The following is a 421,481-nucleotide window of genomic DNA, read 5'->3' on the forward strand; positions in this document are numbered from 1 at the left end:
TTACCCATCGTATCGAATTCATTTTCGAAGCTCAATGATACAGTTTTAATAAATAATAATTTGTTCCTTGGATTACCAACTTATTTTAATTTTTGAATATCGCCGAGCTATTGATAGTATTTTATTATTTCATAGTAGTTTATGTGACTCATAGTACACAGGTGAGATCCATCTAGGTTATATGTGTCGGAATATTTGAGAAACTACTAGATACATATATCAGACGATCAACAGTAGAATACTTCTACACTCTATGCCATGCAGTCGTAGTAACTACATCTAGCGTTTCAGCTACACAAGTAGAGCATGCCGTAAAGAAGGAGCAGCTCGAACCGAACCATAAGCCGCTCAAAGGGGATAAATTAATTAACTCAGTAAATTAAATACGAAAATATTTTATCACAGACGGATAAATATTATGATGCTCGTATAGTAAGTACCTGTAATACTATAATAATTATCATAAATATGTCCAGGAATGAATTTAATTTTCAAATATGTATTTTTAAAATGCTGCAGATTTATTCATATAAGGATTTATATAAATATATAAATAATTTTGTAAATAAACCTTTCTACATTCAGGCAAAAGGATGCATGATTTCATGATGTGGAATGAGAAATTCCCAAGTAATAGATAGATTATTAGTTAACATTGTATACTGAGGTATTTTAAAAGCTTACTTGTAGCAATGTGCCAAATAATTAGAATTCTACATTGTCCTTTTTACCAGGGCAACGATCCTAAACATAAATCTTATTTAGTCCGAAAATACATAGGTATCATTATAATGCTATGTATGTGCTTGAAACGCCCCGCAATTACAAAATATAAATCATATTTAAGTTTTCTATCACTGTATATTTTCACGAGTGCTCATTGCGTTAACTCGAATGTTTACTACGAGAGAAAAAGGTTAGAAGATCTACAAGGACAAAGAATTGTTCATTTAATTCATTGTATTGAAATTCCATGATGAACCTATTATTACGTCAAAGTCGGTCATGTGAATGCGGACGAACGACGTTGAAGACAAGGAACAGGCAACGTAACCTTAAACGATAGACAGCGAAGTAAGAGTAGGAGAGACCGAATCTAAGATTATTTCGGAATTGGCCAGAGATAAACCGGGCCAACGTCGACCGAACGAAGCAAACCGAAGTGAACGAAGCCTTGAGGCTTGAGTCATCTCTCTCGGCTTGAATTTGGCTCGCTTGCAATATTACGCACAATAACGTAATAATGAACATGCTTTTACATCCCCCGGCATTTTTTGACGAAATATTTCATATTTTTCTGTCCGCCAGTGGATCTGTATCAATGACAACATTTTTCTTTATTCACTAAAACACTGAATAACAGATCAAATCACATTTACAATGTCTTGAATAGAATTCTAAACACACGTTTTATCTTGTTTTGGTACTGTACAACAGTTTATATAGCACACCCTTGGGCTCTGTGAAATTAAGTTGAATAATTTAATCACTTTTGAATGAAAAATATTGAAGTTAATCGTTTACATATTTCGATATTTTTATGAATTCCTCGTTCTGGGAAAATATCGGCTTTTATTTAGGCTTGCCAAAACAGTATCCTGTATGCAGATTGCTTGCTCATTGATTCACGAACCCGTGTATTTACCTTCCAACTTCTCCAATGTACATGTTATTTCACTTGAAGATATTTTCGATGAAGACAATCGAGGACGTGGAACCTTATAAACGGTGATTATCTATTTTAGTTATTGTTGTGAAAGTTCTTTTAATTTGACATTTTTTTAGAGACAGTCCGCGTAAAATTAATCGCTTTTTGCACTGGTTTCGAATTTATTTAAAAGCTCGAAGTTTAAAATATTTCCCTATTCTCGTGAAAACAAACGTATAATTATACTGCAAAAATTACCATTCAAGTTGCTGGATATATAAAATACCCTCTTTGTTTAAGCTAATGCGTTTACTATGATTTATGATAAAATGGCGGATCAACTTTGAAAACTAGAACATACGTATAACACATTCAATAGAGCGCGCTGCAATCGATAGACGTTAAATACATCGTTACAAAAAATATACCGGTAATATGGATTCATTTGTCGGTCCGATTTGGGGTTTACACCTATAATTCTGAAATCTTCTCAATAACAATGAACAGCCAAGTTGATGCTTTAAAAGTATAGACTATAAACTAAGAAACTATATACTTATTTATGTAAATAAAAAAATAACTAAAAAGTAGATAAGCAATACCTAGAAAACATATACATATTATATAATTTGTATGATTAGAGAAAAGAAACTCGGCTTTGTTATAAAATCATTCGTTAATGGATAGATCACATCCGCGTCTAAATACAAAATTCATCATCTTGACCGCCAATCAAGGACAATTTATCGTACCTGTGTGGAAGTAACCAATCAACAAAAATAACTGCAACGAATGTGAGGATAAATCAGTATCCATAAAAATGGCTTTGATAAGAGATGAAGCGGTAATCCGATTTACACCACACTGACTGGTTGTACCGTGTACGACTGGAATCGAACCTCGTATCTCAAAATGTGACAGATTTACAATCGAATCAATACTTTTCAAGATTTTGGCTTCTCCTCGATTCATGTATAGTCTTCGCAGGTAACATGTTAAACTATGCATTTAATTAATACGTAATCAATAAATATACAATATAAGAGCCACGTGTTTTTTGCGTGTGACTACAAAGACCGCGTGAAACATAATGGCTGCCAAGATGGCGACCAAAATTCTCCCGCTTTAATCCATGCGCGTTCGACGTGACATCTTCTGTCGACAAAATAAGGCGCATGTAAAGGCGGTTGAGGTATACCTCAAAATGTGAGTGTAAACAACTGCAAGTTCTAAAAGCTTAGATATATTTTTCATATAGTTATGTAACTATAGACTTACTTCATAAGTTAATATTAATTCATTTTTTAATTAGATTAATCGTAAATTGAAAACAAAATCGATTAAAGACAATAGTGCAGCCAACAGTCTCTTTTGTATTTTGCAAACCAAACAAAAAACGAAGCAGCAGTTGATAAACAGTTAAAAATGCATTGTTGTTAGTTAAACAAATGGGAAAGATAATTAACTAAACAAAGAATGTATCAATAAAAAATTGTATATTTAATTTATATCAATAATATTACAGACTTTATTTCTTTTATTATTTTGATTAATTTGAATTGTTTAATTTTTATATTAATTTACACTCATAACTGTAATAATTGAATTATACAGACTCGTTTTACGATATAATAATGGTACTTTAAACATATAGTGACTTTAATGGTCGCCGTCATCGGCTGCCCTCTATTATTGGCGCGAGAAAGTTGCATTTTATCTTAATTTTACTAAAGAGTTTCATAATGTAGAAATTAAATAAAATAGGATAAAAATATAAAAGTATAATAATATAGTTAATCATATGACAAGACTAAAATTTGTGACCAATTCAAGTGAAACCAAGGTAGGTTAGATTGGTTTGCGGTCAAGGTTTTAGACTACAATCCAATCAAAGTCAAGAACATTTGTGCCCTTCTAATATCAGACTACAAGCTTATTAGTTACGAGAAAAACAATCGATGGTTTACGTTTTGACCTCAAAGTGATTTGTAGTGGTGAGTATGGTGGTACGACACTATCCAATGTCGGTAATGTAGCTTATCAAGAGGCAACTGAATCGCATCCATGAGTCTCGTTGAGTAAATAATATAATAAAATAACGATATAAACATACACTAAAGTAATAACTTATAAGAAAACTGTAATAAATTTAATTTTTCTTACTTTCATGGAAACGAAATCTTTTACAATATTATCAAAGTTAATAATATTTCCAATTTTATTGTCAAACCAAAAGACCTCTTTCACAAGAGGTTAATGCAACCAACATTCTTCAAAATATTTGCTATGTAATTTCAATACTTGAATGTTTATGGGCTTATGTTCCATTTTAAAATAGTACTTAGAATTGCAAGAGACTCGAATTTTCCTGTATTAGGTAATTTAAAACTTTCAATTTCGCTCACAAGTTCTTGTTCAAAATTTGCTATTGTAAATAGGATTCATACAGTAGAGATGCTAATCAGATGCACACATATTTAACAAATTTGCGAAATCTATTTTCTCAAAGACAAAGGTTCGTAACAAAAACATTACCTTATATTTTCTATTTATTTTCGCGTTTAGAATTACCTCCTTCTCGGTTATACAATTCATTTCGGAACATTTCGTATAATATATATATATAAATGCGTCTCATAAAAATATCCAATCACTGCGTTTCTATATATTTTAATCACTACTGATAAAATATATTTAATAAATAGTTAAACGTTTTATAGGTTTATGTAAAGTCGTCGAAAAGTTGGTCGGAAGAATGTGCAATCATAGTCTTGTGGTCGAGTAAGGAACTTCTCTTAGTGCTAAATGGAAAACAATTTGGCTGCGAGACAAGAGGAACACTGGTGTTGCATTACGTCTCGTCGAAAGGGAATGAGCGCCAGCCAGTTCCGACCCACTTGTTTCAATACCTCACAGCCAATGCTCTGTGAAATACTATTTCGAAATATTTTTTATAAATAAAAGAATGTCTACCCCATGCGGAAGAAGGAACTAATATACTATTAAACTTCCTTAAATTAGGTGTTCCACCTTTGACAAAATATTTTTTGCTAATTATGGTAAAAGTTTATTTTTACATTAATGTTGCAGTATTTTTTAAATACTTTATTACTTGGTTTATTATACTCATCTCAGAACTTGTCTTTAACGTATTCAAAAAAGAAACTAGAAAATTTCGTAATAAATTACATACACACTTATCATATATATTGTTTCACTTACATGGATTGAGTTTATTAAAAAATTTGAAACTAGAACAAATATTCGCTGTCCTTCACTAATTGTAATAGGGATCTTCAAGGTTTAAAAATTGATAATATCCTTACAAATATTCTTACTCTTCAATTAATTGTAACAATTAAATTATAATCGTTAAATTCTTATCGAAGCACACTGATGGGAAATCAGACATCTTTTTACATTCTTTTTATACATCCTACCTTTTTAAGACTAACAAGTTGTTAAATTTCTTTAACAAGTTGTAAACGTACAAAGTTATGTGTATGCGTCCTAGGATTATTTATATATTCATACATAACTAAAACTATCTGACATTATCCTTGCATGCAACGATCTTGAAATGAAAGATCTAAATATGTGTCCTTTTTTTCAGATTAATGTTTTAGATTCGCTAAAACTTGGATATCATTTAAAAAATTTTAAAAATCGTTGATTGTATAAATGTTTGAAAAATAAGGCTAACTTTTACTCAATGAATTATGGCCTTTAAACTCACAATCGGATAAGAATAAAATTCTAGGTGTTTATAATAAGAACATATGTAAGAATATCCAAAAAAATGATTTCAAAACTATTCAATAATCTTCCACACAAAGTTAAGTTTACTTTGTATCACTTTTCTGACTGTATAGAATAAATATATATTTATTTCCAATATACATTCTACTATTTGGAAAATTTTTAACATTTTATTTTATTTTTCGAATAAAAGAAAAACGTGTCATTATTCACTGAATGACAGTCGTACAATTGTAAAGATTAGATTAACTTCGCAACTTATTTAGTTGTTCATTTAAATTTAAATGGGAAAAATGTTTAAAAGCACTTGTACTTTTGCTGCCCTCGATAAAGAAGAGCACAAGTTATACATCATAGGGACAATATCACGGTCTAGTAAACGCTTACAGCGCCAAAGCGAGCGGCGTAAGCATTGTTTCATGTAAGCACGTGACGTCTAAATTGAATGCAACTCTCATCTCATTGGACAAAGTATATGGTCTACTATCTGTTGATTTTCAACAAAAATAAAGTCAGATTGCCCGTGATGTCAACAAATTCAAATTGTATTTAATGAGAATTTAAAACAAACGATGATATTACGTCGAGTAAATATATTTCTCCCTCTGATTTTACAAAGTATACAAATTTGTAAAAGTTTGGATGCTCACATTTCATTAACAGTAGAAGGAGAAGGATTTCATAGGTTAGTTAGAATAAAATCTAGTAGAAAGAATCTCTCTTATCTGAGTCAGTTGTGAATATTATGTAACTAATTTTTATCATTAACTAAAGAAATTGATGAATAATTATTGAAATGAAAGTATGATAAATTGAATCAATACAATTATGAACTACTAACTATAAACGTCAATTAGTTGTTAATTAATGTCAGTCTTTTTATCAAAATGTATTTAAATTTATAGTCTTACATTAATTTTATACCTACAAGTTATAATAATTCTTTATTATATTTAAATTTATTTAAAGAAAGTAGACAGTACCATTTAGTTCTGAACGTGTACAACTTTTTTATTAAATAAGTAAATATTATATATAATTACCTTCATTTTTATTGCACTTGTCATTTAGAATACACGTTGCAACATGTATGTTGTAAACTTTTAGGTTTACAAGTTATTGTCAATTGTTGTAGTTCTGATCTAATAGACAAAACAGCAGTGATTCTTATTCAATTATCATTTAAAAATTTTTAATTTCAGACAGATTAATATTAAATTGATAGTATCACATACATATTCAAACAGAAATATAGTTTTTTAAAGAACTTTATTTTAGGAATAAAATAGTTGAATTGTTTAATGACATAATTTTTGTACTTAAATTAAAAATGTATTTAGATTAATGCACTTTTAAGAAAGAAACTCATTTACAGAAACTTAGTATATCAAATAAATTTTGATAATCATATAGATGGGTGTAACGTTGCCTTGTATTTGGAACTACCACCTTCCTTATATACCAATATTAATGAATTGAATGATTTAAGTAGACTGGGAGTTGTAAGTAACAAATTTATCATCTCTAAATATATTGTTTTAATTAAATTCAGATTTTACATTTCAATTTCTTTTTGTTTAAAAAAGAATTTTTATATCGCTAAATGTTCTCATTTTTTTACTAAAAGAGATATATATTCATTATATTTTAGACTACAGCATGTTCCACAGGGGAAACAAATGTAGAACTATTCATGGAAAACGCAAAGTCTCAAGCTGTAACTATTTGTTCATTATTAGTTGATACGCAATCTACGTTAAAATTTCCTATACATCAACGTTATCAGTATCCTAGTGAAAATAATACATACATGACTATTACTTTGCCAAAGCCAAAGTTACTTCTGGGCTGTAAAGAAAGAATTAAAGAACTAAGAGTTTCTAAAATCGATTTATGTTCTCCTTGTGTAGAAATTGTTCCTAAATGGAGAGAGATTTTATATATTATGGTAAATAGTAAATTTCACTACTTTAAGTACCATTATATAAAAAAACTTTTGTTTTGTTTTATGAATAGGTATATATTACAATTTTTTGTACATTTCCTTTGTAGGATACAGAAGATGTTGTATGGGCAATACCAGTTGGTAACTTGTATATGTCAACTATAGTAACTCATATCACACTATCATTAACAACTCTGTGTACATTGTTTCTCATATATAGAATTTGGAAAGCTGTACCGAGTACACATGAAAAAAACGAATAATACATTACTTCAAACTTACTTTTTGAAAGTATTTTTATAATATGAATATACACTTTGAGAAGATATCACATCAATGCTTCTTATAATAGAATATTCTTGTAAATTAACATAAAATTAATTATACTATACATTTATAATAAATATTAAATATAATACATTCATACCAATACTTATACAACAGTCATATCTTATATTAATTTTCTATAGTTTAACGAGAAAACTAGCTGTAATAATAATAGATCTGTAAACACTCTTCATTCACAACAGTTACAATAAAGAAAAAGTTACTAAACTTTACATTTTTCTTAATGTCATGGTCTTACTACATATTTTTTTCTGTTTCCGTATTTTCAATGACTTCCATTTTTCGTGCATATCCATTTTCTACCGATGATTCTGTTACAGAGTTCAAAACAATATCTTTAGTTTTTTTCACAGGATCGTTCCACTTTTGAATTTTACTTGTGCCGAACAAAATAAATATAAGATTTCCAAAGAAATATATTGCAGCAGAGAGAAAGAATATATTCCTCCATTGTGAAGCATCAGTCTGAAAAATATAGAAATATTATAAATTAGTACAGAGTAATCATTCTTAGTTTTAGAAAATTATTTTTTGAAATACTAACATCTTTATAGTGTGCTAGTTTTAATCAAATTTTACCATTTATTATTTCTAATTGTAATAAATTATACAATATTACACAAGTTTTCTATTACTTAAAATGTACCAGAAAAGTTTTGAATTACTTTGCATGCTATTAATAGAATCAAAGTTTAATATTTCAATATTTTTGTAGTTTTCAAACATTTTTTATGTCAAATAGTATTTAAAATAATTTGAAGCTTGCATGCAATGAAATTGCTCAAAAACATAGCAAAAAAGACATATCTATCTTTTTTTACCTTGTTTATTGTCTCAACAAGAATTTTTATATTCAAACAAAATTAAGAGGAAAGCAAATTAGATATATAAAAATGGAATTGTTTTATCTATTAGACAAATTTGTACGTACCGGATCTTTAATAATAACGCTGGCAGCTAATGGAGCCAAAATGCTCCATATGTTTGCAGCTGTGTTTGTAACACCCATTAAAGTACCAGCGAAGTTTGGACTGAGATCCATGTGATTCACATTGTGACCACAGTAAATAGCAATATTACTAGCAACAGCAATCACTAAAAACGTTACTGCTATGTCTCCTCGTGTTTTATCCACATATCCAAGACAAATTAATGCAACTACTGGAATCCATTGCCCGATCGTGTTACAAACCTTCCTTGATGTTTGAATCGTACAAACATTTCGTTTGATAAGAAGGTCTGAGAAATAACTTATCGGGAAACTGAAAATCCATGCCGTAAGATAGGGTAGTGCAGTCAACATTCCGTTCTAAAAAAAAATTCGTAAACACATCTATGATTAACGATTAAATATGGAAAAACGACTAATAAGTAACTAATTAACCAGAACATGTTTGTTAAATTCCTAATTTAATTATTTCGAAGTGTAAAAAATTCAGTCAACACTGTCTCAATTAGAAAAATAAATTGAATTATTATAAAGTAAATTATTTAGATATATCTGTTTATGCTTATTAAACATTAAAAAACATGCTATTTATTAGCTTCTAAGTATTTGTTTATTGAAGAGTGAAAAATGAAAAAGAGAATAAAACTCTAGGCATATTAAAAAAGATGAAATCGTCGATACAATTAACGAAAAATGTAACAGGATTTTTCAAATATTCAAATTACTGCTTATTTTGGCTTGCAAATATAATAAGTAATCGATATTTATATTATGCAGTATTAATCATGATTAATGTAGAATAAATCAAGGTTTCACTGTATATATATATATATATATATATATATATATATATATATATATATATATATATACATCATATTGTTATTCAAGAAACGTATCACTAATGACCTTGACCACTATCGTCCTGAATTCATATAATTCATTATCAAAGATACGTATTCGAGTAACGTAAAAGTCGCCTTTGACAACCAATACGGAACAAGATTCGGAAAAACGTAATTAACATTCACGGCCCTGAATGTATTGATACACATGGAATACGGTAAACTTGTTTAAAAGTTTACTTACTTTAATTCTTTTTTTCATGTAAAAGGTATAGATTATATAAATATTTAACATTTCTATACTTGTAATAAATTTTATAAAAGAAAAGAAAATTTTTGCGTGCGAGAAAAAGAGTAGGTGTAAAATGACATAGGAAAAATATACTTTCACAAATTTCAAATTTTTATGGTCAGCGTAATATTAGAAAGAGATATTTAAGTTCAGTCTAAATTTTTCTAGATTAAAAATTTTCTTTAATTTTGAAACGTTCTCCATTTTCGAAAACAGCTAATAAAGTATTACTGCTCGATAGATAGACTCTGTTTCTTGCATATTGATACACATGTATAATTTATTACGTACGTCTTTGATATTATAACCCAAGACGGATCCCATGTACGCCGGCATTTTCGTTAATAGCATCCAGAAACCCCAATTTTGAGCGGATTGCGTAACCAGCAGTGCCCACATTGGAAGGCTAGTTAACATCGCACACCATGGAGTCGATAATTTCTAAAAGATTAAGATTAAAATTTTACAGTAATTAAATGTGGTTTATGCGCGTCAAGTGAAAAAATGATTATTCTTTCAGGTTCGAATTGCACGCTCGGATCGATTATTTTTTATGTTTTTCTTCGCATAATTGTGGTGAATAATAAGAAAAAGACAGTAGTTGCCGACGATAATTCAAATAATCATTATATCCTCGTATTCATGCGTATTATACGTATACGTTTTGACCTTGGTTTCTGTTTTTCTGATATTAATCCATTTAGAAAATATATAAAAATTGTTAACACGTGTAAATAATATTCGTAAATACTTGTTCCAACACTTGTCGTTAATTATTGGTTTTATTTTCACTGGTGTAATCCCGAATTTTTCAATTACTATTGAAAGAAAGTAAAAAAAATATTTTCTAATGTAACATTGTGTATGTGTAAATGTTTATCACGTATTGTACATGAAATACTCAATTTAGGTAATAGAGTGTATCGCGTCGATCACCGTTTATCGAACAATCTTATTTTATAAAAGATGATCAAAATGGTTAACCCATTTTGACACCAAGAGGTGGAATATGTCACGCGCCGTATCTGGTTCACATCATGGCAAAATAGATGAGTTATCTGTCTAGTTATATACATACATCGTCGAATGTAGAACAATCTGCAAATAGTGTCGTGATTTAATGATACGGCTGGATTTTCAACTAACTGGTAATAAGTGTTACGATCGTAGATAGTAGTGTGGAATCTTTAGATTGCCGATACAAATAAGTTTTAGAGACGCCATCGTTCGTACATTATGTCGCATTCGACGATATAAATAACTCAATGGGTTCCGCTTCTTGATACAAATAAGTATTCGCGTCAATTTATTTGTAATATTTTTTTTTTTTGCTACGATCGTTGTCCCGGTTTTTAAGAAACTACCTCGAATAAAACCTTTACCAAATGATATTGATTTGTTTAAAAATTGGGTTCTGCCAGTTTCTATAGAGTTTCAAGGAAGTAGCTGCTTCCGTTCATTCACTCTTCACGATTTTATTAGCTGAATCGCTTTCACAAGGAATTTCATATGCACATAGATGTGTATATTTGTATACGTACCTCCTCTGTTTCTGTTACACCGAGACTAGTTTCAATATATTCTTTTTCGTCCTGAGGTATACTCGAATGTACAGCTGGTGATTCTTTGCCAATGGTAAACAAAAGGATACTAGAAATAATAGTAATAATCCCCCAAAGGTAGAAGCAACTAGGCCATCCTACAGCAGAAGCTGACAGTAGACCCGAGCTCAACAAACAGATCACGTTTCCGATCCAACCTCCAGCGTAAACGAAGGTCGCTGAATTACATGTAACAAATATACAAAATGTCTTTGGTAATTAATAATGCAGAATAATAAAGATTGTTGATACAATTTACGAAACTAATACCAAATTCGACACGAGAACTCCAAATATTTCTGACAATTTATAAATATCTGAAGTTATTAAAAACGATTACAAGATGTCTGTTAAATTACTTATAAAGGATTATACATTGTCAATTACGACTCTTCGTTAAAACTTTATGTCACTTAAATTTCCCTTTAGAAGTTACTAAAAGGATATCGGAAACATAATTGTTTTTTGCTGCTTGAAAAATAATGCAACATATTGATTAGCTAATAATAAGAACTTAAAATGTTATATCACTGAATGGCAAATCTGTTTACATGTATTACATGGTTTTTCAACGTCTCAGCAACGTGTTAGAAAGAATGACATGCGACGAACACGTGGTTACTTATACCAAGCTTTGAAATTATATATAAATACAAGCGTGCATCCATGGCGCTAAAAATATCATTTTTAAACTGGTACCGTGTGTTTTCATTATACCCATCTTATTATGCATTCCATGACGCATTTAACAAGGTAAATCAAATGCACTTATAGTTCATTATTTGTCAGATTTCCATATACTGTTACATAAAAAATGAAGAAACATCTTCTTGAAACATTTATTCGTTAATACACGAATACATGAATGATAATACTATGTCTTATCTACCCACGCGTGTTGTTCATGTGTATGTAACACATATACGATTGTTGGGTGAGTGTACAGTGAAAAAAGTGCAAACAAAGAGACATAATATCCTCTTCATTTGTAACCATAAAAAAAATTTATTGGAATAAGAAAAATATTAATTAGTTATGTATGCATTTTATTCACAAACTTGAAATCTGTTCAGATATTGCCTAACCTTGAGTTTTGTTCATCATTTTGTTTTCAAAACAGACTTTTTCAGATACAAATCTATTAATTTAGTACCAATTAATTATTCAAATGTTTTTATATTATAAATTGAGAATGCTGTCTTAACTTGATATTTATCTAGATTGGAATAACTGGCCATTATTACTTCAAACACAAACTACTACAAACATCTAACAGTTATTGTTCTTATCAGGAGAACAAATTAAAATTACTTAAAAAAAAACTATAAGATAGTATTTACACTTGTCACATGAATAAGATCGTACGTAAGATAGCAAACATCTTTCTAAAGAATCGAATGAGATTAATTATATCTTTTAATTATTCTTGGTTTATCGAAAGAATTACTATACTCGAATATCAAGGTCAAGTAGAACATGTGCTTATATGAACTTATTTTATTGTTTTTAAATGCTATTCATTGCTGAAATTGTCCCTTATATTACAAGATAACCTGTGCACAGGGATTTCGAAACGTGTAATTTTTCTCACTGGACTTCGTATTCGAGAAAATCGATTTTGCAAATTCATTTGCAACTTTAAAGGAAAAGAATCGTTCGGTGCGCTTGTAATTTAGCACTAATTGGATAATGGGTCCGTTGCGTACTCATTATGTTTATTTACGTTGGTGTTTGTAAATATTAACACGTTTTACGAGTATCTTACTATATTTCAACTAATGAGAATCGATTAAAACAGATAATACCACATTCATCGTCAATGTTTATAAACACGAAATACAAGAACAAATAACGAGTGATCAAGAAACACGTTAGCCATATTGAATTAAATTGTACGCATACCAAATAAATATTCGAAATCAATTTTTCTTTCTTTTTATTTATTTCTACACAAAGAATTACTCCCTTACTCGATTCTAAGTAGATATCTAAGTAGATAATTGATCTGTACTGCTAAATACGAAGGCGTACGAAAAAAACTATAGCAAACTGTGTGCATTCTTGGTAGCTAAAAGTTACAGAACTTTTTCAATAAGTTTCATTGAAACTGTTGAAATGGAAGTCACATACACGAAAATTACTCCCTACTCGATTCTAAGTAGATAATTGATCTGTACTGCTAAATACGAAAGCGTACGAAAAAAAACTGTAGCGAACTGTGTGCATTCTTTGTAGCTAAAAGTTACAGAACTTTTTCAATAAGTTTCGTTGAAACAGTTGAAATAGAACTCACGTGCACGTAATAAAAGTTCCGATGAGAGCAGATAAGTAAGAGTTCTCGTGTAACAGGAACAAATATTTTCTGCATCGATATCAAAACAGTTCTCAATCGCTTCGAAAGTTTCTTTCGGTGCTTGGATGTCGCACGAAATAATTTTTAGTAAATATATACTCACCCATTCTTCCTCTTTCCTCCACGGGCACCCACTTAGCAAGCAATGTGTGAAGACTTGGAAGTACCGTGCCTTGACATAGACCGGCGATCACTCTGAGAGCGCAAACAGCTTCCCAGCCACCATAAATCGCAGCAACGGGAATTAATAATGTTGCCAGACTGCAAACGAACAGGGTCATCGAGAAAAGTTTGTGGGCTCCCCATTGCTGTGCTATTATACTTCCAATAATTTGTGTGCACACATAACCCCAGAAGAAGGAGCTCAGAATTGTGTCCTTGATCGAGCTGTTCCACGCAAATATCTACAATGAATAGAACCAACATTTTAGAGAATTGCACAATTTTGTTGATTTGAATAACGTTCCGATACATATACAGAGTGGGTCGCATAAAGTGTTGCAAACACTTAAATATTTTCAAAAATATCGGTGATATCGAAAAGTGTTATTTTTCGATGTTGTAGTTACGAAGTTTATTTTACTATTTATGAAGATGACAAGGAGATTTCAGGATAATTAAATTTTCTTCAAACGGAACTGTACGTTTCTCAATATACACATGTATAATCCATATTTAAACGAATTCAATTCCTATAGTCACTCAAGATTGCAGATAAAAAAGAAGCGATATTATCTTTTCAATTGTATTTATTTCTAACATCTAATTCTTGGGTAATTTCATGTTTTATTGCTATTCATTTACTACCTGCCACGTAAATTACATCTTACAAATGCTAATACATCGATTGCCGCATTATCGTTAGTTTTCATTTCAATTCTCCTCTTTTTTCAATGCACGATAACCCAATCAAAGAAATGTGTCATTATCTACGATCTTGAATAGACATTAAATAACTATAGTATGGTCGTTGAGAATCGTACGAATGTGGATTACATACTTGCATACGTATTAAAAAATATATGGTTCCGTTCGAAGATACCTTTAATACCTTCGTGTACAAAGAAGCAAATTAAGTCAAAATGTGTACCCGATAAAGAATTTCAACTTTATCTAATTAGTAAACTCTTATTTTATATCTTCAAATTATCAGGCTCAAACAACGATGTAGGAACATTCAAATAAAAAATACTGTACATTATTTATTTGAAAAAAGCAATCATTAACCGTATAAGCGTTTATTTAGGAATATATACAGGAATGATTAAATAGTCCTCTGGAAAGAGTGGATACATTGAAATGCATACATGCAATATTATAAACTGGGTGAACATTGACATACACTAGAATTACATTAGCAGATATGACAATGCATATTTTTAACCAGGTCAGATCGAAGCGTTTGAAGTTATTTTTTGTTAAATAATCAACTGCTAAATAGATAACCTAAGTACACTATACACCGTGTTAGTTATCTATATTAGATTGCAGTCATGCTCAGATTCTACGCAAAGACTACTGGGTTGAGGAAGTGTCTATAAAACATTTTCAGACGGTGATCTTGATAAAGCTACAGTAGACATTAGAGATGGAATGTCTCAAGTGCAAGGTGGTAAGAAATATGAATAAATAAGTAGATGTACTTATTCAAAAAAACTTAAAAAATTCAAAAGAACTTTATATGCACAACATGTCTGATTAAAAAGCCCTCTATTAAAATTAATCATTAAAAAAAAGAAATAAATTTAATTGTCAACGTAAACCCAGATTAGTACAATTATAGTTATTAATAATTTTTTCATGACGTGCAGACAAATAGATAATTAATACATATTAAAAAATGGAAAGGATTGGTATTTAATGCTGTTACGGTAAGATATTTTCAAAATAAATATAAACATTTCAATGTACAACATTTTCCCAAGTTACGATACGAGTTCTTGATTAAGTAATAAAGATTGTACATTTGCGGATGTTTTACACATTGTGTATTCATGAAAATCTTCACCACGAACAGTTATAAATCGCTATCGTGTATTTAATTCTTAGGTGAATCATGAGGAAGAAATGTTTGCGTAGAAACATATTTGCGCTTTCGGACAAATGTTTTCCACATTTTTTAATACGAAAATAATTCACGGTGACCATTGATTTTTAACGTTAATTTTGATTATAATCCATTTAGAAGGGACAAGGGAATGGTTAATATTTACTATAACTTTAACCCAATTCGAGGTATTAGAAAGAAATTTAATTGAAAAATACGGAGAAAAAATATATTATTACTTCTGATGTACAAAGTGGTCTTTTAATTGCGAATAAGAGAAGGAAAATTAAAGCCCGTAAATTGGTTTAATTTTTAAAAGTACTCGTTAAAATTTTATCTACTAATTATCATTTTTCGCTTAATAATACAGTAACCTTTTGTAATCTGCAAAAAGGATATGCGACACTTTTTGTGTTGCAATTAACATTATCTGTTACAATCGACAATGTTAAAATTAATAAATACATATAAACGTGCAATAGGATGTACTACCATTCATATGCCGTAAGTGATAATTTCAAGCAAGAATTAACGATTAATTAGATAAAGTGTAGGTAAGAAAGAAATCATACTTTGAAGTCAGGATTCACATTGGAAGTCATCGCTTCCAATGTCACGGATGTAGTGACCCTAATGGCGTAGCAGCACAAGAAGCCTAAGGCCATCAAAATGACCTGCACGTGTCTACATCCGAAGAATGCTGTAAAAGAAATTTTAGCCGGTAATTACAGTCTGGCAGATTTATTTTTAAAATTATAAATGATCATAATAATAATAATAATAAAACAATGGTTTTAATCGTGATTAAGTACAATACAATTAAATACATGGATGACATAAATGTAATGTTTTATAAGTAATGCTATGATTTGTTATATAATCAATAACACATTTGTTCAAATTTGTTAAAATTTAACAAAGATATCGTACCATTTTTAAACATTTTGAAATATAAATAAGAAAGTGTAATACATAAAGTATTTAATATATATGATTTGTAATTTAATTAAACAATAAGATTTTTATTAATTATTGTTATTCAATTGACTTAATTATTTCATCAAATTCGCACTTACTTTGAATGAAGAACATTCTTTAAATAATATTTTTTTCAGACATTTTCTTCCTTTAGAAGGTTGAATTAGGAAAAATAAAACAAATTTCTTGCTAGTAATAGCACTTATTTCTAAGCACTCAATAGTTATTTCCATTCATATCTCTTCCTGCGGAAGTATTTATGCACGCATGCGCCGGAAGAGAGAGAACAAGATTGTAGCATTTTATTTTATTTACGTTTGATTATAGCATTTGTTTACGTTTTGCTAATATAATTGTCTTACCTTTGTTTTAATTACAAATATATTATGCAAAAAAGAAAGAGTTCTCAGTGCTTTTCTTCGACTTTTCAATAAAACTAAATATTTTTTTTAAATGTATAATAAAAAATATTTGACTTCGTTACAAGTGTGACTTTCAGTAGACGTTGTTTAAATCCCAGACAGGTGAGCGCACAATCGCACGATCCAATACACACGTCGATGTGTGTTTATACGTTCATACCGCCGACAGTGCTGCTCCAAATATGCCTTCGTAGACGTTAGTATATTTTTGTACCAGTTTTAATAATTCTCGGCGCACTGAAAACATATTCATCGTGTACCGTATGATTTTAAACATATTAATTTTGCATTCACGTAAAACCTGCTGTTATCAGAATCTGTACTTCGTTCCATAGTAACAAATATATGGAATACTTTCAACTCATAACCCTTAAGAAATAATGAAACTCGTTTAAACTCTAACAGGACACAGACGGTGCAGAAGGAAACTACTCCGACTTCAATAATTAAAAACTTTCTGATGTATTCAAATTTTACGAAGAATTGAACAATGCATAAATTTTGAAGGACAATCAATTCGAAATATAATATTCAGATAAATTTGTAAGTCACAAAAGTATTATATAGGGTACATACTTGTGCAGCACATAGCTTGTCTCGATGTTTTCGGGAAAACAGTGCCGCCGGTTGAGCACATGCGCCGCGTGGTGCGCAAACAAGATGCGCCTTAGACTTATGCATCGTTCGCTATTGCGTAATACAGTACCGCGCATCTGGTTTACGCACCACGCGGCACCTGTTCTCAACTTGCGGCACTGACTTTCGTATAATATTGGAACAAGTTTCGTGCCGTTTGTTTTAATCGAATATAAATAAAAGACTTCTTATTGTGGTTAAAAGTTGGAACGTTTGATATGGCTGCAAAATAAATATGTTTAAAATGTGATTTTAATGCGTGAAGAAATATTAAAACCGGTACAAAAGCGTGTATCCATTCACGGAGATACAACTTGGTACAGAATGCCAGCGGTATACGCGTGTGAAGATACATCAATGTGTATTATTAGTAAGTGAGTAAGTGAGTGAGTGAGCGAGCATGCAGTCACGTGCTCAGTTGTCTGGGATTTAAACAGCTCTCACTGGAAATCGCACCTGGAAAATCTAACGACTTATATCTCGAAAACGGAGCCTCAAATTACATATGTGGTAAGTAACTCTTTTCATTGACATGATACGTAGAATTGATTTTGACAAAATTTCGAGCAGTTTTTTAAACACTTTGTATAGATAATTGTATATCGCTCAATTCGTAATGTATTATTTATGTTCGTTTCAAGTATCATTTTGATCTGTAAAAGGAAAAGGATAGAAGTTTAACTTTTATATTGATAACTCGATTGACGTGCTTGATCAAAGCGTTTTGACACCTTGTTTATCATAAACATTTTACGTACGTATATACATACACCATTCTGACATTAGTTACTGGACAGTCGCTCCAAATTTTTAATTTAAATTATGGACTGCGATACATTATACAAAATATTGATATTTGGTAACCTCTCTCAATATTTTTATCTCACATTTTATTTCCAAATATTTATTGCTTTTTCTTAAAACAAGTCGATTAAAAGAATTTTGTCTGTTATTGTTCGCAAATTATACAGAAATTTAGACGCACTATTCACGAGATTATGTTTCCTCCCTAAGAGAAACGTATTATCGATGGGCTATAATTAAGTATCGATAACTATATATCTACTTATAATGGTAAGTATAATTAATACGCAAACGTTCTATGGAACCTTATCTGACGCAACATGTGTTGGTTAGTTCTGACAGTAATTATGGAAAAATTTTCAATTGCCGTCAGTGTTATTACATCAGTAGAGATGCAATACAACATCGATTCGTTTTTGTTCAGAAATTCCGCTATGTAACTTAGTCTCAAGTTATTTAAGACTTTATTTAAATTTCAATTATTTAGAACACATTAAATTACCACGATAGAGGTAATATCGTACTGTTTGTAATAAGTTAAAGTCTCAACGAATGTTTAATATAAACATACGTGAAATTGCACGCAGTATTGTAACAGTTGCGGGCGCTTCTATTTAATAAAGATAATGTTGAATCGTGTAACTAGTGAAGAATGATGATTATTTTTCCTTCGTAGCACTTTATATTGGTATTTTTGAAAAGATTATTCAAAAACTTGGATCGAAGTTTTGTGTACCGAAACAACAGAAACAATTCGTACAAACTCGTATTCACAGATGTTTATTAACCGAATTTAACAAGGAACGTAAGCTTACGATAAATGTTCAAAATGTTCTTCGTATAATTCAATATAGACATCGTCCAACAACTTATTGGGGTTTATCAAATTTCTTCAAACCTACTTGAATGTTTGGAGATTATCTATTGGTAGAGATACTCGAGGAAACGGAAAAAGTTAATAGTATTTTTTTGGACCCCAATATTCGAGCTAAGCCGAGAGTAAAGAGTCACGTATGACATATTGACATATGTATTCAACGTGCACACAAGGTTACTGACATTTAAACTAGCGAATACTATAAACGTCGACGCGCGCTTTTTAAATGTCTTTGATCGTATTAAAGAAATCTTTATTTTACCAAACAGAAGGATACAAGTTCAACCTACAATGAATTTTAGATAATGTATTTCGTTCTTTTGGCGTAAAAATACTTTTCCTTTTTTAATTCTTTGTTAAAAAATATCTTCAATTTTTTTTCTCGATATAATTTCATATTGTGAGAATCTTAAATTAATCTATATATAATATATTTCAACATCGACAAGTGCTTTTTAATTTATTTTCGGTAGCTAGAAAATAATTACGATTCGTTCGTGTTTTCTATTTCAATTTTATTAAAAATCTTTGTTTAATTTATGAAATCTACTGAAATTTACTAAAGTTTACTGAAATTTACTGAAAATTTACTGAAAAAGCCAAGTTTCTCGAAAGAGACAAGTTAGATAGTCGAGTTGTGTTTCTTCGTTTTAGAAAAGTGTTTGTAATAAATATAATTAAATATTCGAATTCGTACAAAATTTAACAATAGACTGTAAATATTCATTTGGAGTTAAGCATAAACAGGCCCATAATGTGTTCATCATTATTAACACGCAATAATTACCAATTGTATCTCGAAAAAGAAACGTTTCCTGATACGTGTTTATACGAATACTCTTTTTTGTTTTAATACATGAAAAGGACATCCAACGTTTTGCATTTAAATTTTAAGCGTTTAATTAGCCTTTGGTTTCTTGGACCACCATATTGGAAAGCCAAATGTATATTTTCTATAACCGAGAAGAATTATTTTGAAAAAAAAAAAAAACCAATTTTATTCTTATGCATTTTTTCGTACTGTCGACAATATTGTTTGTACATTAAGTCATAATAAGTGAAACACCGCGTGTAATGCTATAAATTAATAAGACTTATCTATAAATCTTGTCTGTCATATTTTCACGGAAGAAAAAGCATTTAATTTAGCGCAGATTACATAAATTTCTGTAACCTGTTATCAAAAATAACAATGTATCGGCTTTAAGAATCTCTATTAAGGAAAAACACATCTATAAATACAGAAATATATCATTTTATTAAAAAAAAAAAAAACCAGTTGACGATCCTAAAGTAATCGATCCCTTCGAAACTAAACACTCGTTTCAATTTTCTTTTATATTCCGATAAACAAGCAAGTTGTTTCGGTAGCGTGTTTCGAATCGATATCTCCGTTGTTGACCAGTACAATTGTTGTTGTTTTCTACCATAAATCGATTCTTATGTTTTTTTTTCGCAATGTTTACTTAATCGACTAATAATAATTATTGTCTACTGAATTCACTGACCGAACATCTACGAATACTAATTAAATTGAATCCTATCGATTTCGATATTCGATCAATTTCAACGTAATCTCTGATCAGAGTCTAATTATTGGACACTCTCAATGGTGTATGTATATTAGTCGCTTCCTTCGGATAAGCAGCTGCATTTTATATTTCTTGCATTGAACGTCGTGGCAATGCAGAGAATGCGGACGAGCAATTCGTTTATTTCACATCTCTAGGACATCGCGAGAAATCTGACATTGAGGAACTGTTCACGTCACGTCTTGGAATTCAAAGCGATTCGTCACGTACGTATGCTATACACGTTGCACCAAAATACATTATGTTGTAGAACGTCGCTTGGAATCGTACAAATCGTGTTCTTAATTGTCCTCGCGATTCGACAAATCCGAAATGAATTTGTAAACATTCACGTTAAATAATTGTATAAATTCACGTTAATCGGCAAGTATCGGCGGTTACGTATCTTAAAGAATTATCTGAACGAAAGTAAGGTATTTTTGCAGATAATATAAAAGAAAGGTAAACACGAGTGGAGAATATTTAAAAACAGGAAATATGGCGTACGTTGCTACCGTAATATCGGTCCTTAGTTATTTTCCTAGTAGAAACTATTGCTTCCTAAGAGACGTCAAACGCGTACGTATTATTTTTATCTAAGAGAAAGTCTACGATCGATAATCGTACGAAAGATATTTTCTAGTAGGGAAATTTTAATAATACATTCGAATCCATTCCTTTTCGTATAAATACCTATCAAATTTGTTTCTTGATATTAAAAAACTGCAAAGATTACCGGTACATTTATAGAATAAAATTGATAATCGTTTAGAATATATATCGATACTGTTTCCAACGGGACATATATTTACAAAATCGAATAACTCTATAGAAATAATTAACCGAACGTGAAAAATGTTTCGGTAAATCTAAAAATTGATTAAAAGAGTGGGATAACCCCAGCACGTGAGAAACACGATTTAAAATGAGGACAAGCGCGACTAATCTTTGCAGAAGCCGTGATAAATAACGGCTTATCTATGATTATTGTCATTACATCGAAATCAGATTGTTTTTCGTATATTAATGTTTAGAAGTGCCAATCACACTGATGAATATGCATGTTTTTATCATAATATTCAGATATAGTATTGCGAAACTAACAAACGTAACTTAAGAATCGGGCACAAAACGTTGAAAATATGGCGGCGAGTTTTCAACGACGCTGTTCGAAACGAACTGAACGAACACTTTACGTGTCAAAATTAATCGAAATTATGTGGAAAAGTTTTAGTTCCCTTCTCCAACGACGACAAATCTATTCACTGTTCGTTATTGTTCGTTTTCTCGTAGTATCCGGTAATGAACTGGCAATCGTTTCTTCGTTTATTACACGCTGCGGTATGATAGCGCACGTAAATTAAAAATCAATTCTAACGATTGAAATTACTGGTAAGAGGTGATCGACGAACAAATATATTGGAACACGGTACCTTTAGGTTTGGTTGTCGGTATCTTCATTTTCTCCGAAATGGAGATGATCGACACTCTCTTCGTGGCGTGCGTCATGTTGATAACAAAATTCGCTTATGCACACAACTTCTTCGGTAGGGTCGAGTTCCGAGGTAAATCGCGAAAAAGACACTACAATCCATCAATCGGTTGATCGTGGTTTTATAGTCCATCGCCGAAAAGGGATTCTCCCACTCTACTTTTTCAACTTACACGCTCAGTGAGCGTATATACACAACGTTCTATTATCACTTTTCTCTCTTATCTGAATGAAAAAAGACAACAAACGTGTGTTGTTATAGGGTACAAGAATTAAATTTATATTATATAGTTATGTAAGAGGCAACATAACGCGCGACAAATTGTTCGATAATTGTATTGATCGTCGTTTAAAAATAGAATAAGAAATAATTTGAAATAGAATTACACCGAACCTTGTCGATCGCGAAGAACCGGGCACGAAACGTACGTATGTAGGTGTCTTCGAATGGATGCCTAGTCGTAGATTATGAGGCAATTTGTAATTACTTTGATCGAGTCACGGATATAAATCAAAACGGTTTTAAGTTTTGCAGTGATTAAAATCTTCGCTCTTCGAGGAAAATCTTACGGCTCGATAACTGATATTTGCACCGATAAGATACAATGTAAAGAATTACGATCGGTAAGTAACTCAAGCTGTAAATGTTATTGCTATTAAATTACCTAAATTACGTAAATCTCGTTTGGTCCATGATGTGGCCCAAAGTCTTCTATTACTCGTAAAAGAAGTTATTCGTTTCAATTGGTCTTTGGATGTTGACTCGGTCCATACCTCGGATCTATTGATCTTTTATTGATAAATAAATTTCTAATGTCATGAAATGACATTACTGCCGGTAATTTAAAAGTGTCATAATCTTAAACGTGTTTTTTCGTGTTTACGACAAACGTACGAAGCTATTGTTTACTTTTGTAACGTTGAGTTTCTGAATTATCAGGTTAAAGCCTGATATCTTGAGAAAATAGCACAATGTGTTCAGTGAACTATAATGATTAATCACAGATCGAAATGGACTTACGTTCTGTACTGTCTTATGTGTATATATATATATATATATATATATATATATATATATATATATATATATATATATATATATATATCTTTGCAATCAATTATTAACTATAAAAATGAACAGCTCACTCGACACATTTATTCTTGTTTCGTTTACTTTATAATTTACCTACTTCGTACTCTTCTTAACGGCCTAATTATTATCAATATGGAATGAAGAAAAAAGGCATACAAATATAATGATAATTCAATGTGATACAAAATTTAGAAAATAATTGCGTCACCGTAATACGATACATAATAAAAATTATTTTTCTAGCAACTGATAAAAATTATGTTCCCACTAATATGTTACTTTTGCCTCAAACAATCGAACTGAACGTACGAATACAAATATTCATTAACGCGTAATAAATTTTAAATATATGTTATCCTACCATTATTCTATGATAATGTTATTCGTGGATGGAACCCAACATGGATTTTTTCTCCTCTTGCCGTGGACAATACTGTTCTACGCAGTAAAGATCTAACGCAACACTGTCGAAATTAAAAAATCTTTCCCCACTCTACTCCCATTAACACGGTACAGCAAAGCTGGGTGGTGCTACGTTATGTATGCGCGCCCCATACAAGTATATTCGGTTCAAACAATTGTATCTGTACTATCGTGAATGCACGGAAATCACCAGGCTTCTGATTGGTAGAACGAAATCAATGACGCGCATTCTACCAATCGGGAGTCAAAACGTGCTTCGTGTCTCACGTGCATCTTCGGTAGTACGGACAGAATCGTTTGAACCGAGTGTACAGTATAGCGTGTATTGCATGGAATAAAAGAGATCAGTTCTGAAAGGAATTGTGAGTCGTGTGGGGCCAGTCGTTTCGGTTGATCTTCATAAGGTGTACGACTAATTATGAGCAAGAGTTATTCGACTCTGTCTAAATTCTCTCTTCGCTCATGATGTCACAGATTTTTCTTAACTCGAGTTTGTTATTTCCTTCTCTCTATAATAGAAGGGCCAATTAAAAAATAAAAAACTGGGTACCGTTCGTTGCTGAATCTTCGTAAAATGAAAAAGATTTTACACATTTCTAAAACTTTCCAAAGTAAATTTCATACAAACGAAACGAATGTACCCATCGTTTATGAAAATATTAAATATTCTATATTATATAGAAATTGATCGAAATCGACGCGCACAATAAGTATTCGTAAACAATGTTATTACAAGAGACACAAAATTCATTTCTTATCAGTTTTAATATTTAACGAAAGTTTCTTTCAATTTTATAATTACCTTTATCCTCGAAACCTTATTTATTTTCATTAGCAATTATACCCTCAATTATTCCCGGTGAAGGTAAAGTATCTTCCTTAAGAGCGTGGCATGGAATAACTGCAAGGAAATCCCCTGAACGACAGGAGGGAAATCCCGTGAATCTTCGTTTACTTCTTACCAGTTAGTACTGGTTGAATTAGTTAGGCAAGCAACTCTTTACTAGATCAGTCTTAAAATTTGTTTCGTTCAAATAATGTATATACACATTTCTAATGTGTATTGTTCTAATTAAAATGTGAATATCACATTTCTAATTAAAATATACTTGCTTTCGCAAAATTTATCAATGGTTAAATTTTTCTTTAAATATATAGATTTGTACATTCTCGGCGGCTTGTAATGCATTATTGCGTACACGCCCTTTTTCAAATTAAAATTTTTTTTTTCCACTGCTGTTGTTCATAAAATACTTTGTACTATGGAGGTTACTTTTTCGTGATTTCTTCTGTTTTGCGAAAAAAGAAATGTACAGGACTTTCGGTGGGTGCATGATCGTCGAACTCATTTTTTTTTAAATCGATATCTATTTTTACCTACATCGTTTGCTCTCATTTTCGAATATCGAGGAAATCGTCCATTACATTCGATTGATTTTCAAGAGCGTACGTTTCTTCGAATATTTCTCGATGTTTTTCGTTCAATGTATACAACAACAGTCCCTTGAACGTTACTGTACGCGGACAAGAAGATTACGACGAGTCCTAATCGTTCATGGACAATATCCTCAAGTACGTATGGAACAGGCATACATGCATCCTTTTCACGCCTGAAGAGATGGCCCCTGTAACTTCAGATGCAATCTTTCCGTGCACGAACTATAGATTACAGTCTATTAACAATGCAAATAATTGCGTTCAAAGTTCTACACCGGCTGCGTAAGTTTAAAATATTTTTCCTGTTTTCTTTCGTAGTCTCTGTAGCTTTTTGACCCGTGTCGCGACAGTAACAGATAATAATGTTTAATTTTGAGCTGTACAGTCTCTGATAATGTTTTCGAATAAATTGACATCTTGTGCTACATTACACATTATCTTATGATACAACAACTGCACGAATACTTATTACATGTCTATTTCTAACAATTTTTTAGTGTTTTATAATATTCTCACAAAGGATGCAAACACCTTGTGTTTTCTCGAATGGTATTTATTAAATATTTCTCCGCAAATGTGTGTAAATTGATCTGTTTTATAAAAGAAATATTAATAAGAAACTGTATAAAGGAATTTTGCTAAAATTGTGCATGCACGCGGTACGAAAAATTTTGGTCCCAACTTTTATTAACGGGACATTAAACATCGGATAAGAATTAACGATTATCGCTTGAACATATCTGCGTAATCGGCAATATATAAAATGAGTGATTAATTTTGTGTCATCGTGAAAGTGAGCGGTTAATTAAACAAAAGAATAAACTTTAGGGATTGCAAATCAATCATCTTTATTTTTCAAACTATTCTACTTACACGCGTCTAAAGAGGGGCAGCATTGAGAAGAGATCGGTTACCTTGTTGTATAATCATATAAAAACCTTGCATACAGTCATGGCAATGTCCTTTGCTGCGATTTCTACACTTACACTTTTTATTTTCATTTCTTGAACATCAAACCGGAATTCTTATAATTTATGATCTTATGATAAACAATCGCATCAATGGTGTTACGTAAAGTTTGTAACATTTATAATTATTATATAGAACGTTACACGTATTATATACAATTCTATAGTTAATTATATCTCTTCTTCATAAATCCGACAATACTTAAAGCTACAAAAGGCAGTTATTGCTACGGATTTACCAATTTCAATGAATTTCCGTTTAGTAAATGTAAATAAAAAAATGAAGAAACACGAACCGGAGTACTATATAATACAAATTCTTGATGTTCACGTGAGTTTTAAAAGAACGTTATAAATTTAAGCCACTGTTTGATCCGTACAAGTAACGCGAACTGTTCCGAATATTCAATTATCGAAATAATCGTTAAAGATGTATTACTCTCGTTATAATAATTGTACCATTAATGCTTTTACGATAAAATAGAACTATACGTATATTATCCTTCTATATGTATGTACTTTTCTAATTATAAGTGACACATTGTGGCCACTGTTATCGTAATAAGAACCTTATTACGTATAATTAAGCTAGCTTAATACGATATCGATCAACGATTTGTTAAATATCGTATCTTATAATCGATTATAAGTGTTTCCGGTAAGAAAACGTCTCTATAAATAAATATGATATTCAAATTTAATTTGTAAAGACGAAGAAGTCTTTTACAACCCAAAACTATTGGGTTGTTCGAAAAGTGATTTCGTTTTCCAAAATGGAGAATATACAATTTTAATAAAATGTTTATACACTCTAAAAAAATCGTGTTTCATTTTCACAAAAAAAAAAAAAAAAGAAATGACTTTCCGAACAACCCAATAGTTTCGCTACCGTACAATATAAGGTAACGCGTATACGTTATTTCTAACAATAGAGACACGTTTTCTGTTCATCAAATTTTTAAAATTGAACGTTTCTTAAATTCCCACGTATCGCTATTAAGGTTAAGAAACGTATTCTTTTATTCTCGTTCGTAGATCTACTCTGTCCACTCTATTGAGAAATAATTGATCGAAATTGACGACTAAAATCACTGTAATCTGCGTCACTCGACTATTTATCTACTTTTCATTCTTTTAGCAATTAACATTCTTTCTCCACGTTCAACTTGGCTACCTACTTAACATTAAAATTCTTTTTCTATTAACTTTCGTACTGAACAGCGTGTTCGCGATTTATGATGCGACGATTACGATTTTATCGTACATTTTAGTTTCTGTCGTTCTAGGATTGTTCCACGGTTGAACCTCAGCTTGACCGAAAAGGATAAATACCAGGTTTCCTAGGATGTACACTGCGCCGGATAGATAAAACACTATAGACCATTGCGCCACACTTGTCTGGAAAAAAAGAATTCGATATATTATCGGCTTAATTATTATCAGTGTGTCATTCTGATTAAACATACCGCTTCGGTTACGATCGCGCCGCAAACTAACGGTGCGATTATCGCAATTACAGACGCGATGCAATTTGTAATGGCCATCATGGTGCCGGCGAAATTCGGGCTTAGATCGATGTGATTGATCTGAAAGCCACAGAGGGATCCAGCGTTCAATCCTACGGCAATTATGAGGATAAGCAGTACCACGTTTGGATTGTGCACTGGCATTGAAGCAAGACAGATCAAAGCTACAGCCGGTCCCCAATGAGCGATAGTGTTACAGAACTTCCTGGTTATTCCTCTTGAAACACCTTTCTTCAGTGCATAGTCGGATAACCAACTTATTGGGAAACTTAAGATCCACATCACCAAATATGGAAGAGCTGCTTTCAGGCCATTCTGTAAAATAGAAATTTGTAGTATTTGGAAGAATAAGCGAGAAAAGAGAACTGAAACTTGATCAAGTTTTAAGGCAGCGAGGTAAAGAAGTTTTTAAATGTCGCGCCCACGGAAGAAAAGTGACGCGATTTAAAAATCGACGAAAGGAAGTATAAGAATTTTTTAATTTAAATTTAAACATTTTTAAATATCTCGATATTTATTCAACGATCTGAACCAAAATTTTGGATGAAATTATTAAATACAATCCTTTTGTATATTTTGACATATATTCCTTTACTTACAGGTAGTGGAAACGAGTACAGCGTTGTAGATAACATGTAGATAAAGCGTTACCCTGTCTTCGCGCCGAAGACATCGTTCAAACAATTTTTTGGAACGCTAATATAGAATTTAGAAGAACCTGTATTCTATCGATTTCATTAAAAAACGGATAATACGCGCGTCTCACGTATCACAAATGAGAACAAAAGAACAGACAACAATTAGATTAATAATTAGATTACCAATTTGAAACCGATATATTACATTCTGGTTCCGTATATTCTCAAGTGCTTAGGATTCAAACATTTGTTACACGTAAATGTGTCGCGTACAAGTCAAAGCGTGTTTATTTCGATACCACTTACATTAATCAACAGAAGAGAATACTATTTGTTCGTGTGAATGACATCTTCATACATAAATGCAGTTGCATTTTAAAACCGAAATTCTTCGATACAGTGTTCGGCAACTTACCAACCATAGATATAATTACTATCGACGTACACTGTGTTTCAATACTATATACAGAATACAAATTTCATAAAAGACTATTATCGAAAACTTTCGTCATAAACTATTCAACATAACCATTCATCTATAACCATATTACAAATATCATAATTCTTCGATAACTCGACTTCACACAATGCAACAGATTCGTAACCATAACCTAAAAAAATTCTATTTGGATATATGATAATAAATATATCAATTTAATGATAGTAAGTCATTGAGAAAGTTTGTTTTCTGTGCAGAAATTGACATGTGAGAGTCAAAAGATAAGGGAAAAGTGAAAAAGTTGACCGATCGGGTGCAATGAGTGGAATTAACGATAATTCCTTAACAACCGAGGAAAGTGGTGACGTCTATTGGAAAAAGATAAAAGAGGATAGAGTGTAGATAACAGAGTGTCGATAAAGTAGAAAACTGCTTGTTTTGAACGAAGAAAGAAACTATGTAAAGGGAGGAAGCAAGGTCTCCTGATAAAGGAGACAAACGTAAATACGAGTATTGTAGAAATTATGATAAAAAGGAAGAGGCAATTACCAGAAAAAAAAAGGGTTCACGTGAGAGAGAAAAAAGCCTTTCGAAAGAGTACAAAAATAAATATCTGGAGAAAATATCAAAAGAGATAAGGCAAAAGATGAGAGAAGGATTAAAGAAGGTAACAAAATAAATTGATTGAGAAGAAAAAGTTGGGGAGAATGTAAATATTAGAAGATAAACAAAGACAGAGGGAAGGAGTTTAAAATAGTTAGAAAAGAGGATTAAGGAATTAGAATTGAGAAAAAGGAATCGAGTAAGAGAAGAAAATGAAAAGGAGGAAAGGCAAAGAGAAGAATAAGAGAAAAGTCCAAGGTCAACTAAAGAATATCGGGGTAGACAAGTAATTTGTTAAAAGTGTAAGAAAGATGGGAAGAAATGAAGAAGAGAGAGGATCAATGGTGGTCACGAACCCAGGAAGTACAAAGCGAAAAAAATAGGACAAAATCGATGTGTGGTCTGGATTGAAAACATATTGCATGAATTTTGCGCGTCGTTGTCATTGTGTACGCATTGTCGTGACGAAATAATACTTTCTTCCTCGTTAGTTCTTGCTGGATCTTTTTGAAAATGAATTTTATTTTTATAAAAAAGTCGAATGCTTAAAATGATTAAAATACTACTTGTATGAGAGACCACGAACTTTTCAAATGTTCTTTGTATGTGATCCTCTTGGTTACTCGAATCTAGTGTAAGAGACTCGTCGCTTGAAAGTGAAGGTCATTGTAGTCTTCTTCGGGCACGAATATTATACATCACTTGGATCTCTAATGCGGCGACAAAACAGTACCTTTCATACTAACAGCAATAGTAGTTCTCTTTCAGATCTCTTCCTTAGCGGTTATCGAAGTAAAAGTTAAATTTCGAGTTAGAGGTATAGTTAATTATTTTCTTTCATGGAATCGAACGACACTAGGTATTACCTATAGGATATTACTTGCTATCTATATTAATTAAGATAAAATTTTGTGTATTACCTCTTCGATGTTATACTTCAAAACGTCGTTCATGTAACTTGGCATTTCGGTGATAAGAGTCCAGTATCCCCAATTTTGGCCACAATGGACGATTATAAGAGCGTACATGGGAACAGATGTGAAAATTGCTTTCCACGGTGTTATCAGTTTTTGCTAATAGACATAACAATAGCACTTACAACTCGGAAGATTAATACAAATCGATAAGCACAAATTATCCAAATACTTCGCAACTGGTTCGAAATTCATTTTACGTTTAATTCTTATCCTTTCCCGTATTCGAAACGTTAAAAACATCTCGAGAGAATTTCGAGAGAAGTAGATTATCTGGAATCATTTTTTTTCTTTTCACATGTCGTTTTATATCTCAAAATTTCAGTATATTATGAAATATAGTTTCCAAGCTGCGTACAAATTTTTCAAAGCAATTCGCTCGATTTTACAAAAATGATAGAATCGTTGCAAGCAATTGGATAATAATTTTCATTGCGTAAGTGAATGCCAAATTTTTAAAATCGATGTCACTCGGAGTAGTCGCACAATTTTTAAAGAATTTTAAGGGCAACGTACGAAAGCAAAATTTTAAAACTTGATTATTCGTTTCTATTCCGTTGACTTCTCGTAACATTCACCGTATTATTTGCCGCATATTATTAGTACGAGATTCTAATCTTTTATGTCTAGTATAATGAGTTTGCGTCACTTAAGCGGAATCTAGAAATATGAGAGGAAAGTCTATTCATGTGGAAAATCCTCGTAACGCAAATGTGACATACTAAACTGTGCATTGGGTAACACCTTGTCAACATTTATAACAGCGATCGTATAATTATGAAACATGTTTCAATAAATTAATAAATTTGTTCTCTGTTTGTTAATTGATTATTTAAGTAATTAACATGTTTAAAAAAAGATAAACTGTTGCATCGAGTGCCTATGGAACATCTTAAAAATTAAAATTTGAATATCTTCGTTCTCTGAATTTACGAAGAAGTAGTAATAACAATGACAGTTGTTCAACTTAAAGAGGGAGGATAATAATAAAAAGATAATCGACCCTATACTTTTAAACGATACACATTAAAATACAATAACCACGATCAAAAGTATCGTTGGAATAAATTTAGAATTTCTAAAGGTAAACAATGAAACGAAGTATAATTAGTGTCGTTTGACAATGAAATACAAATATGATAATAGTTGTAATAATATTATGCTAGACAAAACTTCTTACCCTGTCGACGTTCGAGGTTTCCCCGTCTTCGTTAGTCATCAAACTACTCTCTATGTATTCTCTTTCCTTCTCCGACATTCGCGGGTGCTGGGACGGACTATCGAAAGCAAAAATAAAGAATACGATGCTCCAAAGTATGGCCAGAGCACCGAAAAAATAAAATACGGATGGCCAGCCAGCAGCCGATCCAGCTAATTTCCCAGAAATTGGAAAGCAAATCACAGTACCGAATTGCGCACCAGCGTAAGCAAACGATCCTAAAACAAACAAGCAATCGAATATCACGGAACGTACGAGAAGGAGTTTTACCATATTGTTCGTTAAAATCATTTATGCAAACGTATCGATTCGAATTTTTGTAAAATTCTATAGAAAGAATTTATTAAATAGAATGTATTATACAACTAGAAAATAGAAAAAAATGAATACCAATATGTGGTCTAACATGATATACATTTTCCCGAATGCATCTTTTGAATGTTCTACGTGTACAGATATTAGGATAAGGTATTCGTGAAAATAATCGTTTTACAACGCGTTCGAAATTTCTGAAGAAAGCATATCCAGTGAAATTTCAAGTTTTAACCATCGCGGAACCTTATTTCGAACATTGATCGTAAACACTTGAAGACGCGAGGCCATGTGTATATGACACGACGAAAAAGACAATTCGCACTACATGTCGAATAACTATTCGTTGATTGCCCGTCGAAAGATTCTTCGAGTCATTGAGAAATGTTTCACCGTCAATCGTACAGTTGTTCGATGTGTACTGCGAACACAGCCTAAAAGTTGATAACTAGGTGGGAATATCTTTAAAAATGGACTCAAAGCTCACAACCTCGATATCTGTTGTCAAAGAGACTAAAAAACGATACTACTCGTAAACGTTGAGAGTCAAGGAATCAGAGAGAATCCTACATAATTTCTAGACATCGGTACATAAAAGTCCAATAATACTATGACGGTTAACGTTAATTCACATTCCAGCCTTTTTCCAATTAGTCACGATTACTGGAGCGAGGATTGACAGTGAATAATAGTTTCGAGTTTAACCGATAAAATAGCTCTATTTTGTCCCAAATTCCAAGTTTAGTTCCAGTTTCCAAGATAACTCTGTCCGTGTTTTACAGACATAATGATCTTTCTTCTCTGCAAACACGGTTCTCGTACATCCTTTAGCTTAGAATTTGTTACCCTCTCCTTTACCAACCGTACAATTCCTGGCTCAGAATTTCCGCAGTCTGAAACGGAACCCTAGTTAACGGCAGGTTTTACCAGTTGAGTACCCTACTTTACCGACAAAACGTATTGTTTTATCAACTGAGGTTTCTGTGTTTGTCAGGCTTTACCGACAGAGTATTCTATCTGATCGATCAAGTACTCCTCTTCGTTCCTCTAATCCAATCCTCGTAGTAATGTTCAACTCCCCTACCATCCGAACACTCACTATGGCTTTGAATAGGTACGATATTATTACTATGGACTACATCCGTTACATTTACTCTGTATCGTCTATTTGACTCTAGTTACCTCTTTTACTACAGTTTCGAAAATTTAAAAAATATTGAATATTTATTATGAATTTTTTTATGCGAGTATAAAAGTAATATTTGTTATGTGAGTATAAAAGTAACATTAACTTGATAACTTGCTCAGTTGTACCCTTAAATTTAAGCAGGATAAACGTTTATCAATACTCACGCGTTTATTGCCCCATCTCAATGATATAAACGTTGTCGACCCGAGTTCTGACATCACAGTGACGTCTTACCGTTCTTGTAAACGCCCACATCGTTAAAACAATGCTAATACGTGCATTCCTCGCAACAGTAAAAATAGAAAACTAACTTTTTTCCTCAATAAAATTATTTAAATGTATTCCTTAATGATTCCTTTGAACATTACTATGTTTCACTGAGACTTGTAACCATAAAAAAATCTTACTCTCACAATATTTCTTCTAGCAGTTTTCTACCTTTCTCCCGGAAAACTTCAGAAATGTTTATTTTTAAGTCCATTTTTAAAAATATCATCATTCGACTACCACCTTAAAATCTGTGCAACTCCAATCCTCTAGACAAGAACTTTCTATATAATTATTAAAAAAAAAACTATACACTTTTAGGCCCAAAATGTTCCATAAGGCTTCTTGTATTACACGACTCGAAAAATGGAATTTTTTAACGTCATCGATAAAAACAGAAATATTAAAGACAATTATGTTAAATCGGTTAGAAATTGTTACATAGAAACAATGAATCGACGCTTCCAAAACTAATTAGTCGCGTGTTTTTTTTTAGAAAAATAATTTAACAATTCTCACCAAGTCGTGATCTCTCAGAAGGAGGTACCCATGTGGAAAGGAGGGTATGTATGCACGGCAAAAGACAACTCTGACAAGCACCCATAAATACCCTACAAGTGCAGACCACGATCAGACTCCCGTAATGAGCAGCAGTTGGTATTAAAATATTTAAGATACCACATAGTAGCATCCCGAAACTGAGTACTTTTTGTGCGCTCCAAGTTTTTGCTAAGTAACCACTTGGTATTTGCATTACCGTGTAACCCCAAAAGAAAGCACTCAGGATCAATGACTTCTCGGACGCATTCCACTCATAGATCTAATCATAACAAAAATAATTATAGGTGTAATAAGTTATAGGTGTTCTGTATACATCATAACTCTACAAGAATAGTCATTTACGACCCGATGGCTAATTTGCCATTTACCAGGACCACACGCATATTACTATTTTATCTTATCATACATAATATTATTTCGTTTTTTTTTTCTTTTGTTTTCTTTTTAGAATATTTGATACCAAAAGTGTTACAACTTGGTATAAAGTCTTGAATCGATATTATTTTCAAAATTAAAGAAATGTGTAAATCAGTTGATCTCAATTTTTCAAGTGCGTTGTTGCCTTCATTATTGAAGAAGGCTGTTCAGATAATTATGTACTTCCAAGCAAAGATAGTGTGCGTATGACAAAACTGTAGATAATAAAAAAAGAATAATATAAGTTGAAAAATTCAACAGATTGTGTAACGTGTTTAACATAACTGCTCTATTACAATATAACTGTACAGTATTTCTATTTTAAATGTGAAATATACATTCGATTGTTATCTACTTATCTTCTAATTTATCGCTAATCTTCGTAACAATATATCGAATAATTAATTTATACACCTAATATACGCATTTGTTAGTTAATGTATTTTTGAAGTTATCTTCGTTTCATTGACTTTGTAATACTTTTCTATATTGCCAATTTCATACGCGAACAAGTCGAGTACGCTTCGTATTTAAAACCATGACTATATGTGAAATATTCTAATTTTATCCATTTTGAAATAAAATTATTTATGAATTTTGCAATTATTGCGTGCCCAAGATTTTACAAAAAATAAATTAACGTGTTCGATGGGGATCGACTTTTTTCCGTTTAATGTTAAAGCCAAGAGCACCTCCAAGACGTATCTTGGTTAATGTCTTTACTGATGATCTTTCCCTCGTGTGGCACAAATCCATGTCACCACCATTTTGACCATGAGCAGTATAACAACGCCCTTTTACTCGTGTCGTTAAATCATGTACATATTCCCAAAGTGATATCGAAGGATCATCGTGACTCACAACGTCAAGCTTTCGATTACACCTAAATTGTGTATCTTATTTGTCGAGCTTATACTTCTTGTGTTTCCCTAGTTTTCCACAATTGCTCAAGTATACTTATGACCTAGCATACAATGACCTAGCAAGAAGTCCTCTCCAATGGAGTTATATTGTCGAAGTTCGTACGAATTCGAACACACTTCATTCGTAGATTAGTTTCACTATCGACGCATTATTCGGGGGACAATAAACTTACTACCCCTATTGTTCATCGTTCCCCCGGTATCTCGACTGATATTCTTTTGGCTCGCGAGGTTCAACGAATAATCTGCTGTCGCTCGACTCGATGGATCTGCGTACGATTGTTGTCTCTGTTATCGGAAATTATCGTAGTCAACGTACATTTGGTAGATTAGAGATTGCAACCGTACTTGCCATGTACGTGAAAACGTAATTGAAAAGTATCCCTACCTATCTAAATTACTCAGGGTAAACCCAGAGATAAACACTTTATAAGTATTTTCTTTTTAGCTGACAGAGAAATATCCCTCGGTGGAAATCTGTCTTGAGGTTTTTATACAGTGATAGAGTTTGAATTACCGAAACCACTGATTATAATTTTGCGAGTACGCGGTTAGTGGTTTATACGATATTAAACGTTACAGTTTTGACAACCTATTGATCTGCAAAAAGAAAAGAAAAGTTTCTAAAAGTGTAACGTAGTTGATAAGCCACTTGCCTGCAGTTCTGCGATAACCCTTTTGGCACGTGTTGCGACCTCATTGTAGCTTTTTTTTTTTTTTTAATTTTTTTACACGAAATATATATTTTTTTTGTTTACACTCGGTTATATCATGCGATCCTCGTATTATTTATTAATGGATTAGGAAATGTTAGATTTTCAAGGTATAAACGGTATGTCTCTGTTTACATTACTAAAAAAATTGCTGGAAATTATTTCTTTCCGTTGCAGTGCATACCTCGTATTGACATCCGTAGACGATATGTTTTTAAAACATTTGCACCGTAAAAACTAGATTATTATAAAGGAAAGCCTTGAAATGTTTTTACGAAAGAAAATTTAGAGTTAAAGTTAAACAGGTACACGTGTACTTCTGTCTGTAAAGAAAATTTCGTTTTATAAGCAAACAAATGCAATCCTACGTACGTAAAAAATATCTAAAGTAAGTGAAGACACAACCACGTGACTCGAGACCGCGTAACTCGAGGATTCACTGTAAATAGAATTGATTAACCACAAAATATCAGAGTCAATTGTATACCAAAAAAGAAGAAGCAGATATGTACTTCTAATGGTAGCGATATTAGATACAAAATGTATGCATTTACCTTCTTGACGTGTAAAAACGCAATACAAAAAATATTTCAAAGTCAATAAAGTTGTAATGTAATTATATGTAATTGTAATACGCATAATGTAATTATGATAATGAAACGCACAATTTTTCTGTGTGATAAAAATCCATATATTTATCAAGCGATAAAATTAATTTCATCGTAAAATTACTCAATTTACAAAAATTTACCTCAACGTTGTTCGATGAATGTGTTGTCATTGCAACAATAGCTTCCGACATGCTCACCCGTAGACAATACCCGATAACCATTCCAAAGAAATGTTGAAGGATCTGTATATGTCTCATTCCGAATCTTCCTGAAAGATTAGAGTTTTTCATTCGAAAAATGCATTCTAAATTCTATCAAAATAAAATTATTAACCCTTTGCGCTCGAAGATTCCACTGTGACGAAAAATTAGAAGCTCGATGAAATTTCTCGAAACAAAAATTACGTACAATTTCGAATATAACTGTTTTAGCTCAATATTTCGTACACTATTACATTTTACAAGACACAGGTAATATCTGAAAGCAAAGCTTTGCAATTTATCGTGATACAACGCGAATTGCAAAATTTCACGGCGACCGAAAGTCACCTTTCGGGTGTAAAGGGTTAATAATAATTATTTTCGTAAAAATTTCTCTAAACAAATACGCGAATTATATTCAATTTATAGCGATCGCTTCAAACGTCTCAATTGCTCCTGATGGTAGGAAAATATTTTTTATCTCATAGTATTTGTTATTTACAAAAATGTAAGTAATACAACGGAGATGTTACATATGCTCGCGATAAATGGAGTACTCGGTATAAGAAGTCTATCGTTTAGTGAACAATAGATTTGTTAGAAAAAAATTAAAGAAGAAAAGGGCCCGTCATTTTTTATTAACACTACGATTTAAATCTATGATCAATAATTTATCTTACATTTGATATGAAGTTCAGCAACACAGACACTACTATAAGCAACGCATAAAGTTAAGGTCTGTTTGTACTTTACTCCTTTGGAGAATTAAACAAAAATTAAAATCTTTTCGATTAAAGTGGTTAATACGAACAATCGTCTCAACGTATGTAAGTCTCACAGGTTGGTAAGTTATTCAAATTTTTACTTAGCGACCGACAGTGCTTTATCAAAGATCAGCAACACGCGAATGACATAAACATTTCAAAGAAGATAAACAATCGTCGCATGTTTACCGAAGAAATCTTGCATCTAGAGAACGATGACCGTTTTCTCGTCTGCTCGAAAGGTGCGATTCGTAATATGTAGTTCGCAGAAGGCCAAACAGTGAATCGGAGACTTGACTCTGGCGCGACGAATCAATTTTTAACGTATATTAATAATTAAACGTATCTGAATTGTTTTCGCGAAGGCTCTCGTTGCGTCTCGTATCGTCGTGTTTTGTTTCGTTCGTGTTTCTCGTCAAGCAATAGACTTTTACCCCTGTCTAATTTAGCGAATAGTGGTAATGCGCGTAGAGATACAGAACTTTTAGAAACAGCGCCAACTTCTCGTGCACCTACGATACACGTGCAGAGATCTCCTCTCTCTCTCTCTCGGTCGATAAAACTAGCTCCAACGTGGTATAGCTCCGAAGTAAAATTAAAATTGAATAGTAAATATTTCGAGGGCGAACTAATCGTCCAAAGAATAGTGACAAAATGAAGAATACGATTTCAAGAAAAGGTAACTCGAACAGATTTACGTCGATTTAGAAACGATGCGAAACACGTGTACAAGTGTTTACGAGAGAGGACTACGTTGATGGAGTTAGAAATAATATTTTCCAACGCTTGCAGTATTGTCCTTATTTGAACACACTGTATTATGCAACATAAAAATTACCCAAGGCCACGATTGATAGCAATCGCGGTATCTGATGACTCGTGAGATAACAGAGTAAACATGGGGTGGTCAGCGAGCTCGATATTTAAGTGTCGCGTCATTCGAACGAAAAAACAATTCAACGTATCGAATCTCTGCATAGGATTTTCCACTGAAACGCAAAGAATACGAGTTTGTTCTTTTTTCTCAAAACTAGTTCATCGCGGACGATGAAAAGTGGATCGGTTACAACGACGCGAGACAAAAAGGATCACGGTTACGGCAAACGATCGGAAAGGATCGGAAAGTATCGAAAGAACGTCGTGTTATATATCTAGCACGCGTGGTAGTACACAGTAGACGAGCCAGGTTGTTTCTGGGCCAACAACGTGGGAGGGGAATACCCGAGGCCCCGCGAAAAGGGGAGAGATCGGGACTGTCGGACCTAGCACTGTCTATCTAAGTGTAAAATTATAATATAGAAAGGAATTAGTTACACGAACTTCTGTCATAGTACCTTCCTATTGGTTCCTACGGGAAATAAATATTTTGTAGATTTCGGTGAGCGTTACTCTTACAAGAGATTACTAAAGTCTAAATATCGGGTACTGGAGCTTCGCGGAAACGTATCCAAATTCGATAGGAAGTGAAATGTTTCCAAATACGAAGTAGTATTTTCGTAAGAGTCGTGTGTTCGATACGACGATTACGGCAAATAGAATGAAGTCATGTGCGTCGATCAAAGCGAACGATCCAGAGCAGTGCCGTCTAGAATAGGTCTCATGAAACGCCTGAGGTTGTCATGGACACCGCGTGACGCGAAGAAGGCAATCACGACATCACGACAGACCAGCGACAGGACGCTTACTGGTCGTTGCTACCTTTTTAGCATCGCGCGGTTTCTCTGGCAACGTAGGCACGGGTGGGGGAGAATACGATTGGAAAACAGGCGCGTAAGGAGTCCCTACACTGGACATCGAATATCGATCGATTAAAAAGATCAGAACGGAGAAGCGATATATCAATAAGTTGCAAGTACATACTTGAGAACTTAGAAGGGAAGAGTGTACCAGAATTAGTAAATAAGGTCGGGCGAGTGAAAGAATCGACTTGTCTGTGGGAAGAAATTCCATGGATAGAAACCCTCATTTTTGATCCAACTCTAGCAAAGTACTCGAAACGTTTTACGACTTGAAGCTTATCGAACATACGTTGTCATCGATTTTATCTAATTTTTCGTTAATATTATTTATCATTATCACTGTTAATATTATCATTACTACTCCTCACTATCATTTCGTATGTATTTTACAGATTATTTACTTATATGTATCCACTTATATATCTAATGAATAACAATAATAATAATAATAATAATAGCAATAGATATTAATATACTTTATTAGAGATGGATCCGGGGGAACTCGGATATCAAAGATTCACTTGACAGATTCGAATATTACCCGTTAAACTATTTCGTTATCATTTGGTATCATTTGTTTCATATAAGGGTATACTATATACGTAATCCAAATTTAATCCGTCTGCGATTACAGATAACGATTTCTACAACTGAACGACATCCAATACAACAGTTAACCAACGGATGGTTTGTAAATTTATATTATACAAACGGTGTATAAATTTATATTATATGGATGGTATATAATATAAATCTTGTTATTTAATGTATTTAATGACAATAGGTAGAAGTTTCCCTGGACCTTCTTCTTATCGTCTATGGACTAATATTATGTACATGCAGTTTTAATACATTCCTCTGGGTTTTCCAGCGTGTAGGAATGTTGTTACAAACAACTACTTTCACAGCTCCCAACAGAGAAAAGTCCAGTGACGTAAGATTAGGTGAACGAGCAAATCATCGAGTATTTTCACCACGTCCTATCGAGGAAACTTTTGATTCGAACCTTCACGAGCTGTAAGTGCATTTTGAGTCGAACATCGGCCATGTTGATATCACATACGATTTCTCTTAGCCGAAAGAATTTCTTTCAGAAACTCTAGTAACTCAGCAATCGAAAAATTTGCATATTCTTGGCCATTCAAGGTGCCATCGATAAAAAACTGGTCCAATAATGCGGTCTTCAAGAATAGCACACGATACATTTACACTCCGTAAATGCTGATGAAAGACTTGTCGAAGCCATTTCGCACTTTCAATGGGCTAATAGTACATATTGCACGTATTTAAGTATCCACGTTTGTTAAAAGTGATTTCGTTAGCGAAAAGGACATTGTTAGAAATCTTTACGATATTTCACAATTGTTACCAGTTCACGAGAACTAATGCAATTCTGAATGATGATGCGATTAAATATAGAACGAATAAAATGTATAATATCGTAAAAGGAATACTGGGATAATATTTTATTTGTCAATAACTTGCCAAAAGCCAACGCAACAATTTCTTCAGCAATGTTAGATCCCTTCTTTTTGTGAGTGGACGAACACTGCTCGTGTTGCAAAATAATTAATTTATTCGGTCGAATGTTCATCGAGAAGAATAATCTCTCTCAGAATTTCCATGCAAAATTGAAACACGCTTGCACTGTATCTTTTCAAACTTCATCGTGAATTAGGATCATGATGACCCGTTTTGCTTAATCTCTAACAACCATGCAATCAATTTTATCGCCATAGGTTACTGAATCGAACTATTAAACGAAGATAAGGTTATCAATGATTATTGTACAAATACTGTTAAGAGACACTTAATACCTGTTCAATTTGAAGTTAGGTGAAAATTGTAGACATCAATATTGAATCTTAAAATACATATAATCGTATACATTCCTAAATTTTCCGTATTCAAACTCATTCGAAGATCGTCTTGTTATACATCGTATTCGTGTCATCATTAACTGCAACACCGCAGTGATAAAAACATGTAATTCTGTTCAAAAAAAACGTCGATTATCTTGGAAACTTGGAAAAGATGACCTTGAGAGAAATTATTTGCCAATCGTACCATATTTGCCATCATTTTGGATCAAAAATTATTCACTTGCTATCGTTAACAAAAAAGAATATATTTAAGGTGCGTTAAGTAGGGCACTTCGTATATTGTAACTGGATATTTTTCAATGTTATCTTCAAACAAATTTGTGCAATATTTTCAATATAATAATACGGATGCATGCACAAAGGAGGATACACGATATTGTGGACGTCAAATTAATTAACATCTAAGCAACAGATGTATATTGTACGTGAAAAAAATTTGTTACATTGTTACTAATATTAACGAACATACAGTATTAGAGAACGTTTACAGAAATAATCAAGAAGAAATCTTTCCTTTTAGAAAATAAACAAATTTTTGTCTCACCCCTATTGCGTGTATGTGAAAATAGTTTATCAGTGAGTAGATCAAAACACAAATATCGCATAATTGAATAATAGTTTTACACTTATCCGAAACAAAAAGGGACTATTTTCGAATATTAATTGCTTCGGCAATATTCTTAAATACGCAATACATATGATTCTACAACGTTTTAAACGTTAACTCTTGAGATTTAATTGCAAAAACGCGAAACTTATCAATTATTCTGGCGATTTCTGTCCCTCATAAGTCATTGGGTAATCGTGCATTATTTGCATATCCTCGTATAATAAAAATTTGATACGTATGTAAATCGTGTCATCCTTGTGTTATCGCTAACTGCTTACTTTAAGAAAATGGAAACAAAATGTTTTCACTAACGTGCAGTGCCAGTATCAATATGCTCGGTTACATAAGTGTGTTTATCAACATATTTATATCGTGTATTCGCACGAAGAGATAGACATTCCGCATTCGTAACGTGTATACGTCTATTCTGTAGACGTATATATCTTGGAATTATCAGAGATTTTATAAATTTTGTTATGATGTACCGCTTTAATCTTTAAAATATTGCGATAAAAAGTGACGCAATTTAAAATTATCTATCCTTTCTTTAAATGAATTTATACGTACGTATATTAATATTAATATATGTACGAATTAAATCCTTCTATCTAATTTTAAGCATACAACCGATTGAAACGATGTTTTATTCAAACTACGGGTAAAGTAACCGTATAATTAAATCTGAAATAAAAAGAAAAGTAATCTCTCGCTTAAATTACCGTATATTGCGCAGTTTCAGTAAGTATAACATTTTGTAGTATACGTGAGGACATTGTAAATGTGAATTGCGAAGCACCTTTTTAGTAACAAATTTTACTAATAGAATACAAAGATAACACTTATCGTTAGCTAATAACTGAATATGTTCACGTTTAAAAACCGAATAGAGTAGACGCCCGTGAACATAAGCAATAAGTTCCGTGTTATACGAGACTCAGGACTTAACAAAGAAGGATACGGTTCAGAGAGAGAGAGAGAGAGAGAGAGAGAGAGAGAGAGAGAGAGAGAGAGAGAGAGAGAGAGAGAGAAGATGTGTGCTATTGCGTAAATAAGTATTTATCTATAGCGTTATACAAAATCGTGTTGCACGAGACTTCAATCTCGTACAAAGAGGTATACAGATTAATGAAAGAAAAAGAGAGCGAAGACGATGTCATGTGGTTGCTCGGGAAATACGCGTTTATCTACCACATCATACAAAATCATGTTATACGAGATTTGTAATTTTTTACTAAATTTCATTCAATTCACTGAAATTAACAAAATAGAGCATCGTTATAGTTTGATAAGATCTGGTGATAACAAGGAAAAAGTTAAACATTTGTTATGGCTACTAACAGCGTTTCAAAAAAGATGTAAGTTGATTTATCGTTTCGATGTTATCAGCAAAGCACTATTCGATCACTATATTGATAATCTTGACAACTTACTTGTATTACTTTTCTGTGTCATAAGTATTTACAATTATTAAGAATTACTAACTGAGAATAATTAAAAATCAAAATGTCACTGAAGTTACAATATTGTTACATGTAAGAATAAGTAAAGATTGTTCATATGTACTAGAGGATTCGCTAGACAATTTTTATTTAGAATATACAATATCGTTGTTGGATCAATAATAAAAAAACAAAGTGACAACTTCTTTATTTTAAAATTGATTATAATTATACGAAAATATAATACCATATTTCTTGTCACTAGAAGAATTTTTAGATGACTATTTCGAATAACATTGATACATAAAACATGTGTAAACGTTGCCGTAATACGTAATAAAATGATTCGTAACTTATAACATACCGATCTCGAACGTTTCATCGTTTCCCTAAGTTTTCTTAATAATTAACATATTTTGTCGTACTTCCCCAACGATATAAGATTTTTAGAAAATTCCCGATAGTAATACTATTTTATGTAAAAAAAAAAGCCCTGGTGAACTTTAAAACATTATAGAACAATTTCGTCGCTATCTACTATCAAAAAGATTCTAAACCGGTATATGAGATATTCTATATATGCATATATAACATGTTTAAAAACTATTTATAATACGCAATTGAACAAATAACGGTATAAAAATATTACACTTTCGACGTTAACGTTACAAGTGTAACGACGTTACAATTTCGACTGCAATTTTGAAATACATATAATTAAACTTCATTACTTCATCTTCGAAACTTACGGCTCATGGCACCCCTTGAATAATTTGAATGTAAAAGATGTACGACAAATTATTTCAATTAGCTTTACCTTTGTAAGAATTTCATTAATATATCGAAAAATAATTTAACGCAAAAGAGTCAACGATATACCTGGCATTTTTGTTGATTTTGTTGTTCGTGTTAATTCCTTTTCGGAGACATCTTTTGCAGCCTCCTCGTCGTTCGTGGCCGTCATTTCTAACACTGTCAAACACACTGTTCAAATTCTATCTATATCATACATGCGCCCCACCGACATCGACACACGACCTCCTCTCCTTTTCTTGTAAATGTATCTCACTCCTTTGCAATTAGTTTCCTACTTTTTAACAACTTATATCATAAAAGAATTCGAAGGGCAATTAAAATAATATGTTTTGGCAGATGAAGTACATGAAAAATTTATCAACTAACTTCCATTTGACGGTTAATAACAATTACACGATATATGTAATTACAGATAGAAAAAAACATCAGTTGATGACGTATAAGAAGTTGACAAATAATTCTGAGTCTGTATTATTTTTCATGACATATATGCCCACAATTTGTATAAAAATATTGTACTTGCAATATTTTTTAAAGAATGTCTGGATCATTTTTAATTACATCGCATAAACGCAATTTTATGCTTTGTGATACAAAATTACTGATTATCGAGCAATTTATACGACGTATTACTATTTTGATCTTTACAAATTTATTAATAACAATTTCGAATCAGTAATTTTAATATAAAAAGTATTTCATCGCTTTATCGATAAAAATTATATTTATACATATTATACTCTCATTTAGTTATAGTTTTGTAAATCTAATTTGTTATTTCGTCATTAAAATAGATATATAGAAATATATTCTCATAGATATTATTTCAATTCACTTTGTAACTTATAGATTAAATTTATATTATTCGCACTTATAATATTATATTTTGTGGACTGAAATTCAGAATAATTTCAAGATAAATTGACTATGACAAATATTAATAACGAAACATTCATTTCTTTTATGCTTTATACTCTACGTTTCTTTTTCAACGGTTTTCTTCTGCTATCGGGCTCGTCTGAGTCTATTGTTCTACTCATTTCCGAACGTTTGCTTTGAAGAGGTGTTTTTTCTGGCGATGAACATAACTCAAGTGAACTAAAAAAAAAATGAAATAAGTATGAAACTATATTATATTAATTACAGAGAACTATTATATGTTGTTTATTCATCCTTCAATGTATAACTCAAAAACGGTATACTAAGATCCAGAAGTTGCTACAAATTTTATTTTTTAATATTTTTCTTATATTGCTTTAGTTTTAATGTACATTACTTCAGTTTATTAAATCAGTTTAATGCAGACAACACAAAAGCTAAAATACTATTTCAACAAATTTTTTACATAGGTATCAGATAGTCTTTAACAGAATTATTTATCAAAAAAAATACATATCTTCGAAAACTAAATTATTCTTTCCTACATTTGAATAAACTTTTTAAACGGAGTAATATACTTTTTAATTTTATATCAACTACTGGAACTGTGTACAGTTTTAATATGTTTAACATTAAAGGAAAATATTAAACATGAAGCAATTAAAGTACTAAACTTCCATAAATTAGGAATTTATTAATAAATTTAGCAAATTTATTATAACTTACGGTAATAAAATATTTTCATTTGTTCCTTGTTTGTCCTGTGCTATTTCTACATTATTTATATTTTGTGTTACACACCTGTCCTCGTGTTGATTTGCTACAGACACTTTTTGTGTTTGAGTCGAAGAAATAATTTTAGACGTAACTTGCGTTGGAGGAGTAATAAGATTCTTATCATAATGCTTTCTTAAATCAACATTAACACTCTTTGTACAATTGTACGTTTTATATATTCCAACAAGATAATCTGCAAGCTCAAACATATTTGATCTTAAGGATATAATTATAAATTGTGCATTTTTTGTCCTTTCCTTTATATAATTTCCTATAATTGAAACGTTTTTGAAGTCCAAAGCAGCATCTATTTCATCCATAAAATATAGAGGCGTTGGCTTATAATGATGTAATGCAAATATAAGAGCTAAAGAACTCAAGGTTTTTTCACCACCGCTAAGATTACAAATATTTTTCCAAGATTTCTTAGGTGGTCTTACACTAAAGGCAATTCCTTCGCTAAAAGGATCCAAAGAATCAACCAATTCCAGTTCCGCGTCACCTCCCAATGTAATCATTTGATACATTTCTTTTAATTTGTCAGTAATTAAAGTAAATCCTGCAAGAAACTCCATAATTCTGCGACATCTTGCCATCTCGTAAATATCTCGTATTTTGTTACGCTTAACTGTTAATTCTTCTAAATCTGCGGCCTGTTGTAAATACAATGCATTTTTTTCTCTGTACTCTGCAATAAGTTGCATATTCGGAACTTCTGTAGGTAATTTCTTCTTTGCTTTTTGTAACTTAATTAAAAGAGTTTTCTTATCTAATTCATGAAGTTCTTCTTCCGTTAATTCTTTCAATTCTTCTGAATTGTCACCAGGTATTGCCTGAAGCTTTAATTGGGCTATTTTTCTGGTATAATCTGGAATTTGTTGCTTTAATTCCTTTATTGCGCTATTACTCTCTTTCAATTTCTGACCAAGATCAATTTTAACTGCTTTTATTTTATTCTCTTGGGCTTCTAAAGTATTTAATTCTTCTTTAAGAGAAGGCATAATTTCATCCCTTTCCGAAAGTCCTTCTGAAAGTTTATCGATTTCACTCAAATATTCTTTTCCTTGTTCTTCTAACTCCTGCTTTTCTTTTTGAATATCACGGAGTCTTTGCTCAGAAGTATGCACATCATTTTCAAGACTGTCTATATGCTGTTCAATCTTTTTCACATTCCTTTCAGCCGTTTTCATGGCAACTTGCAATCTGCAAATTTCACTTTTAGCTTTATCAATTAATTTCAATAAATTGGATATCTCTTTTTGCTGGTCTCTTACGCGAGTTCCTGAAATTGCTTCTATTTCTGTATTGATACATATAACTTGATTTTCAATAGACTTGGAATTTTCCTTTACTTTCTCTAGAGATTTTTCAGCAATATTCATTCTTTTCTTCAATTGTTCAATCTTTTTCGGGTCCGATACTGAATCTGCAACTTTTTTTTCTTGAACCTTCAATTGTATTTGTAACGATGGTTCTTGTTCTTCTAATGTCTTCACTTGAATATACAACTTTTCTTTATCAACTTCCATAACTTTTAAAGATGTATTTAATGTATGAACCTGGTTTTCTAAAAATTGATGTTGAACCCTAAGTTGATTGCACTTTTCATACGTTCCATCTAAATCCGATTGTAAACTTTCAATGTCTACCATGGACAATTTATTCTTTAATACTTTTCGTCCCATTCTGCCTCTTAGTACTGACTTCCCACCACCACTCATTGTACCTGATAATTCAATTAATTCACCTTTTAATGTAACTACCCTGAAACGTTTATTACCATATGCAATACGCGTTGCTTGATCTAAATCATTTGCTACTAATGTATCTTGTAACCCATAGTAGAATGCCGGTAATACTCTTTCATCTTCAACGTGTATAAGATCGAAGAGCCTTAGAACATTTTCGGGAGTTTGTATTTTTTGTTTACATCGTGATAGAAAACGTTGCTGTTTTTCTAATGGTATAAACGTTGCGCGTCCTATATCATTCTGTCGAAGAAATGTTATGCAGGTTTGTGCAGTCATTACAGTATCAACAACAATGTTGTCCAAAGGACCACAGGCTGTTGAAATTGCTATGTCATATTTTTCATCTATTGCACCAAGATCACCCTACAAGTAAAAAAGTATAAGTAGATACAACACAAAATATTAAGTCTACAGATTGGATTAATCATTGTGCACACAAGGTAACTCGTAATTTACTTACCAATCTGCCAAATATACCAGTAATTCTTCCTTCTCTTTTCTCCCGCATTAAACTATCTATAATTTTATTTCTTGATTTACTTGCTTGCATGGCAGATTTTTGTTCTTCAAATGAAACTCTCATTTTTTTCAATTTTGAAGTCATTTCAATTTCTTGGTCTTTTACTTTTTGCAATTCCTGTTGAGTTTGCACTAAGTTATGTTGATTATCTGGAATTTTAGTTTCTAAACTTTCCAGTTGATGTTTTCTCTCCTTTAAATTATCTACTGTTAATTTTAAGGCATTTTTTATATCTTCAAGTTTTCCTTTTTCTGTTAATTCTATAGAAGCATACAATTCTAGTTCAGATCGGGTAATATTAAATGTTGCTTGTGCTTGATCAACATCTTTCCTTAGAGATATTAATTCCTTTTCAAATGTAGAACGTTGATTCAACAGTGGTTCAGTTTTTTCACGTAATCCAACCATCATTGTTTTTAATACTTCTTCTTTCTTTAGTTTACATTGCGTGCGCGATTCAATAAGCTCCTCGCATTCTTGAATACCTTTTATGCTTTTTCCAGGCACTTTACTTAATTCTTCTAACTTGGATTTCTCCTGAAAATAATATTCAATCACTGAATGTTGAAAATAAAAACTACTCAGATAAACTTTTTTATTAAAACTTATAAAATAAATTTTACTGTTTTTAAAGTTGCCATGTTAGCTTTTCGCCGTTTATTTGTTTCCACTAATTCTGCATGAAGTGATTCGTCGTGTTTCCGAATATTATCAAATTTTACTACGATTTCATCTTTTTGTTGTTGTAAACTATTCCACTTTTTACTTTTTTCTATAATTACATCATTTTTCTGCTTTCTTTCATTTTGAACTTCCTTCATTTTATTCATAAGATTCAATAAATCTTTATCCAATTCATTAATTCTGCTTTCTTGCTGTGAAACTTCTTTTATAGTCTCGAATCTACCAAAATGAATTTTTTTATAAAATGTAAACACTGTACAATTGTAAGAATATCACTTAGCATATTAATAAAGTACCTATTACAATGGTAAAGCTGATGTTGTATCTTTGTTATTGTGTTCTCTACTTGTAAATATTGGACTGCTTCTTGCATAGGTTCTTCTAAAGCTGCTTTCTTTTTCTCAACAATCCTAACACGATTTAATTTTTCAATTCTACAATTAGATAAATCTTCTACTTTTTCTGCTAATTTTTCTAATGGTTCTTTGTAACGAACAGTTCCAATTATATCTTCTAAAAATTCGAGCATACCAACATCATTTTCATTTTGTGCCTTAGGTTTCATCATTGCTATTTGTTCAACTTCTCCCTAATATAATAATTTAATGTAAAATAACAAAGTTCTAACAGAAATAAAATTACATTACAAAATATCATCATACATACTTGTAAAATTAAAAAGCGATTATGAGTTAAATCCACCCCATACGTTTTCAAAACCTTTGCAATCTCTTTGAACGGTACCTTTTTATTGTTCAGTTCATAATATGATGAATTATCTTTAAATGCTGTTCTAGATATAACAAACTCACTGTTTGGAACAACATCATAATCTGCCCCAGGCTAAAATAAAGTTATTATATTGCCAAATTTGTTTAAAATTATACTTAAGATTATTTTTTAACATATAACATACTTTATCAACTATTTGTTGAAAATATACAGACACTGTACAGCTATTGATATGTTGAGATTGATTGGAATTGTGTATTAAAACTGATAATTTTTTCGACCGAATTTTACTAGCCCTGTATCCAAATACAAATAACATCGAATCTATAACATTACTTTTGCCACTACCATTTGGACCAACAATAGAAGAAAAACACTACAAACAAAAAAAGAGAATTATTAGATTATCAACGATTATTATTAAAATCTTTCAAATTTACCTTATGAAATGGACCGATCACTTGAGTACCGCGGTAACTTTTAAAATTTTGATTACTAATTTTAGTAATTATAAGCCTAGGTCCATTAATATCAATTTCATTGTTGATCTTAAGAGGTGGTGGTATATATATATCATTGTCTACTTTTATACCACCTTCTTCATCTGTATCCGTTGCACCACTTTCTTCATCCACATCCATCTTTTGAGTAGAACTGTTCTGACAAGTTTCACTTTTTCTGACCATACTTCTAATAATCAATATACTGTCTGTCTTTTATTCATACTACAAAACCTACATTAGAAATAAGCTATTAAAATAAATAATATTTAGCTATCAGAGGTTAGAAATACATAAATATTACACGTAAAAATACAATTTGTTTATTTACTATATTAGTTCTTATACATTTTACGCAAATTATGAACACAAGTTGAAGAAAACCAAGCAAAACTAAATATTACATTGTACGACGAAAAATAATAAAAGACAATAATTTATATTTCTTTCCCGCCACTTTCTCTGTAACTTACATGTTGCTATAAAAACAATGAACACACTTTTTGAATATCTTAATTTACGTGAACGTGAATTTCACCACTATTTTAGTATTAAAAATGTTTAATAACACTATACTTTCAAAACACTTTACTTATTTTACCTCGAAAAGAGGGGATGAGAGGATGCCATGCCAAATTTAAATTTTAAATAATTGTAACGTACGAAATACCACCAATCACAATGCACTAACTTTGCTTTGGAAAAATTTGAATAAAATGCATAAACGATTTATGAAAATATGTGTGGCCAAAGTGTTGTAAAAAAAAACGTTAACATAATGACAATCGTATATAGAGGATTGAAAATGTAATCTTACTTATAAGACATTGATTGTGAATTTTAACCCTTTCATAGAAAATTTGAATATATGGCACGTAGTGTGAATAGTACCTAATATACGTATTTATATAAAGTCCCGTACACATTAAAAAACTAAAGCAACCGAAGACATGTACTCGAATTTTATCTTAAGTTAGCATTAATGTATACGAATTTCAATTCTAAAACATTTTTTTTTAAGTGATCATCAATTGTTTAAATCGATTCTTGTACAACGATTCTGGCCCAAATCGATCTTCAATTCGTGCATTTCCCGTAAAGTACGGATTTCGTTCATTTTGAATTTCATGTGTATTTCGTTCTTTTTTTTTTGCGATAATCTTTTCTGGAACTTCTAAGTTTTTACATTAGACATTGCCAAAAAATTATTGAAAAATATATAGGAATTATTCCCCGTCAAACATCGTGATCAGAGAGTACCCGCCAATTGTAGAGAACCCGACCATTTTAGCAGAACGCTTATTTTCAAAAACAGACAATATTCTAATTCAGAATAGCACTCAAATACCATCCGATCATTTATCAAATTAACTAGTTTTAAAATTATTATATAAACAATGATTAATTTACCACTTTAAATCAAATCTAGTTATTTCAATTCAAACTCGATTAATATTACAAGAATCGAATATCCTTAGTTCAAAGAAAACTCAACATCGGTCCAGAGCAGGGATACCAAATCGTATTCTTTAAATCTTTGACTAGGAAGTTTTTGTTGAACGTGGAGAAAATTTTTGTAAGATTTCCCTGACCCCTCAAGGGTGAAATCGGTGGAGCCGAGAATAGTGTGGGATTCACACCGGGAACTAAAACATCAAAGCTCCCTCCCCTGTGTTGATTGGGAGATGGAGTTCACCATATTACATTCTACTCCCAGTCAAGGATATAAGGGAAATGAACAAAATTTTACTTAAATAATGAATTACGAAAAAAAAACCCACACACCATATATTTAATAATTACAATATGTACAATAAATAAACGCAGCGTTTATTCTATCAAATAGTTACTACGATAAGATATTCATTCAACATAAAATATAATTTCATTTTATAATCTAAATAAAAGTGTCCTCCTTTGTTGATCAGACAAGATTTGGATTTGTTTGAAAACTCACAGTTTAACAGTTCAGTTTTAAAGAGCCTTAAAGAGTGATCTCAAATTAAAGGAATACAAATATGTTATCGACTGTAATTGACGTGAATCAAACGTTTCGTTCTATGAAACCCAATCTATCACTACTTTAGTACTATCTATCTTTAAAATATTTCCACCATGTCATATGATAAAACTTGTGTGCAACATTTTAAGAAATTTCAAACGTACAGTACTGTGAATAATTTTGTTAGGATTGTAAATTAGATACACTCAATTGCAAGAAGTCCCCACAATTCTATTAACTATCTTCTCTTTTAAAAATTTTGATTAAAAATTTGTATTGTTTTTCATTTAATTGTTTTTTTATTTTAAACAGTATAAAAAATTATAATACAAGTATAAAATACTGAAATTGTCTTATGCCAAACGTACCACTCATAATTTTTTTCTCTCCTTACGATGCAACTATTAAGTTACAAGTATGTAATACTTTTAATTACATTATTTCATACACATTTTAATATTATTTTAAATACATTTAAATTTTATAATGCATACGTAAAGGTTCTGTGTTTGATATATATGTACGAAAAGCTGAATACAATTCAAAACTTATTACATGGATAACATCAAATATAAATGTAACAGTTTCATTTATCCACTTATCCAGGTTGCTGTTTTTATAAGAAAAACATGAATTTTTACAATACTCTTCCAGATTTGCTCTACAATATTGCCATACAAAGAAAACAGCATTGTGCAAAAGTTGTTCAGGTTTATTAGAAAACTGTATCATAATCTCGCTAATTTTAAAAATCATTTTCAAAATATCTGGTGCATTGTTTATATGTTTCAATTCTGTGAGTATCTCATTAAAGCAAGCAACATTGTTTAATTTATTATCCATAGTATATTGTCCCTTTGAATTTTTTCTATTACAAAAGAACTTTTGTAGTAGATGTGACATTAAATTTGTTAGTGTTATCATTTCACTTGCATACTTAGATGTTGAGTCATATTTTTTATTATTCAGTTTTGCTAAACCTACTGTCAACAGCCATTCAGTGACTACAATAGGGTCTATTAGTCTTATACCACTTACTGTGATTTTATCAATTTTAAATGTTAGTTTCAAGTTTTTTAAACTGTTCATCAAATTTTGTATACTACTAATACTTTTAACTTCATATGTTATATCTCCGGATCTTTCTTGTGTCACAAATCCTTTTATTCTATTATACTCTTTATAAAAACGATTGAAACGCAAAGCGTTCTTGAACTTTTCAAAAACAGTACCCTTAGATAATTCCATGTATTCACCAGCCAATTTAGCAGTTAATACACTATTGGTGAAAAATAAAACTGAAGAACTAAACACAATTATGTCGGAAACATCAATCATTCCATTCTCTCTGTATTTATCTATTAAACGACAACTTTGATAAGCTACACTTATCCCATTAATTGTCAGATTACCTACTATCAATGAATTGAATGCTGTTTTGGCTACAGTAGTTATATTACTACCATTTGCAATAGCTTTTGATAACAGCATGGTCCCACCACTTGCTCCTAATGTTAAACTTGTTCCAGTTATATTTAACCAGATAGGTAATGCATTTCTGTTTAAAGGATTAATAGATTCATTATGATTACTCCGATCTATTAACTTTTGGGAGTTACGAACAAGATTCCAAGAACCACATATACCAGAAGTGATTAAACCTAATAATTAAAATATACTTTTATATAGGTATAAAAATCTAAATTATTTTAATATGTGTATAGATACAACAAAGACAAAAACATTTCTACCTGCTCCAGCTAATATAGGTCCAACAGGAGTTAGAAAAGATGTAACCCCTAATGTAATAGCTGTAGCCACTCCTAATATATTAGAAGCAGTATCAATATTATCAAGAACTGTATTTGTGAATCCACAAGCAGGTGACATTAATGTGTGAAGCCATACAAACGAAGAATGTTCTGTAACTTCACATCCTGGATTGCATTGGTAAACTCCATCCTTTGGTACAACCATAACACACTGCGGTAATGTATTATTACTTAAATAATCACTCCAGCTTTGATATATTCTAGCATTATGATCTATATACAATATTTCATTATTGTATTGTTTTACTTTAAACACAGGCACTGCACATATCTCTTCAATCTCTTGTGTGGATTCATTATTCTTTTTTACTGTTTCATTATTTACTACATGCTGGAATATTACATTATATATAACTCCAATAGAAATCGTTCCTGAACATCTTCTGTTATATTTAATTATATTTTCATATATTTTATTAATATTCTTCTGTGATCTTTTATCAGATATTTCAGTAACTGCCTGAGTACCAAAAAGGGCAAATCCAATATTTTGTTTTATATAATTGTATTCATCATAACGGTAGTGCAACCAATTAGGAAGCTGTTCATAAAAAATTTGTTGATGATCTATAGCAAGTCTTTCCATCTATATTATAAAATACATATTTATTATATAATACAATACATTTTTTAATTTCTATTAATGAGCTGAAAAAAATTGTCAAGTATTTAACTTCAGGCGCTTAGAAGTATTCACATTAATTATTTACTGAAATAATATTTTATTATTATTATTGTAATATATATTATTAAATGTGAAAATAGTATTAGAAAAATTTGTAACATTTTTAAAGCATTTCTGTTGATATATTGTGCAGTATTATATTAATTATAATAATCATAATATTCATCCTCATAATCAAGGATTGAAAACAGTTATGATATTGATTCTGGTTTTAAAATAATTTTAGAACATTTCCAGTGTAACATTTATCAGTAGTGATAAGATTTGAAATGTTTTGAATTGTTTCAAATGAGTATTATGTATTAAGCAATCAATTTAAATCACTTTGAACATAATTTGAAGCCTAAAATTCTTAAAAGTCTTGAAAGTATGATAATCTTGGAAGTATATTTCCTGCTTTTAAAAAAATTCTGTCACAAAGCACCAATATGGAAGGACAAATAATGATATATTATAATGTGTAGTGTTACTTAACATCTAGCTTGGATTAAAATTACATACAAAAACTGTACAAAAGTTTACCAAGCAGAATAATTGAAGTGGTGCAACATAAAAGACAATCCACACATTATTAAAACTAGAAAAACTAAAGAATTTATCATTTTGTCTACACTGAATTGAAAAAAGATTTATTACTAATTATCAATGAAAACTATTATTTAACAATACTACATCAGTTCTAAAATAGTTCTATAACGATTACGGATTGTTTATAATGCCTAAGGTATAAATGCTTATTTTTACCTTAGTGAATATAATGAATAACAATACTGAATAATATATATCTACAGCTCACTATTCAATATTTTTCAAGAAAATTATATTTAAAGTTTCCCTATTTTTCTCGTAAATGATACGTAATAATGTACGAACGATGAACTGCGTGGACCAACAGTAAGATCTATAGAAAAATCCCAACTGATTTGGGGATGTATATCTGTTACAGTTACCTGAAATTTGAGCTGGCTCTTGTGTAACTGCTCGAAAGTAATGCAAACACTACCTTAATCGTCACGTGATGATCTGCTAGTTTAAATCTTCATTAGTTTGAACATATGATGGACCAATAAACTTTAAAAACTATATTCTTGAAACTAGTATCTTACAGATAAAGATATTGGTATTTTAACCACAACTATTATATTTTCTTTACTATTATCTATCATTAAAAATAATGGAAATTATCTTACCTATTAAAAACATATAATGTCGGTATTGATCAAACATACGGTGTGTACATAAAACAAAAAACGCATCTTATACTGTTAGTACACAATAATCTATTTATTGTAAATAACAAATGCTTCAAGTGTTACATAATAAAAGGAGAAGTTATTTTTAATTGAGTGTTTCTGAAAATTTATATTAAAGTATTTATTGATAAATGGTCTGTTCTATTAATATATAACTTTTTAATCGTATAAAAAGAAGATTATATAAAAATGATAAGAAAAAGAAAAACTAAATCTAATAAACTTGCTCGAATGAGTGAAGAAGAACGTGAACGTTACATACAATGTCGTGCTGAATCTGAATTGGAAGTTAAAAGGCGTAAACAGCAATTAATTGCTACTTTCACTAAAGTATTAAATAAATTATTAAGCATAATTCACTTTTTTAAATAATGTTTTTAACATTAGGTTGTTACAGAATAAATTAAAACGTGAAGAAGCATTTTCAAGATTAAATATAGCTAAAATTAATGAGAAATGGAGATTTGTATTACGACAAATAAAATTTAGGGAAATTTATGACAATGTGAAACATCTTTGTGAATCTTTTGATAGAATAGTCAAATTAAAAGATAGAACAATTTGTCAACTGCATAATGAATTAAAAATAGCAGATGAAAATCATAGAAGATTGGAAGAAGTTCATATTGATTTAATCAACAATATAATTGGTATTTTTTTTATGTATATTTTCTAAAAAAACTATACACTATAACTTTATTTTGATTACTTATTCATAAATTTATGAACATGACTAATTATTTCAACCTTATACAGCAAAATACAGAAAGAAATTAAAAGACTTGTATAATGTGTATAAATTAGATAACATTAAATCTAATAACTTAATTGAATTAAATCTTTTGCAAAAATATATGAAAAAGAACTGTAAGGAAATTCAGAGCAATATAAGTAAGAGAAACAAAATTTTAAGCGACGAACAATCTATAACAAAAACACAGAATGCTGTTAATATTCATAATGTCTTATTTTTGGTAATAACATTACATAAGATGTATTAAGTTTTTAAACATAATTGTACAAATAAATTTATTAAATATTAGGAGGATGACATAGCATCAAATCTTGTATATCAATCGTTTGTGAATATGGAAAATCTTTGGGAACAGTTAAATAAAGTATTAACCGAATATGAAAGAATAACTAAGAATAAAAGAAAACAATATGAGTATTTAAAAGAACAAGATAATATTCATCAACTGTATATACTACAGTATCCAAAAGTACATTTACAATTACAGAATGTTATTGATACTTTAAAACATAATATACAGACAATATCATTAAAGAAAGAAGAGGAAATTGCAAAACTTAAAACGAAAGATATAGATATAAAAGAGAGGATAAAAAATATTAAACAACAGTTTACTGCTATTCAAGTAGTACATTTATCGCAATTAAAAAAATTGACCATGTCTAGCAATAATATTTTATGGGTAAAAAATAAACATTTTCTTATATTATAATTTTCTCTATATAATAGTATGCTGTTTTTTTATTTGTAGAACTTGCAAAGAAGTATGAAAAGAGGTTCCATAATCCTTGAAATGATTACAATATGTTCTGTTTTGGAACCGTTCGTTTTTAATCTCAAAAAATATTTTATGCAAGATTCAGTATGTACTAAATCTTTTCACACCACTGTAAGGTATTATATAAATAAATTTTTAATAATATTTTAAAATAAATCAAATATTTCAGATGCCTAGCTCATGTGATAAAATTGATATATTTTGGGAACAATATAATTATATGGCAGCGAACAACATTTTATTAAAAAATAAGTGTAAAGAACTTAGTTCAGAAAACAAGAAATTAAGATATAAGTTACATAGATATCTTATAACGATCTCTGGAATACCGGCAATGTGTCCAGTTGCTTCAACTTCAATTTAAGTAGTTACATTAAAATTATTTTCTTAAGTGCAAATAATTAGTAAATAGTTGTATTAAAAAATAACATATTTTGCACAAATGTATTTGTATGTTATTTTATATTATACTGAACTATCGGTGAATAAAAATTCCACCACCTAATTCTAAATATTTATAGGGTCTAGCACGAGTACGACCTTTTACAGGATGAAAGAAAATTTTTTCCTTTGGTATCATATTTTCTGTTTCCAAATAAATGTCAAAGCATGCTCTTAATCGTTGCAGTTGTGCAGATAATGTTGGCGGTTTTATCCACATAACATTTACTTCTCTTTCGATGTCCCTCAAAATATCTACAGATGCTGGTACCATAGGATTTACACTTATGTTAAATACTGGTGCTATTTTTGGATAATCAGGTTTGATAGCTATTCTTGCAATTAATTCATCTATAACAGATAATATATATTGAATAATAGAATAAATATTCACACATTAAATAATTTGACAATATCTTACTGTTCCCTCGTCGAAGAATAGCTTCATAAAAAATGTCCAATGAAGATACTATTCCTTGCTGTTGAAAAGCAGGGTTAGTGCAAGTAGAATAAATATTCCACGATATTGTTGTAAATTTTTGTAAAATTGTATTAAGCTTTTGGGGTAGAACATCATTTGTATTAGTAAAAATTGGTAAATTTCCAGACTCTAATTGTTGGATTTCTGTGCACAAATCTAATCTTGCTTTTACACGTCTTTTAATTTCTCTCAATACACTTTCGACACTATCTTGCATTACTTCACAACTTGTAAACTACAAAATATTTACATAATTTCATACATTAAGAATACTTGGAAATAATTTAATATGCGATATATTATTTTGTAATGCACCCAAAGTTTTATACCTTTTGTTCACGCATGTCAGGTGAAACAAAGTGCATGCCAGCCATTCTTTGTGCCCATTTATATGGGATTCCTAATCCAAGTGATGAAAATTGACCCAGATTATGTCGACTCAATTGATAACAATTAGCAGGGTTTGGGCTCTCCAATCCTAAATCTCGTGGATATAATTCTCGTAAAATCGATTCTGATACAAGCATGTCTCTATTATTAAAAAAACTTTTAATAATTTTAGAAAAAATCAATATTTGTGTAATTAATACATGAAAAAAAAAATTCTATACCCGCTACTAATGCCTCCAACACTTTCAGTTTTTAATTTTGATTCTACAGTGACCACTTTCAGAAACATTATATAAAAAAACTGTAATGTTAATTTTGTTTCATCTGAAAAAAATTAGTATTTCAAAATACTCAATTTCTATTTATAAGTATTAATTTTCTTCGATACTAACTTTTTAATTTAATAACTATTTTCACATTTAATGGATGTCTCTGTAGTAATTTTGATTTCTTTTCTTCTTGCCTAGCTTCTCTAGATAATCTATGATGTCTTTTTTTATGTACAGGAGTTTCTTCTATGACATTTTCAGATAAAGTTTCAGGATCAGAATCAGATTCTTGTAATCCATCTTGGTTATTTGCACGTTTTGCTTCTTCCTCATCACCTTCCACTTTTACTATTATACTGTTGTCTGCAAGATAAAGATATAGTGAAGATAAGTGAAAAATATCTCTAAACTGAATTGCACTTATTGTTACTTATTATATCCACAAAAAGTACAATTTTCACCAAGCTTCAATCTCCTACCTTCATTATGAATATAGTAACAGATAAAAATATGATGTTCAGTTTCAATTACAGTTTTTTTTCTTCTATTATTTAGAAAATTATAATAGAAATTACAAGTTAATAATTGTAAGATATTGTAATTGTAAAAATATAAAGATAATTTGATGACATTAACAGAAAATTGGCATTTTAAAACATTTTAAATTTCTTAAAATTCAAATTTATAATTAATAAATCCAATAATACTTCCTTAGATATAACTTGAGAACTACAGCATTCCTGATTATTTTTATACATTTTTAAGTAATATAAATGAGGAAATATAATTAAAATTGAAAATTAATTTTTTCTCTGTTATTACCCCTATAATAAAAGTAAGAGATTAAAATTTAATGAATACATTGTTTTGTATAGTTAATAATTCATGTACGATAAGTTCAATTAAGTTCAGAGACACTTTTCAGACATTTATTCGTTTATACCCTTTAAATAAAAATAATACAAAGTGTTTTAACTAAATAAAACATACCATATGCATCTCTATATGCAGATGCTTTTGCATAAAGAACATACAATGGTGATGCAAGTAATGTTGCTTTGTGATGTTCTTGTCTAATTTTATCTAATGGTAAACCAAGACTTTCTTGTAGTGGTTTGCTTGCCTAGAAAATTGAATAAGTTTTTAAATTTTAGTTATCTAATATAATTTTATAGTATAAAAGTATAGAAGTTACTTCTAATATTGAATGAAGTTGTGGGGCAAGATTGTCGAGTCGAGATTGTTTAGATTCTATACTTGATGCTACTGCCTTTTTACTTTCTGTCAATTCATCACACAAAGCAGCCAGTTGTTTTCTTTGTGTTAATTCCCATTCTAAACGAGCTAGTCTTAATTGATGAGGATTATTTTTTGTTATTTCCTAAAAATATTGACTTATAATATTATGAAGATAAGAATTATATTCTATTTTAAGCAGTTTTAATATTTCTCATACTGGTCTACAAATATTTTCCGGTGCCTGCTTATGAAATTCTTCTTCTGAAACAAGTTGTATCAATTCATCTTTAGACCTGTAAAAATTATATTAATTTAATATACAATAAAATAATTTTTGTACAATATTGAGAGTAAAAGATAATTACTTAAATTGAAGACATTTAATAACTTCTTTCTTTAAGTGCATCACTTCATATAATAAATTTTGCAAATGCAAATGTCTACTATCAACACTGCTCTTTGAAGATATAAGAGAATCTCTTGCAAATTTTGTTCGAAATTTCTCCATTCTATTTAACTTTTTAAGTTCAATAAATGCCAATGATGTTTGAATTTGAAGTTCCCGTATTTCATCCTTGACCTAAAAAATCAATTTTGTAACATACTTTAACTTCATAAGAATGAACAAACGCATTATATCAGTTGAAATACAAACATTAATATCTCCAGTGATTTTTAGTTTTGCTATTTTATTCATAGCTTTACGTATACTGTCACAAGTTGATAAAAAGCTTTCAGAATCATTTTCTGGTAATCTTTCCGTAGCTTCTTTCTCTTCATAACTGATTATAACCTAAATATAAGAAATGTTTGATTTAATATTAAAAACAACTATTGTAAAAAATATTCATACCTTATACATGTCTCCATCTTTAAGTGATATTCCAGAATTTCCACTAACTGATTTCCTTCTTTTTTTTGAATTATCAGAATCATTTTCTTTACCCATTTTTCTGTTTCTGTCAGATTTACGTAGGTAATGTATGAAACTATAAATGTAAAACGAGATGTTTTGCTCGTCCTTCTTTTTTTCAATCTAAAATATTATTCACCCGATTATATGAATTGGATGGTAATTTTAAGAAAACTAGTAATGTGATAGTCACTTCCTCAAATATTTAAATTTATTTTAAAAGCATACTATACATATATCACATGTACCTTAATAGCAAAAAGAATATGTAAACAAATGTTTAATGTTAGGTTATATTTATTTCACCCAGAGGTTGGTGAACATCAGTTAAACTATTATTTGTTGTATCGAATACTAATTTTATTCAAATATACATTATTTTCATTCTTTGGAAAAATAAATTTTTATGAAAGAAATAAAAAATAGAAGAACATGACCCCGACGTGATTTGAACACGCAACCTTCTGATCTGGAGTCAGACGCGCTACCGTTGCGCCACGGAGTCTTCTTGAAGAAATTTCTTTGTTATTAGTATTCTAATTGTACCGTATAGGGAAAACGAGTCAATATCAATGTATCATTTAATACTCTGATGAAGCTAAACTGTAATGCCGGCGAAATATCAAAATATTTTTCTGTAAGGATACGACTTATACCCGTTAGACCTCAAGCAGTAGCAACTGCACGTAGAAAATTAATTTCATTCCCTTTTACTAAGAATTTTATTATTATAATTATTAAAATATTGTATTGCAATACAATTTTTAAAATGTATATGTTAGGTGATAATTTGCTATACAATCAAGAGGAAATTGTTTCTTCGTATAAGAATAACTCTGATATGTCTAACAAGTACATATATAAGTGATAATTTTATCATAATGAATTTCATTCTTAATTATTATTTATATTCGTGTTTATGTTGGCATTCCAGAGATGTAATGTTTTCATTTCGGCGGTTTTATCAATAAAGTTATAAATAATGTATAAAAATACAAAAAGGAAAGTGAAATACGGTCGCGAAAAAATAAATAACATTTATTTAGAATGTTTTATTTTACCATGTATAATTTAAGAGATACATTGATAATTACTTATATTTCATGTTGATGTGATTTCAGTATCTTGAATCGATGCGCTGAAGTTGTCATTAATGTTAATATGACTTCACATTGTGAAAAGATACTTTTTATGCAGCTTTTTAAAAATTAAAGAAATGCCTGTAGCTCCTATAACAAAAGAAAATACAAAATTAATACCTCTAATACTGATGTCTCTGTTGCACCACGTTTATGCCCCTACTTTATGGTTATATACGTTTTGTATGTTTGTATGTATTTCTCCAAACAATTGTATACGAATACGTATGTCCACAGATTTAATTTAAAGTAAGTGTATAGTTGTATCGATAAACTTGTTTGAACTTACTAATTCTATAACAAAATTAATACGATTTTTCCTTCGATAATTAGCGTTTCTTAGTTAAAAATTAATTAGAATTAAATTAAATTTGAAAATTAATATAAACTCTAGTAAAACAATCTTTATTTTTACTATTTAATATTTACCTACTATATCTTCGAAGAAACTTAATCGAGATATTGATAATATTCCGGATGAACATCCGTGCCTACTTTACGCGGAAGTTTTTCTACCACATGAACAGTTATAATATTATATCTTTTTCGAGACGATTGAATCACTGCTCCACAATAAGTTCTGAGACTAAAATAGTATCCCATTTCGACAGTTACCAGTAAAGAGTATCCCAAGAAAAGACTTGCAATACCGCCGAACGATACAAGCAGATCCATGTAACCAAATCGCATTTCTCTCTTATAAAAAGCTGACGGCCAGTGTTTTAACATAATTTGGTTAACATTTTTTGGCGATTTTAATATTTCTTTTACACAATACGACGTATGATCGCAAGAAAGCCAGCAATTACATTGGTTCATATCGATACTAGAATCGTTTAAGCAGGAATACTTTTCAAGTGAGCATTCTGTCTTATCGGTAAACGATAAGAACCATGGTAGACAATTGCAACGAGTGAGTAAGTGCTCGATAAGACAATTGATCTCGCAATCGTTAAAACTTACACCCTCTTGTTTGTAATAGCATTCTCGTTGCCGAAGGGTTAAATAACGAATATCGGGAGTAGTATATGTTATTTCGACAACAAATTCAATGTCTATAGGAAAGTAAGCTTTTACTAACGGTCTTTCATCTGGCTTTGGGCTCAAGTCGATGTTTTGGGTCAAGTAAAGCCTGTAATTTGAGAAATATATTCAAGTTTAAAATATTACTGTGCTGTATAATTGGCATGTATCAAAGAAATGAATGTTTATTCATTAATATGCAAATTTAATGTAACAAGTTATCTCGTAGCTGGCGCTTGCCTACGTAGAGTCGGAAAGCATTTTATATCCAACAGCCTGTGGCAGTCAAGGTGTTGTAAACAGTAACTTTGCCTGTCTTATTGTTTATTTTTCAATTTTTTTAGGATCCTGTAATTATTGCTGTTTCCTACACGTTATAAACGATCAGACACGATAAACTATTCAGAGTATTAGATTCTTAGATGCGTGACCATCCAAGAGGTCCTGTATGTTGTTCTCGTCGTTGATGATTCAATGGTAATCGATCTTCGATAACGCAAACAAATAAAAACTCACTGCCTATAATAAATCTCCATGCGTTAAATGAAGCATCATAAGGACTACTGATTTTTAATACTATGACGAATTTCAATTATAATTTAGGTAGTGCATGGTAGTTTACCTCCAAGGAAAGCTAGAACTTGCAGTTTCGAATTGCAGGTTCCATGGGAAGTCCGCATTTTTAAGTGGCTCCAAAATAGTGAATTTGCAACACGCACCGACCGAAACGATTACGTTTGTAAATAATTTACTGCATGGCTCTTTCGTTCCTCTAAAGATGTTATTTATCATTTAGATGCAATAATCCTGTCGGATTCTATTTACCTGAATGCACAGTTGCTGATTATATCGTTACAGTTGGGTGCCATCATTTTAAATGTTCTCCGCATATTGTTTCTATGTTCAAAAATTCTCTCGAACATTTCCAAATCAATGCTTTTACCCCAAAACCAATTGTAGAGTTGTTCGTACACGTACATTTCATCCTGCGTGTAAGTTTAGAAATTTATGAAATAGTTTTTAGAAATCAATTAATTAACGATCGTCCGACACCGAACCGGTTAAAATGGATTAAATTTTATAGACCAATGAAAATGAAAATTTATGCTCTTTTCGTCGTATCTCTTTATCAGAGTATTACCAATGGATGGCAAGGTTTTCCCGATGAAAATACGTCGGAACGCGATATATCTACGCGCGTGTATACATACGCTCAACGATAATTTTGAATTCTGCAATACGTGCTCCATCGAATGAGGTTGTACTTGGACTCATTTTCATCGCGAGAACCTACGCAGTCTATCGGCAATACTTTCATAAAGATATAAATAAAAGTATAAAAACGTTAACTTTCATTAGTGGATGGAGTTCGATAATACGAACGCGATTAGCATACATCAGGTTTCTCGACGCTCCATCAATAGCTATCGATATTTCGTATATTTCCTCGAGAGACTGACAAAGTTAGTGCACGGCAACGAATTACGGAGAGAAGATGAAAAACATACTAATACGTAATAGATAGTGTACGAAAGGGTCATGTTGCATCGATATTGGTTGCTGCCAACGTACACATTTTATTGTGAAAACCCCGCTTCTGGCTCTCGTTAATTATACACATTAATCACTGATTCTACATCGAATAATTTTTCTAAATTTTTTACTAGTTTCTTAACATAATCTTCAGCGATAAATATAAATTCTACAATGTAATAATATGGAACTAGCGCCCGTAATATTTACCTTCTGTAATCGCGAATGATTTAGTTGGGCCCAATCGAAGCAAAGAAAGATTTGAGGAAAATCGATGTTAATATGCTCCGTCATGGTATCCAATCCAGTTATAGTTGGTTCTGTTTGGAACTTATCCCAAATTATAACAATTGTAACAACAGTTGCGATAATCGATGCAACCGTCAAAAGGAACCACGTTATTCTACACAGAAATCCATTACGCGTTTTGAGTAACAATGTAAAACTTTATCAATGACTTCTTTAATTTTACTTCTTTCTCTAAATACCCGATAGTCTAGAAACTATTGTAACTTTGAAATGTTTGTTACAGCAATGGTGCTTCTTTTTGTGTTGCTTGAGAGGATTATGGAATCGATTCGCTACGATTTGTTCTTTACGAAGCTCTCTCGTCTTAACAAATTTAAAAAGAACATAAAACTTATTCGAGACGAAAATCGGTCTGTATAGTGTACATAAACCACTTTTGTCCTTGAAATCGTATAAGTGACTTCCTTAAATCGCTTCCGGTTTTGTAATGTGTAATTTGGTGTACAACAATGTTAGACGATTGAGCCTACGTGTCGCTAACATTGCATTAATTAATTATAAAGTTACCTTTCCCATTTTGGTCGTGTAGGGTCTACAAAGTATGGAACACCAGGCAAAGTGTTCTCCAAAAGATATTCTTTCGAGCGGTATTTGATACTGAAACGCAAATCTCTCATCGATGGCTTGTAGTTATACTTCATATTGAAATCAACCTAATAGCGTGGATTACAGGCATCAACTGTTTTTACTTGCGACAGATAAACTTTTTGCATAATGGAAAAAGCCGAATCGATATTCTTGAATTGCGTGTCTAGTGCAGACATACATTATTCATATTACACATATCAGCATTGTCAGTGAAATATAAATTGCGTACAAAGTTCTTGAATTCTCTTCTGTAATCGTATACATAATTTTAAATTATTTGAAGCTGTAATCGTATACATAATTTTAAATTATTTGAAGCTGTAATCGTATACATCATTTTAAATTATTTGAAGCTATAATCGTATACATTAAGAATTTTTCTAGTGAACATATTATAAATTAAATGCGAAAGTATTCACTAGATACTATTTAGTATCTATCTCTCTCCTTACAGGAGTTGGCGTCACATAATCTGAAATACCGCTCTGTGAAATATCAGTGATTTTCGTTTAAGAAAAGTAATTCTAGGAACTATATTTTGCTGAATCATCAAATTCAATAAGGCTGGTTAATATAGAAAACTCTATAATATAAAAAAGTTCTATTAATCCTACCAGTCTCAGAAAATATTGTAACAATAAATTCCACCCACGACCACAAATGATGTTTGAAATATTTTAGCAACATGAAATTATGAATATTTTCAAACTTTCAGCTACCTTTACAGCTTAATAAAACTTTTCGAATCTCATCTTTTCTCAGACCCTACTTGGCAATATCTCACACTTTAAAGAAATAATAAACAATATTTGTAGCTTTTATATTTTCTTCCTTTGAGTTAAAATTTAGGATCTCATAAAGGGAATGGAAGCAAAGCAGATCGATCGAAACGATTAAACCAGAGGAGTTAGAAGGGATTTGGAAATTCCTTCGATTTTCTCACTCAGTTCTTCGAAGAAATTACATTATTAAAAGAAATGAGGCAAAATTGGGAAATACGTGACTCTAAAGTTACAGTTGGCTCTAGGGTCAATCCCTTTTTTTCTTTGTGAGTTCGATGGAAGAGAAAGATCATCGATATCACCGAAACAGGTGCTTCATTTCTCGCCACGAACCATACATAGAAGGATGGACAGAACTTAGGACGTTTAAAAGCAGATAGGGTCATCCTGAGTAGACGCCTTCCGAAGACCCTCTGCGACTCAAGCATCTTTCCTTTTAATCGGACCACTAAGGAACAAGTGACATGAATTTTAATTTTTGCTCGTAAGAATGCCCATTTTATACCTCGTATACCAAAATGGGCAGAATTTTATTCGAATAATGGACAACGGATAAAATCGACGTTTATTCGATCAAACAACTTTATTCATTCAATGTGAAGTATTTAATTTTCAATTAACCATTAACGGATAAAAGTTAATTATTTTTTATTCGTTGCAAAAACATATAGACATATTTCTACCCTCAAAGGGTAGAAGTACATTATGTACAATACAATATGCTGCCTCGTGTAACAGCGTCGAACTCGTGACAAGTTTCACTTGACTAATTCTACTTTTCCCAACTGTGTTAAAAAAAATATATATAAGGTGTTTCGTAACATATGGGATCCATTTCTGCGTTTTACACCCGGGGTATAGATTCTTGTCGTGAAAGGGGAAAATCATTAAGCGCTTTCACCAACCAAAATCTGTCCTTCTTGGAAAGTGTTTCGGTTGGTCTAAGTACCAGTGTACGATTCAATGTCTCCAGATGTACACAGAGACAAAAACAATGAAAATAGTTGATACAAACATGTGTCCTATTTGAATTTGTTCCCGAGTTATAGTCATTTCTACACTTAACTCGGACGAAATCATTTTTCTTTGCGATATAGTTGATACTTTTTTGGCTTTGATATTATTTTTCATATTTCTATAAAAATATTAAAAACGTTTGCAGCAATTAGAATTATTGACCTTTCGTTTACGGTAGGAAGTGTCACCCGAATAATGTTTCGCGGACGAGGAGAGAATTGTTTTGGAAAAAAGAGAAATTTCTTTCGGTATAACACAGAAAGAGAAAAAAACATTGACCATTGTTATCCCTTGTTCGGAAAAAGCAAAATAGTCTCCTCCGAGAAACTATCGATAACTTCGGTTCGTTCGGGTATTGTCTTTCAAATGTACGTTTTTCCAGTTGCATCTTGTCGTTTAAGAATCGGCCATCGTGTGTGGAAATACAAACACTCCTCATCTTCGTGCCAGCTTCTTTATTATTTTAGAACATCCCTCTTACGACCACCATCTGCATGCATACCGACGTCGTTCCGGTTTTTCGGTACCTAAGAAAATCGACGATCCACAAGTTAAGCGGGTGTAAGTCACACTCTTGATGTCTTCTTTGGATCAGATTTCGCTTAAAGGGAAAGGGGGATAGGGGGTGACCTTGAAAGTCGAAAATGTGACTGATTTTTGGAATTGTTTACATGTGAAGAACAAAATTGTGAATTTCGCAGGAATGATCGATTTCGAGAAAAACGCGCGCAAATTTTAACTGCGTCGATTCAATTTTCCAAGAATAATAATCGGGTAAAAAATTTATCGAATTGCTTACCTGTACACTCAAACACGCTCTACGAAAAGTGTTATACCTAATACCGTGCAGTGTGATGATCATCAGGTGTTGGTAGTAGGTCCACGGCCATTTTCATTTTAGACTTCTTACTGCGGGGTAGTTGTTTATAAGATACTTTAGAAAAGTGTTGGAGTATTATGGAAGTTTACCGTGATAGATCTTGACGTATCGTTGATGACGTAACATATACTGAAATCTTTATGGATTATGCAGTTGTTATTGTAATTCGATATGGTACACAATGTTTTTGATCGATGCATCTCAATATTTTGATCTTTGTATTAAATTTGCATTGGTTGTCTTGGCACATGCTCAGAGTTGACTTTCATAAGTCCAAGTCGATTTCAAAATAATTTTGCCCAGAAGTAATTTATTTTCCAAATTGAACGTTTCGATTAATAACTTTATTTTCATCTGTTGTTTTTTTTCCCCTCAAAATTGATGTTTCCAGGTTAGCCTTTTATCGATATTCAAGCTGATATTTAACCATATCAGATTTTAGTATAGGCTGTTATTTAGAGAGATTGATGGGCAAATATTTTTCTTTCACATTGAAATCAATATGTGAGTATTGATTTGGTTTCGTTAGCTTTTATTCATCATTTGGACAACCATAGCTGCACTTGATCTAGGTGTTCTTGGAGGTGTTTGGATGCTAGTACAAGATTTTCATTTGTTGTTTTGTAGCTGTGTCATAGGTAAAGGTTCATCGGAGCCGATTTTGTAGGGTTTCTAGGAAGTAAATTCTTGAGTATATATAGAAGCCCCGTGAGCTAGATCTTGTCAAAGGCTTGACTGATGTCGAGGAACTCTGCTGAGCAGTGTCTCTTCTGTCCCAATATTATTGCTATTTGGTTTATAAGTCTGTGTATTTGCTCGATGATTGAACGATGGCTATGAAAACCAAACATTGCCCGGTATCTATACTTTTGGGAATAGAATTATTTTTCGATAGTCTTTCTGGAAGAAGATTTTCAAATAACTTACCCATTATTGAGAGCAGACTGATAGATCTGTACGATTATATTGTGTGAGAGTTTGTTCGATTTAGGGACTATAATTATTTCTGCCAATTTATATAGAATCGACCGGTACGATAAACGCAACATACCATTGTATACAGCGATCAAAAACATTACATCCTTACTCGATAGTTTTCTTAACATTTTCCCTCTAATAAGGTCATGACCTGAAACTTTATTCGGTTTCAGTTTATAGGTTTGAAATTTAGTGGACATCACCATACGATATAGAGTAGTCAGAAAGTCTTTTAAAATATGCTTATCGGTATTTACAGCCGGCGAGAACAGTTTGAATACATCCACGAGTTACTAGGCAAATAGGTCTCTTTTCTCACCATCTGATCTAACTCAGCCTCTGCACGGTTTGCCTAGGGGTGGAAATGTTCGTTGTTGTCCTTTGAACCTTTTTATAGTTTAGTAAATGGAATGATAATCCTGAGATAGTTGATCAAGGTGTTTATCGAATATTGCATTCCTGGTTTCTGACAATATTTGGGAAGACTTGGTTCTGACAAACTGTAATCTTGGAATAGATGTGTAAGTGATTCCATTGCTACATTTAGATCTTCAACGTTTCAATTTGATACTTAGGTTCAGATTGTTCTTTGGTTGCGATAGGACTTTATCCCAGTTTGTAGCCTTTGTCTGAAAAAATATAGTTTGCTGTTTCATAATTTACAATAATTGATGAATGGTTCAAAGGCAGCTCGGTACATGATTCTACTGGAGTGTAGTTAGGCTATTCTATCTGTAATGAACAAATCTAGTAGCTCAGGGATTTTAATGGGATTGATGGTCCATATGGATTCGCCTATCGATAAATGGCGGAATTTACTTTGCGAAGTGGCTTTAAGTCGTTACCTCGTGGAGTAACGAGTCTGGATTCTCAGTGGGTATGTTTTACGTTCTAGTGTCCGTTTATTATGAATATTGATGATTAAAACTTGGAAAGGGAGGACGTTTCTGCCACCTTGAAAAGTTCTTCCGTGAAATAAATCCGTTTTATATTCCGAGTAAGCACGTTGTTTGAATGTGTTTCTCTGAACGACTACGGTGTCCACCGTGTGTTTTGCATTCGGTGCGATACGTGTTGTAGTTGTGGATTGTTAAAAACGATTTCGTCGAGATGTGAATTTCATATTTAAAATTGACAAATACGAAGATAGATGAAGAATAATATCATATAATACAGACCGAATGTCTGAAGAAAATTGTTGCCAATATGGTGATATCGTCGATTAAGAAAAAAGTCTTATTTCAAAGTTACCAAGAACAATTCCTGTATACAAGGTTGACGTGCGAAAATAATATGAGAATTTTTATAAAAAAAAATCTCTTTCGAATCGTAGTGCAATCACGTTGTAGCCAAAAGGCAACAAGAATTTCAAGGAGATAGATACGATGGTACAGAGTACATTATTGGGCACAGTGGTCGACCGATCGTTTTGAAATAATTTTATCAAGTAATGCTCGGGACCGTTTTAAAACTCGAAACGACGTAAACATTCACCGACTTGGGTGTTGCGCCACGATTCGTATCGCCGTGGACTGCTGCAATAATAAAACTTCCCCGAAGGAAACGAAAAAGAATGGGCGATCCCTTTTGTCAGGGGTCGTCTGACGCATGGCCGAGAGCATACTTCGGAGAAAAAGAAGCGGCGCTATTCTTGCGTCCAGGTGTGAGCCTGTAACGCCAGTGTAAATATACAACACTTACGCCATTCCGACGGAGCCTCTTCGAAAACTATTAACGTATCCCCCCCTTTGCGGCCCCGTCAGCGGTTCTTTAGTTTCGATCCATTTTATTTTCCCACTCGGACGAATTTTAATCCCTCGACGTGCATTAAGTGGCACGTGTTATGGAACTCGATCGGGTAATCGTATCTTTGCACGCTCAACGATGCAACATAGGTGCATATCCGTGAAACTCGTGCTTAATTCTTCCGGGAGCCTTTCCATTTCATCGAAGGTAACGAATAATGCATTAAAGAGTGGATTTTGAACAATGTTCTTATATAATATATTCCGGCTACGCGGAATTTCGTGAAAAGTAATCTTGTTTGGACTCGCGTGCTTTCTAAATTCATGGAAGATCGAACAATTTTATCGGCACCAGGACTCCTTATTTAAGATTACCGCATCGGACGAATTGTATTAATTATTAATTGTACCCGCAGACCGCGGGCAAGTTACGTTTAATATCGCGTCGATTTATTTTTAAAATCGATAATCGTTTCTCGGGATTCCGAATTGATTAGATTTCGTAGCTCATCGTGTATCGGACAGTCAATGTTATTGACAGTGTCGACTCGAAAGAGGAAGAGAACCGGACTAATATTTATTTCGTGTTAATTATCGTCGGTGACGATCTACCGGAACAATGGAATGTACGAGGTTTTAAAAATTCACTTCACCTTCGCGGTGTGCAATGACCTGTACTTACGATGACTGAACGTGAAAAGGAAGAAGAGGAATGAGAAAAACACGAGTAACGAGATAGAGTAAAGTCATACGTTACAATGAGTGAACGTGAAAAGGAGGAAAAGGAGTGAGAAAAACACGACTAACGAGATAGAGTAAGATACTAGACGATAATACTTGGGAAATTGCAAAGTCACCTATCAAGGTGTGGCAGCCATTTGTAACTTGATTTGTAAAGAAACGCGTAAAGAATTCGAACAGTATTATTCGAGGTATGTATTTAAAAAATGTTAATCGAACGTTCTAAATATTTGTTTTGTGTGCACAGTGTGTGTAAGAGTATGGGGGGGGGGGGGGGGAGACACACGAGAGGGGATAAACACACCCTCCCGTGTTAAAAATTTCGTGTTCTTAGATAAAAAGATTATTTTCTATTTAATTCCCCTTCTTCCGATTATACGATATAATTTTTCACGAGAATAATGCATTTGGTCGAAGGATACTGTAATGTTGTTGTACCCCATTTATAATCCGATTTATCGAGCTTCGCAAAAGAGCCTTTTGATACGATTATCGCTTCTTCGTTCTATGAATATTTATGATCAATCGAGAATTTGTTTGAATGTGTTCTGGGTACAAAGAGAAGTTTGAGGGATCCATGCCAAGCGAATGTAAGAGACGTGTGGTACTAATTGAAAACCAATTTCACGAATTTCTGATCAAATTGCATTCGCTGTCTATATGGAACACACCATAAATCCATGTCCCCGGTTGAAGTTTCAAAGGAGACAAATTTTGTTCATATAAATATTTATACATAGAAACAATTATCTTTCTATAATTCCAACTCCGATCTATTTTTATTCCTTGTCGGTATATTTGGAACTTTGTGAACATCAATATTGATATTTTTATAAGCGCATTATATACGTAAATAAATAAATAGATTATACAAAAGAAAGAGAAAATTAGTTTAATTCTTTCATAGCGGAGGAAGGGATCCACTCTCCCTCTCCTCGTTTCTTCTGATTGCGCTGCTTTTAATTACCAGTCTAATTTGTAATACGTTTCTTTCCTCAATTTACGTAACACTCGAGGAACCGAACAACGTTAAACGAAACGAGAAGCTAATTTTTACATACATCTGATTAAACGAGATTACACGAACGCGGGCACATCCGTAGAAGAGTTTGTATGGTCGTGACTCCGGCTGACTTGTTTATCGCGATCAGAAGCTGAAAAGTCAAGTTATTCACGAACTGCAGAATGGAGAGGGGAAGTGGCGCCCAGTTGAACAGCAGTGTATCAAACTGATCGCGATATACACTGGTTAATTATTAGTGGCGTAATATGCAAGCATGCCCGTACAAATAACCGTCTGATCGCTTCGTTTCTTCCGTTCTCTTTATTTTGAGATCGCATCTCTTTAACACTGTCGATAACAACTCATAGATATCAGATCCTTTACACGATGCTGTTAAACGTTCAAATAAGTGGATTTAGAACGGAAATAATTCATTTGATCGTTGAATCGTTTCTTTTTTTCTTTTTCTTAGCTATAGACTATAATACTTAATTTAAATATTTATACAGAAAGTCGTCGAGTTACGCCGATAATTCATTCTAAAGCTTTCCTCGTGAATCGAATTGTATAAATACGGTGTATATAGTATACATGTTACAGGAAGAAAGATCACTTCCGGATTACGAAGAAAGTGGTTCTATGAGTAATGGAGACGCGAACAGTGTCTCTATGATGTTTGTTTACGTGTATAAATGCATATTGTGGAACAAGGGAAGTTCCTAACTGATAAAGAAGGGGCAGGTAGTCTATTTCAGGTTTCGTGTCACAAACATGAGACAAACTTGAGTTTTAGGACTTTGTGAATCATAGCTAATTCAACACGTCATCCGTAATCGTCACCCGTAAACAGTCAATATAATTAAAAACAATTGAGAGAAAGTAACTGATGAGATTTTTGAACGATGAATATAATAATTTTGTTGCTCGTTATTGCTTTCTTATACCACGATGTAAAATTACGTAGTGTGCACGGTGGTTTTTTTTTTTTCTTCGTTAGAATGAAGATGAAATAAAGATGCAGTATCCATTTTAAAACATACTACTGCTTAAAGAAGTTAACAAACTTTTCATTCACGTTACACAGATTCAATTGTCTTTAAAAACTCATTTTTTTAACATTTTCGTAAATGTATCGATCCATCGACATTAGAGTTCTTTAGAGAGATAATTGGTTTTCGAGGTTGTCGAATTGTGAAAATTCGCCGAGTACGTCTGTGTGTTGGCTGATTGTGAGATACCGTTTGTCGAATGACATTTTAAACGATTATCATGTTTGTATACAAAGTCTACAACGGCTTTACCAGTGGCACGGTTTAGAAAGATACGGTACACGTTTAAAGCTCATTTGTTTTATTAATATCCGGAGTGTCATGGGCTTAGTTATTAATTTTTAACTCTTAAAATGCCTTAAAGATGTTTAGCTGCGATATATCAAGATTTTGTCACCAATGGCTTAATTGAACAATCGCGTTATTATTGTATCATGGAATATTTTCAGTGAGAAATCAATATTTCGTACAAAGGAAAGATTATTTTGCAATTACTTGTTTCCGAACACGAAACGTGCATTTATAGTTAATTATTCACATTACCGGAACCCATAGAAATATATAGAATAATATTTCTAAGAAGTTAGACCCGATCGTAATGAAAAGACGTAGGTTAATCGGGAATCGCGTGATTTTTATTAAAAAATTTTAACTATTACATTGAATTGTAGTTACCACCGACTTTTACCGTTTACCACTTTTATAAGCGATGAGCTACGTACGGGCACGTAATAATTGCACAATTAAACTTACGATACACGATAATTCCCCTTTTGTTTTCGTTCTCCATTTTTCTTTGTTTATCGGTATCGTGCTCTCTGTATCCTCGAAAACGAAATGTTCACGGTGCGATCTAGGATCAATACCGATCGCAATATTCGAAGAGTCTACAATTGGTCAACGACTGGAAATCGTCAGGGTCCGTTCCGCGATGGCGTGGAAAGCGCCACGGAAATAATATTGAAACGAAGGTGGAGTTGTTAGTTGGCACGTGTCGGAGATTAAAGCGCAACAAGAGGCTTTACCCTTAAGTCGGCTAAAAAAGCGACGAGATTACGAAGAACCGTCTCTTCTGGCTTCTCCGATAGCGTAGGTCGAGCCTTAGCGATGATGAACCACGCTCGTCTCTCGCGTAAATCCTTGGCCGGCGTTCGAAATGCGTGAGCGTGCCACGAAAACGTTCGCACGTGTGTGCGTGACCGCGTTTCCGTGTGTACGGGAATGCGAGGGAGATCTCGAATACGGTCTTTAGTCGGTCTTTAGTTTCGAGTAAGCGTCCGTCGAAGATAGAGGACCCTCCTCGAATTATCCTAGCAGCCGGTTTCCTCTTCCGGCTTAACTCTTCGATTCTCGGTTCTCGGTTCACGGTCCTTGGTCCTTGGTCCTTGGCCCTCTGGCCCTGAGTTCTTGCTCCGCCTTCGGCCGGCTATCTCACCCTTTCGATCGGAATGGGTTCGTCGATAGCTTGATTCCGATCGTTTCGGTGATTTCTCAGACACCAAATTACGAAATACCAAAATGGACGAATGGTTCGATCACACCGACGAGGACTGAGAAAGAAGGAGGCTGTTGTTTACGTTTCGATCGATCGTCAGGGTTCGAAGTACCGGATCGTGTGAAAATCCGTGATGACTAAATTGTCCAGTCAGTGCGATGAAAACACGAAGAAATTGTTCGCGTTGCTTGATTAATCGGTCGACATTCGGGGCAACGAAGTTCACGGAAATCGAAACGGACGAATGATTCAGTGCCGTAGAAGGAAATTGTGCTGTTTCGATCGTTTCTACAATGTGAATCAAGTTTCGTTTTCGTCGCGTTATTTCTCGAGATCGAGATCCATATGGGAGTGTTAAACATCGGAAAGTCTGAAGACTGACAATGGAGTATGAGAGAATGAAACCGTTGGTGTGTCGATGATAAGTAAAGGGAAAGTGTGAGTCGAGCAACCGCGAAATAATTGTTTTCCGAAACCAGGGGTGGTTTTCCTCCATTTTGGTTTCTTCGACGAGCGATGGAACGACGCAGAATACCAAGAAGAAGGGGCCTCTCCTCTGCGGAAACTCGAACTGGTAAGTCCGTGATATATCGTCTATTTTCATGTAACAGTATCCAATATTATTCCCTTAGTATTAAAATCAACGAACCGGATTGCGTATCTAACTTATCAAGCCACCTATTGCATATTTAACAAATTTCTTGTATGCGTGTCTATAACTTATATATCACGTGTTCGGAGTATTCATTAAATGTTCGATGAAATGTCATAACTGCTTGCAGAAATTACGTACCTTCAAAATTGTTCTACTTAGAAAGAAAATATGCGTTTACGATTATTTCGATCGTTCTCCCTCTCGAACTCAAACAACAACGAAATAAACGTCATTTGTACTGCAATGAAACTACCGTTTGTTTAAAATTGTTTTAGAAAATGAAGGTATCCTTAATACCTTTAAAAAAAAATTTAAGTAATCAGGGAAAACTATTTATCTCGTAATGTATTTACTTACCGTAGAATAAAGTAAATAATTTTTGTAAGAATTTGCAATAGAGGGAAAGGAAATGTAAGTATTTCACCATAATTTTTAACATTGTACAAGAAACACGATTCTTGTAGTACCGCGGTACTTAATATGTATATCGGTAAAAGTGAAACGACATTTTTCTGCATTGTATCAAATCGATAAAAAATTACGCGGAGAATATATCATTCTGTTAAAGTTTTCAATAGGAAAGAGGAAACGAATCGTATTTAAGTTGTAGTTAATTGCAATTTAAACTTTCCGTAGCGAGCCACAAGTTATTTATCTGGCCTGAATCTCGCGAAACTTGATTTAAATTCAATAGAATTTAGATTATGTCTCGCCATTACATGAATCGTAGCCATTAATCTAATGGATCGAGAAACAGGCTCTCGTTGTGTGGTGATTTATTAAAAAGATGATGAAAAATTTCCTCACGATGCGTACAATTAAAGGCAAACATACGTTCATTCAATATGGAAATATAACGTCCAGCTATAATTGTTATAAACACGATAAACTGGCTAATAAATCGTTTCAGACACATCGCCACAAGAGAGAAAAAAAGTTAGGAAAAAAGGTTTGTTGAACCAATGACGAGTATTTACTATCTGCATCATTTTCTTATTTTTCATTCTCTTGTTATTATATTAAATGTTCTCGTACCAGTTATCACTTTTCAGTATGTTTTCCATGATTTTCCCTTTTACGATATTATTAAATATCCATTGTTTTATATCTTTTACTGGATTGAAAACTATTAAAATACGCATTAAAATATTCGCGTAAAAAATTAAGTAAATTTCTTTTTACGCTTTCAAGATGATTAAAATATTTCTGGAACGTTTTTACAGAAGGTAAAATTAGCATCAAATTTATGCATATACAGTATATTTTTATAACTTTGATAAAATAATTTTTTACGAATGTATTCGAGATATTTCGGATAATTTATTTGAAATTTCATCATATTAAGGAAATCTTCACGCTGTAGAAAAATAAAATTTTTAATAAATCTGACTAACTTTTACTCTTTCTCTCTCTCTTGCACACCTTTGACCCCTTCGTTTCTGTCACTCATTGATAGCGTGCTTAATATCTTGTGCAATTGTTTCAAATAAGAACCATACGGAGATATAATTATTTTAAACCCGTGTTCACCTTTTTATGTTCGATACAAAAATTTTGCCAAAGTCTTCGTGAAACATTTTTTGTATTAGACTGATTGTATAAAGAATCACGTTAGTGAAACACTGTTTGCACTGATGGACACAGTTTTCCAAATAATACGAATGAGAAAGGTATGCGACATTTGCACAAAAGGTATGCAATACATAAGCAATCTAAATTTAATTACAAATGTGAATGTTCAAATATGTTACGCAATAGCAATTTCAAGGCAAATCCAAATCGTGTAGTAATTATCGAACTCAAATAAACGTGAACCTAAATAATTTTTCTCTCCACGAGAAAATATATACTCTGTGCTTTATTCAAATATCCTTCGGAGAACTAGTTAAGTTTTACAATCGTGTTCAAAGGTACCAATTTGTATACCATGGATAATTGCTACCATCTAACTATGTAACAAGACTGTGATAACTTCGCACGCGTTCATACAACTGCATCTAATCATGGATGAACTTGAGTTATAGAGTATTCAATACACCCTGAAAAGGGCTACGATATTAAGGGTTTAGAAAACTATGATTGTACTTTAACAAATGAAAATAGACCTGCAATCTTTTAAGCGTCTAATCTCAGACGCTTCGAGCCGTAAAGCTATTTTATAAGGAATATTATTATACAAATTTTCTTCTGCACCTTTACAACTTGAAAGCTAAGATATTTGTACAATCGTATAAATTGCTATTGCAAATTTTCCTCTAACTTCTAGATTTTTATAACTATTTAAAATGAGAGCCATTACTAAATTACTTTGAACATTCTTCTTTTTATTGTCACCTTCTCGTGTCTTCTGCATTTCTTTTGTTTCATTTCTTATTTTTCCTCACACTTTAAGATACCCGCTTGTACGATTTGGTCAAATTTAGCATGTCTAAATTCTATCCTAGTATACATTTTCTACAGATTGTAAAGCTCGTGTTCATTTTATTAAGACGTGGCTAAAATTTGTTAGCGATTAAGTTCTCTACGGGTAAATTTGTTACGAATGAACGTAGAAGCATGTATAATTTATACTTCTGTCTGACAAGAAACTGCACTTTGGTAGAAATTTATCTAGTATTGTTGGCAGTAACGTTCTAAGAACGATGGTCTCAAGTTCGAGTTAAAACGTTGAAATGATAAATTGAGTTTCATGCGTATCTCTATTGGAACAAATACCAACTACTTCCAAAAGAAGAAACGGGTATAAAAACTAACCCTGTTTTTCTGACTTTTAACTTATCTTTAATATCGACGTGTTCGACCTTCCGATAACGTTAACCCAAGATGGTAACCACGTGTGCTGTGTCCAAGTTTTCGAGTAACAATAAAGAAGCCCCTCGATGGTTGTACGTAATGTAAACAAATACGCGATCAATTGAAAATTTATATTACAATACAATTATATAAATATTTATGCAGGTTTATTTACTTGTTACAAATTTTAAATTTACTTGAAATATAAATTTATACTTGAACCATCTCGTAAATATAAATTTTACGGTAATACATTGATGACGACAGTAATGGACGTCAAACTTAATAAGTACAATAAAATTTGTATAATGTACAACGCGAACAAGAAATAAACTTCATTAATAATATTTATCGCGGATAGTATGGATTTTGATGAAATAAACAAGTGTAAAGATAATAGTCCGTTCATTGTTTGCGTGGTGTTATGTTACAAATAAGTAATACTGATGGTACGTCATCGAAGGAAATGAAAGCGGGTTGCTCATCGTCATGTTAATCCTGGGAGTGTCGTAACTTACCCTAACAGAGTTTTAGGGCGCGGTATAGATATATATACCTGATTGTATGTATTGGTAGAATGACATTTAGATAACCGAAAAATGAATAAATGTAAGAAGAATTAGTTATGTATTTTACTACACCCGTACTTGTATTTTGTCCCGAGAAAGGAAATACTAAAGGTAGATAGGAAAATTGTACGAGCAATTTTGGTTAATTCGTTTGGGATTTTGTTTTCTCTTTTCATTGAAAACGGCAAAATGTTTCTTAACAAATATTCTCTCCATATTAAGAAGCGCGTTTTATTAGATATTTTCCGATCAAATTTCCCAAACAAGTTAGTTAATGTTCCTTTACAATTTATTATTTCAATTAACTCGATAATCAAACTGCTTTCGTTGGTCGTCTGAAAAATATCGTGGACCATCTCGTTTCATGGCGACCGAATCATTTACGAATCATGCGTTTCGGAGGATGAACCACCCGCACATACATATAATGCCTCTATTGTAATTTCCAGCCTAAACCTTGGATTTGCACATAAACGTGGGTGAATACGTTTGTCTTTCTTGAATACCCTCTAACGATAGTAAAACTATTGAAACTACGTATAACAAAAATCTTATTAGCATTCTTAATGAATTATTTGATACTGTTTATTGCCTAAACTCTACAATATGTACCTACAGAATGATTCTAGGAATTGAAACAAATGAAACATTGTTGCTGTCTCTTCTTAATATAACTTCTTTTTGCGCAATAGTGTAAGTGCAATACATACTCCCCCCTTTTTTATAAATAACTCGTTTTACACAAATCAATTTTTTCCATCGTTCTGCATAGAAAAATATTAAGATACAATCATTGAAAGCATAATACTTTACAAAATATTTCATATTTTATATTAGGAAATTACTTTATTCTAAAAAAGGAACAAAAGATATTTGCATCCAAGAAAAATGATAGATTTAAAATCATATAAAAATAGTATACTTTTAGAATTGTTAAACTTGTCTATATTTTAATTGTGATATTCCACCCGCTTCTAGCCATTTTGGAGAACACTGATGAAAACTTTTTCTTACTCGTTTCTTCGAAATTTTCATTCGATTTTTAATTAGTTACATTCGAATAATTAGATTTAATTTTACGTTTAACGGCGCCGATCGAAATTAAAGACCGCGAGTACACCGTGTCTCCTAAAAGGAACCCCATAAGAAAAAATCGAGTGGGTTGAAGTTGTGCGAACGTGTTGGCAAAGGTGTGAGACTTCGTTTGCCAAACCATTTTTCTCAATACGTTTCCGTTATGCATTGTGTTGCAATCCAGGCGTTATGAGCCGGTGCCCCGCCTTGCTGGAGAGTTTTTCGTAAGACAAAATGTCTTTGGAGTCTTTTGTTTGAATTGATCACATGCAAAGTATTATTTGAGAGATAAAACTAATTGTTCAAACGTAACAGTTACGCAACCTAAAAATTGTGATAAAAAATATAAAGAAGCGAGTAAGAAAACCGTTTGGACCGTAAAGCTGAAACTAACGTAAAGTATTAAATATCTCGTGCATTATTTCATTTTCAATGGTCCTAAGTTATTTTTTTTAAATACAGAATAACGAGAAGAATCATATTATCTTGGAAACGATCAGTTATTCTATCTATTATAAAAATATAATGTAAGTGTATACTGTGTTTGCATCGTTGTACCAAAAAAATGTATGCCTTGGAAAGATAGTCCTCATTACGGCCTTCAACTTCTCCCTCTATCAATGTTTTGTATCTTTGCGTAGAAGAGAGCTACCGCTTGTCCCAGTTTCTAGAATCACCCTGCGTAAACACATAAAATATAATAGAACACGCTTAGAAGCTTAATGATTTCATTTTTCCTATTTGGTTCATTCATTTATTTGAATTCAATGATATCGAATTAAATAAGTATTAAGGTTTTAAGAACCAAAATTATCAAGATTGGAACTTTGAATTTCTAAATGAATTTCTTTTAACCGAATTAACAGAAGGTATCAAAAGCCAGTTCAACTTATTTCCAAAAACATTTTTAACTGCTTCTAACGAAAAAGTATCAAACTAGAAAGGAGAGAGGAATGAGTACTTTTCCATCGAATTTGTATTATATGTATTCAGACAAGTGTACGATAAATCAAGATTTATAACAGTCTTAAAGATACTTGCAAGTTACAACAGTGATCTTTTTCTTTTGTAAATGTGGCTGTATTTAAGAGTTAGTGTTAGTACGCATTAGTTACTATATTAATACACAGTGTGCAAAGATATTTAGTTTCTACAATGTATGAGATAAGCCTTGATTACTTAAAAGAAAAGCAGCTCGCGACATGTTTTGAGTTGACAAAGCGGATAACATACTACATAGCTTACAAAGCCCAGGGTTCACGCGTTTGAATTTCTTGCTCGAAGTGTTTTTGAATTTTTTTTCATTGCGCAGCATTTCTTTAACAATTATCGCTATTTATCATTATCAGCGAGACTGACGTCTTGAGACCCGTGTAACTGCTGCAATCTCTCCTGTTTAGTTGAATAATTAATAAAAGAATATTAAATCGCTGAAAAGCAAAACAATCTTAAGATGGTTTCAAAATTACACAGTTACCAATTACAGAACGCAATTAAACGTAAGCCTAATAGTAAAACGCCGTAAGGGTAATTCCCTCACAGCTTTGCATCAAAGTATGCAGGATATCAGGGGTCATTTGTTCACCCATCGTCAGCTTCCACGTACCACGAGTAACGACAAAGTGCAGAGGTCATCAATGATGTAGGTAACAGTAATATCGTACTTTATAAGAAAAGACATTTTAAACTTGGAAAACACTATTTTCGGATCAGAGGATCCTTCTTCGTGAAATTTTACCGTCTCCGAAATACTCAACGAGTTAACCGTAGTATATTTTATTTATAATTACATCGTTACGTTCTTCTATCGACAGCATTTAATATGCATTGAAACGTTTCTCTTTTTTTTTTCTCAATTCAATACTTTCGATTAAACAATTTTGATACTTTGGTAAACAATTCGTTCTTTGATAACGACATTTATCGATTAAATAACGCATTATATATTATTTTCACACTTTTTAAACGAAGTGTAAAAATGAAGTTTCTTAATAATGTATATTTAAAGAATGCAAAATTTCTTTTTTTACAAGTTTCAGTAATGAACTAATAAAAATAATTATTATCGTTACATTTGAACGATTTAAAATCGGTTTCGATGAATCAGCTAGAAACCTGGACAGATTCTATAAAATGTAACGAATTCTCGAAACAATGCGACATATTTAATTATAAAATTTATCAGAACAACGCGAAAATAGTTTGAACGTACACAGAAGTCGCGTGAAAAATGTCTAGTCGATCGAGACTGTCGATCGAAAATTCCAGAGAGTCCAAATATTTGGACATGTTTGGATACCGTCGAACAGTCTTGCGACCCTACCGAAAGCGCTCACGACTCGGCTACTGTGCCCTCCAAATGCTCCAAATCGCGTGGTGGTAGTAATCACAGCCAGGTTCTACGTATCTACTCGATTCGGCTTGTTCCCCTAAGCGGGCCGTTGTTTTTCAACAAAACTGAAACGCAGGAGCGTTCTGTAGAAAACGAGCGATCTCATGAATACAGCAAACCTCGTAGAGATGCATAGGAAGGCAAGGAATACGGGGCGATAATAGGTACACATAGCGAGACTCGTTGTCGGGGAGCGCTGACCGCAGAGATAACGCTTTGACCCGTTACAAGCTTCAAGCACGAAATGAATGCCTTCACTGTCTCATCCAAGCCCGGCCCAATCCAAATATGTAGCCCTTTTTCTTACCAGCTCGCCCTTTATTAACCGCCCACCGCGCTCCTGCGAATTCGATGGCTTTACCTTAAATCGACCACCACTTCGGCGCTTTTCAAACGAACTGTTGCGCTTTCGGTATCGTTTAAAGTGAAATCGATCCCCGTTTCATATAGACCGTTGATATCGCTCCCCGTGTATTTCTATCGGTAACAATAAAACTGAAAACCTAATTTCCCAATGGTCCAATTCGAGACCGGAGCTAACTTTTTAGGATGGAGTATAACGTATCCGTGGATGAGAGCGGGAGGCGAGACAGTGTTCCCAATCAGAAGTGAAATCGTCGTACGAGTTCCCAACACCGATTCCCCCCGAAGTTACTTCGAGCTACGCTCAACGATCGTTCAATTTTCGCAATACACGTTCATCCTCGTGCATTTCGTGCCAGATAAAATCATCTTTATTTACTCGTAGACACGCTGGAAGCAAACCGACACGGTTCCGATAACACGTAAATATTGTTTCAGAATTATCAGTGAACGCATCCACTCAACAATCGGAAGTAACACTGAGACTGCTGCCTATCAACGAGAACTCCGAGATCACAGGATGCCAAGATCGGCCGCATATTTGTGGAAAAGAAGCGGCCTGCCGCACATTCTACGACAATACGTCGAAATGTGTTTGCCCGCACGACTTGTCCCCCCCGACAGCTGACTTAAAATGCCCAAATCGTCTAATAGGTCAGACCTAGATCCAGTTTCTATGTTTCCTTGTAAACGATAGTGTGCTTCTACGATTTACACGCTACCGCGCGTCGGTAGCACGGTACAGATATGAATCTAAAAAATTAAACAACGAAACGTTACACATGTATCGTAACAATCGCAATATTTCACCAATATGGTTGCCTTGCGACAGTAATTCCAACCACATCTCGATTTATCAGTTCCATTGTTTTTTAGATATTAAATACCAACATTTATAAAAGTTTGATAGAGTGTGCCTGTGTTCGCGTAAGACAAAATTAAAAATAATTGTTTCAACGCGTAGAGTTATCGTTTTGTCAGAAATACGACGATTTGAATCAGTTGTCAACACTTTGCGTTCAACCGACGAACAAAAAAAAAAAAATAACGAATATTCCAATTATTTTTCAGTTCCCCTAACACCACGACCTATACCAAACATAATACCCCCAAATGGTAATTCCACCAATAGCACGACCGCCCTTCCAGAAGCTGAACAGGTAATTATATATTCTCATTTACTTTTAAAATTGTTGAACATCGGATCTAATTAATGTATATCAAATTTTTTGTAAATATAGTTTCGAGTGTATCACTATTATCCAACAGGTAGAGCGATCGAGACAAAGGGTACCTGAAATAATAGGAATTGCCATAGCTTTCATCGCCGTATTAGTAATTTTGCTGAGCATAGTGTACTGCGTCAGGAAACGGAGTTATAACATCAAATCGCAAAGGAATTCCCTGGACGTTCGTATAACATGTTATATTACATCTCCTCAGAACTGGCATAACTCTAAACTTCCTAACGTGTTTATGAAAAAAGTGAAAAAGGAAACGTTGCGTTTTAATGCTTTCGGACGTTTTGAAAGTAATTAATATAATACACCTTTAATTCAATACGTTCTTCTTTAAAATTAACTGCGATAGAAATGCTAATATTGAAATCTTCATTTTTCATTTACGTATCTTTTGAGTAGGAAATACAATACGTAAATGTAATATTTATTTACACTTTTTTCTATAACTCCGCTCATATGTTTCTTTAATCTTCTATTTATATCTTCAAGGAGAAAGACTTCTAACTATACCTCACTTCATATTTTATATATATATATATATATATATATATATATATATATATATTATGTATCTAATATTATAAAAAGTTATCACCTTGGTGTAAGTTCTAATCAAATTTATTACACAGTGCGCTAGTATTCCATTTTTAATAAATATTATTCCGTTATTTGTGTTATAATCGTCGTCTATAACATTGTAGGCGTAGCGAATAAAGTAAACATTTTTCATAAAAATTTTTAAAGAAAAATATTTGTTTACTTATTCTGAATGAATATAATTACATAAATAATAACTGTGCACAATTTAAACAATTATCGAACTCGTGTCAATTTGATATTTAATATTCTGTTACATTATTTAACTCTCAATTGTTTCATTTATGAATAACAGGATTTTCTGCCAAAGTTGTTTACTTCACGAACTATCTATCATTACTATTTTGCTACTTAAATCGTGATTAAGAATTGTCACGAAAAATCTTTCACGTGTTCTGTTCAGGGGACACCGATGAATCTGAAGAAGGGGTTGCTATTAGCAAATAAGTACACACCTAATCCACAGTATTTCAGTTGCGCTTCGCCAGAGGTACCGATTCTGCAGCGCGAGTCTCTCGTATTTGTACAAGATATTGGCGAAGGATGCTTTGGAAAAGTGTACAAAGGTATTAAATTGAATTTAAGATTATATTGTTGTACAAGTTCTGTCCGCCAGCATATGTTTTCTGTACATTCGATATTTGAAATTTTCCGTCTAGACATTCACTGTTAACCAACAAGTATACGTATCTTTGTAACAATTATAAGTATCTTCCATAGTTGGGAATTATTGTTTCTTTTAGCCTGGAACGTTAATAACAGATTTCATTGTTTCAGGAGAATTATGTACAGGAGATTCGAAGGAAATCGTCGCGATAAAAGTCTTGAAGGATTCCGCCTCCCACGAAGCTGAAGAAGACTTCATGCGGGAAGTAGATATCATGTCTACGTTTGGACATAGAAATATTTTGTCACTGAAAGGAGTGGTGCTTCGAGATGCAAACAACAGCCCGTGGATGGTTTTCGAATATATGCCTTACGGGGATCTAGCCGAAGTTTTGCGATCGAACACCCGACAGCTTCGATCGTCGAAACCTGGACTGCAACCTTTGACTCAGGTGAATCTTCTTTGATTTGTATTCGATCCCTATGTCCTCTGTTTCGTTCACTTGTATATTTCTTAAGTTACACACAAAATGAGAAAGCGTTGATTTACACGCAAGATGAATGTGAATTGGAAACGAAGTAGAGTGCGCCAAGCTCTTAACGTGTAGGTCAAATCGAGTTCTTAACGAATATTCGATCGATGAACTGATTAAATTGATCGATGTACAATTCACGTGTTACAGGAGTCTTTACATTGGATAACCATCCAGATCGCAGCAGGCATGACTTATTTGTCTGGTCAAAGATTCGTTCATCGGGATCTAGCTTGCAGAAATTGTCTGGTTGGTTCCGACCTAGTTGTCAAAATTGCTGATTTCGGCATGTCGCGGGACGTGTATACTTGTGATTATTATAAGGTAGATTTATAGCAATTCACAGTAGCAAGTTACGAAGTAACTGATCGATGAACAAATTTTTTCATTCTCCTCAGATAGGGGGATCTCGACTTCTACCAGTTCGTTGGATGTCACCAGAGAGTGTAATGTATGGACGGTTCACGCTAGAAAGTGACGTCTGGAGCTTCGGGGTTGTTCTATGGGAAGTCTATTCTTTCGGCAAACAGCCATATTACGGACACAACAATGAAGAAGTGAGTGGAAATGTTAGCTTTACCGGTGATCGCATCTCCGTCGAGGAACACATCCGCGTAGTGCACCACCTTCTCCTCCCCCCTCCCTCTCGATTCTCGATAAAACTTTGCAGGTTCGTAGAGCTGTCAGAAATAAGGTATACGTGTTTCTTTTTAGCTGCGGTAACTTAAATTTAAGGCAGTGGTTTCCAAACTTTTTGGAAGGCGCCCTTCTAGAAAGAAAAAATCTACGCCCGAGATAAGTGGTAGGTTTAAAATGATACAAGAAAAATATGCTCCTACAATCGTTAAGCTTCCGTGACCATTGTATCAATAGAAGGAGACTGTTCAGTTGTATAAGTTATCCGCATTTCTCTATATTACAATTTTTTTTTTCACGCCCCACGATATTTGGAAAACTTTAAGGGTTGAAAATATCCTCCAAAGTTTTAGCCTTCTGATCACCACCTTCGCGTGGTTCTCATTAAATAGTGTTAAATGGAATGTTTTCAACAGTAAGGGTCGTGTTGAAAATTCAAACGTATATTTTTCTTCCCAAAGAAGTACGATGAGTTACTAAAACCTACACCGACGCTTAAAAATAATTAATGTTTTTCTCGTTATACTTAAGTAATTCGGAAAATGAGGAAAATATGTATGTTTATCGAATTTATCATTTGTTTAGTTCGACCAATTTAAAATTGCAAAATATTCTAGCCTGGGGTCCAACTGTGACTTACATCGTTTCCATAATTCTTAAGTGTACGTCCATTGTCGAACGTAAAAGAGAGTAGTAAAAATATGCTGCAATTTTTATGATTTTCTCACCAGAAAAGATGTGCTTTGGAACGAATTGCTAAAGTATCGCACAGTAACTTTTGTTTCTCTTCACTAAACCAACTTTTATCAAACTATGCGATGTTCAACGTCTCATCGATCTGCGAAAACATATACTATTAAGGACAAAATGTATCTCCTCCGCACCGTCATTTTCTTATCAAATGCTGTTTCAGGTGGTAAAACTAATATTCCAAGGAATAATGCTCATTCCGCCAGTAGAATGTCCACCGTTTGTCTGTCAGCTGATGCGGGAGTGCTGGAAAACAGATCCCAAGGATAGAATCAAATTCGCGGATATATTGGAGAGACTTGAAAAAGCTCAAGGTAAATCCATACAGCAAGGTACCTTGCCAAGGCCACCTCAAGGACCTGTTACCATTCGAACGCCGGACGTCTTGGATCCTGATGGTTATTTATTACCAGCACCGACCATACCACACGAATATTTGCAGACCCTACCAATTTTGTCCGATTAACAACGGTGTTTATCGCAATTCGAGAGCGACTAACGAACGTTACTTTGATCTGTTTTTATTCGAAGCAAAGACCTGAATCGTAAAAAGCATCGATCTTAGAATTTCACACTTGAGTGCAATTTCTCTTTCATATATTGTTTTGGTCTTTTTACGGCTGTGCCCCTTACAGTTTTCGAAAAATTATTCCATCTGCTTGTAACATGAACGGAAGGTAATCCTGAAACAGTGTTATTCGGAGTTATTTCTCTTTGTAGTTTCAATATCGATAAGTTTGTTATTTCATCTGAGGTATGTTTAGTCGGATTGACTGAATCGGGTCGGATTGAAAGAAACACGATTGTTTAATCGGATCTGACAGTAGTATCTTCTGCGTTTGTAAAATGGTATTTTTCAACTTTTATGCGATTCTTTTCTAGAATCCATCGATCAAATCATGTGAATGTTTAAATATGTAGATGTAATTACGACAGCTCTACAAACGAAGAAATTAAATCATTTTGTCGAAACAGTTTTCTTTTTTAGAAAGAGATTTTTCAGAAACAGTAATAATAAATAATATATATCTTTTTCGCGTTATTCGAATTGAAACTTTTTCATGTTGATAATACCTTTGTTGAATGTACCCCTAAATTTCTATAACATGAAAAATAGACGAAACTTTTGTTTTTAATTTATTAATTTTAATCTTATTGTTGTTACAAAGCTTCGTTTTCGATAAATACTACACTAAATATTTCATGGAGCATAATAAATAAATGCAAAAAAGAAAAAAGATCTAGAGCAAAACTTACGATTAACTACAAATTTTCATACTGTTTTGTTCTATAATAACTGTTTAAATGGATGTAGATGTAAATAGTAAAATACACACTAATTACCGGAACTATTGAATACAGATTAGTATCGTAAATATTAATTTTTTCAAAATCTTGCTGTAAATGAAAATGACATTCATTTTTTTTCTAATATCTTATAGTTGCATTATTTATTTCTACAATTTTAATAAACTATACTCTCGTTTCAAAAATTCTAGAGACGCTTAAAGCCTTTAATATTAATCGTTCATTATTAGACTTTCTTCGAGCTATTATGTTCATCTGTAACAATTTTCAATCAAATCAGTATTTTCAAAATTATACACTGGCTATAAATCTGACAGTAGTATAAATAAAATATTCTGTCTGTATAAATATAATCGTTGTTGCAACAATGATACGATCATAAAATACTCAAAACAAAAAGCACTTACGATATCAGGGAAATCATGAAAGTTCGATGTATCGAACCTTCGTTGTCCAGGAAATAGTATTAATACTTTATATTATTAAGGGACTGTAACATACTCTCGATAATTTATTATTAATTAGGATTAAGTACAGTAATTACTTGCACGTAGCAAATTGTACATGAATACTGGGTTTGTATGGATATTTTCACTTCTAACCTCACTTTCGTCCATCGTACTCAGTATTCACGAGTTGCTATTTGAATAACATATTGAATCGTGTAAAGTAACGCGAATAAGAAACATTTTAAATAGTCTATACGAACATTGTTGTCTGTAGCATATGAATCATCGTATTAAAGCGTAGCGTTTTTGTAACATTCATAACCGAGCGAGATACATATGTATAACGTTATCATCTAAGGTATCTCTAGCTTATATACATATATATGTAAACCAATCAGAATTAGCGCATACGCATTTTTTGCAAAAGAATTCCTTTTTAAAACAACCTGTTTCTCCCCAAACATTCTCGTTAAATGATAACGTTACTTGTCTCACCTTTTTTCTTCGTTTAATGTATGAATGTATAACTGGTAATTAATGAATGAACATTGCATAAAGTCTGCGATATTTTTTTAGAAAAATAAAATAAATTTTCCTACAGTTACAGTGAAATGTAATTAATTGTTGAAACTTTGCGCTTGTATTGAATAAATCGTCTTTACAAAGTAAGCTGTCCCAGTGTCGTGCAGCCGATATTAAAATAATTTGACGTCCCGACGATTCCAGAACATGAAATATTGTTGCCGTGATACGATAGTTTTTTGTTCGAAAAAGATTACCGATCGGATTCGAGCAAACGAAGAAAATCGTAGTGTCTATTTTCGACCTGCGTTCCATCGGTGGGATCAAAACGCCACTTCCAAATTAAACATGTTCGACGATTGTATATTTCTGTCGCTACGATTCCCACAAAAACTCTGGCGAATCGTAAACGAATGCAAGAGTGGCGCTATTCGATGGAGCCTTAGCGGGAACACCATACTCCTTGACTACAAGAAATTCCAGGCACAATACCTTGACGCGGGCAATTCAATCTTCAAAACGAAGAACATCACGAGCTTCATCAGACAGCTGAACTTGTACGGTTTTCGAAAGGTGACATCGCATAATCGAGACCCGATCTGCAATTCCCACAATCCGGATGTACACGAATTTTTGCATGAAAATTTCCGCACTGGCCGACCGGATCTGTTATCGAGGGTGTATCGAAAAACCGTTGGAAAATTAAAGCATTGTCAACGTATCAATTTGAAAACAATTACGGAACCGGATCTTTTTAGCAAGGACAATGATCACGTGTCGCGTTTACACATGTGCCGGGTAAATAAATTTAGAATACTTTTTAATGTCGCCCTTTCACATTAAATTACCGTAAACAAATAATCGTGTGTTATGGTACTGTGATTTCGGAACAAATGTCAAATACCGTTAAATATCTGCTCTGTTTATCTAGAATCATTGCGATGTTTTTATAAATATTGATGTTCGCGAAACATTGCACGATTCCAAATATTTTGTTCCTTTTGTTCGATAAGACGTTCACTTTTTTTTTAAATCAACTTTTCCCTATAACAAACAATGTAGACAATATTGACCGAATTAAACTATACATAATGATAACACAACCTCGGACAAGTTTGAATCAAATTCAATATATCGAGCAGTAACATTCTTTATTAGGATAATTCTGAGCAGCAAAAAAAGCATAAACTTAAAGTAATTTTTGTTTGTTTCTTCTTTCCTTTTTAAATAAATGTGAAATATATTCATAATTATGGATCAATACCATACCCAAGGTATTGAATATGATATATAAAAATATTTATAACATCTTAAAATCCATTATTAGGTGGTTTCACTGGTTAAATTTATGTATTCCAGGCTAAAAAAAAATACGTCCCTTATTTTCGATTGTTCAGAAATCTGTTTAGTTTTATCAAAATTCTTCCTAAGTTTAAGTTAGAATAAATACTGCTCTTTTTCAATTTTTAATCAACGCCCATTTATACCCGTTCGTTCTTGATCTTTTTTCTGATTACATATTTAAATGACCTTTGAGTTATTGGTGATGGGGAAGGTCCTTTTGAAATACATCATTTGTACTAGATTGGTACAGATTAGAAATCGCAATGTCAGTAAACCGATTTATCAGTGAATGGCGAAACATTCCTTTACATTTATATCGATAATTCGCCATTTATTACAGATAATTTGATATCAATAATTTTGACGAGTCACATATAATTGTGCCTAAACGCGCAAATTTAGACACGTTCTTTATTATCCAACCACTTATTTGATTGTTTTGTTTTGCATTACTGTACCGTAGTTACTGCTAAAGCGAAAAAATGTATACAAGTAGTACCTATACAAATGACAAATCAACCAACAAGTGTAAAATCTGAGAAAATTTTATTCGAAACAAGATCAATTTGCAGAAAAATTAGATCATAGGAAATTTCAACAAATGGTTATCTGCACATTTATTTAAAAAATAAGCTAAAAAATAAGTAATGGTTCATGTTTTTGAAATAAAATCATTGTTCTTTGTTTATTTAGTATGTCTTATATTATCCGTGTTAAGAATACAGGCTAGATTATTTAAACGAGAACACTTAAATATCTCCGTTATTTATAGTTCAATGAAAAAACTCTTCTTAATAAAGTTGCACTGTTTGAAGGTACACTCGTAACGTTAGTATTATTCTTTTCCCAAGGTCATTCTTCTACAAAAATTTAAGGTCATAGGTACTTTTTTAAATAACATTCTATATTTTTTTGTGAAGTATAAAAAAACAAATCCAACGATCTTTTAAATCATGCACCAATCGTTCGATTTTGAAAAATTTTGATAAATGACGAAAAATTCCATTTACGTTTTTATCGATAATTCACCATTTGTTAAAGATAATTCAACGGCTTTTTTGTTATAATACATACAATTTTATCATTTTTCTTCTGCATTGTTCAGTTGGCGTTAACAAAAGCCCTGGAACAAATAACACGAGAATATCAACGAACGCATAACCATGCAAACAGAGATAAAAATTCTTTAAGCAACATCAAGAACTCTCACGGAAGAGGTATTGTAATTTAACACGTAAAATATTACGATTAAGATAAGAGATAAAATTTAATAAACAAATAATGCAATGCAGTACGTACTTTCATTAGGAAAACATGGACTGCGTGTGAAATGTTTGTTCAAATAAAAGTTTCAAGGATTTCATTTTTGGATGGTTCACTTAAAACATTTCACCCTACATACAGAAAAAAAAGCATTATACCTGTATTGTTAACAATTTTATATAGTAGAAATGTTCCGGTTTAATTCGTTACAAACTTTACTTTCCGAAAATCGTTGAATGATATCAAAGGAATTTTTTTTTTCTTAAGAAAAATAAAATCTTTTCTACACTTTATTTTTAAAGTAATACAATATATAAAAATATAAATTCGAATAACTTTTCTTCTTACTTGCACTGTAGCAGAAATATCTTTTAATGGAAAATTCGTTTAAAAATAATACTGACCAACTCATACAGCATCTATCTATCAAAATCAACTCACCGCTCAGGACCACTGACAGTCAATCAGATAATCGCTCTGTCTCTTGCCTCTATGCACAAATTTACAGGAATATACTTTCTTTTTCTCAAACACAGAGTTAACGGAAAAGAAAAATATATAATTTGGTAGTTAATATATTAGATTAATACTTTACATAAATTATCTTACATTAATTAATTTATATACACAATAACAAAATAATAATGACAAAATGAAATCTTAAAATTATTACTACAATAATTTGATGAATTAGCATACAAGGACCTCTTTCACTTTAATTTCTTTCTCATAAACTAATTTTCATGAAATAAAATGTAAGTAATAGTATAATATATTTTTATAAAACTAAAGATTTATTAAACAGAACTGAGGATTGTCATTAAAAATTAATGTTCAACATGATAATTTCAGTACTTGGTGTTGATTTATACGCTGTCCGAAATCACGAAATCAACGTAGAATGGATTACAAAAAATGCGATACCAATTTGTTCTAAAAAGGATAACTCAGATGGATATATGACTTACCCCTGGGGAGTACGTGAAATGAGCAAATCTCATGGAAAATACTTATAAAATTTTCTACGAATCTACATATAAAACGAGTTTCCTAGATTATCAGTATTATTATAAATAATGTTCAGTTATCCTTAGAATAATAATTTTCTACTTAAATTAGAACTATAAATTTTCTACAAAATATGTAATAAAAAAATACAAACTTCAAAATATAAAACATTTATTACACTAAATGTACAACTTATTTATTTGTTAATATAAATTTATTCATTTACAAACTATGTACTGCTACTTGTAGTAGGCTGATTAAATGTACGTTTCTTTTGTTCCATTTTATGTCTATTTAAAAAGTTCTTAAAAGACTCTGCTTCTTTATCTTCCTCCTCACTTTCTTCTGCATGGAATGAATTTTCCGTGCCTTCTTCATCTTCACTTGATTCGTTACCGGCATGCTTTAAATATATATCTGAAATTTCTCTTCCACTACTGATTGCTGTTACAAATGGTATATTTTCGCCTGTAGAATTATTTGCTGCTTTTTCCAAGTGTTCTTTTTCTGTTTGCCGTCTTTGAATATCTCGTTTAATTTTCATTTTTTCCCAATCTTTCTTATATTCCCTTAAAAAAAATTTGTATTTCTTATACCTCATACTGTTTTATATATATGTGCAATGTTTTACTAATTTACCTTTCATATTCTTCTACAGCTTCCTTAACAAGTTCCAAAAACTTGGTAATACCAGCCCCTGTAGCAGCGGAAACACCACAACTACGTAAATGACTATAAAATTCGTCAAGTGTAAGAGCCATACTACGGGTTAAATTACTAATGTAGCTCGTTTCCGAATCCAAAGCTTCTTGAAATGTTTCAAAATCATGCATCCAATCTACTGCATAACTATGTTCCACAATATCAATCTTGAAACATATTGATACAATAACATTAGAATTAATAAATTATGTAATGATATTAAACATGCTGAACCCTATGCTATGCTTAAAAGACATTCTCATAGAAACATTTGAATATTCTACATTTGACACTATTTATATGAATGTTACAGTATCAATGCCATTAAGAATAACATAGAATTCAATGTATTAAATAATTCCATTTCATAATTACCTTATTCATAGCAACAATAAATGGTAATTTAGTTTTATAAAGAATAGAACATGCATAAAGCATGTTGGACATGAATGTTACAGGACTAACACTTCTCACAGTATCTAATACATACACTATAATGGTTGGGAACTCAGATGCTAAAGCTTCTGTTATAATTGTTCCACTTGCTGACCATGTAAAAACTTCTATTTGTCCAGGAGTATCTAAAATGATATACTCGTGCTCTTTACTTGCTTTGCCAATCAGTTCTATAACTTGATCAAATTTTGTGGAAAATAAATTCAAGGCAGTAACAATACCACCATTTGGACCTAAACTATATTGTTTCATCACTTCTTTATAATTAACAGTATCTCTTATATCTAAAACACCATTTAAAAAGATTCATTAATATCCAAATCTGTAATATAAGTAAACACATTCATGTTATAAATACCTATGTTAGCAGGATAAGGAACTTCTCTACAGGCAGGATCTAAATTTATAACATATGGCTTTCCTACACTATATAATACTGAAACAAGTCGCTTTACAAATGTGGTCTTTCCAGATCCAGCCATTCCGAGAACAATAATACATGATGGTTTTTTTTGTTTGTTACTTGTTTCAGCGGTTGTAGAATTTTGAGAAGTATTACTATCTTCAGAAAGTTTATAATTATCCACAGATTCAGACATTTAAAAATCTGCAAAATGATTAATGAATACTACAGAAAAAAATCATTCAAAATTGAACTACTTATTCTCATCATATTTGTAAAATTTAAATGTATAAAAATTAATATATTAAAACATCAATATCACACAATTCACATATTAATATACATGAGTAAAATAAAATTGCACATACTTTGTTCCAAACTGAAAAGCTTATGCTTTTAGTCATATAATGCCTATCATTATAAATACGTAATGAGTACAATATATGAATACACAATAACATTTAACATAAATCTTTTTATATCCATATGTATTATACAGAGATTGAGTGTCCTTCCGTCAAGGTACTAAAGTATAAGAGAAATGTTTTTTGATTCTAACTGAATCTGCAATGGTAAGGTCCATTGACATATTTGTATATGCTTAGTTTAATAATTGTGCTGTCAGGTGATTGTTTATGAGATAATATGGTACATAAACCAGTTGACAACACTGTTTATAGATGTCATTTATACACAAACATAATAACAATTGAATTTATAGGTTAATGTAATTGTTGGAATACATTTGATTTCAATAATTATGAATGAATTGTATTTTTTTACAATTCATTTTGTATGAAATACATAGGTCTAGACAGAATTACAGGGTTAAGACAATTTTACATGTTAATAACATACCTGAAATTTTAAAAACAATTAAAAATATAATTTTCTCGAACGTGCGTAACAGTTCGAACAGACTACAGAACTTGAGTGCTAAATTTTACAGCAATTCGATGCGTAGAATATTTTTAAATATTTTCAAAAATAACTTAATTTAACAAAACATTGAAAACTTAATTCTACAAATGTTTAGACACGTCAATCCCGTGATACCAAATTCAAAACTAAAATCGAAACACGGAAAAAATTTCTCTCGAAAGATGGCGAATATGAGCATTTCTTTCGATCTCTTGAAACAGATGAAATCCGACTTATCGACAAACGATATACGATCATGATTTACGATCTATTTTTAGAAATATGTCAGCTTCTGAAAATATTCTAACTATAAATTCCATGCATTCTCATAAATGGAATTTGGAACATTTTAGCAAAATGAAACTAAAAGTATTTTAAAAGTTACAGTTACTCGAACAATTTAGTAAGGTTTTCCACGTCCTACTAGTATTTATTCTCAGACCTCTATGGGTCTATTCTGTGTTAAATAAGGCCACATAGAAGCCAGGAGTGTATTTGACGTAGATCTAGCGCAGAGTGAATGGAAATGCTGTATTGGAAATCTACATACGTTTCTAACATTCACTCCTATTTTACTACTTGTTCTTAAAATGGTACACTACTATTTATATAGATAAATAGTAATTTACATAAATTCTCTTATGTTTATTCAGCCCCATCAGTTTTATTCCTGCCAACGTCCCGTGGTTTTATTTAATAGTTTTCAAGCTTTCACCGGACAAAGTATAATCTAATCTGTATTCTTTAGAGATTTATTTAACGAACCTCTGACGAAAATAATTAATTTTGCACATAGTATGCATGTCATGACATCACTTAAAACGCTAAAATCATACTACCTGTTAAAAATATTTGGAATTAAATGATGCCTTGCGTTAAATGTAACAAAAATAAAAATTAGGAAAACTAAGCTCAAATAAAAATTGATTACTTTGCGATTAATTTATTTATTGTTTTTATAAAATAGTATCATTCGATATACGATATACGATATACAATTTAAGTAAGTAAAGAACACATTACAATTTCAATATTACAATTTATTATTGACATTTATATTTAATATTCCTTAATATGTCAATATCTCATTCTCTATTTACGAATCGTAAAGGAATTCTTCAAAAAGGACATAACATGTTTTAGAAAACTTATATTTTATCAAAGTTTTTAAATTAATTCATCAATATGTTTATGATTAAAAGAAATCGTATTCGTCCAATCATCGTGGTTTCTTTTTCGGGTTTCTAGGTCACCTACATCACCTTTTAAAATTATTATGTCTAGCGGTACCTGAAACGTTCTCGATTACCGATGTAAAGTTATTTTGGAAATATGAATTTAACAAATAATAAAATAAAACCTATTTTATTGATTTTTGTCAAAACATTTTCAAAGTTGTTGAAGCACACATGTTTGTTAATCATTTAATACTTGCATTAAATGTTTTAAAAGAGTAAGTCTTGTTACGTTGTGTTTGGTGAAAAATTAAAAAAGAAATAAAAATGCAATATTTTGTATTGTAAAAAGTTTAAATTTCATCCTAAGATAAATTAATATAAAGATTTAAATTTGAAAGATTGTTATATTCGACAAAATATTTGATTTATATGATACACTTTAATTTATTTTCTTAATAATCTAAATAAAAACATTCTTTTATGCATAAAAGCTTAAGCTTCGAAATTTATTTCTTGTTTACATAAGAAAATACGAAACACATCCATGAAACGGTTTTTACAATTACTTTTTATACTTACTTTAATATTTATGCAATAAATTATACCATTAGTAATATTATATTTATTAACTAATTTCAACATAACGATACATAACATAATTAGTTATAATTAGTTTTGAATTTGAAGATATAAAAATTAAAATAAAGATAACGACAAACAGTTTAAAGTATTTTAATAATAAGATACATTTTTCGTCAATAAATACTTAATTTTTTATGTTAATAAGTTGAACTTGATGTTATCAATTTTGTTATATGTATGAACATATTTGCTAAAAATATTTTAAATAACACTAATATGTTAATTTATACATATTAATTTCATTAAATACTGTACATTGATAAATTGATCAATGTAATCAAACATTATTTTTAATGAATAATATTTATCAAACAAATTTATAACTAAATAAATAAAATAGACAACTGTGTACAAGAAAATAAGAAATAACTTTTCTATTTAAAAATCAAGAAACACATTTTTAAGCATGACAATTAATAATACGATTGCACAATTATAAATTAATATAAAGTAATTACTTTATGAATTAAATATATACAATTCTTTAAATAATGTGATTACCTTTCTTCGTAACAGAAAACTCTATGCTATTATTTATTGTAAATATCACTTAAAATATACTACTCAAAGATAAATATATAAAGTGGAAGAAGAAGGTAAGAATCGTTTGGATGAAACGGAGCATACAAAATTATTCGAGTGTTCCTCGAAAATGCTTGTACAATCGTAAAAGTACTGACACAATGTCCCCGTTGTAATATACATATATATAGGGATGCTTCTGAAGAAAGCGCCTCAGTTCTTTGGAGAACGTCTTTAGGTGAGCACCGACGATTTGATGTCACGAAATATATACCTTTTTGGTGTGTTTTCCAGTATCTTGTATTAATACCTCAGTATCAAAAAATTTTTCTAAAAAAAGTTTAAGAAATACTTTATTGCATATTTTTGGAAAAGTGATTTGTCAATATATATAGAAAACTTGGATTTTACAATAGTAAATTCTAATTAATATTTAAATACAATCGTGAATTGTTATTGTACAAAAAATATAATGACTTAAAAATAAAATAAATCTTAATTATGTTAAATAAACTCATACTAAAAATAACAATATATTAAATAGTTGAGCAAAATAAAATGTAAAGGAGAAATTATAAACACAAAATGATCGTTTTTAAAAAATGAGATTTTACTGATACCAATTATTACTTATAAATACAAATTTTTTAAATCATTGACATTTTTTAGATCATACTGAACAGATTTATATATACTTATATAAAATGATATTAATTAAAAATATATAAGCATAAAAATATAATTATGATTATAATTATACATAACTAATATACATTATACTTGTAACCTAAATTGGAAGAATAAATATATATAAAATAATAAAGTAATATACATATTTTTAGATTTTATAAAAAATAATAATTAAGAAAAATGTTGCGGTTCATTATACTTGGGACACTTATTGCTTTATCAATGGCACAGTTCCAATCCACTGGGAGAATTTTGGAACCACCAGTTCCTGCCCTTTGTGCACAAAGTAAGTAATATATTTATATAAATAAGTTTCATAGGTGTACTTTGATTATATTCGTAAAAATATATCTAGAAAAGTAATTTTATTTAACTACATATTACAATAAATTCAAAATACAGCATGCTTCTTTTTTAAACTTAGAAATTAATTATTTACATTTACATAATGAACAAAATTTTTTAATATCTTCATAATTTAAAACACTCTTAATAATTTAATCAGTATTTCACAAAGAACATTATTTATATATCGTATAAATCAGTATTAGTGCCACAACATTTACAAGGTAAATTTAATTTTATATCTTTTTTATTCTATTGTATAACCATAAGACTAATTCAAGTACATTGGTTATAAAAAAAAATAAGAATAGAAATAAGTTCAAGTGAGATATAGAAACTAAAATTTTTTAAAATATACGAGAATGCATTAAATTAAATAACAGTTTATATATTTATTTACATAAAATAAAAATAGACAAAATAAATTTTTATATGTTAAAAACATAAATTCTATTTTATTATTATCATATTGGGCGATTTATAGAAGGCATTATTAATACCTTTATTAAACCTTTAATTTTCTCAGAAACTAACATGGATAACAGCAATGTTTTTATATATATTATGGTAGATTAATATTTGTTTTTTATTCATCATACTTTTCATACTTTTTTGTGAAGGTCATTGATAAGAACAAATTATTACAACTTTTTTCAAAACACTAGTACAAAAAATATTCTTTGATAAAGTAATACTAATGTGATTTGAACAAGATATTACTTCATTATATATAATTCAAAATACATATTTATTTTTTAATAACAAAGTTCAGAATAAATATACAGTATATTTCACATTTTCTATTTTCCGATCTTATACCTTTAAATTTCTTTCTTTAAAGTTTGTTTAAATATCTAGATAATGGTTAAAAATTTAATAACCAAGAAATGCATGAAAAAAGAATTTACGAAGCTTACTCATTTGTAACTGTACAAATATTAATAATTGTCCTACATGATATTAAAAGAAAAATTGGTAAACATTTTGCAATACGTTCAGAACAATTAATAATGTTATTTCCTATCTATAGAATATTTGATTGAATACATTTTATTATTGCTTTTAAATTTAAAAAATACCAATTGTGAAAGGTACTCTTCAAACGCTGTTAAACTAGCAATACCTTACCTATCACAAAAATCACGGGGCAATAGATGTATGCATGTTCAGATGTAAATACGTATGTACATATGAAAACAAAATTTTGTCACTATCCTAAATAGCTTGGAGAAAACGCATTACCTTAGCGGGGACACTGTATATGCTATATAAATTGTGACAAACTTTCTTCTTCTTTCTTTCTTTGAGAAAGTTGTTTGTATAATTAACATACATCGTACGAAGCCAATGTTGAAGCCGTGACTGTAATATCTAAAATTACAAGTGACCCTAAATTAGTAACTTTCACTTTGAAAGAGATAGAATCTTTGTCACGATCGAAAGTAAAATATAAATGATAGAGAATTTTAAATATTAAAAGATTTTGGCGGAAATGATAATAATTTACTATTGTCGAAAATGAAAATTGCAATATATTATTTGAAAACTAATATCGTCATATAACTTTATAAACGGGATTTATACAAATTTTCGGTAAAAGATAAAGAAAAAAACAAATACTAGGAGAAAATTCTACATATAATTAAATTTATTTTATTCTCCATGATAAGAAGTAAATTTTCAATATTCATATAAGTAATTTCATAAATGTTAACATGTATACTGGAAATAGATGAGTATCCATAACATCCCTACTCAAATAAACATAGCTACCTCTTAAACGATCTACCGCTTATCACTATTCAAAAACGTAAATTAAACAATGCTTCGTAACTTTTAATAGATGTGAAATGATTAAAACAAATGATTTACATTTAAATAGTTTTTCGTATTATTTTAAAATATAATTAAAATGTTTAATAATGTTAATGTGATGAAGTGAATAATTATCAACTTTTATTTTTCATGATGAAATTTTAATTGTGAAACTAAAGAGTTGCAGTAATACATAATATTTTTATGACATAATAAAATTTGTGCAGTTATTAACAACATTTTTCACTACAAAGTGTAAGAACAATGAAATAGCTTATAAAATATTATTTTTCAATTGTGCATTCTATAGTAACTATAAAAACATTTACCGGCAGTAAATGCCGGTCTTATTTGTTTGAAACATTTCAAAATTACTTAAGCATTTAACATTTATAATGAATTAATTTGCAAAGTTTTTTAAATAATATTTTTTAAATAATATTAAAGAATTACAAACTTCAAAATTTATAAGTTGAAATTAATGTTTTAGGAATTATTCACGAACGCTTTAATGGTAAAGGTTACTATTACTCGTGGGCTGATCCAAGAACAAATGGTCAAGAAATTGATTGGTTAGCAGGAAGAAACTTTTGTAGACAAAGATGTATGGATCTTGTGTCATTAGAAACTTCTGCAGAAAATGAATTCATCAAAAGTCGCATTGTTCAAAGTATTAAAATATTTCATAATTTCTATATTTTAAAAACACAAAATTGAAGTATGGACAAATAATAATTGTTATTTTTAGATAAGGTAAAATATATTTGGACATCTGGTCGTCTTTGTGATTTCAAAGGTTGTGATAGACCTGATCTTCAGCCCCTTCATATTAATGGTTGGTTTTGGACTGCTGAATTACAGAAACTTGCATCAACTAATGATCGATCTCAGAATGATTGGTCTGAAAGTGGCGGGTAAATTTAATTTAATTTATTTTGTAATAATTATATTGAATAAAATGCTAAAAAATATAAGCTAATGATTATATTACATAAAATCTTGATATTATTTAAAATAAAAAATTAAAAGTAATATCTTTTTCAGTATTGGAAAACCTCAACCAGATAATCGCGAAGCCATTCAACAAGGGGGTGCTCCAGAAAATTGTTTAGCTGTACTTAATCAATTTTATAATGATGGAGTAAACTGGCATGATGTTGCTTGTCATCATAAAAAACCATGGGTGTGCGAGGATAATGACTCCCTACTAAAATATGTTCACTTTACCAATCCAAATATCCGCATCTAATATATATATATATATATATATATATATTATTATTTGTAAATACAAGTTGTGTATATATATACACACGCGCGCGCGTACACACCCACACATACATAAAGTAGCTATAATAATTTAATTACAATTTGAATAATCTTATTTGAAAAATAAATACAACATTTTTTGTTACAACCTTTTACATATTTTACATAGATAATTCACAGTTACAACATTAAAACTAATAGTTTTATAAATCATTTTGTGTCGTAAAATCAATTAAATGTTTTTATTTCTATAAATATTAGGCTTTTACTTACATCTTTGTAGAAGTATATTTATTTTTTAAGTAATACATTTCAGGAAATTGACTGAGTACTTAAAACTAATATGTCCAAACATGTTTCATTAAGTAATATAGAACATTTGTTTTAGAACAAATGTATTCCTTCATCTCTCCATTTCTCCTTTGCTGAACTTGATGTGTGTGATATATACAGGTATAAAAGTTGTCAAGTCCTTTCAAATTTCAGAACTTGAATAACCAAAGTTTTTCATATTTTCTTAAAGACAATTATTCATACCTTAGCTATCTCTACACAAGTATTACTATTACTCTTACTATTTTAGTATATTTGAAGACTATAATATTTATATTATAATGATATTTTTATATTTTTAAGAATATCTTTATTTGTGCTAATTTACAATTTATATACTGTCAATGATAATAAATATCTTATTTATATGCCTTTCTCTAAATTTTGTTGTTTATCTTTATAATATATGAAAACTCATTCTTTTTCAACTTTTGTTTTGTATTTATATTGAAATATTATTATGTTACAATAAATGACAAAGAAATACAAGTCTTTCTTCATTTATTATAATAATTATCATCTGTAGTATTACTATAATATTATTTATTATATTATCACAAGTACAAAGGGACAACAATGTAAAATGTATAATGTATATATTACAATACATAATTATAAATCTTTTCCTTACATAGGAATTATTATTAATTTTGTAGTAGTATCAATAGTATATACTTACAAAAACTTTCAATACACTATTTACTTTTTACCTTCCACCATTATGATATGATAACCAAATTTTGTTTTAACTGGTGGATCTGTATAAATTGGAGAATTGAGAGAAGAAACAGGTAATGCAAATGCAGCCTCTTGAAATGGACCAACCATTGATCCTCTTATCATCCAGCCAAGATCACCCTTAAATAATCATTAAATCAATTCAATTTTAAATAAAATTATATTATATTTTAACTACATTTACCCCAGATCGTGCTTTATCTTCACTATATGTAGCAGCAATTTCATTAAACTTCTGTCCAGCTTTTAATTTCTCCATAGCTTCCAAAATCTTTGATTGCTTTTCGCATAATATATGTCTAACCTTTATAATCAAATAATAAAAAAAAAAATGAAAAAGAAGATAATATAAATAATAGTATATATATAATATATATTTTTACATACTTTTACTGCATTTCCTCCTTTTTTTTCGTCTTTTCCGCTGTTGCTTTCCAAGTGTTTAGATTTATTTGTCTTTGACGTATTTTGATTTTTTTTTGGAGGCATGTTTCAGATTTAGATTAATGCTATAATACTAAATTGGACAATTGATTTAATTCATATAATACAAATACTATTATTATTTTATATGATTTATTCTTTTAAAAAATATTTTGTAAAGTGAAAACTAAAAGCATACAAACCAAGAAGTGACGAAGTGGATTAGAATTATTACTATACTTCGTCTAACGAGAGCTTGAAGGTGCAAAATAAAATCATGTGACTTTAGGCAAAACCAAATCTAAAGGTTGCATCCTGAGTGGATACAACTACAATAAACTTTATACAAATTATAATTTGTGTCTAATAATAAGAGAAAAGTGGGTCGAAGAAACACACAGATTCTAAGGCTGTTTCAATCTACTGTGTGTCAAACTATATCAGATACACTCCCGGCCAGTATCATCACAGCACATGGAGTCTGCTACAGTCACATGGTTTATTTAGCACCTTTATATTCTCTCTAGGCAAAGTATAGTTACTACGAAGTATATATAGTTTGTATAGAAAGCATTTATCCTCCAGCAGTCACCAGTTACATCTAGTGATTTTATTTTTAAATTATATACTCTCATACGTAACCTTAAAATCCCCAGTGGCGCCACAAGCATGCGTTTACGTAGTATACATTACTTAGTATACTTTTCCAAACAATTGTAATGAGATAAATGTGTGCTTTTATTCAGTTATGACATAATGGATATATGGCAGTAATTGTTTCTTAAGAATCTAACGTTGTTGTCGATAAATGTAGTAGGATAGACGGAAATTTTAAGAATTCTCCGTACGTGTATCAAAAAGTAGTTCATATTTTTCTTGTCTAAAGGAACATGTCCGCTATCTTGTTTGGCGTCCGTACCAATTTTTTATTTACTACATATCGCAGTGTAAGTGTGAGATGATGCGATTAGATCTACAATATTTGTGACAATGTACTGTGTCGCGATACGTATTCTCAGATTTTATGTGTGAATAATGACGGAGCCGGAACTATGCCGGCTCTGTGCCGAGACCAAAGAAAATTGTATTGGAATTTATGATGCTGAAGGACAAAAATTAGCTATAGAAGCCAAAATAGCTAAGTGTTTGCAGATTCAGGTAAAAACACATTTGTTTTTTATAATTTACTTTTAACATACTAAATTTGATTATGTTCAATAATTATAGTCATAATCATATGTTAAAAATGTCCTTTTATCATTTTTATTAATTATATTATGATTTCTTTTCAATTTTAAATAAATTAGTGGTGTTAGTATTTATTATTGATTTATTTGTGAATATATACAAACGTTATATTTATAATGTCTAAATTGAAAATCTTTTTGCAGGTATTAATAACTGATGGATTACCACTTACAGTTTGTATAGACTGTTGTATACTATTAAATCAGTGCAATGAATTTTTTGAAAAAACTAATCAAGCACAAACATCTCTAAGGCAATTACTCATAGATCCTAAATCTGAACCACAATCATTAGAAACAAATATAAATTATATTCAAAAGACAGTTGCATTTCCAAAAGAGGAAGAAGTTGCAGAAGGAATTGTTGAGTGTCATTTAACAAATAACTACATTCATGAATCTAATATTCCATGTAATTACTTTGTTGAAGAAAATAAGAATAGCAATCATCAAAAATATGAACCTAAGGAATCCCAAGATATTGTGAAACAAAAAAAGTGTAAAATTCAAATGAAGAAAACACCACTTAAACAAACGAGAAAAAGATTAAAACGAAAAAATCAAAATCAAAAAATGGAAGATTCAAACATGTATATAAATTCTGATTTAGAAAAAGAACATAATAATATGAATGTAAAAACTAATGTTAAAATTCCAGATAATTATATGACAGGTAAAAATATAACTGTGATTAATTTAAAATCTAATACATAATTAATGTCATGATTACACCAATTTTTACATTAGAAACTATAGTACATTGAATTGAAGATTATTACAATTTATAAAAATTATTTTTTTTACTATACATATTATTTTCAAAAAACTAAAACATATTTCTTTAAAGGAGCACTTAAATTTGCTTCTGAATATATAAGGTACCCTGCATCTAGAATAAGTTGTATGCCTTTTTGTTTAGAAATAAAAAATAATGGTAAAGTAAAAAGTTGAATGCCGCCATGGTCTAATTTTCCACGATGTTGTTTTTCCTACAGATGCAATGATGCAGCTACAAAGTAAATACATTTTCTTGTAATGGAAGTGTATTTTTTTAATTTTTTTTTTTTAATAAATTATTTTTTTGGAGGTTTTACATGTAAAAACGTTAGGATAAGATCTTGGAAAAATGGATTTTTCACCAAATTATTCCAAATTCTTTAATAAAGCATATGCTTTAATAAAAGAGACGTTCAAATGTTCCACTATTGCATAACATTCATTTAACAAGTTTATTTTTAACACATTTATGATAGTATCAGATTTGTTATATTTTAATATCTGATGCACAACATGAGAAATTGGGCAGTAGATGTTTGTACCAGTATAAACAATTGATGTGTGCTTCTGTATTGGTTGCAAATACTTAATAAATTGCATAGAATATAACAGAATATGTACTAGTGATTATATCCATTAGTGGATCATACTGTCATAAATGTGTTAAGTATCATGAAAGGAGAAATTTCAGAGGAGACAAAAAATCAGATAATGTGGTTACTAAGATGTTGGATTATGTATACTAAACCTTTTCTAATACAGGTTTGACTTGTAATTCATATTGATTTATATATATATGTGTATTATGCTAGTTCATTGTTTTGTTGATAGTGTTTCAAATTCATCCACTTTTGTAAAATATAAGCAGCAAGATTAGGTAATAATATGAATTCTTAAAAGATTCAATATCTGTCACCACTTAATGTTTTATTATATTACACATAAATGCTGAATCTCACTGATTGTTCGTATTTCTTTTAACAAGGGGAAGCCACAATCAGGACGAGCGCTTTTTGAATAGGACTGGCTCAAAATGTAAGTGACAATGAGTATAAACAAGTCCTAGAATATTAGCCACTAATGGCCAGTCATTTTTATAAATATTGAATTGGAAATATTCTTTTGAAAATGTTGGAAATGTTAAAGCCCTGTTTGACATAGCATACAAAATGACGAAAAATAAAAAACAGAAAACAAATATATATACAGGATGTCCCATTTAAGTTAACATAATGAAATATCTTATAGGTAACTAACTTTAAAAAAAAGGTGAAACATGTCTTTCTTGATTTTGAGAAGGGATTCATATGGCATTATTAGTTTTTTAATGCATTGGCGCTTACGAGGTCATTTCAAAGTCAATTTGTTTTTTTAATTTATGAACCTATATTTTTTATTTTACACCTTTTCATTATCTAATCGAGCTCATGTTTTACAAATTTTAATTATTTTTTTATGTATTGGAATGCTTCTAAGTGAGACTAAAGAGATTTTTACAAAGTAAAAAATAAAGAATCGCCCTAATATATATATATTTTATTTTTTTCTCTTATGTAAATATTTACATACAACAGATAGACAAAAGTGCTTTAAGCAATATTTTTTTTCTGTAAGTGAAAATCTAAAAGAAATATAAATATCGACTTTGTTTTTCTAATCAGAATGTTATGCTTTTTAATGACTTTCTAAAAAAGTGTTTCAAGATGCCTAATACCGTAGGTTATACTCTACATTTTAGAATACCTTACTAGATATGTAAGAAAACATATAATTCCACTTAAAAAAATAAAATTTATCTTTGTATTTTCTTTACACTTCTACCTACAAAAAACTACTAACATCAGACTATACCCTTAATGAAACTAAGCAAAACTAATACCAAGTATTTCTGTTTATTATCAAAATGAAAGAAGTTAAGTAATTCACTTTGTATACAAAGTATTAGAAGAAAAATGGGACAAATCAAAACATGCAAATTTCTTATGTGAAGAGAAGTTGAGAAGTCCTTTGTCATTTTGCAATCTGAGACTTCAATTTTGAAATATAAACAGGTAAAATTAACTGATGTGATTTTGGATACGCATTATTTATATTTCAATCATCTAATCGCACGGCTACATGTTATGCATTCAGCACCAAAAACATATGTCTATAACGTTTGCATGCGTAGAACCTTTAACTACTTATATCTCGACAAGAAATAGTCAGAATACAAAATGATAAAGAACTTCTCAATTTCTCTTTACATAAGCAATGTGTCAGTTAGTCCCATTTTTTAAAACACCCTGTATATGCATAAAGTCTTCATCATAGAATTTATAGTTTGGGATACACAAGTCTCAATTGTCACGTCAATTGTGAACCATATACATTCCAACGAAGATAAGAAGACAAATATTTAATACCTTTATCTGAAAAATGACTGGCCATTTATACTTCATTACTAACAAGAAAAGTTCAGTAACTTGAAAATTCAAAAAAATTTGTAACTTTACAGAAATGTAGTTCAAATGACTAAAAATGAAACAATTTTTTAAATCTGCTGAAGATCGGTCTTTGGAGCAGAAACAATCCCTCAAAGAAATTGTGGAGTTTTATATTATCATGAATATTTCCAAAGCGATAAAAGATACGTGAAAAATATTAAATCCAAAGTTACATTATTTGTTGTATTCTACAAATGTCGAGCGGAATGGGGATAAATTTCAAAAAACAATTTTACCGTCATATTGTAGAATGGGAAAAACCATGAAACGTGAGATTTAACTTTTTCCCCCTATCTTTTACCATTTTGGAAATATTTATGACAACGTGAAAGTCCATAATTTCTTTGAGGGATTGTTTTCACCCCAAGGGCTGTTCTTCAGCAGATTTGGAAAATCGTTTCATTTTTAATGTCATTTGAACTACATTTTTGTAAAATTTCAAATTTTTTTTAATTTTTTAGTTGCCGAACTTTCCTTGTAATATAAATTGTTTGTGATAGATGGTGTTTTACATTCCAAAATGTTTACAGTCAATATTTATCATGGTGGAACATTAAATATCTCCTTCAGTAAAGCACGTGCTTTAATAAGAAACTTGTAATATCAGCTTGTCCCATGGTTTTGGATTATATGTATACTTGGTATACATGCATATATGCATAGTAAATAGGATTTCAATATATTTGAATAAAGTTTCGACTTTTTACAGTACTTTAGCAGAGAATTAAAATAATTTTATCTTTGAATATAATGTGTACAGACTTAAAATATATATTATGTTAAATAATAGTAAAATTATTTAGAGTATAACATTTTCAATACAGGTACAGATTCAGATTTAGAAATCATAGAAGCACATACAACAGATACATTAAAATTTGGACATAAAAGAGGAGAAAATTTAGATAGATATCCTTGGCTTTGCACAGATTGTAATGATAAATTACCAAGTTTAGAAGGATTAGAAGAGCATCATGAAACTGTTCACAGTCAACAAGCAAAATACATGTGTGTATTATGCTGTAAAGTTTATGATAAATATTATGGTTTTCTTACGCATGTCAAACGACATAAAAATAAGGCAAAGTTCAGGTAAATATAATTTTTTTACGGATAAACTTGAATTACTTATTATTTTATATAGCATTTTAATAATACATTTTCATACATAATATATACGCGCACGCACACACGTATACGCATGTATGTATGTATATGTATGTATATGTATATGTATATATATACTTAGTTGCGAAGATTGTGGGAAATCATTTGTACATAAAAAAGTATTAGATTCTCACAAAGCAATTCATAGTGAAGAACGGCCTCATGTATGTCAAACTTGTGGAAAAGCATTTAGGCAACAAAGTGCTTTATATATCCATAGTCGATGCCACTTACCAGATACAATGAAGAATAGATTTCCCTGTGATCAGTGTGACAAAAGGTATAATATTATATATATTTCATATTTTAATATTTCTATTTAGTTTAAACTATACATATTTTTTTAATAAGTATTGAAGCAAAAACGTTATTTTTTAATTTCATAGTTAAATTTGATTTAAAAAAAAATTTTTGTTACATTAACCATATATTCAAATAATAGAAAGAGTTTTCCAGATTTTCTACAAAACCAAATTTGGTCACACATAAACGCATCCATTCTGGTGTTAGAAATTTTACGTGTGATCAATGTGGCAAAAGTTTTATTCAGAAAGGAAATTTAGAAGCTCATTTTTTAACTCATTCTGCAGATAAACCATACAACTGCACTCAATGTTCAAAAGCGTATGTTTATACAAAAATAATATAATCCATATTTTATGTATGCCCATATTAAAATGGAGAATATAATTTGTAGCTTTAAAACGCCATTGCAATTAAAAAAACATGAAACAGTTCATACTGGAGCTAAACCACATCAGTGTGCTGTATGTGGAAGAACTTTTAGAGAGAAAGGTACATTGAGGGAGCATCATAGAATACACACTGGTGCAATGCCATTTACATGCGAATTTTGTGGTAAATGTTTCCGCTTTAAAGGAATATTAACTGTAAGTTACTTAAATAATTTGTATTATATTGTGCAAACAATGACTAATGTAATATAGTTCTAATTAAGTTCAATTTTAGACACATAGGCGACAACATACTGGCGAACGTCCATATAGTTGTCTAGAATGTCAACATCATTTTACAAATTGGCCAAACTATAATAAACATATGAAACGCAGACATGGAATTAATACATCACATACAAAACATTTATCACAATCTCAACAATCAGAATCACAACAACAATTACATCAACATCAACAACAATCAGAACAACCACAAACAATCCAGTCAAATACTTCAGAAGATCCTCTTTCTATATCTCATACAGAATCGTCAACGGTCCAAGTAAGAAATTATTATCTTTTTTAATATTATACTCTACAATAGGTGTCTAATTAAAATCACTGGAATTACATATTTCTGTAATTTATATTTTTATGTTAAAGTATAGCTTTTTAAATACCTACATTAATAGTCGATTCTTAAAAATGCTTGGAAGCAAAATATATATAAAAACTTGGTTGGTATGTATTTCAAACACTAATTTAGATTTTATACTCATATATAGAAATAATTTATATTAAGAATAATCTGGTGTTTCTGATTGGACACCTTGTATAGTTACAATTTTCAGCTGAAATTCATTATTTTATACATGATTATGTATCTGTTTATATTATATTTTTCATGTTTCAAATGTTTGCAGGTAATACAAACTGTGTCACATACGTCTACAACTCAACCAATTGTTGTACAAACTATTCCAACTACTGCAATTCAAAATTTTCAACCTGATGTGTCCAGTACCATACAAGATTCTGTGTTTCGAGAAAGAAATGCAACATACTTTAATGCAATGCCAGCAACTTTGCAAAATTTTTTACCACCCAATTTACCATATAACTTTTATAACATTTCCAATGTTACATACAGGGAATGATTTCCTTCAATATAGATAAGATAAAATTGTGTTATACAAATCAATTTAAGCAAATATATACAATATTGCTTAAGTGACAAATATGCAAAAATTTTAATGTTTATGATTTTGTTATCATAGCAGAAAATTTGGTAGAAACAAAATGAAACAATAACTTTAATCACTTAAGCTGTTTAAATAATTTACTTTCAGCAATAAAATTTACAGTGCATTTAAAGATAACATTATATAGTAAAAATGATTTACTTGTAGATAAATGTACAAAAGAATTTTGAAGATCACTTTCGTTTTTTTAATAGATATTACATTTTTACCCTATTATCTATTAGTTATTAAAGCGTATTCAATAAACGGTAATAATAATTCATAAATGTAATATAACGCATTCCTGTAGAAAGAATGCTCTCTTGGAATCTGATAGAAAATACAATTTTAGTAAAAAATTCTTAGTTTTCAATTAACATATAATAGCATACAAAAATTTTCAAATAGTTATATTTTTTGCTCTGCTTTGAAAAGGGTAAATTAAAATAAATTTTAAATAATATAGAATATAAGTATGATAAAATTGAAAGACAAAATACGGTAAAAAATATTTTTTTTAATTTGTGAAAGTATGTGTGAACAATATGTACAGTATATGAAATTGCAATTGCAAAAGATAGTAGGATAAATTTAAAATGGTTTAAGTTATTTCTTTTGCTTAAACTCGATAGCTTATCAATATCAGTGATCAGTATCAGTGCAAATTGACGTTATGAATATGCTAAGAACATACAAGATTTATATTAACTATTTCAATTTCTGTTCTAACTACTTTAACACTTATATAACAAGTTAGAACATTAAATGTAAATACATATGTATTTAAAAAATGATGGATTATTCTTGTATTTACAAATGTAAATAAGTTTTTAAACAATTCTATTAATCATTTTATCAAATTGAGGGCTATATGTTATTTTTATGCAAAAAGCATAAGAACAAAATATCAACACCTTGTATTATCTTAATAATTAAATTACATTTGTAATTTGTACTAATTTTTGCAATCTGTTGTCCAAATGAAATACTGTTTAGAAATTTTGTTATACGACTGTGTGTTTCAAAATGCTTCTTTAAAAAGTTATTACAAAAACTTCTTTACTTTATTTTTCACGTAGTATAATTAAATCTAGCACTTTGAATAATTTATTTATTTACATTCTGTTTGTTAATTGAAATTACTTAGTAAATAATAAATCAAATTACATTATACATGAAATAATTGATGATACACAAAATATTTTAGCAGTAACATTTTAAAAAATAGAATTCTTTTGTTTAATTCTAACCAAATTTTCTTTTGTTTAAAATTCGGATGTATGATGTACAAAAATTAAAATATTTCAGAAATTATTAAAACTACGAAGATAGCTTTTGCATCTTTAATGAATCATTTTTTATCTTTATTCATATTAAAAATAAATTACTGGGTAACGTATAATCATTGAAGCAAGTCACGGGAATAATAGAAATGTTTAAAAAGCACATTTGTAATGAAATTGGTAGTTGTCATATGCATTTACATTGACAATTTTTATGTCACAGGTATTGAGGAACAGAAGTTTTATAACTAGAGGTTTGCGAGAACCAGAAAATATCAGAAACCCGATAGTTGGGGCAAGTTGGGTACCCGAAAATTTTAAGAACCCGGCTACCATTTCTCGAACTACTCTACAGTGTTGTATAGCAGCCTACAAAATATGTAAATACACAGTCACACGTTTGTTTATATGACACTCTTGAAAAGAATTTACATAGACAACATTCTTTCAATTCTTCTGCCAGTTTTCGCGAAGTTGTTGGAAACACGAATTCTAAGAATTGTGTGACCTGATGTAAACAAACGAGTGCCTCTATGCTTAATACTTGAACATCGTGTACGCTGAGCAATATCACTTAGAAATCGCGACTCTTTCGGGAATCCCAATAAATTCGAGAATCTCAAAATTTTCGGATACTTGTACGATAACGAAAAAATTTCGTGTTCCCGACCCGATTCGATATTTCGGCTTCTTGCAGATCTCTATTTGTAACAGGTTTTTTTTAGTTCCAAAGTAGGTGTGGATTTTTTATTTTAAATTAATGATCATTTTAGGATTTAGTGGTTGGCGATTAAGGCCAATGTTAAATGATCATGAAAACTATGGACATTCATATATTTTCTTTTTTTCTTAGCTAGTAAAAAAGGACAAAAGAATGTCTGTTATTTCAACACTTGTCTGATATCGACTTAAATAAAGGTCTTCAAATTCGATCTCATTTATTCTCTTTGTTTTACTTCTGGGTTAGATCCAACTCTAAAAAGAACATGGTGCTTAATACCTAAATATTACATATAAGGTTTATTTTTTAAACGTAATCATATGATGTAACTAAGTAAATACAGCTATTTTATTTAATAACTAAATAAATTAAAATACATTTAGAGTAGCATACACATTATTTTGGTTTATTAGCTGCTAGTTCCTTAATCTGTTTGAGTACTTCTTCTGATTTTAAATTTTGTAAGGAAACGCACTGCTCTACACCCTTCTCTGAAATATGTCATTTTTCATTAAATAAATGTCACTTCTCAAAATACTGTATAATCAATTTACTGTGTATTACACATATAAACTAATATTTACTGTGTATAGTTACATAGAGTATAATAAATGATTACACTTACCATATCGTGCATATAAAAAAGGTTCGATTGAAGAACATTCTCTAATTAAAACTGGAAATTGTGGGTTATTTCTTTTAAGAGGTACATATTGCTTTTTGATAAAATCTCTGAAAACATATGAAGAGGTTACGTTAAGAATATCACAGTTTAATAATTGGAGAGGATCGAATAATTATTATGTTTTTAAATAATAATTTTTACACAAGTAATATTAATATTACCTAACACCTTCACTAGATTTTGACGTTTGACACAAAAGAATTCGTAACTCTTTTAAGTGGGGTCCAAGTTTAATCGCAGCCATCTTTGAACGTTATACACTACAGTCGCAGAATGTTACGAAGTTACATAATTTGACATTTTTAACATTACTTGCAATTGAATAAATTTTAATATTTAACAAATGATTAAAGATGTTATTTTTTTATTTGCTTAACATACTATTTATCAAATAGTTTTATTATACATATTATAATTAAGTAGCGTATAAAAGTACGAAAAGATTGAAATAGAATTCAAATTTTTCCTCTTTCATTTAATTCTTTGACAAGACACCTGTGGCGCTGTAAAATGAACTACTAATCTGAAGAGATATCTATGGTTTGTATCATTATAAACGACTAACAACTTCTTTTTCATTACTAACTTTAGGATTTTGTGTAGTCTTTGAAATTGTATTAAACATAAACCAAGCATTTATGTCACTCAGCGTATAATTTGGCTTCCTAGTTTTTCTTCATAAGATCATTAAACAAAAATTATAAATATAAATAAAGTAGCGAAAAAAATGAACAAACTTTAGACTTGTTACCCTGATTACAACAATTGAACATTGTTCTGTATGACGTCTTTTGAAAAATTATGTTTAGATTCCTGTTTTGTTATCTACTCTCTTGATAAAAACAATAAATTTTATAACAAGTGAAAAATATTAATCGTTCTTAATTTGGTGATAAAGGTTTCTTATAATATTGACTAACAATAATAGATTTATCCATTATACACGTGCAAATATTTAATATGTTGTAACATGACCTACGGATGGGTCTATCCAGAATGAACATATTGAAGGACATTTTCCAATGAACATATTGGAAAAAGAAATTTCGGAACCTATGTATGTATACCACTTTTTTTATCAATACAATTAATATAATATATTGGAGAATTTTTGTCAAATATTTTATCAACACTCTATACTTACATGATTGTATTGAGTCGTTTGATAAGTAATATATTTTTGATGACCATATCAAAAATAGTTGTTACTATGTTTTATCTACATGGATAAATGAGAAGTGCTTACATTATTATTTATTGTACAAGTCTCAAAGTTATAAATATACAATAGTAGCAAGAAATTTAATTCTAATGTGTGTTGTGAAGTTAATAAATGTTAGGAAATGTCACAGGTAGTTCAAAAAGTTCCATAATTGTAATTCTAAGGCAAACCATAATCTGTTTATTTTAAGAGAATAAGTATTATACATAAATATTACCGAAAGATAACAGTAGTTATCTAAAAAGAAGAGCAACATGCAGCATCTAAATAATAACATTAAAATATTCATAAACCAAAAATCTAAAAGCTATTATCCGAGAAGAGAAGAAAAATTAATGCAAAGATGGCAAACAATAATGGATCATAGTGATAATTACATATTATTATTGTAATATAATATAAGAAATTTTTCCTTTGTACAATTGCAAAAGCAAGCAATATTATTTATCAGACGACTCCATGATTCTCTACTTTATAAAATATTAGTCACATAACACTTTCACGTTATAAATTAGTAATTCAAAAACTTTAAATCATATATTCAAATTTATTTAAGTTTTAAATATTATTTTTTTTTTATAGATAATTTAAACAAAATTAAAATTTAGAAAATTCTATAATTTTGATTATAACAAAAATTATATGAGTGCAAAGTATCTTTTATAACTCACATATATAAATATATAGCTTGTTAATAACTGACAGCTATTTATTTTTAGTTCATATATTGATAATTAATATATTTCAGAACTAAAATACAGAATACTCCATTATTTATTTTAAAGCTCTATTATAATTAATTAAAAAGTGGTAATGCATTTATTCATTATTATGAGCAACGTTTTAAAATAGACAATGCCTTTATATTTCAGAAATGAACAATTGAAGCAAAGTATACATAAGATAGAATTAACAAGACTAAATACAACCTGCATGTAGAGTATTTTCAAAAATCTATATGTTATCTATTAGATATTGTATGTTCAAATATATCCCAAAACTCTATACTATAAAAATACAAACAATTTTTGTTAATTTCATCTTATGTTGAGCAAGCTTTATTACAATATCTTACTTTGTTTATTTTATACATATATAATAGTTTGCAGTACATTTTTATTTTTTTCTAAAACCAAATGTATTTGCATGATTTTCAACTTCCGAATTTTTTTTTACATCTTTTTGAAATATCTTCAATTATTTTTTGAAAAGTACAAACAGTTCACAATAAACAGCATATATATTGAGAAAATATACTGCTATATTAAAGTTTGTAGCATACTTCTATTATACTCTATACATACTTTTAGTACTTATTTATCATTTTGTACTAGTATAAGAATAATGAAACCTGTAATTATAGTTGCTTAAGTAGACATTATCTTACAATTTTCTATTAGTAGAAATATAAATTTAAGAAATGTTAATTTTCAACAATTTAAATTCTACAAGATATAATCTAAGAATCTAATATAATATTATTTATATCTCAATAATAGTAAATTCTGATATTGTTAAATAGAATCATCTAAACATTAGATAAATAATAAGTCTGATATTTAATTTGAGATGAAATAAAACTTATAGTCACTTGTTTTTACAAACTATTGACTTCACTTAACAAACAAGTATTAGTTTGTAAATTACATATAGATGTCATTGTACGTATATGTTATTATGCTTCATGCATGTCTTGTTTTCTGTTTTAAATATTTCGTTCAATTATTTAACCTTTAAATGTTGTTGTAAATTTCTTTAACATCTATGATGTGTTGCAAGTATGGTTCTGTTAGTAATTTCAGACAATGCGTTTTTAAACATAAATAGTATTTTAAAAAATAATGAATTACATATCTACAAAATATACATATATATCTTATAAATATAAATAAAAAGTTACTTAGGTTTTGCATATACATGCCTTAATATAAATATTGGTAACAAAAGAAATAACTGTAAACAGAAGTAGGAAGATTTATCACATCATTCAAGTACTAAACTACATAATAAATTTAAATATATATAATATTTTATAATGATTATAGTGTCTTATTATTACTTCTTGAATTAAAAATTCGTTGTTAAATTTTTAACAAAAGTTGGTGAAGTATAGAACAGTTTGTAACTTGTTAATTACATTTCTAATTTTAACAAAAATTTAATTAAGAACTTAAATAAAATAAAAGTATTGTAAATTATATGTACAAATAAGATTTTTTTATAAGAAGTATTTAAAATTTAACATTACTTATCGACTTATAATAAGTGTACTAATTAGTATGTAAAATACATAAAATATATAATGTTTGATCACTAAATACAGGATTGTCCATCAGAAACAAAACACTTAATTATCTGTTTTACCATTACAGATACGAAAATATATTGCAGACAAAAGATAAATGATTTTATAGAACAAATGAGATGTGACTGTAATGATTTCCAATATACAAAAAGATTAATCCATTCCATGTCAAATAGATTATAGGAAAACCTAATGATAAAAAGAGTTTGAACTCATACATTATAGAAATGTAAATATTAATGTCAATATTTATGTTTAGCTTGATTCTTGTCATACATAACACACTTATCCTATTATTTTGTTATTAAATACTTCAAAGTTTTTTTTTTTTGCATCAATACAACTAGTTTATCCTGAGAAATCTTTGTCAATACTTACATTCAACATTGTGTATCATATATTATTAAATTTTTGGTAGAAGATAATGTATCATTTTATTATAAAAAACACTGATAGTGTCATTAACTATTTTGAAAAATTATTTTTGTATGCTCTATAAAATCATTGAACATTGTACTGCATCTTTAACAATAAAAGAGACAATTAAATGTTCAATTTATAGTGGACCACTTTGTGTAACACCAGTCAATAAACAAAATACATTCTTGTATACAAAAAGGCAAATGTTTAAATTATCTCCACCTGTATACTTTCCTTGTCAATTTCGAGTTTTTCTTATCAGATAGTTTATAAACATTTAAAATCTTTTATCTTTGTTTCTAAATATTTAAAATCTATAATAATAAGCAAATATACAGTATGGCACAACATGTATATTGACATGGAGGTATTTTTTTTTTTTGCCACAATGCAGGCACATTGCATAACACAGATAATAAAAGTTTAAGGGTTATATATAACTTAAATATAAACAATAATAATGCTAATCAGAATCTAATGTACAAGAGTATTGAATTGTAAAATAATGTAAAAAATTACGATTTATGTTAGAAATAAAAAATGGAGTAAAATATTTTACTCTTACACTGGAAATAAATTTATTCGTACTTACACAAACTTAGTTTTCTAAACTTTTTAAAATGCCACAATACAGATAATTTATGAGTGATAAAAATATATTTATTATTTTTTAATATAATTATAGATTAAAAACCATAACTTTTTATTTCAATAGTAGATAGATTATTCTGAAATAATAGAAATTTAAATTAGTATATTTATTGCATAACATGTTAATAGAGTACTTTATATTACATACCTCATTAGATTAAACATGACATTTGACAATGTCATTTGAATTGTCACACATCAATTTGTATATCACTATCTTCAGCTTCACTTTCAGTACTAATCATAGCATCTTCTCCTACTAACAAGGCTGCAGGTAGATTTTGTGGTACATTATCAATATCTAATCTCGGAGTTGAATACACATTTAATACTTGAATTGTTGTTGGGGAAGTTGAAAGGCATTGTGGTACTGATCCTAAAGGATCTGAATTTAATGTATCGCAGTCTAAAGGGGCTGATAATTGCAATTGCAAATTATGTAACTCAGGTATATGTGGCCGAATCTAAAATGTAAAATGACATACTACATAGTCAGTTGTATTAAAGTACTCAAAAAGAATTTTAGGTACAATTATATAAGTTATTTAATTTCATAAATTCTACCTTTAACCCGTCTGCTGTGTGAGGATTTCTACAACCTCTGCACCTACATTCCACACAGGGCTTACTTTCAACATAACATGGACAACGTTGACCACAACAAGTCAACTTTCCAGGTATTGCTGTAGCATTACCACATCTACACCCTTTTCTTTTACTCCGAGCAGAACTTGACCTTGGCTTTTTAAAGCCTGATGACTGCTCAAAATGAAACAAGTTCTATTACTCTTAATTATTATGAAAAATTGAAATAAAAGTAAGAATTATAGACTAATACAGATGTAAGTGGAATATTTGATAAATACATACTACATGTTGTTATATTATATAACAAAAATGGTATAAAATCTCTCATCTGCATTAATCTTAGTATGGGACCTATCAAAATATATATTTAAATTTATTTAGATCTAATGTTAGTAATGAAAAGTATTAAACAATGTTAATCAAATATTAACTATTAAAGACTGTTAATTGTTATACAAATCTAGAAATATAATTGTACCTTACAAGTAATATTAACGAAGATGCACATTCTTTAGCATTTAAGTGAAATTTATAGTGCAATGTAAACTTCCTGTAAGGCATAAGATTAATCGAATATCTATTGAAATTACTTTGCTGCCCTTTGAAGATTTTTTCTGAGAAGGGGTCCCATATTTAAGGTGGGAAGATGGAATACATTTTACCCCTCCTACAGAGCTGTGTTGATTTCCATCGATATCCTGTTGTCCTACTTCTGTATCTTCTGCAGCAGCGGCTTTCCGTTTTATTGTTATTTTATTACCGGATCCAGCATACATCACAGAGTATATTGAGGATCCATTTGATACAGTACGAATAGCAGGTGATTCTATGAAATATTGAATCATGTTTTGTACATTAAAATGTCATGTTTTTTTTTATTTTCTATTTATAATAATAACTATGAATTCTCTTTTTAGGATACATATATGTAATAAGACATTTAAATAAAAACACAAACAAATACAGTGTGACAAAAATATAAAAAAATTTTAACATTTTGAAAATGTTTAGTATAGTTTTCATTAAGAGAAATGAAAAATACTTAATTAACTTAACCATCCCTGCAGAGTACATTATAATTTTCTGTTCCAATATTGCAAGATACTAACTTGCTTCTACTGTTGACATGTTGTATGAAAGTAGAACCAATTGTTATTAGTTATATAAAATTGTTATATTATATTTCTTATTTTTATTTTTAAAAGAAATGTTTTATGTGCTGCCCTTTCATTTTAGCACATCTTTCACATCTCTGTGTCATTGAAGTGCATAGTTTATCAAAAATGTTGGCTTATCTCATATTACAAAGCATACATTTACTATTTGCTGTTGTAAATTTGCTAAATCATTTACTGCAAATAAATGCACTAAACTCTTTAAGTGTCCTCATAAAACAAAATCTTCAGGATATAGATCATGAGACAGAGAAAAATGGAGATTATATTACTGCACCTCCTCATTTTATTCATTTTCCATCAAAAGTCTGACTTTGAATATTGTCTAACATTAATTAAAAAATTAAGGAACACTCCATCATACTGAAACTACATATATAGTCTTTTATAAAGCTGCACATTTTTCAAGATTTTGGATAAGTTATTCACGAAAAAGTTATAATAAGTCATACCTGTGATTCTGTTTGGTAAAACAATTTCTGTTTCCTAAAAGCCAATTTTTTCAGATTCCCATCCATATATTCAAGGAAAATTGATATTGACGCCCTGATTCATTAATGGCATGAAGATCTTCATCCAACCATACATGGCTATTATAAAACTTCATAATTCAATTTCTGGTAAATTCAGCTTCATTGGTAAACAGAATATCACTCACAAAATATATGTTTCCAGTACATTTTGTCAGTAACCATAGACAAAAATCTAGTTCCAGTGGGTAGCCAACAAGATTGAAGTACTCGTTCAATATAGTATAGATACAGCAGTTGTTCACGAAGAGTTTGCCAGATTAGAGGAACATGAATACCTAAGTTGCGAAAATTCTTCTAATGCTAGTTCCTGAGTTTTCTTCTACTCTTCCTAAAATGCTCTTCATATCAGTAGTGGAAACAGATCTTGTCCATCCGAAATGTAATGTAAAAGAGCCAAATTACACAAATTTTGATAAAGTTCCTTAAACAATATATGAGATAGGATAGTGCAATGTATATACTTTTCCATATAGAGATGACGTGCAGCATTTCCATTAAAATTTGTTGTACACATTTGAAAGGAGCATTCTCTCAGCTTCAAAATGACTATAAACACAAAGTATTACCTTCAAGTAGAACATAAATATCAAGAACTTGATGACATGTTTGTCAATTTCACTCAATTTAAAAAAAATTAACATTCAATATCTTGAAAACTGTTCGAACTAGAAGACTGAAATTTCATACAAATCAGTTTCCCGAGATTATCGATAAATACTACAAATTTAAAAAAAAAATCAATGACTACAATGACAAATTTTGTATATGTAATTTGATATAAAATAATCCATACATGAAATGTATATCTGCTATTTTTTTTACATTAAAATAATAAACTATTATTAATATTAAATTCTCTAACCAAGTTCTGTTATTAGGAAAATGATTATCACACATTTATTAAATATTATTTCCTAAAACACATGAGTATCCAAGAATAATGCTACATTTGTGTTTATTATGTAGTCAATAGTAATTTTTGTTACACAACCATGCAGCTAAACTAGTTATCAATAGTTTCTGATCCCTTTTTACACATAGCACATCACAAACAGAAGAAGATTAGTATCTTGCAATATTGGAACAGAAAATTGTAATATACTTTACAGGGTTGGTTTAAGAACATAAATATGTTAATCAAGCATTTTTTACTCCTCTTAATGAATATTGTATGTTACTAAAATTTTGAACCCTTTTTTTTTTAATATTTTGTACAACGATGAAAAAAGGTTTTTGTAAGATTATCTCCTGTCAATATTTCATGATAATTGTTAATCCTGAATTAATATTATATAATTCAATGCCTTTCTTGCATTTTCTAAATTGTATAGTATAGAGGGCTAAACAATGAATTCAAATATTTAATAATATACTGTATCGTTAATTTTATTTTTGCACTTATAAATTTTTATTTTTATATATAATTTTTTAAACTAATTTTAATTAATATTAATATTTGAAAGTATTAACTAGATGTTTCATTTAACTTGATTTTAAAAACTATAAATTTACTGATATTAATCTGACTTAAATACATGCAGTAATTTATTTTCTATGTTATTGAAGATACAGAGAAGTTAATTTAAAGGGAAACAATATAACATTTAACCGCATTTTGTTAATTTTTAAACGACAGATCGCGATCAGTTAAGACTATCATAAGTGGATCTAAACAGTACTTCAGCTAGCTGCAAGTCTATTAGTTTGCTTCAAAAGGAGAATTTTTAAACTATTATTAACAACTCCATAAACGCGAATTGGAGTGAAAATAATCTTTTATGAAAATTTCACAATATACACAATAATTAAATTTACATCTAATATTTGCTGAACCAAAAAAACTAGCGATTGTATTTGTACTTGTTTCATTGACATCAACAAGGTATTCGATGCGATATTGCTTGATAGCTTATTTTCTCAATTCATCAAAAAGGATTTTCCCAAGCATTCAAGAAAAATACTACCAAATATATTATATGATAAACGTTTATTTTGCAATAGATATCAGTTTAGAAAATTTTCGGTATTATTTAAGACAGGGAATGACTTACAACAAAGGAATGGTAAATTCTCTCGTCCTATTCAACATTCATTTTTGACCTTCTCCATATGTATGATCTAAATAATAACAGTAAATTTGCCATGGCTTTTGCAGTCGACCTTTTGGTATACATAAAATGCAACAAACCGTCCCATATAAAAATCAAATTAAACGATTATCTTGTAATAATAACAAAATGAAAGTTTAACTTTTCAAAATAAACAAAAGTAATAAAAAAAAGAAAGAATTTCATACAAAGCGATTACTGACGTAAGCAACAAAAAACGCAGTTAAAAGGAGCTATGTTGAATGTCTTTGGTACTCAATACATGAATTTCTTTCTGGCTGCAAAAAATACAGCAATAATATGATTCAAATAATTTGTTTCATTGTCAGATCCAGGGGTGCAATAATTCAATTAAAGAGCCGTAAGTTGCCAATAACTGGACTAGATCAAAGATGGAAAATTTTGGTTTAGAGTAAACGTGTACCTGAAAACTTGTTACAATGTGACTGTAAGTAAAATGTTCTCAATAGTACGATAATTAGTAATTCATTGTCCTTTGAACCTTAAAGCAGTAAACGTGGAAGTCAGTAAAGGAAAAATTTCAACGCGTGTGCATTTTAGTCAAATTTTGAGTCGCAAAATTTGACTATAAATTATAAATTTTCTTCGGTGCAAGAATTATAATTATATAACTATAAGTAAACGTGAGAACCCTCACGCATCAGGAGGCTCTGACTTTTGAAATAAGTAAAGAAAATCTAACACGTGTTTCGAGAGTGGAAACACAAAATATATACAGTAAAACATCAAAGTCCTTTTTATTAAATAAAGTGCCCAGTGATATAAAACTAAACAGGGATCCTATTATTTAAAAATAGTAGCGTAGGTGATACTCAATTCGAAACAAGACGATTTTCGAATAAAACATTAAATTCATCGCCTAATCTAATTAGCACAACAAAAATATCACCAAATTAGGAAAACTAATTAGAAATTAGAAGAACTGAAGAAAAATATAAAAACCAGGCTAGCCCCCCGGATTGCGACCGAACACTCGAAAAGGAAAACCAAGATAAAATCTCATAAAATTAATATGTGATCTTGACCATTCAATCCAAGAATTAAAAAAGAAAAAAATGAACGAAAATCTAAAGTATAAAGACTACAACAAAAATATCATCTTTATTTTTGTAAGTGGAATATTATGCATTTTCCATCAATACTTGATAGTATCGATAGTCAATATTGTTTATCAGATTAATGCTTATCGGAACTTAAGTAAACTAGTTCCTTTCTGCATTGTTGTGGTTACACAAGTCCGACAATTTCTTTTTTATATAACATAAAACATTTATGAAAATCATTTGAGCTTAATCAATATATATTTGGCGATTGGATCCGTCTAAATTTATATCATTAAATACTCTTTATACATGTTAAAGAGCAAGATAGAACACGTTATAGCACTTTATATTTGTAAGTTGTTTACTAAAAGAAAAGAAAAAAATAAAATTTTTCTGAAAGTTACGATTAAATATCAATGGTAGAATTTTTCAATGGGCTGGTACGCGGTGAATTATCCTGCTTTCCGACCTCCACCTAGTAATATTAATACAAATAAAGTCTACTTATGTACACGAACCTACTTCGGGTATCAAACAGGCTTAGGCAGTTTACCCTCATACACGATCATTGCTTCACCTAATTTCATATTACACAGTTACTATACATTAAATGAATGACTATTGGAAATTGGTATTGTAGATGTGAGTGAGTGTGCTGTTTGTGCATTGCGAATCGTATGGCTGTTTGTGCATTGCGAATTGTATGGCTGTGTGAGTGATAAATGTTGGGATAAAACGGAAGAGATTAAATAAGTGTTGTCGGGAATATCGGTTACGAGTAATATACACTTAGAATTACATTCTGGGAATGCGTATGAAAATTTTGATTGCAAGAATGTAATATGCGGTGTGTGTTAGGTTTTAAGAGGGCGATGCGAGATATCGAATGAGAGTTGGTTGTTACATGAATCAGAATTGAGAACTAAAGGAAGAGAACACAACAGAGTTAGATTTAAAATCAGAGTTTAGTGTATTATATAGTTTAGTTTTGTTTAAATGTATGCATGTTATTATTATACATTTCTTTTATAAACAACGTACTAAAAGTTTGAACTAAACAGTTTGAAACCATTTAAATCGAATAAAAATGTTTAAAACAATAATACATTTTTTAAAAAAATTTAAAATATATTGTAAATATTATTTAAGAGGGTCCGCTATGATGAAGTTTAAGAAACGCTGGATTAAAGAAAGTAATAAATCTGTACCAAAATATTTCGAAGTCGGTTTCGAGATATAAATCGATGCCGGCAATAATGAAGAAGAATCATATTATAAAAATAAATGTGTATTTAACACTACACTTTGTGAATGACAATAATGAGCTACAGTAGTCAAAAGATAATTGCAAATTATTACCAAAAATGAGTATGATCGTCAGAAAAGTAATTATATTTCCCGCTAACAATGCTTTAAATCAAAAAAGTTTTGGTTCTACTGGATTTGCAACTTCAGAAAAAATAGTGAGCGTAACATTATTTTCATATAATGACAATAAAATAATTTTTATTAATGTGTTAACTGCTGTGGATACCTAATTCAATCAGGCCATTATTGTCTGGTCACTGCGCACATATACGGCGTGTACAGAATCAGATTATTTAATAAAAGGATTGACTGTATTTGAAAATACTATGTATTTCATGCGTACTCGATGGCTGATCCGTAATTTAATCATAATCTTCGCTAATCTAAATTTTGAAGTCGATGATATCTTATACAAAAATATCTACCACAAAGGTAAACATAACTTATAATGATTACATATTTGTTCTTTATTGCCATAGGTTTACCTTCTAAAGTGTAGGGAATTTTCGATGCGTTTTTTTGGTATAATAAAAGAAAAAGACAAACAAATTTGTTAAATAAGTAAAACCAATATCTACATGGTCTGTGCAGTAAATTCTCATTGTATGATCGACAGGTTTGATTAGTTGTATGATTGTCGCTATCCACACCAATTTAGGGGAGGGGGGAATCCCCACCCAAATCACTAAAGCATGAAATACACTATGAGCCAGCAACTACTTTGTAAAAAGCCGCCAATTTTTAATTTTATTTTTATAAAAATACTTATAATATTTTAATGAGATTTTTCTTATGAAAATAAGACTAAACACAATGTGATTTAAATCATTTTTAATTATAATAAGCGAGTCATACAATCCACTATTATTATGGGACTACCATACGTATCACTCGCATTCGAAATCTCACGGATTTATCTGAAATCGGCGCACCGCTGGCTTTAATATCTCATTGTATATGCAAAAAATAATTGATTTGCCGTGGAATGACCCAAACAATAACAATTTCATTCAATTCCAGATTTTAAACAGATACAACAGACAAAACATCTATGTATATCTTATTTACTTTTTCTCAGATTTGCTCTTCTTTTTTTCTTATTTTTTTCCCACTCTTTCTCACATATTGTCCTTTTCTTCAACTATCATTCATTCTTTCTCACTGACTCTCACTCGTCTTTTTCGTCCACTGGCGATTGCCGCTGTTGGCAAAATATGAAGGCAACTAAAACCTGAATCACTTGCACTATACATGTTGTAAACCGTTATTCGGTCCCGAGTGACAATAATACAACGAGAATTATACTGAACTGCTTTACTTAGACTATTTCCAAAAAAATTATGAAAAATAACTTTATGTTAAATAATATTGTTAGAATAAATCTGGCGTATTATTTTTATTTAATATCTTTATAAATATTTAATAAAATCACTCCCAAAGTATAAATCAAACCGTCATCCAAAAACTAATAACTAGTAACTAGTATCGTGCAAAACCTCGCGCATCACACAGATACGAATAACGTGATAGTCAATGTGTTAATAGGAAAAGTCAGAGAAAAATCAGTTATTATAAGTAAAAATAATACTACATCGATTTTGTACTTCTTTCTTATTAAATATTTATAGTTATAAAATATTATATCAGGATTTTAACAAACACATGGAACCCGTTTTCGAGATCAATTACTCGTACTAATATAGATAAAAAATTCCCTTACCATTTTGAAATCTAAAACTTCATTATTGATACATAAGTTTTTACGCGCATGAACAATGCCGTACGTATTTCTCGTATATGTGTGCGTATATGTATAGCAAAGCGCCCGGCTGACTGGGATTTAAATAGCGCGCGCCGGAAGTTATACCTGTAAACTTTAACACTTTATATATCGGTAATGAAAACTTAAATTGCAAAACAGTAATGGACTTTTTTTATTCATTGTGACATGAGGAATTGATTCTGAAAAGGATATTACATTTTTACTAACATTTTGTACATGTATAGAAAGAATATATTATTAATATTTGTTATGTGTACATATTATGTATAAATTTAGTATACATGCATGCACACATGTATGCTATGGTGCATACATTATATACCATGTTATTTATGTCAAAAACTATAGAACATTTCTCTCGGAAACTTCTTTGTATCTCCAATAGTTTTCAAGATAATATGAGAAATTTAAAACTTTGGAGGATAATTTCAATCCTTAAACTTGAGTTATAGCAGCTAAAAAGAATATATATGCTCCCTATTTTTGGCTACTCTATAAACCTATGAAGTTTTATCAAAATCACTGTCAGACATTACTGTATAAATATTCTTTGTTAGTAGAATTATGCTTAGATAAAATGTTATGTACTGTTTTCTTTAAGACAACTACAAATATCGTACATATACATAAATATTATTTTATGTATATATAATAAAATTAATTTATAAAATCTTTTTATACAAATAAATTGAATAATACATTTTAATTAAGAAGAAGAAATTGTATGGAAATATCTTGAGTTCATATGATCAAACTGGTATTATACAACAAAATTATATTAAAGTGTGCAAAATAAAATATATAATTCAATTAAAAAATACTAACAAAAAAGATCTTGAAAAAGAATAGTTGTATTATTATATGTGTACCTTCAAAGATTATAAATTCTTTTTAAAAAAAAGTGTCTTATTTAAATGTCATACTTTACATAATTAAAATTATGATGGAGCTAATAAAAGTTTGCATTTTTATATGAAAAGGTAATGTATCATACCAGATATACTTTGTGATATCGTTTCAGAACTTTGCATAGTGTTTCCTTGAGTCTGGGTCGAGGTTGTACTTGTGTAAACGCATGGTAAAATACTATAGGCAGATTTTGACAAACCAGCAGTGCTTTTAAATTCATCTTTGAAGCCAGAACCTTCCTGTATAAGTTCCATGAGGCTGGTAACACCAATAGTTGATGCACTATTACCTGTTTTATTGGAAGACACTGAAAGTATTAAACTTCGATAAATGTTTGTGTTTGTCAAATATTCACACAGTTTTTTATAACACTGTAACAATATTCGTAATTGAACATTTTCGACGTATCTGTCATAATCCTTGCACCATCCACACGAAGGTTTAAGCTTTTTACGTCCACCTCTACAACCACGACACACATGATGTTGACAATTAGTTTCAGTTGGTGTATGAGGTTCGATTAATAAATTTGAACACACAGTACAACTAAGGCTTTGTCGCAAATATGGAACTAGCCTATACAGATCTGTCCACGAATTTGGATCATCAGCATCAGCTTGTAAAACTAGCCGACACGTTGATACGTAAAGACTCGTGGCGTTCATTTTTTCTTGAATTTTCCACGAGCAATACGTATAATTATACAGGAAAATTAACTAAACAAACCAACACGACATTGTCACTACACACAAACAAAACATCGGCCATTTTTAATTTCCTATCGTTTACATTGGTAGAGGGCTCTTTCAAATCACTTCGACTAAAAAGTAACGCTAGATAGGAAAATCCTATAATGAGAAAATTTTTAACGCTATCTAATAATATAATAGAAAAGTTATGTATTATATTTGTTTTGAATTCTTTTTCATTTAAAATGATAATATATATTTGACATATGTATGTGCATATATCTTGTAAAAAAATGTAAATCATTTCAATGCAAACGAAGTATTATGCTTTTAAATACCAAGGTCATACTAACCAAATAACTTTTAATATTTATTAAATAATTAAATGCACATGAATGCACTTAGTTTCAAAGACATAATATATTATTTGTTTAATTACAAAACGGCTGAAAATAAAATATACATTTGATAAATATGTATACAAACATGCAGATCCATTAAAGCTATAAGTGTACATGTATGCACATGACGGTGAAAAATATAATAAATATGAATACTTTCAGAGATGTTGTTTTATACTTATTTAGTATATCACCGCCACTTTCGCAACTAATGTATAAATTATATGCCCGAAACTAAAATTATAAAAGTTTGTATACTTTTGTATTGTAAACGAAGTAACACATTGAAAACAAGTAAGGCATTTTCTTATTTATTTTGTTCCAAAGAATTTATATGTATATACATGATTTGTACTATTTAAAGTTAGAAAGGAGACAAATTTAAGGAATGTAAACCCGATACGGGTTGGTACTTCTACTGACGCACAATTTCAGTTGTAGCGTACTATTGGTTGAAGCGGTCACATCTATTGGTATTAGTTAGTTGGTGATGAAGGTAGGTGGAGCAAGCAAGGAACCTTTCTTGCCCCTGTGCTGTCCACTCGTCATCTTTACAACTCTGAATAGTACATATACGATTGTGAATTGTCCATTTAATATAAAGATAGGTGGATCTAAACAACATCGTCACGTGATCGAAATCTCGATTAATGCATTCTGTGAAACATCATTCTAGTCAGGGTTGTATTATAACAGGGTCTAATTTATAGTGGATTGAAACATGAAAAAACTTAACAAATTTTTTTAAAAATTCGTAACAAAGTTACAATTACAAATTTGTTACAACAATTAATTTTCAAACTGAATATTATTACTTAAATACATAAATTGTAATTTATATTAATTTATCGGATGCCCAGTTAACTAGACTATTCTTGGGCTCGAATAGGCTTGGCATTTGTTATCGCAAAACAAAAGCTATGAGTATAGAGAGTACTTCGAACAAGAATACACAGTAAGAAACACAGGTGAGATCAACTGCAATAGTAGATGAAGGGTTGTGCTGTGACATTCACACAATATGTAGTATCAATTACAAGCAATTATAAAGTACACTATCTTCACTCATGCACATTTTACATTCATAGAGTATCTTACGCTTCGAGACTCTTACTCCACTAAGCGTAATTTTGTATTCAATGAAAACTATTCTTGTGCGTTAAAAGATACCCGTGCAGACATTGGATTAGTCAAGCTTATTCCTATTCATTTGCATCTTCTGCATTTATTCGAGAAATAGTCTGCATATACGGTCCTGATACAGTCACGTGGTTTTGTTTATTCGAATTTCGTCTTCAATTTTGAATAAGGACAATAGCATCTACAATTCGTTTCAGTAATTTTTCCATATTACATAGAAGTACGGAAGATGTTAAGCACATGTTAACATTTCACTAACTGTACATGGCAATACATATTTCACAACCAATCGAAAGATAGAATTCTTTGCGGCGAATGAGGCTTTCACTAGTGCATGCATGTATCTTCACTTTTGTATTCATATGACTATTCAGTGTCACCAAATTGTGAACTAAAAGATACCTATATCATTTGTCATTATTTGGTTCTTTAATGTGAAAAGTGTTAAAATACAAATATTTTTGGAAATATTAAAATATATGTTTTACAATAATATCTTATCGTAAAAATTCTTGAAGACATCTTTTTAGGACTACTCTATGTATAAATGACTATTATTGTATTGATCACGATTTTCAATTCTTGCAAACAACGTACAGTATCCATATATTTTTTATATGATTTTATAATATTCTTCATTGGACACAATTGAAATTTCATATTATAAACAAATTTTATTTTCGCACTTAAAATAATTTATTTCCGAATAATGTTTAATCAAAATAACTAACATTTTATGTTAATGTTTTAGGTTAAACTATCTACAGATGGCTGATAAAGCTATTATGAAGGTATAATTACATGAATTAATTTCTACACTTCAATAAAATTTGAATATTTATAAATGATTATTGTTTCAAATGTTTAGCAAATTGCAGAACAAAAATTAAAAGCATTTTCTATTGGCACAATGGGAAAGAGACCACTGAGTAAAAAGGAATTAGAAGAACAACGTAAAAAGGAGCAAGAACAAGCTGCAGCTCAAGTATGTGCTATGTAATTTAATAAGCTAAAATACATTAGATTGAAAATTATCAATGATGATAAGTATAACTGTTAATAGTATTGTAATTATTTTTAATTTATATATAGGCATTTGAAGAGTTTGTAGCAACTTTCCAAGAAACTCCTAGTAAAACAACAAGCAAAGTTTGGGTGAAAGCAGGTACTTATGATGCTGGTAAACGACGTAAGTTGCTTTTATAAATTCAATAAAATGTATTTATATACAAAATTGATAAAATTATTAACCTCTTGCACTGACAACCTGATCATAAAATTTTACAATCAAATATGTTATTCAAGAGTACTTCTATTAAAATTTTATACAAACTATATCTACAAAATCTATATACTCATGCATAAATCATGTTAATGTAAATAAATTTGTTAAAGTTATATTAAAATGCTTTATTAACAATCATGAATTTTGTAACATATTTTAAAACAATATAGGATATATAAAGCAACAAAACATTTTTTTCATTCCTAAGTGATCTCTCAAACAAAGCAGTCACAAAATTTTTAGAATGTCATTAGAGTGCAAGTGCTTAAACAAAACTAACAAATGCTAAAAGCATTTACATCCTTTTATAGAGTGTATAGAGAAAAGTGTATAAATAGTTTAAAATACATATAAATTTTGACTTATTCTTATGCAATTGTATTAATGTTTATTTAATAGAGGAGGATACAAGAGAAAAGGGAAAACTTTATAAACCCCAATCGAAAATATCAGAGCTTGTCGACAGCAGATCATCAGCTGAACAAGCGCAAGAATATGCAAGATTGCTTGGATCGAGTGAAAGAAAATTGGATAGATTGGGAAAAAAGAAAAAAGAAGGTGAAAAGAAAAAGAGCAATCTTGAACTATTTAAAGAAGAATTAAAAATGATACAAGAAGAAAGAGAAGAAAGGCATAAATACAAAGGCGTGGTGAAAACAGTTATCTCTGCACAATCAGAGGATCCAATGTTGGCAGCTTTAAAATGTGTTGAAGGTAAATCGACATAAGTCTATTATCAAAATACAGATTTATATATTTATATACTTGTATATAGTTATATATAAGTATATTTATAAAAAGTATAGTTATATTTAAAAACAAGTTGCAATTCAGCAATGAAACACAATTTTCTTCAGTTGCAGTAGATAAATAAGTATAATGCAAAAAATTAATTTTTGTCCTTGAATTAACAATTTGAACCTAACAAAACCTCTGATAGGTATATCCTCATATCCTGATCCCCGAAAGGCCAACTTACATAACCTTATTGATGATCCACGACTCCTAGCCCTGATTTATGAGGGTAAACAATACCCTTTTAATTGGTCTCCTTTGCTTCTCTTTATAATATTAAAGTTATGTTACAAGTATAAAAAGATTGTTTTTTTAGATGGTTCATTTGACAATGGCGATCCTAATACAACTAATTTATATTTGGGAAATTTAAATCCAAAGGTACAAATAAATAAAATTCTTATATTGTAATTAATAATTATAATGCATATATAAAGTGTCCTAACATTATCATCTTGAATATTTTTTTTAGACTTTATTCAGAAGAAATGTTTTCAATTAGTAGCAGTATGATTTTCAAAAATTCATACAATAGTATGTAAATTATCTCTGTATTTGTATTTTAAACGAATTATTAAGGTGACCTTTTTTCTTTCCTTTATATGATTTTTTTTGCTGTAATTCCTAAGTTCTTAAATGGTGTTAATATTTATATAATTTATACATTTCATAAATTCTCTTACAAGTACTGTCTACTATTATAATCCAAAAAATATTAAGTGAAAGTAATTTTTATTTCATGAAGGTCTTCCATGAAGTCACAAACTTTTTCTTTTTATTAACAGATCTAATTATTCACATACGTAATGTTATCAATTTAGAACTTATTTCGTTATTTAGGTTAATCGAATAAATGAATAAATAATATCAAAAACAATTGAGTATTTGAATTTTATGAGTAATAAGTTGAAAGCATTTGTTACAGATAGATATATTCATTATAACATGTTTTAGAGTTTTTAATGATAATTATACATGGAAAAAAATCATCCACTATCATGATGACTTTTTCAGTTAAAAAAGTTTCTACCAAATAAAGCATAAAAAAGATACTTGAGTTGTAATACTTGCTACAACACACTGTATACAATAAATATTAACAGAAATAATTTAACTTACTATCACATATAATAGATTACAGAGCAACAGTTAATGGAAATATTTGGCAAATATGGACCATTGGCTAGTATTAAAATTATGTGGCCACGTAGTGATGAAGAGAAAGCTAGACAAAGAAATTGTGGTTTTGTTGCTTTTATGAGTCGTAAAGATGGAGAAAGAGCTTTAAAAAATCTCAATGGTGAGAAAATGGTATTTTATAAATTATAATTTTTTTATTTAATTTCTTTTTAAAAATAGAAAATTTTATTTTTTTAAAAGAGTTAAAAAGGTAAGTCAATTTTAATTTATTAGTGTAAAATATTACTTTATCTTTCAATTATAAAAACATTTTGTCATTATATGTTGAGGTAGGTCGTGATATAATGCAGTATGAGATGAAATTAGGCTGGGGAAAAAGTGTACCAATTCCACCTTACCCTATTTATATTCCACCTGCTTTGATGGAAATCACACAACCACCACCTCCATCTGGTCTTCCGTTTAATGCTCAACCACATCGCCGTGATCGACATAAGGTATATGAAATAAACTGATAATTTTAATTTTCATTAAGTTTGTTATTACTAAACAATACTTTCTATAATTATTACATTATTATTACACAATATATGTACAATAAGTTATTTATTCTGGAATATCAATTTTATTGCAAATAAATTTAACATAAATATAAAATTAGTCCTAACTTACTTTAAAAATTATTGTATAAATATGTTTTTGAAATATCTTATAAGGAGAGATCATTTCAACTATTTTCCTTTTAGTGAATCTAGATAAAAAATAAACAGATGCATGAAATTAGTGTGTGTGAAACAGAATGCATGATTTACTCCTTATTAATATTTCAATATAATTAATAATATAAATTCGTATAAAATTCCTATATTTACATATAAATTGAATAATTATTTTCAAAATATAATCTCAGGTACCTCGTATTCGCAATCTACAGACTGCAGATTCTCAAGAGAAAGAAAACTTTGAGAAGGTAAGATTATTTTCTTTCAATAAAATAATACTTTGATTTCAATGTAAAAATCTTCTCTATAATAAATCTTTATAAAGATATATTTTAAAATGTATGCTTTTAGTACTTTTAATTAATGTATTTTATATACATTAAGAGGTCAATGTTACATTCTATAGAGAATTTTTGAATCAAAGAGTGTACAGCAATTTCTATAGATTTCAAAATGTTATTCTGAAATGTGTCTGATTTGATATGGAATGATTTCTATAAAAATTACCACATATCCTTAGATCCAAAATTGTCTGTAAGACATAACATTATACTTTATTAATTTTCCATAGAATAATATTTCAACATTGTAGTATTTTGTATTTCTTTTGAATTAAGTAATAACAGAAAAGTTTAAGGATTCGTTACAATTATTAATAAGTGTGATAATTATCATAAATTGACTAATGCTTATACTTTAATCTTCTTCAATACAAGTAAAATTTTTAAATCTAAAAAGTATGTGCTACAAAATTGATTTTATGGATAAATATGTTAGTAAGTTTTATTGCTACTATAGATATACATATGTAATATTGTACATATGTAATTATTATTAAATAAAACATAAAAACAGAACTAAAATATTTATTATACATAGTATCGTTTCATTAATACTTAAAATTTACTGGAACCTATGCTTGTAATTTGTAAATAGTACAATATGTATTAAATTGGTGGTAATCATACTCGATATGAACTAATTCGGGCTGGAATATCTAATAAAATATAACTGTTGCGCTATAATGGGAATTGTCACAGGTTTTGCAGAATGCAGTGGTCAAAGTGGTTATTCCAACAGAAAGGTATATTTTGATTTCAGTAATTTGAAATTTAAACTTCAAAATATACGTAGTCATTTATTAAGGTATTACATAGTAATCAAATGTATAACATATTTTTTAATTAAACTCTGCACTGTAGGAACTTAGTAATGTTAATACATAGAATGGTAGAATTTGTGATTCGGGAAGGACCAATGTTTGAAGCAATGATAATGAATCGAGAACTAAACAACCCAATGTTTAGGTTTGTGGGATTTGTATCTCATACAATGAACTATATTAACAATAATTATTGTATTTAAAATTATTGTTTTTAAATTTCAGGTTTTTATTTGAAAATTATTCTCCTGCACACACTTATTACCGATGGAAATTATATTCCATATTACAAGGTGATGGACAAAAGGAATGGCGCATTGAAGATTTTAGAATGTTTAAAGGTGGAAGTGTATGGAGACCACCACCAATTAATCCATGGACACAAGGAATGCCTGATGAATTGATTGAGATGGAAGAAAGGCAAGAACCTAGAAGAGGCAGTTTGTCAAATAGGTAATGACTCAAATGTTTTAGAAGACGAATTGATTATATCGCATTTTTTCATTAATTTTATTAATTAATATTGACATTTGCTTGAAAAAAAAAAACATTTCATGTTTATAGTCAGCGAGATCGTTTAGAAGATTTATTGCGAAACATATCACCCGAAAGGATAAAAGTTGCAGAAGCAATGGTATTTTGTATAGAACATGCTGAAGCAGCAGAAGAAATTTGTGATTGTATTTCAGAATCACTATCAATATTACAAACTCCTGTAAATAAGAAAATCGCGAGATTGTATCTTATATCAGATATATTACATAATTGTGGTGTTAAAGTAAATAATGCTACTATTTATCGAAAAGCGTAAGTTGCTTTATTTTAAAATACAGGAATCTCTTAGATAATGATTTCATTAAATGTATAGATATTGAATTATGATTAACATATAAATGTAATTAGTACAGTTAATATTAAATACTTATAATATAGGTTTGAAACCCGACTATTGGATATATTTAACGAAGTTCATCAAGCCTATAAACAATTTGATAGTAGATTAAAAGCAGAAGGATTTAAAGTTCGTGTAATGAGAATGTTTAGAGCATGGGAAGATTGGGCAGTTTACTCGCGAGATTTTCTTGTTAAATTACAAAACACTTTCCTTGGTCTTGTCTTGGTAAATTTAAACTTTTAGATTATTATTTTTACCATAGTAAAAAGGTAAATAAAAATAAATAAATGCTTTTAGATGGATGAACCGGAACCAGAAAATGATGAAGATATTGATGGGGCACCTTTATCAGATGTGGATGGAGATGGTGCAGAAGATTTGGATGGAGTACCACTAGACGGTGCTGCTCTTCTTAAAGGTGCTATGAAGCATGGTCTAACTCCACAAACGACGTCCAATTATGATGATATTGATGGCGTTCCTAGTAAGAATGTTTTAATCAAATATTTATTACTATTAATCGGTCGCTATTGTGTTTCATGTATTTATAACTCTAAGGAAATCAAATAAATAAATAAATAAATAAATAAATATATATATATATTTTGTATTTGTATTTTAAATATGTATGTTTTTAGTGGACGAAGATATTGATGGTGTACCTATGGATGATGAAGATTCTTTAAATATTCGAAATAAGGAAGATGAAAAAAAACCATCAATCCCTGCGGGTTTTGTGCCATCACGGTGGGAAACTGTTGATCCTGATCAGGTTGAGAAAATTACTTTAATATTATTTTACATATTATTCTGTTTTATAAAATAAATCATTCAATATTAGGTTGAAGCGCAAGCTATGACAACTAGTAAGTGGGAAGAATTAGGACAAAACGATGATTCAAATTCTCAAGATACTAGTATGGATTCGAGGTAGAGTATGACATTTTATTTTATAGAGAATTTTAGGTCTTACTACATGTAAATGAAGATTAAGAAATAACTTTTGTAAAGTTTAAATATTTCAATTACATCAATTATAATATTATATGATTTTATAGTGGCAGAGATTATAATGAAGAAAGAAGAAATAGATTACGTGAAATTGAAGTTAAAATAATGCAATATCAGGATGAACTGGAAAGTGGAAGGAGAACATTAAAATCCGGTATGACAATTCAAGGACAAGTAGAACATTATAGAAAAAAACTTATAAGAAAGGTAAAATTTTGTTTTAGTTCTGTTTTTAAATTTTCACAATTCTTGTAATAAGAAGTGTTTATTGTAGAGTGAGAGAGAAATGAAAGACGTAAAAAGTGAAGAACGAGATGACGAAAGACGAAGGGAAAAGAAACGAAGTACAACTCCTGAATCTCCAAGTCACTATAGAGATCGAAGACGAACTTCAACAAGTCCATCATCTAAAAGCAATAGATATAGGTAAATATATACATATTACTATATGATTTTAATTAAATTCTTCTATATGACTAGTGGTATTAGGTAAGAATAATAAATATAAAACTACTAGCACACAAACATAAAGATGAACTTTTTATATATTTTATCATTAAATAAAATAATGTATAGTGGTCCTAAAGTTTAAATGCATATAAAATTTTTTAATCCAAAAACGTCTTATACAACATCAATGCATTGTTTGCAAAATAATTTATGAAAAATTAGTTTTTATCATGTTCACTCCTTGAAACAGAATGACTTAAGTGTATACAATTTTTATAAAAATAATTATTTAAAATAGTATTTTATTTCTGTGATATACAATATAAATATGTGTATATTTATTTTAGGTCACGTAGCAGATCACCACGTGGTAAACGCAGATCACGATCACCGTACAAAAAACGAGTGCCAGTGACACCATCACCACCCCGTATTCGACGAACACCTTCACCTTCCTTTTCGTCCAGAGTATCTCGTAGGTCGCCTGTTAATGAACGAAATGACAGAAAAAGAAGAGCTAGATCACCGTCATTATCACCACCACCTCCACCACGTGCTTCAAAACATAGAGCTAATAGTCCACCTTCTCCATCTCCACGTAAACATAGACATAAGCATAAATATTAAGTTATTATATGTTGCGTTTCTTATATTGTTACAAAACAATGAATCCATTATTTCTGTAATATGTACAAGTTCATAAAATTACAGAATGATATTACCATTAATAAAAGATTAATTAACGCAGTACTATCTCTGCATTGACCATCAGAATATATTCTTATTTGATTCAAATATTTAAATATTCTTTCTCTAATTCCCTTTAAATTGATTTATTTTATATGCCTACATATTTATATTTGTGATAAAGTGATGAATGTATGGATAAAAAACATAATGATAAGATTTTTAATCATTATGAGAATTGTGTATTTGTATTCTATATTTCTAGTATGTAATTGCATTAAGAGATATTAAAAAGATGTAAAGATATATAACTCATTTTATTTTTAATTATTGTATAATAATAAAACAATTGAGAATTGTTGCAATATTGTATTGTCTCGTTGTAGGTTGTCCTGTCTATCTCGTGTAACTTGGCAGACAGTTACGACTTAGAACGAATTAATCCTCTATTTTGCAATTCTTCTGTTCTTTGTCGCAGCGAGTGCGACAGACTGCTAGTGAATGGACACTGCATGACTGCAGCAAATCATAAACAGCCGCTCGAGATTTAGTGACTTTGATTGTACGATCGTACTCGCCGCAACAATTACAAAAGCAGTAGAGAAGATAGAGAGACTACTTATAACGAAATAGGCGACCTATAACGAGACAATATTGTATATGCATTAGAGTGACTAGCCGCTTCCCCCTCTCTTATATTCTGTTTCTATAACGATAAGAACAGACTGTGATAGTGCAATATGACTGTTATATTTAATAAATATAAGTATTTATGAATCCATTTCTATCAGGTTATAGGCCTAGAGCTATATTGAGTTAAAGTGCGGTAATATCTCTTGTAAATTGTACAAAACTAATGAAAATTGTGGTTGGCAAAATTTAACCTAAAAGGCATTAAATACACGTGCAAAGCGAAATCCCATCGTTCGAAAATAATCCATAATGGCACAAAACAATTTGGCTTTTATAAAAAAATTAATATTTGCTACATTTTAATGGTATATAAGTTTGAAAAACGTTGATTGAAGACTTCTGTGTAGCAGTTGGGAGTTGTGTGCCTCTTTGATAAAATTCTCGTTACTTATTGTTAGTACTTGCTGTTCTTATTCATTAGACATACACTGCGTGATTAATCTCGTAAACTTCATTTTAACATGGCAGCAAATCTTGTTGCTTACTATATATTACATGCTGTGGAAAATAGTATTACTTACGAAAATTGAAATACTTTACATTATCTTGCTGATAATACACTGCAATATATTTATTGTACCCTTACTTATCGTTAAATATTTATAATACATAAACATTTGTAAGTTGTAATTTTAGGATACAAAATATAAAATACATTGCAAAATAGAGTTATAACGAGCCTTATCTAAATATAATTATGCAGTTACATAATAAATACGTCTGTGACTATTGAAATGCGTTTTTTCAAATGAAGAGCCAATTTTGTCTACTTAAAAAATTTTTCGATACAAAATTATTTATACGATTGCAAAAATCTCTTAAGAGGCTATTAACTCGAGTAACAACAAAAAATAAAATTTTGGATTCAACTTTTTTCTTCATCTACCACTTTGGAAATATTCACGATAATATATTAATTTATAATTTTTTCGAGGAGTTAGACGAGATCCTTCGTTCATCCAAAGGACCTTTTCTTAATAGATTCAAAAAATCGTTTTTTTTACAGAGTCAGAGTTGTCAAGTTCTTCCAAATTAAACAATAAAGGGGTAAGGAGTAAGGTACATATAACTTATACATGTAATTGCCCTAGGTAATAACGGAAAATGCGAGCATCCAGAGGTGGAATGACTAATTTAATTTATTGACAACTTACGATTACTACATAGTATATATATGAACGATTAGCTACCTATCCCTTTTTTCGAATTCTATACGTTTAGCCGTGCAATCCAATTATTATATTTAATAAATATAAGTATTTATAAGTAAATTTTCATAAAAAATGAGGTCAGTTCAAACAATAGTTAAAAAAATCATAGTATTCTTTTGAACTCAAGAATTTACTTTGTAAATAAATTACTACTTTGTAACACTTGTTATTAATACTTTGTAAATAAATTACTACTTTGTAATACTTGTTATTAATACTTTGTAAATAAATTCCGTTTTTCATTGTTTTATTTATTTTATAAAATTAGCATAGTGTGTTACAATGTTACAAACCATGTAGTACCTTAATTTATATTTCTGATAGGTAGTAACATTGAATAAAGTGTTATAATTAATTTTTTAATATTTCTTAAATTAATTATATTGTAATAAGTACTATTTTTTATTTTACACATACATATAGTTAACAATTCGTTCTTTTATAGTAATTTCTTCCTAATGTAAATTGTAATATGAACATTAATAAGATTTCCTTAAGTTAATTTGTGAATTTTTGACACTTATTGTAGAAAACCTTTTAAAATCTTTAGAAAAATTCTCCATAAATTTAAACACACATTTTAATCGTTTGGTACATATATTACATGAAACAGTGATTATTAGGTATATAAATATGCATTTACCTTTTAATAAAATATAGAAATATCCTAGAAATATCCTTCACAATAAAATAGAAAATATATCACGCGTTGTACATAATAAGTTAACCAAATCTTAACATATTGGTATATACATATGTATTTTCACGTGTAATATTGAGCAAATGAAATATTTCAGTATAGAGAAAAATTGTAATATACATATACATACATATGTTACTATCAAAATATTATACAGATCATATACTACCAATAATGGCAGCAAATAATATTAAACGGAAGGATAAAAATTATTTATTATATTCCTAGAATGAAATGAGAAACGTTATATTTTTATAATTTTATAAAAATGAAATATTTAGAAAATCAGTTTTAAATACATAACTAACCTTATACGTATCATAATTGTTTCCCTTTTGACTGACATTACTTTCAACTTTTGATATATTAAAATCATACATTTTTGTGCCACCTTTGCTCTTCATAATATTTTCTGTCTTCCTTTGGTCATTAATTTTTATTGTGGTTGCAAATTCTGCTACTAAATTTCTAGATGCTGTAATAATGTATAAAAGAAAAATTACACATAATTAAAAACATTAGAAATATCACACATGTGTTTAATTGAACAGAACATGACATAAATAATACATATACAAATGTAAAGATACATATATTTGTTAAAAAAAAACATTTTTAATTTTAATGAAAAATATTTTATCTTTATGTGCACACTTTGAACTTTTTAAATTAATTAGTTATATAAAGTATATATTTTCTTAATAACACTATACAAGATTAAACATCTCATAACAGATCCTCCATGCTCATTAAATTTTATGAAATTTTTATATAATTCATACACATACACTTTTAACTGTACACTTGATTGAATTTCATTTTGTAATTTCTTATTTATGATAACAGAAACACAGAAATTATCATTTTGTTATTCTGTTATTTTAAAATAATCATGACATTTAAAGAATAATTATAAAACACAATGAAAGAATAACAAGGACTAAAAGATATACAATGTTAAAATTAATTCTTAAACTTCTTGCCACAGATCAATATTCATACAATTGAATAAATTATTAATTACGTTTCCATTTTGACACATTGTTAATGTCTGTTTCCTTCACTTCTTTGTTTTTTTTTTCATTATCTTGCAGAATTTGTAACTTTCCATATTTGGCTTCAAGTTTAGCTATCAGTTCAGAGTCATCAAAATTTTCAATTTCTTCATCATATTCTTCATCTTCTTCTTCTTCTTCTTCTTCTTCTTCTTCTTCTTCTTCTTCTTCTTCTTCTTCTTCTTCTTCATCATCATCATCATCATCATCTTCATCATCGCCTTCTTCATTTTCTTCTTCCTCCTCTTCATCTTCTTCCCCTTCTATCATTTTCTGATGCTTGTTCTTTTGTTTAATTCCTATTTCTTCTTCTTGTTCAATATCATTTTCTTCCCTCTTCAATTCCCACTCTTCACTATCATCCTCTTCTCCTTCTTCTTCCTCATCCTCTTCTTCTTCCACTTCCTCCTCCTTCTCTATTCTTTTTTTTTCTTTGTCCTCCCTTTCCTTGTTTTCCTTTTTATACTTTCCTGCTTCAGAAATCTTTTCCTTTTCTGAAATTATGTTTTCTTTCCTGTTTCGTTTCTCAGATGAAATTATGTTAGATTCAGTTTCAACAAAGGTAACTTCTAAACATTAAAAAAAATATGGCATTAAATAATAATATTTTATACATTTGTCTTAATAATCATAAACAGTGAGTTTGATGAAGTATGATCTGAACCAAATTTATACTACAGTAAGACCCCCATATCTGCAGTTGACCATAGTTCTAAAAAATTATACAAAATATCCATTGGGCCGTTATTAGCTGTCTACATTTATTACTCAAAGATCTTTCTATATGATTATAAAGTGCATTTTATCTTGTATTATAGACATTGATATTTTACCTTATTTCTTGACAAATCATTTTCATTACTATTACATTTATATTGTTTTGTTATATTGTAAATTGCGTTTTACTTTATTATTAGTTATTACTAATAATAAATAATGCGTATAATAATAAAATAGATAAGTATCCATTCTGAAACCCATTTTCTACGAATACGGAGGTTTTACTGAATACTGACTTCTATTACATTATTAATACATATTTTTTCCTATCAAAAATTTATCAGTTTCTAATTTTATCATAATAACATAAGAATATAAATATTTGTTTAACTATTCTTTTTGGATGTTGAGTTTGTTTTTTACTTCATATTATTTTTTATAATAGTGGGAAGTGAAATTATTATATCAGAAATATCACCAGATTCAAGTATAAGATAAAAATCACTTAATTGATATGTTGATTATTAAATGAAATGAATCTTTTTATTTTTGAAACAAACATAGTATGGTCTATACATATTACATTAATTATAGTTGTTAAAAAAAGAAATTATATTTTGTAATAGTAAGTGTGATTAATTATCTTTAATACATTTATTTGCAATATTCATGAAATGCAGTAATTAAAGATAAAATGAAATTGTAATTATTTCATATAAAATCAAATTTTTAAAAAAGTGCAACTTACAACATGCAATACTAGAAATGATTTAATAGTAAATATAAATTAATCAACAATTTTGCAATTTTCTAATTCAAAAAATGAAATTGAAAGAGGATTTGTATTAAATATATAATGGTTATGATATTACACTTGTAAAACGTAAGTGTCATAACATTTACCATTGTTCCATCGTTTCACAAGGACAAAATGTGCAGCAATAACAAGTGCCACACCAACTCCAAACTTCATCGCCACTGCAATCACCAGATATTATTCATCATTCATGCTTGAAAATTATAGTGAAATATCAAATATTTTAGCACCCTGATAATTTTCTATATCTATGTTATTTATGTTATTTATGCAATGGTTTTTATCAGAAGATATAAGAGCATGGAGGATCATTGAATTCATTCTAAGATAATGATCTAATGTATAAACCAGTTTTATCAGATACTGACATTCAACTTACCACTAATGGATTCTTCTTCAATTTCTTCTATATCTGGTTTTTTGTCTATATCACTAATATATTCTTCAGGTTCTATACTTTCTACCTAGTACAAAAAATATTAAATAATATGCTATATTTTAAATGGCTAAATAAATAAACTATAATCTCATAAAGTGTATAGGATGTATATAAGTGTATTCTTGTATAGTCACAGAACAATTTATAAGCAGAATAAAATTATTAAAAAATAATTACATTAACATTAATAACCTAAATGAAAATGTTCTATAGAATTTACATCCAATACTAATATAAGTAATAAAATAATTTAAAAAAACTCCAAATTTATTATTCTTAAAGATTTAAAACAAGTCAAGAAATTGTTAAAAAAAATTATTTATTTTAATTATTCTAAATATTTCAAAATTTAAACAGAAAGTTCATTTCATTAAAAATAGATAAATATAATGCAAAGAAAAAATATATTCTACTTTCATTAATAGTACATATTGTTAATACTTAATAATTATTCTTTTTATATAGACTATTATATTAATTTCAATATATAATTATATTAGTCTTACCTCTTCTAAAGGTTCTATATTGTCATCATTAATTTCATTAATACCAGGAATGTCTGAAAATGTTTCAAATATATCCTTATTTGTTGATGTTTTTATAATTTCATGAAATGGACTATCTGTTTCATACAACACATTTTCTTTATTTTCTTCTTTACTAGTAGCATAAATTTCTTCTAATACATCAGTATCATACAAATTCTGTGGATTAATATTTTCATCTTCTTGTATAAATTTTGTTAGCTTTTCCTCATACTCTTTTTGATGATTTAATTCTGTGCTGATATATTCTGTTAGAATTAAAATTGATAATAATATCTTCAGTTTGTATTCTTTTTTATATTGCAATGTTTTACATCTCAGTACCTTCTTTGTCCTGAAAAATTCTATTTTGTTCTTCATCTGATTCATTTTCTGTTCCTTCCTCTTCTTGTTCTTCATATTTATTTATTTCTTCTTCATCTTCAGTTTCTACTTCATCTTCAATTTGTTTTTCTTCTTCACTTTCGTCTTCAATTTGTTTTTCTTCTTCACTTTCTTCTTCAATTTGTTTTTCTTCTTCACTTTCTTCTTCATTTTCTTCTTCAATTTGTTCCTCTTCATTAGAATTTTCAGACTTTGTAGATTCTATCTGTGTATCATGATCATCCTCCATTTCATCTGGTTCAATTTCTTTACTTTCTTCATGTTCTTTTTCATTGTGCAATTCCTCGTCATATGAAGATACAGAATCATCCACCCAGCCATCAAAAATGAAGGCCCAGCGAGATGATTCTAATGGTGTATTAACTTACAACATAAAATAATTTACATAAAAACCCTGTATTCATAATAATCATACCTATACTATAAATGTACTTTAAATTTACTTACTATCTGTAGTACCTCTGTGTTCCAAAATAATTATACCAATTAAGCCAACAAGCACTGCTAAAATAGCAAAGAACACAATTCGTGCACACCAATGTCCCCCTGTGATGTTTTCTTTGTAAACATGTATAGTTACATTGTCTGTTAAACTTTCATTAGAATTTCCCAAAGTAGATGCGGGTATTCCACTGTCTTCTTCATCTGAGTATGATATAATACATCCAGTAATAATAATTTTGTAAATAATTATGAAGATTTTACAATTCTAAGTTACTTAAATTTGTTTTTTAACATACATAAAAACATGTAAACATATATACATACATATGTACATATATTAAATATAAAAGTAATAAAATAAAAAGCATATATGTGTGCATTTCATTTCTTTAGCAATCATAAAAATATCCATTGAAATGTTCCTCTCAAATTGTTTCAAATTAGTTCTATTATACTTAATTATAAATAAGATTATATAATTTAACCAATCTTCATAAAAATAATAATACTGTTAGAAATATTAAAATCATTCAGTGAATTTTACATTTATGAATAAAGTAACGAAACTATACAGATTCTTGTTCAAAAATTTTGTACATATCTAATATAATAGGAACATTAGTATAGTACTTTTTGAAACTATAATATTATAAAATAATATAAATGTACATTGGAATTTCCACTACTTGTGTAATTCATTATAGAATTCATTCAAGGAATTAAATTTATATTTAATGATATGTAATATCATAAAATAATAATAGAATAAATATTTCTGTATATACATGCATATACGATGATGGGTGTATACATGCATCACGTATGTATGATGATGATGATGATGATGATGATGATGATGATGTGTGTGTGTATGACTTCATATTTGTTATGACTGTGATCTGAATAACCTTTATTATTATGTATTTGCAATGTTAAATTCGTATTTCTTTTCTTTCTACATAAAATTAAAAAACTAAATATTTCTTATATACAAGTATAGATTTTATATTTAAAAACGTATATGAAATATGCAAATAAATTAGAGGAATATGTTTTTGGATTGGGTATTACAGGTTGATCTATTTTTGAAAGCCAAAAGCTAAGCTGATCAAGCTTCTAAGACCCTGCATTTTCTAATTTGAGCAACATTGCCAAATATGCCTTAAAATATCTGAAATTCCACTCTCTATATAATATTATTATAAAGTATTTCTATCAAGTAGGTATTATTTAAAAGTATGCATCATAGTTTCAATAAATAATTTAAAATACAATTTGCAAATAAAATATATTTATTCTATATTGAGAATCATAAACTTAAAAAAACATGTGTTTTTAATAAAAATATATTTCTAAGTAAAAATAAAAGAACGATAGTAAAATAAACTATTATTTCTAGTAATACTTTACATATTAGTATGTTAGTTGCATAATAACACAAAAACTTTCAAAGTTGGTTCGTTTATATTTAGATTTTACTTTTATAAAAGTCATTTACAGTAAAGACTTGAAATTAATATAAGTAATAAAAATATCGATAAATTTTATAAACGACACGTCAGTAACAATTAAAAATAAAAATGAATGAATTAACTTTATTTATGTATACATATTATATATTAATTACATTATTACATAATTAATATATAATACTTAATTATTAAAATTTATTAAATTGATAATCACAACTAGCAAGTATTTTTTAAATATATTTTAAACACAAATTACACGATAATTTTCACAATACAAAATCAGTTTGAAAAATCAGAAAAAATTTATATTTATTTTTTTTTAATTTAATATATCTAACATGTATTTCCAAGGTTAAAAATAAGAAAGTAAACATTGCTAAAAATATTACGAGTACAAGAATCGAAGTTATAATAATTCTCTCACACTTTCAGTAGTTTATTTTTTACCCTTTTTACGTCTCTTCTCTTTTCGTTTTCTTGCTTGTACATCTCCAGACATCTTCCGCAAGGAAATGTACTTGTACCTTTTGTGAACAAGCAGACACAATGAATTAAAATTTTTAAAACGATCGAACACCGTGCCGCGTCTGCGATTATTTGATTTGTAATGATCTTAAGAAGTGTTGACATAATGTGAAAATCCCTAGTGACTTAAATTGAACATTTTCTCACCCAAGGTTCTCAGTGTTTTCCGAATTTCTGTTACTCTTGAAAAATTAAAAGGTGTAATGGAAATACACTAAGAATTTAACTATATATAAAACCCAATTTATTTTAAATTAATTAATAATTATGTAGCATTAAAATAAAATTAATATAAATATTACGATAAAATCATATTAACATTGCTAGTCAAAGTGCAACTCAGTAATTACTAGGTAAAAATATAGTAGTCAAAATGTTTATATTAACAATTACATTTATATAAAGTTTTACTATCTAATGTATATTATTAAATAACTAATTTTTCATTATTTTATCATAAGAGATTATACAGCAATGAGAACTTTTCTTTTTCGAATAAGAAAATATTTTTTCAATAAGACGCTCCATAATAAACATTTTATTAACATTCCGAGTTACAAAATTATAAACTTAAATTTATTAAAAAACATTTATCGTAAAAAGCATATATATAACATTAAAATACGTAATATGTTTAGTACAGGATATAGCTAAGTTTCAATTTCAATAAATAATATATGAAATACACTTATTTGTGAGTAACTTTTAGCTTTTCAATATACTTCGAGTATAGTCACGTTAACGGTTTCTGCCCAAAAAAAGAAAAAGAAAAAAAAAAAACGAATACTAACTTAATGAACACAATGCAATAGGATATAAAAATATTACTAAAATAATCAATTAGTAGAACAATATAAACTTTAACATAAATAATACCATTTGTAAGCAGAATTTGCATGCACAACTATAGAGAGTTATGCAAAAAGAAGTATTATATACAATAAAATATATTTAATATAGTTTTGAAAACTATTCAATATTGTCAACCTTATAATCAATTTCTTTTGTATACAATCAGTAAGTGGCATTCCATCTTAGAAAAACTATTTACTTTTTATAATAGAAAGATTTCTATTACTGTTTACTATTAATAACTTATGTGTAAACTATACTAAATTTATGATTTGAAAATATGGAATTAATTTTGCTGTAGCTGAAGTAAAAAATAAAATCAATTGGATAAGTAAATATAAATTTCGATTTTTGTAGTAAATTCCTTTTCCAAATGCAAAAATTGTTTTATTTTTACCATTCATATGAATAGTTTTAGTGCCCTTTTGTAAGATGGCACTTTATAAATTTTTTACAATTATCAACTTACGATATTCAAATACTTTTCCTATTCGAATACAGTACAATCACATTGGAAGATTAGAGCATAAAAATCTTTTTGTAAATTACCTAACATTTTTGATATCCTATATTGTCTTACAACAGTGTTAGTATCTGTTCTTATTCAATAAAATCTGTAATAGTTTACATGAAAGCATTGTATGGATATGTATCAAATTCTAAAATTATATTTCAGTTTTATTGCAATTGTTAAATAATTTAGTGATCCTATAAATATTGCAATTAATCTATTACTTCCTTAATGTTGCTTTCAACCTTATATCTAAAAAGTTAATGAAAATTTTTATTGTAGCCCTACCCTCAACAACGTGAAAGTAAGTAATTGTGTATACTGTACAAATAAAAAATATGTAAATTATATAATATTTATAATACATTATAAACTATATAAATTTATAGTATTCACTAATTTGGAGGGATATTTTAGTATGGCTTGCTATCATTAAAAGTACAACTTTGCTTTCCAGATATCTAATTGTTCATTAGTTTGAATAATATCAGAAATTAAATATTATATAATCTAGAATTTAATGTTACTTATTAATGTTCTTAAAAGTTTTGTAAATACGAATATTTATTAACTTTTTACTTTTTGCAGATCTCTCATCACTTGTATTTTTTAACAATTTATGTATTGGTACTAAAGTTATTTAAAAAGTATCCTCCAACTATCCGAGGTACAAAGAATGTTGATGAAAGAATAATATTTTAATATAATTTTACAAAAATATTTTATTAAATAATGAGTAAATACTATTGAGTTGATGCTCTTTAAGAGGAAAGTTGTTGATATTGTTCGTACCTACATAACTATTGAGTACAACTTTAAATGTAATGTAATTTATGAAAGACGAAGTTTTTACTAAATGCCGATTATGAGTTTTGTGTGCCCATAAGAGTAGGTTATTCAGTAAGATTATCACAATCACGTCACGTGTATCAAAGAATATTTCTTGCAATAATGAATTATTAATCATTTACAACACTAAACAAATAGAATAAACATTATATATAATTATGTTGAGATTGCAGTCTTATTTATATTAATAAGATTATTTTTTTCTGTGCTACAACTTTCTTGATAAACTGTAGATCTGAAGGCATTGTAAACATTTATTTTTGCAACTTTGTTAAATGTTTCAAGTATTAAGAGCAATTTATAATTAGGTAACATAATAAAAATGTATAGATATGTATTTCTATGTACAAACTTGTCACACAAAAAGTTATACGACATAAACGCATTTCAAAAGAAATTTTAGTCACTTCTTTGAATTCTGAGTAAAACTATTTTTAGAGATAAATGCAGTAAAAGATCATATTTTCAATTCAAATCATTAAATACTTAAAAAACTTATAAAAGAAGCAAAAAAAAAATATATATATATATAAGATGGAGAGAAAGCTCAAATGAAATCTTATAGAATTTAACACATTGTACTTAATCACTGGAAAACTTAGAAAATTACTATATTCAAATATATTTATACTTTTTATACACATTTGACTCATCAAAATTATGTCAACATATAAAGATAAATTTGAAAACCATGATTATAATAGTTTTTTTTATAATGCACAGATCTATGTACAAATTAAATTTTACTTATTTCATTTGCATGACTGAAATATTTGTGCTGTTTGATTTGACTCTGTAAAAACTATCACGACCAATGTTACTCTTTTCTAATATTCAAGTACTATTATTAATATATATTATGTTCTTTTAGTTGTTATTTACAAAAATCTAGAAATGAGTGACATATGAATAGTACTAATTACTAATAGCATACTGTAAAGTATAAAATGTTATAATTTGATGAAATTATGAAGCAATAATTCAATTAATATGTTGTACATTAAAAGTTCAAGTGCCTTTATGCATATTAATCATGACTTAATTCTCTCAATAATGAGATTACAGATTCAATTTATTAATAATTTAGTTCACTATTATAATTATGCACATGTGTCTCCAATACATCAGAATAAGATATAAATAAATAAATAGAAGAAATCTTTATTGTCACAAAATATTATATTAAGTGCATCTTGATAACAAACCAAGAAGTATATTTACTTCCTGAAGTATTGCTCACAACATGTTTTTTAACAGATTGTGTGTAATAACACTATTATAGAATTTATGCAATCCAAAAATAATTAATTTGATAAAGACATGTGCATATAAATAAAAAAGATGACTCCTTATTGAAGGAGAGTCAACAGTATAGAAAACAGTAATAATTATACAGTATATTTAGTTTAAGCGTAGTTACAAAATTTGTAGTTATTTAAGATGCAAAAAAGATTATTTACACAAAAAGTGTCTGTTTTAAAGGTTGAAATATAGTAGTGGCTTTGAATCTTCAGTGATATTATTATCTTTAAGTAGAATCTTTAAGAGAATGAACTTATATTTGTCTCATGTGTTCCAAGAAAAATTGAACAAGGTATAACAAGAATGTGCAGTTTTAATTTGTTAATTACCAGTAATGTAGCGTCAAACGTCAAGTTTAGTCTCTGTTTTAACTTAATAATAAGTATTGATTGTAATCTTGGTTTATCCTTCTTTAAATAAAATTTGATGAACAAAGAACAAAAAATCACGTCACTTTTAATTATAAATTTTAAACAGAGAGTGAACTTTATATTCAATATCACTATTCATGATAATATCTCACAATATCTTGGAATGTATAAAGGAATAGAAGTAACGAAAATAAGGTTTCACTTAAAAAAAGATGGTAACATGATAAATAGTTTAAACCCACTATCATGTTTTTTCCCTTTAAAGTACACATTTTTTACATAAACAATTATTTGTATTCTCAATAACTCGAAAGATAATGAGTGTGCACTCTTAAACTAGATATACTGCACATAATTATAAAAAATATAGTTTTATACAATTTGAATGAATTTAAACACTAAATTCTTATAAGAATACAAGTAATGTGAACGTATGAGAAAAATTTCTTAAAAAAAGTTCATTGGAACGTATTTTTTTTACCTTCAGATTTGAAAAAATGATTAGTTGACATATTCATTCAAAGAATTACAAAAATACGAGTTATCTCTTAATGTTGTCACTGTATGTACATTCTTCACTTCATATTTTAATATGATCATAATTGCTGAATTTTCTTGATACCAGACATACTAATTCCCTCTGTTGTCAATAAACTGGAGCTATCCAATCTTCTATTGTTTTCTAAATTTGCATTTTTTTCAAACTTATCTGTTCTTAACGTATTATTTAAACTATGGTCGAAGTTTTTGAGATCATTTTGGATACTTTTTATGGTGTCAGTATTATTTTCATACCGTCGTAATAAATTGTTTTCGTTCTCATACCTACGATGTATCGAATCAGAATCTAAACATTTCCTAAATGTTTCGTCGTATCGTCGATCCTCTATTCGTCTAGAAAATCCACTGTCATAACAATGATCTGTATCTATATAATGTTGATTTAAATTGTCCACTTCATAAGCACACTTTGTTAACTGACTCTCAAACCCAGCTCTAGCTGCTAAGTGGAGGTAATTGTCATCACCAATTGGAGCTTGCCTAAAATAATAACAACTGTACTCTTATAATTATACAGGGTGATTCTAGGAACTAAAATGAGCTGTAGCTGTAGCTGTTTTTTAAGTAGAATTTGATAGAGGAAAATGTTGCATATTTTAATACGATTTACCTTCTTCTAACCATATATTTTTTTACAAACGCAACAATACATAACATTTTTTATACATATTGTTTCCTATCATTCTGTATAGAGAACTGTATTAAAGAGTAGTTCAAATAGTGAATATCTTACGAGATATTTTCAAATAAAGCAGGTTTAAAATTCCATTTGGAGAACAAAGCCTATGTGGCATAAAAGTTTCTGTTCTTCATCTTCCAAAATATACGGCACGAGGAACTTCCGCTTAAAATATATAACATTTTTCTCTATTAATTTTTTTTACCTTTGTTTAAAAAACAGTATAGCCTGAGTCAGTTCCTATAATCACCTTGTATAGCAGTCACAGAATTTGTCGTTAAAAGATTCTATCACTAGAATTACGGTATTAATATAATTAAAAAACATTTAATTCATAAATGGAGAATAAATATGTATCAATAAACTTACTTGCTTCCGTATTTAGTATCACGTGTCAATTTTCTAAAATAGGCTCTGTGTTCATGCTGTAAAGCATAAGCAGCTTCTCTTAATGCAGTTAAAGTTTTAAAACAAGAGGGCACATCTTCTATAGGAGATCCACCACCTGGTATAACGCACATGTCACTAGCCCCATAAACAGCTTGACATTCACATGCACTCATTAACGTTTCAAGCCTTGGCATGTTTGTAAATATTAGAGAATGTATTCGTTGTAAATCTCTATCTGGATCTAGAACCATACGTAATCCAGCTTCTACACCCGGTGATACCTCACTACACCCTGGAGCAATTTCAGCCACTGCTTTGCAACTACAATTAATATTTATTAACGATTGAAAAATACTCTATACTTAAGCGATGTTAAATAACATACCAAAGCCAATGACCATTAATGTATGCACTTGGATGATATTTTTCTAAACGATTATTGTTTGTACGACAAATTTTTGTTAGAATATCAATCCATTCTTTTTCTTCTACACAATTGCCAGCTTGAACATACAATGCTCTTTGTGACTGAATAATTTGAAACATATTTTTCATTTTAAAAGAATTTTCTTGAAGCCTTTCAACAGCTAAAATTTCTTCAAGTGGTATTTTACATAAAGGTTCTTTACCTAAGAAATAATTGATCAACTATGAATCTCATTTTAAAAATTATTAAATATTCTTTAAAATACATGCTTTATTTGTGTAATATATATATATATTTACCTTTTGTTTTAGAATATGTTAGATCTTGTGTAGTAAGTCTGAAGTATCTCTGTTTAAAATTTTTACGACCGAACCTCTTTCTTCCTTGTGCCCTTTTAATCATTACTCTATAATTAAATAACAAAAATTTTAAACTTATTCACTATGAAGATTATATACTAAGATAAATACCGAAATCATTAAATATCACTACAAACCTCTTATCACAATCAGCAGTATGCAAGAAGAGAAAATATATTCTATTAGAAATGCTTTCTATTAATAATAGTTATATACGTGTATGAATATTAATATGTAAGAATTTATTGTAGAAACTTATTTCATTGAAATTACTAGTTAATAAATTAGATAAATTATTTAAAAAATTTAATGTATTACACAAGCATTGTAAATACTTGTTGCAATTTATTGGAATGTAGAAATTAATAGGAAATATGAACGTCTATAATTAAAATATGCGGACATAATTAACACACATACCCCTCTTTTAACACAACTGGTTGTTCTTGTTGGGTATTTGGTCGTTGATTTGCAATACCACTATTACTACTAGTTGATATTAATTCCAAAAATTGCTTAACTGCTTGTATGTGTTTTTCCGTGTAAAATTCTCTATAAAAGTAATCTATAAATAATACATGATATCTGTTTGTTTATAAAGTAAATTCTGAAATAATTTTTATTTCTGTGTACCTATACACACATTCCATGTATTCTTCTTTACAAACACTACCTGCTCCACCTCTACAACTTACTAAGTTTCCTAGACTCTGGATAGTTTTAGAAATTAATGTTAATGTCCTATTAGTCTGAGAATCCTAGAATAGAAGTAATAATATAGCTATTACAAATGTAATCAAAATTAGTATTATAGTATTTTTTTGAACGATAAAGATCTTCTTACAATTTGCTCAGTTGTAATATCAAATAATCTTGGACCCAATATTGCAGGAGCAAAAAATCGTAGGAAAATAAATCCACTAATGACTGAGTATCTTACTTCCTTATTTTTTGGAAAATGTGTTGTCGCAAGTTCTCTTAAGCACCAAAACATTTCACACATTAAAGGTGGACACCGTACTCCTGATGTTGTAATAGCAGTAAATACTCTTTCAACGTATTCCTATCATACCATATGATAATGTACAAATTAGTATATATGTAAAATCATAGAAGACTTTTATTTTTAATTTTACATACCTTTAGATTTGCTAAATTAGTTTGAATTGTATTTGCATCTTTTACTCTTGTTGGATCAATTTCACATGGTTTTTTTTCTAGGAAGACTTGTTCCATAGCTGGTCTAAGTGTACTATGCAAATAATGAAGGCCTGCTAATCTCATCCCTTCATCCATCATTTTACTTACTAACGTGTTTCCACGAAATATTGTTGTTGGATCACTTTAACCAAAATTATACTTTATACTGTATACTATCATGTTATATGATTCATATCAGGTATAATTTTGTAATTTATTTACTTACGTTAATTTAGAAATTTCATGACTAGCTAAAGCTCGCATTACAGAAACCAATTGTCCATGATGTACTAATACTCTTACCAATGGTTGTGCAGCTTCCATTTTGCTTGCTACAATTTCTCCCAAAATATAAACAGCAGAAGACGTTATTGGTTGAATATTAACACTTTGTAACAATAAATTTCTAAGTCTATCATACATTGTCGATGGAAAAACATGGTCTGCTGTATAATGTATTTTTAATCGTAAAGATCCTAAACCTGGTAATGCACCAGATGGTGTAGTACTGCTTGAAATTTTACTTAGGCGATGTTTTGCTGCTCTGGGCTGTAGAAAATACCTGCCGATAAGGAAAATAAGCTAAAAGTGGTTGATAATAGTTTTAGTTTTTGTTATAGAATGATCAAATTATATTCAACATCATATAAATTTCTGATATTTCATGAACCTAGTATGTGAAATTAAAAGATTAAAAATGTAGTTCTAAAAATAAATGTAATAAGTACCATGTAGTCGTTGTACTAGTTGGTTGCTTTTGTAGGCCTCTTAGTGTAACTCTAACTTCACCAAGAAAAGCTGGTTGTTCTCCCATACCAGGAGATGCATGCCATAAACCTACAACTACTTCACCTACTTCTCCACTTTCAATAGGGTAATGAGAAACATCCTTCTCTTTGGATTCTGTTATTTCTGGCTATGGGCAAAGTTGATAAAAAAAGGTGATTATTCAAATAATGTTTGAGCATAAAATCAACTAAACTATAATACAATATACAAATCCTATGTAAAAGAAACTAATAACATAAATAATTTATTTGAATTTACCTCAAAGATAAACGTTTCATTAAAATATGGGGACACTGTTTTTTTTTTTATTTTTGTGCGTTTTGATATTTGTTTACCATTACTATAGATGACTGTAACAGTTGCAAATGGATCACAGCCACCATTTTTAATAGTTAATTCACTACATTCTATTACTCTACAAAAATAATTATGATTATGAAAACATAATTTACACCGTTTTAAACTTTAAATAAAAAATATGTATATGTATATGTATATATGTATATGTATATATATGTATGTATAGTGTTAACAAACTATATATATAATAATCATTTTTTTCTGATATTAGTTTTTAATGATATTTAATCAATAAGTCTTATAAAACAATTTACCTGACTGTAAGTTTAGATTGAGCATGTCCAATTTGAGGTTGGAGAGCAAGTTCCAGATGTGCTTTGCCTTGAACTTCAGAATCAGCATCAACTGGTCTCAAAGGAAACCAATGTTCCTTATTATGATAGGTTGCTAAATCCTCCCTCTTTATTGCTACTTTGCCCAAAATTTTATCTTGCTTTAAATGTCTATCTCGATCATAAACATAAATGCCAAGATGACGAAATTTCCTAGGTACTTCAAATTGGAATTCTTCTCCAAAAAATGGGCTATATTAAATAAACATAATATCTCTATAAATATTTCTTAATGGAAAATAATTTGAAAGAATATTACATTTTATATAAAAAAATATAATTGAAGCTTACTTGAGAGTTCTTTCCATTGTTGTTGTTCTAAATATTTCCTCTTGATCAAGAGACAATGCACAGTACACATCCCTTGCACCTGGAGATCCATGACTTCTACTTTGTAGATTTTTTACTTCACCTGAATATAATAAGACAAACACTTCTAATACCTTTAATAATAAAAAGTAGTTGTTTTATATACTTTAATGTAATTAAAAAATATAATGGTTTCATATCTTTATAGGAGATAAAAATGTCAATGATCTTAGTTGATTTCATTCTTAATATAACATCTTGTTAAAGAAGTTTAATATTACATGAACCAATAATTAAAAACAACACTGATAAATTACTGAATACAAATAATAGTCTACTACAAAGTTTTTGTCACTAAAAAATAATAATCAAGTTTATTTAAAATTGCAGCATTAAATTAAAAAATAAATTATTCGTCTTCTTATATAAATCCATTAATTCTATTTGGGTAAGTAATTAATATAAAATCGTAATAATCTTTATATTGAAAATTATAGTTATATAAAATACAATAGTAAAATATGTGCTATATTATTGTTCATGTTTTATTTCACTAAAATAAATGGTGTTTTTTACAAGAACTTTTTTCTTGAAAGAAATAAGGTACACGAGAAATATATTGCGTTTTTAACATTGTTCTCAATCTCTGTCATAAGGTTAATAAAACCATACCATAAGCAAAACCATTCATAATGAGACATTTAAGATCAAAGTAGTCGAGGCAAAAAAGTTATAACTGTTAACAGTAATAAATGCTATTAACACTATTTACGTACATGTAGTATTAACATATTATTATTATATCAATGAATATAGTGAATATTATTTAATGCTAACTATCGAAAAGTACGTATTCCGCGTAGGGACAACGATGCGTGGGAGTTGAAAATGTACGCGTACGCGTTCATGATCACTAAATTTGGAAGAAATAACACTCCACTGTGATTGTACAACAGATTTGTTGGCCACACAGGAAAAACCATAAAATGAATCGTAAATTGATGTGAGAAAAATATCAACGATGCTTTTCGTTTAGATAGTAAAGTTAAATAATCGTAGGAGTCAAATTAGGTGACATCCCGAACGAACAGTAGCACGCGTGCACGAATATATCAGACTTTTTTAAAACAACAAAATTTTTATGATTTTGGCACAGCATATAACTCGGTTAACATTCACATTGTTATTAAACGATATTTCTAACAAGTCTGCGTACCGATTTTAATCCTTAATCTTTCTTCAACGCGAACTAGGCGCGTCTCCTCGGCCATGTTACCTCCATGACACTACTGAGTGACTACATGAACAGAATGCAGGCGGTTCGTTCATTCTGTGAATGGATTCTAAACAGGGCCGTATTTTTCCATTTCAGCACCCATTCTTTCAAATATTATGAATTATTAATCTTCAAAACTAATTTTTAATCAATCTAATGATTCAGTATTTTTAATCGATGTTTGTAAAATGAAAACCAGGATCCAGATAAAAGAATACATGATAGCTATTTTAATATTTATTTATATCCTATAAAAAATAATTTTCAAACAAAGTAGATAATTTTATTTATTTATAAAATGTGTATTAAACATATATTAATAAATATACAACATGTAATGTATACCAGACATATATACAAAAACATAATGTGTTTTTACTTCCATTCTATGAATAATAACAAATATTATTTAATGAATGTATCATTAATGAGGTGCTCATCAGTAACTCTTACTTTTCAAACTTGTATATTCAGTATAATGTATACTACGTTTCAGTTGTAAATTTATAGCATTATTTCTTAGTAATTAAAGGGAAAGTAAACGAAAGTGTTTAACAAATATAATTGTACAATAAATATAGTTCGTTTGTAAAAATTAATGACCGTCTTCAAATAATTAATATCCGATTCAAATTTACGTTAAATGTAGATTTTAGTAATTTCTTACCTACTACTTCATGCTGTCCATTTATAATAAAAATATTTTAATGCCGTTAATTCATAAGTTAAAGAATTTAAAATATAACGAACAAATTAGTAAAGTAGTTTAAATTAAAGTAAATTACTAACACTACTGTTTCTTTTTTATCTGTATTATTGAATCTACAAAATTGATTTACTATTAGTTTTGAGAGAAAAGCAATTTAAAAAATAAGGAGCTCGAGGAAAAGAAAATTAATCAATGTTTTATGGGCGAACTAAGAGTGAAAAAACAGTCAGCCTATCAAGTTAATGCGAAGATCTTGTCACATTAATCTATACAAATGCTAGTGGCATAGCGATATTCGGGTACGGGATTGACATGTACACAGTGTCCGGTATGTAAAGGCATTCTCTCGATGAGGTCGATATTTACACACATACAGGGTGAAACCATCATTCGCGCGTTCCCTCTCCTTCTCATCACACCACTCTTTTGGCCAGTGCCTATATTCCGTTCTTATCTCAATGTGTTAAGTTTGCTGCTTGTTGTGGAATGAGAGCAAACCTCTATGTTCGAACATGTTAGTTAACTACACTCGTGTAAGTGGTGAGCCACTTCCTCATGGCGCAATGGCCCGCTTCCTCTCCTCTGAGCTTCTCTTTACTCCTCACTCTTTGTAGAGCTCTACAGACCACATCGCCTTCCCTTCCCCTCTCTTTCTTCCTCTACCCTCGCTCCCTTTTGCTATCCTTCCCTTCCCCTCCTTCCTTTTGACTTTCCTCGCCGTCGCTAGTATAAAATCTTAATAGAAAAACAAAAGTATACTATCGTTTATCGAAGATTCAAAAAAACGAAAAACATTTATAATAAAATGATTGCCGGAATTGTAGAAATTGCTTCTAACAATTTTTGACATCGTTGTATTCCTTTTTTCTTCGTTGAAATTACACAGAATAACAATGATGATTACAATTATTATGTATAAAATCTAAACATTTCTGTGAATAACACTATTTCTAAAACAACTCAATGATTTAAAGATCACAAACCGAGGGCATCTTTTATTTGTGTATTTGTGAAAATCATTCCTTTGTTTTATTTAATATGAACGAAGACTAAGTTTTGTAATCTTATCGTAACTATTTAATAATTGAAAATCGTAAATGAAATATATGACCAGAATGCATCTAACGAAATGCATTAAAACTTAAATTAGAAGAGAATCGTGCACAATCGTTTTATAAAAATCGTATAAACTCGTTCTTTTTATTAAAGATATTCGTCGCAGCGTTTGTTATTGTAGTTGATAAAAATATAATGCGATATTCTTTAGAATAGTATTAATATTTTCTATGATTGTGTTTGTCTCTCGTTCTTTTTCTCACTAATTGTTCGTGTTCAGTAGAGAAAAAAGAAAGCTGATAATTCATGATAATACAATACACAATTCATTCGTATGTTCTCATTGTGGGGTAATTGATACCAAAAATGATTCTCTAACGTGGTCTCACTGAAGCATTATCACATAATGATTTAGAGTTTCGTGAAACTTTCACGAACTTTCTCACACAAATGTACGTATATATAAAAGCCTTTTCCGAGTAACAACAATATCGCTACTGTAAGAACAATAGCGATAATAACCAATTACACTACATTAAAAATAAAGTTGAGACGTTTTCAGTAATTTTAGACATGTCTGTACGTACACCTGACAACGAGTTGTGCACTGTATCTTTTTAGACTTTCATTAAATTTACTGATTAGAAGAAAACATTTGTACTATAGAATTATTGCCATCTAAATATATACCTATACTCAAAACGTAAAAATATACCCATGGGAAGTTGAAAAACATTTTGATTATACAATACCGAAGGGACAAATTGTTAACAATAATAATATTTTTATTCATATACAATATTTGTATTTTGACAGGACATTTGCCACATTCAACAAATTGATTAAATACTCGATCATAAAATCGATCTATGAAAAATTTGTTTCAAATAATAATTTAAATACTCATGATATAAATTTATTGCCCTTTAGTAAATACCATACTATGAGCGCATCCATCGAAAGTTTGTTGTGTAGGTACTAATGAAAAAGTTAATAAATTCCATCCGAAGGTCATGTTTTTATAAGTCATTAGGTTCGTTTCAAAATCTGTTACAACACAGCATTAATACAAATATGTAGTTTTATGTAAAATACCTCGATATCCTTAAAATTTCGACAACAGTGAGCTTGTAAACAACCATATCTCGACGGATAAATTTACCCCATTCAATCAAGTAGCGAAATCGTGTGAGTATCATTTTGAACGTTTTCTCAATCAGTTGTTTATTACCATCTATTGTAAATCATATCGATGTCTTCTACAGTACGTTAAAATTTATGTACGTTGTAAAGGTCACTGGTCATTTTTTTAACACAGAATACAACACTATTTTAGTAAAAATATACAGTTTCTATCTAAAAAGATAGAAAGCTTCATTTTGAAGAAAATCGATTTTGAGAACTCGACCGGCATTAATCCTATCAGCTTACTTCAATTTATAATATGAATTCTTAGTTTCTATCACATTATCGATATGACTAGATAAACCAGTCAAAAATATATGTAATATGATTCTTACATGTGAAGGTAATGTTTCTGCCGCAACTAATTTCTGCAGACCGATATTCTAGTTGCCGATATCCCGACGAGTGTATTATTCATGGAGCAGAACAAACACTCGTGAAATATGCTTATTTTGAACCAGGCTTCACATCATAGTTACTTTCGTCGAATTAATGAAAATGTAGAAATGAAAATTTTGTAGAATATTTACGATGATCGTAGAATAAGTTTATATTCTGTGCATACTATATGAGAATAGGTTGCATTTTTATTACACCTATAAGGAATAAAGACTAATGGATTACGATCACATTGAGCGTATGTCATTTTATTGTTGATTAATTAAGCAACATTTCAATAGTACAAAATGATAACTAAAAATATTACTGCGCAGATGAAACAAAAATCCCCATGTAAGTAAATTCACGTGTTATTACAAAAACAAAACTCCAAATAAAATAAAGTGTACCATAAATGTTTCAACTCCGACGGAGTTGAAAACCAAATTGTAGGCCCTTATTTATTATTTTCAAATGATGTAACATCATATTTAAATTTATTATACGCCAGATTGTCTAAATTGTTATTAAATAATGTAAAACTCTAAATAATGTATAAAATTTATTTCAACGTTTGAGAAAATTAAAAATACAGAATGCTTGAAGAAAGAATCGTGGAAATTTATCATGAGGAGCATAGTTGTGTATATGACAATATGGATAAGATTTTTAATTTTTACGGTAACAAAGTAAAATTTATAAATAACTAACGTCTTGTTTTATTGCAATTTTCAATGATGGGATATCAGAAATAAGAACAAAAATACTAATAGTGTGCAGTTTACTGTAGTGGTTTTCAAACTTTGCAAAAAATGTTCCCCTAAAATAAAGACAAAATTTCTATTAATATAAAGAGATTATTTAGTTACCCACATTTTTTTAAATTTAACATTTTTGTTTGCAATCTCCATTAGAATATAAGACGCCCCCTCTAGGATTTGTATCCCCAGTTTGTAAAACACTGGTTTGTAATAGGATCCATTAAGTGGAAACATGGTCAAATGCACGCGCACCTGACTAGTTTCTAAAATCGATTTAATTGGAAAATAAATTTCATATAAAAAAAATTTATTTAGTTATTTTTTTCATGTAAACTCACTATCTCTGCGGTAATTAAAAACTTTGAAAGTATTTTATAGAACCCTACACTCTTATAAAATAATTACAATTTTTAAGATACATTCAATGACCTGTATATTATAATATCATTTTCATTATTATTAATATGCAGTGTAGTGACATTGACCCCTCAACATATAGTAGGTTTTAGATTAAAGAGGTAACACATGCTCACAATGTCTCGCAGGAAGTTTAGAATCAGTGAACTGCTTTACCCGTAAAGTTAGGGTATATCTTACAAATTAAAAATCAAAATTTTTCGTATTATAGGGGAAGAAAGATTTGTCCAATGATAAACATATTTATAAAGTCTAATAATATTTGTTTTTTTTTAAACATCTTGTTCTATAAATTATCCGAATTTTTCTTAAAAATGGTTATTACATATTCTACAAAAAAAAAAAAAAAATATGTATACTGCCAATAAAAAGAACTGTTTTCACTCAAAATTAGCGTCGGTATCTCTACAAAGATTTTTCTACATGTATGTTCTAGTTGTTCTTTATTTGTTTTGTTCTACCAAGATGTAGAACAAAATCCATCATCTCTCAGATTTCCCCAGAAAAATCATGATCCAGTAGTGCGAGATCTGACGAGCGAATTGGCTATGATGTGGTCCTATTACGGCCAATCCAATGACTTGAAAATTTCTCATTAAGTATTCGTGTTACACGACATAAAGAATGAGTTGGGCTGTCATTATATTTGCACTACTTCATAGTACGGTTGTCCTTGCTCAATTCTAAATTTTTGAGTTCAAGGTCGTCTCAAAGTTGTACTGTGATACATGGTTGGTATTATTTTAATGCAGCCTAAAATATGCAAGAAATAGAAATATTAAATTCTAAACGATATCTGTATTTTTTGGTATATATTTGCTTATAATAAAAAATATATAGTGTTCTCTATTAAACTGTATATATACAGGAAGACTTGTTTCAATTTGAAAATATATGGTTGCTGAAAAGTACATTGATTATTATTAAGGTAGCAAAGAAAAAGATCGGCGATGGATACTTTGAGGTAATTATAATTTTTATTAGTATTCCATACATTTTTATTACAGGCTCAATAAATATAAGATGAATTCAACTATACTACATGTTACCGATATGATTTTATTATAACACTACATTTAAGTTAAATTGGAACTTTAATTTAAGTTAACACGTTTGCTCCTGCGCGTCACACATCTGTAATGCACCGATTCTTGTAGCCGGCCAACGTCACATACATACATACGTACATACGACAGGAATGATTGTCTATTTTATGTCCGTATAAACAAATGAAATAAAAATTACAGACTAATGTCATATTTACGGAACAACCTAACCCAGATCTATTCAATACATTTTATTTGTACATATGTAATTAGAAGTATGGACTACATTAAGTAAAATTATCAAGAATGTGGTTTGATCTGTGACGGACGGGTTTTTAACTGAATGATAATGTAATTTCGTCTAATTCGTTCAAATTATACATATATATGGACCAAAAACAACCCGTATAGCTATTTAAACCATGTATAAATATATCTGCAGAGTTTTATATTTGTACCTTCACTTGTTTCACATCTACAAGAGGTTGCCACCAATATTCACGAACCGATCTTGCTTAAAATCGAATTAGATCTTGAGATGAGAATATAAAATTAAATATATAAGTTTTATTGAAATTCATTCAGCAGTTTAAACGCAATCGTGTTAACAGCATATGTGATTTTGAACAGAATTTGTTCAAAATTTGTCTCAATTTTTTTTCATTACAATATTTTCCTACTTTATACATCATAAAATAAAAATTAATAATAAGTGCTCTATTATTTTGCCTTGGACAAAATAATTTAACAATTTTCTATTGTATTAATAAATTACCAAACTTATTATTTTAATAAATATACAATTATTACTAACTGTCTTAACTTCACTAGCACAGTAATTAAAACAGGAGATTGATCCGCCTTTAAAATTCTTTTAAACTTAACAATTTGATTGCAAAGCAACAAGTAAAAATCGCATAATCGAAGTTAAAAGTATTTTCTATCTAAAAACTCCCTTGGCTTTAGGTCATTGACCACCATTCCTCACCATTCCTAATGTGATAAGTCCGTAATTATTATTTGAGAATTGTGGTACCAATCTGCCGTAAACTTGTGTCTACAGCTCAAGAGAAACATGACCTGCTTGAAGTAATTTCATAAGAATACTAATAAAATAAATTTTCATAGCAAGCGGAAATAAAATGTTTGTTTGTGCATTGGTTTCTTATAAAATATGTGAACTAACTTTGCTTCACAAGCATAAAATTTATCAACGGAAAGTCCATTTTCATTTATCAAATTAATTCCCAAGTCTCCAAATCATCTTAATCATTTTCTGTCACGTAAACTCTCAACGTTACAAGATAGTGGTTAATATTACAAATTAAATTATTTATGGCTACGGCTTTGTACTCTTTGTAAATATACCAATAGAAAACCACAGGAAGTCGAGTAATTCTATTTCCCATCCACCCTCAATACTCTTCATCCGCCATTAATTTGTCGGTGAAGGCGTAACAAGAGTACGAGTTGCGCACGTACATACATTATTGCATGAATCAAAGCTTCGTACGGCTCAAACATTGGTCCTTTGAACGAGATAAGGGATCAAATAATTTTTTTAATTTCTTCGAATATCTGTGATTTCATCAATGTTTAGTTTATGTAATTGTATCATTGTTATCGAAAATACTTCGTTAAATTCGTTAATTAACCCTCTGCAATCTGTGTCAATTTTAATATTTCGTTTCAATTAACCTCAATTTACAATAATATATTTAATATAAATGAAACAATAACTTGAAAAAACGTTTTACAATTATTTATAATTTATCATTGTAGAATGAAAGAACCAAAGGGGTTAAATACAAAAATTAGACCGATCCGAATTTTTCTATAATTAGGTATTACATACCAATGCTAATAATCTTAAAAGAAGACTGTGTCACAATTAAACAAACTATTAAATACTCTTCTCTTATGAAACACTCTTTTGATCGAAATGTTTTCTTTTCATAATTGAAAAACTCTTATTTAGCAATTAGCTAAAGGCTAAGGCAAGCCTTTGGTAATTCCAATTAGTCATGGTACTTTTTAAAACATTGCCCAATATGCAGCCCAGGGTTTCTGCAGTCTAAACCAGTGCTATTTAAGGCAGGTCTTGTGAGATCTCACAATATGGAGTTCTCCCACCCCTGCTGTGTTGTCATGGACACTGCACGACGCGAAGAAGGCAGCCGCCACAGACTAGCGACAGAACGCTGGCTTGCCATGGCTACTTTTTAGCGTCGTGTGGTTTCTCTGACAACGTAGATGTGTTTTGCGGGGGAAAGGAGTAGGTGGAAAGGGTAGCAGGCGCGCGTGGGACCCCTACTCTGGACAATGCTGGTCTAGAAACATATAAAATAGCAAATGGTTAAGGGGTATTCCCATTCAGAGAAGTTAAAAAATCAATTTCTTTTTATTACATTTCCTTAAAGTATGAATAAAACAACACAAATCGTGGCAACCATTTTTAAAATACTATACTGCAAAGAATATGTAATTATTTAAATAATAATATACAAATATTAAGAATAGTAATATACAAATTTAATCATATTATCAAATCATTATCAAAAACATGATCAAATACGTACATAAAGTTTCAAAACTATTGATCTATAATTATACAAAAATGATAAAAACAACAAATAGGAGTTAACGGCGATTTATAAGACATTAATCATTTCGAATTAAAATCGTTCTTAGTTCTCGAACTTTGAATATTTGATCTTTAAACTCTTTAAAACTTGATGGTCCGCCAAGTATCCTTTTGCTAGAATAAAACTTTCGGACTATCTGTAATAAAAATACGTGTCTCGTAATTAAAAATGAAAATGGAAATATTGCACTTTTTACAACATTCGAACTCCTTCATTGGATTTCATTTTTTTTACATTAAATTTGACGTCACGTCCTTTTAACGTATCATCAATATTTTGGTGAAATCAATTACAGACAATCATCTGTACGATTTCTCAGAGAAAATTTTGGATAAATTCAAGTTTCGCGCGATCCTCGCATCACTTTCGTTTGTGATCGCGTTAACGTGCAATAGTAGTGTGCTCACGGTGAACTATTTTCCGCTGTCAGATTTAAGCAACGGTGAATACGAACTAAAACTAAAACTAGAACTAGAACTAGAACTAGAACTAGAACTAGAACTAGAACTAAAACTAGAACTACAACTCGAACCCGAACTCGTAGATTTTAAAATGTTTTACACAACCCAAAACATCAAATTGAGCTATAAATTCGCAATGACGATGCGAGATTACGATCTTCAAGGGCTTTTACGAATTGGGTAGTACTCTACAAGTTTCTGCAACGCAAAATATTAGAGGTATCCTTAATGTTACTTAAGCGGCGACAAGTCTTTATCGTTTTTATGCGAATGATAGCATCATGAATGAAGAGTAAGACCCATTCGTTATTTAAGTTCAATTTCACAAAATCTAGCAATGTCTCGATATTAATGAAACTACATCGCTTTCATTTTTTGTGATTTTTGAGATAAATTATCAACATTGCTGTTGCTATTACCTACCGCCGATAAAGAGACGAAACATCATAAAGAGATCATAACATTTAGATGTTGCAAGTATACAAATCTATATAGTATCAACCGTATCATAAAATTCGAGTTACGCACGTACAACTCGTACAAAAACAGCAGAAACATCGACAAGATAAGGATACCGATACATTAAAAAGAAACAGAATTTATAAAAGCTTTCGTGTATCGGTTTTCTATATCAAAAAAATTTCATTGTCCGAGGTACATAAAAGTGGCAAAGATCGCCTACAAGTATGCTCTTGATAATTTCATAGTTTTGATGTTATATGAGATTCGATTCGCAATCTACGACATCGTAAAAAGTGTCATTGCAAGCGACTATGAAACAAACGTGGATGATGAAGATATTACCATAGGTAGAAAAACGTTGGTATGATTTGCCATGTAAATTGAGCATATCATTTATAATCAGTTTTAATGATATCAAAAACAAAAAATTAAACGCTGCTATGTATTACTCTCAAATTTCTTTGAGTTATGTTCAACTTCCTTGAGAAAGTAAGTAATAACAGCTATTTCCTTGAATAATCTATTTTTAAAACAGCTTTAATAACAATTTTAGATCCATTTGTGTCATTCAGTCATTTAATTGTCCATATGATATGCCAAAAATTGTCATTTACAATTATCAAATTCCTCTTTGTTTTCTGATACCTACTATATTGTGCTCTTATATTTGTTCTTTGGGCTAACTAATACAAACTTTAAAAATATTTACAGTTCTGGTAAAACTTTTATAAACTATCTGTAAATATGTAGCATCTCCATTATTACAATATAGCTCAATAACGTTTTTTAATTTAAGATATTATTAAACTTTATTTATTTATTTTGGTGTTTCTTTGATTCTATATTTGTTAATTGAATACATATAATAAATATTGAAATTCTTCTTCCCAATACATTAATCATAAATGATTAGTAGATGATAGTTTTGATGTTCCATTGAACTTTTTATGGAATGAAAATGTCTTCAATGTAGCAATGACAAATGTAAACCACACAATGCCACATTCATAAAACACTTATAAAATACCAATACAAAATATTAATTTAGCATAACAGGTCTTACAACTTGTAATTCAAATTACATTTAATCTAATTTATACCTTCATAAATCATACAGTTAAATTTTCGTTTTAAAATGGTGAGATATTTTCAAATAATGTAGCACTGATTGTAATGTTTTCAGTAATGTAAATCATAGAAGTCGTATGACTTCATGAACGTCACATAATCTTTTTATCAGTTTGTTGGCTCTCATTACGATTGTTTATTTTTATTGAAACTTCATATTTAAACACACAACTTTGTTCCATTTAACAAGTGAAAAGTCGGCATTACTAAAGAAATATCACTATTTGTTAAAAAAAGAGACTTTGTAAAATACACAAAACTCTAAATTAACTGTTTACATTTACAGTAATATAAATAAAAACAGAAATCTTTAATTTAACTAGACAAACATGCAAATACATCGTATAGCAAAACAAATACAAACGAATTATTTGATACCTTTTTAACGCAAACTGTTCTCGATTTTCTAGTTCTCTATTAGTTAATTCTAGCGCAATTGTATTGCACGTCAACATATACACGATAAATATTAAACAGCGTGCCTCTAGTTAGAAGTATATCTAGATTCGATGCATAATAAATTTAAAAAAGAAAAGATTTGGCAAACAATTACAAAATTAAAAGAGCTTATATTAAAAAGTATAGAGGTTATAACTTCCAAAAAGATGTCACTATTGTATATAAATAGTAACTTATATGAATTCTATGTCTATATCTATCGTTAGCACAGCTCTCCAAGGTTTTGATCCTATTGCCTTGATGTAATTTTATTTACCCCAATATTTAGTCTTGTTGGACAGAACATAAATTAAATGCTTGAAAATTATGTAACATTCCTAAAGGCTAACATCTCAGATATGCGGTGTACGAAATGAACACGATAATCCGACATGTGGATCCGCCAAAAACTATAATGTAATGCGACATCTCAGGGAGAAGACTGACAACATTTAAGAAATATGGCAAGTAAGAAGATCATTGGGTTTTTTGGAACTTCCACTAAAACGTATAGAGTTAATTTTGCGAATGTGATAATACGGAATATCCAAGATGTAACTTCGAATTCTGCTAAACAAGTGACGCACACTGGTCAGGTAAAGTAATTTTTATTGAAATATATTAAGTCTTCCTTTTTAGTAATAATGCCACACAGCAGAAATACTTTACTTATAGTATATTGTATGTATTGTTTTGCAATAGATATACGATAAAGATGATTATCGAAATGCAAGATTTGTAAACAGACCAAAAGAAGTTAATGAGAACTGGGCTATTAAATTAATAGATGAAGTTCCACCTGTATCTAAGAAGGAACGAGTTGTGTCTTGTAATGGAGGTGGTGGACCCCTGGGACATCCAAAAGTTTATATTAACTTGGTATGAATTAAAAATAATTGTTTAGTAATATAAGTTATATAGTAGTGTTGTATTTATACATAAATCTTTTTTTTAAGGACAAACCTGGAAACCATACTTGTGGATATTGTGGTTTACGTTTTTACAAAGAAGGTCACTAAGTAGCAAATTATGATTCAAGCAGTAGTATTAAACTGTCAATCTTATACATGTGATAACAAATATTTATTGTAATAATGGTTAGAAATATAATATAAAGAATATCTATTGTGAAAGGTCTTTCATTTAAAATAATGGTAATATTTATCAAATAATGATTTACAATTTTATAACTATACGTAAATAACTTTCATGTGTATGTTACAAAGCTGTTTTGTGACTATTCATGCCTAATGGTATTGCTTGTAATTCAGTTTTCATACAGAGAAATTCACCACAGACACACATTATACTTAGAGATACAATATTTAAACACCACCAACTAAAGGTTGAAGGAAAACTTGTGTTATATACCCAACAGCATAATAAATGTATTAAGTGTGCAGTACACGCAAAATCCATACACTGTTTTGTTTTTTGCACCAACCACCACAGTGCAAATGCTCCAACCAATGCATTTATAATAAAAATGATTATGGTAAGTTGACCAGCAAAATCTCGAACATGTATTTCCTTATAATGAAAGGCATAATCTAACGACTTCGTTGATCCTAGCAATGAAGCAATAATCCAAATCCATAATCCAAGACAAAAATACATGACAGTTTGGACAGCAATTATTTGGGATATTATTAAAATAGGATCCCATATTGTTTTACGAAATTGTCCAGAAATATTATTCATTGTGTTTAGTTTTAAAAGTTTGACACCTGTTTATTCAGAAAACATATTTTTATCGTGTTATCCATTTTGTATTTCATTATTACTTTGATTCTTCCTTCAATCTAAAAGAAAAATATTTGATGCAATAAAACTTTAGGTGTATATAAAATACAAAGAACATCTTTACCATATTAGTAAAATTAAGATTACATATTTAAGGAAATAATTGCCTAAAACGCCAAAGAATTTGTTTTCTAAAATTAGGTTAAAATCTTAAAGTTATTTTCACATAATTTTATTAGAAATTAAAATAATTTAATTCTGATTAAGAAAAGTTTTATATGTTTTAAGTATAATTGTACTAATTTGTGATAATTCAAAATATATTATTTAAATTTCACAAATACGATACAGTATAATTTTATAAAGTATTATTTATATACCTAAGAAACAAAAAAATTAATAAAAAGTATGTACTCTGACAATTACCACATGATAGTACACTATATAAGGAAATAACTAGTTGAGTTGTATTTTTACAATATTCTGTCAATTTAATACAGTATGTATATACAATAATTGCAAATGAATTACATTTTCTGAATCAGTGATATCAACACATTTTAAGTAACACATATGCTTGCATGTCACTAGATCACACTAGACTACGTTCATGATACCTAGCAGATACGCTGATTGCTTCAAGTGTTTCGAAGTACATCCATACATGGTTCGTAAATTTATGAAAATATGACGCAATTTTGCTTGTCTCGTCAGTAACTGTCAACAACTGTCAGTAACAGTTAATAAGTTTAACGGTGCGTACAAAAATGCCATTCTGGGATTTCATCCGTGATATATTTGGCAAACAAAATTTAGAAGAATCCAAAAATAACGGGTAAAATTTATTAATGCTTTCATACATAGATTGTAAAATACCCGTATTATGACGATATTATTTTAACAGCTTAAAAATTATTTGCTTTCTATTTTTTGTTATAATCAATTATGGTCTTGTTTTTAATTGAAATTTAAATTGTAAAATATTTTAGGTTTTTTAACCACGAAGACAATTATGACAGGAATAGTTTTAGAAATCCAATTTGGCAAAATAATGAAGATGATGATGATATTAATGATTTTAGGTGATTATATTTTATTGTATATATTTATTAGATGTAGCCACTTATCTTTCATATATCCTTTTTTTCATGCTTTCGTGAAAATGGGGATATTAATTCTATAACTTAAATTTGTAAATTATAGGCATTCCAGGGACAACTTTCACTTTCACATCTTTAATGATCTAAGAGAAATGACACGATTATTCTTTATATCTCAAATGGATGATGTATTGAAGAACTTTATGTTTGAATTTGGCAATGAAGGTATATTTTTATTTTCAGAATCATGCATGCAATTAAATCTAAATATATATTTGAATATACATATAATACTATTCTTGAAATGCTTTCAGATCAGGATATATACATGAATAAATTTCCATTTACATCTCCACAGAAAGAAAATTTACACGACAAAATGTTGAAACCATCTGCCAATCTTGATCAACCAAAACCAAAACTAGATATGAACTTAGATGTAAAGTTAGTATTTAAATAAATTTAAAAATTATTATATATTATATTTACAATTGTGCAAAAAAATAACGTTTATTAAATCAAACAGGATTAATTCAGACAACTTTTCCGAAATTTGGGATCAGTATAATGAATCAAAATCACCAGAGGTGTTTGTACCAGATCAACATGTAAATAAAAAATCAATGTATAAAATGTATGTTCGTAAATTTAATGGAACAATAGAACGGAAAAAAGTATTTAGGGACAGTGAAGGGAATGAGGAAACAATTTTGTCACAACAAATTGGTGACAAAATACATACTATTATCACAAAAAGAGATAAGCATGGTGTAGAAACTAAAACAGAAAATTTTGATAATATAGATGAAAGTAAGTAAATTATATATCAAAATAAGTAATTATTTTTAATAAATAAGTGCAAATTTTGTATTATGCAGTATAAGATTATTATTATAGTTGTGTAATCTGAAGTACAATTATATGAATTTCAGGTGAATTAATAAGAAAAGAATGGTTACCGTCAAGTAGCAATAGTAGTTTTTATTATTCCAGGTTGAATTATTTTCCTTGGGAAAAGTTTTTTAAAGATCCAAAATTATAATCAAATTATGTAAAGTCAATACAATAATTCTTTTGTAGTAAACATTTTTTGCAAACAAAAGAGTTGAATTTAAGATCTATATAATATACAATATATAATAAATGTATTTTAATCTTGCACAGTGTAAATTATTTTATTGATACAGGATTTTTCAGAAACATATAGAAAAATTAAATTAAAAATTTATACTTATATTCATATTCATATTTTAATGTTCAGTTATTGACTAATATTTAGTGTTAGGTGAATTAATACTTTCAATCTGTGTTTCAAATGTTCAACAATGTTTCCATATTAAATGTGATTTTAAAATTGAAATAAAGATTTTAAAAACTAGGGAATTGAGATTAAAATTTTCTTTTCTTATTACATCATTTAAATTTTTTGATTGGCGTTTTTTAATTTTTGCTTTGAGATTGAACTTATAACATTACCAAATATTAGAAAATTTTTGTTTGAACACATTTGTATAACTGATTGTAATTCTTCAACTAGATCTCTTGATCTCTGTTTGAATTCAATTCCATTAATACTTATAAAATGTTACTATTTGTCTTATCATTTTCAAGACTCATTTTCCTAAAACAAAATTTTATGAATTAAATAAAACAAAAGCAGCCTCAGCAAGTATATATTTACATTTTAATCCTCTGGTTTAGAATCAGACAAATATATTTTAATTTATCTGATTTATTCTATAATTGTTGTTCATAGGAAAGAAAGATAATTTCAAAACAAAGGGTCAAAATTTAAACATACTTTTCTTTAAAACAACAGTTGTCTTGTTTTATTTAATATACAGATAAGCATTCCTACATAGTATTTATGAACTCAATAGCAAATTATCATATAAATAGTGAATATTTATACCTTGTATCTCAGAGGCTCCAAAGTGAAAAAAAGAAGTTATTATTTCATATTTTGCTTTAAAGTTTCAACTCACAAGATGGTTTTATGTATTTATACGAAAATTGAAAACAACAGCTAGTCAGTGTTACAGCATGCATACTTCTTATATATTTTTACTTTATTAATCAATACTTGTGACTTTGTTTTATTTTTCTTATAACAGAAATAATAATTTTAAGTAAAATTTGTGCCTTGTATTTATTTTTTTAAATTTCAATATTTTAAAATATTAGATGGGGTTCCAAAGCTTGACCATGCTTTCGGCTCCACAATACTATATATACGTATATGTAGAATGCCATAGTCCATACAGTGGCAGATGATTTATTGTAATTATGTATATGCAATCTTCTATGGTAGTCAAATTTACTTTTTCAAATTCATACTTGTCATGAAAGATATGTTTTCAAACTGTTTGCTGCTCAATACTAGTAAAGATATTGTTATAGAGTATTTCAGATCAAAATTATATATCTAAAATTTACAAGTTAAAATTAAAATGTGCTTATGTGTGCTTTAATTAGCTTGAAATATTTATTTTAGCAAACGATAATACTTTTTGGATAATGTTTATTTTTACAATTTTTTTTATAACTTTTTTAATAATTAAGAAAATGATAAATAATATGCAGTGCATATAGTTATATTGACATAATAGTAGAATTAAGTAGAATGAAGTAAACTCTTTAATTAGACAAGTTATTGAATAAATATTTTTATAAGTAAAACGTAAATACTACATTGCTTAACATGTTGTTAGCAAAATAATAAAACTTAATTAGAATTTACACTATATAAGGTTATGATACAAGTATTCATAAGTACATAAAACGGCATGTAAACGAATCACTAAATTTATTTAATCTTTTAAATAGTATTATAAATCTTTTATACCATTTCTTGTAAATATTAACTTATTCTAGTAGTATGGATTCCATATATGTATTTGATTCATGTATACACATATACAGTTTTATATTGCATGTATGTTAAATGTATACATACATATATATTAATTCATTAGTTATTTGTTACATTAGTTACAATACTTATTTGTACATGTACGTGCGCGTACACGCACACGAATTGTTCATGAACAAATTAACAAATTTCATGTTTATAATCCTAAAAATTGAACATGTTTGATATCACAGATATTAATTTATTATAAAATGTATTATATAACCATTGAAATATATGCTATAACCAAATCTGTAATAACAAACATGGGTATTGTTTTAATGTAAAATATTAGAAGAACAACAAAAAATCTTATGTACTTTTGTCATTTTTGTGAAAAATTGACTGTTAATTAAGTGGAGGTTTATTGTATGATATGTACAGAAGAAGAATAATACTTTATGACTAAGTACCTAGGATGAAACATAAAATTGTTAATTGTTCATTACATAATATACAGAATATTAATAGTTTAGTATGTACAATATTTATTATCGAAATTTTCAAGCCCTTCAATACTTAGGTAATATCATTAACACATCGTAGAAAGCATCAATAAAATGCTTTGCACAACAAATTACAATTTGTTTAATATAAGAATGACTGAAATAATAAAAATTAATCATTTTGAACATTTACAGATCTAAGAAAAAGGGAGTAAAAGAAAAGGTTTAAAAAGTCATATTTTATCTTTCGTAAAATAAAAAATTTAGCCTAACACTAAAATATTTTGAAAGAATCAATTACTGTATAATTGTTTTGGCATCTTCGTTTTCAGTTTATTCTATAGATGAATAAATTCGTATGTATGCGTGTGTGCGCGCGCGCACGTGTATAGAAATTTGCGTTTCATTGATATTTTCTACGAATCTCACATTTTAATCACAATATATAAAATTAGTGAAATAAAAATTTGAAGAACAATTTCGAATTAAAACTATTATGAAATTTTATATGGAATTAATAATATTTTCAGTATACTTCACTTACTGTATTCATAAACTCTAAGTTGATGTTACTTAGAAATAATATATTATTACTGAGAATAAAAAGAACCAAGATATCATAACTTCGTATTATTATACTAGATTTGTTTTGATCATTGCATACATAGTTGCATATTACATGTAGTAAAGCATATCTGCAATTATTCTTGACCAAAACCTTCTGTTTCTTCAATTGCATAATTTAACTTTTCTACTAATTGTTCATAACTCTTATATGGTGGTAAATCCAATCTATTGAAGCATGTATGTGATCTCGGTAACCATGTGTCCTTTCCCACTTTTTCTATGCAAAACCTTTGGGGTCCGTTACTCCCTAGAATATAAAATTAAATACAATTTTAAACATAAAACATAACCATATCATGTTTGTTTCTTAGTGTATAATATTTATAATACCCATTAATTCTGCAAATCCCCCAACAGGTACTCGACAAGTACCTGTTACAAATTGTAAAAGTCGAGCTCGTTTTTCACTGTCCGTTCTTGTTACAAACTAAATACAGTAAATAAACAGTAAATATGTACTTTACAGTAGTAAATGACACATATATTCAGTAATTGGCTAAAGATAATATTCACAACGAACCTGCCAGAACCATAAAATTTGTTTACTATTACGTGTATAATGTCTGTAAATTGTATTACGTTGCCAATCTTCCACGTCTATTTCTTGCATACCACAAAGCATAAGTTCTAATTCACGTTCATCAAAATATTTTAACCACTCTAATGGTACAACTGAATTAAAACCTTCCAAAAAAGCCTTAGTTTGATCTTCTATACCTCTTGTCATTCTCCATTCTGTCATCAATCTTGCAATAAAAAGTAATAAGTAACGACTTTTCTTTGTAGAGAGTAAAATTAGACTTATACAGAAATAAAAATACTTTTACTAACAACTTTAATATATTATTGTTTTAGTATATCAATATAATCTTAATAGTTATACCTAATATACTCCTCCTTGTTATCTTCAACAACCCTAATTTTGTCGCCACCATCTTTCAGTTCATGATGTATTACTTGACCAAGAATTTCAAAATCGACACTATAATACAGTTCAAGACCACATTCGTCAATATTATTTTCTTTTATCCATACAAGAGATTTATAGAATTCTGGATCAATTGATTCTATATCTTTCATAACTAACTTCTTATTTAACATTCGTTTGTAAAATGGCATAGTGAATCCACTATATATAAACCGTCCATGGTAAAGAGCCTAAAAACATATTTTCTATTAATTACAGTATTGAGTATAATACTTTTAACAACAAAAAAACACTAATAATATACCATTGCTATAAATCTTCCAATAAATTTAAAATATTGTAAATGGTCAGGATTGACATAAGATGCTGGATTTATTTGCAAGCTATAATTACTTTTATTGGCATATTCAAATAGGCAGTACATTGGATTTAACACTTCATGGCTCAACAAAAAAAACCACTCTCTGTAATGAAAATAAATTATTTACATTTTTTAATTAAAAAATAATCATCACAATACTTTCATAACTCTTACCTGGATACACCTCCATAATCCAAACCTTCCTCTCCTTTAAATATTATATATAATCTGCGTCTTAATGCAAAAGCCTCTGCATTCATTATTTGATGATAAGAATCTTCAAACAATATTTGTCGATTGACATTAATTTTTATGTGATTTGGCAATGCATTGGTTTGACACAAGAAACGAAACTGTGACAATTTCCACCGGAATGATCTTTCATATGCTCTTGGTACACGATAAATACCTTTTGGACTAAACAATGAACAACATAATAAAAAAAGAAAATAAATTTAAAAATATAATAAGAAAACTATACAAACCCTTTAGGTGCACCAGGCCTTGGATCTTGGAATGTAGTTGTTCTTGTATTATGATCTACAAAATATCGAACTCCGTCTTCAGTTAATCTTATTTCCCAGCCATCTGGTAATGATGGTTCATCAATCCCAGTTTCCTGTCCTTGAGTCCTCGGATCTTCCCACTGAGTAGTACGATTTTTATGATTTACATAATAAACTCTTCCTTCTGGTTGTTGACGTCTCTCCCATCCAGCAGGTAGTGGTCCCAAAGTGTCATCATCATCAGCTGTTGATGTTGAAGGTCCTGCTACTGCTGTTTGACCTCCATGAGCCTATATACGTTAAAATTAACTTTTGCATTTTAAAAATTAAAAGAAAAATGTAAATGCAACTATTTGTACAATAAAATAATTATTATTATATAGTATATTATTTATTACTTACTTGAGGATAAAGAAACCGTTGGTTACCTTGTTGCACTACATGTTGTCTTTCACCTTGCCAATGTTGAAAATGTTGTAACCTTTCTGTATTTGGTCTTTGCCATGTTGTACTTCTTGTATTATGATCCACATAATAAATTCTACCTCTTGGATCTCGACGAACTTCCCATCCTAATGGCAAAGGCTGTGGTCTTTCCCAAGAAGTACTTCGTGTATTATGGTCAACATAATATCTAATTTAAAATATAGAAAAAGATAAAAATGTTATATATTTTTTGATAATGTAAAACTGTTAACATTATTGAAATTTAATACAAAATGACTTTATTACATAATTTAAATAAAATAATATAACCTTCTTCCATAGATGTCGTATCTCATTTCCCAACCAGATGGTAAAGGTTCTTCAGGATGATTTGTAGGTTCACCTTCAGTAAGTATTATCGAAGACCCAGATTGAGTAGCTGACTGACCACGTACCATAGCAGTTTGTCCTGTCAATGAAGCTACACGTTGCACTATTCGAGGATTTGAACGAGTAATCGACATAGAAGTTGAGGATTGCTCAGGCCGAGAAATTCTACGACCTTCAACCACGGGCAATGGTATAGATTGTTCTGAACGTATCATTCCACGACCATCTGCTATATGAAATGTTGTAGGCTGCTCTGAATGAGAAGTACAAGATCCATCTGACAATGCAAATACTGCAGATTGTTCTGTCTGAAGAACTCCTTGATTATCTGTCAAAGTAGACGTTGTAGGTTGATCTACTCTAGAAGCTGCACATCCATCTGCCGATGGAGTAGTTAATTGATCTGTTCTCATACTTCCATAACTATCTGAAATGGGTGTAGTTATTAATTGTTCTGCTCTAGAGGTATGCCCACTAGAAACAGATTGTTCTGTTCTGTTATGTGAACGTATGTCCATATTAGTTGTAGCTAATTGATCAGATCTAGGTATTCCAACAGTTCCAGGCATCGTTGATTGTTCTGCTTGAGAAGTATTACGACCTTCAGAGACAGAAATCTTTGAAAACTGCTCTGTACATATACCAATTCGTCCATCTACTGTAACTGGTGTAGATGCACGTTCTACTCGAGATATCTGACGTCCATCTAATAAAGATATTGTATGACGTCCTGACAAGGAAACAACAGATTTATCTACAGGTGATATTACATGCCCATTTGATAAAGAATTTGATGCTACAGGTTCAATTTGTTCACTGTCCTTATCAATATTGGGCTGCTCATTTCCAGCAGTATAATTAGAATTATGATAAGTATTTGTCAATTCGCGAAAATTGACTGGTGTTACATTTTCAACTCCATACAATCTCATACGAGCACGAACTCCTCCATTAAGAATGCTACGATTACTAGCAGCATCATTATTTGTAATACCTAAAATATAATTGTTTGTACTTAAATGGAAAAATGAATAATTAATATAATTTTCATAAAATATAAAACCAATTTATTTCAAAAACCATATTGTATCAAATTTATATTCATATTTATAAAATTTTGTCTGTAATAAATAATGTTTATCTATCTATAATGCTCATTTCTAGCATTTATCTAATAAAATTGTATATACAATTCCTAATCCAATTTTTATGAAGTAAAAATTGCCTTATAAATGCATCATTCAATGATCAAGACATCTAAGAATTTCTTACCATCAGAAGATACACATTGTGTCTGGCATGATGATTCGCTAATACCTAATGATGGTACATTTGACATATTAATTCTTAGCCCATCAAATACCGTAATCAATTCTCCAACCTTACATAACTGTGCATCATGTTTATTTTCACTCATTAGATCAAAGGTTACTTCCATATTTTCTAGTTTTCCATTATAATGAGATAACACTTGAGAGAGATTTATTCTTTTCTCTCCTATTAATGTATCTTTTCGAAATGTACTATGGTCTAACAGGCGAAAATGTAACTGTGAATATGGTGTCACAAGTACTGTAAATTCTTCGTTCCATTTTGGTTGATATGTAGATTTTGAAACTTCTGTTTTTCTAGGGCTTTTATCATCAACAGAAAACTCTATATAAGGATTAGGCTTCAGAAATGTTGAGCTTCTTAATATAGCAGCCTCAACTAAAATGCGAAAAACTTTATTATAGAAACAAAACGTATTCTATAAGCGTATGAAAATAAGATTTTTATAATTGTAATGATTGTTTCATATAATAATTTTTGGTAGAAACATAATATATTAATACATTATATATTAATATAATAAAACTGTAAAATATTCTTAAATATATAAGAATCGTTATATGAAAAATTTTATCTTTTTAATTACATAGAAGCATAATTCTTATAAATATATATGTAAATAACAAATGATAAAAATTATGCTATTAAATTAACAAATATAATTCATCACTTACTCGTAATACTTAATTGGTGAAAACCAGATGATGCCACTTCTTCTTCACAATGGGACATTGTGAAAATTTAATATATTAATTTGTGAAATTTCATAATTCTATTATTTATATTATTTTTACCTGGAATATTCAACAACCTTTATATAGATACAAAAGCGTGTGTGCACGCGCGTGCGCGCGTGTGTGTATGTGTGTAGTAATATAAGATAAGACTAAAGAAATGTTATTAAAAACAATACAAATTCCACATTGGTATAAAACAAGAAAAATGATTTAAATTATATTTTACTACACTATTCCCTCAAAATTGCTCTCTTAACAAAGCAAATAGAAGAATAAAGTTGTACAAGAAAATCAAAATTTTATGGTTAACAATAAATATACATAGTATTATAGAAAAGAGTACCTTAAAAAATAAAATATTGTATAAAAATATCTAGATTATAATTTAAAACGTTGTTACCATCATTAGCCTTTTTAAATGATTAAATAGTAAAATACTCGAATGATGAACAAATAAATTACAATACATACGGATATAATTAAAATGGATTGTTTCGAATCTGATCCAACTGTAGTGCATCGCCTATTCCTTACACTATTAATATATTTACTTTGAAAAATATCCTTTAAACATTCACAATTTTCGTTATCACAAAACTTCTTTATCAGTAGGTCACCATCTTTTCATACGTCAAAGGTAGAAATCTTGTAATATGCAAATCACTAGACAAACTATATAGATATATGTATGATAAATGTATGCATGTGTGCACATCATGTATGTATGCTGTATGTTTGTAAAACGAATGTAAACCATATTAATTCCTATTTCAAATTCCCTAGAATCATAATAATACAATATGAATTGATCGTAAGAAAGACATGTAATCATTCTATAATAAAATTAAAGCGTTCTTTATACATTTATAAGCATTGTTCCATTATTAATATAAATATTAATATATGTGTACACATATATGAATAAATATAATATATATATATATTTTTTTTTGTTCATTTTTTTATATATACATAATATATTATAACTTGAACAGAGAAGAATTAAAGTTAAATATACAAAATAAAAAGATCTATTGTAGAATTTATACTGGAAACAGTGATTCGTGCCGCGAAAGGGGAAAGTTACCAATATCGGCTGGCCTTGCTCCATTACGACACATAGCTCATCTTGCACAGGAAAACGATTGGCAGTTGCATAAAATCATTATACCGCTGTAGCGTTATGGAGTAATTATAACTTTACAAAATATCTAATGTATAAGCGGTATGACATGAATCATTGTGAAACAATAGTGTTCCAAGAATAGATCATAATGTTTAAACATGCGCTTCTGCGCGCAGAAATCTCACTTGATTTTCGGACTTCCCCAAGATGTCAATAGAACATTTACAAGATTTTTTCCATGAAGAAAAAAGGTCATATATATTTACATATACGTGTAAAAATTGTATTATATTATAATAAAAAAAGTAATTTACATTAGGAGTCTCAACACCGATTTTGATCAAATTGAAATGTGATGTAAAATTCAATACTCTGAACAACGTTTTCCTCTAAATATAACCACTGCTCGATCTTAGTTTCCGAGATATTTGTAAAAGATTATTATTATAAGTATATTGAATTTTGTCCGTGTGTACGGTGCGGCAACCGACGATCTATGCATAACAGCTGAGTGCTAATAAGTAATCATTACCCTCCTGACAGGGGGTCCTTTTAAAAAAATTTGACCTAGTTTTACTCTGATTTGTCTTTCTTACACGTTCATACATAATCATATTTTCAAAAAAAGTTTTACATACGTTAGGGAAATGTAATTGAAAGGGAATTCGATCATTTACTCGTGTTTACCTGTTATACATACATCCGTTGATGCTCACTGGCAGCCGTGTTATATTTATACAAACAATAGATAAGCAGCGGTCCTATATTGATACAGACGCTACGTGAAGACGTACAGTATAGGCAGAATTCAATGGAGTAGATACTATCAACAAAACTTGTTCAGAATGTTGAGTTTTACAACATATTTCAATTTCATCGAAATCACTGTTGAGGCTTCTAACGTAAATATGTAATTACCATCATATAATCTTTTTTTTCAATATATTAAATATTACCTTATACGTTTCTGTAATTAGGTATCCCAATGTTTGAACTGCAATTCCCACAGAGTATTTCACATCTTCATTAAATGTTGTTTAATTTTACTTAAGATCATGTTTTATTAAAAGTATTATATTTATGTATTTATCTTAAGTAGTTTATAAAGTTATTTGGCTTATTATTCCCTAACTCTTTCAAAAACCAGTTTTTATTCAGTTTGTATAATTTTTAAGTGTATTATTCACCAAAATTATATCCAGTCCTGCTATGGCATAACAAAAAATATAGTTTTTACTATTATATTTAAACATACATATTTCATCATATTTAACTGTATTCAAGTCTATGAGCAATTAATAGAACAATTTTTGATAAGCTGATGTAGTATCTTCAGCATAAAATATTGGTTATAATTTATACAATACCTAATATTCGTAGTTATATTGATGTGACTTTACTTGTATATCTTTCATATACTTGTATGACTTTATTTGTATTCTTTTATAGAAGTTACACCAAAGTTACACAAAAAAAAAAATGTAAAATATAAGAATAACACAAGTTTTTAATCTTTTTTTATTTACAATTTTTTCATTTTTAATTAAATAGAACAAAAAAAATATATTTCTATTGTAATACAGCAGTCTTTATATAAATGTATTTATACTTAAATCCTTATAATAACATGTTAAAAACTATATTATGCTTTAACCTTTAAATTTCGTGTAGAAGATAAAAACGTTATTATTGTCTCTACTATTACTTGAAGTATAAATTCTTTATCAAATGTTGTACAACATATATCACTAACTTTTTTTGAATGTTTGGAATTAAAAAGATTACGAATTTTTAATACCAGCTGATCTTTTTCTTGCTCTGTGGTTTGATATAAAAGGATATATGGAACAGAACCACAATTTCCACTTGCTGCATAATATACTGTAAGACTGCTAACAACACCCCCTATGAATAATATATTTTCTATTTATTAAAAACAATTTTAAAAACGAGTAAATTAACATAAATTTACATAAATATGTAAATTGATAGTTATCATGTCATCACATAAAATGATAGTTACCAATTGTAAGTCCTATAGGTCCACCAAGAATTCCACAAATTATTGTACTTAGACCAATTAGACTTCCGTAGTTTATTGAATTATCGACACAAATTTACATTTTTTTAACAACTTCAAGTTTTACAATGTCTTCCAACAGTAACATATCGTCCAGGTTTGAGCAAGCCATAGTATTTAAATTCTAAAAATTCTACGAAAAGTTGCTATTAATATTTTTAATTTATAGTACTTTCTAAGACAGTTGGCCGATGACAATTGCTAGATTCCAACTTTCTTATACGTACGTTGAATAGCGAATGACAGGTTGTCTAACCTTAGACAAGAAAGTTTGTAATTTCTCTTGGATCCCTTAACGTCTGGAACTTTTTTTTTGTATAAAATTGATATGAGCGTTAAAAGGTGTTGTGTGACTGTTTATAAAGTAGGATTCTTTTTTTAAAGTTAATTTTGTTAGTTAATTAACGCGTTCCGTACCGGACCGATTTTTGATTATTTTCCGTTCAACCTGCATAAACGTATGTATATACTTTATGCTGAACTTTGTCTTTAAGCCATGTATAAAGTTCACCATAATATTCCTTTCTAACTGTAATTTAATATGTAACGTTAAAAATTAAATTTATTGCTTTGTTGTCTAATGCACTTTAAACTCTACACTCTTTCTTTACCAATTATACTTTTATAACTATTATAAATATTGTAAGCTGTATAATATTTAGCCCAAAGCAAAACTATTAATCATAATAGTGTGGTAACTAGTAGTTTATTTTTTGTCAGAATCGATCGTGTAATATTAAGTGTGTACTTTTTCAGTAGGCATGAATATGTAATTATTTTTAATCCTTAATTATTTGTATATAATTTTGTTAAAAATGTTAACAAGTGTTGAGATAGTGACGGATCAATTATGTGCTGGTTACACTATTTGCAATAAATTGTACATATATATATGGACATAAGTATTCGGTTAATACAATAATTATTTGATTATAATTATGCTGGTTGTAGCCATATACTGCATGTAATATAGTAGTTCGTAATATAAAAAAGCTTAAATATTATAACTGAACTTTTGTTATATTTTTACGAAACACAGTAATAAAAAGTTATATAACATAAACAATAATAAAAAACATTTGTAAATAATTCACTGAAATGGTTATTATTATTATTATAACAAAAATAATTTACATGTATTAAAACAGTTTTACATTATCAAAACATATAATATTCCAAAACAAAAGCCAAATAGGAAGTATCATACAAGTTGCTACATTGTAAAACCAATTTGCATATATCATTGAATCCATAATACTGAAAATATATGCTTGTTTTGTGGCATGGTACCCTTTAAACAAGATTGAGAGCAAAGGATCTGTAGAAAAATTGATGTATGTATAACACATTATGACAAAACTTGAGGTCACAAATGGATGTAAAAGAATCCAGAGAAAGGAAATTACACTGCGAAATCTGTAACATAATTGTGTGTTAAATTTTTTAAATGTTAGGAAATAAAGCTGTAATTATTTAAATCTGTAAAAATTGTCTTAAAAATATAACTGATAATTAAAAATATTGAATATAATTTGTATAGGTTGAAAGAAAAAATAATCTATTAGATGTAAAAAAAACTTAAAGAATTAGTTTCTCAAGATATACTTACATGCTAGTAGTATTTTGTTTTGGTGTTATCGGCAAAATAGCAGGAATGTAAACTACAGCAGTAACAAGGGCTAAGGAAAAATTATGCATTGCTATACACATTAATATAGTAGCCAGTTCCACTGATGTAATTACACAAATTAAAGCTGCATTTTTATATTTCATTTGCCTAGAAACAATTAAAATTGATTTTCAAAAGCATTATTTATTACAGTATACAAATTTCACGATTTCACTACATTAATAATACAATAAAGATCAACAGTACCTTTTAGAATAAAGTGGCCACATTACTGTCGCAATAGTTATTGCCACAAAGCCAAAATATACAGAGTCTTCTGTACGAAGATTCCAAAGTTTACTACCAAAATAAGTTAATATATGAGGAGATGATGCAATTACAACTCCACAAATATGCGTTTTCAATATCTCCGAAGTTATAATTCCAATATCAAATCCATCTTTCTACAAAATATATTACATTAAAGCCCACTCTTTGTTCTTTGTTCGTAATGAGAAAAACTTTTTACTTGTATGACAGTAATTATTATTTTATTAAGTCTTTCTTAAATTTCTCATTTCTGTTTAGAAGATTAAAGCAGTGGAAATTAAAATAAATCATAAATATAGAAACAAATTGTAAGTTAAATTGTGGTATTCATTGCACTGTGTTTAAAGAAACATATTAATTTATAAATTTAACTTATGAATTATACATTTTGTATAAACATTGTATGTGCTTTTTAATCAATAATTAATTAGTTATCTATATGATATAAATATAATGAAAATAACAAACCTTGGATTGCTTTATAGTAGTAGTTTTTTTATTTTCTATAGAAGTAGATACTTGAAGCCTCTGCCACATGGAAAATGCTTTAATAAATACTACAGCAATAATTAGAACTAGGGACCTTATATAGAGTCCTGAAATAATTATAATTACTAGGTATGTGCAATTAAAATATTTATATGAAAAAATGATTAAAAAACATTCTCTTTGAATTAATTACTTTTCATTCAAATATAATTTTAATATGAAACATAAAATAAATAATTATTATTGAGATATTATTGAATAAATTTACCTTGTAAATGAAAATAAATTAACTTATATATTTAATAAATTTATATACAATTCTTTTAATACGGAAACAATATAAATAAATACGTCTTTACTCACCAATAGAAATATAAGTATCAGTTGATGGAAGTAAATAAAAAAAGTAAGACTGATGAAAGCGTTCTAGTAAATTGTTTAGCGATCGTATTATACTTTCCACTACACGACCTACTTGATCAAAATTTTCATCAGAATTTTGTTGTTCAAGTTTTTCAAATCCTTCCAAAGTGATTGCTTCAATTCCAAACCTTTAATAACATTTTATTAAATTTCTGAGGAATTATACACATGTTATTTTATTATTATCGAATAAGAATTTTTAGATATCTTTTTCGCCATTTTTCTGAATATTTAATACCTTTTTTAATATATGTCTATTCATACCTATGAAAGAGACCATGATTTCCTGTTGGAATTCCAGTAGCCTGAGTGGTAATCATCATGAGAAGTGTATTAAAATGGTACCACCAATTTTTTAATTTACCTTTGTATTTAACATCAAAACGTCGTTGAAACGATTGTCTAATTCCTCCTTTAGCAATCATATTTTGTGCTAAATTAAAAAGATCTAAGTTGGGTAGTTGTCCATTTAATCCTTCTACCTAGACAATAATTAAAATATGTTTAATAAAATAATGCTTATTTTACTACGATATTCATAAATTTTTAATATTTTTAAACCTTAAATGTTCTCAATATCTGCAACTATAATTAAACAATTTTAGAAAAATTTTTATTTCATTTACTCTAATCCAAATTCTATTAAATGCTAAACAACTACAAATTTACAAATATCCACCTCATTTCTTTATACGAAAATTTTATACATAATGAATTAAAATTTAAGAACAAATTTAATTATATTTAAATTCGATTGCAAATGTATGCTTTAATGTTTGAATAACAAGATATAATTTTTTAAATGTTCATTGTATTTAATAAAACTTGCCAACAAAATATTTTTACTTTTTTAATCCATTAAACTATAATAAAAATAAAGCAAAAATATACCTTAACATCAATAAATGAAACCTTCATTGAATGTAATTCTAAATTAATAGCAGCTTGAATTGAGCCAGCACGACCTGAAAGATCTCCAGATATAAGTACACCTTCATTACCACTTGTAACTCCATGATATGCATCTAACCATGCTTGAATTCCTAATTGTTCGTGTTCTGTTATTAAGAATATAATATCTTTTGCCCAATACTTTTGCCCTGACAAAACAAAAAACACACGAGTCCTTTTAAATTGTTGTATTAATAAAATACGTATACATTTTTCATTCACAATTTGTATTCTACGATTTTGTATTATGTAAGTATTACAATATTTTTAAATTTTTATATATGGAATTAGTAAAATACTTACTTTTACAGAATTTGGCAAATGCAAAAAGAAGCGCAACAGAAGGAGCAGTGTCCAAATAAATACTGTTAAATGGTCTGAAGGGGACACTAACTATAATTGCTTCTGTACTAGATGCTCTTGGAGCTCTTATGATTCCATATATATTTTGTCCTGTAAACTAAAAAATATCGTTTTAGTTTTTATTCTATTAATCATATGTAATTCAATTTAAAAATTACTAGTCTTTTAATACATTTTTTAATTTAAGTAAAATTTTATTCAATAATTTGAATATTTTTCTTTAAAAATTAAATTTCATTCTGTTTTCATTATTAAACTATATAAATATAAAATGGTATAAAATATTTTAATAACTTTCTAATAACAATCAAAAATATTTTTTATTTTTTATTTACCTGTTGTTCTTGAAAGGGATATATCAATGAGAAATTATGTATGAAAACATCCAATTGAAGCTGGTTTAATTTTGCAGCCAACCATGCATATGGCATTGTATCAGGATATCGTTTCATTTCATAAATTAATTCTAGGTAATATTGTTTTGATATTTGTTCCAAGTTACTTTCTTTTGTAACCAATCCTGGTAACAAAGCATTTTCAGAGAAGTAAGTATCTGAAATTAACAAAACTAATGTATGAATATTATTTGGATCTACTTACTTTATTAGATCTTTACAAAGATCTTAAATTATAAAATTTAATTTATACAAGATATTTAATTTTTGTTAACTTATACAAATATTATAACAGTTATTAATAATTTCAAAAATTGTTTCATACAAACAGGAAATTCATTATAATTTCATACAACACAAAAACAATGATCTGAGATCAGTCAAGGGGTACTAGTTATCACAATGTTAAAAATGTAAAATATTTATATATTTATAGTAGTGAAATTGAATGCTTTTTTATGTAGATATCTTTCAAAATAGAAAAAAACTTTTATAATCAAATTTTTTACGTTTTTAAGTTTTTGATGAACTGTATAATGGTGAACTGTTTCATATGCTGCGTTTATAATACAATAATATTATGATGCTAAATTACAGATTCTATTTAAGAAACATAAAGATATTGTACTACGATACATATAATTAGAAATAGTACAATATTTGATATCATTTTATTTTAATAATTATGTATACCATGTAACAGACGAATGAAATACCAGGACTAATTGATTAATTTTCATTTAACACAGAATGTAATTTGTTATTAATTGAAATATAAATAATATAACCTAACTTTATCATTTTAAATAATAGATTGGTTTAACACCTACTGTCATTAAATGTCGGTAAAGCAAGAAGTAATATCCAAATAATTCCACTGACATAAAGAAGAAAACAGAGTGGTCGTTCCCATTTCAATATTAATTTTATTATTATTCCAGATCCAGCTCTAGGATCTGTCAACAAACCCATTTCAAACTCTATGATGCTGTAATAGTTATATATATATATATATATATATATGTTAGCAGAATGTAAACTTGTTATATAGGTTTGGTTAGTTTTCGCTGCAATCCTTAGTATAATGTACACATTCATTAGTGAGTAATATTACCGTCGAAATATCCTAAAACAAAATAAGTAAATATTTATATTTTTTCTTCTAGATTAATAAATAATAATAATTAATTACTACATTGGTTCCCTTCATTTTCCTAAACATTCAGCTTCTAAAAATGCATACATTAAAGTGTTATTCAAAGTTATAAATAAATTTTAAGTTTTAGTAAACTGAATTATGAAAATACTAAAAATATATTGTATTTACTAATTCTTTTATTAATAATATTTATAATTGAAATCTATTATTTATAGAAGAATCGATTTTCATTTAGCCTCATTTGTAGTTCAAGTTTGGTTAAAAATTAAACGCACGAAAATCGTGTTCTTTTTATGATATATAGTACCGCCTCTCTTGAGCCACCTACTTTTAGAAAAGGGAAACTCAGAATGCATCTTTTCAATAGTTCTAGATAAATTTTTCAATTATTCTTGAATAAGCACAAGATCTTTTATTGAATTAAGTTCTGTAACGTCAAATTATGAATGTGCACTGTTTTATATAAATCTCATTATAAGTAAATACTGTCAGGGCGCGGCGTTGAAGTGACGTACGTCCTCGTGTCTATTAAGCCTTAAATGCAATTACACAAACCAAGATTTTTCATATATTTACACCTGCGAAGACGAAAAGAATCGAATATCTACACATATGACGATACGATACTGGAATTGGATTTTGGCCCAGTCACGTGGTTTTATTTACTCGAATCGTTCGTTCAGCTTAACCTGACTGAATAAAATATAAAGGACTTGGTCTAACCTTCCACAATTTTATACTTTACTTTAAACGAACTTTGGAAAATAGAATTATATATGCAGTTTTGATCATTAATTCTGTTTTAGTGACAATTAAGGAAATATATTCTAAATCAAAAATATTCTCTGCATTTTCAATAATAAGTATTTATAACTATGAGTGATAAGAGACCGAAAGATTTTTATAAAAAAAAGTGGTACTTAAATAAAAAGAAATCAACGAAATCTTGTAGTAAGAAATTTTATTTTATCATTTTTAGCATAATCAAAGGATTACATGATAATGCTGCATAATTTTATATTTTAGTTAATAAAAATTGACTTCTTTCTATTTTTCAAACATTAGTATAATGACTTTTCTAAATTATTCAAATTGACATTTTAACGTAATTATCTTTATTGATTATCGTTTTAATTGCAATATTCAAAATTAAAGAAAATTTTATTTATGTAGATTAAATATAGTGAAATAAATTATACTACTTTTTAAATTTCATATATAAAACTGATATTTTATAGGAACCAAAAATAAAATTGGTCAAAACCATGAAAAAACATATCAATCTTTAGATTCCATGGAGACAAATGTATTAAATATATATAACACTTATGTGAATTTCAATATTCCTTATTATGGATGGAAATTATTTTTTTATGATGAAGGTATAACAAAAATTTCATTTTATATTTAATATTTTAAGTTTATCATTTAGTAACATTCTTTTTTTTATTCTTTAGAATATGAAAGTAATTCTGACACTGTTAAAAAAATTCAAGCAATAGAAGGCTTTATCAATAGGCATCATCGCTTGTTATCTGTACTTACATTAGAAAATTTAGAAAATGGAACAGTTTTTATAATTGACATATGTGAAATATTTAGCGATGCCAGTTTTTTGAATGAATGGTTAGATTTCAAGAAAAATATACATGAGAATCCAATACATACGTTAAACTGTTTTAAGCTTGCTATACATCAGGTAGTTTTTATCAATAATAATCTTTGTAGGTATTTTAGATGTTTATATAATCAATATGAAATTTAATACTTTCAGAAAATAGTACATACCATAAATAAAAGAAGTTTATGTTCTATGAATGTTCTAAGTACATTATCTACTATTAGATTAAAAATATTAAATTATCAACCAATTGTATGTTTACAAGATTTAAAAGCAAATTCTTATGGTATGTGTATAATTTCTTCAATATTCCAAAACTTCTTTAATCAAATATCAGAATTTTTATAATAGGGAAATTAGTATCTATTAGAGGCTGTGTGATAAGAGTAGGATGTGTAAAACATCTTGCAGACTGGCTTGTATTTATTTGTCGTAAATGTAACTTACAAACAATAACAAAACAACCACAAGGAATTTATACAATTCCAAAAAAATGTAATGTATGTGGTATATCTAAGTTTCATGTGGTATTAAATTCAGCACAAGTAAAAAGTATTAGTTTTCAAATAATTAAGATACAAGAACTTCCGAGTGATGAACAGGTGTTTATGTATGAGTTTCTTAAATTTCTTCAAATTTTGTAGAATAATATTAAAATTAATACCATCTATTTTTTATGCTATAGAATAATAAAGGTAGTATGCCAAGAGTGCTTGACATTGAATTAATGGATGATTTAGTTAATACTTGTATGCCTGGGGATGATATTACTTTAACAGGAATTATAAAGGTAAGTCAAACATATAGGGAATTGTAAAAGTATTTCAATACTTATAGTTAAAACTATAGATTATACACTCTATCTAGAATATACATTATGTACACGAATGTTCAAAAAATATTAAATTTTATATATTTATGGTAGGACAATATTATTGTAACTTTTCTACATTTGACTATATTTTTTAGTCTTTATACATATTGCATATTTACAACAAATGTTTCAAAAATATAGTATTACATTTTTTTTTAATTTTTGTCATCTTTACAGACATGTACATGTATTGTTATTTTTTATATACATGAATTTGGTAGAAATGTGTCAACACACACACGCGCGCGCGCGCGCGCACACACACACACACACACACACACACACGATTTTCCGTTTTAATTGTAAATATTCAAATACTTACATTTATTCCTGTATTTGAAATTGATTTTGTATATAATACTTACATAGGGGACTAATAACACTAAAGTACGTAATAAAATTTTATTTTCTTTGTACATGGAAGCTATTACTGTAATTAATAATAAACAGAGATTTCAAAGTAAAAACATTGTGGATAATGAAATGTCAATAAAGGATTATTTACTAATAAAGGTATAAAAAGTATTGACATTTTCTACTGCAGTATAAAGAATTTTGTTATTATTACTGAATATTTATATTTCTCAACAACTTTATAATAGGATGTGTATAATATGCCAAACATTTTTCCACTACTGGTACATTCAATTTGTCCAAGTATATATGGTCATGAAATGATTAAAGCTGGACTGATATTAAGTTTATTTGGTGGAAATGCAGAACATTTAGAATTACGAGATAATATACATACATTAATAGTTGGTGATCCTGGTCTTGGAAAATCACAAATGTTACAAGCATGTGCAAGAATTGCAGCAAAAGGTATAATGTTTTATCAAAATTTTATTTCTTTATCTCTAGACGTATTTTTAAACTAGATAATATTTAAAGGTGTATATGTGTGTGGAAATTCAAGCACATCCTCTGGATTGACAATAACACTTACAAAAGAAAATAAAACTAATAACTTTGCTTTAGAACCAGGTGCATTAGTTTTAGCAGATAGAGGCTGCTGTTGTATTGATGAATTTGATAAAATGTCTAAACAACATTCGGTAAAATTATTACTTAATTTAAATATAAAATTATTATACAAAAATAAATTTACTTTGATCATAGGCTTTGTTAGAATCTATGGAACAACAAAGTGTAAGTGTTGCTAAATCTGGAATAATTTGTTCTCTTCCCACAAGAACTTCAATTCTTGCAGCTGCTAATCCAATAAGTGGTCGATTTAATAAAAGTAAAACAGTAATGCAAAATTTGAAGATGAGTTCACCTCTCTTATCACGTTTTGATTTAATATTTTTATTATTAGATGAGCCAAACAAGGTACATATTTTTTTATGTATTATTTCAACAATCACATAAATAAATATTCTTGAAAATATTGTATTAGCATCACAGTAATAGTACACATTTTATATGTAATAGCACATAGATAATTTGTTATGTAAACATGTTATGTCAATTCATACTGGTTTAAATACAATTAATAAAATACAAACAAATGCATCTCAACTTACGGATACATCAAATGTAGTGTTATCTTCCTTAAGGTAATTAAAAAGTAATAATTTTATTAAAATAATAACCATATAGTATTTATTTACTTTCTTCTGATACATGATCCATTTTGCAGGGACAGACTTACATTTTCTGTAATTGAAAATATTAATATTATTCCACAATCAGTTCTTCGAAAATACATTTCATATGCACAACAATATGTCAAACCAAAGTTAACTAAAAAAGCAGCTGCAGTATTACAAAATTATTATTTAGAACTTCGTAGTAGGAATGATAAATTTGGTGGTTTATCTATTTATAATAGACAATTAGAAGCTATGATAAGATTAACTGAGGTATAGTCTTTTTAATACTTTCATACATTTCAAATTTGAATTCTGTTTTAAAAAGGTCAAATTAATATTATGGCACAGGCTAGAGCAAAATTGGAGTTACGTACACAAGCAACTGAAGCAGATGCTTCAGATGTAATAGAAATTTTACGATATACAGTTGATAATAATGTTATTAGTGATCAATTACAAAGTAATAAGAAAGTAACTAATAGAAAAGTAAGCTAAATAATTCCATATGTATATATAATTATGGATGACAAAATATTAATATACAACTTTCTTTTAAAGGTCAAAGAATTTATACAATTATTAAAAAAAGAAACATTTTCTGATAACAAAAAAATATTCTCTACAAAAAGATTACATGAAGTTGCAATGGATGGAAAAATTATGGTAAATGACTTTTCTCAATTAATTTCAAAATTAAATGAAAATGGTATTTTATTAAAAATTGGAACAAATACTTTCAAATTTATTTCTGACTAACAATGTTTTTATTTATACAATTGCATAAGTATGAATTGTATGTTTATTGTAGAATAAACTGATATAAACCTATTAAAATAATTAAGTTTAGAATATTATAATACATGATACTTTAATTTTTTGTACATACAAAATACAATTTATTTAAATTACATATTTCATGGATTATTTTGTGTTGATATTGTATTTTATATTACTATTTGGTACAAATGCATTATCATAATTAGTATAAGATTATTTTATATTTTTTTAAATATTACATAAATGTAAATTTCAATTTAAATTGTTATCTATTTACGTTTACACTTCAAAACAATCTGCATTGCATGGTAAACGCCAGTGTAAGTATAAACAACATTTCGGTCCTGGAATATGAAAACAACCAGGTTTGCAAGGTCGTTTAGGAATATACACTTTTGATGATGGAACAGGTGAAGGAGGGATAGTGACCTTGTAGAATCTGTTTAACGAAAACATTTTATAATATATATTAATTCATTACTAAGAAATATGTATTACGTAAGTTCATTACTATTATTGTTTTTTTAAATTAATATTCAAACAAGTAATTTAGTTCTAACTTGTGCCGAGCGGACATAGTGGTATAAATTTATTCTAGTATGAACACAATTCTAGAAAAATGTTGTCCATTTAATGGGACGTGTTGTAGTTCTGCTTAGGCATCTTGCTGTACATGCAGGTGGACAATATGGAACACATTTCGGCGGGCAAGGTCCGCACGGCACTGGCGGTGTACATATTGTAATTTTACATGGTGGTGGACAAGTCATGCAAGGTGATGGACAACATGAATAAGGTACACACGATGGAAAGGATGGTAAACAGCAAAGAGTTGTAGGTGATGAACAACAAGGCATTTGGGGACAGTATAAGGGGCTTCCTCCACAAGACATTATAGAGTTTTTTGATAGAGTTCTGTATTAATATATTTTATTATTAATATATTTTATTTTATTGTAAATATATACACTTAAAATTTTGGCAGTTATTTACAAAATAATGATGAACAGTTGAAATTTAAATAAAGTTATTCACTTATTATATATTAAATATATATTTTATACATACTCACACACCTGCGCGTGCGTACAAACACACACAAATCAATTTAAACCATATCATTTTTTTCTAATCAATCATTTTAGTTTTATATTTTAATGCTAAATTAATTGGGTGAAAAGTATACAAAAAATCCAGTATGAATGTATAAAAAAATGTAAAAACAATTTTTATAAAAATCAAATAGAATTAAAATTTTTGTATATAATTATTTAAATTCAATTATTTACAAAAATGCCGTGTGACGGAAATAATCCGAATTGTGAAAAAAGACGAGAATTATTAGCTCAACTAAAATGCTTAATTAGCTCTATGGATAAAAAGTAAGAATATATTTATATTAAATCAATGTAAAGGAATTTATACATTTTTTGTCATAGAAAACCATGTGAATGGGATGAACCATTTTGTCCACCTCCTGTAGTTTGTCCTACTTCACCACGTTGTAATGATTTACCCTGTTGTGTAAGTTTAAATCAGTTATGATAGATTACAAATAAAATTTTGTTTATAAATATAAAATATACCTAAATACATTTATACTAAATTGTTGAATAAAAAAAGCAATGATGTCTAAAAATCTAATTATTTAAAAATTAAAATATTTTTAAAAAGTATTTATAATAAACGTATAATTGTGTTATTTTAAACTCATTTATAGTCACATTCATAATTTGGAATTTTCTGTTTTAAATTTCAGAGTCCAATCAAACATTGTAAAAGTTTTGATTTTCGAGGAAGTATTACATATAGATGTGAATGTATTAAAAGAAATGGTTTACAAGATAGATGCATGATGTGGGACTGTATGGGTAGACCAGAATGTTTGACAAAACTGTATCCTGTTTGTAATCCAGGCCAATATGCATTATTGAAGCTTACTGATTTAGGAGATGTAGAAGTTGCTTTGAGAAAATTTTTCTGTGCTGATCAAGCAAGAGAATCTGCTTTAGCAGCATACTGTAGATTAACTTGTAGTAATACTAAAAAATCACCATGTCCTCCAGTTACGTGTTGTTCAAGTGACTCTTCAAATGGATGTATACCCTGCTGTATACCAACATCATCAGTACCACCTAGTATTTCCTATAATCTCTGTGTACCTTGTCCACCACCATGTCTACCACCATGTCCACCACCATGTCCACCACCATGTCCACCACCATGTCCACCACCATGTCCACCATCGTGTCCACCACCATGTCCACTGCTGTGTCCACCACTGTGTCCACCATCGTCTCCATCGCCTCCATCGCAGTGTTCACCATCGCGTGCATCGCCTTGTTCTCCATCATATCCACCATATATACCATGTTGTATACCGCCATGTCCATCACCTAGTCCACAGTGTCCACCACCGTGTCCACCACTGTGTCCACCACCGTGTCCACCACCGTGTCCACCACTGTGTCCACCACCGTGTCCACCACCGTGTCCACCACCATGTCCACCACTGTGTCCACCACCGTGTCCACCACCATGTCCACCACCATGTGTACCTTCTTGTTCACCTTGTCCACTATTTTCTGTTTTGTGCAGTCCACCTCCTTGTGCTCTTTCTTATTCACCTTGTTAATTTTGTGTTCTTTGTTTGTCATCCATCTTTTTTTTTGTCAAATGTTATGTGTTTTTAATCTTTCAACATATTTGCATTTATTGAAATTGCCAAATTTCGATTAATAATCTTAATTATAAAAATGGGAATAAAACTACATTTTTTGGCATATTGTTTAAAATTTTACATATACTTTATATTATTTGCAACCATTTACAAAATTATTATTTATATAAGAATGAATTCATGTAACTGGTGTATTTTGCTTGATTTAACAAAAAATATATTTTTCAAAGAAAAAGTGTATTACTTATTACCACATTTCATAAACATATAATTATATAAAAATTATGTACAGATACTATTATCTCTCTACATTTATATTATTATACACCAAAACTTCCCTGCATAAAGTAATTTTATTTTAATTTTATGTAACAAAATATGTACAAAAGTGTACTTAGATATTGTATGTAACATAATGTTTTATATTAATATATAATGTTATTTGGATTTTATTCTGCCTGATATTGTTTTGGATACCGACATCGTAAATATTTTCCTGGTGGACAAATAGGCCATGGTTTAAAGAGACATTTAGGTTGTCCTTGACATTGACTTAATGGGCAGGAATCCTGAAGACCATCTCTGTGCACACAGTAGCATCTTGAGAATAAAACCCCACTTCTCATTTCAGGAAATTTTAAATCAGGTGACTAAAATCATAATGAATGTTTTACATGTATACAAAAATAAACATGTAAACATTATTATTTTTAACATACAAAATATTTCATGCTGGATATAAGAAATATTTGTGTATCTATAATATACAAAGAATAAAACATTTAAAACAACTATTTAAATAACTTACATGTAATAACAATTTTTGTATTTTTAAATGAAAATGTAGGTACATATGTACATTATCTAAGAGTCTGCAGAATTGCCTAAACCTGAACTTCAGGACGGGTTGAAAACAGTTGGTCAGGATCGGGTGGGATTTTGATGTTTTTCTATTGTTCAGGTCCCGAAAGATTAGGAATCCTGAGATTACACTTTAACAAGTGTAAGCGAGCAATAACTTCAAATTGGTTCGGCAAAGATCGAATATGATCGGTTAAAAATTTAACTTCTAGTTATGTAAGTAGGTACCTACATACATATTAAGAGGAGAGAGAATAGAAATTTCATCATAAGTTTATGATAATATTTAAAAATGTTAATACAAAATAATTCGCGTACTTTTAGTCTTTTGTATAAAGTTATATAAGATATTTGAATTTAAAACAAGTATCTTTATTTTTAAGTGAAAATAAGAGTACAATTGAAAAAGAATCATTAATTAATTTAAAAAATAGTTATTAGCAGTTAACAAATTAACTCACACAAATATCTGTGAGGCACAAAGTATACGAAATTAAAATCAATTTTAATAAATTAGAGCATCAAGATATGTTACTTAATTAAAAGTTAGTATCACAATATCATATTATTCAGTACCATACTAACTATGAGTTAAACATGCAAAATGATAATCTTGAAGAATATCCTGACCTTATTATTGAAACCACAGGCAACCAAAAAGTTTAATAAACATTCTTGAAAAACTATTGATGGTTATGAATTGTTCTTAATAAAACCATTACCATCAATTCAGTAAAAAGCATAAACATTGTATTAAATGATATTCGCTGGATTTTGTGTATGCGTGTATGTCCACGTGCTTGTGTGTGACTTTCCATACCAAAGGGCTTTCTACATGTAGTACAGATATAAATTACAAAAGAAAGAGAAATACTGTTCTTATTTATACAATTACTGAAGTTATTTAAATGACTTATTTGAAATGTTTTATTCTGTTTGTATTTTAATTTGGTTAAAATTACCAAATTATGGCAATTGTCCTTTTCTTTAAATCTTGTATTAGTTAGTGAAATACCTTCTCTTGAATCTTGGATTTCTTCTGGACATACATTTGTTCTACGTGTAGTACTTAATTTTTTCTTTGATGCTACAATATCTTTGTCTTCAATTGGAATCATCATAAACATTGGTGGAATTGTTTTCTTTTGTTTCAATTCCTGTGTTTGTTTTAACATATCCATCTGATAGTAACTATTATATATATAATAATTAAAAATGTATTATTAACAACTAGAAATGTAAAAAACTTGTAACATACATTAATGTTACAGAAGAAATGTATAAATTAATTATAAAATATATGTGCTATTTTAAATTTTAATAACATTAAATGTACACACAGATAGTGGAAGGTCACTGTAAATGATATTTAGAAGTTTAATACTTTAAGTGTTATTTCAAACTAACATTTGCAATGCATCTTTTGAATAGATTTTTTCATACATTAAAACCTTTCCAAGTTATTGTCCAGTAATTTCCTGAATTGAATTTGTGATTCTAATCTTTAGTTCATTTAAATTATGTTATAAAAGTAACCCAGATTGGGCACCTTACTCCCTAACCAATTGGTCTGTCTTTACTAATCTATTAAATTATTTGGAAAGTTTGTTTCAAATTTTGTTATATGAATTCAAAATGCAATACTTTATTCAATGTATAATTTTAACAAATCATATATTTACTATTTTTTTCTACAACTTTAGCCCATATTTCAAGTAGTTGCACAATATTTTTGCTCTAAAAAGAAAGACTCAAATTTTTTTTCATAAAGAACATTTTAATGAAAAAAGAACAGATGATAATTGAATTGGGTAAAGTCGAAGGAATAGGGTGAATAAGGGACAATGTCCTTATTGTAGCAATGGAAGACAACTCCATGCCAGTTTCAAATCTTCTGTACCACTTTCAATGTACAATACCATTGTCTGGTAGAAATCATCTCTTTTAATATCCATGAAACTGATAATCCATACTGGAAGCGATAAAGGATTACATGACTAGAAACGAATTTGGTGAAATGTAAAACAAACTTTTCGAACAACTTAATATTTGTACAGAATGATATCATTTAAAATCAATGTGACTAAAAATTGCTAAAAAGTAGTAGTATCTAAATGATTTGAATATTACAGAAATATTTAAAAAATGACCCTATATTGAATAACTTTTCTAGAGTGCAACCAAATATAATTTTTGAGTCTTGTGTAAAACACTCTAATTTGGATAATATTAATATTATACTTCAATATTATACAAATTCAATTTAAGAAATTACTAAACTGTAACTGTGGATTCTGGAATGTGAGCTATTTTCAAGAAATGGGAATATTAGTTTGCAATATGAATACATAAATGATAACAGTTACATTAAAGGTTAAAGAATAAAATTATGCTTTTTACTAAAATTTTGTTTATAAAAAAGATTTGTTTCACAAAAAATCGAACTAATTTACATAAAACTAAATATAACCAAATAACTATGTACTAAATTATTCAACTAACCATTCTAATGCTGTTGCTGCTGCTTTTAATCCGCAAATTATATCAGCTGGGTTAGTTATTTGATTTGTAGACATTTTGATTTATTAATATTTTTATGGATTTTATAATTACTTATTTGTTTTTTGTACTTGTTAATTTATCATTATATAAAAATTTGTTAAATTAAATTAAAATTTATGAAAACATTGTAAGAGAAATTTTTGATTTGGAATACTTTGTTTTATTTTGATTGTAAAGTTTTTGTTTTCTTTGATTAATTTTTCAATTAGGTAAAATATGATCCAACTTTATATACAGGCGTAATCATAAAAAATAAAAAGTTTCAGTAATTATCTTTCTTTTGCAAATTTGAAAGAATGTTTAAAACATTCAATGTAATTTAAGGTGACTTAATAAATTCTTTGTAAACATTTTTAATAAACAATTATTATAAAATTTATTTTTCGTTTCTAATGGGCCGATCTGTCTATTTAGATTATTACAATAAACTGATTTATAAAATAATAATGATTAGGTGAGTTTATAATAAGATATTTATATGTAAAATGTTCTTTTAGCTAATGTTATTGAAAAATTATTATAATAATTTCAAAAATATTGTCAAACATATTGTATGTTATAAACACGATGTTTCTTTGGTAAATTACAAATATGCAATATTTGAAAAATTAAATTAAATCATCCCATAATCCTTTGGGGTTAGATATAAAAATATTCTTGTTTTAACAAGTGGAATCTAAATAATTCAGCCATCATAATATTTTAATAACCTTATAATAATAAAAAAGTTTGGACAAGTACATTGGATTTTCGTAATCAAAGTTATATATGATACAATATCGTATATAACTTTATGTGTCGCTCCTGTATGTGATGGATCCTATTTGGAAACGACACTGCGAAAAGAAAATGAAAGATAAAAGAGAAAAGAGCATAACAATTCCTAAGATACTTTTATAAGAACCTTTGATAGGTTTAATGAAAAATTAACATCCGCGGAGATGTTAATAGAGGAGAAGTCGCCAACTCCGGCTATCCTTTCTCTCTCATGATCAGGCAAGTCAGATTTTACCACCTAATTTCTGACTGGCAGGAGTGGGAGAAGGTAGCACAGTGGGGATCATTTCATTCCTTCACGCATCGCACTGAAGCAACGAAGCGGCGTAGCTTGTGCTGTACCGTATATCCGAAATGAATCAATCGAAGTTCATTGTTTGTAATACAGTTAAATTACTAAATGCATGAAAAACTCAATGAAGGACTAATTCAATTATTAACTCACGTTATTTTAGTACTTTATTTCTGTTTTTATGAATGAAATGTGATAATAATTGCTGCTTATTCAAGTATATACGAAACCCTATTATTTATAAACAGTATTTACAAATTGTGTCATTCATTAAAAAGAAAATTCATTTGAAAAAAAAAAGGTTATCTAACAACACTATATTAGTATCATTTACGATAAGCCACAAAAACTCAAAATTACTCAAAGTATTTTAATTAGTCTTTAGACATTGCTAGACATTGTGTGGTACTGTGTGTGTTTTGATATCGTAAGTAAAATTTCAGATTTTTGCCTTTTATTTAAAATATCAGTAATGATAGTAACATTTCAATATTTTATCATAAAGTACTAGTAGTACACTTTTTTTCTTTCAAAATGTAATAACATTACGTGTGTCAACATTAGTGTTAATAGTATACTTTGAGTTATAGGATTTATTTATTTTATTTATAAAATTTAGAAACAAAAATATATTGAAGTACTTCTTAAAATAAAGAATTGAAATTGTTTTATAGATATTCCACAATGAAGTTTACACAATTGATGTGTAAACAACACATAGGTAGAGCAATACGAACTCTTTGGCAAGTGCAACAAGAAAGACCTATAATAGCGACTAAAGCAGAACAAACTTTAACATCTTTAGGTTTTACAGTACAAGATGCCTTAGTAGTAATAAAACCACCAAAAAAATTTTTCAAGTAATTATTTCAATCTTAAATATTTCAATATTTTTAAATTAATAATTTTGTATGCAATATAATTTTTGAGTAATACTTTAATAGATATATATTATTTATAAGATTTTTAGAAGTATATTTTACTTCCTTTACTAAAAAATGATAAATAAATTTTTTTTTTTATCAACATTTTTGTATTTAAATTATGTATACATAATTTTGTATACAAAATTATTTATTATACAGAAACAATTGTATGTTTTTCAGTCAAAAACTAATTCAAATAGTTTAATATTTGTTTACGTTTAAATTAGAAATGAAACGTTTACTAAAGCTAATAATGTACACCCTAATTGGAAAAAAGAAAGCTGTTTAATGTATACAAATAATAATCTTTTACAAGAAGGTGTATTACAAGCATGTTTGTTGACAAAAACAATAAAGGTTGATGATGAAATTCCAGAAAAAGTAAAAATTTTGATGACTGATATTCCAGAACATGTAGATAACTTATTAAAAAGGTATATTAATACTTAATGACTATTTCATACAATACTATTGATAAACATGTACTTGAGGCAGCTTGTATATTGATTTACTTTTCAAATTATTTATTTATTATTTTAGAATTACTTATACATCAAGTATATATGATGCCCAACAAGTAAAATTACCGAAACTAAAAGACCCTAATAAACCTAGTTGGGTATTTCCTAGAGTGTATGGTATAACAAGCACAAGAAAAATGTAAATATTGATTTTGTAATTAAATTTATTTCATACATTTTTAAATTTATATCTCTATTTTTAAATCAGAAATTTATTATAGGTATAATTTGACGAGAAAATTTTTACAACTCTGTGAATCATTATGTGGACTATCTGTAGCACAAAACCGATCAGTCATCCGTAATGAGGTTTTATCCATATGCATAGGTATATCATTAAAAGAAAATGTGTAAAATTTTATTTAATATTCTGTAATATGTTTTATATCTGTATAATTTACAAAGTGGGTGATCTAATATTTGAATCTAAAATATATTTGTTTTTTTTTTATACTAAAGACAGATGATTGAAGAAATACATATTTGTTTTGAATAGAGACATTACAATAAAAACATACTTTCTGTAAGCACAGTTTCTTAAATTTTGGTCATCAACTTGTTTTTTTATATAATACATTATGCTTTTATTTTCACCATATTATGACTAATAAGAAAAGTAAATTCAATCATGTATGTTATATATTGTCCTAAAAATAATCAGGAATTTTATGGGAATATATATTGATTTTACTTTAATAAAAGTCTAATAAATATAGAAATATTGTAATGGTTAACATTGATATTTAAGGTTCTAATATTAGATAACTTATTATGTATATAATGGACAATATATGTTAATAAAAACAAAATTTTTTAAAATTGTAGAAAAAGAATTGGATCTTCTACAATTTTCATTTCAAATGGATTTCATAATGACATCTTTAATACCTTTAACATCAATAGCAGATGTAAATGCAAATAATGAAGTTGACATGCCTGATATTTTCCCATTACATCATACTATTGGTTTAACCAAATCAAATATTTACAAAATAGAGGATATTTATCGTAAGTTTGTTTATGAATTGACATAATACATTAAATACAGTTTCAAAACTTATATGTATTATATTTTGTAGCAATTGACATGAGATCTAAGTTGACAAATGTTCACACTATCTTTATAAATTATGATCAAGAAGAAGTTAAGAATTTAACAGAATTACCAGTTACAGAAAGTCAAATTCATGCACGTTCTTTAATAGAATCATTTACTGCAGCCACAGTTTATGCTCGACAAATGTTTGGAAAAAATGTGAAAAAATTAACGAAACCTATTGTTGTACAATGCATTCAATCAGATGGACAAAACTTTCATTTTTCTGTATATCAACTTAATACATTAGATATTGATGGTAGAGAAGGAATCAGAAATTTTTGGTGGTCAGCACCATCAATAAAATTATATGAAAAAGCTCAATATAAAAATGGAAAACCATACCTTGAAGGTTATAATAATGAGGTGTTTAAAAGATTTTTTGCATTTTATAAAAATAAGTAAATGTAAAAGATGTTATTAATAAATAATAATTACTACATAAAATTGTAAAATTTTTTTTAAGGAATATTATAACAATGGTATTTTTTTTATAATCATAAAAACATACATGTACATATGCTAAGTAATGGTTAATATATTTTCAAAAAGGGTGGTTACTTGAATATTTGTATTTATTTCTTTCTGCCTTATTTGATTGCAATGATTAGTTGATGGTTTTATTAAAGTATTCAATAAAGTATAAGGTTTGATATGAAAATATATATGACGCAATGCCTAAAATAGAAAATTTTTAATTGTACTATTTAATTTTCGTTGTTGTATTTATTGCATTACTCACTTCACTAGCTGTCAAGCGTTTTGATGAATTGTAAATAAGAATTTTACTAATAAGATCAACTGCCTCAGGTTCTGCATCATCAATGATGTTTTCCCATGCTATTCCTTTATGGTATGGAAATGTGATTTTATTAAAATCAGGCAATGTATTTAATTCAGGCCATGTTTCTGATGTAGGTGATCCTAAATATTTTAACACTATTGCCAGTTGCTCAATATCTGTTTCACCCTGTAAGAATAATATCTTTCAAGAAATTGTAACATTTACAGATAGACACAATTTAAATATTTAGAATAGTTTAGGTTAAATTATGGGCCACATATGACCTTCAGCATCAATTTATAAGAAAAGGTCTGTGTGACTATTTGTCTCAAACAGGGCTGATTTAGACAAAAGATAGATTTCATCTTGTATCTTACTGGAAATAATGGTGATTTGTTAAGTAATTCACCAAAAATACAACCAATAGACCACATATCAATTGCTGATGTATAATATCTTGCTCCATACAATAATTCAGGTGCCCTATACCATCTGGTGGCTATTTGATGGGAATATGGTCTTGATAAATCTTTCCACATTAATCTACCCAAACCAAAATCAGCAATCTTCAGAATACCTTTTTCACTTATTAATAAATTGGCAGGTTTTAAATCCTAAATAAAATGTAAAATAATTAAAAACTTCGTATATTAAATAAAAATGAAAAAATATCAATTAATTAAACAAAAATATAAAAATTTAACAAATGATCTTGGTAGTTTCTATTGAGATTCGATTTAACATTGCTAGTTGGAAAAGTCACTGTGTATAAAATTTTTTTTCTGACACTATATTGTAATTGAATCTAAATAGCATAACATTTTCAATTCATATAAAAGCAAATTAAAATACATAAATTTTCATACCCTATGTATTATATTTTTCTCATGTACATATGCAATACCCTGTAAGATCATCTTTGTATATGTTTTTATTTGAACTGGAGTTAATAATATTTCGTTGTCTTTTATTATTTCCCACAAACTTATTGGCATATATTCGAAAACCACTATAAAGTCTAAACCAACAGGAAAGGCATCTAGTAATTCTACAACCTGTGATGAAATAATTTCTTTGCATACAATTTAGGTTTGTATAATTCATGAATTTTAAATACTAAGTATATTTGTACAAAGTAAAGACACAGAGATTAAACAATAATATGAAACTTAAAACAAACATACATACATTACGATGCTTTAATTGTTGTAAAATTTTCATCTCACGCATAATAGATATAGATATACCATTTTCAATATTTTTTAAAAGCAATTTTTTCAATGCAACATTCTTTTCTGCTACTTTATCATGTGCTTTTAAGACTATACCCTGTGCTCCTTCACCAATTTTTTCAATGATTACATATCTATCCATATTTGTTGTTAAAACATTTCTTTCCAGTAGTGACGAATAAGATTTTATTCTTTGTACTTTTTAGCTAATAAAAAAAATGTTAATTAAGAACATGTAAAATATATTCTTCATATTTCACCAGAAAAATGAAACATACTAAATCATAGAATAAGGAAGACGGTAAAAGTGGAGTAGATACTTACATTTTTCAGAATTTACTAAAATATTGATTTGTATTAATTGTTGGATAGATCTGTTTTCCGGAGCATGCGCGTCGAAGACGAGATCGGTAAAAGGGTTGATAGCCTCCTGTCTAGTTGTTTATGAAAATAATCTAATAGTTTTTATAAAATTGAGTGTGATATAAATGGGGCGAGATATATACATATGTATGTATTTAAATACGTGATAATAGGATTTTGAAATATTGAGTAATGTATGTATATAAAATATGAACATAAAGGAAAAACTACCATGAGGAAAAATATTGAACTGAGTGTTTAAAAAAACTTCAGTTTTAAGTCATACAAAAATTTTATTAGGCAAAATTTGTAGAAAATAAATTTAGTATAATATAAATACATTTGATCTGACGGCCTACTGGAAACTGGGAAGAGCCAAAACTTTGACAACTATACCATTGAGTATGGACGTGATTGTTTTCACGACCAGTCAACTGCGCATGTGCAACAGACCACTATTTAAATAACGTTGATTTGTATGTAGATTTCATATGTCCCTTTCTAGGATTAGATGGCACAATCCTGGAAAATGTCTCGCATTCGTAAAATTTATTCTACTTGCATTTTTGTGTCGAATCACTTAAACTCTTCTAAATGAATGAGTCGTCGAATAATCGTTATGTGTCATTTCAAAGTATAATGATGCTCCCAAAATTGTTGCAAACTCAAGAATAAACTGCAACAGTTAGAAGGACAAGTAGGTAATTCAGGAATTCAATGCTATTATTTATTTATTTCCGACATACTCGTTTCTGAATATGCTACAAATGAGAATGAAAAACAACGATGGTTTTTGTTCGATCGAGCATTTTTGCAGTGACAATCGAGTTGCAACGATGTATAACATATACAGTAATCCCTCAACTTATTCGGTTAATTTGTTCCAAAGCTTTCTATATAAGTTTAATTGTATAAATACGGTATATTATACGAAGAAAGTGTAAAAAATGTTCGCTCACAAAGAATTTGGCATATCTTTAAACAAAGTTATTACAATAGTTGAATTGCTATTAAGAAGTCATATATCAGCAAAACAAATAGGAAAATGCGTTTAATGTTTGCAAATATTTAATTTCTAACAGAGTCATGGTAGAGCGATGTCATTCTTATCGATGAAAGTAAATTATTTTTTATTCGGATAAATGGAGCATATGTGACAATAGTTAAATTTCGAGTTACATAAGTACTTACATCCGAAAAACTTGCGAACTACTTTTAAATACGACTGAGAAAATGTTACAATGTTAAATTGTTTTCATTTATGAAGTATTGAATAAAAATAAATATTTAACAATTTTAAAGGAAAATTGAATATAAATTGCAATTGCTATGGGTATTCGAAGAACATTTAAATTCTATCACGATAATAATTCGAAACATAAAGCTTGGATTGTGTGGAAATATTTAACTTTCTTTACCATTGTTCGAAAGTATTAAATTCATCTCCACAATTTCCAGATTTAAACACCACCGAGAATTTATGAAATAGTTTGAATTGTGAAATATGGATGACATCAATATGTTTGAAAAAAAAACTGAAAAAGTAATTAAAAGAATGGAAGGGAACAAGTATAGAATTTCTAAACAAAAATTACTTTCAATAGACATAAACAATGGATATATGTTACAAAATAAAAAATTTATGTTACTAAATATTAAAAATATAAATATTAATTACAAATAAATTTTTGTATGGTGTCCAAATATTTTCGTAACATGGAAATTGGGCGTGGTTTCGTTTAATCCATAATATAGTATGATTATGTTAAATGAATCAAATAAGTTATATATAATATTTATAAACTGCAATAAACAGCATATCTTAATGAACACCTTCCAGTTAATTTTCTCTATAAATAACTAAGGTATACAGTGTCATAGTTAAATGTGCTATACTGTTTGAATATTTTTATTATTCACAATACATAAAAATAAATTTCGCATATATAATAAGTAATTCACATAACTTATTTAAATATAATACAAGAAATCTAAAAATGATGCAATATCGATATGTAAAAATAAATAATTGTATACAAATCTAATAGATTCTCAGGAATTCATTAAAAAATAAAGATTTTCGTGAAAGTCATACTAAGTTTGGTACGTACGCATCTTTTATTCAACTACCATTACAACAAATGTGATATACTTCAACTCACTTAATCGTTTCGGCATCTTTCAATTTTTAGTTGTCAAATACGATATATTTTTATGTAACATATATTGAAAAAATTATCAAGTGTACATTATATAATAATTATTATTATTATTAATTAAATTATTAATAGTTATAAATTATTAATATAACTAACATAAAAATGACGTGCAAATTCGAATTTTCGAGAGGTAACGGTACAGGCGTAGCAGAAGCAATTGGAAATTGGGGGTTTTCTAATAATAAAATCGCAAATTCTGGACAAGAACTCAGGCGTTTAAGATATCTTTCTGAAAAAATGGCTTGCCTGTAAGCATTGATAATAATTTTTTTTGTAACGCTAATATGGTGGAATTAAAATGTCAAAATAAAAATGGATAATAAAATGAGGTTTCCAAATTTAAATATAATACTATTTTAAACGTAATTTTTCAAAATGTACTATTGTAATTTTTTAGGAAAACTAAAAAACCAATGATGTGCGTAAAATACAATTGTAGATATGATCCAGAAACTTGGTATGTAAAACCGAGCCCTGAAGAGTGCAAACCAATTTGGACATTTCCTATAAAGAGACCACTTATTACATATACATCTACTGCTGAAATACTTTTAACTTCAAATTTAAACAGCATTGGAACAGATTTATTTCATATTATTCCAGGACGAAGCTATGCATTACAGGGTGTATGTAAAAATATTTTCTTAAGTTATATTATAATTCTTCTTCTGCTTATTATGTTATACTTTTCATCATGTTGCTTTTAATTGTGCAATTCTTTATGTAAGAAACATTGTTATCACTACAAAAACAGTTAAATTGTTTAGTAAACTTTAACAGCTTATATTTTAAAATTAAAAACTTAGATTGCAATATAATAAATTACTTTTTGATTTTTTCCCTATATTTTTGCTTGTCCCATCGTTTTAAAATATGCCAAACAATTTATCTAGTTAATTTAATGGTAACTCCTTGTCATTCTATGCTAAGCTTTACTTAATCAATCTTTCTGTAGTTACTCAATCAGTGTTGTCCCTACAGTGTCCAATCAGTTTTAATTATTTAACAATATTCAGTAAACAATGTAATTTCTTATCATTTTGTTAACTTAAAAAATTACTATATAGTTCATACTTAAATTGTAAAAAGAATAATTTTTTGTGAAGACATCATTATCATTCTGAAAAGATTGGAAAAATTGTTTAGATTTTACATTTGAAAATTTGTAGGTTTCTAAAATTTTTACAAATATCTAAAATTAACAAGAAAATTACGTTTTAGTCTACTAATTAGATTTTTATCATAGAATTTTATAGATTTTAAATGACTAAAATCATAATATTGGGTTAATTATCGGATATAAAGATTTAGTTCTAACATAAATAAATATTTTTATAATACATTTTGTTAACATTTAGTACATTATTCAATTTGTGATTTAGTTTTTAATTACTTTACATTTCATAGACGGATAAATGGTACCGACGGGGACCAGAATGCTGTCCACAACCAAGTTACTTGGCACCACAATGTCAAAAACCATATTGTTGATGAAAATTCATAATCTTTTCAATAAGATATTTTAATATAACATTTTTTCAATAACATATTGTAAAATAAAATACTTGGATTATAACATAATTTATGAAATAAAAGAATATATTTTAATGTAATATTATGTTCAAATATATACTATATCTTCCTGTTTCCATCCTCCCTTATTTATAAAATAAATACATATATACATGTATTACAGCGTTAAGCACTTATTATGATCACCTTTGATCATTTTTAAATTAAGCATTGTACAAAAAACTATCTTATACAAAACCTACATGGTTTCAAAATGAACACGTACGTTATTTTGGTCATTCTTCAAGTTTTTTTCTTTTAATTTTGAATATTAACTTAATTTTTAATTTTAAATGTGCATAGCTCTGGAACATATGTATTATCCGTTTCCTTAGAAAATAAAATGATATAATGAAAATCACATTGATACGTTGTGATGCGCATTATTCTGACTAGGGCTGTATCTCTACGTTCTGTATGCGAAGAGGTTGTATCTGCTGTACAGATGGTTGTATATTGGTTCTGTACAGTCACGTGATTTTGTTTACATCGTTTTAATATTATCAGTGAACGAACTGTAATTAGACACATATACGTTATTTCGTATAAAAGTTAAAATATAAAGTTTTTTAGAAGATTTTAAAACTATTCATGTAAAATGAAGTTATATACATAAATTAAGCTATCGAAAGTTTAGAAGAGAACAGCATTTGAATTAGTCAATCAGAATTAAAAACAATGCGCTTTTGTAACTTGAATTCTACGAATACCAGATTCTTTGTGCTTTGTCTCTTATATCACCGAGTGAAGAAAGAGCCTTCAAGCTTGGTTCCCTCTTTACTACGCTTATTTCAGCCAATGATATAAAAGCTGAGTCAGAACGATAGTAGGAAACGTGACGCTCTGGTTGAGACCTTAAATGACTTTTACTCCCTAATATTTCCTATTATTAAAGTTTCAATGTGTTAAAATAAATCAATAATTGTTAATTACATAATTGATGCTATTGACGTTAAGGGTTTTACTATCTGTCTCTCTGTTTGCTTGCAAACTCTTTTATTAAAACAATAATCCGTATAAGTGAAAATGTGGCTTTAGTTGGCTCAGTTTAAGTTTGGGCAAATGATGTTGTTTTGAAAGTGCGACAATGTAGGTTAGATATTTATATAACATAAATAGCAGTTAATACCACTTAAACAACCATCAAATTAGTGGCATTTAATCTTTCTTTTAAATAAATATGTCGTAATTCATATACTAAATTTCTTTATTATAGATTGTAAATAATAAAAAAACAAAATGAGACAACAAATAATTGATACAAAGACCAGTTCTTATGCGTCTGGAGAAGCTGATGAATGTCTTTTTGAATATTTACATACAGAGATGGTTAATTATACTCTGAGCAAAACAGTTAACAAGAAGGTAACTATTTATAAACAGTGATGAATTTTAAATTACTTAATATTTAATTCTGTGTTAAATATACATGTTATATTGTATAATTACAATAAATGAGATTTCAAAAGTTGCTTCTGATAACTAATACCAGTATAATAAGTTTAATAAGTTATTTTTATCTATATTTAAAATATAAAGGAAAAGGACGAAGAACTCTGTCGACTAGAATGGATGGGATTTAGTGTTGGATACAGAATCATTGAACGTTTAACAAGGGAATGGAGTCGATTTAAAGATGAATTGGATATGATAAAATTTATTTGTACAGATTTTTGGACTAGTCTTTACCATAAACAAATTGATAATTTAAGAACAAACCACCATGGTGTATATGTATTACAAGATAATTCATTTCGTTTATTAGATAAAGTAGGTACTAAGAGCAATAACCAATATCTTCAAGAAAGTCCACGTTTATTAGCATTTACTTGTGGGCTTTTAAGAGGAAGTTTAGCCAATCTTGGAATTATTAGTACTGTTAATGCAGAAATTTCTACATTACCAACTTGCAAGTTTCATGTACAAGTACAACAAATTTAGTTACTATTTTAATTATTCATTATTTCATATAGATAGAACAAAAGGTAGAGACTCACATATTATAAAAGAATTATAAAATAGATAAGAAAATAAGCTCTTTGATGAATAAAAGAAAACAAAATAAATGTTTCCCTTCTTACTTAATGCACCATTGTATATTACCCATTAATACATAAACGTATTTAAAGAATATAATTTATATCTATGTTATATACATAAATGCACATATACTGTTGCATAGAAATTTATAAGTTTGTATAATATTTATGTGTAAATAATTATAATTCAATAAAATAAATTTACTACATTATTCAAATTTTGAGTAATTTTATTTGTCTCATTTAATTATAAAACATTATATCAGAATTGGTATGAATAGATTACTCAAATCCTATAAATTGTATAATTTAGTAAAAAATTTACATAGAATAATTGTTTTTGGTTATCAAATATAATACAAAAATAAAGAATTTAAAAAACTTAAATTAGTTTAATAAACTATAATAACCTTATAATTATATAATATATCTTATGATTTAAGGAAATTACATTTATTTTTATAGCACATTGCTTAATATATAACTAGTTATTAGATTTTATTATTCCATTAGTTTTAGTAATAAAATTCAAAATGTGAGATTGGTTCACAATCCCAACAAAAGTATTATCATATTCTTCGTTCAAAATAACTGCATACAACTCTTTTTCAAGAACAAGTGATAAATGTCCAAGGCTTGTTGAAACTTTAACTTTTATGTAATGTTTAACCATAATTTTGTCTACAAAATCTGTGAACTTTACTGAGCCAGATATTAACTTTGACATTAATGTATCTAATATAACGACACCTTTCACATGTACATTATCATTACTAATAACTAATTGTTGGCATTTTGTGTCTTCAAAAATGCGAACAGCTTCTTCACATGTTTTTGTATTCTCTTTGAACAATGATACTTTATCAAAAGTTAAATTTGAAATTGGTAGATTCCACCACCATTTATTTACCTCATTTTGGTATGTAGATTCATTACAATCCTGTAATTTGTTTTTGTATACAAAATGCGTTATTTAATGTTATAATAAAAAAATGCATAAATTCTAAATTTTATACACAACAAAATGAAAACTTACTAAAAATCCTCTAACTTCCATCCAATGGTTAGACACAAATTTAGTCATGTAGTTTCGTATTCCATCAGGTAAAATAATAACTATACGTTTTCCCTCGGGAACATCTTTAGCTATTTTAAGGGCAGCTGTAAGAGCAGCACCACTACTACCTCCACACAGTAAACCTTCCTGGCGTATAAGCATCCTAGCAGCATTGAAAGATTCACAATCTTCAGTTTTAATCCATTTATCTATTACATTATGATCTAAAACTGTAGGTATAAAATCATAGCTGAAAACAATTTTGTAAATTATTAAAAATATAAAAAAAAAACTATATTTTTCTTATAATAAAAGAAAATGGTTTACCCAATTCCTTCTACTTCGTAAAAATCAATCTCATTTTGTAATTCGGACGAAGCTAAAATACTTCCTTTAGGATCCACAGCAATAATTTTTGTATCTGGTGACAATTCTTTTAACTTTCGTCCAATACCAGTAATAGTGCCCCCAGTACCTGCACCTGCTACTAAATAATCTATTTTTCCATTGCACTGTTTCCAAATTTCAACTGCAGTTTGATCATAATGAGCCAATGGATTTCCAGGATTAGTATACTGAATGTACATGCAATACAAGTAGATAAGTGAACAATAAAAGAATTATTTAATTGGTATGCATATAAAATCTTACCTGATCAAGAACAATGCTATTTGGTATTTCCTTTTGTAATTTGTGTGCAACATTGATATGTGCTTCTGGACTGTCCCACTTTGCTTCTGTTGGTGTCCTAATAATTTCAGCACCAAGTGCACGAAGTGTGTAAGCTTTCTCATTAGACATTTTTTCTGGCATAACAATAATACATCTGTAACCTTTAACTGCAGCAGCCATTGCCAATCCAATACCAGTATTACCACTTGTAGGTTCAATAATGGTACATCCAGGTTTTAACAAACCCTGTTCTTCTGCATCTTGAATCATTCTATATGCAATTCTATCTTTTACAGAACCACCAGGATTAAAGAATTCACATTTTACATCTAAAAATGAAATTATCTATTTATCTTATATTTACATTAAGTGAAATTAATACTAACATATTTCACACTTGATTCCATAAGATTTGGGGATATTGTTTAATTTTATGAGTGGTGTTTGTCCAATGGCTGTTAATACATCAGGTATTACTTTGTTACGATCAGCTATTCTGAAATAAAAATTCCAACTAATATTAATAAAATAAAAGTAATGCAATTAATATTAATGTTAAAAAAAAATAGAAACAATTGTGTAGAAGTGTGTTTGCAATGAAACTACATTAGTATGAACAAAGGTAGTATATCCAAACTAATTATCCTCAAAGCTAAACATTGAGTAAAGAAAAGTTATTTTTTATATGTTTGCATTAATTTTGTATTTACAATCTATTGCCTCTTTTTAATTCACATATATAATTTAAATATATTACAAAAAATCAATTGTCTCAAATCATAATATAATCTTTAGTTAAAATTGATAGTTATATAATTTGTTTCATTTTTAATTAATTTGAATACAATATTTATGAGTTTGTTATTTCAATACTTCTCAAAGAAAAATGTAAGTACAAAAAATTTGAAAAATTAATATTAGATTTTTATTGTAAATTTGTCAGAACTTTAAAAAATAATGTCAGAGGTAAATAAATAATCAGCAAATACAAGTGAAATGTTGAACAATTTAATAAATAGTGACAATATGTATTATGATAAAGTTTGATCTAGTAAAAGATGTACCCTAGATATTGCAGTTGCACCTGAATCATAAGACTATAAAAATGATGAATTTTGTGATAATGAATCAACAAGTAACACCAGCCCAATTATTTTGGACTAATCAGGTGTATGGAAGGATGAAAAATATTTTACAAAAAATTATAGTGCTCAAGCATTGTTTTTATTTGTTTATTGTCAATGAAATAATATGTATTATAATTGTGCAAACTAGTTACAAAATATATAAATTTTATAGTAGAAAAATAAATAAAACACAAAAATCTATAAAATGAGTAGAAACATTTCTGTCTCACAACAAACTGATGATCTTCTGCAATTTTGAAGAAAGGTCAACAATAAATTACCTCCAAACTAGATTATTACCAATATTTTTATAGCAAATTATAGAGACTGCTACCATGTGTCACATTCAAAATACATATTTCAAGCAAACCAGGAAAATATGGATACTCCGTAAATATATTTTATTACTTCAATTTCAATGTATAAATAGGAAGGGTTGAAAATACTGTAAATAAAGGACAATCACATTATTATGACAGATATTTTTGTTAGCAAAATCATATTACAAAAAATTTATTTCCAGACATTATTTGACTTGCAGGTACTATGTATAAGAATATAAAAATTTTACCAAAATTGCAAATACAAACATATTCAAAAGCTTGGTAGTGATCCAAATTCTTATTTACCAAAAATTTTACATTAGTGTAATACGTTCTAAAGCCATAAAAATGTATACAAAAAATATTAAAAAACACATAATAGCATATAATATACTTTAAGGTGATAAAAGACTTCAAGGTGCTACATGTATCACTAAAAATGACAGTAAATTGAAAATGAAATGTAATAATTATCAAATATCTGTACAATTGCTAGGATCTTCTGCATTCCAAGATACAATGGAAAGATGTACTATGTCAATAATTTTTAAAAACTAAAAATATAGTTTATACCTTTGTTTATACTTTAGTTTATACTTACACAGATATACTTTTGTTAAACTCTTTGTGAAATCGTTTTTTTAAATGATATATTTAATATAACGAGAGTTAAAGATGTAATAAACGATATTTAATTACTTTATCACTTTTTTGACAATTTTTATTACTAAGATTTATTTCATTATATTAAATTTTGCAACTATGTACTTACTTGTTTCTTGTTGTATGTGGTGAATTTATTTCATTTGGTTTCCATGTGCAACAACTAGCCCGATTAGGATGTGTGGATTCCATTATTAAACTTTTGATTTTACTTTAAACAAAATTCTCAAATTTAACAAAAATGAATTTCAAAAAATTATTTTTAGATTTAAAGAATGGCACAAATATAAAATTTTTTAAATAATACACTAGTTTTATCTTCAATAGAGGCAATCTGTTAATATCAGTTATATATAACCTCTGAAATTGTTTTCAATGAGTATTAGAATGAATATATTAATTAAGATTACAATGTCACGAATAACAGCAGTTGAAGCTATACGTCATACAACTCACAATTGTTACTCTTACTTAGATTGATATGTATTTAGTTAATATTAAATACAAAATACCGCTTATGAAATGTAAACTGTACAATGAAATAAATGAATTAACAGTGTAAGTTCATATGAACCTTCATGTGAATATCGCATTGAAATTTAAATATTAGTTAATTGGTGCAATTAATAATTGAAGAATATATGACGTATACATTACTTATATGAAAATATTTGGTATTTTTAAGAGCAATATATGTGAATTGAATTTTATTCATATTAATCTTTTACAAATTTTATGCGTAACAGTTTACCGGAAGAAAGGCTGTACTGATTCAATATGGTGGAACGTTTTTGATAAGCGCACTGTTTTCTGTTTTGTTTTAAAAAGTGGAATACATTGATAACAATTTCAATAAAAAAGTACGAAATTCGTGATTACATGAAAACATGTTAACAGTATGATTTTACATAAATTAAAATTATTGACGTATACTTCGTAAGAGTTTATATATTTATTTGAAATGAATTATCAGTATCGTAACGATTACACATTTTATGAAAGTCACACGTATGGTGTTATTTCAAAATGTAATTACAATAAAAATAAAGCATTGTACTATTATTAACTATTAATCAAGCTACATTATTGTCGTTCAGTAAAATTAGATTATACTATAATAGTATTGTGACAAGTTCACAGATCCATCAAACAATATTTATGATAACACTGTATAATTATTATGTACTTTGAAGTGGAATCTCTCAAAAAATATCCAACCTCAAGCATGTGCGTAATTTTACAGTAAATATGTTATTAATTTTTCTTTACTGTTATCATCTCTTTCTCATTTTTAATTTTGAAATATTATTTTGATAGGAATAAATCAGTGGAAGATTTGTTAATATCTAGTCGTGAAGTAATGAGTAACATAAATTCAGCTGGATTGGAAAATCAAAATTCAACAACAAATGTGGGAAATGGTGTATCAGATAATATTCAGGAAGCATTTACTGGAATATCTGGAGAACGATGTAGTTCAGTTTCAAGTCCAAATTTATCTCCATGTCCTAGTCCAAAAGCACGTTGTAAACGAGATCACTCTAAAATAATTTATGATTCAACTACCAAAGAATCTAATAATGTAAACAAATTAGATGAACATCAGTTGAATGTAAAATTTAAAATCTTTTACTTTAAAATTATCTTAAAGTAATTTTTTAAATCATATCTATTATTTGTGTTTAATAATAGGATGCAGCAAATAAATCATCAGACTCTACTCAGGCTATAAAAATTTCACACGAAGGAAAAAAAGACACACGTAGTAGTGAACGAAGTAAAAAGAAGTCATCTTGGTACAATGTTTTATATCCAACCTATAAATCTAGATCTGAAGATTTTAAGCGAATATTTAAAGATGTACCAGATGATGAAAGATTAATTGTTGGTAAGTGACTGCTTGATTATATATTTTTATCCACATTGTACTTTTAATATGAAAAAATATTTAAGGAAAGAAATGTTTGCTTCAAAGAAGCAAACAATAGAATGAATATTAGTTTTTTCTTGATGTGATGAGGGTTTTCTCTACATGCATCAACCTTACTTGAGAGAGAAAACAAGTTTGCGCTCTCTGTTTCTTTCAATATAATTTTAAATGTATTTTATGTTTAAATTCTTCAAAAAGATTGTATAGCTTGGATAAATTTGTTATCCACATTCAAAAAATGGGTTTTATTTAAAACGTTTAAGTGGCTTTGAAATGTTAAAAATTGTAATCTTGGAGTAAAAAGGGATCTTCATTATACTTTGAAAGGGATAATTATAGTCCTTAAACATATTTTTATATTTCATTTCTCTTCCAATGATTCCCCCTGTATAATGACACATACTTTTACTAGTAATAATTAATAGTAATTATGTTTATTTCCACATAAAAATATGGATATAATGTATAGTAATAAATATATGCTACTTATATTAAAATGATAAATATATATCGTGTGTGATTTTTAGATTATTCATGTGCACTACAACGTGAAATATTAGTTCATGGAAGGCTTTATGTTTCTCTAAATTATATATGCTTTTATGCAAATATCTTCAGTTGGGAAACCTTAGTATCCATACGTTGGAAAGATGTAAGATCTATTACCAAAGAGAAAACTGCCCTTGTTATTCCTAATGCACTTTCAATAAACACTGTTACTGATAAGTTTTTTTTGACATCGTTTGGAGCAAGAGATAAAACATATATAATGTTATTTCGCATTTGGCAAAATACTCTCATGGATCATCAGGTATGATAATTTTATATAAAATATGAACATTTTAACAATTTTTTGAAATTGTTTTTATATAAAATTCAAATATTGTAATATATGCTTGTTCATACTAGTGTGCTATATAAGAAATTTTTAATAAAAAAATAATTACAATAATTGTTGCATGATTAACCTTTTAGCTATTGTATGTCTATAGTGGCTTCCATCTATGTAATTTTTTTAACAGTACACTATTATAATATCTTCTTACTAGGTTTTTTTAATGAGTTTCTATTACAATGGGTCACTTGTTTTTTCGTGTTAAGAACTATTTATATTATTTATAACCGTTTATATTGTTTATAACCCGTGTCCAGTTCTAGTTTTTGAGTATAAGTAAAATTCCTTTGTTACTATGCGATCATCATTTATCTGCAAGTTTATAGAAACAAAAAATAAACTCCAATCAAAAAATAACCAATGCACTACCATGATGTGCAGATGTATATACATATATGAAAACTCAATGCAATGTTAGCAAAGGAATTCTCCTGGGCAAGGAATATATGTATAAGAAAAAATATTAAAAATTTTCTCCTCTATAATATATTCAGAAATCATTGAAATCAGTGAGGTGTTTTAATTACCTATTATTTAAATGCAATAATATAATTATTTGTTTTGATTCGCATTTATTTGCTCAGCAACGTTTTAGCAACAGTATTTAACGAAGTTTGCACACAGTTCGCGGAGGTGTTCTTTGTAGAAGGGTACAGCTACGCAGTCAGTTCCGCCATAGCTAAAAGGTTAATAAATATCTACTTATCTATCATCTTCCATGATGCTATTCAAATTTTATAAGGTGTCATGATAAAAAATCATGTTTACCATTTTACGCGTATGATGGTACATAGACCAGAAATACGCATAAATACACGTTCACGCTCACATTATGTCGTTAACAGTAAGTACTCCAATATATATGCTTGAAGTTAAATGCATTTTTCACTAATTGTAATAATGTTTACCATACACTCAATCAATCAGTTTTTGTACTTTTATAATTTGAAATATATTTAGGATGTAATTGTATGTTTTATCATTCTTGGTTTTCTACTATCTTTCTTTCTTCATCTTCCATTTTCCTTATTTTTTCACCTTTACTTTACTTTTCTATATTTCTTTCCCATCTATTTTTTTTATATATCCTCTTTAACAAGTTCATTTTCTCCTTTTTTTCTCTCTCTTCTTCTTGCCTTTTTCCTGTAGTTTGCTCTTCTCTGTTTGTCATCTTATCCTTTAACTTCATTATTGACCTTTTTCTTCTCAGTTACCAGTTTCCCTCTTTCATTATTTTAACATTAAAATTTTCAGTTACTTTGATGAACACAAATTTAACTGATTGTTCAAAGCCATTGAGCATTAATTATAAAGTTTACATTCCAGAGGTAACAATATTTGTTTCAAGAACTACTATAAGGTGAGGGGAATGCTTCTCTACTTTACCTGTGGACTACGTTTTCCTATGTCTGGCTTATTAGTTGTAAGTTATGAAAATACTGGCCAGCAGACAACACTCTTTACAGGCTTATCTTACAATTAGTCATGTGGGTTTTGAAGAAGGAGTCAGAATTATAACCAATAGAAGGTGTATTTATTTCAGAATAGACCTTTTTAACTCCCATTGGCAATTACTCTGCCATCTTTTTTTTATCTCTTTGTGTAAATTTATAAACATGCATTCTTTACTTTTCAAATACCAGGGGAACCTAGTAGATTTACTTATCAAATTCAGAATACTTTCAGATCATATTGTCTCCTTGGTTTTTTTCTTAATTTCTTCTTTAAACTTGAAATTCTCTCCATTCATATTTTTTCTCTTTTTGTTTTTTTGACCATGATCAGGCAAGTCTTCGTACTTAGATTCAGTTGTTCTCTTTAGCTTCTTTACCTATATTTTTACACGAACTTTGTATAGTGAGGATATTACCTTTTACATTTTAAAAAGAATGAAAAAGTTTTATAGTTTGTATATGTAAAAGTAATATGTACATCTCGAAGATGTACTGAAACACTTACTGTTAACAATATTGTTTATGTGAACACACATTTATGTGTCTTTATTGTACTATGTATGTGTATGTATATTCCACCTGATTGCTTTAATTACCTTTAATTGCTCATTTTTTCGAAGATTAGTTCCAGATTGCAAATGATGAAAGACATTTTCATTTTGTATATTATGAGGAAATTGCATTTCACACTATGTACACTGTTAAATATTATACAATTGTTTATTTACTCCATAAAATATTATGGTCAGATTATAGTTTTGAACGTAAGATATTTACTATTCTAGGCAATGAATGCAGCTGATGTGTGGCAACTTGTTCATTCTTGTTATGGAGATGAATTGGGTTTAACATCAGATGATGAAGATTACGTTCCACCATTACCTTCACCTGATGACGAGAAGTTATCAACAAGATTATCTCTAGAATCATTCTCTGAGGTAACTTAAAACATAACTGTGTTATAAAAACAATTTGGAATTATAAATAATACAATATTTGCAATTCTATATACTTGTATGATACAAGTATGATACTCAATGTTTCACTTTTTTCCATTAATTTTCATTTTTTTTCCATTAATTTTCATTTTATCCATTTATTATCTATTTTAAAATAAAGGTAGAAAATAATAATATGGAAACCTCTTCAACTGGAACAGGAGATACAATTATTGAATCAAAAACAGAAATTCAACATCGGTCTCGACCCGTTCCTATTCCTGATGCAACAGATTTAAGTGATACAACAGAAAGTGAAGCTGAAAAACATGGATGTATGTATTGCATATTAATTTTTTTCAGTAAAATTTAGAATATTAACTTGAATTATTTCTTTTTTTTATAAATGACATAATTTATTAATCTTATATTTTTTAAATTAGATTATTTTTTTGAAATTCATTGAAAAATACTCTATTAAAGATTATTCATAGCACAACAAATTATGGAAGAATAAATTAAATATATTCTAGCATATTTTAACATATTAATTGTTTAGTGGATTTGTGATTTTGAAACTTATAAAAGTGAATATAGAATATTAGACTCATTTTAAAACTCTGTACATATAAGAATTTCTTTTTTGTCATCACGTAGAGAAATTACATGTTTTAAAAATTTAGTAAAGTATCTCAGATAATACAATTAGGTTGATCTTTACATGTTTCATGATGTATACATCCAATTGTATTGTAAAAAATATTTCTAACAAATTCTTATATCTAAAACTTACTAATATATAATATTCATCAAAATTATGACTTCTTCTATTAATTGCAGTTTCAATTATAAATTAAATATTTTTTATAATTATAAGTCTAAAAACTATATGCATTATCAGATAATAAAAATTAAATTGGAAAATATAAAGTGTATAAATTATAATGTACAATGCAAATTCTAACCATAAAACTCTTCTACTATTTTATAGTATATTTAGTAATTATGATTTTAGTGAAACCCAGTATTCGAAGCAGTATAATATGTACTTCACCACATGAAGGTCGCCAAATCAGCAAGGCTTCATTTCCTATTCATATTGATCACTTATTCACCTTGTTGTTTACAAATTCAAAGTTCTTCTTAGATTTCCAAACTGCCCGTAAAACTACTGGTAAGTTACAATTTAATAACTAGTAACAGAGAAATAATACAACTTTAATGTACTCATGTTCTGTCTAATAAATATTATTGCATAAAGAAATTTTTGAAGTTATGACAAATTTTTGTTTTTAATTAGATTTAGTGCAGTCAGCATGGATGTACAATGAACAGACAGGTCAAAAAGTTAGGAATTTATCATTTACAATAGCACTATCTCAAGCTATTGGACCAAGAACTTCTCACATTACAGAAACTCAGGTGACAATTAAACTAGTAATTACTATTTAATTAAACATATTATGACTCCAATTTTCGTTTGTTTCTATTTTTGATTCAATAATACAATTTAATATTTATCTAATTATTATTAATTTTGTTTACATATAATTTTTAAATGTTTGTAGATAATGCTACCATGTAGTAGACCAGGTCATTTATATAGTATTGACGTAGAAAGTGTAAATGCTGGAATTCCATATGCAGATTCATTTAGTGTATTAATTCACTATTGTGTAACCAGTATTTCTGAAAATGAAACAAGTATCACAATTCATGCTCAAATAAAGTACAAAAAGAGTGTATGGGGTTTCGTAAAAGGTAAGCACTTAAAGTATACAAATTTTTTATTTGTAAGTGATAGTTAATTATTTTTTACAACAAAAATAGGCGTTATTGAGAAAAATTGTTGGGCTGGAATAGAAGAATATTTTACGAGTTTAATAAAAGCATTAACTATAGAATGTGAAGAAAATACCAGTAGCGGAGGGCTAAAAAGAAAAACAAGAAGACGACGTCGTGTTACAGCATCTGGTATTACTCTACAAACTCATTCTTCAGATCATACGTCTCCCAATTTACAGAATTCTTTAAATTTGCCACGCATTAATGATAATACTGGTACGAAGATAATAATCCAACATTATATTGTAATATTTTATTGTATCATCAGATTATAAACTATTAATAATTATAACTTAAAAAGAATAACACATATTTTTTAAATATATAGTGTCTGGTGTCCGCGGTGATTCTAATATGATAGTTAGTTCAATGCTTTGGATTATTGTATTGTGTTTAATGGTAATTAACGGCCTATTATATTACAAACTATGGGGTTTAGAAGAAGCTGCAGCTTATACAATCATGGATTTACATGTGTTGAAGTGTGTATTACATACCTTATACTTAATGTAAAACATTCTTACAGAACATTCAAAATTGTTTGATTTATAGAAATACTCCAAAGACTGAAGAAGATTGGATCCATTTATTACAACAACAAGAAAGTTTGCATAACGTTGAAATGAGAAAATGGCAAAGAGTACTGCATACTGCTGCACAATTACTTAGACAAGTAAGTGATACATTGCAATTGTATAAAATTATAGTAATGTTATATTACGTAAATTAACTAAAACTTTTTATTGCATATTAAAGACAGAGGAATCATTAACCGAGTTACAAATGAGTATTCATCCTACTGCAACAGAAAAAATGTTTTCAGTCTTAAAACCAAATATAAAAAGTTTTAATTCACGTACAGAACAGCGAAGTCATTCAGAAATATAAAAAGAGGCATAAAATATTTCGATAAAATAAGCATTGTAATAGAATACGCAATTAAAAACCATTATTATATTAGTAAATTTTATGTTCACTTAATAATAGGAATATTATTAATGATCGTTGTACTTGCATATAATTTATAATTAGGCACAGAAATGCGCTGTGATGCTAATTCTTTAGACTCGAAGTGCTGAATAACACGTATGTAAAATATTTATGACTTATAGGAAATGTAATTAAATTTATTTGTTTCTATTGTTTTGAATATTTACAGTATATTGCAAACACTCAGCAACAAGACTATGAAGCACTTATGATTGTATCTATTATCATAAAATTTACATATTCAATTTTTTTCTTAAAAGTCAATCAGTCAATTGTAAAATAAAACGTGCAATAAGATTATAAAACAAAACTTACTTTTTGAAAAAAACAATCTGTGAAGCTAAGTTTTTAAAACTTATTAATAATGTATAATACCATTTTTATTTATAACATATTTTAATCATATATTTCAATCATATTTTTGGCTTATTATACAAATTTTGTACAATCTTCTGGTTCAAAGACTTTTTTTGATCTGCTTACCATTAGTGTGAACTTCATATACAAACATTCCCCAATAGTTTTCTATGAAAATTAAGGTTAGGAGATTATGTAGACTATGTTAATACCTTTATTGTTTGTTTCTGAAAGAGATCTTAACTGTTGAGTGTCAAATAATACAATCGCGTTTCTCTTGTTTAATGTCAAAAAGTCCTAACAAGCACCACAATGAGTCTACTGTTGATGTAATATACATAAACATTTTTATTAATTTTTTTTATTATTCTTTTGTTTGAATTTTGAATAAATAGATGATTTGTTCTGTTTTGTATAAACTAAACTGTATGTATCGAGAGTAACTTTTCTCTATCTTCTCTGCTAATGTAATAGTTGGTCAGCGAAGTCTAATCTTTGCATGTGATGATTCGTTAGCAGTAGATCTTTTTATGTTGTATTATTATAATGCGTTGTACCTTTTTAATATTTCTTTTAATTTCTGCTTCCTTCATAATTTGTTATGTTATAGACATAGGTTGGTGAGAAGTTGTTACTTTTGGACGTTCACTATGATGGTCTTTTGTAATATTTTGCCTCATTTTTAAAATAATTTTAATTGTCTCAACACTTTTCATTATGTTCGACATTTTAAAAAATAAATAATTTTTATCTTTCAAATTGTTAATAACTTTAATTTTACTGTCACTCAAATTATACTTACAAGACATTTTAATCTTAACTAATATTTCCCAATGATAAATAGTAACAGTAGTTTAGAATTAAAATTGTTAATACTGATTGTCAATTTTGCCGTAACTAATTTAACCTGTTTTCATATTACACTAAAATTTTTAGAACTACTTTGAATATTTCTTAAAATTTCCCTACTAATAGTTATCAATAACATTATGCATAAATGAATAGATAAGAAATTATTTCTTGGAATAAATCTTTTCAGTTTTACTAAACGTCTTATAGTTTTGTTGCGGAGTGTATATTTTCTTTCCTATAAAGTATTAAGTTTATTAAATCTTTAATAATCTTATATTTGTAATGTATATATGCATAAATATATGCATATATACTTGTGTATGTGTATAGGTGATGTATATTAGTACATTGTAAAGGAGAAAAATAAATAATTTTTAAAGCAATATATAAGAAATACTTCTTTGCATTCCAATAGCAAAAATTTTTATATAATGTATAACACGTATCGTATAATGTATTGTATGATTTTTGTCCAATATTATAAGCAATTTTATTTACGAAAATTATAAATTTGAAGATTCGAATTGACGTAGAGATATATAGAATAACAAATAATACGTTTGTATTTATGAAATGTTTTTAATTGAGTGAAGATACATATTTTCAACTTATTTGTCTTCCGGTTTATTAAATACAAGTGTATAACCGCATTTGCCACAGTAATGACGATCTTCCATTGCTGCCATAAAAACTCCTGCACCACATTGTTCCATGGGACACTCTCTTCTTAGTCGATGAATTTTTCCATTTTCATCCACCTATTTAATAAAATATTTTTAAGATTCATATATGTGTAATGAAAGAGTATAAATTTACATAATATTTTTTCAACTTTTAACTGTTCTTTGATGAACACTTAACTAGTTTTAGTCTTTTTAAATTTGTTTGTATCACGATTACCATGATATATGACATGTTTAACACATTAGACTGTGCCAATTTCACATGATTGTCTATTCAGGCCATGTGGATCACCAATGATATTTCTATTCAGACCACGTTATTGAATTCATTACATGTGTTTGTAAGTCATAATTTACAACCTCCATAAAACTACAAAAATAATTATTAAATAAAAAAGGTCATGAATGGCCCATGTTATGATTTCATTATACAGTAAAAATTGGATAACTGCATGAAAATTGGGGTCCAAGTCAGGCACTTATTCAAGGAAGGTGTAGATTTTTAGACTTGATAAATGAAATTATCCAAACGGCCTTAACAGAAAGTAGACTCACTAATGTGACTCACTAATGACTCCAGTGACACTCAGTGCATGAAATAATATTTTTGTTGAATTAAAATTATAAATGACATTTACATACCTTGTAAAATTTGAGCACAGCGAGTTTAACTTTCTTCTTTTTGTGTTTAATTTTCTTAGGAGTTGAATAGTTCTTCTTCTTACGTTTCTTGGCTCCACCGCGTAAACGTAAGACCAAATGCAATGTAGACTCTTTCTGAATGTTATAATCTGAGAGAGTTCTACCATCTTCTAGTTGTTTGCCAGCAAAAATTAATCTTTGCTGATCTGGTGGAATACCTGGAATGAGTGTTTTTGATTATTTAAATATTCATTGTGTAAGATATTTTACATTATTACCTTCTTTATCCTGAATTTTAGTTTTAACATTTTCAATGGTATCTGATGCCTCAACCTCTAAGGTGATGGTCTTCCCAGTAAGTGTCTTTACAAAAATCTGCATGTTGAGATCAATAGCATAGAAAACTGAAAAAAAATACAAGAAAATTAACTACCTTTACAAAAAAAAAAGTAAAGTATCTTGAATACAAAATAAAATCTATTAATCTACATAATTTATCATATAATTTACATTTCTTTATAATTGTTTATAATATTTAGAGAAATAATCAACAAGATATTCATTTCAATATACTTTTTATTATTAACATTTAGTACAATAGTGATAACTTATACAAGTAATACAGCATTAATGCAACCATCATTTTCTGGATTATTTGTGACTTGAGCATATTTTCCCCAAACTACTTTCCCAGACTGTGTTACTAAACCTAATTCTGAAATATTAACTTCGATAATTGTTCCTTTTGTTATAACACCTAAACTTGTATACATAGATGAAGATGGATTTCTTTTTACTCCAATGATTGGTACACAGAATGTAGCTTTTAATTCTGGATGAGTTACATGTGCCTTCTTGAAACGTAACGCCATGGGTCTGATAAATCTTTCAAATTTAGGTGGTTTCCGTGTAAAGTTTTCACCAACAAAAGTCACTTTCGTGACCATTCTTTTCCATGATTTTCTTTTAGTTTTTCCACTTCTCATTATTTTAAAAACTTCAGATTCTGATTGTGTTTTAACTTTAGGTATTGGAACATCCCATTTACCAACTTTTTCTTTGCGTTTTTGTTTAATCATATTTGATAATATTTTTGCATCTTTTTTAATATCACGGTCTAACAGATATACTGGTAATGCTCCATCTGACACATTACTTGACATTTGTTTTACAGTTTTTTCCATGTGAGATTTAATTTTCTTTTTCATTTGTATTTTCTCATTTCGTCGTTCCTTATTAAAAATTTTTGCTTTTATACCACGTAAAGTACGAGCACGTTCTGCCCGTTTATGAGGTTCACGAGCCTCTTTTTTCCTCTTCCTTTCTTCATAGTCTAATCGTCGTCCATATAGTTTACGATGTCTTTCAATATACTCGTTTTGCGGCATTGTTATTCCTTCTTTGCATACAAATTTTGCTTGCAAAATAAATTACTTCTTCAATTTACAGACTCTGAAAATAAAAAAAAATTGAAATACAAAAATAATCAGTACATGTTTCATTTGCTGCAAACTTACCTTATGAGCATTACATAATTTATTTTCAAACCTTAACTTTTAATCAAATTCTATACATATATAGAATAAAATTTTTCTTTGTAAAATTATTCATAGAATAATTTGCTATGTCTTTATATGAAATAACATATTTGAAATTATTATTTCAAATTACACAAGTATATATGATAAAACAAAGAAAAATGTTCTATTTGAAGACACTTCAAAGAATTTCTTTTAAATGAGAATATAAATTTTCCAGAACGGAGTTATAGCATATTGCGTGAAATTTAATAATCATACCTTTTGTGGTTAGACTAGTACTTATTTAGATAACATCTAAAGAAAGAATATGCAAGAATAGAAAGAATCAAATATAACTTCTGTAATAATATGAAATTTTACTTATGTGTTCAATATAATAATAATAATTGAGATCTACAATAATGCAACCGATACAAATATAAATATTTAAAATATATATTTTAAAAAATTATTTTGTTCAATCATTTAAAAAATATAATCTATGTAAATGTACTGATTATAGTGACTAATATGTAATAACATATTGTTGTCACATGTGTTCAAATATTCTTCCTACAAAAAGAATAGACTAATAATAAAAAATCTGATGCTTAAATTTATTAGAATGTATAACACTGTCCTGTTATTAAAAAATGTATTTATTTTAAAAAAATAAAGATTACTTTAAAACTTTGTAAGTGCTGCCAATAAGAAAATTTTCTTTTGATCTATTTTACATCCCTTTTATAATTTTAGAAATATTATTTGACCCCTTTTCTTTAAGAACCATAATACTATTTAAAATCAAAATGATAATTTCAAATATGACACTCCATACTTTATGTACACAAAATAATTACTATATCTAGTAAACAGTATGTGACAAAAATCTAAAAGTATTAGATGTACCTACCTATGTACTTTCTTGTTTATACTTTTTTATATTTAAACATTACACTTTATACCATTAAATTTATATATATATACATACACACACACATACATGTATACATACATACACGTATGTATCAATTTAAATATTCACGTAAATAAAAATTTTTATTTCTATATTTATAGTATCAAATTTCGGCAAACAATGATACAAGTATTATAATTAATAATACCAATTTATATTAGCATGAAATATAGTATGCCATTACACGTTTGAAGAATGTATTATAAGAAAACGGTACTCTCATATATTAAAAGAATTTTATTTTAAATATGAAATGAAGAATTAACATTTTTCTTTCATTAGTGTAATTCTTTTAAAACAAAATATGAAATCACTTTTGATATAATATACCATGTGTTCAGTCTTATTTTATCCCAGGATATTTAAAACAAATCAATTGTACATGTAACAAAACATTTAAATGCATTCATAAAAATTATAGGGTGCAAATGAGTAAAGATTCATCAAAGCGACCATTAATTTAATATAATTTTCTGAAATCTTTAATTTAACCTACCTTCGACTACGCCTCTTCCATGTGAAAAGAAATTAAAAGCATCGGTTATATACAAAGTTAATGGAAACTCGAGAACTAAAAAGCGTCCTCTAGTGTTAGAAACTTAAACTATTTGTCTTATAAATAGTGACACTAAAAATTCTCCCTAGAATAACTTTAAAATCCTACATTAAAAAGTTAATGTAGAAATATTTATATATTGTTTAATAAAGAATAATTAATAATTACTTTATTCTCGCATACACGCTACAAAATCAACAAATTTCTATATTGAGACCTACTAATACCATCTAATTGAAATGAGAACAAATTTAAACGCATATCTCATTTACATGTTATTAAATATGCCGTAAAACTAATTAAAAATTTAAATATGCTCCTAACAAAATAGGGAATTTAATTACAAGTGAGTAATATTCTAGAGTGTGACACTACAGATCAAAATAAGACAAAAATTAAAAATGTCAAAATTACATTGTTTCGTCACTTATTTCTTTTTTTTGTAAATAATGTTGAAGATATTTACAGTATAAGTATAAAAATAAAAAATTGAAATTATAAAAAGAAAAAAAATTGTATACTTAAAAAAATACTTTATTTCAATTTAATCTGCGATGATATTTGAAAAAAGGTCAAAATTTCACTAATTTCAATATCAGATATGTATTTAAGTATTGCAACTATTAAACCACAGATATAAAGTATTTCCGGTATAAATTTGCAGTTAATTACTCTATAATATTCTTTAATGCATAATACAAAGGTATAGTTAAAAGTGGAAGGAATACACCTATTCTTATGCACACATTCATTTCTAGTTCGCTATTTGTCGTGGCTGTACAGACATACGGACTGACTGACGAAAAATGTAGCGAGATAGAGAGAGATAATGAGAACACGTGGCAGGCAGAACCTCATTGGCGTAGATGCAACATTTCACAATAATTATATGTAATACAGAACAACAATTTTTGCTAGTTTTTTTACATTATATTAGGAAAACATTGGTTATATAATAACCGGTAGAAGTAAGTAAAATTTTTTTCAAGAACAAAAATAATTTAATAAAAATTTAATTTAGAAATAAATAAAAATGAATTTTCATTCATTTCAAAAGAAGTTATATACAGTGTGTGGCACACAACTGTTGTCATGATTTTTCAGGCATTTCCAATAGTCTGATGAAAAAATGTTTCAAACAAAAGTTAATCAATTTCTGGTTAATTACAAATTTAGATATAAAAAAATTTTTCTTAGTAAATATTATAATAGCTTTTATGTGTTGATGTACGAACAAAATATATCTTTTCTTATGAAAAAACTTAATTTTCTGATTATTATTATTCTGTTCGCCCTGTATTTCTTATATGCAGTAATAGCAATGTTAAATTTTAATACCTTTGGAATATTGTTCTTTTGGGAAACATGGCTTAATACTTCTTGTGGAAAATGACTAGAGTTAAATCGAATTGTACTACACAAAATATTTGATTACATTAAGGAAAATTAATTATATATCAAAATCATTTTTATTACTCTACCTAAAGAAAAACTGTTAATATTGCATAACATTCTTTTTTATATTAAATAACTTTTATTAAATAAAATAGACATTTTAAAACGAAACCTCAATAGTTTATAGTCTTTAAGCTTTATATTTATGTACATATTGAGATAGGGACGCAATTGATATCTATTCTTACTACTATGGCGGTCCAATCGCTTTTTGCCCCTATGCCGTCACGCGAGGCAAGTCAGCGGAAAGCGATACTTTAAAAAGTCTATAATTAGTTATAATTTCTATTTAAACTGTAATTATCGTGAATATTCTTATATACTAAACTTACTTTAGCGATTCTAAAAAGTTGTATATATACTTATATCGTGATATTAATCAATAAAATCATACATGTTTTACAGTTTTATTGTTGAATATATATGAATAAAAAGCTGAATATAGTTTATAATTTATTATATCAACAGTGTTAAATATAAATGTAACAACTTTTTTCGAAAGAGAAACAGCGTACTAGATATATACCTATGTACTTGTTTACACATTTAGTTTGCTTAGGAAAAATAGGCGGCGCTACAAACTTGACTTCACTTTGGTACATAAAATTGGGCCCCGCACTTATGTAGCAGAGTTATGGTAAAATTTCCAGTACACGTCAGAATTGCAACGTGAGATTTATACTGTTTAATGTTATCTCAATTGCAAAGTAAAAATCTGATTTTACTTATTAAATTAAATACAACGTAAAAAATATAAAAGCCAAAAAACTGTGTAAAAAAATATTTAAAAATATTGTTGTGGGATAAATTTTTTGTGTTACGGTAATTATGTTACGATAATTTTGTGTTACGGTTACGAGAAAGTTTTAAATATATATTATATTAATAATATATATTAAATTTGGTGATTATTTAGAAAAACAATGAAGGATCTCACCGATTTCAATGATTCTTGAATATGTTGTCGAAATCAACATTTTGAATAATTTCTCTTCTTTTCTAAATAATCACTATCGTTTTAATAATAGACAATTTTAATAACTATCATATTTTTATTCTAGATGGCATTTGCTGGAAAAGTAATATTAATAACAGGAGCTAGCTCTGGTATTGGAGCAGCAACAGCTGTTCATTTTTCTCAACTTGGAGCATCACTATTATTAACAGGTCGTAATATAGATAATTTAAATGTAGTTGCTGAAAAATGTATACCTAATAAACCATTTATTGTAACTGGAGAATTAACTAATGAAACTGACGTAAAAAATATTGTTGAATCTACTATTAAACATTACGGTCGATTAGATGTTTTGGTTAATAATGCTGGCATATTAGAAAGTGGAAGCATAGAAAATACGTCACTAGAACAATATGATAGGTATAAATTTGGTTTTTTTTAATGTTAAATTTTAGAAAATAACATAACATTTAAATGTTGAAGGGTATTCAATATAAACGTGCGTTCCACATACAATTTAACCATGTTAGCTGTTCCATATATAGTTAAAACTAAAGGTAATATTGTGAATGTATCAAGCGTTTGTGGAACAAGAGCATTTCCAGGTATTCTATCATACTGTATGAGTAAAGCAGCAATTGATCAATTTACAAGATGTATTGCTCTTGACCTTGCAACAAAACAAGTATGTGTCATACATAAAGTTCATAGAAACAATTTTAAAACTTATTATGCATAGTAAAATTTTTATATAGACATTATAATTCTTGTTTTTACTTCTTAGATTCGAGTAAATGCTGTAAATCCTGGAGTTATAATTACAAATCTTCATAAAAATAGTGGTATGAATGATGAACAATTAAAAACATTTTTTGAGCACAGCAAAGAAACTCATGCACTTGGCAGACCAGGAGATGTTACTGAAGTTGCAAAAGCTATTGCATTTCTGGCAAGTGATAATGCAAGTTTTATTACAGGAGTAACTTTAAATGTAGATGGAGGAAGAAACATTATGTGTCCTCGTTAATTTACATTTTACATGTGATTACTTGAAAATGAACTAATTCATATATCAGTACACATTTGGTACATTTTCCAAGATTTTATATTTTTATTAAAAAGGTTGTTAATATCAAAAGTGATATATATATATATATATATATATATATATGTATATATTAATAAACTTAAAAACCATCTTAATTCTGCAATGCACTATTAATAATATACATTTCATAGGAGAGACAGAATTATAAGTAGAAATACATAATATTTCTTTGATTATTTACATGGTAAAAGATGAAATTATTGTTAATTGGTACAAAGATTTATTTTGACTAAAGAACTTCATACTACGCATGTACAATAAATTATTAGTTTGCTACGTGTTTATGTGCTAATTTCTATTGTTTGTACAACAATGACTGTTTATACGGTTACAAAGGATAATAAAAGATAATATATGTTTTGGAGCTGATGTAAGTAAACAGTTATATAGATCTCTGTCTCTTACTTGACCTGATAACTTGTGTTTAGTCTGTATAAAATTTGGAGGCCTACCCAAAACTGGTTGCAGAACCGAAAGAGCTTCTATGTAAAGATACTAAATAGAATTGTAATTATAGAATAAACAAGGAAAAATAAAATGCAAAGAGAAAATATTATTTTTGATCATTATGATACAGTTATTTGAATTTTTCTTGCATAAATTAAAAATTATTATTATTAAAAAAGATGCAAAATTAATATTTACTTTAAAGTAAGGTACAAATAAAAAAACTAATTTTACAATATTAACCTTTAATATTTAACATAAATTGCTTATATAGTTATGATTACGATAAGGTTGCTAAATGTAAGAATAAATTGTCAATTTTATTGTAGAGAATCAGTTACATATAATACTTATTCGCTAAAATTCAAGAGCAATTTACACACTATGTATTTTTCCTGAAAACAATTTATCTATTCATTGATACTTCTAAAGGAAAGTAAATGATATGTGCATAGATATATCACGTGATATCATCATACTTTATTTCCTTTAAGCTATATCTTATAAGGCACTTTTCTAACGTTCTAGTTTTAATGTGACATAACACTAAAGGCACATTATGTTTACTAATTTAATTCAAATTTAGATACGTCACTCTAAATTATAGACTTCCAAAATGAATTTAGTTTTTGCAAAGTTTTTAGCTTAATCTAATCGTTTGCACGTATTTCTTTTCGAGTGTAGTTTTGTCTAGATATTCGGTTATGTAAGGTAACCTTATTTATGACTAGTTGAAGCAACAAATTTTCCTTAACTTTTTGGCATTCATAAATGGATCTTTTTACTTACGTAATAGTCTCTCGATCCTGATAAAACGACATTTTCTTTTCTTTACTTATTTTAATTATTTTACGAATTCTAGTATTTAATTCAAATTGGTGTTTTATACTCGTGCTATTTATATATATTGGCACGAATGCATGCCGTGAAATAAGAATAACGGTCATTTGGGTTTTGTGTGTACTTCTGTTTGTTGCATTTGTATTTATTTGAATTTTTTATATTAAGTTTTCAGTAATACATATATTCAATAAATATGTACACAGGCAATGTCAAACAATTATCGAGTAAGTAGTTTATTTTTGCTCGCTGACTTGACGGTCACCATTCTCGTAAGTTAATTCTTGTACAAGTGATCCACGATACAATTGGTCCAAACGGTCAATTGTTGTCCTTTGATGTGGAGGAGGTGCCATCGTTGCGTGGAAATGTGTTATCTATTGTTGTCTATTGAAAATACCGAATTTGAGAGGATTCTCTTTGCTGTCAACGTGTTAATTCGTATCCACGCTTATTTTTAGTGGCTTTGATAATTTTTCTTTTTAGTTGGACTCACTAAGAAGAAACAGAACCGATTTAGTAAAGTCAACTACACAGTACGGATAGCGTCTTTCAATTTTTACCCTACATTTGTTCGACAACTTCGATTCTATTTTCTTCCAGATATTTACTCGCAGCAACCTTTTTCTAATGAAATCTAATCACGTCGAAATATTGTTTGTCGCGAGGAATATTAAGCTAATTGGCTGCAAATTTGAACTATTTTTTTAAGATATAAGAATAAATATAATATTATAACGTAGATAACTTTTATACGCATAAGGAATGCAAGAATAAAAACGTAACTCTGATGTGTTTCAATAAATTGATTTCAAGTAAGACGTATAGCTTCCCTTCTTGTCTTGCTTTGCCCTTATTCTCTTGACGTGATCTTAAATTATAAGTGATAAAAAAGAGATATAAAAGTTGTAAAAATTGTTTAACCATTCTTTCTTTAGAATATAAACCATACGTTGCACAATAAACATCCAAGAATAAATGAAGCTTGTAAAAGTGTAAAAACAACTGCAACTGTGGAATAGTTATATTTTTGAAAATATTTTTAGTACTATATTGTTAAAGTGTTTCAAGCTCCATCTGTTAGAATGAATGAAAAAAAATTTTGTTGACATATTTCTTCATTACAATACTTTTCTATGTTATACGAATTGCAAATAGTAAGCAATGTTCTGTCTGTAAACGTAAGCGACGATTGGTTGATTAATCAATCGTCTGTGCATCTGCCCGAAGTGTTAGCTCACTTATCAAGTAATTGTTATCAGTGAAATATAGTTTTACGACATAATATTATTTTTAAGAAAACAAACACAAGTTGCTTCGAATTCTAAAATTATATTGAAAAATGTCTGAGACTCAATATAAAAATGTTACGCATTGTATTTTTGATATGGACGGATTATTACTTGGTAAGCAAGTTATATAGTATTTGTATCTATTAGATTAATGTAGAGATTCGGTTAAAAGTAATAAGATAACTTATCTTAATACAATAATTAGGAAGGAATATTTCAAATTGTTTAATTTTATTTTATAAAATCAATATTCTTATACAATGTATACTCCGAATTAACCTATAGATAAGTTTATTTATTTATGTGAATATAGTAATTTTGTTTTGTCTATGCACGTATAGTAATGAATAAGGTCTTAATGTCAATTATTAAGAAATATGAGGAGTATAAATTAAAATATTCCACGCATCTGTATGAGCGGATTCTACTGTCAATGAAAAGGTTAAAAAATCACTCACGCGTGAGTTTATATGTGCTTTATTCCCAATTTTTAAGGAAGCTGTGTTAGAATTTTGTACATACATACCCGCGTTTGTGTATGAAATAAAATTATAATTTTTATTAAAAATTTTAAATTGTTATAATTTTCAAAAGCTGCCTTCAACACAGTTTCTATAAATTAACATATAAATTATACATGATAATTAAAATCAGTACAATAAATGAATTTTATGTATTATATTGATTGTATAAATAATTTTTTATCAAAATCTCAATAGATACAGAAACACTTTACTCTGAAGCTTTTAATCGTATTACAAATCGCTATGGAAAGCAATTTACATGGGAACATAAAACAAAAATAATGGGTATGAAAACCACTGAAATTGCACAAATTATAGTTGAAATGTTATCTTTACCTTTAACAGCAGAAGAATTTCAAAATGAAATAGCTAAAATATACAGAGAAATATTTCCTTCTGCCAATCTAATGCCAGGTAATAAATAAAAATTTGTATGAAATTAAGCAAATGAAAAAAAAAGGTAAAATTCTTTCCATGAAAGAATATTGTTATGTTTAATTTCCAATATATTATATACAAATAGGTGCCGAACAGCTTTTAAAACATCTGAAGCATTATAATATTCCATTTGCATTAGCAACAGGTTCAACTAAAGAAAATTTTGAATTGAAAACTCAAAGATGGACAGGGGTATTTAATTTATTTCATCATAAAGTACTTGGTGGTTCTGATCCTGATATTGTTCATGGTAAACCAGCACCAGACATATTTTTAGTTGCTGCAAAGCGTTTTCCTGATAATCCTGATCCCTCAAAGGTTTGTTATAGTTAATGTTTGTGATTTTTTTTTGCAAGTTTGCCTTATGATTAGTTTTACACAAGTTTTCTGTTTTTAGTGTCTTGTGTTTGAAGATGCTCCGAATGGAGTAAAAGCTGCTCTTAATGCTGGAATGCAAGTTATTATGGTGCCAGATCCAATGTTACCAAAACATTATATTGAAAATCCATCATTAATAATAAACAGCCTTGAAGAATTTCACCCTGAAATGTTTGGTTTACCACCGTATAATACATAACATGTAAGGGATATACCTCTGATATATATATATATATATATAGCTTATAAAAAGAATAATAGTTTAATGTTTCAACAATTAGATCAATATTAAAGTATTGACACGTATAAAGAAGGAAAAGAAAATGATAACATATATTTGTTAAGAATATAAATTGCGATTTTATCTTGTTGCATTAATTATTTTTAATACAAATATACAAAAATAAATTATTCTTAAATGTTCTTTATCGCGTGTAAAAACGTTTAAATAAAATATCTTCCAAACCATTATGTAATTTTCTTTTAATTGTATGATATATAATAATAACTGGATTTGAGAGTAACAGTGCATGTTATGAATGTAGAGATTTCACAAAAACCATAGAAAATGAAGATAGTAATGGCCTTGAGTGTAGGATGTCAATAGTTCAGAATCAAATGAACATTTCTGGATGCTAGAATTTTAAAGACCTGGATATTCCAAATCAAGTAAGCATTATAAGTTGCAAGTATTATCACTATGTAGAATTACCAGACATTTTTAGGAAAAATATAGAAAAACAAAATTCTATGATAAAAAAAGGATTAATGTAAGCCTAATCAAAATACATTAAAATGGACCTCATAGTAGACAAAAAGCATTTAGTTAGGGAGAAATACATTCTAAGGCTTGTACCCAATGAAGGTCAAATATCGTTTGAGACGTACTTGAGTGTGCTTCAAATAAATCGCTGTACTTACTCCATACACTAAACATTAATATTAACATATTATATTATAATAAACTTACAATAGATTTCCAGATAATAGTCATACATAAATAACAAATACTTTGTAGAAATAATGAACATTAAGTATTTTCCTTTTTTCACGAACAAAGTATGATAAATTTCTACAATCCATTTGTCATACAATTAACGAACTTGATTATAAACAACAAGGCTCTACATTTTTACTTTAACATTTCATTTTCTTACCTAAATATTTTATAGTGCCATGTAAATATCAGAAGAAAAAAAATAAAATTAAGTTCAAGAAGATAAGCTTGCAGAAACAAATCTGAACAGTTCTAATCGCTTAAAAATTAAATTACATTCATAAAGAATGTTAATTCTTGTTTTAAATCTGAAACAAAAAAACAAAAATTCGGATTTACTTTCGTATTATAATCGTATAATCGTATTAAAATATACGTTATAATCGTATTAAAATTTTATCATTGTACATTATTACCAAAATTAATAATAATTTTTGTTTATTGTGTACAACTTACTATTTCATCGTCTGAGCCATCTGATATATCTAGAATATTTGTATTTAAACCCAATGTTTTATATTGGGAATTAATACTTAAAAATATGGTATCCAAACATACAACCGAAAACGCGTTGCGCCTTAAAATCTTTTCTATTGCTTCCTTTAAGGAATCATATGCTGCTCTTATACCTTGCGGATATTGAGATAATAAATCTGAAAGTAAATTAATGAAACATCCGTCTTTTCAATAAAAAAAATGCGAATACATACTTTGATATTTCGGCTGACTCACATCAAAAAGATGAAGATAAAAACACATCTGATTGTAAAGTTTTGTTTCTGAAAACTATAATATAGCACTGTAGTTTTTAACATACCTCAACAAATTTAAGAATGATAATATATTTTGTAACTTACTACTCTATGTAAATCAGCATCTCCACATTTCCTGCATGTTGGATATTTTCTACAAAAACCTAATGGAAGTACTTGTGTTCTTTCTCCACACAATGGGTTTTCACATTCTAACCAACCATTATAATATTCAGTAATTGCTTCTCGCACAGCAAGTACCATTGCATTTTGTACAATATTAACATGTATCCATGGTTTTACTGTACACTCTGGATTTGAACATGCAGCGAGCGATAATTGATTACCAGTGGGCTACAAAATAATATTTTTTTGTTTTTAAATAATCAGAAATATAAATGAACGAAATCTCTAAGAAAAAAATCTTATTCTTATAACTACTTACTGTTTCAATGACAACATCTTTGAGTATAACTTCTGATTGACATTTCTCATCTCTACAATTAAATTTCAGAGGAAGACAATATCTAAATCTATCGTCATTCACTAATAGTGGTATATCGTTGTTTTCTCCTTCGTGTATTGATCTCTTAGATTTATATATATTTTCTAAACCTATTAGAAAATTCTGATCTATAACATACATTTGATAGCTTATGTAAATTACTTAAATTAATATAAACTGAAATTATACCCAAATTTTCAGCTAGTAGAACATCATCGATTCCTTCAATTGGTTCACAAATTCGCAAAGCAATAGGTAACACTTGATTTAATAAATAGTAATTGACATCTATTTTTAAAGAATCACTCTTTTTGTACTCATCAATATGATATGCTCTTTCAGTTGCAGATTTCTCTGTTCCATCCTGATATATAATAAAATTTATATATTCAATAAAACCATCAAATCAAAAACGTAAAGAGTATAGTGTTGACAAGAAGTAACTAATACAAACGCTGCATATAATGTACGGAACCGTATCTCCGACTTTCCACATTCTACCACCTTCTTTATTTAACCTTAACGCTACTTGCACGTGAGCTTGTTTAGTATCTGGATATTCATTTGGATTTTTCGATAATTGCTTTGTAATAACCAATGACGATAAAGAAGCTTGATTGTCTCGAACACTTTTTGCAACATTTTGTAATATTGTGAAAATTTGTTCTAATCGATTTTCGTTCGGTTGGTCGGAAAGAAGTTGATCCAAAATTTTTCTAAAAATTATTTATAATGTTAATAAACGTCAATATTTAGTTTTTTTTTTAAATATCAAATACAGCATGTTTTACTTACTTTCCAATATCACAAGCTAACTGACACCAATCTCTCCTCACAATATCTAAACCCTTATGTTCTTGTGTTAAATCTATCTGTCCGTTAGGCAATTTTGTCATCGTAACTGCAGCATACTTCTTTTTTTGTAGAAGTAATAAATAGCGAAAAACACCATCAATATCTAACTCAACACGTTTGTATAATTTGTTGATCTCTTGTTTAATCTAAAAAGTAATTTCACATATTAATATTACTATGTAAATACGAAATAAATAAAAATATAATTATATCGATAATTTAATACTTACCTTTTTTCCAACAGAAAAAACTTCCTCATACTCTAATAAATTTGTATTTATCATTATAGAATCAGTGTCTCCATATATAACTTCATAATTCAACTTTTCAACAAGATTTTTTGTATGTTGCAAAATTTCTCTACCTTTTGCTGCAAAGACATTTAGTATTTTATAGGTAATCAGTACAATATGATTATGTAATTTTACTTCATATTTTACCTGTAACTAGAGCAGCAAGCCCTTTGGCGTAAAATCTACAATGAGTTGCACCCAAGCAACCATACATAGAATTAGCTGTAAGCTTTAAAGCCAATTGCCGAATGTTATATTGCATTTTTAATTCAGGTGAAATATTTGGTGTCTTCATTAATTTTTTCACTTCTAGTCTGCTTTCGACCAATTTACGAATTTCTGTTGGAATTATTCCGGGCTCTAAATTTGGCTCAGGTAATGCCAAATTCTGTAAGTATACATTCATAAACAAAACAAAGATCATATACTTAATCAGCGATAATAAATATACTTACCGCACTGTCAACATATGCAGCGCCAGGTACAGTTGTAAAACATAAATTGTATTCTTGAATTATACTAGGGTACAAAGAGTTAAAATCCATCAATAAAATAAGTTTATCATAAAATCCTTTTTTTGGTTCCAGAACTAAGCCACCAGCATAAGCTGGCTTCTTTCTTCTAGTATTTTCTAAGTACAATACAATATTAATTACTTGCAAATAATATAAAATTTACGCTATAAATTATACCTTTATTTTCAGTATTTTTTCCCTTTCTTGCAATTCGTTTATCTGGTGTTATATAATGTTTCAAATGAAAAGCATGTAGTAATAAGTATTCATTTCGTTCTGCACGCCCTGCTGTTAATGTCCTTGATATAACATTTCCTACATACAGTAAGATCATATTTAAACACGAAAATTGCTTCATATATTTTGCTATGTAAAATATGTACTTGCCAGCAATGCATGTAATTTGTAAGGCAAGTGGAAGAACATTTAGTTCAAGAACAATAGATAGAATATATAATGCTTCTGTTAATGTTATTTTAATTAAATTATTTATTTTATTTGTTGTACTATAAAACGCTGCGCATTCCCCCGGTTTTATTTCTTTGCATTCACTTTCCTTTTTTTTCAATACCTATAATAGTAACTACAATTTAATTTCTTTCCTAATAAATATTTGTAAATTTTTATACAATATCATATAAAAACTTATAAAGTATTTACTGCTATGCAAAGAGATTGCAAGTCGTAACTTCTAACTTTAAGATTTAATTCCTTAGCTGATACTTGTATATCACACATAGGGCGGCCAGCTAATATTTGGTTTAAATTTATCTTCCCCTAGAAAACATTCTTTTATATATTTGTTGCAAATATATAGTAAAATGAATTGTTATACTTATATACCTTAAAAAGAGGAGGTACAGAACGCCTTAATCTTCCAAATCTACTCCAATTTGAAACTTTTAAAGTGAACATCCTATGCATTAATATATCAAACTGAAAGCCACAATCGTACCCAATTACTAAGTCTGGATCTGTTGTGTTTAATATCTTCAACAATTCTTCAAGTAAATCCACTTCAGTTTCAAATTTCATTACTTTGGTATATGAAATATTTGAAAGCATTTCCCATGCTTGTCTTGGCCAAGGGGTCTCACGTGGATGGGTGATCACTATATGGAATAATAAAAAAATTAATTGTATACTAAAAATACATGTTGCTATTTGGATGAAGTAAATTAACATACAGCAAAAATGTTGTTGAAATAATGGTTTGGGTGGTTCTTTATCAATATGATATTTATGATGCAAAAGTATTGTTATCATGACTACTTCGTTCTGCTGTGATTTAGAATTTAAAGATGTTCGTACATTTAATGTTGTTATCACTAATGGTGGTAATGTTTGAGACTCTGAAGAAACAGATATGTTCTCCATCTTCATGCAATTCACCTTATTGATTAAATAAGTTATTAATTTTTAATATGTATTTTACAGAGATAAATTTGATTAATAAATTGAATTATTATACCTTTATTTTTGACCAACTAGTCTGTACACCAGTTGGTAATGGACACTTAACATCTAGCCAACAAGGACCTTTAATATTTCTTTCTACCAGAAGTAGTTCCAAAGGATTTACTGTCATTCCAAAAATACGTTCTATTGATGGTCCAGTATAATCAGGAGGCATAGCTGGATAATGTGCAGAATATCTTACTTCTAAGTATTCAGATGTTGTTGGGGTACCTTCTTGCTCAAAAGCATAATGTTTTGAAACTGTATTACACCGAAATTCTTTTATGCCTGACTTGTTTGCAAACTGATTAAATTCTTTGTAGACATCTTCCATTGTATTTAATTTTGCTTCTTTGTTACTCTCATTAGAAGATGTCTTCACCTAAAATTTATGATTATATTATTATTATTGCTGTAATGCTTTTAACATTGTAAGCACAATATTCTTATATGTATTCATACATACATATACTCTAGGAAGAAGATAAATTCTTCGTGGAATATTTTTTACAGTTAAACAACAAGAACAATATGCTTTTACAGATGGTACAAAGACTTTTCCAAATAAATATACAACTCCAGGTTGTTTAAAAGGATCTTCGTATGCATCCCACCAATAAAACCTAAATACTTCTTCTTTATTGACATCAGTTGTAAGGGGCAAAGGTAGTTCTGTAGTGTCTATAGATACTTCAATATTTGATGTTTGTGTTGCAAAATCAGTGTCTAATACTTTATTAAGAATTTCTGAATCAAAAATGTCTTTTTCAATGCCCTTGTTCTTCATTTGAATAACTGGTTTATTTTTTTCATTCTCCTTATTAACAGACGACATTGACTTTTCAACAAGATTTATATTTTCATTTTCAAAATCTGCATTATAAAACTGTAACAGACATAACAATTGTAATATCAGTAATGTTTTAAAGTGTGTATTAAGCCAAAAAAGAAATTTACATCTCCAACAAATTGACTAAGATCTTCACTTTCATCTTCAATTATTTGACTGCTACTTTTTTTCTTGACATCTTTTTCTGACTGTGTATCTGATACTACAGTCTTTGATTCATCAATAACTTCATCATCTATAATGTTTTCACTGCTACTTTGATCCAATGTAATATTTTTCAATTGAGAAGTTGATTCCATTTGTTTATTTACATGTTTTTTTTTTGGACAATCAAAAATTGTTAAATCATTGTCATCAATATCGTTTTGTACTTTCTCATGTTCAGAAACAGACTGTAAGTTCTGTTCTGTATAAGTACTTCTAAAATTATTATAATGATGATAATTTATTACAAAATATATTAGAAATAGCAGCTATATAAAAAAAGGTTAATTACCTGTTATTCAATTGAGAAGCAGTAACAAATTTGTTTTTGACAATTCTTGTTTCTGGTTTTTTAGATGCATCATTCCTTTTTAAATCAGATATCAAATCTTTTAAAATATTATCATCGTCCAATCCAATGTCAACTTTCTTTTTAGAAGGCATATTCATTATCATATTTTGAATACTTCCTTTTTTTTTAATATTATCTTTCTTGCTTTTCCTTGGGCCAGTGATTTTCTGTTTTCTAGCTTCCTGAATACTTTCATCATCCATATCGTCATCAAAAATTTCTCTACCATCTTCCACGTAACCACTTTCCCCTTTCGTGTCAAATGAATCATTCTCATAAATGATAAGATACTTAAAGACTTTAATACATTAACAAATCTTATTATTAAACAATCAAGTAATGTTATTACCATCATCAATAATCCAATCATCATTTTGCCTTTTTATTACAGTTAAAGAATACTCTTTCTCATCAACTTCTTCATAAACATTCTCCAATTCATCAACTTCATATTTATGTTTAGTACCTTTTAACTGTTTTAATTTTTCGAAAGCTGACAGTCTCCCAGTTTTATCAATTTTTTGGCGCTTAGTTCTACCTGTTGACGATGCTACACAATTTGATTAATAATACACTTTATGAGTATTTATATAAATGCGTAGAAGTATTTTCTAAATTTTTGTCAGATTAAATATTGGTTTAAATATTTACATCCAATTTTATAAAAGTTATAATTATTATAAGGTCTATATTTGATTAATATTATAGCAACAAAGACGACAAACAAACAAAGCCTTTAAATTTTCTATCAAATAATCAAACAATTTCTTGGAGAAACACTTACATTCAGTAACACTCATGTTTTTTTAACAATAAATCGTTAAATTAAAGTACTATACAGTATTATAAATAACGTCCTTAAAAATAAAATCGTGAAAATTCACAAGAAACGAACATTAGAAATGCAGTTGTTCCAAATTTCAATGGCGATTATTTTCAGTCATTTTGGCGGCAGTTTTATCGAAATCGATACATTTCCGAATATCGATTACTCTCGATGTGGGTATGCTGCACTTTTACATAAACATGTGTTACTAACTTCGTTCAACGAGTTTGTGTTCAACGATCGAAAAGGTATGCGAAAGTAAATCTTCCACAAACATACATATGCGTTTACTGTCATAGATATTATTTATAAATGTTATTTATATTATGCCTTCCTCTATTTTGTTTTTTTTAGACAAAATTCAAATTGGATATCTTTTTGTGTCGCGGTTATATTCTTTCACTATAACTGTACTGTAAAATTATTAAGCATATAGCGTTTATAGTTTCACTTATAAATCTGTTTCGTTTATTAATAATTAGTAAGTATACAAAATATACATAACTTTCCATCTTCTTTTGTAAAACGTAAATTCGTCTTATTTAATAAATGATGAATTATGTCATCTTAAATATTCTAACATTATCTTACAAGATAAAACACAAGTTTATCATTGCCTTTGATATATTATTCTTATATATATTTATTGCTCTTATACTTTTCTATACTTTCAAATATATACATACTTTTAAATAAATGCTTTAAATAATATCAAACACTTTAAGGTAATGCATATTATTAAACGTTAATATAATGAATTTAATATAAACAAATTTTACAATTATAAAAACTAGAATTCTAAGTTTTTTTTTAATTTTTAGTTACAATGTCAAAAGCACATAGCCCTACTATTTTTAATGGAGAGGCTGATAATTTTTATGACCCAAATTTTACTTTGGACATTAGCAAAAAGATGCGAGTACCCAAAAGTATTCGTCTTAGTGATGACTTCCCAGATGAAGAAGTAGCTGGTATAAATGGCTCTACTTGGAATCAAATGGATGCAGCAGAAAAATTTGAGATGCATGTTCCAGATAGAATTTTAGTTGTTGGTAAATACATTACTTTTTGACATTTATTTATACATTAAAGTCTTTAATTTTAACTAACAAAGATATTCTATGGTCAGTGAATCAAGAACTTTTATTAAATTGAAAGAAATTCAATCAATCTGAAACTATTCACATTTATTTCTTTAAGTTTTATCAAATTATTTGACATATCACTTATATCATCTCTTTACAAATTGTCTTTATACTCATATGTTATATATTACTATTAAATGTTCATAATGAAGAAAACATTTGATAAATTTGAATTTATATAGGACAAGAGCAACATATTGGAACAAAGGCACCACCAAGAGAAATTACATTAGAAAATGCTACATTACCATCTGATCCAGATATTGTTAGAGTTCAGGTAAATAATACTTCACATTTCTCAATTTAATTCAAAACTTTATATATATTTTTGTGTATTTCAATCAATATAATATTTTTTTATCTTATTATATTTGATATTTATCTTATTATTATATTTGTAACTTTTTTAAGAACATTAAACATGAAGTAATATATATAGTTTTTGTATTATTGGTAGACTCCTCCAAGAATCTTGACATTGGATGATCATTATTTTCCAACGGCTGATGAAGAAGAATTAAATTCATATTCAACGGAGAATAAGGATTCAGGTCCATCTTCTAAATCTCATGGTTCATACGAAACGCAAATAGTTAGGAATGCTAGGTACTAATATTTATACATATACTTGCATATTGTAAACTTTATTGGAAATATGTATAATTTTTTGTTTTAGAGAACAAACACCCTTATTTAGTGCACTTGATGTTTCTCTTCCACCTAGCGAGGAAATACAACATTTACGTCGGCAAGTAGCGAAATTAAATCGTCGAGTAATGGCTATTGAACTGGATATGTTACAATGTCAGCGAAATGACAAGATTTTATATGCATTAACATTAACATACTTAATTCTTAAAGCTTTTTCTTGGTTAACCAGAAAATAAATCTGTGTTAAATAATTGTAAGTGATCTAAATCTTGTGCGAAAATGGTGCTGTTAATCCATATAAATACAAGATGCTTTGCAAGAGTCTCTTACTCTAAGAAAAAATTTGTAACCAAAGACTTTTCACTGTGGATACATGAAAGTATGATGATGTTCAAAATGAATATATCGTATATATTCAAGAATTAAATTACTTACAATATTTATATGAAAGTATTGTAGTCAAATTTTAAAATACTTAACTTACAAAACACAGTCCTTGCTACTTTTGGGTCTCTTATATTGTGTATAATAAATTAGGATATCTAACTTTTTAATAGTAATCAAGGATTGAATATATACGATATAGTTTTCTAAAGTAAACGAGTTTAAACATTTAAATAATATGTTTGCAAAGTGTGTATTACGTTATTAAGTAAGATCTAAAAAAAAAATCCTCAGATATTTAGTTAAAGATTTATTTCGTGTGAAAGTTATTATTTACTGACTATAAACTAAAAATATTAAGAAATATTAGATACAACAATTATATGTTATAATAGTTAATTATAAATTTCTAAGAACATGGAAAATAATGTTGCAAATGATCTATTTTGACTTTTATCATATTCCCTAATTAATTAATTTTATTTTATATAAATGAAAACAATATACTAAAGTGATCATAACTATTATGATCATTTATGATATTATTCAATTCTATACATTTTTTGTGGCCATGATATCCATTATTGTACATTTATATCATATAAATAACGTTAAGAAAAATAAATAGTAACCATACATTTATTTTCTTGTTTTAATATGTAACATATTTCTATCAGATACTTAAAATTTTTAGTCTGGATTTTTTTATACTCAATTCTGTTTTTGTACAAGTGTTACATTCCAAAGAATATGAAAGAAAAGACATACTGCTTATGGTAAAATTGAGAATTTGTTTCATAATTTTAAAAAACTGTTATATATTATTTTTTGTTATTAACAATTACATTTATCATTTTTTTTTGTATTATATTATCTTAATTTGAATGCATTGTTAACTATGTTACATACAAATTTCTGTGAAGAGAGAAATGAACCATAGTAATATATAAGAATATCTTATTGAACTGATCACAATAAATGTACTAGAGTGCAAATGTAACATAAATAATATATTGTTCAAGATGAGTAATTTCTTTACTTTGTTTTAGTAATTTAAAAATTAATGTTGAATAAGTAGTTTTACTCGTGTATAACACCTGTGTGTAAAGCCCTTAATTGAGTCTTAATTGGAATTTTACTGTTTACATATGTATATATAAGAATTTATATACTTATGCAATTCTATGCTGTACCAAGTGAAAATTGTATCCTTTGAATATTATCAAAATCAAATATATATTTAGCAGTAACAGATAGTTTTTCAATAAAGGGTTTTATTTCATCTAATAAACCTTTTGTAATTCTTTTTAAGAAATATTAGATTGATAGTCACTAAAATTATCTGAATATTTATTATTACTATTAGACATGCTTTCTTAAACAATTTTTCCATGTAATTTTTAATTATTAATATCTTAATATACCTATTATGTGTTTATATTAATAATATAATTATTGGAATATTATAATAGTCTTGTGGCTTAGAAATTGGATTTAATTAAAAAATTTTTAAGTAATATATTTTGTAATATATTGTTTTTCTATATACATAATCGTTAATATTAGTTACTTTTATGTTTTGTTTAATTATTATACCGCATTCTATTATTAAAGTTCCATTAATACCACTGCTATATGTAAATTTATACTTTTCAAAGATATTATGCCATTTTAAAAATGATGTTGATAGACTAATATGTAATGTGTAAACGAAGCAATAATTTACCCGAGTAGGCACAATTCAGCGCAATTAGAATAAATAGTTGTCATCATAAATAATAAATATTGTTCATTGTTTTATTGTGATGTACTTTATGTGATAAATGAGAGAATTTCTACTAATTATTTGTTACTAGCCATCATTTGTTTAGTGCTGAACTCTCAAAGTAATTTTTTTTTGTAAACCTTGATGACAGAGCAAATGTCTGCTCACAAAAATCCTGCAATAAAAAAATGAAAAAGAAACTTGTAAAATTTAGATTTCTCTATCTCATTTAGTTCTCTCTTATTTCACTTGAAGCGCTGTACAGTAGACTACTAAAATTGGGGGAGATACCCATCTACGATAGTTATCCTTTATTTATACGTACGACTGTTGATTATGGAGAACCAATCAAAACGGCCCACGAAAAGTTATATGTGGTTATGAAGAGTGGGGTAGTGAGAGATTCACGATTGAACTTTACCAGAAGAGATTGCACTCGGTTCAATCTTATATTTAGAAAAGAATTTCCAGTGGATGTTTTTCCAAAGAAAATTATAAATTTAACATTTCCTTTGCTAAGAAAAATGCAAGGTTTTCTAGGTAAGTTTTCTGAATTAATATGTATTGCTTGTTTCATGACTTTTTATTATCAAAACTTGACCGGTAGATGTATACCGTTACAATACTTTTTATTATTTTAAGTTTTATAGAGATTTAAATATTTTTTTTAATTATTAGACATGTACAACTTAATATGTATTCTATTTGTTTTATTTAGGTATTTTGATATTAATTACTGGAGCCCATTGTTTGTATTCCTCCAATTCAGATGTCATAGATCTCAAACCAAATAATTTTGACAGTTTAGTATTGAATAGTGATAATGTTTGGATTGTGGAGTTTTATGCACCATGGTGTGGACATTGTCAACAGTTAACACCTGAGTATGATAAAGCTGCTACTGCTTTAAAGGTAATTTTTGTATTTAAGTTATTGTTTATTTTCCTTTGTTATTTTTTTTAGAAAATTCCTTATTATTATAATTATAACTTTTTAACAGGGTATTGTAAAAGTTGGTGCAATAAATGCAGATGAACACAAGTCTCTTGGATCAAAATATGGAATTCAAGGTTTCCCAACAATTAAAATCTTTGGTCTTAGTAATAAACCAGAAGATTATAATGGACCAAGAACTGCAGCTGGTATTGTCGATGTTGCCATAAATACAGTTGGTCAAAAAGCACGTAGAGCTTTAGGTGGCAAAAGAAGTAATGGAGATTCTAAGGTAAACATAATGATACATAGAGTACAAGAAGGATGAACTAAAAATATATAGTAATAATAAACAAATGTTTATTTTTATTATAGACCAAAGATTCGAAGGATGTCTTTGAATTGACAGATGAGAATTTTGATAAAATGGTAATAAATTCAGATGATCTATGGTTAGTTGAATTTTATGCACCCTGGTGTGGCCATTGTCAAAATTTAGCTCCTATTTGGGCATCTGCAGCCACAGAACTCAAAGGAAGAGTAAAGTTAGGTGCTATTGATGCTACTGTAAATAAAGTTAAAGTAAGTGTTTTATCTTAAAATCAATTGCATCAAAAATTATTTTATAGTTTTATATAATTAATGAAATATCAAAATTATAGGCTAGTCAGTACGCAATAAAGGGATATCCTACTATCAAATATTTTGCACCTGGCAAAAAATCTTTTGATTCTGTACAAGAATATGATGGTGGTCGCACAAGTAGTGATATTGTTAGTTGGGCACTAGAAAAACTGGCAGAAAATATTCCGGCACCAGAAGTAGCTCAAATTGTAAATGAAAAGAGTTTAAGAGAGGCATGTGAAAACAAGCCTTTGTGCGTTGTGTCTGTTTTACCACATATTTTAGATTGTCAATCTGATTGTAGAAACCAGTATTTGAAAACTTTAAACGATCTTGGAGAAAAATATAAACAGAAGATGTGGGGGTAAGTTAAAATATTAGTCATTGTTTAGTACAGAGGTGTGTAACTCAGGCTGGCCACAGTAGCCAAAGTAGCATCTTAACCACTGACACCAGGCTCATTATGAGCTACAAATGAAGGAAATGAAATATGTAATAGACAAGTGTGGCTACTGGGCCACCAGTTGTGCAGCCCTAGTTTAATAAACAAATGAATGCATTTAAGGTCATGAAAACATTTGTTTTATGTTTTAATAGGTGGGTTTGGGCAGAAGCTGGTGTTCAGTCTCATATTGAAGAAGCGTTAGAAATCGGAGGATTTGGCTATCCAGCATTAGCGGTTGTAAATATTAAAAAAATGAAATACTCTTTACTAAAGGGAAGCTTCTCTTATGACGGCATAAATGAATTCTTACGAGATTTAAGTTATGGGCGAGGAGGCACAGCTCCTTTGAAAGGTGCTCAATTACCAGAGATCCTTGAAACAACACCATGGGATGGCAAGGATGCTGAACCGCCACAAGAAGAAGAAACTGATCTTAGCGATATAGATCTGGATGAAAAGGATGAGCTGTAATTACTAAGTTTTTCCAGAAAAGTATGTACATGGCATACATGCATCATTAAAAGTAATTCAGTACTTATTTTTATATTAAATCATTATTTTGAACTAATATAACTATATATTAATATACAAAAATAATATAACGCCATCGTCGTCAATATAGCGTATCAAGAATACTGTCTTGTTTCCAGCTGAAGTACATCATCATTCTGTTATTCATACATCAGTCCTCAGGAATTTTAATTATATTAAATTAAGTGCTTAGATATCAATTCTTCCATTAAAGTCAATTTTACAAAATTCAATCTGTTCACTATAATAAAATTGTGTATAACTTGTACTTTGAATATAGTTAAATTCACATGTCACTTGTATTGTATAAAAATAAAAAAAAAAGTATTATCAGGGGATGTGTCTGAATATTTTTAAACAATTATTTGTACATTTTTAAAGTAATGATAGAGTGTATGAAGTTTTAAAACTGCGTAGTAAAAACGAAATATATACTTGTCCTTTGATTGTATTTAAACTAAAACTTTTTTATGAAAATGTTGTAAACATAAAATAATTACCGCTAATATATAAGATGTTAAGTGCATTCCATACGACACTTTAGTTTTCTCTACAATAGAATTAAAATGTTATGATAATTACAATACATACTGCCAATCATTGTTTATTTAAGATCGCCTTTATTTAACTAAATTATGTAGGTCTTCCATCATAATTACTGAGAAAAAATTTATATTGTTACGTAACGTTATATAATATGCAGTACATTTATACGTGTATCAAAACTTAATATAATCACTTCATTTATACTTAATTAATTGTAATCCTATTTTACATTTTTGTTAAATAAATTTCACTGCAAGATAATTTATAAAAAAATTATAATCCATGTTATCCTTTCTATTTTATTTCATTTAATTTTTTATAATTTCATTAATTACTTAAGAAGATCATTTAATGTAAAACAGAAATTAGCATACTCGGATATATTCGATTAAATAAATTAAATAAATTAAAACATATTCAATCAAAAATATGTCAAATTAATTAGTGAGTAATTTAATATTTCTTAATATTAGGAATAATATAAATGTTGTATCATAAAATTTTCTTTAATTTAAAACATTGAATTCTTGCTTTATAAATTAAAAAAAATCAATGTTAATAATTCTGCTAATAAAGAATATACGAGTTTCAATTTTTTATTTAAATATAATCACTTTTGATTATTCGATTGCATAAAAAGTACTATAGTATCTAATTCAAAATAGAGCTTAAATGTGTGAGAATTAATGTGTAAACTATTGTGCCTGGGTTTATTCTTTCTCATAGAGAATTTAAAACCGATTTTATTATAACAGAATGTGTTTAATACATATTTTTATACTGTTATCTGTAGATTCAAAATCATATATGAGGAAAATATTAAAAAGTCTTTTAGAAATTTACAAATTTGATTGGAGAGCTTATTAAAGGGTTAGGATTTTAAAAAGTTTTTACTATTTTTAATGACAAATTTTTAATTTTCCTTCAATTTATTATTTGTTTCTAGTATTGTAACGACTTTCCATTACTTATGTTTTGAACCAACATGGGGACAAAAATATTAAATGATATTCATAATGATATGAAGCAATTGATAACAACAATAACTTCTTTTGAGGTAATATTTCCTTTAAATTGATGGAATAATTGATTTATTTAAATTAATCTTATTGATATAATTTAACCAATAATTTTAACAAATGATATATTTATAGTAATTATTTATATAATTATAGGAAAATGAGGAAGGGTTCAGAATTTGTGAACGATTTTGTACAACAAGTATTAAACATCATCGATATTTGTCTGTTAATAGTAATATCACAAAAGAAGCTATTAACGCTCTGATTGCAAAGTTTTCAATTCATGGAAAGTATAATGTAGCAAAAAAATTTGAAGAACTCGTAAATACATTTTTATCGAGTTTTGATTTTGAACAGCATCCACAATATGATTTACAGTGGTATTTATTAACTTTCTTGTTGGAATTATCTAAGGAAACGTGTAAATCAGATTTGGAATGTTTAAAGTTAACGCGTGGAGAATGTACTTTTAATACAACAGGTGAAAATGAAAATGAAATTACAGAGGAAATTGATTGGGCTCAATATTTAAAAGAAGGTCAAGAGAATTTTTTTAATGATTATGAAAGTGATACTGAAAGTGTAAATATTCTTAATTGTATATATTAAGTCTATATAATGTCACATTTGTGTAGACTTTTCATATTATTTTTAATAGAAATGGTCAGAAGATCCAGAAGATATTCCCAAATTAAGTACAAATTTTCAAACATCCACAATCAATACGAATACAGATAAAGCATTATGTATACCAACTACTAAAGCAGAATTAAATAAATTATCCTTAGCTTTAAATGAAGAACTTAAATCAAGAAACTGGTTAATGTCAAATGTTCAAAATACTTGGTGGAATGAATTGGAGTGGTGGAAATATCCAGTCAAGAGTAAATTTTGTGATGCTTATCTTTGTGAAATGTGGTAAATATGTTTTTTGTAAAGAATATTTTCCTTCTGCATTATATAAATATTTTTTATTACACTAATATCAAATAGGCATAAAGCAACTGATACAGATTTGTATTCACTTGGAACCCTGAGTGAGTATTTAGTATGTAGAGAATTATTATGGATGTTTTATACTCAAACACATATGGTAGTGTTTCAACAAATTGAAGATGCAAATTATTCTATTCGTCCTGATATATCTGTTCCTAGTTTAACTACTGTGAGTACATATATGAATATATAATTCAATAAGATATGTTTGATATATATGATAGATATGTTTTGAACATTCAAAAAAATTCAAAAGTATTATTATTAGAAAATTTTAGGTTGCGTTTAATGGTATTCTTTTACCATTTTGCGAATATTTTTCTATGATACATGATATAGAAATGTTCGGAATTGATTTATATTCAGAACAGGATGGATTTTATAAAAAGGCACCGTTCACTTACGAAGCATATAATGCAGCCCTTAGGCAACATTTAATAAAATTTAAAAATGAAATAATTAATATAGAAAAGAATTTTATGAAACAAGGTATAACAAAAAATTTTTCTAAATCCAATAAATTTTTGAAAAGTAATAAACTTATAATTCTGTAAATGTTTATACTATTTTTCAGATAATTGTCTTACACTTCTGTCCTTATCAATGCTTCTGAAAAAACATTTGTACAGTATAAAAATTCTATATGAAGTGCATAAAAAAGTCATATCTAACTGGAGAGCTTACTCAAATTGGAAGTGTGCATCTAAGTTATTGTCATCTTTGTATTTTGAAATACAAAAATCGCATAATCGAAAAAGAACAAATATTTGTGCCAGTTTATATATATCTAGTCTTACTGTTTATTTAAATATAATTGACACATGGTTAAGTGAGGGACGATTCGAAGATTGGAGAGAAGAATTTATCATTGTCAGGTAAAAATATTTAAATATAAATTAAAGTGGCAGTAGATTGTAATTATCTTTTCTATTTCAGATTTTCAAGTTATGCAACTTCAGAAAATAATGAACAGTATGAAGCATTTTCCTTGAGATCTTTAGACAGTATATGTTTAACAGATCCAATAATGCAGTTTTTAATTAAGAAAGTACAGCATATGGGTCAAAGTATCGAGTTATTAGTATCATTTGATCGTATTACAGACATATGGGAAATTAACAGTGGAAGTAGTGGTATGCAGTATTTTTAGTTTTAGTTTATGTATCATTGTAATTGTGATAAATTAAAATATTTAATAAAGTACATTTTACAGAAATAAGGTCATTGGTGGATGAATTCTACATCAAATTAGAAGTGGAAATTTCTAAATATGGTACATGTGAACTACAAACAAAATCACCTATGTTTCAAGAGAATACAGTAATGGATGATGAAAATGAAGACGTAGAGAAGAATATTATACAAGAATTAACTGAATTCAATAATCCATTTCTACTAAAAGCTTTTGAAGGCTACATTCCTCCTCAGTTATTAAAAAAGGATATTACTGATGTATGCTGTTCCAACATTAAGAATGTTAAAGAAGATACTAATAGTTTATTTGAAAGGTACTTTCATTATAAATTTAAAACTTCTTGCAAAAAAATACTTTTCTTTAAATGTAATATATAAATTTTCAGACTTGAGAAAGTATCAAATTATATTTTACCATTTAGAAAAATATTAGAAAGTATTTTAGCAGATATTCTAGTTTCACGGTATAATAGTGCTAGTAAATTAGTCAAAAATATAATGTCAGATGAATATAAATTGGAATCACATTTAACATTAATGAGATCTGTTTATATGATGGAAGCAGGCCACATTATGAGCAAATTTTATCAAAAATTATTTCAAGAGGTATGGTATAAAATATTATGATTGGTATGTCATTTTTTTTTTCATATAGTATTTATTATGTATATTTTGTACTACACTTGTACTAGATCGAATCCAATCAAATGTGGAGCAATTCTTACTTCTTATCGTGTATACTTGAGGAAATCCTTTCTCAGTGGCGACCAGATTCAAGTTCACGTTGGTCTGTTACAGTTTGTAATACTAATACAAATCAAGTGTTAGTGGCTGTGGATAATATAACATTAAACTATGCAATAGGTTGGCCTATGAATATTATATTAAACGAAAAAACTTTCATAAAATATAATGAAATATTTAGGTTTCAATTAAGGTTAAAATGGGCTTTATGGACATTGAACAATTTGAGATTTAGTGGTAAGAAAAAATATTGTAAAATTGTTAACTTGTCACTTTTATTAATATATTATATTTAATGACATTTCTTATAGATTTGGAAGGTTCAAAATCAATGTATAAAAGAAATAAGTTGGAACAGTTTCATATAAGACGTATTGAAAGCTTGCGATTTTCTTTATTACATGCAATTACTTCAATACATACATATCTATCAGGCCAAGTACTGCAAAATTTGAGTCTTGTATTAGAAAAGTCGTTGATGCAAGCTGATAGTCTTGATGCAATTATATCAGGTAAAATAAATTTATAATTTCTATGTACATCCTATAGATATATAATTTCTTCCTTTTTGATATAATTGTAATTTCAGTTCATAATGAATATTTGCGAAAAGTTCATGAACACTGTTTATTAACAGCAGAGTATGATGATTTAATGGCAACTGTAAATAATGTATGTATACATATTGAATATAATATCGCACAATGCGAGACATCTTGTATATATACACGTGACTAATTTATATGTATTTATTTCAGCTAATTGAAATGTGTAGTCATATTCGTACTCGATGGAACTATAAAAAGTTAATGTTTGTCAGTGAAGAATTGGACATGTTAGAAAGCAGTTACACCAAATATCACACATATCTTGCTTTAGCACTGCATAATGCAATACAAAATAAGGATGCAAATTACTGTAAGTCAGAAATTCTTTTAACAGCATTGTATAATATATTTCAATCTAATATTCCCAAATTTAGTAAAATTACTTCAGCGTCATAAGCACAATAAATTATAAAATTACTAAATAATTATTATAACCATATGAAATAATAATAATAATAATAATAACAATAATAATAATAATAATTATTATTATTTTAATAATTTTAACAATTTTACTAACAATGCAAAAAATGTACATAATAGCATGCCAATTAACATTGTTCCTAAATTTAACATATTTTTTTTAATTGCTTTGTTTACAGTGACTGGTTTAAGCTCAGCATTTAACTGCAGTATGTCGTGTGTTTAATAATGATACATTTTCATACTATGTTTTTCAAACACAATAATAATGCTATATCTATAAGGAATAACACTGTAATGAGTTGTGTTATCATTAGAAAATTTTGTATATTATTATTAATAATTAAAATTTGTGTTACATGAAATTATACAATGCAAATAATAATTCATTAACAAGAATGTTGTCCTTACTAATGCTTTGCTACCATTTGTGCTAAAATTCTTTTTAACAAAATATATCAAAATCTGCCACATCTCATGAATATTGAAATTTTTATGATAATTTGTAAAAGTTTGTAGAGCATTATAGATAAAAATTGCATTATACGTAAAATTTATACTGTTAAATATTTTGTTAAATACTTTGTATATTAAAAGTAAATGAATTTACATTATAGAATAAAAATGAATGTTCTTTCTATTTTAGTAATTTAAAAATCTATTTAAAAAGTTTGTTCCTTCAGTTCCAAAATCCTATCCAATTCCTATAAATTCCTTTCAGATGAATTAATGCTACAATATCAGTACAATATGCGAAATATGTATATAGACAATGATGAAGCTGTTTGTTCATTCAATAACCTTAGCCGGAGTTTATTAATTGAAATAGCATATCAGAATTTACCCCCATCAGGCTTGCCTGTTCCTATTCCAAGACTGATACACAAAACGGATTGGTACATAAGCAGGTAAAAAAATCTATATTTTAATTTTAAACATTATAAAAATTTGTTATGATAAAATATGTACTTTTAATATCACCGACAAAAACAAATGTTATTGTAAAATATTTATTAAAAGTATCAAATTTAAATTTTTCAGTTTAAATTCTGAATATTCTTTACCCAATGAAATTAGTTTAAATGAATATGAACAAACATTTTCCTATATACGTTGGTATCAATTGGAAGAAAATATTGTTACATTTAATTTGTCACCATATATTTTACACAGTGAAATAGAAGACATTATAGACAATGATAATAATATTGATGATAATAATTCTGAGATACACCAATCATAATTTAGTAGAATTAAAGTATGAAGAAATTTTACAAAATGTAAGTTACAAAAAATTATATTGGCATAAACGAAATTTCGAATAAATATTTATTGATAATGACTAACTTTATGTTGTTATATGATATAGAATTGAAAGAAAACACAATGCTCTATGACAAGAATTAATTAATAATCACATTAATTATTATTTTAATAGATAGTAATAACATATATACATTCACACTATCTATTTGATATAGAATCACTTAAAAAATTTGTAGTAGTAATAAAATAATTACATCTTGCATTAACTAAATATGCATGAAATTAAGTTATGTGTAACAAGATTATGTAACACATTATTACCAACATGTAAAGTAAAAGTGAAAAAATATGTATGAAAGAACCTTATTTTCTATTGTAATGTTTAAATAAAATTTCTAAACATTACACATAGAAGTTAACTCTGTGCAATTACAACAGTACCATTTTGCCCTATGGTTCCACTTTGTGACACTGTAGGAGCATTTGAAGATTCATTAACAGGAGATGCTGAATGATTATTAACATTTGTAGAAGCTAAAGCCTTATTACGTAATTCAAAGACTTGTTGAATGGCTTTACGAAAACAAAGGAAGTTGTAATCGATTACACCTACGAAGAAAGAAATGAAAGTTGTAGAGATTGAGAATAATGTAATTAATACCTTTACATCATTCCATTAGTATATACTATCATTATTGTATCTATTTACACAGTTTTTATAAAAAAGTACATTACCTTGTCTGTCAAAATTATCTTCTCGTAAAATACAGACTAGAGCTAAGAATTTATTAACTTCTCGCAAGTACAAAATTGTTCCATTATTTAGTTTAATTAGACTGGAACTTTGACTGTCAAATGCTGCAGCCTCCAATTCTTCTCTCAAACTAAAATTAATTTATAAAGTTAATTATATCATAATGTAATGTTGCATAGAGGAATTTTATGCAACGTACCCATATATACAAGATACGTCAATAACAACATCAATCATATCACAACAAAGTTCATAACTTTGCATATCTACAGGAGAGCTATCAGTTGCAATATAAATTTTAGAGACTACATCAAATAAAAATGCTTTTTCAATCGCAGAATTCTGCAAAACAAATTATAATTTACGGTATAAAGAAGTAAGATAAAAAAAAACAAATACACTTTTGCCCTTACTGATATGAGTATATTAAGTAAATTTTCTAGAGTTGGTAACTGTAGTATCAATTTTTGTACAACTTTACTAAATGCTTCAAATATGCTATGATCGTATATGGACGTCAAATGAAAACTTAGATGAATTTGATCACACCCTAAAAAGTACACACATATATTTGTATTTGTATATTTATTTTGAACAATATGAAAGTATTTTACTATGTTTAATAATTTATCTTGTTTACCAGCATCTGCAAGGTCATCATTTGCTCTAGTATGTATGTCCCTTTGGGTTTCCATTTTACAATCATCAGATAAACCATCAACTTTATGTATGAACACTTCAAATTTTATTGTTTGATTAACTTTGTATGCTTTTGTAATTGTTAAATGAAGTTTATTAAGCGCATCCATATAATCATCTTGAGCATCAATAACAAAAACTAATGCTCCACAACCACCAAATATCATGTCACTGTCAAAAGTAGGATCAAAGAAGTCAATTTGTCCTGGAAAGTCCCAAATTTGAAACTGAACAAAACTAGAGTTACTTATGTCATCCTTAATAATTTTATTTGTGCTTTCCAAAAACAACGTTTCATTTGGTGACATCTTATGAAAAACTACTTTTTGTATTGATGATTTTCCACTTCTAGAATGAACATAAATTTCAAGCAACAGATAACATTGATAAAAGAAAAGTACTCTGAAAATTTAAATGAATACCTTCGAAGACCCATCAAAAGTATTCTAGGTTTTTGTTCCCCTGCTAAAGGATCCATTGATCCTTCAGTTTCCCCATCAAATGGTGCATATCCAAAGTCTTTAGGAAAAGAACCTACATCATAACCAGCTTGATATTGATCATCATCATCCTACAATAATAAAATTTAAGTAATATAAATATTAGAGCATGACATTTGCATTTGAAATTAATTAAAAATGTAAGTAAAATGCATTATTAATTTCTATATGTGCATAAATGTATATTGAAATAAAGATGCATCACTTTATTATTAAATATATATTTTAATATTTTTCTATATGTATAATATGCTAAATAAGAATAGCAGCACATCAAAATTTGTTTAAATAATGTAAACTAAAAGATACATTTAAATATTAAAATGCCTAAAGTACTTAAAATATTAGATTATTTAGTCGAAAATAATTTATTAATATATAACATGACATCAGTTACTATCAATGCAGCAATTTGAGTCATTGTAACACTTACCATATTCGTGATACTTAAAATATTTTATTTCTTTTAAGTGCCTTTATTTTAAGGTAGACTTTGTATCCATAAACTCGCACAATATTATAGTGCTCTACACATTTAAGAAAATTTGTATTAATAGCAATTAACAATTAATGCAAGTGAAACATATTTTTCTTTATAATTACGTGGAACCGTAATAAATGATACACAACTGTTATTTGATATAATATCAATGTGGGCGACGATTTCACTAAAATACGATTAAGTTGACACACAAAAACAAGTGTTCACTTTCTATGATTTAAGCTTTAAAACATCCAATCGTAAATAATACTTGTGATGGCATTCATAAACTTCTTTTATGAAGTAGATTCTATTTTTTTTTTATGTGTAATAATTTTAATCTTAATATTAAATATAATTCTATAACAACAGAAACTAAATATATATAGAAATGTATTGCAACAAGATCTGTAATTTTGTTATGTGTGACTATTATATCCAACTGAACAATATTGAATGAACGATGCAATGAAAATAGACATCAATACAAATTACCAACCATGCAACTATACCATAACGGTGCTGTCGCCATTTTCTTCACCGCAGCTGTGGCAAACTTCACATACCTCATATGTTTCTGTTTGCGCGAAAAACGTGTACAGTGAAATGGAATAAATGTGAATTGTAAAGTGATTTTCCGAGAACATAATTGTTAAAATGTCATTGTAAAACATGAAAGTGATTGTTACTATTGTGTAATTATATTTCATAAGTCACGAAGTTATAAAAGGTTGGGATATGGCAGAAATTTCGAATTCTACTGTGTTTACAAACGATGCATCCTCTACTGGTGCTTCTGATCTTCTTCAACAAGCGTTTCAGCAAGTTGTTGACGATGATGATCACGACAACGAATTTGTCGCATTTTTACAAAACGATGATAATGATTCTGAAACCATTCATTTAACGCCTGAACAAGCGGCGGCCTTAGGTCTAACCTTCGAGGTAAACTCAAACGAAGAGGTTATGTATCAACATGATCAAGATATTGCTACTTCACACACGCAAGAAAATATGTCTATAAAAAATGGCATTAATATACAGGATCAAAATTCATTATCTCCTCAGAATTCTATAACAATTGATCAGTTAAACTATCAAACAGAAGAAGTACAAAAATCCAATGATAACGAATTGATTAAAACAGAATGTATTGATTTTCAAGAATGGCATATGCAAAAGGTTTCTGAGAGCGAACAACTTCAAGATCAAGTAGTTGAAAATGACTTATCTTTGGAAGAAATAAACTTGAGTAATCAAAATCATGAATCTCAACAAATAATCCAACATCAAAATAATCTGATTCAACAAAATTCAGGTACTCAGACGATAGTTTTGGAACAAACTAAAATACATGCAATAAAGGCTGATGTTGCGCATGTCAAGAACATCCATGAAAATGATCTGCAATATACTATCGACGATAGTGTAGCACAAAATCAACTTAATACAGTACCTAATTCTCAGGCGCAAATCTTACAAAAACTACCTGTGATTCTACCATCTTCACAATTTATTATAAAACCTGCACAAACTATTCTAAAGCCAACTAAAAACATTCGATTGCTTCAAGGTTCGAATAAACTTACTAACACAACAATTAATCCCATTCATACTGTACATTCACTCAATACTAGTTCAAATCCTAATTCTGTGTTATTGTCAAAAGCTGCAATAATAAATAATTTATCATCACAAATAATAAAAGCTACTCCTATAACAGCTCAGTTGTTAAATACCAGTGGTATATCTGCACAATTGTTAAATACCTCTCAGATTTTAACAGGTGCCTGTGAAATACAAAATCAGTCTGTCAGTACAGCGCATATTACTAATGCCATAGTAAATACTACATCTGGAGCAACACAAAATCTTGTTACTTCACAAATACGTTTATCACCTATTGTAAAAACATCACAACCTCTCCAAAGAGGAAATATTCAACAGTTTTTAACTCCGGTGCTAAAAGGTGCATCAAATATGGTTTCAAAGTCTAATCAAATTTTAACTAATACCAGCATAGCAGCAGCTATTCCTACGCAACTCTTAAAATCAGTACAAATTCCTTCTCAGTTAGTTAAAACAAAAACCACAATTGGCAAGAAAACAATAGCAACAACTGGAATACCAAAAACTACGATTAATTCTAATACACCAGTTGTACTTCGAACTACATCAATTGTTAAAACTCAAGATTTAAAAGCAGCAACGAATTCCACATCCATCTTAAAACCAACTCAAATATCTTCGACACCTATATCTATCTTGAAACCTCAAGCAAAAATAGCATTTAATAATTCGACTAAACAGAGTGTAACTATTGCAGCTCAAAATGTTTCTAATACCTCAAATAACTCCCAAAAAACATCTGTAACACAACAAAGTGGTACATTTGAATGTGCTAAATCAGCACAGAATGATACTATTAAACAAAAACTTAATCTTGTAGTAAATGGCACAAATCTTAAAGCAAATAAAAAAGCTAAGAGTACTTCTGTTAAATCTACAACAATAATAAATGAATCTACGGATGCATCCAAGCCATTAGGTTCTAGCGAAAATCCAATACAAATAGTTCAACAAGGTCAAACATTTCATAGGTACGTGGAATGTGTTCATGTACAATATATTTTCTACTCTTCTTTCCTTCCGTCATATTATTTGTATTTATTATAGTATGCAACGTTTAACACCAACACAATTGAAACAAATTGCTCACGTTTTGCAACAGCGCAGTCAAGAAGCAGCTGCCTCAAACGAAAAAGTTGTGTATAGGTTAGTAATCACATTTTTCATCTATTACTAATCTCATATTTAAATCTCAATTCATATATGTACTTAGGGTTGTATTTCCCGAAGAACTGGATTTGCGAATTAGAAATCCAGGAAACTTGTTAAAAAATCGTGGTGGAAAAAGAGGTAGACCAAAAAAAAGTGCTATTAGACCTTCTTTACTTCCACCTAAACCACCACCAATTCCTGATGAAGAACAAGAAGAATTGAAGGTAGATTCAGTTAATTTTTTACAGTATTATAATTATCTTATAATTTTAATATGCTAATATTTCCTTCAGGATGAAAGAAAAAAAGTTGTAGCAAGAACACGGTCTGGTAGACTTTCTCGGCCCCCTAGACATATGGTGCGAGATTATAAACATTTACACCATTTAGATTTCTTGCAACCTGATTTAGATGATTCAGATGGTGGTTATAGTGATTATAATACTAATAACGATAAGCTTGAGGAAGAAGAATCACCTAAAGAATTATTAACAGGATTAGAAGTACCAAAAAGGAAAATATCGGATCATTTCAGGTGCCCTACGTGTAATAAAATATATTTAGGGCGCACTCGTATGGCAAGACATTTTGAAATGCACCCTGATCATGGCAGTCCTGAGCAATTACCTCCTCCAACCCCTGAACCTGAATTAAAACAAAGTACCGGACAAGATCCCTTGAAACGTAAAGGAAAAAAGCGAGGCCCTTGGGCTTATGTCACACCAGAAGCCAAGTCAGAAAGACGCCAGATAAAATTGAGAGAAGCAATTTCTGTGTGTGAAGATCTTGAAATAATAAAAATAGCTGCAAAGCCAGTACTTAACGCACAGTCATTGTTTGATTTACTAGTATTAAAATCCGAAAATAATGTAAGAAATTTTTTGGACGAATTAAAAAAATTAATGAGCAAAGTACGGGAAAAAGCTGGAAATATGTTAACAATTGCAAATAGTAGTGAAGAATCGAATAAGGATTTAATTGATATTAGTGAAGAATCACTTTGTGATGCTTTAGGTCTTAATCCTGGTTTATATAGGATTAACAGTGATGCTCTGAAAAAGGTTGATACTCCTGCCTGTAGCACCTACGATACTACAGAACCTCCTCTTAAACTTCAAAAAACAGATAATTCTGAAGATGCTAAAGAAAATGTAGAAGAACGAATGTCTAGTGGTTTTTCAGAAAGTTCAGATCTCAGTGTCTCAGACTTTTTAACTGATAGAAGAACTGATTCTGTAACAAATCCAACTTGTCCAGAAGTGTTGTCAGCTTTAACACTGATGCGAAGAAATCCCAGTCCTGTAAATAATACGGAAAGTAATAAATCCAACAATATCTCAAAACTTTTAATTTCAAATCCAGAGATTCAAAGCCAAATTTCAGATAATCCTGGTTTTCAGAAAGTGGATATCAATTCACCAAAAGTTTCAAGTTATCAAAACACAGAGTCTCACAAAGAAAGTTTTACAAAACTAGGAAACAGTTTAGGATCATCAAATTTCTGTAAAGTTGAGAATAATTACGATCAATCTAAGTTAGAGCATATAGAGCAAGCTTTCATAAAATTGGAACCAACAGATCAGGGATTTGTTAAACTAGAAGATGGTGCTATGGGAGCTTATCCAAAACAAGATTCAAATTTTGAAAAAATGCAAAATGGCTTGAATAACTTGGAGAATGGGTCTCAAAACTTTGCTAAAGGATTCCAAAAACTGGTGTCTAAAATAATTCCTATGACTTCGTCTGATATAACTTGTGCTAAAACTCAGTCAGCACCATTAGATACAGGTTCTTGTAAGATAATGCCTGCCACTTCTGGTTGTAAAATTTCAGATAGCATACCTATACTTCAGGATACAGTACCAATAATTTCCAGTAATTGTGATACTAGTATATTTGGTAGTGCAGAAAATTTAGACATGTCAAAAATAGCTCAATACGATCACATTGCACATTTAGATATTTTAAATACAAGTGGAGTGATAGATAAAAACTTATTAATTGATGAAAAGTTAGTTGAACAATTGCACCTAGTAGATCAATCAAATTTAGTTGATGAACTAGTTTCTGAACGATTAAAAAATATTATGCCAGATAATATTTTGGAAAACAATTTGATACCAAATAATACAAATTTAGATACGGATCTCGATTTTGATGCATTAAGTGAAGAGTTTAATAGAAATACCAGAAGTTGATTCTTGGATGATTGTAAGCGAGATGTTCCTAAACAAATTGAAATAATGTGTATAGTGTATAAAAATGCTGAACTTATTATACAATTATTTGAAATTGTATGCATATAATTACACAATGGTGTAGATATTTTTTTATAGAATTTTTGACAGTATCACAATCAATATATTACAACTTCCATATTTGAATGAAAAATATGAATATTAAAGTAATATAACATCTTATATTCTGGTATGTGTATGTAAATAAGACTGTTTCTGTTATATTCATTACGTATAATGTATATTTCGTATGTAAATGGTCATAATAGTTTAACAAAGAATGTATGAATGTTATATAAAGAAGCAAGCTTTACTTTTCTATACAATTCAATGTAAAAGAAATTTTTGCTGGGATCAGTATTTTTTATTTTTGGTAAACGGTCTTTATAATCATACACATAGTATGACTAATAGTTTCAATTTCAGATTCGTTTCTTGAAAAAACTCATAGTCGTGCATTATTGAACCAGAAAATAAGAAGCTAGACTTGCTAGAATTATACATTGAATATTATTATGAAACATAAATAGAAGTTTTTTTTTTGTAAATGTAACTTTCCATAGACATTAGTCATACAGTCAGTTATAAATATATTATTATGACTTGTTTAGTTACAGTGCTACAAAGATAATCGTGCACAAATTATTTTGTGATTGAATTTTAACTTTTTATATTTAAGATTGCATTAATTTCTTAACAAGGTGATACCATTTAATTACAGTGGTACTACAGATTGAAGGATGATAGAAATTGTAATTATATTATATTTAATAATTTCATTATGGCTGTAAAAAAATGTTGAAAAAATAAAAATGCAATAACTTCGAAAATTAAAAATAACTATTTATGAATTAAAGTGAATTGTTTACCGGTTTCGTATAAAATACTATAGCATTGAGAATACTTTAAACATCAAGAAAATAATTCCATCCACATTGTTATAGCATTTATGTACAGTGGAAATTATTAATTTTGTATTTATCTGTAAATATGTATTATACGTGTATAAGAATTTATTGATATAATTAAATGTTAATGACACTAATAACCATTAGATTAACTATACTAATCACAAAATATTTTAATTTTGCAGGTTTGGTTCCTTGTATCTTAGATACATTTTCTAAAATCTGCATTTGCAAAGAAATTTATAGTACCTTTGTACTTGTCTATATTCATATTTCTTTGTGACTTCAGGTACCAATTGTAAACAGAATTTCATTGTTCACTTTGAAGCTGAGTGTGTGCGTGTGTGTGTGTGTATGTGTGTGTGTATGTTACATGTATATATGTGTTAATTCCATATTTACATTTTCTTTTTTGTGAAATTATACAGATGGTATTTGAAAAACCACAAATAAAAGAACATTCTATTAATCTTTGTTTTATTTCAATAGTAGTAAGTTATTGCATAATACAAAAACATGATTATCGTAACATCAAATCATTTTTAAAATAGAAAAATACTTACCAAGATATGTACCAACAATAACTACAACTATCTATGACCAGTTTCTATCAATAATGATTCCAAAATTGTTGTTAGGTTTGATGACAATAGTGGTTGATGTACCCAGGTAGCCAAGAATAACATTTTCAAAGATTCCGTATAATAATGTGCTACATCTTCAAAAATTTGTCGCTTTACTTTAATTTCCTGAGAATATGCACTGTGTATTAATTCTGCTATTTGTCCTAAAAAAATTACATATTCTGTATAAGTATTCCTTTTGATTTATATGTAAACAATTTTACATTTATGTATTAATTTCAATTAATTATTTTAAAGCAGATCAATTATAAAATAATATATGTTGTTTTCCATTTATAAAATATAATTATATGTACCAAATTTTACTGTGGACCATGTTGTAAATAACTTGTCCATATTTTTCTCTAAAGATATTATTATCTTTATTTTATGTGTAATTTGAGCAAGATTTTTCACAACACTTTCCTGTAAAGATATATTGTTAGCTCTTCAATTGCTTTAAATATGAAAATACGTATTCAAAATATCTATTACCAGTACATCGCAAACATTTTCTAGATTATCGCACAATTCTTGAAGAGTTTGAGAATACGATTCATCCCGTTTCTCTAGCATTATATGTTTTAGTAATGTTACTCCTTGTAAATGAGCTGTATTCCATTCTTGTATATTTGCGTGAATATCTGCGACTAAATCTCGTATGTGTCGAGCAGAACCTACTAAATTTCTTCCTTGAGGTGGTTTTGCAGACGAAGGTTCTACAATATAAATTCAATTTAAAATTTGAACAATTTAAATCTATTTTCATATTATATGTATTTTTCTATACTATATAATAAACTTTAATTCAAAAACTAAGCTTATTTATGTACATTCTAATCGATAAACATATTATAATTAAAAAGCTTAATTACTTACTAATAATCGGAGAAAATTGTTCCTTATTCATTCTTCTCGTATACAAGTCTTTTATTAGCATTGTCATGTTAATAAACATAATATTAATAAACAATAAAAAATACTGATACTTAACAATTACATAACAAAATGCAGAAATATTTACCAGCATTTATAAATAATCAAAGTTATGATAGAATCGAGAATTCTTGGGTTTGTACAGTTTAAAATAATTATCACATGTACGAGGTTTCTATACAATATAGAACGTGTATGTATGCATATATGATTAATTTTCAACTTGTATATTCAACAGAGGTGAGAAATAAAGATCGCACTTTCTATTTACCACAATAAACTTATGCATATTCGAAATATATCCTTATTGGTTAATTATTGTGAAATAAAGTATTTTTAACAAAAAACAACCAATGACAATAATGCTTCCATTAAGAATCTCTAACTGTTCATTTATAAAAAAACAAGAGGTAAGTACAGATCGAAGTATTCTAATATTATTTTAAAGTAGATTTCATTCCATTGATAGCACAAAACATTGTATGAAATCTTCGATCATGTACACCTTACAATTTTCGCAAAATTTATAGAAAATTTGTTTGTGTTTTAAAAATGAATAGTGATAGAATACAGATGGCGCGCGCGATATGATACATTCCCAATTATGCGGCAAAATCAAATTCTAAACTGTTGCGCAATCTTAAACAAAGTAACAATACTTTGTATTGTAATTAGACAAATAAGAACTGATGACTCTTACACTGTGAAACGTGTAACTCCAAGTGAATTGCACAACAAAAATTATATACTATATCATGAATTTAAAAAAAAAATTAAACAATTGACGATTTCAAATCGAAATTTGTCCTTAGTGCGAGACTTGTATTGAATAAAGACAAACATCAATTATCAGCAACACAATCTGTTTATGTACCACTAAATAGAAAACATTAAATACAATTAACTGTGCCATCATTTTCCTTGAAACCGTGTAAGATTTAATAATGTCACGATAAAAATTTCACGTTTAAATATTTTTTTTCCAAATCAAGGAAGGGAAGGTGTAACGAGTGACTTGTTCCGTAGCGCGAGAAAATACACAGATTTTGAAAGAATATTTCCATATCCGTGTCAGAATTGAAGCAATGGGACAGACAGACGACTGTCGGATGCATCGCGGTGTCGTCGACTCTGTTGCTTTTGTTCGGAGAACGGTCGGGGAGCAACAAGGTCACGCAGGTAAAATGGCAGTCGTTGAGCGGACTCCAGCCGTGTCTCGATTATAAGCTCGCAGCTCTCGAAAATTACACTCTGCTGCGCCGGGAAGAATAAACGCGCGCTGAGTTGGGTTCTGAGAAATCCGTATTTCGAAAGAGTCCTTCGGTCGCTGTCCGCGCGTGTCGCGTTAACACCGGCTACGAGTCGCGGACAATCTGGTTCAGACGTACTCCAGATCGGAGTCTGATCGTGGTAAACGTGAACGATTCACTGGCTCTCGTATTTTGTGAATCGGACAAGACACTACCTGGCGCGGAACTCTTGAGATCGCTTCAATGTGGATCGATTGAGCCAACACGGAGCACACGAACCGTACCTCGCCTCGAGAGGCAGAGGAGATCCCGCCTGGAGAACGAGTCTCTTGTCAAAAGTTTGGCATTCGAATTTTCGGCGATTAACTCACGGGGAGGGAATTCCGATCGAATACCTTCCCAGGGTGGCACACACAAGACGATAAAGATCCGACTTGTCAGTGACGCAACCACGCGGCATGATAATAGATACAGACGTTTATCGTTCGCGTTCACGATCAGATAAACGGATCGAAATTGTGCTCGGTGTTCGACAAACTGTATCGGCGGCCGAGTCTGATAAAAAGTTCAGTCGATATACGGTCCTCTGTGCAAAATCTTGCTGGCAACGATGAAAATGGAGGTAAGTGCGCGTATGCATACGCGCGTTACGAGCGAAACGGTCGACCGTTCGAGAGGAATCTTGTTCAGCGGTTATTTACGCGTTCTTGATCGGCCGTGCGATCGGTTGCCTCTACCGATTGATAAACGCGTAAAATTTACTTTCTCGCTTGGCTCTATTTCTTACCGTATAACATCTGCCAGGCAATTATTATCGTTTGAATCGATCGGCAGTACTTTTAGATGTTAATTGGATGGAGATACATCAATGGGATCTCTAATCTCTCGAGTATCGACGAACGTCGTTTCTAATTATATGGTGCCGTTGTACCAAACGCTGCATTGTGGCTGAGAAAGTGCCTTGGAAAAGATGTCACGGTCCCGTGTGCCATTTACTCGAGCATTTCGATCTTTCCTCGTTCGAGAGTGGTTTGTCCGAATGAAAAATGCGCGAATTCACACGTGCCGTCGTAGCAGTGCTCTCGAATAACTGGTTCGATTACTATTTCAATTAATTCGTACACAATTTTCGAATAAGAACATTTGAACAATTCCATTTTCAATATCGACAACTCAAACGCAAAACTCCGTCCCGTTCTTCATTTTGCTTCCCACGAGATGTTTTCCTTTTTCTCTTTCTTCTTAAATTATTCTTAACTTTTGCATTTGCAGAAATAAACAAAGTTCATAATAATTGAAACGAGAGAACATTTTGGTGAAACTTGGATTTCTATAGTTTGTTGATAAACGTATCGAACAGGCAAACGACGATCGGCAAATTTATGTTCAAAAAATTTCTTTTACTTATTTTATACACTCACGGTTACCGAAATGAATTATGTTTACGACAATTAAATGAGAGCTAAAATTTTGCAAAATGTTGCTTTGCTACGTTATTTTAAATTCGTAACAAGAAATTCATCCAGACCAGCAAATCTTGCTTCGTTTGATAAATCAAAATACTTCCGCATACGACGGTAGTTAACAATACCGGTGAACTTCAAATTTGCGTACAAACGTAATTGAAAGGCAAACTCGCGATTAGCTCTAGCTTGGCTCACAGATGCGATCGTACGCGTTTATAATAGGGAACCGGTATCTTATATTTCTTAAAGTACGTGTTCGAGTCATTTTTTACACGCGACGAACTATGTAGCCCGTAATCGAATGTAATACAGAGCTCCATAGTGTTCCCGCAAATTGCTGGCGGTTGAATATTTATTAAATTCCAACCGTGTAATTATAGCACTCGAAGGCGTCGTGCACGTATGTATGTACCTACGTTGCATTTCTCGACTGCATCGATGCTGTTCAAACTTAATTACATATAAGGTATGTGGGTCGTTGTTACCTTTGGGATGGTTAGGCTCGTTTCTGAAGCAGTTTGACAGGTGTTTCGACCCCAACTATAACAAAGGAAAGCAGCTGTTCCTAAGCATGCCACCCTTTAATTATAACGATAACGATAACGATAACGATAACGATAACGATAACGATAACGATAACGATAACGACACGGATCTACGAATAACGAGATTCATTAAATAATTTTGTCTCTTTAAGGATCCACATTACGATAATACTCGTCTCAGTCGATTTATTGCTAAAAAAAAAAGAAAATCTCGTTCAGTGTCAATTCCAATAAGTCAAAGTCGTTGAAGAGTTTGATTTTGAAAGATTCTCTATAACTTGCACAGCGTATTCCCCTTTCTCGAAGTTCAAAAATAGAGTATGCCCGGTATGAATTTTCCTTGCGTTTGTTTTTAATCGAAAATTATTAACGATTTTCCTCGAGCTTATGTAAACCAGTGGCAGACGTCACTTTGAATCGGTATGGCTATGTTTATGTACGCTTACATTGGACCGAACGTTCACGCGATTAAATACGCAAAGACTTAGGAGACAACCTAATACATTAAGCGGTCGAAAGTATAATATACTATTTGATGCTATTTCTGTGAAAACGTTCACTTAGTGTTTCTCCGATATCTACAACGATAAATCAACAAACCATAATCTACGTTCTCCCGAAAGGTTCACAACTAATGTAACCAATTATGTGTATCTAATCAAGCGTGCGATCAAGAGGCGGGCCACCGACAATTTTCACCCATATAGTAAATGGATTCGCGTACTCTGATCATTTATCACCGTTATCCTTCGTCAAAATCGAATGTATCATCGGGCAGGAATTTTAAGTCGGCCATCAGTGCCGATGGAAACTGGGGGTTACATTGGCAGAAGGAAGGAGAGGCAGGAAGATCCGTGGCCCATTTTTTTAGAAAGGAAACAGGCACGGGTTACAGTTAAGCAGCCACGCTAGTCGCTGCTCAGTTTTCAATGAGCAGCATTCCTGACTGCTGGCCAACTACAGCTGCTCGCCTGGAAACCCTTCAAGAACCCGTTTCAGTAATATTCGGTTCCTACGCGGAAGTACGGACGAAACACCTGAGCGAACTTGCTTCCTTCTGTCAGCCACGAAAGCCAGGTTTCTATCCTCCTTTCGGCCATCCGAACCTCGATGTACGTCCGCGCGCGTGAAATTCGAAGAATGATCCCGCGATCGAACCGATTCAGTGATCGTTTGACCAAGCTCGGTTATTCCTAAACGCTCGAAACTATGATAAAATGACGAAACTGGTTTTCACGTTTTCAAATTCGTTCCTGTGTTTAGGAATCTATTCTCTGTGTTTCCAATCGTTCGAATCCGTTTCACAATTATTCGTAATATCCATTCGAGGGGATCGTTCCTCGCGTGTAACTTTGCTCCAATGAGAAACATACGGTTTACCCGGTTTCAATATAGTCGCTCAAACTAAAAATCGTCCACCACTCTCGCTTACACCAGAAACGCATTGCATGTATAAATAAAAACGTGTTTCTAATTAATCTAAGAAAATTCTGCTTTCGTTGGTTTAACGTGGTGTAACGTAAAAAAAATGTAAGATTTATCGAACTAACAGCAGAACCGCAACGTTTATAAACGAATCGAAAGAATTGTTCGATTTAGAGGAGAAAAGTGTATATAGTTCTGTTAAAACGAACATGAAGATGGTATTCAAATCGTTACAGATAACAGTCTCGTGAAAAATTTAAATCCGATATTAGATTTTTTTCTCCGAATCGAACGACTCTTTTTGAGAAACATCCAATTGCGTGCAAATCGGACATATCGTATCACTCGAAACGATTCGGCCGTTCAACGTAACGAAACTAGTTTCACAAAAGATATACATATTTAACGAAACAATACAGTCGTTTGAACGAACGATTCTCCGATTATTGTGAACTATTTACGTATGTATGTAACGATGAATTAAATATAAAACTAGTGAATATAAATGATAGAAACACATCGAGTTTCTAAGTCATCGTACATTGCAATCGTCACCGACCGGTATCTGATTCATACGAGAGATTATTTAAAAGACGTCCCATTTCAGCGGGATGTTGTTCGATCACTTGTCGATCGACAACAGAATTGACCTTGGCTTTGATTTCATTCACGGGTCCCGATTTAAACTACTACGATATGGAAACTTATCGCAAATATATTATCAACTTGTTTTTGTGTTCAAGACGACGAGCGCTCAAAGATAAAATATTATACAGGTTGTCGTATCGATCGAAGAAATTAACGTTTAGATCGGTCACTGAAAATTAGTAAGTTGAAAGTTACAATTCACATTTGGTTCTCACTTTGTAACGTATTGAATAATAAAAGAAGAGAGAAACGTCGTGACATTGTGATCGCGTAATAGAAGCACCGGCTATGCACGACGGAAAGTGCGGTTTCTACTTTTTTCCGGAGTGAAGTGGAAATCAGAGTTCACCTTGAAACAAAGGACACTGAACGTTTGCTTTGACGAAAGCACAAGACACTTTGAAAACGTACAGATTCGTGTTTACAGAAACACAGCGTGTTATAAAAAGAAGTACGTGCAGTACTTGCTAAACGGAGAAGAAGAGTTTCACAATTGCTTAATTAAAGGTCAATTTTTTTCGAGATTGCAAGATCATCAATGTTTGTTCAAGTAGAATCATATATTTATACAGTAAAATGTGTCCGTGTGCGTGTACATATTTATACATTTTACTGTATAAAAATATTCAAGAAACATGTTCGAAAAATGCCATACTTTGTACGTACCGTGAGTAAGGGGAACGTAGACAGCATCGAATAATTTTTGCTCGGTCCCAACCCTTACGAAAGCCGACTAAAACGTTTAACATAATACACCTTACAATTCCTTTTAGGGCTGTTCTTTCTTTCTCCTTGCAATACCAACATTATGTAACAAGTATATTTCGAAACATTTCTGTATGTTTCTCGTTTGAAATAATCGATTTTTCAAACGCTTCTCGATGCTTTTATACGCAAAATCAAAGTGTCTTTTAATCGATCTATCAATTATTATAAACCCTCTAAATATCGAATCTCGAATAAAACGTGTAAATATAATTTTTATTTGAATTACATTCGCAAAATAGAGTCGATCTGATTCGGCTTTGAGGACTATGCTGGCAGTACAAACAAACTGCTTCATGCGTAGGAAACCAATTAGCCTTGTAAATCAACGATAAAAGTTTTTATGGATCGTACCGGTGAACGAAGAGCACGACGGATTAACCGCATGGCGGTCGTGTTCAGCTAGCTTTCTGGAATTTGCTTCCCGTTAGCGGGACGATCGTCACGAAGCGGTAGCCTTGAATTTGATTCGTTTCGCGGTTTGTATTTTCTTTTTTTCTTTTTTTGTTTTTCTTTTCTGGAACGATGCGCCACGCGAGGGATCAGAGACCTCGTGCAACAGGAAGGTTTCATAGACCGTGTAAGCGCTCAGAGACTGGTGTTTAGGCTGGTCGCACGGTTCACGTTGAAATTAGAATCGAGTTTCAGGGGTCAGGTTGTACCATCATTAATTCAACAATCTGAAACACCGACTCCTCTAATTACGCGAGGCTGCGCGATTGTACGCGTCTGACATGTAGCAGAATTGAAAAAGAGTTCTCAAATGGAAAAAAAAAGGGAAAAAAAAACGTAAAAGATTCCACGATTTATTCAACGACTATTAAAACGAAATGAAATTAAACGAATGAAATTAAAATATACGAAAAAAAAAAAATAAGGGAGAAGAGACAAAATTGATTGGTTGAAAATGTACTTGGATCGTTTATGTTCTGGCAAGCAGAGTATACGATCGTGACGAGCGGTTTTTAGATGGATCCAGTCGCAAAGTATAGAGGATGATAAATGTAAACAAATGCTAGGATACTAACCACCAGAGCCCAATTATTTTTATAAAACGTAACTATCAATATTCAAATACTGACATCATTAAATTGTTTCATCATTAAATAAACCAGTCTGGTGCACTGTTGCTCTAGGATTAACAGTTCGGCTATAAAGTTGTGTTCTTCCTCGTGCTTAAAATCGTTTAAATTTTCAGCGAGTTGAGCTCGTAGGCCATGAAAAAAAAAGCTGAACTTTTTTGACGAAACTATCAATCCTGGAACAACGACGCAAAACACTCTTCTATTCTTCCTATCGAGAAGATCGATCTAATGACGTCGAAACATTTGTGTTCAAAGTATGGAAATAGGCATTAGCAGTAGTTTCTATTGTAGGATTTATTTATACTCGTTGTCCAATAGATTGTTTTCCATTAAATATGCGCTTGCTCCGATCGTAAACTCTCCTCGGGCGGAGTTAAGAAGGTCTTCTTTAATTTTATCTTCATTTATTTGTTTGTTTTTCATCGAAGAGAATCAAATTTTCTGTTAACTTCGATTCCATTTCGTTGCATACGCAGGCAGAGCACAGGTTGGAGCAGCTGAAGAAGGCGACGGACAGAATACAGAAAGAGATCGAAGAGGTCACGGAGAGGGAGCACGAGCTACGAAACGTGGGTAGCATTAAGACCACGTCCCACGAGACGGTGGATTCCAAGGTACGCTTGAACCTCGACGTACGTGCACGTAAACATGTATATATTCGTGTCGGCCGTGCTCAAGGTCGTTGAACGAAAGAAAGAAAGAGTAAGCGGCTGATGTAGTCCTTATAGGGACGAAATGCATCGGACGGCGTACATGTCCATGAGCGACAAGGACGATTATACGCAATTGCTGATTTAATGACTCGCGACACACACACACACACGTACACACACAGAGTGCTACAATCTTGTTAGATACGTGACGAGAATTCTTCTCTGGAAAATTAATGCTGATCGAGCTGCCGTGTAACTTCAAGATCGCTTTTTTTTCCGTTTAACCATGATGATGACGCCGCCAATATTCTATGTAATCCCTGTTTAAATAAAAATATCTTCTTAACTCTTTATATCCGTAAATTTCCAAATACAGAGATTTTTCACGATACGCCAACTGGTTGTATCGCGGAACGCACAAGTTCGGATTTTCGAATAACACCACGATGAATCTCGTGGCTTCTAAGTTTCTCCGACGAGATAAATGACTTTCCAAAGTGATTTTACATGCATAATACTTTCTTCACGGGGTTGCGTTTATTGGTATGAAAGCCTACTTTGCGGATTGCGTTCGATGTATTTAAACAGAACGGAACTAATGAGCTTCACGGAAGGGAAGGAGGGACGTTATGCCGATAAATTTTTATCGTCACGTTCGCTAAATTCGCGGCACGCGGTTTTGATCATGGAAACACGATCGCTGGATAATAATTACGGCACGATTGCACGGTTACATTTCCCAGTATTTAATTAGACCAGATGCAAAAGGTAATTGTTACGATGCGAGAGTGTGAATTTATTTCGACCATTGGACTCGGTTTTTCTAACGCGGTTAGATTTCAATGAAAATATCTTATCTTACTGATACGTCGAAACAAATACAGTGCTGTTTACCTGTAAAACTGGCTTTTTCGCTCGTGACGTGGCTATTGTTACTGATAATAATAGTTGCAAATGCAGTTCTCGTATAGTTACAAAGATTGTTTCAACTTTCGCGTGTTATACTTTCCTCGAGGAATTGTGAAAACATTTCAGGCAACGGAGAAAAGAAATAATTCTTAATAGTGAACAATTATTTTAAATAAATACGAAATAACAGTGACAATTATATGTAACAGGTGCGACGCATGCCACAAGCTTTAGCTTCGGGCAAGTTGAAGAGGACAACTTCCACGCCACAAATCTTGGAAGCGGTCAGCCTAACACCGTTGACACCGCCCTTAACGCCAAAGATGACGAACGGGGTGATATCCAGTCGCACCACTCCTACACCTTTGCGTTTCGCCACAGCGCCCAGTCAAAAAGGGCTAATGCACAGGTTTCTCGCTACACGCGGGAAAATTTATAAACCGAATTCCGCAGCTAACGACGTACTGACACCGTCAACGACACCCACCATCACACTCAATCCGTTGAGCATTAAGACTTTCAATAGGAGTTTAGAAATTCAACTCGAGCCGGATGATGAACCCAAGAAGCCCCCAGTTAGAAAAGGATATGTTCCCGTGGAAGAAAAAATTCAGAAGGAGTTACACGAAATGAAAGAGCGAGAGAATGAACTCAGGTGGGAATTTACTTTGCCGCATACTCAATTTTACACTACCTTTTAGTATCATTTTGTACTATGTATAATGAATTTAGTAGGTGATAAATTTTTTTCTATATCCATTATTCAAATAATGATACAGTAACACACGTAACGAGATAATGATAACTTTATTAGACTTGAATTCTAATGTTAATTGCGTACACTACTAAAAAGTTATGCTTTTCATATTTCATTTTACATTCTAATTTTAAAATCACATCGATTCTATCCACTACTAAAACCCTGTAATGTCTTATTTTACATTAACGATACTTTCAATTCAATTTTCGTTCCAATCGAACATTGTTGGATCAATTGTAGTTGAGGTAAATTACCATATTAATGAAGATTATATCTACTGAAAAATTATATGTATAAAATAATGTATAACGATTTGTATCTTTAGATTAATGAGATCACAAATGTTGGCAAAATCTCAACCGAATCTTTTAGACATCGGAAACGACAATGATTCTGACATTTACGATGGTTCGAGTTCGTTACGAAGCGGTACTTCATCTAACACATTAAACGAGGATGAAATAGAGAAAGAAAGCAAAGGAAAACATAAGGTATAGATATTTTCTAGCCAAAACACTAACATTAATCAGATGTATTTATAGTGTACCTTATCTAATCTACGCAATTATTAATGATTAATATTTTGTTCAATTATTCTAATTCGATGTTAAACCGAATTGTACGATCTATATAAAGAATTCTATTATTTATTGTAAAATTTTCACTAATTCAATGAATATTAAACTATTTATAGCCTAATCCACGACGTCGAAGCACCCTAATAGCGCAATGGGAAAATTTGATAGCTGCAAAAAGAGAGTCTAATGATAATGGCAACGAAAATGATTTAAACTTTTAGAGGAAAGTTTCTACATCTTGTGAAAAGTGAGTGACCAACTCAATTTTCACTTTTGTAATGTTTATGTTTTTAAGTCATTCTTGGTGTGACTCAAACAAATAGCATAAACCTTAAAAAATGTGCTACGATAAGCCTTTCGTTCTTGAAACACATATTTTTTTCATGCTAATACATATCATCAGTTTTATTCATCTATTCAACTTGCAAATTAATTTATTTAACATTATAAGGAATATTTATTCAAGAATGAAAGCATTACCTGATTGATTATATGTTATATTTAATGTTTTTCTTTTTCTAAACGCTTTCAGTATTAAGAAACTAGCTACAATAAAAAAAAATTATTACTTTCTTTATATGGGTAAAAAATATTTTTAAGTATTACAAGCATATATTTGATATATCCGCTTGTTAATTGTAATATATCTTTTATTATACACTATACATTCATATGTAAGCAATTGAGGATTCTTAAGGATCGCATTTTAGTATGTGGCATGTAATAATAACTTTAAATTACATAAACAAAAATACATATTATATACTTAATTAATTATAAAGAATAACTATTTGATTTATTTGTATATGTGATAGTATAGTTTGAATAATAGTAAAAGAAAACCAATTTATGTAATTTTTATGGAATTAATAAGATACATATATATGTCTTGAAATTTGTCTTACTTTTTTCCCTAAACAAAATTGTCTAAAATCTATTGTAGATGCATGCAAAAATAAAGCATAATAATTCAAAACTTTTTTCTATGCATATGCATTATATTCCAAACACATATAAGTATTTATCTAAAATGGAAATACTTTTCGTTTATCAACATGAATATAATAGGTGTAACCTAACCTTCAATATAATTTCAACATTATATCTATAATTAGTGCGTACATACATGTTTTTTAAATTCATGACATTTTTAAATATATTTTAATATTAATTTTATATAATTATTCTTCATTTTAATATTAAAAGAGCAATTTAAATTTCATACTTTTAAATAGTCACTCTTTATTTGAGAAAAATTTACTTTCACAAAAACGTTATATGCAATATACTTAGTGCAAATATAGTACATGTTATATGATTCAATTTTAACAGTGTTATTATGCAATAACTAATATACATGAAAATTTGTACCTTTATATAAGTTCTTCTCCGACAATATGACTTTTTTCTATCGATAGAGTTATCGAGTAATTCATGAACGTGAAAAACACTGACACTTTTCCATGTGCTTTCAAATGACATATAGTAATGATGAATAATTCAGGTTCAGATATAATGAAAATAACAGACAAAGAGATTGAAGTTCTACTGTTAACAAATTTTGTTGAAGATGAAGGTAACCAAATAATTTTAAATCATATGAATGTATTTGCCTGTAACATTAGGTTATCTTTTATCACTTATGTTTCTGGAGATTTTTCTTTATTGAAAATATTCTTCATTTCAGTTTCGGAATTGCCACTTTATGTAAAAAATATACTAAATGGACAATATAGAGATGTCTTAAACAGTGAATTATATTTCAATTTAATTAAATTGTACAATCATGATAATTTTGTTAAATTGATACATAACAGCATAGAAAAAGAAGTTACTATGCATACTTTTTGGCTATGTGCAGGCACAGCTTCTATGCTATATTTTATTAAATGTAATTGGACAGGACCACAAAGCGATGAAGACATTGAATGGTTAAAAGGTCAAAAAGAAAGTGCACTTACAGATTTATCTTTACACGATGAATGCAATACCAATATCAAGAAGCCAGAGCTTCTCTATTTTTCCAAAATAATATTTTCTAACAAAATATTACAAAGCACTTATAAGAGTTGTATTTGGTGGTTATTTAGAGCAAATCTTTTACATCAATTTGTATTAAATGAAAGTTCTGGTGTGATATTTGATGAGACAGAACAATTGATTAACAAAATTATAGACTTGCCTCTGTTAAAGAACATCCACTGTAAAACTCTGTTTTATATTGAAACTGCACAATTTTATTCTTATTATAGAAGGATTCAGAGTTTAGAAAAATATCTTGAGTTTGCTCAAGAAACAGCAAAATTAAGTTTCAGCCTTGAAGGTGCTTTAGGTAAACGTACAAAATATCAAAAAGAAGACAAGGCCCAACTATATTTAAAAACGAATTTAAAAAAAGATCAATTTCCTTTTAGACGTTGTCAAAATTTACCAAAATCTCTTGATTTAAATGATGATATTAGATTAGAACGCATTGAATTTTCAGAAAGTATAAAGAATATTCAATTAGGGGCAGTCGAAGAAGCTATTGTATTAACAAAATAGTAAGAATATATTTTAGATTTTTATTGAATCGTACATATAAAAAAGAATACTGTTTACTATAAATTTTATTTTTAAAAGTGTTCAATTGCTGATATCACAACCAAGGGATAAAATAACAGATGAAGAAGTTAAACCATATCTAACTGTAGGTATTATTATTCATCGTATTATTATTATTATTATTATTATTATTATTATTATTATATTTTTATATTATCTATTGCTAAGAATAATTGTTTATTAGTATGTAATAGAAAGTACAAGAAATTGGTCATTAAAAATGACTGCTCTTTATTATCGCTGTTCAATGGAATCTGTTGATAAAAGAGCCGTTGAACGATCAATGATGCAGATGGAATATTTAATATATGAATTCAAAAATACAAAAGTGCCTGTTGCACACAGAATGGATATGTTTTTTGCAAGTGGTCTTAAACCTATCTGGGTCTTAGAACAAACATGGGCGCATTTAATGTTTAATCTTGGATTAGTGAAAAGTGCTTTAGATATTTTCTTAAAACTCCAACTATGGGAAGAAGTCATTGCCTGTTACAATAGATTGGAATTGAAACATAAAGTATATTTTTATCAACTCGTACTGCATTTAAATACACATATATAATATACATTTTATAAACATTCCATTAATGATTCTAGGCAATAGAAATAATTCATCAAGAAATATCCAAAAAGCCAACAATTCAGTTATGGTGTGTACTGGGTGATGCAACTCAAGATTCAAATCATTATGAAACAGCATGGAAATTATCTAATGAGAAAAGTAGTCGAGCCCAAAGAGATTGGGGATTCTTTTACTTTGCAAAGAAAAATGTAGGTGTATAAGTAACCACTCAAATCTTTATTTATTATGCAATAGTACAATTAATAAATCTATAAAATCATTTTGTTTTAGTATAAGGAGGCTATACCACATTTAAAATTATCAGTTGAATTAAATAATATTCAAGAAAATGTATGGATAAGACTTGGATTTGCAGCTTTACAAATAGAGGATTGGAAATTAGCTGCAACAGCATATAAACATTATTGTGCACTAGAACAGTCGGTTTGTATAATTTTGTTACACTTTTTATTTAATATAATATATATTATATTTCAAACTTCTACAAATTAATTATAGACATTTGAGGCATGGAATAACTTGGCAAAAGCTTATATAAAACTAGGTGATAAAGCAAAAGCTTGGAAAACTCTTCAGGATGCTATAAAATGCAATTATGATAATTGGCAAATTTGGGATAATTTAATGATTGTTAGTATTGATTTAGGAGAGTTTTCAGAAGTATGTACATATAATTTTTTAATTATTATAAAACATAAAATAGCGAAATTTTTTGCTTCAAAGTTCAAACACTTTTCATACCTTGTATTAATACAGAATTTTTCTAGGTAATTCGATGTTATCATCGTATTTTGGATCTCAAGAATAATCATTTAGATGTTCAAGTTCTTGATATATTAACCCATGCCATATTAAATAATATAAATGATTCTGATGGGAACTCGGCACAAAGATTGCTTCCAAAAACTTTAGAATTATTTGGAAGAATTAGTTTTATCATACCTAATAATTTCCATATTTGGAAAATGTATGGTCAGCTTACTGCTCTTAAAAAAACAGATATTGATGATGAAAAAGCAGCACAATATTTGCAGCAAGCACACCGTGCTGCAGTGTCAGATCCTAAATGGTTTCAACAAGAAGAATCAATACAAGATATATTACAGTTATGTTGTGAATTAGCAGAAATGTATTTACACTGTACTTCTAATTGTGAAATAAAGAAAAAAAGGACATTGTTGGGAAGTGCAAAATTGTCGCTTCAAGGAGTAGTAAAAAAAGTTCAAGATCAAAAGTGGAATAATGAAAAACTTTCTATACATTTGCAAAAGGTTGAAGAATATTTAAATGTTGTAACAAATGAATTAGAAAAAATAAAATTAACAAATTAAACATATTAAAATGTAGTATACTTCTACATATATATTAAAACCTTTTCTTTAATTTTTGTTTAATAAAATAAAGTTTTATAAAATTAATAACCTGTTTTTTTTGTTTATTTGCAAATATTTACATACATCTATTACAACCAAAATGCTATTACTGTTTCTTTTTATTTTATGGTTCAGTCTTTACGGATATGTATATATTTACCTGTAAGCGAACAATATCTTTTTAACCAATTTACTGAAGACAACCACAACTATGAACAATCGTTAGGTGGTTGAACTACTTCAATAGCAATGCTGAACTTGAATTTTGATGAACTTGATACACTGCAATTCATTTTTTCTATAAATCATAATATTTGTTATCTTTTTGTATAACTACAATGGAAATGTAAACATAACCTAAAACCAAGGTTGATTGAAACCCCGATGAAAATCATTCATTGATAGTATTTGTAACCCTCACCATTCATTGGTGAGGGTTTTGAGCTCAAGTAACCCTCACTGTGTTGCATAGTCCAGTTTTCACTATTAAGTTAAAAATAAATGTTGGCTGATTACCGGTTAGTATAATGCTCGTTTTTGACACCGCGTGCGATTATGTATTTAATCAAACAACATAAGAAATACATAGTATTAAACGAGTATTATATCGATCAATAATCAGTCAACGTTCATTTTTATTTCATCGAATAGGGAAAACTGGACCGTGAAAATTGGGCAACGTAAAAAGGTTTTTAGAATATGAGGTATTGCATAGTACGGTCAGAGAATAAATGAAACTTGAAAAATATTATTAAACTATAAGGGTAGTTGAAATTTTGAACTTTACAAACTTAAACGTATTATCGTTGAGGACATTACATCTATATACGACAAAATTAATTTCAAAAATAGTTCACTGGTAAATGGCTATACCATTTCATTATCCAGTAGGGATGCCAGGATCTCTGCTATCGCCCTGACTCCGCTTTCATGCCATTGGCTAAAATAAGAATAGTAAAGAAGGAACTATACGCGGACAAGACCTAAAGATTCTCCCTCCACTTGATAATATAAGAGCAACTTCAGCCAATTGCTATGTGATTGCAGGAAAACATCTTATCTTTCCATAACTGATAGTGCATTGTAGTCGTAAATCTAATGTCGCACTAAGGATATATTATGTCTAACAAAAACTTACCATATTGTTTGAAGGGATTAGTTGTCAAAGGTTTTGGTAGAGGTTCCAAGGATTTAGGTATACCAACAGGTAGGTCTCAAAATTTAAAGTTTGATTAGTGGAGTATAAAATTTATCAACAAGAACTTTGTTGATAATAAATAATCTTAAATTTATCGATACTTAAGAAAATAATCTAAATTCTTATTTGAAACTAGCAATTGATTTAGTATATAGATATTGGCAAAAATAATTATAAATATTTAAATACAGTATTACATATTTGATCTTTAATGTAATATCTACAAGTAATATGGAAGTATATAAAAGTAAAGTTTTTTAAATTATGTTTAAAAACATTAAATAAACACTTCAACCACTTAAATAAAGTAGTAATGTACAAACATTTAGAAATGTTTTGTGTAATTAAGCAACAATTTTAATTGTTCACAGCAAATTTTGAAGATAAAGTAGTTAATGCTTTACCTAAAGATTTTGATACTGGAGTTTATTATGGATGGGCTTCTATAGATGGAGAAATTCATAAGATGGTTGCGAGCATTGGCTGGAATCCATTTTACAAAAATGAAAAGAAAACAATAGTATGAATTCAAATATATAATGTATTATAGATTATTTAACATAATATTTTGACACTAATATTATATTTTAACATTTAATACTTTATGCAAATTAAATAAGGTTTACATTATCAATACATTATTATTATAGGAAGTACATTTACTTCATAAATTTGAAAATGATTTTTATGGAAAACAAATTGAAGTAATTTTTGTGGGTTATATACGTTCACAAAAATGTTTTACTTCTAAAGGTAAATACATATATATTTCTATAAAAATGTTTAAATATTTTGATTTCTTTTTATTAAATTATCTTTTTACCATTTCAGAGGAATTAATTAAAGCAATAAATGATGACATTGCAATTACTGAACAGCAATTGCAGCAACCAGACATGAATACTTTTAAAGAGATATTTTTAAAGAATATTAGTACTTCAAAATGAAAAAAATTTTAATTCCAAGAATTAATTAGAGTTTATTTATAAATAAATAATGTATTAATTGTTATACTTCTAAATATATTTTGCTAGTAAGGAATATAGATACATATACACTAAATTCATCATTCTTTAATGACATATAACATAAAAATTTTCAATTGAAAATTTGATGTACACAACATTATTTGTATTTTTTGTTATACACACACAAGTATTTATATTATATTTTTAGTGTAGTATTTATATAATTATACTTACATGTATTAAAAAATACATAATGAATAAACATCAAATTATTCTTATATATATATATATATATATATTCTTACAAAATTAATTTATCATGTTATTAATGTTCAATTTGTTCCTGATGATGAAGGCAATGAAGATGATGGAGGAGGAAGAGGTGGTGATGAGGATGATGGTGGTGGTAGTGGTAGTGGTAGTGGTAGTGGTGGTGGTGGTGCTGGTGGTGATAATGGTGGTGGTGGTGGTGGTGGTGGTGGTGGTGGTAAGGATACCCATGGAACGTTCATTCTTGTAAGAGACTGTGGTATTTGTGGTTGCCAAAACATATTGGTATTTCGAAATCTTAAATTTGAGGATACATTTGGGCGATTTTGAAAGGATAAATGTCCTGGATGAATTCTTGGAGATGTATTGAAGGGAATTCTAGGATTTAAAGGCATAGCTGCACCATCTTCATTATAATAATTCTGCAAACTATAAAAATTCTGATTAATACTATTTACATTGGGATTTACATATTGTGTTGATTGTAATGTAGTTGGATACATTCCATATTCATATTGTTCATTACTTCCTGGATGCAAACCTCTTGGAATTGATGAACAATTATTTTGATAAGAATGTGCCCATAAATTTTGTGATTGATTAACAGTCTGCATGGAAGAAAATTGTCTCTGCCCTCCTCGTGAATAATATGCTTTTCTGTGTCTTTGTGTATTTCTATTCCATGGGTGATTCGATTGCCAACCAGTAGTGGGGCCTAAAAGTATGAATACCATGTATACTCAATGCTAAATATTGGTACTGCATAAGAAACTTACTCAAAGTACGTTTTCGTTTAAATGGTATATCAGTTTCATTCGTATTGCTTATTTGCTTTGCTTTTAATTTTTCATAATAAGTTCGTTCTTCTTCGTCATCAGAAAATTCTGGAGGTTCATCTGCTGTTGCATCAATACCTTTAATTCTGTATTAATTATAAGTCATTAAAAGCATTACATGTTTAGTTCATTAGGTAAACTATATTTAGACTTACTTCATTAATTCATGTAAGAAAACTAAAGATGTGTATTCTGTATTTGGACAAAAGTAAACATTCATTCCCACTTTAATATCACATGCTTGAATGTGTTCTGAGCTATTAAATCTCACACAATAATGTGGTTCATTCACTTGCCCAAACACATCAAATATTTTACCTAATGCTCTTTGTCCTCTTTCAACAAATAGAACTGTATCTAAATTTAATGTGGGTTTCTCAGGCTTTGGCCGTACAACTACTAATTGTTCAACCATCCATGCAACCTAATATTTGTATTTATTCCATTATATTAATCTATACTCTACCAATACAAAATATATTTAGCAATACTAAACCATTAACTTAGAATTTCTAGATACCTCGCCTAGTGGATCACACAGTACTTCAGGTACACTAATATTTAAATCTCCAATACGTGGTAAATCATCTAATTCATTTTTCATTTCATTACCTTTTCGTTCTTTTGTGTTATTTTCTTTACCTTTCCTGAAAGTATAAGAAAATTAATCTAAAGTTTAATGTAATAGACATAAAATTTCAAGAAAATAAATGGCTTACTTATTTGTACTGTCATCACTATCTGATTCATTTGATTCAACTATTACTGAAGAATCATTGCTAGTAGTGGAATCATCTTCACTATCACTTTCTTCACTTGACAACGCTCCTTTGTTTGATCTATAAAATTGCATTTCTACCTCTTTTAAAATAGCAGTTTCATCATTCTCATGTTTATTGAGGTCAGAACTGCTTTCTGTTTCTGAATCAGAATTTCCATATTCTATAGCAATATTAGAGAGAGAACATAGTTTGTTGCTTGCTGTTAAAATTGATTAATATAATTCAATATCTTTTAATTAAAGATCATAGATATAACATTTATGAAAAATATATTTTATATCCTTACATTTTACTGACAATGCTATATTGTTCTCATGTACAATACAAATATCGTCATCCTTCAGTTTTATGTTTTTAACTAACAAATCTTTACTTATACTCTGCTCATTATCATCATTACTAATAAATTTTTTATCGTGATTCACTATTGTAAAAGATTCTTGTTGTTCATTTGTATTATCTTTTTCATTGTCGATCAAAATTATTTCATAGTCATCCGTAGTATGACTAGGTTCAAAAACATTATTTGTTATACTTTCTTCGGGCGTCGATAAATTTTTAACAACACCTAATGCACTATTATTTTCTTTAACATTTAAAATTCGTTCATTATATTTGTCATTTGAAATAACATTTTCTATTATAACCTCATCTGCTTCCATTGTAGTTTTAATATACTTCCTTTAAATCGCAATGTTTAATAATAATAATATTTAACAGAAATTTTTATTTTAAGATATATCTCTTTTATTCTTATATAATAATTATATATAAATTTTAAATAAACATATTATTTATCTAGAATTACCACGTGTATTGCAGCACATCACGAATTATATAAATTGCTATAGGTACTATGGTTATGCTTTTTTTGGTAATCATATTCTTTCATGATTTATTTTTAAAGATTACTTTTAATAATGGAAGAAAGTAGTACTAACAATAATAAATCTTGCAGTAAAATATTTATTGTTGTTACAAAATAATTTGTTAAAAAATAAAACTCTCAAATATAAAGGTAGATGATTTTTATTCAATCTTTCGATTAAAAAAATTGATTTTTTATATTATTTGCTAATTACATACTGTACACTTACTTTTTATAGAATAATTTATCAATGATGATAGGATTTAAAAAAATTCAATACTAGTATATTAGAAGTTTAAAATATATTATATTCTATTCTCTTGTTATTACATTCACAATTGTTTGTATAATTTTTTTTCCATTTTGATGATTTAAGAGATTTAAAAGAGGATCTTCCATTTTTTGTTCTAATAATTTAACCAATTCTATTTTCATTCTTTGTAAAAGTTGACCCACCTAAACAAGATTAAAGTATTTTTAAAACTATAATTAAAATTTTTTATTCAATATTTGTAAAGGATTAATAAGCTTACCCTATGTGATTCAACACTAAACAAAATCCAACCATCTTCTAATGATACAATAGATAGTCCATTATGCAATTCTATATTCAATTCATAACCAGAAAACAAAATCAATAATAGAATTGGTACCATTGAAATTTCCTTAATGAACACTTTACTCGTTTTAATTTTTTCTTGAAATACTAAATATGGACTGGAGAAATAACCCACATGGAAATTAACAGAGGACGGATGAATGCTAACAAAACCACCATTCTTTATTTGAAATCTAAGTTCTTCTGCCTTAGGTTGTATTGGAATTGCTCCAAGAGATTGTACTTTAAAAGATTTTTCTGGTGTAAACACTTTCACAACATTAGGATAAAGAGCAGCACAAAGTAAACCTTGAAGAAGTTTGTAATTATCATTGTTGATGTTTAGTTCGTGTCCAGTAATCTTCAAAATTTTATCAATATTCGGTTGCCGTTTGGGCAAATTAATAGGAACAAATCCAATTGAAACTAATAATTCTAAGAATTGATACTTAATATCCGCTAAAGTATATAATGTGCGCATGGATAAACAGTTTTCATTAGCAAAAACAAGTCCTGTGTAATTACTCTGCGCAATTGCTTTTAACCATTTCTATGAAACAAATACAAAACATATCAATATTTTTTTCATGTTACAACACATATTCATATTTATACATTTACCTTATATGCTTTAAGAATAGTTAAGTGATCGGAATTAGCTGTAAAGAATTCTTTCTTAGCATCTATTTTCTGTCTCTTCTCAAAAGGTATGATAAATGGATTTTTATGAGACAAACAAGCTGCAATGGTAAGAGCGGAATCAAGGCAGCAAAAGATTGCTCCAAATAGTATTAATTTTCCGATTCGTACGTTTACGGGCAGTGCAGCGAGATGATGGCCTAATGGAGTCAAGATTTGTTCAGAAGTAAATGCACCAACATCTTGTAGACGTTTAATTGCATTATAAATATTTTCGTCTGTAGGTGGTTCTAACATTTTACCTAAAAATGGAATTAGAATAAGTATTTTGTATGAAAAGGATAAAGTAAAATTAACTTTACTACATAATTTGTGTTATTACCTAAAATACTATTGAATGTGTCTACTTTCCTTCCTTTATGTAAAAGTTGAATACGTAAAAGTAATGGTTCTAAAGGAATCCTTAATATTTCAGGTACCGGTTGTGCCAAAAAATGGTATTTAAATCTGAAAAAGTGAAAAATTTTAATAAAGAATAACCAGTTTCTATTGTTATAGAGTGTAATGTATTAATTCAATGTTTAACAAATTATACATACTTATATGAGGTATATAAATGAATGCACACTCCAGACATTACACGTCCAGCACGACCTTTTCTCTGCAATGCATTTGCTTGCGACACCCAACATGTTTCTAAACTTTCCAAGTTTTGGTTTGAATTGAATCTAGTCTCCTTCATTTTTCCACTATCAATTACAAAAACACAATCATCTATAGTAATAGAGGTTTCAGCTAAATTTGTGCTGAGCACTATTTTTCTAATTTCTCCAGTGTCCTGAAAAACCAAATTTTGCTGTTCGTTAGATAAAGTTGAATGTAATGGTACAATAATAAACCTTCCTCTATTTGGCGAAAGATAAGCATTGCCAATTAATTGATTTTTCAGTGTAATAATTTCAGCAAGCCCTGGTAAAAATACCTAAAATTGTAAGGTAATTAATATATAATTTCATTGAATTACGAAAAACAAAAATACTTACTAAAATGGAACCAGATTTTGGATAATTATGGTCTCCAAAAATAATCCATTCTAATATTACTTCTATAAGTTCAAAATTAATATTTTCATGATCCATGATATACAAATTTTTCTGTGTTTGTTTACTGTAGCCTTGATATCTACTAACAATTTGTGGTAACGTTAAATTCTCATCCTGAATTGATTCTTTAACTACAGCAGCATGAGCACCTTCTACTTCTGCAATTTCTAAATCTATTTGCAACTGCTCCCAATCACCCTTAACTTTGCGCGTAAATTTCGAATTTTCTTCGAGTACATAATTTATTCTCTCAAATATGTCTTCCAAAAAGATTTGTTCTACAGGGAATGTTTTTCCTGGAATAGATAAAATAGGAGCTTCTCTAAAGTATGCGGAGAAAGCTTCAGCTTTAAGTGTTGCACTCATAAGTATAACTTTCAGGTTTGATCTTTTAGGTAACAATTCCTTCAATAGCATCAATAGGAAGTCACTAGATGAGAAATGATAATACTTAAATAAAGATAAACAAGTTAATATAATATACATCTCACCTTTCTGCACTTCTTTCATGAACTTCGTCCACAATAATATGAGTCACATCGGTCAAGTCTGGATTCATAGATAATCTTTGTAACAAAATGCCAATTGTACAAAATGTTAATCTAGTTTTATTAGATATTTTACTCTCTAATCGTATTTGATATCCTATTGTGTCACCTATACGTTCATTTCTCTCTGCTGCAACTCTTTTTGCTACTCCTACTGCACTTATTCTTCGAGGTTGTGTACATATTATGTTAATATGTTCTTTTGATTCAGATCTATTAAGAATCCAATCATCTAACAAAAATTGTGGTACCTAAAATATATATCATGTTCAGAGTTTTGTTAAACTAAAATTAAAACTCATACAACATCAATAATTTTATTTACCTGTGTACTTTTACCACATCCTGTTTCACCTGAAATTATAGTAACTTGATTTTCATGTACTGTTTTTAAAATATTATCTATTTTAGCCCATGCAGGTAATTTTCTTCTAATTTTGTTCATTTGTTTATATTTAGGACTTTTTTGTTTTTCTTTGAAATTTTCATAAATTAGATCATCTGCTTTTAATATTTCTTCCCACGTAATGTTGTCTCTATTTTTTCTGTCAATAGATCCCAATTCATGATGTGTAACTGTATCCATTTCATCATTAGAAACTGGTAGTTTTGGAAAAAGTAGTTCATTTTGATCCAAAAAATGTTCTTTATTCACTTTTAAATATTCTTTTATTTCATATTCATTCTCCAAAAGGGATATTATAGAAAAAATAGAAGGAGTGCCATCTTCAGATAATACCTGTGCTTCATTGTGTAATTTTCTTCCTATTCTTAAACAGTTTATACTTGGAAATGTACCATCATTCTTATAAAAGTAGAAATATGGTGGTTCGTATGGGTATTTACAACCTAATGAAATATAAGAAAAGTATTCTTCAAATGAATATTATTAATAATTTATATATCAGATGTATAATTTAAATGATTTTATGTAGAATACCTTCAGGAAATCTTATTTCCAATGTAAAATGCGGATCCTCTCTTTCAGGCATTCTTAATGCTTGTGGTTGTTGATGTAAAAATCTACATTTATTTCCAAATCTACATTTTTTGTGAATAAATAATCTACAAACTGCTTTTTCTTTTTCTTTTTCTTGTTGTAGCTTAATTTTTTGTATTTCTTGTTCTATTACATCATTTCTTACTAAATAATTTAACTTAACTTGGACAATCCAAATTTGATTTTTTATTTTTTCAATAAACATATCTCCATAAATAGATTCAAGTGCCTCTTTTTCTTCATATCGTCTTTCTAATAAATCTGTCGTATCAACATCATCAGATATTTGATTTCTTCGAATATTTTGGAGCCCATAATATTTATAGAATAAAACTTCTAAAGTTTTTCCTATGTCGCCTTTTGTATGTATTAATGCTTCAATGCAGTGTGATTGATGAAAACTAAAATTAATATAATTGTTTATAATTTACATTAAATTATTAAAATTTCATGCATATTTATGTTAATATTCACCCATAACTTTCAAGTTTGGATGTTGCAAATTGTCTAATAATTTGTTCTTGAATTTTAGGTGTAGTATCTTTGGACGAATAATCAACTATTCCTTTAATAACTAAGTTGCCTCTTTCCATCCAATATTGTTTATCTAAGTTTGACTTTTTATTTTCAAATTCTGATGCGTCAGAAAGTTTAAAACTCTGTAAAAATATTACTTTATCTACTAATAACATATTTTAGAAAATAAAAGTATACAAATTCGTGTTGATAATACATACAGAACCATAAATATGTTTTAAAGTATCATAAAGCTGTCGTTCAGATTCTTCAGATATTCTTAAAGTTTGCATTTCTACTTTAAGTTTTGTTGAAAAAGGACTTTCGCTTTTACTTTTAGTTTTTCCTGATACATTTCTGTTAGATATAAATACATATTTTTAATAACAAACAATATTATAAAATAAGTAATTATTTAGAAGGTTAGACTACTCAGTGATTTGAATGATTGTTTAATGATATAGAGGACAAGATTTGGAACAATGTTTTCCTTTATATGCACATGGCAGTCAGCCTTAGTTTCCAAGGTATTCACAAAATACTTTTGCTAGTACTGTATTAGTATCAACAGAATTTTAAAAATATTTATAAAAAATTAAAGTCAACCAACATACATATGTAGATGAAAAAATGGTTTCAAATCTTGTTTTCTACAACATATCTCAAAATCATTGAAATAAGTGGATAAGTCAAACTTCTAAATAATTAACTCCATTGTTTTTATTTTAATATAGGATAGTTTGAATTTTCAACTTACGTGACACACTTTCCTGCATTTTTTCTTTCTAGTCTAATGTCTTCCATTAATTGAATGCTATTATGGTCCATTATTGAAAATTAAAAATGAACAATTGTTGAATAAGTCTATTTACAAAATATTTGTAATCATAGTATTCCCACCTGAAGTGTGCAAAAGGACTTCACATTAAATACAAAAATTGTATCCCTATTAATAGGGAAGACTTTCTTTGTGTAATACAATTTGGGATCAAATATCCGTGTGAAACAATACTAAGAGCATTTTTATATAACATTTTTTTAATATTTTCGAATATTTTTCTGATTAAAACAAAACTAAATATGACATAGCCTAGACATTTACTTATATAATAACCTAATAACTTATCATTCTTCATAATTGTTGCTAGTGAATTACAAAAATAGGTACTCAATAAAATTCAAAATAATATTACACCTGCCATGTATGTAATTGACATAATACAATATTTTATTTACTTTATTAAAAGATCGAGTAAACAAAAAGTTTCTAGAGATTTAAATGATGAATAATAATGTAGATTACTTTATGGTCGCGATTCACAAGGTGCTCTCTTTTGCGTTGTCTCTTTTGTAGCAAGCGTGCGATATATTTGTTTTTCGCATGACCATTAAAATGCTACAGAAGTGGCAGAATACACGTTCTGAACCGCTCTCGTGTGCATGTCATTTTGTGAGATTATCAGACTCTGGAATTCATTTGTAGCTAACGATAAATGTGAATGTAAATAAGAACGTCATTGTCTCACACGAATATTGCCACTACCTCGACTCAGACTCTCTTCGTCCTCCACTTGCTATTTTTTTCTACGTTTGAAATGAGTGATAAAACACAAAAAAAAATCGTTATCCTTTTTCGACAAATACAACTTCTTGATTCCGAGGAATGAACACTTAGGGCAAGAACACTGTATATCTTCCAATATTTTAAGAAAATTAAGGTTAAGGAACAATAACGTGCAACTAGTGATGACAGATGAAAACACATGAACGAATCTCAAGTTACCTCTCTAATTTACCACTAGAGGGCTATTTATAGCAACTGATTCTTGCAAGTTTTTTATCATATTTTTTTAAATGACGGAATCTTTTTGCATTTAAATGTTCTCACATCTAATAATCATATACAATTTTATTATTTTCATCAATATTGTATTAGAATGAACAAATAAAATAAATACAAAGGTGGTTTTTATACAAATAATCTCAAAGGACTTCCATTTCTTACTTAAAGTAATATTGACATTTATTTAAACCTCAATTCATTAAAATGTTTGTTATGATTTCTTTTCCAGTTCATAAATAATCGCCTTATTATAACCACAAAGAAGTAAAAGATTTCCTTGAGAATGCCATCGAGCATTTAATACTATAATATTTCGAGGAGTTGGTATACAGGTCGCATTATGTGGCGTCCATTCAAACATGTGCGCGCATTCGCAAAATATTAACAGATGAGCACGTATAGGATTCCAATTTATAGCTGAATAGAAATGCCAAGTAAAATGTAATACATTTTTTAAAAAATATTATTTAAAGTCTAAATAAACAAGATATTGAAATACCCACCTACGATACTATTTTCGAGAAGTAAATAATCAAGATAGTCTTCAATAATATTCCATATCCATAATGTTGTAGGATAAAGCTGATGCTTTATGGCCAAATACTGTCCACACGAACTAAATTCTAAAATATTGAATTTAGCAATTGACAATATGTCAATATCGTTTTTTTTACCAATCTTTATGTTTATTGGACGTTCGGATTTTTCTTCCACTGTAAAAATTTATTTTCTTAAATTAGTGGTTCTTATATAAATTCTTATTTCCAAGATATTACTTACAAATATGCTTATTATATGAACTTGTATTCTTTGCAGAAGAAAGTTTCGGGTGAATTATACGTTCTTCATATACTTTGTTTAAATAATTCTCTTTAATTACTGGGTCAAGATACAATTGCAAAAGTGGTTTCCATGTCACGTGATTTAGCAGTATAATCTGTATATAAATTTAAATAAAAATAAAAATATAATCAGATTATTTATTTATTTTAAGGAGTCAAAATGAAAATAATTACGGTTATGATTACGATGTACTAGATGATCAAAATATTTTTTACAATCTTTTTCATTAAAAATTATCTAAATTTTTAATTACGGTACATTTATTTTAGATTTTATAATTATAATTTTATTTAAGTTTACAATTATGTACAGTTGTACCTAAAATATATCTGATTTTCGATTACAATTTTCTGATTTATTAAAATATAAGTGTACCATTTCATTAAATCCAGTTATAGCCAACAACTGTCCACTAGGCATCCATGTTACATTTTCGATACCTTTTAATTCATTCTGATAATTGTATACTATTTTAGATAAATCTATAGTTCGTGTAGGACAGAAAACTCCAATATCTCTCTCCAATATACTTGAATAAATAATTAACTTTGTCTCACCGCCAAACGAACACCAAATACATAACAGTTCGCTATTCGGTGACCAACATATTCCATCAATACTGTTTAAACGTCCGCATATTAATTTCTAGAAATTATAATTAAAAATGAAAGCTACTCCTATCAAAATTAATTATTTTATTAAAATAGAAACATAATTTATTTCACAAATATTATTTACAAAAATACGAAGTTGTTAATTAAAAATAAATTGACATAATCAAACTAATACAAGTAGAGATAATCCAAATTTTACAGAACAAATTTGTATCGAATCAAGATCTAGTAACTTTAACAGAAAAGATTTCATTTTTTAAATGTAGGTGTACATATCTGTGTATATTGTATAATTCGTACATGTAATTACTGAAGTTTTTTGAGGTTAGATTAATGCTTGATAATCAATTGTATATGGTACATAATAGAAAAATATGTCAACATCTTATATATCGTGTGCTTGTAATCGGATTCCACATTCAGCTGATTGGGGACGAAATGGTCTTATTTGTTTTGCAACATGTCATGCAGTTGCAATATATGATCCCTCTATCTCAAAAATCGGGAAAGTAATAAATACGCTTCACCGACATAAAGAACGCGTTAATACGGTTCGATGGATTAAACAAAGAAATTTAGAAAGTGAATTTGAATTATTATCGAGTTCAGTAGATGGAACTGCTATTATTTGGAGCAAATTAAAGAAATGCTTTGAATGTACTTCTGTCATTCAAATTGATAATATCATCACATTTAGTAATTCTTTGTATCTTTCTAATCATGAGCTTCATAATGACAAAACCTTTCCCATGTTATTGATATGCATTGGATCGATTAAAGGAGATTTAAAATTATTGTGCAGAGATAGATGTGGCATTATAAAGTGTTTTCAGACACTTACGTTTAAAAGAAAACTACCAATAGACGCTTCTTTTTCTAATTTGCCAAGTACAAATGTGCCACTTTTAGCCATTGCAACAGAAAGTTCAATAATTGAGTTATATGTGACAAAGTCTGATGCTATAAAAGAGTTACATTTTGTGAAGATCCAAGTTTTAATTGGACATAAAGATTGGGTACGTTGTATGGATTTCAATTATGATACAAATAATTGCATTTTACTTGCAACTGGTTCTCAGGATGCTATGATACGATTATGGAAAATTTCTGTAAATGTTACGAAACCCTTGAATGATGAATTGCATCAGAAAGAACAAGTATTTGTAGTTAATGATACAAAGTATAATATTACTTTGGAATCTGTTCTTCATGGTCATGAAGGCTGGATTTATGGTGTACATTGGTACCCATTGCAACTGAGCGATAAAAATAGAATCTTAAGATTACTATCTAGTTCATTAGATAAATCCATGATTATATGGGAGCCAGATGAAATAACTGGAATTTGGTCTGAAAAAGTAAGAGTGGGTGAAGTTGGTGGTAATTCATTGGGTTTTTATGGTTGCAAATTCAGTGGAAATGGATTAAATATATTGGCACATGGATATCAAGGGTCATTCCATATTTGGGAATACTTGGACAATGTAAGAAATTGGATCCCAAAATCTATACCGAGTGGTCACTTTGCTGAAGTAGTTGATCTTTGTTGGGATCCCAAGGGAAGGTTTGTACAAAAAATTATAATACTTGATTTGCAGAAATATTTTCAATATACACATCTGCATTACAGGTTTCTCATTTCTACAAGTGCAGATCAAACAACACGAATTCATGCACCATGGAAAAATAAGACAATAGAATTTTGGCATGAAATTGGACGTCCGCAAGTTCATGGATATGATATATCTTGTTTAGTTATGTTAACTCCATACATGTTTGCTTCAGGAGCAGAAGAAAAGGTTGTACGTATATTTACAGCTCCAATAACATTTAAGAATTATTTAATGAAAATTGCTATTGTCGATGACTTTCAAAATACAATAGCTGACAGTGCATCAGTACCTGCTCTTGGATTAACAAATAAAGCAATATTTAATGATAATATTAAAGTAAAAGAAGCGATATCTGATGATTTTAAAAATGAGGATTATATTCCTCCAACAGAGGAAGAATTAATGCAAAATACATTATGGCCAGAATTACAAAAACTTTATGGTCATGGGTATGAAATATTTTCTATAGCTGCAAAACACGATGGTTCATTATTGGCAACTGCATGTAAATCAACTTCACCAGAACATTCTTCAATATTATTATGGAACACGAATACTTGGACACAAATTCAGAAACTTACATCTCACCAATTAACTGTGACACAAATGGAATTTTCACCAAATGACAGATACCTTGTATCTGTATCTAGAGATAGAAAGTGGTCATTGTTTGAATGCAATGGTGATGCATACACCTTAATAGCAGTTAGTTTGAAAAAAGATAGTCTTCATACTCGTATAATATGGTGCTGTTCATGGACACACGATTCATGTTTTTTTGCAACTGGTTCCAGAGATGGAAAAATTGGAGTTTGGAATCCAAACTTTACAGATAACAAAATTGTTCCAACTACAAATTTGCATGTAGAAAATTCTGTTACAGCACTTTCGTTTTCTCCACAGAGTATTTCTGAACATACTTATATTTTAGCAATAGGATTTGAAACAGGTTATATAGAAATACAAAAGTTGCAACTGTTTACGAATAATTTTGCATGGCAAAAATGTATAGTATATAATTCTTCCGAAGCACATCATTTAACTGTAAAAAGGCTTAAATTTCGGCCACAGAAAGAATATTCATGTACTCTACAATTAGCAAGCTGTGGATCTGATCATGCTGTTAAAATACACAATATAGAGATTGAAAAATTAAAAAATTTATAAAATATTTGTATTAAAATAATAAAATGTTTACTTAATCTAGATTATAGATTTTAATTACATTGGACTACTCACTTTACTTAATTTCCAAGTATCAGTTTTATAAATTTCTATACTATCTTTGCCTTCATTAGAAACTATTACTGCCAATTCATTGCCATTTGAACTATACTGCAATTTGTGAAAAGAAGACTTCACATTTTGAATATGAGTTACATTCCGATTTTCCAAAGACCATACAGATATCTGTATCTAATCAGTTTAATTGTTTTAATATATACAAATATAAATTTATTTAATAGCAGTTTAATGTATAAGTTTATTTACTTACATTAAAATCTGACAATGTTAAAATGTGTCTACTATCAGGAGACCAATTAACACTTTCTAAACCGGCACTACCTTCGATGAGTTTATATTTCCACTCAGGATAATGAATAGAAAATACTTGAATAATAGCTTTTTTTATGTTTGCACATAAAATGTACTCACTATTTCTAGACCACTCTATAAACTTTCATAGAATGAAAGACAATTGAATTGTTGTAAAACACTTTATTTACTAACATAATTAACATTTTATAGTATTAAATTTTTGCAAAAATTAAATAATACCTATTCATAGTTGATTTAAAAGCTCACACTAACCTCAATTATGTCTGTAAATATAAATGAATGAATAGTTGTAAACGTTTTACTACTTTTAATAATTAAATTCGTTTGATACGCAATCGCTAAAAATCTTCCATCTGCAGAAAAATCACATAATTGATTATTCATACGTATTAAATCGTTTTCTATTTCCAACGACATTGTTTTCATCACACTAAATGTATATATTACTTTTAACATTTCAGTTCTACCAATTTACATAAATATAATATTATCTGTGAAACAAATTGTAATATTTTGTAATGTCATCAAAATACTCACTTATATGTTGATAAATCAGAATAACAATAAAATGTAAGTAAATACATTTTTTTAGTTATGTTGTTTATAGTTATCGTTTGAAACATACATTTTAATTCAATTATTGTTATATTGGTAACAATGGATTTAAAAATTGACAGTTACGGTTCTGAGCATCAGTGTTTAACTATAAATATAAGTTTGAAAATATTTGAAGAAGTTATACGTACAGGTTTTTCAATTTTCGAATATAAAAAGAAAGTATTGACTACAGTTGAAGGACCAATAAATAAACTACAATGATAAAGGACTTTGTTATTCCAGTAATTAAAGATGAACTTTTGCAAACAACTGGAAGTGGACGATATTTTGTTGAAAATGTTATTCCAATACGAATGATTCCACAAGCTTTTGATGGTATATAATAAACATTACTTATCGCACATGTAATTTTTTCTTTATAGGTGTATAAGATGTAGTGTATGTAGAAAATAGAATAAAAATAAAACAACCATTTTCAAAGATACTTTATTACATAATTAAAAGACCATATTATTTAAATAGATTAATTGTTTTGAACTCTAGCTTTTACAGTTTATTCACCATTACTGAAATACATCTTCTAATATATATATATATATATATATATATACTTAAGATAAAGTAATTTTAAAGAAACTTTAGTTTCACATTTGAAAGCATTCTTTTGTAGGCTCATACTTAACAGCAATAAATGTATTAGTACAATATATACTAATATGGTATTTATTTTTCTGTAGAAGCACGAATAGCACTTCAAGCAAATGGAATTAATTTTATTGTAAAACATTTTGATACATTCTTTTCTGTAATTGTTCATGGAAATAAAATTGAATTAGCAATCATTATGAAAGGTTTCACCAGAATTCAAAAAGGTAAAACATTTTATTTAATTTGTATGTAGATTATACTCTTATTTAAATTATCAAGGTACAATATGTAAATAAATGTGTATTAAATTTAATTTATATTTTTTAAAGCTCTTGAAACATTAGTTCATGATTTAGAAAATACATTTGAGAAAGGAAACACATTGGAAGAAGAAGATAGATTACGATTCTTAAATATTACTAAAATGATAGTATATTTATTTTCTTCATTTATTTGTCATATAAATGAAGAAATTCTTAAAAGCACAAGTGATAAATATAATGACAAGGTTTATTTTTCATATAATATAATCGTACCATAAAAATTCATTACCTTTGTATTAATTAATATGTATTATTTAGCGTAAAAAAAGCACCAAATCCGATATAGAAGAAGAGTGGGAAACTATTAGGGAAAAAGCATTGGAATATAGTTATAGATTGTTACAATTACCATTACAAAAACTCTGGCAGCCTCCTATTGTTGAAGATTCATTTATCATGTAAGTTTGAAACAGACAGACATGTAATTTGTAAATACAAACATTAAGAAACATATTACTTTAACTTTAATTTTATATTATAGATTACTCGCTAAAGTATGCTATAAAATTTTAGAACAATGTAAGGATTTAAAACAAAAACACATACGTGAGACTATTTTTTCGGTAAGACTTGTTTATTCGTTCATTAAATTATTTTTAACTTCAATATTTTTATCCTCCTTTAAAAAAGATTTTAGGAACTTCAATTAAGAGATACAATCATGGCATGAGCTGTGTAATAAGAATTATTCAGGTATGTATATGTATTCAATGGTTTCAAATTTCATATTATTTGAGCACAAAAATCTACTAGTAAAGGAAGTTCTGCAAAAAAAATGAAGTTTTTTCAAAAATTTTTTTTACTATGTTGTAGCATATCAAACACCATAAAACTTCAGATTAAACTGTTTTTTATATCTTTTATGATCACAGATATTCATGATAATATGAAAACTTACAATTTTTTTAAAGAGTGTTTTCACCTCTAGGATTATTTAAGTGTTTAAATACAAAAAATAGTTATGTTGTTAGCATTACTTGTACATATATGTAAAGTATAAAATTGTTTTCATTTTTCAAGTTGTCAAACTCCACTTGTAGATGTGAAAATTAATATTTTAGTTGGTGAAGTTACATGATGCCTTAGCATCGCATATTGCAATTGGAGTTATTCATATGATTAATGAATGTGGTTGTAATGGTTTAATGCGAGAAATAATGAAGGAAATTGATCAAACTGAACCATCTGAAACTGACAGTCGTTACATATCAATATTTCTTGAAACCATTGCTATTACTCAACCAAACCTTGTAATTCCTATTCTTGATGATATGATGGATTATTTAGATAGTGAAGTATGCCTCTTTGTGTTAATTTGATTACTTCATATTTATTAATATTAAGTATGTCTTCTTGTGTTACTTACATTTATTTGATATTTATTAATATTTTTCACAGCATTATGTTATGAGAAATTGTATAATTAGTATCTTAGGAGCAATTGTACAAACTGCATTGACTGGAGATGATCTTACGCAAGTACAAAAAGATCAACGCGATGAATGTTTGAATAGTTTAGAAGAACATATGTTGGACAATAATGCTTATGTCAGATCAAAAGTTTTGCAAGTTTGGCAACGTTTATGTTGTGAAGGAGCTATTCCTTTAGCAAGACAAGGAAAACTTCTAGCCGCTACTGTATTACGTTTAGAAGATAAAAGTGCAAATGTACGAAAACAAGCATTACAATTATTACGAGCTTTACTTCAAGCCAATCCTTTTGCTGCTAAGGTATGGTTGTAAGCATAAATTTGTTCTCACTTCAAGAGAAAGTCATTAGTTCTGGCAGTAACCAAAACGTCTGCCCAAAGGAGAAGGTTGGTCCCAGAACTGCTGACTTTCCTTAAAGCATATATAAAAAAAATATTTGTTTAAGTAAACTTGTCTTTATTAAGGGTATTATTGATAAAGTAAAATAAATTTTCAGTTAAACAAAGTAGAAATTTCTATGTCATTGGAAAAGGAAGAAATGAAACTGAGACAGATGCAGACTGAAAATGTTAGTGAAAGTGCTCGTGGTGATAATCAGAGATTAGAATTGTGGAAAACTTTGCTTCCAGAAATAAGAAAAGCATTAAAAGATGTTATTAATGGTGGAAAGAAAAAGAATACAGAACAAGGTATATGTATATTATGTATAGAGTTTATTTCAATCTGTAAGATATATTTATATTTTTATAAATTTAGATGATGAAGATGATGAAGATAATGAAGCTGATGACGATGAGGAAAACATTGATCCTGATATTGCGCTTGAACGTGTGAGACAATTAATGTTAAAAGAAAAAATTTTTGAAGCAGTGACATACTTGTGGAAAACTTGTATTAAATTAAAACAAAATTTAGACATGACAAAATTTTCAATCGAGGCAAAAGAGGAATTTTTATTTTTACTTTTATTGAAAACGTTTATGGAATCGGAGGATAACTTAAACAGTGCCCAAAAGATTACAGATACAATGCGATTATTAAATAAAGATAAAAAAGACCAGGAAATAGCAGCAACAAAACGAGTTGTAAATTATTTAAAAGTACGCATCTAAATATTTTGAGTTGATGCAACAAGCTTCTTATTTCGACACCTTTTAATTAGATATTTAATTGTAGAACTGTTTGGAATTTGCAACCGAATTGGAAATTGCTATACCCATGGTAGAAAAATTACTTTTTTCTACAACAGCAGGTGATGCTATTGAAGCATGTACATTACTTGGTACTGCCTATCAATTTGGTGTAGCTAGAGCTACAGTCGCTATGCGGGATGCTTTATTTCAAGTATTTCACCGTGATCAGTCAGTACGCAACAATATAGCTGTGGTATATAAAGAAATTTACTTAAATAATAATATAAATAAAACATCAGGTCGACAAAAAGCTCTTTTGTCTGTTAAAAATTTGATCGAATTATTAAAAAGACTTCAACCAGGTCAAAGTCAAGCTTTAAGTCAACTTATTTTAGCATGGTATACTAATAATGAAGTAAATAATGAAGAATTACAGGTAATGGTATATATACTTAGTTTTGTATTTATTCAATACAATTGAATAATTGTATAAGTAATTGTTAAAAATATAACAATATAATCAATTTGTTTGTTTTTAATTTAATAGGTTTTGTGGACAAAATTTTCAATGAAATCATCAGACACAGACCCATTAGATAGTAGAGTAGCTTTAATGTTAATAACAATGATAGCTCAAGCTCAGAGTGGTATTATAACTGAAAATTTGGATGTGTTAATAAAAGTGGGTTTGGGACCACGAACAAAAACTGATCTTCTTTTAGCCAGAGATACATGCAGAGCATTGTTGATGATAAAAACTAAAAATGATGACACTGAACAACCACCTGTAAGGTAAGCTGGAGACAAAAATCTAGCGATTATTTAATTACATTTAATAATCATGGATAATTATTATAACTTTTAGATATCTCAATGATCATGAAATGTTTAAAGAAATTCTTGCACTATTAATAGAAAATTTTAATAACATAAAAACAGATGGATATATATCATTTGCAACAGATGCAATTAACGTTATTTATCATGTAAGTGTTACAACAATGTATTTCATTGTTTATTACATAAAAAATAATATAAACAAATATTTTAAAATTATAGTTAGCAAATCAACCTGATCATTTAATGCAACAGTTATTAATAGAAGTGTACAATCAAGGACAATTTAATAATAATGAATCATCAGAACATGTTATTCAATCCTTTTTGTTGTCTAAATTACTATACTTGATCGGGCATATTGCAATTAAAGAAATGATACATTTGGACACATCAGTCTACAAGGAATTAAAGCGAAGAAATGCCGTACGGAAATTAAGAAAAGGAAATAATTCAAATAAAAAGGAAAAAGGATCTCGTCAATCTCGTAGATCGAAGGAAACATCATGTTCTCGAGATAGTGCAAGACAGACACTTCGTAATAAAGAGGTACAATACATAAATATAGTATTTCATAATCTATGGACCCTCTTGAGCAGTGTACAAGGACACAAAGACAGTGAAAAACGTTCATATAAATATGTGCTCTATTTGGTCTTGATCTCGAGTTATAACCATTTTTATAGTCTAGTACTGTTTATCAGCTTAAACTGTAGTACTTTTTATACATTTACACTGAATTGGTTATAACTCGAGCATAAAACTAAAATACAAAAATGGCTATCATTTTGGAACTAGATCAAGTAGTAGATATATTGACATAAACTATTTTCATTGTTTTTGTGTTCTCTGTCCATCATTAAAGTGAGTCTTACATGTTCATTTTGTTTCTGATTTTCGCATTTAGACAAGTTTAATTATGGATGATAATGGAGAGGAAGCTGTGGAAGGGGCTGTAGATGATGCTGATGCAGAATTAATAAATGATATTCTTGAAAATCACATAGTAACTGGAGATGGACTTCTAGCAAAATTTGTGTATATTAATAAATTCTGTATTTGCATATTTTGTACCATACAAAGATACGTTTGTATATAAACTTTATATCTTGCAGACCATTAGTACTGGATGTGTGTCAAAATCAAGATAAGTATAACGATGAAGATACACAAGCTGCTGGTTCTTTGGCTCTTAGTAAAATGATGACAGTAAGCTCAAACTTTTGCGAAGAATCGTTACAACTTTTAATTACAATATTAGAACGTTCACCGTACCCTGCCATTCGAGCCAATGTTCTTATTGGAATAAGTGATCTTACATCCAGGTTTCCGAATCAAGTTGAACCATGGATGAAACACATTTATGGCAGGTCATTGGAGATACAAATCAAATAAGTGATATATCAAATATATCATTATAATCGATTTAAATTACGATTCATTTTTAGACTTCGAGATGAAAATACAAATGTACGAAGTACATGTGTGCGTGTTTTATCGAATCTTATAATGAAAGACATGGTGCGTGTAAGAGGTCAAATATCAGAAGTAGCTCTCTGCATAGTCGATAAAGACACTCAAATTCGGCAAGATGCAAAAAATTTCTTCAAGGCACTGTCACAGAAAACCAATGCCTTGTATAATGTGATGCCTGATATATTGTCTCGATTAACTGATCCTAACATAGATTTAAGCGAATTGGATTTTCACGAGATTCTAAGGTATGTATCATTATTAACAAGGAAGTTTATTAACTTGACAACTAGATAGAATGATTTATGTTTACAGGTACATCTTAGGTTTATTGCAAAAAGAAAAACAAGTTGACGCTATAATTGATAAAATTTGTGCCAGATTTAAACTGGCTACTACAGAAAGACAGTGGCGTGATTTTGCATACTGTTTATCACTTTTACAATTTGGTCCGAAAAGTAAATAAAAAATATTAACTAAATAAATATTCTATTAAATATCGTGCTTTCTTAAATTAAACTATTTTTATTAGGTATACGTCGGCTTACTGAAAGTTTACCTCTATTAAAGGAAAAGATTCACCACAAGCAAGTTTTAAAAGCTTTGCAGACTGTAATAGATCAGTCAAAGAAAAAACCAAATACAAAAGCGGTTTGTATAGAACTGGAAGAAAAAATAGAAGAACTACTCAAAGGTTCAAAGGATTTAAATAAAACCGATAACGAAATAATGCCACCGCCACGAACGTCAAATTCAAGAAAGCGCAGTAGACGTACAAAACACAACAGCAGTAGTGAGGAAGAGGATGACGATGATGACAGTGATTTGGATATAATGTCTGTAACAAAAGGTATGTTTTCTATACATGTATACTATATTTAAGTATATTTATTAACTAATATAAAATTATTTTAGCAAAGAGCGCTAAAAAAATTAAGCCACATAATCACACAACTGAAACGAGTTTTAGTAGAGATTCAAATACTGACTCTACACTAAGAAAAATTCCTGCAAAACCACGTATGTGTAACTATCGCTACAAATAAAAAATTACTTAATTGCTACTAATTATTATTATTTTTATAGAAGCAAATTCGTCTACGCCAAGTGCAAGAAAATTATCATTAACAAGAAGAAATAAAAAAGATGCAACGCCATCGTGTACACCACAAAGAACTTCAGCACGTTTATCTCAATCTCAAACTAAACGTTAAAATTTATAATTGCATTAGTATAATGTAAATTAATGAGTTGAGTAACATTACAAATCCAAAATCAACCATTTTCAATGAATCTCAAAAGCATATATAAAAGAAGTACTCTAAACCCGTGATTCGGGTAATCCCTTAAGTGTAGAGCTTCTTACTCATAAATGAGCGTAGAAAGCTTTTTTTCAAATATCTCAAAATGTGATTTTCAGACTTGTACTGTTCTTCAACTCATTAATCCAATTAATATTTTGTACTTTTTAATATATAAATTACGGCCAGAAATTAAAATAAACAGAGAGTATATCTATTTTTACAATATTGCTTTAATAAAAACATTAGAGTGTATTATTTTTTTATAGTTATACTGTACCTTGCCCTTCTTCTTAGTGGTGTAAGATTTCTTTAGAACTCTGGATCGTACCATAAAGTAAAATGAGCTCTAGAAATTACACATTTTCTTTCATTTCAAATGAATAATATTAAATTATTTGTAGTAAATAATTTATTTAAAAAAATATTTTTGATATTAATGACTTCATATCTGTTATCTATAAACTTCATAAATTCCGAAAATCATAAAAACAATCAATAAATATAATATTTTTTCTTCTTTTGTAATATTTAGATTTTACTAAAAATAAAAACATTTTTTAATTATAAATTTGTACACTATTATTATTTTTAAATATATCGCGGTTAAACTATATTATTAAATTTTGAAATATTTTGATATCAAAATATATTGTACCCTATAATCTATAATATGTAATAATAAAACTGTGAAGGATTTTTATCTGCAATGGCATCAATTAAAAACGGCTAAATCTAGCATGTTTAAACAGGGATTTATTTCGAATAAATCATTTCACTAAGCAGACTTTGACTACGAACTTAAAAACCCTAATAAAAATGTCCTAATTAAATTCCGCAGCTCCTAAAACCAATTTTATTTTCTAAACTAATTGTAAGCTCCGGAATTTATCGAAGCTTAAGCACTTTTTCCCATTCTGTTTTGTTACCATGATAACACATCGGTTAATGCGGTGTTATATGATTCATACGATGCATGTTCAAATGTAAACGTTTTCTGTGAATATTAATCTATTATCTTTTGTTTATGATCGAAATGTTCAGTAGTGGCGGGAACGTAAAGTTATAAAATTTTACAATTATTTTTCAAAAGGATCTGAGCATGGATTTTGTTCAGTTTTAAATATGTTGTAAAAATTAATATTTCGGACAACTTGTTCCTTTAAACATAATAAGAGGTCGGCTTTAATTTCCAAGATAGTCACAAAAAAACTTTTATATGAGCGCGTAAGCGTAGGATTGCCATTTATCTAGTATTTCTATAAACGTATGTTGATGACCAGCAGTCAAGATGTACATACATATGTATAACAGGCAACTAAAAAGCTTGAACTTGCGTAGCCGATCGCCTCAATGCGGGCTAAGGAAAAATATGTTCCTAACAAACACCAATCTTGAACGATGTTAAATACATTTTTTTCATGTAGCAAATGTATCGAAAATTTGTTACGAGTATCTTGATAACCAAGACTGACTGCCACTTTTTTGAAGGAAAAAGTTATTTAAAATATCGTCTTATACATACATACATACATATGTATTTAAAAATTAACAAAATCCATGAAAAAAACCTCACCGATTAAAAGATGTCGTAAATATACAAAATTTGACAAATCTGCCATGTACATACATATCTCAAATACGGTTTATGTTACTTAAACGCAACAAATTTTGTAATAATCTGTAATAAATGAGAATCTATAATTAAAAATGAAATAGATTTTGTTAAAACATGTAAAGAAGTAAAGAAATATTTTATCCACGTGTCCGACTGTCTCAAATAAAATATTTTTAACATTTCCTTTAATTTATTAGTTACTTAAAAACTCGTTTCTACAATTATCAAGAATGACCATTTTATTGCTTTTCGGAATAACTACATATGATATAATATGGAATATAAGTTTGATATTAACTATTCCATTCATTTTTATAGAAGCAATGAGTTAACTTAAAAAAACATTAAAATGTCGTTGCCTATTATTATTTATTATGAGTATATATAGGAATACTTTTTATTAAATTTTTTATCAATTTTCAGCACGAAATGGGAAGCAAATTAATAAAGAAAAAAAGAAAGCCGAGGAAACAGGTGAGAAAGCTGGAAATTTATTCAATTTTATATATTATTTTGAACATTTGAATTAATTACTCAAAAGTAATTCATATTGGTTATTCAAATTCTCAAAATAAGTTAATTTCCATAAAAAAAGTTTGTACGAATAATTACAAATTATAATCCTGTACAGAGTAATCCAGCTAGTAGTTTATAAACATACACGTTTTGTTTTAAAAGTATTTAAAGATAGTTGTATTCAGTGCACAAAAAAATGTGATAAAAACATTTATATTCTTTTGCTAATTTTAAAGTGTAATAATTGTATTGCAATGGAAAAACATAAAATTTCACATTTATGAAAATTACATAATACGATCAAGAAATTATTAAAAATTATTTATATTTTATAAATAAAATATTTAAGTATGATAAAAGTATTAGTTAAGAAAAATTCTTGTTTTCTATGTGATTATCGAGAACGACGCACGTACTATCATGAGCATGCTTTATAATGACTTTTACCCTTTTGCGTTTCATAAATAGTGCAGTTAAAAAATCATTCGTGGCTGCGGTAATCTTTGAATCGTAATGTATTCACTCTTACCAGAATATTTAAGGACTTAAATTAATAGCATCAAAGTCAAAGGTATACGATAAAACATTTTAGTTATTTATTATAGAATTACAGATAAAAATGGTAGATATTGATTTGTTTTTGCCACGGGTCAAAATGTCGTCTGCCTTTGTTTTTTAACGCTTCGTCGTACCTGCACACATATATGTCCATATGTTTACATTTAAACACAGTTTAATATAAATACAATTTTTTAAATTTAATACTTATTTTTTAGTGCGCAGAAAATAAAATCTATTTTTATATGTATGATTGTATACTGTATAATTGTATAAAAGTATAATACAAGAAGTAATGTAAAAATAAAGGTAGGTAAACATATTAGGTGAAATAATATTGTAAAGTATTATATATCTTATTAAACAAAGTCATGCAGAATTGATAATTTAATATGATTGGAATTTGTATTAAAGATGAATGTTCATGATATTGGGATTGTTGCTGTTTTGGGAACTGTTGGAGCTGCAACTGGGGCTATTTCAGCTGTAATTGTTTATACAATTTGTGTTAGACGTAAACGGTTATCCCTCCTTGTTTCAGGCAGAGGTCCTCTTAATTGGTATGTATATTTTATTAATTACATAAATGCTTTTTATAAATAGAGATAGCAGTAATTTATAGAAATAAAGTTAATTAAAAAAGTTGATAAAAATAATTAATAATATGCTGTTCGTAGTTAAAATTTATATAGAATTTAAAGTATGTATACATTTTAGGTTTGAAAAGGATTTATTAAATAGAGCAGAAGAAGCAGCATGGCCATCAAAAGATGCTTTTGTTGGTATAGGATGTAATGTTACTACAGAAAATAAGACTTTAAAACATAATAATAATCATTCTGAGGATGAAGAATGGTCATCTAATTATGTATTTGATAGCATTGCTAGTGATTCGCCTAAAAAAGGTAAGTGTCATAACAATATAAATAATAAGCTTTATTTTATTCTTATATTACCTGATACATTATTGTTTATTTTCTTTTTTACACTTATTAGAGTCTGAAGATATTTCAATATCACCTGTCAGCTCGTTTGCACCACCATTACCAGAAGGAGCAGTGGCTGCTTCAGAAAAACGCATGGTAATTGTCAAACCCACATTAAAAACAATAAGTGATTCATATTCTCGACTCAATAATGCTGAAATTGAGACTACCTCTTACTATAAGGTAAAAACATTCTTTAAAAATTAGTCAACATCTCTCAAATTTATCTATACTTATCTAAATTTACTCCTTTATGTGATAAAGCTTTCTTCTTCCTCATCAATGTCTTCATCTGATGAAATCAAAGGTGAATTACAAATTGGTTTAATTTATGATGCAAGTGCTGGTATTCTTACTGTTAGACTTGTTGAGGTAATTCATTTATTTCCTTATCTAGATATATGTACTTACATTTTTTTATATTTCTCAAAATAATTGTTGGATTAATAAGGAAATACCTTTATTTATAAAGGCACACGATCTTCATGCAAGAGAACTAAATGGCACTGCAGATCCATATGCAAAAGTCCGTTTATTGCCAGATTGGGGCAATGTATGGCAAACTAGAATACATAGGCGGACTCTGAATCCTGGTAAACTTCATATACACAAATTAAAATTAACTCCTATTTGTAAAATAATAAAAATATAAATTTTAAGATGATTTATAATTATAACTGTGATTAATAGTGTTTGATGAGGATTTCGTTTTTGAAATTATGCCTGAGTTGTTAACTGGAAGAACATTGGAAATTCTACTGTATGACTTCGATACCTTCTTCAGACATCACTGTTTGGGTTATGTACAACTTCCTTTATGTGCCGTGATTGATCTTCTGGATACAACACTTGTTCTTATTACAAGACCAATTTTTCGATATGGTATTGAGAGTGGATTTAAAGCATCATCTCTAGGAGAGCTTATGGTGTCCCTTTCATATCAATCATTTGCAGAGAAATTAACGATTATAGTTATCAGAGCAAAAAACTTACCTAGTCTTAATGATTCAACAAACGCAAATCTGTACGTAAAAGTGAGTATATGAAATGTATATAATTTCTATGAAATAAATGCTGCAATTTGTATATTTTTTATATATTTTGATCCTGTTTAGGTGAAGATTATTCAAGATGGCAAAAGTATCAAGAAAAAGAGATCTAGTATACAACGCGAAACAATTAGTCCTGTATGGAATGATATTTTAAGCTTTGATATTAGTAATGAAGTATTGTCTAAATGCATAATAGAATTTATTATTTTACGAGCAAATGGGGAGCTGTTAGCTAAATGTGAAGTGTCTAACAAATGTCAAAAAGAGCTCTTTCAACGTATATTATCAGGAAAAGGTGCATCTGCACAATGGTTACCACTGTTTGAACCAGAAACTTATTGTGGTGATTTTACTGAATTGAAAGATTAAACATTTCATAAAAATCCATCCGACGTAAAAATCAGTCAAGTCATATATTTTATCCTATTTGTTAGTAAGGATATATGCCTATGCCACAAGTCTGCATTCAAAAGTTACTTTCTCTGCATATACAGTAACAAATGGTTTAACTTACAAAGAAGGAATCTTAGCAGTGATGTCGTTGATTTTAACTACCTTTTTTCGGCTAAATTTTAAACGAAAATAAGTAAATACATTTACAATGTAAGATGAGCAGAAATTTAAATGCACGAATTTCACTCTTGAGAGTAATGATACCCCCTTTACCGACTCGAAGTATGGTATATTTATTTTATTTTATGAAATTGAATTTTGTAAGTCTAAATCTAATGGATTCAAGTGTTGATGAATAAAGGTTGAACATGGCATGCTTTTAATTTATCAAATCTTTAATATATATATAAATTATGTACTTCTTTTTCGTTCTGGGTTCAGCAACAAAAGTTGATTGTAATTAGCGACATTACTATTCTTCTTGTAAAGCTCATTTTAATTAACTTACTGTGTTCACATTTTTAAATCTTATTTTGATGTTTATTTATTTTAAAATATAAATTAAGCAGAAATTTATAATTACTTTATAAGACTGTTATAATAATGAATTATGCTATATATTTGTTTGTTACAATTTTCATCTTGTTATATCCAAATTATTTTCAAATTTTATATTTGTATGTACAAATATTATGACATTAAAGTATTTCGTTTCTTGATAAAATGTACGATTTCTGTAGTATAAAATACTTAAAATTTCTTGTCAATTCTTATAAATCAATAAGCATGTGCTTTCCATCTTTTAAACAGAAATGTAAACTGTCATATCCTAAAAATAAAATTCATTTTTGATGTTACTCACAATGCGACAGGGGGCCTTAAGTAGCCAGTTTATTTTAAATCGATTATAATATCTGTTACCGCGAGAAGTTTGTTGTTCCTTTGAATGTAAAAGCAAATTCATACTTTCAGACTCAGCAGTAAACGGTTTAAACATAATAGAGAACTGTTAAGTCCGTTAGGCCTCTTTCGATTGAGTTCGCATGCACGGGTTAAGACTACTAGCGGGCAAGATCGACATTAAAATTCGGGACTCGTGTGTAAGGCTTCTTAGGAAGAACTTACAGCAATTCTATACAGTAATGGAAGTAATATGCAAATACACATTTTACTCCCTTAATCTTCCAATAAGACCATACAATACAATCATATTTTCTTCCATTGTTTTAACGAATTATGTGTAGCTTTCTTATTTATGCATAGTTGAAATATATAAATAAACTCTACTAACATATTTTATTTTATTATTTGTGTCGTTAAAAAAATGTTATAGAAGTACAAGTCGGCCAATGCATTTTTTTAGAGTTACAACCCTTCAGAATTGTATGTATAAATAGTTACAGTAACTCACATTCAAAGCCGCCTGCCATTTCTCTTCCTATTGTTCATAAAATATCATAGTGTTATATCAGTAGAATATTTTTATAATGCAAATTAAAATACTTTATCTATACTATTACTTGTTTTGATCTAAAGTATAACACAAAATTTTACAAAATATTAGTAAATGTTCAATATATATAATGACATGCAGGAAACAAGCCTCGTATTAAAAGTCGACCGTTTATAAATTTAAAGTATAAACAAATAAATTAATTTTTGTTAAACACTATGTTAGTTCATTTTCACTGTAGTGCATATTTCAATGATTTTAATAACGTAAAAAATAAAAAGAATTGAAATAAATACAATGGAAGTGAATGTACTGATTTTTCATTGTACTCGAAAAAAATCTTAACACAATTTCAAAAATCGTATTTGAATAATTAAAATATTGGTTTACATGTAATCAAAAGTATATAGCATGAACAAAAATCAGAAATTATGGTCAGCAGATTGTAAACAAAAAAACAATTAAAATAAGTGTTACTTACACTAAGTGTAAGGTATACACTGGGGTATAATAATTACAATTTTTATAGTCAAGTAGTTTAGTTTAAAAATGTTTTATTCATTGTACAATATAACTGTACAAAAAATAGATGGACCAACAAATTGTGATCCTTGGGCTTAATCAAATAAACCTGTAAAGAAAAGGATAGTATAATTAAAATGGATTCTTTGTTTACAAAATATGATATAATTATAATAGTATTCTCATTTTTCAATATCATCATGTATATCAGTAGCTAATACATAATACAATAATCACTGAAAGTTGGACAATTTTTTTTATTTTAATCAATATTATAAATCTGAAACTTACCGAATCCCATATCATCATCTGATTCTTCTTCGGGTTCTTCTTTCTTCTTTTCTTCCTTAGCTGGTGCAGCTTCTGTACTGACAGGTGCTGCAGCAGTTGGAACTTTAAAACACAAAAGAACAATAAAAATAAACTTTTATATAAAACTTTATGACCTAAATTTTTGATAACGTTATGTACTATAATTATACATATTTGGATGCATCTAACTATACGTATATATTTAATTGTTGCTTACAAAAATTTGAATCATATTAATAAATATGACCAATAGTTTTTTCTATTCTTTTTTCTTTATCCTCTATCACTGGCCGTTCTAACAAATAATATTACTTAGATCGGTGGATGTAGAGGAATGTTAATGAAATTATACAAAATGTGGCTTAAATAAGCATCTGAAAATAATTCTTATCACATTTACTTCCATAATGATCATTAATAACCCATACTAATAATTTAAATAAAAAATTTGTAATATAAAATGTATCTAAATACAAAGAAAAATAATAATATTATTTTATCCAATTTTTTAATAAAATTTAAAAAATTTGTTAAATAATAATTACTGGGCTAGTGTAACGATAATATTCTACTCCAATTGTAATGAACTTGTTTTTATAAATAAATAATAACCAGCTGTATTTAACTACTTATAAAGTTAAGAATTTTATTCTTGTTGAAAATATTTTGTTTCTTAAAAGTTGCATTTCATCCTACTTTGGTTACAAACTCATAAGATAAAACAGTAAGAATGACTTAGTACAATTTATTTTTGTTCTAAATAAAAATTAATTAGAACAAATATAATTAAGCATAATATCGTTAATGACAAATGTGTTAACGTATGTTCTAATACCATTTTTAAATTCAGAATGACATATATTTGAAAGATAATACCTGTTGTTGGTGTAGATACAACGCCTGAGCCAATTTTTGTTATAAGGTCTTTTACATTAATATTTTCCAGAGCTTTAGCAAAGAGTCCAGGCCAGTAAGATTCTACATCAACATTGGCAGCCTTTAAAATTGTTTGAATTTTTTCGCCCTAAAGAAGAAATAAATATATAAAATATTAATCATATTATATATTAGTATTTTTGACCTTGCTCTTATATTTAATTAATGTGTAAATTAATAATAATAGAAGATAGTACTTCAATTCCTTGTGATGCCGTGTAAAACATGCAACATATACTTACAGTTACAGCAATGTCATCATCGACAAGAATTAATGCCGAGTAAACGCATGCGAGTTCAGCCTTGGTAGTCATATTTTCTAATTGCATACTTTATATTAAAGCTAGATGTATGTCAATAATGGTGCAAGTCGCCGATACAACCTTAGCTCTCCAAGAGAGAACAAGCACCCAACTTTCTTAGACCTAGCGCAAAGGAAAAGAAACTGAAGGAAACGGAAGTCACGTGATATACCTAAGGGAGTATTTGCATTGCAACAAAAAAGCATGCGCAGTGCGTATAACGTATTTCATTGGTCGATCTATGAAATGTATATAAAAATATGTTTGAATATAAAATTATTAAATCGTTATATACAAAACATGTTTTCTTTACGTTGTGCATCTATGTTATTTTTACATACTACATATAATAGACAATAAGTGTGTACCGATTAAAATTATTTGTTTCAATATGTGAAGTCTATTTAACTTCCTGAAGTTCGTATCAACAAAATCACGCGACTATGACAGGACCGCCGAACAAGAGAGAACTATCACCAAGTAGATATAGAATTTATATACAATTTATTATTTAGATACACAAATAATAATATTATTATATCATGTTAAGGCTCCGATATTCACAACAATTTTTTAATGGAAGTACTATTATTGGTTTTTTAATTGCTTGACGCATCCTTTTAAGTTTCGATTTACTACATAACGGTCAACGCGACCAATGAGATTTTTTACAGTCATGTGGTTTTATTTACACGAAGTCCTTTTGTGAGTTGAACATAGAAAGTTAAAGAATTACACTAAGAAACTCTTTTATTTGAAATTTTGTATTTAAGTTATGGTTCAATATTTTTATCAAGAATAAATTAGTATAGTATAAAAAATATTATATTTTAAAAGCCATTTAATTATGCAACAATGTACAACAAAATATATTAATGTCTAGCTATTGTAAAATGCATGTCTATTTTCATGAAATCCAAAGAGGGCGCTGTATGTCAAGAAATTTATTTAACGAGTAGCTTATGCGCATATACTCGATTTCTCGCAGCGACATCGAAATACATTCGAGTCGACGTCGCTTAAAAGTGTGAATCGATTAGTACAGTGTTCGTCGTTGTTCAGTGATTCTAGTGGTTTTGCGAACGTTACGGATTGACCAAGTATTCGAGTTTCTTCCAAGTCAGAAGGGTGCGTGTCAAGGCAATCGAGCAGACAATTGCTCGTCTTGTGGCCACATCTTATTCTTACGACAGGTAGCTTAGCAAATGTTTTCGCGAGATACGTTGCTATGTAGTACCGGTGTAAATGAAGCGGCGGCGTATACCGCGGTCGCGTGGTAAAGGAATACCGCCTGTGGGGGCGATGAGAATGGCGCGCAAATGTTGCGTGCGTAGCTGCGAGGCTGATGTGCAAGAAGCGCGTGCTAAAGGCTTACCGCTTCATAAATTTCCGAAGGATATTGCTTTAAGAAGCAGGTGGTTGGCCAGTGGTGGATTTGAAGCGAGTTTTAAACCTTTACCGGGTCAGGTTGTTTGCCACAGACATTTTAAACGAGCTGATTACGAAGCCGCCAAGGGGCATAAGTTACTTCTACGTAAAGGCAGTGTTCCATCGGTTTTTGCAGACTATGATAATCACCCGGGTACGTGCAGCATGATATGAATTTGAGTTTCTTTACTTTTCACAAAGGAAATAACAGTATTGTCAGATATAAATAGTTTGTTTGACCACCTTGAACATCTTCTACAAGCTATTTCTTACCTTTCTTTTATTTATCCTACCTTTTCCATTGACAGTTTCTATTTAACACTACACATCGTGTTCCATTTATACGCGGTAGCTTCGAACTTATTGATTGACGAATATACATGTTATTAAAAAAATGTTTTCACTTTTTACTTTACGAAATTTATTTATTAATTATTAAACTAATTGAAAATTCTATTATTTGAGCAAAATTTATTACTTTGTAATTGAAATAATTTTTATTTTTTTAATATATTCTATACTATTTCTAAATTTTACGGATTAGTAGATTCTTGTTATTATATTATGATGTAATCTATGTATCTGTATATTCATTTATTTCAAAATTTTGTATGTACTTAGATGCTTTTTGCTCAAACAGAATAATGTATTCAGGTGTAAAAATCGTTTATTAAATAATCATTTATGCCTTCATAGTATTAAGTTTTGTAAAAAGTAGTTTTTAATAGTAATCTTAGTAGTCCTTTGTGAAAAAATGACACAATGAATAATATCATAAGTATTTTATTTGTAAAAAAATATTAAAATACTTCACAAAGAATACTATTCAAAAATATTTTTTCTCTTTTTCCAATTAATTAATATTTAGGTTTTTTTTTCAGATCCTGCGATTATGTCTGTAAAATCATCAACTTCTTATGCACAGGAAGATTTGGATCTTATTAATTCAGAAATTTTAAACTTAGAACAATCAATTTCACCATTATTGTCTGAAGCCAGAACACCAAAATCTGATAGCTGTGGAGAAACATGTTCTTCTCGACCGAATTCATCTGCTGACATTCTCAATTTATTAGACTCAACAGAATTAGTTGATAATGGATGCAAAGCTTTCAGTGCGAAAGTAGAAACTATGTCTCCTGTAAAACAAGAAATACATGAAAATGTAGAAATGGAAGTAAATACTATGGCAGCACAATTAGGAATTGTAGAATCAGATGTGGCAATGAAACATATACAAAAAGACTTAATTATTAAAGAAGAATTAAAAAATATTAAAATAGAAGATGAGAAAGCATTTGATAAGCCAGAAGAGTTGAAGACAAAGATTTTAAATCGAGATGGATTAAAATTTTTTCCTGGGGCTAAATTAGAAGCAAAAGATTTTAATGAAAAATGGTAAGTATCTTTAAAAATTAATAGTTGAACATACTGTTTTTTATGTATATTAAACAAATTTTTTAAAAATGATTATTTGTTGTTACTGTGTTGTAGGTATTCAGCTAAGGTAGTTGAAACTGATTGGGAAGAAAGGGAAGTCTTGATACATTTTGACAAGTGGAGCTCAAGATTTGATGAATGGATACCTATGGATAGCTCTAGGTTACGTGTGTTACAATCACAATCAACGTGAGTAAACAGTTCAGGATTTATTAATCATATTAATTTGTGAAAATCTGGAGAAAGTTATTGAACGTGATCAAAAGAAAAGAAGTAATAAATAAATTTCAATATAAATGTTCTGTAGCCTAATTTATTGTGTACATTAAGATATAATTTGTGTAACTTGACTATGTTTTTTTTTTTTTAAAGTGAACAAACTTGGGACCTGCCATCTCCGTAAGTGGGTATTGCATAATTATTAAGTAGATGAAAAATTTGTAGTATTTTTAATAGTCAGGTGTTACTAAATTATTTTGTTCCCTATTAGGCTCATAGTAAAAATTTCCTTTTTTATGAGTTATGAATACAATGTTAATATGAAACAGTTTAAAGTGTAATTAGTAAATAGATGAAGAATTATTTTTAGTTTTTAATGATATATGATTTTGTTTACATAGTAACTCAAATTTTATTTTTGAATTATTTACATATATCTATAACAAAGATCAAATTGCAATATTGTTTTGAACACACACACACACACACACTCTGGAAGTCTTTAGATTACTCTTTCCATGAAATATATTGATTTGTTAAATATTTCAAATATAAATAGTAGAAGAATTTTCTAAGAGTTATCTTTGTTATGAGTTCTCTCATATATATATATATATATATATATATATATATATATATATATATATATATATGTATATATAATGACGTTAACATCATAAATTTCACAAAGCCAGACATAAAATAAAATACATGTATATTAAACTTTTATAGATACAACATTTTTGCAAAATAATTTAATTTTGTGAAACAAAATTATTAATTTCAGAGAAAAATTGTTTCTTTAATGTTTTCATTTAATATTTATCATAATGGCCGACTATATCTTTTCGCGAGTGGTAATGAATGGATTTAATACCTTTAGGGAAACAAAAATGAAAGACTTTTTAGTAGGAGAAAGGATACTCGCTACATGGGCTGACGGGAGAAAATATCCAGCCAAAGTAAATGCGGTGTTAGGAAATGGTAAGCGACCTAACCTTAACTATGTACGTGTGAAAGAAACGGACTGTTCTCCACATTACTCGTTTGACGTTTCTTACTTCTGGCAGGATATATTTTAATCGAAAATTAGTGCCTTTTTAATATAAAATTAATTATTTTCACAGATAGATACGATGTACTCTTTGATGATGGATACGCAAAAACTGTTAAATCGTCAAAAATGACAAAAATCGCTACAACGTCCACAAAGGTATAAATTTAGTTTGTGAGGTTATGTTGTACTATCATTAATATTAGGTCTAACAAACTATATTTAGACATTTTCTTCTGTTTGTTGCTTTTACAATGTTTTAAAATATGAACAATGTTGACTTGATTTATTAGTTTAACTATTGAATGAAGTATTCATTATAAATAATTTTTTCATGGTCTTACAATTATCATAAAAGTAATCATAGAAATGTATCTTATAAAAGACTTTTGTTATTTATAACTTAAGTATTCAAAAGTATTATAAAATTTCACAACTAATAAGTTTAAATGAATTTTCACCTTTTTCTAAATAATTTGTGTAATTTGTACATGGTGATTTCTATTATTATTTTGAAAATGGGTCTAGTTATGAATAGTAGACAAAACAAAAAGTTTCAATATAGATTGAAAATGCATTCAAAATTATAATAATAGTCTTAAAATTAAATGATGACATTAATAAAAGAAAATTTTTTAGTAGAAACAATGACATGAAAAATAAAGTAAAAGTTTATTTTAATAGCAATCTTCTCAAACTGAAGAGTATATAGGAAGTAAACAAGAAAGAAGAGATAAAAAACGGAAGCATATAGTGATGGAGTTATTTCATACACACTCTAGAAAAAGGTCAAAAACTGAAGCAGAGAAATTAACAAAAAAGGAAGGAACTGTAGTGAACGAAAATGGAGAATGCTTCCCAGAAAATAAAATTGATTTAGATGGTACTTTGTTTGGACCTTGTTATGATCCAGGCACCGATTTGTTGCGAGGATTTGATACTAATGTGTCAAAAATAAAAACTTATTCAAAAAAGAACAAGAAGGAAATATCTAAAAATGATATAGATCAGGAAGAAGATGTTGGACCTGAATGGATAGATGGAGAACCTCAGGGAACTGAATCTTATATAGTAGATGGAAATGATGGTATATTAAAATAAATAAACAGTTCCATTTAATATGTAATGTATACATATACGGTACATATTAAATGGAACTGTTGTGAACATATGTGTGCATTACTTACACATGTTTGTGAACATATGTGTGTACATGTTTATAGGACCACGTCGCTCAATAATAGTTGCAGATAAAAGATTACCACCAGGATGGCAGAAACATTTCACCCAAAGAAAAGCTGGTACGTCTGCTGGTAAATGGGATGTTTTATTTCTTCATAAATCAAGTGGAAAAAAGTTTAGGTCAAGGAATGATATCAGGGCATTTATGGAAAATCAGGGACAGTTTGACTTTGATCCCGAGAAATTTGATTTTTGTATTCATAGAAAAAAGAAAAACCATGGACATAAAGTAAAACAAGATATTGTCACAGATATACCTAAAAAGATTAAGACTTTATTACCTAAAACGAAGATAACACCAGTGACAGATTCATTACTTATACCAGCAAGTACATCAGTTACAACTTTAGTATCTGCACCAACAACATCTATTACAGACGGTGGTAAGATTTTTATTTTTCATTTGATTTTATTTGCTATGTTAATGTTACTTTATTAGACATATTACTTTTTCATGCTTGTCTATATTAGGAGCAATTTATTGTAAGTGTTCGTAAAAGATTTTGAACATATTCTAGTTTAAAATAAATAGATTTTAATGGATAATTGCATCTGAAAAATATATATCATTGTATACATTTTTTTTTCTCTCCTATTAATGAGTCTGTTTTTTTTAATTCTCAAACAGCTGTTTTTATTGGTGGACTTCGTGTAGAAATGGAGGATAGTGCTTACAAATGTCCAAAACAAGGATGTAATAAAACATTTAGGAAGGAAAATCTTTTGCAAATGCATATAAAACATTATCATCCAGAATATTCCAAATTTTTGGGATCTACTCCAAATGTTGCAGACTTGGCTTATGCAAGAACAATTGGGGAATCTATTGAAGATATTATTCCAAGAAAATCAAATAATTTATTAGAAAAATACAATAAATTAGGAAAGAAAAAATCTATTCAAGATAAACCACTTTATCCTGCATCGTTATCAGTAACAAATTCTGTTCAACCTACATCTCCAGCATTAATTTTGCATACAATCTCAGAAGTGGAGGATGTATTAGATCAACTGGAACAATGTAATGAAGTGCAAGCCGAAGATATTAAAATAGAAAGAATGTCTCCAATTTCTAGTCATAGTATAGATATGGATGATGAAAGTGAGAAAAAACGAGAAGAAGCGTGTGCAATGTCACCTGGAACATTATTTGACATGAAAATCAGGGAAGAAAAAACACAAAGCGGTATTAAAACTCTTCTTCCGGTGAGACCAACTACGTCATCAGAAGTGCAGAGGATTGATAGATCAAAATCTTTAGATGAAAGTATTCATATTGACCGAATGAAAGGTCAAAGGAAACGACAGTTATCAGAGTATAGTTCTGATGTTCCAAGTAGAGGTAAAAGGCGGCATGGTAATAATGTGCTTTGTATTTGTAAATTACTTTAGTGAATGTTCCTTTAAATGACGATTTAAATGAATTTTGTATTTCAATATACAAACATTCCTTTATATGGGATGAGCCTTATTGATAAGCTCATCAATAATCTAGGATAATATAATTTCTTGGGAAACAGTATGTTCCTAACGTGTATAAAGTTCAAATTCGTAACTTAATAGGTAGTATAAGCCACAGGTTAAAATGTAAAGTTCATTTAAATTATTGTACAAAGAAATAGTCACCACAATTATTTTACTTTGTTGATTTTCAATGACGGTGACAAAGACAGTTTTGCAACAATTATTACTTTGTAATAGGTATTCAAGAACTTATAGACGGTTATGGAGATTTAGATGACAGTGCTATGGATACTGAAGGACCAACAGCACTCATGTATAGATATAGTCGTCGAAAATCAGATTCAAGAAGTGATGAAAATAGTCAAAGTAGTAAGTTTTTCTTATAATTGGCGCATACATTTCAATGCATCTAGTTTTCTAATAGATTTGTTACTTTTAATTTTGTGTGATTATAAATCATTCGTTTCCCTTCAGTGTAAAATAAATAATAGTCTACTGTTTTATTATTTCATTATTCTTTAGGTCAACTAAACGATTCTCGTCTTGAAAAGGGTGATCCCTTGAAAGGGGATATTACTAAAAGAGATACAAATAATGATGGGGAAGGTATATTCTTTATTTTTTTTTCACATTTTTCTTTATTTGTTTTCTCAAATATTAATTTATACTGCTCAATGGTTTTTGTATTTAGAACTTTCTTGTTTTTTTTTATGCTTAATATTTTGATAATATATGTTTTATAGTATTTTGACTTTGAAGAAATATTTATGTATGCATTGTCTTTTCATTAATAAAATATAGTTTCACCTTTTTGTCAGTATACAAATTATATTTTTAGAAAATGAAGGAGTTATGATGATGATTAATGGAGAAATGATAAAGGTGGAACAATTGCGTAGAGAAGAAATAATAAATTGTACCTGTGGGTTTATGGAAGAGGATGGCTTAATGATACAATGTGATCTTTGCTTGTGTTGGCAACATGGTCACTGTAATGCAATAGAAAAAGAAAAAGATGTACCTGAAAAATATGTTTGTTATATTTGTCAGAATCCATATCGCCAACGACCATCCAAAAAGTATTTCCACGATCAGGATTGGATAAAAGAGGGCAAACTACCAACATTATCTAACAGAACAAAAAATCAATATATAGTTAATCAAAGGACTGCTATGTTAAAGCGTTCTTATGACTTAGTTGCAGCTCTCCTGCAAATACAACAAGTTCTGCATAGCTTAAGAATAAAAATTAATGTGGCGCAGTAAGTAATAGAGTGTTATTGTTAATAAACTAGAAAACAAAACCATTATTAAAAAATCAAATTTTGCTGCATTACAGAAAAAAAGATCATCCAAAATTATATCTTTGGGCCAAAAACTGGGAAAAGATAGAAATACAAAAGCCAGAGATAACACCAGTACCAATTATAGAAATTACAAAAGTAGTGAAAGATTCTGGAGACACTGTAACTGAAGCATCTCGACGAGTGGAATTGAAGATGGAAACGAAGTTCACTTTAAAAGATGATCATGATGAAAAATCAATAGCTTCGGATTCAGAATTAATGAAAATCTTAGAAGAAGACAATACAACTTCTGACGAATCTAAAGTTGCCTCGAAGAAAGAAGATTCGATCAATCAAAATAAGAGTCACATCCTTCTTGATGCTCTTACAAAAAGTACTACTATAGAAGAAAAATATAAGACTTCAGTAACTTCGGACGAGAAAGCAGATGCAGGTAACGAAGAATGTAAACTGTGTTTCTTTGATAACAACAAAAAATATGATATATTTTTCGTATACAGATTTATTATCCAATCAAACGCCTGCGTCTGACAATGATTTGTCTACATCAACCATATCAGCAAATCAAATGCGCGAAGAGTTAAACGAGCATGAAGTATCAACACCATTGCAACCTTTTATACCACAACCGGAAGCACCGATTGATCCAGGAGAATGTCGAATGCGATTATTAGAACATATTGAACATTTTCAAAATCATATAGACGCAAGATTGACATCCATTGAAGCACAAGTTTGTGGTGTGTACATTTATTCATTTATTCATTAAGTATATTATAAAACGTCAAATTGTTTAATGTTTGATATACGTTTGCAGCTTTAGAAGCCATGGATCCTGATGATGTTATACCTAGTCCAGATGTGCAGCCACGAACTAAACAAACGGTTCAAATGCTTCTTCGAGATTTAAATATAGTACGAAAATTAGCTGCTTTGTGTTAAATAATTATGCTTGTGAAAATATTTACATGAGCTAAGTTAACACAATCCCTATTTTTGTATAGCATTGACTATTAACATAGTAATATGAAACGATTATCTCGAATTTTTAATTAAAACCCACAATTGTAAATGTCATGTGGTTGTATTTTTTAGTGTACATATAGCAAATGCACATAATTCATAGTTAGGATTACATAATGTAAATAATAAGTTATTGTACTATGAAACAATACTTGTATTTAAGTATTACGACTGAATTAATTATAATATTATTTATAATTGTTATTGTTCCAATAAAATTGGATATTTTTCAAATAAATATATAACATGTAGTGCTCTTCGTGTAAATGAAGAAAAATTGAAGATGTGTAAAGGAGTGTAACGCAATGGAGACTTAGAAACAATAATATTGTTTTTATAAAATATATTTATTTATGAGAATGAAATTCTTGCTTTTATTAATATTTTATTTATTATTTTATTATTGAAAAAAAAATTAAACGCGTGATTCAGTCATTTTCACTTATACATAATCTTGTTTAATAAAAAGTACGTAGTTCTATGTAGAAATGTTTTTAACGTTGCATGTAGAATGGAAATAGTATAAATTAATACGTTAGATACGTATACAATTTATCGATTATAATTAGGGAATCAACGTGGTAATGACAAAGTTGATTTTTGGTTGACTTCATATAACGATAAGGAAATTAGGAAGGGGAATATTCGCCGCCATCATGGTTAGCCCGGTCTGTGACGTCAAGGAGTAGCGGTGTGCAATCACGCAGCGCACGAAAAACAAAGACGGTGAAAATATTTGTTCTGCATAAAGAAGAGAGAAAAGAAAAGTATGTGTGCGCACGCTTAAGAACGAAGAAGATAGAGCGAGACGAGAGAGCGCAAAGGAGGGAGAAAAGAGGCGTGCAGCAAGCAGTAAGACAGGACGTAGAACGACTGCCGCCGTTGTGTTTGGGCTCGGCTCGGTTGTGCCGCTTCCGTTATGACGATACGATCCAGCGCTTGGCGCTGTGACCGGGCAATAAGGTGTTTGTGATTATGCGTAACTAACGTGATTATATTTTATGAAAAACCCAGACGAAACGTGATGGAGGTGCACATCATTTTCCAATTTGATTGGTAAACTGGTTCTTGGTTGATCGTTAGAGTTCCCGTACGCCATGTGCTATTGCCACGCGCGTTTCCTCTTTCTCTGGACTATTCTCGATTAAATTTCCATAAAAATATCGCTGGATCGTTTTAACAAGAATTACCACTTGTGATCTTAGTGTTTCGTGTTAGTGTAACTGTGGGAAGATACTTTTCTCTTTCACCACCCTTGAATTTTTGGCCGGCTTATACCGAGAGCCAGAACGAGAACAACAACGGGAGACGTAGTAAAAAGGATAGACGGTGGATTCAGCGAGCTCGAGTACGAGAGATAACGCGAGGAGCGCAAGTGGTGTATCAAGATGGCGCATAATTTGGCACCGAGCGTCAACTGTTCGCTCGACGACATTGATCTAAACGCTTTGAAGGTACGTAAATATGTATTATTTTCAGTCTACTTATCGTATAGGTATTTTATATTTGATGCTCGGTGCCTTTGAATACGGTAGTTCTCCGTATACTTTCAACGAATCTAGTGTTCGGTAATTAACCTCGTAAGACAGACGATGACTATTTCTTCTCGGTAGAACAACGGGAGGGAGAAGTTCTCCTTGAATTTTTGTCATTAATATTGTGTTGGCTAAAATCGGAAAAATCCGTACATGTTATGAATATGACTTATATTTCATTGACAATCATTTCGGAAGTGATTTATATGGATCGTCAAATTCGTTGACATATAATATCGTAAATAGGTATTACAACATACAATTTTTGTTTAAAATATCCATTTTTAGATAGATGTAGTCATATTAAGAAAGAGTAATATTATTATTGTAATTACTTTCCTGCATGTGTCATATTGGAAGATAGTGGGAATTGCAGATTTATCTGGAACTTTCATAAATTTAATTTAAAAGTTGTCATGCCATATGTAGAACATATTGTACATAATTGCAAAGTTTCATTGTTTTTGGAAAATCATATTTGTATTGTGTTTAATAGAAATGTAGATATAGGTTTAAGTAAAATGATTGCGTTTGATGTATTTATTTTTATCATCAATGTAGTTATTGAAACCTCTATCATTTTTAATTAGAAAATTTTGTTAATCAGTGTGCATTTCAATGTAACAGTATTAATGAGTTACATATTTATATAATTTTAAATTTAGTTATTAAAATTTCAATTATTCTTAATTAGAAAATTTTGTTAATTAATGCGCATGTTAATATAATAGCATTACTGAACCAATGATGCTATTATATGTTTTTAATTATCTAATTTATCAAAAATGTTAGAAGATGGATGAATTTATTTTGGATGGCTTGAAACTAACAAATCTTTTTGAATAGAGATAATTAGTCAAACAAACATCTGATTCTATACAAAAATTCATTAATAATTTATATTTAATTATATTATTGAATTAAAATATACCTTGTCACATTTCTAGAAATGTAAATATAATTTTTCTTTTATTTATTTTTTGTTAAATATTAGTGTTTCAGAATGTTAGATTTATATGACATGTGTGTGCCCATTTGAGATGATAATGTACTATGTATATATACATTAAAATGTTCTCTCTCTCTCTCTCTCTCTCTCTCTCTCTCTCTCTCTCGGTGTGATCGCGTGTGATCGCGTGTGCGGTGTTGCGTGTAAGATATGTTTATATATTATATTTTAGAAGTGCATTGATATTTGTATGTTGTAGGAACCTGCAGGTATCTTTGAGCTGATTGAAGTGGTCGGCAATGGAACATACGGTCAAGTTTATAAAGTAAGTATATTAATTTCATTAATAATAGATTTGCAAGTGTTACTCTTTTATCTTATCAGGAACTTTGAATAGAAAATTAATCAATTTAATAGTAGAGAAAAGCTGTGTTTCTTTAAATTGTGTATATAACAACTGCAGCAACAACAACAACAACAATAATGAAGATGATGATAATAATGGTGATAATAATAATAATAACAATGATAATCATAATAATATTAATAATAATAATAATCATCATTATCATCATCATCATCATCATACTTGAATTAATAATTTCATGGAAGATTTAAAATTGTATTATATGATCTAGAATTATAATAATAGGTACTTAATCACATTTAATAATCTCTGATTTTAAAAGTATAACATTTAGATATTTATTTAAATTATGGTAGTAGTCAGAGAAGTAATCTATGAAAATGTTAGGTAAACAGATAATTGAAAAAAGTGTGATGTGTAACTTTTTCTATATGATTAACTTCTATTTTACGTCTTATCAGTTTTATCTTATGTTTATTGTTTTTTATTGTTGTTAATACTGTTTATCATATTTGATACTTTTATTTTTACACGTTTTACAATGTTAGTCCTTGATTATTATACGTGTAAACACATGCTTGTCGTGTATTATAAAATACATAAAAAATATTTGTATACATATATGCATAGGTATACACTCGTATTAGTTAAAGTACAAGGATAAAAAGATGTCTAATCTTACCTGTAGTTGAGATTGAAGGGGACAGTGATTCACCTTGAAAAAATTCTTAGCAAAGTTGTCCTTGAATGGACAGCCATGTGTGAAAAACAGTCGTGTATATAAGCGGTCGAGAATCTCAACTGGAAGCGTGAGATATATACAGCGTGAAAAGTATAGCTTTTATAGATAAATTTGCGGATCTAATTTGATCGAAATTTGTTATGAAAAATCTGCCGACAAATTCTTTTGACTTTTCAATGGTTAGATTTGCTTTAATTTGTACGTATTTTACCTTGCAACGTTTCCTCCTTTCTGACAAAAAAGTTTTAAAGTTTTGGTCAAGTACATTGTGCTTTCTTTACTCTGTTATCCGTTATTGTATACACGGTAATGCCGCGTTATGTGTGCGGCGTATTCCATACGACACAACGCAGCGCTTAGAGGGGGATGAAGCCGCGTAAGAATCTCCACCCGTGTATATGTATGTACAGTATACACGTATGTATAGTAGCAGAAGGATAAAGAGGGGGAAGTGCTTTACTCTCAATAGTAATTCTATGAAATTTTGTCAAAATTCTAATAATTTTGTGCAAGAAAACAAGTCTTTTATTATTGATGATTCTTTTTGAATTTTTTCCTTTTTTTGCAATTAAAAGAAAAGAGAAATAAAATTGACCTTGAATTTTTAAGGTTATTATTATAATGGCGGCAATATATTTTTTAGCAAATGCAGTAGTTTATCCGAGAAAATCGTAAGAAATATTTTGTTTTAATACGACTTCTGAATAATGATGGTAAAACTTTTAATTGGTATTCCTTTTTTCGAATTTTTAAATTTTATCGATATTTATTGAGTGAACACATATAATAGTGAATTAGATAAGTAGGCGTTTCTTTTATATATTAAAATTATATATTAAGTGACGTAACTTCATATACTAGGATGTTATTCGAGACAAATATAAGAGTAACAATTAAATATTTTCCGATTTTAAGTAGCATGGAGTACGTGGTCTATGGTTGTATTGGCTGAAAATCAACCATTCGCAAGTGTGTAATTTTTTCTTACATAAATTTCGTATACGTGATTGTTAACATTACTTTTGTGCTATGCGATGATAGATAATCAGGGGAAGCGAAGAAGAGTACGATGACCTACTGCTGATGACGACAGAGAACGAATAAAACACGCGGGCGCATAAATACGCATGATCAGTGCCGTGTCTTCGATTTTGATCGATTTTTGGATTACTAAAATTGATAATAGCGATCATCGAATTATCGAAAACAAAGCTAAATGAGAGATGACTTTAAACGAATGTAATCATTAAAAACAATTGATTTAAGTATAAAAAAGCACATATTATATTATTGTACTAGATCTATTTTGTAATATACATTTTGAATTCATTAATATTAACGCAAGTTTTCCTCGAGCTCTTACATTGTAACGTATATTAATCAATCGGCAGAGTATTATTAACTATAAAAAAATAAACATTTTCAATAAAACGCTACTTTACAATATGATAATAAACGCATACTTTTGTGTCATTGGACGTTATTGGTACAGTTGCGTATACACAATTTTTAATACTTTCGGTGCTGCGAAACCATATGCGAGTTCAACGAACTCGTTCATCGAGTGCGACAAACGCCCATGGGCGTTCAGTGAATATGCCGACTGTATGATCGCGAATGTTCCGCATACGGTGCACTGACGTGGTCATTCTTAGCTTTGGAAATATTAGTACATCTTATCTAAAGACTGTGTTGTAGTAGGTCGTTGAATTCGTCTTCAACTTTGTTACAATATCTTGTTAGTGAAATCGGATAGTCCCTTTTAAAAAGTGTATACTTTTTCCCGTTATTGAAAGCAACGTAGATGTTCGTAGTGGTCAAGTTTTATGAAAAATCCTATATAAATTATAACATACACTTGCGATATTGTTTGCTACACTACGTAATTAATCGAGCACAATAAAAAAGCACGTGCAATTTTATCACTTTAACGTCATTTTATTGCTTATTATAGAGGTGTTAGTTTTACAATAAATTTACTATTAAGCCTTGCACGGAAAGTACAATAAAACTTTATCGAAAGAAACAAATGTTGTTCTCAGCCTACAAAAAATGATTGTAATAGCTTGAAATAATTGCTTTGGAATTTTTCGTTGCTATTCCTTCTACAAAAGGTATTTTTATTACGAACAACTTGCAACGATAGGAAAATTTTTCAAGAACCACACTAAATTATAAACCATTTACATTAGAATATAGTCAAACAATTTAACTTTCACAATACGAATTATCACAGAGTTATCCCCACCATCGTTAACTGTATCTCGCTCAGCTCGGTCCTGAGTCTGTGACAATCTGAGAAACAAAACTGTATAAAGGAAATACCATCATAACGGGGAGAAGTATACACACATATTCATGCTATCTATAGAAAATTCCGATTCCGATATAGGAACTATAGGAAAAATTCGTTTCCGTATGTTCTTTGTTTATACTTTTCAATTGTACCAGAACTGGGGAGAATAATTACTAGAAATAGGCAATAGTGAATAAACATTTGAAGTTGTGATCCAAACGTTTCCAAACATTTGAGACAATATTTCGATCGAAGCGATTATTAACATTTGAATCCGGTATTTTAATAACAAATGGATTGACATTCACGCACTTTAAAGCAATATTATGTTCTTTTGTCATCTAGAAGGCTTTCTCCAATGAAGAATTCCACGTTCAGTATAAGAGGAATTTTATTAGTCATACTTTCAGCACTAATATACAATAGCTAATTCCTCCGAATCGCTTACTGCAGTACTTTAACGAACGTTGTAAAACAATCAACGCGACAAGCTGTCTTATCAGTGATAATCTGATTGCCTCTACTAATACCAAAACCAAGAAGTATTTTCCAACTTATCAGAATTGATTATTTCAAGTAACACTTAGCAATCATTTAAATGTTTCTCTGAATGAATCGAGTCAGGTTTATCTACGAAATACTATTTTCAATTATTTTATACACCGTTATCTAGTTCGCGTGTAACATTTCGATAACCACTGGGAGTTAAAATAAAATATAAAATTATTAGTAACTTTGTCCTTCGATTCGGTGGTTTGAAAGAGGGGCGATGAGTATTATTTTAAAACTACACGCTATCGATCTCCATACTACAGGAGTTATAGAAGTTTATGTCAGGCCACGTTATTGCACGCGGTTTGTGAAAAGTGTACGGTGCTCGGCGCTTTATCGGGCGTAACTCGGGCGGTTGGCAAAGTGTTAAGGCAATTAAGCGATTCAACGGGTTTCATATCGTCGGAACACTTTCGCGAGAGAAGTAGTAGGTAGGAGAAGCCTTAAGGGAGTGGAGAATAAGGTGTGTGAAAAGAACGAGTGGGAGAAAATGAATAGATATATTATAATTGTGAGGAAAGAGAGAAGAAAGAGTAAAGAAGTTAACCAAGAACACAGTATGGACGAGTATGTAGAAGGGATACTGTGCAAGTTTACGGGGGAGGGGTGGAGAGAAGAGAGCCTGCAAAGAGATAAGGAGTCAAGGAGAGCAGCGGTGGACGGAAGTGGACGAGATAAGCATGGAGGAGGTGAGTGTGGTGTTGAAAGGATTAAAGAGAGTAAATACTCTTGGTGTACACTGCAGATGAAGTATCGAATTGGGTATGGATATATAAGGAAAAGGAACAGAGGGATACGTAAGAATGGCGTGTGAAGAGAGAAAGCTGACCGGAAGAACGGACGGAAAGGATAATCGCATCGATTGTCGAAAAAGGATAAACGAGTAAATATGAATAGGGAAGGTGGTTGCACCACTGTCGAACGATCGTGTAAAATTTATCCATAAATTCTGAAGGGAATTGGCGAGAGAGATAGACCAGTAAGATATTACGTTACGGAATTAAGAACAGGATACGGGCAGATAAAAATGACGATAACGATAACTTGTTTCGTGTTATCTAGTAGGGCAAGGCGGTGAAAGAAAAGAAGAAAAATGGTTTCTGAACGGGGCAGAAGCTGCACGAATCGAATTCATTTTGATGATCCATGGATTGGACGAGAGTCAAGAGAGATGTTAGTAGGGAGAGAGGGACGAACGAGTTCGTGAAAGGACAATGAAAATGCATTGCGAAAATGAGTGCCGAATCAGAGTGGGGAATAGAGGCAATGAGAGTTCTTTCGAGGAGGAGAGATTTGAAATTAGTGTATAGTAATTCCCGCTTTTAAGTGTCAACATTGGGACCGCCAATTCACTTGAAAGTGGGGTAGGTAGCGATTTTTATCTCGAGCTAAGTCCGAGCATCGCGTGTACCATCCGACGAGGAAAGTGAATGGGATACAGCGAGGGCGAGCGAGATAGCGCAACAGCGAGCGAGACTTGCATTACGTGTGTTGAATGATCGTAATTTTAAACCGTTGCTCGTACGCGTATCGGTGTGTTGACCACTATAATGTAAAATAATAATTGTATTTTTACTAGATATTTGTAAGAATATTATTAATAGTTAAACGAAGTTTTCCAAATAAGAATTAGTTTAGACAGTACCTTATTCGGATTATTATTATTAATAATAATTCAAATACGTTACTTCTGAATTCCACAAATACGTTTTATTTGGATTCATTTTACCTACACTGCTTTCGAGCGTTCTGACGGCCCAGATTCTATCGCTTGAAAGTGGAAATTACTATAAAAAGGAAGATCCAATTAGACGCGGTTTCTAATATTTTTTAAATTTTATTTTCGTCGATTATATTATTTAATATTATGTTCAGGTACACTGACGTTACTTTTGATAGTTTAATATGTTAAAGAATCATGATAATAACAACCCGGTTCTTTATTTTTTAGGGTCGACATACCAAGACTGGTCAGTTGGCAGCCATTAAGGTTATGGACGTCACAGAAGTGAGTATTTATGTTCAAAAAATCATATTTTTACCACTACTAGAAATAATACACTTAGTTAATAAAAACGTAGCTGATCCCGTAAAATTGATCGATCTCAAGAACGGATAGAAACAAAGTGTGCTAAATGCTTTTGTGAATACTATCGACTTTTTGCGGTTCGATTTATTTTTCGTCTTTAGCATTGTTCGATGGAAATTGATCGAAAGGAAACATTTTACGAGGAATGTGTGTAATCCGTTTTAAAAATGAATTAAATGTTCGGTTAACATTCTCTTCGTACGTATATAACTGCCGCGTAATAATTAATACCGTGTAACAGGTTCAAATAAAACTAAATGCGATGTTACACGTATCTGCGCTAGACTAGGCATCTTCGAAAGAGACAGATGAATCAGTCACAACGCAAAGTAAGTGATTTTAGATGTTTCCGTACCGTGGAATCCGGATTTGAATTCAATAGAGAATTCACGGAGCGTAGCGAATGCTGAAGTTTCACTGAATAAGTGACATAACAAAACAGAACTTTTTAACAATTTGCAGTCAACATTTGAAATACTCGTTAGAGATTTCATTGGAAAATTAAGAAATAGTGTATCGCGCAATAATTTCAACGAACTACGGTAACGTTGAACACTTATTATTTGTAATATACGTTTCTTTTTAATACGTGCACCAAATATTGTTACTTTTCAAATCGAACGACTTGTCCGTTAGATGCAATTCATTTGTAACGCAGTGTTCGTATAAACTTTAATTGCTGATTAAATATACTATGTATCATGGGGATGCATAATAAATAAGTTTAAGTCGACACGAATAGGACTGCTTCGATCGAACTTGAACGATAACCGTTTCCACTATTTGTCCATTTAATTCTCTCCTCGGCCGTACAATGTAAAACGTATCTGAATACGCAGTTTATAAAGCGGAAAATATTTCCGTGGATAATGTGGAATCTTTGACATAATGGTCACTTACGCCCTGACAGCGTACAGAGGAAGACCAAGGAGCGCGCATTCGAATGTAAATGAAGAACGAGTTCTTCGATACACGGAGGAAAATTCTGAAACCAGTGTACGACTAGTTAAGCGAGTTATTGGGATACCACATTCCATCGCGTATCAAATTTTACAAAAAGAGTCTGTTGAAGCGTAATACGAGAGTGCCTAAAACCCTTCGAAACAGTTTCCAGACTCGTCGTTCTGTCTAACGGGGATTTTCAATACCGAAACGATCACTTGGTAAAAATACGAGCAACAGGTTCACTCTGAAATCATCTCTAAGCATCCCTCCAGGCACTTTCTGTACATCAATTTTTGCCACCTCCGCTACTCACAGTCATTGCACCGCCTACAAAATTCCATCCAACGAGATCATAGTCCCGAGTCAATAGTTGCATTCCGGTACTCCGCTTTAATGTATGGCTTTCTTTTAATTATCCACTCATTATACGACATATCGCGTGTTCTGCGACTGCACGGCGATTCTACCTTTCCCGATTAGCTCTTGCTGTTAATTTCGGACAGCTTGTTCGGGTATTCTCTTCATGATACACGTTTATGACGGGCATAAAGACTCCTCGAACGACCAGCTCGAGGAATGGACTTATTCGATTTTCATGCTTGTTTCGTTCGATAATGTTCACTGTACTCTACTGTACTCCTACTTATCTTTAAAACTAATTGCCGCATGTCAAACGATACGGTTTTACTTTTACAACGCACAATATCGAAATAAGGCCAACAGGGAACACTCCGTGGAGTGCATGACATTGATTTTGATGAAACTAAGCAGATTCGTAATGCAATTAAAAATAAGACTTGCGAATTTATTTTTCTCTTCTTTTCTTTAGCTGCGGAATCTTTAGTTTCAGTTTCCCTTGAAATGCACACTAGGGGAAAAATTAGTAAGATGAGAAACTATGATCACTTTTAATGATTTTCGCATATGAGATCGTTACAATGTTTTTTTTTTTGTATTTTATCGTTATTGATTGTCAATGTGTGTACAATAGCAGCGTCGAATAAGTATACTACGATCAATTGCGAATTCAGAATGAAAATACTTCGCTATCTCGTCTTTATAAAAATATTGAACATTGTTTTGGCATTGTTATAATTTTTTTTTACCGATGTAGTATGCGTATATATCGTGCCATTTTCTGTATCTTTAATCGTTTTCAGGGTAGCAGATACGCTATTTTGTAGAGTAGTTTCGATCTTTAAATTTTAATTTTCGCAGTTGAAAAAGTACACTATTTTTCTTTTTGGTTACAATGATTTATTAAAATCGATGCCCGACCTTTCGCAGATGTCTCGAATATCTTCATAAATATCGTGTATTGGCGTTAAACACTTGCGTATCTCTTTGTTTTTATTCTAGATTCAACACATGAAACTTTATTGAAATCGCTGACCTCATTGCCGTGACGTCTTCGTGTTGTAGTCGTTAACGTGTTAAAAAAAAAAGTTAAAGAGCGACGTTATTCCTTATATCCATTCTAATTTAAACGAAATCCTCAAGTTCCATCAATTTTTCGCAATTGATCCACGCATTTTCACTATTTCTGTAACTACGATTCGTTTCTTTAAAAGTATCAAATATTGAGAGATTCTGAACATTCAAAATATGATGACTATTCGAAATGTGATAGTTATTGACGACGCTTTCAATATTGCTATAAAAATACAATTGAACATTGATGATTTTGCATATATTGTAATTTTATTGTTTTTTCTTTCTTTCAGGACGAAGAGGAAGAAATCAAATTAGAAATAAATGTATTAAAACGGGTGAGTACTAATTATTTAAATTGTTTTTGGGAGAAAGATATGTTGTTAAGAGTAAAATAAAATTGTTTCTCGTTTGTATTGCAGTATTCGAATCACAGAAATATCGCAACGTATTATGGTGCCTTCGTGAAGAAGTCATCGCCTGGAAAAGATGATCAGTTATGGTTGGTTATGGAGTATTGCGGAGCTGGCTCCGTTACAGATCTTGTCAAGTCAACAAAGGGCCAGAGCTTGAAAGAGGAATGGATTGCTTATATATCACGAGAGATATTGAGGGGACTTAGTTATCTTCACAGCAATAAAGTTATTCACAGGGATATCAAAGGGCAGAATGTCCTGTTAACCGACAATGCTGAAGTTAAGCTAGGTGCGTTTTCATTTTTTACAGAAACCATAATCTTATTCGTGTTTTAATATATATTAATTATTAAATTATTTTTTTTTTTTTTTGTTACAGTTGATTTTGGCGTTAGTGCACAGTTAGACAGGACAATAGGTAGAAGAAATACATTTATTGGAACACCATATTGGATGGCTCCAGAAGTAATAGCCTGTGATGAAAATCCAGATGCCACATATGACAATAGAAGTGATCTTTGGTCACTCGGGATTACCGCTTTAGAAATGGCTGAATCACAACCTCCACTTTGTGACCTTCATCCAATGCGGGCAAGTGTTCGAAACTTTGCAATTTTCTTTTTTCGCGATATGTTATTATTACCGTGAAAAATTAACAGTAATTAATTTTTCGTGTTTATTTTCATAAAAGGCCTTATTTCTGATTCCTCGTAACCCGCCACCAAGACTGAAGTCGAAAAAATGGGCAAAGAAATTCCACGGTTTTATTGAAACAGTGCTAGTAAAAGATTATCATCAACGGCCGTATACGGAACAGCTTCTTAAACATCCTTTTATCCGGGACCAACCGACTGAAAGACAAGTTAGGATACAACTGAAAGATCATATCGATCGCTGTAAAAAACGCAAACAAGAAAAAGGTACAAAAAATAGTGAGAAATTTAATGAATAATTTTTAACTTGTTAGCTATTCGTCCATTTATCTATCGTTTTCTTTATAGAGAGAGACGATTATCGATATAGTGGTAGTGAAAATGAAGAAGATGAGCCAGCATTGGCTGGCGAACCGTCATCTATCGTTCAAGCTCCTGGTGGCGATACATTGCGTAGAAATTTCCAACAAATTCAGGAAGGTAGGACTCTAACTCAAGAAGTAGTTCCTCAACCACCTGCTGCTAAAGAAAAGCCAAGTGGCAGATCTCAAAGAGATATACCAGAGCCAGGGCCACCTGCACGACCTGCCATTCCTCACAGACTAATCGGTGTGTTCGATAGTGTATCGAGTATCTAATTACTCTTTTGTTCTAGACAAAACTGTTCTTAAAGTTGTAATAGCGAAACAGTGAATTTCATACAGTTGCTTTTTGTGTTTTATAGTAGTTCCAGATCCGCAACCACCGTCTCGGCCATTACCACCGACACCTAGAGACGATCCACGACAACCGCATAAAGTTTCCACACCACCTTCCAATCATCAACCACCCGTTGCTGGTAGCGGTAGTGGAAGCTCTGGCGGTCAATCTGCGTCACAAAGAAATAGTCACGTGTTCAAACCTATGGTAGGCTTCATTCGCTTTGTTTACGTGGAGAAATTCTACATCTATTTCTCTCTTTGATATTGTAACTTCTTTTCGGCATTTACCTTACGCCAATAAAAAAACTAATATACGTAGTCAGAAAACTACATTGGATTAGGACAATTGTAGAAAGGCACATGCTAGTTTTGTTTTACTTTGCCATCTCGCTGTCTCTCACTGACCCAACTCTCTTCTGTGTAATACATTTTTTTATGTATACACTCTTGTGTCTTCTTTTTTGCTGTATTCTTATACTTAATTGAAATTGCACGCGAAGTTTCGTTCTCCTTTGTCATTATGGCGTGCACGTTCATAGTCGCGCAAGTACAAACTCACAATTATTTCTTAGTGCGCTCAAACACAAACGCACCCACGTACGCGGCAACACACACACGTATACACAGAAACAATGCACGCGCGCGCGTCTAGCACTCGAATTTGAAATTATTCGGTTTTTGTTTTTTTCCATGTTCACACGTACCGTAGCTGCCGCCAAGGAGGCCGGAGGTAAGAACACAACACTTATTTTTCTCTTTACATGTTACATTTTTAACCTTACATTTATACATACGATCAATCACACTCACTTCTCTTTTTACACGTAACATTGTCAATTATGTGTACCGGTAATTTACGAAACAATCACTTTACATAAGCCATAGAGCAATCTTTCATTTTACCAAAATGCGATTCGCTTGTTTTAATTTTACGCAGAATACTAATTGATTTTTAAATTTTCTGTCTAACAAGTTCATCCATCACCATCTTCTTAATGTTTTTATCGCTTCAGCACAATATTACATTTTCGTATGCTTCACTCAAATCACCTGAATGTATGCTCTCACTTTGGTATAGTTATACAGTGTTTAGATGCGCAAACAACACGTTCCTTCATGTTTCGAGAAATGTACTCTCTATATTTTTATCAGATTTTAACACTTATAGAACTTGATACAATAGAGATTGCGATATACTTCAGTACAAAGGTTTTATCCGTAGTTGAAATACTTTAATATATATCGAACAATATTCTTTAGGTTCTAAGGTAAAGACACGAGTATTCTCTTCCTTTTAAAGTTTGCATTTTAAGAAAATATATAAAGCTAAAATTGTTCTTTTAAAAATTATTCTCAATAAGATTTTTCATCGTTTAAATGAAACATTCCATTGCAACAGTCATCAAGTTACCATACTGATTATTTAAACGCGTTTAAAGTTTTAGGTAAAGTGTTTTATCATTTTATCAGTCTGTGTCTATTTGACACATTTGATATAATTCAAACAATAGATTTGATTAATATATCTTCGAGACAAAAAGCAGTAGGTATTCTCAGTAACCTTTATACGCGGATTATCAAAGTGACTTGTCGTTATCGATCGGTCAGTTCATGGTCAATTAGCGTTAGTAAACGCGTTGAAGCGAGTTGACTAATAGGAAATAATAACTTGAAATAAATTGAAAAGAATTGTGTATCCATAAAGATTCTTATACAGCATGGAACACTACAGAAATATTTCTTTGGTTTTTAAAAAATATGAACGATGGTCCTAGAAATGTTGTTGCAATGGAAATACAAATATTTTTTTAAATATTTCAATATTGTACTTTCCAATGACTTAAATTTCTGAGTGATTTTTCTGATCTGACAAAGTAGAAAGCCTTCTATTCAACTCGTAATAAGTTGAAAAACGACATAAACTTTTGGTAAAATTTAATAAATACGACAGTACAATGACAATAAAGTGACATTAAAGTCCTATTATCGGACGTTGATATCTTTATTTTAATTACTATTTCGGTACTGTATGAGTGTACACTTGAACGTTCGATACAAATTTATGCAAACTAATGTTTACTACACATCGAATACGTTTTGCGTGATCATATTTACGATACTGATAAAAATTTGAGTGTCAATAACGTTGCTTGAGTGACATATACTGTCTTCTTTGCCACTTTCTTTCTCTTTTTGCCTTGCCTGGCTGTATGGTGGTGGCTTTTAGAAAATTTTCGGAGGTGTCTCGAAACAGTGACTAACGGGGTTGTGCGTGTGTGCGTGTGGGTGGTAGGACTTGGACATGCTGGCCGCTCAACTCAACGAGCTTGGTGTGTCACAGGGCCCAGAGGCCCCGCCAAGGCCGAACAGACAGCACAAGGGCCCTGCTGCATCGTCGACATCAAATTCCGTTCAGCCAGCAAGCAGCAATGATCAAAACAACAAACAAATGCCGCAGTCTTCTAGCATCCTTGATCAAGTAAGTATTATAATCACACGTATGTTCAAACAAAGAACAATGTCAAGTCTTGCAGGACATTTTGAATTTGACGCATTATACGTTGACAAATATACAATTGGTATAAAAATCCTGCTGTACCATCTGTTAAGAGAGTGCAATGATTTTTGTACAATATATTTTGTACAAAATACTGTTGGTCTACGAGAGACATGTCGTTGGACCTCAGTAATCTATTCCGTGAGTAGTAAGTAACCAAGTCTTTTTCTTTGATCGAGTGCCTTGATTGGTATTAATTTCTGCTCACACGGAAAAAATGACTGAATCCGGTATTCATCGACGACATCGATACGACGAACATTTATTCTAATTTACTAAAAGAACGTTGTCGCGTCTTTATCTATCATGTTACACACATATATGTATTATTAACTTCTTAGGCAATTTCGATCCATTTTTAATACTCTAACAAAGAGGTGACTAGTATAGAAATTTTAATTTTCATTAGAGGATGAAACTTGATTTCGTCTTCTTATCTTATTGCTCTTGTCTGGGACTGTTGGCTGTGTGAGTCGTCTGGTTGGTCGTTCTGAATAAATATCAAACATAGTGGGCATAATTTTGTTGTTTTAATTCGGTATGGAAAAATTGTCATTTGAAAGCGAGAATTGCTATCCTCGGGTTTAAAATGCCCCATGCGACTTGCCGTTGTTTACTCCGTTCTTTATCGAGTATTTTTACTGTTTTTCCACCGTGCAAAAAATTTGGAGTGTTTTGAATTTAAAATGGTGTAGGAATACGTAAATGTTAATATGTTTCATTGCACGGTGCAATATTGAAATCAAAGTAAATGTATTTGTCCCTTTTACAGGCTTTATCTGTCGAAAGTGATAGCGATGATGATCTCGAAGATGCCGGAGGAAACAATGTGAGGAACGATGGTACTCTACTCGCGAGCGACCCACCGAAACCTTTGTGAGTAGAAACCTAGTTTATCTAACATTTTATGTAATTAATCGAGTTATAAACAATTGTTATGTTGGTCTCTGGGAAGATGTTAAATGTTTGCTACTAATTACCACCGAATAAATATATTAATTATTTGTTAAGTATATATACTGACGAATAGTATGTTTATTCTATTTAATTGACATCGAACTATTTATTTTATGTTTAATTAAACTTCAAACATTTCTAAAGATTTAGGTGTCGAGGAACGATTTGGTTAACAAAAGATGTGCACTGCAAAAGGGATTGATAATAATTTTGTAGTTGGAGATATTTAAGAAATGGATTATTTATATTTATACGCGTGTAAGAGTATAGTTTATCGAGACCATATTCTAACGTGGAGTTATGTTACTTTAATCGCTATCAAGTTCTAATTAGAATTAGGAGATTTTCAATCTATAAATGTACAGTTTGCGCGTCCCGTAGTAATTGTTTATAGAAATTCTTTAATACAAAAAGTAGAGTGGTAGAAAAGTCTCTCGTGCCCGTGTAAAAAATCTTACTATTTGCGTAGCCTTAATAGAATCATTGATATATAAAAATATAACTTTTTATACGGTGCAATTCTTGTTAAATAAGTTGTTCCGAGACTCCTATAGTTTTGAAAATATTTGATATAACGAACCGTATCAAGTGTTCCAAGTAGTTCTCCTAGGAACTATTAGAGACAGCGACAAAGGTCCTTTTTTGGTATGTTAGGGTACGTTAGGGTTTTTTACGACAATGGAGTACTTCTGTCCTTTGCTACACCAAAGTGCATGTTTAAAACGTCATAGACACTTTCAAATATTTAATACAATGGTTTCTAACTCGTAACATACTTATTGGTTTTGGTGTGTTAACATCGACGAAAGAAGACCTTGCTAGTTTTCGTTAAATTTTTTCAACGCTGCGATATACGAACAAATATTTCAAATAAATATTATCGTTCTTTCGATAGAATCCTTCAACGATGTGAAAACTTTATATATTATTGTTTCGTTCTTTGCAGGATCCTATACATTTATCGTGCAAGGACTCCTAATAAACTCTAATGTACTAAAATAGAATTTTGTCTATTTGATCGCTGTCCTAACAGTTACCGGGACCAATTCTCTTATATTAACAACCAGAGACAGGGGAATTACTAATTCAACATTTAATTAAAAATAAATATTTAATACAATACTCGAAGGAAGAGTATCCCATAGTTATGGCTATAAAACTTATTTTCTACATGTGGTTCTTAAATTAATCATACTAATGTCATTCCGTTTCATCTTTCATTACGCTTCAACATATCGCTTCGCATCGACGTCTTCGTCGCATCGCCACGCAACGTACGCAACGCATTCCGTGTTCTTCGTGCGCCATCATGTGTCTCCACATTTCTATATCCGTTGCTGCAGACCCGAATTTTCTCCTTTCAGACCATCTACAGATCCATCGTCGATGTCCTCACATAATGCCCAGAACTCACACCACCAAGGTAAGCCCAAAGGTAGGACATCAAACAGGAATTCTTTCCCTTTCTCTTTTTCGAAAATATTTATATATATACCGCACAATATGAAAATGAAGTACGGCACGTGCGCGTTTATGCACACTGTATTCTTTTTTCATCTTGGCAATTATTTTGTTTGTTGCTGCATTGTCTTTATCAATTGTGCCGTATAATAATCTGCATACATTTTAGAATATAAATTAATGTTCACGAACAGTTCCATTTATTTGAAGATCGATAATGTAAATAATTGCTACGTGGTAAAATTGACTTTACCAATGTTTACTGTATATATCGTTTCATTCTCAATTACATAGCGTAAATATGGATATCAATGTGATGATTCATCGGAGTATTTTGCCAATTTTCAAGATATTCAGTATCGTGTACGTTGTTCAAATTTTACACTAATTTGTTTCTTGAGATTATTAGTAAATGTTGCGAATTTGAGAGGTATCGATGATTATAGTGTTTAATTTATGCGATTTGGCGTGGAATAGATTACATACATATGTACGTATATAACGTACTAACAACCGTGTTCACATACATCGAAACCAACCGATACATGTCGAGCAATTGTCGCGGAATCTTAATCGCAGAGTATGAATTGGATAATCGCAAAATAGATCTTTTCCGAGCAAAGGAGTAACATTTATTTTGGTATCTCATTTCTTTTAAATAAATGCTTGGAAACATGGTAAGAAAATCAAAATACTGGACTGTAAAAGAAAATATGTTTTATTAATGAAATTAATTCATTATACACAATTCTTATAAACATGATCAAAAATATATTTCTTCATTTAATACGCACGCTGTTATTAGAATCCACAAAACGCCCAAAGAGAATATTCTTTAGCTAAGCGGGTTGAACACTACGATTGGCATATCACTTTTTCACGATTATATTTTCGAAGATTTGAAAGCTATTGGCGTTATTTTCTTTTTTTTTTTTTTGAAACAGGGCTACGTAAATTTTGTGCACGACCTGTAACAATACGACTTTTAAATGACATTGAGTATGAGAATTTGTTATTTTGCACAGTTCTGTATAAATTTTCATATTTAAACTCGTTTAAGGGCCGTGTTACTTGTACAAAAAGTGTAATCCTCGACCTCGAAAGTAATAATCTGCCAATCTTAATATTTGGCCCACCTAACTAAATAATTTGTTCTTTAAACTGTGTTGTAACGCCAAAAGTAATTGAAACTTTTTAGGGTGGCAATTTACATACGCTCCATCGCACGTTTTAGATTATTTTCTCTGCTGTAAACTATTGTTGAAAATTTATTCGAGATTTAAAGCTGTAAATGTTCCCTTTAGGTGGTGCACCAAATCGACCACTTCCGCCAACGCCCGATGAGGAAGAATCAGATCGTACACTAGTCATGAAACGGGTAAGTATTCTATACGAGTATGTAATGCAAGCTGAGGTCCAATTGTTTAGTCTTATTCTGATACGTTTTCGAATGTTATGTGAGATTTATCTACATTTATTAATAACGATATGAATCGATATCTCCACATACTGACTGAATGTAACCTCCTCTCTTACGTTATTTAATTATGTTTCGATAGAGCAATTGATGTATTTCTGTTTTCTCTTCCCGTTTCATAATCTTTTTTTTTTTTTAATATTAAGACTCGATTTAATTCGAAACGAAAGAAACGAAGGAAATACAAGCGATTGCATTGTACATTTGTTCATTTTATGTATCTATATTGTATGCTTATTGATATCCAGAGATAAGTCAGTAATATTTGTTCACCTGTGTTTATTCATTACAAATTCTTGTTGTAATTGAATCTTGTGCAATTACGAGGCACCATGGTGCGTTGTCTGTACATTTGCTGTTACACGATACATTCCTGCACAGTTGTATACAACTGACGAGTATGTGTTGTCATAGGTACTGTTGCTGCGGTGGTGAAACCTCAATGAAACGTTTTAAGTAAAAAAATTAAAAAAAAAAAAAAAAAAGAAAAGAAAAGAAAAAAGTAAATAAACGGAGAACAAACGCTTGGTACAAAGAACACGAAACAAAGTATTCGACAACGTACAAAGTCTTGTCGAAAGTTTTACTGAGAAAAATTTTCTTTAATTATAATTGACCATTCATTCGCAGTTTGCGAACGAACATGATTTTGTTTTACGCGGGTACGTGTAACATCGAAGCACCGATAATAGAGACAACGATTGTGCGATACCAAATTCAGTACGCAATTTTGTTATTTACTTTGCTGGTTACGATGTCACCACCGTTGCAAATGCAATTACATTAACTTTATCATTGCATTGCACTGCCATCACAGCTACCTCACGTTATGTATCGCCGCACGCATTTCTTTTTCTCGCTTTTGTGTTATTTTTTTTTCTTTTTTTTTTTGTTACCATATTATTATTCTCGTGCGCGCTCCCTAGAAACTTAGTCAGATGTCAGACGATCGCGCTACGGCTAGCAGCAACCGGCGCTCCGAGGCAGACGAGCAGCTTCTCTTGAAGGAGTGGGATTTCACCCGCTTCTTCCAGGGTTTTAACGAAAGGTTGGATAAGATGAAACAAGAACATCCGCAAGAGACGGCTGATACAAATAAGTCTGGTAGCGAGGATCTTTCTTCGTCGTCTACTGAGAGAACCTTGAAGAGACAGCAGCAGTTATCACGTAGGAAGTACGAAAACCATCAGCAGCAACAGCAGCATCATCAGAAACAACAGCAGTTAAAGCCGGTGCACAGACGACAAGAAAGCGATTCGAAGCTTGGCAATACGTCCAGCGCTTTTGCACGTGCTTTCCGCCGTGAGAATTCAGATTTTTTTCCTTCCGCGAGACACTCTGCATATTTACAGAAGTCGGATTCTTCAAGGTCGAGTATATTCGCAAGCGGTAATCGTCGCGGAAGCGAGATAAGTGTTGCCGGCATTGCTGGTAAAAAGGGCAATGCTGTCAGTACCGGTGAACCGGTTCTTACAGACTTTTCTTTCGACCGTGATGGTCTTCAGAGGCCTAGAAGAGAAAAGACAGAGAGCGAGATCGTTTTCGGTAGTAGACACGAGGCAAGAAGGTTCGACTTTGGACGCGATAAAGACGACACTACGAGGAGACGCAGTTGTAGACCATCAGATGCGGTTTCTGCCGCAGTTGACGAAGCAGGAACTATAAAATCTACGGCCAGTACAACGGCTAGCGAGTACAGCCCCATTGTCACTCAGGTCAGTCCCCCCTACGAGCCCTGCCTGTGTGCTTGCCTGAGAAATACATACCACGTTACCTTTTGTCTATACCTTCGGTCTGTACCTTCATGAATTTCAAATTCCACTTCACAACATCCGTAAATCCTCGACACGTGTCTGTCGATATACTGATATCCTTTTTCACTGAATCACTTCTGATAGAAAGAAACCACACGTCTCTACTTTACAACTAAATTCGGATTTCGAACTCTTCGATGTTCGAACACAGGATATCTGTTTCGATTTGGGTGAATATGTTACTGGCAACATAAATTCTTCCTCCGATTGTTTCGAAACGTTTGATCAATCGATTATTCGACGCGCAGGGTGCGAACCGATACTTAGCACGATTTTCACGGACGAATTGTTGTGAAACCTGACCTTGAAATTCAAGGCAATAAGAAATTTGTTCGTGTTGTTTCTACGTACTCTGTTTGTCGAGAGAAGATAAAATGTTCAAGGGTAACTATGTATCGTGAACGAATCTTATTTTCATCAGAAAAATCTCATTGATATGTTAAAAATATTTTTCCATAGGAATAAAACAAAAAATATTGAAAAATTCCATTTCTTTTTTTATCGTGTTTGTGGTCTTTAAGTGCCACTCGACGGTTTCTTACGAATATTAGAAATCTTTACGCGATTGCATCATCCACAAGGACCGCTAACGCGTAACGCAATATCAGTGTTTAAATACGCAAGAGTATTTTGAAACTGTTTAATCAAACTTCAACTGTTTATTTAACTAATCATATGGATGAGCAAATGTACAAATACAAGTCCCATGATAAATTGTCAAGCATATGAAAATTATTTGGATGTTACTTGGTTACCATTGCGGAATGTAAATAATCATAATGAGATACCATATGGAGATAAGAAAATATCCGTTGGCAAACGATATTTTGAAGCCTGTGTGTTGGCCAAATGAGCTTACTTCGAACACTTTCGGTGACGTACAACTTTAAAGTCCCTTGCTACGCGAACGATGACGTGTTGATGTCAATTGCCTAAAAATCATCGAAGGAAAAACAATTGTAGATCTGTTGTTGTATTTTACTTTTTTTTTTTATTGGAACAATTAGTAAAATTCGTTGGTAAATTTTGATCGAGTAATTTAGGAACAGCATGTATAATTATAGAAATAAAAGCGATGGAGTACGCAATCTAATTGACAAAAACTTTAATAATATTTTCCGAGAAAATGATTCGTTCACGGTGAAAAACTCATTGGGAACTTTTTATCCTTTTGCCGAGTAGAGCACGTATAAAAAAAAAGTCGATCGTAAATATTCCAAGGTTTTTGTAACACCGATTTTTACCGATTCGGGCATGTAAATTCGTTTTTGAAAGTCAGAATGAATAATTTGTGTTGCACTCTACAAAAGCTGAGGTTGCGATGTAAAATTCATGTTCAGTTATCACTTTTAGTTAATTATAAGTTTACGATAAAAAAAAAAAATAAACATCTGTACCTACGTGTTATCATTCGTAAAAGCATTATTTTTATTATAAAATTGAGCCTCTTTAATTATATAGTTTTAGAAGTATTGGAAAAGTTCGTTCAAGGATTTAAAATAAGGTTTTTAGTTCCACTTTCAATTTTTTCACATTCGAAAGATTTTTCTAAATTGTCATTTTCCATTGTTAGTATCAAACTATGCGTTTGCAATTTATTAAAATTAATAATCGGTAAAATGATAATCAACTAAAAGTAACAACTAAGTATGAGTTTAGCATTACGTCCAATGTGATTATTTAACATATTCACAATTACAAATCATCGAAAGAAGAATATTGACAGACATTTTTCTCATTGAACTCTTACATCCACTTTCCGACATCTAACAGCATATAAAAATCAATATAGAAAGCTAGTCAGCTACGCTCGAATTTTAGGCGCATTTCCCAACTACCTATACCCTATCTTCATTATTTTTTTTAACATTTACAGATATGAGTAGGAACAATACATAACTATTAGTGCTATCAGTATTATTCTACTATCAGTATTACTATTATCTTCTCTACTATTTTACTAGATCGTTCCTTCAGACAGAGATGCATAACAATTCATAGAAAAAATGTTGGCATATCATTAATGTATACTTTGGTATAGTGACATCAACGACATGTTATCACTAATAGTATGTTTTACTATTACTTTGACTAAAGGTGGGAAGAGTTTTACATAATTAACAAAATTTTTCTTATACATTCTTTTTATTATTTTGTGGGCAGAAATGAAAAAAAGCAAAAAATGATACGTTAATGTAAAGTAATCGATTTACAACAATTACTTTACTTTTAGTTTATTATTTTTACGAAATGCTGATATTTAACCCTTTGTCGCCTAATTATATTTGCATTCTACTTTCTATTTACGATGTTAATGTGCCTGCATTAGTAGGTTCATTTTTGTGGAGTCAATTGTAATATGAACACACGTATCCAAAAGACGTAAATAATAGAAAATTTGTTCGCAGAAAAGTATGTAGTCACAATATTATGGGAAAATGTATATAATTTCTAGCCCGTGTATAAATTGTCGATGTAAATGTAGGCATATATACTTGGGAGAGAAAATATTAACTGTTCAAAAACGGTACACCAATTATAATGCTTTTATATTGTCCCTATTTGAGAAATAGAAATTGGGTGCCTGTAGGTTCGTTCTTTTTATATTTCAAAAGAGTGAATATTTATCCATATGAGGGATGGGGAGTATATTTCTAATTCCGGTTTATAAATAAATCGAGATCAATCAATACGTTTAATTTTAAAATATTATTAACATTGTGATACAGAACATTTGAAATTCATTTGCCATTTAATGAGATATCAAAATTTGTGCTCATATTACATCAGAAAGTGATATTTAATTGCAAAGGGTTAACATTTTGTTGGAAAAGTTTTATATCAACATATCATTTTATTATCACTATTATTATAATTAATATTATCGCTTCAACTGCTACTCCTACTACTATTGTTACTACAACAGCTACCACTACTACTATTACTATTATTACTAGTACTACTACTACTACTACCACCACCACCACCGGTACTACTACTACTACTACTACTACTACTACTACTACTACTACTACTACTACTACTACTACTACTACTACTACTACTACTACTACTACTACTACTATCACTACTACTACTATTGTTACTACTGTTACTACTGTTACTACTGTTACTACTGCTACTATTATTACTACTAACAAATTATCTCTGAGTTTCAATATTAATTGGGAAAGGTGAGGCTCATTTAAGTTACAGATTGGAAAAATGATAGCACCCCATATTGACTGTCTAATAATGACTTTGAGTTGGGCTGGAACTATCCGAATAATTTAATATTCGGATATTTTGTAGGTATTCGAATGTTACGAGTAAATATCGAATATTTTAACGATATTCGAATACTACGAGTCAATTTGGAATACATCGGAACTCGAATGTTGAATGAAAATAAAGTTTAAAAAGAAATGATAAACGTAAAGAATGTAATTTATAGTCCACATTACATTATTCAAATATTAATACTACGAATATTGAAATACTTTTCTGTGTACAAAATATTCGAATATTTGAGTATTCGAAGAGTATTTGAATCATATTGGCTAAATATTTGAATCACTGAAGTATTCGAATATTCGAGTGTAGTGAAAATTTCACAGTTCCAGCCCTATTTTTTAGTACAAATACACTCTTAACCCTTTCTTATGGTACGTCGAGCGATAAACCTGTTATCAGTGGCCAGTCACACGCATTGGATTTCTAGGATCGTGCAAAACTTTCCGACTGAATGAATTTTTCATTTTATCTACTGAAAAATGGCAAGGTTTCATAACATCGCGTAATTTTGTTCTAATAACTATTTTGTAAAATTAATGTCTATTCAGTAATATATGAAGAACTTTTAACAGTCGCTCCCTGTATTGAAAGTGTTAACTAATATTTGTAACTATAAACGTCAATATTGTGTTTTATTTTAACAAAGCGATAACGAATTTGAATATTTTCGTTCCTCGATTAAATACAAACAAGTAAAATAAACGATTGCAGATCACGGTGATTTCAAAATTGTTTAGAATAAATTTGTGAACAATTAGGTACGAAAAGAAACTAAATAGTAATGAATAGATATAATTAAATAGACTGAATACTGAACTATTTTATTTAAAGATTAGTTAAACTTAGTAATAAATGTTGAAAAGTTGTTACAAATTCATTAAAAAATCGTGAAAACCTCATTAAAAAAAGTATAATAAAAGGATAATATTTGGTTTTTTTTTTAAGTCAATCATTTTGATAGGATAAAAATTATTTTCCATTTCAACTCGAATAGTGTAAGTTATCGCTTTGTCTGGTACTGTAACATTTATGGAAAATGTAGAACAATTAATATTTGACCATAGTTACAATTCCATAGTGGGGTGTAATACAATTGTAGGAATTATATTTGAATGAGTATATATAATTTTTTATATTTTTACTCTTAAATAATTTACCACAACGATAGAGATAATATAAATACACAAACTAAAAGCTACTGGTATTAATTATGGTTTTAATACATTATGACAAAATTTAACGAATAAAAGGAATGAAGTTACTTCTACTACATTTATTAATACACAGAACGTTTCGCTAATACTATTACAATAGCTTTTTAGAGACTTTATCAAACGAAGGTACAAATGGTGCAATCCAAATACCAAAACTACAAATATTTATTGTTGGGTGAATGGTAATTTCAGAATTTTACAAGGAATTGTCAATATGTTTGAAGATTTTTCCGAAACTTGTATTAATCTGAATAACTTTCATTCGAAATGTCTTTGTAACTTTTAATGCATGCATTACTTTGTAAAGTGTTTCGATTAAAATTTATTCATATTAATGGTAGGCTAATCAAAATATAATTGCGACAATCACATCGATGACCATAAATTGTTCGTAAACTGCCGGTTTTATGAACAAATTTTTAAAATATTTACAACAAAATATTAAACGGAACTGATAAATGAAAGAAAGAAGATATCTAAAAGAAAAATACGTATCTCTTATTTTTAGTCGTTCTATGAAACAGAAAAATTTTACTAAAATGGGAAGTGAGAAGACAAAGTGCACTCTGCGTATGTTCCTTCCTAGTGGAGAACGTATTAATGTATAGTAAGCTAAATGTCAATAGTTTTTGAAATATACGCGAAACCTACGCGTACACTTACTTATATGTTACACTTAAATATTCTTACACTTACGGTAATACACGATTGTAACGATGCATATTATTGCACGCAGTTTGTTGTTTCGTTTTTCATAGAACGAACGGTTTACGAATAATTTAAGATCGTCAGATAGCGTGACTCACCCGACATTTGCACAAAGAGGTCACTCGAAACAGTGTTACCGAAACGCTCTGTGTGTGTGTGTAATTAAAACGACCATTTAAACAAAAAAAATCTTTCCTCGAAGACCCGCTTTAATAATTTTAACACTGACTCGCGTTACTTGTCCACCGATTAGCAATTGTTTGCGGATCGAAGGTTTTCTACGAGGCGTACAACAGTGCAGAAAAGTTGCCCTCACTTCCAGGTATCCCAGTGTCCGTTATCCGAAGGCATAGATCGAATGTGCGATTGCTACAAATAGCATCACCACTATACCACTAACCCTTGTTACTATGAGTACCATCGCCATCGTCTCTACTACTATCGCTACTACAATTCCGTTTCTTTTGGTACTAATCCTCTCCATCCTTTCGAGTGATGCATAATTACTTCCTATGCAGAAAATGTCAGACATTACTTCTACGACAACATTTATCGTCATTTCGAATTCCGAGCCTAAGAGGAGGATTAACCGCATGGAATTTCTTTGAGGATATTCGTCTTGTTTCTACGTAACACCATCGTATGAGGGGAAACTGCTAATGTTGCTGCGATCATCGCAACAAAACATCGCGGGATTCGGAAAATGAGCGGTTAAAAAAAAAAAATAAAAATTTGTGAACGTGTCTCACAAGACGTCGTTCTCGTTACGTTCACGTCACGGATCTCTACGCAGGTTCAGTGATGATTTCGGTAAAACTTCCTTCCAAATAACCGAAGTGACTGACATGCATTCTTTCCGTTAACCGAAGATCGGTAATTTGAAAAGTCGGATTTCAGATTTGATCGTAGAATACTTCTGCGTAAGAAACTTTGTGATGTTAAAGTGACTGGTGCGAAAACGATAATGAGAATTAATTTCTAGACTAACATTTGTGTTGAATTTCACGTACGCTTGTATTTCTACATTACTTGACAGCTTTCTTAATACGTGTATATAGATATATACATGTATCAAGTGTGCATTTTAACTAACGATCGCCAGTCTTTGTTATAGAAGAGTTCGAGGTCGATTATTGAAATTTATTAATTAATGTAGAAATGAATGTAATAAAAACTGCTTTGAAACCTTTTTTTTTTGTTACATAACATTTACACCAATGCAAAGATCAAGTTTCTATTAAAACTATATTGTATGCGCAAGTCTTGCGATTGGATCCAAATCCTGAGAAGATCGATACGCTTTTTCTTCGGTGTTTAACAACGTTACTGTGACAATACTAATGGTTGCTTTGTAAACTCTCTGTAAACTGTTCACTTTAACTTCTATGTTTACACAAACGATAGGTGTGTGATTAATCCGATAGTCCTACCTGATGCATGTTCATTCGAATGTTTCTTGGTTTCGTGGTTAAGGAGGAACACGAAACTTTGCATTAATAATGTGATCATCTCACAATCCTCTCGTGATCTCTTATAAACTACTTCCTCAGGCACACTTTTCATATTGAATGAAATTCTTACACCTTACGAGAAAGGAAAGGAAATACAAATGAAAACGATTGATCGTCGATACGGAGTGTATGCGTGTGTCCTGTGTTAAAAGATTTTAATATCATCTGCTTGAAAATTGCACGGCCATGAATGAAGAACGTTCAAAGAGAGAAAGATGCATACAAAAAAAAAAAAAAAAACAAATACAATACTCACAGAGAAATAGAGTATGAAAAGAAAAAGAAGTGCGACAGTAGAACCAGGATAACGTCGAAAAGAGCTAGATTGAGATAAAAAGGGGAAAATATATATGTATATGTATATAAATATAAATAGTATATATATAAGTATATACATTATTATACGTTATATATATATATATTTATATTTATGTATGTAAGTGTATGTATATGTATATACATATATAATATATACGTACAGCAATCAGTGATTACTGTTGGATCCTCTCCTTTCGCGAGAGCGTATGGAGTTCTATATTATGACCGAAATCATCGTTTTGCATGACGCTTATAGCGTGAACAATGTGTGTGATGTATACTTGTATTGCCATGTTGCAGCATGTGCCAAGCATGCTTTAATTTGTGTGTTCCTTTGGTCGTGGTCCGAATTGCCAATTTACGTTTTTAAATTATGCCAATTTATTTATTTATTTATTTTTTTTTTAAATCATTATTCTGAAAAACTGTATGATACAAGAGGTTGACAATTTTCGTACTTGTGTTAGAAACTGATGCTTAGAAGTAGAATCGTTTGTGTTAAGAGATATATAATAGATATGTATCTTCAGTTGCGCTTGTTCCGTATTATTTAATAAATTGAAACCTTGTGCGTAGTCGATTTTTTTTTTAAGTATGCGACGACGTACGTGTCGATCACGTCGACACTTTTAGCACTTTCCATGATATTTTTAATATCCATTGTTGAACAATCTCGAGTAACTTTTTCTTTAAATCTAAGCAGACGTGATTCTTACTGTTGACGTTAGCGATATCACTTTAAAAAATAGTTACTCTATTCCTTGATATCTTGATCGCAACCAATCGAGTCGAAAGTTCAATATTTTCGTTTCATTTAATTTCATTCTGCAATAAAAAGATACATGTACGGTGGTAGCATACTTAACGTTCAAGGAAATTCTAAACAGACTGTAATGCGAAATGGTTGAACTATGAATGTAGCCGCCACAAACTTGTGTGTTTATATAAATCGATGTACAATGCGATACTTACGTAAGATGTTTTATATTTCACAATGTTGCACGCTTTACTAATGTTATAAACGTAAAATAAAACTTGAACTTAAAGTTACATAATAATCTGCATCCGTTATTACTTTAGAAAATTTGTATTATTATATGTTTTGCGCAGTAGACTGACGAAACGAAAGTTGAAGCGATTTTTTTTGTTAATTAATCCACATTTTGCATGCACTCATTTCATTTATGTTTTGCACTGTATTGTATATTTAAGTATAAGTTGTTTCTTTACCGTATGCGTATGCGAAAGACAAATGTCCATAATTTTTCTTAGGCTTATTATCGATACATAGATTTGTTAAATTGGTCGCGTTATTTAAATTTTGTTCAGTAATTATTCTTTTAATTGCTTTTTCGCACCATTCTTCGGTTTCTTTTTGCGTTTGTTCATTCCTTGCTTGCGTTTTTTTCGTTCTCCAATGCTATTCTAATGTCCTGTCCCTCGTAGTCCTTCATTTCATCGTATTCCCTCCATTTCCGTTCTACGATCCTTTACACAATTTTTCAATTTGTCCCTTTACGAATTATTTACTTAATTTTAATCTGCTGTATGGTATCAAGGCCTGAATTTATGCAAGTAAAAATAAGTTACCCATTTAAAACATTAGCGTATAATTGTCACGCGACGTTAGACGAAAATCTATTGTTGGAATTGATATCAACCAGATCGAGATTCGAGAATCGTTTCTTCCATTGTATCGAGCAATAGCAAAGAACGTACAGTTCGTTATTTATCAACTACAACGTCTCGACCATTCATTTGCACGGTCCTCTTCAGAAAGGACAAATTAACTATATAAATAACAATACAGTTAACATACTCAAATACTTATATAGTTTATTTTTCCTCTCACGTTACACCGCAGCAATATTTCTTCCTCCTTTCGTATTTCGTAGTCTTTGCGTTGCATTTAATTTCATTGGACCGTGACAATTTAATGGTCCAAACATTGAATTCAATAAATAATTAACCGTACGTTTTCTCTCGCTGCTCGAAATAACCATACGAAAAAGAATCTCGCATCTCGATCGCGTGTAGCTCGAATACTTAAGAAGAACAAAAAAAGAAAGAAGGAAAACAATCTCAGCTTTTAACATTACTATCAATGGAATAAAACAAAGAAATCTCTCCAAATTGTTTAATATATTTGATAACTATTTCATTTTTGTTGAAACACCGTATCGCTACGTTTCTTGTAAAGTAGCCTTACGTACGGTCGCAGGTTTTGATCGAAGACCGAATAAAAAGGAAAGTTCAGGTCTTCGTTATCCAGCAGATCCTGTTACCTTTTGCGTTTGGCTTCTGGTTTGGGGCCCCGATAATCGTTTTAACTGACAATCGATTGCTTTGCAGAATCGAGAAGGTGGCGATCGGCCGAGAGGCGGAGGAGGCGGAGGTGACTTCCAAAGGTCGGACTCATCCCCTGGTTCCCGACCTAGCTCCGTTCTACCGGATCTTCTGACTTCGTCCCCTAGCCAACGACAGGACAAGTCGACCAGCGAGGAGGTTAGATACACGTTAAAATCGTTCACCCTGTTTTCGTTCGTAGACGCGATAGCGCGTATTCGCATACAATTAATCATGTTTAACACGTTTGATGCCACGTGGGTCACTGATGATCCGTGTCGTTGAACTCGAGACATTCGTAACGGAATTAGGACACATAATTGTACGTAAGTTCGGTGTATCTGAAAGTAATCACGATCACCGACAAGAAAGAGGTATATAATCACGCGTTGCGGGATAATTTAAACGTTTCCATTCTGAAACGATATTTAGGTTGAACGAAATGTAACTGTTTAACGTTGACCGTCAACGAACCAAGATGGAATTCTAGGGAGTAATCGTTGCGAAGTATCGTTACGTTCCGGGTATAGTTTATGGTAGTTGGACGTTATGTTTCTCCCCACCCTTCTTTGTTGTATACAGTTTTCTTTTTGCAGTTGCCAGAGATAAACTAGACTTAACGTTATCTTCGCGATAAAAGAGATCGATCCGTTGAACGAATCCTCGTCAATTTCCCTCGACACTGTATCCAGTTGTTCCAGAGTCACCCTATAGGTAACATTTTATGGAAACAATTAGCGCGGATTGCAACTGTCCGACAAACCGAAGAATTCGAACGTATAAAGTGTATCAGACGTATACGGGTGTCGAATTTCGTCGAGAAACTATAATTATTCACCGCGACGATAATTTCAATTATTATAGATTAGAATATTTGAATACGTTAGTAATTTAAACGAATATAGATTTCGACGAATATAATTCGTGTGCTATTTGAACGCACGACTATTCGAATACTTTATGCGTCGATCGAGTGTCTGAATATTTGTATCATTTGAAAAATGCGACGTGGAATATAAATTAAGTTCTTTACTTTCATTGTTCCTTTCATTCTTTTTTTAAACATTAAAACAATAATGTTAATAGTAATGTCGTAACGATGATATCCGAATGACACTTCGATATTCAAATATCCCAAGTTTATTCGCAACACTCGAATACTTACGGATTATTCACGCATTAAATTATTCGAATAATTCATTGCGTATCTTACCACGATATTAGTCTTAACAATGTGAGTGTCCAAACGAGCAGGGATAGTAGCCCGTCGTGATTCTCGCGACATCGAACGTGTTAATAATAGTATTGCAATCTTTCCATGACAGAACTTCAATAGCGCGTGCGCGCGCGCGCCTTGTTTTCTTCCAACAGTATACCCATTTCCTTCCCATTTTTCTTTTTTCGTGGCACTCAATATATTACGTATCCGTTTTATCGAGACACGGATTTCCCGAACGTCATTATCTATATTCAGTTATTGGCTGCGCTTATCGATTTAACGCTCGAGAGTATACTTTGTATACAGTACCATGTACTCGCTAACTGATCACCAATCGCGTCTGGTGCTGTTCAGTTATGGAGGTACGTACTCTGTTTCAGAGATTGATCCTTTTTTTTTTTTTTTGAAAGTGAAGGGGACCCAGTCCGAGGTTTGCTCGTACAGCACAGTTCACCCGTTACCTACGAATCGATTCCTTTTTTTTTTTTCTTAAAAATTGATTATAAAATTTCAACCTCGGTAAAAAAAATTTGTCTCCGAGTGTATTGTAAACGGGACACCGATACATGGGCTCGGTTCTCCTTCAGTTTTTCGATGATGAAATTTTCGCATGACGTCGGTTCTTGCCATTATTCCACAGTCTTATCTGTTTTAAATGGTATCGCATGACATCCGATAGTTACGCGACCCCACGTTCAGGCCACGCCCTCGGGGATATTATCAAATACGTTGAGCTACACTGCTCGACAAGTAGAGCTGGATACACCGAGAGCGAGCGAGACAGAAGAACAGTGGGCGGGGTTGATTCCGGTTCATTTACCGAGAAATAAATTCGACCAGTTAGCGAGGAAATACTGTATATAAAATTGATCACGTTATTAAACTTCTTATTGTACATACAGTTCAATTTATCCGTTCTGTCGGTTGGCTGCGAATTAAATGAGCGCGAGCAGTAACGAAATAGAAAATCATTTAGGAGACGAGTTACAGCATGGTGAAAAACAACGGTTCGATGATCGGAGCCAATAAATACGCGCGTAGACATGTACGTGTATGTTACTGTGTTAACCCACGAACTTGAACGAATACAGTGTACTCATTTGCAAGCATTTTTCGGTAACGTGAGCGGCAAGAAAACAAAAAAAAAAAAGAAAAAGAAAAGAAAAAAGAAAACAAACGTAACGCAAGAGAAACACGAAATAAAAATAACGATACACGCTGTCGAGTTTGAGGGTTTACACATAGAACGCCTTTTGCTTTGTGTCAGTACCTTGTGAATGCTTTGCTTATAGTTTTCTACGTCTGATTACTCACTGAAGCGAACATGGTACTCAGTTCACGGTACTTGTAATTGTCGCTTTAGTGCAACAAACCCGAACTATATATTACGTAGACGTATGTAGAATTCTCATAGTTTCAGGAGAATAATTTATGAACAAATAGTCGCGCTTCATGAAAAAATAATTAGTTACACATGGTGTAACTGAATATCCGGGAAATATTGCGAAGGTAGGTTCAGGGACTAAGAACAACGAACAAATGTTATACGAACGTATATTGGCTATGACTTTCTTCTCGAGTTTCAGTTTTTTTATATGTTCTAGAAATACCTTCATCCTATTGTTCGTTCGAGTTGTCAACGATAATTTAATATTAACGCACGCTTAGGAGTTATCGTTCACAATTTAGAGAAATTTTTCCAGTTTGTTTAGAGAATTAATAGCAGCACCCTGTTGCAGTGTCTTTATAAAATAATTTTCAATAATTTATCGAAAAACTATTACGTTTACATTTTTTGGTTGTGAGTAGTTTCTTTTTCTATCCACTATGTAATAAAAATATTCGTATTCGTAACATTCGAATGCTTGTAAAATATTTGAATGTTTAATTATACGAGTAGTCCCATCGTTGTCGATAACTCGAAAACACGATCGTATCGAGTACGTGTTTATTCAAATTTTCTCGTTGTTTATGCCTTCTGAGATCATTGCTGCAATATTCATCATCGTGTGTTAATATTTTGTGGACCGCAGTTTGTACGCTCTATTCTTTGAAAATTTGGCAGACTTCTTTCGAATAAAAAAACATTGCGCAACAATTTTGTCTCGGTCAAAATAAAATAATCGTTACAACCAAACATAAATTTATGAACTTGAATCTCTGAAAATTTATTTCGAAGACGGTGTACACTAAACTAATGAAAATTATTCGAACAGTTGCCGAAATTTATAACACGTCTGCAAATAACGTACTGATGTGCACAAGGTCCACAAAGTGTTAAGAGGCATAGCACGTGAACTATGAATTATACACACATATATTGGGTGTATATATTCCACGGTATGGTACTTCATATTTGTCACAGCAAGAGGAACAATAGGAAGAAAGGTTTAAAGGCCACAAAACGATAATACTGAAATCTTTGGAGAAGCGTATTGTGTTCTTTTCTTGTATTTTTAGGTAAGGTACTGATTACTCGCAACAAAAGTTAAAATTAAGAAAGAGACGCAACGAAGCCACTTGTCTTTTTAAAGACATCCAATCATTGTAGAACTGTCGATGCAACACTTTAGAGAGTGAAATTTTCTTCCGACTTTTACAATTTTCTTTTGATAGTTAGATATTAGATAGATTTTGTATTGTGATGGTGTAGCGATGCCTCAAAAGTGCTATCTCTTTCACTCGTCGGTTTATCCCTTTCACGTGATCCTCATTTCATCATCAGAAGAAACATGATTTTTCTTTACACTTCGAGAACCGATAGTTGGGTCGTTTCTGTCGAAAGAAAGGGAAAGTAATTTATACTTTCAGTTGGTTTTTTCGGTCAGTATGCCGGCTAAAATAGATAATAGTTTCTGCTTTCGATTTCGTTGATTTCTCTTGGTTTCAATATAATTACGTAAATAGTCGTTTCTGATAATTACACGAATCAGTAGCCTTCTGTTTGTAGCGGTTGGAAATAAGTCCTCAATGAATTTTACTGTTTGAAGAAAGAAATAAGACCATCCTAGTATTTATTATCTATTAACGTGTAAGTAGAAACGTACAAGTTAAGCATAATTTTACGTTGATACACAAATCGATTGAACAAACATAAAATTTCTGATAATCATAATCGGATCGAAGATTAGTCAGTCTGAGAGATCTCCCGCCACTGATTTTGTTAAGGGAAATTTTTTCTTTGCATTTTTGGATAATTAGTAGTGGGTTTGAACATATTGCAAGTAATATCGAATCCTGACCGAACAGTATTTGTTTAACCGTTAGTTCATGTATACAAAACGAATTGTAATTCTTAGGATTTTCGATCCAACGAGTGAATTTTTATAATTTCGAATAAAAATTTGTAGTATATCGATTAATTGTAAATTTTTGGGTCTAATTGGGTACGAAAATTATACAATATTTATAATACTATGCTCGAGGTATTTGGGGCGGTAACGGTAAGGCAGTTTTACTTTTGTAGAACTCTCTCTCTCTCTCTCTTTTTCTTTCCCCTCAAACCAATCGTGTCAATCTTTTTGTTCGATTCGATCGTAGCAATCGATTTCTGTACCAAACGTTGATGTCATAATTGTCGATCAGACTCAGTAGTATCAAAATTCGTGCATTTTGAGAGAAATTTCTTCCTTTTAAACATCAAATAACGAGCGTTTTAGTGATTGACAAAGAACTATCCGAGCACTCGAGCTTCAAGCCGAATAAATTTGGATTTTCGCACTCGATTCGATTATTCGTTTGTTGGTGTAGCAAAAATTTGATCGATTCAAATGATTCGAATAGTTGGTATACTCGAGTCAACTTGAATCAAAATTACGTGAATTCGAATTTTTTAAGCTATCTAAGAAACATCTAAGTAGTTGTTAACTGATTCAAGGTTTTCGGTATATTAGGTCGTATGGATAGAAATGTATTTCTCGTAACTCGAAGAAATTGGAGATCATTGTTTTAATTCGCGTTACTCAACTATTGATGTTGCTTGAATCGCGCGAATCCAACGAATTCATTCGAGTCATTCGAATCAAATTTATTTTTCGCTACGAAATAGTCGAATACTCGATTCGATTCGAATATTCGAACCGAAACAATCTCAGTTTGCTATTCTCTGCGTATTCGGACAGTTCTAATTGATACACTAGAACCTTATTTTATTATAAATTGTTACGTATCACGTCCCCTTATATTACGCGAGAATCCGCGCAAGCGGTCACATTGCGTTTGTCAGCGTGACTAATTCAGGATTCTGTTGTGTGTTGTGGGACACGTGGGAGCTCTAATCCGAAGGGCAGGACCCTTTCTACTGACCATCCCAATCCCAATACTAATTGCAATGTAAGTATTCATTTATCCATTTATAATTCAGTGTCGCTTCTGTCTCCTTCTTACGAGAATGTTCCTATTATGTACAGATGAAAGAAAACAACAATACTCCCTTCTATTTCTCTTAACGTCTGATTTCTTCACGGTATGCCGCGCGAAGAATGTCAATTTCCTGTATGCAAATCTTTCTACCCTCCTTTTGATTTCTAGGTTGTTTCTTTGGTATAAACGGAGTTCTTAGCACGATCGCGATTATATACTGCTTTTATTCTCTCTCTCTCTCTCTCTCTCTCTCTCTCTCTCTCTCTCTCCCCCCCTCTCACTCACTCACTCACTCACTCACTCACTCACTCACTCACTCACTCACTCACTCACTTACTTACTCACTCACTCACTCACTCACTCACTCACTCACTTACTTACTCACTTACTTACTCACTTACTTACTCACTTACTTACTCACTCACTTACTTACTCACTTACTTACTCACCTCACTCACTCACTCACTCTCCCTGACTTTCACTCTCAATCATTCTCATTCTCACTTTCACTTTCACTCTCACTTTCATCCTCACTCTCATCTTCATTCTCACTTTCACTCTCACTCTCACTCTCATTTTTACTCTCACTCATACTCACTCATAATCATTCATACTGACTCACTGACTCACTGACTCACTCATCTGTCTCTGTCTCTTTCTATGACACGCATACGCACGCACGCACGCATACACACATATACGCACACATATTTTCTTTAACCTTGCATTGTCTTATATACTCGAAAAATATCGTAGGAACAAGACAATATAAATTTCATTAAAGATTCATGAAATTTCATGTCATTTAAGTTCCGATTTAATAATCAATCGGAAGCATTTTAGCTTTGATACCTATTTCTGGATTCTTTATTAAAATACTGTGCTTCAGATTGTATAATTATGTTCGTTTCTTGAAAGTTTTATGTTTGTGCAATATTTGTTTGCAGTACATGAAATATGTGTTACATTTTAACGTTTGATGCATTGTTCTTTTATATTTTTTAATTTTCATACGAATTTTATACTGTTCTATTGCATGTCACTCTGTACATTTGTTTGCCTTACCTAATTTCTTAAACAGTTACTACTACCTATCAATTATAATACTCTGTTTGTTTGTTTCGTATTGTTAGTTACAGTAACATACACATCTCCTCGACGATATAATTTATGTCACGCCACATTTTTATTCGAGTTGAATCTTAAAATAATTTTTGTTGCAGTATCGACAAGCGGTTAAATCGCCACCCCCATTTGCGCTTCAACAGAAGCAGAGATCTTTTCTGACGTTTGGATTCGGAGCTGGACCAGCCAGGAGAGAGTCTCATGTGAACGTTAACGTAACACCGACCAGCCATGATTTAGCGTCTGACACTCCCGAAATACGCAAATATAAAAAACGTTTCAACAGTGAAATACTTTGTGCTGCATTATGGGGTAGGTATATTTATAGACGTATACAATTTCTCGATAATACGTGCACGTAACTTTATTTTTTCTTACGTGTACTTTACGTAACATTTAATTCTTTTTTATTGAAATTCTCATAGGTGTAAATTTATTAATTGGCACCGAGAATGGCCTTATGCTACTAGATAGAAGTGGTCAGGGTAAAGTTTATCAGCTGATAAGCAGAAGACGATTTCAACAAATGGAAGTACTTGAAGGTCAAAATATTTTGGTCACAATTAGCGGAAAGAAGAATCGAGTACGAGTGTATTATCTTTCCTGGCTCAAGAGTAAGATTTTACGAACCGATGGACACAGCGATGTAAGTGTTGTACTTTTTGAACGACGTAATATTCGTTAAAATAAGTTTAACGCGTTTAACTTGTGTATTTCAGCAAGTGGAACGACGTAACGGTTGGATTAACGTTGGCGATCTTCAAGGAGCGGTACATTTCAAAATAGTCAAATACGAGAGAATAAAGTTTCTTGTTATCGCGCTGAAAGATTCCATAGAAATTTATGCATGGGCGCCAAAGCCGTACCATAAGTTCATGGCTTTCAAATCGTTCGGTGAACTCGCGCACAGGCCACTTCTCGTGGATCTTACAATCGAAGAAGGTACAAGACTGAAAGTCATTTATGGCAGCGCCGATGGCTTTCATGCTGTTGATTTGGACTCGGCTACGGTTTATGATATTTATCTACCAAAACACGTAAGAATATCTGAAAGATAAAATTTTTAAATAATTAATAAGTGTTACATGCTTACGGTAAGAGTTATTTTTTCAATTATAGACTCAGGGCCCTATTTGCCCACATTGCATTGTTGCATTACCCAACAGTAATGGGATGCAGCTACTTTTGTGCTATGATAACGAAGGCGTATATGTAAACACTTACGGTAGAATTTCCAAAACAATGGTCCTTCAATGGGGTGAAATGCCCACGAGTGTTGCCTATATTGGTACAGGACAAATAATGGGCTGGGGCAATAAGGCGATTGAGATTAGGAGCGTAGAGAGTGGTCACCTCGACGGTGTATTCATGCACAAGAAAGCTCAACGGCTCAAGTTCCTTTGCGAGCGTAATGATAAGGTTTGTACAGATCGACTCCTTTTATTTAGTTTGCACGCGTTAAGTGCATTTTTCAATACACCGTATTATATTCTTTTAGGTATTTTTCTCGTCAGCAAAAGGCGGAAGCTCGTGCCAGATTTACTTCATGACATTAAATAAACCTGGCATGGCTAACTGGTGATCCCGAATGAGGCCAAATCTGGCCCCAACATTATCTTTGCGTATAACGATACAAAATCTACCGCGTGTATCAGGATATGTATCTTCGATATTCATGTTAACTCGTTTTTCACTGCCAAGATTAAACAACGCCATGGAAAACAGAAAATGTTTGCAGCGCAGTCAATATCATTCTCAATTTTATTATAGTCGTTGTCGTCGTCGTCTTCGCCGTCATCATCGCCATCTTCGCCGTCACCGTCACCATCATCGTCATCGGCATCGTCACCATCATTATCATCACCGTCACCGACACCGTCACTATCATCGTTATCGACATCGACATCATCACCAGTACCACCACCATTACCACCACGACCATCATCATTTTCCTCAGCAAGACCATTATGATCAATATCAACGTTTTTGCTCGAGTAATTGCACATTAATTTAGGAAAACAAAAGCTATAGCGAGAAATCGCAACAGAATTTTCAACTGGTTTTGCAGAGTACACAAGGGACACTAATACTTGTAAATCTTCTTGTAAAGAAATTTCTGTGCTTTTTTAATCGTTCATCTTTCGTAATACGACTTAGCATATAAAAGCACATGTAGATTTTTTTAAAAGATGGTTCCTTCCTCAGATCAATGTCCCTTTTCATAAAAGAGAGTAAGTAGGAATGAGGTATATGCACAAAATTCAATTACAGTTTTGTGATAATATTCATTATTATTTTATCGTTGAGTATTTTCAACGCTATAAATTTGATCTTATATCTTGGAAGGCCCCCGTTAATTTTGAGAACAAGTGTTACATCGGACTAAAATTTTAAACAATAATTTCTTGGGCACGTAGACGATGAATTAACAGCGAATCATAACAGAACCATTGTACCGTACTATTATTGTAGATGCAAAAACTTGTGCAATATCGATTCTTTGATCTGTACAAACAAGAAGACCTTCCGAAATAAGTTTTTAATAAGTGGCTAAACTTTTTTATGATAACAGTAACTACGTGAAATGTCTTGGTAGCTCCAAGTGCATATACGCGAGCAGAATCTGGTGTGAATGAATGTTTGCGATTTGCACTGAAAATGAGATTATAGAGAAAGCGCGCGCGCGCGTGAGTGAGAGCGAGAGTAATGGAGAATGTACAGTGTATGTTTTTAAAATTATTTTTCATTGAATCTTATATTTTTTTATAAAGGCATTCGACGCAATTTCAATTTGTTTGAAAGTGATTGCTTCCATGATATACAGTTAATTGTAATTATGTATGTTATCGCACCAAGTTTGCGTTAGGAAAGTCTTCTGAATGGAAGAGCGATGTTGTTTTCAATGACAAGGTATCGAAAAATAGCAATGGACTAAAACGGTATAACTAAAATTAAAGATAAGGGAAATTACTGCTAATGTTATTAATTGTATAGTTCATAATAGTCAAAGGACTTATATGTTGATTCCTGCGATTCATGATAATGACGGTGATGATACGGCGATATAATGCACGACGTCGGATAAATTGCATTATTACACGTAATAGATTTATATTAAGATTTTTTGACACGTATAGCGATAAGATGCAAAAAAAACATTTTCGTTTTGAAGGTATTTGCAAGTATATATCGTACGTTTATTTTACACTTTCTTCTTTGCGAAAGATGTTCGTACTGGTATAGTCATGGCGTCGTTTATTCTTGACTATTAATGTAGGCGAACGCAAAAACGCCTTCAGCTTTTATAAAGAATTTATAACTTGATAAGGCAATGCGCACAGAAAAAGGATGGTCTTCCTCTTTCTACTTCGTATTCATTCAGTGGTGTATGCGAATCAAAAATATTATTCATCCTGTAATTCATAATTTCGTGTTTAAAATACTTTAAAAGTTAATTCGTAATAGAACAGTTCTATCGATTGAGTTAGACTATCATATGACTGACTAGATTTGAATCGCGACATTTGTGACTAGAACGGAGCATAGGAACAAATGGTAATGTTTTTGAAGAACTTGTCAACATTCTGAATTATTTACAATTTAGCAATATATATCGTATTAATGGTTTCTCGAAAACCGAGATTTTCACAGAACTTTCTGCTAAATCTAATTTTAGTTTGAACTGTTCAACGTGTAGTCTAAACAGATATCACGAGATATTCTGCATCGTAACAACGATCGAATTTAAACTGCATCTTTTAAACCAATATGCTCTTTATAATTGTGTTCTTATGATTGATGTAAATTTTGAATAAATATGAATTACGTATTGTACCATGTGAATTGGACGAAAATAATTCATATTTGCAATTTAAAATGTGCAATCGTAAACAATTAGATGTAGAAAACTGTTGAGCAATTTTGGGGTTTTATTATTTTTATTATTTTTATTATTTTTTTTTAATACCAAGAACACTTATTACATAAATTTTTGTCCGTATATCGTTGGAAATAAGAAGTACGAAATTTATAGCAATAATACATTAACGAGAGTGACTTTCGAATTTTTTAAATAAACGCGCAATGTACACTCAATTACTTATTTGTATATAAATACATGACGTGATATGTGATAAATGGATAATACGACATGCATGTTTGTTTTCGAGCATGTGTTTCAAAGCTTTTTACGAATTTATTAAAATAGAATGGTTACTTTACGAACGCTATAATTATTTGTAATCTTTCGAATGGTAAGACGCAGAAGAAAAAAAAAATAGTTTCGGAACAAGTAGGTGCAAAGAGGAGGACGTCCGACAAGTGCAACGAAAGACTGTTTTTTGAATGAGAAAAAGATTTCTATTCTGCTGAAATGGAAAGAACGCAGATCGAGGAGCGAGCTTTGAATGCGCGCGCGCGTGTGTGAATAAAAGAGAGGGAGAATATTCGGCGAATGGACTACACGTATGTACGGTTATTTACGAATGACATGAACTCTAATATTATAACAGTAATACTAATTACTACCTTAAACAGATTCACGAATTAATTTTTGTGCAAGAATTTCTCTTATTCCTTCGTCTCTTTCGGTTCCTTTGCGTACTTCCATGTTCCATCCATTATCTTTACTTGATCGTCTTGCACATTGTTTCCCAAAGATGGTAGTGATGATTTCTTAATATTATAATAATTATTATTGCTGTAGTTTATGATTGCGATTATTATATCTATCCGTATGTCTTTATGACCATCATTATGCGGTGTATTATGATTATAATGATTAAGATTACTACTATCATTATTATTAGTAAAGTCAAATATACAGACAATTTGTAATTGATGCGACAGTCATTTCTTCGTATGTCCTATCGTAACTTGTAGATATAGGCGTACATACTTATATACGGTGTTATCGGATGGTTAACACTATCTGGTACGGCGTGATTCTAAGCATGGAAATAATTCGAGAAAAAGCAATATTTTTCCATTCGAAGCTTCGTTAAACGAGAAAAACGAGTTTGAAAATTGTAACACGACCATTTACACTTTCGTATTCGTTATCCTCCGTAATATTTACATTCTGTTTTCCGCAGTATGGCTACCGACTACTCTCACTGTTAGTATGTTGGCATCGGTCGAAGTGTAAGTGTGTCTCGTTATAGTGATCGCGAATACGTCGATACGGTGAAAGCGTTCGATGCTCGTAACGGAAGTGCGTCAGTGGCAACTAAGTGTTATCTAATAATAACAAACGTATTGTTTACACACTTTCGAACTCGATTTCCTTGTAAACGAAGCTTCAAACAAAGTTGTTGAAAATGTTATTTTTTTTTTATTCGATTTAGTTTCGCGCGTAGAATCACCACCTGATAGTATTACTCGTTCTGTAACACCCTGTATATCGAAGCTAACAAGTCAAATTTAAAATTTGAATATCAACAATACACATTTTACATATATATATAAAATAACGTAAGTATTAAAAGAAACACTTTGTTAGCTACGTCGCATTTTCGATCGATAATTTCAATTCTATCGCAGGAGGCAAACGCTCTTCGATAATTAACAATTAAATATCTCGTAAACTTTTAATCGACCGCTCTTGAAACTATAGGCATCGCTAGTTTCAGTTTATCGGATAGTATCAATCTACAGAATTCTGTTGAAAAATCATGGTTACAGTTAGCGACATCTGCTTGTGAGATTTCTTGTTTACAAAAATTTATTCGTCGCGGGTACACTGAAAATGACAGATTCTAAATTGAGATATTGATGGAATATAAAATGAGTGTAAGTTATTCGGAGTGTAGGGAAGGAAGTGCAAGAAAATGGTGTTTCTTGAAAAGCAGAACTTATGAAAGTATAGCTAGAGGTGGTGGTGTAATTCCTTCACAGTTTGATCGATCAGTAACATGACCAAGGCGATACGTCTGAACTGTTTAATCTACCATAAGTACGAAGTGGTTCATTTTGCACGCCACATTCTTTTCTTCTCTTTCTGTTATAGTTTACTTAATGTCTTGGTTCGTTTTGCATGTTATATTCTTTTTCTTATTTTCTTTGTTATGTTTCGTTCAATATCTAAAGTAGAAAACTAATCTGCTTTTGAAATCAGTACGGTATCGATTAACAAATATATTTTTTACAAAATATATTTCTTTTAGTGTTCTCGAATTCGTCGTTTACACATCTAAAGGTATATTTTCATCGAGAATCGAGAAACAAGACTTCGGGACCGTAATGTGAGACTGTATACCATATTTTAATATTTACTATACGTGATATTTATTATACCATTATTCGCATGGAAAATGAGTTACCTGTAAAATATATTTTTTTTAGTCTTTCCCTAACAATGGAAGCGATGTAGAAGATAATAAGAATTGCTATTTTAAAAAATGTTGAGTACCGGTATTATCATGGTTTTAATCTTGCTATTGAGACAACTTCGGATGAGAATTGGGACTATTTGCCGAATTGTTCTGTTTTCGAATATTATTCTGATATATCGTGCAACGATCGAGTATAATTGGCTTCTAACAAGATACAATATTTCACGACTTATCGGTTCACGTAATATTCAAGTAATGCAAATACATGAATACTTTCTTACTCGAATAATGGTATTCGATTAATAGTTGTATCATGGTAATCGAATGATAATATTCGAATAATGATATCCGAATAATAATATTCCATTACACAAACATTTGAAGTTTATTCGCAGCATTTGGATAGCTATAAAATATTCGAATAATTTCGACTCTACTTCAAACGCTGCGTATACAATAGTCGATCGGACAAAAAGAAGTCTGGAATGGAAATAGATTTCTCTAGAATTTTTTATCTTCTTGTCGAGCAGAGTGCGTAGAGATAATAAAATAATTGGACTTGGAAAAATCTAAGGTCAAAATGAATTTTACGATAGGTTTTTCCAACAAATCTCCGTAAACGTAGGTTCGTAGGTGTAGCTTGTGGGAATCGATATTTTTTTCACGCTTTGGATGTTTTTTTTAAAAAATTATCAGTTTCGGTCGTTAAAATGTTTACTCGTGTAAAATAAAAATAAAAAAGTCAGAACAAGCCGTATTGAGAACGTATACGTGTTTCCTGGACGATGGAATCTCTTGGTGCTTTGGTGAGTATTACTCGAATGCAGTTGGGTTTAATCGTTTACCAATTTCCGTACACTCTGTCTACGTTGCCGTTTACGAAACTCTCTGGTTTCTGCCGGAGATAAACATCTATATCCGGGAGAAGTGAGCCTCCGTTTGTATGCAAACTTCATGGTCCGAAATACTTGAAAAATAGTGCAACGTTGTGCACCCTGTCTACCAGATTTACATTCTCATACTTGAACGTTAATATTCTTGTTTGGAAATTGTCGACCCGATGCTCGAGAACACACGTATCACTCGTTAACGGCCGATTTCATTCACGAGGCAAACAACATCGAAACGAATCTTTATCGTTCGTGATCGAAATTCTCGTGTTTCGAGCGAGGATTTAATTTTTTGCATCGATTCCAAGAATCGATGGGAAAAAATTGACGGTCGCTCGAGGAACGATTTTCTAAAAAAAAAAAAAAATCTCGATTTCGAGTTACGTTTCTCTCCGCGTATTGTATCTTTGTACCTTCGCGTGTAACAAAACTACTTCTCGTTACCGTGTAGTTGTATACGCAAGCTCTCGGGATTGAGCATTGGCTAAAATAAACGGGCGTTAAAGTGTTGTTGAGTGTCTTCAGCGTCGTTCGTTGAATCGGGGTGAATGTTAAAGCCGGTGCACGCTTCAAAAAACTTGTTGCAACGGTTGTAAACGTTACTTTGAAGTGTGCTCGTGATTCGTAGAAAAGTTTAAAAAAAAAAAAAAAAAAAAAAGACCGTAAGCACCAGAGTGATACCCGTCATTTGCGTGCATGTATTTCGCGATACGACACCGCGGCTCGGAGTCTACTCGCGCGAACGTTAAATCGCAGAGCGCGTGTCGTTGTGGCTGAAAACGATGAAAATTGAGAGAATACCGCGTAATGCACCGAGGCTGAAAGTAAGTCGCGGTTTCGAACTGAAAAGCCCCGTCGTTCTATCCTCCTAAAACGATGCTTTAATACGGCTTAACGAGTTGACGTACAAAGTCGTCGGATCGAATTACCGAAGCTTACGTCGAAACCACGCTCGATCGGCCGTTTATCCAGGACAATGAGCCACGAATACCAGTTATATAGGCACTTGAGGGATATTAAACGATCAGAGGATAGAAAATCCATGCTCGCGGAGATAACGATGCTCCGGAGTTTCCTGGACTACACGCGAAACACAATTATACAGCGTATTTCTGGATGACATGTATAAAGAGAATCGAACCAGGGGATTAACGGATCGGATCGGTTCGCCACTGTTGTAAGCAGTTTCCTATAAATCTATTTCGTTTGAATTATTCATCGTTCCAAGTGTACGTACGCAGACATTTGTACGAAGAAACGACGATGTTTAGTATCGAGTCGTTTGCGCCTCCCGCTTCCTTGCACCGATAGGATTTCCTCGGATTATATTTTTAGGTCAAACGAAGTATTTTCCGGTGTCCTTTTCTCGTGGAAATCGATCATTTTTTCCTCGTAGAAATCGATCGTATTTTCTCGTATTACAGACGTGTACAATGTGTCGATAGAGATGCGACATTTTTCGAAAACTAATCGTGAAAAATTTGTTCATTTTTCGTTAAGTTCTTTATCATTTTGCGATACGAAGCTTTGTTACCGAGATGCAAGTGGTAAAGTTTACCGATGCAACTCCCGAGGCGTGCTAGTTATACCTTGTATCTCATTGTCGATCAGCTGATCGCACAGTTACACACATACACGAGCGCACTCGGACACAATGAACATTGTTCCGAGGTGTACAAATTTTAATTGCTTCTTTCGACCTGAAAGATAACACTGTCGTGTACAATGATCCATAAATTTAATAAGTACCTGTTCCGTGCTTATAATACAAAACAGACTATTGTTTGGAAAATGTAACCGGTAGACTTGATTTTAATTCACAGCCAAACGAAGCCTAGAGAAACGAGGAAAAAGTAAGATATAGATAAAACAAATGTCGCAGACTAATAAATTTTGAAAACTATCGAGCAACTTGTATCGAATAAATGGTACGATTTCAAAATACGTGTCCAATTTTCAAGATGTTCAAATTTGTTACTCAAAAGTGAAAATCGCTGTACGTGTTCGAGACGTATACATTGTCTCTGGATCTGGATAGATTTTATTTGAAATAAAATTGAGAAATAATATTTTGGTCGTTATTATTTGGAAATGATCGGAATATCGATTTGTTTGCCGTGAAATAACAATTTTGATGTTTATATATCGAATAAGTATCTATTCGTTCACAAATAAAGAAAGTTTGATAGATAAAGAAAGAATATCGAACTATTAAATAATCTCTCGTACAATTATGCCAAGTCGCTGATAATCGATAGCAGTTGATGCGATTGTAAATATAAATTATAAAAGAAGCTGTTAATTTTGTAACGCAGCATACCAAATTTTCGCATGTAAAAGTTTAAACACCCTGCGATTTATGTAAAATTATAGTTTACATCGTGTATTTGAATTTATAAATATACTTATGACGGACGTTGCATGTGTAAAATATTGAACGAAGTATATTTATCGCCTTGATTTCTTTTTCCCTTTGAATCATTATCGTTTGATAATTTTAATGGCGCAAAGGAATTTGTAATTTCGTCCATTGAAATGTTTCGGGACGCGTTGGTTATTTTTAAGAGTATTTCATTATTTTATTATTTAATATGTGGAATTATTATTTTCAAAGTTATTTTACAAAATTTTATAACGCAATTGTATTTAAAAAAATATAATAACCATGAAATAAGGTAACATGCTATTTGAAATAATACTTCGAATAACGTTATTACAAAAACGTCCAGGTCTGGGCTGGAAGTATGCAAATTCGACCGAATGAGGTCGGGCTTGGATTCGTTTTCATCGGGAAAGCCCCGATAATCCATTGCAAATGCTTTCGCGAAGATACAATGAAAAATATAAAAATTTTAATTTTCTTTAGTAGATGACTCATCTCATTCACTGGAGATCGCTCTCGGCTGTCGGTCGGCCGAGGTTCGCTCGCTTTTACTGTAACTCCCTCGCTTTCGATGTATCCCGTAGGATCTCTTCGTCGAACAATATACGAGAAACTTGTACCGGTTCGGAATAAACGTGTCCAAAATTCCATTTCTGAAATAAAAAATTCTACGCCACCCGGTTCCGTGTTCGTTCGCGGATTTGATCCGTAGACTTGTAACTAGAGCCGGATTGTCGAATTTTTCTACATTCGAAAGCTTCAGCGATTCAAATATCATTTCAAATATTACGATTACTTGATTATTCAAATACTATTCGAACATATTGTGCACCGATCAAGTATCTGGATATTCCTAGTACATAACAGCGTGGTATAGAGTACCGATAAAATTCTTTAAATTCCACGTACGTTTTACAACGTTATCCTCGTTCAAGATACAATACTCGAACAACGATATTCTAAAACTCGAACATTGTAAATTACTTGTAGCGATCGAACAACGTACTCGTGGCGTCCCGATCGTTTTTTTCAAATTCGAAAATTATCGGTACTCGGCTTCTGTACGGTTCTACGAGACGGTACCGGGGTCTCCAGTACCTGGATATCTCTCGTGGCCCACCCGGGTAGAGCATAACCGGGATATTTTCGTTTCCCGGGATATTTCATGGGGTACTCGGACGAAATCGATAAGCCTAACCCGTAATGTAATACCGACCGGATCGATTATATTTTTACGTTAATCGACGTTCGTCCGGTAATCGATAAGACACAGACACTTGAACGTGAAACGAACGACGTTTTCGCGGTGAAGTAACCGACTGTTCTCGGAGGTATCGGTTGAAACATTATCACCGATTAGGTTCCTTAACAGGGGCTTAATCGGTTTTCATTGTAGTAGACGGGTTACACGGTGATAATCCGGTGACTCGTCCGTGAAGACGGGAGCAACTGGAAAAGTAGACACGATGACCAATGATGGTGGAGCGAACGGATGCCAGAGAGAGATAGGACTAGGAGAACGTGTACGGCACGCGCGCACTTCTGCGCGCGCGCGCGACAGAGACAACCTGCGGGAAGGGTAAACGAGTGTGGATAAAGTAGAGACAGAGCAAGACAGAAGGTGGGTTCTGTTGCTGGAGCTAATGGTACGCGAACGAGTATACGAGACTGTGGTTGTGGTACGTGCGTGTGCAAGAGGGTGGCGGGAATCAGAGAGGGTCAGAGAGGATCAGGGGCAAAGTGGCGGCGGAGCTGTATCGATGTCCGGGCGCGTTCACCATCGTTGGCACACACGCCGTCAGTATCCTGCAAACGAGTAGCGTCCTGCCTCTCTCCCCCTCACGTTCCTACCTAGCTTCTCTCCTCTTTCTCTCCGTCGTTTCGGTCTCGTGTCTCTCTCCCACTTTCTCTTTCTCGCCAAGACCACACCACCGGTGGTACCACCACCAGCACCGATGCTGCTATCACCATCGCTGGAACTGCCACCGCCTTTCTTTCACCTGTGGAGGTATTCTTCGCTCCTCTACCCACTCCTGATGCGCGTCGGTGCTTTTCTATAGCCTCATCGAAGACCGCTCGACCCGCCATTCTTGCTGTCCGCGCGTCTGCAAATTATCAGTCGTAACTTTTTCCGTCTCCTCGACGAACTTTTCTTGCCCTAACCCGATTTTTCACACCGCGGTCCATACACTGGGTTCTTCATTTCTTTTTTCTTTTTTTTTTTTCATAAATCCTCGTCCAATCCCTTCTATCGCACGGACCTTTCTCTAGGAGCGGGAGAGCAGCTCGTAAATATCGCGACGGGATTCATTTTTCGAAAGGCGGTAAATTATTATTATTTTTTTTCTTTTATCGTTCGCGAGAAACCTGGAACGCCGCGACCTTGACCGTAGAAATAACTTCGATCGGCAGCACGCTTCCGTCGACATTTCGCGTCCTTTGTTCCATTCTGACTCTTTTTTCCGTTTGGTCCTTCCGCTTGTTCATCCCCCCTCCCTCCCTCGCCCTCCTCCCCCGTCCAACTACGGCTCACCCCGTTCCGCTCTTACGCTCTTTTCCGTCTTCTCGTCTTGGCCATTTTGCTTTATTCCCTCGTTGAACGCCTTGTCCGTCGAGATCGATTTGAAGTTTTGCTGATGCAATCGTGATATCTATTGTTCGTACCGTAGCGCCGTGGCTCTTATCTTGTTTTCACTGGGAACATGTGTAGGTGGTTGGGAAAGAAAAATTACTTATTGTTGCGGGGACGCTGGTATTCTTTCTCTTCTTCTTTGGTTTCTTTTTCGTCCACGGAACGCTAGAATTCGCGCGATCCGCGCGAAGTAATTCTCCACGAGGAAATACGCAAAATTATTAACTCGAATTATCCTTATCCGGTGAAATTACATATATTTTGTCCTTTATCCGTGGAGCTTTATCGTTCACAATCTATTTTAAACGATTTATGAAACGGTCCGTTCGTTGAATTACTGAAGGTGAATCGGTAACAATTGCCATTTGGAATAACTTGTTATTTATTATTTTAGGAAAAACTATGTCGCATTGAACGCGTTACATTCTATGGGGTTTATCGAGCAGAAGCGTTTCATTCGTTTGTAACGATAAACGATGAACACAAGGAACAACCTATTACCAAATAATATTCCAGATCGTTCTAGTCACGGAGGTAAAAAGAAATACTCCACGTTTTGTTATCGGTTCATTGAATTCGTCTTTTCGTCGATGATAAACAAAAAAGAACACAACGCCGTTTAAAGAATTCAAGGTGATCTTGGTATCTCGCAAAATACAAAAGATACAAGATAGAAAACAATTCTGCTCGATGAGCTCCATCGAACGCAGCTCATGTTTCTTACCGAACGGTTTTTATTCAAATCGATAAATAATCGTACATTTTGCTCCACCTGTGCATAAACATCTTATAAATTAATATTACGTCTAAAAGATCCTCCAAATGGAAAGAAGTTCTATTACTCGTAAAGTGAGAAGTTAGCGAGTTGGCAAATTGCTGCATTGACGATTAATTATAATAGCAAGTTTAAATCGATCAATACCAGTTTGTTCGACAAAGTTCAACCGAAGTTACAGCGAATGAACATATCGCGGGGTGAAATAACAATCGATTCGGCTGGTACAATGCAGTTCTAATCGAATGTTCTAATCACTGTCAATATCGCTATCGGCGAAATATAGCGTCTGTGCACACAAATCAACGTTTATGTGTGTACACTCTTAGTCGCGTGCATGTGTAAAGAGCTCTCGATCGTACTCCTCTCGCTCAGTTACACAAGTATCGCACACTTTGAATGTTGCGTTGCAACATACGTTTGTAGACACTGTACACAATAACGCTATAGGGTATGGAAAACAGAAGCGAATTCGGAAGTGGTTGGATACAACGAAATAGTAAGAAAATAAGTCGAATACAGCAACGCCTTGGATATTGATAAGAATTGTTGATTCGCGATCGGGAGTCATCCTCGCTATTGTTTATGTTTCTTCAACTCGAGAGACATTACGCGAGATGCTACCGTACATCTTGTTCCAGGGTGTAAAGTATTCTTCTTTTTTGAAAAAATTTCTCGGAATAACTAACGCGATTGTTATTTGTTTAAAATATTTTTGTACGCATCTGGACACGACAATCTGATCAATAGTAAAAAATAATCTCCGATTCTTTGAAGCTTCCTCTTCAAATAATTTATAAGTTCCTTTGATATCGCAATTAACATTTCAATGAATTGTTAGTGTACTTGAAATTGTTCACTCCGTTGAATAAAACGCTTTAAGACGAATACATTCTGTTCTCCTTTTCCACGAGAGTAATGGAAACCTAAATCAAGTGGTTGTCGGGATTTTATGCGACTGAAAGTTTTTCCCAAAATAGGTCCTATATATTATCAGATGTCATGCTTGAAAGTACATCGGTCTTTGTGAAACTTTTCTACAATGCGTTATAGCTCTCTGAAAGTCAGTGAGTGCATTTTCCAAGATGACGCGTTACTGGTGTTACGATTAGACGGAGGGGATACCATTGGTATTCGAAAGATTTTCGCAGAGACGTTGGAAACGAGTAAATCATTTTCGATTCTTATTGAACTTCATTACTTACACCAGAGTTATCTCGACAGTCACCCGTGGAGAATATTAGCGATACTTCGATAGAAAGCAATCCGACATCGATTGATCGAGTAGGGCCGATATATTACTGTTGTCCGTAGGTAAGCCTCCATTAACGTCTAAAACTGTACGATCAAAGAAACGCATCTTTGTAAACGTAGATTACGTCCATAATGTTAAAAAGTGGTTCGATAGGTAAATTACCAAAGCACGAAGTTATTAATGGAATATTTTTTATTCTAAAGACGAAACGAGTAAAGTCACGGTCGAGAAAAAAAAATGTTCTTTCGGTACCGAGGAATAAATTTAGAGCTCATATTCAGAAACGGTTCATCTTGGGTAATCTCAGAGAGGTTTATGTATCTTTCAAAGAAGCGCATACCTACAAATAAAGTCGGTTTTAACTTATTTGTACGTTTGCAGAAGTGTGTTTTAGCCGGTGTTGGTAGAATCCACTCCGTTTGGGTTTGCATAATTTACCAAAATATTAAATTAATGTTGTCTGCGATTAAAACGGCTGTAGTTGTATATTCCACTTGGTCGAACAATATTTAAACAGTTTATAAAGGTACTTTGATTATAAAGATATCGTCGTTCCTAAAATTTTGTAAATAATTATTACTTTGGATTATACTCTGTTATTCGTTATTTAATGATGTATTTCCTGCGCGATGATGTTAATTTTTAGCCATTTTTAATTCTTTCAGACCTGACGGTAACATGTGTGAACACGATATTTTAAAGTCAATAATTTTATTATGTACAATATATATATTCATGCATGTGTGTTATTTATTTGTATATATTTATGACATTATACAGTGATCCTTTTCAATATAGTTTGTACAATATATTCACCATTTGTCCCAAAAGGGTTAAAAGAAATTGTCAGTTAACGAAACCTCATCGAAAATTGAGTTCTACGAATTTTGATTCTACATTTGGTATTAGATTACGAAATTGTTTCGAGCACATATTTGTAGAAAAACTTTGTTCCCACTGCACGAATATTATCTCAGAGAATCGACACGGTTTTGTAATTGCTAGTTTCACGGCCGCAAACTTAGTCGTATACCGTGATTATATTTCTTCTTAGTTTGATAACAATCTTCAAGTTAATGGAATAGAAGGTATTTCGGTAAACTTGATCGCGTTACGAGAATGGAATAATAAATGTTATTATTTTTCATTATTCCAAGTAGGGCTGGAATAATTCGAATAATTTAGTATTCGAGTATTTTGTACACGTTCGCAAGTTACGAGTACTTGGAGTATTCCGGTATTCGATATAACTACGTGTAGTTGAGTACTTGAACAAATGTTGAATATTTGAAAAGATGGCGTTTTACGTACCAAAGAATTGTGTATGTCCTTTTCCAGTTTCAACTGACACGTCGATGTATGATACGAATGGTGCATTTATCGGTTAAGCAAATGGCCGACAAAAGCGTAACCCAAACGCTGCATCGTGTTCCGTTACCGTGTATTCTGTAATGCACGTACGTATATATCATGATGGAAGATTGTTGAAACGACGTAAATATCTACATACGCATTTTCCTGTACGCGAAACGAAAAAAAATGTTGCCGTGCCTTCAATGGACATTTTTAGCGTTCAGACTTTCTGTCACGTTTCTTTGCTATACGTTTACAATACGGTTCAAAATTATTGATATTAGACAATACATTCTCATTGACCTCTCGCATAAATGCGAACAGATTATTTCGACCCGCAGATACGGTTCCATATGTAGGATTAGGTTGTAAAATAGTAATTCACAGAACCCCGCTCTCGAGCATACTTCCTCAACGATACGTTAACGTTAGATTATATTTTACATCGAGTATATACACCCTCGTTCGAAAGAATACACTATAAATATCTTTTTTCATAATTCATCTTCCAAAACACGGAACAAATTTCAACGAATTTGCTTCTAGACGAGTTTGCTCCTCCCCCGTAACGAATCCAACGTTGCGAACGATAAATAATAATTAATTTTCGATTTATTTTCCACTCTCTCTCTCCCTCTTTTTCTCTTTCTTTTCTGTCTCTTTGTCTCTCTCTTCGTCTCTCTTTTTTTTATTTTTTTCAAAATTCTATTTTCCCTCGCGCAACAATCGGTCGGAGATAATGAAAATTGTTCTCACGGCCATCGATTGATCGGGCTGTACCGAGCGAACTGGTATAGCCGGAAAATTTTAGATACGGGCTAGGGTAGTAGCCCGGGTACCGATTTGGATTCATCGAATAGTTCCGATTAAATGTCGCGAAGAAAATTTTCTTTTTCTCCCGGCTGTTCGATAACGGGTGTGATTGGAATTTTCAAGTGGGCACTTCTTCGGTCGACGACAATGTTCAAGTGGCGTGCTGCAGGACCCTCGCCGAGATCTTCGAAATTAATGAAACTGAAATTCGCCGAGCATTTCCTTTCGCCGGAAATCAGGGAAATGTCTATCGATCTCGCGCTGCGGTCTGTCCCCGCGGAGAGGAGGAGGAGGAGGAGGAGGAGGAGGATGAGGAAGGGGGTGAGTGAATTGGGAGGGAGGGGTCCTCTTCTTGTCGTCATTGCAATTAACGAATCACGAAGACTTTACTCTTTTATGAGCCGAAACGAGAGAGGAACCCCGCCCGGCTGCGCAGGAAAAAGGGGGGGGCGTCGATTTTGTGCAGCGGCAGGGGGAGGGTGGGTGGTGGAGACTCGTACGAATCGAGGTTGAGCCGGGCTCCGGTCGAAGGGGAAATACGAAGCAGAAACTAGTTGTTGCGGAAATCGATTTTCACTGTCAGTGCGGCATTACCCAGCGGAATTCGTAACTTAATATTATTCGACGTTACCGTTCGCACGATTGTTACTTAACAATGACGGTATCTGCCGATCGGTCGCCCTCGTCGGGAGATAGGACACTTCCTGTGACGTTTCTGCACCGCTTGCGCGCGCCATTCCAACGCGTGCACGTTGTATTAACATGCAAGTTTGCCGATAGCAATACCGCGCGCTATAAATCCACGTCTTCCGCGCGTATTCGAAACGTTTCATCGATTCGACTTTCGCCACGGTGATCTCGCGAGATTCTTCCTCCTTATTTTATTTATTCGATTGTTCAGCGTATTCAGCGCGCTGATGGAAATTCGTTGCCACGATTTAAATATATCGACTATTATGCGAAACGAACGGGTTACGGTTGATCGAGCGATAATTTTTCCAATTTCATTCCGTTGTCCTCGACGCTTCGGTTTTCGGTTAATTCTTATCGATCGTTCGCGAAGGAAGCACGGTTAACTTTAGGTTTTTTTGTTTCGTTCTTGTTTTTCTTTTTTTTTATTTCGTATATTTTATATTTTCGTATGAAATGTTGCATCGATGTATACTTTGGGTATTAAGTTTACCTCTCGCGTTCTTCGATCCGAGGAGTACCATAATTACAGCGGTCGAAACGTCGTTCTATCGTTAAGTACACGCTTAAATGTATCTTACTTCGGGGTTGCTTACTCGCTATAATTACCAACGATTCGTTTCTCATTATTGACATCGAACACGAAGGAGGAAAAGAAATCAAAAGTTTCTAGATTGAAGGTTAATCCCGGAAGATGATTCGAAAGACAGAAAACGTTCGCTTAAGGTTAAAGTAGCTCGTTGAATATTCTCGTTATTTCGATATTCGAAAGTTCGAAGCGAGTTCGAATAGTATTCGAGTACTCGAGTGATTCGATTATCGTCCGAATTTTCATTGTATTCGGATAATTCGTTACGGGTTTGCGAATCAAGTTCTTGAGAGAGCTGGTCGTACTTTTTAAAATTATTATTTAATTTAATCGGAAGGCGTGGCGCACCTTTTGTTAAAACTTCGAACGAAAATGATACCTGCAACTTACCACTTCACTTGTTGAATAACGAAAAGGGGCACTCACAAACTGCAGGGTCGATCGAAGATGAACCGTCAGAAGACGTGCCAGAAGCAATGAAAAGAGGAGAAATAGACGTAATTCGAGAAGATACGGGCGAGGAAGTGGATTTAATAGAAAGCAATTCGACAACAAAACGTAGCCCAAAAAGACTAAGGGTATTAAGGAGGAGACATTAAAACGAAAATCGAAGAAAAAGTTAGCGACCCGACGAATATAGCCCAAAAAGAAATTTATCCAATTTTGATACAACGAAAGGAACGTTATACGTCGAGAACAAAGACTTATGGTGAGAAATACGACGAAGGTGGAGTATTGCTCGTTAATCGAGAACGATACGTGGGTTCCGCTGATACGATCTAAGACCAAGGAGAATCTTCAGGAATAAGTGGGTATTTTCGAGTTACAGTATTTTCTACTTTCGAGCAGTAAAGTCGTAACGGTCGATTCGCTCGAAAGTGGAGTAGGTAGCGATTTTTTTTATTTCGAGTCGAGATCAACGTGGATCAATGTCGTTTGCGATGGATGGATACTTGTATCGCGTAAACGTAAATACGGGGGTCTCCTTGACGAATCTGTTGTACGAAATATCGCTCGAAAGCGGGATCATTGTAAAAGGAAAGGGTACAACGCAAGGTTCGTTAGTCAAGAAGGGCTTAGGTTCTAGCGAAGCTTTGCTTTTGTGCTGTTCAGATGATGACTATTTGGACGATATCCGGATCTTGGGTGGACTTTGAATACTTGTTCTAAGACCTGCTGTAAGATTGGTAGATTATCCTCCTTGCGGATCACGAGAGTCCTTGCCTTGATGCCATGTTTGCGGCTGGCTTGTCATTTATAACGGATATTCAGCTCGTTGAGATGACCCTTATACATATCATGCTGGTCAAAGAATCCCGTTTGATCTTTCGTATGTGATGTCGTACAGAAATTCTGTTTAATGGCGTGTTTCTGAAATCAGATACGGGTAGCATGTTTAATGGGCTGTCAATTGAAATATGTTCCGTAGTTAATGTCGAATAATGTAATTACCTTTGGCGGAAACAGTTGCGAGTAAGGCTTGGATCGCACGGCCAATATTTGAGTGATCGAAATCTTCGACAAATTAAATTGGAATATTATTCGAATACTCGGGTAATCGATTGCTTTGCGCGTTGATTAAGTATTTGGATAGTAGTATTTGAATAGCGCGGTGTGGACCGTATATCGAGCTTCTTTGGTTCATTGTTCTTTCTCAAATTTTATTTTTATTTCACAATTGACGCGTTTATAGTTTTCGGTTGCAACCGGCTTTTTTTTCTAGCCGCTATGTTTTCAATCGTGGAAACAACTTCGACGAAGGAAGAAGCGGCTGAAATATTTAAAAAGTATGTCGCTAATTTTACCACAAAAGGAAACTTATCTTCGTTTAATTTTTACCGCCTTAGAGGATCTGCATTGCGTTTAATATAATCGTACTTTATTTTGTATCATTCGTACTTTATTTAAATAATAATATTCGTACAACGATGTTCGAATATTCAAATATTCGAATAATGATGTTCGAATACTCAAATATTCGAATAACGATGTTCGAGTAATGACGGACAAATACTGAAACATTTGAGTGACAATATTCGAGCATAATATTTTTGAGTAAGAATGGAACTAGCTTCTGTTTCGATGATGTATTAAATTGATTGGAAGTAAGTAATTCATTACTAGCCACCCGTCTTACGCGATGTTTGAAATACTTAACCGCCACTTCTCATAAGCCTCTGAAACGAGGTCCAAGTGGTGGGACGAAGTTCTGCTTGATTTTTTCGTTGTTCGGGCAAGTTACCATTCGCAATTCCAAGAATTCGCGGGCTCATTGTTCTCCGAAAACAAACTTTGTAACAACTAACCACGCGTCGAACAAAAAAATTCTCCACCGAACCATTCTTTACTTTTGCAATAACAATTCACAATGACCAAAAGCGATGGAATGTTTCGCGAAGAATTCCTCTTGACTGGTTAAAGAGAAATTGATTAAAAAACTAACCGGAAAGATTCACGAAACGTTACTTTCTCTAATTGAAACTAGTTCTTTAAAAAGTATTACGTTAACGATACATTCGATGCACGATGTCGGCCGGCCTGTATTTCTTTTGCGTGGAAAAATTATTATCCACGAAAAAATAATTTTTCTTTCATTTCGAATCGGTGTTAATTCACCTGTAAGTTTCATTCGAGGGAAACGATTGATTTTACACGGCGATACTGTGTCGAAAATTGTATCGATCGGTTCTTAAAACGTTTAAAACGGTCACTTTTTTCTCTATATTCTTTATCGATCGTTTATTTCACGTGCTCGTTTTTAGATGGCACTCGTACGATGTAATAACAAGAAAGCTTGAAGAGATACGATTTAGGTGATCGTACAATGTCGCACAATGTCACGTCGTGGTCTGTACGTTCTGGTATATCGTCGTACGACAGGTAGACCGATAAAATTAAACCTTGCAATTTCAATGTTCTCTTTGCACGGATTTATTTAGCGAGCGCGGAAGACACTGAAATCAAAGCCAGCATCTGTGAAACGCGCTGCGCTGTGTCGCTCGATAATTCCAATAACTATGTTTACAACTCGATTTTTGAGGAGGGGTATATTGATACGAAGGAAAGGAGGAAATATGTAGCGGTACTTTGTATCGATCTATCGATACGATCATATTTTTCTCAGCGGTGCAACGTGAACGATCTCCGCATCTGTGTCAAAGCTATTTTCATTACTTGTTCGGATATAAATTCCATCCTTTCGCGACACCAATTCCTCGCAAACAAATTCCTCTATCGAGTACAGTATGATAAACGTTAACTGTTACTCGTTTTTAATCGCGCGTATTTATAAATAACATCTCGTTGTACGACACTACGAAACGTCGAAGATGCACTCGCAATAACTTTGCCGGGCATCGGTCGAAAGCTACGATCGAGAATTATAAATCTAATTAATCTCTAATACTATTTACGGAAATGTATCTCTCGAATATTTGTGACTGCAATTTTATATCGTTCCACGGTGTTTCGTTCGTCTCGATTGAATCGTACGAATCGAAAGCACAGCAATCGTTACTTTCTCGCGACATCTCTTCAATCGGATTCAAGGAAACGGTATCGTCGTCACCACCATTTTACGCGGTCCTGGAGAAAATTCATAATAACATTCATCCGTTAAGAGAGATCCAAACTTGTGTATTTTTCCATGTTCCGTGCGAATATTTTTTCCCAATTACCTCGAGATACACAAACGAAGAAATAAGGAACGCAAGTTACCTCGAGGTTCAAGCAATGCACAAAATATACGTAGAACGTGCAATCGATCCAACGTACGAGATCTCTTCGTTGGGGATCGTAACGTTAGGATAGACGAAAACAAATATACAATTATCCCGTACAAATATACAATTATTTCGTGCAGCTTTGTACGACGACCATCGAACACTTGGGTATGTAAATACGTATGTTGTAGTTTCGTTGGTGGTCGATTTCCGAGAAAATGTGTAAACACGACGATACACGGGACATTGTAGGGATATATCGATCGATCGATATCGTCGTGCCTCGTGACCGGTGTACGGGGGAATTATGTACGTGTCTGTAGCTTAGCTACTTACACTTGAGACGCCTTACCCCGATTTCTCATGTAAATTGCGTCGTTTCCGGTTGACGGATCACAGCCAGACGCGGAACGTTGCATCCCGTACGTATACGACACACGCGAATCGATTCTAACTCCTCATTCTCGTGCTCACCTTCCGTTTCCCTTTTTCCTTTATCCCCCTGACTCTTTTCACGTCCCTACCCATCCATCTGCTAGTATTTCTGCTCGTGAACTCTTCCTCTCACCTTTATGCGTCCCCGGAATCATCTTTCTGTTCCTACCTATCACCATTTCCTTCCTTTCGCCCGTCTCTTTGACAAGGACCTCTTCTTTTTCTCTTCTACCACTCGTTTACGATTTCTGGCGTCTATACTCCCACCGTGATCGTACGTATTCAAAACGCGCATACGCGGCTTTTAACAATTTCACGTCGAAACGCACGAGCTTTGATGGCGGTGGTAATGGATTTTTTTTTCAAACGCGAGCAACTAATTCGCGGAACACTTCGATCTCCTGTCTAGAACGATCTTCAAAATCGGGGATCGGCACACTTTCTCTGGAAAGGACTGGTCGGTAAATATTTCAGGCTCCGCGGGTCGAGAGGTAAAATCGAGGATAGTATATTGTGTACCACGTGTCAGAGAAGAATGCCCCTGTGTCGCCACCGGAGTCCATTAATTCTTTCCGTTTGAGCAGAAAGACACCAACCGGCACGTCTACCCGAAGGAGAAGGGTCTTATGGAAAAAATTAATGGACGTAGGTATTTTTCTCGGATGCATACGGTACTTGGGTACGTGTAACAGGGGAAGCAAAATGTACACACGATTTTTTTTTATCGATTCTGGAGTAGACTGGCTAAAAATTGTTACGTATCTACTACTCGGTGTGCCAGGGATACTACCTGAGAAAAATTTGTGTAAATACGAGTGATGCATAATCTTCTTTTGTATACGTTGATTACTGGTAATTGATATAAATATTAATCTTGAGGAATTGATTTACCGGGCCTCGTTCGAGACACTCCGCGTTAAAATTTGGAAAAATTGAACAAGAGAAGGACTCTCTTAAGTCCACGAACGTTCGCGAATTTTCCAAATGTTTAACAATCAATTCAGTCCCGAGAATCACCGGCCTTGGGAATAACCTTCGTGTTGAATTAATTTCACAGTTCGTTTTTCCAATAATTATCCCTGCCTGAAAGTATAAATAAAAATTCAGCAAAGGAACGAAAAACCTTGCAGAATTGTTCACAAAACACGAACACCATCGAGGTTATCACTCGTAGTTGAAAGATTAACGTTAAGAAGGTCGAATCGCAGAGGCTACCGTACTGCACGCGACAAGAAGGTAAACGAGTGTTTACATCCCCACTCTAGTTTATAATTTAGGCGCATTGCCGCTATTGGTCGCTGGCGATCTTCTTCACCAAGGTAATAGCGATACTACGCGCGATGGTAGGGGAATTGCTAGACTGGGTAACTAGAGTGGGGATGTAAACGTTCGCTATTGGTCGAGGTGACGGTGAAGAAGATCGACAACGGCCAATAGCGACACTGCGCGCGATAGTAACGGAAGTGGTAGACTGTAAACTAGAGTGAGAATGTAAGCACTCGTTTGCTTTCTTCTCCGAAGCGGACAGTATCGTATTTCGCGTTCGAAGAGAAGTTGGAGTTTACTGTGTCGAATGTTCTGAGTGTTGACGTGGAATTGTACGTAACGCTTTCACCCCGGCGCGCCTTCAGTAGCGTTCTTTGAACTGTACTTCAGACACTTAAGCGGCAGCTAATTTGATGAAAACAAATTACTCTGTCGTTAACCTTTCTGCTATGCATTGGCGCATAGCGACTGTGTCTGCTAAACTGCACTCTCGCCCGAACTTCATTTTTGTTCGTTTGCCTTTGATATTAGGCAATGTCGGCTGCAGTCCCTCTTTGCTCGTTCATAAGCTTCCAAGCAGTCAAAGAAATCGCTCGTCAAGCTGCTTGGAGGACGTCGAAGCAGCCAGGTGCAATCGATGCATCGCAATGTTCTTCTCTGTTCCTTCGTTCGCTTCGAGTTGCCCGTTACACCGTCTTCCCCATCTGCTTATTGCTCTGTCCCTTTGTTGAACGATGAAACGTGTACGCGTTCATGGAACGCGTGATCGCGTTGCTTGTATTTTTTTAAATCTCAATTACGAGACTTAGCTGCAGTCGCGATTTTATTTATAACGGACGACGACGAGTATCCAGTTCAGAGATCATGCGTTAAGGACACGTGGCCCGATACTGGTTCCTTAATCGTTCAATGTGGGGGGGCACACCGGGTCACTTTTTCGATTATCATAGCGACAAGAAACGTCGTTTCAGAGTTCTCCGTTGATTTGATATATTTTTGTATTTGTTACGGAGCATCGGTGACATAAAATTTACGAAGTTTTTGTATCGTTTTAAAGGTGCGAAACAAAGGTACGTATAAAAACGCGATCGATGTAGGTGAACCTAATTGGAAGATGTGTACGTTAACGAGTAATGAGAAATTATACCTGGTCGTTTGTTTCGTTGAAATTTATAGGGGTAAACCACCTCGATAAATGTTTCATCACCTGATAAATAATTCATTATTGATTGAAAAATTCATGGAAATTATATATCTTGCTACATAGACCGAAAGTAAGTTCATCGTTCTTCTTCAAATTTTATTCCCCTTTAATATTCGAGTAGCAAATCGAGTAGCATTTATTTCCATTTAATATTCGAGTGCATTGTCGTAGAAATCAGTGTGTTGCGAAACATTGAGTAGCATAGGCAGTTAAGAAATTTTGTCAAAAGAGAATAAAAGCCCCGAAAATCCTCATTCAAAATCTCTTCTTTTTAGAAACATTTACATTATAAATATATACATTACGAAGAATGTATAAGGTGGACAGCTTTAACCGCGAATCGACAATTCCATTTTTCGTCCTTTACAGAATTTTTAATTCCTAAAATATTCTTCGTTATAAATCGATAATACAGAACTCGATAAAATTACACAAGTAAGAGGAAACAGAAACTACAACATAAAATTGCTAAAATTGTTATAATACCGTAGAAATTTTAATCCTCATACATCAAATTACGAAGAATTAAAGAAAAATGTACTCGATGTTGATCTGACTCAACCCACGGTGATTCCGCAACATTGTTTTCAACTCGACATAACTCGGCAAATAATAACAGCAGTTATACCGCTATCATATATACGTAACATTTCTTTTTCTATTTTACGCTGCAGTTTCTGTACTCGATATTACATTTTGTTTTAATTCCTGCGTTCACCGAATACTCGATACACGATTAAAAATCATCCCATATTTCCCGCATTTTGATCACCAAAAATAAAAGGAGGTGTGGCCTAAGGCGGAGGGGCGTGGCCTAAGGGAGGGGGCGTGATCAAAGGGGAAGGCGTGGCCTAAAAGAGGGTATGTCCGAATCTATACTTCCCTCGGTTTCAGCGCACGAAAAAATCTATGCATCTCCTGGATTAAGCGCGCGAAAAAAAATCTATACCTCCCTCGGTTTCAGCGCGCGACAAAAACCTATACCTCCCTCGGTTTCAGCGCGCGACAAAAACCTATACCTCCCTCGGTTTCAGCGCGCGACAAAAACCTATACCTCCCTCGGTTTCAGCGCGCGACAAAAACCTATACCTCCCTCGGTTTCAGCGCGCGACAAAAATCTATACCTCCCTCGGTTTCAGCGCGCGACAAAAACCTATACCTCCCTCGGTTTCAGCGCGCGACAAAAATCTATACCCCCCTCGGTTTCAGCGCGCGACAAAAACCTATACCTCCCTCGGTTTCAGCGCGCGACAAAAACCTATACCTCCCTCGGTTTCAGCGCGCGACAAAAATCTATACCTCCCTCGGTTTCAGCGCGCAAAGAAATGTATACCTCCCTCGGTTACAGAATCGCGTAGATTCTATTTATTATCTATTATCTATCTTTTATTCACTGGAATCTATTACCTATTACCTATTATCTATTATCTATTATCTATTATCTATGATCTATTATCTATTTTCGATTATCGATGGTCGATTATTAATTACGATTATGAATCGTAAGTTTTAAAGCATGAAAGTAATAATTGTATAGTAGACAAGTTAATTTAACATTTATTTTATTCTGATAAAGGGCACAATACACGTAAAATCTCCAACTTCTACATTACATTTGTTTCGATAAAATTGTGTTTTCTTTGTATAAGGATAGACGAATTTGAAATTCCACGACAGATTGTCCTGTAGGTGCTCACGAAAATAAATTTTATGTTTGGCAAAGTAATTAATTATATTTTGACTCCATTATTTAACACGTGCCACGACTTCGTGTACTGTCCAAATCACAAGAATTAAACAATTATTCAATTGATGTATCCAATAAACAATGAAGTCCAATAAATAATGTATACTTATTCTTTAAGAAAACAAAACCTTTTAGCATGAGTTGTATTTAAAACATATATTGCAATGTAAATATCAAAATATAATTTTCCCTTAATAATGAGGAATAAATTTTAGTTTAATAGTTGAACTTAGAAAACTTGTTACAATGTTAGGGTCGAAAATGATAAATTTCTATTAAATAACGAGAAAAATGATTTGAGCATAATAAATTAATTTTTGACTCATAATTGCATGCAGAACTACAAAGCATAGAAATAATTTAATTTGTTCAAAATTTAAATAATCCGAAAAGTACAGATGGCACTATCTACGGCAAAACGCCTAAGTTTGTCGAGAAATAGTTCGGTCGCGCAGCGCTAGATGGCAGCATAGGTACTGTTAGACCGCGTATTTGAATGTAGCTGACAAAATATAAACCTTTCACAAAAAGTACGCATAAATATCGCGTTTAGAGGTATACACAGGATGCGTGTTATATGTGTAAAGATCGAAATAAAATTTATACATACAATTTTATGTAAAATACTTATAAATTTTATTCGATTCTTACATTACAAGTTCTGAGTAGAATTCCAATACATAACACTTTTTGCATAAATTATAGTTTGCACTTACATTCTAGCTGACATCCTATGTACACGACTAAACAGAATATTTACTTTCATTTTTTATGAACAATTTATATTTTGTCAACTACAATCTAATGCTTTATTAGTTGTACCTAGAAAGCTTGACGCAAAAATGATAAATTTCTCTTAAATAATCAGGAACAATGATGATTGTATAGGCATGATATAAGCATAATAAATTAATCTTTGACTCATAATTGCGCGCAGAAGTACAAATCCTAAAAATAATTTCATTTTTTCAAATTTTAAATACTCTGAAAAAGTCCAGGAGGCTCCATCTACGGTAAAACTCCCAAGTTTGTAGAGGAATAGTTCGTTCGTGGAGCGCTAGATGGCGGCACACGCACCGTTGGGACGTATATTAGAATGTACTGACAAAATATACAACTTTAACCCATTTCCGTCATCGGTCTATTTAGGCTGCCGCGTTCAAACATCAGCGATGTTCAACTGACGACTGACCCGTACCACCGCGAGCGGTTGATCGTATGTGCAGTAACGAGCATCAAAATTATTTATGGGGTTTATTAACAATACACTGTTTAAAACGATTAATACACAATATTATATAGCAAAATATTTTTTTATAGGCATTTTGCGTGCCGCGCGGATTTTTGCGTGCCGCAACACTCATTGTGGCAGTTTGAAAGATTTTCACAGAAGAGTAAAACTTATTTAGAATACACTGATGTATATTAAACTAATGGAACCAAAAAGTTCTTAGAAATGGTTAAACATACCAGTTGCAATTGGTAAAATGGGCTCGCGGATTATTCCGCGCTCGGTGATAGTGTACAGTCGCAACTCGCGGATTATTCCGCGCTTTGATGCAAATGGGTTAATATAGATAATATAGATAATTGATAATAGGTAATATATAATAGATAATAGATAATAGATAATAGACGATAGGAATAAATAATGGATAATAGATAATCGATAATAGATAATCGATAATCGATAATTGAAAATCTAAACTTGAAAATCGATACCCAATTACAAATCAGTTCACATTTCTCCCATTTTGACCACCGCAAATAAAAGGGGGCGTGCCTAAAGTTGGAGGGGGCGTAGCCTAAACTGTTTACCTGTTTACCAGATGAACCGTTTATCTGATTATCTGTTTATTTGATGACCCGTTTATCAGTTCATTTGTTCATATGTTCATCTGTTTATCTATTTATTTAACCATTTATCTATTTCTTTCTTTCTTTCTTTAATCATTATTTCTCTATCTAATTATCTATTTATTTATCTATTTACCTATTTATCCATTTAACTAATAATCCAATTATCTATTTATCCAATTATCTATTTGCCCCACACCGCCCCGCCCCGCCCCTCACCACCCTGCCACGCCCAGCCTTGCCCCTCTCTATTCTGCTCCGCTTCGCAACCCCCTATTCCGCACTACTCCACTCTGCTCTTCTCTACACCACTCTACTTCGCTCCACTACTCCCGGCACTAATCCGCCCTGCTCCATACCTCTCCACCCTTCTCCGCTCTGCCCTGCTCTAGTCCACTCTACTTCGCTCTGCTGCGTTTTGTTACACACCGTTCTGCTCTGCTTTGCTCTGCTCCACTCTTCACCGTTGTGCCACATTCCGCTCCACTCCACTATGCTAATTCGCTCCACTCCTCCCCGCCCTGTTCCGACCCGCTCCGCCCACTGCACCCCGCTCCAACACTCTACGTGGTCTCACTCTGCTCTGCTCCGCTCCGACGCGCTCCGCCGCGCTCCGCCGCGCTCCGCCGCGCTCCGCCGCGCTCCGCCCCCTACGCCCCGTTCCGACCCGCTCCGCCCCCTACACCCCGATTCGACCGGCTCCGCCCCCTGCACCTAGCTCCGCCCCACTCTACCGGGCTACACTCCGCTCCACTCCGCCGCACTCCGCCCCGCTCCGCCTCCTACACCCCACTCCAACCCGCTTCGCCCCCTGCACCTAGCTCCGCGACACTCTGCCGGGCTCTACTCCGCTCCACTCCGCCGCACTCCGCCCCGCTCCGCCGCGCTCCGCCCTCTACATGCAGCTCCGACCCGCTCCGCCCCCTACAAACCGTTCCGACCCGCTTCGCCCCTACACCCCACTCCGCCCCGATCCGCCCGCTACACCCCGCTCCGACCCGCTCCTACGCTTACAGACCGCTCCGACCCGCTTCGCCCCCTGCACCGAGTTCCGCCCCACTCTGCCCCGCTCCACTCCGCTCCACTCCGCTCCACTCCGCAGCGCTCCGCCCTCTACATCCAGCTCCGACCCGCTCCGCCCCCAACACCTCGCACCGACCTGCTCCGCCCTCTACACGTCGCACCGACCCGCTGCGCCCTATACACCCCGTTCCGACCCGCTCCGCCCACTACACTCCGCTCCGACCGGCTCCGCCACCTGCACCTAGCTCCGCCCCACTCTGCCGGGCTCCACTCCGCTCCACTCCGCCGCACTCCGCCCCGCTCCGCCCCGCTCCGCCCCGATCGGCCCTCTACACCCCGCTCCGATCCGCTCCGCCCTATACACCCCGCTTCGACCCGCTTCGCCCCATGCACCCAGCTCCGCCCCACTCTGCCGGGCTCCACTCCGCTCCACTCCGCCGCACTCCGCCCCGCTCCGACCCGCTTCGCCCCCTGCACCTAGCTCCGCCACACTCTGCCGGGCTCCACTCCGCTCCACTCGGCCGCACTCCGCCTCGCTCCGCCGCGCTCCGCCCTCTACATGCAGCTCCGACCCGCTCCGCCCCCTACACCTCCCTCCGCCCCGCTCCGCCCCGCTCCGCCCCGCTCCGCCCCGCTCCGCCCCGCTCCGCCCCGCTCCGCCCCGCTCCGCCCCGCTCCGCCCCGCTCCGCCCCGCTCCGCCCCGCTCCGCCCCGCTCCTCCCCGCTCCGCCCCGCTCCGCCCCGCTCCGCCCCGCTCCGCCCCGCTCCGCCCCGCTCCGCCCCGCTCCGCCCCGCTCCGCCCCGCTCCGCCCCGCTCCGCCCCGCTCCGCCCCGCTCCGCCCCGCTCCGCCCCGCTCCGCCCCGCTCCGCCCCGCTCCGCCCCGCTCCGCCCCGCTCCGCCCCGCTCCGCCCCGCTCCGCCCCGCTCCGCCCCGCTCCGCCCCGCTCCGCCCCGCTCCGCCCCGCTCCGCCCCGCTCCGCCCCGCCCCGCCCCGCTCCGGCCCGCTCCGGCCCAAAGTGGGAGGTGGTGTAACCTAATGGGATTATTTAAGGAGGGACCTATTGGACAGGGAGCGTGGCCTATTGGGGCGGAGGGGGGTCCTAATGGACAGGTGTGTAGTCTAAGGGTCTGGGGCGTTTCCGAAAAGGTGGATGGGTATAAATTGTTTAAAATTGTTAATTAATGAATGATAGTATCTCCCGATTAAACAAAATCGAAAAGTATGAGGCGCCATCGAGGAACTGGAGTCTGTGGCGATGCTTGGTGGAGAAGATATCTGGGCTAAGGTTCTCCCATCACAGGAATCTTTTCCTAAGTGCTCCATTTATACATTTCTATACTTGGAATACATTTTCTAAAGCATCTTCCTATTAGACTGCTCGAGAATCCTAATTAGACTTTCGTATTTAAAAATATTAGGTGATGTAAAAAGTGCTGAGCGGTTTTTCTTTTTATTTCGACGATGAAATTGATAAAGTTTGAATTTTCGGATTTAGATCAGATATGCACCGTTTTGTTGGATAACTTGAGTCAATTTTGACGGCAAATTCATAATTCTGCGATTGAAGAAGTCCTCTTCCCTATTGGTAAAAAAATTGATCAGCTCATTTTCACAAGCCTCTCTTGAGACCAGTTTTTTACCATCAAGAAAATTTAGCTAATGCTTGAGAAGGTGATAATCGCTTGGGGCCAGGTCTGGGCTATCCGGCGCGTGTGATATACCCTCCCATCCAAGCTCTCAGAGTTTCTAGTGCGTTATTGAAGGTGTGTGCGGTCTGGCGTTGTCTTCATAGAACACAACACCCTTCCTATTGGCCAATTCTGGACGTTTCTCGTCGATCACCTGCTTCAATCTGGTCAGTTGTTGACAGTATAGGTCCGAATTGAGTGATTGGCCCAATGGGAGTAGCTTATAGAGGAGGATTCCCTTCCAATCCCACCAAACACACAGTAAAACCTTCTTGGTCGTTAATCCAGGCTTGGCGATCGTTTGGGCCGGCTCACTGCGCTTGGACCACGATCTGTTTCGGTTGTTGTTCTCGTATGTGACCCATTTTTCATCTCTAGTCGCCATCCGTTTCAAAAGTGGATCGATTTCGTTACGCTTCAGCAAAAACTCGCAGACATCAATTCGCTCAAAAAGGTTCTTTCGTGTCAATTCGTGTGGGACCCATACATCGAGCTTCTTCTTGAGACTAGCCTTATGCAAATGGTTTCAAACGGTTTTATGGCTAATCTTCGGTTCCTGGGCAAGGTAATGAGTACTCGCATACCGGTCTAATTCGACGATTTCCATGATTTTATCAACATTTTCGACGATTGGCTTACGAGAGAGTGTCTCATTTTCGACGTCCATATTACCAGAACGGAAGCGTTGGAACCACCGCTTTGCTGTTGCATTCGATACTGTATCGCTCCGCTTTTTCCACCTTTAAGTCGCAGTATAGAATGAGAAGATGCAACGTATACATCGTGAGATATGGCTCACTAAAGTCATCCAACGAAAAACGCTCAAAACTTTTTACTTCCCTCGTTATATAATTCTAGTAAAATTTATTCTTGTAGTCACAGTTTAAAGTAGTCTCAGACCTATTTACATTTAAGCGGAAATCAGAAAATTGGTTTTCCGACCAACGGTAACGATCTAGTGGCGGGAAGTTTGAATGCTAATCCCGTGTTACGACAACAGTTCTACCTTTGATTTTATACAAAGGGTTTATTAGTGTATACAGCTGCGGTATTGTTGTAAATACTCGAAACCGAAAGTCATAGCAATCTATATATTTTTGTAAATATGGAAAATTTTGAGATCACTATATTTCCTCGAGTATTTACCATAAAATAGAAAAGTTAGGTTTGATAAAATTATCTTTATTATGGATGAAGTTTTGCCTTTTCGGAGTTTCAGGTTCTATCCATTTCCGGTTCAGTAGTTACCAATTATTCTCCATTAGAGACAACGTGAATGTATATATGAATACGTAATTATATATTTTTTAAAAAAGTTTACCACGACGTAGTTTGTAACAAAATTTATTTAAAGAGAGACAGAAGTTAAAAGCAAACAACCTAGGTATGTTAGTTAAAGAAACAAAGAAAATTTTATACTTTGTAAAAGTATTTTAGAAACTAAAAAGTTGGACATAGAAGGTAAGTGGATGCATTCTGAAAAGTTTGTGAATAAAGTGGTGTACAATACTATATACCTCTGATACAACTTCGACCCTAATAATAGCGCGTAAAATGAGTACGCTCGTATTTTCTTGTCTTTACTTATCTGCTGTCTTAGATTGTTCGTTCAGTAAGTGCCGACATACGTAATAGTTTATCTAATTATCTGGGTTAATGTTTGTTGCATGCAGCGTTGCGCTCGGAAGGTAACGTATACGTAACACGATTATTTGATGGATTCTAGACGTTTTATAATGAAATTCCATCCGTCGCAATTTTCGTCGAAATATAATTAATTTCCCGCTTGTGTTTAGCGGTTTACGTAAATGGTTATTTGCAGTGTAGCTTCCACTTACCATCGACAAAAAAAAAAATAAATTACAAAAATCATTTTCTTAATTATTTCTTCAAAACGGAAAAACAGTATTTTATTTGTTAAAAGCTTACAATCTAAGATAAATGTTTCTTTTCTTTCTCATTATACATTGTTTTGACATTTCTGGACATCAATTTACAAAGTTAGACACATACGGTATTCAACTGTTCAAAAATCCCACTTTATGACGGTTTACGGAGTTAATGAACCAAAATTAACTACATGGAAGTCTTACAAGTTCTATTCTCCTTTATTTTTGTAGCAAAAATAGTCATGTACGAACGATTGAGAGACAAGTTTCATTCATGGACCAGTTCATGTCGAGTATCAACTGACGGCTCCATTGAATTGAAACTTTTCACAGACATTTAACGTATGAATGACATTTACTAAGAGATTAACGGTACGGACTAATTTCAAAATCTCGACATATTTTACAAGAGACATAAGTCTTCTTTGCATAGTTTGTGGATTTTACATGTCATAATAATCTTTTAATTAATTACGAAAACGGAATTCATTGTTTGGATGTGATTCAGTGAGGATACCGCGCTTTGTTTCTCATGATATGTAATTAGTATTAATCCAGAAATCGATAGTCCCGACTTCAATTAGAATACCGAACGACATTAATAACGGGCCGGCGAATTTGGCTGTTATTAATTGTGCATGACTAAGCCAAGGTGGTGGCCACAATGGTCAGATATCGGTAGGTTGTACGTGTTGTATAGAATGTTCCTAAAATGATTGGCCAAACTTTGCCGAAGTAGTACTTAAAATAATTGCAAAATATTTTACGGACATAAGTGCGCAAAACCGATGCAGACTATTAATCATTTTCTTTAAGATCATTTTTCAATTCTCAGTGCATGCACAATTGTGCCCTGCTACACACTAATAAACAACATGTTACGTAACCGATTTTCTTTGTATAAATTTAGTTGCATGGAAATGACCGATAATCCGTTAACGAGAAGTTAATATTTAAACATATCACCAATATCTACACCATTCGAACGGTGAATGCAAATGAATAGTTTCTTATCCGTGCAACGATATTTGAGTACTAATTTTCGAATGATATTATACTCGAATATTCGTAGCATTCGAACATCTATAAAATATTGGAATACTAAATTATTAGAATGATCTCAGCCCTAGTTGTCGCACGGTTGAAACGCTAGATGACGCTATTCAAACTTTACGATAGTTGACTAACCCAACGTACAGTCTACAATTTATTAAATACGTATAATTGCATTTCGATACATTTGTCTACGCGTCGTTGGAATGAACGATAAAATCGTTTCGAAAATACAACGACCCCCTCTATTTCTTTAAAATAGAATTCTATATTTATGTATCAACCTTCCGATAAAATAAATACAATATCTACAGCAGAAGGTCGTTCAAAGTTACACGATATCCCCTATTTTACCGTGCAATTTCTGTACGACAAGTTTCCCTCTTGCGACTATAGTTTCGGAAATAATTAAAGCGCCGGTAGTTCCACCTTGTATTGCGACTGTTTTTTGGCTTTCTTCGTCGACGAAAATTTCAGATTTCCTCTTTAGTTCGTGCTACCGCCGTGCCCTGTAATTGTATTTGATTCAAACGTTCGTCGTCCTCGGAGGTAGGGAAGTTTTCCCTAATAAACTGAACGAATGCTAATGAACGCCGAATTAAATCTAGGGGCGCGCGCCGAGTAGTATTGTTTCAAAACATAAAAAAAAGGAGGTGTAGGTAGGGGGAGGAAGGGTAACTGTCGTCGCGAAGTTCGGTTCATTATCCCGGACCCGTTTCAGCGGAAGACATTATCAGGAGTCGGATTTTTAGCCGGGTGTGCAAGGTGAAGGTAGGCAGAACCGGGCACCGGGTGGAAGAGGATGGGAAGGTAATCCTCTTGTTTATGTCTCTGAATCGAGTGGCCCCCAAAGAAAATGTACAACGTAACGAGAGAAATTAGAGTTCTTGCCGTGGACCGTCTAAAAGGAAACGAAGGTCGGCGAACGGAAGGACGTAGCGAAAGAACGTCGAACGAGGGTAAAGGGGAAGGGATAAAAAGAATTGGTAGCGGAAGTGTGGAGGGGGGAGGGAGGGGCTGGGAGTGACGGTGGGTGAGAAAATTATAGCGGAGAATTAAAGATAGATGGATAGATAGACAAAGAGAGAGAGAGACAGAGAGATAGTGTGGGGTGATGGTCGAAGGTGAGAGAGGGTGGTGGTGGTGGTGGTGGTGGTGGTGGTGGTGCGCAAGGACGAGGCGCCGGGTTAAATTCATTTGCATGGGCCCCTCGTGTCTCTTTCGAGCTAGAATACAAGTCATTGGATTCCCCGGTGTCAGCGTACGCGCGAGTGTGTTTCTCCGCGTGTGTATACGTGTTCGGGGGGACTGGTTGCTTTTTCCGGTCGGGGTAAAAGGAACCCGGTTGGGCCGCCAAGAGAAGTACATCGGCTAATCTGATTCCGTCTGTGTGCGACCGATTCGCCTCTATTCCTCTCACTATCTCGTTCTTCGTGCCTCTCGCTTGCCCTTTCCTTCTTCCGTCTCTCTTCCATGTGAAATCGTTTCGTCCTTTCCTCTCCAACGCGTTTACCGTCCGCCGAACGGCCCAGAATTTATTTTCCGTACCGAGAGCTCTGCAGATGCGGTACTAAACTCTCAAGACCTGGCGGGGATTTAAGCATGCCCTGCTAAGATCTTCGGTACCGTCTTTTTCTCTCTCTCTCTCTCTCTCTTTCTTTTCTCTTTCTCTTTTTCTTTCACTCTCTCTCTCTTTCTCTCGCTCCTAAGATTTCTCTCCGCTCTCCTCTTTCCTTTTTTTTTCACGCTCCTTGCTTATTCTTGCTTGTTCTTGTCTATCCGCGCTGCCAACGAAACTATAAAATGCAGAAAAGCGGCGCCGAGTACCTAACTCCCCCCCACCCCCCTTCCCACACCCTCTATTGATTTCCGCGCGGTGTGCTCTTCGAATCGTTTGTTCGTTCCCGTTTCGCGAGCTTATTCTTATATGGATGCGTGAGCACGTCTTCTTCGAGGTACATTTAACGCGGACCCGTCGTCGACTCGGAGCAGCGCCGTCCCTACAATTAACCGGGGACGAAGCAGACTGATGCTCCGAGAGCTGTTTAATCCGCTCGACGGTCCGCGAGACATCAATGCGAGGCGCATGTTATGCACGCGTTCTCGTCAAAGGAAATCATTTTCAACGATCATTCTTTAACCAAGTCGGCAAACTGAAACGTTTACACCGTATTTTCTCATTTATTGGATAGTTTTCCAGAGGTCTTAAAAAAACCGAGTGCGATCTTGGTACGATCCTTCGAGTTTCGAGTGTTGGAAATATGTTCTCAAATTGTTAAATTGAGATACGACAAATTGTACGAGTTCATTCGAATATTGCGAACGAACATCGAATATTTTAGTGGCATTGTATACTCGAAGGCTCACTATTCGAATATCGATGTATTTGAACTATTCGAAGTATGCGAATTGTTCGTATACACACGCGATGGTGTATTCGAATTGTATTCGAATACAGAATAATTTGACAATTAGTCCCTTGGCGATCAGTGTGTCAAAAGACATATCTGTTTGCTATCTGAATGTACATTTACCGTACTTGTAAATATGTGACGTAAATATCTCGGTTGAGATAAAAAAATATTTAAAACGTCAATATTTGATTAACTTTCTCTATCGATGTAACCTCCTGATTCGGCTACCTCGAAAAACAAAAAAAAAAACGATACGAGAACTAGATTTAATTTAAATTTCGAAACAGCCAATTCGCGACTCGAAAATTTTCGTAGCATTTCTAACACGCGTGCAAATCGACACGTGTCTACCGTTAAACAGCTTGCGGCGTGCACCGCCGACTACTGCTTTTTGTTGCGTCACTCTAACCCGGAAGTTTGCAACTGCGGCAATGAATGGGATATTGTTTGCGTTTGCGTTGCTTTGTTTTCTTGAGCGTAGTGTGGAGTACGGTTACTGGACGATTAGCGTGTCTAAACACGCGAAAAATTCAAAAATATCGAGGTTGTCGCGTGACAGAGAACGTTTTCGTCTTTATTTACGGCGCGATGTGTTACCTGGCAACGCCATTTTTTTTTTAATTTTTCCATGTTTTCGGATGCACCGATCGTCGGGTGCAGCCGCGTACCCGCTTACAAGTCACTGGAGATTTTATAAATGCGATGTAAAAACGAATCGACGTTACACGAACGAATTTCGCGAACTACGATTTTAAATTACGTTCAATTAACTCGACCCCGTAATAAAGTGTGTCGATGTTTGTTTGATCGGTTGTCATCGTTTTCGCGTTTCAAGGTCGTCGATACTTTTCCAAACGATGTATTTCATTTACCCTTTAACGAGCGGGGTCTTGTGCTCGTGGAACGAGAATACAATGACCGATAATTCCAGGTAATCGAAGGGTCGCCGAAGGGCAGTCGGGTGAAAAAGAAGTATTTTATTTCGTGACGTAAAACCGGGCAACGGGTTCTAATTCGAGGTTACGGAACAACATCGAGCGGGGCGTGTTGTAAATATTACGAGAAACGGTCAAATAAGGTGGCTTCGGAAAATTGTATCTGTATCTCAATTTGCATTCTCCAAGTAGGTCAAAGTGGCCGCCGGCTCACGGACGAGGATGGTGTACGCCGGTTGTAGGTAAATCTTGGGCTAGTGTCGTGAACTCTACGGACGGGCAGTCGTCTCCCACGGTTCTGTTTTCTTTTTATTTTCAATTTACCTTATGTCATCGTTTTCACATTGCAGAAGGCGCCCTCCCTTAAGTCACTCCGTTATACGGAATCACGATTAATCCGAGCGCAGGTGAAGTAGATCAACACCAACCCCGTGCAAACTTTTAACTATCATGGAGCTGGAGCAGGAAAGCGGCAGGAAAGTTTCACGGAGTTCGTCTATCCGGTAAGTTTCGAGAGTCCGAGATATCGTCAAGCCATCAGCTGCCCTCCTCTCTTCCTTCTTCGTGCTCGTTCCCAACTATCCATCCCCCTACTTCTCTCTCTCTCTCTCTCTCTCTCTCTCTCTCTCTCTCTCTCTCTCTCTCTCTCTCCCTACCATCACGCTCCCCGACGTCTCTCTCCTTCCGTTTCTTCGCCTTACTATCGTGTCTCTTTCGAGAACTAAATTCATGCCGGATGTTAGAAGAAACCGTAATGCGCGTCCCGAGTGCGGTTCCCCTTCTCAAAAATTCAGAAAATGTACTACGCGAAGCGGCGGGCCGCGATAAGACGGTCGAAAGTATTTTCTTCTGCTTTAACTTCTACGCTCCCCACCACACTTTTCCTTTTTGTCTCGTCAGTTCCTGTCATTACGCGCGATATTGCTCTTCTTTCGTTCCCGCCATGCTCCACCGTCGACACCAGAGTTTTCCTACGGTATGTGTACATCTACGAGCCGCGTTCTAATTCCCGTCCCATTGGCCGAGGATGTCTCGAAAAGTTTCAAAATGATGGGACAACGTTTTAAAAGATCCATCGGATTCCTGTTCGGTGTTCGCTCGTTTCAAAAATTTCAAATATTCTGACGTTGTTGTTGTTATTACTATTGCACGGGATGTCACAATCGTCATCGTAGCAAAGGAGAAAGTAGGGGTCGGAGCAGACCCAACGAAAAACCGGGTAAGGGCTTTTCCTTTTGAAAAAGGAAAGGGAGTGTTGAATCGAGGAGTGTTAGCTCGAGTAGTGTCGAACTGAGCAGGATTGAGCGAAAAAGTGTGGAGCAAAGAAGTGTCGAGCGAAGAGTCGTGTCATAGTCACGTTATTTACTATTATTCAGTTATTATAAAATTATTAATTATTTATAACTTAATAGATTATACCACACTATTGTTAAATATCTTTGTTACGCGCACGTGGGAGTGTATACGGTATCCTGTAACTGGTGGTACGAGTATAGGTACGGTGTAAAATGAACGGAAAATGTGGAATCAAATTTTTCCATTCGAGTTCTACTTTTTAAGAAAAATGACGCTCAAGATTCAACAGGTACGCGTGCGATTGGCTGTGACTCATCTAACCATTGTGTCTGTCCATTACTTGTTATTTCTACTCGCGTTAGTGTTCGTCAGCGATTACCGTGTAATTCGTTTCGATCGATTCTACCTGGATATAGATCGACAAAAAGTAGGTAATACTATTCCACGATCGATATTTGAGAATATCGATAAAAATAAAAGTAAAGAGGAAATCGATACGACGAATTTTCCAAATTTTTCGGAAACGAAGCCCGATGTGAAAATATCTTATTCTGTGTTTTTTTTTTGACGTACTTTCTCACGTCGAATGATCATATTGTCGTTTGCACTTCTACCGGACACTGTGTACACACGAAAGGAAAATATACAGCGAGTTCTCGAGTTACGCGAATTCATAGAACGCCCTTGTGCTCCCCTCTCCTCCTCTCTTACATCCTTATACGCGCGCGCATATATGTATTTATATATTAAACAAAAAGTCGTTTTTCTTTTCTCTTCAAATTTTCTTCTCGTAAGGAAATACGTGTAGACTTGTTTGATTTTAATTAACTTTTGTAACGAAGATTGCATATCAAATGTCTTCTAGGGAGAAAGAAAAATTAATTTCGACAGAAATTGTTGGTTATATCGGGTCCAATGACTTGGTTAACCTTCGAAAGGCCCGTGACTAACAGACAGCGATTATTCGACACTGTTCACAATTTCCTTATTAAAGGTAACGTATTATTCTTAACAAGGAATTAATTATCTTTTCTCTCTACAATACATTTTATTTGTAAAATTCGATTTACCGTAATTAGAATATGTACGCGTATAAGAGGTGAGGTGGAACTAAAAATAAATTCATTATGTATTTTTTGTACAATTGTACAAAGTATGGTTAATGTAAAATTGATTACTATAGAATGTGCGCGCCGTAAAAGGAAAGGCGTCGTTATGATATTTAATAATTTTAACACTTTTTACAGACACGTGGCGTCGGAATTTTCCGTTCCTACTCGAGCTTGCTTAGAAAGCTTGCTTAATAAATAAGTCTAAATATTAACTATTACAATAAATAAGTCTAAATATTAACTGTCCTAATAAATAAGTCTAAACACTAACTATTCTAATAAATAAGTCTAAATATTAACTATCCTAATAAATAAGTCTAAATATTAATTATTCCAATAAATAAGTCTATTTTTAGTACATGAAGAAAAATCCATTTTAATACCACGTCCCATGGTAACAAATTATTCCACAGATATGTGTGTCGATATCTTTGAAATTCAACGTATCCTATTTTCTCTCTATCTTTCAGTTCGTTTCGAAGAAGTCAATCATGTTAATAGAAGTAGTTCTATTTCGATTCATCAATATTTCAATCAACTTCCATCTTCACAGTGTACGTATCTCTTCGTTTTTTGTCCTTGCTTTTCTTTGAACGAAGAGTCAACTTCTCGAAAGCGATTTAATTGAACAGTTACATAATTGATTTGTCATCGATCACTCGAATTTTCTTTTCTTTTCTTACTCGCGTATTTCAACTATTTTCTTCACTTTACAATTAATCATACGAGGATCTCTCGGAGAAATTAACGTATCACCGGTGCTGCTGAATTTTATATGAGATCGTTATACAGGGTCGGTGCACCAATATTGTTCACTCGAGATATTTCTTTTACCTCGAGTACTGAGAAAAAATTGAAATTGAAATGGGAGTCAAGGATATTCCAAATGTAATTTCATTTTTTATAATAGAATGTCCATTTTCTTATGGACAATTTTCCATTCAAAAAACAATTTAAGGTACATTTTATAAGATCGTAGTGTATACTCAACGATGAAATTTTTGTTCAATAATCTCGAAGGTACGATACAACAATCACAGTTGAACGATTTTTCATAATAAATTTTAGATAACGGTTCGTAATAAAACAAATATTCTTCGAGGTAAATTTTTTTATTGGATTTTCGATCGTTCGAGGAATATCGAAGATATTTATTAAGTTGTAATGATCTTTTAAAATTCAGCTTCAATTTATCTTTATGATTTTTTATAACGTTCTTCGACTTTGAAAATAAATATAACTGTATTATCGAAATGGCTATTTGGAATGTTATTACGTTTAGAATATTGTATCAGGACTTCCAAACTACGTATTTACTCGATTTTGTCGCAGTACAGTCACGTTTATCATACCTTCAAATAGCAGCCATTCTAGTTCACATTATGTGGCTTCATTCCATTTTCAAAGCTATTTCTCACGGCTCTGATTGTGTGCTAAATGTTCGTTTGTTTCGTCGTTGATACATTTAGGTTATTTCAGTGTGTTCTTGTGCATAGTGCAGTAATGCGCGTGAGATAACGAGGACACGTTCCATTTTCTGTTGAAAGAACAGCACCAAAAGCCGATTAACAATGCAAAACCAAATAAACCATTGTTTCTGTAGATATATTTTTTTTTTAGTTTTGACAGTTTAATAATCATTGTATTAATAAATGTACACGTGACCATGTGCGCATAAATTGTAAAGTTAGCCACTTTTATGCGATTCTCGCATAGAAGCTTAAATGACATTTCCATGTTATACCATCTAACTAAGTGACATTTTAAAAGCCACTACGTGTGATCATTAATTTTGGTTCATTGGCCACCGTTGAATTTTGGTTAATTTGGTCCGTTCCTATTCGTTAGGTTATCGTGCCAGGTTTGGCATTATAAAAAATGTAGGAAGCAAATGAAACGAAAGATAGGAAAGAGAAAACGTTATGGATAGTATAAATACCGTACTAAAGCCATAAATAGCTTAGAACAGAAACAAAAACTACGGAATTAAATTTAGAAGTAACTTAATGTACGGTTGATCGCTCGAAAACACAATCATACTTAATAATTAACCAGAAGGAACTTAAATGGTATATTCGCTGACATTATTATTTCATCGAGTCGATTTTGTTTCTGCTTTGGAGCTTTTTGTCTCTTATAACGAGTGAAATGTTTACGATTGAAAAAAGTACTGTACCTTAACGTCAAGATGAGTTTTTACGCATTTGTAAATTCCACTGAACGATGTATTGTAAAAATTTTACTCCACAATATTTTGTACCATGGAAACCTCGATAAAACAGATCTTTCAGCAGGTAAAACCATGTTCGTTTTAATATTTTACCAGTTGAATAATCGAATTTGAAATATAATTTTTTACGAGTATGAATTTTTCTAATTTGCTATAATGGTTAAGGTAAATAAGAGCTCGGAGTAAATAGAGGTCTGAGTTAAATTCTGCAATTAGTATACAGGAGTCACGATATTAAAAATCTATAGATCGATAGAAAATGGACAAAAATTCAATTTTTGATTTATTTTCACGTAAAACTTGTAGATACTCGGCTCGATCGAGTTCCAGCAATTAGTATACAGGAATCGTAGTATTAAAAATTTGTAGGCTGATAGAAAACGGCGAAAAGTTCAATTTCTGTTTTATTTCCGTGGAAAAAAAATCGTAGGCACTCGTTTCGATCGATCCATTAAATTTCTTTTTCTGTTTTTGATTAAGCATTGCCCCATGCAAAGGTGTTATTAGTGTGGAAGGGAGATAAGAAAATCGAACAGACGTAAAATCGATAAATCGCGCTTTGTTCGAGTAGGTACACGTTCGCGCCCGCCGACCGGGTACACGTTTTCTCGAACACAAAAGGCACGTTTCGGTTGGTCGAAGAGACGAGGGCAGAAGTAAAATCCATCGATCGATCGATGGTTCTCCGAGTCCAGTGTCGGTTGTGAATGCGTCCCATCCTTGGCCAAGGCTGGCTTCTCTGATAAACCGTGTAATACAGAAAGGAACTCGACGTGGAACGGTTTCGACACGGGTCCCCCTAAGAGACCGCGAAAGCATCTCTGCCATTGTAGTACGGACCACCGTGCAGATAGGACAAGCATCCTAATCGTTCTCTGCGTTCCGTTTTAGTATTTCCATTTTACGGTCACCCGTGGCCCCGGTGCGCGAGCGTTCTTCTATTTTTGCGCACGCGTGCCGAAACAAATTTTTCATCGGCCGCTTTTTTCTTTTTCTTCGTCTTCAACTATCGTCGTTGATATCGTAGTTCTCTGTTTTGGAATTTCTGCTGATTTGTAGCCTCTTCCTTACTGAGCTTGTTCGACGACTTCGGTGTAGCCAGTCGTACGCGTTATTTATCGTAAATCAATTTTTGGGCGAATGGAAAGCAGAACGAAAACAATAAAGGGGATTTGTGTTCATTGGGACCATTTTTCCGTGATTCGTTTCGCGAGAGTTAGGGAAAATCAGTTAACTTTCGTCACAAATTAACAATTGCGATATTGATTTGTTTCGTATTTGCATATTTTTGTAATCACTTTTAAAGGAAATTTCACGCTTTTTTTACCATTTACCAAGCAGATGGATGGATCGTATCGATCGCGCACTTTTTATTTTTAATATTCTTCAACGTTGTGCGACGTTTTCTGAAAAAACTGAATCGCATTGGTCGAAGATGCGTACTTTTGAAAATGCGCGAGTGATTCAAATTTGGCAGCTTTTTCTTGATAAAAATAATTCAATGAAACTGAACATCTCATAAAAAATTACTCCTTTGTTATTCTAAGGCCACGCTTTTGACGAGCTTCGAATTTTATACCACTGTAATTATGTAAAATGAATTTTTTCTACGCCTTTTAGTACGTTTATTTATAACTCCACGTAATCAGTCTCGATTATTATATCTTCTTCTTTGCGTTCCCCTTTCCAACCATCTGAATGTTTTATACATTTTAATACTATTAAACATTTTATTCTAGTTTATATCGCGTAGCTCGGTCTCCTATCAGATGCCGCAGAAATGTCTTTAAAGATGTAATCTCGTTTGTCGTATAAAAAGATGAATCTTGTTTCTCCTTTTTTCCATCTGCTACTTCTATTTCCTCCATTTTCAACTAGTTATGCAATTTCTATTTCTCGCCCTAGCGCCAACACTGTCATATTTTCATTCATTTTTTTACTCTGCTTCTTTCCTCATTTTTCCTCCTTAATCTCGTTGCGTTTCATGTTTTATTGCACGTAATTTCTATATCACGTGACGCCATCGGTTAAAAGAATATTATTCTGTTGAATATTCAAAAACAATTTTGGTTCGTTTGAAGCGAGTCCGCTACAAAAGTAAGCTATATAACGTGATTCGTGAATTAAGAATTTAACTTGAACGAATTTTGAAAATATTGTTCAGTATTGCTGTTTATTCTACCACTGCACAATTATCGCATAACCGCTCTCATCCGTACTTAAAAGAAGTTTCGAAAAATTATGGTCAATAATTCAAAAATACTCGCTAACTTCCCGGGTAACTGTATTATAGGCAATGATTTTAATGCGTAATAAATCGCTTGGAACAACGCAAACACACCAACACAGATGGAGATGAAGACACTTTATACCCGCATGAATATTAACAATTATTACATCGCCCATAGCGACAAGTGCTCCAATAAATCACCCCTATCGAAACCTTCCAATGTTGAAATTTTCCTCGCCAGCTTTTCACTACGTATCGACTGTAACGCCATACAAGATTTACCATTCAATCAAGTATCGATAATTTTGCAAACAAACATCTGCTATTGACAAGGACCTGCTGCCTACCTAACACCGGTTTCGATGGAATTTTGCAGATTTTTAGAAGGTACAAGAGAACGTAATATGTACTTCTTTTTAGCTACAGTAACCGAAGTTGAAGGTATGAAACTTCTCTTTAAAGTTTTTCTCCCCCTAATGCTATCTTGAAAACTATCGGAGGTAGAAGAAAGTTTTATCAATAAATTCTCGGCGGTTTTTGACGAAAAATAACATGCTTTACAAAGTAGAAAAAGTTATTAATAAAGTAAAAATATTAGTTCTATCAGCTTTATTATAGAGACTTCTCAAAAGACGATACAGCGAATTCTTTTTATTTTGTATTTACAATCAGCTACGAGTATTTTTATTTTCTATCGATATTATATATCTATTTACCATTTAGAAGTATAAAATGAGTAACTGTAGACATTTTTTTTGAATTTTTTCCAACGTTTTGTGTTATTATAATTGACATTCCATTGTATTAACGGGCGAAGGACCTAATTTGCCCCCTCCGATTTTAACCCTCTTTTGCAGGATAATAGAGTACAGGTTCCTGTTGCGATCCGTAGAATATTAAATGTAGATACTCGATACTTTTCGAGATTCGTGTAATTAAACTTCAATGTACGGTTAGACGATGTGTACGTAAATACACAAATCGATCATCGAGATGACGTAAATGTATAATCGAATAATTATTCGGTGAATTTTATATCGCACAACGAAATAAATAATTTGAAAATCCGATCGAAGGTGTTCTCTATATTTGCAAACCAAAGAGAAAAGCGTATTTATTATTCATATCTTCGTAATTATCGAGTACGTACACTTAATATTTTACAAGTTACAAACCATGTTCTGTCTTCTATCATCCTGCGAAAGCACGTCTAAATCTAAAGGGCCCTAGGAAGAGGGGGGGGGGGGGGTAGAACGGGTCCCTTCTAAATACTCAGTGACTTAAAAACGCGAACATTTTCGAGGAAGCTTAATGCCATTCCTTCGTTCCAACTCTGTTCGTCCATTAATGTTTTACCGTTGGAACGATTGAAAAATTATATTCTTTTGTCTGAAATTTCTATAACCCCATTGGATTACGAAGCGTCGCACACGCCCAGCCCCGTCACTGGTACATCCGGTTCCCTTTCGTCCTTTCGTTCTGCCTTTGCCTTGCTTCTCTGACTTTGGCTTGCTCCTTCTGTTCGCACGTACTCCATTCTTTTTGATTTTCTTTATTTCCACGGCTTTTCCCTATACCCCCTTTTGGAGTCCGTTCTTTGCACGAGTTACACCACGTAAACCGTGGTAGTTTGTTGGTCACGGTGTGCAATCTTACGAAGAGTCAGACGAAGCGTGACGCCGTCCTTCTATCCCCTTTGTAGCCCAACACTCGAATTCGGTTCATCCACGCGCGTGCGCGGGCGCACGCTCGCACATGTGGGTACATTTAACACAACAGCTCGTAGCAGATATATCTCGGTGCACTGGCACAATGGCAGCGTGTACTTTCGCGCGACGCGTGAGAATGGAGGGACACTATACGTAGAAATACGTTGCACGGTACGTTGTGCAGGTAAGCAATGTGTGCGGTGGTACACAAACACACGCCCGAGTGGACCTCGTATATGGAAAAGTTTATAGGCGGTGCATATATGTAGATAAGCGTACTGATAAGCCTTTAGTGTCGCGAAGAACGGATCTGTGGAGAACGTTTATTTATGGAGTTGGAAATTGTACCGGTAATACAAACAGATTCGCGAAGTATGCTAAGTTATCACCGACGGTAGATAACTTAACGTTCACGGAAGAAATCTCCGAGGATGAGGTAAGACCGTACTGGAAAAAAACAATGCGTGTAAATGTATTATTTTTGATCTTCGTTGCAAATATCGTTGACTTTCGGAGCTTTCTCGAAGATCTGCATTTGTGATGTATGTTTATTGTTCTAACTGTGCAGCATGGTAAATAACTGACGCTTAGAAAGTGTACTTTAAAAGTTTCCTTCCGAGATACTTATCTCGACCGCGATTGTGCTATGCAAATGATGCATAGAGGATATTAGAATAGTTATCCGGGAAATGAAACGTTCTGGTTTAAAGTAGAGTCCGGTGAACGATTGCGGTTGTGCCTTTCTATATTTAAATAGAAAAGTAAACCGATAGAATTTACGCTAAAAGCAAAATATGCGTTGCAATGCAACAGACGCACGATATGGCTGTCGAGGAACTGTATAAACGCTATCCTCGAGTTGCATATAACCATTTTAACTTTCATATCGTACGTACAGCCTCGAACATTATATCGTTAAATGTGGTTAAGTTTGATTTATCACTTAGGGATGAATAGCCTTATGAGTTCGTGTTAAATTATAATTAGATTTGCCAAACTTTTTTCAGTGCCTGCAGAATGTATTGCTCGGTTGCTCTATTTTCTTAACTAGGGTAGTCGGTAAAATTATTGCACTATTATCGAAAGGACTAAGACTGGAACACTTGTTGAATATTTCAGTGATTCAAATATTCGACGAATATAATTCGAATAGTTCGATATAACATTCGTGTATCGTATGCGATCTCTTCCTTTGTTATACAGTACTATAGTATAGTAATCTGTGCATCTAATGAATTTAATTGCGATCCTAATTCGTACAATTCTGTCATCATGAATTTAACAAGAATATTGTAACTTTGCTACATTTATTAAAAATATGAGATACTCTCAAGTTCTTGCCTCGAGGCCTTTGTATCGTTAGCGTTCTATAATCAGCATCGCATGAAACATCGCTCAGAATCGAGCAGGTTTTCGATATTGTCGCAAGAGAGCGAGAAATGAACGTCTTTGTACTCTTTTTGTCCATTAGCTCATAACTCGATGCTTGTTCGTATGCCACTGTGTGGCTAATTTTACTTGTTTCCTTTTTTAGATTTAAGTATGTATCAGTTTTGACAAGGATCTTACGAATGACATGTCTAGTAGCGTGCTTGTGCAGAGCCCCCCTATATATCCGGTCAAGTCTGTTTACTTTAGAAACAGGTTACAAGTACCTCAAAGGGACTGTTCGCAACTCGACTGTTTAACATCAACGGAGCCACGCAGCCCTCGGCACAATACCTCAGATCGTGGAACGTGCCTGCATTTAGTACGGTCCCACATCCTAAGCCAATCCAGACATGATAGCACCTGTCAGGGGTTGAAGCACGCACCGACATAGACCCAAGGTTCGTTACACAATTCACGTAGCAAATAAGTCGATAATTTCGTAGAGTTCAAGAGATTCGACCTCGAATTACTCCTGATTCGTACAGCGTGCCGTAAAGTCACCAGGAACTACTCTAATAACGTTTGAATTCCACGAATAAACTTCGAACACACGTGTATTCGAATATCATAATTCAAATATTATTCGAATAAGAAAGGATTCGTATATTTGAATTACATAAATAATGCACTTGAACATTATTCGAATAGTCAAGTATTTGAATTTTTTTTTCAAAAATTTGTTCATCGAAGTATTCAAACATTCGAATACAGACAAATTCAACAAGTAATCCCCGTTCTAACGTTTCAGTACTAAGTTCAATGCGACTGGCGACGACTCTAGTGCGTTTGCGTTAGTATGGACAAGTTTGTTTGCGTTGTAGAATTAATTACTACTGAGGAAAATCAACGTCAGAGTTACGAAACATTAAAAAATTGAATTATACTTTTTCTCATTCTTCTAGAATAAGAGGAAGAGCAATTCTCTAAGACTTCGTATTTCAATAAATAAGTCTCCCTGCTGAAACGAAGTTTAAACTGTATAATGAGTATGAGGTTAACATTGGAAGTTGAGAAGGAAGTCGGGAATGTGTTGGAGCGTGCACGATGGTCTCACCTGTTGACAGCCTTCTTCGTGACTATGAGCGTGCCAGAGGTTCGCAATAGCTCTGCCATCATGATAATCCAAAAGTGCTGTAATCCGTTGGAAAAATGTATTCTTTCCATCGCACCGTACGTTATTTTTCAATACCGAAGGTTTTAATATTTATCACCATGTATACGCTTTTATACATATCTTACAAGAGTTAGGAAATTTTAAATAAAAATTTGTTTACTTACCGTTCATTCTTAGAAGAGATATTCGAAATAATGATACTCGAATGCTCAAATATTCGAAATAATAAAAAATTTTATTTTTTATTCTTCTTCCAGATGAACATCTTCTCTTGTCTCTTGATAAAAATTTTTCTTATATAACTTGACGAGTATCGGGAAAGAAGTAAAACTCATAAACTGTAATTCTTTGGATTACTTTTCAATGTTGACAGTTAGGCCGTCTAATGAGAAAGTAGCTGGAGAACGGACGCATCGAGTCGTCTCGGATAAAGAAGATGCAACTGTTTCGAACATACCATAGTAACCACTTTGGTTCATTTTGAAACTTCTATCTGTGACTAGGTTTTTGTGACATTTGATCCTCACTCGTTGGTCTTCACTCTTGATCCTTTACTTGTCAAACAAACTCAATTACCACTCGCAGCTACAGTTTGTCCACTTGCTTTATTCGACTTGATCGGTTGATTGGAAAATCTCGATCGTTAAATACATGAAAGTGATAAAGGATTCCTGTAAATCTCTATACATCTCTTCTCGCAGTACGAGAAGACCCAAGCAGCGCGATAGCGCTTCTTTTTATTTTACGTCGATAAATTTCAAGCGGCGCGATAGCGCTTGGTTTATTTTATATTTATTATAATTGCCCCGCCTACGGACCTACAAGTAGTATTACCTCGTCTATGGTCAGACAAGTAGTATTACCACGTCTATAGTTAGACAAGTAGTACGACCTCCTGTCTATGGTCAGAAAAGTAGTACGATCCCCTGTCTATGGTCAGACAAGTAGTATGGTCCAGTCTGTGGCCAGACAAGTACTATGGCCCCGGTCTGTGGTCAGACAAGTACTATAGCCCCTGTCTATGGTCAGACACGTAGTATGATCACCGAGTGTGGTCAGGCAAGTAGTAGGACCCCCATATGTGGCCCGACAAGTGGCATTACCTCCGTCAGACAAGGGTAAATGCGAGTGTATAGTCAGACAATTATGGATGATATGGTCAGACAAGTAGACACGCGTGTCTATGGTCAGAGAAGTTGAAATGCAGTTGTGCGGTCAGAAATTTGACCTTAAACAATCTTGAAATATCGTAAACGTCCTCACTTAGAGATTATTTTCTTGAGAAATTCTAACGATACGTTCAATCTGCTTAAGATTTTTCAATTCGGCATACTCCTTGAATATGTATCCACTTAGAGATTAAAATGGGACACACTGTATATTGTGTGTATCCGGTGGTTGGACCAGGCAACCCACTTGCCCCTTTTTCGCGGGCCAAAACGGCAATCCCCCTAAGCGAGGAAGTTCATTTCGGGTTTTACGTCCGTCACGAGAATGTTCCTCCACTCGTGCCATGGATTTAGCTCAGTAACGAGGCCTGATAAAGCCACTCAACTACTCGGTTCGAGCCACCGCGGAAGTCACGATGGCCGTACAGTTTCTATATTCCATTTTCAGCTCGGTTGTCGTTCTTTCTGTCGTGTTTGGACGAAGCAGGCTCGAATTCTTGCAAATCGAAAAACGTCCCCAAATCAGGTTAGATCTACGTTAACGCGCGGTATTTTTTGAAAAATCGTTTGTACGTCATGTAACAGAATTGCAATGAAAGCAATTTGCATGTCTCTGGATTAGGTTGGTTCGATTTTGGTTGACCGTGCGCAACAGTTTGAATTTGCATACGCTGCTTCTTCATTTCAACGGAGAATCGAACGATTTTATTTCGAGGTTAGGTTTTATAATCACATTTCTTTACGCGTCTTACCTGTTACGTATTTGCGTATTTTAGATACATTTCATTTATACGTGTATTTATTTTCGTGCACGAGTAACGAAGATGTTTGATAATAATGATAATTTTCCGGCATGAAAATTTACCATTTTCGAACTTATATTGTTTCTATATTTTAGTAACATTTTCATTATTATTATAATAACGTTTCATCGGTGAATTGCTAATCGTATTCCTGGTATTGCCATGAAAAAAGAAAAAATCATTCGGTTACCGTGGGTCGTTCAAATAGATTCGTAAAAGAAGAAAATCTTTGAAATTTACAGGAAAAGTATGTGCACATTTAACTCAATTCGAATCGTTCAGAGGAAAGCCGCTCTTTTTACGGGTGTTATACGAGCGAAAGCACTGCAAATGTATATTTGTAGTTCAAAAACAAACATTTCAATCCTTTTACCCGATCTTTTACATCTCGTCTCGAGTGTGATAGTTTAGACTCATTAGTATGGCTTACCTCGCACACTCTAAGCTTTAAGCCGTGTTTCCACCTGAGCAACGCATAGCGCAAAACATACTTGAAGCGCTGGAAAAGTCGGTTTTTATACGGCAACACCTACTCCATATTAAATCGTACAAGATTCGATATTCTAGTCACGAATTTTTCTCGAAACTCGCGTATTTATTTATCCAAACTTGCCATAAGTTCTGTTACAAGTATTTTGTAATTCGGATATTGTAGAGAAAATAAAAGAAATATCATCGTTCTCAATCAGAATTTATTTACACAATTAACGATAAGACAAAAATAACGATATTGTTCGAAAAATTTGATTTCGATGATGTTCTGTGACGTGGATACTCGTTATTGTTACAATTTTCTTCACTCTTGGAGCAAAGCGATTTGGGAAGAAATTCGATAGCTGCATCCTTTCAAATATCAGCTTGGACCAAAGCCTTGCAAAATATGTGATTCCTGTGAAACACGTTTAGGTATTAGTTCTCACTTCGAATATATTTACGCGCATCGATTTAAATGTTACAGTCTGTGTTTTATTTATACGTTGAAAACTCGTATTTTGAATATACATTCCAACGAAAGGCATGTGTCAGTCGATTTTTGTGAATACTGGAAAACGAATAACAGACAAGTTGAATCGGAGTCGGTCGACGAGAATTTATATCGGCGAGCAAAAATTATTCGATCGTCGTTGAACTATTAACATGTGGAAATATTTGCAGGTATCGTTTAATGGCTGATAAGTCGAGCTTTATTACGCGCCGATTACCCAGAATATTGCATAAATATTGTATTCGACCAAAATTTATATCGGCCGATAAGCGTAGATAATTTCACATATAGAATTTACCGTAGAAACTAAATTTTCGACATCGATTTGCGGGAGTACATTTGGGTTAATTAAGAGTTACTCTGAATTTCGATTAACGTCGGTTGAGACTGATTCAACCGATAATTGCGGTAGTTGGAAACTTATAAATTACCAGGTAATTTAATTCTCGATATCGATCGAACCAATGCCGGAGATTTGCTAACTTTAACTCGAACTAACCACACGAACCTGTCTATTTGTTCTTGTCGACGCTTTTTTCGACTTCACTCTCAACACTACCGAGGGGAAATAGATGCTATACCCGTGCAATTCCACTTTCGAGTTTACCGTAATAAAGAAGAGGATGCAGCGGAGCTTCGGTGCGCCGGTAAAGATAGCTCATCGGAGTTAGTAGTCACATCGGAAAAAATGGTTCGATTTACATTCAAATGAAATTATTAATTTATTTAAATCAACTAGTCGACTTTTCGAACGAAAATTTTCAGATTTTTCGTACAGGTAAGAATCTTGATCCCGAGACCGGTGTTATCCAAACAGTTACCTATGATTTTCACGGGGGACGTTTTTCGATTCAATGGGGCAAGTGAAAGAAATTAATTTTAATATTTCTCTCTATTGATATATTAATCGTGCCTGTTTAAAGACTCTAAGAGAATTTTTTTTGTATCGTTTTAAAACTACCGCTTATCCGGAGCGGAGAAACTTTCTTTTTTTAGGTAAAGGGAAGGCACCTTCCGAAACGTTTAAAAACCACTGCCTTAGAAGACCGGGGGATTTTTTTCTTTTACATAAAGTATGCAGTGGAATCTATAACGAACCCCGACGAAAAGAGTCGTGCGCTTGGAGTCTTTTCGGCAAATATTAATATTAACGTGTTCGTTAGCTAGACGACGGTTTGACATCGTTCTTTTTTTTTTTGTAGAAAAAATAATATTACAAATACTTTGGATTAAATGTGAGTACTTAAAGAAGCGAAAGATATGTACGTTCGTATGTGCATCGTAAACAGGTAATAAAAAGCATACATGTATGTGTAATTTGTCGTCTAAATGAATTAATTTCGGTAAATTCGAGGCAACTTAGAAACGTGTAAACGCGGCACAAGATTAAAAAGGATAAACGGGAAGATCACTTCCTCTCTTTTGGAGAAATTTGTAAAGCGGAAAAATGTACATTAGCGCAGCATTTGTAAGAGCATTTTCTTTTCGTACCGCTTTAAAAATTACCGCGTATCAAATAAAGTAAATTCGTCGATATTGCAACGATGTCGATGCCATGCGACATTGGGAAATTTATTTACGAATATTTATTCGCAATTGTACTAGTTTTCTTCGAATAATTTTCTTATATTCGACAAATAAAGAGTTCAGTCAATTGAAATCTACAGAAATTTTGTTTCAAACGAATCAGTTTAAACGAGAGAAAAATTCTTTGTTCATAAATTTCTGGTGCAGAAATTCTCTGTTCTCGTTTAGGTAGACGGCCCTTACAATGTTTGGAAATCGCTACTTCGTTTGGATCGCAATAGCATGTAATAATAATGATTGTGTACGGTGTTAACGGGAAAATTTAAAATTATGTCTTTCGTTTTTTCATTTAACGAGGTTTAAGGTTAAGCTGCGGTTAAACTTCGTTCCCGCGTAAGCAATGCGCGGCGCAGAACACACTTGAAGCACTTGAAAAAGGTTCCCTTAATGGGTCAACGCGCACCGAAGGCGCCAATTTACTCGCGAGCGTTCGCACGCGTAGATCTCGAAAGGATTCTAAGGAATATGCAATTTTGGCAGGGAGAACGGAAAAAAGTGTCTTGAAAAAAACATCTCCTGCGACTTGTTGCTACATACACCGTGACTGAAATCAAAGCACGAATTATACGTAACTTTGAAATAAGATTCACTTCCAATGGAATTTATCGGTAATCCGTTTGTTTTTCTATTCGTTTAATTCGAGAATAAAATGAAACTGTTAAAAGTGATTACTAGTATATCGATGGAAATGTTTGTTTGCACAAATGTAAGAAAATTGAGAAATTGTACCGATTACATAATAAATGTATTTGAAATAAAAAGAGTATTAATAATGGGTGGTTTCTGTTGGACAAAGTTCGATTTGTATTATATTTATGAATGATTTTTTTCACGAATATCGTATCGTTTCGTTAACTACAGACGTATTTAAAATTTTGTTTCTCTTACTTTGCTCTCGTTACTAATAATTTGTCCGATAAGTAACACGAATAGTATAATTTACATAAGTTCCCTATAATTACTTACACTTTACTCTTTTATGAACAAATTTATAATAAAATAATTATTTCTAATAAAATGTTACGATATTATTTATGTTATTATTCGCAGACAGTGAACATTAAGAACAAACGACACACGTAGTAAAGAAAGTGCACAAAAAGTGGAAAAATACCATAAAAAAAAAAAGGAAAGCCCTGAATGTAGTAATTTCCGCTTTCAAGCGACAATATTTACCTCGGATTCAAGTAACGAAATCGTTCCCACTAATGTTTATGTTTTCTCAATACGGTGGACAGTTACACTTCATCCATCAATGAAAATTAAAATTTGATATTTTCGATTATTTCTTCATTACAATATTACCAATAGATCGCTAAGATTTTTCCGATGAACACGTGTCCAAAAATGACTTTTTTGGGATTGTTTTTTATCGCGCGAAATAGTTCTAAATTTCAAAGATACGCGCACCTTTGGATAAGGTCGTGTTCGGATTCATTTTCATCGGAAAAATCTCGCCAATTCGTTGACGATACTCGCATTCAAATATAATTAAAAATTAAACAAACTTTTTCTTCTCATTGACGACTGAGTTAGTAACTATGCAAGACGTTACGTTTTTCTTGAATCCGTGTATCTTTTGCTCGAACAATATTTTTATCTTTAAGTAACGCAATTTAATGTTGTAAAATGAATAAAATTCAACGCGTCTAATATCGTTGGAAATGTTTTCTCAGCCGATAACGGAACGTATAATGGTTCGTCGAAATTGGCAGTTACTTCAGTGAGGTAAATCGCGCTCACGGTGTATCCGTCACAGAACGGTGCCATCAGAAAATCCGTCACCGTTGATTTGTTTCGGAATTGTTATCTGCAGACAGATGAATTTACGTCGAAGTGATTCGTGCGAATCGGATAGTCGCGAATTCGAACGCAAACTGAAAGCTCGAAATACAGAGTAAATCTGTTACCAAAAAAAGTATTCGATGTTCGAAACAAGAAAAAGGGAGAAAGAGGAAATGGAAAAGAGTTGAAATAGTTGCATGAAATCTCTAGAAAATTCTTTTCTTCTTTCTTTCTCGTATTATATTGTAAATGTAACTGTGTTCGTAAATCGATTACCAGGTTGCACAATAAGCTTCGATATCTTGAGAGCTTCGAATATACGTGCACTTAATTCTTATTTAATAATTTAATAATATTTTCATCATACTTCATAATTTGTAAAGTGTAATTTAGAGAAAAGATAGAAAAGTGGAAAATTACCATTTGTTAGAATGAAGCAAAAAATATTAAGAAGCATCTATTTTATACTGTCCAAGAAATTATAGAAAAGACAATTGGAGTAACTCGGATAAAATCTCGTAAATGTATATGAATGCAATTTCCATGGTCGTATACCAAGAGACTACATATTTAAATAGTAAACGGAACGAAATGTTTAAAGCTTGCTCAGGAATATTTAAAAAAAACCCATCTGGCACTAATATCAATTCATTTCTAATTTGGAACGACGAGTCAAGCTTTGAATTAGAATCGAATAAAAGTAGAAAAAATGTGTGGAGCAAAGTTTGCGATGCCTTTAAGCACACTTTGGTTACTTCAACGTTAAAACATGAAACTGATTCTATTATAGAATGGGGCCGTTCCAACAATGAACGCTTTGGGAATTTAACTATCACCGATGGCAAAGTAACAGGTGCAAAATACGCCCAAATTTGCGAACAGAATCCATTATTTTACTTACGAACAGTTGAAGAAAATTTGAACGTTTGCCTTCTAACTGAATGACGATCCTAAACATACATCAAGAGTGAAAATAGAATTTCCCGAAGAAATAAAGTTGCATCTTTGGTCAATTTAAAGATCAAATATTCTATAAAATATCTTTAGAAGAATTTGTAGAAAATTTACAATCAAAATAGGCTACAATAATTTATACTCTAGTAAAAAGATGTACAGTTTGATATACATAATAATCATGTAGAAACTACAAAGGCAAAGGAATATCAAACCACTTATTATGTCATATATATAATACAAAATAAATAATATACTAATCCATAGTGCCAATTTAATTCTATGTATACATACATATATATATATATATATATATATATATATATATATATATATATATATATATATATATATATGAATATATTGTACAAATATTGTATGCACTTATCTAGATATTCGTAGTATTTGAGTACAGTAATGTGGAACGCAAATTAAGTTCTTCGAGTTTATCGTTCGTTTTGAAAGCATATTTTCATGTGAGATGCTCAAACTATTCATAATTTATTCGTAACATTCGAATACCTATGAAATATTCGAATGTTAAATTATTCAAACAGTATCAGAATTAATATCTAGCTCTGTCTAGAATATCCTCTTTTTAAGTTCTTAATTGGTTGATCGAACAATTAAAAATGTCTAATGATCGGTAACGTGAACATTGGTATTTTCGGTAGACAAATACTCTAATCTGTCGTATAATTCCTTAATGAAGCTAACTGCAATACTGTCGGAATGCCTTTTCACGAGGATACGGCTTATACCCTGAAGCCTCAAAACTTCCATTTGTGTGTCTGTTAATTTATGCGGAAAGCTGGAAGATAATGCGACGGGTAACTAAACGGTTTGGTCAAATTAATTTTTCGGTGGGTTTGAGTGTTCAATTGATTTCGTTCTAAGTATGATGGACACGTCCGCAAATCAGCTTAACATATCCGAGATGCGAAATATAGAGTGGTCAGCACGTGCAAGCAATGGTATATCAAGGTAACTGAATTTAATAATATTATTTCTCTTTGTAAAGGTTTGTCGACATTCGACTCTTAACCACGAGTAATTTCATTATAATATCGCGGGTTTTAATGGTAATTTATAGAAATACTACATATTGTACAACCGTGGTTCACGAGTTGCTATTTTCGTGTCAAGCAGATATCTATGAAGAGACAGAAGATCAAGTGATCCTTCGAAAGATTCGTTCATATTTTAGTCGAATTATGTCGTTCAAGTCGTTTTCTTATTGTTTAAAATATCCAAGACGTCTGAATGTCACATTACTCGGTTTTACTCCATTTTGAACGAAAGTTGCCGGCTACATCGCCACAAAGTAATTGCATTAGACGAACTACTTTTCAGCTGCTACACCAATTAAGTATAATTGGGATACTGATTACCACGTGACCAGACAATGCGATTAAATGCGCTTACCCAGAAATAACCCAAGAGTCGATCGATCAGTTGTAACGAGCGCTCAAATCGATTTTAATTAATTACGATAATGAAGCAGAAAGAATTGTAATTGAATTTTTCCGCTAACTGTAATGTGCACCTTTTTTTAATTGCAAGATCGCTAAACAAAGTCCCCGCAACACATCACGAGAGTACTTTAATTTCACGTTACATATGTACATACGTAGGATAGTCCTTCTTTAAACTTAATTTTCATTTTAGATATATTCTTAACGATATTCTGTACAACATTCCTATTTCAATAGAATACGAAATACCAATGCTTTTACATTTTTTGACTATAAGAAGCTTCCTTTTGCAGTTGCTAGGTATCTAGCTGCTGGACAGACTCTTTCAACGAAAGAAGTAGCTGAATAATCTTCCCACGAAAGTCGATAATCGGCCGATGACATGGTATAATATTTAAATACATCACCAGTATACGCATCGTTCAAATAGAGTAGCATACGATACTTCCTTACTTGAATAATAATATTACAATAATAATATTCGACAATATTTGTATGGTTGCAGTATTCGAATAATGAAAATTCGTATTGTAACCACCGATGGCATTTCGAAACACGATATTTTATCTTTTTAGAATCCACGACTGAGCACAAACTCGCACGTGATGACGATCACAATATTCGAATATGTACCACGAGTGTTCAAATACTCGGTCGTGTATTCGAGTATTCGAATATTTTGCGCACCGACCGAGTATTTGAATATTCGCGGTACATATTCGAATATTATGATTTCGAATGTAATTTGAATACTCGAGTATTCGAATATATTGTGCGCCGACAGAGTATTCGAATACTCGTGGTACGTATTCGAACATTGTGATCTCGAATACTCGAGAATTCGAATTATATACGAATTTTCGAGCATTCGAATACAGAAAAATCGCCAACTGATGCCAGTCCTGGTGCAAACACGCATTCTATCGAGTAAACCTTCTGAACGATGGTACCAGTCGACCAGTGCCCGATTGCGAGCTGCAACGTGTTCGAACGGATCCGTAACGCTATGTATAACGTAACACGACTCCCATTCCAATACTTGCAAAAATGTTTGTCCAGTAGTAACTGTCGTCCCGTGTCTGTACGGATAGTATAAATTGGCCCTAAATCCAGCCGAGATTCCGTAAGTTGCGCCGCCATCGTTCGGAGTAAAAAACAAGTGCCGTCGGGAACTTGGAGCTCCGGTTTCTAAATTCCGGTGTGAGTTCGCATCAAAATTCCGAGAGTGGAGATTCGTTCGAGGATCGTGAAGAAAGTGGAAGCTGCCTCTGGTGCCTCTTGAAAGCCACAGCGAGACAATTGGGAAAGGTTTAAAGAGCGAGGAGAGGAGATGGAGAGACAAAAAGAGGACGAAGAACGTATTGTGAATCGAAGAAAAAGAAAGAAATGTTCACGATATACAGGATGAATTGGTGAAACGAGAATATGAAGTGCGGAGAAGACAGAACCAGGAGAAACAATAGAGAGATGGTGGGGCTAGGGAAGAATAAGATAAAAAGGGAAGTACGGTTAAATGGTGGTGTTGAAAAGGGAGGATGAAGGTGAAATATGAACAGAAGGTAATGGATGAGAGAGAAGTATCGTGAAAGTGGAAAAACAGGAAGAAGATCGGAAAAGAAGCTGAAAATCTGGAAAACTTGGAGCGTAGTTCGTTCATAACTCTTGTCGATACATCAGTTGGTAGGATTTATTTTAAGCGATCGAAGACAACAAATTTACCACGATTTTTCTGATCGATCGGTCTTTTCGCGTAGTCAACGAGCCGAGGCAGATGTTAGAACCTTTAGAAGAGTCGAAGACTCTTTTTGCTTAAGTGGGAGGAATCGTTTCTTAACCCTAGAAAGGATAAATAGAGGTACTGGAGCATCCGGATCAATGATAAATGTCTTGGTAATTTTATCTTAACTAATATTAAGCGGGTTCTATCGCCTCGTATTCCAGGAAATACAGCTTTAATGCATAAATTTCTATCTCACATCTGTTATATTAAAGTCGTTATAATTGAAAACAATTAAATCGGATAACAGGGCGGGCAAAATTGAAAAGAAATTGATGAGTTGCGAGGGAAGTAAAAATAGAATTGAAGCCATTAAAGCTGGTACAATTTAGTTATTCGATTAATAATTTCTGTAAATGGATTTAGTTTAGTTTGGGAAGAACAAAGGTGCCAGCAATTTTGTTCTCCGCGAGAAATATAATATTCTTTCGAATAAAATTTTGAAGCTATAATATAATTTTTGATCTCGATTGTACAAAAATATTCTTGTCACACCAGTACACAAATATACATTAATGTAATATTCGAGTACCATTTTGTATTCTTTCCCTTTGGCGCGTCTTCTTCGATATTATCGGGTTCACGAAACTTGCAACTTCTGATTCTCGGAATAAGACTTTTATTGGTCATTTAGGGAAACAGATGTCGGTTTCTGTAATTAATTGGTGTTTCGTTCGATTCGTTCGATTGAATGGTCGATTTCTATTCAAACGACAAAACATTCAACCGATAGCGGTCTATGAAACAGGTTCAGTTTATCCGAGAGATTTTGGTCGATGATCGGAAGTGAAGTCGTTCCAAAAGGGAAGGTTGAGCCGTAAAGCTTGTTTTGATCCTCAAAAGGAGGAGAGACCATTCTTTCCGTACTCGGATATTCTTCAAAATTCACGATACTTCTATTCTTATATCGCACCAGGGTGTGGTGGGTTTATTCTTATGCCGCGCTAGGATATGCTTGGTCGTTGAATATGAAAAGAAGACAATTGTAATATTAGTTGAAAATGTCGATGTAGCGACATTACGAGGTTTAATCCATAGATATTTAGTACATTGTCAGTTACAGCTATTTACTTTCAAATACTTTTATACTTTCCCTTCTATTTCTTTTTTATGTTTCTTTACATTTGCGTAATAAAAACATCGAATAAAATAAAAATAAATAAAAATGGTTAAAGAACATTTGCAGGATATGAAAAGACTATTTTATGAAAATCGGTGTATTGCTCGAAGAGAACCGCCATTTGTGTTTCCCAAACTATTATAGTTAACTATATAATATTTTCCGCAACACGTCTTACGTTAACCGTTTGGGTCCCAGGGGGTATTGAAAAAACACTATCAAAGAATCCCGAACTATTTTTATTTTATAATCAATCGCATGGTTTTAAATGCATATATAATCTATAATTATATATTACCTTTGTCAGACGGGGTAATACCACTTGCCTGACCAAAGAAGGGGTAATACCACTTGTCTGACCACAGAAGGGGCAATACTACTTGTCTGACCATAGACGAGGGCAACACTACTTGTCTGGTCATAGACATGATAGTACTACTTGCCTGGCCATAGACGGGGTCGCACTACTCGTCTAACCACATACAAAGGTCATAATACTTGTCTGACCATAGACATGGGGTCATAGTACTTGTCTGACCACAGACTGGACCATACTACTTGTCTGGACATTCACGAAACACTACTTGTCTGATCATAGACATGGCAATACTGCTTGTCTGACCATATACGGGGTAATGCTACTTGCCAGTCCGTAGGCGAGGGAAACTCTACTCGACCTCGACTAACGAAGGAAAGACGAGGATTGAAAAAGCAAGGGCTCGTTAAATGGTTATAACGGCGTTAAAAATCACCTCGCTTTATTGCTCTTTCGCTTGTTTGAAA

The 421,481-nt window shown here is 30.8% G+C and overlaps 61 protein-coding genes, 2 long non-coding RNA genes and 1 other non-coding gene across 140 annotated transcripts; 33 read left to right on the forward strand and 31 right to left on the reverse strand.

The window, feature by feature from the left end:
- Positions 1-3,582: 3,582 nt before the first annotated feature.
- LOC143144675 (uncharacterized) lies at positions 3,583-4,757 on the forward strand. Of its 4 annotated transcripts, XR_012991483.1 has the most exons (3): positions 3,770-4,025; positions 4,098-4,163; positions 4,369-4,757. XR_012991483.1 is itself a non-coding variant. In XM_076307323.1 (2 exons), the coding sequence occupies exons 1-2, from the start codon at positions 3,713-3,715 to the stop codon at positions 4,576-4,578; spliced, it is 219 nt and encodes a 72-aa protein (XP_076163438.1). In that variant the 5' UTR covers positions 3,647-3,712; the 3' UTR covers positions 4,579-4,757. The 4 variants fall into 4 exon arrangements, 1 of the variants encoding a protein (XP_076163438.1); XR_012991485.1 differs by lacking the exons at positions 3,770-4,025; positions 4,098-4,163 and adding an exon at positions 3,583-3,642; XM_076307323.1 differs by lacking the exons at positions 3,770-4,025; positions 4,098-4,163 and adding an exon at positions 3,647-3,721.
- A 1,151-nt stretch (positions 4,758-5,908) lies between these two features.
- LOC143144643 (GPI alpha-1,4-mannosyltransferase I, stabilizing subunit) lies at positions 5,909-7,866 on the forward strand. The gene is made up of 4 exons (XM_076307275.1): positions 5,909-6,092; positions 6,783-6,909; positions 7,059-7,355; positions 7,460-7,866. Exons 1-4 carry the CDS (start codon positions 5,980-5,982, stop codon positions 7,613-7,615), a joined length of 693 nt encoding a protein of 230 aa, XP_076163390.1. The 5' UTR covers positions 5,909-5,979; the 3' UTR covers positions 7,616-7,866.
- On the reverse strand, positions 7,122-24,133 carry LOC143144580 (putative inorganic phosphate cotransporter). Of its 4 annotated transcripts, none has more exons than XM_076307153.1 (9): positions 24,022-24,133; positions 23,233-23,356; positions 22,509-22,792; positions 16,360-16,487; positions 13,844-14,144; positions 11,328-11,566; positions 10,078-10,227; positions 8,632-9,009; positions 7,122-8,165 (listed from the first exon to the last, which is right to left on the reverse strand). In XM_076307153.1, the coding sequence occupies exons 3-9, from the start codon at positions 22,582-22,584 to the stop codon at positions 7,938-7,940; spliced, it is 1,500 nt and encodes a 499-aa protein (XP_076163268.1). In that variant the 5' UTR covers positions 22,585-22,792; positions 23,233-23,356; positions 24,022-24,133; the 3' UTR covers positions 7,122-7,937. The 4 variants fall into 4 exon arrangements, with proteins under 4 accessions (XP_076163268.1, XP_076163283.1, XP_076163292.1 ...); XM_076307168.1 differs by having other exon boundaries at positions 23,233-23,348; positions 24,022-24,096; XM_076307177.1 differs by lacking the exon at positions 23,233-23,356 and having other exon boundaries at positions 24,022-24,130.
- A 2,210-nt stretch (positions 24,134-26,343) lies between these two features.
- On the reverse strand, positions 26,344-44,645 carry LOC143144599 (putative inorganic phosphate cotransporter). The gene is made up of 7 exons (XM_076307188.1): positions 44,395-44,645; positions 37,021-37,148; positions 34,175-34,475; positions 31,849-32,105; positions 30,615-30,767; positions 27,955-28,329; positions 26,344-27,886 (listed from the first exon to the last, which is right to left on the reverse strand). Exons 1-7 carry the CDS (start codon positions 44,477-44,479, stop codon positions 27,722-27,724), a joined length of 1,464 nt encoding a protein of 487 aa, XP_076163303.1. The 5' UTR covers positions 44,480-44,645; the 3' UTR covers positions 26,344-27,721.
- LOC143144667 (uncharacterized) lies at positions 39,224-41,019 on the forward strand. Its single transcript, XM_076307312.1, has 4 exons — positions 39,224-39,748; positions 40,218-40,270; positions 40,368-40,600; positions 40,678-41,019. Exons 2-4 carry the CDS (start codon positions 40,268-40,270, stop codon positions 40,799-40,801), a joined length of 360 nt encoding a protein of 119 aa, XP_076163427.1. The 5' UTR covers positions 39,224-39,748; positions 40,218-40,267; the 3' UTR covers positions 40,802-41,019.
- Positions 44,646-45,044: 399 nt separating the features above from the next.
- Positions 45,045-50,773, reverse strand: Glu (structural maintenance of chromosomes 4-like protein gluon). 6 transcript variants are annotated; one of them, XM_076307024.1, is made up of 9 exons: positions 50,648-50,773; positions 50,115-50,408; positions 49,859-50,050; positions 49,609-49,785; positions 49,239-49,531; positions 48,882-49,161; positions 48,199-48,795; positions 46,012-48,101; positions 45,045-45,429 (listed from the first exon to the last, which is right to left on the reverse strand). In XM_076307024.1, the coding sequence occupies exons 2-9, from the start codon at positions 50,358-50,360 to the stop codon at positions 45,300-45,302; spliced, it is 4,005 nt and encodes a 1,334-aa protein (XP_076163139.1). In that variant the 5' UTR covers positions 50,361-50,408; positions 50,648-50,773; the 3' UTR covers positions 45,045-45,299. The 6 variants fall into 6 exon arrangements, with proteins under 6 accessions (XP_076163139.1, XP_076163123.1, XP_076163133.1 ...); XM_076307008.1 differs by having other exon boundaries at positions 45,937-48,101; XM_076307018.1 differs by lacking the exon at positions 50,648-50,773 and adding an exon at positions 50,523-50,603 and having other exon boundaries at positions 45,937-48,101.
- Positions 50,774-51,948: 1,175 nt separating this feature from the next.
- Positions 51,949-55,598, reverse strand: LOC143144564 (uncharacterized). Of its 2 annotated transcripts, none has more exons than XM_076307110.1 (3): positions 55,438-55,598; positions 53,928-54,594; positions 51,949-53,837 (listed from the first exon to the last, which is right to left on the reverse strand). In XM_076307110.1, the coding sequence occupies exons 2-3, from the start codon at positions 54,592-54,594 to the stop codon at positions 52,651-52,653; spliced, it is 1,854 nt and encodes a 617-aa protein (XP_076163225.1). In that variant the 5' UTR covers positions 55,438-55,598; the 3' UTR covers positions 51,949-52,650. The 2 variants fall into 2 exon arrangements, with proteins under 2 accessions (XP_076163225.1, XP_076163234.1); XM_076307119.1 differs by lacking the exon at positions 55,438-55,598 and adding an exon at positions 55,216-55,241.
- A 342-nt stretch (positions 55,599-55,940) lies between these two features.
- On the forward strand, positions 55,941-57,992 carry LOC143144620 (dynein regulatory complex subunit 2). The gene is made up of 6 exons (XM_076307219.1): positions 55,941-56,276; positions 56,344-56,596; positions 56,703-56,920; positions 56,990-57,382; positions 57,452-57,562; positions 57,648-57,992. The coding sequence occupies exons 1-6, from the start codon at positions 56,136-56,138 to the stop codon at positions 57,840-57,842; spliced, it is 1,311 nt and encodes a 436-aa protein (XP_076163334.1). The 5' UTR covers positions 55,941-56,135; the 3' UTR covers positions 57,843-57,992.
- On the reverse strand, positions 57,458-61,623 carry Thoc5 (THO complex subunit 5). 2 transcript variants are annotated; one of them, XM_076307069.1, is made up of 12 exons: positions 61,460-61,623; positions 61,152-61,334; positions 60,954-61,091; positions 60,664-60,878; positions 60,516-60,591; positions 60,255-60,440; positions 60,050-60,182; positions 59,183-59,422; positions 59,012-59,114; positions 58,730-58,931; positions 58,341-58,635; positions 57,458-58,270 (listed from the first exon to the last, which is right to left on the reverse strand). In XM_076307069.1, the coding sequence occupies exons 2-12, from the start codon at positions 61,245-61,247 to the stop codon at positions 57,954-57,956; spliced, it is 2,001 nt and encodes a 666-aa protein (XP_076163184.1). In that variant the 5' UTR covers positions 61,248-61,334; positions 61,460-61,623; the 3' UTR covers positions 57,458-57,953. The 2 variants fall into 2 exon arrangements, with proteins under 2 accessions (XP_076163184.1, XP_076163175.1); XM_076307060.1 differs by lacking the exon at positions 61,460-61,623 and having other exon boundaries at positions 61,152-61,390.
- A 21-nt stretch (positions 61,624-61,644) lies between these two features.
- On the reverse strand, positions 61,645-61,716 carry Trnaw-cca (transfer RNA tryptophan (anticodon CCA)). Its single transcript has one exon. It is a non-coding gene; the product is annotated as a tRNA-Trp (tRNA).
- A 572-nt stretch (positions 61,717-62,288) lies between these two features.
- On the reverse strand, positions 62,289-65,856 carry LOC143144610 (sodium channel protein Nach). Its single transcript, XM_076307206.1, has 6 exons — positions 65,723-65,856; positions 65,117-65,309; positions 64,199-64,359; positions 63,996-64,145; positions 62,780-63,482; positions 62,289-62,440 (listed from the first exon to the last, which is right to left on the reverse strand). Exons 1-5 carry the CDS (start codon positions 65,854-65,856, stop codon positions 62,801-62,803), a joined length of 1,320 nt encoding a protein of 439 aa, XP_076163321.1. The 3' UTR covers positions 62,289-62,440; positions 62,780-62,800.
- Positions 65,857-75,132: 9,276 nt separating this feature from the next.
- Positions 75,133-88,762, forward strand: LOC143144572 (muscle, skeletal receptor tyrosine-protein kinase). 2 transcript variants are annotated; one of them, XM_076307143.1, is made up of 9 exons: positions 75,133-76,067; positions 83,778-83,993; positions 84,411-84,499; positions 84,609-84,749; positions 85,581-85,743; positions 85,955-86,235; positions 86,467-86,640; positions 86,715-86,986; positions 87,866-88,005. In XM_076307143.1, the coding sequence occupies exons 1-9, from the start codon at positions 76,010-76,012 to the stop codon at positions 87,870-87,872; spliced, it is 1,401 nt and encodes a 466-aa protein (XP_076163258.1). In that variant the 5' UTR covers positions 75,133-76,009; the 3' UTR covers positions 87,873-88,005. The 2 variants fall into 2 exon arrangements, with proteins under 2 accessions (XP_076163258.1, XP_076163247.1); XM_076307132.1 differs by having other exon boundaries at positions 75,139-76,067; positions 86,715-86,873; positions 87,866-88,762.
- A 288-nt stretch (positions 88,763-89,050) lies between these two features.
- LOC143147099 (uncharacterized) lies at positions 89,051-93,604 on the forward strand. The gene is made up of 3 exons (XM_076312035.1): positions 89,051-90,779; positions 92,431-92,542; positions 93,441-93,604. Exons 1-3 carry the CDS (start codon positions 90,189-90,191, stop codon positions 93,602-93,604), a joined length of 867 nt encoding a protein of 288 aa, XP_076168150.1. The 5' UTR covers positions 89,051-90,188.
- Positions 93,605-93,756: 152 nt separating this feature from the next.
- Positions 93,757-96,197, reverse strand: LOC143144635 (GPN-loop GTPase 1). 3 transcript variants are annotated; one of them, XM_076307242.1, is made up of 5 exons: positions 96,016-96,197; positions 95,113-95,361; positions 94,674-95,038; positions 94,236-94,465; positions 93,757-94,165 (listed from the first exon to the last, which is right to left on the reverse strand). In XM_076307242.1, exons 2-5 carry the CDS (start codon positions 95,351-95,353, stop codon positions 93,826-93,828), a joined length of 1,176 nt encoding a protein of 391 aa, XP_076163357.1. In that variant the 5' UTR covers positions 95,354-95,361; positions 96,016-96,197; the 3' UTR covers positions 93,757-93,825. The 3 variants fall into 3 exon arrangements, with proteins under 3 accessions (XP_076163357.1, XP_076163376.1, XP_076163366.1); XM_076307261.1 differs by having other exon boundaries at positions 95,113-95,382; XM_076307251.1 differs by lacking the exon at positions 96,016-96,197 and adding an exon at positions 95,526-96,000.
- A 2,455-nt stretch (positions 96,198-98,652) lies between these two features.
- LOC143144650 (L-selectin) lies at positions 98,653-102,519 on the forward strand. Its single transcript, XM_076307286.1, has 5 exons — positions 98,653-98,701; positions 99,263-99,396; positions 101,761-101,940; positions 102,019-102,184; positions 102,315-102,519. Exons 2-5 carry the CDS (start codon positions 99,291-99,293, stop codon positions 102,517-102,519), a joined length of 657 nt encoding a protein of 218 aa, XP_076163401.1. The 5' UTR covers positions 98,653-98,701; positions 99,263-99,290.
- Positions 102,520-103,374: 855 nt separating this feature from the next.
- On the reverse strand, positions 103,375-104,506 carry LOC143144658 (peptidyl-prolyl cis-trans isomerase NIMA-interacting 4). Its single transcript, XM_076307300.1, has 4 exons — positions 104,237-104,506; positions 103,998-104,127; positions 103,795-103,914; positions 103,375-103,730 (listed from the first exon to the last, which is right to left on the reverse strand). Exons 2-4 carry the CDS (start codon positions 104,097-104,099, stop codon positions 103,572-103,574), a joined length of 381 nt encoding a protein of 126 aa, XP_076163415.1. The 5' UTR covers positions 104,100-104,127; positions 104,237-104,506; the 3' UTR covers positions 103,375-103,571.
- A 203-nt stretch (positions 104,507-104,709) lies between these two features.
- On the forward strand, positions 104,710-111,756 carry LOC143144552 (uncharacterized). Of its 3 annotated transcripts, XM_076307091.1 has the most exons (9): positions 104,710-104,980; positions 105,053-105,191; positions 105,425-105,953; positions 109,368-109,635; positions 109,793-109,990; positions 110,167-110,334; positions 110,408-110,600; positions 110,680-110,949; positions 111,311-111,756. In XM_076307091.1, exons 2-9 carry the CDS (start codon positions 105,069-105,071, stop codon positions 111,542-111,544), a joined length of 1,983 nt encoding a protein of 660 aa, XP_076163206.1. In that variant the 5' UTR covers positions 104,710-104,980; positions 105,053-105,068; the 3' UTR covers positions 111,545-111,756. The 3 variants fall into 3 exon arrangements, with proteins under 3 accessions (XP_076163206.1, XP_076163210.1, XP_076163197.1); XM_076307095.1 differs by having other exon boundaries at positions 104,710-105,191; positions 109,859-109,990; XM_076307082.1 differs by having other exon boundaries at positions 104,711-105,191.
- Positions 111,757-113,832: 2,076 nt separating this feature from the next.
- Positions 113,833-114,588, reverse strand: Nd-b8 (NADH dehydrogenase (ubiquinone) B8 subunit). 2 transcript variants are annotated; one of them, XM_076308381.1, is made up of 4 exons: positions 114,479-114,588; positions 114,258-114,364; positions 114,026-114,123; positions 113,833-113,886 (listed from the first exon to the last, which is right to left on the reverse strand). In XM_076308381.1, exons 1-3 carry the CDS (start codon positions 114,559-114,561, stop codon positions 114,029-114,031), a joined length of 285 nt encoding a protein of 94 aa, XP_076164496.1. In that variant the 5' UTR covers positions 114,562-114,588; the 3' UTR covers positions 113,833-113,886; positions 114,026-114,028. The 2 variants fall into 2 exon arrangements, with proteins under 2 accessions (XP_076164496.1, XP_076164485.1); XM_076308370.1 differs by lacking the exon at positions 113,833-113,886 and having other exon boundaries at positions 113,952-114,123.
- A 3,502-nt stretch (positions 114,589-118,090) lies between these two features.
- Positions 118,091-129,136, reverse strand: Msl-2 (male-specific lethal 2). Of its 3 annotated transcripts, none has more exons than XM_076318079.1 (5): positions 128,469-129,136; positions 120,166-120,329; positions 119,480-119,674; positions 119,064-119,379; positions 118,091-118,992 (listed from the first exon to the last, which is right to left on the reverse strand). In XM_076318079.1, the coding sequence occupies exons 1-4, from the start codon at positions 129,046-129,048 to the stop codon at positions 119,107-119,109; spliced, it is 1,212 nt and encodes a 403-aa protein (XP_076174194.1). In that variant the 5' UTR covers positions 129,049-129,136; the 3' UTR covers positions 118,091-118,992; positions 119,064-119,106. The 3 variants fall into 3 exon arrangements, with proteins under 3 accessions (XP_076174194.1, XP_076174186.1, XP_076174201.1); XM_076318071.1 differs by having other exon boundaries at positions 118,093-118,992; positions 120,094-120,329; XM_076318086.1 differs by lacking the exon at positions 118,091-118,992 and having other exon boundaries at positions 119,175-119,399; positions 120,094-120,329.
- On the reverse strand, positions 120,639-121,700 carry LOC143153870 (uncharacterized). The gene is made up of 4 exons (XR_012993936.1): positions 121,673-121,700; positions 121,337-121,486; positions 121,131-121,268; positions 120,639-121,047 (listed from the first exon to the last, which is right to left on the reverse strand). It is a non-coding gene; the product is annotated as an uncharacterized LOC143153870 (long non-coding RNA).
- A 1,208-nt stretch (positions 129,137-130,344) lies between the features above and the next one.
- Positions 130,345-138,821, forward strand: LOC143148152 (U2 snRNP-associated SURP motif-containing protein). Of its 3 annotated transcripts, none has more exons than XM_076314153.1 (20): positions 130,345-130,441; positions 131,365-131,404; positions 131,482-131,598; positions 131,706-131,802; positions 132,298-132,612; positions 133,010-133,074; positions 133,828-133,993; positions 134,167-134,330; positions 134,744-134,803; positions 135,596-135,639; positions 135,758-135,862; positions 135,943-136,170; positions 136,282-136,524; positions 136,651-136,837; positions 136,910-137,096; positions 137,251-137,384; positions 137,454-137,542; positions 137,671-137,830; positions 137,898-138,049; positions 138,421-138,821. In XM_076314153.1, the coding sequence occupies exons 2-20, from the start codon at positions 131,381-131,383 to the stop codon at positions 138,698-138,700; spliced, it is 2,817 nt and encodes a 938-aa protein (XP_076170268.1). In that variant the 5' UTR covers positions 130,345-130,441; positions 131,365-131,380; the 3' UTR covers positions 138,701-138,821. The 3 variants fall into 3 exon arrangements, with proteins under 3 accessions (XP_076170268.1, XP_076170258.1, XP_076170250.1); XM_076314143.1 differs by lacking the exon at positions 130,345-130,441 and adding an exon at positions 131,036-131,206; XM_076314135.1 differs by lacking the exon at positions 130,345-130,441 and adding an exon at positions 131,086-131,154.
- A 2,464-nt stretch (positions 138,822-141,285) lies between these two features.
- On the reverse strand, positions 141,286-147,868 carry LOC143149011 (uncharacterized). 2 transcript variants are annotated; one of them, XM_076315975.1, is made up of 9 exons: positions 146,554-146,831; positions 145,772-145,969; positions 145,265-145,687; positions 144,902-145,188; positions 144,336-144,420; positions 144,043-144,117; positions 142,389-142,988; positions 141,673-141,839; positions 141,286-141,588 (listed from the first exon to the last, which is right to left on the reverse strand). In XM_076315975.1, the coding sequence occupies exons 1-9, from the start codon at positions 146,579-146,581 to the stop codon at positions 141,574-141,576; spliced, it is 1,878 nt and encodes a 625-aa protein (XP_076172090.1). In that variant the 5' UTR covers positions 146,582-146,831; the 3' UTR covers positions 141,286-141,573. The 2 variants fall into 2 exon arrangements, with proteins under 2 accessions (XP_076172090.1, XP_076172081.1); XM_076315966.1 differs by lacking the exon at positions 146,554-146,831 and adding an exon at positions 147,688-147,868 and having other exon boundaries at positions 141,297-141,588.
- A 3,993-nt stretch (positions 147,869-151,861) lies between these two features.
- Rasgap1 (Ras GTPase activating protein 1) lies at positions 151,862-158,373 on the reverse strand. 3 transcript variants are annotated; one of them, XR_012991075.1, is made up of 16 exons: positions 158,273-158,373; positions 157,039-157,159; positions 156,670-156,939; positions 156,314-156,470; positions 155,995-156,182; positions 155,493-155,828; positions 155,207-155,408; positions 154,911-155,129; positions 154,710-154,824; positions 154,487-154,631; positions 154,204-154,245; positions 154,007-154,113; positions 153,666-153,909; positions 153,260-153,601; positions 153,096-153,183; positions 152,580-152,691 (listed from the first exon to the last, which is right to left on the reverse strand). XR_012991075.1 is itself a non-coding variant. In XM_076304362.1 (15 exons), exons 1-15 carry the CDS (start codon positions 158,325-158,327, stop codon positions 152,247-152,249), a joined length of 2,988 nt encoding a protein of 995 aa, XP_076160477.1. In that variant the 5' UTR covers positions 158,328-158,373; the 3' UTR covers positions 151,862-152,246. The 3 variants fall into 3 exon arrangements, 2 of the variants coding, with proteins under 2 accessions (XP_076160477.1, XP_076160487.1); XM_076304362.1 differs by lacking the exon at positions 153,096-153,183 and having other exon boundaries at positions 151,862-152,691; XM_076304372.1 differs by lacking the exon at positions 153,096-153,183 and having other exon boundaries at positions 151,863-152,691; positions 154,487-154,618; positions 154,700-154,824.
- An 11,012-nt stretch (positions 158,374-169,385) lies between these two features.
- On the forward strand, positions 169,386-170,139 carry Nd-13a (NADH dehydrogenase (ubiquinone) 13 kDa A subunit). The gene is made up of 3 exons (XM_076313972.1): positions 169,386-169,614; positions 169,721-169,897; positions 169,975-170,139. The coding sequence occupies exons 1-3, from the start codon at positions 169,480-169,482 to the stop codon at positions 170,035-170,037; spliced, it is 375 nt and encodes a 124-aa protein (XP_076170087.1). The 5' UTR covers positions 169,386-169,479; the 3' UTR covers positions 170,038-170,139.
- Positions 170,140-170,141: 2 nt separating this feature from the next.
- Positions 170,142-171,316, reverse strand: Sys1 (Sys1 golgi trafficking protein). 3 transcript variants are annotated; one of them, XM_076313940.1, is made up of 2 exons: positions 171,188-171,316; positions 170,142-170,820 (listed from the first exon to the last, which is right to left on the reverse strand). In XM_076313940.1, exon 2 carries the CDS (start codon positions 170,717-170,719, stop codon positions 170,237-170,239), a length of 483 nt encoding a protein of 160 aa, XP_076170055.1. In that variant the 5' UTR covers positions 170,720-170,820; positions 171,188-171,316; the 3' UTR covers positions 170,142-170,236. The 3 variants fall into 3 exon arrangements, with proteins under 3 accessions (XP_076170055.1, XP_076170074.1, XP_076170065.1); XM_076313959.1 differs by having other exon boundaries at positions 171,293-171,310; XM_076313950.1 differs by having other exon boundaries at positions 171,142-171,257.
- A 56-nt stretch (positions 171,317-171,372) lies between these two features.
- On the forward strand, positions 171,373-173,020 carry LOC143148055 (uncharacterized). The gene is made up of 6 exons (XM_076313932.1): positions 171,373-171,596; positions 171,751-171,843; positions 171,965-172,086; positions 172,176-172,305; positions 172,388-172,671; positions 172,794-173,020. The coding sequence occupies exons 1-6, from the start codon at positions 171,529-171,531 to the stop codon at positions 172,901-172,903; spliced, it is 807 nt and encodes a 268-aa protein (XP_076170047.1). The 5' UTR covers positions 171,373-171,528; the 3' UTR covers positions 172,904-173,020.
- Positions 173,021-174,770: 1,750 nt separating this feature from the next.
- Su(dx) (Suppressor of deltex) lies at positions 174,771-181,238 on the reverse strand. Its single transcript, XM_076312694.1, has 12 exons — positions 180,997-181,238; positions 180,463-180,582; positions 179,729-180,166; positions 178,397-179,450; positions 178,043-178,274; positions 177,620-177,930; positions 177,309-177,551; positions 177,078-177,237; positions 176,729-177,003; positions 176,366-176,591; positions 176,176-176,272; positions 174,771-176,092 (listed from the first exon to the last, which is right to left on the reverse strand). Exons 2-12 carry the CDS (start codon positions 180,518-180,520, stop codon positions 175,920-175,922), a joined length of 3,267 nt encoding a protein of 1,088 aa, XP_076168809.1. The 5' UTR covers positions 180,521-180,582; positions 180,997-181,238; the 3' UTR covers positions 174,771-175,919.
- Positions 181,239-183,162: 1,924 nt separating this feature from the next.
- On the reverse strand, positions 183,163-183,952 carry LOC143147239 (protein Nazo). The gene is given in 2 exon segments (XM_076312328.1): positions 183,163-183,556; positions 183,675-183,952. Coding segments are annotated over 2 exon segments (432 nt in total). The 5' UTR covers positions 183,844-183,952; the 3' UTR covers positions 183,163-183,293.
- An 868-nt stretch (positions 183,953-184,820) lies between these two features.
- Positions 184,821-190,004, reverse strand: Gaa1 (glycosylphosphatidylinositol anchor attachment 1). 2 transcript variants are annotated; one of them, XM_076309761.1, is made up of 12 exons: positions 189,779-190,004; positions 189,122-189,417; positions 188,232-188,449; positions 187,837-187,993; positions 187,474-187,682; positions 186,947-187,064; positions 186,847-186,868; positions 186,523-186,710; positions 186,139-186,266; positions 185,608-185,804; positions 185,341-185,508; positions 184,821-185,147 (listed from the first exon to the last, which is right to left on the reverse strand). In XM_076309761.1, the coding sequence occupies exons 2-12, from the start codon at positions 189,387-189,389 to the stop codon at positions 184,871-184,873; spliced, it is 1,950 nt and encodes a 649-aa protein (XP_076165876.1). In that variant the 5' UTR covers positions 189,390-189,417; positions 189,779-190,004; the 3' UTR covers positions 184,821-184,870. The 2 variants fall into 2 exon arrangements, with proteins under 2 accessions (XP_076165876.1, XP_076165866.1); XM_076309751.1 differs by having other exon boundaries at positions 186,847-187,064; positions 189,779-190,002.
- Positions 189,795-194,325, forward strand: LOC143145904 (DNA helicase MCM8-like). Of its 2 annotated transcripts, XM_076309730.1 has the most exons (14): positions 189,795-190,401; positions 190,689-190,832; positions 190,908-191,149; positions 191,225-191,357; positions 191,423-191,673; positions 191,757-191,861; positions 192,315-192,458; positions 192,548-192,767; positions 192,837-193,000; positions 193,065-193,277; positions 193,380-193,504; positions 193,588-193,810; positions 193,889-194,026; positions 194,099-194,325. In XM_076309730.1, the coding sequence occupies exons 1-14, from the start codon at positions 190,326-190,328 to the stop codon at positions 194,294-194,296; spliced, it is 2,376 nt and encodes a 791-aa protein (XP_076165845.1). In that variant the 5' UTR covers positions 189,795-190,325; the 3' UTR covers positions 194,297-194,325. The 2 variants fall into 2 exon arrangements, with proteins under 2 accessions (XP_076165845.1, XP_076165854.1); XM_076309739.1 differs by lacking the exon at positions 192,315-192,458.
- Positions 194,325-197,207, forward strand: LOC143145932 (uncharacterized). The gene is made up of 3 exons (XM_076309783.1): positions 194,325-195,699; positions 195,757-195,841; positions 196,077-197,207. The coding sequence occupies exons 1-3, from the start codon at positions 195,611-195,613 to the stop codon at positions 196,950-196,952; spliced, it is 1,050 nt and encodes a 349-aa protein (XP_076165898.1). The 5' UTR covers positions 194,325-195,610; the 3' UTR covers positions 196,953-197,207.
- LOC143145923 (uncharacterized) lies at positions 195,393-200,524 on the reverse strand. Its single transcript, XM_076309774.1, has 3 exons — positions 200,361-200,524; positions 198,821-199,049; positions 195,393-197,647 (listed from the first exon to the last, which is right to left on the reverse strand). The coding sequence occupies exons 1-3, from the start codon at positions 200,432-200,434 to the stop codon at positions 197,447-197,449; spliced, it is 504 nt and encodes a 167-aa protein (XP_076165889.1). The 5' UTR covers positions 200,435-200,524; the 3' UTR covers positions 195,393-197,446.
- A 964-nt stretch (positions 200,525-201,488) lies between these two features.
- On the forward strand, positions 201,489-204,598 carry Mrpl37 (mitochondrial ribosomal protein L37). 4 transcript variants are annotated; one of them, XM_076312381.1, is made up of 7 exons: positions 201,489-201,916; positions 202,164-202,349; positions 202,643-202,849; positions 202,956-203,075; positions 203,158-203,264; positions 203,762-203,944; positions 204,016-204,598. In XM_076312381.1, the coding sequence occupies exons 2-7, from the start codon at positions 202,174-202,176 to the stop codon at positions 204,435-204,437; spliced, it is 1,215 nt and encodes a 404-aa protein (XP_076168496.1). In that variant the 5' UTR covers positions 201,489-201,916; positions 202,164-202,173; the 3' UTR covers positions 204,438-204,598. The 4 variants fall into 4 exon arrangements, with proteins under 4 accessions (XP_076168496.1, XP_076168487.1, XP_076168505.1 ...); XM_076312372.1 differs by having other exon boundaries at positions 201,489-201,706; XM_076312390.1 differs by having other exon boundaries at positions 201,490-201,576.
- On the reverse strand, positions 203,708-206,841 carry LOC143147286 (cyclin-dependent kinase 20). 2 transcript variants are annotated; one of them, XM_076312413.1, is made up of 7 exons: positions 206,752-206,841; positions 206,373-206,503; positions 206,005-206,254; positions 205,683-205,871; positions 205,194-205,430; positions 204,775-205,002; positions 203,721-204,710 (listed from the first exon to the last, which is right to left on the reverse strand). In XM_076312413.1, the coding sequence occupies exons 3-7, from the start codon at positions 206,188-206,190 to the stop codon at positions 204,555-204,557; spliced, it is 996 nt and encodes a 331-aa protein (XP_076168528.1). In that variant the 5' UTR covers positions 206,191-206,254; positions 206,373-206,503; positions 206,752-206,841; the 3' UTR covers positions 203,721-204,554. The 2 variants fall into 2 exon arrangements, with proteins under 2 accessions (XP_076168523.1, XP_076168528.1); XM_076312408.1 differs by lacking the exon at positions 206,752-206,841 and having other exon boundaries at positions 203,708-204,710; positions 205,101-205,430; positions 206,373-206,712.
- Positions 206,842-208,568: 1,727 nt separating this feature from the next.
- Positions 208,569-210,237, forward strand: LOC143147309 (uncharacterized). Of its 2 annotated transcripts, none has more exons than XM_076312443.1 (3): positions 208,569-208,878; positions 209,028-209,256; positions 210,038-210,237. In XM_076312443.1, the coding sequence occupies exons 1-3, from the start codon at positions 208,733-208,735 to the stop codon at positions 210,119-210,121; spliced, it is 459 nt and encodes a 152-aa protein (XP_076168558.1). In that variant the 5' UTR covers positions 208,569-208,732; the 3' UTR covers positions 210,122-210,237. The 2 variants fall into 2 exon arrangements, with proteins under 2 accessions (XP_076168558.1, XP_076168567.1); XM_076312452.1 differs by having other exon boundaries at positions 209,070-209,256.
- Positions 210,238-210,749: 512 nt separating this feature from the next.
- Positions 210,750-212,372, forward strand: Trs33 (trafficking protein particle complex subunit Trs33). Of its 2 annotated transcripts, none has more exons than XM_076312434.1 (3): positions 210,750-211,295; positions 211,419-211,567; positions 211,742-212,372. In XM_076312434.1, exons 2-3 carry the CDS (start codon positions 211,442-211,444, stop codon positions 212,141-212,143), a joined length of 528 nt encoding a protein of 175 aa, XP_076168549.1. In that variant the 5' UTR covers positions 210,750-211,295; positions 211,419-211,441; the 3' UTR covers positions 212,144-212,372. The 2 variants fall into 2 exon arrangements, with proteins under 2 accessions (XP_076168549.1, XP_076168539.1); XM_076312424.1 differs by having other exon boundaries at positions 210,751-211,291; positions 211,742-212,370.
- Positions 212,373-212,597: 225 nt separating this feature from the next.
- Positions 212,598-216,844, reverse strand: Cbs (cystathionine beta-synthase). 2 transcript variants are annotated; one of them, XM_076311620.1, is made up of 7 exons: positions 216,741-216,844; positions 216,193-216,294; positions 214,357-214,466; positions 213,950-214,299; positions 213,626-213,873; positions 213,278-213,548; positions 212,598-213,181 (listed from the first exon to the last, which is right to left on the reverse strand). In XM_076311620.1, the coding sequence occupies exons 2-7, from the start codon at positions 216,273-216,275 to the stop codon at positions 212,726-212,728; spliced, it is 1,518 nt and encodes a 505-aa protein (XP_076167735.1). In that variant the 5' UTR covers positions 216,276-216,294; positions 216,741-216,844; the 3' UTR covers positions 212,598-212,725. The 2 variants fall into 2 exon arrangements, with proteins under 2 accessions (XP_076167735.1, XP_076167727.1); XM_076311612.1 differs by lacking the exon at positions 216,741-216,844 and having other exon boundaries at positions 216,193-216,451.
- On the forward strand, positions 216,467-225,427 carry LOC143146870 (protein Aster-B). Of its 3 annotated transcripts, none has more exons than XM_076311603.1 (13): positions 216,467-217,310; positions 217,401-217,695; positions 217,776-217,971; positions 218,541-218,824; positions 221,148-221,300; positions 221,482-221,635; positions 222,316-222,474; positions 222,601-222,722; positions 222,869-223,061; positions 223,203-223,361; positions 223,474-223,627; positions 223,698-223,818; positions 223,902-225,427. In XM_076311603.1, exons 1-13 carry the CDS (start codon positions 217,264-217,266, stop codon positions 224,031-224,033), a joined length of 2,169 nt encoding a protein of 722 aa, XP_076167718.1. In that variant the 5' UTR covers positions 216,467-217,263; the 3' UTR covers positions 224,034-225,427. The 3 variants fall into 3 exon arrangements, with proteins under 3 accessions (XP_076167718.1, XP_076167712.1, XP_076167705.1); XM_076311597.1 differs by having other exon boundaries at positions 216,472-217,310; positions 217,401-217,665; positions 223,131-223,361; positions 223,902-225,426; XM_076311590.1 differs by having other exon boundaries at positions 216,480-217,310; positions 223,131-223,361; positions 223,902-225,425.
- Positions 225,428-225,903: 476 nt separating this feature from the next.
- Positions 225,904-229,680, reverse strand: Rps27a (ribosomal protein S27A). Its single transcript, XM_076326560.1, has 4 exons — positions 229,662-229,680; positions 226,948-227,073; positions 226,670-226,887; positions 225,904-226,102 (listed from the first exon to the last, which is right to left on the reverse strand). The coding sequence occupies exons 2-4, from the start codon at positions 227,048-227,050 to the stop codon at positions 225,953-225,955; spliced, it is 471 nt and encodes a 156-aa protein (XP_076182675.1). The 5' UTR covers positions 227,051-227,073; positions 229,662-229,680; the 3' UTR covers positions 225,904-225,952.
- Positions 227,228-229,705, reverse strand: Ip259 (NSA2 ribosome biogenesis factor-like IP259). The gene is made up of 2 exons (XM_076326553.1): positions 229,662-229,705; positions 227,228-228,121 (listed from the first exon to the last, which is right to left on the reverse strand). The coding sequence occupies exon 2, from the start codon at positions 228,055-228,057 to the stop codon at positions 227,278-227,280; it is 780 nt and encodes a 259-aa protein (XP_076182668.1). The 5' UTR covers positions 228,058-228,121; positions 229,662-229,705; the 3' UTR covers positions 227,228-227,277.
- A 2,051-nt stretch (positions 229,706-231,756) lies between these two features.
- Positions 231,757-233,798, forward strand: LOC143154404 (3-oxoacyl-[acyl-carrier-protein] reductase FabG-like). Of its 2 annotated transcripts, none has more exons than XM_076326556.1 (4): positions 231,757-231,998; positions 232,238-232,554; positions 232,618-232,819; positions 232,919-233,798. In XM_076326556.1, the coding sequence occupies exons 2-4, from the start codon at positions 232,238-232,240 to the stop codon at positions 233,159-233,161; spliced, it is 762 nt and encodes a 253-aa protein (XP_076182671.1). In that variant the 5' UTR covers positions 231,757-231,998; the 3' UTR covers positions 233,162-233,798. The 2 variants fall into 2 exon arrangements, with proteins under 2 accessions (XP_076182671.1, XP_076182672.1); XM_076326557.1 differs by lacking the exon at positions 231,757-231,998 and adding an exon at positions 232,023-232,028.
- A 1,807-nt stretch (positions 233,799-235,605) lies between these two features.
- On the forward strand, positions 235,606-240,474 carry LOC143154417 (pseudouridine-5'-phosphatase). Of its 4 annotated transcripts, none has more exons than XR_012994089.1 (7): positions 235,606-235,935; positions 236,541-236,759; positions 236,923-237,101; positions 237,181-237,363; positions 237,707-237,830; positions 239,617-239,670; positions 239,758-240,474. XR_012994089.1 is itself a non-coding variant. In XM_076326558.1 (4 exons), the coding sequence occupies exons 1-4, from the start codon at positions 235,872-235,874 to the stop codon at positions 237,358-237,360; spliced, it is 696 nt and encodes a 231-aa protein (XP_076182673.1). In that variant the 5' UTR covers positions 235,621-235,871; the 3' UTR covers positions 237,361-237,630. The 4 variants fall into 4 exon arrangements, 1 of the variants encoding a protein (XP_076182673.1); XR_012994078.1 differs by having other exon boundaries at positions 235,621-235,935; positions 236,869-237,101; positions 239,758-240,469; XR_012994082.1 differs by lacking the exon at positions 237,707-237,830 and having other exon boundaries at positions 235,621-235,935; positions 236,869-237,101; positions 239,758-240,467.
- On the reverse strand, positions 238,298-244,895 carry Dnapol-alpha180 (DNA polymerase alpha catalytic subunit). The gene is made up of 22 exons (XM_076326562.1): positions 244,727-244,895; positions 244,292-244,492; positions 243,883-244,192; positions 243,494-243,806; positions 243,003-243,422; positions 242,550-242,918; positions 242,266-242,470; positions 241,922-242,190; positions 241,739-241,855; positions 241,466-241,649; positions 241,256-241,393; positions 241,019-241,194; positions 240,711-240,951; positions 240,501-240,640; positions 240,211-240,416; positions 239,870-240,131; positions 239,605-239,779; positions 239,356-239,525; positions 239,016-239,264; positions 238,869-238,944; positions 238,615-238,811; positions 238,298-238,466 (listed from the first exon to the last, which is right to left on the reverse strand). The coding sequence occupies exons 1-22, from the start codon at positions 244,740-244,742 to the stop codon at positions 238,461-238,463; spliced, it is 4,440 nt and encodes a 1,479-aa protein (XP_076182677.1). The 5' UTR covers positions 244,743-244,895; the 3' UTR covers positions 238,298-238,460.
- On the forward strand, positions 244,830-247,250 carry Tango11 (transport and golgi organization 11). Of its 2 annotated transcripts, none has more exons than XM_076326529.1 (5): positions 244,830-245,016; positions 245,590-245,820; positions 246,096-246,190; positions 246,371-246,519; positions 246,590-247,250. In XM_076326529.1, the coding sequence occupies exons 1-5, from the start codon at positions 244,845-244,847 to the stop codon at positions 246,798-246,800; spliced, it is 858 nt and encodes a 285-aa protein (XP_076182644.1). In that variant the 5' UTR covers positions 244,830-244,844; the 3' UTR covers positions 246,801-247,250. The 2 variants fall into 2 exon arrangements, with proteins under 2 accessions (XP_076182644.1, XP_076182655.1); XM_076326540.1 differs by lacking the exon at positions 244,830-245,016 and adding an exon at positions 245,133-245,249 and having other exon boundaries at positions 246,590-247,247.
- Positions 247,251-249,116: 1,866 nt separating this feature from the next.
- Cabp1 (Protein disulfide-isomerase A6 homolog CaBP1) lies at positions 249,117-251,582 on the forward strand. 5 transcript variants are annotated; one of them, XR_012990997.1, is made up of 7 exons: positions 249,117-249,253; positions 249,432-249,625; positions 249,714-249,938; positions 250,022-250,228; positions 250,309-250,634; positions 250,868-251,238; positions 251,338-251,582. XR_012990997.1 is itself a non-coding variant. In XM_076303867.1 (7 exons), exons 1-6 carry the CDS (start codon positions 249,238-249,240, stop codon positions 251,184-251,186), a joined length of 1,287 nt encoding a protein of 428 aa, XP_076159982.1. In that variant the 5' UTR covers positions 249,117-249,237; the 3' UTR covers positions 251,187-251,207; positions 251,338-251,582. The 5 variants fall into 5 exon arrangements, 3 of the variants coding, with proteins under 3 accessions (XP_076159982.1, XP_076159964.1, XP_076159956.1); XR_012990996.1 differs by having other exon boundaries at positions 251,366-251,582; XM_076303867.1 differs by having other exon boundaries at positions 250,868-251,207.
- Positions 251,583-252,498: 916 nt separating this feature from the next.
- On the forward strand, positions 252,499-257,267 carry Grip128 (gamma-tubulin complex component 5). 3 transcript variants are annotated; one of them, XM_076327462.1, is made up of 15 exons: positions 252,499-252,662; positions 252,739-252,849; positions 252,968-253,396; positions 253,473-253,732; positions 253,808-253,979; positions 254,089-254,299; positions 254,385-254,685; positions 254,747-254,943; positions 255,024-255,318; positions 255,391-255,610; positions 255,697-255,985; positions 256,060-256,260; positions 256,338-256,420; positions 256,507-256,666; positions 256,959-257,267. In XM_076327462.1, the coding sequence occupies exons 2-15, from the start codon at positions 252,778-252,780 to the stop codon at positions 257,003-257,005; spliced, it is 2,937 nt and encodes a 978-aa protein (XP_076183577.1). In that variant the 5' UTR covers positions 252,499-252,662; positions 252,739-252,777; the 3' UTR covers positions 257,006-257,267. The 3 variants fall into 3 exon arrangements, with proteins under 3 accessions (XP_076183577.1, XP_076183566.1, XP_076183556.1); XM_076327451.1 differs by lacking the exon at positions 256,959-257,267 and having other exon boundaries at positions 253,473-253,729; positions 256,507-256,943; XM_076327441.1 differs by lacking the exon at positions 256,959-257,267 and having other exon boundaries at positions 256,507-256,941.
- Positions 257,268-258,128: 861 nt separating this feature from the next.
- Ragc-d (Ras-related GTP binding C/D) lies at positions 258,129-260,929 on the reverse strand. The gene is made up of 8 exons (XM_076326231.1): positions 260,629-260,929; positions 260,432-260,525; positions 259,921-260,069; positions 259,440-259,846; positions 259,213-259,349; positions 258,999-259,141; positions 258,781-258,929; positions 258,129-258,654 (listed from the first exon to the last, which is right to left on the reverse strand). Exons 2-8 carry the CDS (start codon positions 260,432-260,434, stop codon positions 258,461-258,463), a joined length of 1,182 nt encoding a protein of 393 aa, XP_076182346.1. The 5' UTR covers positions 260,435-260,525; positions 260,629-260,929; the 3' UTR covers positions 258,129-258,460.
- A 68-nt stretch (positions 260,930-260,997) lies between these two features.
- Positions 260,998-266,268, forward strand: LOC143154244 (uncharacterized). Of its 2 annotated transcripts, XM_076326200.1 has the most exons (5): positions 260,998-263,079; positions 263,156-263,254; positions 263,322-263,484; positions 263,554-264,577; positions 264,661-264,917. In XM_076326200.1, the coding sequence occupies exons 1-5, from the start codon at positions 261,218-261,220 to the stop codon at positions 264,765-264,767; spliced, it is 3,255 nt and encodes a 1,084-aa protein (XP_076182315.1). In that variant the 5' UTR covers positions 260,998-261,217; the 3' UTR covers positions 264,768-264,917. The 2 variants fall into 2 exon arrangements, with proteins under 2 accessions (XP_076182315.1, XP_076182306.1); XM_076326191.1 differs by having other exon boundaries at positions 263,554-266,268.
- Positions 266,269-266,801: 533 nt separating this feature from the next.
- Positions 266,802-268,374, reverse strand: LOC143154299 (cyclin-dependent kinase 2-interacting protein-like). 3 transcript variants are annotated; one of them, XM_076326298.1, is made up of 5 exons: positions 268,053-268,374; positions 267,908-267,955; positions 267,524-267,747; positions 267,346-267,454; positions 266,845-267,192 (listed from the first exon to the last, which is right to left on the reverse strand). In XM_076326298.1, exons 2-5 carry the CDS (start codon positions 267,936-267,938, stop codon positions 266,996-266,998), a joined length of 561 nt encoding a protein of 186 aa, XP_076182413.1. In that variant the 5' UTR covers positions 267,939-267,955; positions 268,053-268,374; the 3' UTR covers positions 266,845-266,995. The 3 variants fall into 3 exon arrangements, with proteins under 3 accessions (XP_076182405.1, XP_076182398.1, XP_076182413.1); XM_076326290.1 differs by lacking the exon at positions 268,053-268,374 and having other exon boundaries at positions 266,802-267,192; positions 267,530-267,747; positions 267,908-268,044; XM_076326283.1 differs by lacking the exon at positions 268,053-268,374 and having other exon boundaries at positions 266,844-267,192; positions 267,908-268,044.
- A 766-nt stretch (positions 268,375-269,140) lies between these two features.
- Positions 269,141-278,574, forward strand: Mdu (mitotic spindle positioning protein meduse). Of its 4 annotated transcripts, XM_076326243.1 has the most exons (5): positions 269,141-269,836; positions 275,625-275,762; positions 276,920-277,365; positions 277,796-277,961; positions 278,165-278,574. In XM_076326243.1, exons 1-5 carry the CDS (start codon positions 269,825-269,827, stop codon positions 278,267-278,269), a joined length of 867 nt encoding a protein of 288 aa, XP_076182358.1. In that variant the 5' UTR covers positions 269,141-269,824; the 3' UTR covers positions 278,270-278,574. The 4 variants fall into 4 exon arrangements, with proteins under 4 accessions (XP_076182358.1, XP_076182376.1, XP_076182385.1 ...); XM_076326261.1 differs by lacking the exon at positions 275,625-275,762 and having other exon boundaries at positions 269,142-269,836; XM_076326270.1 differs by lacking the exons at positions 269,141-269,836; positions 275,625-275,762 and adding an exon at positions 276,164-276,569.
- On the forward strand, positions 278,187-282,643 carry LOC143154257 (tetratricopeptide repeat protein 27). The gene is made up of 9 exons (XM_076326212.1): positions 278,187-278,295; positions 279,467-279,624; positions 279,736-280,591; positions 280,671-280,737; positions 280,837-281,169; positions 281,250-281,423; positions 281,506-281,658; positions 281,734-281,895; positions 282,003-282,643. Exons 2-9 carry the CDS (start codon positions 279,537-279,539, stop codon positions 282,564-282,566), a joined length of 2,397 nt encoding a protein of 798 aa, XP_076182327.1. The 5' UTR covers positions 278,187-278,295; positions 279,467-279,536; the 3' UTR covers positions 282,567-282,643.
- A 901-nt stretch (positions 282,644-283,544) lies between these two features.
- Positions 283,545-284,952, forward strand: Rfk (Riboflavin kinase). Its single transcript, XM_076326312.1, has 4 exons — positions 283,545-283,815; positions 284,178-284,326; positions 284,457-284,559; positions 284,638-284,952. The coding sequence occupies exons 1-4, from the start codon at positions 283,728-283,730 to the stop codon at positions 284,751-284,753; spliced, it is 456 nt and encodes a 151-aa protein (XP_076182427.1). The 5' UTR covers positions 283,545-283,727; the 3' UTR covers positions 284,754-284,952.
- LOC143154264 (uncharacterized) lies at positions 284,946-287,430 on the reverse strand. Its single transcript, XM_076326222.1, has 6 exons — positions 286,949-287,430; positions 286,600-286,861; positions 286,401-286,527; positions 286,036-286,304; positions 285,821-285,966; positions 284,946-285,759 (listed from the first exon to the last, which is right to left on the reverse strand). Exons 1-6 carry the CDS (start codon positions 287,322-287,324, stop codon positions 285,107-285,109), a joined length of 1,833 nt encoding a protein of 610 aa, XP_076182337.1. The 5' UTR covers positions 287,325-287,430; the 3' UTR covers positions 284,946-285,106.
- Positions 287,431-287,813: 383 nt separating this feature from the next.
- Positions 287,814-293,687, reverse strand: LOC143149152 (putative ATP-dependent RNA helicase DHX57). 4 transcript variants are annotated; one of them, XM_076316305.1, is made up of 14 exons: positions 293,478-293,687; positions 293,238-293,400; positions 292,692-292,834; positions 292,156-292,291; positions 291,893-292,077; positions 291,359-291,819; positions 290,744-291,267; positions 290,362-290,669; positions 289,811-290,300; positions 289,367-289,749; positions 289,150-289,274; positions 288,750-289,069; positions 288,064-288,678; positions 287,814-287,986 (listed from the first exon to the last, which is right to left on the reverse strand). In XM_076316305.1, exons 3-14 carry the CDS (start codon positions 292,760-292,762, stop codon positions 287,843-287,845), a joined length of 3,762 nt encoding a protein of 1,253 aa, XP_076172420.1. In that variant the 5' UTR covers positions 292,763-292,834; positions 293,238-293,400; positions 293,478-293,687; the 3' UTR covers positions 287,814-287,842. The 4 variants fall into 4 exon arrangements, with proteins under 4 accessions (XP_076172420.1, XP_076172431.1, XP_076172412.1 ...); XM_076316316.1 differs by having other exon boundaries at positions 293,238-293,417; XM_076316297.1 differs by lacking the exon at positions 293,238-293,400.
- Positions 293,688-293,852: 165 nt separating this feature from the next.
- LOC143146858 (WD repeat-containing protein WRAP73) lies at positions 293,853-298,824 on the reverse strand. The gene is made up of 7 exons (XM_076311561.1): positions 298,660-298,824; positions 298,343-298,525; positions 298,087-298,263; positions 294,996-295,265; positions 294,558-294,714; positions 294,281-294,490; positions 293,853-294,194 (listed from the first exon to the last, which is right to left on the reverse strand). Exons 1-7 carry the CDS (start codon positions 298,822-298,824, stop codon positions 293,989-293,991), a joined length of 1,368 nt encoding a protein of 455 aa, XP_076167676.1. The 3' UTR covers positions 293,853-293,988.
- On the forward strand, positions 295,106-298,073 carry Elp2 (elongator complex protein 2). The gene is made up of 2 exons (XM_076311548.1): positions 295,106-296,798; positions 296,865-298,073. The coding sequence occupies exons 1-2, from the start codon at positions 295,609-295,611 to the stop codon at positions 298,012-298,014; spliced, it is 2,340 nt and encodes a 779-aa protein (XP_076167663.1). The 5' UTR covers positions 295,106-295,608; the 3' UTR covers positions 298,015-298,073.
- Positions 298,825-298,868: 44 nt separating the features above from the next.
- Positions 298,869-306,360, forward strand: Cap-d2 (CAP-D2 condensin subunit). Its single transcript, XM_076311540.1, has 22 exons — positions 298,869-298,977; positions 299,085-299,340; positions 299,703-299,837; positions 299,943-300,121; positions 300,195-300,334; positions 300,418-300,499; positions 300,567-300,629; positions 300,998-301,231; positions 301,335-301,667; positions 301,864-302,056; positions 302,124-302,467; positions 302,544-302,936; positions 303,048-303,292; positions 303,366-303,486; positions 303,560-303,886; positions 304,245-304,375; positions 304,453-304,707; positions 304,786-305,058; positions 305,126-305,268; positions 305,343-305,660; positions 305,726-305,830; positions 305,897-306,360. The coding sequence occupies exons 2-22, from the start codon at positions 299,223-299,225 to the stop codon at positions 306,022-306,024; spliced, it is 4,260 nt and encodes a 1,419-aa protein (XP_076167655.1). The 5' UTR covers positions 298,869-298,977; positions 299,085-299,222; the 3' UTR covers positions 306,025-306,360.
- A 2,313-nt stretch (positions 306,361-308,673) lies between these two features.
- Positions 308,674-311,617, forward strand: LOC143145088 (synaptotagmin-5-like). Of its 2 annotated transcripts, XM_076308130.1 has the most exons (9): positions 308,674-308,816; positions 309,022-309,112; positions 309,218-309,363; positions 309,521-309,708; positions 309,800-309,972; positions 310,054-310,161; positions 310,262-310,382; positions 310,480-310,823; positions 310,905-311,617. In XM_076308130.1, exons 3-9 carry the CDS (start codon positions 309,218-309,220, stop codon positions 311,208-311,210), a joined length of 1,386 nt encoding a protein of 461 aa, XP_076164245.1. In that variant the 5' UTR covers positions 308,674-308,816; positions 309,022-309,112; the 3' UTR covers positions 311,211-311,617. The 2 variants fall into 2 exon arrangements, with proteins under 2 accessions (XP_076164245.1, XP_076164250.1); XM_076308135.1 differs by lacking the exon at positions 309,022-309,112 and having other exon boundaries at positions 308,713-308,816.
- A 1,607-nt stretch (positions 311,618-313,224) lies between these two features.
- Positions 313,225-314,903, reverse strand: Rplp1 (ribosomal protein LP1). The gene is made up of 4 exons (XM_076306167.1): positions 314,700-314,903; positions 314,398-314,545; positions 313,501-313,602; positions 313,225-313,318 (listed from the first exon to the last, which is right to left on the reverse strand). The coding sequence occupies exons 1-4, from the start codon at positions 314,784-314,786 to the stop codon at positions 313,305-313,307; spliced, it is 351 nt and encodes a 116-aa protein (XP_076162282.1). The 5' UTR covers positions 314,787-314,903; the 3' UTR covers positions 313,225-313,304.
- Positions 314,904-315,720: 817 nt separating this feature from the next.
- On the forward strand, positions 315,721-323,949 carry Mbd-r2 (PHD finger protein MBD-R2). Of its 3 annotated transcripts, none has more exons than XM_076315990.1 (15): positions 315,721-316,341; positions 317,069-317,585; positions 317,682-317,816; positions 318,000-318,026; positions 318,730-318,830; positions 318,974-319,059; positions 319,585-319,987; positions 320,124-320,525; positions 320,771-321,499; positions 321,844-321,975; positions 322,129-322,212; positions 322,445-322,868; positions 322,946-323,346; positions 323,414-323,653; positions 323,731-323,949. In XM_076315990.1, the coding sequence occupies exons 1-15, from the start codon at positions 316,005-316,007 to the stop codon at positions 323,853-323,855; spliced, it is 4,143 nt and encodes a 1,380-aa protein (XP_076172105.1). In that variant the 5' UTR covers positions 315,721-316,004; the 3' UTR covers positions 323,856-323,949. The 3 variants fall into 3 exon arrangements, with proteins under 3 accessions (XP_076172105.1, XP_076172113.1, XP_076172119.1); XM_076315998.1 differs by having other exon boundaries at positions 320,771-321,484; XM_076316004.1 differs by lacking the exon at positions 322,129-322,212.
- A 697-nt stretch (positions 323,950-324,646) lies between these two features.
- Positions 324,647-365,512, forward strand: Msn (serine/threonine-protein kinase msn). 13 transcript variants are annotated; one of them, XM_076326395.1, is made up of 21 exons: positions 324,647-325,390; positions 326,680-326,745; positions 332,329-332,385; positions 335,136-335,180; positions 335,265-335,547; positions 335,638-335,849; positions 335,950-336,178; positions 336,260-336,520; positions 336,639-336,817; positions 337,322-337,342; positions 338,906-339,091; positions 339,942-340,045; positions 341,470-341,561; positions 342,892-342,965; positions 343,991-344,779; positions 354,276-354,428; positions 361,074-361,287; positions 361,401-361,621; positions 361,695-362,012; positions 362,095-362,394; positions 362,474-365,512. In XM_076326395.1, the coding sequence occupies exons 1-21, from the start codon at positions 325,325-325,327 to the stop codon at positions 362,555-362,557; spliced, it is 3,954 nt and encodes a 1,317-aa protein (XP_076182510.1). In that variant the 5' UTR covers positions 324,647-325,324; the 3' UTR covers positions 362,558-365,512. The 13 variants fall into 13 exon arrangements, with proteins under 13 accessions (XP_076182510.1, XP_076182501.1, XP_076182557.1 ...); XM_076326386.1 differs by having other exon boundaries at positions 324,648-325,390; positions 336,636-336,817; XM_076326442.1 differs by having other exon boundaries at positions 324,648-325,390; positions 336,636-336,817; positions 361,119-361,287.
- Positions 330,577-331,909, forward strand: LOC143149143 (uncharacterized). Of its 3 annotated transcripts, none has more exons than XR_012992712.1 (2): positions 330,577-331,356; positions 331,440-331,909. XR_012992712.1 is itself a non-coding variant. In XM_076316274.1 (2 exons), exons 1-2 carry the CDS (start codon positions 330,868-330,870, stop codon positions 331,176-331,178), a joined length of 255 nt encoding a protein of 84 aa, XP_076172389.1. In that variant the 5' UTR covers positions 330,577-330,867; the 3' UTR covers positions 331,179-331,909. The 3 variants fall into 3 exon arrangements, 1 of the variants encoding a protein (XP_076172389.1); XR_012992713.1 differs by having other exon boundaries at positions 331,443-331,909; XM_076316274.1 differs by having other exon boundaries at positions 330,577-331,066; positions 331,123-331,909.
- LOC143154378 (uncharacterized) lies at positions 352,149-355,580 on the reverse strand. The gene is made up of 4 exons (XR_012994058.1): positions 355,483-355,580; positions 354,209-354,977; positions 353,154-353,403; positions 352,149-352,748 (listed from the first exon to the last, which is right to left on the reverse strand). It is a non-coding gene; the product is annotated as an uncharacterized LOC143154378 (long non-coding RNA).
- A 50,382-nt stretch (positions 365,513-415,894) lies between the features above and the next one.
- LOC143147109 (uncharacterized) lies at positions 415,895-416,317 on the forward strand. The gene has a single exon (XM_076312048.1). It carries the CDS (start codon positions 415,895-415,897, stop codon positions 416,315-416,317), a length of 423 nt encoding a protein of 140 aa, XP_076168163.1.
- The last annotated feature ends 5,164 nt before the right edge of the window (positions 416,318-421,481 follow it).

Source organism: Ptiloglossa arizonensis, chromosome 1 (genome assembly GCF_051014685.1).
Source record: "Ptiloglossa arizonensis isolate GNS036 chromosome 1, iyPtiAriz1_principal, whole genome shotgun sequence".
NCBI classification, from domain to species: Eukaryota; Metazoa; Arthropoda; class Insecta; order Hymenoptera; family Colletidae; genus Ptiloglossa; species Ptiloglossa arizonensis.

Bases quoted from the DNA above. Each gene is read 5' to 3' on its own strand.
- LOC143144643 (XM_076307275.1), top strand. From the start codon at position 5,980: ATGATATTACGTCGAGTAAATATATTTCTCCCTCTGATTTTACAAAGT. The intron at 6,093-6,782 runs GTTAGTTAGAAT...ACTCATTTACAG, and splicing joins GAAGGAGAAGGATTTCATAG to AAACTTAGTATATCAAATAA. The intron at 6,910-7,058 runs GTAAGTAACAAA...ATTATATTTTAG, and splicing joins ATTTAAGTAGACTGGGAGTT to ACTACAGCATGTTCCACAGG.
- LOC143144580 (XM_076307153.1), bottom strand. From the start codon at position 22,584: ATGACGCACGCCACGAAGAGAGTGTCGATCATCTCCATTTCGGAGAAA. The intron at 9,010-10,077 runs GTACGTAATAAA...ATTTTTTTTTAG, and splicing joins TGGGTTATAATATCAAAGAC to AACGGAATGTTGACTGCACT. The intron at 8,166-8,631 runs GTACGTACAAAT...TATATTTTTCAG, and splicing joins GCGTTATTATTAAAGATCCG to ACTGATGCTTCACAATGGAG.
- LOC143144667 (XM_076307312.1), top strand. The intron at 40,601-40,677 runs GTAAGTGCATTT...AATTTCTTTCAG, and splicing joins GATTCGAACCTTCACGAGCT to AAACTCTAGTAACTCAGCAA.
- LOC143144599 (XM_076307188.1), bottom strand. From the start codon at position 44,479: ATGACGGCCACGAACGACGAGGAGGCTGCAAAAGATGTCTCCGAAAAG. The intron at 28,330-30,614 runs GTAATACACAAA...TCTATTTTACAG, and splicing joins TGAAGTATAACATCGAAGAG to AATGGCCTGAAAGCAGCTCT. The intron at 27,887-27,954 runs GTATGTTTAATC...CTTTTTTTCCAG, and splicing joins GCGCGATCGTAACCGAAGCG to ACAAGTGTGGCGCAATGGTC.
- Glu (XM_076307008.1), bottom strand. From the start codon at position 50,360: ATGGTCAGAAAAAGTGAAACTTGTCAGAACAGTTCTACTCAAAAGATG. The intron at 50,051-50,114 runs GTAAATTTGAAA...TTTTGTTTGTAG, and splicing joins TGATCGGTCCATTTCATAAG to TGTTTTTCTTCTATTGTTGG. The intron at 49,162-49,238 runs GTACTTTATTAA...TCATTTTGGTAG, and splicing joins CAGCTTTACCATTGTAATAG to ATTCGAGACTATAAAAGAAG.
- LOC143144564 (XM_076307110.1), bottom strand. From the start codon at position 54,594: ATGGAAAGACTTGCTATAGATCATCAACAAATTTTTTATGAACAGCTT. The intron at 53,838-53,927 runs GTAGAAATGTTT...TTTAATTATTAG, and splicing joins ACCTATATTAGCTGGAGCAG to GTTTAATCACTTCTGGTATA.
- LOC143144620 (XM_076307219.1), top strand. From the start codon at position 56,136: ATGATAAGAAAAAGAAAAACTAAATCTAATAAACTTGCTCGAATGAGT. The intron at 56,921-56,989 runs GTAATAACATTA...ATTAAATATTAG, and splicing joins TTCATAATGTCTTATTTTTG to GAGGATGACATAGCATCAAA. The intron at 57,563-57,647 runs GTATGTACTAAA...CAAATATTTCAG, and splicing joins AATATTTTATGCAAGATTCA to ATGCCTAGCTCATGTGATAA.
- Thoc5 (XM_076307069.1), bottom strand. From the start codon at position 61,247: ATGGGTAAAGAAAATGATTCTGATAATTCAAAAAAAAGAAGGAAATCA. The intron at 59,115-59,182 runs GTTAGTATCGAA...AATTTTTTTCAG, and splicing joins AATAGTTATTAAATTAAAAA to ATGAAACAAAATTAACATTA. The intron at 58,932-59,011 runs GTATAGAATTTT...TTTTAATAATAG, and splicing joins GTTGGAGGCATTAGTAGCGG to AGACATGCTTGTATCAGAAT.
- LOC143144610 (XM_076307206.1), bottom strand. From the start codon at position 65,856: ATGAAGTATAACTACAAGCCATCGATGAGAGATTTGCGTTTCAGTATC. The intron at 64,360-65,116 runs GTAAATATTACG...ACTTACACGCAG, and splicing joins ATCATTCGCGATTACAGAAG to GATGAAATGTACGTGTACGA. The intron at 64,146-64,198 runs GTAAATAGAATC...TAACATCTTTAG, and splicing joins ATCAGCAACTGTGCATTCAG to AGGAACGAAAGAGCCATGCA.
- LOC143144572 (XM_076307132.1), top strand. From the start codon at position 76,010: ATGGAACGACGCAGAATACCAAGAAGAAGGGGCCTCTCCTCTGCGGAA. The intron at 84,500-84,608 runs GTAATTATATAT...ATTATCCAACAG, and splicing joins CCCTTCCAGAAGCTGAACAG to GTAGAGCGATCGAGACAAAG. The intron at 86,236-86,466 runs GTGAATCTTCTT...CACGTGTTACAG, and splicing joins GACTGCAACCTTTGACTCAG to GAGTCTTTACATTGGATAAC.
- LOC143147099 (XM_076312035.1), top strand. From the start codon at position 90,189: ATGAAATATTGTTGCCGTGATACGATAGTTTTTTGTTCGAAAAAGATT. The intron at 90,780-92,430 runs GTAAATAAATTT...TGCATTGTTCAG, and splicing joins CGCGTTTACACATGTGCCGG to TTGGCGTTAACAAAAGCCCT. The intron at 92,543-93,440 runs GTATTGTAATTT...TGATAATTTCAG, and splicing joins CAAGAACTCTCACGGAAGAG to TACTTGGTGTTGATTTATAC.
- LOC143144635 (XM_076307242.1), bottom strand. From the start codon at position 95,353: ATGTCTGAATCTGTGGATAATTATAAACTTTCTGAAGATAGTAATACT. The intron at 95,039-95,112 runs GTATTTATAACA...ATGGTGTTTTAG, and splicing joins TCCTTATCCTGCTAACATAG to ATATAAGAGATACTGTTAAT. The intron at 94,166-94,235 runs GTAAATTAGTAA...ATTTTTTTTAAG, and splicing joins GCTGTAGAAGAATATGAAAG to GGAATATAAGAAAGATTGGG.
- LOC143144650 (XM_076307286.1), top strand. From the start codon at position 99,291: ATGTTGCGGTTCATTATACTTGGGACACTTATTGCTTTATCAATGGCA. The intron at 99,397-101,760 runs GTAAGTAATATA...TTAATGTTTTAG, and splicing joins TCCTGCCCTTTGTGCACAAA to GAATTATTCACGAACGCTTT. The intron at 102,185-102,314 runs GTAAATTTAATT...TATCTTTTTCAG, and splicing joins GATTGGTCTGAAAGTGGCGG to TATTGGAAAACCTCAACCAG.
- LOC143144658 (XM_076307300.1), bottom strand. From the start codon at position 104,099: ATGCCTCCAAAAAAAAATCAAAATACGTCAAAGACAAATAAATCTAAA. The intron at 103,915-103,997 runs GTATGTAAAAAT...TTGATTATAAAG, and splicing joins AAGGAGGAAATGCAGTAAAA to GTTAGACATATATTATGCGA. The intron at 103,731-103,794 runs GTAAATGTAGTT...TGATTATTTAAG, and splicing joins AAGATAAAGCACGATCTGGG to GGTGATCTTGGCTGGATGAT.
- LOC143144552 (XM_076307091.1), top strand. From the start codon at position 105,069: ATGACGGAGCCGGAACTATGCCGGCTCTGTGCCGAGACCAAAGAAAAT. The intron at 110,601-110,679 runs GTAAGTTACTTA...GTTCAATTTTAG, and splicing joins GCTTTAAAGGAATATTAACT to ACACATAGGCGACAACATAC. The intron at 110,950-111,310 runs GTAAGAAATTAT...AAATGTTTGCAG, and splicing joins CAGAATCGTCAACGGTCCAA to GTAATACAAACTGTGTCACA.
- Nd-b8 (XM_076308381.1), bottom strand. From the start codon at position 114,561: ATGGCTGCGATTAAACTTGGACCCCACTTAAAAGAGTTACGAATTCTT. The intron at 114,365-114,478 runs GTAATATTAATA...ATATGTTTTCAG, and splicing joins AAATCTAGTGAAGGTGTTAG to AGATTTTATCAAAAAGCAAT. The intron at 114,124-114,257 runs GTAAGTGTAATC...GACATATTTCAG, and splicing joins TTTTTTATATGCACGATATG to AGAAGGGTGTAGAGCAGTGC.
- Msl-2 (XM_076318071.1), bottom strand. From the start codon at position 129,048: ATGAACGCCACGAGTCTTTACGTATCAACGTGTCGGCTAGTTTTACAA. The intron at 119,675-120,093 runs GTAATTTCAATA...CATTTTGAGCAG, and splicing joins AATCTTCAAAGGGCAGCAAA to TCATCAGGCTTTAAAAAGCC. The intron at 119,380-119,479 runs GTAGAATTTATG...TTTACATTTTAG, and splicing joins ACACAGCAGACGGGTTAAAG to ATTCGGCCACATATACCTGA.
- LOC143148152 (XM_076314135.1), top strand. The intron at 131,405-131,481 runs GTATAATTACAT...TCAAATGTTTAG, and splicing joins CTGATAAAGCTATTATGAAG to CAAATTGCAGAACAAAAATT. The intron at 138,050-138,420 runs GTAAATATATAC...TATTTATTTTAG, and splicing joins TCTAAAAGCAATAGATATAG to GTCACGTAGCAGATCACCAC.
- LOC143149011 (XM_076315966.1), bottom strand. From the start codon at position 147,739: ATGTCTGGAGATGTACAAGCAAGAAAACGAAAAGAGAAGAGACGTAAA. The intron at 145,970-147,687 runs GTAAAAAATAAA...TATCATACTCAG, and splicing joins AGAGAAGAGACGTAAAAAGG to ATGAAGAAGACAGTGGAATA. The intron at 142,989-144,042 runs GTAAATGTTATG...TTTAATGTTTAG, and splicing joins TGTGAAACGATGGAACAATG to AAGTTACCTTTGTTGAAACT.
- Rasgap1 (XM_076304362.1), bottom strand. From the start codon at position 158,327: ATGGCCGAGGAGACGCGCCTAGTTCGCGTTGAAGAAAGATTAAGGATT. The intron at 154,825-154,910 runs GTAAGAAGATCT...CTTCTATTCTAG, and splicing joins ATATTACAACTGAGCAAATT to GATTCTCAGACTAATAGGAC. The intron at 153,910-154,006 runs GTAAATATATAT...ATTATTTCTTAG, and splicing joins AACATATTCTAAAACAAAAG to GTAAAGAACCTTTATGTAAA.
- Nd-13a (XM_076313972.1), top strand. From the start codon at position 169,480: ATGGCAAGTAAGAAGATCATTGGGTTTTTTGGAACTTCCACTAAAACG. The intron at 169,615-169,720 runs GTAAAGTAATTT...GTTTTGCAATAG, and splicing joins AAGTGACGCACACTGGTCAG to ATATACGATAAAGATGATTA. The intron at 169,898-169,974 runs GTATGAATTAAA...CTTTTTTTTAAG, and splicing joins CAAAAGTTTATATTAACTTG to GACAAACCTGGAAACCATAC.
- Sys1 (XM_076313940.1), bottom strand. From the start codon at position 170,719: ATGAATAATATTTCTGGACAATTTCGTAAAACAATATGGGATCCTATT.
- LOC143148055 (XM_076313932.1), top strand. From the start codon at position 171,529: ATGCCATTCTGGGATTTCATCCGTGATATATTTGGCAAACAAAATTTA. The intron at 171,844-171,964 runs GTGATTATATTT...TGTAAATTATAG, and splicing joins GATGATATTAATGATTTTAG to GCATTCCAGGGACAACTTTC. The intron at 172,087-172,175 runs GTATATTTTTAT...AAATGCTTTCAG, and splicing joins GTTTGAATTTGGCAATGAAG to ATCAGGATATATACATGAAT.
- Gaa1 (XM_076309751.1), bottom strand. From the start codon at position 189,389: ATGAATGTGTACATTATACTAAGGATTGCAGCGAAAACTAACCAAACC. The intron at 187,683-187,836 runs GTAAGTATTTTA...TTGTTTTGTCAG, and splicing joins ATTTGCCAAATTCTGTAAAA to GGCAAAAGTATTGGGCAAAA. The intron at 187,065-187,473 runs GTATATTTTTGC...ATTATTGTCTAG, and splicing joins TTTCATTTATTGATGTTAAG to GTAGAAGGATTAAATGGACA.
- LOC143145904 (XM_076309730.1), top strand. From the start codon at position 190,326: ATGAGTGATAAGAGACCGAAAGATTTTTATAAAAAAAAGTGGTACTTA. The intron at 190,833-190,907 runs GTATAACAAAAA...TTTATTCTTTAG, and splicing joins ATTATTTTTTTATGATGAAG to AATATGAAAGTAATTCTGAC. The intron at 194,027-194,098 runs GTAAGCTAAATA...TTTCTTTTAAAG, and splicing joins AGAAAGTAACTAATAGAAAA to GTCAAAGAATTTATACAATT.
- LOC143145932 (XM_076309783.1), top strand. From the start codon at position 195,611: ATGCCGTGTGACGGAAATAATCCGAATTGTGAAAAAAGACGAGAATTA. The intron at 195,700-195,756 runs GTAAGAATATAT...TTTTTGTCATAG, and splicing joins ATTAGCTCTATGGATAAAAA to AAAACCATGTGAATGGGATG. The intron at 195,842-196,076 runs GTAAGTTTAAAT...TTTAAATTTCAG, and splicing joins GTAATGATTTACCCTGTTGT to AGTCCAATCAAACATTGTAA.
- LOC143145923 (XM_076309774.1), bottom strand. From the start codon at position 200,434: ATGTCTACAAATCAAATAACTAACCCAGCTGATATAATTTGCGGATTA. The intron at 199,050-200,360 runs GTTAGTTGAATA...TATATATAATAG, and splicing joins GCAGCAACAGCATTAGAATG to TTACTATCAGATGGATATGT. The intron at 197,648-198,820 runs GTAATTTTAACC...TTATGATTTTAG, and splicing joins AGGACAATTGCCATAATTTG to TCACCTGATTTAAAATTTCC.
- Mrpl37 (XM_076312372.1), top strand. From the start codon at position 201,675: ATGAAATGTGATAATAATTGCTGCTTATTCAA. The intron at 202,850-202,955 runs GTATATTAATAC...TTATTATTTTAG, and splicing joins GTAGATAACTTATTAAAAAG to AATTACTTATACATCAAGTA. The intron at 203,076-203,157 runs GTAAATATTGAT...AATTTATTATAG, and splicing joins ATAACAAGCACAAGAAAAAT to GTATAATTTGACGAGAAAAT.
- LOC143147286 (XM_076312408.1), bottom strand. From the start codon at position 206,190: ATGGATAGATATGTAATCATTGAAAAAATTGGTGAAGGAGCACAGGGT. The intron at 205,872-206,004 runs GTATGTATGTTT...ATTTCATCACAG, and splicing joins AACAATTAAAGCATCGTAAT to GTTGTAGAATTACTAGATGC. The intron at 204,711-204,774 runs GTGAGTAATGCA...TTTCTATTTTAG, and splicing joins AACGCTTGACAGCTAGTGAA to GCATTGCGTCATATATATTT.
- LOC143147309 (XM_076312443.1), top strand. From the start codon at position 208,733: ATGACGTGCAAATTCGAATTTTCGAGAGGTAACGGTACAGGCGTAGCA. The intron at 208,879-209,027 runs GTAAGCATTGAT...GTAATTTTTTAG, and splicing joins TCTGAAAAAATGGCTTGCCT to GAAAACTAAAAAACCAATGA. The intron at 209,257-210,037 runs GTATGTAAAAAT...TACATTTCATAG, and splicing joins GAAGCTATGCATTACAGGGT to ACGGATAAATGGTACCGACG.
- Trs33 (XM_076312434.1), top strand. From the start codon at position 211,442: ATGAGACAACAAATAATTGATACAAAGACCAGTTCTTATGCGTCTGGA. The intron at 211,568-211,741 runs GTAACTATTTAT...TAAAATATAAAG, and splicing joins GCAAAACAGTTAACAAGAAG to GAAAAGGACGAAGAACTCTG.
- Cbs (XM_076311620.1), bottom strand. From the start codon at position 216,275: ATGGAATCCACACATCCTAATCGGGCTAGTTGTTGCACATGGAAACCA. The intron at 214,467-216,192 runs GTAAGTACATAG...TTTTTATTTCAG, and splicing joins CCACATACAACAAGAAACAA to AATAGCTGATCGTAACAAAG. The intron at 213,549-213,625 runs GTAAACCATTTT...AATTGTTTTCAG, and splicing joins TACGAAGTAGAAGGAATTGG to CTATGATTTTATACCTACAG.
- LOC143146870 (XM_076311590.1), top strand. From the start codon at position 217,264: ATGTACTTTGAAGTGGAATCTCTCAAAAAATATCCAACCTCAAGCAT. The intron at 217,972-218,540 runs GTAAGTGACTGC...TGTGATTTTTAG, and splicing joins TGATGAAAGATTAATTGTTG to ATTATTCATGTGCACTACAA. The intron at 218,825-221,147 runs GTATGATAATTT...TTACTATTCTAG, and splicing joins ATACTCTCATGGATCATCAG to GCAATGAATGCAGCTGATGT.
- Rps27a (XM_076326560.1), bottom strand. From the start codon at position 227,050: ATGCAGATTTTTGTAAAGACACTTACTGGGAAGACCATCACCTTAGAG. The intron at 226,888-226,947 runs GTAATAATGTAA...CACTCATTCCAG, and splicing joins TAAAATTCAGGATAAAGAAG to GTATTCCACCAGATCAGCAA. The intron at 226,103-226,669 runs GTATGTAAATGT...TTTATTAAATAG, and splicing joins CTGTGCTCAAATTTTACAAG to GTGGATGAAAATGGAAAAAT.
- Ip259 (XM_076326553.1), bottom strand. From the start codon at position 228,057: ATGCCGCAAAACGAGTATATTGAAAGACATCGTAAACTATATGGACGA.
- LOC143154404 (XM_076326556.1), top strand. From the start codon at position 232,238: ATGGCATTTGCTGGAAAAGTAATATTAATAACAGGAGCTAGCTCTGGT. The intron at 232,555-232,617 runs GTATAAATTTGG...TAAATGTTGAAG, and splicing joins TCACTAGAACAATATGATAG to GGTATTCAATATAAACGTGC. The intron at 232,820-232,918 runs GTATGTGTCATA...TTTACTTCTTAG, and splicing joins TTGACCTTGCAACAAAACAA to ATTCGAGTAAATGCTGTAAA.
- LOC143154417 (XM_076326558.1), top strand. From the start codon at position 235,872: ATGTCTGAGACTCAATATAAAAATGTTACGCATTGTATTTTTGATATG. The intron at 235,936-236,540 runs GTAAGCAAGTTA...AAATCTCAATAG, and splicing joins TATGGACGGATTATTACTTG to ATACAGAAACACTTTACTCT. The intron at 236,760-236,868 runs GTAATAAATAAA...ATATACAAATAG, and splicing joins TTCTGCCAATCTAATGCCAG to GTGCCGAACAGCTTTTAAAA.
- Dnapol-alpha180 (XM_076326562.1), bottom strand. The intron at 243,807-243,882 runs GTAATTAACCTT...TAATAATTTTAG, and splicing joins GCTTCTCAATTGAATAACAG to AAGTACTTATACAGAACAGA. The intron at 241,195-241,255 runs GTATAATTTATA...TATTGTACTTAG, and splicing joins AAAAAATACTGAAAATAAAG to AAAATACTAGAAGAAAGAAG.
- Tango11 (XM_076326529.1), top strand. From the start codon at position 244,845: ATGCAGTTGTTCCAAATTTCAATGGCGATTATTTTCAGTCATTTTGGC. The intron at 246,191-246,370 runs GTAAATAATACT...TATTATTGGTAG, and splicing joins CAGATATTGTTAGAGTTCAG to ACTCCTCCAAGAATCTTGAC. The intron at 246,520-246,589 runs GTACTAATATTT...TTTTTGTTTTAG, and splicing joins CAAATAGTTAGGAATGCTAG to AGAACAAACACCCTTATTTA.
- Cabp1 (XM_076303841.1), top strand. The intron at 250,229-250,308 runs GTAAGTGTTTTA...TCAAAATTATAG, and splicing joins CTACTGTAAATAAAGTTAAA to GCTAGTCAGTACGCAATAAA. The intron at 250,635-250,867 runs GTAAGTTAAAAT...ATGTTTTAATAG, and splicing joins TATAAACAGAAGATGTGGGG to GTGGGTTTGGGCAGAAGCTG.
- Grip128 (XM_076327441.1), top strand. From the start codon at position 252,778: ATGGGGACAAAAATATTAAATGATATTCATAATGATATGAAGCAATTG. The intron at 255,319-255,390 runs GTACTTTCATTA...ATAAATTTTCAG, and splicing joins ACTAATAGTTTATTTGAAAG to ACTTGAGAAAGTATCAAATT. The intron at 256,421-256,506 runs GTATGTATACAT...TATTTATTTCAG, and splicing joins TAATGGCAACTGTAAATAAT to CTAATTGAAATGTGTAGTCA.
- Ragc-d (XM_076326231.1), bottom strand. The intron at 259,847-259,920 runs GTATTCATTTAA...TGTTCATTCTAG, and splicing joins CTTTTGATGGGTCTTCGAAG to AAGTGGAAAATCATCAATAC. The intron at 259,350-259,439 runs GTAAACAAGATA...TGTACTTTTTAG, and splicing joins TGATGACCTTGCAGATGCTG to GGTGTGATCAAATTCATCTA.
- LOC143154244 (XM_076326191.1), top strand. From the start codon at position 261,218: ATGGCAGAAATTTCGAATTCTACTGTGTTTACAAACGATGCATCCTCT. The intron at 263,080-263,155 runs GTACGTGGAATG...TATTTATTATAG, and splicing joins CAAGGTCAAACATTTCATAG to TATGCAACGTTTAACACCAA. The intron at 263,485-263,553 runs GTAGATTCAGTT...TATTTCCTTCAG, and splicing joins AAGAACAAGAAGAATTGAAG to GATGAAAGAAAAAAAGTTGT.
- LOC143154299 (XM_076326283.1), bottom strand. From the start codon at position 267,986: ATGTTTATTAACATGACAATGCTAATAAAAGACTTGTATACGAGAAGA. The intron at 267,748-267,907 runs GTAAGTAATTAA...TTTATATTGTAG, and splicing joins ACAATTTTCTCCGATTATTA to AACCTTCGTCTGCAAAACCA. The intron at 267,193-267,345 runs GTACATATAATT...TAATTTTTTTAG, and splicing joins ATGGTCCACAGTAAAATTTG to GACAAATAGCAGAATTAATA.
- Mdu (XM_076326243.1), top strand. The intron at 275,763-276,919 runs GTACGCTTGAAC...TATATGTAACAG, and splicing joins ACGAGACGGTGGATTCCAAG to GTGCGACGCATGCCACAAGC. The intron at 277,366-277,795 runs GTGGGAATTTAC...TTGTATCTTTAG, and splicing joins GAGCGAGAGAATGAACTCAG to ATTAATGAGATCACAAATGT.
- LOC143154257 (XM_076326212.1), top strand. From the start codon at position 279,537: ATGATGAATAATTCAGGTTCAGATATAATGAAAATAACAGACAAAGAG. The intron at 280,592-280,670 runs GTAAGAATATAT...TATTTTTAAAAG, and splicing joins GCTATTGTATTAACAAAATA to TGTTCAATTGCTGATATCAC. The intron at 281,170-281,249 runs GTATATTTTTAT...TAATGATTCTAG, and splicing joins GATTGGAATTGAAACATAAA to GCAATAGAAATAATTCATCA.
- Rfk (XM_076326312.1), top strand. From the start codon at position 283,728: ATGTCTAACAAAAACTTACCATATTGTTTGAAGGGATTAGTTGTCAAA. The intron at 283,816-284,177 runs GTAGGTCTCAAA...AATTGTTCACAG, and splicing joins GGATTTAGGTATACCAACAG to CAAATTTTGAAGATAAAGTA. The intron at 284,560-284,637 runs GTAAATACATAT...TTACCATTTCAG, and splicing joins AAAATGTTTTACTTCTAAAG to AGGAATTAATTAAAGCAATA.
- LOC143154264 (XM_076326222.1), bottom strand. From the start codon at position 287,324: ATGGAAGCAGATGAGGTTATAATAGAAAATGTTATTTCAAATGACAAA. The intron at 286,528-286,599 runs GTAAGCCATTTA...TTATACTTTCAG, and splicing joins AGTGATGACAGTACAAATAA to GAAAGGTAAAGAAAATAACA. The intron at 286,305-286,400 runs GTATCTAGAAAT...TACAAATATTAG, and splicing joins TGTGTGATCCACTAGGCGAG to GTTGCATGGATGGTTGAACA.
- LOC143149152 (XM_076316297.1), bottom strand. From the start codon at position 292,762: ATGGACCATAATAGCATTCAATTAATGGAAGACATTAGACTAGAAAGA. The intron at 291,820-291,892 runs GTGAATATTAAC...TATTAATTTTAG, and splicing joins TCCAAACTTGAAAGTTATGG to TTTTCATCAATCACACTGCA. The intron at 287,987-288,063 runs GTAAGCTTATTA...AATCTTGTTTAG, and splicing joins TTAGTGTTGAATCACATAGG to GTGGGTCAACTTTTACAAAG.
- Elp2 (XM_076311548.1), top strand. From the start codon at position 295,609: ATGTCAACATCTTATATATCGTGTGCTTGTAATCGGATTCCACATTCA. The intron at 296,799-296,864 runs GTTTGTACAAAA...TCTGCATTACAG, and splicing joins TGTTGGGATCCCAAGGGAAG to GTTTCTCATTTCTACAAGTG.
- LOC143146858 (XM_076311561.1), bottom strand. From the start codon at position 298,824: ATGTCGTTGGAAATAGAAAACGATTTAATACGTATGAATAATCAATTA. The intron at 298,264-298,342 runs GTAAGTAAATAA...TAAACTGATTAG, and splicing joins TAACATTGTCAGATTTTAAT to ATACAGATATCTGTATGGTC. The intron at 294,715-294,995 runs GTACACTTATAT...ATTTATATACAG, and splicing joins TAACTGGATTTAATGAAATG to ATTATACTGCTAAATCACGT.
- Cap-d2 (XM_076311540.1), top strand. From the start codon at position 299,223: ATGATAAAGGACTTTGTTATTCCAGTAATTAAAGATGAACTTTTGCAA. The intron at 305,269-305,342 runs GTAAATAAAAAA...TATTTTTATTAG, and splicing joins TTTACAATTTGGTCCGAAAA to GTATACGTCGGCTTACTGAA. The intron at 305,661-305,725 runs GTATGTTTTCTA...AAATTATTTTAG, and splicing joins TATAATGTCTGTAACAAAAG to CAAAGAGCGCTAAAAAAATT.
- LOC143145088 (XM_076308130.1), top strand. From the start codon at position 309,218: ATGAATGTTCATGATATTGGGATTGTTGCTGTTTTGGGAACTGTTGGA. The intron at 309,364-309,520 runs GTATGTATATTT...TATACATTTTAG, and splicing joins GGCAGAGGTCCTCTTAATTG to GTTTGAAAAGGATTTATTAA. The intron at 309,709-309,799 runs GTAAGTGTCATA...TACACTTATTAG, and splicing joins TAGTGATTCGCCTAAAAAAG to AGTCTGAAGATATTTCAATA.
- Rplp1 (XM_076306167.1), bottom strand. From the start codon at position 314,786: ATGCAATTAGAAAATATGACTACCAAGGCTGAACTCGCATGCGTTTAC. The intron at 314,546-314,699 runs GTAAGTATATGT...TTTCTTCTTTAG, and splicing joins ATGATGACATTGCTGTAACT to GGCGAAAAAATTCAAACAAT. The intron at 313,603-314,397 runs GTATTATCTTTC...TGTGTTTTAAAG, and splicing joins TGTATCTACACCAACAACAG to TTCCAACTGCTGCAGCACCT.
- Mbd-r2 (XM_076315990.1), top strand. From the start codon at position 316,005: ATGAAGCGGCGGCGTATACCGCGGTCGCGTGGTAAAGGAATACCGCCT. The intron at 317,817-317,999 runs GTGAGTAAACAG...TTTTTTTTAAAG, and splicing joins GTGTTACAATCACAATCAAC to TGAACAAACTTGGGACCTGC. The intron at 321,500-321,843 runs GTAATAATGTGC...ACTTTGTAATAG, and splicing joins TAGAGGTAAAAGGCGGCATG to GTATTCAAGAACTTATAGAC.
- Msn (XM_076326386.1), top strand. From the start codon at position 325,325: ATGGCGCATAATTTGGCACCGAGCGTCAACTGTTCGCTCGACGACATT. The intron at 335,181-335,264 runs GTGAGTACTAAT...TTTGTATTGCAG, and splicing joins AAATAAATGTATTAAAACGG to TATTCGAATCACAGAAATAT. The intron at 362,013-362,094 runs GTAAGAATATCT...TTTCAATTATAG, and splicing joins ATATTTATCTACCAAAACAC to ACTCAGGGCCCTATTTGCCC.
- LOC143149143 (XM_076316274.1), top strand. From the start codon at position 330,868: ATGAATAGATATATTATAATTGTGAGGAAAGAGAGAAGAAAGAGTAAA. The intron at 331,067-331,122 runs GTGAGTGTGGTG...TGTACACTGCAG, and splicing joins ACGAGATAAGCATGGAGGAG to ATGAAGTATCGAATTGGGTA.
- LOC143147109 (XM_076312048.1), top strand. From the start codon at position 415,895: ATGTATATGAATGCAATTTCCATGGTCGTATACCAAGAGACTACATAT.